The 532,273-nt window shown below is 37.6% G+C and overlaps 13 protein-coding genes, 2 long non-coding RNA genes and 5 other non-coding genes across 45 annotated transcripts; 8 read left to right on the top strand and 12 right to left on the bottom strand.

The window, feature by feature from the left end:
• Positions 1-3,174: 3,174 nt before the first annotated feature.
• On the bottom strand, positions 3,175-19,220 carry LOC724864 (TWiK family of potassium channels protein 18). 2 transcript variants are annotated; one of them, XM_016913677.2, is made up of 7 exons: positions 18,533-19,220; positions 17,631-17,802; positions 8,610-8,766; positions 8,319-8,397; positions 7,861-8,009; positions 6,603-6,692; positions 3,175-3,303 (listed from the first exon to the last, which is right to left on the bottom strand). In XM_016913677.2, the coding sequence occupies exons 1-6, from the start codon at positions 18,854-18,856 to the stop codon at positions 6,668-6,670; spliced, it is 906 nt and encodes a 301-aa protein (XP_016769166.1). In that variant the 5' UTR covers positions 18,857-19,220; the 3' UTR covers positions 3,175-3,303; positions 6,603-6,667. The 2 variants fall into 2 exon arrangements, with proteins under 2 accessions (XP_016769166.1, XP_016769167.1); XM_016913678.2 differs by lacking the exons at positions 3,175-3,303; positions 6,603-6,692 and having other exon boundaries at positions 7,889-8,022.
• Positions 19,221-23,176: 3,956 nt separating this feature from the next.
• On the bottom strand, positions 23,177-39,020 carry LOC413106. 7 transcript variants are annotated; one of them, XR_003305261.1, is made up of 15 exons: positions 38,949-39,020; positions 37,942-38,036; positions 37,512-37,648; positions 35,561-35,915; positions 34,884-35,003; positions 34,674-34,800; positions 26,946-27,072; positions 26,588-26,689; positions 26,384-26,503; positions 26,162-26,301; positions 25,926-26,084; positions 25,274-25,513; positions 24,697-24,972; positions 24,496-24,575; positions 23,393-23,839 (listed from the first exon to the last, which is right to left on the bottom strand). XR_003305261.1 is itself a non-coding variant. In XM_026442582.1 (14 exons), the coding sequence occupies exons 4-14, from the start codon at positions 35,765-35,767 to the stop codon at positions 23,520-23,522; spliced, it is 1,938 nt and encodes a 645-aa protein (XP_026298367.1). In that variant the 5' UTR covers positions 35,768-35,915; positions 37,512-37,648; positions 37,942-38,036; positions 38,949-39,020; the 3' UTR covers positions 23,177-23,519. The 7 variants fall into 7 exon arrangements, 6 of the variants coding, with proteins under 6 accessions (XP_026298367.1, XP_026298370.1, XP_026298368.1 ...); XM_026442582.1 differs by lacking the exon at positions 24,496-24,575 and having other exon boundaries at positions 23,177-23,839; XM_026442585.1 differs by lacking the exon at positions 24,496-24,575 and having other exon boundaries at positions 23,177-23,839; positions 25,932-26,084.
• LOC102654212 lies at positions 30,784-33,604 on the top strand. Its single transcript, XM_006563862.3, has 5 exons — positions 30,784-31,131; positions 31,752-31,925; positions 32,433-32,577; positions 32,665-32,763; positions 33,217-33,604. Exons 1-5 carry the CDS (start codon positions 31,028-31,030, stop codon positions 33,472-33,474), a joined length of 780 nt encoding a protein of 259 aa, XP_006563925.1. The 5' UTR covers positions 30,784-31,027; the 3' UTR covers positions 33,475-33,604.
• On the bottom strand, positions 30,947-31,723 carry LOC107964905. Its single transcript, XR_003305262.1, has 2 exons — positions 31,236-31,723; positions 30,947-31,156 (listed from the first exon to the last, which is right to left on the bottom strand). It is a non-coding gene; the product is annotated as an uncharacterized LOC107964905 (long non-coding RNA).
• Positions 39,021-100,973: 61,953 nt separating the features above from the next.
• Positions 100,974-238,816, top strand: LOC411264 (aryl hydrocarbon receptor protein 1). Of its 3 annotated transcripts, none has more exons than XR_003305176.1 (11): positions 100,974-101,124; positions 150,346-150,536; positions 205,400-205,518; positions 218,932-219,021; positions 229,844-230,053; positions 231,335-231,629; positions 231,712-231,853; positions 231,921-232,388; positions 232,611-233,627; positions 234,185-234,471; positions 234,733-238,816. XR_003305176.1 is itself a non-coding variant. In XM_026442322.1 (11 exons), exons 1-10 carry the CDS (start codon positions 101,003-101,005, stop codon positions 234,428-234,430), a joined length of 2,814 nt encoding a protein of 937 aa, XP_026298107.1. In that variant the 5' UTR covers positions 100,974-101,002; the 3' UTR covers positions 234,431-234,471; positions 234,733-238,816. The 3 variants fall into 3 exon arrangements, 2 of the variants coding, with proteins under 2 accessions (XP_026298107.1, XP_026298108.1); XM_026442322.1 differs by having other exon boundaries at positions 232,611-233,541; XM_026442323.1 differs by lacking the exon at positions 234,733-238,816 and having other exon boundaries at positions 232,611-233,666; positions 234,185-234,315.
• Positions 121,749-121,820, bottom strand: TRNAD-GUC. Its single transcript has one exon. It is a non-coding gene; the product is annotated as a tRNA-Asp (tRNA).
• TRNAM-CAU lies at positions 228,775-228,846 on the bottom strand. The gene has a single exon. It is a non-coding gene; the product is annotated as a tRNA-Met (tRNA).
• On the top strand, positions 229,274-229,345 carry TRNAM-CAU. Its single transcript has one exon. It is a non-coding gene; the product is annotated as a tRNA-Met (tRNA).
• TRNAM-CAU lies at positions 229,551-229,622 on the bottom strand. The gene has a single exon. It is a non-coding gene; the product is annotated as a tRNA-Met (tRNA).
• A 644-nt stretch (positions 238,817-239,460) lies between the features above and the next one.
• Positions 239,461-245,972, bottom strand: LOC726190 (arginine/serine-rich protein PNISR). The gene is made up of 11 exons (XM_001121946.5): positions 245,426-245,972; positions 245,141-245,329; positions 244,568-244,824; positions 244,036-244,207; positions 243,545-243,726; positions 243,199-243,432; positions 243,020-243,122; positions 241,835-241,906; positions 241,408-241,502; positions 241,136-241,292; positions 239,461-241,061 (listed from the first exon to the last, which is right to left on the bottom strand). Exons 1-11 carry the CDS (start codon positions 245,511-245,513, stop codon positions 240,280-240,282), a joined length of 2,331 nt encoding a protein of 776 aa, XP_001121946.2. The 5' UTR covers positions 245,514-245,972; the 3' UTR covers positions 239,461-240,279.
• Positions 245,973-249,669: 3,697 nt separating this feature from the next.
• Positions 249,670-335,035, top strand: LOC408963 (pleckstrin homology domain-containing family G member 5). 12 transcript variants are annotated; one of them, XR_001703916.2, is made up of 22 exons: positions 249,670-253,083; positions 253,301-253,716; positions 255,664-255,751; positions 255,936-256,017; positions 258,194-258,296; positions 315,859-316,098; positions 323,198-323,301; positions 324,076-324,212; positions 327,894-327,973; positions 329,586-329,856; positions 330,365-330,507; positions 330,593-330,904; positions 330,977-331,126; positions 331,188-331,448; positions 331,549-331,800; positions 331,899-332,110; positions 332,185-332,373; positions 332,485-332,714; positions 333,161-333,387; positions 333,765-334,057; positions 334,171-334,496; positions 334,730-335,035. XR_001703916.2 is itself a non-coding variant. In XM_016913538.2 (18 exons), the coding sequence occupies exons 1-18, from the start codon at positions 252,945-252,947 to the stop codon at positions 332,762-332,764; spliced, it is 3,420 nt and encodes a 1,139-aa protein (XP_016769027.1). In that variant the 5' UTR covers positions 249,677-252,944; the 3' UTR covers positions 332,765-333,107. The 12 variants fall into 12 exon arrangements, 1 of the variants encoding a protein (XP_016769027.1); XR_001703915.2 differs by having other exon boundaries at positions 334,171-335,035; XR_001703917.2 differs by having other exon boundaries at positions 249,671-253,083; positions 332,485-332,711; positions 334,171-335,035.
• Positions 265,401-284,218, top strand: LOC113218941. Its single transcript, XR_003305175.1, has 2 exons — positions 265,401-267,136; positions 283,260-284,218. It is a non-coding gene; the product is annotated as an uncharacterized LOC113218941 (long non-coding RNA).
• On the bottom strand, positions 329,986-339,291 carry LOC411262 (leucine-zipper-like transcriptional regulator 1). Of its 3 annotated transcripts, XR_003305173.1 has the most exons (10): positions 338,698-339,291; positions 337,959-338,267; positions 337,749-337,863; positions 337,522-337,688; positions 336,900-337,461; positions 336,379-336,832; positions 336,122-336,300; positions 335,771-336,055; positions 335,500-335,682; positions 329,986-330,292 (listed from the first exon to the last, which is right to left on the bottom strand). XR_003305173.1 is itself a non-coding variant. In XM_016913540.2 (9 exons), the coding sequence occupies exons 1-9, from the start codon at positions 338,802-338,804 to the stop codon at positions 335,563-335,565; spliced, it is 2,298 nt and encodes a 765-aa protein (XP_016769029.1). In that variant the 5' UTR covers positions 338,805-339,291; the 3' UTR covers positions 335,166-335,562. The 3 variants fall into 3 exon arrangements, 1 of the variants encoding a protein (XP_016769029.1); XR_003305174.1 differs by lacking the exon at positions 337,959-338,267; XM_016913540.2 differs by lacking the exon at positions 329,986-330,292 and having other exon boundaries at positions 335,166-335,682.
• Positions 339,292-339,741: 450 nt separating this feature from the next.
• LOC726027 (ADP-ribosylation factor-like protein 1) lies at positions 339,742-341,192 on the top strand. Its single transcript, XM_001121803.5, has 4 exons — positions 339,742-340,160; positions 340,288-340,474; positions 340,545-340,726; positions 340,803-341,192. Exons 1-4 carry the CDS (start codon positions 340,023-340,025, stop codon positions 341,025-341,027), a joined length of 732 nt encoding a protein of 243 aa, XP_001121803.1. The 5' UTR covers positions 339,742-340,022; the 3' UTR covers positions 341,028-341,192.
• A 146-nt stretch (positions 341,193-341,338) lies between these two features.
• Positions 341,339-342,467, bottom strand: LOC552214 (nucleolar protein 16). The gene is made up of 3 exons (XM_624591.6): positions 342,281-342,467; positions 341,878-342,205; positions 341,339-341,788 (listed from the first exon to the last, which is right to left on the bottom strand). Exons 1-3 carry the CDS (start codon positions 342,379-342,381, stop codon positions 341,666-341,668), a joined length of 552 nt encoding a protein of 183 aa, XP_624594.1. The 5' UTR covers positions 342,382-342,467; the 3' UTR covers positions 341,339-341,665.
• A 1,113-nt stretch (positions 342,468-343,580) lies between these two features.
• LOC100576182 (pupal cuticle protein G1A) lies at positions 343,581-345,475 on the bottom strand. Its single transcript, XM_003249823.4, has 2 exons — positions 345,169-345,475; positions 343,581-344,878 (listed from the first exon to the last, which is right to left on the bottom strand). The coding sequence occupies exons 1-2, from the start codon at positions 345,178-345,180 to the stop codon at positions 344,072-344,074; spliced, it is 819 nt and encodes a 272-aa protein (XP_003249871.1). The 5' UTR covers positions 345,181-345,475; the 3' UTR covers positions 343,581-344,071.
• A 2,200-nt stretch (positions 345,476-347,675) lies between these two features.
• Positions 347,676-347,757, bottom strand: TRNAS-GCU. Its single transcript has one exon. It is a non-coding gene; the product is annotated as a tRNA-Ser (tRNA).
• Positions 347,758-348,306: 549 nt separating this feature from the next.
• On the top strand, positions 348,307-351,887 carry LOC411261 (molybdenum cofactor sulfurase 1). 2 transcript variants are annotated; one of them, XM_006561479.3, is made up of 7 exons: positions 348,307-348,596; positions 348,760-348,913; positions 348,984-349,652; positions 349,712-350,691; positions 350,754-350,948; positions 351,026-351,240; positions 351,318-351,887. In XM_006561479.3, the coding sequence occupies exons 1-7, from the start codon at positions 348,503-348,505 to the stop codon at positions 351,501-351,503; spliced, it is 2,493 nt and encodes an 830-aa protein (XP_006561542.2). In that variant the 5' UTR covers positions 348,307-348,502; the 3' UTR covers positions 351,504-351,887. The 2 variants fall into 2 exon arrangements, with proteins under 2 accessions (XP_006561542.2, XP_394734.5); XM_394734.7 differs by having other exon boundaries at positions 348,308-348,596; positions 348,757-348,913.
• A 183-nt stretch (positions 351,888-352,070) lies between these two features.
• On the top strand, positions 352,071-355,689 carry LOC411260 (ras-related protein Rab-27A). The gene is made up of 5 exons (XM_394733.7): positions 352,071-352,621; positions 352,821-352,891; positions 353,108-353,222; positions 354,300-354,412; positions 354,828-355,689. The coding sequence occupies exons 1-5, from the start codon at positions 352,478-352,480 to the stop codon at positions 355,009-355,011; spliced, it is 627 nt and encodes a 208-aa protein (XP_394733.2). The 5' UTR covers positions 352,071-352,477; the 3' UTR covers positions 355,012-355,689.
• A 75,113-nt stretch (positions 355,690-430,802) lies between these two features.
• Positions 430,803-531,602, bottom strand: LOC725870 (chaoptin). Of its 3 annotated transcripts, XM_001121669.5 has the most exons (7): positions 531,195-531,602; positions 524,209-524,822; positions 480,212-480,247; positions 438,115-438,444; positions 434,366-437,458; positions 433,385-433,728; positions 430,803-432,785 (listed from the first exon to the last, which is right to left on the bottom strand). In XM_001121669.5, exons 2-7 carry the CDS (start codon positions 524,237-524,239, stop codon positions 432,243-432,245), a joined length of 4,377 nt encoding a protein of 1,458 aa, XP_001121669.2. In that variant the 5' UTR covers positions 524,240-524,822; positions 531,195-531,602; the 3' UTR covers positions 430,803-432,242. The 3 variants fall into 3 exon arrangements, with proteins under 3 accessions (XP_001121669.2, XP_006561541.1, XP_006561540.1); XM_006561478.3 differs by lacking the exon at positions 480,212-480,247; XM_006561477.3 differs by lacking the exons at positions 524,209-524,822; positions 531,195-531,602 and adding an exon at positions 500,564-500,677.
• Positions 531,603-532,273: the final 671 nt, after the last annotated feature.

Raw genomic sequence — 532,273 nt, 5'->3', positions numbered from 1 at the left:
CTGGCAACTAATTGATCATGATCTGCACGGAATTCAAAGTTTCAAAGTGTAAAGTTCTAACGAAGATCCAAATTAGATTTGTGAAAGGAACTTTAGTAAGCGTCTACAAGTCTATAAAAAAAAAATCTCGAAAATAATTGACTTTATTTGCATAAACTTGCGTTCCTTGCGATAATTCTTTAAGAAGTTTTCTCTACATTTTTCACTTATTTTCTATTTAAGTTTACATTCTCAACTGTTACTTTTATCTTATTATAAATTATAAATTACTTATCATCTTTCTTATCAAATTTCGTATATCAATGATCGTGACAAATATCTCATTTGTCCCGTTAAAAGGCAAAGAGACAATAACAAAATCGATGACAATCGCTGTTGTATTAAGCTGGAGGAAGAGAGTTGAAGAATTAATTGTTGAAAAAATGGGGCGAACGAAAAAAGTTTCCGCCGAAATATAACGTCCTGTAATACAAGGTAATTCTCTATTTCCCTCTTTTTCTCTCCGTTCCAAGTGCCTACATGGTGTTTTTTTCCTTTTCTCTCTCTCTCTCTTTTTTCCTTTTTTTTTTTTATTTTTTTTTTCTTCTCAACGAAGCCAGGCGTTGGAATTTCAAAGAACTCGTCTTTGTACCTTCGACGATTGTGGTCCCTTTATTTTCTACCCCTTTCATGCTCTCCACCCTTTCAAATTTTTTTCCGGAGGGGGAGTAGGGATGGGAAGAGGGGAAAAGAGAAAGGCAGAAGAAAGGAAAACGAAAATCACCTTTTCCGTTCCCTGTTTGCGTAACAGACGTCGCGTCAATCTTCCCGATAGAATCATAATTTTCGCGCCGCATCTCTCTTCACTGGCAAAATGGCAAATTCCCTCCATTCAACAACTATGAATTTCAACAATTCCAATCACTTTTGCGATTCTACTTGTTATACGAAATTCCATTTCGATCTATTCTTTTTCCCAATTTTTTTTCGAAGGAGATACATTGTTTTTGTATCGTAAATTGAAGGCTCCTTGAAAGAAACATTTGTAAATGCCAAAAGATAAATTTTTCAGGAGAAAGAAGAGATTCGTCTAACTTTAAGTTATTTACAATTTTTGATTTTTTTTTTTTTTGATTATAAAATATTTTTTGTATTGACATCATAGAAATTCAAGAAGAAATTGTATTTGTAATGTAAATCTTGCATGTGTCTTTTAATTTGGATTGGATTTAATGTTTCTTTAAAAGAAATATCTTTGTTCAGAAAAATTAAACATTCTTGTTCGATAAGTAGCTCAAGACTTTTATCACTCGTTCATTAAACCTCTCGAATATTGTGTGGATATACGTACTTATGTGTACAGCGATAGCAGAATATCCTCTTGAAACGATGGATCGCTTTCTCTGAAAGCTTATGCTTATTTTTCTCGGCAGAGTTACTGTATGCTCGTCCTAAAGATGCACTAATACCTAATTCCTTCGAAGAAGAGTTTCGTAGTTGGCGTTAAAGCGACTCCACCCGGGGCTATGTCTCCTCCAAAGCAGCCTTTAATAGCCGAAAAAGACGACGTTGTCTAACGAAAGTTCGCGATATTCGCTGATTCGTCTGCAATTCGTCCAGACATCGTTTCAAAATCTTTCTTTTTTTTTTCCTTTTTCTTTCTTTCCTTGCAAAGTAGGAAAGTTTATTCGAATCGAGAGTTCCACTGACCACTTTCTTGGTACTTAACCTCTTAAAAGTTCGTTAAATTTGATGAAAATATGTTAAAAAAAGAAAAAACAAAAAACATTTTTCTTCTCAAGAAGTTATATTAATCGGTTAACCGATCTTCATCTTATCTTTTTAAAAAATGATATATATATCTTTTCTTAATATATTATTTTTTTTTATATAATACTTCTTATTTCCAATTATCTTTTCTATCTTCTTGTTTAGTTATATTAAAATACGAAATACACAGCCTAACAATATTATAATGTTATAAAAATAAATATTTTTAGATTGGAAAAAAACATTTAATCGTTAAAATTGACAAAGCCCAATAATGTTATAATTTTAAATAAATTTCAACGAAATATTAGTTGCCTGTCATTAGCAATCTAATTTGATAAAAACATAATGAAGCAGCAGTTATTAAGAAAATTTCTGCTGATGGTGGATATTTCATCGTTCGAAGGAAATGAAAGCGATGTGTTTAAAAGCGTAAACGGGAGAGAGAGAGTCTAACCTCGATCTTTCGGCGCGCTAAATTCCCTCCGATCGATCGTTTTCACGCCTCCATTATATTTCCTCTCGAAAGAAGACTTCATTTTTCACCCTATCTATCTACTTTTTTGCCCGTCCTTTATCTATTCCGCGACTCGTCCCAGACGGAAACAACTTCTCTCCCCGTTTGACAACCACCATCAACCGGAAGACGATGGCATTTTTTCGAAAATACCGCGCGCGCATCTATCGTATTTATCGCGTAGCAGGGATTTCCGCCGATTTTCTTTTACCGGCAAGATTAAAGCATAAACCAAATTACACGGAATGCTCTGTTGAGACTGTCACCGTCATTCCTATCGTAAAAGCTCGATTCAGGTCGTGAATTGACCTTAATTGTACGAAAAGAGAATTTTATAAAAATCTTGTTTTCTATTCATTTAATTCGATTCGATTACTTTTTGCGAATTTGAGTTTCTTTTACAGTTGTTACATAATTTTTTGTCGTCTTAAATTCATTTAAAGACGAAAGTTTAATCAAATGTGTGCTTCTCGATAATTGAAAAATTAAGAAAAAATAAAGGAGTAAGTCATTATAAATTGTATTTTTATATCTTCTTTTTTTTTTATAAAATTTTTAAAAAATTATACGCCAGATGATTTTCATTATAAAGTTGTTTAAACTACGTTTCTCGATATTTGTAATATTATCGTAAAATTAATGTATTAAAAAAAAATTAATATTTATTCCTATATTATTGAAATTGTCAAGAACTTGTTTAATCCTTCCCCATTTTCCAAATCGCGAAATTTCCAGTATTCCAGTATTTTTAAAAAATACACCCGACATCTTTCTCTTTAAATTTCGTTCGGGCACCGCGTTATCCACGAAAAGCAATCCCAAATCAGAATTGGTTGCGACGTAAGGATGGATCATGAATAAAATGAGGAGGAATTCGACTTACCGGATGTTGCAGAGGCGCAGAACGTGGCTGAGGAGGCTCTGTTATGGTCACCTGTCGCATCGGAATATATATTTAACGGTACGCACGAATGCGCGCACCTTTGCGATCACTTCCTCTTGCATCAGGTTGAAGCACATCGCGATCAATGCCATACCTAAAAATTATGATATTAATATAGAATAAAACGAGTAATAAAATTACGTGTATCACAATTTTAACGCTTCACTCGTTAGAAAGGTAAAAATTAGCTTGTAAGAAATTCGAAGATTAATACGATTTCTTTATCCTCTATAAAAGTGATCACCAATGTGATCAATTATAATATTCAATTGGAAATTTCATTTGTATCATTGAACAATTGTCAAACTTGATTCATTTTGAAATCGAAGTTTAAAAACGTTTATTCTCTTGACTTATTTTGATTAATTGCTAGTTTTATAAAATTACCATCCGGCCACTGTCGCACAATTTCAGGAGAAACAGCCCGATATTCGTGATGCACACACTATTCGACAACACTAGAATGTTATAAAATGGCCGTCAATTCTATACGCTGGCGGAAAAAGCGCCGCTTCAAAGGATTCGAGGCATCGTCGCATAAACGTCAATCGAAAAAAATCGAATTTCCCTTCCCTCTCGACCACGATACGAGGTAAATCTCGACAGATGAAGAGAGAGAAAGAGAGAGAGAGAGAGAGAGAGAGAAAGATATCGGGCCGGTTGTCAAACTTTTGTCTCGACACGTACAAAGTGGCGCACGGTTAAAAAGCGATCGATCCTCCTGACCCTTGACACGCTTCGCGACACTTTGGAACCCCCGATTCATTAACCACGGCGGAAGTGCGCACCACGCTCGTGTTATCATTCCAACAACTGAGGAATTTTATAGAAATTGGAGATGAAATAAAAATAGTTTTGAGAATTTCTGAGAATCGAGAGTTTAATACTCGAACATTCTGAGAATTTTTATTTTTATTTATTATTTTTTTATAAATAAGAAATATTTTGAGTAATTATAACGTGAAAAGTTGAATTTTAAAATTAAAGAAATTTTTTCTTTTTATGTGTTTCGAATTCGTGCGAGTTTCAGTTGAAAATATGTAACTGAACAATGTCGAAATTTTATTTCTCTTCATTTTATAGTTGAAAAAGTTCTTTTCATTAAGAATTTTTATATAAATAATTGAGAATTTTCGATAATTTTATCCGATCGAATAATTCGAAGTGAAAAAGAATTGAACCAGGAATTTTTCATTGTTAATTTTTACTACAATTTCTTCATAACACACTTTTTTTCTACGTTTAATTATTTTTTCATCATTGTAAATTTAGAAAAATTTAAAAAAAAAATCAGAAATTCTTCTAATTTCTAGAATCGAAACTAAAGAATTCACTCTTGATTCTCAGATAAATTTTAGAATAACTTTAGACTTTTTTTTTCAAAATATTATTCGATATACGGAATATATCAAATTTACACGATATCACGAAATACACGCGTATAGAAATTTAATCGTTGAATAGTTATTGTTTGAAGTGGATATTTCGTACAGTTGGACGAATTAAAGCTGTCGAGCTCTTTGAAAACGATCAAGTCTGGCCACGCAACATCGTGTTCCATCGGAAATCCACGGCGATCCAATTGTCGCTCTGCCAAAGAAACAATTACGATCTCGGTTTCGGTGCTCGTCCACTGAAAATTCGCCTCGTATACACGCTCGTATCCGTGTTTCGTGCATCGATAAATTTTGATCTTCACCGATTTTTTATTTTATCTCCTTTCTTTTTCCACCAAGTTTTTACTTTTAATACGATTAAAGGAACAGGATATAAATAAAGATTACTCTTCAAACACTGCAATATCCGTTAATATTTCGTGCTTCTTCGCGTCCATATCGTACGTCTTCTATAAATTTTTCTATTGTTTGAATTTTGTATAAGATCGCTGTATTCACAGTTTAACGATAAATTAATCAATAAACAAATAAATTAATCGATATAAATAATTATTACTCGATTTGTCGATTGAAAATTTGATTAAACAAAAAAGATTGTTCAATTAACTTGTGAATATTTTCTATTTTCATAGAACTGTGACTTAACACTGATTAACTAAACTCTCTATATCTCTTAATTTATACACCGTTTCCTAAATCATCACGAACTAATATATGAAACAGAATAAAAATTTACGGGTTGAAATAAAATTAATCAACGAATTTCAACAACGGTACAAACGGGAAACAAATGGCAAATTGCTAGAAGCATTCCATGGTCGTAAAATCACGAAATAAAAAAAAGGATAGCGCATCTAATGAAATACGAACGGAAATATGAATGTCGTAAATAAGGATAAAAATTATACATCCGGAGAATAAAAGGATCGGCAAAAAAAGAAAAGCGATAAAAAATCATTACGATCTATCAATCACGGAATCGCATCGAGCAATCAAAGATTTCAATTTCTATTTTCAACTATTTGATCGAGCCTGACACAATGATAAATCATGGGAACAACGAGGGCACTGTCGGAATCATGGATCCGAAATTCGATGATCGGTCGTTTATTTATAGAGAGGAGCAGGGAAATAGAAACACGATTTCTTCGAGGTTTTTGGCACTTTATTCGTTGTCGCGTCACGAATTATTAACTCAAGATTTTCGACTTTCGGCACGGTTTAACCACCTTTCACCTAATATCCTAATATTTCGCACGAGATACCCTCGACGCGTGTTAAGGATCCATGTGCACGTGGGATGCTTTAAGTGGCAGGGGAGGGAAGGGGAGTGATTCTTTCGTGGGGGGAAAAATAGGTCGAATGCGTGGAGCAGAATTTTTGCTGGTAAGGTCTTATTTTCGAGAACGATTATTTTTCTTTCTTTTCGGGAGGGAAGGGAATTTAATTTATTTATTCATTCTGAAAATTTCAGGGGAAAGAAAGAAAGATTATCTCGAGGATTATTTTTGATATTTAAAAAAAATTTTAAATGCCAAGGGGTGTTGTTAAGGGCTCGCGTGGAGAAAATAGCCTGTTGTGGATGATGCGCAAGAGTGGTTCGCTTTAAGTGGTAGAAAAAGGGGTGATTCTTCGTGAGAAAATAGGTCGGATGTGTGGAATGGAATTTTTGCGCATGAGGCCTTATTTCTGGGAGAAATTACTTCGAAAATTTTAATTTTCTTTTTTTTTTGTAAAGGAGGCAAAAAAATTTTAATACTCGCAAAATTAGAAACATAATATTGTTCTTAATTACTTGTGCGATACGAAAATATGGAATGAAATTTTTACGGATAAATAATTAAAAAAAGAAAGAAAAATTACTTCGTAAGCTTAATGAGTGCATTTCATTAAAAATCAGAAAGAGAAACGAAGGCCGAAAAATGGATTTCTGTAGGGAATATGAAACATTAAACGTCAAATCCGATAAAACTGTGAAAGATCGGTCGCCACTCACCAAGCATTAGATACATGGAGCAGAAGATGAAGGATAAATCGAGACCCTGGGCCGCGTAGATTTTGTCACCTGGCACGATGTCGCCGAAACCTATGGTCGACAAGGAGACGAAGCAGAAATAAGAACCGTCCAACATATTCCAGTCTTCCCATTCGGAGAATAAAATGGCTCCGCCCCAAATATACCTGAAACGTTTCTCGAAGAAATGACACGGTCATTCCTCATACGCGAGAGATTCTCCTTATTTCAAAATTGATAAATAAAAAGGTTGCGAGATTATCTTTTATTTTATTTATCTTTTTTTTTTTTTTTTTGTGACACAGAAACGTCTATTTCTATTGAAATAACATTTATAATTTTAATTAAAAAATATCAATCACGGATAAAAATTACAATTAAAAGTCCATTGTGTGAAAACAACAATGAAATTTTCTTTTTAAAGAGTATTAAAAATAACGCGAAATGAAAGTTTCAAAAATAAATTGTTCTCCAGATTTGTAATTTGATCCATATTTAAAAATAACAGTTAGAAATAATAAATGTTTCATTCACGATTTCTACATTCAATTTTCCTTATGATAAATTTTCTTTTGTGTGGATGAATTTTCATTTCCAACACTGTCGGTTTATTTTTAAGTAAAAGGAAAAAAAAAAGCGAGAAATAAATTTTTCGTTTCGTTGGATGATATTTCCGTGTAAAAAACTTAAGAAACATTATATAACGTGTCAAATATAGAGAGTGACTTCGCGTATCGATCCTCGCTGTATTTAAATTATTTCTGATAATTCGACGATAAAACACGATTTATCGGTTTTCGAACGAAAAGTTCATTAATTTCGAATTTATTATATTTTATACACATGTATACGTATAATCGTAGAATCATAATTCATATACTTGAATTATTTCATGATCGAATGATCGAAATTATTATGAATAAAATACTAATGAATTTATGTTCTACACGTGAATGTTTCTTACGAACAAGAATAAAATAAATTACAGTGCAAATAAAAGAGAAAATAAAAATATTTTTATCGAAAAATATAATTTTCATATTTTTAACTTCTAATATAATTTTTATATGGAATATTTTGCGGTAAAAAATTATACAACAACTTGTATGTTTGATTCTTCAAATTTTAAAAGATGTACAAAAATCTATGAAGAATTATTTATAGAACACGTAATAACGGAAGATTTTTATATTTCAAAGTATCATATAATTATAATTTAATAGAAAATAATGACACTCACCCGACCATTATGGCGATGCAGAGCGTCAAAGGCACTGTGACACGTTGTGGATCATAACTCTCGTCATCTTCTTTCGATTCATCATTCTCTATCGAAACTTCCTTATCTATACTAATCGAGTCAATCTCCTTTCCATGCATGTCAACCATCTATTGACAAAAACTTCGTAATTTATCGTAAAATTTTGTAATGGAAAATGCAACTTGTGCAATAATTTTTAAATTAATTTTTTGAATATTTTTATAACTATTCTTTATCCTGGAATTCGAGTTAGAAAACATATAAACTGACTTTAATTTATTTCAGATAATTAAATTATTTGAACTTTTAATTTTTTAAAAATTTTTATGATATAGGAAACACTTTTTTTTCAGAATAAGTATAAATCTTTTGGTAAAAAGAAAAATATCTTATAATAGATTGTAAATTAACTTCAATGAAATTTTAAAAAAACTTACTTGCCAATGATTTCTCCTTATGTCGGCACCATTTTCCAAACTTCCTCTTGGTGCCATTTCTATTGGTCTTCTACGACACCTTTAAAAGAAAAAGAATTAATTATCATTATTCGTTTAATTATAAAAGATAATAAAATCATTCAAAATGTAAAAAAAGAATTTCTATCTCGAATTCTATTAATTATAAATTAAATACTGTAAAAACTATAGTTTAAACAACTCGAGGTCTTCATCATCTTTTTGTAACGATCTATGACAAATAGAAATGGGCGAGATAGGAAGAGAGCTTACTTGCACAGGCAACAGCGAGCATAGGTCCATTTGAAGCTCTTCGCAAGAATGTCCCCGATGTTGCTTAGATAGAGCAAGAAAAGTGGCAGGCCTATTATGGCGTATACTATGGTCACCACTTTGCCCCATTTCGTCTTTGGACAAATGTTCCCGTAACCTGTGAACCGAATCAGTTCCCATTTTCTTCATTTCTTCCTCTCTACAAAAAAAGAGCTTACAATATCTGGAAAATTTTTTTTTATTTTTTATCTTAAACATTTTTACGCTTTCTGTAAAAATATTTAAATAACAAATGAGATGAAATCACTTTTTTTTTTAATATTTAAAATGTATAAATAAAATAATCCAGGAAATATACGATTAAACGATCTTTTTACAAATTTTACTATCAAGAAGATATTTCTTTTCTACAAAATAAATTTTCTCTCAATCGTGAAAAATTTATTGTCAATTTATAATTAAAAAAATTCAACTTCAAAGCATTAATCTGGCCTTTCTAGAAGAAGATCCTATTCCTAAAATCAAAAACAAATAAAAAAAAAAGAGAGATTCAATGCGAAAACAAACTTTCTCTCATCCACAGTTCGGAAAAATTTTTCTACCACCATCATCGCATTTTAATTAAAATCCCCCCGCATCAGCGGTCATCAGTCACCGGGGTAAAGTTGAACGACTATGAAAAGAAAGGAATGCCTGATCGAGCATGTTCTCGCGAGGGCACGATATTAATTACTTAATCAGCTATAAGCTTCACGTCGACCGTTCGACACATCGCCGCGCATCGCATAAAAAGATCGGCAAAGAGCGAAAAGAGGAAAATTCATCGGCTCGGTTGGGAAAAGTTGGGGAACGATATTGTCCGAGCGATATTACTCGATCGAGTTTTTTCTCTTCTCTCTTTTTTTTTTTTTCTCCAAGAGTAACTGCGCGACCGTTCCAAGGAGTGTTGTTCTATCGAATTATGGATCGTATTCGAGGGGTTTACGAAGGCGGAAAGGAGCGTGAATATCGAGGACCGGCTGTTAAAATTGTTTACCGCCCTTTCTCGCGCCGGGTTCCGCCGACTGCCGGATTTCTGCTTCCGCTTTTCAAACTTGCTCGAATAACTCATTCTTCGTGGAACAATAGTCTCGAAGAGGTTGAATTTTTCTAGTGAACGCTGTTAAGCTTTTACTTCCTGCCTTTTGTAAATTTTGTATATAACCCGAGAGTTAAGACGAGAATAATAAAAGTGAGATTTAGGAAACTAATATATCTATATCTATTAAAATAATCGAGAAACGACTTCATTCGTTAATTGATTTTATGGACATGAAATATATATCGAAAATAAAGAAAAATGTAAAGAAAGAAAAGAAAAGATAGATTCGTTCTACGAGATACGAGTCTCTTGAAAAAAATACTTTTTCGAAAAACTCGTTTGAATTTAAATCAACGGTCCACCGCGTACTCAAGCCCGGATATCGGAAACCCAAAAGCCTGTGATGGCTCGTACGATGTTATAAACAAATCATCGTGCCGTGAATTGTCGATAAATTATAATAAAGCGGCTCGGAACATAAATAATCCAGAGGCCTGGAAATTCCGGCTTTATTGGCCTTTCCTGCGCTTTCGATATTTCCACGTTTTCCATTTCTACGCACACGTTTCGCACTAATATGACGTTCTAAACGACAAAAAGATAGATAGAAAAAAAAAGAAAGAAGAAGAGAAAACGAGGAAAGGAAAAAGGAATCGAGAGAAAATCGTGGAATAGAAAAAAGAGGGAGAGAAAAAAAAGAGGAAATATATTCTGTCGAAGCTTCGTTAATAGAGGCAATCCAATGGTAGTTGGAAAAATTTAAAGGAACAACAAAGAAAGAAAGAATGGAAACTGTCACAGACAACGCATCACTTATTCAGTGTTCACCGATTTTTAAATCGTACGCTCGCATCGACGAGCTTTCCGCATGTTTCTTCTTGCCGTTCATTTTTATTTTTTTTCGATTTCTACGGATTTCTATCTCATAAAACAAGGATATTTAATACTTATGGATGTGACACGATTTCAACCATTCTTATTCTTATTATTCATCGATTATTCATTTTTATAGTCGTCATATTGGTTTCTTGATGAAGATACGTAAAGAAACCATATTTTCTTTTTTATTGGGAAATACCTGGAAAATATGAGTATTCTTTTGTAAAATATTTGAACAGATTAATGATTTCGTTCGTGTTATTTCTGCTTGGTTTGTAGGTTAGATTCCGATTCGTTACAATTTACGAACGAGAGGAAAGAAACAAACGTAATAATAGGAACCTAATTTGTAAATCGTTTCTGATATTTTTATGCTCATAAACACATTCGAAGTGATTAATTTTCAAATTAATTTAAACACCATACTGGGTAATGAATAGGATTGAAAGGGGAAGGGGATGAACACGGAAGATCGGTTTCTCGTTATGCATGCATGAACGGGAATCGAGAGAACGCGAAAGTTCACGTGAATTATTAATAAATTGCTAGGCAAATAAAGTGGTCCGTCCACGAATTATCGGGGATACCGCTATTAATCTAGATAATTGATTGGTCGGTCCACAGCGAAATTATCAGTTCGCAGTGTAACGATCTCGTGTCCCATCGAGCCTACCAAGACACATCGGTTCCAGGTATTTTCCGTTAATCGCCAATAATTCCTTGGCGTCGCGTTACACCGCCAACTAATGTCCCCGATCCGTCAATGATCGCCACGCCACGTTGATTACGCGGATCTTCGATGATTTATGTGTCTCGTATCGGTCCACGATACTTCCGGCTATCTCTTTGCACGACACGATCCCCTAATTCGAATTTCATTTTTGATTAATGGAATTCACCGGGAGAGAAACGAATTCTATTCCTTGCGAGGATCAAAACGGGATCAATTATGCGTTTATTAAATATTTTATCGATCGATTATATGTGCGAAACTTTCAAATGTTCGACTATAATTGAACCATTCAATAATTTCATGTAGCGTTTTATATTTTTAAAATTTTCTAAATATCTAATTATTTAGATAATTATTCGGATTCTCCAATGTAATGTAATATAATATCATATAATCCAATTTTAAATACGTGAACATCCAAGTTCAATTATCCAATTACAGTCAATCATTCCTATAATAAAATATACTTCTAAAATCATAGGATATATTCTCCATACTTTGGAATAAGACGACAAATCCTAGATTCTTCCCGAACATTTCCAAAATCAAGAAGAAAATTAAAATTCTATTATTCTAAGTTCCCTTAGAGAGATAATAACAATTTTGAGCATCACTCTCCACAGTCTTATTCCTCAAACTATTATCACCGATCCTTGCGCCAATTCCTCCCCCTTAAACGATCAAATTCCGCGCGGCCTCGAATTTTCTCGCGTCCCAAAAGCGGCTACCATTTAAGCTACGGTCGGCTCGCGAATCGATCTGCCTGTCGACTAGCCGACCCTTTTAGGCTGATGCTGCTGGCCTGTAATCACGGTTGAGATAAAGTGGATAGCAGGGGGTGTCTCGTCTCGAATCCAGAAGAGGGTGATAGCACATGGGAGGGAGGGAGGCTCCGGAATTAATTAAAAGGTGGCGTAGGCGCGCGCCTACACCTGCATTCCTCTATCCGTGCTAAAAATTCGCGTCGTTAATTCCCTCTATCCACCAACGACCCTCGATTTACTTTGTCTAAAAAAAGAAATATCACGGATGACGTTACGCGTGGAAAAAGAAGCGAAGATGGCCAATTACGACGACCTTTCAACGCACACTTTTTCTCCACGAAATAAACCGTATAACTACTGTTATTAATAAGGATTGAATAGCTATTACAAAGAGGTTTTAACAGGTTTAAAATAGATTTTATGTTTTAGAATACGTGTAAAGAGAAGACTCGAATGAGTCGTTTATAAATTAGAAATCGTATGTGATATCAAGAGAGAAAAATATTTTTTTTATCGAATAAAAGATAGATCTATCGAATCTTTGAAATTTGTGTCCTTTTATATTGAAATTTGAAGAAAGAATTAATTCCTGAAAGAAAATTTTCCACGAAATTTACGTAAAAACAACGTGTTACGGATTTGTCCCCATAAATTGTAAATCTAGGGATCCTTAGCGATACCGTAGTAGAGTTTGCACAGGTTTCTTCTATCATCCACCAGAATTTTTCCGCTCAAGAATGATTTATACGTTGGATAAAGGCGCGTTCGTTATCGATATCGCTGTTTCTTTCGATTTCGATCTCTCTGTCCCACTTTCCTATGCGATACACGGAATTTATTACGTTTTTGCTATTCCAGCCCCATTTCCATCGTCCACGTTTCATCTTGCTTAGCTTGCGGAAACGTACAGACAGCTTATTAGAGGTTCCAGTGATTTAAGATCGCGTCGTATCGGTTCTGGATGTTGTTTATACGGTTTGAACGGTGAGAGGATCATCGGAATTTGAGATTGTTCCAAGGTTTTTTTCCTCGTCCGATTTTCCAACGGTAGTTCGGACAGGCTGTCGTTGGGCCGGCCTAAACACGTCCTTCGGAAACGCGGTCAACGATGAATCGGAAATTAATTGACTCATATTCGAGGCGAGATCATCGAGCGAAGGCCGTACGAAGAGTCGATTTCCGTCACATACGTGACGCGAAAGATATTTCATTGCCTAAATATTCCTCCAACGTGTGAATTTAAATATATATCGTTCGGAGAAAAAAAAATGAAGAATGAAGACATCTCGTCGAAGTAAGAGCCTTTCTCTCTCAAAACAATATTTCGAAAGGGAAGATATTTCTTTTCAGAAAAATGAAAATTCTTTTCGAAAACTCTCTCTTCCTTATTCTTGTCGCGAGAAGGAAACAGATATAAAAGAGACTTTTATATTTGTTCCGAAGAAATAACGCGAAGAAAATTTTTATTTCACGAAGAGAGGGGATCAAATGGAAACTCTTTCATTAAAAAAATTGAAATTAAAGAATTTAAAAAACGTTTATTTAGAAAGAAATCCTTTTGTACTAAATAAATATATATAAGAAAGTCAACGAATTAAAACGAAAAAGGAATCATTTATTTCAAAAGAAAAATCGTGTATTTTCTTTATATTTAAACAATTATTTCTCCCCACGGATTAAAAAAACGAAAAAGCCAAAAGGAATCATTTATTTCAAAAGAAAAATGGTGTATTTTCTTTATATTTAAACAATTATTTCTCTCCTCGGATTAAAAAAAAATTATCTCTTCACTTATTGTAATACCACTCGTACAAGTAAAAGTGAGACAAGTATGCTTCATCGATGGAACGAACGATTTGATTTATAATCGCGTTTGAGACGATCAACGATCGGTGATTTTGGGATATTTTTAACGACGACCATCTTTGTCTCTATCTCTTTCCCTCTTTCTCGATTAAGAGGGTTTCAGTTAAGATAATAGTAGGATGAAAGTTTAACAGTTTAAAGGAGAGGACTGTGTGTACCCAAATGATCGAACGACGCGCAATTTCTGTAACGAGGGACAAACTCGCAGATAAACTCGAGATCAAATCCCTCGTGTAAACCGGTCCCCGTCTCGTTATCGGCTTCATCCTTTAAACTCGTCCGACAATTGGCGCCGAATACCACCCGCTTTTTCGTATAAATTAATAGCTTGAAACGGATCTTGCCACTTTTATTTTGGTACTCTTGGTTTCGAGTGTACTCCGACAAACGATTATGATCTCTAGTAGAACGTTTTTGTCGGACGTGGAGTGAGATATGTTTTATATTGTCGCCGTTTCGGAACGAAAAAGAAACGATTTGAAAAAGTTGTATGAAACGTTAAATCTGAATTTATGGATGGACATATGAATACAATTGATAATGTATATATGTATGATTGTATGTATTATATCTATATGTACATATTTAATTCGTCTCGATATCGATTTAAAAATTCTGTGAAATTTAAAATTTACGATAGTATTTTTATATTCGAATAAAAAATGGTAAAAAATTATAATAAAACATTTTTTTTTTAGATTATTGAAAAATTTTAGATAAAAATGAAAATATAAATGGTTCAATTCTAAAGTATTTAATTTCAATTTGCATATTAATGATTCTATTCTTCTAAAATATGAAATTAAAATAAAATTAAATACAAAAATAAAATCACGTAATATTACATTTCCTATATATGTATGATTATTTATCTATTTTCAAGAAAAATTGTTTTACTTCGAACGTATCAATCTTAATCTTTTTTTTTTTTTAAATTTGCACACACGCAATCCTATTATAAATTCCAATAATTCAAATGATAACAAATTAAAATTTAATTTTTAAAGAAACGCACGACTTCGATAAAAGAATTCCTGATCGGACGTTTTATCCGGACGCGAGAAATCAACGAATTAATTAATCGACGACGATACATAGTGTCGATCGGAAGATCGATTAAGATCAACGTCCCCTCGAGTGGGTTCGTTAATCTCAGGAGGTCGACCAATCCGGTGGCTCAGTCTCGGCCGTTAATTAATTTCCGGCTTAACGAACTCCCCCGCGTATGATTCGTGGCTTGTCGCCTCGTGTAAGTACGAAAATCGTTTTCCACCGATGTTCACGCGATCCACCACCCGATATCGAGGAAATGCGAAACTCTGTAATTAACTTCTTCAGAGTTTTCATCTTTTTTGCCTTGAATTAAGACGTTTCACGCGAACGAGTATCGGATTCGAAGGAAATACGTTCAAGGATAACGTTAAATGTGTTAAATGTGCGATATTATTATTATTGCTTATGACGTTATATGCTTTTTCAGGGAGAGAGATTTTCAATAATTTGGTGAAAGAATATTTGGCAAATTTAATACAATGGAATGGTAATTTAATATTAGATTTATTAGGGATGCATTACAGAAACAGTTTTATACTTTTATGCTCAATTTTATCCAATTAATAATGGAGACAAATATATATATACGAATTCATTTCATTTAAGTGTTCTAATCTCGAAAATCTCTATGATATGCCTATCTTTATCGATATACGTCAATTTGACGTTTGATCGTAGAGATAGATATAAGAGAAATGACTTTAAACATTACAGTTTAAGGGAGGAAGATTGGATTGAATATATTTAAATATTTTTCATCATCAATAATATAATTTTTGATATTCTTTTTCGTATCTAAAAAATAAAGAAATGATTTTTCTACAATCAAGATAATCACGTTATAATAATTATAGAAAGTGGAATTATGAAACTAAATACGCAACTAGGATACGATTTTTAAATTTCACAACGTCGGCTCACACTGATTAAAATAAACCCTTAGCCTCACACAGGAAACGCTATCATTTGAAATTTGTCCAGATTTCAACCTCTAAGATCTTACATTACCTAATGAGAACGTGTAGGTACATACAAAAAAAAAAAAAGAAAAATGCAACTTCGTCTGCTTTTAAAAAATAAATAAATGAAAAAAAGAGAAATGAAATAACAGGAAATCCTCGTCGCACAGATCCACAGATCCTAACTTAATTTCGTCCCATTCCCACAAGGGAGCTCGCAAATTTTTGGAGCAAATCGCAGCTACTCTACGTGTTTCCCTTCCCTTTCCCCTTCGTGGAATTTTGAAAACACGTTCCTCCGCCTCGAGTCGACGACGGCAACGACGACTGCATTCCAAACGTTAAAGGCCACTCGTGTTTCCCCTTTTCGGCATTAACCATTCTTTTTGCAAGCTGGTTAACGTCTCGCTTCGTCCCGACGCGAAACATTAAACTTTGTCAAGGGAAAACTACTTCGTGTCCCGCGAATGTTTCCAGCATCTATTTTTTTCCTCTTTCTCTTTTCTCCCCTCCCCTCCTCTTCTATCTTTTTTCGTTTCTTTTTTCTTTTTTTCTTTCGGTTTTTTCTCGCTCAGAACGGTGACCACGATTTTCTTCTGTAAGGGGAACCGCGATTATGCAAAACGCGAAAACGTGAAAAAAATTGAACTTGGTGAGCTTGGTTTCGGGTTTATGTTGTGTTCCCCTGATTTATGATTATGTTTGTGACAAGGAGGAGGGGGGGATTAATGCGTTTTGCGTTATAATTGTTAAGATGCATGGAAAAATATAAAAATATTGGAATGGTTGCAATGAAAAGATGGATAAGCTGGGATTGCTCTTATTTATAATCTCTCATTCTTTTAAATATATTTTAGATATTTCATTGAAATGTTAAGAATGAGAGAATTCAGAATTTTTAAATGAATATAAAGAATTAGAATGAAAGTTAATTTTGCGCTTTTTCTTAAATTATGATTCAATTTATTGGCGGTAGTGAAAAAATAATGGTGATGTGATTATAATTAAAAATTAAGATATTTGGGATGCGAAAAAAGAATTTAATATTTAAGATAATATTTTCGAAAACACTCGATTAAAAATCGAATTATTTATTTATATATAAAAAAATTAGGATTATTTCGTCATTTCCTTGAAAATAAGTTGCAAAAAATTGAACAAAGAATGAAAATTTCGTATTATAAATCTATCTTGCCCTCCCATTCACAATAATACAAGCAATTGAATCAAAATAAAACTTTTATCTGATATAAATTTAATCATTTTTTTTAATGAATTATTTTTTTCAACCAGCATTGTTTTCCACCATTGTTTTTCAACCAACAAAGCTTTTACGTGATAGAGAATTTCGTTATATTTTTAATACCAATTCTTTCTTGCAACCAAACCACAAAAAACCAAGCGAAAAAAAAAAGAAGAAAATTTCGATAGTAGTTTTACAAGCTTCTTTTTCCTTCTTCTTTTTTCATCCCTTTGAATTTATTCCTTTCTTCTTCGAATTAAAAAATATCGAATGAAAAATTGAAGTTTTACAAATATACGAACAGAAGTATGAATAGAAATTTTTCTCGCTCGTTTTTGGTATCCGAAATTTTTCGACGAAATTGCGAAAAATTAAACGATAAAAGAAGTCAAAAGAAAATAAATTCGGTTATACCGTTATAAAAATAAAAATAATAAACTCACCGATCGTGGTAATCACAGTAAGGGAATAGAGAAACGCCCCGGCGAAGCTCCATCTTTTATTTTCTTCAGCGCCGTCGTAGCCATTTTTTATAGCCGTTACCATTTTCTTCTGATAATTCTCGAGGATCGCCTTCACTTTCGCTTTCCAGATTCTCTCGGAAAACACGTTCTCCTTTGCGAACAAGGGGTAGAAATACGATAAAAAACCATCTAACTTTTAAACTCGAAAAGTTTAAGAATAAATTATAGGAAAAGGATTTAAGTTTTAACATCAACCATGATAATTTATCGTTAAAATTGCTATTCTAAAATTCAGTAATCTAATTATTATCGTCTAATATATTCAAACTTTAATTAATTCTTCTAATAGTATAATCCTTAATTTAATCATTCTAAGAATATTTCTAATAACTGTCTAAGAATATTTCAAGAGATCTTTTCTTCTCATCCCTAAAATTTATTAATTCTTAAATACATACTTAATTCAAATAAAACCGAACGTAAAATTTTCTTTAAAATCTAAAAAAAAAGGAAAGAGTAATAAAGTTCAAATTTTACGATCGTACGTTTTATAAACGTTACAAACACTTGTGGACACAAAGTTCTTTCTCGACCAAGCTCGATCTTTTCTTTTTTTGTGATTGAAAAAGCAATAAATTAACCATAAAATATAAAAAAAAAAAAGTTTTGAGAAGAATCATTAAAAATCATCATTGAGCGCGAACTATTACGTATATAATCGTGAAATTTAAACCAATAATAATAGAGAAAGGCATTATCGATAAAATGTGATAGAAAAAAGAAAAAATAGGTGGAACGGTGGCTTGTCAATATCGGGAAACGAGAAACGGTCCACTTTTTACACGACAATAGTAAATAAAATAGCAAATAAAAATGTTCACCTTAGAGGTAAGTTCCCAGAGAGTGGCAGCTGTCACGTTTCTCAGCCTGATCACGTCTCCAACTATGTCCAGGTTGTTTCTACCTTCGATATGGGTGAAGAGGAAGGCGCCGGCTATGGTGTAACCGACCACCAAGCACACTATGCCAACATTGCTGAAGAGGAAAGCGATCACAGCCCTGGTCCAGTCCACGATCCTCTCGCCCCAAGGTTTCCGCCTCCGTTTTCTTCGCTTCCCGCCGCGGACCCGATAACTTCCACGCTGCCAGTTTCTATTGGAAGTCGAATACCTTCCTACGTTGAATCCTCGATCCCCTTCCATCATTCATCCGCCACTCGATTGCTCAAGATATCGTTCGCCCTTTTTCTTTTTCTTATTTCTTTTCCTCACGCTCTGTACACCATTTTATCCGTTTCTGACTTTATCGAATTGTTCGAGAGTGATCCTTTATTCTTCATGATCGCGTATGTGATACGGGTTAATTGCTGATATTCGCGAGAGATTTTTAGCGAGTAAAATTCAGTTTAGATCTTTTTTCTTTTCGTATACTTTTCCCTTTAGTTTTCTTTTTAGATTTAGTTTGGATTTAGTGGATGTCACGTATGGTAAAATATTAATGCATTATCTTTTTTTTTCTTTTTAATGTAAACTCCGTAATTTGAGTGTAATTTTAAATTTTAATCGATAATGTAATCAGAAACTTTTATTAGAATTTAATCTATCTAGGTTTTTTCTTCCTTTTAAAACTTTGCTTTTTAATATTAATGTATTATATTATAATTTATATGTGTACATTCAGGGAAGAAATGTTGAAATTTGAAGATTTTCTTTTTTTATCCTCTGCATTATATATGTCTTTTCTATCCTTTGATGATTACAGTGATTTAATTTAGAATTTAAGACAATTGCATTTTACATTATGTCTATAATTTTTTGACATTTCTTCTCACGAATTTATTTCTATAAAATTGTAATTAAAGATTTCTTAAATATAATTTTACAATTTTACAATAATTATTCGTGTATCAATTAAAATTTCCATAGCATATTTTCGTAATTAACTTTAAACTCTCATCTTAGAAAATAAAAAAAAAGGAAAATCTTTTTTCAAAATATTTCTCAAAGACCGTGAACCGTAATAAGATCTGACGAACAGGGTTGAAGAGGGTCGATAAGTTCGTCCATTCCGAAATTGCTAAGAGGTCGGTTTGTAGAGTTAACGAACCGATAGCGAATTTAACAAAACGCGCGAGAAGAGGCGTAATTTCGTAGTTCCTTGTGCAATGGCGTCGATCATTTGTCGCGGTTGGACGACAGAAAGATATATAACACGCATGAAATTCGGCTGAACGTATTTCGGTAACTGTCGTAAAATAAAAAAAGAGTTTAGGTATATACGAGTCGACTATCCCTTTTCATTCGTTTGTAACGTGAACGTGGCTCTCCATGTTATGACGTTCTTCCGAGTTCTAGCAAGTTATACGATATTATCTTTGTAAAACGAGATTTAACAAGATTCTTTCTTTTCCTTGATATAATTGATATAATATAATTTGATATAATTTGTATAATAGTATAATCTTAAGCTTGTTTCGAAGATCGTTATAAAAGAGAATCGTTTTATTACGTAAAATTCTAATCTATGATAATATCTACATCTATAAATAATAAAAAAAAAGTTACGTAAAATTAATTGTTTATTTCGCAATAATAAAATAAAGACACAAGAGAAGAACCTTATATTCTTATATCATTTATTCGCTTTCAATATACTCGATATCTTTCTCTCATAAAATTTTTATTTAAAAACCAATTTCTTATTAATTCATTTATCATTATTTCAAATCATTAGTTCTCCAAATAGCTGTATGCATATATATATATATAAAACATATTTAAATAAGCGCGTATAATTACGCATTTCAAAGGAAACGGCCCTCCTCATCAACCGACCCTTTGGAGGACGCATTCCTTCCGGTTCGTTTTCCACGATCGATTCCCTCTCCACTTTTTTTTCCGGACAGAAGCTTCCTCCGATCTCTACGATCTGTTCCAGATAAATTAATAGAAGGAACACGGTAGAATGCTAAAAAGGGGATCGCGGATTATACGCGATCGGTGACCCGTCGCAATAGCAAAATTACACGGTCCGCGTTTAATAGGAAATGTCGGTATCCCTTCTCTGCTCTCTCTCTCTTCCTCTCTCGTGTATTATATCGTTCGAATCGCTCGAGTCTCTGCTATCGACTTCGTCCACAATCCGCCAAGAATCGAAAACTGCTTCAACGAAATCTATTGGGCCGTTCACCATGAACAATTCTTTGAAGTGAATATTTCGTTTTCTTCTTCTTTACGTTCTTATCCGTTTCCTCGATATCGAAATCAAAATTATCGATCGAAATTACTTTTTCTTATATTAATTTTTATTTTTCGAGATTAAAATTTTGTTCAATCACCATGAAAAGTTCTATCGATCCAAACTCCTTTTCATTTTGTTTTCGAAGTGTAAGTGGATGGCGTTTCTTCTTCTAGAATCGAGGCTATTCGGATCAACGTTCTTTCTTTATTTTATCTTTTCGAGATCAAAATTTTGTTCAATCGCGACTGAAGTTATTAATTGAAATTATTTCTATTTTGTTTTGCGTTTTCGAAGTGGAAACGTTACGTTATTTTCTTTTATTTTGTCTTTTCCAAGTCAAAATTTATTTACTTTGCCGACTTTTTCGATTGAAGTTTGTTAATCGAATTTCTAAATTTTATTTGTTTCCATTTTCTTCGACCTGAAAATTTCCATTATCTCGAAATTATTCTTTTTATCTTATTTCATTTTTCGCTATTTTCTATTCTATTTTCTTCTTTCCTGCGAATTTTTAACATTAATATTAAAAATCACTCTTTAAAATTTTATTCAGCTTTTTTTACGATCAAAGTTATTAATATCCAACATTTCTTTTTTTACTTATTTTACTTTAATTACTTGTTTCTACTTTCTTCTTATTTTTCCCTACTTTTTCTCGGATTTTCGAGAATCCTGGAAATAACTCATTTCTCCTCGCAGTGCTTTAAATATAGATCAATCTATGCTTTTGAGTCAGGCGATCTGACGAGACGGCTTGCCACGTGTTGACACGTGCTCCAAGATCCATTCTTCTTCAACTTTCACGTTTCTTATAAATTATTTCCTCTTTAAAAAATATTTTGAATATTTTGTTCACATATTGATGTTTAGTTCTTTTACAATCGTCAGAAATTTTTAAAAATTATGATTATGTAATTATTCTCTATCCCCTCTAAATTTTTTTATATTTATTTGAAATTGATTTTTAAATAATTATCGAAAAATATTTTGTATAAATATTTTATAATAATTAAATTGAATATAAACAAATAATTATACGATTGATTGCATGATTCAATTCTGTCATAAGAATATAACAATTTGAACGATATTAACAAACACTAATTTCTCGGTTTTATTTTATAAACAATCGCAATTCAAATAATTTCCACAATAACTACAAGAATCTTCAATGAATACTTTTTTCTTCTTTCAAAATTCGTTCAAAACAAACACTTAACTCCATTCACTAATTATATAACTCATTAATCATGTGTCCATCATGCGCACAAACTAACAAACCCCAATTTATCTCATCATTTTACAAATTGAACTTCAATCGATTACATTTAATTAATGATAAAAAAAAGTTAAAGAACAATTTTCCATCGACTCAATTTTCATTCTCAATTTTTATTCATTTATTCAAAAGTTAAACAGGGATTTTTAAAGGCACTCGTTGACATTGGGTTTCATGCAAGTTTGAATGATCGTTTTTCCACGGATAATTGTGTGAAAACGAGCCAATCTTCCCCGAGGCTTTCTCGCAAACTGATTCTGTGCCATTTGGTTCGAGACGTTGAACTGAAAATAGCGCGTTGCCAAAAATAACCGGATCCAACCGCTGGCTACGAGTGAGTTTTGATTTCCTGGACACCCTGTAGACGCGAATGTCCTCCGGAATCGTCTCCATGATGTGCTCGAAATTTATCAGTTTATGGCGCCACTTTTTTGCGTACTTATGTCTTGTAAGTATTACATCATCATTTTGTTATATTGGAACACTTGCTGCCCTCTTTAATCAATCCTTTATATCTAAAATTTTTAACATTTAATTTTTCGTTTCAATCATTCTCCAATAATATATATTGTTTTGTGAATATTAGAATATCTAGGAACTTTACTTTTCTCTAGTCATTTCTTATGTCCATACTCAAAATTTTTGATATTAATTTTTTCTTTTTTATAATTCTACATTTTATAAATATAGGAACTTTCTTTAGTTGATCTTTACGTTTATATTTAAAATTTTTGATTCGTTCAATTTTTAATTTTAGTGAATTTCTGGAAATTGAAATTCATTTTTTAGAATATTGATATAATATTTAAATTATTCTATATTTTGAAATATATGAATAAAGTGTTAAGACGAATTTTGAATTTTTATGATATAGAATAAATAAAAAGATGATATATTTTTTTCTAGTTCCATCTTCAAAATATATCATCTTTAAAAAATACAATTAAAAACTAAAAAAACATTCTCCTCAATTCTTCTCAAAAATTTCCAAGTCAAGAAACATTAATTGCAAAAAAAAACTTCTTCTTTATTTTCTTTATAAAAAATTTTTCAAATCAATTTACTGGAAAAATTATCCAAATCTTAATCTCTATTTTCAATTTTCAATTCAAAAAGAATTAATTTCTAACAAGTTCTTTAATGCAATTTGATTGCAAATTGAAATTTATCATAGAAAAATATAAGATTAATGTAAATATTCTAGGTGAAAAAAAATTATTCACCTATTAGTGAAAAAAATAAGAGAAAAGAAATAAGAAAAAAAAAATAAAGAAAAAAGAAAAGAGAAGGATTGGCGAAAAAAGGAAACAAAATCGGTAAATGAGAAGAAATTCGGTCAGAGGAGTTGGTTACACGACGGAAATTCCGCGAACGTTTCTAGCCATCGAGTGAGATCGAGGGGTATCGAGGATGTAACCCTCGAGTTCGTTGTCGACCTCGTCGTTGTATTCGACGTCGTACGCGTCGTAGTCGTCGGCATCTTCCTCGTCGTCACTCTCTTTGATGATCCCAAGCCTCTTTGCGACGTTCTTCACGTTGTTGATGACCTCCTCTTGCACCAGATTAAAGCTCATCGCCAGCAAAGCAATTCCAAATAACAAGTACAACGAGCAAACTGCAATTCCTTTATGGGCGTCCAGTTTGTACGCTGGTACGAAGTCGCCGAATCCTGAAATCCAATTATTTTTATTCAATTTTTGTTCCTTTCGATGTTATCTTTCTTCTTTTCTTTTCTATTTTTTTTTTTGAATTGATTGAATAATAATTTCAATGGTAATTTATTTATATTTATTTGGGTAATATTAAATTCTTGATCATTTTTTAATTCAATGGAATATATTGGTGATTTTAAAATACTGATTAATAGTATAAATGTAAAGAAAATTTTTTTCTTCAGAAAATAATGAACTACTTATAACAAAAATTATATTTTTATCACTATATAATTATTTTTCTTATTTATTTGCAATTTTATATAATTTTCACTTTATTTTATTTTTGATTAAATTTTTTATAGAAATTCATCTTAATATATAGATATTATAAGTTATTAATTTCTATTCAATGCACAAACAATAATAAGTAGATGAATAAACCTTATGTTTTGTAGAAAATGAATGATGATTTGGAGAATTATGTATATAAAAATCATCAATTAATTTCGAACGAAAATTAAAATTTTGAGGGAAAAAATGATATCTTTGAATATAAATTTTTTTTAAAAAATATTTTTTATAACTTCTAATTAATATTGCGAAAAAATGATGCTGAATTAAATAATAATACTATATATAAAAAAATAAATAATGTAAAAATGATACTTACTGCAAAAACAAATAGAGATAATGGAACTTCAAAATTTATTAAATTTCATAACATTTTCTAAGATTTCCAAATTAATATTACTAAAAAAAGAAAAAGAATAAAGTCCAACATAAACATTAAACGCTATAAAACTAAATATTGCAAAAATGCTGAATATGAATAATTTAAGAAAAAAAAAAAAAAGAAAAAAGCAGTACTAACCTATAGTGGTAAGTGTAATAAAGCAAAAATATGCAGAATCGAGGAATGGCCAATGTTCCCAGGCGCTAAACAAGAAGGCGCCACCAAAAATGTAACTAACCACCAGGAAAACGCATAGCCATATTGGTACAGGTTTTATTTGCTGCCTTTCCTGATCATCGTTAGTATAATACTCGTAATCCGAATCAAAATCGTCTACGTATACTTGTCTATGTACAGGAAATCCAGCTGAGGACATTATGTCGGATGGCAATGTGTCCCTTCTGTACGATCGAGCTTTTGTGATGAAATATGTGAAAAAATAAAAAAAGAAACGATAAAAATAATTATAATAATTTATAATTAATTAATTATAAATAAATGCGAATATTAAGAAAACAATGAAGTTAGAAAAATTAGTATATGAATGAAAAATAGAATTTGTAATAATTAATAATATTATAATAGTTTATAAATATTATGATATTTATAAAAAAAAAGTTTAAAAATTTTAATATTTGAACATTGTTGAAGAGATTTTAATAAATTTCTCTAAAGATTTTAAAGATTTTCTAAATGTAATAATAAAAGAATTTACCAATAGGATAATTGTTTCTATAACGTCTGATTTTTGGAACTTGAGTTTTTTTCGAGTTCTCTAAATCCAAATAAATCGATGATGGTCGTAAAGATGGCAGACTCATTTTGTAGTTGCTGGTCGCACCTTCCATCGATAAGCATCTTCTGGGCAACGACCTCGTCATTAATGGCTCTTGTTTCTCACTATTTTCACGAGTTTCTGTCGCCTCTGGCTCCTCCTTTGATTTACTCGTATCATCTATTGCGAATGATACAATGATATTTATTAATCAGAAGAATAAATAGATCCATTCAATTTTTCCATATAATGAGATTTACATTTTTTAAAACAGATTTATGATTGTTAATCTATATGCAAAATATTTGTCCGTAATTTTGGTTGTAAATACTAAAGATATTAATGGATAAATTGATTATTGTAAATAAAATCGGAATATAGATAAATCGAGAACGTGATAAAATTACTAAAAATTAAAGATGTAAAAAATAATATAAATAAAACATAAACAAATATATCGAAAATGTAATACAATAAATTAAAAATGTAAATAAATAAATTCGAAATATAAATAAATGCAACAAGAGTAAAAATATTAATAATTAATATAAATAAATTTATAAGAAAATATTGATTATCTCGATTATTGTACAGTTACTTGTATTTCCAGCGGAAGTTTGCCACCGTCGTAATTCGTTCTCCAAATTATCCAAGGCGTACTTATTGCACAAAACCGAGGAACGATCAATGTCATGCGGAGAACGCATCAACAACTTCCTGTCCAATGATTGCGTTGTCATCTTGGAACTGGCTGAATGCAATTGCTATTTAGAAGCATGTTGTTTTTTTCATCACGAAATATAGATATTATGAAACGTGTTCAAGTACCTTTGCTCGATCTCGCTATTGGCAAATCAGAATATCTGGACACTGTTGCCGATTTCAATCCAAAATTTGGATTTCCCGATAATTGATAAGAAGAACTTGTCCTTCTCTCTTCTCCAGCCTCGTATCGACGAGGATTATATCTATAGACATAATAATATGTTAAAATATTTAATATTTTTGATGATTAATTATAATTAAATAATATAACATAATACATCATACTTATAATCCATGTCAAAATACGATGATCTTGCTAGACTTTCCGAAGACAAAACCGAATCTGCTGACATTTGGCTTACCCTGATGGGTCTTCGAAAACCACCTTTGCTTCCACCATATCGTCTTTTCGAAATATATAATTTTTATTCATTATAAACATATATTTTATTTATTGTTTTATTTTCGATGATTTAAATAAATAAATACCCTGGTTGTCTCATGGAATATGATCTAACAAAATGGCTTCTCGGTCGTCTTTTCTTTGGTGGTTTGGTGCATATGTAGCAGCAAACCCTCCAATATAAAAATCTAAGAAAAAAATGATAATTTTTAATTCATTTTAATAATTTAGAAAACTCACTAATTTAGAAAGTTATAAAAATTTTCTAAAAGTATTAGAAATAAATATATAACAAAAAAATAATAAAAATAATTTCCTAATTGAACAAGTTAATAAATAATTTTAATCCCTATTACTTTTAAAATAGTAATAAATTAATTACAAGTTATATAATAATATTAGAATATAAGAATCAGATGCGTTATCGTACGTTTTGAAGTTTACCTGAAACTCGAGGCCATAATGTCGCCTATATTCGAGAGGCAGAGTAGCATGAGAGGAATTCCGACGATGGCATAGAATATGGTTACCACTTTCCCGTTCTTAGTCTTCGGAGCAATGTGACCGTACCCTAGAATCGAGAAATGCTCGATTAGCCTTGAATAATCTCTTCGTTCACGTAATGCGCAATTAATTCTCTTAGAGTCTATAAGTTACGATACTAATTTTCTCTCGAATCGAGATTGTATTTCTTGCCGATATCGATAATTCTATTATTTTACCATCATTACCCTCAATAAACACATACATCGATTGTAAGTATTTAGGGAATTTTTATTTCAATTTAAAATTTAGAAAATTTGCAAATTTTTCAATATAGAAAAAGAATTTGAAGGAATCGATGATTTAAAAAGAATTGAAATTTTTTTTGATAATTTTGTAATAATTTTTAGATTATGAATAATTAACGAATTGAAATTTAAGAATTTGTTTTGAGATCTGGAAACTGTCAAATTTGTGAAATAAAAAATTTATTCAATAAAAATTCATTTCAATATTATAATTTTAACTTGAACTTTTGTATTTTTTCAATGAAAATAATCTTCAATTTTTTAATAAAAAAAATCTTTTAATAATTACATTAATTTCCATAATTCCAAATAATCTCTAAAATATATTAATTATGTTAATATCCGTAATTTATTTTTAGTTTCATTACAGAAAACGAAGTGATTAACATCACTATTCAAATTTCTCAAGGAAAGAGATTCTCATGTTCTCAACCTTGTACAAATATTTTCAAGGTCAATACTGGGAATACTTGGAAGAACGATTGAGTCAATTCAAGCTCCAAGGATTTCACAACAAGAAGTCTTTTTCTCATTCTCGTGGATTCATTCTATATAGTTTGGGTCAAGATCATTTTTTCTTCCACTATTCATTCTACAATTATTATATCAGTTTTTAATCATGTAACGTTTCTTATAAATTATAATTTATAATACTTACAATAGTATACTTAAAAATCAGAATATTTAACTTTCTTTTTTTTTTCTCTCCACTTTTCTTCTTTTCCTTCTTTCTTTTTTAATTGCTCTAATTAACGCTTGAAAAAAGAGAAATGAGATCAGGAAGATGGAGAAGATTGAGCGCATCCGCCGGAAGGGAACGAGGATCGATCGATCAAATACAAAAGAATAGCGGATGTTCCAGCTGAATTTTGGAACGCAACTCGGTCACGCGTTATGAGTCTTTGTTGGTCGTTTTTTCGTGCTACATATAACCAGTTTCCTCGAGTGCATATCAGAATTTCATGATAATTATAACGTAATTATCCATCACTGTGCTCTCCTATACTGTGTTTTAAAATACAGATGTGAAAAGAAAATATTTAAATTTTTTCATTGATGTGAATAGAAACAAATATTAGAACAAACAAAATTCAATGGATTAATTAATTATTTTGGTGAAAATTTTATAAATTTTTTTCTTTAACAGAATCATCTTCTGAAAAAAGTAGATAAATTTATGTGATAAAGTTGCATTTTCATTTTTCCAAATTTTATCTCTTTTCTTTTATAAAAAATTATATATATATAAAATATTCTTCTCAGTGAATTGATGACTTCCAAAATAGAAAACACATTCAAAAAAACAGTGTAAAAATTACTTCTTCTATTTAGAGATATAATTTTTTCCTGTTATCTCATTTTATTTTTTATAACACTGTTACAAAGAATTTTCTCAACGAGTTTAACAAATTTAATGGTCCTTTTTTGCCGTGGAACCGTGAAACGGTTAATCGACGAGATCGTTGGATGGCAAACGCGGTGCAAAAATCAAGGAAAACGAATTACGAGGCGTTGCCGGTTTCCTGTCCCGGAGGAAAAGTGAATTTCCTCGGTAGCCGGCGCGCCATCCTCGGTGAAAATGACCTTGATCATTGGATTTTCGTTCAATCGTGCCTTTCCTCAAAACAAGATTACAATAAACCATGAGGATGATGCTGTAAGTAGTCGGCCATTTTTCTTTCCTCTATAAAGATTTAACTTTTAACTTCTTTGATTCCATAATAACGATGTTAAATGAGATAAGATCTTTTAAAATGGTTTGTGTCTTGGAAAAATGTTGCTTGAACTTGTAATAACTTAATGACGGTGCAAAAATGATGAAGAAATTGAATTTTTTTTAATGAAGCGTTTTCTTATCAATATCTACATTTTGTTTTTATGATATTAGATCAAATTTTTGTAATTGTATAAAACTATTATTAAATAATATGAGATTTAATATATTTGAGCCAAAATAATTAATATGCAAATACTTATTGTAATCATTGTTATTTGAATGCTTTTTTAAATTGACTAAAAATTATTTGTTTAAGTATATGAATTTGAACTAATAACATTTTGTTAAGAAAATGAATTTTGAAATAGTTCAATTTCTGGAAATATCTTATACTCTTATTAAAACACATAAAAAATAATAACTCTAAATATTTTGAATACTTTCTGTTATTTTTAAAAATATGAGACGTCATAATAAAATTTTAATAAAAATTTCAAGATCATTTTTATACTTTTAAATAGCATGAATATATATAATATATATAATACTTAATGACTATATGAATATATATAATACTTAAAGAAGCTGCTATATTAATTCTTTCACATTATCATCATAATCATTTCTCGTGAAAATTACTATACTTATTACAATTTATGGTTCAATAATAATATAGCGTATACTTAATAATACTAATAATATACTTTGTTTATCAAAATTGCTTTGAATCAACATTTTATATCTCCTGATCACATGCAACTAATTATTCACGAGATACAATGACTCATGATTTTTATTAACAATAAATAAAATTACCATGATCATTTAACTCGAATAAAAGACAATACAGACATCCTTCGAGGAACGACTGACATAGTCGCATGAAGGAATCGTATATTACGCCATTTCGTTAGATCTTGTCCGAAGAAAGAGGTCATAATCACCTGTAACGTAACCTGTACTTTCCCCTACTCGACCCGACGGATTTTCCCAGATCGAAGGACAGGTACGAGAACATTGCTTTCCATGTAATGTACCCACGTGTCTGATTCACATTATCCAATCCATTCGTGCACCTCGTGAGGTTTGAATTTTAAGAATGATAATTAAAATCAATATTATCTCTTCTGCGAATATAAATGGAAATGATTTCTTTATAAATCATAATATAATATATATGTATATTACATATTAATTGTATATAGAAATATATTTCTAGATTAATTATTATTATTATTTTGAATCGATTTTAATAAGATACAGTAGGATATTTATAATTGTAAAAATAATTGAAAATTAAATAGATTGATATTCATAAAATAACATGAATAATTATAATCATTAAACAATATTCAAATTCATAAAGAATAAATATATTCAAATTTTAAAATATCAATCAAATTATTATAGAATTTGAATTATAATTATTATTTTTCTTTCGAGTTTCATTTATCATTTAATTTTAATATTTGAATTTTTCCAATTTCTTTCTTCCCTCCAAAATTTAATATTTGCTATATTGACAATTTTAAATAAATATTCTTCGAAATTCAATTTTCAACTTCTCCAATATTCCATTTTTTGAAATATATAAAATATTTTTACAATACTCAAATTTTTAACTTCTTAATCTTCATATTTTCTTCAATTTTCCACATTTTTTCTCAAATTTCAACTTTTTTACAGTATTCGAAATGAATCGTCTCGCTTTAAATTTATCCAATTTTCACATTACCTTGAATGAATCTCGCTGTACGATCCTAATCACGATCCTAAACGAAAACACCTGTGATTAAAATGAGCCGCACAAGGGATGAATCACCCTCGGACGAAAACTGTTGATCCGAGATTGTTATCGAAGGGACCTCGAAGTGAGCCACGCGGTGCGTTCACCTTCCACGGTGCATATATAAAGACGAGATTCACTTTCACTCTCGTTTTAGTCGACTGTCGACAATATTCGTTGGTGAAGCTGACTATCGTTCTCTTTTTTACGAAATCGCGTTTCCCGTAAAACGATGGCCATTCTGTTCCTCTTTTGTTGCGTCACAATGATCGTAATGGCTGTCGAAGACGATGGATGGGTATGGAAGAACGAAGAGAGCAGACTCGGGAATACGAGGTTTGTTCACTTTTCATAGTTTTTTCTGAAGGTACATACGAAAGTATATTTGAGAATATTTTCTGACAATTGTCCTTGAAAATACTTTTAAATTGTGCATTTACTTAAGAACAATTTTTGAAATTTTTACTCCAAGATAAATAATAGAAGAAGAACTCGCCAAAGAGCTTATTATATCTGATAGAATTTTCAGAACCATGTCCAGTGGAAATAGATTTCTAATCTCTGCTTCTTTCCTTGTGTTGTCATATTTGTCTTTTGTCTTTTCACAGCTTATAAATTCTTGTCGTAGCTATTCTCAGACTAAAAAATCATAATAACAATTGGAATAAAATTTTACAATATATTAATTTTAAAAGATATAGAGAGATTTGGAAATAATATTTGATATATTGATGAATATATGTGTTTGATATGTATATACTTTGAAGATTCGAATATGAAAAAAGGAAAAAAAAATAAGAATGATTGAAAAAGAATTCTTATATTTAACACTATCCTATGCTTTCCATTTAACAATGTTTTAAATAATCTTAAGGTACTTTAAGATTGATTGAAAAAAAAAAAATTGAAAAGAAAAAGAAATAAAATTAAAATACAGACTATTTGTTCAATTATAGGTACCAGGTGAATGAGAATATCGAACATTTCGATAACGAGAGACCATTAATAGGATTTAAACCACAAAACGTGGGACCTTACGGTCCTAACAGTAGACCTATTGTACCGGCATCGTATCCTGGCAACAAAGAAGTTCTTGTCGGTCCTGGTGGCCCGACTGGCATTATAAAAAGGTATTTCGTATCTTCGCGCTGTTTTCCAACCCAATAAGTTTTCGTTACTCGCGTCCTCAATGTTGATTGGCTTTGTACGACCCAATGACCTGGTACACCGTTGCATTTTATGAAAAGAGGCCAAAACATCGAAGTTCCATGCTGGATGGTTTGGATTGGATTTGGGTTGGACTTGGATCACGTTTGAATTGAAATTATTCTCTTATAAGTATTGGATATTGGAGAACATTTAATTGAATTTAATTTTTTATAATTGATGATTAATATTTTAGCATACTTTTATATATATATAAATTAAATTTATATTTTTGATATGATCGAAAAAATCTATGATACAATTATTTGTATAATTAGATTAAAATATAGAATTTATTTTTAAAAACTTTTTTTTATCTTGGATTAAATTTAGAAAATCAAAACTTTGAAAATATTGGTATTCTATTAAGTCGCAAGACAGTTAGAAGTTAAAAAAAGTAACTATTGAATAAAATATCTTAATCTATTCAGACCTTCCTACACCGGAAATATCGACGATGGCGCATTGGAAACTGGTTTCGTGCCATCTTGGGTCAAGGACGATCCTCGATATCGAGAATATGACACTTGCAGATGCAGATATAGCTTCAACTGTCCCTCCGTAGGATTGAAATTTGTAAGTAACGAAATAAAAAATAGTTGCTATTCTTCTCATTTACATAAATAATTAATTAATATAAATAATTTTTAACGATTTCTATAGGGTACTTGCGCAAAAGACAAGAAATATTGCTGTTTTAATAGCAAGAAGTATCCTACCTTGATTTCCGGACAATATGGTCAAGGATATTATCCTTATCCGGTATATTACTAATTGTTAATAATTTATCATAATTTTCATCAAAAATTATTAATTTCATTTGTCGTAAGACGCATTCTGCAAAAAAAATTTTAAACTTGATTATTTTTTGAAATGAGAATTAAACAAAATTTAAGTCTTTAAACCACTAAGAGAATTTTATTTAAATTTTAAATCGGAAAAAAAATAGATATTAAAAGAAAATAAAAATAAAATAATTTGAATGATTGAATTTAAAAAAATAATAATAATATATATGTACATTATTACATATGTAATTAAAAGAAATCAAAAGAAATTAAAAGAAATCTGCTATTAAAAAAAATCTGCTATTTTCAATATAAAAATAATTAATTTTTCATGAAAACAAAAAATATTTTACAATTATTACAAATTTTTAAAAATTAAATTACGTTTTTATACTTCATTTGTCATGTTGTTTGACAAAATTTTCAGAGCGCTCCTAACAAATACGGTCCAGCAACCTTTGTACAATCGCCAAACTATTATGGTAATCGAAGACCGCCAGGGAGTTTCACCAGTGCTAACAGATATCCTGGAAATTACCATTTCCCTGGAGGGAATCTGAATCTCTATCCACGACCCCAAGGCAATCCTTATGAGCAGAATTACGACTACAACGATTTCCAGTTTTATAGTCGGTCCTTAAAGAAAAATCAGACCCAGAACGACAGTGAGGATGAAAAAGTTTAAGCTCCATTTACATACATGAATACTATTTTCTCTTTTTCTTCTGATCAATCTTCTAATAGGTTTTCATGTATATGTCATCTTATAAATTCTTATTGCGATCGATCTGAATAAAGGATTAGATTAAAAATTTTATGATTTGATGGGAAAAAATTCGGTGAGTAAAATGTTGTCAATGTAGAAGAAAAACATTTAAATAAAAAAATCTCTGTTCAGGATTATATTATATAATATATTATATATTATAAATATATAATATGTACATTATATTAATATATATTTATAATATTCAAATTAATAAGTTTTAAGAATATTTTTATATAAACATTGACAATGCATTCTATAGCTAAAAATCAAAGAAGGTAATAAAAATATATTATGCAAAAATATATAAGTAAATAGAATAAGAAATATAAGATAATGAAACAGAATAGAAAAATAAAAAAATAAGAAAATAAAATAAAGTAAAATGGAATAAAATAAAATAAGAGATTAAACGAATAAAAATCTTTAATATAATAACAGGTTCCTAGATACGATTCTTTCTTTCCAATATGAATTGAAATGACTGAATAAATTTTATTTTCTTCTTTTATTGGTATATATACTATTTTTCCAAATACATACATCAATTGATTTGATAAGTATATTAATATAATAATGATAATTATATTAATAATTATATTAATTATTCATTATCAGATTTTAAATCAAAATAATAGTAATATTATATTATGGACTTATTGTAATTTTAAAATTTAAAATGCCAACGAAATTTTTCTTATTTTAGCTACAAAACTTAGTGTTGAATCGTTTATCATGGTTCTATCTAAAAATTATTCAATTTCTAAGAAAACCACGATTCAAACATCCAATATTTTTAATAAAATACCAAAGAATATATATATATATTTTTAAACCATAAAAAAAATTTTGTTTTCATCAATTTAAATTATAATTATCAATTGTAATTATAAATACTAAATAATAATTATCAATTGTAATTATAAATAATAAACTTTAATAAACTTTATAATAAAGATCTTAAGAATATATATTTATTAATATACGATTGATATATCATTATCATTAAAGTAAATTTCTTATATATTTTCCAATATTTGTTTTTTTTTTATCAAAATTATTTATAATTTCAAACTGGGTGTCCAAGATTAATTATTTTATTAATTTTCAAAACTTACCAATGGTGGTGATGACCACTATGGAATAAAATAAAGCACCAGCAAACGTCCATTGAATGTCATCTTCACCTTCACTTCCATCCCAACCTTCTTTCTCCATCATCCACACGAGGTTATTTTCGAAGCTCTGAAAAAAGAAAATGATCGTGGAATTGGAGGAAATTCGAGTTCGACTTCTGATCATCGGATGTGAATTTGATGGTTCGGTACCTTTAATTCGCGTAGTGCTCTATCCGTCCAATTTTCACGAATCAGAACCTCTACTTCTTTCGTAATCTTCCATAGTTGTTCTGCAACGTTCCCTCTGACATCTTTAATGCTTTTCTTGATCTGGATAAGTGAGATGAAAAAAACGATAAAAAAGGATGATAAAGCGGATTGCGAAGAATGAATGGAAAAAGAAAAGATGATGTATCATTATTTAAGATAAAGCAAATTATGCATTTATTTTTATTTTTTCATTTCTTACTTCTAATCGATAATAAAAATAGAAAGTTTTGGTAATTGAATAAGTAAGATATTTGAACAATTTTATGTGTTGATTTTTATTAATATTATATTTATAATTTTTATTAAAATTAAAAGATTTAGGGAATAGAAAAAGAATAGATCAAAAAAAAATTATATAAATAAAAAAATAGAAACAAAAAAAATGGAAATACTAAAAAAACTTTTTAATCAATAATATTTTTAATCATGATATATCTAGAATTTTTGAATTTAAAAAATATCAAATATCATCTTAACGCTACTTCTTCCCAAAAATTCTAATAAGAAATAAACATCAAAATCCAAAAATTAATATTATAAATCTGTATTTAAAGAAAAAAAATTAATAACTATAAATAAATAATAACAATGAAACGAAAAAAATTTACAATATCTACCTCTTTTTCATGAGCGGCTTCAAGGGCTTCGAAAGCGTACGCGCCGATCAAGCAATACAGTACAACCAATGAGATCAACGATACGTGGGAAAAAACGCATCTGAAGAACTTCCATAGGAAACGTAGAAAACGTAGAAATCTGATACACTTGGAAGGCTTCTCGGCTTCGACCATCAACTCAAACGTTTCCGGTCGCGAGCGTGGCATCGTGCTTTCCGCTTCGAAAATTTTTTCTCTCAAACACCCTCACCACCGCGACTCCTCATTGTCCTCTTTCGAATTTTTTTCTCTCACGATTGAATTCCAATCAATCACAATCTTCACTCGTTTTATTAATTATGGTTTTACATTTTAGCTGAAAGAAAAAAATTACGATCTGTTTTATGATAATGAAAATAAACGATGCCATTATGATTCTGCAATATTCTGCAATACAGTATTTAATATGTTTATATTTGTAAATTAATTACAAAAATTATAGTAATGATGAAATAAATATTAATATTGTATTAATGCTATTTCGCTATCTTCAATTTTAAATAGAAAATCTTATTATCTTACATAAATTTTAAAACATTTTTAATGGTTTTACAATGATCTCTCTTTGAAAATATAATTAATTAATTATTAATATCTGTTTAAAATAAAATATAAAAATTTATTTTTTTTTATATTAAAAATATATTTGCTTTCTCCAGTTTTATTATATTAATAGCAAATAAATAGCTGATTAATATTTCAATATCAATTTATTTGTTATATTTTATTTGTTATATATATATATATATATATATATATATATATATATATATATATATTATTTACATAAATCTATAAAACATTAATTATTAATTTGAACATAAAATAAAAATTAAAATCTAATAACTAAAAATATATTTATGTCTGCTTTAAACATTAAAAATTAATCAATTTTAGAAACAAAATTAAAGCAAGTAAAATATAAGAAAATGCAAAATTATGTTTTATTTTACCTCAAAATATTAATTTCAGAAAATGCTATTATATTATTTATTTTAATTTTATATTGAAAATATTGATTTTAGAAAATTTCATTTCAGTTTATCATAGAAATACAAAAGAAGAAACAAAATAATATAAATAATCTTAATATCTTAATATTTTTAATTTTTAAGAAAGTAAATTGATTATATATTTCTCATTTTTTTATGATTTCCAATTCCTTATTTTTAATACCTGTTTAACGTAATAGTAATAACACTTCGTTGGTATTTTCATTGACATTTCAACTATTTTTTTTTCTTTTTTAATTAATTGCACGTGTTAAATGCCGCGATATATCAAGTTCTCTATCGCAACGTTGGAGAAGCGAAACTAACTACGGAACTAACATAAAACACAGACGTGTTTTATCCGGGATGGTTGTTCCAAATTTATCCTACCTATGCTATCGTCGAAATGTCGTTTTGGGGCGAAGTGTTATGAATGGTTCGTTCACTCATTCTGTTATAAGGCCAAAATGATGAAAAAAATTCAAAATAGAAATTAACAAAATTTAATTTATTAAAATATTAAGCATTTATATTTTCTTGCTTATTTAATGTAGATTGATTATTTATAACTTTAATTAATTAATATATATTTCTATAAATTATATAATTAAGAGAAATGATCTTAATTGTAAATTCCTTAATTATGTTCATTTTTGTTTAGAAATTGTTCTTATTGAATTAGAAAAAATTTAAATATATGATTTTATATTATTTCATCAAAAACTATAGACAAAAATAGTAAATTCTATGAGAAGGATAGAAATAAGATAAGAATTGATTATTAGCGTCATCTGAATACCAAATATATTTTTTCAAAAATCCAAGAGATGGAGCTGATTTATAATTCTTATCCTACTTTATCCTGTCTTATTATAAAATCTTTTGGCATTTAAGAGATGGGAGTTACAATCAATTCTTACCTTATTTGTTTGCCATTTCCTCTTCTTGTCTATGCATTCTACAAATTGATGCATATGACAACAGATTTCATAATTTCGGCGCAAATGCTATTCTATTGTCATTTCAGTCCATTCATATTTTGAACTTTTATCATTTTCTAAAATGTCAAATATTTTTAGTTTCCCACATATTTGCAAAAAATTGTAACTACTATATTGAATTTTCATGTGCATTACAGCATTACAGCATGTCGAATAAAATCTACTAAAATATATTAATAAAAAATTTTATATATAAAAAAATAGAATAAAAATGGAAAAAATGAAATACATATATTTTTAAGATTATTATTTAAGAAATATTAATATTGATGAATATTCATTATAAAAGTTTATTGTGTATTAAGTATCACATAAAAATGATTAAATAAAAAACAAAATGAATACATACAGTGTACAAGCAAAATTTCTCATTGAAAAGGTATGATGGCGTCCATATTGGAACTTTTCTTATCTTTAAACTTGAATCAGTAATCAGTAATGTTTCTATAAGAGAAAATGAAAATTTTCAAATGAACACATAAAATATATAAAATAAATCGATTAGAATCAATCGATTAAAATAAAACAATAATCAAACATAAATTTCATCTTAAAAAATATATATCATAATATAAATTGGATATAGCTAGAAATGTACCTGTTAAATATATAAATAAAAAAAAAATAAATAATTTAGCTTTCAAAAAATTATTAATTATAGAAATAAATATATTGACTGAATAATAATGCACAAATGTTAAATAATACAACTATGGAAGAAAATATATATACATTAACAAAAAAATTACATACGTCAAGAAAAAATGGAATTTCCGAGTACCACAAATATCGATATAATAATGCCGCATTACAATTTTGATTATCGAATCACAAATTAAAGAGAATATTTGTTCAACGACAAATTAAAATATATCTACATATGTTGAAATATGTCGAAATATATCGAGCATGAGACAAACGTGAATTTTTTGGAAAGGTTATATTATGAAAAAAATGTCGAAGTTTCGAGTATAACAAAGACAAAAAGAAGAGAAAAATGTATATAAATATTATACATAATGCATTTAGAAATGCAATATGAATCAATGATAAGTAAATCTATTACCTATTAAAAAAATTAAACTAATAATAAAACGACAATTTGTACGACAAATGAAAATCAAAATCATAAAATAAAGATAATATCATATTAGAATAAAGCAACACGTGAATTCAATCTCAACTCAACAAAGGACAAAACCGGTAACCTCAACAATTAAATATACAATCCACGAAAAAAGCACAAAAAAAGTCAAAACACTAATTGATTTCATTATTATAATAATGAATGAACTATTAAACAATTAAAACTAATAATAATTGATAAATTTATTAACAGAATATGAATAAAATTACTTATTGCGTAGTAAAATCGCCGAAGCCGGTTACAATCACACGTCTTATTACGATGACTTTCCACAGGAAACTGAGACCGCGCGCCAAAATTATTATAACAACTTTCTGATTGGCTAAGGTCGTACATGTATTAGATATATATTAAAGACAAGTTATTAAATTATTTATACATTATTAATTTGTTATTTTTATAATTATTTATTCGATTTTTATATTTCTATATTCTTTTATTAATTGGTTATTTTACTAATTTATTTATCAATTACCGATTTATCAATTATTTGTTAATTTATTCATTTGTCTAGTGATTTATTTGTAAATGTTTTCTATAAATTTCTCTGTTTTGTTCATATATATATATATATATATATATATATATATATATATATATATATATATATATATTAATTTATTTATATACATCAATTATATACATTAATATATTTATATATATCAATTATATAATTAATTTATTTATTTATTTAATATATAACTTAATAATACATGTTCATTCATTCATTTATTTCGTTATTTATTATTTTGATAATATAATTACTTTTTTTAAATAATTATTAAATCATAAAATGGATTTAAATTAATAAACAAATGAATGAATATATTTAATAAATAAATAAATTGATATATCATAAATACAAAAAATAAAAAAACTATAAATATCACTAGACAAGTAATTTATTTATTTAAAATAATTATTAAATCATGAAATGGATCTAACTTAATAAACAGATAAATAAATATATAATTTAATAAATAAATAAATTGATATATATAAAAATGTATAAAACAAAAAATCTATGAATAAATCTATAAATAAATCACTAGACAAATAATTTATTTTATTACAGTAATTATTAAATAATGAAATAAGTTTAAATTAATAAACAAATGAATAAATATATAACTTAATAAATAAATGAATTGATATATATATATAAATGAATAAAATAAAAAAATAAATAAAAAAATCTATAAATAAATCACTAGATAAATAATTAATTTATTTAAAATAATTATTAAATCATGAAATGGATCTAAATTAATAAATAAATGAATGAATATATAATTTAATAAATAAATTGATATACATAAAAAAGAATAAAATAAAAAATATATAAATAAATCTATAAAAAAATCACTAGACAAATAATTTATTTATTTAAAATAATTATCAAATCATGAAATGGATCTAAATTAATAAACAGATGAAGAAATATATAATTTAATAAATAAAAAATTGATATATATATAAATGAATGAAATAAAAAAAAGTATAAATAAATCTATAAATAAATCACTAGACAAATAATTTATTTATTTAAAATAATTATTAAATGAAATGAAAGGATCTAAATTAATAAATAAATGAATGAATATATAACTTAAGGAATAAATAAATTAATATAATATACATAAATGAATAAGATAAAAAAAATAAATAAAAATATCTATAAATAAATCACTAGATAAGTAATTTATTTATTTAAAATAATTATTAAATCATGAAATGGATTAAAATTAATAAATAAATAAATGAATATATAATTTAATAAATAAATTGATATATATAAAAATGAATAAAATAAAAAATTTATAAATATATAAATAAGTCACTAGACAAATAATTTATTTTATTAGAATAATTATTAAATTATGAAATAAGTTTAAATTAATAAACAAATGAATAAATATATAACTTAATAAATAAATAAATTGATGCATATATATAAATGAATAAAATAAAAAAATTAATAAAAAAATCTATAAATAAATCACTAGATAAATAATTTATTTATTTAAAATAATTATTAAATTATGAAATGAATTTGAATTAATAAACAAATGAATGAATATATAACTTAGTAAATAAATAAATTGATGTGTACATATATGAATAAGACAAAAAATCTATAAATAAGTTTATAAATTAATCACTAAACAAATAAATTGATAAATAATTAATAAATCGATAATCGATAAATAAATTAAAGAAGAAATAAATTAATATAAAAAAAATAAAAATAAAATATAATAATAATATAAATAAATAATATAAAATATAAATATAAAAATCGAATAAATAATTATAAAATTAATAAATTAATAATATATAAATAAACTACTAATTTATCTTTAATTATATGTATTTAATTAATAAAATAATTAATATTATAAAAAAATTTAGAATATTTTATCTTTCTTTACAATTTCGATTATTGAATTGATTTGAAATGCCAAGCTGTTTTGGCAAATTTGATATACAGTATCATTTTCCTATAAAAAATCATCGTGACAAGACGTGTAACGTATAATTGTAACCGACTTTCGCGATTTTACTGCGCAATTATTAATTTTATTCATATTTTGTTAATAAATTTATAAATATTATTAGTTTCAATTATTCAATAGTTTATTCATTATTGTAATAAAGAAATCAATTAATTTTTGAGTCTTTTTGTGCTTTTTTCGTGGATCGTATATTTAATTGTTGAGGTTACCAGTATTTTGTGCTTCGTTAAGTTGAGATTTGAGAAATTCACTTGTTGCTTTATTCCAATATGATATTTTTATATCTTTATTTTATGTTTTGATTTTCATTTGTACAAATTGTCGTTTGATTATTACAGAATAATTTCGAAATAAAGATTTCCTTTTTTTTTTTGTCGTTCAATTAACACGTATGCTAAATTCTTTTTTTCTTAATTTAATTCTTTTAGATTTTTAAGTTTAAAATTAAATTATTCTCCAATGTTTTAATTTTTTTTCATTTTATAGTAATTAATTTTTATATTATTTTCTCTTTTTACATTTATACATTTATTCATTATTATAGAATTAAATTTTTTATATTTTTTATTCATTGCAACATATAAGAAAAAAATTTTAACATTATAATATATAAACAATGAATAAAACGTAAAAAGAAAATATAATGTAAAAATTAATTATAGTAGTAAAATAAAGAAATATAAAAATATAGAAGTAAAAAAAAATTAAAACATAGAAGAAGAATTTAATCTCAAAGTTAAAATAATCTGGAAAAATTAAAACATAAAAAAAAAATTTAAAACAAATATCTAAATCAAGATAATACAAAATCATTTAAATAAAATAATTAAATTTATTAAATTTACAAAATTAAATTTTTTTCTTATATACAGTTTTACTTAATTATTATATTAAATTTCTCTTTTATGTTTTTTTTTAATAATTCAATTAATACTTATGTTATATGTTTTAATTCTTTTAAATTAATTAATTTCTTTTTTGTTTCTTTTATGTTTCAATTTTTTTTATTTTATAATAATTGATTTAATAGTTATAATAGTTAACTTCTATATTTTCTTTTTATATTTCATTAATTATGTATAATATTAAATTCTTTTTTTATGTTGAAGTTTTATTAAATTTATATAATTGTTATGTTGCAATATGTAAAAAAATTTAATATCAAAATATATAAATAATAAATAAATAAACAAAGAAGACAATGTAAGATAAACATTTACTACTATAATAAAATAATAAAAGATTGAAGGATAGAAGAACTTAATCTCAAAGTTAAAATGTAAAAAACTAAAATATAAACAAAAGTATTTAACAGAAATGTTAAATTTAGATAATACAAAAACATTTAAACAAAACAACTAAATATAGCAAAATTTAGTTAATTATTATGTTAAATTCCTTTTCTAGATTTTTTTTTTCTAATTTATTTAATATAAATAACTTATGCTAAATTCTTTATTAAAGTTTTAGTCTTTTAAATTTTTAACTTTAAAATTAAATTCTTCTGTAATAATTTCAATCCTTTTTCATATTATAGTAATTGATTTTTGTTATATTCTCTTCTTATGTTTGTATATTTAATCATATTCATTTACATATCATAACATATTATATAATATATATTAAATTTAATATTACATATATATAATATATAATACTATAAATAATATAATATATAATATTTAATAATATATAAATAATAAATAAAACATAAAATGAGATAGTAATAAATGAAACATATTATATAGAAATTAGTTATTTTAAAATAAAAAAAACTGAAATATGATAGAAGAATTTAATTAATCTCAAAGTTAAAATATGAAATAAAATAAAAATAAAAAAAGAATGTAACAGAAATATTATATAAAAAAAATGTTTAAACAAAGAAATTAAATTTAGCAAATTATTAAATTCTTTTTTATATGTTTTTTCTAATTCAATTAACACTCATATTAAATTTTCTTTTTGTTCTTTCAGATTTCTAGATTTTCTTTAAGTTTGAAATTAAATTCATTTCTTATGTTTTAAACTCTTTTTATTTTATAGTAGCTAACTTTTACATTATTTACATTTTTTATGTTTTATTCATTATTTATATTAAATAAAATTACAATATTAAATTTTTTTCAGATTTAAATAATTGTTATGTTTTTTTTTTTTCTATTTTAGCATTTTCTGTTTTAATATTTATTCTTCCAAATTAAATAATGTGTCAAATTTTATTTACATTCTCTATCTTTTCTTAGATTTATTTAACTTTTATTTAAAGTTTTTCTTTTTTTATATTCTTAATTCTGTTCAGATTTTGTTCATCACAATTTAAAATATTTTACTTGTACTTCAATCTTTCCTAATCTCTTTGAATCTTATATTAAATATATTTTCTCTTTAGTTTTTTTTTTTTTTTTTCAAATTTAGCTGTGTTAAGTATTCTTTTATGTTTTTTTCTTTTGTTGATTTTCATGTCGACATTGCTTTCTTTTATTTAATATAATTTAATTCCTTAAATTTATCTATTTTAAAGTTAAATTCCTGTGTTTCCATTATTTTAAAATCAATTGTTAAATTTAGTTCAATTTTATATCATGTTCCCTTTTTATTTTTTCAATTTTTATGAATTTATTTAAGTTTTTCGTTGAATTTCTCTTTTGCTTTTACTTTTGCGTTTTTTTTCCTTACCTTTATTTAAATTTAATTAATCTTTTTATTGAATTCCTTCTTTGCATTATAACTTATTTCATTATCTTGTTAAATTAGTAATTCTACTAATAATTTTTATTTCTTTTATTATTTTTTTTTTTTCTCAAATAAATAGATCTCTATAGGATTTCAATCTCACAATTAATTTATTATGTTTTATTATATTTCAATTTTTCGCGCGATTTTTGAATGAAAAAAATGAGCATCATGAGCCAACCAATCAGAACATCCCTTAATTCGAGACGCGGGACGAGTCAGTGCGCATCGGAGCGCGCAACGCAATGCGCATCACACTGCGCATGTCGTCAGTCTACAGTTGAAAATTGTGTGGAGTGGAAGTGTCGTCGCGAATTCGGATTACGCAGTAAGTTATTTTACCTCTTATTATTACCAAATTTGTTGCTAATTTAGTGTTTTAAATAATCCATTCGGTGTAGTGAATACGAAATTAATCAGTTGTTTGGGTATCTTTGTGTCTTTTCCTCCAATTATTCATTTTTCGTCTATTGCGTCGTTAGCGTCCGGTATGGAAATATTTCGAGACAGAATTTCAAATCGTATATTGGCACTTTTCAATATAATTTTATACGTATACGTCCATTTTACAATTTCTTGTTCTTTATTTTTTATCATTTTAGTCGTATTAAAATCGTACGAAAAGGAATTTTTTAGGATTTATTACGTATTCACTTCGTGAAATCGAATTATTCAAGTATCGCATATTTTCCCGAATGAATATATAATATATCGTGTACAACGTATGTTCTCACGCGTATGTTTATTGTTTACTTTTTTTGGTCTATCGTTTATATTTTGCTCGAGGCTAGAAACATTTCTTACGATATTTCATTTCCAAGAAATTGGATTTGTGTTCAAACATGTTTCGACTTGTCGAGCGTATCCCCTCTCCATCTTGTTATTCGATGCGCGAAATCGAAGCGCAAAGTGTCATTGTTCGTTGATTTCTGGTGACGATTAGACGTTTGAAATTTTCTCGAGACATTTGTTCTATTTATTACATAGTATTTTAATATTATTTTCCTTTTTATACCACTTTTGTTATTATTTGTGCGTTAATTAATACATCTTTATTCAATGTTTTATTCAACGTTATTAGAATTGATAGTTTTTCGACAGTTAAATAATTTTGAGTTCCTCGTTTATCCATATAATTCGAGTGTCGAATTACAAGATGGCTTATATCGTGAGTTTTTATTTGATTCGATCGTTTTGACACTTTGATACTTTAATTATAATGTAATTTCATACATATTATTCATTTATTTAGAAGTTTTGATTTTTTTTTCTGCGCAGGTTTAATTGATAGCGTTATGGTAATATTCTCGAAGGCGGGAAAAATTCCAATATGGACGCCACGTCTTTCTTGGTGACTTTTTTTCGTGGTAAAATTTTATATTTCGTATGTATAAATTTTTATTCTTTTTATTTGGTTAAATTTTTATTTAATTTTATCGAATTATTAGAGATTATTGTTAAGCAATTCATAATAAAATTACGTTTTAGTTATAAGAAAGTGAAAAAATTAGAAAATTTATGAGAAACTTTAATGATTTATCATTGGAAATTAAATTTTAAAATCTGATGACGAATATTTTATTAAATTTTAGATATTAATAAATAATTGGTAATAATTGTTGCGTACTTCGTAATCAATTAAAATAAAAAGGCAGTATTTTCAGAACAAATGCTCGATAAGGAGAAGAAAAATATCAAAAAGATATTTCTTTCTCTTCTATCATTTCCCACCCCCTCTACTAATTTAATGTTAATTTCAGAAAATATTTGTGACCGCGCGCAATGCGGTTAATAGAATCAGTGTTTGCTTCGTCATAGTATTTTGAATATTTTTTAGAGCACAATAGCTCTTAAATTAAATTTTAATTTAAAAATAATCAAACGCGAAGATAGAATCAGTGCTTGTTCGCCGACTACAGAACATATACGAACGCGTTAATAGTCTCTTATTTTTATTTTTTTTATTTTAAATATTCGTTTTCGGTACAGGGTAGAATCAGTGCTTCTCTCAAGAAAATACGGCGATCATCCACCACGCGAAGAGGTAAGAAGAATCATTAGATTTTTTAGATTTTAATCTTTTACATTAGAATTTTATAGTTTTGTTATTATTAAAATTTCATTTTATTTCAGATGCCGATGATCTTTATGAAGATTTTTTTTGGACTAATGTTAAAAAATATTTGTGACCACGCGCAATGTGGTTGATAGAATCAGTGTTTGCTTCGTCATAGTATTTTGAATATTTTTTAGAGCACAATAGCTCTTAAATTAAATTTTAATTTAAAAATAATCAAACGCGAAGATAGAATCAGTGCTTGTTCGCCGACTACAGAACATATACGAACGCGTTAATAGTCTCTTATTTTTATTTTTTTTATTTTAAATATTCGTTTTCGGTACAGGGTAGATTCAGTGCTTCTCTCAAGAGAATAAGGCGATCATCCATCACGCGAAGAGGTAATTATCCTTTTATTCTATCTATAAATTTTTATTCTTCTAAATAGATAATAGTTAAATGGAATTATTAATATCGTTATTGCATATTTAATTTAGTTTGGTATTTTAATTTTTTCAAGTAATGAGAACCGTGTTTTGTCACAGATTTCTTCCATCCTGATGACAACCATCTCTTCTCGATGACTTCTGGGCTGCAATAAGAGTGAAGGCGTTCGTCGCATCGTATGGTGAGTCGCATGGTTTTTGGTTCCTCCGATCATTCAATCATGTCGTAGGATGAAAGATCCGAATCGACACGAGTGACTGGTTGTATACGTAGAATTTTGCACGAGCACAATGACCGCGGGTATTTATTTATAATAATTACCCGCGAGTAGTAACAATTATTTTTGTTGTGTTTTATTTATTAGCTCAGGCTAGGGTCTTCTTACGCTACGCGTTGAATTTGATTAATATAAAATGTTTAGTAATTTTCTAACGCCAAAAGATAGGATAATAATAATTATTATTATATATTTATCAATACAATATCAATACAATAATTAGTTTGAATTTTTATAATTGAAAATCCTTTAGAGTAACATTTTAAGTTATTTGATCAATTTGATTATTGTGATTATATCATATAATAATTTCACATGATATTTATTAACTTCAATATGATTTACAACACTGGTAGATAGTAAAGTTCAATTTTTATTGGTACAAATATGAATTAAATTTTGCGTAAGAAGACATTTCGCGACAGGTAGATTTTAGAATCGGAGCAATAAATTTTGAATATTATTCTTGTGATTTTGAAAATATGCTCTGATGAAGGAATCGCCTGAGAGTATTTCTATTAATATTTATATTAAATTACAATGAATTCTAATTCCTTTTTAAATTCAATATTAAAAATTTAACTTAACTTGCTGCTAAAATTTCAATAACTTGTTCAATTAATGAAATAAAATATAAAATAGAGTCACAAATATTTTTGAAAGATAATAAGTATTTGACATATATAATATAATATAATATAATATAATATAATTATATAATTTGAAATATATAAATGCAAAGTCAAAGAATATTAGCCCGTTAGATACAAAATGGATATATTAATATTTTTTTAGCTCAGGATTTTCAGATTTAACCCTTTCCATGTTTATTGTCAGGATCTCACCCACGTGCCCAGGTGCTACTTGAGTGAGGGAGAGACAATGAATATGATGACTTTAGTCGATAAGCTAATACAAATTTTTTAGCGACTGATGATGCGTTAGTGTATCGTGCACGACGTACTTTCCACATTGTGTGTGTATGGTTAGGCTGTGGAATTGCGTCGTTTCATTTATCATATTATTTCATTCGCTATTCAATCAGAATTTACAATCATATTCGCAATATTTAATTGCGAATAACTAATAAATAATTAAATAATTATAATATGCAAGATTATTAATCTTGTAATTTAAAATTACAATAATGATACAATTTTGATTCACAATAATGACTAATCTAATAATTCTAATGATTAATCTTTTAGAAAACATTAAGTATTCATAAATTTTCATGAAACATTTAAATTAAAATGTAGATAGACGCGTTTTTATCGCGTTTGACGCAATGGTCGCTAGCCATCATCAGTCGATTTCAGGAAAATGGTACGTAAAGTTAGAGTGTGCGAGTAGTGTGCCAAGCTCGGGTGTCGGAGGCGTCCCGGGACGCTTTCCCTAGTGTAGGCTTTTGCGCCCGAGTATTATGTGTGAGAATCGTGGAATGAGTGTGTTGGTATGCCTGTTTTGCCATATTTTTTAAATATAGGGCTAGGTAGGATAGGTAGTATATTTCTGGTGTGTTTGTTTAATCATAAGTAGGTAGGGCCGGGCAGATTGTCACAGTCTCTGATCGGGTAGGCGCGTTTTCGCGTGACAATCTGTTTCAGGGAATAAAATTTGAGAAATCGAGGGCGAAGCTGAAACGAATGGATGACAATGCCATTCGTCTCTGGCTTTGCTCGTCGATTTTTCGAATTTCGTGGTCGCGGTCGTGATGTGCTTTCGAAACGAACGTTGCGCTCGAGATTCTGTGCATGTACGGAGAACGATCATTACGTTCGTTGGTCGTCCATGCACTTAGCTTCCGCGATTTAGTCCTTTTTTTTTCTTTTTTTCTTTGGTTTGCGATTAGTGAATCTCGAGCCTAGATTTAAGTTTCAGCGGGCATCGCGCCCGAAGGAGGAAGACCGAAGAGGCCTCGACAAACTGTCACGAAGAGGGGCTGCAACGAATGATTTCTCATCTTTTGGATCTTGCCTGGGTCCAAAGAATGGGAAGTCATTGTTACTACTTTGTCATTGTGCTCGTTTTAGTAATACGTAGTACATGTTGTATCGTCTTGGCCAATTTGCATGCTGGCCCATCGTTCATCCAGTGGGCATCCATCACGGGCAAATCGCGATTTTGCATTAGTGTTGCGATTGATAAATAACGGGTTGAATTAGAGTTGCGATAAAATGATAATCGCGTTTACTATTAGCGTTGCGTTGAAAAGAATATCGCGGTTGCTTTTAATTATTTTCATGAATTAGTCTATTTTTTTCTTTTTTTATCGTTTTTTTTTTCTTTTAACATAAATTTGATTTTATTCTATGATATAATTATGATTTATGATATCATGATATTTAAAGTAACTTTCAAGATTTACAGAATAATAGTAAATTTTAACGAATATTAAATTCATTTGAAGAATTAGTGTTGCGTTGATGAAAGATCGCGTTTTTTATAGTAGTGTTGCGTTTATTTGCCCAAATTGCCCACATTTCTTCCACTTTTGGACTGTGGAAGTACGTTCCAGTTCCTGAATCACCTACTACAGCCAAAAAGGCTGTACAAAGGGTGATTGTACGACGGCAGCCTCTGACTATGGCTGCAATCTTCCGCTATTAGTGTTGCGTCTATAATAAAATATGAGTGCATAAATTAGTTTATTAGAGTTTCGTATATGTTTTCGCGAATCTTTTATCTTTTTTTTATTTTTATTTTTATTTTTTTTCTTTTTTGTTAACGAAGAAACGCATTAAAAGTATAATGAAGCACTCTTCGCGTTTTCTTTTGAGATTTTTAGCATATTAGTGTTGCGAAATATAAACAAATTCCACTCACGGTTTGTTCGGATTTACATCGAGTGGATGATTATTTTGGTAACCCTTCTGGTTACCTTTTCGTCGTTTTTCTCTTTCAGCATCCCCCTTGTTAAGAGCATTTGTTTACTATTTGTTTAAAAATGTATTTTATTCTTTTCAATTTTATTCTATTCTATTGATGAATATCTTTCATTCAAAATCATGGATTGCCTAACAACATTTTGATAATTCGATTTTCTTTCTTTCTTTCTTTCTTTCTTTCTTTCTTTTTTTCTTTTTTTTTATTTAATATTTCTTTTTATTCCTAGATATAAATTATTTTCTAATTACTAATCCAATAATTGAGTTTGTTACAGGTACGAATCGAAGAAAATAAACAAGAAAAAATAGAAAAAAAAGATAATGCGTGATTTGCTGGTTAAAAACCATAAATTATTTTTATTATTGAGTTTCATTTAATTCTGTTTTATAGTCTGTTTCAGGAATCCTCTTCAACTTTCAACTTGGAATGGATTACATCATCAAATAAATATTTTAATTTTTATATTAGGTAGGATAGGATGCTTTAGGATAGGATTATATTAGAAAGAAGAAATATTTAGCTTTTTTAATATATGGGATTTATAAACAATGGGATGTTCTTTTCTTCTTATTATTAAAAAAAAAGGCAGTCTCGCCTTCCCTACTCTGATTCGTTTTCCATACCAATATTTCCTATTTTTCAAGGCAATACCCTAACCTTGCCTTAATTCCTCAATTTCCTCGTTACAAACAAGTACTTGATACTTGATGGCTACGTAACTTCGTTCACTAGCCAATATCATTGATATTTTCCTCTTGCCACATGTGGTTCATATTTTATGTCGTATCATAAATTTTTTGTCAAAAATTGTGTGTCATATATGATCAGTGTGAATGTCGATGTGAAGAGAATTGATGTAGATGTTCAATAGGCAGAGTTAAAAACAAAATGTTTAAGATGTTTCTTATAGAGACAGGGAATACGAAAAAGAACTTTTAGAATAAGTAAAATGTTGATGTTATTTATATTTTATTTATATTTAAATTTGTTTCAGGATTTCTTACAGAAACGGAAGATTTGTACGATATTGATTAAAGAAAGTGTGTTCAGAATTAAGTGCATGCACGATCAAGGGTATTAAATAAAGTAGTGTATTGTAGAAAAGTAGATATTGTAGTTAAAGATGGGTAAGATGGGTAAAATGGTGTAGCGCTTTTTGGGATGCTTATTTTGCTTATTTTTTTTCTTTTTTTTTTTTTGCACACGCTTTTTACTATCAATCATTCTTCATTTTCATATCGAAATGAAAGTGTAAAATATTGATAGAAATTTTAATTTTAATTTTATTTTCAGGTTTAATCTTCCGCGCCGGTTTTCTTTACAATTCCTTTTGTTGTTTTTTTTTGCACAACGATCGAAGGATTTGAACGTTTTGCAAACTTTACATCAAAAGGAAGATTTATTATTAATTTTGAGTAAATTTTTGCGCAAAGGAGGGTGGACGGGATCGTGGGTAGGGTGGGTCTCCAATTCGCAGCAACCTCCACGCGGTGAGACCTGGAAAATCACTATTATTCACTATATTATTCATAATCGTATCCTTGATACAATTATAAATTTTATAGCGAATAATGTGAGCTAATTGGCTGCGCACGCGGTTTCGATGATTATTTTTTTATTTTGTAATAATTAAGATTTATAAAATTATTAATAACGATCAAAAGTTTTGAACGTTTTACTTACATCTTACGAAGGAAGAATTTATTTGTGAATAAAATAATTTGTAAAAATTATAAAGCGTGAGATTTTTTTTTCTTTGGGTGATAATACATTGTTTTTACCTAATTGGAGTATACTACGCTAGGCGTAGCTGTAATCTTTTTTCGATTCAAAACATATTTTACAAAATCCTTTAAGATGTCGCGTCAATCTATTTCTCGTCGGTATTTCGTTTATACGTTTATTTTACGATCGTTAAAGAAACACCTAGAGGAGGATAAGAAATATTAGAAAGTGAATAGAAAGTGAACAGAGATAAGATAAGAATTGAACATGAGCACCATCTCTTGCAAGCTAGAAACATCTCTTTAAAGAAATATTTTTCTAAAAGCAGAGATGGCAATGATATTTAATTCTTACTTTACCTTATCCTCCTTGGAGAAAAATCTTATCCTATGATTCAATCACTTTTAATTGTTGATTTTTGTGTTATATTCCCTTCTCTTATTTCTTTTATTTCTTATTTATACTTATTTATTACAATGTACAATTTTTATTGTTCAAGTCCAAGTTAAATTTAGAAGTTAGATTTAGTTAATTGTTATGTTAAATTTCTTTTTTTATATATTTCTTTTGTTTTCTTTTCTTTCTTTCTTCTTTTTTTTTTTCTTATTCAATTAATACTTACTGTTAAATTTTTTCTTGATGTTTTAGTTCTTTCAGTTTTTTTTATCTTTGAGGTTAAATTCTTCATTTATGCTTCAATCCTTTTTTACTTTATAGTACTTAACCTTTATGTTGTATTCTCTTTTTATATTTGTATATTTATTTATTTATTTATTCATTATTTATATATTACAACATTAAATTCTTTTATATGTTGCAATATAACAATTAGTTGAATCTTACATTGTTGTAACATATAAGGAAAGAATTTAACATTGTAATAGATTGTAATACAAATAATGAATAAAACATAAAAAGGGAATATTAATGAATATAAATGTTAATTAAGTAAAAAAGTCATAAAGTAAGAAAAAAATTGAAACAGTGAAGAGGAATTTAACCTCAAAGTTAAAAAATGTTTAAAAGAACTGAAATATGAAAGAAGGATTTAACAGAAACATTATCCAAATTAAAGAAAATATTTAAACAAAATAATTAAATTTGCTTTTTTGATGTTTCAGATTTTTACATTTAGATTTTTTTTTACTTTGAAATTAAATTCTTCAATTATATTTCAATCTTTTTTTTTTTTTTTTTACTGTATTATCATTAAATTTTATGTTACATTCCCTTCTTTATGTTTTTATATATATTTACTTATCATTATATATATGCAACATATAAATAAAGAATTTATCATTGTGCATGAATAATAAAACACAAAAAGAGAATGTAATATAAAAATTAATTGTTACAAAGTAGAAGAATGTTGAAAATAGGAGAAGAATTTAATCTGAAAGTTAAAAATATTTAAGAGCATTGAAATATAAAGAAAGATGTAGCAGAAATATTATTATGTCAATTATTAACATAAATATTATGTATATATAAATCAAGGAAAAGATTTGAAAAAAAAAAACAATTAAAATTATCCAATTTACAATGTTGAATTTTTTTCTTCATATGTGCTTCTTCTAATTTAATTAACACTTGTGTTAAAATCTTTCTTGATGTTTCAAATTTTTAGATTGTTAAATTTAGATTTAGATTTTTTTTAACTTTAAGATTAAATTCTTCAACTATGTTTCAACCATTTTTTTATTTTATTATAGTTAACTTTCATAATATATTCTCTTCTTATGTTTTTATTTGTTCATTATATATGTATCATTATATATATATATATATATATATCACAATAATAAATTCCTTTATATGATGCAACATAAGAATTAACTAAATCTTACAATGTTGCAACATATAAGAAACATATTATATATTTTTGCATTGTAATACATAAATAATGAATGAAATACAAACAGAAAATATAACATAAATGTTAATTATCATGAAATAAAAGAAAGTTAAAATATTGGTGAAGAATTTAACCTCAAAGTTAAAATAATCTAAATATTTGAAATTCAATATTTGAATTGAATTGAAATAAAAAACAAGGATTTAATAGGAAATATTGTCCAAATCAAGAAAAACGTTTAAACAAAACAACTAAATTTTCTTTTTTATGTATGTTCTTTTTAACTCAAGAATTTAACATTCATGTTAAATTCTTTCTTTATTGTTTTAGATGTCTTTTAGATGTCTTAACTTTGATATTAAATTTTTCTTTATCATTATGTTTTCTTTTCATTCTTTTTTATTTTACAGAATTTAACTTTTTGTTAACTTTATATTCTGTTTTAATTTTTTCATCATTTATTATTTATGTACTATATTATTTAATTCTTCTTTTATATTTTCTTTTATATATACATATTATATATTCTTTTATATATATATATTTATTCTTCCAATTAAATTAGTTTATGTATCAAAATTTATTTATGTTCACTATGTTTTCTTGGATTTATTTAACTTTTATTTAAAGTTTTTCTTTTTTTATATTCTTAATTCTGTTCAGATTTTGTTCATCACAATTTAAAATATTTTACTTGTACTTCAATCTTTCCTAATCTCTTTGAATCTTATATTAAATATATTTTCTCTTTAGTTTTTTTTTTTTTTTTTTCAAATTTAGCTGTGTTAAGTATTCTTTTATGTTTTTTTCTTTTGTTGATTTTCATGTCGACATTGCTTTCTTTTATTTAATATAATTTAATTCCTTAAATTTATCTATTTTAAAGTTAAATTCCTGTGTTTCCATTATTTTAAAATCAATTGTTAAATTTAGTTCAATTTTATATCATGTTCCCTTTTTATTTTTTCAATTTTTATGAATTTATTTAAGTTTTTCGTTGAATTTCTCTTTTGCTTTTACTTTTGCGTTTTTTTTCCTTACCTTTATTTAAATTTAATTAATCTTTTTATTGAATTCCTTCTTTGCATTATAACTTATTTCATTATCTTGTTAAATTAGTAATTCTACTAATAATTTTTATTTCTTTTATTATTTTTTTTTTTTCTCAAATAAATAGATCTCTATAGGATTTCAATCTCACAATTAATTTATTATGTTTTATTATATTTCAATTTTTCGCGCGATTTTTGAATGAAAAAAATGAGCATCATGAGCCAACCAATCAGAACATCCCTTAATTCGAGACGCGGGACGAGTCAGTGCGCATCGGAGCGCGCAACGCAATGCGCATCACACTGCGCATGTCGTCAGTCTACAGTTGAAAATTGTGTGGAGTGGAAGTGTCGTCGCGAATTCGGATTACGCAGTAAGTTATTTTACCTCTTATTATTACCAAATTTGTTGCTAATTTAGTGTTTTAAATAATCCATTCGGTGTAGTGAATACGAAATTAATCAGTTGTTTGGGTATCTTTGTGTCTTTTCCTCCAATTATTCATTTTTCGTCTATTGCGTCGTTAGCGTCCGGTATGGAAATATTTCGAGACAGAATTTCAAATCGTATATTGGCACTTTTCAATATAATTTTATACGTATACGTCCATTTTACAATTTCTTGTTCTTTATTTTTTATCATTTTAGTCGTATTAAAATCGTACGAAAAGGAATTTTTTAGGATTTATTACGTATTCACTTCGTGAAATCGAATTATTCAAGTATCGCATATTTTCCCGAATGAATATATAATATATCGTGTACAACGTATGTTCTCACGCGTATGTTTATTGTTTACTTTTTTTGGTCTATCGTTTATATTTTGCTCGAGGCTAGAAACATTTCTTACGATATTTCATTTCCAAGAAATTGGATTTGTGTTCAAACATGTTTCGACTTGTCGAGCGTATCCCCTCTCCATCTTGTTATTCGATGCGCGAAATCGAAGCGCAAAGTGTCATTGTTCGTTGATTTCTGGTGACGATTAGACGTTTGAAATTTTCTCGAGACATTTGTTCTATTTATTACATAGTATTTTAATATTATTTTCCTTTTTATACCACTTTTGTTATTATTTGTGCGTTAATTAATACATCTTTATTCAATGTTTTATTCAACGTTATTAGAATTGATAGTTTTTCGACAGTTAAATAATTTTGAGTTCCTCGTTTATCCATATAATTCGAGTGTCGAATTACAAGATGGCTTATATCGTGAGTTTTTATTTGATTCGATCGTTTTGACACTTTGATACTTTAATTATAATGTAATTTCATACATATTATTCATTTATTTAGAAGTTTTGATTTTTTTTTCTGCGCAGGTTTAATTGATAGCGTTATGGTAATATTCTCGAAGGCGGGAAAAATTCCAATATGGACGCCACGTCTTTCTTGGTGACTTTTTTTCGTGGTAAAATTTTATATTTCGTATGTATAAATTTTTATTCTTTTTATTTGGTTAAATTTTTATTTAATTTTATCGAATTATTAGAGATTATTGTTAAGCAATTCATAATAAAATTACGTTTTAGTTATAAGAAAGTGAAAAAATTAGAAAATTTATGAGAAACTTTAATGATTTATCATTGGAAATTAAATTTTAAAATCTGATGACGAATATTTTATTAAATTTTAGATATTAATAAATAATTGGTAATAATTGTTGCGTACTTCGTAATCAATTAAAATAAAAAGGCAGTATTTTCAGAACAAATGCTCGATAAGGAGAAGAAAAATATCAAAAAGATATTTCTTTCTCTTCTATCATTTCCCACCCCCTCTACTAATTTAATGTTAATTTCAGAAAATATTTGTGACCGCGCGCAATGCGGTTAATAGAATCAGTGTTTGCTTCGTCATAGTATTTTGAATATTTTTTAGAGCACAATAGCTCTTAAATTAAATTTTAATTTAAAAATAATCAAACGCGAAGATAGAATCAGTGCTTGTTCGCCGACTACAGAACATATACGAACGCGTTAATAGTCTCTTATTTTTATTTTTTTTATTTTAAATATTCGTTTTCGGTACAGGGTAGAATCAGTGCTTCTCTCAAGAAAATACGGCGATCATCCACCACGCGAAGAGGTAAGAAGAATCATTAGATTTTTTAGATTTTAATCTTTTACATTAGAATTTTATAGTTTTGTTATTATTAAAATTTCATTTTATTTCAGATGCCGATGATCTTTATGAAGATTTTTTTTGGACTAATGTTAAAAAATATTTGTGACCACGCGCAATGTGGTTGATAGAATCAGTGTTTGCTTCGTCATAGTATTTTGAATATTTTTTAGAGCACAATAGCTCTTAAATTAAATTTTAATTTAAAAATAATCAAACGCGAAGATAGAATCAGTGCTTGTTCGCCGACTACAGAACATATACGAACGCGTTAATAGTCTCTTATTTTTATTTTTTTTATTTTAAATATTCGTTTTCGGTACAGGGTAGATTCAGTGCTTCTCTCAAGAGAATAAGGCGATCATCCATCACGCGAAGAGGTAATTATCCTTTTATTCTATCTATAAATTTTTATTCTTCTAAATAGATAATAGTTAAATGGAATTATTAATATCGTTATTGCATATTTAATTTAGTTTGGTATTTTAATTTTTTCAAGTAATGAGAACCGTGTTTTGTCACAGATTTCTTCCATCCTGATGACAACCATCTCTTCTCGATGACTTCTGGGCTGCAATAAGAGTGAAGGCGTTCGTCGCATCGTATGGTGAGTCGCATGGTTTTTGGTTCCTCCGATCATTCAATCATGTCGTAGGATGAAAGATCCGAATCGACACGAGTGACTGGTTGTATACGTAGAATTTTGCACGAGCACAATGACCGCGGGTATTTATTTATAATAATTACCCGCGAGTAGTAACAATTATTTTTGTTGTGTTTTATTTATTAGCTCAGGCTAGGGTCTTCTTACGCTACGCGTTGAATTTGATTAATATAAAATGTTTAGTAATTTTCTAACGCCAAAAGATAGGATAATAATAATTATTATTATATATTTATCAATACAATATCAATACAATAATTAGTTTGAATTTTTATAATTGAAAATCCTTTAGAGTAACATTTTAAGTTATTTGATCAATTTGATTATTGTGATTATATCATATAATAATTTCACATGATATTTATTAACTTCAATATGATTTACAACACTGGTAGATAGTAAAGTTCAATTTTTATTGGTACAAATATGAATTAAATTTTGCGTAAGAAGACATTTCGCGACAGGTAGATTTTAGAATCGGAGCAATAAATTTTGAATATTATTCTTGTGATTTTGAAAATATGCTCTGATGAAGGAATCGCCTGAGAGTATTTCTATTAATATTTATATTAAATTACAATGAATTCTAATTCCTTTTTAAATTCAATATTAAAAATTTAACTTAACTTGCTGCTAAAATTTCAATAACTTGTTCAATTAATGAAATAAAATATAAAATAGAGTCACAAATATTTTTGAAAGATAATAAGTATTTGACATATATAATATAATATAATATAATATAATATAATTATATAATTTGAAATATATAAATGCAAAGTCAAAGAATATTAGCCCGTTAGATACAAAATGGATATATTAATATTTTTTTAGCTCAGGATTTTCAGATTTAACCCTTTCCATGTTTATTGTCAGGATCTCACCCACGTGCCCAGGTGCTACTTGAGTGAGGGAGAGACAATGAATATGATGACTTTAGTCGATAAGCTAATACAAATTTTTTAGCGACTGATGATGCGTTAGTGTATCGTGCACGACGTACTTTCCACATTGTGTGTGTATGGTTAGGCTGTGGAATTGCGTCGTTTCATTTATCATATTATTTCATTCGCTATTCAATCAGAATTTACAATCATATTCGCAATATTTAATTGCGAATAACTAATAAATAATTAAATAATTATAATATGCAAGATTATTAATCTTGTAATTTAAAATTACAATAATGATACAATTTTGATTCACAATAATGACTAATCTAATAATTCTAATGATTAATCTTTTAGAAAACATTAAGTATTCATAAATTTTCATGAAACATTTAAATTAAAATGTAGATAGACGCGTTTTTATCGCGTTTGACGCAATGGTCGCTAGCCATCATCAGTCGATTTCAGGAAAATGGTACGTAAAGTTAGAGTGTGCGAGTAGTGTGCCAAGCTCGGGTGTCGGAGGCGTCCCGGGACGCTTTCCCTAGTGTAGGCTTTTGCGCCCGAGTATTATGTGTGAGAATCGTGGAATGAGTGTGTTGGTATGCCTGTTTTGCCATATTTTTTAAATATAGGGCTAGGTAGGATAGGTAGTATATTTCTGGTGTGTTTGTTTAATCATAAGTAGGTAGGGCCGGGCAGATTGTCACAGTCTCTGATCGGGTAGGCGCGTTTTCGCGTGACAATCTGTTTCAGGGAATAAAATTTGAGAAATCGAGGGCGAAGCTGAAACGAATGGATGACAATGCCATTCGTCTCTGGCTTTGCTCGTCGATTTTTCGAATTTCGTGGTCGCGGTCGTGATGTGCTTTCGAAACGAACGTTGCGCTCGAGATTCTGTGCATGTACGGAGAACGATCATTACGTTCGTTGGTCGTCCATGCACTTAGCTTCCGCGATTTAGTCCTTTTTTTTTTCTTTTTTTCTTTGGTTTGCGATTAGTGAATCTCGAGCCTAGATTTAAGTTTCAGCGGGCATCGCGCCCGAAGGAGGAAGACCGAAGAGGCCTCGACAAACTGTCACGAAGAGGGGCTGCAACGAATGATTTCTCATCTTTTGGATCTTGCCTGGGTCCAAAGAATGGGAAGTCATTGTTACTACTTTGTCATTGTGCTCGTTTTAGTAATACGTAGTACATGTTGTATCGTCTTGGCCAATTTGCATGCTGGCCCATCGTTCATCCAGTGGGCATCCATCACGGGCAAATCGCGATTTTGCATTAGTGTTGCGATTGATAAATAACGGGTTGAATTAGAGTTGCGATAAAATGATAATCGCGTTTACTATTAGCGTTGCGTTGAAAAGAATATCGCGGTTGCTTTTAATTATTTTCATGAATTAGTCTATTTTTTTCTTTTTTTATCGTTTTTTTTTTCTTTTAACATAAATTTGATTTTATTCTATGATATAATTATGATTTATGATATCATGATATTTAAAGTAACTTTCAAGATTTACAGAATAATAGTAAATTTTAACGAATATTAAATTCATTTGAAGAATTAGTGTTGCGTTGATGAAAGATCGCGTTTTTTATAGTAGTGTTGCGTTTATTTGCCCAAATTGCCCACATTTCTTCCACTTTTGGACTGTGGAAGTACGTTCCAGTTCCTGAATCACCTACTACAGCCAAAAAGGCTGTACAAAGGGTGATTGTACGACGGCAGCCTCTGACTATGGCTGCAATCTTCCGCTATTAGTGTTGCGTCTATAATAAAATATGAGTGCATAAATTAGTTTATTAGAGTTTCGTATATGTTTTCGCGAATCTTTTATCTTTTTTTATTTTTATTTTTATTTTTTTTCTTTTTTGTTAACGAAGAAACGCATTAAAAGTATAATGAAGCACTCTTCGCGTTTTCTTTTGAGATTTTTAGCATATTAGTGTTGCGAAATATAAACAAATTCCACTCACGGTTTGTTCGGATTTACATCGAGTGGATGATTATTTTGGTAACCCTTCTGGTTACCTTTTCGTCGTTTTTCTCTTTTCAGCATCCCCCTTGTTAAGAGCATTTGTTTACTATTTGTTTAAAAATGTATTTTATTCTTTTCAATTTTATTCTATTCTATTGATGAATATCTTTCATTCAAAATCATGGATTGCCTAACAACATTTTGATAATTCGATTTTCTTTCTTTCTTTCTTTCTTTCTTTCTTTCTTTTTTTCTTTTTTTTTTATTTAATATTTCTTTTTATTCCTAGATATAAATTATTTTCTAATTACTAATCCAATAATTGAGTTTGTTACAGGTACGAATCGAAGAAAATAAACAAGAAAAAATAGAAAAAAAAGATAATGCGTGATTTGCTGGTTAAAAACCATAAATTATTTTTATTATTGAGTTTCATTTAATTCTGTTTTATAGTCTGTTTCAGGAATCCTCTTCAACTTTCAACTTGGAATGGATTACATCATCAAATAAATATTTTAATTTTTATATTAGGTAGGATAGGATGCTTTAGGATAGGATTATATTAGAAAGAAGAAATATTTAGCTTTTTTAATATATGGGATTTATAAACAATGGGATGTTCTTTTCTTCTTATTATTAAAAAAAAAGGCAGTCTCGCCTTCCCTACTCTGATTCGTTTTCCATACCAATATTTCCTATTTTTCAAGGCAATACCCTAACCTTGCCTTAATTCCTCAATTTCCTCGTTACAAACAAGTACTTGATACTTGATGGCTACGTAACTTCGTTCACTAGCCAATATCATTGATATTTTCCTCTTGCCACATGTGGTTCATATTTTATGTCGTATCATAAATTTTTTGTCAAAAATTGTGTGTCATATATGATCAGTGTGAATGTCGATGTGAAGAGAATTGATGTAGATGTTCAATAGGCAGAGTTAAAAACAAAATGTTTAAGATGTTTCTTATAGAGACAGGGAATACGAAAAAGAACTTTTAGAATAAGTAAAATGTTGATGTTATTTATATTTTATTTATATTTAAATTTGTTTCAGGATTTCTTACAGAAACGGAAGATTTGTACGATATTGATTAAAGAAAGTGTGTTCAGAATTAAGTGCATGCACGATCAAGGGTATTAAATAAAGTAGTGTATTGTAGAAAAGTAGATATTGTAGTTAAAGATGGGTAAGATGGGTAAAATGGTGTAGCGCTTTTTGGGATGCTTATTTTGCTTATTTTTTTTCTTTTTTTTTTTTTGCACACGCTTTTTACTATCAATCATTCTTCATTTTCATATCGAAATGAAAGTGTAAAATATTGATAGAAATTTTAATTTTAATTTTATTTTCAGGTTTAATCTTCCGCGCCGGTTTTCTTTACAATTCCTTTTGTTGTTTTTTTTTGCACAACGATCGAAGGATTTGAACGTTTTGCAAACTTTACATCAAAAGGAAGATTTATTATTAATTTTGAGTAAATTTTTGCGCAAAGGAGGGTGGACGGGATCGTGGGTAGGGTGGGTCTCCAATTCGCAGCAACCTCCACGCGGTGAGACCTGGAAAATCACTATTATTCACTATATTATTCATAATCGTATCCTTGATACAATTATAAATTTTATAGCGAATAATGTGAGCTAATTGGCTGCGCACGCGGTTTCGATGATTATTTTTTTATTTTGTAATAATTAAGATTTATAAAATTATTAATAACGATCAAAAGTTTTGAACGTTTTACTTACATCTTACGAAGGAAGAATTTATTTGTGAATAAAATAATTTGTAAAAATTATAAAGCGTGAGATTTTTTTTTCTTTGGGTGATAATACATTGTTTTTACCTAATTGGAGTATACTACGCTAGGCGTAGCTGTAATCTTTTTTCGATTCAAAACATATTTTACAAAATCCTTTAAGATGTCGCGTCAATCTATTTCTCGTCGGTATTTCGTTTATACGTTTATTTTACGATCGTTAAAGAAACACCTAGAGGAGGATAAGAAATATTAGAAAGTGAATAGAAAGTGAACAGAGATAAGATAAGAATTGAACATGAGCACCATCTCTTGCAAGCTAGAAACATCTCTTTAAAGAAATATTTTTCTAAAAGCAGAGATGGCAATGATATTTAATTCTTACTTTACCTTATCCTCCTTGGAGAAAATCTTATCCTATGATTCAATCACTTTTAATTGTTGATTTTTGTGTTATATTCCCTTCTCTTATTTCTTTTATTTCTTATTTATACTTATTTATTACAATGTACAATTTTTATTGTTCAAGTCCAAGTTAAATTAGAAGTTAGATTTAGTTAATTGTTATGTTAAATTTCTTTTTTATATATTTCTTTTGTTTTCTTTTCTTTCTTTCTTTTTTTTTTTTTCTTATTCAATTAATACTTACTGTTAAATTTTTTCTTGATGTTTTAGTTCTTTCAGTTTTTTTTATCTTTGAGGTTAAATTCTTCATTTATGCTTCAATCCTTTTTTACTTTATAGTACTTAACCTTTATGTTGTATTCTCTTTTATATTTGTATATTTATTTATTATTTATTCATTATTTATATATTACAACATTAAATTCTTTTATATGTTGCAATATAACAATTAGTTGAATCTTACATTGTTGTAACATATAAGGAAAGAATTTAACATTGTAATAGATTGTAATACAAATAATGAATAAAACATAAAAAGGGAATAATGAATATAAATGTTAATTAAGTAAAAAGTCATAAAGTAAGAAAAAAATTGAAACAGTGAAGAGGAATTTAACCTCAAAGTTAAAAAATGTTTAAAAGAACTGAAATATGAAAGAAGGATTTAACAGAAACATTATCCAAATTAAAGAAAATATTTAAACAAAATAATAAATTTGCTTTTTTGATGTTTCAGATTTTTACATTTAGATTTTTTTTACTTTGAAATTAAATTCTTCAATTATATTTCAATCTTTTTTTTTTTTTTTACTGTATTATCATTAAATTTATGTTACATTCCCTTCTTTATGTTTTTATATATATTATTATATTATATATATATAAATATAAATAAAGAATTTATCATTGTGAATGGAATAATATAAAACAAAAAAGAAAATAATGTAAAAATTAATTGTTACAAAGTAAAGAATTTGAAAATAGGAGAAGAATTTAATCTGAAAGTTAAAAATATTTAAAACATTGAAACATAAAGAAAGATGTAGCAGAAATATTATTATGTCAATTATTAACATAAATATTATGTATATATAAATAAGGAAAAAATTTAAAAAAAAAAAAAAAAAAAAAAAAAAAAAAAAAAAAAAAAAAAAAAAAAAAAAAAAAAAAAAAAGAAAAAAAAAAAAACAATTAAAATTATCCAATTTACAATGTTGAATTTTTTCTTCATATGTGCTTCTTCTAATTTAATTAACATTGTGTTAAAATCTTTCTTGATGTTTCAAATTTTTAGATTGTTAAATTTAGATTTAGATTTTTTTTAATTTAAGATTAAATTCTTCAACTATGTTTCAACCATTTTTTTATTTTATTATAGTTAACTTTCATAATATATTCTCTTCTTATGTTTTTATTTGTTCATTATATATGTATCATTATATATATATATATATATATATATATCACAATAATAAATTCCTTTATATGATGCAACATAAGAATTAACTAAATCTTACAAAATGTTGCAACATATAAGAAACATATTATATATTTTTGCATTGTAATACATAAATAATGAATGAAATACAAACAGAAAATATAACATAAATGTTAATTATCATGAAATAAAAGAAAGTTAAAATATTGGTGAAGAATTTAACCTCAAAGTTAAAATAATCTAAATATTTGAATTCAATATTTGAATTGAATTGAAATAAAAAACAAGGATTTAATAGGAATATTGTCCAAATCAAGAAAAACGTTTAAACAAAACAACTAAATTTTCTTTTTTATGTATGTTCTTTTAAACTCAAGAATTTAACATTCATGTTAAATTCTTTCTTTATTGTTTTAGATGTCTTTTAGAGTCTTAACTTGATATAAATTTTTCTTTATCATTATGTTTCTTTCATTCTTTTTTATTTTACAGAATTTAACTTTTTGTTAATATTCTCTTTTAATTTTTTCATCATTTATTATTTATGTACTATATTATTTAATTTTTCTTTTATATATACGTATATATATATATATTTATTCTTCCAATTAAATTAATTTATATCAAAATTTATTTATGTTCACTACGTTTTCTTGATTTATTTAATTTTATTTAACGTTTTCTTTTTTTATATTCTAATTTGTTCAGATTTTGTTCATCTCAATTTAAAATATTTACTTGTACTTCAATCTTTCTAATCTCTTTGAATCTTATATTAAATATGTTTTCTCATTTTTTTCCAGATTTAGTTTATTAATATTCTTTTATTTTTTTCTTTTGTTGATTTTATGTCGATATTGCTTCTTTTATTTAATTACAATTTAATTCCTTAAATTTATCTATTTTAAAGTTAAATTCCTGTGTTTTGATTATTTTAAAATCAATTGTTAAATTAATCCAATTTTATATTATGTTTCTTTTATTTTTTCAATTTTTATGAATTTATTTAAGTTTTTTCGTTGAATTTCTTTTTTGCTTTTATTTTGGTTTTTTTTTCTTCTTTATTTAAATTTAATTAGTCTTTTTATTGAATTCCTTCTTTGTATTATAACTATTTATTATCTTGTTAAATTAGTAATTCTACTAATAATTTTTATTTCTTTTAGTATTTTATTTTTTTTTCCAATAAATAGATCTTTACAGGATTTCAATCTCACAACACAACAATAATTTATGTGTTTATTATATTTCAATTTTTCGCGCGATTTTTGAATGAAAAAAATAAGCATCATGAGCCAACCAATCAGAATATCCCTTAATAAGTGACGCGGGACGAGTTAGTGCGCATCGCAATGGATCGCAGGCGCAATTCAGTGCGCACCACACTGCGCATGTCATCAGTCTACAGTTGAAAATTGTGCGAAGTGGATGTGTCGTCGCGAATTCGGATTACGCAGTAAGTAATTTTATTCTTATTATTACCAAATTTATTGCTAATTTAGTTTTTTAAATAATCCATTCGGTGTAGTGAGAAGAAATTAATTAGTTTTTGGGTATCTTTGTGTCTTTTCCTCGATTGTTCATTTTTCGTCTATTGCGTCATTAGCGTCCCGTATCGAAATATTTCGAGACAGAATTTGAAATCGTATATTGGACTTTTAATATAATTTTAATCGTATACGTTTATTTTACAATTTCTTGTACTTTATTTTTATCATTTTAGTCAATCAAAGTCATATAAAAGAAATTTTTTAGGATTTATTACGTATTCATTTCGTGAAATCGAATTATTCAAGTATCGCATATTTTTCCGAATGTATATATAATATATCGTGTAGAAGGTCTTCTCGCGTGTTTATTGTTTACTTTTTTTGGTCTATCGTTTATATTTTGCTCGAGGCTAGAAACACTTCGTACGATATTTCATTTCCAAGAAATTGGATTCGTGTTCAAACATGTTTCGACTTGTCGAGCGTATCCCCTCTCCTTTTGTTATTCGATGCGCAAAGTCGAATCGCGCAGTAAAGTGACATTGTTCGTCGACTCGTCGTGGCAATTAGACGTTTGAAATTTTCTCGAGACGTGTGTTCTATTTAGTGCGTAATATTTTAATATTATTTTTTGTATAGTTATTTTTTTATCATTTGTGCGTTTTATTTAATTAATACATCTTTGTTCAATATTTTATCATTAGAATTGATAATTGTTTGACAGGTAAATCATTTTGAGTTATTCATTTGTATCATCATGTAATTCGATTATTATCGAATTTAATAAGATAGCTTATGCAAATTTTTATTTGATTTGATTGTTTTAACACTTTAACATAATCTAATTTCACACATTTTATTCATTTATTTAAAAGTTTGATTTTTTTTCTTCACAGGTTTAATTGTAGCGTTTTGATAGCGTCCTCTCAAAAGGCGGGAAAAATTCCAATATGGACGCCATGTCTTTCTTGATGATGTGGTAAAATTTTATATTTCGTACGTATAAATTTTTATTCTGTTTTTGTATTGAATTATTAGTGATTGTTGTTAAGCAATTCGTAATAAAATTACGTTCTAATTAAAAGAAAGTGAAAAAATAAAAAATTTATCAGAAACTTTCATGGTTTATCATTGGAAAATTAAATTTTAAAGTCTGGTAATGAACATTTTATTAAATTTCAGATATTAGTAAATAATTGATAATATTTTATACATATTTATGATCAGTTAAAATAAAAGGGCAATATTTTCAGAACAAATGCTCGATAAGAGAAGAAGAAAATATTAAAAAAATATTGTTTCTTCTTCTATCTCTCCCCACCCCTCTACTAATTTAATTTAATTTCAGAAAATATTTGTGACCCGCGCGCAATGCGGTTAATAGAATCAGTGTTTGCTTCGTCATAGTATTTTTAATATTTTTTAGAGCACAATAGCTCTTAGATAAATTTTAATTTAAAAATAATCAAACGCGAAGATAGAATCAGTGCTTGTTCGTCGATTACAGAACATATACGAACGCGTTAATAGTCTCTTATTTTTATTTTTTTTATTTTAAATATTCGTTTTCGGTACAGGGTAGAATCAGTGCTTCTCTCAAGAAAATACGGCGATCATCCACCACGCGAAGAGGTAAGAAGAATCATTAGATTTTTTAGATTTTAATCTTTACATTAGAATTTCATAGTTTTGTTATTATTAAAATTTCATTTTATTTCAGATGCCGATGATCTTTATGAAGATTTTTTTGGACTAATGTTAAAAATATTTGTGACCACGCGCAATGTGGTTGATAGAATCAGTGTTTGCTTCGTCATAGTATTTTGAATATTTTTTAGAGCACAATAGCTCTTAGATTAAATTTTAATTTAAAAATAATCAAACGCGAAGATAGAATCAGTGCTTGTTCGCCGACTACAGAACATATACGAACGCGTTAATAGTCTCTTATTTTTATTTCTTTATTTTAAATATTCGTTTCGGTATAGGGTAGAATCAGTGCTTCTCTCAAGAGAATAAGGCGATCATCCATCACGCGAAGAGGTAATTATCCTTTTATCTATCTAAATTTTTATCTAAATTCTGTAAATAGAAGTAATTAGAATTTGAATACATATCATCATCATTAGATATTGTAAATTTAATAATTTCATATTTCAATTTTTTCAAATAATCAGAACTATGTTTTAAATTATGATGTTTTGTCTTAGATTTCTTCCATTCTCCTACCTGATGGGCAGCCTTATTCTCGATGACTTCTGGGCCACAATAAGTGAAGGCGTTCGTCGCATCGTATGGTGAGTCGCATGCTTTTTGGTTCCTCCGATCACTCAATCATGTCGTAGGATGAAAGATCCGAATCGACACGAGTGATTGGTTGTATACGTAGAATTTTGCACGAGCACAATGACCGCGGGTATTATTTATAATAATTACCCGCGAGTAGTAACAATTATTTCTTTTCTGTTTTATTTATTAGTTCAGGCTAGGTCTTCTTGCGCTTCGCGTTTTTGATTAATATAAATGTTTAGTAATTTTAATAATATGATATAATAATGAAAACATATAATAATTATTATTATATAATTATCAGTGTAATACAATAATTAGTTTGAATTTTTATAATTCAATCTCTCAAAATCCTTGAGAGTAACATTTTAAGTTATTTGGTCAATTTGATTGTCAATTTTGTCATATAATAATTTCATATAACTTAAATATAATTTACAATATTGGTAGATAGTAAATTTTTCAATTTTTATTCGTACAAATATGGATTAAATTTGTGCAAGAAGACATTTCGCGACAGGCAGATTTTAGAATCAGAGCAATAAGTTTTGAATATTATTCTTGTGATTTTGAAAATATGTTCTGATGAAGGAATCGCCTGAGGGTATTTCTATTAATATTATTAATATATTAAATAACATGAATTCTTTTTTAAATTTAAATTCAAAAATTCTTTAAATTCAATATTAAAAATTTAATATAGTAAAATTTCAATAACTTATTCATAATTATTCATAATTTTTATAATTATAAAACAAATAGAGTTACAAATAATTGAAATATAATGCAAATACAAAAAATATTAGCCCGTTAGATGAATTTATTAATAATCTTTTTAGCTCAGGATTTTCAGGTTTAACCCTTTCCATGTTCACTGTCAGGAACTCATTCACGTGCCCAGGTGCTACTTGAGTGAGGGAGAGACAATGGATATGATGACTTTAGTTCATAAGCTAATACAAATTTTTTAGCGACTGACGATGCGTTAGTGTATCGTGCACGATGTATTTTCCACATTGTGTGTGTATGGTTAGGCTGTGGAATTGCGTCGTTTCATTTATCATATTATTTTATTCACTATTCAATCACAAACACAATTTACAATCATATTCGCATTAAATATTGTGAATAAGTAATAAATAATTATTAAGCAAGATTATTAGATATCCTTAATCAAAATTACAATAATGATACAATTTGGTTCACAATAATAGTACAATTTTAGTTCACAATGGTACCATTTAATCTAGTGGTTAATATTTTAGAAAACATTACGTATTCATAAATATTCACAATTAAAGTGTAAATACACGTGTTTTTGTCACGTTTCACGCAATGGTCGCTAACTATCGTCAGTCGATTTCAGGAAAATGGTACGTAAAGTTAGAGTGTGCGAGTTGTGTGCCAAGCTCGGGTGTCGGAGGCGTCCCGGGACGCTTTCCCTAGTGTAGGCTTTTGCGCCCGAGTATTATGTGTGAGAATCGTGGAATGAGTGTGTGGTATGCCTGTTTTGCCATACTTTTTAAATATAGGGCTAGGTAGGATAGGTAGTATACTTCTGGTGTGTCTGTTAATTATAAGTAGGTAGGGCCGGGCAGGTTGTCACAGTCTCTGATCGGGTAGGCGCGTTTTCGCGTGACAATCTGTTTCAGGGAATAAAGTTTGAGAAATCGAGGGCAAAGCTGAGTCGAATGGACGACAATGCTACTCGTCTCTGGCTTTTCTTATCGATTTTTCGAATTTCGTGGTCGCGGTCGCGATTTGCTTTCGAAACGAACGTTGCGCTCGAAATTCTGTGCATGTAGGAAGAACGATCACTGCGATCGTTGGTCGTCCATGCACTTAGCTTCCGCGATTTAGTCCTTTTTTTTTCTTTTTTTCTTTGATTTGCGATTAGTGAATTTCGAGCCTAGATTTAAGTTTCAGCGGGCATTGCGCCCGAAGGAGGAAGACCGAAGAGGCCTCGACAAACTGTCACGAAGAGGGGCTGCAACGAATGGTTCTCATCTTTTGGATCTTGCCTGGATCCAAAGAATGGGAAATCATTGTTACTACTTTGTCATTGTGCTCGTTTTAGTAATACGTAGTATATGTTGTTGTATCGTCTGGCCAATTTGCATGCTGGCCCATCGTTTATCCAGTCATCATGGGCAAATCGCGGTTTTGTATTAGTGTTGCGATTGATTAATAACGGGTTGAATTAGTGTTGCGATAAAATGATGATCGCGTTTACTATAGCGTTGCGTTCAAAAAATATCGCGGTTGCTTTTAATTATTTTCATTATGAATTAGTCTATTTTTATTGCTTTTTTTTTCTTTTTAATATAAATTTAAATTTATACTATATTTTTAGATTTATAGAATAATAATAAATAATAAATTTTGTATTAAATTCATTTGAAGAATTAGCGTTGCGTTCAAAAATAATCGCGTTTTTTATAGTAGTGTTGCGTTTTAAATTGCCCATTTCTTCCACTTGGACTGTGGAAATACTGAATGGACTCCTGAATCATCCACTGCAGCCAAAAAGGCTGTACAAAGGGTGATTGTACGACGGCAGCCTCTGATTATGGCTGCAATCTTCCGCTATTAGTGTTGCGTCTATAATAAAATACGAGTGCATAAATTAGTTTATTAGAGTTTCGTATATGTTTTCGGGAAAACATTTTCTTTATCTTTTCTTTTTTCTTTTTTTTTTCTTTCTTTTTTCTTTTTTTTTTTATATATATATATATAAAGAATTATTTAATTGGAAGTATAATGAAGCACTCTTCGCGTTTTCTTTTATAAAATTAGTATATTAGTGTTGCGAAATAGAAAAAAATTCCACTCACGGTTTGTTCGGATTTACATTGAGTGGATGATTATTTCGGTAACCCTTCTGGTTACCTTTTCGTCGTTTTTCTCTTTTCAGCATCCCCCTTGTTAAGAGCATTTGTTTACTGTTTAAAAATGTATTTTATTCTTTTCAATTTTACTCTATTCGATCTTAATATCTTTCATTTAAATGATGGATTGCCTAACAACATTTTAATAATTCGATTTCTATTTTTTTTTTTTTTTTTATTTAATATTTCTTTTATTCCTAGATGTAAATTATGTTTTAATTACTAATCCAATAATTGAGTTTGTTACAGATATGAATCGAAGAAAATAAACAAGAAATAAAAATAGATTCAAGATAATGTGTGATTTGCTAGAAACTAATTATTTTGTTATTGAGTTTCATTTAATTCTGTTTTATAGTCTGTTCCAGGAATCATCTTCAACTTTCAACGGAATGGATTACATCATCAAATAAATATTTTAATTTTTTATATTAGGTAGGATAGGGTTTAGGATAGGATTAGATTAGAAGAAATATTTAGCTTTTTAATATATGGGATTTATAAACAGTGGGATGTTCTTTTCTTCTTATTATTAAAGAAAAGGCAGTCTCGCCTTCCCCACTCTGATTCGTTTTCCACACCAATATTTCCTATTCTTCAAGGCAATACCTTAACCTTGCCTTAATTCCTCAATTTCCTCATTATAAACAAGCACTTGATACTTGATGGCTATGTGATTTCGTTCACTAGCCAATATCATTGATATTTTCCTCTTGCCACATGTGGTTCATATTTTATATCGTATCATAAATTTTTTGAAAATTGTGTGTCATATGATCAGTGTGAATGTTGAGAATGAAGAGAATTTGTAGATGTTCAATAGGCTCAAGTGTTAAAAACAAAATGTTTAAATTCTTACATAGATAGGAAATACGAAAAAGAACTTTTAGAATAAGTAAAATGTTGATGTTATTTATATTTTTATTTAATTTTATTAAATTTGTTTCAGGATTTTTTACAAAAGCAGAAGATTGTATGATAAAGATTGATTAAAGAAAATGTATCTAGAATTAAGTGCATGCACAATCAAGGATATTAAATAAAAAAGTAATGTATTGTAGAAAAGTAGATACTGTAGATAAATAGATGGGTAAAATGGTGTAGCGCTTTTTGGGATGCTTATTTTGCTTATTTTGCTTTTTTTTTTTTTTTTCTTTTTAAGCTTTTTTACTATCAATCATTTTTCATTTTCACATCGATGGAAGTGTAAAATATTGATAAAAGTCTTTTAATTTTAATTTTATTTTCAGGTTTAGTCTTCCGCGCCGGTTTTCTTTAGAATTCCTTTCGTTGTTTGTTTTGCACAACGATCGAAGGATTTGAACGTTTTGCAAACTTACATCAAAAGGAAGATTTATTATTAATTTTAAGTAAATTTTTGCGCAAAGGAGGGTGGATGGGATCGTGGATAGGGTGGGTCTCCAATTCGCAGCAACCTCCACGCGGTGAGACCTGGAAAATCATTATTATTTACTATATTATTCATAATCGTATCCTTGATACAATTATAAATTTTATAGCGAATAATGTGAGCTAATTGGCTGCGCATGCGGTTTCGTTGATTATTTTTTTATTTTGTAATAATTAAGATTTATTAAATTATTAATAACGATCAAAAGTTTGAACGTTTTACTTAAATCGGAAGGAAGAATTTATTTGTGAATAAAATAATTTGTGAAAATTATAAAGTGTAAGATTTTTTTTTTTTCTTTGTGCTTTGAGTGATGATAAATTGTTTACCTAATTAGATATACTATGTTAGACGTAGCTCTAATCTTTTTTCGATTCAAAACATATTTTACAAAATCCTTAAGATGTCGCGTCAATCTATTTCTTGTCGGTATTTCGTTTATTTTAATTTCGTTAAAGATCGTTAAAGAAATACATAGAGGAGGATAAGAAATATAGAAAGTGAATAGAAAGTGAACAGAGATAAGATAAGAATTGAACATGAGCACCATCTCTTGGAAGCTAGAAACATCTCTTTAAAGAAATATTTTTCTAAAAGCCTAAGAGATGGCAATGATACTTAATTCTTACTCTATCTTATCCTCCTTGGAGAAAAGTTTTATCCTATGATTCAATCATTTTTAATTTGTAATTGTGATTTTTGTGTTATGTTCCCTTCTTTATTTCTTTATTTCTTATTTATACTTATTTATTACAATGTACAATTTTTATTGTTCAAGTCCAAGTTAAATTTAGAAGTTAGATTTAGTTAATTGTTATGTTAAATTTCTTTTTTTATATATTTCTTTTGTTTTCTTTTCTTTCTTTCTTCTTTTTTTTTTTCTTATTCAATTAATACTTACTGTTAAATTTTTCTTGATGTTTTAGTTCTTTCAGTTTTTTTTATCTTTGAGGTTAAATTCTTCATTTATGCTTCAATCCTTTTTTACTTTATAGTACTTAACCTTTATGTTGTATTCTCTTTTTATATTTGTATATTTATTTATTTATTTATTCATTATTTATATATTACAACATTAAATTCTTTTATATGTTGCAATATAACAATTAGTTGAATCTTACATTGTTGTAACATATAAGGAAAGAATTTAACATTGTAATAGATTGTAATACAAATAATGAATAAAACATAAAAAGGGAATATTAATGAATATAAATGTTAATTAAGTAAAAAGTCATAAAGTAAGAAAAAAATTGAAACAGTGAAGAGGAATTTAACCTCAAAGTTAAAAAATGTTTAAAAGAACTGAAATATGAAAGAAGGATTTAACAGAAACATTATCCAAATTAAAGAAAATATTTAAACAAAATAATTAAATTTGCTTTTTTGATGTTTCAGATTTTTACATTTAGATTTTTTTTTACTTTGAAATTAAATTCTTCAATTATATTTCAATCTTTTTTTTTTTTTTTTACTGTATTATCATTAAATTTTATGTTACATTCCCTTCTTTATGTTTTTATATATATTTACTTATCATTATATATATGCAACATATAAATAAAGAATTTATCATTGTGCATGAATAATAAAACACAAAAAGAGAATGTAATATAAAAATTAATTGTTACAAAGTAGAAGAATGTTGAAAATAGGAGAAGAATTTAATCTGAAAGTTAAAAATATTTAAGAGCATTGAAATATAAAGAAAGATGTAGCAGAAATATTATTATGTCAATTATTAACATAAATATTATGTATATATAAATCAAGGAAAAGATTTGAAAAAAAAAAAACAATTAAAATTATCCAATTTACAATGTTGAATTTTTTTCTTCATATGTGCTTCTTCTAATTTAATTAACACTTGTGTTAAAATCTTTCTTGATGTTTCAAATTTTTAGATTGTTAAATTTAGATTTAGATTTTTTTTAACTTTAAGATTAAATTCTTCAACTATGTTTCAACCATTTTTTTATTTTATTATAGTTAACTTTCATAATATATTCTCTTCTTATGTTTTTATTTGTTCATTATATATGTATCATTATATATATATATATATATATATATCACAATAATAAATTCCTTTATATGATGCAACATAAGAATTAACTAAATCTTACAATGTTGCAACATATAAGAAACATATTATATATTTTTGCATTGTAATACATAAATAATGAATGAAATACAAACAGAAAATATAACATAAATGTTAATTATCATGAAATAAAAGAAAGTTAAAATATTGGTGAAGAATTTAACCTCAAAGTTAAAATAATCTAAATATTTGAAATTCAATATTGAATTGAATTGAAATAAAAACAAGGATTTAATAGGAAATATTGTCCAAATCAAGAAAAACGTTTAAACAAAACAACTAAATTTTCTTTTTTATGTATGTTCTTTTTAACTCAAGAATTTAACATTCATGTTAAATTCTTTCTTTATTGTTTTAGATGTCTTTTAGATGTCTTAACTTGATATTAAATTTTTCTTTATCATTATGTTTTCTTTTCATTCTTTTTATTTTACAGAATTTAACTTTTTGTTAACTTTATATTCTGTTTTAATTTTTTCATCATTTATTATTTATGTACTATATTATTTAATTCTTCTTTTATATTTTCTTTATATATACATATTATATATTCTTTATATATATATATTTATTCTTCCAATTAAATTAGTTTATGTATCAAAATTTATTTATGTTCACTACGTTTTCTTGGATTTATTTAACTTTTATTTAAAGTTTTTCTTTTTTATATTCTTAATTCTGTTCAGATTTTGTTCATCACAATTTAAATATTTTACTTGTACTTCAATCTTTCCTAATCTCTTTGAATCTTATATTAAATATATTTTCTCTTTAGTTTTTTTTTTTTTTTTTCAAATTTAGCTGTGTTAAGTATTCTTTTATGTTTTTTTCTTTTGTTGATTTTCATGTCGACATTGCTTTCTTTTATTTAATATAATTTAATTCCTTAAATTTATCTATTTTAAAGTTAAATTCCTGTGTTTCCATTATTTTAAAATCAATTGTAAATTTAGTTCAATTTTATATCATGTTCCCTTTTTATTTTTCAATTTTTATGAATTATTTAAGTTTTTCGTTGAATTTCTCTTTTGCTTTTACTTTTGCGTTTTTTTCCTTACCTTTATTTAAATTTAATTAATCTTTTTATTGAATTCCTTCTTTGCATTATAACTTATTTCATTATCTTGTTAAATTAGTAATTCTACTAATAATTTTTATTTCTTTATTATTTTTTTTTTTTCTCAAATAAATAGATCTCTATAGGATTTCAATCTCACAATTAATTTATTATGTTTTATTATATTTCAATTTTTCGCGCGATTTTTGAATGAAAAAAATGAGCATCATGAGCCAACCAATCAGAACATCCCTTAATTCGAGACGCGGGACGAGTCAGTGCGCATCGGAGCGCGCAACGCAATGCGCATCACACTGCGCATGTCGTCAGTCTACAGTTGAAAATTGTGTGGAGTGGAAGTGTCGTCGCGAATTCGGATTACGCAGTAAGTTATTTTACCTCTTATTATTACCAAATTTGTTGCTAATTTAGTGTTTTAAATAATCCATTCGGTGTAGTGAATACGAAATTAATCAGTTGTTTGGGTATCTTTGTGTCTTTTCCTCCAATTATTCATTTTTCGTCTATTGCGTCGTTAGCGTCCGGTATCGAAATATTTCGAGACAGAATTTCAAATCGTATATTGGCACTTTTCAATATAATTTTATACGTATACGTCCATTTTACAATTTCTTGTTCTTTATTTTTTATCATTTTAGTCGTATTAAAATCGTACGAAAAGGAATTTTTTAGGATTTATTACGTATTCACTTCGTGAAATCGAATTATTCAAGTATCGCATATTTTCCCGAATGAATATATAATATATCGTGTACAACGTATGTTCTCACGCGTATGTTTATTGTTTACTTTTTTTGGTCTATCGTTTATATTTTGCTCGAGGCTAGAAACATTTCTTACGATATTTCATTTCCAAGAAATTGGATTTGTGTTCAAACATGTTTCGACTTGTCGAGCGTATCCCCTCTCCATCTTGTTATTCGATGCGCGAAATCGAAGCGCAAAGTGTCATTGTTCGTTGATTTCTGGTGACGATTAGACGTTTGAAATTTTCTCGAGACATTTGTTCTATTTATTACATAGTATTTTAATATTATTTTCCTTTTATACCACTTTTGTTATTATTGTGCGTTAATTAATACATCTTTATTCAATGTTTTATTCAACGTTATTAGAATTGATAGTTTTTCGACAGTTAAATAATTTTGAGTTCCTCGTTTATCCATATAATTCGAGTGTCGAATTACAAGATGGCTTATATCGTGAGTTTTTATTTGATTCGATCGTTTTGACACTTTGATACTTTAATTATAATGTAATTTCATACATATTATTCATTTATTTAGAAGTTTTGATTTTTTTTTCTGCGCAGGTTTAATTGATAGCGTTATGGTAATATTCTCGAAGGCGGGAAAAATTCCAATATGGACGCCACGTCTTTCTTGGTGACTTTTTTTCGTGGTAAAATTTTATATTTCGTATGTATAAATTTTTATTCTTTTTATTTGGTTAAATTTTTATTTAATTTTATCGAATTATTAGAGATTATTGTTAAGCAATTCATAATAAAATTACGTTTTAGTTATAAGAAAGTGAAAAATTAGAAAATTTATGAGAAACTTTAATGATTTATCATTGGAAATTAAATTTTAAAATCTGATGACGAATATTTTATTAAATTTTAGATATTAATAAATAATTGGTAATAATTGTTGCGTACTTCGTAATCAATTAAAATAAAAAGGCAGTATTTTCAGAACAAATGCTCGATAAGGAGAAGAAAAATATCAAAAAGATATTTCTTTCTCTTCTATCATTTCCCACCCCCTCTACTAATTTAATGTTAATTTCAGAAAATATTTGTGACCGCGCGCAATGCGGTTAATAGAATCAGTGTTTGCTTCGTCATAGTATTTTGAATATTTTTTAGAGCACAATAGCTCTTAAATTAAATTTTAATTTAAAAATAATCAAACGCGAAGATAGAATCAGTGCTTGTTCGCCGACTACAGAACATATACGAACGCGTTAATAGTCTCTTATTTTTATTTTTTTATTTTAAATATTCGTTTTCGGTACAGGGTAGAATCAGTGCTTCTCTCAAGAAAATACGGCGATCATCCACCACGCGAAGAGGTAAGAAGAATCATTAGATTTTTTAGATTTTAATCTTTTACATTAGAATTTTATAGTTTTGTTATTATTAAAATTTCATTTTATTTCAGATGCCGATGATCTTTATGAAGATTTTTTTTGGACTAATGTTAAAAAATATTTGTGACCACGCGCAATGTGGTTGATAGAATCAGTGTTTGCTTCGTCATAGTATTTTGAATATTTTTTAGAGCACAATAGCTCTTAAATTAAATTTTAATTTAAAAATAATCAAACGCGAAGATAGAATCAGTGCTTGTTCGCCGACTACAGAACATATACGAACGCGTTAATAGTCTCTTATTTTTATTTTTTTTATTTTAAATATTCGTTTTCGGTACAGGGTAGATTCAGTGCTTCTCTCAAGAGAATAAGGCGATCATCCATCACGCGAAGAGGTAATTATCCTTTTATTCTATCTATAAATTTTTATTCTTCTAAATAGATAATAGTTAAATGGAATTATTAATATCGTTATTGCATATTTAATTTAGTTTGGTATTTTAATTTTTTCAAGTAATGAGAACCGTGTTTTGTCACAGATTTCTTCCATCCTGATGACAACCATCTCTTCTCGATGACTTCTGGGCTGCAATAAGAGTGAAGGCGTTCGTCGCATCGTATGGTGAGTCGCATGGTTTTTGGTTCCTCCGATCATTCAATCATGTCGTAGGATGAAAGATCCGAATCGACACGAGTGACTGGTTGTATACGTAGAATTTTGCACGAGCACAATGACCGCGGGTATTTATTTATAATAATTACCCGCGAGTAGTAACAATTATTTTTGTTGTGTTTTATTTATTAGCTCAGGCTAGGGTCTTCTTACGCTACGCGTTGAATTTGATTAATATAAAATGTTTAGTAATTTTCTAACGCCAAAAGATAGGATAATAATAATTATTATTATATATTTATCAATACAATATCAATACAATAATTAGTTTGAATTTTTATAATTGAAAATCCTTTAGAGTAACATTTTAAGTTATTTGATCAATTTGATTATTGTGATTATATCATATAATAATTTCACATGATATTTATTAACTTCAATATGATTTACAACACTGGTAGATAGTAAAGTTCAATTTTTATTGGTACAAATATGAATTAAATTTTGCGTAAGAAGACATTTCGCGACAGGTAGATTTTAGAATCGGAGCAATAAATTTTGAATATTATTCTTGTGATTTTGAAAATATGCTCTGATGAAGGAATCGCCTGAGAGTATTTCTATTAATATTTATATTAAATTACAATGAATTCTAATTCCTTTTTAAATTCAATATTAAAAATTTAACTTAACTTGCTGCTAAAATTTCAATAACTTGTTCAATTAATGAAATAAAATATAAAATAGAGTCACAAATATTTTTGAAAGATAATAAGTATTTGACATATATAATATAATATAATATAATATAATATAATTATATAATTTGAAATATATAAATGCAAAGTCAAAGAATATTAGCCCGTTAGATACAAAATGGATATATTAATATTTTTTTAGCTCAGGATTTTCAGATTTAACCCTTTCCATGTTTATTGTCAGGATCTCACCCACGTGCCCAGGTGCTACTTGAGTGAGGGAGAGACAATGAATATGATGACTTTAGTCGATAAGCTAATACAAATTTTTTAGCGACTGATGATGCGTTAGTGTATCGTGCACGACGTACTTTCCACATTGTGTGTGTATGGTTAGGCTGTGGAATTGCGTCGTTTCATTTATCATATTATTTCATTCGCTATTCAATCAGAATTTACAATCATATTCGCAATATTTAATTGCGAATAACTAATAAATAATTAAATAATTATAATATGCAAGATTATTAATCTTGTAATTTAAAATTACAATAATGATACAATTTTGATTCACAATAATGACTAATCTAATAATTCTAATGATTAATCTTTTAGAAAACATTAAGTATTCATAAATTTTCATGAAACATTTAAATTAAAATGTAGATAGACGCGTTTTTATCGCGTTTGACGCAATGGTCGCTAGCCATCATCAGTCGATTTCAGGAAAATGGTACGTAAAGTTAGAGTGTGCGAGTAGTGTGCCAAGCTCGGGTGTCGGAGGCGTCCCGGGACGCTTTCCCTAGTGTAGGCTTTTGCGCCCGAGTATTATGTGTGAGAATCGTGGAATGAGTGTGTTGGTATGCCTGTTTTGCCATATTTTTTAAATATAGGGCTAGGTAGGATAGGTAGTATATTTCTGGTGTGTTTGTTTAATCATAAGTAGGTAGGGCCGGGCAGATTGTCACAGTCTCTGATCGGGTAGGCGCGTTTTCGCGTGACAATCTGTTTCAGGGAATAAAATTTGAGAAATCGAGGGCGAAGCTGAAACGAATGGATGACAATGCCATTCGTCTCTGGCTTTGCTCGTCGATTTTTCGAATTTCGTGGTCGCGGTCGTGATGTGCTTTCGAAACGAACGTTGCGCTCGAGATTCTGTGCATGTACGGAGAACGATCATTACGTTCGTTGGTCGTCCATGCACTTAGCTTCCGCGATTTAGTCCTTTTTTTTTTCTTTTTTTCTTTGGTTTGCGATTAGTGAATCTCGAGCCTAGATTTAAGTTTCAGCGGGCATCGCGCCCGAAGGAGGAAGACCGAAGAGGCCTCGACAAACTGTCACGAAGAGGGGCTGCAACGAATGATTTCTCATCTTTTGGATCTTGCCTGGGTCCAAAGAATGGGAAGTCATTGTTACTACTTTGTCATTGTGCTCGTTTTAGTAATACGTAGTACATGTTGTATCGTCTTGGCCAATTTGCATGCTGGCCCATCGTTCATCCAGTGGGCATCCATCACGGGCAAATCGCGATTTTGCATTAGTGTTGCGATTGATAAATAACGGGTTGAATTAGAGTTGCGATAAAATGATAATCGCGTTTACTATTAGCGTTGCGTTGAAAAGAATATCGCGGTTGCTTTTAATTATTTTCATGAATTAGTCTATTTTTTTCTTTTTTTATCGTTTTTTTTTTCTTTTAACATAAATTTGATTTTATTCTATGATATAATTATGATTTATGATATCATGATATTTAAAGTAACTTTCAAGATTTACAGAATAATAGTAAATTTTAACGAATATTAAATTCATTTGAAGAATTAGTGTTGCGTTGATGAAAGATCGCGTTTTTTATAGTAGTGTTGCGTTTATTTGCCCAAATTGCCCACATTTCTTCCACTTTTGGACTGTGGAAGTACGTTCCAGTTCCTGAATCACCTACTACAGCCAAAAAGGCTGTACAAAGGGTGATTGTACGACGGCAGCCTCTGACTATGGCTGCAATCTTCCGCTATTAGTGTTGCGTCTATAATAAAATATGAGTGCATAAATTAGTTTATTAGAGTTTCGTATATGTTTTCGCGAATCTTTTATCTTTTTTTTATTTTTATTTTTATTTTTTTTCTTTTTTGTTAACGAAGAAACGCATTAAAAGTATAATGAAGCACTCTTCGCGTTTTCTTTTGAGATTTTTAGCATATTAGTGTTGCGAAATATAAACAAATTCCACTCACGGTTTGTTCGGATTTACATCGAGTGGATGATTATTTTGGTAACCCTTCTGGTTACCTTTTCGTCGTTTTTCTCTTTTCAGCATCCCCCTTGTTAAGAGCATTTGTTTACTATTTGTTTAAAAATGTATTTTATTCTTTTCAATTTTATTCTATTCTATTGATGAATATCTTTCATTCAAAATCATGGATTGCCTAACAACATTTTGATAATTCGATTTTCTTTCTTTCTTTCTTTCTTTCTTTCTTTCTTTTTTTCTTTTTTTTTTATTTAATATTTCTTTTTATTCCTAGATATAAATTATTTTCTAATTACTAATCCAATAATTGAGTTTGTTACAGGTACGAATCGAAGAAAATAAACAAGAAAAAATAGAAAAAAAAGATAATGCGTGATTTGCTGGTTAAAAACCATAAATTATTTTATTATTGAGTTTCATTTAATTCTGTTTTATAGTCTGTTTCAGGAATCCTCTTCAACTTTCAACTTGGAATGGATTACATCATCAAATAAATATTTTAATTTTTATATTAGGTAGGATAGGATGCTTTAGGATAGGATTATATCAGAAAGAAGAAATATTTAGCTTTTTTAATATATGGGATTTATAAACAATGGGATGTTCTTTTCTTCTTATTATTAAAAAAAAAGGCAGTCTCGCCTTCCCTACTCTGATTCGTTTTCCATACCAATATTTCCTATTTTTCAAGGCAATACCCTAACCTTGCCTTAATTCCTCAATTTCCTCGTTACAAACAAGTACTTGATACTTGATGGCTACGTAACTTCGTTCACTAGCCAATATCATTGATATTTTCCTCTTGCCACATGTGGTTCATATTTTATGTCGTATCATAAATTTTTTGTCAAAAATTGTGTGTCATATATGATCAGTGTGAATGTCGATGTGAAGAGAATTGATGTAGATGTTCAATAGGCAGAGTTAAAAACAAAATGTTTAAGATGTTTCTTATAGAGACAGGGAATACGAAAAAGAATTTTTAGAATAAGTAAAATGTTGATGTTATTTATATTTTATTTATATTTAAATTTGTTTCAGGATTTCTTACAGAAACGGAAGATTTGTACGATATTGATTAAAGAAAGTGTGTTCAGAATTAAGTGCATGCACGATCAAGGGTATTAAATAAAGTAGTGTATTGTAGAAAAGTAGATATTGTAGTTAAATAGATGGGTAAAATGGTGTAGCGCTTTTTGGGATGCTTATTTTGCTTATTTTTTTTCTTTTTTTTTTTTTTTGCACACGCTTTTTACTATCAATCATTCTTCATTTTCATATCGAAATGAAAGTGTAAAATATTGATAGAAATTTTAATTTTAATTTTATTTTCAGGTTTAGTCTTCCGCGCCGGTTTTCTTTACAATTCCTTTTGTTGTTTTTTTTTGCACAACGATCGAAGGATTTGAACGTTTTGTAAACTTTACATCAAAAGGAAGATTTATTATTAATTTTGAGTAAATTTTTGCGCAAAGGAGGGTGGACGGGATCGTGGGTAGGGTGGGTCTCCAATTCGCAGCAACCTCCACGCGGTGAGACCTGGAAAATCACTATTATTCACTATATTATTCATAATCGTATCCTTGATACAATTATAAATTTTATAGCGAATAATGTGAGCTAATTGGCTGCGCACGCGGTTTCGATGATTATTTTTTTATTTTGTAATAATTAAGATTTATTACTAATTTAAATTAGTAATAAATCTTTCTTTTTAACTTTTAAAAATTGTGGTATCCTCTGTTAACACTTTGCAATTTGAATTTTTGGTACTTCGTGTACTTATATTCATATATATGGTTTTCTGTGGTCGGTATTTCAGAACATTTTTCTCGAAGGGTATTTATTTGGACTATGATGGTAACATGTGAACTATCATATCGACATATGGTGCAAGTAGTTATTTGTTTAATTTATATTTAAATTATATAAATTTTTACGTAAAATTTTAGTTTTTTTTGTTTATTTTTATTAATTTTAATTTATTTGTAAATTTTTTTATCATTTTTAATAATCTTATAATTTTTCCACTTTTGCAATTAAGGTAAGGTACTTATTTATTTTTGATATTTTAGTGATTGATGCGTTAGATAATACAATATTTAATGTTTATTTTTTTTTTTTTAATTTTTTCGTTTTGTAATTGTTAATGAGCACGATGATATTTTTCAATTTATATTTTTTGTTTTCGAATTTTATACAACAATTTATATTATATTTTAATTATTTGTTTTTTTATTTCAATGTATATCTAATAGATGTCACTATAATATTCTACTCATTGTTAAAGGAAGTGAAACATACATCGATTTATATTTGTAAATAAAAATTGATTCATTTATTTAAGAATATTTCATATATTAGATATTATTTGTGATTGAACGTTTGCTAAAGAAGAAAAATATCAATCTTAATGTAATCAGAATATAGTTAGACATAGTTATAGAAGTCACTAAATCTTTTTTTCCTTTTTTTACATAACACTTTACAATGTATCAATTGATCAATCAAGAAACTGCTGATTAGTATAAACGTTATTCAACATTTTCGATGACTGGCAAATCACTTGGTTGATAAATACGTCAGCTCGTAGATGTCGCGTGGCTGTTTAAAAACCCAACTCGGGTATCCACCAGGGAGAAAGATCACGCAACCGATAAAACTTGCGCTTATGGTTACTATTAATTAAATTTATGAGTCAGTGAAAAACTATCTGACTAAGTAGAATAAATTACCGATAATATCTAAAGAATTAATTGATCAACCGGAGGAGAACGTTCGAATATGCTAATACACATGGCTACTTAATTAAACAGGCGGATACGAACTACCAACCAACACGTTTACTTAAACTTTCTTACGTAAAATTCATTTTCATAAATGTTACGTGATATCAAATGTTTTCTCAAACAATTTTTTTTTTTTTTCTACGATTTCTAACCTTCGCTTTCTCTACAGAGGAAAATTTGAGACGCAGAAGAAAAGAAAAGAAAAAGCAAAAAAATTGGAACGAAAGAACAAGAACGCAAACAAAATTATCGTCTCGTTGAAAAATATTTGGATCGATCGTGGCACAAACGGTCAAATTTCTTTGCAATCGTACCTTTGATTCATACGCGTGTAGTGGATACGTGTGTGGTATGGATTCAAGGCGGAGCACCGGTAGTATATCGTTATATCGGCGCGGTGTGTATATCGGATTATTCGCTATGCCAGTGGACGTGTCATGTGCGCGCGGCGTAAAGTGAGCAGCTTGGCACTTGCAGTTGCAGCCTTTAGGTTTGAATAAGGGGAGGAGCCTTGCTGCATTTCCAACGCAATTATCCCCATTCTACCGCGGCTTCCATTCCTGTTTCATATCCTCTGTCTCCCTCCATCGAGTGCACACAATGCGCCGCCATCTTGGTCGCGTGCATTCCTCCGTTTTCTCGATTTTTTTTTCCCTCCTGTTTCTGGCTACTTCTCTTTTCTTCTCTCTTTCTTTTTTCTTCTTCTTCTTTTGCTCTCCTCCCGCAGACCAGTCCCAGTCCGACGGGAACCCGTCGGATTCGTCGGTTGCAACCCATTCGCAAATTGTACCCGCTTCTTCGTCGAATTTCTATGATCACGGAGGTGTCGCTCGAACTTGATCGCACTCGCAGATTGGTAGCTTTCGTTTCCGCTCGTATTATTCTTCACGATCGTTTCTTTTTGACCGGTTTATCCGTGTTTTGATTGGGAGAGATCGGTTTGATCCACCAATAGATGAATTCGATTCTGAATCCTTGAGAACCGCGAATTACGAGGAATTAGAAAATTTATTTACCTTTTTATACGTTCTCGAAATCTTTAAACGATACATTAAATTCATATAAATTGAGATATAATCGACGATAATTGCATGATATAGATTTCGTATGGCGGTACGAAAGAAGAAAAATTTTGTTCGTTGTAAATTTTACGTAGAGGAAACGATGATATCGTGACTAAATTCGTTTTCCACGAGTGGTTATTTCTCAAGGAGTTAATAAACGAATTAAATTAGCTTTACGTAACCGTTCGCTCGTTCGATAATAATTACGTGTCTTTCAAAACACGTGGCAGATAAAAAATTATCTTCTCTTCGTATATATACCGATCTGATTTACCGAAAACTTGCCATTAGCTACGACCATCTCGATCTGTTTGTTGATCGATTTTGAAAAATTTATTCAGAGATCAAGAAATAAAACCTATAAACAACGAGAAAACGAAGAAAATAAAACTTGTCAAAAAGAGAACGAGACGTGTGTGGTTAGAGAAATTCCGTGCCGTCATCGATCATTAGACGAATTTCCCGTTACGAGACCGTATTTCAGCGAGGTAATAAACAGCAAACACAGTGTCTCGTTATATATCCACACGGATTCCGTGAGCGCAATTTCCGTGCAATGGACAACCGTAGCGAGAGAGGACAGACGCCACTATTACGCAGTATAGATACGTGACGTTCGAGTGTGATAATTCTTTCTTCTTTTTCATTCTCTCTCTCTCCTATCTTTTATTTTCGTTTTCGTATTTTACAACAGACCGTGTACATCGTTCGTGGGAATACGCAGTTGTTACGTTATTGATACACCCCCCTCCCGCTCTTCTCCCTCGCTCTCTTGCATTTTGTTTCTGTCTCTGAAAATAAAATTAACTGGGTTGACGTTTATCGATAGGAAGGGATCAAGCGTGGCTTGCCGCGTGCATTATTAAACGCTGTTAACTTTATACACTTGTGACATACGTGCGCCGTTCATTATCACGATTTAAGCACGTCCGTTATCGCGCAATATTGCATTGACGTTGGGAGCACACGTGAAATCGTTTTGTTGAAACCAGCACCGGTTCAGACAGTGCAGCGTTTTCTAATCTTGATCCCTGGAAATACACCTATGTTTCCTATGTTTCCCTCCCTTTCTCCACCCCCTTTCCGTTTCAAACTTGCCGATCTCTTTTTTTTTTTTCCTTCCTCGTATGAAGATCGTTCGGCGAGATAAAAGCAACCGGGAGAGGAAGAAAAGGAATAGTGGTCGCGTGAAACTCGATGGATCACGCGCGTCGTCTTTGCTTGGAAAATTCGACCGTTCGTCGGAAAAGGGGGATAGAAAGAAGTTTTCGAATCGGTGTACTAGTTTCTCCTTCTCTCTCGAGGAATAGAAGGGCACGAGTATCGGATTGCAAATCTTTTTATTACGTTTGTATGCCCACCATAATTTATCTTTTAGCTTTTCGTTTTCGTAATTATATTTAGAATCGAGGATCCTGTTTTAAAGTATCTTTCAAAAATTCTATTAATTTTCCTTCCTTTTTTTATTACGTTGAACTTTGAAACTTTAATACAAAAGAAGCCTCGAATTCTTAAAGTATAACATATTACACAATTCGCTTCTTTGTAAAATATATCGATAAAAATAATAATATCCAAGTATCGTTGATATACAAATTAATCATTTATCTTCGAACGGTTTTACGGATTCGCGACATCGTCCGTTTTCACACGTGCAACAGACCTAATAGATACTTGAACAGCCCCGTTTGTTCCCAAGATCTTACCTCGCTTCATTGCTCTTCGTTTATTCCATTCCCCATGTAATTACGCGTTGTCGCGCGTCTCTTATTCCTATATGTTCAGTTAAATAAATAGAATAAAAATGGGGGAGGGGGGGGAAATGGAAGCGCATCGGGGTTTATCAAAGGATTTTTACCAGTCTCGCGGTGGTGGGCGATAATGAGGCTCGCGTGTGGAATAACGTTCGTTTCGAAAGAGAGGCAAAGAAAGCGGATAGGTTCGAGTAATTTTCGAATAATTGGCCTGTCCAAGCCGGGTCTAGGAGGGCGGCCGGATCCCTTCGATGAACCAGAGTAAACGTACTTCTTCTGGGTAGCGTGATAGCCTTCGCTCGCTGCTACCGACATCCCCGAGGAACAACAATTTTCGATGGCGGCCGATGATTTCGAGCGGCGGCCAACGATGATCCCTGCCGATCCAACGGTGATCTTTTATTCATTTAGAAATTCGGTTGCGCGCGTTTGGAAGAAATTCGGAAGCGGAGGGGCCGCCGACGCGCCGCCATGGCGACCATGAAATGGAGTATTCTTTAAAAAAGAGAAAAAAGAAAATGAGAATTGAATTTTCCTCGAAGCGCGAATTGTGGAGGATAAAGATTTTAAAGATTCGTGTAAATCTTTGCGAGAAAAGTATTTTTATCGAAGGAAAAAGTGGAGAGGAGTATTCGATGATCTTGGAATCGAGTTTTAGGAATTTCGACTCGGATTGCTCGAGTAAAAATGTTCTGTTTCTGTATGAATTTTTTTTAGAAGAAGAAAAAGAAGAACAAAAAGAAATGAGAAATATTCGATAAGTATTTTTAGAAGAAGAAAAAGAAGAACAAAAAGAAATGAGAAATATTCGATAAGTATTTTTATCAAAGGAAAAAGTGAAGAAGAGTATTCGATAATCTTGGAATCAAGAAATTTTAGGAATTTCGATTAAATTCTTAGCTTACTCGAGTAAAAGTGTTCTGAGAATATGTTCTGTTTCTGTGTATGAATTTTTTTTAGAAGAAGAAGAAGAAGAAGAAAAGGAATGAGAAGTATTCGATAAGTATTTTTAGAAGAAGAAAAAGAAAAACAAAAAGAAATGAGAAATATTCGATAAGTATTTTTATCAAAGGAAAAAGTGAAGAAGAATATTTGATAATCTTGAAATCAAGGAATTTTAAAAATTTCGACTAGATCCTTAGCTTGCTCGAGTAAAAGTGTTCTGAGAATGTATTCTGTTTCTATATATGAATTTTTTTTAGAAGAAGAAGAAGAAGAAAAGGAATGAGAAGTATTCGATAAGTATTTTTAGAAGAAGAAAAAGAAAAACAAAAAGAAATGAGAAATATTCGATAAGTATTTTTATCAAAGAAAAAAGTGAAGAAGAGTATTCAATAATCTTGGAATTTCGACTAGATTCTTAGTTTGCTCAAGTAAAAGTGTTCTAAGAATGTGTTCTGTTTCTGTGTATGAATTTTTTTTAGAAGAAGAAGAAGAAGAAGAAAAGGAATGAGAAGTATAATATTGAATGCAGGAATCTCGGTTAGATCTTGAGATTGCTCGAGTAAAAGTTTTTATTCTGAAAGATGTTTCAAAGAATTTTGTTTCTATATATGAATTTTTTTTAGAAGAAGAAAAAATACCAGAAATATTGGATAATTTAATATCCCAGCTAACTTCTTCTGAGATGGTTTAAGTTTCGAAGTGAAATGTTGGAAGAAGAAAAGAAACAAAAAATCTGGGTTAAGGTTCTTCGAACTACTTCGAAATTTCTTGATCAGGTTTCCTTCGAAGAGATTAGAGAAATGGACGGCACTTCGTTTCTCAGATTTGTCACAGGGTTAATTTAGATTGTACAGTCTCGGTTAGCCATGGGCTATGTATAACAATTACGAGTTAGCGAATTGTTTGAGAACTAGGGCAGCGTGACATCCGTGACACTATTCATTAAACGTTGCAACGTTCTCCAGACTATTAAAAGAACATGATCGTTGATAATTACTGGATTAATCATGATTATTAACGCGTGCATGTAGGTGCATGTGGTCGCTTGTTTCACGGGAAATCTTATGTAACTTTTTCGTTTCTTCTCTTCTTCTTCTTCTTCTCGTTCGTCCCGCAGACAATGAACCGGCAACTTTCTCGTTACGTCAAATCGGAAGCATCGTGTATGTTTCTATCCTAACGATTGTTTGCAAGCACTCTATGAAACTCTATGTTATTGTCGCTTTTTTAAACAATTATGCTTAATAATTGGGGAAGAAATTCTTTTTTTCCACGTTGCCTGGAATTTTTTTATCTCGTCAATAATGAAAAGAGAGAATGACGATTAAATTATCATCGAAATTTCCAATTTCCATTCTCTACATCCGTCTGTATTCTTCTATTCTATTCGCTTTGTTTCTAAATAAGAAAAACTTAGAAATCTCAAAGAATAAACATTTCCTATATCAAACCGTTCTCTCGCCATTTTAACTCACCCTGAACTTAACTCGATGCAAACAATATATCGTACAATGAATTTCCTACTTGGAAATCTCGGCCGGAAGCTAGATAATGGCGAAGACAAGGGATCCTCCTCTCGGGAAGAAAGAAGAAAGAATCGGCATGGAATCGTCGTCGAAGAGATGGCCTTGAGACCGCTTAACTCACGGCTCCTTTCATCCCAGCCTCGTAACTCGGCGTATTTCCAGCTCAATTTACTCATTATCGCACCTCCGCTCTGAAATTCCTCCTCTCCTCTTCTCCTCCGCCTCTTATTCATCCGGTCTGTTGAATCGCCAGCTCGCGGCGGCCATTACACTGTTTCTTCCTCGAGATATCCAACCGAACAGATATTTTTCGTGATCTACCGTGCAAGTCGAGGGATGGTGCAAGAGGATTCAGCCGATCATTCTTCTCTTGGATCAATTATGCGAGCTCCCCTCGGTTTATATTCACCGTTATTAAGTATCTCTTTCATTGGAATAAAAGATAAGTTTGGACAACAATTGTGGACGAAAGGAAAAAGAAGAATCTTTGAACGTTGGACGTTGAAAGAGTTCGATGGAGAATTAAAGAAAAGGAAATTTATCTCGAAAATTGGAAGGCAAGCGAGTACAGGTTTTGTAATAAATAGTATATATTGTTATTGCTGTACTAAATATTTTAATATGGTTATTGATTTGAAATTTGATTAACGTGAAAAAGGATGCAATACTCATTTGTACAATCTTTTCAACGAAATTTTCGTTTAGTAACAAACGAATTTGTTTAGAATAACGAGTGAAGTGAATGGATATCGTAATTCGCTCTGGAATCGATTCTAAACTCACTTTGAAACGATATAAATTTCGAAAAGACTTTTTAACGTCTAATCAAGAAACGGATAACACGATGCAACGAAGTTTTCAAGTGTGTCGAGGGGTCGGATTTTTATATCCCGTAGACGAGATTTTCACGAGAGAGGATTAAAAAAAAAAGAGAGAGAGAGAATAAAATTATCGAATGAAGAAAAAATGCAAGACGTTGAAGGGAATCTCACGACCCATGCGGTCAGCTTTGGCGCAATTATAGGCATCCCGTGTACAAGGAGAGGAAGTTTGTATCGGGTTCGATCGGGGCCAAATTAGCCTGGACGTTGAAAGTGATTTCCTTGTCAGGGTTGAGAGAAGACGACGGGTCAGACGAAAATCTGGGGCCCCTAATAAACGCCGGAGGCTTCTTGTGCACAGTACACACAAAACCGAGCAACAAGCGGTCGCCGGCTCTTTATTGGCCTCGCACAAAACTCGCTCGGGGATTCTCTGGAACGAGAGAAAGCAGCGGCATAACTAAGCTCACCGTCCTCTGCCCGCTTTTATATCATGAAATTGGCCTGTTAAAGCGTTACTACGAATCCGTTCTACCGTTCCGTATTTACCATTCCGTGGAACCACGAGTCAATCTTATTAATGATCCAGGTCAGACGGTTTCCTCTTTCGACTGGACGAAATCTAATTGAACCAGGAGTGGACATCGATCCAGAGTGTTGTCCCAATTGTCGTCTATAATTCTTAATATTCTTACCAGAATTTCTTCTTTGATTACTCTTCACCGATGGAAAAGAAGGAATTATTCGAATTTGAGAATCAAGTTTGAGAATCGAGAAATGTGTTTATTATACATCTGGGATTTTTGCTATTTTGATTACTTTTCATGAAGAGAAGAATATATTTGCAATCTTGTTTGCAATGAAAAATCGAAGAGATATATGAAATTTGGCGGACGAAAGATGGAATTAATTTTCGATGAATTGATTCTCGCAACGTAAAATCGCGAAGAGAAATGTATCGTGTGTTGGATGTGAAATAAATGGATAATTTTGCTCGTGTAATTTCTCGTCGGAAGTTGGGAATATCGCAATTTTGAAGTCGAGCAGCAGGTGGAAAAATAATTTCAAGTGGGAATGTTGGCCGGCCGATCGGTACGTCGGCAGAGGAGAGGAAAAGGAACCTGGTTCGCGAGAACTGTTGCGTCAAGAACGTACGCTTTAATTATTGCAAGCAGTGGAGCGCGATGCAGACGCGGCCATCTTGTTCGTGCCTCGACGCCATGGCAAACTCTGCCGATTTTTCTTATTTTTTTTTTCCCCTCTCCCCATTTCTTATTTCTTAATCTACTTCGAGATTTATGTTTCGGTGGAGAAAATTCGGTGCGATTAATAATCGTGCGTTGATCTACCGTCGTTGCATTTTCCTTAACTCTATGCAAAGAGAAAAAAGAAGGAAAAAATCCTCGGTTCTACACGAACGAATATAAAACGCTTTTTTAATCCTGTGTGGAATATAAGAGAGAAGAAATTAAACAAACTATAAAATTATTTTATGCAGATTTATGCGATTAAAGAAGGAGAGGGGAAATAATCTCGGTTCACGTTCATATCGCACAACTTCGAAATACTTGGAATTTAAAAATAAAAAGTCACGATCTCTCAAGACTTGGTGGAGGCAGAAAGATTTGATTCGAAGGAAAACGGAATTGGAGAGGAATCGATCCGTATCGAGCCTCGTTTCCGAGAGGAAAACTCGCGCGCGCTACGTCAGAAGCATTGAAATCCCTGTATCGCGATGGAATCTCTCTCGGTGCTGGAATAATAAACAACAATTAAAGGCGCGGCTTGTATGAAATAAAGTCTCGATTATCGGAATTATGCGCATCGCGTGCAGGCCGCTTGTTGCTGTTTCTTCTGGTGGTTTCTCTTCCGCGCTCGTGTAACCGCGGCCAACGCTACGAAACGGAATTAAAAAGGAAGAAAATAAGGCGGAAAAGAGGAGCATGAAGGGAAAAAAGGATTGAAAAACAGCACGCGGAGGAAGGAGGGAGAGAAAGAGAAGGAAACAATTTTCCTATGTGATTATATCCTATTATTCTGGATTTTTCTCGAAAAATTTTTCTTTCTATCGACGAAGAAAACGTTATTCCTTGTTTCATTAACCAAAAGAAAAGAAGAAATCGAAAGAAGAAGACTCATAGAATAATATCGCTACTTTCAATTGGAACAAAAAAAAGAGCGCGAAATTTAAACAGCAAATTCCATTCGAATGACAAAAATAATACACGCGAATGCCGAATGGTGTGAAACGAGTGGAAGCTTGGAAGCAGAAGTGTTGTGAAAGGGACGAAGGAAACGAAGAAGAAGGAAAGAATGCGGAGAGGAAAAGGAAGAAGGTTCTCGAGGAGATAGTGGTATAGAGATCGATCGGTCGATCCTTAGGGACACATCGGACGGGAAAGACGTGTGCGTAATCCCGTGAAAGGTAGCTTGAGAAAAGGGGGGAGAGGGTTGGAGGGTGAAAGGGGAGGGAGAGAAAGAGCTGGCAGGCAGGCCGGCTGTCAATCAACCGCGGGCTAGACTACCAATTTCTTCGCTCATAATTTCTGATAATTTGTCGGAGGGCCGAGCGAACTGTGGCGGCGGCGGCTGCTGCTGCTGCTGGCTACCACCAACCCTTCCCCCATCCCCTCTGCGCGCCTCGCCTCGCCCTCCACGAAAATCATCATAAGAAGGTAATTGCGCCGATCACGTGTGTACAAGCGGCTTGTATTTATCCTTGTTTCATTATAATAACAATGTAACCCGCTCTCTCCGCGGCCATCTCTCTCTCTCTTTCTCTCTCGAAACCCGGAGGGATAATAATCGGTTCGACCACCACCTTCGTCCCGGGGCTTGGATCATATTTCTGCGGGGCAGGATAACTTGCTCCTCGAGCAATTAGATAAACGTCTATAAACGCGTGATATCTGCAAGATATTCCTCCCAGGTTGATCGCCTCTTCTCCGCGTCGAGAAAGACAGAGAGAGAGAGAGAGATGGCTATCCACTGTATGAAACGTTTGAAACGTCAGAATTTTCAAGGGAGTTCCATTCGTTTTGACTGACGTGTACGTATACAGGCAGCCTCGAGATCGGATCGCACGAACCGGCAAGAGCAAATTTTCCGAGAAAACTTATCTTATCATTCGATGCCATTCGATGTTGGAGGGAGTTTAGCATGTTGAAATGTTGGCACGAGTTTGTGAATGGTTTTCCGCGAACGGATACCCGATATTCGTGGTTGTGGAAGAGAGGAGGCGGAGGTGGTGGATTCAGCGGAATATAAAATTGTTCCCTGCGACCGTTTCGAGGTTCAACGTACCCGAAACCGCGTATTACTTGTCCCAATGATCGCATGTCCGCAACGAGACCTGCCGCTAGCGCGAGCATTGGCGTTAATTTGAGGGAGGAGGGGGGGGGGGAGGGGGTGCCCGGGTTGGCGGTGGCACGGTTCAATGTGTTTCGTTTGACATGCCGCGCTTGCCTTTGACTCGACGGCGCGCGGCTCCCAACCATCAAAACAATATCTCGTTGGTTCTTTTTCTTCGTTTGATAAAAATAACCACCGCTAATAACCACCGATCCTATCGTGCTAATTATCTTAATTAAAATGGAAAAGTGCGATTGTTGAATTTGTAGAGTTGGCGGCAATTACGCCGCCTAGGAGGGAAGCACTACTTTAATGATACCAGTTCCCATTGGCCGATGCGAATTCGACCATCGTAACGACGCTGTTTCGCGTTTCTTTGTTTTCCACTTTCTCGTTTCGGATCTTTTGAGTTTTCTTTTTTTGAAGAATGATAAACGTAAACCGATTTGGTGGAGATCCAAGATCGAGAAGGGAAGAGATGAGTTGGAGCTCGATTCGTCGCAACGTCGAGGTTAAATCATTTTCAAATCATTGTCCTGCTCGGGGAATGATAATTTTAAAACACGCGAAGCATCATCTCGAAACGTAAAGTGGGAACGTTATGAGTGGTCGTTCGATTTTCGTGGAACTCGATGCCTCGGGCGATATTTCCATCGCGAGAAAATCGTTCCAAGCGGTTGGAACGTGTAACTGTTTGGAATTCGAGCCGAGAAATCCGCAACGACTTGTGGCCGTAGAACAAAAAGAATCGGAAACGTATGCGATACTTGTTTTCCTTCTTCGTCCTTTGCTCTTACTCGACAACGACTCTAACAACTTAGAAGGCAATTTACATTCTCAAAGGAAACGTGTTCTTCTACTTTTTAAACGTGAAAAAGATAAAAAATTGAATATAAACTGTGCACGTTTAGCGAAGAGGACAATGGTAATCTCGTGCTCAACGATCTGCCATAGAACGAAAAGTATCAAAAACATTCGATACCTTGTTTTCGTTCAAATCTAGAACAATTTAGAAAGCATACTCTCAAGAAAAACGTATTCTTCTACTTTCTAAATATAAAAAAATAAAAATGGAATACACTGCGCACTTTGGATTCGAAGAGGAGGACAATGATAATTCTCAAGAAGAATCAAAAAACGTGTTATTTTCGTTCATTCTTTGCTTCGACTCGAGTCTCTGACAACCTAGAAGGCTTTATTCTCGAGAGAAACGTATTCCTCTACTTTCTAAACATGAAAAAAAAAAGAAAAAAGAAAAGAAAAGAGAAGAAAAGAAAAATGGAATGCAAAGAATAAAGTATAAACCATGCGCTTTGGATTTGCGAGCGAAGAAGACGATGGTAATCTCGTGCTCAACGATCTAGCCATAGAACGAAAAGTATCAAAAACATTCGACACCTTGTTTTTGTTCATCCTTCAAATCTAGAACAACTTAGAAAGCATACTCTCAAGAAAAACGTATTCTTCTACTTTCTAAATATAAAAAAATAAAAATGGAATACACTGCGCACTTTGGATTCGAAGAGGAGGACAATGATAATTCTTCTCAAGAAGAAACAAAAAATGTATTATTTTCGTTCATTCTTTGCTTCGACTCGAGTCTCTGACAACTTAGAAGGCTTTATTCTCGAGAGAAACGTATTCCTCTACTTTCTAAACACGAGAAAAAAAAAGAGAAGAAAAGAAAAATGGAATGCAAAGAATAAAGTATAAACCGTGCGCTTTGGATTTGCGAGCGAAGAGGACGATGGTAATCTCGTGGTGACGGGGTGCGGCCACGTGATAAGCCCCTATAGTTTCTCCGTTGTATCGAGCCCGTTTTTTTACAGCATTACGGTGGTTGACTACCCCTGACCGACCGTTGCAGAAGTAATTATTCATAGCACGCAATTACGCGAGCGGTGCGCGCGGCGTGTCGCTGGCGTATCGCGGCATCAATTGCGCTGCTCGTGGCCCCTGATTGCGGGTTTACGTCTCAAAACAATGATTTATCTAATTAAGCCTTGGTTTTGCATTGTTAGCCAGGCCTTTTGTTATACGGTGGCCCATTATCCCCGGTCGTCCATTATTTCCGAGGCACGGAATAGCGACAGATCGGCGGGTTTCGTGTTGCGCCGTGTTTCGAAAGGAGCAAAAGAGGCGCAGGCGTCGTTGAAAAGACGGTGCAACTTGTGATACGTATATCGAAGTGAAATCGGATGGAAATTGGAGAGAATAAGTTTTTTAATTTCGTTGGGAACGTGATTCGCTCGATTTTGGGCGGAAATTGAATTTGGGGCTTGATATATCCGGTCCATCGAGGAACAATGGTTCCGTTCTCTGTTTATCGGTTGGTAATGCTGCAATTACCGAGAGGGCGATTGGTTGGTCGAGGTGACGGTAGATGGCGGGAGGATTCGGTTCGAGACGAGGCTTGTAACGAGGCTTCGCTTTGTACTTTTATCCTATAATTTCTTTGGGAAATTTTTGTTCGAGTTACATTGCGACAGTGAATTGGTTAAAAAAGGTAGTTACATTTTTGAATACAATTTACATGTTCTCGTTTCTTATTTATATTTTAACGTGGAATAAACAGATTTATCGTAACGAAGTAATATATTATACGTTATTTTCGTGTCTCTCTTATGTTTCTGATGTAATCGTTATTATTTCCAGTGAATATTTAATTTCTTTACACTTAATATATATTATTTCCACGGTATCTTTTAATCTCGCGAAGAGAAAGAGTTTTTAAATATTTCTTTATATCATATCTCTTTCAGTTTCGTTCAAGCTTTTTAATATATTACAAACTTGAATTATTTATTTTGATACTATGATAAATTAACATTAAATTGCGGAAATGTTTATTGTGTTTTCACAATAAATATTGTATAGTCTTGTATTTTTTTTTATATATATATTTATGATATTTACTATTGTAATAGAAAAATGTTTTTAAACATTCAACTTAATAGAAATATTTTAAAATTTTTAAATTTCGTTGTAGAAATATGTCCAAAAATATTATTTATTATATACCAATGTATCTTGACAGATATATGATTATATATGTAAAAATTGCATCAGATTCGTTGTTCGATCTTTCCAATGCATTAATGTGAATTCCATTCAAACTACATCGATTAAATGATATTTGATTCGACAGATTGATAAATTGAACGAAATTAAATACACCATAGGATGAAAAACTATAAACGTGTGTTACATATGGGTTTTTCTCACACCTTGGAAAGGAGAATGAAAAGAATCACGAAATCGGGAATTAACAGGTAATCCCATTTGTAACGAGAGAGGAAAGTAAAAGTCAGAATTCGATTTCATTCAAGAGGTAAACAAGGCTCGTGGCCGAATTCGCGTGACCCAGACCGATGAAACGAAACGAATGGGTCATAGTACACGATTCTGAGAGAATTGGATGCGCAACTGGACGCACTGGAAGAATAATAGAAGAAATACCGTGGAAATTTGGAAGAAACGAAACGATTTTCTCGAATATTTTAAAGATCAGGAAAATGCTCGTAAACTTCTCGTTTGACGAAAATCTACGATTTGAAATTCAGAGATCTGAGAAGATGATTTCTTCCATTCAATGGATACTTACTTGTGTCAAAGAATATCGTAATTTCTAATACTCGAGGATCAAAAGGATATTTATAAATCTCCTTAAATATTTTTAAACTCGTGGCGAATAATTATAAAAGTTGTCGAAAGTCAAAAAGATCTAGAGATTGTCCCAATTTCCAGAAAATTTTTATAAATAGACACGATGATGGTACGTTTGTAATTGTAGTAGGGGAGAAGTAAAGTAAAGAAGAAGAAGAATCGAATTGGACATCGTTGAATGGAAGGGAACGAGAGATAGTTGAGAAGGAGCCGGCGCGTTTGTTGCGTGTAAAAGAGTTCTTTCAACGTCTGCATCCGAAATGCATGCGTGAAATGAGTTTTTAATGCGAATGGAATTTTTCGTAAGAAAGTGTGTAATACGTCGTTGAAAAACAAGATCGTTGCTACTGCGGCCAGTGTCTAAATAAATAAAATGGCAGTCGTTTCATCGGTATAATTAACGGCAAATGGAATGCTTCGATTTTCTCCTTCTTTTCGTTCTTTTTCTCTTACGGTAAGAATAAACCGTATTTATTATATATATATATTTTTTTTCATAAAGAAAAATAATTCCTTAAAATTAAAACTTTCGCGAATATTTTTATCTTCTTTAATCAGACTATAAATATTATTATTTAAACGCTGTTACCTGAACGCGAATACAAGTTTCCGAGGAATAATTCATACAAGTGCAAAAAGAACGCGAGGCAATTGCGAGCAAGAAACAATTGCGGAGAAAAGCCTTGGGAAGTTATAATTAGTTCTACGTGTTTTTCAGATAATTGTAGCCATGCATTATAGAATAAGCAGCGCTGTGGAAGAAAAACCATCCGATACATAGACAGAGAAAAGTTTAAATTGAGGCAAACGTTATTTTACGTAATGCCGGAGACGACGATGTTTGATCACTTATCTCGAATAATCCTTCTCTTTCTCGCTGTCTTTTCTCTCCTTGTCGAGAGCTTTCAAGCTTTTCTCCGTGCAAAAATTCTTTCCCTCCAAAATTGTAGCAAAATCCCTCGTATAAAAAAAAAACAAAGAAGAAGAAGAAAGCATTCCTTCTAATTCTCTTCAGATTCCTCTTCAGTTTCCTCTTCAGTTTCCTCTTTAGTTTCCTCTTCAGTTTCCTCTTCAGTTTCCTCTTCAGTTTTCTGTCGTGATGCGATCAAAAATATCGAAACGAGATTCACCATCCCTTACGAATCTAGACAACTTCTCACGCGTGTTCCATTCATACAACTTGAGGATTCGTGCACACTTGACGAAATAATTCGAAGCTCGTTACATCCTGCCGTCGAATATTTTCTTTCCAACGATACGCGGAGGGGATATCGAGCGATCCAAGGATAATGTGGGATGGAATCGCATGTCATCCAGACGTTTCGATCGATTCGACCAATTTGTTTTCGTAGTTTCATATCGGATACAGCCGCCTCAAAATGTGTGCTTGGACGATCGCGATCGGTACTTATTCGAACGTCGTCTCGATATCGCCAACGTGCCGTTCCACGCCTCGAAAGTATCGGACATATCTGAACGTGCTTCACGATCTGATTACACTCACGAAGAGAATTCTTCTTTGATAAGAAGTGTTCAGGGGACATGTGGACGCGCGTGAAGAATCGTTGGAGCAATATTTAACGATTGTAACGAATGTTGAAAGGTTTCTATCGAGGATCGAGTTTATGGTACAATAGTTTTGTATCGGATAATATTATATGGAAAATGCAATTGTGAAGAATGGTTGATAGATGTACACATTTTAATTGTATTTCGTGGAAGATGGAATTATATTTTTCATTCCGTCGGATCAATTTCGAGCATCCATGGCGACGTCACGGGACACTGAAAAGATGGTTGTACAACGCATTCGTGATCATTATTCTTTTAGTTTGAGAGAAGAAAAGGAACGCAACGATTTAAAATTGTAATATCGACAAGATCGAAGGATAAAATTGTACAAGATTTCACCATTTCATCGAATAATGCTCGATGAACTTACTCTGCCTCTTCTATTCGTCAAATTTAAAAGAAAAAAGAACGGAGAAAAAGGAATTCGAAGATGTACCGTCATCGGTATCCGATGAAATCTTATCACGTTCGCGCAATGAGCTTCTCTCACTCTCCCATCGATCCTTAAAAATTAAAAGAAAAATTTGTAATAGAGATTCTCTACTCTCGTCGGTACCCGCTTCGAATGCGTATGAAACCAGAGAGAGAGAGACAAAAGAGGAGAGGGGGCGAGCGTCGAACTTAAACAGAGTCCTCGTCGGAAATATTACAAACGACACAGAATAGATCCGAGCCGAACGAAATTCTTCCCAGCCTGGCGTCCTTGGGCGCGACAGAGAGCGGGCGCGTACGCGTAGGAGTGGCCCGTTGGTGGGACAAGGAGAGGGCGATCACGGGCGGAATAGGTGTAATCGTTTAACGCGCGCGATGGTATCGTTGCGGCGCGGCGCGGGTTGGGCAGAGTAGCGCCATGCTGGGCGCGCGATTGGCCGGGCCGTGCCGGCGGTGGGCGTGGCCGGGGGCGCGGGAGGGGATCGCGAGAGTGACGGGGCAATTTGAGGGGGTAGAAGGTGGCGGGCATCGCGTCGAGGTTACCTCCTCTTCCCGACGAGGTAAGTGTTGTTGTGCCCACCACGAACCGCGCCGCCGCCGCCACCACCACCCGATCCCCCGTTCCGATCTATGCCACGGTCTCCTGACTTATGCTACGCCCGGCAGGGCAGCCAGTACACGATACGCTCCTACCAGGCGAACACCGGGTTTCTCCGTGCTCGTTTACCTCTACCTCTGTCCTCTACCTCGCCACGGTTTTCGACGCGGAAATCGTACGGGCGGCGGCCGCGAATCCGCGTCTCTTCACGCGAGTCGCGTCACCGCGGGGGGAAAAAGTGTCCGTTAAAAGGGGGTGGGAGGGAAGGAGGGAGCTCGGCCCGGTCGTGGGTGGGGGGGGATGTGGAGAGGGCGAAGGGAGGGAGGGAGGGAAGTGTCGGCGGGTGAGAGAGGGATGCGCGGTTCAGTTTCCGCGTGCACGTGACGTGATCTGATCGTCGTGAAAACGTGGCTGGAATAAATATATCGTGTCGGCGATCGCGAACCCAGGCAAACCCAGCGACTTATGGTGCTTGTTGTTGTTGTGCGTGTATACGTGCGCGCACACGGTTTTATGCACACACGGTTTTAAAGGTTAGAGACTGAGGCCCTGTCACGTGATCGCCTGTACGCGGCGAATACCTTCTAATTGGAATACTACCGCGTTTTGATTAAAGAGCCTGGGTACACCCTACCGAGTGAGTGGCGATAGCCGAGAGCTGATAGCAGTGAGAAGCACGAGAGTAGCATTTTTTTTTCCCTCCTTTTCTTTTTCTTTTTCTTTTTCTTTTTCTCCCCTCCCCCCTTTTTTTCGGCGGCCGATCGAATCGGATGGAAGGGAAGGATGAACGCGTCACAACGACGCTGTAGGACCAGGGAGGACGGTTTCGCGCGAGTTTGGATTCACGAGTGCGAGGATCGGAGCGGGATCGGCGGTACGTCCCGCGACGAATCGGTGGACGTACGCAGTGACGGTGGGTTGCAGTGACAGAGGGGACTCGTGGATGCTCGATTGTTTTCCGCGTGATTGATGCGCGCGCCAAACGACCAACGACAGTGATCGACCGTGTCCGCGTCTCGATCGAAATCTCGGCCACGGAATACGCGCAGATATCGGTGACGTACGTACAGTGAACTCGAAATAAATGTGCGAACGGCCGTGCGACGAGAGTGGTGGTTGTGGCGGCTACGGATCTTTGCCTTACCTAGCAATTGGAAAGATGATTTCTCGTTTCGTCGATCGCGATCCGACGGGATCGGACATCGTGTACAACGTGTCAACAAGAGTGGTATCCCGGTTAATTGATTGAAACGAGTCACGCTTATCGACGCTGCGGAAACTGTGCGCTTTCGAGTGATCGACACCGACCAGCGGACAATTTCGCGCCGCCGATCTTTCTTTTTTTTTCTCTCTCTCTCTCTCTCTCTCCTCCGCTCGTTACGATAATTGGATAATCGATTGGATAAATTGCGTTTTGAGAGGAAGAAGGGTGGCGGAGGAGGCCACGTCGACAATATCCATCGATACCGGACGGTGTTGATCGTCGATATAGCACGGTATACGGGCGCGGGAAGAGGCAGAGAAGTGTCCGTTATCAGTGGTACGTTGCCGCAACGGGAACAGCTGTCGCAGCTGCATCGTTGTCCCGACGCCCAGCACCGGGATCGAGAATCGAAAGCTCGACGCCGGCAGCTGGCCGACCCGCCAGTGACAGACAACGATGACGTAGCGTCGGCAGAGGCAAAGGGCGTCACGGTCTGCACGGTGTACGCGCTGGACAGGACCGCCTCGGCGGGGCTGGGGGTGGTTGGGGGTGTTGTCGGTGTCGCTGGCGGTGGTGGAGCGGCAGGAGGAGGAGGAGGAGGAGGAGGTGGAGGAGGAGGAGGTGGTGGAAGTGGCGGTGGTAGCGGGACAAGCATCGGGGGTGAAGTGCAGGGGGTGGTCGCCGGGATTTGTGGACCAGCGAGCGCGTCCCTTGCGGCGACGGATTACGTGACGGCGGCATGCTATCCCCCGGGACCTCAGCTCGCCCTGACCGCCTCTCACCCTCAGCCCCACGTCGTTGATCCCGCGATGACGCCCACCTCGGCGCCGGTACCGACCCCGACCACGGCGTCGGGACCCAACAACCCGGTCGCCATGAGCCAACTGGGAACCGTCTATGCCACCAAGAGGCGACGCAGGAACGGAAAAAGGTTGGTAGTGTATACGTGTATATATATATATATATGTGTGTGCGTATGTATATACATATATATGCGTGTATATTTTGTGCCCTTTCGTTGCGCCGGTTAAATACCCATGAATATCGGTACGCGTGGTGTACTCTGTATGAAATGCCGGTTACGCGGATGTTGGCTTCCTGGACTGGTCAGATTGGAGAATAGCGTGATACTTGGAGTGGCGAAGCTTCCATTGGAATTTATCAAAATTTTTTCCCCCCTTTTTTAACCAGAGTCGTTTGTTGCGATAAGTTTGCGAGGGATATTAGGATATTAGGGAATGGCCGATGCTTTTACGTTAGGTTTCACGCGGAATGTTATGGTATAGCGATTTGGCGGGTAATCGACGTTTCTCTGTATACATATATAAGTATATGTATCGATAAAGTGCACTTGCACGAAACGTTTTATTGTTTTATTTTATACATTATGGAAATGGTATTGTTGGGCCCATTCGTCGAATGAAAAGAAGGGGGGAGGGTAGGGGGAAGAAGAAAAAGAAGAGAAGAAAATAGGGGATTCGATAAATTTAAATCGCAAGCGACGGATTAAAAACCACGAAAATCACAAATGACCATCGTTACGTTAATTATATCCGTTCCAGTAATTCAATTTATATCAAATTTATCTTGCCGTTTCTCTCGACACGACAATACCAATTATCCACGACTTACGCAATACGTAAGAAAGGAAAAGAAAAATAGCAATTGTCTGTAAACCGTGAAAAAAGGAGGGACATCGAGGACATATATCATGCTCGTTTCTGTTCTCGTCACTTCGTTTCTAATTTGATTGTGCGCGTTCGTATTGAATTATTTAACGCGACTTTACGCTTTTACGCAGTGATATCGATGCGTACAATCTGAATGAAATCTGAAATATGATGTACACGCAGAAGTACACGGTGATTTTCCTCCGTCTATATATTCGCGGATAATAGTTTGGAAAATCGTATGTAAAGATCGAAACGAAACGATCGAAACTCCATTTATCTAATCCGACGGAGGAAAAACAGCAATTCGTAGTAATAACGGAATAAATTCGATACGATAACAGTGCCTTCGAATTGTGAATCGCAAAAATAATTCACTATTTTAATTTATCTAGAATGGATTATACGTAGATTTCCTTTGAGCGCGCGAAATTAATCTTCAAAATTTTTATCACTTTTTACGTTTATACAATTTCAAAGATTAGAAATAACTTAAAACTTGAATATTAATATTCGTTTAATATTTCCCTTTATTTTATTTTATCATTTACGAAATCAAACGAAAGTAATATTGAAAGTTTAAGGGTTGATTTTATCCCTCGAGATGACATTCCAAATTCCATGAGAAATGTATGCATTCACAATGTATCGTGTGAAACAGAATTCGCGATACTACCACGAATACTTTTACGATTGACTGTATTTCATTTTTTTTTCTTTTCTTTTTTTTTGAATTACGTTGCGCGTCAGTTTATCGTGTTACGTGTTTGTTTTCATTTGGCGCAAAGCGTTCGATATAATTGGAGCGATCGGTTTAGATAATAAGAGGTCTATTAGTGTCCGCTTAATAGGGTATTGATGAAAATTTTCGTTCCGATAAATGGAGTCGAGATAAAAGCGGGAGCCCCCGCTGTAATTTGTTAACCGTTCAGTAGAACGATAGGCCACGAAGTATCGTGACATGGTACATGTACAATTCATGTGTCTAAAGCCGGTGCTAATGGGATCGAAGAAGGGTGTTTGCACGTGAAGCGCGACCAATGGTGAAGTTAACGTTCGCCAGTCGTTTCAAAGACATACATTTCATCGGATTCCGAGGCTTGGAGTAGCTTATAGCCGATGTTTTTCACATAACCACGATCGATTATGCGCTAACTCGCCGCCTCGGTGTGTATATAGATCGTAAATTACAGAGCTCGACCGAGATTCGTCATTATTGCATCATCAGCGAAAACGTTAATAGGGAGAATTTTTCCCCGATCGAACGCCTTTCCCGCTTTTTAATCTCTTTTATATTTCCTTCGTTGCCTCGTATTCGTCGAGGTTTCCAATTCGATTATTTCGGATTTTCTTTTGACAATTTGTAATTTTTTTTCTTCTCTGATTCAGCAAATCGAGTGATTCATCGATGAATCAAAGTTGATTTCAGATAAAATAACGACGTCGTGTTCGTTATTAAACGCTCGAAAATATTAAGACAATTTCTATCATCGATACCATTTTCCTTTGTAAAGTTCTGAGTCCAAGTATATATTTTTTGTCAAACTGAACCAACGATTTCAAGTCTTTGTACGCGCGTAATTTCTCGCCCTGAATTCCGACCCTGATCGTGATCGTCCGATTCCCTCCAGTATCGGTACTGAATCATTATCTGCACCGAATTGCGATCGTCCGGTAACTTTCAACCCAACACTTGTTCAAAGTTCAAACGTCGAGAAGCCAATTTATCAACTCCGTTCAATCCAATTACCTACCCTCTTTACCCGAGAGAAAGTCTATATATATACATAATATAACCCACGGATCCCTATTCCCACCTTGAAAAATGAAAAATTGTCGAAGAGAGCCGGCTCGATCAATTTTTGAACTCGCGAGCCAGTCGAGGGAGGGGGGTGAGTTATCGAAGGGAATGAATATTCACGATTATAATTCGAGTTTTAATTTTCGCGGCGCTGCGGTACGGAAATGCACGCGAGTAACGCGCGAATACACGCGTCGTCGTCGTCGTCGTCGTCGCGACACTCGCGCTCGCGCTGCAACTATCAGACGCGCATAAATATAGCGCGCGCGACACACGATACATATATATATACGTGTGTACGTGTGTAATGTTCGATACATCAAGAGAAAGATAGACCGGGGATAACCGGTGCTAAGCTGACAGAGACGGAGTGCGCCACTGATTGCGAATAAGGGGAAGCCCTCTGGCCATGGAATATCCGACTGAACTTTACTCGAACCGTTTGCATACGTTGCCCGTAATTAGTTGAGATATAGCCGAATCGGTCTAATCCTCCCCTCTCCTCTCCCCTCCCCTCCTTCCCTCTCTTTTTTTTCCATCGCGTGCCGGGTTGTCGACAATTTTTGCCGGATCGGCGAAATTGAAATTTTTGCTTCGAATTCTTGGATCGAAGATCGATAACAATTTACGATCCGAAGAAATAAATCTCTCGTCGAACGTGTATATAAAATTTTGTAAAAGTGGATCGAATTGTAAAGTCGAGAGGAATGAATTTTAAAGAACGAGAGATCGCGAGAGGGTTGATCTTATTAGGGAAGGGTTCGGCTTGATTAGACTTAATTGGGGTTTAATTCGTCGTTAATCAGAGTTTTATTTTAATTTTTCTTTTCTTTTCTTTTTTTTTTTCTTCTTGCTCGGGAAGCGTTTGATAAATTTTTCCAGATGATATCGCATCTCGGGAGGAAAGTTATCGGGTCGAGTTTTACAATTATAATTACGATTATTTATCGATGGATCAGCATGAATATTCATTGGTGGTATATAACGTCCATAAAAGAGAAGAAAAAGGGAAAGAAAAAAGAAAAGAACCCCGTGACATAATCGACCGATAGGATAATTTAAGCCAACAGTGCCGCTTTACCGTAATGACTCACGTCCCCCTCTCCCCCTTCCCCTCTCCCCTCTCCTTTCTCCTCGCCCTCTCCCGAATGTATTTTACATTTGTCGATATTTGTATTTCACCGTATTACGTGAATATTTCCCCCTCCCTGTTCCCCCCTTCTCTCCCCCCCGCTCTCCCCCCCTCCGACTGAGATATCGTCGACCGGCAGGATGAAATATACCTCACGTTCCCGCGAAAGAACTCGCGGAATGACATTATTTCCTGGATTGCTCATTTGAATAAAACTTAGATTATCGGGGGGGATAAAAACCTTCGACATGCCACTCACAAGTCGAAGCTTTCACGTAAACCAAACCGTGGCGGTTTATTTCGTAAAGCGCAATTTAATTGCACGAAACTCTCCTCCTTCCCCCCCTCCCTCCATTTGCTCGAAGCTGTTTTCTTTCGAGTAGAGAATAGAAGGATGGGGGAGGGGGAGGGGAGAGGTTTGATCCTCTCGATCGGCCTCGATGTCTCGAACGTTGTTCGGAACGAGGGACGATCGTTCACGAGTTTAAGCTCGTCGAGTTCCTCGACTTCGTAGAGAAGATCGCGATCAAGTGGGATCACGGGTGAACAGCGTAATGGAGTTTTAAACGGTGTTTCGAGACGTACAGTCGACGATCCTCTTCTTCTCGCTCTCTCCCCTCCCCCACCAGCTTCCCTTTGATACGATAAAGAACGAGGTGGAGAAGAACGAGATCGACTATCCGGCCCAGAGAGTGGCCCTAGGGCGTTCTGTCCGCTTCTTCCTCGGCTTCTTGGACACCTACGGACGGACTCGAGGAGTCCTTCCCTCGGGCTCCGTTGGTCCTAGGAGGCGAGCGTAGGTTTTTAAGGACGCGGCATTTCTTCACGGTGTCTTGTTGCCTCCCTCGAAACGGATTGATCGAAACAGAACGATCGGAAATTTCGCGAAGTGAAATTCGATCTCTGTCGAATTCTGTCGAACGATACTATTTTTCCTACTGTTTTCCCCGATTTTGTTCGTACGATACTTTTTATTTTTCTCGTTATATACTGTTTTTTATATATATTTCTCGTGGCTATCGCGTTATCCAGTGAATTGCTTTATGATAATACGCATCAATACAGGGAGTTAATAAGCTCCCCCTGTTTTCTCGAACCCTCGAAACTGATTAATAATTCATTTCTAACAAATGATAGCTCTTTATTATTCGTTCCGTGGACGGGTCGATACGGGCGGATTTTCCGAGTGGAAAAACATCGGACTCGAACGTAACGTAAACTTCCTGCGAAACCTTAGAATCATTTCACGCACACTTGCCGCGATCGAGATCGCGATCGGCATCACTGCACCGCCTCGTCACTCGAGAAAGGGGGACATCGCGTGGCGAAAATCGCGGAAAAGCGTCGTCCCCTCCCCTCCTCTCTCCTTATCCCTATCCCTCCCCCGTTAGCGTTAAACGTTCGTGGATCGCTAACGATCGCACGGAGGAAGAGAAGCGAGCCGAGAGAATTTCCCCAAAATTCCCGAGAGTTCGGGGAAGAAGGTGGACCGCGCGAGGATGCACGGCGCTGCTCACCGTGCCCTAATGACAGCAGCTTCTATAATTTGGAGTTTTTGAGCGAACGGCCAAATTACCGGCGAACGAAGGGATTACTGTTATTACATGCGGCCGCGGACTCAGTCGAAACCTGATTATACTTTAGTCAGTCAGTCTCTCTCCGGTCTTCTTCTTCTGCCCGTTCGACTGTCAGAGTTTCGCTGTTGAGAGGAAGAGGAGGGAGGGAGGGCCGATCTCTTTTCAAACGATTCTACGCACACCACCGAATAATTCGCCTCCCTTCGTCCTTTCGTCGCGCCCTCTCCTTCCAACTCTTCGTTTGAATCTCTCGTAAATCGGATTTCGAAGCGTTGTTCGATCCGAGACTTTTTCTTTTTTTTCTCTTGAATTTCAATCGAGTTTCGAATCGAGTCGAAAAAGTTTTCGAGAAGCTTGTTCGAGAATCTTTGGAGGGAAGATTTCAGATTCTATTTGTAGTTGTCGAAGATCTTTAGGAAAAGAGGAATTTTAATCTCTAGAAATTGTAACTATTCAGTAAGGAGAGTTTGTTCGAGTTACTTTAATTTGAAACGATACTTTCGAGCGGATTTCTCTGTCTTTTAACTACACCGGGTGAAACGAAGGAATGGTTAACAGGATAGGCGGATTCGGAAATCGAGACAAAAGCAAGGAATGGTGTCGATGAAGAGGTCGATGATTTCTTGATGGACAGCAGCCGTCGTGTCGCGGCTGATTCGTTCTTAAGCAATTGCCGCTCATCCTTACAATCTTCTAATGCTCGTTTATAGCCTTGTAACGAACCTGCTTTCTCAAACGTCCCGAGACAGCCTCTAACTAACCACGAGAACGTGCACACGCGCGAATAAAATATAACGATTCTTCAAAATTCTTTTCGCTCTCGATTCCAAACATTCGAATCGATTTTTCAATTTCAGAAATCTCACAAATCAGAATCAAACAAATTCTTCTCATTCTCGATTCAAAATTCATGCACAATTTTCATGTATTACAATTTTTTGCTCGATTCTCTCGATCTTTAATCAAGAAGATTTGGAAAGAATCATTTTCACACCGATTCTCCAAAATTCTTTTTGCTCTCGATTCCAAACATTCGAATCGATTTTTCAATTTCAGAAATCTCACAAATCTGAATCAAACAAATTCTTCTCATTCTTCGTTCTCGATTCAAAATTCATGCACGTATTACGACTTTTCGCTTCAAGAAGATTTGGAAAGAATCATTTTCACACCGATTCTCTGGCGTCTCTCCAATTAAAAATTCGAGTAATTCAATCCCGAATCGAGTATTACCCCATTCTTGGAATTATATCTCCTTCCCTAATTTTGCGACCTCTTCGCCGACTTGTTCACTCGAGGAAACGGTTTAGATATCGGTTAGGATCGGGACAAGATTTAATTCCTCCGGCAGAAGGAGGATATCGTTTACCTACTTTCTACGTCGCAGCGAAGCACACGGTGTAATTTAATAGACTCCCCTCGCGTTAGCCGGCGCCGTGATGCGTTTCGCTCGTGCGAGAGATATGTATAGGCCGAGCCGCGACAACACCATTATTGCTGGAACACTCATAACTCCCGTAACTCCAGCCACACCCAACAGATTTAACACCTCGTATCCAATTATAACGATGCCCCGTGTCACGCGTATAATTGGTGCCCCATTACATATTGCCGGGTCCGACTTCCGACCCTGGCCTCCTCCGCACTCGACCCTCTCTTCGATCTTCACAGCGAGCTACCTTTTCCTAATTTTTCTCATCGACCAAATTCTCGTGACGGAACTTGAAGAGTATATACATTATTCGAGTATATTGGGAAATGTGTATCTGGCGAATGACGAGCGATTCGTTTCTTAAATCTTAATCGAATGGATATGTTTTATTAAGAAGCGAAATATAATCGAAAGAATATTCGGATTTTCTTTCTTGTAATTCATAATCACGAGTGAGGTGAGTTTGCAGCAATAATAGGATACGAATTCTCCTTGAAGGAAAAAAAAAAAAGAAAAAAAGAAGTTGAAAGTCACGAGAGAATTCTTTCGGAGTAGATTCGAAACGTTGATGACGGTTTCCCGGCTTTTTTTATATACTTGAGAAATCGCAAGGTTTCGTGGAAGCGGAGTGCTCTCGGTTCCGGATCACAGCGATGAAGGAGAGATAATTGCTCATTAACTCTCTTTAAACGTCGTATCAACCTTACTTTATCTCGGCCGCGATATTTCAGCAACGAAACAAGAGAGCGGTTATTCGAAAAGAATAAGAACCCCTCCCCCCGATCAAGATACCATTTTTCCACTAATCATCCCGGAGTTAACATCCTTAACTCTCTTGCTAATTTCTTTCCAACCGAATATGCTATATATATATATATATATATATCTCGCCCTTGTTCGATCGGTGAATAACGTCCTCGCGTTAGAAACAAAGTTTCCACACGGAGGGTATTCCGCGAAACGGGGGGAGGCGGGCGGCGAAACGAGGCGATTAAACAATCGGCGGGACGCGCCGCAGTGCATCTTCCACCCGCGATCGGGGCTGCTGGCCCCGAAGGGGACCCCGGTGAATGGGCCGCACAGCAAGGAATATCCCGTCCTCGCGGTTACAGCACCGTGAATAGAGCCGTAACGAAGTGAAACGTGCAGGTGAATTTATGCCGCAGGAACGGACTCTCTCTCTCGTCGGCCGTGCGTTTGAAAAGCGAACAACTCGAGGGGAGGAGGGGCGGAAAGGAAAATTAATCGAACGATCCCTTAAAAAAAGATGGATCGATCGAATCGTCGTTAAATCCGAGGAATGAATTTAAATCTATCTAACGAGAGAATTCGTTCTCCAGAATTGTTCTCTGAGAGGTTATGAATGGAATCCATTGGTGGGATCTTAATTGATAATAATCTTCGGAATCTTTGTCAGGATTCTTTAATTTTCTTTCTAACGCGGAGAAGATGTCTTGTTTGCGAGAAGATAAATTTTGACGGAGAGAAGAAATGATCGAGGTTGATGAAGAGAGAGGAAGAGAGAAGGGGGGAGCGAAAAGGAGCGAGAAACGCGCGAAATGCGCGGAAAGATTTCGTGGCGAAACGAGCGGCCCTGGCCAACAACGAACGATGCACCGAATCCGGCTTCGGGCCTGGCCTCGGCCCGAGCTGGCCCCGCTGGTACGCCGCTGTGTGTTTAACTATTCAATAATTCATCCCGCCATTCATCACCAGCCAAGTGTAAAATTTATCTTATTTTTATGTATTGGCCCCCTCCAGCTCGCCACCATGTATCAACTTCTTATTAGCCACGATTTGTTTGGCGCGCGCGGCATCCCGTCCTCCACGCTTCTCCGCTAGCCGATTTTTCGCCCCGTGCCCGATATAATAACGACTCCGTATGTACCGTTTGACCGATCATCCATTTCCAATTCTTCTCCTCATTGTTGGCTTCTCAGTCGAACGCAAGATTTCTCGAAGAAGACTGGAATTCGCATAATTTCGAGATATTTCGAGAAGAGGAGGAAGGGGAAAAATTGAGAGTAAATTTTGAAAAGAGAATATTGCTCGAGAAATTTTGAAGAAATTAGGCAAGGAGTGGAATCGGTTGATCGGAGAAAGAGGAGGGGGGAGGAGAAGAGAGAATTACGCCAACTCGTTAACGAAAGGTGCGAAGCCAATTGGCGATAGAAGTACATATATTATCCTGGATGGATTTTGCTTCGAATTTTCAACGTAAAAAAGTGTGGCCGTCTGAATTTCTTTAATGGTCGACATACACCATTTGGGTCGACAAATAAGGGAACGACTGGTTTCGAGTAACTGTTCATCAATCATTGAACTAAATGCGCATAAATTGCGTTAGAAACGTTGCTCTTCCAAACGACCATCATCCTCTCTTTCCCTTCGCTGATCTATGAAATCTTGCCAACAAGACCGTGGAAGAAAAACACTTTTTAAACGAATGCACGCCTCCTCTCTCTACCGGGCTATTAATTCATTCCCGTATCTGCTCTCTTGAACCAACCGATATTTATATCGTTCTCAGGCCAACCACGCGCGATACCTCGCGCAAATCACAATAAGAGAATAAAAGAAAGCTGGACACATTCCTCGTAATTTCTCTCTCCTTATTAACACCGACGTGTGTTCCATTACACGAGTAATTAAATACAAAAGCTTGAAATGCCTTCATTCATTTTTCTTCTTCTTGGCAAAAAAAAAGAAACACATTCGTTTCGAATCGAATCAACACAGCGTGGAAAATAAAAATTAATTATTTTTTATTTCTCGTTGTGGCTCGTCTCATGCTTTTAATTAAAAAAAAACAAATTCTAAATTTTTCTATCATCTTTGTCATCTTTCTTTTTAATTTACGAAATCTAATTTTTCGTTTTTACATCTTTATATACGCCGTTTCATTATCAAATGCCACGATACGGATACGAAATGAAAAAACAGTAGACGAGTAAGTGAACTAGAAAGAGAAGGAGCAACCAGTTTGGTGTACCGGTTCAGATCCGATCAATCGAGAGTCTTTTCGAGAGATGGTACACGCACGCGCGTATCTGTTTTAAAAACGTCCTTCTCCGAAGCGGCCCACGTGTAATTACGATCATCAAGCCCTCTATCCGCGCGGTGAGAAAAACGGATGCTTGAAAAACCAAATGACAGCCTCTGGTGACGTAATGACAATGAGATGGGCCGCCTCCTGGCACCGGAAGTGCCTACGCTACGCGAGGACCAAGAAGCATCACCGGCCGCTATCGTCATGCGCTATCGTTTCTCTCCTTTTTTATTCTATTTTTGTTTTATTCCTCTTCTATCTTTCCTCCTTCTCTCTCTCTCTCTCTCTCTCTTCTTTTCTCAGTGTGTAACGAATAAATGACTAAATTGGCGAGGAACGAGGCTAATTATCGAGCTCGAAGGAAAGAAAACAAGTATCGGCCGGTTTGCGTACGCGTCCAACCAATTTTGGACGTTGTTGGACTAGCGTGATTACTGGTTTTCGGGATGAGAGACGTCCGACGATTTCCTTCGAGCTGACAGGAGGAAACGTTTTAGGGGTGGATGGAGGAGCCGGATGTGCAGTGTTTAGGGACACATGGTGTGGCCGTAGCCTCGATTTTGAAAACTGGTGCTCGAATTTAAAGCTATCCTATTTTATACATCATTCAAATATTATTATTCGTTCACTCTTTTTTCCAATTCGAATTTCGAAGAAGCTTAATCTTTGCAATTAGAAGTATATAATAATCACAATTGTTAAAGCAATTATTTGCCATGTTCCGCGTTATCTTCTTCTTTCTTTCGAGATAGATAGAAATTGTTTTGGAATACTTGAAAATTCTTCTTCGAATTCTTCTTCTTTCGAACTTGACTCGTATTCTTAAAAATTCGAGTAACAAAACAAACTGAATAGTGTAATAGATCCTCCTCTTTTTATCGTAGAATCTACAAAATTCAAGTACAAAAAAAACCTCTGGTATAATATTTAATCGGTAAAGCCATAATATCGTCCCTCTTCTATCGTTATATCTGTTTTTTAATCGAAGGTTCCGGCACGGGAAGGATGGTTTAATTAAAAAAGAAAGAGAAAAGGGAGGGCGAGAGTGGAGAGCGAGAGAGAGCGCATGTACCGTTTCGAGGAAGCGGGAGGATGTAATTTCGTGGAAATACGCGAAATAATTATCGAAACAGCGCGATACGAGAGTCGGTGTTCCGCTATTTCGTGTAATTAGTTTGTCGACGGTATCATTAGTTCGAGTATATCGTTGTCCGACCCTTCCTTCGTTGGACCCCCATTCGATTCCGCGCATTGTGCCTCGCTTGTGCGCATCCTGACCCCTTTCCCGCTCACCAAGGTGTGGCTGTGCTTTTCAACCACGTTGCAACCATCCCGAGTAATTGACACGAGAGTGTTTCATTCCTTCCTTTCGAACGAGATGGAATCCCGAAGCTGATCTCCCTCCGAAATAATAATAATATCGATAAAATCACGGATGGAATCCTTCCTGAAATTATTCTTCAAATTTTCTTTCAGAATTTTCTTTCCTGGTTTCTTCGTTCGTAAACGTGACTTTTTAAATTTATATCATAAGATAGAAAGGAAAGTAGGAGGAATTTTCAACTCGAGAGAGGAAAGGAAGAGGTTTGGATTTTTTCTCTCGGAGCGGTCGGGCCAGGACCGACGAGTCATCGCTGCACCCCCCTTCATTTCGAGCTATCCGCTCGTTTCGATAGAATTTGCATTCGAGGAACGCGAAATTGGGCGGTGCAAAGATAGAAGCTAATGCTCGCGGGGCGGGCCACGTTGGCTTGTAAACACAGGGTAGCGGATGCCTTCCTGGCTTCATCATCCTCGCCCCGTTGCGCGCCGCGTTCCACTTTCCGCCAATTTTTGAATTGCGGGATCGCGAAATTGCGAGCATCCCTCCGCGAGTTTCGAGCTTTCTATTATCGAACCACCGGTTTCCCCATACTTCCGACCGATACACGCCTCACGCGTGTATCATCGAACACTTTCCTCTTCCCCTCCCTCTTTGAGGAATAATTTTATAACCCGATTTTTTCGCTTCGAGAAGAGATTTCGAAAAAGGTACAAGCTTCTCCCCTCTCATTTTCTCGTTTGCAACAATTGCAATTTTATTTCCTCTCTCGTGATCTTCCTTCGATTGTAAAATTTATTTCTTGGAGAAAAAAACTATTAATAAGAAGGAAATATAGGAAAATCTTAAGAAGGATCTGTATTGATTTGGAATGGAAAAACGGGGATTTCGTATCGAAGAATCGTATCGGGGAAGATAGTAGGATCGCGTGACGTTGGATGGTAGCGATCGATGAAGAAGGGATTAAATGTTAAAATCGAAATGACAGTGTATTAAAACGTTTTACGATAAACATTCGGTCGCCGAAGGGAGGATGGGATGCACGGCAGGAATTAATTAATGAAAAGCGACGCGCTACAGATTGGCGTGAAATTGGCGGTTGGACGGGGCCGAATACGCGGTAAATACCAATATTCCGTCGCGGCCGGAATTTCGAATAAATATCGGCGCGTCGATCAACGTGTCATTTCTATGCTAATGGCGACGATACAAACGGCGGCCACTTTGGTATTGGCTGCTTAAAGGCCGATTTGCACGTACTTGAACGGCGGCCGACCGGTGCCATTTTCTGATTACGGTGTCGCGTGATAAACGAATAACAATCGGATTGCTTATTGTTACGTCGAGAGAGGAAAAAGGATGGAAAGAAAGGACCGATCTTTCCAATCGATCTTTCCTCGATCGAGACGAGGGAAACAACGTGATCCATGGCGATAGATGTTTCTTGCGATTGCTACGGTAATCGAACGTTATTCGATATAATTGTACGTTGTTCGTTTTGCGGCAGGATAATCGAATCGACGGGTTTTCGATGGGAAGAAACGTTAATTTGTATATTTTACAATTTGGGACAAAAAATTAAAAACTGTCTCGTTACGATGTTAAATAAGAAAGATGTCTTCTTTCTTCTTTTTTGTTTTCTTTTTTGAAATCTCGTTTACTTCCAGTTATAATTTTCCAGTATTAATGATATCTTTGCTTTCTTCCAGAAACTACTAGATATACCAAATATCATATATTTCTCAAATATTACCAAAATCGACATACAATTTTTGGAGACAACCTTAACCCTTTATCTTTTTCAAGATTTACTAATTTCATTAACCTACATTTCTCTCCCTTTCCAGCTTCAACGATGAATTTCTCCATCACCCTTATATCTAAAATCCAAATCTTTTCAAAATCTTTTCACTCTCTTCTCTCACGAAAATAACAAACTCATAAAACATAGCCACAGTGCAACAACGCAACACACTTTTACACCCCTTTTACGGCAATTTGTCGGGGCACGGGTTTTGGTTTCCCCGGCCGATTGGAGGGAATCGCGCATACGCGATCGATGGGCGATCCCTCGGGCGAAATCGGTGGGCGGTGGGGAGGGGAAAAAATGAAGTCTTCTCTCCCGCGCAGACTTGTCTCCTGGTGATATGCAAATTTGATCGGCGCGTATCGCTGTTACAAATTCGAGGTAGGCCTCGAAGGGGAAGAGAGAGAGAGAGAGAGAGAGAGAGATCGGCCCCGACGTAGACGTGTAATCTTCGTGAAGCTAGCCACTAGGCGGGGTAATAACACGCTCGCGATCACCGCGGCGGGGTATCAAGATGCTAGGGAGCGGAGTCGTGCACGTAGCGCGAAATCGGTAGCAAGTAACCTAACAGGTGAACACTCGGAGTGATTTCGTGTTGTTGTTTGTGTGCGGGAACCTGGCCCCTCGGCTCGCCGTGTTAGCGGCGTTTATTTTAACCGTTTCGGGACGCGATACCGATTATTACGATATTATCGTAGGTGTGTCGCGGATCTGCGGAATTGAATGTCGGCGGGGCTTCGTGGGAGAGAAAGCCGGGATTCTCGCAGCGAGGAGATGGAATCTGAGAGAATCGTCGGCTCGTTGAAAGTTTCGAGGCGAAAAAGGGGTTGGTTGGATGGTCGGGGATGGATGGAAGAAGTAAAATTTTTAGGAGGCGAGAGATGAATGGAGAAGAGAGAAGAGAGACGAATCGAAAGGAATGGAGATTGTATGGAAAGTGGAGGGATGGAGAATTTTTTTTTTAAGAAAGAAGAAACGATGCACTAACTGAGAAATAGGAAGGATCTAGGAGGATCATCGATTGATACAATTTTCAAAGAAGAGAGAGAAATTGAAAGGAATGGAGATAGATTGGGGATGAAAAAGAGAAAGCACCGTTAAAAAATTGACCGAAATAATAAGAATAAATGAGAAAGAATGGAAATGAAAAAAGCAGTAGAAAACCAATTTTAAGATCATCGAGTATAATACAATTTTCGAGAACGCTTGTAAAAGACAGAAGATGAGGAATGGATTGGAAGGAGTGAAAAGGAGCGAAAAGAAAAGTGGTCAACGATGAAACACTGGCCTTGAAACGTGGATTGATCGACTGTACGATTAAAAAAAAAGAAAGAAAGAAAAGGAAACTTTTTTTGGCGAGAGATAACGTGAACGCGGCCTTCGTATCGGTTTTCCTCTCGCGTGCCCGGTAAGCATCGTCGTTGGCGGAAAGCTCGATGTGCCCAACGAACTTGCCCGTAATTTCGGAATTCTTCTAACATTGTGAACGCCCACTTGATGTTTTCGATATCGTGTAATCGTAAAGAGCGGCCTCGCGGGACAATATTATGCGCCGTAATACGTCGGTATAAATTTTCGAACACTCGAAGGTGCTGCCGCGTTCCTTTTTTTTTATATATATTATTTTTTTTTTTATTTTTTTCTCTTTTTTGCCGCTCGATCCGTATTTTAATTAGCATAATTTCAGCCGCGCTGTCGAGGTGGCAGGTGGGACAAGAGCGAGCCCGTTTCCGGCAGCCGCCGCCGCCGCCGCCGTCACCTCCGTACTTGATTTATTTAATAAAATTACAGACGGAAGAAAAAGGAAGGGGAGAAGAAACGCGAGAGCGCGTTAACACCGCGCGTTTGATCGGTGATCGATACTTAAGCAAATAACGGTAATGAAATTAAATTGAACCGCGTCGGTAAATAAGGTAGTAAAAGAGTAATAATAATGGTGAATGGTAAGTGAATTAAGACGAGAGAGACGCGAGGCAATAATTTTGATCGTTTGAGACGAGATATACGCGTGTGTAATTGTTCCGCGAGTAATTGCGCAACTGCGGCAGGAAAGTGATCAATATGATCGGATGAAATGATGTATCGATGCGATTGATGAGCTTCGAGAATGTATTTTTCGATACTGCGATATATGCGTGTCTTTTATTTTGAGGGATTCTGTTGACCCATGTGTGTTTATTCGTCATCCGCAGTTTTGCTCCGGGAATATAAAATGGGAAAGCGAGCTTAAGCAAGGTTCCTTTGTCAGCCGGCAGGGAAGGACTTTCGTTCGGAAGGGTATTAAGATCGACATCGATTCGCGGAGAGAGAACGAAATCAATTTATCAGGCTGTCTGACGAATGCGTTTCTGAACGAGGCAACACCCACGCTCACGGATCGGCCGCGCGATCAATGTTGTCGGCGTAATTAATTCGCCGGCATTACGCACACACACACACACGCGGACGAGTCTCGAACGATTAACGAATCGATTTATTCGCCGCTCGTTCGGGCCTCGATTTCGTTCGAGCCGCGTGTCTCTGAGCAATTGTTCAACCCAACACCGTGAAATTTATCAATCGTCCGATTATCTTAATCTTTGGATCAAGGGAAAGTGTAGGGAAAAATCTTGACAAATTCGAGGATTCGAATACGCGAGTTGACGCGAGTGAAACAAGTCGAATAATTCTCGAGAATTATTTTTCATTTATTATTATTATTATTGTTATTATTATTATTGTTCCGAGACCGACTTTCACTCTCGACGCCCGTACTTCGCGAGAAATATCGTGGAACGTGTGTTGGCGGACGAGGAGGAAAGAAGAAGAAAAGGAAGGAAAACGAAGGAAGGCGAAAGGAGGCGTGAACAAGGAATAAGGAAAATCCATACGTTTTCTTCGTACGTTGGTTCACGTTTATTCCAATCTTTTTGTCATCTGGTGTAGTCGTCGACCGCTTGAAAAATCGGCCGCTTTTAAGAATAATCGGTAGATGCGGTTGCAACATGATAGTCGCGCAGCGGTGTATACGCACCAGTTACGCGACCGATCCGGTGTCACCATTTTAGAGATTTTTCCGCAAGCTTTCTTCTTCTTTTCCTTTTTTTATTTCTTTCCTCTTCTTTCTTCTCCCTCGAATCTACACGCTTTCCATCCAATTCTTCAGAAATATTAATCGGTATATATTGCGCGTATCGTGGAAAACAACGTATCGTTCCCTACCGGTGATTTCAATGCCTGGACGAAACACGTTCGACGATTTCCACGAGTAAATTTCATTCGCTTTTACATTTTCCAATTTTTAAACAATCTCGAGCAGAGTGTTGAAGTATTATTTTCGATCGAGCATCGTGTGTTGTAGCGCGGATTACGATAATATCGTGAACGAGTTTGTACCTCTCGTTGAAGAGCAAATTGAGCCAAACCCCGGCTAGGTATTAAAGAGAGAGAGAGAGAGGAGACGAGCGGTGAAACGCATAGCAGGTGTAACATAAAATGCAGCGTGCAACGGGCTTTAGCGGAGAAGAGAAGAGAAGAGAAGAGAAGAGAAGAGAACAGTTTAGGTTCACCGAACGACTCGAGTTCCAACGCGAGAAAGAGTCGCGTTTCGCGAATCGGAGGAGTACCTTTACCTGGTTGGGCTGGCCTGTTGCAGGAACTGCAATGACTGCTATACGATCTACATACTAGAGAGAGAGGGGGGGAGGGGATAGAGAGGAGGAGAGAGAGGGAGAGAGAGAGAGGTAATAGGTGTAGCTAACCGGAAAAAGAGAGTCACTCGACCATTCGATGTCCGTTTGTTTACATAGACGTGAGTGGCGTGTGCATTTTTATAGGGAGGATCGGATATCGGGGCATCGAGTTAAGTTACCGTCGGCCTTCTCTCTTCCTTTCTATCGTACCCTCCCTCCCCTAAACTTCGCCCTTCCTCTCCTAACTTTTAACCCCTTCGGGGTTTATCTCCTTTTTCTTCATCTTTTTCCTTTCTTCTTTTCTTCTTTTTTTTTTTGTTTTTTTGTTTCTCGTTCTGACCATCTAAACGAGAATTGTATCGGCAATGTATGTATTGTGTTGGTAAAAAAGAAATTTCAGATCTCAAAATTTAATTACGTGATCGACGAACGAAAAAATTGGGGCAAATTTTTAATTCTCTTTCTACTCTTTTCATTCATCGAGAGAAGTTAATTTTGTTTCTTTTGTTGTTTGGAGTTAAAAATTGTATATACACAGTCCGAGATATAGGGGGAGGGACAGTGATTTCATTAAACGCCCGATGATTTTCCAACGAGTGGTCAGAACGTCCGACTTACCGACAAATTGTTCTAGTCTGGCCAAGTAAGTAGTTTAAATTACATCCTCGATTACGAAGTCCAGAGACGCGTAGGACGGCGAAAGTCTGTCACTAGATGTATGCTCTAATCGCTACACAGTTGCAAACTTTCCAACTTTCCGTTCGGATCTCACCCCTCCTCGCGCCGATACAATTGCGATCGTGTATGATTGTTCGTCGCTCTCCATCAATTATCGTTGTTGCAGCGCTTTGAAAACGGACACGAGCGTGCACCCTCAGGTGTCTACAGTCAGGAAAAGAAGGAAAGAATCGATGATTTATTAATGCTTTTCGCCCTTATCTTTCCCTATTTTTTTCTTCTTTTTCCACGCAAACTTTCTTCTTCGAAACGAAGATAGATTTCGTCCAAAGTTTGATATTATTTGAAATTTTTTTCTGGATTGATCACAACGCGACGTGGTATCGAAAATCGAAGAAAAATTTCTAGAAAAGAATCGTTGTAAAGTAGACCGATTTGTAATCGTTGAATGAACCATCGAAATTCTTTTTTTTTTTTTTTCATTTCTTGGAAAAATTGACTGTGTTGCTGTATAGAAAATGTGTCGTATCATTGAATATGTTAAATAGGAAAATATTCTTCGTTCGAATTAAATTTGATGACGAAGAATAAAGAAGGGAGCGAGAAAGATTGATATAAAAAAAAAAAGGAAAAATAGAAATTGTTTATCGTTCTCGCGATTTGCAAAATTGTATTGAAACGGTCGGCCGTTTGGTGCAACGACACTTATGCTTTATGCGTTCGATACGACGGCCAGTTTTCATTAAATCGATATGCTGCATTGCGCACGTTGTTACACGATTCTGTGCTCTTTATATTATACACAATTATTACACGTGGTTGTATCACTGAGAGCTATACGTGGTTACGTATGTTTGCAATTCTCTTATGACACATTGTCACGAAACATGCGAACCGTGTACCGTACATTGTTTGTTGCTTCCCTCTTTTTTTTTCTCTTTTCTCTTTTTTTTTATTAGTCTTCCTCGCGGCTGATAATTTTTGAAAAATTGCGTTAAGATTACTTATGATAATTTAACGCCCTCGCGATACTCTTTGCCTCGTAATAATTCAAAAGCATGGCCAGTCGAAGAAGAAAAAAAAGAAAATCGAAAATAAATTAATATAAAGATTATTTGAATCCGAATAAAAATCATTCTTTACACTATGATCGTAACACGGAATAAAATAATATCAATTAAACTGATTAAATTTTCTCACAAAAAGAAAAAATAAATAAATAAATAAAAATTCAAAATTTAACAAGATTTCTTTAAATTTGACTCTCCAGAATATCGTAATTCGACATGAAGTAAAAATAATTAATTATTTATCAATCTCCGAATTAAATTCTTCGACGAAAGAGATCCGAGCAAATGTATGAAAATAAAATGGATCTCAAGAAAAAAGAAAGTATATCCAATATTGAATCGAATTTCATCGATGATCGTAAACGCATATTGATTGAATTTGAACGAATTATTTAATTCCCTCGAGTCGAGATTCTCTAAAAAACGAATCTCACGTTGTTGTAGGGGGCGCGACCGAGTACTTGTCCGCGGTTAGTCGCCGCCTCACGGTGGAACAGTTTTGGAATTAACCCATTAGCGCTAATGAGGGAATCTGAAGTCAATTAAGCACGCTGTGATAATATGGGACCGATAAGGGAGAAACCGATGAATATGCAAACTATCGCACGGCCACCTGCCACATGCCTTCCCTTAGAGGTCGAGCAAACATGCATAGGCGTCGAATTTTCATGGAATTCGGGATTACGTTGAGCGAGATCGTGACGAGGTTTCTACGAATTCGGGAAAAAAGAAATTTATTAAATGAAAAGAATTTCCTATCCAAAGAAACTTTTACATATACGTATGTATATGATATAGGATGGTAAAAATAGCGATGGAAATTTCTACCTTAATCGAAAATTAATCGAAGGATATTTTTCCAAAGAGGATTTGGATTATTATATTTCTGGCGTTATCTTTTGTTCCTGAACGATGATAAACTTGTTCGAACTTCTTCTGTTTATGGAACGAGTTTGTTCAATAATTGCCATGTAAGCGTTAATGCAAGTGTTATATGTAAGTTAAATACTGTTTAAATACCTGGTTGATTTATCAATCAAGTTTCCCTTTCGATAACATTCAATCCGTATTCGATGATTTATGTGTATGTGTATTCTAGCCAAGAGGCATATAAATATTTATGCCGAAAGATAAGAACATTATATTTCAAGGGATCGAGATAAATCCTTTACGGAATTGAAATATCAAATTAAGATAGATATTATCGAGAAATTTGCACAAACTCGTTAAACAAGGAGAACGAGTTTACACTTTTCGCATTATACTTTTCCCCCGACAGTAGGCAAGATTAATCTTCTACACCGCTTACGCGTTTTAACTTCTTACGCGTTATACGAATTCGAAAAGATCCATATATATACCGTTCGTCGTATCTCGACGAATTAATATACTCGTATTTAAAATACCTTTGAGTTTTATACGGATAATATTATTACGATTTCGCTACGCTGGAACGTAAATTATACGAATATCTATTTATTCTCGGACGAAACACGCGAAGCATTCAACTCTGATAATTACGAGGAATTCACCTCACCGTACAGGGGGCAAGGGAACATTTTCATAATTTTCTAACCACCCGTAACCACCCGCCGTCCGTAAGTTTTTCTCTTAAACGATATCTCGCGGAACAAAAATATTTCTCCCGTGGATATGGAAATGAAGCGGCGGCGGCGGCGGCGGACGTCGGCGAATTTATTTCCGCCCGTTTTGGTCACGCGCCGCCCGTTTTTGCCACCGAAATCCCCCATCGTCTCGAGGAAAATTCAACATTTTTCTCTCTTAGCCTGCCATTAACGACACGTGAGAGGATTTTTTCACCGTTTCCGCGCGAAATTGTTTCTTAACGAGACCGCGATTTTTCGTGACGAGGGGGGGAAGAAGGATTCCGGAGGAATCGTGAGGAATCGTTTCGTGATCGTTGCCGATTTGTCTTGCCACTATTAGCGGCGCATCGGGATTTCGCTGATTGTTTGGATAATTAGCGCAGGAACGAGGATGGCACGGTATCACGATGCTCGATGACGAGAGAACGATGATTCGATTGCTTTGCTTTTCTGGATATTTATAGATCTTTAACGTGAAACGGGTTAGGTGTTACGTTTAAGAATTAATTACGATGGATAATTGGATTTTTGCCTGATTTCGTGCGAGAAAAATTGGAAATTTTCTCTTCGATTACGATTTAATACGGATCTTTATTATTAAAGGTTGAAATGGTTATCGTAATTTATTTATTCTTCTTCTTAAATTCAATTAATATCGATATAATATTAATAATCGATCTGTGTCGATATGCAAGATATAAATGGTTAAAAAAAATGGATTTTCCGTAGAAAAATAATTTCTCCCCGGCGGGGAATCGAACCCCGGTCTCCCGCGTGACAGGCGGGGATACTAACCACTATACTACCGAGGAATTCGTGAGAGCTAAAATTTCAGAATTATATAAAAATTGTATCATTGAAATTGATATATTCATTAATGAAAGAAAGAAAATTGACACTATCGTTCGACACAATCAATTATTTATATTATTTTCGATTCGTTATTACGGTAACTCTGCGATATTATATTAATATTACTTTATGTAAAATACGTTCGTATGATACATTCGAAGAATTGATCCCAAAGTTCAAAACAAACGCAAAAATATCGATTGAGATTTGTTCAAGTTATAAGCGACTAAGATTTGTGTTGGATGAAGCGAGACATAGTTAGTATAAAACTTATTCTATCTTCGTCACACTACTGATTCGTTCGGATCTCTGTCTCGCTTTATCTAACTTTGATCGCTTAAAATTTAATAAACGAAATTTTTGTATACCTACTTTAGATATATTAAAAAATAACTCGTATCACAGAATTTACCGCGAAAAAAAAAAGAAAATATAATTTCTAAAGTATATTTCCAACTTTCAAGTTCAAATATTTTTTCGATTTCTTCTCCTTTCACTTTGAGAATTCAATTCAATTCGATTTTTTTTCTCGTTACTCACTCAATGCAATCGCATAGAGGATGCTACATTGTGAAAAATAAACAGGAACGTGTTTTTCACGAGGGAAAAGGAGACGTGCCCGAAGGAAGGCACGAAACAACAGAATGCGATTACCGTAGAGGCCGTTCGTGGTCCTCGTTACAAGATGTCTGCAAATCACTTGTCAAGGGTCATATCGTAAATTATATCGTCTCATAGCCCGAGGATGGACTTCGTCATACGTGCTCGAATCTCGAGCAGATTTTTCTTACCCAAAAAGAAAGAAAGAAAGAAAGAAAGAAAGAAAGTTGATTCGATATAGTTGCGCCTCTCTCCCTTGTGGAATATTCTAGTCAATGCTTAGAATCTTAAGAGCCTAAAGAACCCAGCCAGAGTCGAGAACGTAACCGATAGGAATACAAAGAATCAGTAGGAGGTAAATGTATACTTCTGTGAACGCACAAGTGAATACACAAGTCGATGATATTGCAAACCTTCGGAACAAGCTTTCTTTCCCTCAAATACATATCTACCATCGATAGATATATTGTTCGATCGATCGTTTCCACGAATTATGTATTATTGGTGTGTACGCGAGACACGTTGCCTCTCGAGATAAAATTTTAATCGTATTTTTGTGATTTCGAGAATTCAAGAAAATTTGTTGAACATCGTGCAATTGTAAAAACAAATTTTTGATCACGCCCCACCACGATATGTAAATTCCTATACGAAAATTTAAATAAAAATCGTTAATCCCAGAATTTACGATGGTTGATCGAAACGTAATTTGCGAAAGGAAGAAATTTCATATATAAAAATCGAGTATCTAATATCGAGATTATATATTATATATATATAAAATTATCAACTTGAAAGAAGTAGAAATTTCACGTGTACTCGAATCTCATTTTTAAACGAATTTGTGAGTATCGTAACGACAGGTAACGAATGGAAAATTAATTTACGAGAGGCCGCAATTAACGCCAGGCTACCGGCCAAGTAGTCCTCTCTCTCTCTCTCTCCCCCTTCCCTTTCCCCTTTCTGTCTCTCTCTTCCGTTTTATGTCGCACCTTCTGCCGCACATTTTTGTCGTTTTCGTACGGAATCGATGCAACGTGGATCGGCACAAGCAGCAAGAAAACAGTATTTCCTTATTAATCGCCGAGATGTTTATCGCTGTTTAACGAAGGGGTCTCCGGAGTAATTAGGCTGCGACGTTTCTTCTAGAGGGGGAAAGCGGGAAGTAACGAGGCACCTGCGTGTTTCCAGTTTCGCGTTAAAACGTCTCGGCGAAATAAATTGGCAGATTAATAGTAAACGATATTTCGCCCCTCCCTTCCTCGACTCTTTACTTTGAAATTCATCCCGGATTCCTGGATGAAGAGTCTCGAAATAAGGAAGAAATTTTTGATCCTCTTCGACGAATATATATATATCTCGATTGTTCCTGTAATGGAAATTCGTTGAATTGAACGAAAGAGCCGATACAAATCGACGGGAAAAACAACTCGATGGAAAGATTGGTATTGTAGGAAGATTGTCTTTATGTTGATACTTTCGTTATCGCGCGTTGCGCTAATTACTTTCCGCACATTGCGTTTCAATTTTTTTTAACATAAACGCGTACGATATCTTATTCATTCGTAGAGATATTTTCATATACAAATAAGATAATGATGAACATGTTGCAGTAGGTTACTATCGATAAAAATTGTATTATTTCCATTTTTAAACGATGCTTTTCGAATTTGTGAGTCTGTCTTGTTAGCAATTATTCGAATCCTGAACAGAATAAATTTTCCGTATCGTCGATTCAGAATTTGATCATCGATTCGATAAATTATACGTAGAATTTGTTCAGAGTAAGTACTGAGTCGACAAAAGTCTCGAGCAGTGATGGGCAAAATTTAAATAGTTTAAAAGTTAGTTCAATAATTTATTATTCGAAACAAAATATGATAATAATTCAAGCATTTTAAAATAACTTTATTCGAAATTTTTAATCAATTACCTTTTTCAATTCGAATTAATGCCCAATTCTTCAGATTAATAATAAATAATTGTAATGACAAACCGAGGTTGTATTACAAAAACGGATCAATTACACTACTTGAATAAATAAATGTTGTTCATTTTGAAGTAAGTTGGCGCGAAATTTTTAGCTAGTTACTTTTTCAAAGAGTTAATGCCCAACTCTCGAGTGGTTGGTCAGAGTATAGAGACCGATTGTTTGCAGACTTGTGCAAACGCGTTTGCGAAAATGCAAGTACCGCCCCAATAGGCGGAGAAACACCGGTGTTCCGTGGGTCGACGGCACGAAAACTTGCACATTTTTCCCGAAAGATCACGCTAACCACGCCATATGTTAACGTTGCTTTTAACAGAGGTGGCTTCGTTCCGCGTCATCTGTCCACGAAACTTGCGAAATATATTCGGTTTTCGTGCGAAATTGTTTCAATTCTCGGTGAAATTACGAATACGTTGGGATCGTACTCCCTCTTTTTTTTTTCCTTTTTTTTTATCTCGAGTCTCGAGTTAACACGAAGGAGACGATCTGTTCGGTTTGCCGCTCATTTGTTATTAAAATTAATCTCAATCCATCATTGTCCTGTACACAAAGGGTCAGATCGGGGAATTAATCCTTTGCGTTCGAAGAATATTTTCTTGGAAGGTCAGCCTGTTATTAAAATTAGAAATTCTCTTTTGTATTGCATCGATCTTATCCATGCTTGAAGATAAAATTGTTACGATTATAAAATCGATGAAATGATCCCTTCGAATTTTCGAAAGAATTAACGCGAAACAACGATGTAACGAACGAATAAGTACACGTAGATCATCTCCAAAAATGATTGGAGTGAATTTTAATCGTATTTTTACTTATTTGTTCGACGAATAATATCCCTATAATTGAATACATTCGACGAAATGAAATAGTTTGACGGTATTTTTTATATAGGGTTGGTATTTTTTCCCTTCTCTCTCCCTCTTCCCTTCCCCTTTTCATTTTAATAAAAATTTATGCCACCGCGCTTTTCGTTCGACCGAACGTACACACGCGATGGAGCACGGGCTGCTTATTACGTGAGTTAAAATGTGCCAGCCGCTGATAAAGCGTTTTAAATGCAATCATTAATTTCGCGTCGCTGTTACCGCAATTAGAATTTGCATTTTATAAATATGCAGCCGCGAGGCCCGCATCTTTTCCCATGTTTACGAGCACCCTCCCCCTCCCGTATTCCAATTGCTGGCGCCGCCACTTGTTTTCCGCCGATACAGTACCAATACGGTACAATTTCACCCTCGCCCTCTCTAACGAGCTCTCTAATGCTCGCCGATTCTCTGCCACGTTGTTATTACGTGGCAAACAAGCGGTAATGAAAATATAATAAGAGCAACCGGCCGATAACGTGGATGGAGAAAGTTGCATAGTCGTCGTCGTCGTCGTTGTGTTCAAATCGGAGAGAATATTTTTTTCAAGATCTTTAATTTTATTTCCTTCGAGATTCGTATCGGAAAAAAAGTTAGCCACGATCGACGTATCAAGATGCACCGAGGGAAATATTATTAATCCTTCGGTTAATCACCACGCCCCGAATTCCGTTACTTTTGTACAAAAATATTTTTCTTTCCAGACGTTCGTAACACTTATTAAGCTAATCTTGGCATTCGATCTTACCTTTTTTACTCTCCATCCATTCGATGTCGTTTCTCTTCTTTCGAAGATGACACGTATCGCTCGAAACGTGATATGGAATAAAGGACAATTTGCTAGGTCGGGTAGGTAAGTAACGAGTTGTGTAAACGGAATTTAACGGTGACAATGTTGGAAACGTCGGAGAGAAAGGGCAGAGAAAGGTAAATGTCAAAGAACATCGTTAGCGAGTCGTTGGTTGTTGAAGATTGGCGCGATTTACGATTAACGCTCGATCAGATGCAACGAGAGAGTGAGAGTGAGAGAGAGAGAGAGAGAGAGAGGCGAAACGAGCGAGTGTACAACAACCGTGGGACTCGCGCTAAGGATGCTCGTTCGTTTCAAGGATCTGCCCTCCGCATCTTCCTCACCGCCGCTCTCTTCAATCTTCCCTTAATAATTGTTTTTTGCCCTCGTGTTTACGAGGACCGGCCAATGATACGCATTACGCGTGGCGCTGATTACTCGTCCCCTCTTCACCCTTCCCTTACCTTACTCCCTCTTTCCCCTCTCCCGTTCACGTGTCAGTGAGAAATAAAAAAAAAAAGAAGAAAAGAAATCCATTTTCCAATCTTTTCTTCATTTCCTTTGGATTTTTAATTTTTAATTAATTTGTCCAAGAAACTACGCGTGTCTGTTTGAACTTTTTCCAAAAGCGTAACCAGTAATTTTTCCTTTTTCTTTCTTCGAGATCCTTTCTCTCAATTACGAGGATCTCGTTTCAACCTTTTTCTTCGATAACGGTGTCGGACAATTAAAGGAAATCCGGATCGTGTTTACGTCTCGTGCGAGACGAGAGTGAAAGAGAGAGAGAGAGAGAGGCGTGCGAAAGGCAGGAGGAAGAGCGCGCAAGAGCGGGTCCTCGATGAAAAACCGGGCGAATGAATTCTCCTCTTTATCCGGAAATCGGTTTTCTTCGGCTAACAATTTGAGAGATTGTTGGGAGGCTAAAGAAATATCGGGGTTATATCGGGGCGAAGGAGGAAAAAACGGGACGATTATCGGGGCGAGGAGGCCAGTTTCCACGAACGGCGCGAAATCGGTGGCCGGCCGTCGAATCCCGAATCGGGTCGTGGACAGCGGAAAAGGTAAACAAGGGGGCGAAGCCTGGTGCAAGAAACGAGGCTTTCTTATGGCCTGTTGCTCGCATTAATTCCCGGCTTATCGTAAAACTGAACTCGCCGCCTCCTCGTTTACCGATTATCTCTTATTTACCCGGTTTCGCGTAACTTGTTCGCTCTGACCCGGCCATTTCGACCGAGACTGGGTGGCGCGGGAACCAGCTTCTATGAAGCTGTTGGCAGAAACGTAAACAAGGGAATTATCGGCGCGAACCGAAATGTCCCGTTGGCGCCAGCTTCTTGCCATCCGATCAATTTGAGAAAATCGTGCCAATGCTCCAAATTGTTGTTATTATAAGCTGACTTTTCGTCAAATTTTTGCCGAGTGTTTGAAACAAATTTTTAAAAAACGCTTATTTCTTCGTTTTTATGAATAACGTTCATATCGTTCGATTGTTTCTTTGAATTCTTTCTTTTTTTTTTCCATTTAGAATTTACGAAGTTTATAAGTACGGATTTTGTTTAAAATTTTCGAAGTTTGGAACGGTTCGTATAATATTTAATATTTAAGAATGTTAAAAGATTGATTGATTCGAAATTTCGATTATCTTCTTCCGTGCAACAAATTTTCTCCGAATTCTTATATAAAATTCGTAGAAAGATAAGTCGGATATTGGTAAAATTATTAGTGCGTATTAAAGAAAAGTTTCAATTTGTGAAGGTTTGAAGCTAATTGCTTCATCGAAGTGAAAAGAGAAGGCGCGCGCGCGCGAAATGTTATTTACGCGCGAATAAGACGAAAAGAAGAAGGAGAGAGAGAAAAAAAAAGATGGACGAGACAAAAGGAGAATCGAAGGTGGCTTCCTGTGCCGGTTGATGGCGGCACGCACGAAAATGTTTAACGCAAACGAGCATAATGGGATCTTTGCTGGAACAGGAGGAAATAAAAGTGGCCGGTAGCTTCTTGGCCCATTCTTGAACTTAATGGGGTTAACCCTTGGGGCTAACCCACGTATAATTAAAAACAGAAAATGATCCGAGACGAATCGGGGGTTATTGATCTCTGCTGGATTTTTACGCCGACGTTTAAGAACCGAAGAAGCCGATTCCTCTACGCGCAATTCCTCTATTCCTATCTGCCCAACGAATGGATCTATCGAATATTATTAATTTATCAAAAAAAAAGAAAAAAAACAAAGGATTTGTAATCAAAAATCTTGATCCTCTTCTTTCGGAACGAAAATATCTTTTACGAGTAAATTTTAAGAAAGAAAGTAAATATTTCTTCTAATGTCGAAAATTTTGCAGCAAGAAAAGGGGAGTGAGGAGAGGATCGGATTTGAATCGATCGAGGAATTGACGGACGAAATTATAAGAACGATCTATATAATGCATTAACGTTGGAAAACGTGTTAAGAAGTTTGCCCTTGATCGAATCGTTTAAAAATGCTTGTTGTTGTTTTCGAGTGAAGGGTGGAGAGGAGAGTGGAAAGGGTGGGTCCTGTAGCGTGGCGGAGGGGAAGAAAGCGAAAGAAGGAGGAACCCGAGTTGCCGGGCACCGAGAAGGAAGAAAAGAAGGAGGCTGGGGGGGGGGGAGAGAGCCGGTATTCAGATAATATGCTAATTTCTTGACAGGTAAGTAAAGCACGTAGCAGATTAGCCCCATACTAACCTCACAATTCAGTCGAATCGGTAATGGTTATGGCCGTTAATGGCTACGTATTTCAAGTCGAGCGACGATCGTTTTGCTATATACGCTGCCTCGCCTCTCCCCTTTGTTTGTACTCGACGATAGGTAATGCCTCCCCCTCCCTCCCCCCCCGGTACACATATTCCACTCCTACTAATTCGGTATGCAGTTCTCTGTCTGTTATCTGCCCTCCACCGAAATCTCATTTTCAAACGAGAAGGCGAGGCGAGAGAGGCCAACGCTGGCCAACATGTTTCCTCCACCGATGGGAATTCTCGTGTAAAGCCTCGAGCCCTGTTCCTTCCTTCTCCCACAATGTGAACCTCTCTGGATCAAGAATCAATAATAAAGAGAAGGCACTCGAAATCACTGCCCTTGTGCCTGTCACGATTTCAATCGAATCGATCCGACGTTTCGAAAGAAGATACAAAGATCGTTGCAATTTTCGATCTTCTCGAAGTCGAAGAAGGGTCGAGAATGGGAGAAGAATTCGATTCGATGAGCAAATAAAACCCTCGAATATCTAATTATAATATATATCACGATTTTAATTCGAAATCATTAGTTGAAAAGGAGCTGTGTATCGGAAAGATCTCGAAAGAAATTCAAAAGAAAAATTCAAGAGAAGAAAGATGGATCGAAAACACTGCGATTCACGGTGAACAGAATGGCGAGTTGAAAGGAAGGAGCGAATATTCGGAAGGAGGAAATGTATCGTGGATGGTTTTCCTTTGAGGAGGAGAAGGAATGGGTTTCGAAATTGGCGAGTCGAAAGGAAGGAGCGAATATTCGGAAGGAGGAAATGTATCGTGGATGGTTTTCCTTTGAGGAGGAGAAGGAATGGGTTTCGAAATTGGTCCCGATATTAATTAAACGGCGGCCAAACGAAAACGGTGATTGGGGAGAGAGGCATGAAACGAAGCGAGGAAATTAAACGGGGCCCTCTGTTCCGCGCACCGGGCCCTCGCACACAGGGATCGATATATATATATAGAGAGAGAGAGGTTGGCCACTTTCTGCCAATGATGCCCGGCCGAGGACTGTGCTGCTCCTCTTCGTGGCAACAATTATTATTATATCATCCTGAGTGTCAAGAGGGTCAAGCGTGCCGCGACTACGTATAAGCATAATATTCGAAGCTTGTAGAGAGAACGCCCCTCGTACGCCTCGATACGTAATTATCCGGCCGACTGCCTCCGCCAGATATTTATGAGATCGAGAGCGAGATCGATCGAAATCGATTCGTGGCTTCACGTGGGTACCAACAGGTCCACCTCTCTTTTCGATCTTTCTTTCATTTTTTCGATCATTTCTCTCCTCTTTACAGAAATAATTTTTTTAGAAAACTGATAGAAGCTTCGTGAAAACGTTTTACAAGAAATCGTGATTTTATAATCAGAAGTTAGAACGATTCCTTCATTGAGAAGAGGAAAGAAAGAAGCGGTGAAATTATTGGATGAATAATAAGAAATTTCGATCGAGACTTGTTAATTAAAATAAATCTGGCTGATGAACGATAATATTTTCATTCCTGAAATCGTAAAGAAAAATCTGATGGTCCTAGAGGGAAACTCGTTAGGATAACTTGATCGTAGTCGGATGATTGGAAGTGAAAATTGACGTCAGGGGATAATCCTTCTTTCCCAAAACGGGATGGGTAAAGAAGGAAGTTGGCCAAACTTGCTCCAACTCTCGCGCAATTTCACCTAGCCTCTCTCTCTCTCTCTCCTTCTCTCTGTATACACAGATTGGCAACACGATACCGGTAAAGTAATCCCGTGGAGGAGTAATCGTTGCGTTCCTGACGTATCGATCAACCAGCGGATATCCACGGCACGTCTTGCGAGGTACTCGCACATGCAAGCCGCCGAGAGAGAGAAAAAGGGATACAACGGCTCGTGACGTTAGAGACGTTGCGTGCCTTCCCCCGGTGCCTCTACGCCGAGCTTCGATATTAGGTCGACACTTGGATATTAGTTCATTCTCATAGTTGCGTGCCACCGGTAACCAATCGCCAACTTCGCTGTCATTTTATCGAGCCACGTCGTTGGGGACGTGATCTCGCTCTCTCGATTCGCCAAATTTTTTTTCTTCCCTTTGCAATCGTCCTGTTTGGACGATGAGAAAGTGTGACGCGAGTGTGATCTTTATAGAAATATCTATGGGATATGATTGTGGAATGTGAACAGATTTGGAAGTAAAACTCTTTCTTACACACGCACGAGGATTTTCGAAACTTATTTCTCGTGAATGGATTGGGTGTTGTGAGTGTAATTCGAAATTTATATATATGACCTGTTTCTAGAAAAAAGAAGAAGGAAATTTACCTTATCGATTTTGTTGTTCAAGATGCCGAGATTTCCGGATCGAGAAAGTATCAACGAACGAACTTTAATAATTGAGATATTAAATTCTGTCCTTTACTTCGTTCTGAAAACAAAGAAGCGAGGATCTCTGTTCTCGTGCAACGAATTCCAGGAGTTTGATGATCGGCGGCTGCATCGAGGATTCGCGGGCATGATGGATCGAATGGGAAAAATTGGGTTTAACGGGCGATTGATAAGAGGAAGGACAAGAAGAGGGAGTTTTGGATCGCATGTCCTCTCCGGTGGATGGATTTACGAGGGTAGAGCGAGCTTGTGGCAGCGGACATCGAGGCTCATTCAGTAGCGATGAACGCACGGATAATGGCGTGCCGGCAGGGATGTTGTCGGTTAGGTCAGGTTTTTAACGGTCACGTGATCACGTCATCGTGCGTGCTCGTCCGGACAGAATGGACCACGCGAAGCCACCGCCCTGAAACGTCACGAACCGTGCTCGAGATGATCTTCGTCGCCCGGTTTTTATCACCGCTTCGAGAGAGAGAGAGAGAGAGAAGTCAGAGTGGTTTTTGGTTCGCTTAACGGTGACCAGGTCGAATTAAAAGAGGTAAAAACTCGTGGGGAGACTGGACACGTTCGAAGTCGTTTGTCCACGACTCGGATGACTCAATCGCTCTCCGGAATTGGAATCTTTCTCTCGAAGCGAAGTGAGTGTTTCAACGCCTTTTTTTAACGTTTGGGAAAGTTCGAAGATCGAATTCTTTCGTTCGCGAATTAAAACGAATCGATGTTTCGAAAGAAGAGGAGATAGAAAGATCGTTGCAATTTTTAATCTTCTCGAAGTGGAAGAAAAAAATTGCACATTTCTCTTTCGATCGAAAGGAGGAAATCAGAAGAATGTCGTGGAGCGTAGTAGCAGGCTAATGTCCTTTCGACGACGGTTTACCAGCCGTGATCCCCGTGGATCGATGTTCGAGCCACGATATCTCTGTATAGTTATATAGGCATCTTGTTAACAAATTGATTCGACGAATTTACACGATAAGACGCGAGAAAGGTGAAGACGTATGTCGGCCTCGTCATCGGTTGGTCGATGATCGGGTCGCCGCCACCCGATTCCACTGATCTTCGGCGGTCTTCCTCGCCAAGTATGATCAGTATCGACTTGGTGATCCGATTCAATCCGTCATCCGATGCTGTTTGAACCGGTAATCTCGGTATCTAATCTTTCGAGCCACGGTATCGTCTTATGAGGCTAATCCGGCCTCGAAAAACGAGCGGATTCCGGCCTACCGAGGGCAAAACCCACCCTACAGAGTCAACTAACCAGATCACACGCCTCGGCTGACATCAGGGGTGTCCAACATTCCGCAAATATCCGCTTAAATATTCCCGTTCAAAGGGAATTGCGGGTTCGAGTCCACCGTTTGCTTTTTCTCTCCCCTTCGGAGAGCCATCGTCCCGTTTCGAAACCGCTCGATTTTCCCTGGCCGATCAGGGGCCCGTGAAAATCGCGAAAATCGTCGAGAGGATCGGTCCGAGCGAGGCTCGATTTCGCTCTACTACTCGTCGTCGATTCTTCGCTTTCGATGGACGCGTTGGATCGCCGTTTGATGGACGATTCTCTTCTTTTCCCTTTTTCCTTTTTCTTTTTTTCTTGTTTTTGGAAAAGCTCGATCGAGAGGAGAACCGTGGCCGGCCGCGATAGGGCGTGGTCTGCCCAACCCTGGTGATCGGGGATAGGCTGATCGGGGATAGGCTGATCGGGGGGTGGCAAACGAGATTACTTTGATCCCGAATCCAACAAACTCAGTCTGATGCCTGCTAACCGCAGCTCGTACACCACGAATAATCCAATAGTTTTACCATGCGCCCGCACACCGACACGTCACGTCCACAGACGACGACGACGACGACGACGACGACGACGGCGACGGCGGCGATGACGACGACTCGCCTCCGACGAGTGCACGTGTATATCCTGAATTTTTCTTCCGCGGATACGCGGATTCCGGAGCAGCTGGTTTAATACCACCACAACCACGGAAGACCGAGAAATGTCGGCTTCTCCGACCCTCCCCCTCCTCGTCCTCCTCCTCCTCCTCCTCCTCTACCTCCTCCTCCTCTGCATCCTCCCCCGCCCCGATCTTCCCTCGCGCCACCGTAATCGGTTTATTTCGTTGATGGAATTTTTTTTTTTTTTTTTTAGGAAGGTTGCCTGTAATCGGCTGTCGTCGACTTTGTCGACCGATTTTCGTTTTATATCTACGGCCACAATCCAGTTTTGAAATCGTGCAAATGTTGCCCCGTTCCTCCCTCTGGCTTCGTGTTCCGTTTCGAAATTATTATCTCCACCCTTTCGATTCCCTTCCACGTGACTATTTCTCCTTCGACGAGGAAGGGATTCGAGGGATCCTGTCGTCGCGAAGGGTCGTCGAGAAAGTTGCTGTTATTCGACACACTCATCGTGTGTGGATGATGCTCGTCGAATAATCGATAAATCATGGATATTTTATCTTGAACCGATGGATCTAGTCGGTCAAGAAACGGTTTCATTCTTCAAGTTTCGTTCTCAAGTTTCCTATTCCACTTGATTCGTATCGGAGATTATGGAGATTAATGTATATTGGTTAGAGTTGCGACGATTCGACGAAATTTTGAATATCTTCTTTCGTGAATAATTCGTCTTTTAAAACACAACACGGCGTTCGAAACGTGTCAGCTGAGAACCTGATTAATGCGATGAGTTAGTTAGACGGAAAACGACACCGAATCCGTGGATTACGGTCACGGTAAAAAGTCCCGCAGGTTTAGCAGTTTTCTTCGGGCAGAGATTAGGTTGCACCCTTAACTGGTTTTAATTTCAATCAATGCACTTGCCGGAGTACAAAAGCTCCTTGCCATCCAGGCCCGGCTGCAGTTCGTTCCGGTCATCGTAACCATCCACACGCCACGATCCATCGGATATTTTCTTTTTTCTTTTTCCTTTTTTTTTTCTCTCTTTTTTTTTCTCTCCCTTGAAATACGTGTGAATATCATCGTACTTTTGAATTTCTTCCTTTCAATTTTGTTACTGAAATGTTATTCTACGAGTTCTCTTAGTTTAAAATTTTCGAAGCATCGTGCGAGGAATGAGGTCAGGAAGTGAAACTCTCGAAAAGGAATTTGAAAAATCGGATCACTCTTATCGTTTGGTGTCTACTGTCTAGTGAAAAAATAACGATAATTTGGAAAGTATTTTCATTCTCGACTTTGCATCATTTCTCGTTTTCAAAAAAAAACCACTTCCAGAGAACGAAATCTTCGATTTTGAATTTCAAATTTTCAAAATTGGACTCGATGCAGGAAACTTTTCTTTCTTTCTCGAGCGTGTGCAATAACGATTCGCCTATTAAATTTTCTTTCTTTTTTTTTTACGAGAGTCCAGGTGCGTATGAAATTTGATCGTGCGAATCGTTGGATCGGAAAGGAACGTAAAATCGAGGCTCGACTCGGGGCAGGATGATCGTATGCGGCGGAAAGGGTTGAATAAATAACGTTCGATTCGATTTCAACGAATCGTGAGCGAGCGATCGCGTGGGGAATCGCGACGACGAAGGTGTAGCAGCAGCAGCAGCAGCAGCAGCAGGTAGAGGTCATGCTTCTGGATATCTCTGTCACCCTTATATAATACCTTCTAAGAAGAGAGAAGATAACGGTGGTCAGTGACAAGTGCGAAGCCATTTCAAGCGGTTTACCCAGCACGGGACGAGTTCCTTAACCCGTTTAGGCTCGTAATTAAACTGCTGTACTTATAAATTCGAACCGACTCTTCTCGTCATCGCCAAGAAAACATTGCAAACAATTCGGATGTGAAAAATCGAAGTTTAGAAGAAATTCGTGATTCAAAATTGTACATGGAGCTTAATAATATTCCTCGTATTCAACGAATCAAGATCAAGAGAAGTGATAATATAAAAATTCCAAAGCTATACCTAAAAAATCTTTTAAAACTATATAAAGATCCTCCAGAATGAAGCATAAAAGACAAAAGAAAAAAAAAAATGACTGGCATCATCAAATTCCAAATAATAAACGAATAAAGCTCGACCAAAGATCGCTCTGATTCCTTCTGGAAGCTGATCGATCAAATATCCAATTTGCGATCTAAATTCCAAAATCTCCATCTTAGCCGAGAAGTGGAATTTAGAGCGGATTTGGAGAGAAAAAAAGAAAAAATGGCAAAGGCACGCTCGAGCTCGGGCGTGAATAAATGTCCCCCCCGTTGAAAAGGTAGAATTGGGTGGAGAATCGGCCCAGGTTAGGATTCTCTCTCCCCGGGTTATCTTGGGTGGTGAACGGAAAGGGCCACGCTGTGCCTCGAGTGTGAACGTGATTTTCGAGGCTGAGTGAATTTCGGTGGCGAGGAGGGGGCAGGGTGCAAGGGGCGAGGAGGAGAAGATGCGCCGGAGAAGATAGGTGGGAGAGGAAAGGGACGAGGGAAAGGGATGAGGATGAGGATGATGGTGGTGGCGCGGCGCTGGTTCGAACAGGACTTGGAAGGATACAAGGTCTTGGTATGCGGTGATATCGACTCATTACCATGCCGGGCGCGGACACCGGGGTGTGACTTTGCATCCATTAGGATAATTGTTGCCCTAAGTCTCCCCGCTGATTTCTTCGCGGCTGCTGATTACTTTTACGCGCGATAACTCATCGATTGCCGCCGCATTTAAGCGCGAACGCGACCACCTTAGGTCAGGTAGCAGCCGCAGCTTATCGAGGAAAGGATGCTCTCTCTCTCTCTCTCTTCTTATCTCTTCTTGAAACCGTCACGCCACGGATTGCGAATCTTTGGAAGAATTGTTTCGTCGAAAGAGTCCAAGGCCAGTTCTACCAGATCGATCGAGTCGAACGTTATATATGCATATATAATTATTTATCATATTTCCAATTATATCGAGGAAACGCGAAATTGGAATGAAAAGGAAGAGGGATCCGTCGAAATTTTTCCGTCTCCCGTGTGCCTCCGAGTTTCGGGCCTCGGTGGAACACGAGAAACGATTCCGATGGATAATTAATTTCATCCTTAATGAGGCTGCGGGGACGTATGTTAATGCGGAGAGCGTAGGATATTTACATTTACGGTAGCCAGCACGAGCGTGGCCTCCGGTTTCGGACACTCGTAACCTACTACACAACCTACCTACACGGGCTCAACGGGAGAAACGGAACAGATAACTCGTCCGTGTGCTCTCTCTCCTCTCCTCTCCTCCCTTCCCCTCCATTCGCTGTTCCCTGGACTGAGTGAGAGAGAGAGAGAGAGGAGGGGGAGGCAGAGACGCGCGTTGTTGTCTTTCCAGCGTGGGGATTTCCTGAGCAACGAACGAGCACGGGAATTAGGACCACTAATCTTTCCTGCTGGCCGAAGAGCGACGAGAACCGGGCCAACAGCCGACAAATGCGTTTGCCAGCAGCCCCGTTTCCACCTTCCTTCTTTCCTTCCCCCTCCCCCTCCCCTCGCCCCTCGCCCCTCTTTTTGCTCGCCAACTTGCTCCTCTCGGTTCCTTGTACCTTGTCACGGGAATTCGGTAGCACGGGCCCTCCCCCCTCCCTCCACTCCGTCCGCGGCCCCCTTTTTCGATCCTCTCTCGGGCTGCTCGATGGAGTGATTAAAGACGCCGTTAGAAAGCATTTAGAAGAGAACTCGATGCCTCGCTCGTTCGTCACACCTTCCGACATCGTCCTCGATTCTGTCCACCCCGAATTTCTATGTACCAGATAGTTTCTCTTCGTTAGCTAACTCTTGGGTATATGTTAAGGGAGAGAGAGAGAGAGAGAAAGAGGAGCCCAAAAATTTCGCGTAATTTGTCGTGAATAAATTAATTCCTCCATTCTTTACGATTTGGTGATACGTGCCACGTGAACGAATATTTCCACGAACGTATGAATGATGAATTTGATCAAAGGTGACACTTTACCTCTTCGATTTTTTTCTTGACTCCTCGTGGCAAGACGGTTGCATTTATATATATAGTTATGGAACCAAGTGGAAGAAGATCGCTCTTCGATGCTTTTGAAGACCCATCGCAACTTAATCAACGAGTGGTAAAGACTCGTAAAGATCGTAATCTGTGAAGGATGAATCGACAGGGAGCGATCGATCGAAGCGAAACGCGCGATTGGGCGCGAGCCATCCGCGTTTCCCGCGGATTATTAATGCGCCTCCGCTATCCCCCCTCTCTTTAAAGTGATAATTACCCGGAGAAAATTGGTATTCGCGCGCGAGGCGAGGCGAAAAACCGAAGATTGCCTTCCTCGTCCGAATCGGACCGGTTTCCAGCTAAGGGAATCGGCGGCGGCTGGATCGAGCGTGCACAATAAATTTTATTATCGATCGCATCGATCGCAATTTACGCGTCACCTTAACGACGTTTTAATGCGCCCAACTTAATCCACTCGATAATCTCTCTCTGGCCGAATTTATATATCGATATTGGCTTATCGATATCGGCATTGCGAAAGTACGATATCCTCGTTAAAAAGCTTATCTTTTTGAAAAATTATAGCGCGAATATTACGTGTGCAAATAACTTCTTTCCCTTCTTTTTTTTTTTTTTCCAAATTCAAGATTTTATTACGTAAATACGAGATTATCCAATTGTTTCAACTTCATAGGATAAATGCTTGTCCTGATCATTCTGCCAATTCTTCTCCGGGTTGAAAATTTTTCTTCGACCGTGGTGTGAACTTTCTCGATGCAACGATCGTCGTCTTCCGAATTAAAATTTCCGGCTTCGAATCTTTGCCACGACTTTTTTCGCGTTCCGACATTAGGATACAGAAGATTCTCTCCCAGTGGTGCGCAAACCATTTCAATCAGCTTCAACAGCTGATTTCCTAAGTTGGAATGCAGAAAATAAGCAGTGATGCTCGCTCATCACTCTTCTTAAAAGAACGCTCTTTTTGGATGGCACCAGAAACGAGAAGTAATTCGAATTCTGTCAAAAGTTATGATCGTAGAAAAAAAGGTGAACGAACTTATTTGCACATCTTATATGCATATATATTACACGAGGTGTGCTTTTTCGTGCCAGTTTTCGTGGAGAACCGCTACCTACTCTCGCGCAGAGAGAGAGAGAGAGAGAGAGAGAGGAGGGCCGTCGTGACACACGCGCGGCATGCGTGTCCCGTGCGAGAGAGCGAGCCGGCCTCTCTTCGTTCCCGCACCTGTTGACTTCTAACTCGGCCGCTTGATTAACGACTCTCCTTCCTAAACCACGCGCTCTCGCGATTTCTTACTCCGTCACGTGAGCGCGCCGCGACACGGTTTTTCGCTTCGACACGAAACCTCGGCCAGCAAATCGGCGCCGATTATGGGGATCGAACGGAGGGGGATATCGATTTCAGTTTGCCGGAACGGGAGAGGGATGACGATTCGAAAGGAAAATTGGAGAATTGAATTTCCAATATTTTTTTTAGAAAAGTATCTTGGAACTCGTTAATATTATCGTGGACGAGGAGAAGAATGATTATTTTTCGCTCGTTCGAAATTGAATCTTTTCAATGAATCAAATTGTGGAATCGCAGAAGATGCAAAGCGTGGTTAATTTGCCGTTTTTCCTCGATGAGCCGTGACAGAGAAATCGAGAATCTCTCTCTCTCTCTCGCCGGAGATAATGTCGAGAATTCGAGATTAAGATAAAGATGGAGGAGGAAAATTTTTTCGAAGCGACTCATTCTCGCGATGGAATCGCTGAAATTCGATCTGGAGAAAACGATGCTCGCGCGGTTGCTTATTAGGAGTAATGCGAGATGCATGATTAATAGATAATCGCGTCTGAAATAGGCGATCCTGGTGATAATGACCTCTCTCTCTCTCTCTCTCTCTCTCTGCTGTCGAGACGAGGCGGCACTTAAATCGTTCGGAACGTGCTACCTGTTAAACGTACGTATTCGAGCATGTGCAATGGTTGATGGGTTAATTAGGAACGGTTTATCATTCGTAAAGTGTCCTTTGAGAACGAGACCACACGTGAGCTGGAAATATATACACACGGTTCGTAAATGATTGTCGGCCCCGTTTGATCTTTCGATCTCGCCTTCATTTCAACATCGCGTTCCTTATTTTTCCCTTGGAAATTGCGATTTTTCAAATTGATAAATCTCGTCGTTTATACTTTTTTCTTAAATCTTTACACACATACACACACACATACATATAATTTTTCTCGACTCGATTCGAGAGATGGGACGTTGTCGATGGTGCCGCGCCAAATAAAGCGCGATCTCAATTTTCACCGGGCGGCTAATTACCACCATGTACCGATTAATCGAGCATTCGACGCCTCTCAACTCGGCATCTTTCGATTACAGCGTGCCACTCGACTTTGATTCCTTCGATCGATCGATCGATCGAGCTCCGATACGAAGAGAAAAAGAAAGAGAGAGAGAGAGGGAGAGGGAGAATGTTAATAATTCATGAATTTTTTTAATAACTGACATTTAATGTCGATCCGTTCGATCCTCGTGTTCACGGGTTTACTGGACGTTAGATAATGGACGATAATTAGCATCTGGCAGCCGCCAAACGTGTATTTCGTTTCGACCGTACGTGGAACCCTTCGCATCTCATTACGAGCGTACGCCATTGTATGCACATCAATATGCGTGCAAAGGATATACAAAATATACATATTAAAACGCGCGAGCGGGGCTTATTTGCATGCGTGGCGCATACGCAGTCGCCGCCGCGTCTAATAAGCCTTGGGCGCAATTAAGGGCGCCGGAAGTTCTCCGTTCGCCGAGAGATCTGGCTGGCTAGGCGTCTGCAACTTTCGACTTCACTCTCAGGCCAATTACAAGGAACGAAAATGTTCCGTATGAATTTACTTTATTCCGCCTGTATGCGTGTATTCGTGCGTCTATCCGTGTGTGTGTGTGTGTATTACTCTTGTATCAACCTTGTTGTTTTTAATTAATTTAACGGGGGGGAGGGAGGAAACGGAGATTAGAAAAAATTGAAATTAGTTCGTTTAAAATTCATAGCCTCGTCGTGTTAGAAGAGGAAGAGAGAAAAATAGAAGGAAGGGAGAAAAATTCGAGTAAAAGTTGTTGCATTATTCCTGCCGCACCCTCGGTTCCCAGAATTGAGGGAGGGATTCCGCGAACCGTCCACCGCGAATTTATGTTGCATGGCCCGTGCCAGGTTATTGCAGAAAATCGAAGATATCGCTTCGAGGGGATCAACGCTTCAATCCGCACAATTAACGAAGATCCGTGAGACTTTCCATTCGACGTCCCACGCTTTGTTCGGCCTTTGTTTACGGCCTCCACCGTAAAGCGACGTTATTCCCTCTCCCGATCCCTATCGAGCATCTGCAGCCGCGGACTGTTGCGCGCCAACCCTTCACCCTTGTATATAACGCGACCACCTTCCTCCTCCTCCTCCAATAAACGATCTTTTCCTTTTTTCTTTCCATCTCGAACTTTCAAACGAACTCGTCTCCGCGTCCATCCGCGTCCATTCCCTTTTTTCTTCTTCTTTCTCGTCCATCCTTCGGATCCGAAGATAGAAAGAGAGAGAGAGGAAGGGAGAATCCGTCGGTATAATTGGAGAAACCTCGAAACGTCGAGGGCATGTAAGGCTTAATTCCAGAAAATCACCAACTAAACGACCACGAGGACTATAAACAATTTAATTAACCGCGTGGTGGCGGAGGAGCCGTGGTGTGGACGCGTTGGTACGTGGACGCTGCGCGAGGCGGTCACCGCATAAATCAAAGCTCCTTTATTTGGTTGGTTCGACTATTAATGAAGCACGGGTCCGTCGGTCCGTGGAGCACGACGGACGACGACTAAATTAAATGAACATCTAAATCGTCGAATCCCTGGGACCACAAATCTCCCGGCTGCCGAAAACGCAACGGGTGCAAAAGTCGTATTGGGGAAGGAGGATCCCCTCTCTCTCTCTCTCTCACTTGGTTGTCGGCCGGGACAACTAGCAGGGCACTGGAGAGGCCGCTGCTGGGCCGCCGCGCCGCCATAAATTCTCCACTGAATTCGAAATTCGCCGGCCCGTGCACGATCACGCGAACAGAGGAGGTAATGTCGATGTCCGAGTGATCGCGCGGGGATCTCTCTCGCGGCTGCGTGGGACGGAGCGGAGATTTCGATGCGTCCAGATTTCTAAGCGGAATCGCGAACCGATCTCGGCCGAGAGGGATGGAAGCGTAGCAGCAGCGGGGATAAAGGGAGTCGAATTGGAAGATGATCGTAAATTTATAAATTTTCGGTGGAAACGGGATTTTCGTTTGGAAATTTGTAACAGCGAGCGTGTATCGAAAGTGGCTCGAAGCGGAACTTTATATGTTATTTACGTGAATCCAAACGTGAATTTGAAATTCAAATGGGAAGAAACTGTATTGATATATGATAGGGAGGAAAATGGCGTAACTTTGTACGGGATCTCGCAATAAAATTTCGAATTGAAATAATAGAAACTCGAATAGTTTCAGAAACAATATAATTAGGGAAATAGGCTCGCGTTTCTTGTATCGAGCTTATTTTATATTATTATTATTTCTCAAATTCGAATAGATAAATAACTTGTTGGAATAACCAGAGATAGCCTTCGCGAAATTATTATTATTATTATTATTATTATCCTTGTTTCGAAATTCAATTTATTATATATAATAAAATAATATATTCATCGAAACGATAAATCAAGAAGATGGAAAATAATCTCGAATGGAGAACGTAATTTAACTATAAGAAGCAAGAAGAAGTGCATCGTTTCCAAAACGTTAGGAAACGTATATTCGTTATATTATTGCTATTTCGATCGCGAAGTCGCAACGATTTCGCGAATTCGCAATTTCGCGATTATTCCTCCCTCGAGACGCTGTCTCAGTTCGTCGTATACTCAATTAGTTCCGGCAGTCGTTGCCTATCTCGGCAGAGGTGTTCGTCCTCGCATAATAATTCCGTTTGTCACGCCAGTTACGCGCTCTATATAGTCGGTCTCCCTGATACAACCCGCGTAAATAAACGTTGAACCGAAATCTTGAAACGAATTCTTCTTCTCTCCCCCTCTTAAGAATCGAGAGAAAATGTCACTTTCTCTCTCTCCCTCTTTCTATATATACACACGTTGTCTCTGGAAGAGCAAACCTTCTCGTTTAATAGAATCCCCTGATCTGTTGTACTTGATGCGTGTTAAATTGCATTGTGGTGGTAACGCAATGTGTAATTCTTAAACAGAGTTAAGAAAGGGTAATCCCCGGGAGATTAGATTGTTCTCGGGTGATAAGCGCAACGAAATCCAAAGATTAACGGGCTAACAGGCCTATTGCCGATCAACGATCGATCATTCAACGAACGACGAACGTTTCGAACAAGAGTTTTCTCTCGGAAAGAGGAGGAAAGAGTCGATCCCCGAATCCCTGGAACGTGATCTGGCCAACAGGTCATCGTCTGGGAACGCTGCGCGGGGAAAAAGTCGGCGAGGAGGAGGCGGTGGTCCCCGTGGCCACCGACGTTCGCCCGGTGAATCGCGTGCGAGCGGGTGAAAAAGCGGCGGAACACGGGGATAGCAACCGGCCGTAATTAATCCGGGAACGATCACGGTAATTAATTCGCGAGGTGAATGAGAAGGAGAGGAGAAGGGGGGAGAGAAGGAGAGCTCGCGACGCTCTGGTTGAACGCCGGTACGTGTAATGTTGTAAACCGTGAGTGAGTGAGTGACTGGTTTGTTAACGGGCCTAAAAACGCGTGCCGATTCTTTCTGCTCCCGTTAGCAGCAAAGATTCCATGGGATCGCCGATTTTCTAGCGTCGGCGTTTCGCTGATTTGAAAGCAAACCTCGTGAAAGGAAGACAAGGAAGTTCTCGTGCCACGGATCTTATAAAGGGTCCTCTCCTCCCTTTTGTCTTTCTGAGGACGAGTCTTCATTTTCTCGACCGATAAAAGCATCGAATGGAAGATGAAAGGAGTATAAATAGATGGATGGAAAGATGGAGGAAGATTTTCGTGAAGGATCTGTGGATAATTATTTATTTTTTGCAAAGTAAATTATGAACGGTGGATTGGTAATGGTCGATCGATAGGCGGTGGTGTTGGTTATTTTGAAAGGGAGAGAAAAGGACAGGTTGGAAGGAGCAAAGGGAAGTGGAGTTTGCGGACGGATACGATCGTGGACGGAGAGTGGAGAATCGAGGAGAGCGAGGCGAATCGACGACCGCGAAAGTAGCTTAACAGCTGCATTTGCATTTTTGTTGTCGAGAAGGCCTCTTGTGGACGAAGAGACCACTAATTCTGGCCGACATATGGCCGATTATTCGCCACAGGATGTCGAAAGTCGCTCTTTCTGCCCGCCGCTTACGAAATACCACGTTGACAGGCGAATGCACTTCCGCTCGTTTCGAAATTCGTTGCGTGGATTTTGCGGGGAGAAGGAAATTTCGAAAGTTTGCGGGGAAATTCGGATCGATCTCTCGTTACGAACGTAACGTTTCGAGAGAAAAAAAAAAGCAGTCTTACAAGGAATTAGGAGATCTATGAATTAAAAATTGGATACAACGCGACTCTTCTTCTTCTTTGGAAACTTTGATTCTCGTAATTGCGGTGAAAAAAAAGAAAAAAAGTCCGCTCTCTGCTTTATTTCCGCCAGGCACGAAACGAAATTTTCACTTTTTCATTAAAATGCGATTTGATCGCGGACAGCCAACAGCCGGTTGAATCGTTATCTCCTCCTCGCTTTGTAATTCCTTGGGCCGGTATGAGTGATACCTCCGCTATCGTCCCACGGGATCTGCCCCGATAACATCGATTTTTCGAGAAACGAGAGAACGTCCACGAAACTTAATTAACGAAACGACGAAACTACTCGACGACAACGATTTGATTAATTATCACGCGCTCCTACGAATCGTACAATTCAAGTAGACCAAGTCTCGATTTGCCTCTATATCCAATCCTTGATAAACTTGTGCTTCAAAATTAAAATTCCATTCATTGAAAGATACTTACAACTTTCGATTTAATCCAAATGAAAATGGAATTCTTGTTTCTTTAATTATCCTATTCATAGACAAAAATCTCTATATCTCCAATCCTTCCAAGGAAATTGAATTTTCGTTTCAATCCCCTTAATTACCTTACAAATTGTACAATTCGTAGACCAATTGGCCTCTATATCCAATCCTTGATAAATCCTTGATAAACTTGTACTTCACAATTAAAAATCCATCCATTGAAAGAATTACAACTTTCCATTTAACCTCAAATGAAAATGAAATTCTTGTTTCTTTAATTATCCTATTCATAAAGAAATTTCTATATCCAATTCTTGATAAACTTGTATTTTAAAATTAAAAATCCATCTATTGAAAAAGTTACAAATTTCGATTTAAGCCCCAAGGAAATTGAATTCTCGTTTCAATCTCCTGATTAATTATGAATCGTACAATTCGTAAACTAATTGGTATATATATGGCCTATATATCCAATCCTTGATAAATTTGTAATTCAAAATTAAAAATCTATTGAAAAAGTTACAAATTTTAATTTAACCTCCAAGAAAATTGAATTCTCGTTTCAACTCCATGTTTAATTATCCTACAATTCGTAGACCAATTGGCTATATATCCAATCCTTGATAAGCTTGTAATTCAAAGTTAAAAATCTATTGAAAAAGTTACAAATTTTGATTTAACCTCCAAGAAAATTGAATTCTTGTTTCAACTCCCTGTTTAATTATCCTACAAATCTTATAATTTATAGACTAATTGGTTTATATATCCAATCCTTGATAAATTTGTAACTCAAAATTAAAAACCTATTGAAAAAGTTACAACTTTCGACTTAACCCAAATGAAAATGGAATTCTCTTTTCCCTCTGTTTCAACTTCCTGCGAGAAGCCGCGGTTCAAGGTCGATGCCAGGCATTCCTAGACGCCACCTCCCTCCATCGTGTATATCACCATCCCAGGAAACAGGCTAGCATCCCTTTGGCGGTGGGAGCTCCCCCATGCTGTCTGCCACCCCGGAACTCCACTGGTAGAGCGTCTCTACCCTCGAAAATCCATAGTGGACCCACCCTTCCCGGGCGCCTGCGCGTCTCCTCGTTACGTTCCAACGATCAACCCCTCTTTTCCCTCCTCTCCTGCGAGGAGGAACGCGTCAACCGAAGCTTGAGCCACTGGAGGAAGGGACGAAAACGGATACGCAGACGCATCTGTCCTGTTGAATAAAGGGTGGAAAGGATGTAAGGGTGTCGGGGGCAAAATGGCGAACTTTTCGTGGAAATGGTTTCCTCTTGGGGGATTTTTAACCGTCTCGAGGATAGAGCACGAAATTGACGTTTCAATTGAAAGTTTAAGTTACAAGTTGTTTTGCTCGCGGTGAATATTTGATTACATAAGGGTAAATAGGTAATCTTTCTTCCATCCTCTGACCTTGAATTGTTAACACAGCGAAGATGATAATTTTGATTGCAGCTTTTATTAGTTAAAATCATTCTATCAATGATATTAAGAAATAGGATATAAATATTAATTGTAATTATTATTAATTTCCTCGTAGGATTGAAAGACGTATGAAACTTGGTTGAAAACGATTTTCGAAAAAGATAGCATAAATATCAAATTAAGATGTCAACCGCCAAGATTCGTAAAATTGAAACGTCAAGGATCGAAGAATTTTCTTTTTAAATCGTGAAAATTGGAAGGGTTAATAAGACGGTTCAGATGTTTATTTTACCATGGTTCCCGCTCGAATCGATGTTGAGGGGAGGGAAGGCTTGTATCGAATATTTGTCGAAAAAGCTGGCCACCGTCGAGGGTTAGAGGTGTATAATCTACGGAGAGATCCGTCGTTGAGCTGATGGATTAGTGGATAGCGTGTCGACCCGTCCAATCGTGCCACCTTTGATTCGTGTTATTTAATTCTAATCAAACCCGGGACTCGCATTTGTCCTTCCCTATGAAACCAAGCGCGATACAGTTTTCTTGGTAATAGTATAAGTAGCTTTTAAATTCGTTTCTTGGTAATAGTATAAGCAGCTTAGCTGGAATTAGAGTTTAGAATTCTCGATGAAAGTTTGATCCCTATCCAAGGTCGCGTCACTCTTCTGGAAAATGCGATTCGAGGCGAGCCGATAACGGAGGGATGGAAAATCGAGGGAAATTCAAATTCTTTGCTCGAAATTCGCGCTACTCTTTTTGAAACTCGATGAAGATAAAGATTGGAAATTTAATCGCAACTTTGTTCTTTACTCGTCTCGAACATTCTCTTTCTCGGAAAGGAAATTTTCCATTTTCGAACAATCTGATCGTTGATAAAAATTAGGTTTGTAAATATTGTGGAACGGAAAAGGAAGAAAACGGAGAAAAATCGTGTCGGCTACGTACGTAAGATTACACGCACGTGGTTGCAAGTTCGTGATAAATTGAAATTTTCAGAATAATCGAGAAGAGTGGTTATTACTCGAGATCTGATTAGTGGATCGAAGGATTCGCATGAAGGATCCTTCCATCAAATAAAGCAACTATTTCGAGGTTACTAATTATTAGTAGGATAGTTACGATCTATGATTCCGTGATAACCGGTTGTTGTGGTAAACGTAATTAAAATAATCGTCAGATGGTAACCGACCATTGTGAGAAAACCGTGTGGTCCAAATTTAGTAATGGCCAGCAGCGCGGCAACTGTAATTCAAATTTAATGGCAACCAATTACCATGGGAGTTACAAATAAGCTGATTAAGATGATAGTTAATTGCCGCAACAAAGTAAAATTCAAATTAACAATCCCCTCACCTTACTATAAAACGCTTTTTCCATCTTACCTCTCGAAGAAGAAGAAGAAGAAGAAGAAGAAGAAGAAGAAAACAAAGTATCACGTTTTACGTTTGCATACCTATCTATATTTATACTCTCCATAATATATCGTTCCACAATTCCTCTTTATTTCCCCTTTAAATTTATTATATATCTATCCACGTAATAAAATTACTTCTACTTTGAAAAAATAATACTTTTGCAAGTATTTTGATACTTTTTAACTATTTTGATCAATGAGCATTTTTTTCTTACGTCGAGATACATCCATGAGGAGATATAAAATAATATAAAACAAAGTATCACGTTTTACATTTGCATACATACCTATATTTATACTCTCAATATATCGTTCCACAATTCGTCTTTATTTCCCCTTTAAATTTACATATCTATCCATGCAATAAAATTACTTCCACTTTGAAAAAAATAATACTTTTGGAAGTCTATTTTGATCGACGAGCATTTTTCTCTTTATGTCGGGATACATCCATGAGGAGATAGGAGAGAATTGATAAAATTTGCCCAAAAGTCCCTGGCACACATGTTTATCGGAATTCTATCCGCGTGGCGGGAAATAGGAAACTCGAGGAATCGGTCAGAACGGGTACAATGAGGGGACAATTACGTTCTAATTGCCGGCATTGTCGCATCGGTTTCGTTCTCGAGTTTCAAAACGCGTTGCAAATGCAGTGTCCGCCGCGCAAAGTGCACGGTTTACGTTGCTTTCTTCCCACGGTGCGCCGGAACAAAAGTCGGTTACGTAAACGCGTGTCTCCATTCATCGACTCCCTCCGGGATAACATTTTATTTAGCGAAATCTGTCATTTATTTTTTTCCTCTTTTTCCTATTTTTTTTCTTTTTTTTCTACGCTTGTCATCGTGACAAGTTGATCGAATCAGGCAGTAACGCGATCGGTTTCGTATTGTTTCACGTCCACGCTTCGATGAACAGACTCGAAAATGACATTGCGTTATAATATTTTCGTTTAACGAGGCAAGCGTGCGTCCTGGTAGTGAAAATGTCAATTGAAAGAAGAAAGATCTTTTTATTATCGGTCAAGACGAGGAGAGAGAATCGAAGAATTTTCGTTATGATCTTATTATTATAAACGCGTATTTTTTCTTCGAATGGAAAATATATAACTGTAGCAGTGGCGTATCAAATTGGGAATTGGAATCCTCTTCCAAGTTTCACCGGATTACCCCGCTCGTCGTTAGTCTTAACGATAGCAATTAGTGTCATCAAATTGCACCGAGTCGTCCGCGGATATCCTTGACGAGTTCCTTGAATGCGTCGGCAATCTTGTCCCAAGAATTTCGTTTCCTCTTCCCTTTCTACCGAATCGAATCGTTCTCTCTTTTTCTCTCAAAACAAATCTTCTTGTCCCTCGTTTTGGTTGCAAAAATACTTTTTCAAAATCGAATACCAATCTCGAGTATCGTTGTAAGATCGAGTGAGAGAAAAATAAAAGAATTTTAGGAACTCCACCAATCCTCTCCTTTCGTTCCAATTCATCATTCCAATAATGTGTGTGAGATTGTGAGTTAATTCTTCGAAATATCGATATCCAAATTATCAAATTCGTTTCTCAATCAATCAAAGAGAAAGAAACATTTCGTTTACAACCTGTTTCGTAAATTGGCAAAATTCTTTCTTCGATTCTCGATGATGTAAAAACAAATTCCTCCACGCGTGATTGTAAAAATATGGGAAAGGATGAATCGTTGGAACGAGTGGAGTTGAATGGAGGAAAATCGGTGCAGGTAAAAGAGGTGGCAAAAGAAGGACACGGCCCACGTGGCGCTCCTTTCCTCCCGTCCCCCCGATAATTAACCGTGTTTTGCACGGTGGGGAAGGCGCGAGCAGCCGCGAAAGAACAAAAGGCGCGAGGGCCGTGGGTCCCTAATGGTATCTGAATGAGGCTATTCCTCGAGGACCCCGGCCCGTTCGTTCCTCGTCCCGGATAATGGATTCGGTGTCATCTAATAATTAATAGAGTTCTTCTCTCTCTCCCCTCCCCTCCCCGTGCTTCCCATCGTGCGCTCGTACGCCACGGCCGCCAATCTCATTCATCACGCTTTCTAACCCCTAAGCATTTTAATTAAGGCCATCGCCGTTTTTCCTTCCACGTTCCTTTCTTTCTTTCCTTCCTTCCTTCCTTCCTTCCTATTTCCACGCGCTTCCCTCGTCTCGTTGCGTTTTCCTCGCCCGCGTAAATATCACGGGCAACGATTTAACGCGATCTTGAAGGGAGAGAAAATAAAACGTTGTCGATAAAAGCCGATGTTTCGTTCGAATTCTCTCTCGAGCGAGAGAGATTTCACTTTTTCGAAATTGAACGATGGAATAATATATATATATAAAGAGAGAGAGAGAGTATCGTAATTAAAGAATAAAAATTACAATTATTTCGAGTTGTGAAAGATGATGATGAAAGTTTCGTTTAAAAAGCTATATATATATACATACACACACAAAGTGGTCATTTAAATTGTTTACCTGAGATGCAAAAACGTCACGATTCCATATTTGTCAGCCATGGAATCTCAATTCCATGGTAAACGGTTCAATTAAATAAGCGATTCGTATATACTCGGAGTAACCTTGCATCTACGTAAAAACGTAAAAACAAGCATTGACGTCTCGTTCGATAATTCCGTGGAATATAGATCAAACGAGCAACTTTTCGAAAAATCTGTCTACGAGATTTCCTTGTCAATCCCCGTAGATACGAATCGTCCGTTTATTTATTTCATTTCAATTCGTCTTTTTTCGTCGCACGAGCGTCCCTCCTCCACAATGTTATAAATCGCAGGAACAAAATACAGCCGTTACGCCAATGAACACACACGGTGATCGGACCACCACGTGGTCCGGTAGTCGACTTGTACACTCGTCATAATTGCAATTCATACATTTTATGCCCCGGGAATAAACGTGGAGGAGAGAAGGAGACGAGAGATACGTAAGAGAAAACGGTGGAAAGGAAGAAACTGTGGAGAAAAAGAAAAAAGAAAAGGTGGAAAAAAGGAATGGAAAGGGAGAAATACTTAAGTAATAACTATACTTATCCCGAAGAATTCGAGATCGTTGAGTGGTCCGCAGGGTTTTCTCGCGTGTCAATCAACCCTCGAATAGTGGTCGCCTTTAATTATCGAGATCGTTTTCGCTTCGTAGGCCGCCTGTTGTTCGAGCCTCGAACGTGGCCCAGGAATTCCTGTAACTTCCAGGTTCGAAGGTTGAACGATTATCTCCCTTCTTTTTTTTCTCTCTCTTTTCTATTCTTTTTTAATTTTTCTTATATTCTATATATTTATCTTGAAACTTGGAGAATTTTCGAAAGGATGATACATATATAAATACATCTTGCAGCTTGAAACCACCGCAAAAGGATGGGGTGACGAAATCGAATCCCAGCAAGCGACATCGGGAGCGATTGAACGCCGAGTTGGACACTTTGGCCTCGTTGCTCCCGTTCGAGCAAAATATCCTCAGCAAGCTGGACAGACTCAGCATCCTCAGACTCAGCGTCAGCTATCTTCGGACGAAGAGCTATTTTCAAGGTAGGTGAATTTCCATTTTCGATTAAACGAACACGTATATAATAACAATTATAAATCGGAAGGAAAGAGAATCGGAAGGGATGGATATATTATCAATTATTAGATCGGAGAGGCGAGATAGGGAGGCATTAGCATCCTCGGGAATGGACACGCGATGCTGTCGTTACTCTGTCTCCCGAGGAAACAATAAGATTGAAAAACAATGGGCGGCGGTTCTTCCGCGATACGGCAATTCGTCCGTTCACCGTCAAACTTCTCGGTTTCCGAGGCAACCGACCATTGTGATCCGCGCGTTTCTTGCCCACCATTGTTGGATTATCGTGCATTGTGCAAGATGTTGCGGAGGAAGTGGTCTCTCTATGCAGATGTTTCTACTATTTTCCTTTTTTTCTTTTTAACGGGAACAGAGGAAGAATATTTATTCGATTCTTGGTTCATTAATTTCTCGACGATTAAAATTATCGAGTATGTATTTATTCGAGAGGAACAACGATTCACGAAGATCTGGAAATTTACGTAGGTATGCAAAGAGGGAATTTCTTTTTCTTCTATTTAAATTTGAAAAATTATTTTCTTAAAGATCCAAGTTATTAACGTACCCTTTAGATCTTTTTAAGATTTCTATTTATATATTTTATTTCCTTTTCTTTATTAACTCTATTAGATCGCAATCTACAAACTTGTACAATTGCTTCCTAATTAATAATTTATAGTATAATTTACCATTTCTAATATATGTCAATAATTATAATTCACTTACTTGATCAATCTTCAATTTTCGAATCAGCGGGATCTCGGGTAACACGCGAGGCGAGAGAGAGAGAGAGAGAGAGAATGGCGAGGGAAAAGATCTCGTATCGCCGTTTCGTTTAATTAAAGAAAAATACACAATTTACCCTTTAATTATTCATCGAATCGAATAATTCATCTAATTAATCTTAATTGGAAACAACCTGCCATACTTCCATACGTTCGTCGAAACATCCATCATTTCTCGTTTCTAATCTAAAAGATTTAGAACCACTTTTGACGTTGTTCGATGATAATGATATCGTAAGAATTAGCAAGGAAAGAGAGAAAGAGAAAGAGAAATAAATGGCCAAAGTTACGGACGGAGAACATGGGATACGTTAAAGTGGCCGACTAAACGGGGAGTTAAACGGGGAGGAAGGAAAAATTTCCATATCGATTTCGAACGGTGGTCCCCGAAGACAGACGAAAAAGCGAGGAGGAACGAGACGAGAATACGAGCGGCCGGAGGGAGGGGGTGGTTGGGCAGGCAAGGGTTTGCCAATCAATAGCCTGAAAATCCGTCGTAAAAAGATAAGCCCTAGTTATTACGAGAAACTCGTGGCGCTCATTTGCCGGAAGGTTGTAATTTCTTTTACAAAAGAAGAGTTTATAATCCGTTCGTGACGCTGAATCGTAACATTGCCCGGCCCATTTGCATTTGCTTATTCATAATTAGTCAAGATATCGGCGCGGCTATGACATTTTTAAATTTTAGGTCAGCCCAGATACCATGCTGGTCATGTTACAACGAAACTATATCAAAAATATATCTTATATATATATAATTCTCGAATTCGAATTTTCTCAATTCGATCTCGACGATTTCTCCATTTATTCCATTCCATTCGATTGTTCCGATTGTTGAATATTAATTTAAGTTTAATCGGAAATACCTCGAGATAAATCGTTTTCGCATCAACGTGACCCAATTTTCGATTTTCACCATCGGGATCGCGGGTGGCGTGACTGTTTAAGATTACGATATTCAAGGTTGGCCCGCTTATCGGTACGTATTTGAGAAAAAGTTGGCTTTAACAAGAGCAAGGGCAATCCTCGCGATAAATAACGATCTGTAATCGGTAAATTTAGTTTTCTCTTTCGAATCGAGAAGCGAGAAAAGAAAGAATTGCTTCGAATCGAGCAAAGAAGATGGACGAAAGGAATTGGTTGAGGAAACGACAAAAAGAGGAAGGAAAGAGAGAGAGGGGGGAGGAGGGAGAATTATGCAACTGCGATCGGTGGTGCTCCCTGCGCCACGGGTGTGCAATCTCATCTGCAATCGCAATCAGGTGGGGGCCAATCGAAGAATCGGCGCGGAATAATGGGTAGACGTTCCTCTTTCTTCCCGTCCATTATCTTCCTCCCCCGGTTGCCTTCCAGGAGGCAACTCTCCAATCTCTCACGACGAACGTGCGCGGCCTCTAAGTGTGCCCACACGAAACCCTCGTAATGCGGCTTCTACACTTTTATCGATTTAACGCCGTTAAGTACTGCGAACCTGGCCACGAAAGCCCCCCCCCCCCCCCTCGCGAGGAAAGTCCCGATGATAACCCGGTGTCCTGAACGCCTCTTCCCTGCTCTTCCCCCTCGATCGATCACGCGTCCACTTCCAATTTTTCCCTTCTTTTTTCCATCTTTTTATTTCGAGATTCGCATCGATCAATTTGTTCCTTTTTTTTGAAAACCCCTGCTAGAAAATGTAACACAACTTAAAGTAATTTCACGCGATAATCTTTACACTTTAATATCTTAATCTATCACTCTATCAATTTATTTGTCTTAGAGGAATCTATTCGTTCGAGTTACGAAATCGATCCAAAAGATGCCACTTTTTATCCTCGAAAATAGACTTCAAGAATTAATCTTCAAGAATTTCCGCTTCCCCCGAATTTCTGAAATTTCGAAAAATAAAAAAGATGGGGGATCAAAATGACGGAGGTGACGAGTGAAGGTTCGCCACCCCCGGAGGAGACGTGGAGACGAGAGCGACGCGTGGGTCGCGGCGTATCCAAGGTAATGGACGCGAATCCGGATCGCGGGGGGAGGGTGCGAAGGAATGCGACACGCGGGGAGCGTTGCGTTGGTGTGGAGGGAGGGGGAGAGAGGCGACGTCCCGATATCGCGGATCTCGCAGTATATCACCTGCGGAGGCCGCGAGAGAGGTTGGCCGGCCCCTACTTAGCGCTCTTGTTGCCACCGGCCACCGATCCCCGAGGCCGGGGTCCACGGCCCAACCCCGGCCATTGTTCACACCGTTTTAATAGGTATTCATTGTCGGCCCTCGGATCTTTTCCGAAGACTCCCGGCCGAGTGTCGTCGCCCGATGCCCCGATACCTGGGAGTTCTTGTGCATTACCGCTGCTGCCTCACCTGACCCCTCTCTTCCCCTCCCCCTTTCCTTCTTCCCACGGTGGGGAAGGCGACGGCTAATTGAGAAAAATTCGAACAGAGAAATTTTCCAATTTCCGTCGCGCGCTAAGAAGCGATTTAATTGATAATTCGATAATTCGTCCAATAATTATCCAATGGTAAGTTCGTTCGAAAATCGAAGGGAATTTTTCATTTTCGCCTCCTTGTGATGAACGTTCCCTTTTGTGCTCATCGTTTTTGATCAGTTTCTAAGTCGATACGATAATAGTGGAAGCAGAAGCGCGCGATAATAAGAATCGATTGTGTACGATTTTTGCTCGAATGGGGGGAGAGAATGCGTATCGAGCGGGTAAAGGTTCCCAAGAAACGGAGTGCTATCGTCCATTTCCCACACTTGGATCCACACTGGTGAGTCTACTAGGAAAGGAAAAAGGAGGATCGTTCCCCTATGTAAATTAATTAGCCTGCCGGTAAACGCGCCGATTTTTCAAACGGGCACGTGGTTGGTGCGTCCTCGCCTAGCCTCGGTTAGCTCTCGGCAACAAGAAGGCGAGAAAGGGGGAGGAAGGGAGAAGGAGAAGAAAAATACAAAAGGGAGAGAAGAGATGGTCGGAGAAGAAGAAGAAGAAAAGGAAGAGAGGTGGCGAACGTTGCAGGAGATTCAGATAGCGGATCGTTCGGGGTTGCGCCTCTTTCGCTTTTTTACCGACGCTTACCGTTCTTCCCTCTCTCTCTCCCCACTCCCCGCTCCTCGCCATTCTCCGTAGATCCCATAAAAGGTCCAAAGCGACGAGTCTCGGTAATTAACCTCCTCCGCGTCGATCTTATTCCCGTGTTTCGCTCGCTTTTTCTCTCCAACGCCCTCGTTGACGGCCCAATCTCGATCCCTCCTCGCCTCGATGACAAGTTTTCTAAAGTTTGGATTCTTCGAGAAGCGAGGAAATATTCTCGTTCTTTGTTTTATCGAGGATGGAAAGAGAGAAGAAGACTCAGACTTCTTCTTCTTTTTCGTTTCGATCAAAGTTCTCTAAAGATGTGAAGTTAGAATTCAAGAAACGTGTTCGTTGGAAAAATCAATATCGGCAAGAGGAGAGGAATTATCCGTTTGATATTGTTGAACGAGTAATGTCGAGGAGGAACGAGCGTGGAGGAATTCGAAAGAGAGAATTCTGTGTGATAATTCGAGTTTGATCTTGCGTGTGACAGATGGACAAAGAGGAGAGGCGAGAATTGCCGTTCGGAATAAGGTCCCCGGTGATGAAATTGTTAGTTTCGAGGCATTAATAATCTCGGTGGACTAATTACTTACCAGCGCGCAGGGCATCAAATCCTCATTATACAATTCGTCACCCTCCGACACCTTAATCAAAACCCACCGGCGCACCGGTGGAATAACGACGCGGTAAAGTAATGAATTCTTTGCACTGTTGAACGGCGACGTTTTGCCATGCTGCTTAGTATCATCGATCAACTCGTTTCCGGTAAAGACAATTTTCCCCTTCCGCGCCTTATGAATCTTTCATTCTTTCCCCCCTCACTTTTAAGGAAAAATTTCTATTCGTTGTCCTACACACGACTGTAATTACTTTATAACATATACATTGCCTCGAACGTTATTTGAAACGTTTGTGAAATTTTGAGAAGAAAAGAGAGGAAAAAATATATATACATTGCCTTCGAACGTTATTTGAAACGTTTGTGAAATTTTGAGAAGAAAAGAGAGGAAAAAATATATATACATTGCCTTCGAACGTTATTTGAAACGTTTGTGAAATTTTAAGAAGAAAAGAGAGGAAAAAATATACATTGCCTTCGAATGTTATTTGAAACGTTTGTGAAATTTTGAGAAGAAAAGAGAGGACAAAATATATATACATTGTCTTCGAACGTTATTTGAAACGTTTGTGAAATTTTAAGAAGAAAAGAGAGGAAAAAATATATATACATTGCCTTCGAACGTTATTTGAAACGTTTGTGAAATTTTGAGAAGAAAAGAGAGGAAAAAATATATATATACATTGCCTTCGAACGTTATTTGAAACGTTTGTGAAATTTTGAGAAGAAAAGAGAGGAAAAGAACCGAATAACCAGGTGTCCATTTAACGATGAAATTATCGAAAATATTTGGGAAAATAAATTGCAATTGTGGAGAGAGATTAACGTTTTGATCGACGATTCAACGGATCGAGAAACGTTGATCGACGGAGAGCAATTTTCGAGGGGACAAGTTTTCAGGGACCGATCCGGGGTTTTTACGTGGCTTAAAACGTGAACGCGATCGCCGATGAAGGAGAGATACCGATCGGGACAGTTACCTTCTCATCATTACGACTCATTTACATTTTTCATTTCGACCTGACACCTGGCGGGAGAAGCACCGCGTGACGGGGGGAGGAGGGCGGGGAATTTAGGAAACGGTTCATACTCGAGGCAAAAAGGCGTACGCGGGCAGAAACGGAAACGAGATTAATTCTGGAAACGAGGGGCGCGGTTCGAATTCGAAGAAATTCGGATTAAACGAGGAGGAAGGAGGAGGAGGGAGGAAAGAAAGCGGGAAACAAGAAAGGGGATATAACGCAAGGTCGATGGTGCAAAAATGGCGGCGAGAGGAGTTATTATTATTATTATTGCGAAGGAATCGAGAGGCGAAGGAAGAGTTGACAGGAGTGTGGAGGGACAGAGGGGAGGGGAAGAGAAGAAGAAGAAATCAACGAGACGGATCTCTGGTTGTCGAGAAGCGGAAACGGCGGCCGGATTATGGAAGATGGTAAATCGATTAAATTCGTCGGCGCAACCAAGTCGGCGCAATTATTTAATTTCGTCGATTATCTCCGCTCGAGTTCATTTTTCATGTCATTATCGCGATGCGGTATCCATTTATGATCTCGGATCGCTGGAAAGGGGTGCGTGTACGCGCGCGCGTGATCGTCCATTGCTATGAAGCCGTCAGCCCGGGGGCCAGCGCAAGCCGTTCGAAAAGTGATTTTCTTTCCGCTTGTCGCCACAAGCCTCCTCTCTCCCTCTCCTTTCCGAACACGCGAGACACGCCGCGTTTCACCTTTTTAACTCTCCGAATTCGATCAATTCCGAAATTCGAATCGAAAGATTTAACGATCTTTCGCGACACATCGATATATTCACCAATATTCTAAATAATATTTTTAGAAAATGATATAAATTTTTGAAAGAAAAAAAATCTTACACGGAGGAGAAATGGATATCGAATAATAATCATTGTCGAAAGGGTATTGAACAGCAAATTCGTCCAAATTCCAAAGTGTCGCGTAATTAGAGCGGATTAAAGGGAATCTAAATTAAAGGTGTATACGATATTCAACGGGTACTCGGTAATCGGTCGAAGGCATCTCTCTGTTCGGTGTCATAGGAGGCGATCCGTGGCCGAAACGGCGATCGAGATACGGGAAAAAGTTCGTTGGGACATCTGCCGCGACTCGTCAAGCCCTCCTCTTCCGATGGAACGAACGCGGACCGCGCGCGCGTGCATTCCTCCGACAGGGGCCCGAAGCGTGGAGATGGATACACGGAAGGAATGGCACGCGTGGCCGCGATCGGTATCGGCATTCGGTCCTCTTCCATTTCGGACGGCCAACATCCGATTTGCCTTTAATCGGTTCGACACCGGACACGCGATAACCATCGCTCATTAACGTCATTATTAAAAATGCGGCAATTAGACCGCGGCCGAATATCGGTCTTTTTATACGGACGGAGGGATCCCGCCGTTTCTCTCGAACACCTTTCTTCTTTCGTCGTGTTTGAGAGAAGGGAAAGAAAGAGTTCTTTTTTTTTCCTTCTTTTCGTTACTCGACTTTGGTCCCGATTTTATAGCAACCGTATCGTAAAAAATTTTACCCCAAATTTTGATATTTTGTTTCGTATCGAATATTTAATAATCGCTTGTAAAATTAATCCTTATTTCAGAATTCATAAAACTGTATGATGCTTTCGTTAAGTATCTTTCTTTATGAAATTATCATAAATTCTTTTTCTTCTTCTTTTTTAAATAAAGTTCAAAGAAATAAAATTCGACAGATACTTTTTGCACCGTGTGTATTATATATTACGTTCGAAACGTTACGTCGAGAAGGATCTATCTCAACCGTGCACAATATATTATCCGCAATAATTTCCATCGACATTGTCTCGAGAAACGCGACTCTGTGTCCAACTGTATCATTTCGATCGTCTTCCATTTTTTTTTTCTTTCTTTCTTTCTTTTTCTTTTTTTCTCCACCGCGTGTGTCCCCGGTATAACAACGTTATCGTCGTTGTTGGTCACGCGAAAGGAAACGGACACGGTGTAACGTATCCGTATTCTCGGGCGCGGATAATTCACGCAACTAGAGTACGCAACGATTAATCGTTCGGATAATCGAAGCATCGTAAGAGAAGCTCGTCGTTGCTCGTACGGCTCGATTCGTATCTTCGTACAATGTGTGTTTAGACGTTGTGTTTGCGGTAATGAAATATGATGCAAATCACCGCATCGGGATGATTGTCCACTATGAATAAATATCGTGCGGGTCTGTCTATTAAAGGACAACAATTAATGGAAGATTGAACGAGGGCTGCGTATAATTTTGTAGCTCGGGGTGATTAAATGACGGATGGACGACTTTGAGAAGAGGGTTAATCCTAATTAATTCCTCTTATTGATTTAAGGAGTTGGAGTACGAAGAGTTTTATTTCGACGATTCGATTATTCCGTATATCATTTAATTTATAAATCAGATTAGAAATAACGAAAAATAAATACTCTCGAACGTGTGTATACGCTGACGAATTATCAATTGAAATAGATGTGTCAATCAATTACAATCAAATTTCTACCAATCATCCTACATTCAGTTATATAAAATTAATAAAATTCTTTAAACGAATCATCGGGATGAATTAAAAATTGATAAATTATCGTGGATATGATATTCGAGTATATCAAGAAAAAGAAGAAGAAGAAGAAGACGAAGAGGTGGTTCGATGGTGGAAAAAGGGATTTAAATAGCTGGGTATATCCAGCTGCTTAATTTATTTGGGTACACGTAATGCCTCGATGATAAGGATATATTTACGGGAGTGCAGATGTTCGAGGATAGCCGAAAACGGTAAATGGACGAGTTACACGGGACTTAAAGGTTGCGTACATCATCGCGGGCGGCTGAACGTCACCGGATAATCGGACAGGGAGTATCGAAGATGACAGAAAAATCGACTCGTCCCGACCAGCTCTGATCCTCGCTCGTCTCGCTTGTGATCCACACCTGTCCTCACCTTGGCCGGAAAGTCAAATTGGATAGATCGATCGATCGGTCGATCGATCGTGTTAACATCGACTCCGATCATTGGCTCGATTAAAAAATTAATAAATGGCCGAACACGAGTAATAATAACCGGAAGACCGTATCTGAACAGCTGATACCTTTTATAATTGCTATCAGTCGTATGCTTGTTATACAATTAATCGACGAATCGTAGTACGAAAGTAACGAATAGCTCACGAGATTTAATTCGATTAAATTCGTGCGAAATTTTCCAAACAATTTTTGAAACTATTTATAACGAAAAAAAATACAAGTAACAAGGTAAATCCAAAGAGAGGATTGATAATTCTAGCTCCATCGATGGACTCTATTCACATGATATCTATTCACAATTTTCCTCGAAGAAAGATAATTCATTTTATTAAAAATAATTTAAAGAACATTTTTTTTCTTCTCATTCTTCGTACATAGAGTTTGTATAATTATATAAATAATATTCACGAATCTTTTCGAATCTTCACAGTTTTTTGGAAGAATGGATAGAAGAACGTTCTATCAATTTCACGCCCTGTATTCGGACATTTACAATCTCTTTTCCCAAGCCGATTGATCGATCGATCGATCGATCGATTCCAGGATTTCCTGCTGGAACGAGTCATCGTTCGAGTTAAATAAGACGGGTGATAATCGGATTGCCGGCACGAAGGGACGCGACAGGCCAATTGCATAAGATGCCGCGGCGAACGAAAATACAGAAATACGCCAATTACGCCGTCTGAACTCGGTGGGAGGGAGGAGGGAGGAGTTATTCTTAATTAAAATGATTGCCGACATTACGGCTAAACTCTCGCAATTATGATTCCCTCTCTCTCTCCCATAAAGAGTGGTGCCCGATTCCCGCTTGTGTTCCACGTATTTTCAGCTAATAACACCCTTACGCCGCCTCTTATCGGGGTTCATCATCATCGTGCAACGCCGCTGCCAACGAGCATCGCTAATTTCCATGGATTCTCTGCTTTTCGAACCAGCCACCACCGCCGTTGTCACGTGAGCAACCCCCTCCTCCTCCAAAAACTTCGTCACAACTCGGCCAGAGAGAGAAAGAAAAAGTGGTGGATAGGGGATGTTGTAAAAGAGAATTGAAAAATTCTAAAGAATTACGATACAAGAAGAATATCGAAGGATTCTTAGAAAAATTTGCGACGATCTCGATCGAATTTCGAAATTGGATTCTACGATCCAGAAGCGAAAAAGAGATCCAAGATAGAATATATAATAAAGAAATTATAATATATAATATATAATAAATTAAGATATAATAAAGAAATTCGTGGAGATACGCAAGAGAAGGGAGAAGATAAATTTATAAAACGTTACACGAAAGCTCGAATATCTCTCGAATCATCCCATTTTCAATTTTACCGAGATCTTTAAAAAGAGGGGAAAAAAGGAAAGAAAAAGAGAAACAACAACTCGATCAATCAACGTTTCGCGATATCTGAAATCTAATCGAATCAAGTTTTCATCGCCAACCTCTCAAGATATTCAACTAGAGGACGTAAAACAACAAACGGAAGCGCGGCAACGAGAGACGACAAAGCACGAAATCGCGGAGCGTGAAACATCGTTGCTTCGACGACGATCTCCAAGATGATTCTCTCTCTCTCTCTTTCTCTTTTTGTTCTCTCTCTCGGAGAACGAAAACTGAGTCGCGGAACCGTCGTGTTGATTCGAGGGAGAGAGATATTTTATATATATATATATATGTATATATATGTATACACCGTTTCTCTCTCTCTCTCTCTTTTTATTTTTTCCTCATTTTTTTTTTTATAACGAACCCATGTTTGCCCGTTAGTCGTTAGCATGCACCGAGAACCAGCCTCGGATAGCGATCTTCGCGGGCACGCGCTCACCGACCATGAGAGAGTTGTGAATATTTTTATATGAAAATTCAGCCTAGGTGAAGCTAGTTAGACGCAGCACGAAATTTTTTCCCCCTTGCACGCACGCATTTACGTGACACCGTTCCCCACCACCGTCCGGCTCGCACGATCGCGATCTACGGACAGGAGGAGGAAAAAAAGAGGAAAAGAAAAGAAAATGTTGACCGATCGAGCGAACGAGTCGTCGTCGAAGGTGTATCGAAGGTGTATCCGCTTTTAGAGAGGAGAACGGATTTCGATTGGAACCTTGGCTCCTTGGATCGGTGGCACCTTTCCATTTTGTTATTTAACGCGTTGTGTTGTAGGAGAGATCCTTGTTTCTTTTGAGATATTTTCTTCTTTCTCTCTCTCTCTGTCTCTTTTCTTTTCGGATACACTTTTGAAAATTGTGCTCACTCTGGTGGCGTAATTGAGCAGTCTAATTGTCTCTGGTTATTAAGCTGCACGCCGTACCATTTTGTTAATTAATTAAAAGATTAATTCGTTAACTCGAAAAAAGCATAAACATTGAAATTGGTATATACGTAGAGATGGAGATGCAGATATGCAAATATAGAGATCTAATTGCATATATAATATAATTACGTATATATATATGTATATATATATACGATAGTCGATAATTCTTGGTGTTAATTCAACGCTTCGTAATCAAGTTACCATCAAGTTCCACGAATCGCTTGGAAATGATGATAGGTTGTAGAACTATTACTAGAAGAAGAAGGAATTTATATTTCATACCGATGCACACTCCTCTCGTTCCTCTTGAAAAAAAATTAATCATCGCGTTGTAACAAAGTGCATCGTTAATTTGTATCATCTTCCAAGAATACCGCCGAAACGAGATAAATTAGAGAGTTCGTTTTAAACAAACTATCCTTCATTCCGATCTGACCGATTACCATATCCTCCATTATTTCTTATTTTTCATCTTTGCTCCAATAAAAAGATAAGATCGGCAATTAATATACGCTTTGTCCTTTCGATAATAACATTCTCGAGTTAAATCAAACACGATTGATAAATTGTTGAAAAAATATCCTTATCGTTCTTTCATCGCTTGTATAATAATCAGAGAGAGAGAGAGAGAGAGAGAGAGAGAGAGAGAGAGAGGTTTAGATATTTTAATTAAACAATTAAAAGTTTCAAGTATCGTATTTACACCGCCGCATAAAGATCCGCAATGGTCTCTAAGAACGCGATGCGCATTTTCATTAACATATTCAGGAAAAAGAGGTTAGTTGCGCGTAATTACAGAGAGCAATGGAAGAAAAACGAGCCCCGAGAATCCCTTTAACAAGTGTGGAGCCTGCCATCCGTGGCAGGCATCGCGGATGAGCCTCTCCTTCTCCCCAGTTACCCGCTTATGGAAATCGCGTTGAACAACGCGAAACGGAATACGCAGATGCGGGGGGAGTTGTCCTTAATAACGAACGAAGGAAATGGTCCGAAAGGAGAGCGATCCGTAGGGGGCGGTAGTGCCATCGAATCGTCGTGCGCTTCGTTCCTTTCTTTCTCCGTCCCAATCTTATCTTCACGGATATTTTTGAAAAATGAAATATTTTTATTATTCGATGGAGCAAAAATCTTTTCGAATATTTTTAAATTTATTTATTATTTTTCTTCATGGAAGATATTTTTGAAAAATCGAATATTTTTATTATTCGATGGAGCGTAATGCAAAAATCTTTTCGATCGAAGATATTTGGAAAGAATTTTTTCGTGTGCTTCGTTCCTTTCTTTCTCCCAATCTTATTTCACGGGGGATATTTTTGAAAAATCGAATATTTTTATTATTCAACGGAGCGTAATGCAAAAATCTTTTCGATCGAAGATATTTGGAAAGAATTTTTTCGTCGTGCGCTTTGTTCCTTTCTTTCTCCGTCCCAATCTTATCTTCACGGGAGATATTTTTGAAAAATCGAATATTTTTATTATTCGATGGAGCGTAATGCAAAAATCTTTTCGATCGAAGATATTTGGAAAGAATTTTTTCGTCGTGCGCCTCGTTCCTTTCTTTCTTCCAATCCCAATCTTATCTTCACGGGAGATATTTTTGAAAAGTCGAATATTTTTAAATTTATTTATTATTTTTCTTCATGGAAGATATTTTTGAAAAATTGAATATTTTTATTATTCGATGGAGTGTAAAAATCTTTTTGATCGAAGATATTTGGAAAGAATTTTTTAAGACGATAAGTTTCATTCGGGAGACATTTCGAATTATTTTGAACAAATATGCGTGAATTTCTTTCTCGATAAAAATTTTCAATTTTCGTTGTACGGTTTTCTTTTAATATATGAACGAGGTTCGACGATGTATGGTAACTTTAGTAGGGATAAAAAAAAGAGAAAGAAAGAAAATCACTATAGATCAATTTTCTTCGCCTCGAAGCTCCTGCACAGTATCTTCCGGTAGTATCGTCGTCCAATCCGATCCAATTCGACTTTTCACTCGTTAAAATCGAATTCTCTTCGACGCGAAGAGGGATCGTAAAATTGGATCTGTATTTATCGCTGAACAGCGTCGTAATTTCGATTCATCCATTTCGCTTCGCAATTAAGATTCGCGAAATGTGCTGTAACGTAATATCGGTGGCGGAGAAATTCGACGTCCTACGAGTTTCGTTTATCTTGCGATTGGATCGATTACCGCAAAAGAGAAGAGAAAAATTAACCGATCTTCGTTCTTTTTTCGCGTCGTAAATATTTCCGCGTATCGATATCGATTCGTAATTCGGGACGAGAAGTGATTAGAAATTGGATGAAGCTAATATGTCAACGCGGAAATTAAAATGATTTTGCTTCGCGAAATATCATTTAATATCGTGCGAGAAATGAAACTTATTTATCTATCATCTCGATACTCGAATTTCTTCAACGAACGCGTCAAAATTTTTAATTCTGGAATTTTCTTTCCATTTTCTCTTTTTTTCCTTTTCTACAACGGAATAGATTTTACACCTCCGATAATTACATCTTCCATGTAAGACAGATTTATTTTCTTAACGAGGCAACTCGTCTTGGATCCTTTCCTCGGAGAATTCTCAGGAATTAATTTTCCCGATCGATGGACGGATGGCTCCGCGTCATAATTTTCTCGTATGCAGAGGAGAAGAGGAGAGAAGAGACGGTTGCCTAGAAAACAATATATATATATATATATATATATATATACACACTGGCTATTATTCAGCGTTTAATTTTAAACGATTAGATCCGAACTCGGCCGCCAGTTCCGCAACAGGGGTTTGCGTATAGTATCAGTTTGAATCACTTTGTTTAATTTTAATGAAAGCCGTGGCTCGCCACGCTCGGGATACGGCCGGGGTTTCCCTTTTTCCGATTCGACAACTCTTTTACCTCGGAAAAGTTTTCGTTCACGGTCGAGGTGGCGGCATCGGCCCGTCGCCGTTTCTTCTCTCCGCGGGAGAAACAATCGCGTTCGTGTAGTTAAACGCCTGTTATTTGTTTTCATGGCGCGTGATAGATACGCCCGTTCCAATTAACCCGTAATGCATTTGGATCGCGCGTTCAAATATATCCCGCCTCGCAATTGTGCGCGCGCACATTGTAGTCTCCCTCCATTCTTGCGTTAATTCCGACGAATAATCGATCGATCGATTCGTCGAGCATTTGGAGGGAGGAGAAATAGGTTGGTCGGTTATTAATTGGACGGCAACGTGTGTGTGCGCGCCTGTTTTTTTTTTCTTTTCTTTCGTTCTCCTTTCCGGCCTCTGCCTTCTTTATAAATTTTTATGAACGAATCTTAGCGACACACATTTCTTTTCAATTAGCGACCACTCTAACGCTTTGATTAAACAAAGGAGAAGGTGTATAGATATATTCAATTGGAGAGATTTAATTTTATTCGAATTTATCGATTCTTGCGTAACGTTTTCCGTTTCCAAAGATAGAGAAATAATAGAATTGATAAAAATGTGATGGAAAAGAATCGATTACTTGGATCGAGAAGAGTGTATACGAGTCTATCTATAGAGTGGTGAAAAATTTGTGGAAAAAGTACAATGTTGTTGGCCGGGACGTTTTAGAGGGAGGCGATAATTACGCGGCGCGCGAAATATGCAAATATTGGGGCAAATTGCTCGTAATAACAGTGGTTCGAACTTTCATCGAGCTCTATTTATCCGGACGAAAATCTCGCTTAACGCGAAACGAGCATCGGCCGAACACTGATATATAACGCGCGGCTGATAATAATTACTAGTTGTTATTACAGTCCAATTCGCTGGTGGGTTACGGATACGCATCCATTCTAATTACGCGGCGAGCGAGCCCGGTTGATTCATATTCATATAGAGCGCTGGTGAAACTTTATGCTCGCGCCACGGACGTTATAGGCTGCTATCTTGGTTTATTAGTTGGCGCACACTTCCCGTCGATGCTAATTCACCTATATCAATCCGAGAATTTTGCGGGGTTATGGTGCAGAGCGAGGCATGACGAGTTATCCTCTTCACGCGCGCCAAAAAAAGTTTCTCCCCCTTTGAAAGAAAAAAAACCTACCTCTTTAATCTTAAAAGTTGGAAAATTAATTTGTACGTCCAAGAAACTTTTTTTTTTTTTTTGAAACTTAGTCCAATTTTTGAACATTGAAAATTTTAGACTTTCGTTCGAGAGAGTTTCAAGGAAAAGTTTTGATCTCATTCAATTTAATTCTTATTTCTCTGCCAAATAATCGAGATACAATTCCATCATCCTCGTATATTTAAAGGAAAAATAAAAAAGAGGAACTTTTGGAACAATGTTAAAAAAGTTCTCTCCCTTTAAAAAGGAAACTATCTCTTCGAGTTGGAAAATTAATTTATACGTCCAAGAAACTTTTTTTTTTCTTTTTTTTTGAAATTCAATTTTTGAACATTGAAAATCTTAGACTTTCGTTCGAGAGAGTTTCAAGGAAAAGTTTCGATCCCGTTCAATTCAGTTCTTATTTCTCACTGCTTGCCAAATAATCGAGATACAATTCCATCATCCTCTTACATTTAAAGGAAAAAGGAACTTTTGGAACGATTCGATGTTAAAAACTTGCGCCAAGAAAGTTCTTTCCCTTTAAAAAGGAAACTATCTCTTCGAAGAAAATTAATTTTCGAAGAAACTTCTTTTTCTTTTCGAAATTCAATCCAATTTTTGAACATTGAAAATCTCAGACTTTCGTTCAAAAGAAGAAGAAAAGAAAGAAAAAGAAAAGAGGAACTTTTGGAACGATGCTAAAAACTTGCGCCAAAAAAGTTCTCTTCCTTTAAAAAGGAAACTATCTCTTCGAGTTGGAAAATTAATTTTCGAAGAAACTTGTTTTTCTTCTTGAAATTCAATCCAATTTTTGAACATTGAAAATCTCAGACTTTCGTTGGAAAGAGTTTCAAAGAAAAGTTTCGATTCAATTCAGTTCTTCTGACAATTCCATCATCCTCGTACATTTAAAGGAAACTTTTGTACGTATTCTACGTATAAAAAAACTCGTTAAAATTCGGTGGAAACGTGCGAAAGAGCCGTGTCTCGTCAAGTCCGAGACGCGGAGGAAGTTGGGGCTTGAAGCGGGGGATAAGCCGGGCGAAGGTGGCTCAGCTGCCGTAACTCCGGCCCGAGTAACCCGAGCCAGTATCATCGCGATATAAATATGGGCGAGATGGTATCGGCGTGTAACGTAGTGTACGCAGCGACCTTCTAATTCCTCGCGAGGTATGCGCGCATACACGCATACACACAGATATCGAGTGTAACGGTGGTATATTAACCGAGAATTAACGACCGCGGTAATCAGCACTCGCCTCATAGCGTTCGCGGCCAAGGTTATTAACACTTGCGCCGTCGACCACCCTGGATTTACTCCCTGTGTCGCGCCGTTCCGCCACGATGGATCGCCGGGATCCTCGTTTCCAGCCGCTCGATACGATTATATAGGGAAGGGGCAGGAGGGGAAATAAAATAAAATAAAATACCGAGACGCGGCCTTGTTCCTCGAGGAAGATCGAGGAAGATCGAGGAAAGTGAATCAAGAAACGTTATTCGGATACACCGTCCGATTTTGCAAACCTTCGTTCTTACCGATTCTTCAATCGTCCAACGAAATTTTCGGTTGTAACATATACTTGCATAATATAAATATAACATAACATATAGTTCCCTTTAAAGAGAAAGAGATGGAAAAGAAAAAATTTATATCTGAAGATCAATCAATCTTTTTAGTATAGATCCAAAATAGGCAGATACATTGAATTTGCACATTTACATCCTCTCCCCTCTCTTTAATATTCAAATTGACACAAATACACAAATACAAAAACCAAAGAATTTTACTTCAGCAACTGAATCGAGATGAATTTTTGGTTTTCTTAGGGGGATGGAGAAATATTCCGGCAAGACATTGAGAGTTCGATTGATCGAGGGAGGGGCGAAAGCCAATGTGTACGCGATACTTTCTCGATCTCGGTCCTCGCCTCCATACGTGAACTTCTCACGCGAGCGGGGGAGGGCGAGAGCGGGACCGAGCGCACGCACGGAAGGTGCACGGCATGGCACGGGGCTGCGATGAAACGGGGGCGAGGATCTATCGAGGATCCACGGCGATAGCGGGGGCCACGGCCTCCAGAAGCTCTCCTTGTTCCGTGTGCGGCTGCAGCACGCATCGGGGCAACACGCCATGCCACGATCAGCTGGATGCCCGGAAGGCTTCTTGCCACCACTGACCCACTGAACGAGACACCTTTGCATGAGCTCGCTCGTTTAACTTCACCCCACGCTCGCGGCACACGCCTTCTCCACGGCCATTCCACTTTTCCTTCCTTCGGATGCAATGCGATAAATTGCGCGCTCTCGAGTTTCCTCCCCCGCGGAGGAGATACGATTGATCGTTGCGGGTTTTTCGATTTTCGCGCCAAAATTTGAATTTACGATCGGAGAGAGATTAGTTGGGATCCTTAGATCGTTCTGTATCGAGTTTCGTTGCGAAACGAAAATCGTAGGAGCAGCCTCGATCTGGAATGTTTGTAGAAGAGATCTCTTTAATTTTAGAAATTTTACTTCTTCTGTTTGTCGCGCGATGATAATCTAATCTCCGTTCAGAACCGTTCCTTTCAGATATTTGTCTTTATACAACTGTTTTATCTTTTTATCTTGGAGAGAATTCATTTTTCTTCTTCACCGATTCCAACGATTGATCCCTCGTCGCAGAAAATGAAAAATGAAAAGTCCAAAATTTCTATCGGATCGATCTCTTTGCGAGATTGATTTACGGGAATAAAAGAATAGAAAAATTGTATTGGGAGACTCATTGGAATTGCATCGCGAGGGAAGCGACTCGATTATCCGCAATGTGTGTCGAGCGTATCTCGGCCGAGAGATGGTTGAAACTGCAAAGCGGCTGTTTGCACGCTCGTGCTCGTCCGATAGTGATCAATTACGGTGCGTAACGCAACTGTTTTTACACGCCTCTCCTCGTGTTATTGTTCCTCGTGGCGAGAAAAGAAGAGAAAAGAAAAGAAAAGGAAAAAAAAGAAACCGATAACTTTCTGCTTCGAAGCAAGCAACAACATAATTTCTACGTCGAAGCATAATGATATCGTTCGCTTTATTCAAACGTTCCTTACCATCTTACAAAGTGTTCCTTTATTAGGAAAATTTCACATGACGCGTGTGTGTACACACTGCCTCTTCTATCTCTCGCTCACATCTCTTTTTTTTGATTAATTGCTTTGATTAATCCCTCCGACCTGAAATGTTTATTAGAAGCCTTTCCGAAGATTTAATCTCGAGGGAGGAACATCATTTTGCCAGGGAAACAGAAATCCTAGAAATCCTTTTTATTTCTCCTGTTTTTTTTATGAATTCACTGTTTTTAACACGATCGTAATCACGAGGACGATACGAATGCGATGAACGAGGCGATAATACTTTTCAAAAATATTAAATTCCAGATTCTTCTAAACTTTTTCTAACCTTTTTAACTCTGTTTCGAGTCAAATGCAAAAGTTTCGAAGAATACGCGATTCAGATTTACGGAATATAAATACAGGCGATATCACCGTCCGATCCATTAATTTCTCGTCGCAAAGTCGTTTTCACCGTTCAACGGTGCAATTTTCATCGGCGATTTCGATCGGTGGTGCAGAGGTGTTAATTATATCTCGAATGGATCGCGCCGCTCGCCGCTTTTCAATTAATCATTTCGCGTTTATCGGTGGAAAAACTGAGCGGACGAAAAACTAGATTTCGAAACGAAACGGTTAAATTACAACGCGACGATCGCAATTTCGACGATATTGTGACAAGCAAGTGAGGGATATTTCCCTGTATTTCGATAACGACACAATTCGGCTCTCTCGATTCGACGGCGTGACGAAGATGAATCAAGGGATCGTTTTGCTTACACATCTGGGGATATCTAGATCTGGGGGAAAATTACGCCACGTACGGTGTGGCCGGCCACGATGATGATTCAGTTAATTACCGGTTTATGCAATTAATGTTTTTAATCGCCAACTGTGTGTGCCGCCGCTGCCGCCGCCACCGTGTTTCATAATGGTAATAACGATGACCACACGGTGAAAGCGTGCGCCCCGCGCGCGTTTTTTTTCATGCGCAACTTCCGAGCTGTCCGTGGATTTCGAAACGATCCGTTGTTGTGCGCAATCGATCCGATTTTTAAACCGATATCATATCTTCTTACCGACCGAGCGCTTACGTGTTTTTAACGATTTTTCGAATCGAAGAATACTCGATCGCTCGAAACGATAGTCGAAAGAAGATTTTCAACAAGTTTCGAGAAAGTTGTGATCGAAACAGCAACTGATCCAAGGTTTGCTCGTTTTTAAATAGACGAATGGAAGGAAAATAATATTAGAAACGAGGAAGGAAGGATACGTAATTATAATTTGTTTTCGAAAATCTTCGAAAAGGAAGCTTTCGAAAATTGATTCCAAAAGTTAGATACGAGCGTGGATTCAATTCTCGCCGAGTGATTCCTTTTTTATGATATATCTCTGAACCTGAACCGATTTCCTGTGTATCGCGATTCTCCTTATTTGAAAATTTCAATCGGATCCACCGCTTACGATATTACGCTTACGGAGGGTAATTTCGATTCGATTACGAGGTATGTACAGCGGAGCCGTGGTGGTTAGATAAGATTGTACGCAACAAAAATCGTTACAAGAAATATTTATTACGGCGAAGAGCAAATGGAATGGAGGGGTGAGCGGATATTTATGAGCGAAGCCGTGGCGAAGGGTGGGGCATTTAAATGGGGTCACTCATATATCTCCGTTACCTTCGAAGGCAACAAAGAAATTCATTAGAGCGAAAATAACACCTTCCAGGAGGGGGGGAGGGGGAGAATATACGATACACCTTTTCGTCCACCGATAACTTTCGTGAATTCGTGATTGGGAGCGAAATGGAAAGGGTTTTAGGGAGATATACGTGGGAGATACGTCGACACCTCGGCAATTTTGAATTTTCAACGAGACGTATCGAACGATCGGAGAGCAAAAGGTGTTCAACGTTGTTTATTCTTGCTATTTATCGAGAAAGATTCTCGATTCTTGGTAATACGGAAAGTATCGTATTCTTCACGAGCGTCGTGATACAGTCGAAGAATTTAACGTGGAAGCGCGATATTTTATTCACCAACATGACGGTGTCAAAAGGGGTGCATAAAAGAGAAAGTTTCGCAGGGGTGCATAAGTAAGTAGCTCAAAAACTCGAGTTAAACCACTCGACTTTCAACCAGAAAAATCAACAACGAATTTTCTCCATAAATCAACAACATTTTTCATAAATTCGTAACCCATGAATTCGTGTAATAAGAATCTGGAAAATTCTTTTTGCCAGCCATTGTTGGAAAATTATTGATAATAATCTTCTCCGATATTTCTCTATTATTTGTGAAAAATAATTTACGAACGTTTACTCCATTCTTCGAATTCCCCAAATAGAATTTAAACCAGTAAAACGTTTCTCATTACGAGATAGAAAAAGTTGCGAGGAAACTTTTCGTTACGATAAAGAAAGATATTTCGAATTCAAGAACAAAGAGAGATTAACCAAGTATAACTGTGAAACTTGGTCTAATAACAAATGGAACGGGGAAGAGGACGTTTAAGGCGGACGTGTCGCTGTGCAGGACACGTTTGAACAGGATGCAATATCTTTCTGATTCTTCTCGCAGCTTGTCGGACGGTCGGGCATCAATCTCCTGGTTGGAATAGCGAGGGGCGATGAGACAGAACCTTTAATCGCTCGTCAAGAGTCGCCCGATTATTTAAAGGCCGGGCCCTTTTGTGACGTCCGCCCGGTCCACTGACTAATAATCGTCATCGATCAACCGGTGACTTCACACGGCGCATTTAATGCGCCGTGATGCCGTCATGATACGCGTACTTTGGATTAGTTCCACGATCAAAGGTCACGGCCATCCCATTCGGACCTCGGTGTCGGCTCTTCACGCTCCATCCCGGCTCTTGTCTACCCGACACCGTCACTCCTTTCCTCTGTTTCCTTCTTCGACATATTCTCTCCGATAATAACCGTATAATTTTCCGATTCTTATCAATTTTCCATTTATCGCTCCCTTTAAAGTATATAATAACTGTTTATACAATTTTTAGGCGAGTAAATTTTGTCCTCGCAAATAAAAGATCCAAGCAACATCCTCTCGTCGAAGGAAATTCTTTCGTTTTTCCTTAAGTATCTCTCTGATAATTTTCTGAATCTCATCAATTTTCTATCGAAATTCATCACTCGTTCTAAAATTAATAATTGTGGCTTCTCTCGAGTCCATCAAGTCCATCTTTTCGTCGAAAGAAGAAACTTTCCTCAACAGCGTTTCCTTGAATTTTTTGAATCTCATTAATTTATTGCTCCAGGGTACAACAGTTTATACTATTCATTAATAGTTACACGCTTCCCTCGAATTTTCAATTTCTAGACGAATAAATTTTATCGTCCTCGCAAATAAAAGATCCAAGCAACATTTCTTTGTCGTCGAAAAAAATTCTTTCGTTTTTCCTTAAATATCTCTCCGATAATTTTCCGAATCTCATCAATTTCGAGGTTTATCACTCGTTCTAAAGTTAATAATTGTGGCTTCTCTCGAGTTCATCAAGTCCAACATTTTTTCTTCTTTTCGAAAGAAGAAACTTCCCAACAGCGTTTCTTTAAATCTCTCCGATAATTTTTCGAATCTCATTAATTTATCCAAGGTACAACTATTTATCTACTCTTTGATTGTTAATAATTTTTCGAATCTCATTAATTTATCCAAGGTACAACTATTTATCTACTCTTTGATTGTTAATAATTTTTCGAATCTCATTAATTTATCCAAGGTACAACTATTTATCTACTCTTTGATTGTTACACGCTTCCCTTGAGTCCAATTTCTAAACGAATAAATTTTATCGTCCTCGCAAATAAAAGATCCAAGCAACATCCTCTCGTCGAAAGAAATTCTTTCGATTTCCTTAAATATCTCTCCGATAATTTTTAGAATCTAATTAATTTTATCACTCATTTTAAAGTTAATAATTGTTGTGGCTTCTTTCGAAAGAAGAAAAAACTCTTCTCAAGCAATAGCGTTTCTTTGAATCTCTCCGATAATTTTTCGAATCTCATTAATTTATTCAATATACAACTGTTTATCTTTGATTGTTACACGCTTCCCTCGAGTTCAATTTTCAAAAATAGGATAATATAGAATAAATTTTATCATTCTCAGGAATGAAGGATCCGCCAAGGAGCATCTTTTCGTCGAAGAGAAACGCAGCCTCGTTCCGTGGAAGCGATTAGCGCCCTTAATGACGGGGATCGGGGAGGGTGGTATCGTACATACGCGGTGGGTCAAACGATGAACGTATATAGAAATATAAATACATCGTTTCCACGGGTGGCGAGGGGGGGAGCGGGAGCTTGGGGAGAAGAGGGGGGTTGGCAGGTAACCGCAGGGGTAGCGGGTAGTAGGTGAACGAAACAGGGGGTGCAGTGCCAGTCCGTGTAACCGACACCAGTCATTCGCCTCCCCTGTTTCACCACCATGTTGTGCCACTTGTGCCCCCTCCGCCACTTGGTCCCTAGACACAATCCTCCCCCACCCCTCGTGTTATATACGCGTTTCTATTCCTACTCTCTCAACGATCTCGTGATCCTCTCTCACGTGGTGGTAGCTACTACACACACACACACACACACACACATAGACACACACAGTGAAAAACGATAGGAACGTTTGCCTTTCCTCTTTCGAACGAGTCGATGGATATTTAATTGGCTCGCGTGGCAGTCAATGGCCCGATCCTCCGATTATTTGCGAGATTCGATTTTCTTCGAAATCCTCCTCGCCTCTTCGATCCGAAGAGGGATCCCCTCGAATATAGCTCGTGGATCCTCGTGCAGATTTCTCGAATGGAATAGATTTGAAACACTCGCTTTAAGCGGTATAAGTAATGTAATTAACGCGAGTGCGTTTCGAGTGATTATAATCCACGAAATATGCCATACTTTTTTCTATCCGATCTCCATCGATCAATCCTCTTATTACAAAGATAGCCCTCTGTTGTTTAGAACAAATTCGTAAATTTTGGAATAATATTTCTCTCCCCTTTACTTTTCCTCAAGTTTTTCCTAAGTACCAAGTCTTGAAAAGCGCATCGTGAAAAAAAAGAAAAAAGAAAAAGAAAAAGGCCAATATCGGAAGCACGGTTAATTGTGTCTAACAATCGGTGGCGTAGACTGGCGTCTAAAAAAAGCTAAGGTTCCAGGAGTAATTTCGCCCGTGTTGTCCGCTAGAACAAAGGCCTGGGAATTAATTAGTAGGCGCGTATACGCCGAGTCCCCTAGAGGGCGCAGCATATGGCGCGATCGCATCATCGCATCACCACCTGGCCCTCCCTGTTCCCCTTTCTCTCTCTCTCTCTCTCTCTCTGTCCGCTCCTACTGTCCGAAGGGGGCCGAAATGTTGCCGGCTAGATGGACAAACCAACGGTCGGGCGAAAAGACTAGCGGCGAATCGACGCAGGGGTTGCCGGCCGCAACCCTCCCTTCCCTTCCAGATCGTGCTCATGACCCGTGAACACGGGTGAACGAATTCGACTTTCGTTGCATTGCTTTCGTTTACATTGATGCGATGCGGAAGGAGGCGGAAGTGTAATAAAATCCTTGGCAGCAATTTCGATAATTGGTGGGGGGAGAGGAAGATTTCCACTTACTTGAGTGCAATTGTTTGGAGTTTTGATGTGTCAATGCCAATTTTCAAAGAGAGAGAGAGAGAGTATTAGATTGCTCGTTTTGTAGATGGAAAGAAAAAATGGAAAATATAGGTCTAGTTCAGTGATGTTCATGGGTGCGGTTTATTCGCAAACTTTGTCCCCTTTTGAACGACAGAAGAGAAAGCAGAAATAGAAATTAATGTAATCCCAGGAGATATCAGTTGGCGTTCTAATTATCCTTCCTTTATTACAATGACGAACAACCTGTAATTATACCTTAATTCCTAAATGCGAGAATTTTCGAATATATCTCGTCGCGATATAAGAACTCGAATCGTCTTTCAAAAATCTTCGATAATGATCGAATATTCGACCGGTTTCAAAACACTACAATTACACAAAGAATCTCTCTCTCTCTCTCTCTCTCTCTCTATATATATATATATATATATATATATATATATATATATATATATATATATATAAAGAGAGAGAGAGATTTAAAATTAAAAATGGGGTTTTAGTTGAATATTTTGTATTATTGATACATTGAATTCCCCTAAATTTAATATTTTCGAAACTTTATTTTATTTAAATAAATAACACAAAAAATTAAATTAAATTTAAATAGTTTAATTAAAAATATTGATTGTGTATATATATATAGATTTGGAAATTTTTCTTTCTTACAAACGCTCTTTTTGTCCCCTCTCGACGATATCATCATCTGCTCGCATCTGCAGAAATGTCGCGTTTCCCACGAGTGGGAAAGGAAGTACGTTTCGTTTCTCGAAAATCGAAGCCTGGACGGGCAAAACAACTGTTCGCAAGAATCTCGCGGCGTCTCGTTTTTAGAGTATCGTTCCCCGCTGCCTTCCGAAAGGGAGGACAAAGGCAGACCGAATCGCGGTCGTCGTATCGATTACCATCTCGCGGCATGGCGTCAAGGTAAATCGGCGGATATCAAGCTAAAATATGATGATCGTTGCTGATGATCGCCCCTAGGACGGTAACGAGCTCGCTAATATTCCATCAGGGACGGCCGCGGCTCGGTTTCTTCCTCGAAAACGGGGGAACGGAAGATGAGCGGCAAGGACGTCGGAGGCCATCGGTTCGCCGCGATTTCCCGGTCGGAATCACGGATCGGGTGGCAAAAAGCGGCGTGACGGATCGTGAGACAAATCAGCCGCGACCGTGTTGCGCGCTGATCTAGCGGGATTCCACGGGGATGCCGTGAGAGGCGCCGATCTACGATCTGCTCCTTCTCGATTCTATCTTCACGGACTTTTGATCGAACGGGAGAGGTATTTCGAATTATCCTTCGAGCGTCACAACGAAGAATAATCTCTCGCTTAAACGTCGAGACATCTAAAAAATTCCGATATTTAAATCTAAATTTATACACCTTTAAAATTCTAACGTTATAACCGTCTTATAGGACAATTCCTTATACCATCCAATTATATCTACTTTGTTCCACTCGTCCGAAATCTCAAAAGAGAGAGAGAAAGGGAGGGAGGGAGAAGAAGAACACGAAACGGAAAGAAAAATTGGCAGTTTTGGGAGGAATTCGATCGGTTTCCAACGCTGCCGAGAGAAACGAGAAACGGGCGTTGGCCGGTCCGGGGCCCCGTTGGCCGAGCGCACCGATACCCTTGCGGTTTCGTTTATTTTAAGTTGGACAGTCTTTTTAAAAGCGACTGTCCGCCATGGCCCCGGTGGCTGACCGCACGGAAGGTGCAAACATCGGTTCACTTACCGATGGGTCCGTGGGTCGGGCTCGACGCGGGCACAAAAAGGCGGGAGGGGAGGAAGGGGAGGAGGAGAAGGAGGAGGAGGAGGAGGAGGGGAGCGGGCCCTGTGTCCGCTCGGTGGCGCGCTCGGCCGAGAAACTTCTCGGTCGTTTTTCGGGGCCCGTGGTCGTCGGGCCCCGAAATGAAAGCTGAGCCGCCGCTGAACGCGGCTGCCGGGTTACGCTCGAAAATCCCCCTCCCCCCCACCCGAACATCCCAAAGCGAAAAACGTTCGTTTGTATATGTATGCACCACGTCGCGCCGCAACTTCACGTCACTTTTCGCCGTCTCGTTCCGCCCGCTCCTCGACCCGACACTCGAGACACACGCGATTTTCTCCTTTTCTTTTTCTTCTTTTCTTTTCGACCACCTCCTCTTCCACTCTCTCTTTCTCTCTCTCTTCTTCTTTCCCTTTCTCTTTCTCTCAGGCAGATTTTGTGGAATTCGTCTCGAGTCCCCTCCCGCCGCAATCTTCCTACCTCCTCCTCCTCCTCCTCGCCGCCTGCTCTCTCTTCATCTTTTATTCTTCCCTCCGTGTTTTCTCCTCCGCTGCCTTCCCCTGGTGGACGTGGTTTCGTGGGAAAGCGGGCCCCCGTTGATCGGCCCCCTCGACCCCCCCCGTGCACGCAGATCGATCGGCATCCGTGGCCCGGCTGCCCGCGGCCCGCGATCACGCTCGCTCGCCCGGAAGATCCGGGGCGCTGTCGGCCCGGTTAGAAGCCGTCGCCTACGCTTCTGTGCGCTTATGCCGACCCCCTCCTCCTTCTTCTCCTCCTTCTTCTTCTTCTGCTCGAACTTCCTCTCGCCACCGATTCGACGCTTCAACGGACCGATGCGCGAACGGATCTCGATGATCTCGTGTTCCCTCGCCGAGGAAAGACTCCGCTTTGGGGAGGGAGGAGGATTAATCCGATGCCTCGACGGATCGGAAGGATTCGATTGTTGTTCGATTGAGCATGGAGATGGGAAGAGAGAGAGAGAGAGATATAGTCGGGTTGCGTGAATCTTGAGGAATTTATAAATTTGTAGGAAGAGTTATGAAAGGGTTAGGAGTATATTTACGATTCGGGGATAAAAGTGGTAGGATGTTTTTAATTATACAGTTTTTTTTAACGATCTTTTCATTCCTCGTTTTCTTATTACTCATATGTCGGATTGAAAGATATTTTGGAATCATGTTCCATCTTTTGTGATATAATATTTTACATTTCGTAACAGCAATATTTTATTTAAAGACATCGATAAGCTTGAATTGTACGAAATTCTTTGTCCGTTTTCTTATTGTTATATCTCGGATTGAGCGAGATATAATTTTTTCAAGCAAGATTTTTCAATTTTTGTCTGTTTTGAGTGATTTTATGATTTTGGAATCACAGAAAACGGATATATAAGCATTTCATTTACAATTTAAAGACGATCTTTAGAAATCTCTAGAATGTACATAAGCATAATTGTGCGAAATTCTTTTCATTTTAAAACTTACTCTTTTAATCTTGGAGATAATCCTATCCAAGCCTCGATCAAAATGGTTTCTGAAAAAATGGAGATTTCGATGCCGGCAATGAACGAAACGTTCGAAAGAGTATCTCAAAGAAACAAACGGTTAACGGGACAAAGTAAACATCGACGAAGATTCTTCCGTTCTTTTTTTTTTTTTAAACATTTTATACGAAGCGTGACAAGCGTATCCACGGCGAGAGACGCCGCGACGAAACGAGGCAGGTTAACGGGAGGAAAGCCTGAAAAACGGGTTGAGGCGACACGATATCGCGTTTCAACATTCTCTTTGTGCCCTCTCGCCGTCGCTTTTCGAGAGTTAACGTCGATAATATTTCTTGGCGCGGCGTATCCCAAATAGCCGTGTAAAATGATTCGCCGTAAATCTATCATCCACCTCCAGCAGCTGGCGCGTCTCACGGTATCCGCGAGAGGGGCGCTCTTTCCCGAATATTCGAAAGAGTACAGCTGCGCCAAATCGAGTTCGCTTCGAACTTGCGCCAGGAAGAAAAAAAACGCTGTTCGATCGGCCATCAATCCGGAATTTTATCGAGAGGACGCTCGATACGAATTTCGAACGAGCCGTATAAGATATTTGGACGAGAAATCGTTCCTCAATTTCACTTTTCCTTCTCTTTTCTTTTCTTTTTTTCTTGCGACTGAAATATATTATCCCCGCTAGAAATCCATATTACGTAGTTCAGTTCGGGGACGAAGTGATGGGCAAAATTTATTAGTCCAAGTCACGAATAAAGTTATTTCCATACCTCGATAATTTACCGTTCGAAAGAAATAATAATTGCAAAGTTAAAGATACGAAAAATGTTGAACAATTGTAATAGCCTCTGATTTACTTAAACCAACTTCGTTCCAAATTTCTAACTATTCATATTATAATACTTTTTCAACGCGTTCAATAATCCATCGAATGATGGAAGAAACGAGATCCGTTTCCTGTTTTCTCGCGAAACGGCGTCCAACTTCGAAACTTCAAAGTCCGTCTATCCATTTCACTGATCCTTTCCCGGGAAAACAAAGCACACAGAGGAGAGAAGGGGGAGAGAACACGGATCACAGATGGCGGGGAATCGTCTCTCGGGTAAGAACCCTCTCATTAAAGGTCGTGGCTCGAGTGGAAATGGCCCAGAGTGGAATCGGACTTCTCCTCGGCTCGCGAGGGAGCCGAGGCTCGTGTTGCGCTCGCCTCCTCCTCCTCCCCCCCCTCCTGATGCCCCTTCGATCCGGCAAATGGGAGAGGGAGAGCGTGAGGGGAGAGGATTACGTGATTCGTGGCGGCGATTCGCCATCAGTGTCAGTCTAATGAAGGCCTCTAGGTAACACGAGGCCCGGGCCACGGCGGGACGCCGGGCGACCGTGATCGTCTTTCAGGTTTTCTACGCAAGCCTGCGCGGATCGGGCACTCGGGGAATCACCGTGAAACGACCTGTAGCAACGCTCACGGTTGCCCCTCGCCGCGTGAGAGGAATGTCAAAGGAGGCCGCGATTACGAATACGACGAAACGCGCCGATTCGTGAGGATCAGGCGTGCAATTTTGGCCGACTTGGCTCGAATCGGGGGGCTCCTTTTACACGCGTTCGGGATCGTGTTACTCCGGTTATACTGGTATGCGGACTATTCGTCACCGCGACACGTGTTTCTAGGCAAGGATACGGACCAAAGTCGAAAAGTTTTGGAAATTTTTGGAATAATACCAATTTTGCGATCCAACAGGAATCTTCTTGCTAGCTGGAATTTAGATTAATTACTTGGAATTGGGATTCGAATAAATTTTCTAAGGCGATTATTATAGGCGTGGATCATTATTTGGAATCGGGGATGAATTGGAACAGGTATAAAAATATTGACCGAAAAATTTGGAATTTTTGGAGTAATCCCAATTTTGCAATCGAAAAAATGGAATTTCAAGTACTTGGAATTGGAATTCGAATAAATTTTCTAAAGCGATTATTATACGTGGATCATTATTTGGAATTGGGGATGAATTGGAACAGGTATCTAGATCAAAAATATTGATCAAAATCGAAAATCTTCTTACTCGGTGGAATTTTAAGTTTCTTAGAATCGAGATTCGAATAAATTTTCTAAAGCAATTATTGTATTTATATGGATCATTATTTGGAATTAGGGATGAATTGGAACACGTATGTAGGTATAAGAATATTAACCAAAGTCGAAAAGTTTGGAATTTTTTTAAGAATCCCAATTTTGCAATCGAAGAGGAATTTTCTTACGCGATAGAATTTTAAGTTTTTGGAATTTCAAGTGATTATTTGGAATTAGGATTTGAAAATGGAATGTGTTTCTAGGTAAGGATACTGACCAAACTTGAAAAGTTTGGAATTTTTTTAACAATTCCAATTTTGGAATCGAAGAAGAATCTTGTTACTCGGTGGAATTTTAAGTTTTTTGGAATTTCAAGTGATTATTTTTTTTCTAGGTAAAGATACTGATAAAAATCGAAACGTTTAGAATTCTTTTGAACAATTGCAATTTTGGAATCGAAGAAAAATCTTGTTACTAGGTGGAATTTCAAGTTTTTTGGAATTTCAAGTGATTATTTTTTTTCTAGGTAAGGATACTGATAAAAATCGAAACGTTTAGAATTCTTTTGAACAATTTTGGAATCGAAGAGGAATCTTCTTACTTGGTAGAATTTTAAGTTTTTGAAATTGGGATTTAAATAAATTTTCCAAAAACGATTATTTAAAATCGGGAGTCGAATTGGAATTTTCTGCTTGGCGCTATCGACATCAGCTGCGAGTCAATATGAGTTCGATCAAGGATGAATGCAGCTGCGGGGATGAAAGCGGCGTCAATAAGCGCCTCGCCCCGCCGGTTTAACCAGCTCCCCGTGTCATTTTCGTTCGTCACACCTTGTGTTTCGCCCTTCTCGCTGAATCACTCGTCCGAGCGTTTTGATTCCTGCCGCCTACGCCGTGGAACGTCTTACTCCTCGCATCTGCCGATCGATTTTTCACTTTTCACAATTCCATGAATTCCATCCTTCGTATCGATCGCTTAGAAATCGAAGAAGGAAATTACACGATTATTCGTTGTATCCGATGTAATTTTTCGATCTCGATTTCGAGAGGTGAATCGCATTTCGACGATGAAGAGGAATGGATCGATCGAGTTTCGAACGGAGCCGAGCCTCGTAAAATATGCATCCTCGCGAGGAATTGATTTCTCGGTGACGCTGCAAAGCGTCTCCCAAGAATCGTCTAAGAAACTCTGGAAAAAAAACATGAAATGACCAAAGACGACGTCACGCTATGAAAATGTTAATTGTTCCGCGTACGCAATTCGAGAAGAATCGAAAATTATATACAGTGAATATTTTTATCTAAACTAATCTCTTCTGAGCAAAAATGATCGATCTAAAAGACACGATGGACGTTGTTAAGGGAAATTAAGGAAAGACAAGCAAGTTTTTAGCCTAGACTAGATTTCAACGTGAAAGTTTAGGAGGAGAAGAAACGAAGAAGAAGAAGAAGAAGAAGAGAAGAAAACAAAAGAAGGGAAGGAAGGAAGGAAGAAAAAAGGGAAAGGGGGAAGGGAGCCAGGGTTCGCCTATATGCTAATAGCGGCGCCCTGATTGGGGACGATAAACAAAGCAATTATACGAAAAGGGCGGTATCCCGTAGGTACGACGGCCGTGGGGGACTTTGTTACGATTCCAGAAAGGCACACGTGCCAGGTACGCGGCCACGGACAAGGACAAAGTGGTTGAAATAAAAGCATTGAGAATTAATCGGGCCCTGGCTGACTTCTGGCTAATGACTACGTCCAGATGATAGGATGATTAATCCTCGATACGTTCGGCCATTTAATTTTCTCTGACAAAATTTTTAACATTCGTTTATTATTATTCGTAAAAGTGTAAAAGACGATCGTTTATTTCATTTCAATCTCGTTGGAAAAATTGAGAAAGGAAAGGAATATTGGACTATTTCTTGCTTTTTTTTCTTTGTAACAAGAATTTGTACAAGAATTCGCATCGATTTGAATCGATCCGGTTTATCTTGAAAAATTGTGAATCATCGTGTTGTTACCGACAAATGTAGCGGGCACGATGAAGGAAACGGACGATGGATATCCGGATGGGTGGCGTGCGACGCGTTAAGAGAAAACGAAGCAAGAACGAGAGTTGACACAAGCGGCCAGCACCGTTAGAAATATCGCAACATATGTTTCGACGTAGGCAACGTCGTGGCGGACCCATGCATCACCTTGGCTTGCACGGACTCTCGTGCAATATGAATGACTCCCGGCACTGCGTAATTACAAGCGCGTTTCAGGACCATTAAATGATCCGTGCATATACATATGAATATATATTTCTGCTAATGTTAATCGGTGTATTAGAATTTACAGTAAGTTTCTTAACTGGACACAATTTCCAAAGAGTATTCGTTGAATTATATTATTGATATGAAACGTTCAGAAGTGAAAATATTTCGAATCTTCAAAAAACTTGAGAACTAGACTTGAAGTACGTTTAAGTAGAGCAAATTATAACGAATAAAGGTAAGATCTTTTATATTTATCGAAATAAGAATGGATTAATCATGGAATCACGAATTTTAGAATGAATTATCCGAGAGATTAGGATCGATCAAAATTTACAAAGATCTATTAACAACGAATTCAAATTTGAATAAATGAAAATAAAATCTTTTGGAATTTAGAAGCCGAAAATACATTTTGACTCGCTATTTATATATCAAAATAAAAATTTTTTGGGATAGACTCGAAATGAAACAGTGGATCTACGAATTTTCGAATGAATTTACGAAGATCTATTAACGAATTCAAATTTGAATGAATGAAAGTAAAATCTTTTGCAATTTAGAAAATACATTTTGACCCGTTATTTATATATTGAAATAAGAATTTTTTGGAATAGGCTCGAGATGAAACAGTGGATCTACGAATTTTAGAATGAATTTACGAAGATCTATTAACAATGATGACAAAGGCTCGAGATGAAACTATTAACGGTGGATCTATGAACTTTAGATCGATCAAAATTTACAAAAGATTCTATTAAGATTCGAATTTCGAATTCGTTGAGAGCAGAAAATTTAAAACACTCACCATAGACAGAGATGAGACAAGATTGCGAAAACGAAGGATCGGAATAAATGTTGGTTGAAAGCGCTTATCCGCGAAGCGTTACAGAAAGATTTATGTCGGCCGGTTGCCGTTACTCATGCCGGGCCCCGGAATCATTTCTGATATCCGTCGAGCGGACTCGGTAGCCGGCCAAAGGGGTTAAAAGGTGTCATTAATATCAATCGAGGGCCGACGATTGATCCAAGGCGAGGAACAGTGTCAGGTTTGATCCCCGCCGAAGGATTTATTAGATCCTCGTCGTTCGAAGGGAACCGCTTGTTAAAAATGCCTCTGACCCCTGTCATTGGGTCTATATATATATATTTCTTGCCAATTCCCCTTTCCACGGGGATAGGCCCGCCACGTGGCCCCTCTGCATGCTCAGCTGATTTCATCCTTCTGCTTTCCCGCCCTTCCATGGAAAACCGCTCGATGACTCGTTTGGGAAAATTTCTCCAATCTTTGCCGTTCCATCTTATCCGTATATCGAATAACGAATTTTCCAAAGATGTCACGATTTCATTGGCGTCGTAAACCAATCCTTTGACCTGGAAATGGCGATATCTACACCCCCTCTCGAACAAAAGTGACCTCTCCAAACGATTGAACTTATTCTTGTATCCATTGTCTTGGGATCTTGTTTAAGTAGCAACGTCTTCCATCAGATTTCTTATTGAAGATTGAGGAGAGAGAGAGAGAGAAAGAGAGAGGGGGCACAGTTCGTTTTTACACGAGATCGATTTTCAAGGGAGTCGGGGCAATTTGAGAAAGTTTACGATTAGAGAACAATTGACTCGGGCTCGAGTTAACCCTCCTCGGGCGAGGAGGGTTGAACGAGGTGAACCTTCTCGGTGGCAGACTTTATCGATCTCTCGGTGGCCTGAAACGACCACCCTGGTACCTTCTTCTTCCTCCTTCTATATCGTTCCGACGATAAAACCGACCGCGGGGCGTGTTCGTTCTATCCTTTTTCTTACTCCTCGATCAATCCACCCCTTTAAATTCCATCTCTCCGGACTCTCTGTTTTTCTTCTTCTTCTTCTTCTTTAATTAATCGTCGCCTGTGCGATCGAGAAATAGCAATCCTCGCACGAAGGGTTGTCGAGGTCGAACGAGTTTCCAAGCGTGCAACCACGGTTTTTGCATTTCACGGTGTTTCGAATTTTGCATCGAGAATTGATGATCTTTTCGAGCAATTTCTCATACGAAATTACGTTAAAATGGGGTGACATGAATCGGCGAGAAACTAACCCTTGGCCTAATTATTATTTGTCTTACGTGGACGATGTTATCGAACGTCCTTTCCATCGTCGTTGACAAGTTTTAATATTCATATCTTATAAAAAAATATCGATAAGAAAAAATGATATTGCAAATTTATTTGCTGAACAAACGAAACGAATCCTATTCGAAAATTGATCGGAAATATTCATCGATGCGACAAAGTTAAATTCCGTTCGAAACTGTTGATCGACAATTGTTGGCGGGATAATCGGAATTTCTTGGAAAATTCGATACTCGAGTTGCGAAATTTTATCCGAGATTGCGTGCAGATTTCACGGAACGGAACGATCGAATGTAAGAAACGCGGCGGTCAACTAATGAACATCGAACGACACGAGGAATTTCGCCGAGTGGATGGCCGTCGTGGTTGGATTGAAAATTTCGAAGCGTTCAACAACGTTGAGGTGTGTAACGAGGAATAGTTAACCAGTGGGGGGAGGAGGGGCTAGTAGTCACACGTAACGAAACGTCTCGCGATAAATCAACAGCCGGCGCGCACGCGTCCCGTGTGCAATTACACCGGTCCGAAATTACACGATACGATCGTGGGTAGGTGAATAAGTGGGACGACCGAGATTCCGCGAAAATTCTGATAAAACAACCCGAGTAATTAAATCAACTCGCTCGAATTCGATTCCGGGAAAAAGACGAGCCGAGCCGAATCGAGTCGAGTCGAGTCGAGTCGAGTCGGGTTTTGGTTCGCACAGGATTTTTAATCAAAGCATTTCTTTGATATTATTCTGGTCTGATTTATTCTAGTTCTGATTCGTGATCGGTTGTGACAAAGGGTAGCCTTCAATGGTGCGTTTTATTCTTTCGAAGAAAGTAGATATAACCAAACATTTCCTTGCACATTTTTTTTTCTCGAAAAGTTAAAAGTTTTTGGAATTATTTAAAGGAGTTTTAAAGAAAGCAAATATTAGTAGCTTTTGAAACATTTTCGTGAATATCTTTAACGAGATAATTTTTGGAATACGATCGATTATCGAAAAAGGGGAATTTTTTACGTTAAGAAAAGGTGGCTGGTCAATTTTCGAGAAAGAATATTTCTCAAAAACATTTCTGGTATTTATAGAAAATTTTTCGCGAAACGCGGCGATGATAAAGAAAGGGATGCGAAAAGCGAGTTTTCACGAGTTGGGGGGAATAAACGTGCGACAGAAAGAGTGGAGATAAAGGAGAAGTCTGGGCGAACCAGGCCTCGCAGAAACGTCCAGGAAAATCGATACATCGGGAGGAGGTACGATTACGCGAGTGACTCAGGCGGTTTCCGGTGGGCGCCATGATGGATTTAAGTACTTCCGGCCGGAGGCGCGTGCGCCGGCCTGTCCTGCCTGGAAATTATCGAAACTGCTCTCTACACGCGGAGATCGAGCCCGATGTCGATGTCGGCTAACGTTCTGAAAACCGAACCATTCAATTTCACCCATTTTCCTTTCTTCCAAATTTTCGACATTTCTATTCCCCGTAAGAAAACGGGAGAAGAAAAGAAAAAAAAAGAAACGAATACAAATGATCGATACTATTATTAATCATACTATCAAGAGATGATAGAAATTTTCTAGAGATCCTAAATGGAACTGCTAATAATAAATTATAATTTTAAATATAATTCTACGCTTCGATGTTAGAAAAAACTTGCCAATCTTCTAAAACAATCTACAACAATATTAGAAAGATTCCTCGTAGGATCTTGGTCGATCGACGAATCGGAGGATTCTTTAACGATCCCGATCGGATTCTCGGGGAAAGAAGAGCCGGGTATAGCCAGGGGAACGATCGATTCATCGTTCACGGGAAGGGCGGCGTTCTTGGAAAGGGCGATCCGCAATAATCGGCGCGTAATTAAAGAAACATAATCGAGGGAAACATCGTCGATAACGATCGATATCGATCGGCCGGCTCGTAAACCCGCGGCCGATTCCCAATCCATCCCAGATGCACGCCAATTGCTGGAAATGAACGGGAGGCCCCCGTGCTTTCGGCGGGCACGTCATTATGCAGATGATCCGCCTCGCTTCGTGCCTCGCTCTCTACCCCTCCTCCCATGCATTCATTGTCTAATATCCTTAAAGATTCGGCTCGAAATCCCGCGGAATGGGGTGTAATACGTATAATTCGACGGGTTGGAGGCGAGGATGTGGTTAACCGTTCCAGTGAATCGGCTCCGTATTTATTGCGCACAATTTGGCAAACGTACAGCGTATAACTCGTTGCTTATTAAGCGTGTACGTACGTGTATACGTGTGTATCGAGTTGGGGAAAACGTGGAGTTTCTGGGGAGATTGTTTAAAGGAGATCTCGAAGAATGAAATTATTTATCACGAGATTTATTTTCTCGTCCGAAAGGGGAGGGAAGGAGAGACATGTGGATCGATGGATCGTGATAAAGTGGTAATAAGAAGAAACGTGGCTGGAAAATCGAAGTGTTGTTTCTGTTCGTAGGTCGGGGCAGGTGATGGCGAGGAACGCCGGCTGAGACCGCTTCAGGGTGGTCCGCAATGGGACGCGACGATACTTTATACCTTTCTTGCTCGAGATCCTCGTCCTTTATTTTATCACCGAATGATACTTCGCGTCGTGTTTGCCTCGCGAACTTGGTTCGTTCGATGACAGACGGACAGTTTCATATTTTATATTTCATTCGATATTTTTTAATCTCTTCTTTCATTTCAATTGAAATTGTTCAAGTATCATTTATGAAACAATTTTTAACCAATTATTCTGTTTCATTCTCCAAGAGAGAACTTCCAAATCTCTGCTCTTTCAAATATAGAAATATAGAAAGGAATATTTCTAGTGAATACTAGTGTTATACTAGTGATAAAATAAAATTAATAGAGTTGGAAAATTGAAAGAGAAAAAGCAACTAGTAAAAACTTTAAGTGATTAAAAATGCTTGAACAATATTCTTGGCCATTTTTCGGTACTGTAATTATTATTACGTTTTGGACAATTTGAATTAATCGAAGCAACTTTTAACTTCGACTAATAAATTTTTCCTAATAAAATCGCTGATCAATCAAACGCAATAACATCAAATTTTTTACCCCATTCCAATAAATTTAATTTATTTTTATATAGTTATACTATAATCCATATCCAAACTCAAATTCAAATCCGTCACTAACTCATCATCAGTTAAGTAAGCAAAATTTTTTTTTTCACAACAAACGTCAAATTCCTCGTCACGATTGGTCAAAATGAATAACGAACCTGTGTTTCTCCAGGTTCGAGGATCCAGATGGCGCGCGACGATCGGTGTGGTCCGAAATCGAGGAGCGCGATGTTACCTTACACCTTGTTCGCGGCGCCCGGATATATACGCGGCACCAATACGCATCAACTGCGCGACACGGCATCGTAAATCGACCGGCTCAAAGACATATAGGCTCGTTATTATGATGCTAATGAGCGGTCTCGCTTGCTGGAATCCGCGTGGAACCCTCCCCTCCTCGAGACGAGATTCACGAGCGGCGAGGTGTCGCGATAACGCGCCCCGTGAATATTTTTTCGCCTCCACCATCTTTTCGTCCAACGAAAAATCATCCCCTTTCCATCCTTTTAATCCAGGTTATTCGCGGTTTAATCATTTTTTCGCGAAAATTCGTGTTGACGTTGAGCCAGTGAATTATCCTTCAAGTTATCTAATTTGAAGAGATCCAAGTATTTTTCGATCGAGCAAGAAGAAAAAATAAATAATCCTGCAAAAAGATATATATATATATATATATATATATATATATATATATATACGTATGCTCAGAAAATAATTCTTCGTTCTTCATATACGATACATTATATTCAAAATTGAAATATCTAGTAAATTAATAATACTTGTTTAAGCATAAATAGATTAATATATTGTTTATATAAAGAATGTTAAAGATTCAATGATTCCATTTTATAGAGAAATCATCTCGAAAACATTCAACGTTCTTTTCTCTCTCTCTCTGATTTCAACGTTTCCCTCCGCGACAGAATAATAATAACAACGATATAAAATCAAGAGAGACACCCTGTATATTTTCTTACGTTCGATGAATGTTAAGAAGGAAACTGAAAAAAAGAAGAATCGAGCGAAATATGGTAGACAAATCCAACTCGAAAAGAAAAAAAAGATGGACGACGAAATAAAACTACAGGTATCGATGATGACACGAAAAATGCGGCGCGAATTGTCGCGCGTGATCCGCGAATTATCTCCCCTCCCCCTCCGAAAGGGATATTATATCCGTTTATTCCCTCTATTTCACGTGCTTTCCTTGGCGCGCAATCTCGCGCTTTCTGAGAAGATTTGCGAATTAGCCGGCTCGTCGTTGTTATTTACGGTGAAACCGAACACCGGACAGTGTATTCGACATCGGATACCATAAGTGGATTAGCTGTAGATCCACTGCGCGTCCATGCTGCGATCCACCGCGAAAGGTTTCCAGTGTCTTAGAACCCTGAAATGTGTTTCTTGCCTGTTTGACTCGTCACCGTTCTTCAAAACGATCGCCTTCTCCCCTTCCCTTGTTGCATCTCGTTCGAGAAAGGAACGAGATGAAGAAAAGAAGAGGAGGAGAAACACTCTTAGAATTTGGAAGATATTTAACATCGTCGATGTGACATCTTCGTTATTCAGATAATTCCTGAATTTCTTGAAAGTTGTTCTTGTTCATTCTCGCGAAAAGAAATTAATCGACTGAATATCGACGCGATTTATATATCATTTCTTATCTACGAGTTTCTTAAATCATTTCGTAATTGAGAAATTTTTCTCAGATTCTAGAATCTAATCTGTAACAAATGATCGAGAAATATTTCGCAAATCAGTCTCGCTCTGTGCAATAAGACGTGGAAAAATATAACTCAACGTAAAAAAAAAAAAGTATATCATTCGTTTCGAGGCGTATTAATTAATGAAATTTTGAATTCGAGTGGTATCACGTTGGTTTGCCCGCTTCCTGCTTTGCCTCCGCTAATTGCGGCCCGATTTGGCCCCGAGATAACTCGCAACCCCCCGAGAGAACTCACCCCACCAGTCGACGACGACGCTGCGCCCGAATAACGATATCTCTGGATATACTCGACACGATACCTGCCATTCACCTGCTCGTGATCTCGTCTACTTCAAAAGAAAAAAGAATAAAGAAAAGAAAGAGAGAGAGAGAAGAGATTGGCTGTGCTTGATTGTCAATTGAATGAAAAATTGAAACGTAATGAAACGAAATCGAAATCTTTCATCGTTTCTAAATTATTAATCAACGATTAGATGAAAGATTAAAAATTAAGGATAAGAAAGAAAGAGAAAGAAGAGATTCTTATTCTCACGTGTATATTATTTCTTCCCAAGAGGATCGAAGCGTTATTAATTGAATCTCCCTTCTTTTTCAAACGAATAATCATCTACCTCGACAAAAGAAATCGTTGAAACGAATCAAAAAAATATCGTCGCCCGAATACCTTTAAAAATATCGCTTGTATACCCACATGTACGTGTATTTATTTATCCAGGAGGGATAAACGAGAAATCGCGATAAAGCAGGTGATTTTAATGCCCGCACGTGAGATGTTGCGCGCCAACCAATCTTCCTTCCATTATTAATTTTCCTCTCCTCCTCTCTCTCTCTCTCTCTCTTTCTCCCTGTCTCGAATCGAGTCGAGGAACCAATTAAAGGATATACAGATTAATCTCTTAAGGCGAGTTTTACAACCGAAGGGCGTGGATCATGGAGCGATTTACACGATTGACTCGTCGAAACTCGTGTCTCTATTCGTATCTTTGGTTGGACGCATTAGCGGACGAAAAGGGGGGCCGTTTTTTTCGCGATCGTCTTCTCGTAACGAGCCGGGCCAGATATTATCGTAATCAGTCGCAAAAAGAGAGGGAACGGAAAGAGAAACAACGTAGGTAATTTAGAAGTTCGTTAGAAATCGCGGACCCGCGTGAAACGCAGCAAACAGCTGCTCGATAGAGAGGCGCTCTCTTAGGCGAGCGCTAAGTGGCCGAACATCTGCTTAGAAACACGTCCACGACACTTGGATACGAATTTGCATTATTGTCGAGCATTGAGAGCATATCCTCTTCGACTCTGTAATTCCATTCCTCGCTTTAACTTTCATTAAAGTATTATGGAAATGTATGTAATATCTGGGAGATTAGAAGATAGGAATAGAATAAAATTCAAAGGAAATATTGAAACGAGTTCGAAGAAAATAAGATTTTCGTTAAAGGAGAACCGTGACTCTCGATTTTCAATGATGGATCTTGAAGGATAGAGAAATTTTATTGGGATTCCTGGAGGATTTTTAAAAATTCCCTTTGTTTTTCGAAATAAACTGTGACACACGTGGAAAGGGGAAAAAATTGGAGGGAAAAAGATATCGTGCAAAGGATTCGAAATTCTAAAATTTAAAGCAAGACAAGTAAGATTAATTAATTCTTCGTTATCTTGTTGTCGAGATGGGGATTCGAGCATAAATGCACGATTTATCAGGAGCAGGACAGAGTGGGAGAAGAAAATTGCTCGACTCCTGCTAACCCTGCCTGGAGGGGGGTTAATTTGAATTCGACAGCCGGGGGTTCACGTGTATGAGCGAGCACGCGAACTCTCTCGAAAGAAGGCAAAAAGTCCTGCCAATGTACTACGAGACTAATTAAATTAGAAATTTCGTTTGAACCGTGTAATCGAATCAACTTTTGCACGCGGCTCATTCCTCCTTCTATTCCTTCGATTCTTCTCAACTTCGTCCCACGATTTCTCTTTCACGATCGATAAACTTTATTGAGGAAAATATTGAAGATCCAACGGAGTCTTATGCTTATTCGTACTCGCTTATTTTTAATGTAAGACTAAAATATTTTTAATGTAAGATTAATCTCATAGTCTCGAGATAATTTTTATTCATAAATTATTTGTTATATAGATAGATCGACTGTTGGAAAAGAAAAGATTCCAGAGACACGAGGCTGAAAATAAATCGAAATGCGGAAAGGAAAGAGGATGTTACGTAAAATATTCAAAATTTCGAGCACGTACTCGTCACTTAGACAAGGGACAATTTGGCGGACGTTCGATAAAATCTTGGAGCATAGGATCGGACGGTGTGGACGCAAGAGGATCGCGAGAGGAATAGAAGGAGGGACGTTAATAAACGAACACAGGTCCCGATCGCATTAATTTCTCAGTTGAAATAACGAGGTTTCCGTTTTATTATTGCAAGCTGCCACTGCTCGGCATTATTTCCAACCGAGAAACCGCCGCTGTAAGCAAAGGAAGATGCGCCGCCGATAAAATCTGTAATTGCGAGCCGCTATTAGCCCCTGGATCTGTCTCACGTTAAAACAGTCCACCTCTCTCTCTCTCTCTCTCTCTCTCTCTCTCTCTCTCTCTCTTTCCTTTATGTGTACACACACGTGCGTTCGGAAACACGATGTTGCACGACGTTCCGTATCATTAGGCGATCGATTCTCTCGTAATCAACGTTTCCTTCGCCTCTTAATTAATTGCTATCGATTACTTCGGCCATGGATCCTCCATATTTTAGAATTTTTGCTCGAATGAATGATTTGGCGTATAATTTTTTTCGAGCAACAGTTGCTTTAATGGTATCTGAAGAATAGAAATTTATAATTTTTTATTATTATTATTCCTGTTTTTAACGATTTAATTTTTAAAATTCTCTTTTCCATTCGAGTGTATACTCCGAAAAAATTGGTGCACAAAATTTCTTTAAAAAAAAGAAACGCGTGAATAAATAGATTTTATATTCAAAAGAAATAACACAGAAATGAAGGATAAAGATTGACACGTGCAATAGTGCAAACGACATTCTCGAATAGAAGAAGACGAAATAATAATTAGGCACGAGGGGGTACGTACGAAGAGACGGATTAATGGAAATTTAATGGCGGGTGACAAGAGAAAAGAGAGAGAAAGAGAGTGGTTGCTTCTAATTAAATTCGATAAAATCAGGCGGATGACGTAGGTTCGATCGCGAAATTTGGACGAGGGTTGCTGCGGATAGAGGTAATGGTTCGGCCCCTCTCGATGCAGGGAAACAGCTTGCGCTCGTAATTATCACAATACGGCCACTTAGCGGCCTCTAGAACGAGGAAATGTCTCTCTTGAGGCGTGACTCTTCGATTTGCTCGTTTCGCTTTTTCCTTCGTCCTTTGGGAAACGAGTTCCTCCACTTCTGTTTTCAATCGAATGAGACGAATGGAAAATATCACGGCGAAATCTCGTTACTTGATACGTTCCAGGAATACATATCGGAACGAAATGTCCAAATTTCATCTCTCGTTCCTAAGAGCGATCTAATTATTATTTTTAATCTACATATTTCTTCTCAATTTTCATATTTCTAATTAGCCATTTTATCCCGTCCTCTTATCGATTATACAAAATGTTGGAAATTAATCGAGATTTGTTAAAATTTTAATTTTTCTGGAATTCCTTGCAAGATTTGGACTCGAACTTTATCAATTTATTATTTCTATAAATATACGCATTTATTTCTACGTGACTTCTTTGACTCTTTCACGATCTGAAATTCTTCTTACTCTCTGGAGCGTTGTAATTCATTTGTCGATTAGTTTGTTTTGACTCGTCATTCATAATTTAATAAAATTAAACAAGCCTCAACAATTCTCTTCACACTGAAACGCTACTCCTTCTTCTACAATCCACGCAGAAGATCGAATCAATCAATCAAGAATTCCACTAGCAACAATACTTCAACATCTAATACACGTCTATCTTTACTTAATCGCTTCTCGAATTCTAGCGAATTTTATTTCTGTCGATAATTAATTCTCTCATCGAGAATCGATCGAATTCGAGAAAGAAATGAATTAAAAAATTTTCTCCATTTTCGAAACGACATCGGGGAGGAAGTTGTTTGTCCCTCCGCGGAATGGACAAGCACAAATCATGGGACGTGATCGCAAGGAGTCGCGGAGGCACGGAACATGGAAACAGGGAGACCGGTACAAATGAGCCGGGATAATGTATTCCCACCTTCCGTATTTTGTCAGGGCTCGTTTGCGGGCCCTTGGATTCGTATTCGTCGTCCCGGTTACCTGAAAAATGACGGCGATCCATTCTAGTTAGAAGCACGAGCCAAGGGGGAGAGGGAGAGGAGGAGGGACAAGGATGCTCCTTCGGATTCCCGCGGCCATCGATGATCCACAACGGCGAGTCCTCTCCTCCTTTTAAATGATTTCGCGCGTGCACGTTTGTCGCCTCGTTGTCCCCTCCCCTCCTCGAATAGAAAATTTAACTTTTTCGAACGTTGTTATAAATCGGACGATTCGTTCGAGCGAATTGATCAGATTAGGGACGAGTGGAGAGTGATTGGAGAGGATTTGGTTTGGGACAAATTTTATTCTTTTGCACAAGTTGAAATTGTTGCTCGTTTAAGTCACGATGCGATTGATCGTTCAAGATTTTTATTTTCGTTTCGAGGAGTTGAAATACACGTTCTTTACGATTCTCGCTTGGGAATAAATGGATTTTCCGATCGATTCGAGTCGATTTTTGATAATCTGGAATTCTGATTTAAAGTCTGGATACATCGAGGGAAAGGGATACTCTCGATAAGTATATTGGGTATCATTTTCATGGATTTCGAAACATTTTTCTTATTATTTTTTTTTTTTACTAGGATCGTGATTTCGATGTCAGGAATGTTTTAAGAAAATGGGACTGACAGAGAGTGGAGAGGATCGAGAGCGAACAAGCAAAGTACATTACCCTTTGCTCGATCGAAGCATCACGAGTGGCGAACAAACGAGTGTTTGCACAGGTTCTCGAGTGTTGGCACATCGCTTCCGAACGAGCCAACACGCGGAAAGTTATACCTACAGTCGTTCGCGAAAGTGTTTCGTGTTTCGAGATTTTTTTTAATCCAATTTCCATTCGGGAAATTTTAGATAAATCTAGAACTATTGGAAACACCGATCATTTTTGAAAAGATTCGACGGAAAATTTACTTGGAAAGTGTATAAGTGTACTTGGAAAATGTAGAATGGAATAGAATAGGATATAGAACAAAGTTTTTCTTTTTTAATCTTCGAAGATTTTTCCACGATGCGATACTCACGTTTGAGAATTTACTATGAATTATCATCGAATATTATAATTTATTTCGATAAAAAGGTTTAATTTCGATGTTTGAACGAAGACTTTGGCCAACGACTGTACTTTACGTTCCTCGACATTCTTCTTTCGAAATACACCCCCGCTTCTTATTTCTCTCTTTCCCTCGCTTCTTTCGCCTTTGTTGATCTTTCAGAAATTCTATTATGAAACCACTCTCATTAATTAACTAAAAAGTAATAAGTTTCGTCGCTTTACGGGCAAGCACATATTTACCCCTATAATTCATCCTAATTTCCTTTTCTTTCGACTCGCATCCTTTCAACACGCAGACGACAAAATGATAACACAATGAAAGATGAAAGAATCGGGAAATTATCGAGGGAAGAATCGAAAGGATGAAATTCCCTGCAGGAGGATCCGAGGGATAAAGGAGTGGTAAGTCTCGCTGTTTTTACCATTCGGGAGGACGAGAATACGCGCGGTCGGCGGCTAATGGAGGCACAGATTAATCTTGGCCGGCGATGTTTTAATGCCTTAACGACGACGCCCAGCCCCGTTTACCCGTACGGGCCGAAAAATTTAATTCGGTTATGAAACTCATTAGGTAATGTATAAAAGGCTTGCACGAGGCTTGCCCCCCGAACCAACGGTGATAAATGACGATGTCGTGTCGCGGGGCAGTATACGCCTCGACAGCTGCCCACTGCGCGCTCTGGACACTGTGTGCCGCTTATAGGCCTCTTAGATAGAGACGGCGGAATGCATTAATACAATTTGCCCTCGTATCTACAGCTGTACAAGCTAATTATAATGTGATTTGCCTTTCGAGCCTCTCCCTCTTCCTCTCTCTCTCGCCTCCCTCGAATTTTTCGAACGCCAATGGTGGCTACTCTTGTCCAGGGATCCGTGATCGGGATCTCGAAGAGGGGACGACCGGCGCTGGGTTTTAGATATGGGGAGATAGTGATCGTTCTGGTCCAATTAAAATCCTCCGTTTCGTCGCGATGAATATTGCATTGTCTTTGTTCGGTTTCGGCGAAATTTCGAATTTCCATCGGTGGATTTTTAAGAAACTATAATGCTTACATAAGCTGGAGAAGGAAGGGATTTAGTTTTATCCAATTATCGTTAGAGACGTCTCGTTCATTGTTAATAATCAGATAGATCTGCGAGCATTGAAAGTGTCAAAAGTTGAGATAGGGTTAAGAGAGAAAAAGAGAGAGAGGAACGATTGATAGGCCTCTAATCGGCTTTTATACAAAGTAATTTCCCCGATTACCATAAATGTCGAGCGGCGCCTTTTTAACTAGCGATTCGGGTCGGTTTTGAAATATTTTTAAAACATCCTGACACCGCGTTATTTATCGCCGTTCTCTATCGCCCCCTGTCCCCTTAACACGTAAGTTATTCGCTTGGCCTAGTTCGACCTGTACATTTATTATTACTCCTTCCCCTCTCCCTAAACTAAAGCTCGGCCGTGTAAACGTCAAACGGTTGAAAAAGTCGTGTAAACTGTCCCCTCGAATACTTGAAACTCGAACTGAAAAATCTAAGATGGAGAATAAAATAATTTAACGTAAGGAAAATAATTGTGGAAGAAAAGAGGAAAGAAAAGAAAAAAGAGTGAAAAAGTAAAGCTTCTTTTTCATCTTTTTACGAGAATAGGAAATCTCGTGTCGTCTTTGCGTCATCGAATGTAAAGTTCGAAGGGTGAAATTCTCGGAGGGGGTGGAGGGAAACGATGGATCGTAAGCCGAGCCAAGATAAACCAAGATCACGATCACACACGATGATGATAGAGCGCGATTGTGCGCGCCGTGTTTCCGGCTCGGGATTGCGGCTCGAATCACCTTGACACGAGTCCATCGGGCATTAAGAACTGCTTTCCTGCTGTCCCTTCTCCGCCAGGGCTACTCCGTGAAAATTTCGTTCAACGTTCTCCCGAATGAAAATCCATTCTCTACAATTTTTTCACAATTTTCGTAGAATGTGAAATTAGAGAGATAGGGAGAGTCTATATTTTTATTAATATTTATCTTGTTTATCTTGGGAATCGAAGGATTCTTTCTTCGTTCCTTTATTTCAAGATAATTTTTTTTATTTAAGCCAACTCGAATGAAGATTTTCTTGGAAAAAATTCGAGACACAGAAATGTGCGAGATGAAAGGAAAACGTTCTCAAGGACGTTGGAAATACGTTTTGCATCTTGTTTCCAAGACACCGTGTGTGCATGCACAGGATGAAATTAATTAAGGTAAAAATCAAGGTAGGATAGGCTGAAACGTGACGCACGATAGAACAAAAGAAATCGGAGGAAAAGAGAGAGAATCGCGATCCACAGTCTGAGGATAATTCGCTGTTAGCAGGCTAATTAACAATAGATACAAATTGGCACGTTAGCCGCGTTTATGACACACGCTTGTGCCGTGCCTCGTGCACATTTCCTTCAACGACGTGTAATCATGTTCGTAATTGCGGCCATGCGTACGTCATGGGTCCTGTTGTCGGTCATCCGCGTTGTTACCGCGACGAATGTCAATCCGATTTGTCATCGAGCTGAATATTTCTATGATTCATCCTTCTGATCGTTTCTATCTTTTTTCTCTCTCATGAAAAATTGTTGCTCTCGATATTTTTCGAAACTTTGAATCTGTTCGCGAGCAAATATAACACAATATACCTTTCGACGTTATCCGTGATATAAGAATTTTTCGAAACGATTGTGAATCAAATTTAACGAAAATTACGATAGCAGCGATAGAACTTTGACTCCAATGGATACATTTGAGAGTCTAAATCGTCTAATTAAGATTGCCTTTATTCAAGATTAATTTTCGTTATTAAACACCTTGAAAAAAAGTGAAGAGAGGAAAGAGAAATATTCGATATCGTTCATTATTTCGTTCACGGAGAAATATATTGGAAGAACGCAAGTATATATTGAAACGGCAGGAGCAATGCTTCGGAACCCCTTTTTTCGCAAAGGGGTTGTCGACTCGAAGACAGGGAAGGGTATAGGTCCCGAAATGAAAATATAAATTTCCACATACGTATGGTTTATTAGAGTCGGTGTCTAAGGATAACAGTCTAGCCGGGCAGAGGGTCCGTTTCGTTGCGTAATGAGAGATTTTATCGCGGTTACAGGGATAGGGCGGGGCAACCGCACTCATGCATTATCACCCCACTTCTGTCTGACGGATTACTTTATACGGTCACTGTGCATAGGAGAGAGGCGGCAGGGGCCGGTCGCGAGTGTATCGTGGCGTCGAGCACTAAAGAGCGCTTGCGAAAACTACTCTCTTCCTCGGTGTGCGCTGCTGCGCTGCTCGTCGCCTCGATAAAAACTGTCGGCGTCTGCCTCTGCCCGATATCAGATCGCGCGTCTGTGTGTGTGTGTGTGTGTGTGTGTGTGTTTATGTATACGCGCCGAATATACTTACCCCGATGCAATTTCTTTCGCTCCGCTCTGACGATTCGGTTCGAGGATCAGGTGTAATTTTAAATTTATCCGATTCGAATGCTTGCCAATTTTCTTTTTTTCCTTTTTATCGTCCCATCGAAACTTTTAATTTGGATACTATGGATCAGGTGTGATTCGAATGCTTGCCAATTTTTATCGTGGCATTGAAACTTTTACTTTGGATGCGATTATTCACGAGTCTTGACTTCGAATATGGGAAATTTTTTCCAATTTCAAAGTTGGAATCCTATGGATCAGGTGTGATTCGAATGCTTGCCAATTTTTATCGTGCCATCGAAACTTTTAATTTGGATACGATTATTCGTGGCTTCGAATATGGGAAAATTTTGTCCAATTTCAAAGGAATTCTATGGATCAAATGCGATTCGAATGCTTGCTAATTTTCTTTTTTTCTTTTTATCGTTCCATCGAAATTTTTAATTTGGAATACTATGGATCAGGTGTGATTCGAATGCTTGCCAATTTTTATCGTGGCATCGAAACTTTTATTTTGGATACAATTATTTGCGAATCTTGGCTTTGAATATAGAAACGAAATTTTGTCCAATTTCAAAGTTGGAATCTTATGGATCAAGTGTAATTCGAATGTTTGCCAATTTTTATCATGGCATCAAAACTTTTAATTTATGATATGATTATTCTTGGCTTCGAATTCTATGGATCAGGTGTGATTCAAATGCTTGCCAATTTTCTTTTTTTCTTTTTTTCTTTTTTTTTTTATCGTTCCATCGAAACTTTTAATTTGGATACTATGGATCAGATTTGATTCGAATGTTTGCCAATTTTCATCGAAATTTTTACTTTTACGATTATTCACGAGTCTTGATTCCTAATATAGAAATTTTTTTTAATTTCGAGTCCCATGGATCTGGTGTGATTTGTTAAATTTACTCGATCCACTTCTCTTCCATCATTCTCGATCGAGGACGACGGAAAATCACTTTTTAGATTCCTAGCGAAATAGCGAAAGATTATCAGGCCGCTAATACACTCGTCCCGGGCGGCTCCCTCGCTCGATTACGTCGCGGAGACGAATGGCCGCGGCGCGATAAAGCCGCGAGAGACGGAGTGGTTTTTCGTCAACTCGGCCAAGTCTTTTTCGATCGTTCCCCCTTCCGAAAAAAAGCGGCGATACGTCGCGTTTCTTGCGCGTCTCGGGCCAGGCCTCTTATCCCGGCCAATTATCGCCCTATTCCTCCTCCCCCACGCGAACCAATTTACCTCCTCGATCGAGCGTTCCGTCCTAGTGTCGTGACCTTTCGCTGCCTGCGCCCCTCCTCCGCCATGCTTTTCGCCCATTATTTATCTCCACGCTGGATCGAACGTTTTAATTGCTCGTCCGCATCTGTTTCGCTCGCGGTTATATCCCTGATCTCGCGAAAGGGTGAAGATTCGAAGGATTCGTTGTCTGGGATAAGAGATATATCGGAATTGTGGGAGGACTCCACGATTCAATCGTTGTATAGAGATGGAAATGTATTTGCTGCAAAACGAGAGATCTGATGAAAACTTTAATTCTCCAAGAAATTGAATGATCGATGATTGTAAATTGAAAAATCTCCAAGAATGAAGATTAAAATTATTAATTGAGATTGGATGTAACAAAGATATATATATATAAAGACGAATAGATACAATGTCCAAGTGAGAAATAAGAGACACAAGGATTGGAGATTTAAGGATGAAGATTAAAGATTCGTTGTCTGGAAGAAATGTGATATATTGGAATTATTATCCTTGGATTAATATAGGATCTTATTTTTGCAGAGATGGAAAAGTATGGAAGGTTGAGGATTTGATCTTCAAGAATGAAGATTAAAATTATTAAAATTGTAACATAAAGGATGTAACATAAAGGATGCAAGTTCAAGTCAAAAATTTGAGATACGAGATAAATACAAGAGGATTTGATCTCCAAGAACGAAAATCAAAATTATTAAAGTTGGATGTAACGTAGATTATGTAAAGAAACATAGATGTGAATTCAAGTAAAAAATTTGAGATATGAGATAAATTTAATATTCTTTTTCTCGATCGTGAGATTTTTATAGAATAAATCTCAATTTCATTTATTCCCATAATTTTATATTACAAATTCCAACGACTCTATATAATTATAATAAATCTCTCTAATTATTTTTCTTTTCTTTTCAAATATACAAGTGGACAAGCAGTAAACCACGAATGTTTAAAAATCAAATGTCAATAATGTGACAAATGCGAACAGAGAGATGGATTTGAAACGTAACAAAGCACACCCAGGAAAAATAATTCAGGCCAATTTGGCGACTACCTTTTTCTTTATTTAGACGTACGCATCCCCTGTCCAAATAACGTGGCGATCAAGCTATTTCCCCCGGAATATTCGGGGGATGACGTTGCGTTTCACATCGCGGCAAGGAGACTCGTCCCGAGGCTAAGTGAATGGTTAAGTAAGTGATTATCTCCTTGAGCGTATAATCGATCGATGATTAATGGGATCGGCGATGCCGGACGCGGCCCCAATTAGGAAGCGATCAACGCTTCGATACGCGCGTGCCACCGGTTGATTGTTTCGGTCCACGTGGCCCGAAATGCGATGGGCGTGGCGAGCCGCGATTTTTAATTTCGTCCGTCACTTTTGCCAAGTATCGCGCCGATACTTCCTCGTCGTATCGTCGATAATAATGATTCCATTAAATATCCAATTACCGGAATGAATTATAATCCGCGTATGTAGACACGTGGAAAAGAAATGGCGAATCTGTTGTGAAAAAGAAGAAGGAAGAACTTTTGTATCACGCGTTGAGAAGATTATCTCAAGTTTTAATAGTTTTTCTCTTTCTCCTCTTACTCTTCGAGGCAATATTCGTAGATTAAAGGAGTTAAGGTGTTAGATTTTTAGAAATTAAAAAATTGACTTGACAGACTTCCAATATATTAAAAGTATAAAAGATCAAGAGATTGGAAGGGCTTCTGGAAATTTAAAAATTGACTTCCTATTATACAAATCAGAATATTCGTATTAAAGATTAAAAGTTAAGAGGTTGGAAGGGCTTCTGGAAATTTAAAAATTGACTTGATAGACTTCCAACACATTATACAAATCAGAATATTCGTATTAAAGATTAAAAGTTAAGAGGTTGAAAGGGCTTCTGGAAATTTAAAAATTGACTTGATAGACTTCCAACACATTATACAAATCAGAATATTCGTATTAAAGATCAAGAAGTTGGAAAGGCTTCTGGAAATTTAAAAATTGACTTGATAGACTTCCAACACATTATACAAAGAATATTCGTATTAAAGATCAAGAAGTTGGAAATTTAAAAATTGACTTCCTATTATACAAATCAGAATATTCGTATTAAAGATTAAAAGTTAAGAGGTTGGAAGGGCTTCTGGAAATTTAAAAATTGACTTGATAGACTTCCAACACATTATGCAAATCAGAATATTCGTATTAAAGATTAAAAGTTAAGAGGTTGAAAGGGCTTCTGGAAATTTAAAAATTGACTTGATAGACTTCCAACACATTATACAAATCAGAATATTCGTATTAAAGATCAAGAAGTTGGAAAGGCTTCTGGAAATTTAAAAATTGACTTGATAGACTTCCAACACATTATACAAAGAATATTCGTATTAAAGATCAAGAAGTTGGAAATTTAAAAATTGACTTCCTATTATACAAATCAGAATATTCGTATTAAAGATTAAAAGTTAAGAGATTGGAAGGGCTTCTGGAAATTTAAAAATTGACTTGATAGACTTCCAACACATTATGCAAATCAGAATATTCGTATTAAAGATTAAAAGTTAAGAGGTTGAAAGGGCTTCTGGAAATTTAAAAATTGACTTGATAGACTTCCAACACATTATACAAATCAGAATATTCGTATTAAAGATCAAGAAGTTGGAAAGGCTTCTGGAAATTTAAAAATTGACTTGATAGACTTCCAACACATTATACAAAGAATATTCGTATTAAAGATCAAGAAGTTGGAAATTTAAAAATTGACTTCCTATTATACAAATCAGAATATTCGTATTAAAGATTAAAACTTAAGAGATTGGAAGGGCTTCTGGAAATTTAAAAATTGACTTGATAGACTTCCAATATATTATACAAATCAGAAAGATTAAAAGTTAAGAGATTGGGAAGGCTTCTGGAAATTAGAAAATTGACAGACTTCCAACATATTAAAAATATACAAACCAGAATATTCGCATTAAAGATTAAAAGTTAAGAGATTGGAAGGGCTTCTTGAAAACGGGAAAATTGACTTCAAGACTTCTTTATCGAAAGATGAGTAACACTCGAAACCAACTCGAAGAGATTTGCTATAAATGAAAAAAAAAAAAAAAGAAAAGAAAAGGAAAAGGAGAAGAGAGGACGCTTTAGTAAAAGTAGATTAGAAGCCTACAAGGGGATGATGGACACGTCCACGCCCGACAGTCAACAGCTCGACTAATTCGATTCCTCGTCACCGTGTTCGGTAAGCGTGTCAAGCTTCGCAAACGTATCCTAAATCGTTCGACAAACAAGCATGACGAGCAAACTTTCGCGCTCCCTCCTCGCAAGATCGTGTTTCACGCGTTTCGAGCCTCGTGCACACACGAGGTGAACTCGATGGAGGGATCCCCTTGGCGTATACGCCATCGCTCCGATCCCTCCGAGCATTCCGATTGGCCTCCGCTCCGCTTTTCATTCCGTCGCTTCCGCTCGGATCCGACCTCGTGGAAGGAATTATTATTAAAAAAAAAGACCGACTCGCCCTTCTCTCGCATCGCCGGATCTCGATCGGTATCGCAGTTTTCTTCCATTTCGCGCAGCCCCTTTCTTCCCGTCCGACTCCAAACTTTCCAAAGCACGAGAGTGATCCTATTTTTTAATATAATATATAATATTTGTTATTTATGGAGATATTGCGACTATGGGGATCGTCGTTTTGAAAGCTACGAAAGATATTTTATTACATTAAGATATTATTGGATAGAGTTGAATGCAATTTTGAAGGTGAAGTTATCGCGGAGGATTTCGAAAGATATCTTAAACAATCATCCGTGATGGAATAAAATTTTAAAAGCGATCTGTAAGGATGGCAAAAATGATGAAGGAATCGGAGAAATTACGATCGTTGGCCGGGCCCGATTAGGGACAGGAAGGAAGGAAGATGGGCGAGCCCGATTCTCCGGTTCGGGATCCGGGTTTCATAGAAGGAAAAGGAGACGCGTGCAGGAAGGATGAGCGGCGCACGGAGGTTGCCCACTCGTAAATAGTGGCACGCAATGTCGTTTCTGCGGCCGCGTTTCTGCCACGCGACCCTCTGGGACAGGACCCCCATTAGAATGAGCATCGAGATAACGTGGGGGATACGTGGCCCGCACCCACAGCGCTTTATTTACCCTGACGACGAATTCGATTTTCAATGCTTCCTCCCTCCCACCGTTCGAGGTCGAGATGGCTCCGTCACGGCTAATGACCGTGGCTAATGCCCGTGTTTCTGCCCCGATCGATCCGACTCTCTTCCGCCGCCAGGACCAATCCGTAGGGGGGAAGAAGGGGGGATTTAAAAATTGTGCGCGGGAACGAATCGATGTGACGAACGGTGTAATTACTCCGGCACTAGTTCTGCTCGCGTATATACATACACGTACGGATAATTACAGGTGTAACACGGGGTGAAACGAAGCGATTCGTTGTGAATTATCGCGTTCAATTTTATTCCGATTTGTTTTCCGATTCGGCACGTCGGTTAATACGATTATTTAATAATAATTCTTTTAATCACTTTAACGCGCTTCCCGATCTCTCTTTTTTGCCGTCTCTGAATTTGTTTTCGAACTTTTGATCGCGATCTAAGGAATCTTGTTAATTAATTATTCGTATATTTCTCTCTTTTTTTTCTCTCTCTTTCGCGTTCCTCCACGCTCTTTTAATTCTTTCTTTCGAGTTTTCGCACTTTGCTCCCAATTATGCAAAAAATTACGGATGTCATAATTCTTTTTAATAAGTGTTAAATGTATCCTCGCGTGAGCTGTCTGTTTCTTTCATTCTTCTTTTTTTTTTTTTTTTTTTTTTTTTAATATATATATATATATATAATTCGTAGAAAAAGTAATTAATAAACTTGAATGAACGAGCGAACTTAATCTCTTGACGTAATTAATTTAATTGAGATGATTGTTGTTATTACGCTTTCATCCACCATTAACTTTTTCGAATTTAAAAAAGGCGCTTGGAAAAATTTAATAATTACCATATATTTATACGCGAAAGAAAATTGAGATGATTTTCCATTCTCCGATCGAAACAATTCCTCTCCATCGATCTTCCTCGACTCTTCAAAAAGACGCCCGACCCTTTTAAAGAAAAAAAAAAAGAAACGATTTCGATAAACGTTCTTCGTCCACCTCGATCCCCACCCACGTAACGTAAACATTAAGAGACACGTTGGATCAAGTTGGATACCGTGTAGGGAACGGCGTGGTAGGTGGTGATAGCGGGCAAGTACGATGAAAACTGGCCCGAAGGGTCGCGTGGCGCACGCGTGCTTCACCGAGGAGTATTGCGTGCACCTTTTTACGAGCGGCCAAGTCGCGCATCTTTCATGCACGCATCGATGCCCTTCGACGCTAAATGCTCCACGAGAAGGTGGAGGTGGAGGAGGTGGAGGAGGAGGTTGTTCGCTTTCGAAACGCATCGGCGGACTCCGTATCATCCGGCTTCTCTCCACCTCGCAGGTGGTCTTGTTTTCTTATTCGTACACGGTCTGCCACGGCGGTGGTGATACCGTCGTCGTGCTTTCACTTTACCTCGGCCCGCCACTCCTCAAATATCGTATTTTACCCGGCCGCGATCGGTTTCCTCGTGTAAATGATACGAAAATCGTGTGTCGACCTCGAGGGGGGTTAAGAGGGAGGAGGAGGAGGAGAGGGGGACCGAGTAGTCCGCGCGCGCTCTTCGTAACACCGAGTTTCACTTCCCGCTCGAACGTTGAACCGAATTGTTCCACGAGAGAAGAGAAGAATTACGACGAATCACGTGTTCGTCTCTCGGTGATTTTTATCTACATCGATGGATAAGAAGGAGAGAGGGAAAGAGAGGGGGACAATGGCTTCTCTTATTCGTATATAACAAATATATACATGTATATATATATCGATGATATGAATTTTGAAAGTTGCATCCCATTGAAGGAGGAATTGTACCATCGTAATCCATATTTTAAAGGGAAATGTCAGAAGAAATTTTTCCCTTGGAATGAAAGGAGAGAGAGAGAGAGAGAGAGAGAGAGAGAGTTTTAAATTGAGACGAATCGTTGGAATCGCGAGGAGTCGACGTTATTCTTTCTTTTTCTCTCTTTCTTTTTTTTTAACGGAGGCCGATATCTTGCCACGTTTTTTTAGCGTAATTATGTGCGTGCACGTTGAGGGGTGGAGGGAGGGGATACGGCAGGTGTAAAGACGGGGAGAAAGAGAGATCGACGGGTTATATTATAGGGCTTAAAAGGAAGTGTCGCTCACGTATCCTGTCACGTATTGCCGGATCTTCTCCGTTTCTCCTTCCATTAATCTCCTTCCTTTCGTTCCATGCCCCTTCTTCCCTTCTCTCCGATCGCGGAAGAATCGTCGGCCCGACGACGATGGGATTATCATCGGCTCGATAACGGTGGAAACCGTTCTCCGTTTCCTCTCGAGCGGAAGGATCCGATTTGAGAAGATAAAGAGGGCAGGATACGTGGCGGCGTCCACTTCTCCCTTTCCTTTTCGTTTCTTTCTCGATTCTCTTTCACGAAAGAGGAAGGGAGAGAAGGGAGAAAAGAGTGGAACGGATAAGCGACTCTTATGAGGAATTATTCGACTCCTCTTCTTTTTTTTTCGATTCGTAAAGATCGAGCAAAGATCGATCTTTTAAATAATTTGGGGAAGGGAAGGGATGGAAGGTGAGAGTCACGATTAACGAATCCTTTTTCAAATCTCTTTTACAGTGGTGATGCACAAAGACAAGGAAGAAAATTCTCACCACGATTCTCACTATCGGGCGAGGGAGTTGGCGGCGTTCGCCGCATACGACCATCATCATCTCGACGGCGAAATGTTCCTGCAGGTCAGTTCCAAATTATTCGTTTATTCTTTCCTTTCTTTTTCAGATTCGAGAGCCGAATTTAATCGACGAAACAAAACACCCTCCTCTTTCTCTCTCTCTCTCTCTTTCTCTAACTCTGACTCGGAATTAAACAAAATTTTCTTCTCGTTTCTTTCAAATTTTAAATTGAATCTCAAATTAAGAGGAATAAAAAGGAAAAGGAAAAAAGAAAAAATCCGTCTATTAAAATCCATCCGATCTCCATCCTTCCGCCAACCAACGCTTCCAAACACTTCCAACACAAGGAAAAAAACAACCCCCAAAATTCGTCCATCCAACCCCCTCCTGGGAGGCTTGGTCATCCGATCCTCTCCCATCCGAATCTTCGTGGGGAGAGGCTGTGCAGCAAGAGGAGAGGGGAGGGGAGGAGAGGGGAAAAAGACGGGGGGGGCGAAATTAAATCATCGCGAGTGAGAGGAAAAGACAGGAAGGGGCGAGGGAGTGGGAGAGGGGGAGGACGGAGGAGGAGGGGAGGAGGGGAAGGAGATATCCGGCTGATGAACCGGCTATGAAACCGAGGCGTACGAGGTGTCTATTCCTCCAAAGTATGGAAGGGTATATACGCGGATTAATGGCGGTGTATCATGCGAGGCTATTACGTTCCCCCTTTCCTGCGTTTTAGCCGCGCACACACACACACACGCACACATACACGGAGGTGGAGTGTACGCGAATGCACGGTGGAGGCCAGGTCCAGGGCGAGGGGTCCATACACGGAGGGGGAGGGGACGGAGAGGGATACGATACACCGAGCGTTTCGCCGGGGGAGGTGGTGGGGAGGCGAGAGGGCGGAAGGGGGGGATAGAAACGATATACACCACACTAGCACCGCGCACGAAGCTGGCATCGTGTGTATACGATTCCACGCGATCGAAACGATCCCTGCCAGCATCTATAACGGCCGGTTATTAATTGGCCGATGCTGTTAATTGCTGTTACGTAGCTCGTGCCCCGATCCCTGGACGGGACATTCTGACAGCTTGGGATAGGCGAGTCGAAGCCATCTCGAGGAGAGGATTTTCGTTCTCCCAATTTCATGGAATTGGATCGGAAGATTTGAGAAAATCGGTTCAGTTTCTCTAAAGAAAGATCGAAGATTATTTCTTGATTCGTCGTAATTTAAATTCAGAAAAAAATGCATGATTGCCTGTTGTTATCTGACGGAAGAGAATCGTTGGTGAGGATCTTAAGTTTGTGTGAGCATTGTTATTTATACGAATTGGAAATTACAACTGATCTGATTGATTAATCGGAGAAACTCGCAGTTTCTAAAGAGAGGAAAGAGAGAGAGAGAGAGAGAGAGGGAGAGATGGTTTCGCAAAATAAATTCAAGGGAGCATCCTGTTTCCTTTCCGGCGAACGAGGTATCGGATAAAAGTTTCATCCGCGGACATTTTCAATAATTCCACGAGCTGCAGGGGTAGCAGAAATTAACCGCCCGGCCGGCCCTCGTATTTTCTATAATTCGTGGAGTTCTTTGAACCTGTCCTTCCCCCCGATCCTTCCCTCGGCCTCCTACGCCTTTCCTCCCTTTCCTCCCCCCCTTTTATATACCCACAACGTTTGTACACAACGTTTTGCCGATCCTCGTAAAGTTCACGAAGCCCGACAGTAAATCCGGTTTATGACAAGCCGGCCGCCACCACCGGACACTCTCCAAATTACGGCTGAGCGATCGAATTTTTATACTCCCTCTTACCGCCAATTATAGCGTTTTTACTTGTAGCGCTTCCACATCTGTATACGTGTACATATGTGTGTGTGGAAATATTTAAAAAGTACGTACACGTATATATATATATAAAATTGTTTAATTATAGAACGAGAAGGATTTTTGATATTTTCTTTTTTTTCGCAATTATTGGTAAGTAAACGTTATTATATCGTGTAGGTTTCTCTTTATCCGTGGATTTTAAAATATGAGAGAGAAGAAGAAAGGAAGTCGAGAGTGATCGAAGCTATCTATTTTTATTTATTCTTATTTCGTTCGAAGGTATGACAAGGTAGGATTAAAGTTTTTCCAAGCAAGCCAAATGCCAAGAGAATAAAAATAATGGCATGAATCAGTACAATAGATCGATACAATAATACACTACTGTGTGTGTTATATTTTTATTATTACGAGGTATATATGAGCCGTGTCAGGAGTAGATGTATCGATCAACTTCACGAATCGTGAAAGCAAAGAAACGGAATGATTTCAGATACATATCATTCGCTTTAAAATGAACGATTATTTATGCCACGAATTATTTATGCTATAAATCAACTTGTGAAACTGATTAATTTCTCTTTTTTTCTTTTTTTTCAGGAATTGAACATTATCATTTTATATATATAAAATAATAAGATTAGAAAATTTTAATTGGAATTTTTAATTTTAGTAAGTTTACAAAAGTAGAGAAAACAGAGCGATCTTTCTTCCGGTTGATTAAAAAAAAAGAACAGGGAACGGAAGCTACAAGACTATTTTTAAAAAAAAATAATAAATAATTAAATAAAAGTAGCAATTTTAAAACAGAATTTACCATTTACTTAAAAGTATCATTACACAAATAGAGAGAAAATAGAGGCTCCACTTCATCTTCCTTCCAGTTGATTAAACTGGCGAAGTCGTGCCGATCAACTTCATAAATCATGAAAGCAAAGAAACGAAATGATTTCAGATATATACATCATTTACTTTAAAAATAAACGATCATCTATGCCACTTATTTGCTACAAATCAACCGATATAATTTCTCTTTTTTTGAACGCACGTTATCATTACACGTATAAAATTAAAAATTTTAAATAAGAATTTATCATTCTGCAATACGTTACAAAACTAGAAAAAAACGAATCCATTTCTTCCATTCATTGATTGAAAAAAAGCCAAAAGAAACAGCCAACACAGAAGGAACGAAATCATTTCTCTTCCTTTCCTCTTTAAAAAGATATAAATAATCAAACGCGCAAATAACAAAAGTAAATAATTTTAAAACGGAATCCACTCGCGAGAAACGGAGGAAACTTCCGGTTGATTGAATTATTCGTCGGGACTTATTGAAAACTAGGAGAAGGAGTAGTTGCGTTCGCCGAATGATAGAAACAATATCGTTGCGTAATTTATGGTGGAACGAGTCCCTTGGAATATTTAAGGCAATTTCGCAGATAGCGATCGCCTCTAAGATAGCGTGCAAGCGGATACTTTCCCGCTGGATACTTAGGATTTTCTGGATCCGGCGCGCGCGGATCCATTACTCGCGCGAGCCTTTCCTACGGCGGAGACGTAGGAGGTTCAAGCGAGAAACCGTTTCCCAACACTTTCGCCGCGTTTCGCCGCCGCACAAACTCGAATTCGCCCCCCATCTTCTTCCCCTCCTCCAGCATCGCTCCTCGCCGAGGATTAAACGAGTCAAGTATGTAACTAGAGGCTCGATATCTTTACGACCGATCTCTCTCAACGAACAATTACTTATTAATAGGCGAAGCTTAATAGTCGCACGCCACCATTTTCCTAATCATTCCGCGATTTCTTTTCCTTGCGTTTTTTTTTTACTCTTCTTCCTCCTCTTCTTTTGTGAAATTTTGTAATCGATGCCGATTTCTTGCAAATTGAATTCTACAGTTTTAGGTAAGACTTAAGTTTGGAGAAGTTTATCAAGTTTGTAAGGATTTTCCTTGAACTTATCCGAGGATAAGTTTTCGAAGTTTGTCTCATCCGTCGAATCGTGAAACTTTCGTCTGAATATTAGTTTTCAAAAGAAAGATGACGAATCTTTTTTTCCTGATAAAAGATATTTTATCTTTTGGCTGTTATGTTTCAATTTATAAATGAATCTCTTCTAAAATAGAACCTGTACCCAATAAATTTGCACTTTGTGAGTAGAAAAATCTAGGAAAATCTGTGCATGATCCATGCGTACAAAAGATTGGAAGAGTAAGCTTAATCATCGTAACATTTAAAAGATAAATACAAATCTTTTTCGACCCGATCGAAATTGATAAAACAAAAACACGGTGGACAATCGTGAGCGTACGAACTGTCGCGTTATTAAAATTAACCAAGGAGACACATCCTTGGAGCAGGTTCATCCGTAAATAAATTGACAAAAAAAAGCGTTCGCGAACGGGGGATTTTTCAATCGGCGAGAAGAGCATACTTTGCCAATCCATTTCTGTCGTCTCTTGCAAATTATCACCCCGAGCAGGGCGCACGATACGCGGCCCCCCCGTCGAGAATCCCGCGCCACTCTCGGCTTTCCTCCGAACCACAAATCGAATATACTTTCCTCAGACATGATGCGTCCTGGAAGAAAGAAGAAAAGAAAAACTCCGCCACCCCTTCTGTTTCTCCTCTTTCTTTCTTCTTTCGATATCATTCTAGAACCATCTTTCAATTCTAGTACAAACTTTAACTATTCACCACGTATCCTATATTTCAATTTTATTGGTAAAATTCGGGATTACAAGTAGTATTGATAAACCAAGGGTTCAATTTGATTCCTCGAAACAGGCATCTTTCAATTCTAATACAAACTTTAACTATTCGAATCTTATATTTCAATTTTTGGTAAAATTGTAAAATATCGAGATTATAAGTAGTATTAATAAATTAAGGTTCCAATATAAACTTTAATTATTCACTATGAATGCTATATTTCAATTTTACTGGTAAAATTGTGAAATATCGAGATTAGTATTAATAAATCAAGGTTCCAATATGATTCCTCGAAACAGGCATCTTTCAATTCTAATACAAACTTTAATTATTCGAATCCTATATTTCAATTTTTAATAAAATTGTAAAATATCAAGATTATACTACTACAAGTAGTATTAATAAACCAAGATTCCAATACGAAATTCCTTGAAACAGGCATCTTTCAATTTTAATACAAACTTGGAGAGTAGAAAGATTGGAGGTAATATAATCGAAATTTTTGGTTTTAATGAAAAATTTACGAAATTAGCTAATTACAAATTTTTTCACACACTTTTTGCTTTATTTAAAAACGTTCTACTTACAATAGATGGAGATTAAACGATAATCTCTCTCTTCTCGAATCCTCGAATCCTTCCACTCGCCTTCAATCCACCATTTCCAAAAAAAAATCGAACGATTCTCTTCTTTCCTCGTTTCAAGAATTCGAATCCGCCAAATTGCATTAGGCGGTCCCTCGAAATTTCACGACCCGGGTTGCGATTTCTCGGATCTTGGAGGGGTTGCGAGAGAGAAAGAAAGAGAGAGAGAGGAGAGGGATTTTCAGCCGGCGCAAGGTTCGGCACAAATCACGCCTCTCGGTGACGTATCGCCGCGAAAGCGGCCATTTTGCTCTCATATTTTTTATTTAATAGCCGGCAGGCTATCGTGTATCGCATTAATACGCGAGCCACACCGCAGTAGCGATGAAAGAGGGTCGTGGAACAACCCCCGCCACCGGTCAACCCGTAATCACAAGAACGAGCCTATTTCCCCCTTCCCCTATCCTTCCTCTCCTCTCCTTCGACTTCCAATTCGGCCGCCCACATCTGCCACATCTCCGCGCTTCCCTCCCCGCTTTTCCACGGGATCGCAACGAATCTCTCGAACGTGCGCTGCTCTTTACCCAAATTTTTCTCTACGTCAAATAAATCGGCTCGTCTCCATCTTTACAAACGATTAGCCTCTCTCTTTATCTCTAATTTATCATAATTTTTTTTTTTTATTTCTTATTATCATAATTCCAACTCTTCTTAAAAGGATCCGAAATAAGAAATAATTAAAGTTGTAGGCTTCGCTCGATTTAATTAATATCGATTCGTTCAAGACGATTTAACACAGGATAATAATTTCGAGGACCCAAATTTTTCTCTATATAAATCGGCTCGTAGCTGTTAACAAACGAGGATAGGTGTTGAACTCGAGGTCGATCGGTGGAGTTAGAAATTTTACAATTTCGCCCGGTGGAATAACTGGTATAAACTCGGTTTTATCGGTCGGCGAATTACGTAAGGGAACACAGTGGTGGTGCACGGTGGTAGTGGTGGTGGTGGTGATTTATATAAGAGATAGGTTTTACCGGACGGACGGTCGGTGTAAATAAATAAAGCACGTATTCCGTGGCTGGCGCCGGCGAATTGGGTAACGTTGTTACACGAAAGGGGGTAGTATTACCATTACCTGTGCTTGGAATCTGGCGATTCGTGGCGTGGGGTGGTTGGTTTTTTTTTTTTTTTAAAGAATCGTCGGCCGATCGGGCCGTGCACGGCCATGCGACAGGGAAGACGAAGTTGAGCGATCGGGCCAGGAGGCAAAAGGGGCGGACATGCAAGCATCAGCAACAAGTAACAGTTTGGATCTGATGCTCGAAGTGAAATGCTCGCGTGGAGCAGATGCGAGTAAACGATCGTTCGTTTACCTATTGGACGAACCGATTATTTATTTATTTATTTATTTTTTTAATTTACATATATGCAGAACTCGATAAGAATATCGACTGAACATTTGTGAATATTTGTATTACGATCTGTATATATTTTTGTTTCCAAAAAGTCGCTCAAACTCTCAAGTTATTTTTCGAACCGGTACAAATTTCAGATGATCCATTTTGTACCTCAATTTACATATTTTTCGAAGAAATTTCGAATGAAGATGACACGCTGCATCTATATCTTTCTCAAAGAGAGTCTCGAAATCCAAAGAATTTGAAATTTGGCAAAATTGGTTTCTAATAGAGCGATTGAAAGGCGTTGCAAATTATTAAAAGGAGAAGGAAAAAGGGGGAGAAAGAACGTTTCATTAGCCCGTCGGAGAATTGGTATCGAGATTAATCAAACAAGATAGTTAATCTGCAGATGGGATCGAAAAAAATGCGAAAAGAGGAGTCGAGTGATTCGAGAGGAGCAGGTGTCGAAGCTCGACGGAAGGAAGAGCGTGTGGCAACATCGGCCAACTTTCGACGATTAAAAAACGAGTCTTTATTTTTCGTGTCGTTCTACGGTGTCGTGAAAACGGACACCACTACTTTATAATTATCTCTCTGCATATGGTTAATTTTATGGTAAGAAAAAAAAAAAATGATGCAAATGAAACTTCTCGAAATTATTCCGGACAGCAAAATTACTTTCCGTTCGAAATCGTTCAATTACAAATGTTCGTCGTACAAAATTCATATAACCTAATACAATTCTATTACGATTGATCATGTTCACACTAATTTCATTTTGATACGAATTAAATACTCTTCTATCTTAAAAAATAAAAAATAAAATTTCTAAACGAAGGATTCATAGAATAATTGCAAGATAATTCGAATCACTGAATCAAGTGTATCAAGAAGACACGATGTTAAAATAAAAACGAATATGAAGCGAGTATCGATTATTCAACGAAGAATTCGTACGTTTTCGACCAAAATTCGACCAAAATTCGATCGAAATTCAAGTTCGACGAGGCAATCCTCTCTCTCGAAAGAGGAGGGAAGGGAGGATTCTAAGCATTCTGAACATCAATTTCTGGGCCGTGATTGCGCTCGTTCATAGCGCAGCGGCGGTTAAGACTGATAACCGGAAGCGGGGCGCAAGGGGGGCGATCGGGAAAGCGCGGTGGAAAGAAGGAGAGCGAGCGAGACACGGCGAGGGCCGAGTCGAAGGGTAAGTGTAGGTTAGGCGGGATGGGATGATGTGTAGGTTAGGTCGGGTGGGTGGCCGACGGGGCTCGCCTTGGTCTGGCACCGCTAGTCCTTCCCGTATTGATCGCGTGCTCCTTTCCTCCCTTAGATACCACCCCCTTTTGCGCCTTACGTACCGCCAGCATTCGCTGTTGCCCCGATGTCGACACCGGCCAGACATCGGCCGCATGGATCCATCTTTCCTTTCCGTCCTTCCGAAATTTAGTATTTTCCACTTTTCCCCCGCCCCTTCCATTCGAATCTTGTAATCGAATCTAGTAAGTTTTTCTTCTTTCTTTTCTTTTTGGAATTATTTGGAACTGGAATCCTTTAAGGAATATTTAAAATAAAATAAATTGATATTTTAGGAATTCTTGAAGGGCGATTTTTTAAGGTAAGGGAGGATTTCTTTTTTATTTATTGTATATTATATTTATTATGTTTAATATCATTTAATTCGTATACGTTCATTCGCTTATTTCTCTTTTTTCTATCCGAATCGTCGAATTTTAATAAATCAGGAATTTAAAAGAAAGAAAGGTGGAAATCCAATTATACAATTATGGGAGACGGAACGAAAAGAGGGAGATCGCTGCGGGGATGGATGCAGATGCGATTAATCATTCGTTGGCATAAAACGTCGTCGAGTGAGTTTTGCCAAAGGAAACTGGAAACACGTCGCCTCGAATCGAAGTAGTTAGTAGCCGAAAGAAGGAAAGGAAAGGAGAGAGGAAGGGAGAGAAAAAAAAATGGACGAAATTTTGCCCGTCGACCAAAAAAAGGATTCGCAAAGTCCGCGAAGTCGGAGTATTAGTTTCGCGAACGCGCCCCTAACTCACCCCTCCGATGTCCATAATTAATTACGGCCGAGCATGAAACCCATCAGGCGGTCACCATTATCGTGCTTATTATTATTTCTTATCATTCAGATATTTACCCCCGACATTTTTTTTCTCTCCACGCTTGATTCTCAACCGAATGATTAATAGTTCTCGGGGGTGATAACGATTTCTGGGGAATTTAAAGTTTCTAAAAAAAATCACGAGTTAAAAAATCGTGTGGCGAGCGCTCGAATATCTCTGAAAATTAGTACGTTAGACGAAGGTGTAATTTTTTTCATTATCCAATGTTCTTTTGAGATAATAAAATATAATAACTGTAAATGTCGCGTTTCGATAATATTTCTATATTTTATAATTATTAATCTTAGATTAGAGATACGTGCATAATGTTAAATTCCGTGTTGTAATAATTGTTTAATCAATTTCCAATTATTTGCAAAATAAATTATCGAATCACGCTTGTATAACAATACTTAAAATCCCGATTGATCTTGATATAATCGAGATACTCGACCATGAAAATATCTTCTTCGTTCTACCTTTGTCAAATTAAATTTAACCTGTTAACGAAGCGAGCTAATTTCACGACAGAATTGTACCGTCAGTCGATAATGATACGTGGTGGTCAATTAACACAGAGGCAATTAAGCGGCTCGTTAAAAAAGAGGCTTACGACTGTCCGTCGTAAGGGATGACTTAATTAAGGGAACGAGAAGAGAGGGGGAACACGTGGAAAGCGATAAATGAATAAAATTATTGCTCGGCCGCGTTCGTGACGAACGAAACGAGGTCGTTATCGGGAACGTACGCACGAACGACAAAGTTGCAGTCGATGAGGACGTCGAGGTTGATGGACCACCACGCACCCCTTCTCGTCCACCGCGCGAAACGGGATCGGACAGAATTCTTCCACTCTGGCGAGAATATGGTTTCGAGTTTCTAACTAAATAAATATCGAGATTAATCCTTCCCTCCTCCCCTTCCTTCCTCTCGGTTACGTTATCTGAGATAAATATTCGAGTTGAAACGCACGCGAATCGAACATTTTTTCGATCAGGAAGCGTTGGCAATTTGTCACAGTTTGTAAAAGTTTTTCAAGTTGAAGAATTCGAAGATTATAAATAGTTGAGTAATTTCGATTCGATAGTGTTTCATTTGGAATTAAAATTTTCGATTTTTTGAAAGAATTGATTGGAATTCGAAATTTTTTCGCAGCATTGTTATTAAGAATTTAGATCACTCGCCAATCGAAGTAATTTATCCATTAATTGAAGAATTAAATATGTAATTTTTGAGATAGATAGGAGAAAGAAACTTTTCGACTGAATCTGCAATTCTAGTTCGAATTTAAATGGACGAAAATCGCGGTTCCAAGAATTCGTATTCGACAACGTGACTCCTCGTCAAACTCCTCTCGAAAACTACGGGAACAATATTTCTTAATCGCGATAACCTCGACTTACAGATATTAAAAAACGAATTTCAATCTCCTTGCGAAGAAACGCGCAAGTATTTTTTTCTTTTAAAGTATACAACATATCGAGAAATGTGATCGTTAATGCACGTTGCATGTATTTGTGCGTACGATATGATTGCCATATAGGAACGGGTTAATTGCCGGTGCGAAATGAATTATGTGTTAATTAAATCGCGCTGTAATTGCATCCAGTCGATGTAAAACACAATATTCCCGGAATAAAGGTTTCTATTTTGTATACGTATATTTATATTAATGAAATTCCACTCGTGATGCAAAAAAAAAGAAGCCGTGTGTCGATTATCTGATTTATATATACACATAATGGAGATTCATTAATTCGTTTCAGCGTTTCAGAAAATTAAGAAGAATAATGGGGGGGCAATTAATAACGACCATCATCTAATATCGCGATTTGATCGGTATCTGTAACGTGGATAAGTGGGAAGAGATACAAATTGCCGTTTAATATTGAACATATATACAGAATGTTATGTTGTAAAATTATAAAATATATGATTTGAAGTTTAAAGCGATCGAGTAAACGAATAATTGGAAAATTAAAATTTCAAAATTTGAAGATTTCCACGATTTTATGCATGATTAATCGCGAGACAAGGATATTTAAATATCTCGGGTGTTATTCGAGTGTTTAAATGGCTATTAGCATATTGTATTTTGTTGTACGGGGGGAAGGGAAGAGGGGAAAAAATTGTGGGAGGGAGTGGAGATAAAAGGTTAGCACAGCGTGGATATCACGTTTCTTTCGATCGCCACTTCGCAAAGCTCTCGCGGATTGATAGCGCGCAAACTCGCGTGCCACTTCACACTCAGAATTTATAGTTCCTTTATTATTTCGACTAAGCTGCTCTTAAAGTTTCCGCGCACGTAACTTGCTTCCAATTTTTCGATCTAATCGCTCGGTATATCTATAACTTCTTGCCATATTTCCTTCCCATGTGTTACGTTTTCAGATTTACGCGTTTGTCTTTCAGTTCGTTTCGTCCAAAGAACTCGCTTTTTCCAAATTCTTCAAAAATTTCTAATTTCGAAAGCTATCTCCAAACCAGCCTTCCAGCCAAATTACTTTCAATAATATTTCCTGTGTAATGGAATTTTATATTTGGATTTATGAAAGAGCCTCTGAACTGTATGTAAGAGCAAGGGAAAAAATCAAGAATCTTCGATTAACAATGGAAATGCAGAGTATCGAGGAAGATGCAACTCAACTCTGCTCGAAGAAAAAGAGAAGAGATAGAAAGTTTCGAGTTTTTTAGTTTCGTGAAAGAGAGAGAATCACTGATTCGAGTAGAGGAAAGAGTCGCAGAGTCTCTAAAGACAGCAGAATAGGAGGAGGAGAGGAAATGCAGAGAGCATCGAGAGAGGCGGAATGCCGATTGCAGGTATTCTGCGTAGAGGCCGATCCGTGTCCGTGCCCGTGACTTGTGGTTGCATGAGCGAAGAAAATGGAAAGATTTCGTGCGTGAAGTATTATTGGCGACCCGCTAATACACGAGAGTCAAGGTGAGGATGAAGGGGTATTAGAAGTTCACGCTTGGACGGAACACGCGAGTACTCGCACTGCTCGGCACGCGACTGATTCGCTCCCGGTCACCACACGCGAGAAATAAAAATCCATCGATTTTCCCCTCCCCCTCCGATGCTCTCTTCCTCGATCTCTCGCCCACCACCAGAATCTCTTGGATATTCGAATTTTCTTGACGAAAATATTTAATCGAATATTCCATTCGATATTAATTCGATCGAATTACAATTTTTTCAAAACGATATATATTTTTATTTATTTCTGACATTCAGGATTTTAATTTATAATCTAGTTTCAGGGAAATGTATCCTTTATCTATCAGGGAATCAGAGTGGATAAAAGGGATAGTTTTATACATTTGGAAAAATCAAAGTTAATTCGTATTTTAATGTTCTTTGTTCTCGTTTTTTTTTAATAATCACAATTATTTGTTGACCTTTTCGCTCGGTTGGATAGGATCGAAGACGAGATGCAATCGTGGCGATTAAATGGAATCCCATGGGGGTTTGCAGAAATGGCCAATGTCGGCCATTTCGAAAGGAAGGAGCGAGCGGTAGGCAGGCGGCGGGAAAATCCTATTACAGCTTATATTGCTGGTACAGAGGGGCTCGATTGAGCCTCGACTCACCCTCCGCGGTGATCCGTATTGACGCGAGAGAGAAACCCACCCTCCGGATCAACCAATCAAATCGCAGCATCCGTCGCGCATGCGATCGCTTCGATTAACCTCCCCTTCCACTATCGGTTATGGTGTCCTTTACCATCCCCTCTGTCCTTACCATCCAACTAAAATTTCCAATTTCCCCCCCCCCCCTTTTAAAGAATCGAGAGATCTTTGAGAAAATTGAAATTATCCGAATTTTTCCAAGGAATCTATTCAATCTTTTCTAATGTGCGAGATCTGTTCGAAAATCCAAAAGCGTCGTGATAACACGAAGCGTTTTCCAATCCCAAAAATAAGATAATCGTGCATTCGTGTGCAATTATCGTTCGGGGATCGATAAGAAAAGGAAAATCGGTTGACACGATACTCTCTTCATATTTTCAACCAATAAAAACTCGTCAGACAGTACCTGGCACGGCCACCTACGGCAACGGGTCGAAATAAAACAAAACAATACACATTTAACTGAGGGGGAAAGGGGGGCGGTGGGCGGACGAGTGGTTTAAACGGCTCACTCCCCCGCGCTGTTCTAGCCTCCGTTTTAAACTAGGACGGATATTTCGGGCCTCGATACGTACTCGTTCGAGGTTTCCACCTCGTTTTCGTATTCGAAAACCACCACCATCGGCCCACGCCGATAAATGGGAAAACTTTCCGGAACGTTCGATCCCTCCTTTTTCGAAAGGAAACGGCCACTCGTTCGCGGTTCTCTTTTTCCTTTTTCTTTTTTTTTTTCATCGGTGAATTATCACTGAATTTCTTTCCTTTTTCTTTTTTTTCTTAATGGAGTTTTAATGGATAATTCTTCTCACGTTGAGTCTAATTTAAGCGTTTTGATAAAATTATAACGTGATGTATCGAGTCATTTTATGTATACGTTATATTTAATGTTGCATTTGGAATTCAAATTTTCAATTTAGAAATAGTCGGAAGTATTCTAGTTGTTGAATAGTATTTAATAGTATTTCGATGAAAGATAAGATGGAATAAAATAATTGTTTGTACGACGCGCGTTTTAAGTTATAGCAATTACATTTGAAATTCAAATTTTCAATTTAGAAACGATTTGAAGGTATTCTGATTGTAAAATAATAAAAATCGAGATTTACTTTCGACGAAAAGTAAAACTGAGATTACTGCAATTTCGAAAATAACGAATAACAAAGTGTCAACGATTGGATTGAAACTAATTGAAACGATTTTGTTTACAGGCGCTGAACGGGTTCCTGCTCATACTCACCTGCGACGGGGAAGTGTTTTTCGCCACCCACAGCATAGAAAGTTACCTTGGTTTCCATCAGGTACTTAACATTCATTTCTATTTCGATCGTCGAATCGAAATGTCTCGCTTTATTTTCCCGATTGCAGCGTAATCGATTCAAAAAAACGTGTATCTGCAACGTTGCTTTATCTTCTCGTGTTCGCACGAGCTAGTCACGCCAAGAATGTCAGTCTCGTTCTACGTGTCACGTTCACGCATCATCCCCTTTGCCAACGCAACGCTACACGTTTTCCAGTATGTTTCCGTGATTATCTAATCTGGTTAACGTTCCAATTGCTTCAAGTAATCAGGTTGGTGATGAGATAAATTTGAAAATATTGAAAATCCTTCTGATTTTAGGATAATAGAAACGATAACTTTGGATAAATGTTTCTTATTTTTGTATTTTCTTTTTGAGAATTTCACGAAGAGTATCATTTGTTCGATAATTTTTCAAATAATTTCGAATTTTTTAATAAAAATTGAAGGAACGAGGATCGAGGGAGAAAATGATTCGTGTGAAAATTTAAATTTCGCGCCTCTTTCAAGATCGAATTTCGCGAAAAATAAAATGTTATTTGAAATACGGAATAAATAAATTTGTAATATTCCACGTTACATGGATGTAATTGCCAAACAAGTTCCACTGCAGATCTTAATCCAAACTGGTCTCAATTCAATCGAACGATTCATCTTCATAACATATTCCAACAGATCTGCATTCTGTCTCACCAAATGGATAATCATAAAACGGTAATTCATCACATCCTCTACTTTCATATATTATTTTCACCTCCAACGCTAATACAAATCAAATATTATAATATTTAAAACTATAAGTAGGAAAAATCAAAATTCTATTCCATCTATATTTCTGAGTAATTTCTCAAAATTTCTTTCAAAAAAAATTCAAATATATCCTTTTTAACTAATTAACACGATTACTATTAGCGAAGATAAAATATTTTATTTTTCATACATTTCTCCCGTTCAATTTAACTCCAAATTTACAAATACACATTGAACCGTAATGATTCTGGTCTAGAATCACGGTTAATTCGAGTGGATGTTCCGCGAACCACGTTGATGGCTGGCAAAGAAATAACGAGGAGCACGAGAAGGGTAAACAAGCGAAATGAGGAAAAGGAACGGATTAAACGAAGAGAGAAACCGGTTGCCTTTCTATCCGGAACAGAGCGATATCGTTCAACCCCCGGTGAACGCGCACCGAAATGCGATCCGCACGCAGCCAACCCGGCACGCACGCGAGTGCGACAGAGAGGGCGTGATTGGGGCACCGAGGGAGGGTGGAGGAAAAAATGACGGATGATGATTTCCACGATGACTATGTATACATATGTGTGTGTGTATATACACGGTAGAAACGCACGCGAACGCCTTTGTCCATAGGATGGTAATTGCAGGAAACGGCGGATGATGATTTTCCGATCCGATGATCCCGCGTACGTAAAAAGGGGGGAAACGGCGTTGCGATCTCGCGTTTCTTCGCAAACAAATTTCGCGGATCGCTTGGAACCGAGATCGTGGCTTTCCTCGTTCCCATCGCACGCCTTGCGACGCACAATCATTCCCGATTCGTTTCTTGAGAACTTGTTTCGAGTAGATATCTCTATGCAAGGGTTGGGAAAATTGGAGGATAATCGAAGTTGTGAAATTTTCTTTTCCTCAATCTAAATTTGAGAATTTTCCAACTTTTTACTTTTCTGGAATTGTAATTAGAAAGAGATCTTTTTTTGGAACTTTGAATTGTTCGATACTATCAAAATTTGACTTTTCTGCAATTGAAAAGACTTTTGAGAGGTCTGAAATTTTGAGACGAAGATCAAAGTTTCGATGTTTCGAAATCACGAATCTTTGATGAGTTAAAAGATTGCAGAAATCAAGAAGAAGAAGATTCTGAAGTAAAATAAAAATCATAATAGTCACGAAATTTCCATCTGTTCAACTTTGAATTTATTCCTACTTAAAAGAAATTCCACGAAATTCTTTCCAGTGAGATAGAATTGCAAAACGTTCAATTATAATATTGCAGAAGGATCTGGGATCGTCTTTGACGAATAATTTGTTTATAAAGAAGGGGAAAATAGGGGTAGTCAGATCGGGAAGAATAATTCCTCGGCTGTTGACTCGACGGTGGCATTCATTGAGATGTAACTGGGCACGCAAACGGTTCACATACACGTCACGATACACGAAGAACGATGATTTTTCCCCCCGATTACGGAATATTTAAAAGAAACTGACTGTATCGCGATTAATAACCGACGCAGCGATTTTCTCGAAGCCAGGATTTTCGTTTCCTCCCTTTTCCCCCTTTCTCTCTCTCTCTCCCTCCCTCTCTCGTTCCACCCTTGCAGTTTATCGATAAACAAATAGCAAAGAAACACTGTATTTATATCCAGCTATCAATTACCGCTTACGTAAAACTACAGACTTTTCCCTTATTTCACAAATTCCAAAACTACCCCTTTGAAAAACTCACAACCGCCTTTCAACTTAATTAATACCACTTTAAACAACCGTCTACGTTCCCTGTCCATCGTGTTTTTTTATTTGAAATCATTCGTGTCATGCAAAATTTAATTGATGTTTAAATTTTATCGAGAAAACTTTCTTTATAAATATTGAATAATTCAGACAGAACGAATTATTTGACATTCCTCTAAATAAAACTTAAAAGATCACGAGAAGCAATGAAAAAAATAGAAGAAACAAAAGTACAACGCATCTCTGAAAATCAAAGGACAACTATTAACATCATACATAATTTCGATCTCACCCTTACTTATCATCTTGCCTCTATTGTCATTGCAAAAGCGATTTTTTCCCTCCCATTCGCTCCTCGTCTTTGCACAAGTTCTCTCCCCCTCTCCCCCTCGATTTCGTTCCCAGGCGCTACGATAACTTCGCCCTCTGACCTTTTCGCTTAAATTATTACTTTTATCCGAGTCGGAGCTCGGCCGCTGGAGGATCTCAGGCGCTATCGGAAGGGTGAGCCAATCAAGCCTCCGTGGAACAGCCGCCTCCTCCCCTCGATCGACCCTCGATCGCGATTCCCAAACGCCCTCCGCGCTTTTTCACCTCGCGTGAGATACCGAACTGGAAAGGAGCGACAAAGGGAAGGGCGATAAGACAATAATAACCTCGATGTATGGCTGTTAACCGAGTGGACGCCGTCGTTACAAGGTTTTCCACCGATTTGAACCGAGACACAGAGAGAGAGAGAGAGAGAAGTTTATACGATGTAATCACAGATTATGATGTAATCGAATTTTCGAACTTTTTACTTTTTTGGAATTGGAAAAAGATCTTTTTTTTGAGAATTTTGGAACTTTGAATTGTTCGAATTGGATGTAATCTGAGATTACGTCGAGTCGAGGAATCGTGAAGGAACAACGCGACGATTACGAATCGATCCATTCTCGAACGATTATGAGAGAAAGAGCAGTTTATTGTTTATCATGTATCGACAAAGGAGTAAGAATATAATGGTCGAAATATATGCGGCAGGGATCTGCGAAATCTTTGTCTCTCGTCGATTCGTTATCTCGTTCTCGCAAGAAATGTCGCGAGTTATGTCGGCCAGTGGACACGCACCTTTTCTCCCGTTACCGAGCCGTGCAACGACTGCTCGTTCGCGGCGTTTGCGTGCTCCGTCGCGTTTCAATGGGCGCGCTCTTGCGGAAGATGAGGGGGGGGAGGGGGCGGGGGCGATAGCATTCGGTGCGTAGCATTCGATTTCTCGCCTTCTCGCGTCCCTTCCCGTATCCTGATACGGTAACCAAAAATTAATTTGTTGGTTTTAATTCGATTTGTAATTGTTGTTCTTTGATTCATCGGTGGAAAGAAGTCCCGCTTCATTTCGAGTCTTGATAGCTCGAGTCTTGACACAATTGTGAAGTATTAAAGTATTTCGATGCAGTGTGTTTAACTACAATTATTTATATTATTATCTCAATTATTCGAGTACGAAATTTTATAAATTAAACAAATTATAATAAATTATAAGTCTACGTATTTTAACAAAGTTTTTATATCGTATCGATACGTTAGAATTCTCTCGCCATTTCTTTAACCAATCAGAGAGACTTGTTTGAACAATCACGCAGAGATAAAGTTGTTGGTTGAACGAGTTCGTACACAGTTTACAACTTTACATCTTAGTTACCCATTTCCCTCTCGCGATTTTCCTTTTCATACTTCGATCCCATCGAGTTCCCAATCGATTTAGAAAAATCAATTGATTCGCATCCAGAAAGAGGGCAGGTTACCTCGATTCGCACGCGCTGAATTATGTGGCACGTTTTGACAATTAATAGCCGTTAATGAAGACGCGATCGGCCGCCTGACCCTAAGGCTACATCTCCCCCACCCTCCCCCTCCCTCGTTTTTGTTACAAAGGAGGTCGGTGGAAGGAAGAGAGGGGGGTTCATAACTCTGCGCTCGTAATTGAGAGCTCAACGTTAAGAAGGGGGAGGGGGGCGCATTATCGCGCACACACCGCGCAAAAATCCTTCTCTCCCTCTCTCTTTCTCTCTCTCGTGGCTGGCCCCCTCGAGACGATTCTCTCGATGCGATCTCTCGCGCAAGTGGATAGGAAGAGGAGGAGGAGGAGGAGAAGAAGAGAGGAAGAGGAAGAGGAGGAGGAGGAGGAAGAGGAGGTGGACGTTGGGGCGGCATTCGATAATTAATGCGGGCCACGGATTAATTATTATTAGCCGGCTGATTTGTTTCAATTTGTAGAGGGTCCTTTGATCGCGCCGAATCGTGTTTCCGTCCATTTCACCCGGCGTCCAGCCTGATTTATCTCACGCGTCCCGCGGGATTTACGGGAACGCGATTCCTTCGGTGTCGTTCCCGTCCTCGGAGAGTATGTCTGACGTGGATACCACGCATGTGGTCCACGAATACTTTCTCTCCCCCTCTCTCCTCCCCTGTTACGGTTTGGAAACAGATTGGAAAACGATTTGTGGAGCAGGATCGATCGATTTTTTAAAAAGTTGGAAAGGAGAGTTGAATATGTGAATCGTGTGAGAATCTCTTCTCTTTTTCGTAACGTGATTGTAATAAAAGTAGGAAGTTTTCATATTGCGAGAAATTAGGGATAAAATAATTCATCACGGTGACTGAATCTTTTATCTCGAGATAAGTTCAGTTCATTCGTTTTCTCGAGAAAAACGATGAAACGAGAAATTGAAAGATTCCGAGAGCAATTCGAAAAAGATCGAAGAGAAAATCAACCTTTTAAAAATTGGAAAAGAAAGGAAACTTGAATATATAAATCATGCGAGAATTCTCTTTTCCTTTTCGTAAACGTGATTATAATACGAATAAAAGTACGAACTTTGCAGAGAAATTGAAAATGCCTGTCTACTCTTTTCCCTTCGAGACATGTATAACACACCTTTACAATTTCTCCTGGAAACGACGAGAATTGTGAAAAATCGAAAAACATTCGAAAAGGAAGAGGAATCGTCGTTCCCCATCCGATTTGGATATCTAGTAATCGAGGCTCGTTTCTCGTCGGAACGAAGGATTACGAAGAGGCGCAGGAGGGGCGCGAGAGAGTACTGGCGGGAAAAAAGAAAGGAAATGAATAAAATAGAGCAAAGCGAGGCGAGGCCTTTCGCATTCTTCGCTGGAATGTAAATCAAGCCTGCCAAGAGGGAGAGCGGGACCGCTTCGATGCCGGCGGGGGTGCGCTAGCGTCTCCACTAAATAATTACAAGCTCTTAATTAACGACGAGGGTCGATCGTAAAGCCATCCACGAGCCGGCCGCTCCGTCCCGCGGATGCATGTTTCGAGATTATTTAAACGAGCAATGGTAACAAACGTTACCGGACCTTACCGGCAAACCGCCCGTCGCCTGGCTAACTGGCCAACTCTAAGAGAGAAGAAGAGAAACAGAGAGAGAGAGGAGGAGAGTTCCATGGGGAAAAATAAATGCGAGCCTGGGCCCCGGCTGTGGAAAATAAAAGAGGGCGGGGTCAACGTATTTTGCGGGAGCCTCGTTCCTCGAACCGAACACCGACACCTCCGATCTTGCGATTTAGAATTTCTTTTTCTTCCTTTCTTTCTTTTCCACCGGAATGGAACTTACTTGGCCGTGATTTGTTAATCTGTTGCGATAATTTGATTATAAGTTAGAACGGTATTTCGTAGCGCTGATATTATTTATTATTATTATACGGGAGATTCTTCGAAAGAACGATTCCTTTGGGTAATCGATATTTGCACGAATTATTTGGAATTTTAAAGAAAAAAAGTATTCGATGAAATTGTTTATGCCACCCTTGATAAATAATAAAGAAATTATCGAACAGAGAGAGAGACAAAGGATTTCGAATCTTTCGAAAGACAGAAAAGAAAGAATGAAACAATCGCGTACGGGAATGCGATTTCGACTCTCGATATCTCGACGAATCAAAGAACGTTTCCATTCCACAGACTTGTTGTTGTACGTAGCTGCACTGCGTACCGCACAAACCGTGAAACCCTGAAAAAGTCGCCCGTTGAACGCAATAATCGAAAGTCGTGGCCAGGGGAACGACTTAACAAGCGCACCAATCTCTCTTTCTCTCCCTCTCTCTTTCGAAGCCGATCTATCGGGCGTCGATATAATTCCATAAATCACCGTTTGCCGGAATAAATCACGTATTAATGAAAATTACACGTACGGCCAAATACGTTCGCTTGATATACGCGGGGACCGCGGGGACGACGTGGAGAGGGGGGATAAAATTGGCCGGCGAGCCATGTTGGCGGGGCGGAATAAAGGGCAACGCGGAGCAATTACACGTCGAGCGTGTCCCAATGAAGTATGGCCGTTGCCAGCCTGCTCGATTACCACGGAAATCCTGTCCGTCCGGAGGAAGGGGTTTAATTAAAATTAGAGCAAACGGAACGCGCAGCGGGATCGCGCAGGGACCTTAGGGAAAGCCCTAAGCCGACCCCCTCCCCTTCCCTCCTCCCTGAATTCATCGAAGGTGGACCCCGGGTGGTGAACCGGCCGGGCCTCCTTCGCGGGACACTCGCCCCCCTTCCTCGCAACGGGTACACGGGGATTGCTGACTTCGCGCTGAGCTCTCTCCTATATTTATTGAGAGATCGAGTTTTATGGCCGATCGAGTCGACGTCCGACTCGGGGGGAGGAGAGGGGGAAGGGAGGGACGTTTTTCGTCTCTCGTCTGCGTTTCCATGATGATGGTTTTTTGGAGAGAGGGAGATTTTTTAGGGAGAGCTTGGTATTTTTCATTGAAGATTTCATTCTATTCTATTCTAGTCGAATCTTTGTTGTATTTATGGAATTAGATAGATTATGCATTATTGATTAATTCAGAATTTATTATATCGACGATGATCGAAAATCTCTTCATAGCAGAGTTTTGAATGGATTTGACTTTAAAATTGCTTTTATTTTTCCCTTTCTCTCTTTTTTTTTTACGAGCGAATGAACGATTATGATAAAATTTATTAAATCTAATTTTAAAATGGGATCCCGTATTTCGATAGACTACGCGTTTCTAGTAATATTCCAAAGAGAAATGTTAGAAAGTTTAATAGGAGGTTATTTTTGTAAATGAAAAAAATTGCTTGTTATTTTCTCGATATCGGTGGTGTTACGACTTTATAGGAGGCGAGACCTGGTATTTTTGTTTGAAAAAACTAGAGGTTGGGGAGCATCCCATTGCATCGTTCACGGGTAATATCGTAGCACAGGGATGGTGTGAGTAACATGGAAGTCGTGAGATCCGTGCACCGGCGACACGAACGTTACGAGAAGGTGCAGAAGCTACGTGCGGCTACCCTGTTCCGCCTATCGGAAATGCAACGTAGTACCTCGAAAGCTCCCGTTCCCTTCTATCGCGTGATTTATTATATTATTCCCGGTTAACCGAGCCCCCTGGATAACTATGACCAGCTAATGGCCTATCGCGACAATTCGACCGGCCGCGCTTCCCTTCGAGCTTGACGCCGGCCGGCCATCGTCGAAATTATGCGATCGAGCAACAAGCCTGCCTTCTTTATTCCACCCGATTACGATAAAAGTGTTGTTGCTCCACCCTAGGAAAGTAACAGAGAATTATTCCGTCCATAATTTATCTCAGAACGAGTACCGATCCGTATTCGTTGGATAATAATAATTTTAAGAAAAAAAGTCACGCATATAGGATATTAATTAAAACGATATAACGTGCAATCGTTAACATTTCCTAATAATTTTCGAACGCTTTTTAAAAAAAAAGTCTCGTCTCGAAGAAACTCACCCTCTCCTAAATCCACAACACCGATCCAAAGGGAAGAGAAAAGTGAGCAACGATCCCATCTTCAGCCTCCCAGATAACAGCTGTGCTCGATCCGCATAGAGGTCTCCATATAGAAACGTACAACTCGGGTAGCGCCAGCGCCTTCCTATTTCGACGAGAGCTTAACACGTTTCGTAGCGAGGCCGTGGCGAGCAAGGCAAGCTCGCGCGCCCGTATCATTTCCACGGGCTGATTTATTGCATTATTCCAAGCGTCGAAGGCCGGACAACCGTGGCAACCACGTATGGACCCCGATCGGGTCCCTGTTAATTCGATCTATTTTCTAGGCTGGCTCGCGAGGCCTGGGGTGCGTGGTGGAGGCCCGATTATCCGATCATACGCGCGCACAGAGTGAACACAGAGAGAGAGAGAGAGAGGATGGAGGAGAAATAAGAGAGAGAGAGGGGAGGCGCAGAACGGAGGAGTTATTCTTGCTCTGCTCGTTTTTTTCTCGAACGAAGGAACGAGGAAACTATGGGTTTCTTCGTGCACCACGGGCTCATCGGCCGTCGCTGCCTAGGCCGGATTAATTATGCGCGATAAAGTGCGTCGGACACGTGTAGCTACATGTTCCGTACGTGCGCCTATGTCGCCGTCGCGACGTCACGACCGATCAGATATTTCCTGAAATAATGCCGCTGCCTTCTCCAACCTTCCTCCAACCCGTACGACGATCGTCTGCCCGCTCTGGGGAGTGCCAACTTCCAACTGTTTGTGTCTGCACTGCGTTCCAGTTCCGGGGAGGGGAAGGGTTGCACTGGAAATTATTATCGCGTTGTTCGATTTTCAACGTTTTGTTTATTCGGGCTATTTTCCATTTGAACGTGTTAGAAGAATAGCGTGTTGAAAGGGAATTTGATTCGGGTGAAATGTATTTTATTTATAGGGAGGAGAGGGCAAGGTATTTGAATTGTGGATAAAATTTGTGCGAAAATTGTGGATTGTCATTATTATCGCGTTTCAATTACGATGGAAGAATTTGATTTGGGATAGAATTATTTTGACGAATTTTTGGAACTTTTTGTTCGTGTAATTGGAAAAGTCTCGATGTTTTTACAGGGAGGATTTTTCTAGATCTCTTTTTTTCTTACACGTGTTTAATTCTTGAAAAATATACCGTTAAATTACTTTCTTTATCGACCGCTTTATTTGCTAAATTTAGACTTTATGATACGTAGTAAATGCATATTTTAAAAGGCTGATATTAGATAATTCTTACTTTTTTTTTTTTAACACTTTAAAAAAAAAACGACGATAAAAGAATATTTTTTTAAAAATTAAATGCAAAGCACGGAGGGATGATATATCAAAGTTATGTTTGCATTACGTGATGCGTGTATTTTTATGATAAGGAAAATTGTAAAAAATTTATTTCGCACAAATATCGAATGATACGCGTGTCTTGAACGAGGATGTAAAAAGAAATTGAAAAAAAAAAGTGACAATTCACCTTCGTTGTTGTCTTTAGCAGAGCGTGGTTTCGATCCACGGACCTCTGGGTTATGGGCCCAGCACGCTTCCACTGCGCCACTCTGCTGTTGTGTCGGCTTCTTCCCTAAAGCTGTTTTCAACCCCCTTACACAGGGTGAATTAAAGTAGATCAATAATCTCCAATTGTAAAGACTGATTCGCGATGCCATGTAATTAACAATAATAGAATAACATGTGAAATTATGAAATAGAGAACAGATTTACGTAAAATTTATCACGAAATTTCTTTCGTTACCAGGGGTGTAATTTAACGATGTAATATTTGTTATTTAATAAATAACGCTTGTTTATTATTTCTTTATATAATTTTAAAATGGTTCGATCAGATGCAAATAAAAAACAGACTTACGTTATATTTCACTCGCGTTATATTTCTCGATCGAAATTTATGAATTTATCATATCGATTAGACAAAAATTAGATTGTTTTGCGTCCAATCTTGTGGAAAATTATTTAAAAACATCCCCCAACGAAGCAGGGTGGCGCAGTGGAAGCGTGCTGGGCCCATAACCCAGAGGTCCGTGGATCGAAACCACGCTCTGCTAAGGGATGTTTAACTTTTTACTTTTTTCTTTCTGGTACCTCATTGATACCACATTCTTACGGAATTTTTACCTATCATTAAATTTTAAACTCGTTACAAGCGAAATTTAAAGAAAAAAAATATTAAGAAAGCCAATATAAAACTCAAAAAATTTGTAATATAAAAACTGGAAAAAAAAAATTAATTATTGGAGAAATCAACCCCTTTAGCAGAGCGTGGTTTCGATCCACGGACCTCTGGGTTATGGGCCCAGCACGCTTCCACTGCGCCACTCTGCTTCGGTGACAGAGCTTGCGAAAAATTGCAGGACGTTTCAGAAAATTACTTTTACACTTTTATCTGCATTTTTTGATTATATACCTCTCCATTTCTGCGAATACCTGCCTTGTCATAAAAGATTTTACGTACTTGCATGATCCTGTAACGAAAGAAACTTTTTTTCCATCCCTGAAACTTACCTCTTCTTCACTGACCACCCTGACTTTTTTGTTTGTTTCAGTCCGACATCGTCCATCAAAGCGTATACGAGCTGGTGCACAGCGAGGATCGAGAGGAGTTGCAAAGGCAGCTTATGTGGAACTCGTTCCTTCCCAGTGAAAGTGCAAGTCTGCCTTTGCACGACGCCCTTTCACCCCAACACAGTCACCTTTTGGAGCGAAGCTTCACTGTCCGCTTCCGGTGTCTTTTGGACAACACGTCCGGTTTTTTGGTGAGTTTTTGACATTTGAATCGAAGTATCATAGATGTCTTCTTTTAAAAATTTTTTGACTTGTGAAACGTTTCTTTAGAAATTAATAATATTAAAGATAAGATCCTTACTTTATCTTTTATCGAATAATTGCTTTCTCTATCTTTTCTCCATTGCGATTCTGTTAAAAATAATCGTTATTTTATCGCAATCTCGAAGAGATATTAAATTTAAAGATCAAGTTATATCGTACGAAAGACAAAAAGTCATTAACGATCACTTTTCAAGATTATTCAAAATATTCCAAAGATGTAGATCAAGAATATCTTCAATTTTTTCAAACCTTCATCTTATTTCAAATTAACATAGGAGTGGATTTAAATCTAAAGAAGGAGAGTCTCTCGTCATTCTCCAATATTGTTTGGATATTTATGTTGCCCAGGCCGTGCACGTTTCCACTACTGAGGCCAATCGATACCGGGGGTCTTTAGCTGTGCGTATCTCGCATGCCTGGTCACAGTTCCACGTTCGTTTAGGGAACGTAGTGCAACGTAAACTCTGGTTCATTCATGGAAACCTCTTCGTACACGGTCACGCGAACGAGGATGATCCTTTGACCCACGGAGATATCTTGTACGATATACAGACGAGAAATCTTTCTTTCGTTTTCTTTTTCTCGCCAATCTAACAATTAAATAGAGAGACCTGTTCGACCTCGTTGTTGCGAAAATGTCGCCACCTATCGATCCGATTTTTACGGCATCAAATTTTCATAATTGCAAGCGAGAACAGCGTTTAACCCCAGCTCGCGATAATAGAGTTAATCGCGGAGGCAAGTCTCTCCCTGTGATTACCGCGTGTTTTCCTCGGGCATCCGGTGGTGATGATGGCGTTTGGAGTTGCGCATTTTCTCTCAAAAAGTTTACGACACTATTTCGCGTCGTATAGTGTATGGTTTTCTTTCTTGATATTTCTTTGTCGCGATTAAAGGAGGAATTGTCGTTCGATCTTCTTCTTCCTCGTTAAGGAGGGAATAAAATTGATAAGAATAATTTCGTGCGACAAAAGTCAGGAAGGGATTTCATTCGTAAAACTTTTACAGTCTCATTTTCATAAATGAGATGACTTTTTCCTTCTCGGGATTCCTTCAGAATATCTTGCCAATTATTGAGATTAAATAACATTTAACTTGGCTCGAGTTATACTTAATTCGAGAAATAAAACTGTAAGAATCTAGCTCCTCCTTTGATTCCTTTTATCAATCTAGCAATATTCTATTTTTTTTCTTTGTTTCACTTTCAGCGTTTGGACATCAGGGGACGAGTGAAGATACTGCACGGTCAGAACAGGAAAACGGAGGAGCCACCGTTGGCGCTGTTCGCCCTGTGCACACCGTTCGGCCCGCCCTCGTTGCTCGAAGTCCCGCAGAAGGACGTGATGTTCAAGAGCAAGCACAAACTGGATCTGGCGCTCGTGTCCATGGACCAACGGGGGAAAATGTTGTTGGGCTATTCGGACGCCGAACTAGCAAACCTTGGCGGCTACGATCTAGTCCATTACGACGATTTGGCATACGTGGCGAGTGCCCACCAAGAACGTAAGCAAGCATTTCTCCACTCCACCAAAACCAAAAAAAAGAAAAAAAAAAACCATATCCATATTCCAATTCGTTTGATCAGTGTTGAAGACGGGGGCCTCGGGGATGATAGCGTACAGATTCCAGAAGAAAGATGGCGGATGGCAGTGGCTGCAGACCAGCTCCAGATTGGTCTACAAGAACTCTAAACCCGACTTCGTAATCAGCACTCATCGTCCCCTCATGTGAGTGTTTCTTTTTTCCATTAATCGAGGAAAAATTCTTTATTCATCTTCATTTTTCTCGATCCAGGGAGGAGGAGGGCAGAGATCTGCTGGGCAAACGAACGATGGACTTCAAGGTTAGCTACCTGGACGCCGGTCTCACCAACAGTTACTTCTCGGACAGCGACAGCCTGACCGGTTCGGTGATGACTCCGACCCTCCCCAGCCAGCCCACGTCCCAGAGAGTGAACAGGCGGTACAAAACCCAATTGAGAGACTTCCTGTCCACCTGTCGGAACAAACGTACCAAACTGTCCGCTCAATCGTCCGTCTCCCCGCCCGCCACACCCACCGTCGCATCCGTGGACTACCTCGCGGCCGATACAAGCGCCGCCGCCGCGGTCGCAGCGGCATACAGCAACCTGAACACCATGTACCCGACCGCTTACGCGCCCACGGCAGTAGCAGCGACCACGGATCCCTCCTTGACCACGTACATCGGCCACACGGGCAACTACCACCAGACTTTGTACCCTGCAACCGCGTTGGACAACAGGTGAGCCTCCATCATTCCATTAAGTAATTACTAATTAGGTAACCTCAAGTATCACTCTCAACCAGTCATTAAATTATCAATACGATGCAATTAATAATTCTTCCACTCTTTCGAAGAGTCGAAAGTATTTAGTATAAAACTAGTAGCTTCGTGTGAACGAACAAATTCCCTTGAATCGCGATTAAATGCCCCGGAATAGCGTTTGCGACAATTTGCCCGCAGATACCTGACCGCAGCCACGGAGAACCTGTTCCAATACAGGCCCCTGGGCACCTACTACCCCGAGTACCACACGAGCACGGCGTACAACGGTTTCATCGACGTCCCCCTGCCTACGTACGAGACCCACCAACTGGCCAGCAAAGCCGAGGAGAAGCTCTACTGCCAGCAATTGGGCGAGTCGCCCAAGTACAGCTACGTGGAGACGAGACACGCTAGCAGCGTGAGCGGCTCCCCGTACGCGTCTAGCCCCGTGGCAGCGACCGCCTCGACCGCCATGCAACAGCAACAACAGCAACAACAACAGCAACAGCACACCACCGACATCGGTATAGTTCGAGCCGGTAGCAGACACTCCCTGGAGGGTGGGCCAGGCTCGTCCAGCAATTCCGCCGGGAGTTCGCCGGTGACCGGCGCCACGAACGGCGTGCTCACGCCGAAAATAGAGGACGTGAAGCCGGAAGTGTACGGGGGCGAAGCGCCCCGGCAAACGGTGCTCATGTGGGGGGCGCCGCCCGCCCGCACGCCGCCCAGGAACAACGGCAGCTACAGCCCACCCACCCCGCACTCCACCCACTCGTCCACCCACTCGACCAACGCCACGGGGGGCGGGGGGGATCCGCTCAAGTCGTTGGCGGAAATGAATTCGATGAACGGGGAGTGCAAATGGCGGCAGGCGTCGCCCGGCGAGCAACAGGGCGCGGCGCCGCCCGGCTCGCCCAGGGCCAAGGCGCAGCCGCAACACCAACAGCAGCAACAGCAACAGCAACATCATCAGCAGCAACAGCAACAGCAGCACCAACAGTATCCGGTGACCACGTCTCAGTATCAAGCGGCGGCGGCTGCAGCGGCCGCGGCCGCGGCAGCGGCGGCCAGCACTATCGGATACGCGCACTCGCATCCAGGCCACGGGCACGGGGACACGGGCTCCGAGGTATGGCAAGGAGTGCAACACCACCACCACTACCAGTACTATCCTTACCACCATCACCACCCCGCACCACCAAGGCACGCGCCCCAGTGAGTGTCACAGATGCTGCTGCCTCACGCATTTTTAAAGTAATTAATTACGCGGAGCCGAGGACGTTCTCTCGAGGACCCTTGGACTCGAGTAGAATTTTTTTCTTTGTTTTTTATATAGAGAGAGAATTATTTGGGATATTTTTCTTTTTTTTTCAAAAGAGACGCGTAGTACGGGGTTAGAGAATAATTAAAAATTAGCGAAAAAGTAAGTTGGGCATGCGCGTAACGAATGCATGAAACAATTCTCTCGAATCGTATAGATATATCGATTCAATCATGTACTCTGCATGTCCACGTTTTTCTTATTTTTCGAAGTTTCTTTTTTTTTCTCTCTTAGTACGATATATTTGATTTAGCTCACTGCACTTACAAGTACAAGAGAATTTTTTATCTGATGTAAGTCGAGAGAGAATTTTCTACGAATTATTGTAGTGACGATTCGAGTAATAATACGAGTAATATATGGAATATGTAAGGAGTGAGATGGATGAAGGAGCGAGGGGGTTGGAAAGGGGTCGTGGAAATAACGGGGAAACGCGCGGTTTCGGTTGCAGCACGCCCCCGTCAGCTGTGGGAACAACGGGGACAGGGGTCGGCATGGGCATCGGGCAGGACAGCAGCACCAGCAACAGCAACGTCTTGTACCACCCTCCGCACCACCACCACCACCCTCAGCACCAACACGCGGTGGGATCATCAGCGGCGGGAATGGGGCCAACTGTCCCTCAGATTCCAAACCGGACACCGGGAGTCCTTTGCTGTCCATCTCTGAGGTGACTAACACCCTGCTCAACCAATAGCCTCCTCGTCACCTCGGCATCGCTCCGTTTCAGTGATCAAGGTAATCTTTTCCAACGGTGCGAAAAGAAAAGAAAAAACGATCACCAAATTGACAAACGAATTTAATATATTCACAATGATGATTACATAATCAATGATGATATATTATTCGTCCAACTATGGAGGGAAAAAATCACTTATTCGAGAGATAGAATAAAGGAAACTCTCTTATTTTCTTCGCAAAAAAATTTCCTCCATCGTTGGACGATAGTATAATACAATATATAACACGATATCATCATATTCTCGATTTTGTTCGCAGGTAGTATCTCTCAGGAGGAGATGGTTTCACCGAGGCGAATCGCAAAACGCGTGACTGTACCATACAGATAATACCGGTTAAAAGTCGAAGAGCGTTTCCCCGCTAACTCGTTACAGTTTGTCACCACGCGTTGTTAAGTTTTCACGAGGTTGTCCTCGGATCGAATGATCGTCGTGAAGTATTTCGAGTATTTCGAAATCCCATCGCTACGAGTCGAATCGTAGCGAAATCGCGTGACGATTACAGGGATGTGTATCTCCCTGCGCGCAGATGCGCATTCGAAACGAGATCGGTGGAGGATCGACGACCGATTTTCGAAACCGTTCGCGTGGCAAGTTTGATGGAGAATGATTGACAGAGAATTTCTGCGAACCGAACGATCGTATGTAATTTAAAAGGTACGCTCGAATGAACGATAAACGCGGAGCGTGGCTAGAGATTCGTTTTCCTCCGACCGATTTTTCGCAAAATCGTAACTTTTCCTGCGTGTAATTATCAGCATAAACAAAAAAGGTGGTCCCCTCCTTTCCTTCCACCGTGAAATATATATTCTCAGAGAATGCAGTTCCTTGCTCCGGGTGAACGGAGATAGCCACGCTTCTTAACCTTCGTACAGATTCGCATAGATTGTATTATTTCGTCGAGGAGCACAAAAGATATAAATAGAAAATCCGCCTCGATCGAGAGAAAAAAAAAAAAAAAAGGAGAAACGCAACATTTAAACGCGGAATTTAGTTTTTTTTTTTTTAATTAGGCCTAATATCGTGACATACTTTATTTCATTTCCTTGTTTCGATGTCCTTTTTCGCGATGTTTTTTGCGAACGTTCACGGTGATATATGTTCCGAAAAAAAGAAAAGAAAAGAAAAAAGTAGGGAGGACTCGCGAGGGGGTGGTTAATTCGCGGTGTGATCATTTCTTCTTTTTTTTCAATGGAGTACACACGATTTCTGTGATATGTGTTAGGTGTATTTTTAAAAGTGCGGTAATTTCTGAAAAGGATGTTTTAAGATTTAGAAGAGAAAAAAAAATGGTACCCCGCGCAAAAATCGACTTTGCCGCGCTTGTACTTGTGCAGGAATCGAGTTATACCTTCGCGATGTAATATTTTATTCGAACTCGATGGACCAAAGTGAAAAATGAAAAATGAAATGAAATTCAATATCGCATTTGGCGTTATCGAGCATTCCTTTCTATTTATACGCAAAAATGGATAATGAATCGTGCAATTCGATCCCTGCATCGCATCGTTTGCATCGTTTTCCTTTGTCCGAAGAAAAGTTGTCGAGAGACAGTTGCGTATTCCGTTAAACGAAAGAAAAGAAAAAAAAGAGGAGGAGGAAACAATAGGGAAGGAATGGGGGCGGGGAGGGACTTTTGATCCGGCCGAGCCTCGAGTCTTGCCAATAGTTCTTTTTGTTGATAAGTTTGTAATTTTTGTACTTAATTAATTTATACGGCTATTTATGTACACGCGCGGGTATATCGACGAGGGTCTGGCGAAGCCTGGGCCGAGCCTTCCATAATTTTAGACGCGTTACTCTTATTTCGCGATAACGTAACGTAACGTGCTCGAGGAAACGAGAAGACTGCGCGAACGTCAGAGGAGGGGGCGGGAAGGGGAGGAAGTGTGTCCGCTTGGAATATATTCTCCGGAGACAAAGAGAAAGAGAGAAAGGAAGAGGAACGAAGAAAAAAGAAGAAAAAGGGAAGAAAGGAAAAATCGTGATTTTATTTTTGCGCATACATATCAGAACGAAAGAGGGAGAAGGAGGGTGGCGTCGTCCTCCTTATCCTCCCTATCCTCTTGCAATTTTGATTTATATATATATATATATATATATATACACACACACATACAAACACACAGACACACACTCATACACACATACACACAAAGAGATATATATGTATACATAAAAGATTATATGTATATTGTATTATTTTGCAGGTTAGGAACGTTTCAACACGTTTTCAAACGATTTATCGATTTCTACGGCTACCGACGAAAAAAAAAAAAAAAATCTCCTCTCTTTTTTTCCTTCCGATCCCACGCATCCTTTTTCCAACTTCTTTCGAATTACAATTATATCTGCAACCTTCTTCTACCTACTTCGTGTCGTTGTAGTAGTTGTATACAATAATAATACGAAACTATTTTGCTATTGATTCTTTGTAAAACCATCCAGTCCGTTGATCGGCTTTTCGCGACACAGGACGAAAATTCGCGATTCCTCCAACACTCGTTACCGACCCGTCCGCGATCGTTACGTTAATTATTTCCAAGGCGAGGACGACGAGATCCTCCGATTTCTGTCGTTTAACGAAATTTTGAACGGGTCAAAGAGAAGAAAGCGACAATATCGACAATAAGAGGAGATCGGATTTTGCTGCAAACGTGTGTGTCAATTTTTCAACTTTCCGTTTGAGATGAGTAATCGTGAATATATCCGTTAGAGAGAGAGAAATGATGAGAAACGAGGAGGACCGTGTCGGTAACGAGTCTCGACGAGGATCCACACTGTAAATTCACATCTTCGACCGTAACAGCTTGAAACTACGTTTCTTTGCAATATTCGTATGAAGATCTACTATTGAATAAGTACTTGAGTCTAGTCCATATATAAAGCGAATTAATGATATATCTACTTATGCCTAGGTTGTAATAATATTCTCACGACGCAACCCTTTGCCGACAATCTTGCTTGGTAAACGAATTACCTCTCCACTGTACACATGTATCTATACATTAAAACCGCGTTAACAATCCTGAACGATCATTCGTCGATCCTCGAATCGAGATGAAAGGTGCTTACGCCGTGTCTTTATCCGAATATAGATAATTTGCGAATACTTGGACTGTGTATTATATTTTATCGAGTAGGAGGTGCGATCAGAAATTCTGCCTTCCTTGATATTTTTTTCAATTTCAAAAAAAAAGAAGAAAAATAAACACGAGTCGATTTAAAATTTTTGCGATTCGAGGATCGACGCCTGGCCTTCGACCCCTTCTTATTTGGATAGAGTAGTGAGAATATTCTGACAATTTAAGCGCACATGTATATTTACTGTATATTTAAAGTAAGATATCTTCTAACAAGCATTAGATAAGATTTAGTCGATATATATATATAGACGATTCTCCCCCATAGTTATCCACATAGATCAAAATACGTACCTTATTTTATAGCGACCGGTATCTGCAGACAACATGCAATTCAATCGTCGTTCTATCGGGTTTGATCGTATACAAAATGTGGAAAATTTTTATCGTTCCCTTATTATTATATTTACAGATCGAATGCGAAAGAACGTTCGATCGCGATCAATAAGTATCACCTGTGTGCCTGTTTCGATCGAGAGGACTATCACAGATCAGTATGAGACCAATATTTGTTGATTTCTTACGATGTAAAAAGGAAAAAAACAAAAAAAATTAAGAAAAATACTATAGCACATATCGAGAAGAGAATTGAAATAAATATAAATATATATATATATACGTATAAGATAAATATCGATTCGATCCTCTTTTTTCGAAAATTTCGAAATGAGATGAAAAAGAAGATTAAAAAATTATAGAGTTAAAAAAATATACAGTTACATATCAACTTTTTAAGATCTAAAATTTGCTCAATGAAAAAGAGGCAAAATTTACACTTTGCAGATATCTCGTTACTTGTAAATTTAATTGAGATTTAATTCTTGGGCTTAATGAATGAATTTAAAAGGAAAAGAGAAGAAATAAAAAAATAAAATAGAATAAAATATCTAAGTCGTTAATTTCGATAGATACATATCTCAAAAAGCCTGGTCCTCTGGCAGAAGAAAACACGTTGCATTCTGTTCTGCAGATGTTCTTTTATATATATATATACATATCCGAATGTATCAAAGTGAACACGATAATCATGCCAAACCAAACTTTGAACTCTCCTCGATCACTCCATCCAATTTATCTCCGATATTATTCTATAGAACCTAATTACTTATTAACACTAAAAACTACTAAATACTAAGCTCTACGAAATGAAATTTTAAAACTGTATCAAATGTTTATATGAAATAAATTATAATAATGCAATAAGATAATGGCACATTTATCTTCTCTCACACTATAACGCACATGTGAAGGGAAAAGAATTAAAAGGAAAAAAAAAAAAAAAAAAAGTGAACCAAACACAAAGAAAAAATGAAATTTTACACAGGTGAGAATATTTCCATTTTTTTTTCATGTATATTTCTTTTCTTTCTCTTTCTTTTCTTTTTCTTTTTTATTTTTTTTTCATTTTATTTATTTCAATTAAAAATGACTCGTTACACTTATCATATAGCAATATGTATGTAAGGCCCGTACACTTACAATACATTGAAATCATCGGTTTTAACGTATGTCGAACGTATGCGTATCAATACATGTAACTGAATCAACAGTATATATGCATCGCGATTTTTAAAGTTTTAACAGTTTTATTTATTTATTTATTTATTTATTTATTTATTTATTTTTTTCACTCTTTCACTGATTCGAGATTAACAAATGCCACTCGATACATAAATGAAGAAGACTCGCGATTCTAAAAGGAAACAACGAAAGATTCAAAGGGTCGTGATATCTACGCGTATTTATTCTCGAATGTATCGGTTAAGTTAAAACTCGTTTGCACCTGAATTAATTTCATATATTATAGCGGTGTATGATGCAACCAAGCTTGAGTGTGATTGAGATTAGTAATAACGATTCGATATTTATTTTATCTCGTATAGGAAATAAATCGACGTCCGACATGTTTCTAGACGGAAAGTTCGCGCTAATCTATACGATTTCTCGAAAATGCAGGTTAATGTTTGTTTGTTTGTATAAAATGGATACATTATTACAAAATAATGATATCGGGGATCGTGAATGAAAAAAACTTCGCTGGGCATACATGTGTCTTGAGTACTTTCCATATTAATGAATTGTGTGGGAATTATAGGATTAAATACAAAAAAAAAAAGATAAAAAAAAAAAAAAAAAAAAAAAATTAAAAAAAAAAGGATAAATTACTCTTTATATATATATATATTGAAATAACGCTACAGTTAAAAATCTGACTGATAGAGCGAAATAATTACAAACTGTCCGGATGTATTCTATATATATGTATAGTTAAAGATATAATATATATATATATACTCTTCGAATGAGCTTAATAAAACTGGGAAGAAATGACCTAATCGATATTCGATATCACTATATTAACGCGCGCTTAGCCGAGAAATTTCAAATTGGACAATCACAATTGAAAATCTTTACATTTCCGGTAATATTTTCTTTCTTTCTTTTTTTTTTTCTTTTTTTTTTTTAACATTATTATCTATGGACCGAAGATGCGTGTCTTTATCTTTCTCTTTTTTACTCCTTTTTTTTTCTTCCTTTTTCTTTTCATTTTTTTTTCTTTTTTTTTCTTTTTTTTTTTTTTAATTTCGTACGAATATCTCGAAAAGTTACTTAATTATGATAATATGTATATACAACCTTGGCTAGAAGTTTCAGGGTCAGGTTCAATTCCTGTACCGATGCGACGACGATTTCTTACCGTCCCGATGATTCGACTGCCTTGATCTCGATCGTGATTTTCTATGATCCCTAGATCTAGATCGTGTCCGTCTCTTACTCCTGGAAACGTAAGATTGGGAACGTTTACGGTCCTTGGAGCGTGTTCGAGATCTGTCTCTAGCCCTGGATCTGGATCGTGATCGTCGTTTGTCCCTTGCACGGGATTTACTCCGTCTAGTAGAGTAGGAGCGACTTCTTCTTCTACCTCTCGAGTGGGAACGCGATTTCCTTTTTCCCCTGGAACGCGATCGCGACCATTTCCTGGTGGCCGAGCTGGATCTAGATCTACGACAGCTCCTCGAGCGAGATCTACGCCGTTTACGATTTCTCGATCTCGATCTATGCTTCTTACTGGACCTATAATTGCTCGAAGACCTTGAACGATACTCTTTACGAGACTTTAGCGATCTAGATCTGGATTTGCGTTTGTGCCCACGCTCGGAAGAACGGGACCGAGACTTTCTCCCTCTGGATTTACTTCTACTCTTTGATTTCCTCTTTCGATATTCACGATCGCGATCTTTGGTCGATCGTTTCTTCTTCACCGAGTTATGACTCGAGGAAGAGGTCGTAGTCTCGGAACTGCTAGATTCGGAATCGGCCGATCCCGATGGAGTATTGGTCTTTGCCATATCAGGCGGCGCTATTTGTTGCTGTGGACTTTGTCCGCCGCTCGACAAAGTTTCAGACGCTTCTCTTTGATTATTTACCGTTTCTTTTTCATCAACTAAAGTAGTGATGTTACGGAGTTACGCTTAATCATGTAATAACGACTTAGTTTTATTATATTTCGAAACATACCTGACTCTTTGCAGCTTGTATTACCAGTATGATTTTCCTGTTGTTTATTATACTGCTCGTCGTAACGTTGCTCTTCCCTCTCATCCTCCTCGGCCAAACGCGCCTCGATTTCCTCCTCCGTCTTTTTGAACGCTTGTTGCCGCCGTTTCACCATTTCCTGTAACGACGATATTATAAAATAGTATAACAACAGTTATTCTATCCCCTTACTACCTTTCTGTTCTTAAATCCTAATCTTTTATATTTTATCTTACAAGAATGGAGAGACATACTATGAGTTCTTCATCGCTGTCGTTGTTCTGTGTCTGTACGTGTTCGTTTTGCTCCTCCTCAGACTCGCTGTTGCTGTCGCCATAGATGCCCAGACCTATACGACACAAAAAATATATCATTCTTGTCCTGCATCTCTATAATACGTTTTCGTTCACAATAAAGACATACGCTCGACCACTAAATATGCTGCCGCTACAATTGAAAAATGTCCTGAAAGACATCTTCGTTTTCACGAGAGAACTTATAAGCGAGCATGGCTACAAAGAGTGGTACAATGCACGAACGCATTTTTTTTTTATTTTTATTTACTTATTTACTTATTTATTTATTTATTTATTTATTTATTTTTTATAGAAATAACTGCGTATACACGACCGGTTCCTAGGATGACCGTGCGTTGAAGATTACAATAATTTAGAAACTTACCAAGTTTGCGAGTGATCTGAGCAAGAGGGGCCATGTTGTTGAGGGATGCGACGGGGATCTCTCCTGCAGGGACTTACAATACACACGCATTTAGTACCAATGGCTAAGTGCTATCATCAGGATACCCCCCAAAATTAAATGGTACTGATCACCGATATCACAAGGAGAGAGAGAGAGAGAGTCGATCCTGCCATCAATCCTCATATACCTTAAGAAATCTTTAATAGCAATCCTTTTAGATAATTGTACGAAACTGAAATTTCTTTTGTAAAGAAATGACGTTAGTAGAGGAATATAATATATATATATGTATGTATATTTATATATCAACGATCAGTTTACGTGCAGAGCCGTAAGGTAAGAGTATGAATGAGATTATCAATGAAAACAGATAATGGGTAGGACCGTTTTTGTTAAAAATGTTAAAATATTATCTGATAACTACGATATATATATATATAAAGCAAGTACATAAACATATATATTGAAGAGAAAAAATAAAATTAATTTTATGTGATTTTTCTCATATCCACAATATGTAGTCGCGTTTTCGTAATAATTATTTCGTGATCCAATTAATCAATATAATTAATAATAAACCGATCGAGAAGTGGATATAAAAAATTTGCTAAGATAAATATTTGCCCTTTACGCGTTCTTTTTTTTTTCTTAAATATAAAATTATCGAATCTTATCATATTTTTTTCGCCACTTTTTCTTCCTTTTTTTCACGAACGGATTTATCCTGTGAATTAATATAACTCTTAAATTTTTGATAAATAATAAAAAAAAAATACTATTCGATAAAAAACAATTATTGAACTAATTATTATGTAAAAATTGAAAGTTTATAAAAAGTTAATAAAACTGGGTGATATGGTTTCTTTTCTTTTCTTTTTTTTTTTTTTTTATATAATACTACTTAGAGAGAGAAAAAAATAATATCACTTATGGTACGTGTATACAAAATCCTGGAAAAATAAAGTAGGATATCCTGAAATCATCGAATAATTAACTCTATGAATTGAACAATCTTTGTTTAATGTTTAAAAGCTTATATTACACAAATGGGCAAATAAAATTCACCGCAACACTGCACAAGACTCGTATGAATCAGATTCTGTGCACTGGTGAGCGAAATATGAAATATCAATTTGTTAGTTGTATCGTGTGTATCTGGGGTACCTTTGGCACGTGCGCGGCTCCAAACCTCTCTGCATATAGCACCGATTTCTTCGTTCGTTACCTCCAGAAGGATTTCGGTCAACGATCTCCGCACCTTTAACATCTATACCGAAGCAAATCTGTAATATGTGTAAAATCTGCGATGAATTAACGATGAATATGATCGGTATAATAATCACCACATCCTGCAGTATCTCTTCTCTCGTCCGTTTCGGCGTAGGTATGGTCGCGTTGGACGTGGTTGGACTTCTGTCCGCGTGCGTATGCGGATCTGGCGAGTCTGCGTCTCGAAATCGTGATTTCCGTGGACGAAGAAGAATGTCTGGTGTACGTTCGAAATTTTTTTCAGTCACCTGCTGATTATGTACCCCATCATCAAGATCTTGTTCAATTTCCTTCTCGGAATCAGAATCCTGCATTCGAAAAAAGTAACGAGAAATGAAATAAATTGAATGTTTTTCCAAGATTATTTAACATAGTTTTATTTGCGAAGCACGCAATTAATGCATGCATTTGGACACCTACAAATTTGCTTTTACAAGGATTCAGTACAGCCCGAGCTTCATCCTCGGCTTGCTTTCGGGCTTCTAACTCTTGTTTCCTTAGTATTTCTTGCCTTTCCCTTTCAACAGCTTTCTGTTTTTCTTTTTCCATTTTTTCTAAACCCTCCCTAATCCATGCTGGCAATTGTCTACGTTTTGCCGCGTCTAAAGTAAAAATATCCTCATCGTATGTACATTTAATCACGGGCTAGTAAGATGTTATATCGTAAATGTGTTATTTGACAAACACGTTGAAGGAAAAATTCAATGTAATACAAGTAATTGATTAAGGTATTGTGATCAGATTAAGATGTCAAATTATAATAATATTATGAGTCATTGCATGTCTTTGTAATTAACAATAATCATAATATGATTACATTACATTATCCATCACGTTATGTATATAAAAAGTATTAGTGCATAGTTCAGTCATAGTTCAGTTATTCTAAAAATTATATCTTTTGTACTTACCTATGGTTGTCGTTGTATCCTCCTCAGGTGTCTTTTCCCTATCTTCTCGACATCTTACAGTATCCATTGGTCTCATATGCGGTGCTCTATTTGCATGTCTGATTCCTTTCATAAAAGGGGGTGGTTGAGGAGGTATAGCGGTAGGTGGTTCTCCAGACCAATAATTAGTCACCTAAATATGAGATCTACTTATTATCTTTAATTTTTAATCCATGCTATTCCGTAATCCATTTATACCGTTTCAAAAATATAAATCCTTTTTTTAATTATATAAATTTCTCTATTATATGATATTTTATGATTTATAATTAAGGAAAAAGTGAGTAGAAATCAAACTGTAAGTTCAATTCAATAATTCAAACTACAATATATCAAAAAATATTTTCTCTTTTCAATTTTACAATACACCTTTTTTTAAAAAAATAATATCATAATTTTATATACACAATTCTGTTTTACTAAGTCTAAATAAAAGGGAAAATATAGGAAGTTTTTTTGGTGCTCTATGTTATATTAGAAATACAATTTTAACCTGACTATAAGGTTGTGTCGGAGGTACTGAATTATAAGAATACAAAGATGGTGTTGCTGGTGGTGGCACACTAAATTCTGATGTTGTAGATATAGTTGGAGCAGGTGGGATAACAGGCACTGTTGGAATTCCCATAGGTTTTCCATCAGAACCTATAGAAACACCTGGGGGAGGTACACCAGTCCATTCCCATGTACCTGCACCAGAACCTGAAGTGTTCCAATGGCCCCACTGATTCCACTGATTCCACGCTTCAGCTGGTATTAAACAAGATATATATCATGAAGGGATATTTCAGATGTAATTTAAATCTCCGTTAAATAAGTCTACAACTTATACTTATAAATAAAATAAAAAATCAATAAAAATATATAAATATTATTTTCTTTTAATTGAACAATATTTGAATAATATTATTTACATAATAAATACATTATTATTATTATTATTATTATTATTATTATTATTATAATGAATCAATTACAAAAATTAGAAAAATTACTTTTAATGTAGTTAAAAAAATTAAAATTTATTTATTATTAATTTTATTGGATTACAATTTTCTCATACTACCTGATCCACTAATTGTTGGTGCAGGTGGTGCTGGCGGTACATCATCTTCTTTTGTATCCATATCCATTGGTGCTTCTCCGCTACCATCGTTGCCAGAGCATATAGGATTAATAGTAGGTGGAGGTGGTGCCGGTGGAACTACAGTTTCTTTCATTTTGATCCATTGTTGAGCTAATGCTGCCCAATCAACTGAATGGTGGTCAAAAGTTTTGTATGACAAATAAATGTTATACAATCATGGTAAGAAATGAGTCGCAATGCTGAAATACATTTTATACCATTTACCTTGGTCATTACTCATATTTTGATAAGCTGAAGGATTTAATGCCCATTGGGTTGGATAATCTTTTCCGTCAAACATATCTCCACTCATTTTTTTCTACTAATTCCAGAGGAAAACAACAACTATGAATCAACGCACTTTAACCTTGTGAGTGTATAACACAAGACATTGGTTAGCAATGTGAACTTAAAAGACTACCGAGTACAATGCATTGACTACATGATGGAAAAATGATTAGATTTCGTTATTTTTTACCACTTTCACTGCACCGATCAATGTTTTAATACACTTCGAGGCGCCCTATTGCAATATATGTATGTTACTATATGTAATATACACGACGATTATAGACACAATTCGCGAAAATTTATCGCGCTCAAAGCAGCGATTTAAGCCATAGATTAATATAACCGAAGATTAAGTTAATGCAAATTTACATTTTCTACGTACTTTTCGTTCACTTAATTTTTTTACGAAACTACCAAACTACTTTACCGGAAAATATCACATCTCCACTAACGGTGGCCGCGAGGTGTCACAACTTACATGCAGCAGCGTTTCCATGAACGAAAGTGAACGTGGCGCCATCATTGGAATTAACTACATGAAAATAGGATCAGTTGAAAGACGAAACAACGTTCATCGCAGTTCCTATTCTTTTACGTCTCTTCAAATCAGGTAATTATAATTTGTAATAATATTTAATTTATTATTTAAATTATTTCATCTTGAAATTTATAATCTACTGTACGTATAACATACAGGATAATTATAGATAGCTTTATTTAAAATAATACTTAATGTATCGATGTCATTCAAATATCGTTCCGCTTCTTGCACTTTGCGCCAAAACTTTCCGCCATTATATTTTCTTATCTTCTGACAATTCAAATGTGACAATTAAAATATGTGGAATTTGAAATATTTGTGTAATATTTACGAATATAATAATTTTCAATGATATTCGAAAGATTCGTTTCAAGTTGAAGATTAGAAATAGAAAAAAATAACGATCGTTAAATTAATATTCGAAGAGTTCAAGAAAGTATGACAGGTGAGTTTTAAATTATTACCAAAGTAGATTTTTATCTCATAGAATCATTGTTTCGAACGAAGAAAATATTTCTCGTTACGTTTGAAGTATTCGTATTAGAAATTTCGTCACATTTTTATTTGAAATTCTTCATAAGTGTATCGCTTAATTCAGAAAATTAAACAAAATTAATGAATTAAAACGGCAAAAATCTAATTTAGGCTTGAATCGTGTTGCTGAGGGTAGCGAAGTGAATTAATGTGTTAGTGGGGATGAATGTACCACCCTGTGTCAGGTATTGTACCGTCTAGCCTCTTCGATACAAACATAGCTTCACGCGTTTTCGTGGCAAATTGAGCGAGTGGCAAGCTCTCTCGGTATCGGAAATATTACGAATGGTATTATATGGTGATTTCTTATTTTGCAATTAAGTAATTTTATAATTAAATATTTCTAATATTTGTGATATTTTTTTTTGGAATTTCAGTAAATGGAATGAAGTATATATGGAATGAATAAATGGAACTTCAGTAAAACTTCACGTTGTGAAAAAAAAAGTTAGTGCAATTTTCTTGAAGTATTTATTTTAATAAATTAATAATAAAATAATACATTTATGATTCATTTTTCACTTTTATTAACCAGATTTTCGAAAGCGATCATCAAAGATCAACGCAAGCATAAATGGTACAATATATCGATGAGTCGGATGATCCACAATTTCAAGGAACATCCTAGATCCCGATGATTACTGTTTTTCATCTCTCGTAAGTGCTCAACGAATACCTATTGTTTAATCAAATCCTACCTATTGTTAATCACAAATTATTTCCGACGCAATAACAGCGTCGTTCCAATTAATATTTCTCCACGTAGTGGCAATCACATTGAATATCGCGCTTCGGGTTTAATTCTGTTCTGCGAAATGCAGCGGATTTCTAAAGCAGGTTGTTGACTTAATAAAGACGCCGGTTCCGTGTGCCACCATTCAGTTATGCGACCGTGCACAATGCCGCCAATTTGCCCTTTCCTCTTTTAATGCATTTTCACCGCGACGCTTAAAATTTCCCTCGATCGACGAATCGAAACGTGTCAGATTATAGATATCACTTACGGATTTTAAGATCGGTCGATCACGAATTCGTCACAACTTTTTCCTATTTTTAACCTTACGAACACTCGAGAGGGAGCACATCACAAAGATTTAATTTTATCTACGATGAAATGGGATAGAATAATAATGGAATCAGTGTTTCGAAATCAGCTTGGATAACGAATGGAATAGATTTAGGTTAAACGTTTTATCGATTCTTGGCGAGAACACTCGCCGAGAAACGGCGATTCATGCGACGATTCCTCGGTGGACACCTGAGCAAGTCCTTAACTGGCTAAGGATGTCAAGGAAACTTATTTAGTTTAGTAGTCGATGGTAAATTCACTCGTTCGACTCGAAGGGAAGGGGAAATATGGCACGGTACGATCCGACAAATTCGTGAGATCCTTCGTGAGGAGGAGAAAACGTTCAAGAATTCGACAATCTGGTTTAGAGGACACCGGTATCGATCTGCTTACTTACACGGCCTAGAAATAGACAATCCTTATCGACATTTTCACACGTGTGCCAAGGGATGCGTTCTCGAAGTTCGAGGAGCAGCTGGTTCAGTTCTCTCGCAGGAACTATCTCGTGAACTTTATTACATTTTGTAATGACGTGTACATATACATATACATACATCTGGAAATGTACTGCGACTCCTTCGTAATACTCGTAAAAATTTGTTATTGGCCATAACAATACGAATGTGCCAACATATATTCGATAAGGTTTTTCAATCGTGAACGAGATTCGTTATTGATCATTTCTTTTTTTTTTTTTTTCTTCCTTTTTTTCCTGGAAACAAGATTTAATTTTGTTTGAGATAGTTAAAACTCAGATTTTTTTTAAATATATTCGTATTCGTGTTCGAAGGGAAAGGGTTATATAAATCGTTACAAATCATCCTCAAACGAATAGTTTAATAGTCGATTTTTATGCAACACGTTATATCTATAAAATATCAATTCCTGCGTTTCGTCTGATCGTAAAATGCTACCTCGACAAAAGTCATTTCACGGCTCTCGAATATCGAATATGCCAGCAGATTTCCCTCCCTTCACCAATAAAACGGCAACATGCTCGTTTTATAGCCACGCTGGTTCCAGAACTTTTTATAACGCATTTCAGACATTAACGTGGCGGGTATTCGAAATGCGGACATTAACAGTGTTCTAAGGTTTCGTATTGCAACGTGTCAGGTATACAAACTTCCTGGCTCGCTCAAGAATTAAGTCATCTGAAGAAATCGTTCGTTCCATTTCTTTTTTTGTTGATTTTATTATCTTTTTTTGTTGATTTGTACTTATCTTGAAATTATAGATAGATAGACTTTTTTTTTCTGAAAGAAAGTAATAAATATAAATGGTTTCTGGTAATGACAATAGATGATCAATAACATATATAAAGTATTTTATTACAATTTTTACAAAAATTAAGAAAAAAGATTAAGTGAATATAAAGTTTTTTTTATTATTATTATTCAAAGACATTCATGAACCATTGAATTTTCATTTTAACATTATAAGAAAAATTAGCAAATTAATTCCTCTATGAACTCTATGATCTTTTAAGTTTTCCTCGTATATTGTGTATTTCATTAAATATCATTGCAAGATGAGGTTCCATTGTTAACGAGAGGTTGCACGCTTCGCAATATAATCTGATACCTTATAATTCAAAGGAAATACGAGGACGTATTAACAATCTCACGATACGATACAAATTCATCATCGTAGTGTTGCATTAGATCTACTAGAAACCAAATCGAATCGATCAATTTCAAACCTTTTTTTTCTTCTTGCAATTACCAAAAATCGACTAAGACTAATAAAAGCACAGTGGAGAAATCGAAGTAAATTGAGTACCACTGGCACGAGTACCGGCGCACATTTTTCCTTAGAGAAGATAGACAATTTCTTTTTCGATTGGTTCCGAATCGAACGTTCCATTGCTCCCTTTTCCCGCCACGATCTCTCCCCACCACATCTCGTGTGGTCTCACCTCGCCTCTCACCTGTTTTCTTAATTTCTTAATACCCGAGATAATAGCCGACGGGTCTGTCTGATTTTCGCGCGCGTGCGAAATCGATCGATAAAATCGTTCGCGAGATATTCGAAAAAAGAAAAGAAGAGAAAAAGATTAGCAAGATATTTTGCATATCCTCGAGTCGCGCGTGCGAATCCGGAATGTGTTTTTATCGCGAACAGATTTTCGGGGACAGAAATTCCGCGCACAGGGAATCGCAGCAGTTATCGCGGCGATAACGCTCGATGATGATGTGCCGTGCTCGATAAGCGATATGCGGATTCCAACGGCTACCTACCGATTTTTTTTTTAATTCCTTTGTTTACTACCGATCGAGCGAGCGGGATTATTATCGGGAGGCGAGTCGAATTAATCGGTTGTGCCGTTCAGTCAGTTTTTAAACCGTGCGAAAACTAGCTGCCTGTGTATAATCGTATCAGAGGGGGGGAATGAAGCGCGAAGGATCCGCAGTGGGAATTTATTAATCGGTCCCCCCCCCCCCCGTTAACGAGATCGCGTTCGATCAACGGGTCAACGAACTTGGATCCCACGCACATTTGCCACGATTTCGTTTATTTTATTTATTGAAGTAGCAGTTTCCCTCCTCCTCCCCGCGTCATGGTGTGTTCCGCGAGTGTGTAAATCATTGGTTGTGAAATATCGAATTCCGCGTGATTTACTACAGGTTTTCGAGATCGCGGCTGTTATCGTGCAATCGAAATCTACCGTGTGCGAGCCAGTTCCTTCCAGACCGTTCGTAATTTCGTTTGTTACCCGACGATTTTATTCCAGATTCGGCGTGCAACGGTGTAATATTGTACAATTTGATCATTGTGCGGATTATTCTTTTTTAAAATATCGTTACGTAACACCATTCGACACTATCCCCGTTCATTCTCGAGATGGAAAATTTTCTTCGATGAGATTTCTCGATTGGAAGAGAGAGAGAGATTGAATATTTCGTTATCGAGATAATTCTCGATGGAGGGAAGGAAATTTGATATTTGAGGTGTTCGTTAAAAAAGAAAAAGAAAAACATTCCGATCCATCGACGACCAATCGCTAGAGTTTCCATTTACTAGTTTCTAATCTAATGAACTTTGCGCCACCTTGAGCAACCTTATCGGTGCATTCACGAACGTGGCAACGCATGTTACGTGGTGCATCGATTTAACTTGGCGCAAATTTTAAGGCCAGCCTTAAAAAACCGCGGGAATGCTCCTCGCGTTTGATACCGAGTTTCGCGTGGATTCCCCTCCTTCCTCCTTCCTTCTTCCCTCTTCCCCGCTCGATTTATACCTCGCTGTCTATTTTTAACCGACTCGTCGTCGCTTATCGCTTTTTTCGATCAACGATTCCTTCTTCGCGGAGCGGAAAGAGAAAAGATAACGACTTTTCCTTATTTTTCTTTTTTTTCTTTTTTTTTCTTTTCCACACCGATCGTCGTTTCATATAGTTGTAGAGAAGGAGCGAGAGAAAAAAAAATTATTGGCACTTCAAGTCGTACACGCTTTCATGCTCTAGTGGGGCGTTAATCGTTCTTAAGTGTTGCCATTTTTACGGTGATATATCGACGCGCAAACATAATATTACTCGTGACGTCCCTCGTAAATCGACGATGATAACATTGTAATACGCCATTACCTTTACGATAGGCGTTAATTGCCGGTGACGAAAACCGATCGCACGCGTGTACTAACCATTGTTCCACCATTGGTTGAAAATTTCCTTTCCTCTCAAGGACTCTAAAAAAAAAAGACTGGCCGATAATTCTAATTTCTTAATCCAAATCGGATCGATCGATTCGCGCAAGGAATTTGTTAACGCGATTTATTAAATCGAAATTATTAAATCGAATTGTTAACACGATTTATTAAATCGAATTGGGATTCGTTCGATCTTACGATTATAAACAATTCGTAGATTTTTTTTTTTGGATGGAATTGGAAATTTTTTTTTTTTATCCGAACGAAAAGAACTCGCGAAATTTTTCCGTCTCGGGACGGATTCGGTCTGATAAGTTCGATACGGTTAATTTATGTGAGTATACGATGATAAGGAAGAGAAGGCTGATAAGAAAAAATACGCTGATAGGTGGAAAAGTTAAATGCGTTTCTAACTGCAACGACCGTGGCCCAGTATGACTGGAGAAAATTCAACAATAATAGGGAAAGGAAAGGAAAAATAAGTGCAACTTTTTCTCATATGTGTATATGTGTGTGTGCGTGTAAATGAAAGATAGGATGAAAGAAAGTATGTATTTCGTTAATTAATTATGGATTTATCGATACGGAAATAGGGTCAGCGATAATTAACGCAATTAATACGACACGATTCGCTAACGGGACTCATTGATCCGTTATTAAAAACTGTGATTTAGCTTGATTATAAAATCGAACAACGGACTAATAATCTAAACTACTACTTGATAAAAATATTCTTATCTTCGATCGACTATATTTAATGGAACTTCGAACGAAATAATGCGTATATTTCATCGAGATTATCGTTTGGAAATCGATATAAAATCAATCATCCTGTAAAAATTTATTAAAAATTAATTTCACTCTGGACTAATGATATAACTCTACAGTGATATCTTGTCGATCTTTAATTATCGATAATTAAAAAAAAAAACAAAATCACTGAAATCACTCAAACGCGTGCACGAGAATCTCTTTCGTACGCACATCTTCCGTACCATTTCGATCGATATCGAAGCCATTCGGTTTCACCGATCGATGATTTCAGCGTTTAAATTTCTACTTGCCGTTTGTCGGACGTGATTCAAGGGCGAGCAAGCCCGAGAAAGAGAGCGACGAGTAAACTGGTGGAAGGGGGAGGGGGTGGGAGGAGGAGGAGGAGGAGGAGGGAGGGGAGCCACGGTTGTCCCCGGAACAGGCCATTTGCCACGAAAGTTCGTACATTGTTCGCCGACGATTTACTCGATCGACAACCGGCGGCAACGGAACAATAAAACGCCGTCCGTGATGGAACGATCTTTCACCTGGCAACAACAACAACAACAACAACAACAACAATTGGACGATCGACTAGCAGCCATAACACCGTTCCTATTGATCGCGTCACCGATGTGACAGGTCAGCCATCAGGAGAAATTTGGAAAAATAAATCGGCGAAAACCGTTTAATTGTCCGCTCGTTCCATTCATCCGCGGCATTGCAATTGGTCCATTTCCCGATTCACTTCGTGGAACGACTCGATGTAGCCAAGGCCGATTTCGGCTGGCCGATGAATCCTTTCGCCCTCGGACGGCGAACAATCCTTTCGGCGAGCGGACGAACGCTCCCTTTGGCGAGAAGGAGATCGTGCACGAGCGTGTGCGCGAGGATACCAGATTGGCGCGATGACAACGTTGAAGAAGGACGAGAAGAGGGGCTCGAAGAAGTCGAAGAAGAGCGGCGGAGACGAGAAGACGTCCGGTCGAGGCGCGAAGACGGCGAAGCAGGTACCCGCGAAGAAAAGTGAACCGAAAGTGCAAGCAGGTATTGCGTCTAACTCGAACTTCTTAAGAAACGAAAACGAAAAGATGGAAAAATGATTTGCTCGTTTATAGAAAACTTTCCTATTCTTTTAACATCTTCCACTCTTTGTATCTCGTTACTCTTACTTCTTTTTGTATACTTTTATTGGTATGATGATGATATTGTAATAATATATATATATAAAGAAAAAAAGAAAAAGGAAATATTTGTGTTTCAGAGAAATGGTACGAGGATCTATCGATCTACGACAATGATCTCTACAGCGAAGACGTGAATCTGTCGAAGGAGGAAAAGGGGGGCGGGAGAGCGGAGCGAAAATCGTTCCGTCGAAAAATCGGGTTGCTATTGAGAGGGAGCGCTGCTGAATTACCGGCCGTGATAAATCGCAGCCTGCAACCGATCAGGCGCAGCCTGAGTTTCAGCAAGGACTTGAACCGCGTCCAGGAACCGTCGAAACCTCACAGGGCGACCAGCGCGCATTGGTACAACAGTTTGGTGTCCCTGGCGGAGGATGAATGTTTGGACGAGTATGACGACAGCCCGTCAGGAAACAACAGTCCAACGATCGAGGAACGATTGTTCTCTTCGAAGGTTCAAGTCACCAGGACGCAAAGTCTCATCGACACCACTTTCGTAAGGGTCGTTAGTTGAAGGAAAACTTATCGATCGAGTCTCCTACGCCGTGTAACACACGATAAATCGATCGAGTTTTACAATCGAATTAATTTCTTGTCCCGATGTTGTTGAGGAGAGGATTAGGACGGATAGGATAGGATTTGCAGGAACGAGATTTAGCATTTTTATCGGGACAAATTTATTTTCTTTCATCGATCCAACGAAGAAACCTTCAATCTCACCACTAGCGGCGCGCTAGTTATGTAACGTTCATCCCCGCAATTAAGATCTAATGAGCGTCCCCATCGAATTTGAATGGGATTTTAAATGAATTTGAAATGGAAATCGAGTCGTTGGAGGAGGTTAGCCGCGGAAGATTGGTTTGCATTTGTATTTAATGTAAAATCCAATGGGGGAAACGCTGATGGAACATGATGAAGGGAATCACGTTAACCGTGCCTCTAATTTTTAATAGTTTTATTATAGCTGGATTCGTGTTTCGTGTTCGAAGAAACAAGGATACGAAATGAGATTAATTATTCCGACTCGTTGTTTGGAATTATGTGAAAATTTCCCCTTCTAATTTGCGTGGTTTTATTTCATTTCTATTTTAAAGGAAAACAAAACTTTGTGATCTGTCGGCTAAGTTTGTTTGACGTAATAGAAATTCCATCAACTTATTTTTATATCAAATTAAAGAAACGCGCCCCGATTTTAATCTATACAATTATCCCGTGTTAATTTCGAGTCGAATTTATTCGAAGGGAATTCATAAAAGTGGAAAGGAAAACTCTTCGCGATTGATACTTTTTCAAATCAATAATGTTATTTTACGATACGTTTCCAATATTGTATAGACTTTTCGAAACGTGTTCAATTTAATTAATATCTCTATCGAAGTTTCATCCATTCTTATTCGAACAAGTTTTATTTACTGAAACAATGATAGATAATACTTTCTCATCGATTCGATGGAGTGAGGCTAAGTCGTGTTAATAAAACTTGATTTATTGGAATATAAATTAACGTCCAATGAAACACAAAGATTGCTTATCTCGAGCCTGATAAAATTACTTTTTATTTAAGACAACTATTCCTCTTTCTTTTTTCTTCTTTTTTTCTTTAATAATTCCATTCGAAATAATTTTAGAAATTCAAACAAATCTAAAGATACGAAGTTTTCCTTTTGTTTAAACTTTCTTTTTTTTATAATTCAATCACGATCTTGCCAAAGTAAATATCCAATATCTAATATTTAAATCAAACACGACGAAGAATTAAATTTGAATCTTGGACATCACCAATGTGTGTAATCGATATAAATATATAAATTCGAAGAAAAAGCTGGAACAAGGCCGAAATGTGAACCAACCTTAACACCAACAACATTCTCTCTCCATTCTGTGTTCGCGGTGGAAACTTGATCAATAATTTTGCCCTCGCTTCACTCGCGGCCAAGCTCGAGAGTAAATATTTGGATCGTAGATTAATCCAAGATTCTCCGACGTTCTTTCATGTCCTTCCCTCCTTTTGTCCCTCGTTCTTTTAATACTATCCTTCCATTAAAAAGGAATCGGTCCTCCAAGCCTATAAACTTTGATTCGTCACGTGTAATCGCGTCCAAACGTGGGAGGCGCATTAAGGGGATGAAAATATCCGCACGTAGGCACGATACAACATCGGAAAGAAATATCCTCCCTGGCCACGCTAGGAAAAGATCGATGTAAATAGAAGCACGAAACAAGAATCCTGTCTTGCCATGTCTCGTTCCGTGCATCTTTTTCATCGAAACCGAAATGAACAAAATTCTCTCCCCTCCATCTTTATTATCTTCGAATGGAACCACAAAATTCGTCGTTGAAACAGAAACAATTTTCTCCATAGTATAAAATTAAATTTAAACGTATTTGTATTTATAACATGGTATTTTTCGATTCGTTTCCTGTATGAAATTTGTTTCAGCAGACGAGAAGCCCGAGAAGACGAGTGACCGACCTGCTCAAGCGAACTGCACCTTATGGACGGCACAGCGACCACTACGACTCGACCATAGGTAATTCTCAATTATTCCGTGTGTCTTTTGAGTCGACGAAAAAGCAGGGAATCTAATTTTTTTTCCTTTCTCCTGGAAATACATTTTTAACGCTCGGTCAAAGCATTCCTTCTCCGAACGAATCGAGAGGAACGTTTACGAATTTTCCCCGACTGACGAAACATTTTCACATTCCTGTTCGCAGATTTGAGTAATCCACCGTTCGAGGCCAGCAGCCTTCCCGCTCTCTCGCACGCGGATGGAAGCTGCAACGAGCTAAGATTCCCGTAAGTGACGCAAGATCTTCTCTTCCCATTGAAATATCCTCGGCCTCGATAAAAGATCGCGACAAATCTTTTCAACTTTCCCCTTTCTGGACGGGATTGCAAAGGGAAAAAGAAGAAAGGAAAGAAACTAGAGAATGGAAAGGAGACGTGGAAGAAGGAAGGTCGAGCCGCCGTTCAACTATTCCGAGCAACTGTTAACTCTCTCTTCCTTCTTTCTTTTCCTTTCTTTTCTTTTCGATGGTATTAATATCTCTCCGGTTATCAACAACTAGCAGTTAATTAAAGTTGTCCCTCTGCGAGGAAAAGCCGAACCCTTTTGTTGAGTAAATTGCGCTCTGGGACGGGTTAATTTACGGGGTTCGCAGAAATCTCGCCTGTCACTCGTTTCCGGAACACGCGTTGTTAAACGGAGAGAAGAATTTTCGAAGAATGTTCGGGGAGGGACAGCTTCGACGAGGAGCAACCCCTGACGGATGGTCGGAACGAAGCCCCTAAATCAACGTATCGACGCGAGGAAACGAACGACCGTGCAAGATTTGTTTCGAAACTCGAGCGAGAACTCATATAAGAAAACGCGAAGAACAAGAAGCTACGATCCATTTTCCCAAACCCTTTTCTCCGAAGAAGTCGTTCGTTACGCCGCGTTCGAATACGCTACAAAAGCATAAGTTTACGTGTCACGAACGTAATTGGTTCGACCCAGTTGCTAACAATCCCGGGATTGTAGCGCGCTAGCCCTCGGCGATTCCGCTTATTTTTTTCTCGCGGATGGAAGGGAACGCGCGTTGAAATTTTCCCTCCTCTTTTTCGAGTTTTAAACAAGTTTCGAACGCGGAACAATCAAGAGAAATTCGATGAATCCGAAGAGATCCGAGTATAATGATATGATAGGAATACTTTGGAGCACTTTCTATCTCTTGGAACAATGATACTTGGAGGCCTGACTTGCAAAATACGTCGTGTCTTAAAATACGTGAGATCCTTGACGGTTAATTTTCCTTGAAAGGATTTAGTGGGGGAAGGAGGAGGAGTGAACGGAAGGAAGAGATATTTCCTCCGTGGCCCAATCTTGGTAATGCCTACGGTATCTGCCCACGCACAAAGGCACATATATGTATAAGACTGTCGAAGGTTTTGCGCGAATAAAAACGGAGGAGAGGGAGAAGAGGTTTTAATCAATGCTGGGTTGCGCGAGAAGGAGGAATGTATGCGAATGGCTGCTTCGATTCGTGGAAGAAAAGGGGCGAATAAGATATCCCTAAAGTTTCGTCTTTCTTAGGCTGGCCGTCATTTGTCTCGAGGCGAGATTAAAAACTCACGGGGAGGAAGAGGAAGGTTAAAACAGCGTAGCGAGTATCGTTGGAATTGTGCTCGAAATGTAGAAAGAGCTAGGAGGAGCTTTCACTTTCACTTATCCTTCCCTTCCTTCCAATCGTAACAAGATTGGAATTAATTATCGAGAGATCTGGAATGAAAGATCATTATTCCTTTTCTCTTCCCCTTCTCTTCTTTTTATCGCGTTTTTTCTTCCTTAATTATTATGGAAGAAGATAATAAGTGAACGGGAAGGGGGAAGAAAAAAAAACTGATGGAAAAGCACAATCTCTCTCCTTCTCCTCCCCTCTTGTTGATTAATACTGAATCAATCTCTATCGATCTTCGTGGGCTGGCTGTGGGTCAAGGTGGACAGACGAGGGGAGGATAGGTGAAAATTTTACACCGCCAATTTTGCTAAATTTTTTAATGGAATCGGTATATAATACAATCACCGATCGGCTATTAATCACTCGATTCGACGAAGTTCATCAGCTGGCGCGTGACAATATCGAAAACCATTTCATTCTCGATTTATTCGTTCCGTCATCCGTTATGGATGATATACATACGAGGGGATGGAACGATTCTTGCGATAAAATGGGGGAAAAAAGAGAAAGGAATTGGAATGATAAATTGCCAGGGAAGTTGTCTGAAGTTAGACAAAAAGAAGAAGAAGAAGAAGAATAAAAGCCCGTCCGTTTAATTTAAGAAACGATCTGAAAAATATTTCCAAATATCCCCTATTTGTTCTTCTCAAGATTTTTTTTACAAAGTTATCGAGCCTTTATTTATAACTTGAGCTCGTGGAATGGCGTTGGTGAATGGTTTATATTTAACCGGACGACTTTTCCTTTTTCAGCCGTGAAGGGGAGCAACAGGTCAGCAACGAATGGAGGAACCTGAAAGTTCCTGTCGGTCGAAATCTGTCTTCCCTACATGTCGGCCCCGTGCACCATCCAGAGGTAAGTGTCTGGCAAACAGTTTAATTAGTTCAATCAGTATTTCTCTATTATTTATTTTTCTCTGCTTTTATTACGTTAAATTATTAATCACTGAAGATTAGCCAAAAGAATTTATATTTTAATTCTCCTCTAAAAGTCGAGGTGAAAATGATATATCCATCTATCTATCCATCTTGAAATGGAACATTTTGTCCAAGAGTGATAGCGATTGTCTAGGTGATAGTGATAGATAATGATAGAAAGTCTAAATTACTTTTGTCGAGGATACTTTTAGAGGATAATTGCATTCAATTTATTATTTGCAGCAATCTATTATTTATAATGAAAATTCTGAATAGATGGAAATATAAATGAAAGTGATTTATACGTGGACAATGAAATATTAATAATAATTGATCAATTCTCATCATTTGATTCAATCAATCAGATAAAATAAATTCTACAACTATACACATTTTACTAAAGACATACGTTTTCGTGTATAATTATAAAGAAAAGGGAATTCCAACTATTCTCCAATCAAATAGTCTCGAAAAATTTATCGGAAAACATTCGCCTCGTAGGAAATAATTAAACAATCGACGAATCTGAGAAAGTTAAAGCGAGATTATTCTCTGCTCGCGAGAGTGATCAATTAAGGATACAGGGGAGAAGTTGATTAATCAAGGAAGTTTAATAACGCTGCACCGGATTAACTTTTTTTTTTCGTTAAGCAATAGTTTAACCGTGTTTCAATGTCCTTCGTTAATTAATAGCAATACTCTGGGAGGGAAATCTGTCGTTGCGTCATTACGTTGACAGATTTTAACGGATCCCCCATTTTTTTTTTTTTTTTTTCTCTCCTCGACTATACGTATTACACATTATCCTCGGCCCATAATTAACAGTCAAAGGATCCTCGCGTCGATTCCCTGGACGTATTGCACGCAAAGGTACGGCTTTGAAATATTTCACGGCCGCCTTATCCTTTTGACTAGTCGACTAGCCCGAATAATCCTCGTTTTCATCCGGAAAGAACGGTAAAAAAGACTTCGCCAGAGGCATCGAGGCATCCCTCTCCAAACGCTTTGAATCAAAGACACGTACCTCTCCCTTCCTCCATGTTTGTTCCTCCATCGAGGAACGATCTTCTTGAATCGTCGTTGCCTCCTTATCGTTCATTGATAATTGTGATTCGATTCTTCGCAATTGTGAATATTCGAGGAGGAGAGTATACATCCTTCCATCCAAAGATTAACAAAATGAAAGCTCGTTCAAAAATGTGATAATAATGGAATAATCCTCTTCGAAACGTCTCCTATTTTTGAATTAGAAGTAGATTTAGAAGTGGGGAACGAAAGTTGGCTATTTTTCTCTGCATCCCAAAGGAATAACCTTGGAAAAATGAGATACTTGTTTAATATTTCGCGATGCATTCTTTTTCCTTTAATAATTGTTTATTACGTTTCAACATATTTACAATTTATTCATATTTTTATACATATATAAAGCGGATATAAATTCCAATATTCCAGCGTGCTGGAGCAATATAGTCGGATATTATTGGACTACGATCTCGAAATACGATACGATACGCGAGGAGAGTAATGCGAAAAATCGAGTGAAATGAATCGATAATAGGATGATAATAATTTTTCGACGAAGATAATTAACAAGGACAGATATATCCGAGTAAAAATTAAATGATAATCGATAAAAGAAGAAGAAGAAAAAAAAAGAATCGAATTTATTATATATACGCGTGAATGAATCATCATGATCGTTAGAATTTTTCCTCTGCTCGAAACCTTTCCTTTTGTCCGCCAAGGTAACAAGTTCAAAGATAAGATAACATACAACTATCAATTGGCAGCGTGGATGATTGCACGTTTCCACGCTGTGGAACGAGTTGTGCAAAAAAGAAGAAAAAAACATTCCCTCCTCGTCGAGATCTTTATGCAAGATTAGTAAAAATCCCTCTCCCTTCCCACTGAGAAAATTAATCACGCTCTTAATTAGGGAGAAAAATGTGGTGATCGTAAAGCTATCAAAGCGAAAGTAATTACTCCACCTCTCTCTTTCTCTCTCTCTCTCTCTCTCTGTCTGTTAACAACGAAAAGGAGTAATATGGTACAGAAAGAAAAAAAAAGGAAAAAAAGGAAGAAGCTTAGAGAAAAAAGAAAGAAGAGAGAAATGCAATCGTAGTTTCCAACCGCCGTATATCCGGCATTAATTGTTCGAGCATCGATCTCGAAACGTTTGCAGGGAGGCGCCAAGCCAACTCGAAATTGGCACGAAGAATGACGCGAGCCAGGACTCGTATCATCGTTGTTCCATTCTTTCGAACGCGACGCTTCCTCCAAAACTCGTCAATCAATTTTTTCCCCCATATTCCGCATAAGTGAATATAGGAGAATCGTTAAATTCGTCGAAACACGAATTTCTGTTGAAAAGATTGTCTTATAAGCATCTGTTGCAGTCGATTCTCTCTCCTTTCCCTCCATCTCTTTCTTTTTCGAATCGAAACAGAAGGATAAAAAGGATAAAAAAAAAAGGCGAAGTAAACACGGATCGATGAAGAAATCGAACGAACACTGTTCAACGCGAAATCCTTCATATATTTTCTCGATAGCTTTTTGCTCTGATCGAACCGAAATCGGTCGACACCTTTTTTTTTCTCTCATTCTTTTCTCTTCATTCTCTCATTCGCTCTTCTTCTCTTCCCCCTTTCTTTTTTTCCCCTCCCTTTTCCAGCCCAACTGCTCTTCTCCTCGTTTCGCGCGCTCGGCCTCGCCTCGATTTCATTTCCAGGACGATTCAATCTGTTCACGGTTCCGTGTTACTTATCGCGGCTCAAAATTGAACGCAATCCTCGATGAGGCGAGCGATGAACGATGAGTCGTGTCATGGACGATGGAACGTTCCAGCTCGATAGTTCTTCATCAAACGGCATCCGTCCCTCCCTCCCTCCCTCTCTCCCTCTCTCCCTCTCTCTGTCTCTCTCGTTCGTTCGACCCCCGACGACGATTTAGCGAGAAATTTTTAATCAACCACCGCGGTGGGCGACTTTTAAGGGAGGAGGGGGATTTATGGATCCGGGTTAGGTCCGAGAGATGGAAGGAAAAAGCGCGAAGAACAGCTGTTCCGCGGGCGAAATGTATCGCAGCTGCGAGTTTCCGTTAAATTTAACACTCTGGGTAGGGGGAGGGGGTGAGGGGGGAATCGGTTGCCTCGCGAGCTTTTGCTTGACCCGAGGAATATAAATTAAAACGAAATTCGCGCGGTCTCCTACTTTTCGCCGTATTAAGGAATGGAAGTAGAAATAATTTTAACGAATGAATAATATGGGTCAGTGCTTGGAGGGGAGGGGAGAGGATTATTATTTTAAAAAAGGGAAAAAAGAGAACTTCTTTTTTTTTTCCTTCGTTTGATAAATCTGAGAAAAATTGGATCTGTCTTTAACGTGTCGGCAATTTCATTAGGATTATCCCTTTGTGGAAGGGGTGGGAATTGGTTGGGAGGATAAAAAGTATAAATCGTTGGTTTAGAATTTTTTAATCGATCGAGTTAATCGAGTGTATCGACGATCTATTATCTTCTCTCCTTTTGACCCGCGCCCAAGTTTTTTAATTAAAAAATATCCGTCGAAATACAAGCATACACGCCACGCCACTCGGCTTCAACGTCAAAGTTGAACGGAATTGTATCCGTCGATTCGGATGATGTAATAAATTTTTTTTCGGAGCGGTGGTCACCCGATGATAATAATACGAGCGAGATAAAATAGAAAAATCCGAGAAATTTTGCTTTTTCCGCGATACCTTTCGAAAGGGATCCGATCGATTTTAATCCTTTGGCGCGATCCACGGTTATGATTTTTCGCCCCGTTGTATAATCCGTTGTCCAAGCTCGAGATTCGACGATGTAACGTCTCGATTCGATCGACCGCGATCGTAAAACGCTATTTCACGGTGTTTCATTAAACTTACACTCGCTCGGGTATCGATTCTGGATAAAACATTGGAAATAATGAAACGTCTAATTCGGTTCCTTGATAAAAGAAAGGATGGGATCGCTGCAATCGCGCCCCAGTTTTCCAACTTTTCTCGTTATTTTCCTACGATTTATACTACGCCGTTATAAACATTGATATATTCGTCGATCTAATCTTCCAATTTCGATAATCTTCGTGCATTAATTATCGTAGCCTATCGTAATGATTAATTCGTGAAAATTTCAACTCTTTCTTTTCTTTTTCTCTTGATAATTTTACACATCATAATCCCTTTATCGTGTCGTTATTCGAATCAGAGATATTTTTGACGGATGGAAATATTTCGTATAAATTGATTACAATTATTTTGACGTACACGAAAATAAAAATGATCTTTTGATACATTTTTAATAAATTATATACGCGCACATGTTTAAAATATGTAGAACAAATTTGAACGAATTTATATCGATTTTCCTCTATACATAGATATAGATTCCTTCGATATCAATTAACTTATTTACGTTTATATTATTGATCACGTTAATTCAAATATTAACTAATCGAGTGATTCAATTTCGATTTAATCGAGATTATGTGAAATAATAATATGTTTTGTTATTATTATGTATTATCTTCCTCGTTTCGCATTTCATGGGAAGTAATAATAATGGAATATGACGCTTCGTTTCAATCTCGTGAACGGGATAGTTCGTTTTAGGTTGGCTTTGTGGAACAAATATTGAAAGGTTAAAAAAAAAAAAGGAATCCAACTTGCTCGAACATAATATGGATATTTAAATATCCAAATTTTCAACTTTCATCATCGTCGTGTCGAGGAAAGTTTCGTGGTAGACATTTTTTCCACTAACTCTGGAAATACCCTTGCCGCCGTTCCAACCTATCGATTTTTCCACGCGAAATTTCTGCTGACCTCTTCTAATCCGTGTATGCCAAATTTTCGTATAATCCGTTTTAACCGTTTTAACGATTTCGATGGGTTCCGGGCAAAGTTACGGGGGTAAACAGCCAACATAAAGTTTTCGAACGGGGAAAATTTTATCAATTTTCAAACAATGCCAAATAATTTACTCTTGCAATTTCTCTCAAAAGAGATTGGAGAGATAGGGAAGAATTACGACGAATGAAAATTTGTTGTTACAAAATTACGAAATGTTGTATGATAAATAAGTTGTATTGATTAATATTTCAAATGAAATATTAAATTGTAAAGATGGAGCAATTAATAATGAATCAGAATTTTCAAAATTTGGAAAGATTAAAATTAGATAAAAATTGCAAATGTTTGAGGATAAGATTTATCTATCTCACGATTCGCAATTTTTTTAATTAAATTTTATAACATGTGCTTCAAGTTATACTGGCTCGTAACATTAACTGATTTTAAAAACGAATAATTTCTTGGCTATCTTTCGAAAGAAAGAAATTTTACAACATTTATAACCTCCGTATTATTTCAAATTACCACGCCGCGAAATTCTTTAAAATTATAAGAGTCCGTCTTAAAATCTTATAAACTTTTAAAAAGAAAAACAAAATGGTTTATCCCATCGTTTCCATTATTTCCTTTATCGTTTCTCCTCGTCTATGCTAGAACTAACTCTTGCATAAAAGTTTCAAAAAAACATCGTCGCGCATCAGCAAATACTTGGCGTGCCCATTACCATATCGTGGAGGGAAAAATGATAATATATATAAAAAGCCAAATTTGTTTTTCTCCAGCGCCTTAATCGATTTAAAAATTTTTCTTAATTCAATTCCATTCGTTCGTAATTCTTTCTCGAGAAAGACTTTGAAAACAGAAAGACTCTTGAGAGAAAATATTCTTTATTCTTAAAAAATATATCTTTGAAGATTTTCAACGTGGTTCTTCTTCTTGGATAAAAAAAAAATTCGATTCTTATTCAGATTAAAAACGACAGTCTAGAAGAGGAAAGTTAGAAAGAGTATGCATATTTTTTTCCCACCAATCTTGCGACAACTTTTTCGAAAATGAAACGCAAATAACGATTACTTACTCAGCTGTTTACGTACAACATTGCACAGATTTTTTTTAGAGGTGCATTTCGATATTTATATTATAAAAAAAGGATATTACAACAAGACTTTTTTCATTATTTGATATTTTCCTTTCATCAGTTCTTCTTTAGAGAAGATATACACAGATTACGTTACTAGTAATATAATATTGTTACTTTTTAATTCTAAAGTTTCAATTTATCAATATATTCCATATCGCTATCTTCTCCCTATCACGTACGATATTATATCACGTCATTAAAATTCTTCCACTTTTCTTCTTATTCTTCTATTTTCAATCGTCAGTTCCCAATTTAAGAAATATCAATAAAAACTTGTATTCTTCTCATCCATCTCTTTATCCATCACTTTCTCCTCTCCATTACTCATCGAAATTCTTCTAAATATTTTCCCAATTATTTCTTCAATTCGTTGCTCAATTAATATATCTATCAGACTTTCAATTAACTAGCAGATCCCTCGTTAAATCCATTTTCCATTCCTATTTTTGAAAGTGGTCGCGTAGTGAATTAAGTGAAAATAATCGAGCCGTCGGCAGCTCTAAGGAATATAGAAAGCTCTATGAAATGGCGGGCGTGGAAACAAGGTGTCGCGCGAGGAGGAGGTATAGAGAATATATATATATATAGCCTCTTATAACCTTTCGATTTCTCGAGTTTCGCCGCGGAGACGGAAGTCGAAATATCGAACAGTGGTATGCACTTATGCCGGCCATTCTTCCCTTTTTCTAATTCCATTGTTTCACACCTTTTTTCAATTTCGCTTTCGAGGGACGACGTTGGATGAAAGCATTTGTCGAATTGATCTTGTTACGAACGATTTTAATACACGAGTCTGGAAAATCATTGTTTTATCTCGAGGTAACCGATTTCTCTCTCTCTCTTTCTTTCTAGACGTCACGTTTAATGAGCGAAATATGAACAAGTTTGTGATCGTTACTTTGCATTGCAGATCAAGTATCGATCGTCGGAAGGGGTATCAGAGTTTCTCGTGGTATTTTAAAATAAGTGTGGCGTTAATAATTAATAATAGGGGAGACGGATATTTTATTTTTTAAATAATAATAGAAAAATCGAAAAGGAATTTCGTATTATAATTTTCGACATTAATAATATCTTATTATTTCAAAAAATATTTCTATATTCAAAACGTAAATCCATCAAACGAAAAAGGTCTATTTTAATAATCGTAATATTACAAAGTGCAATAATTGTACGATAATAATTTACATAAAAATATTTTTTATTTCTATCCTCATATGTGTACAAACATCTCGTAAATCGAAAGAATACAATTATACAATACACACCAAGATATACACACGGAGAAAAGAAGAAAAATAAAAAAACATACCGACCTTCTACTTCAGAAAAAGAACCTCCGCACAGGCCGTCTTAATTGGAAGGGCCTCGATTAAAAACCGACACCACCTCTTCCTTTCCACTCTCGGACGTGCAATTAGCATAACTCGCCCCAATCGTCGTATTCATATCCCCTCAAACGAATCTCCAGTCCCTTCTTTCTCTCCTGAAAAAGCACACGCCGAAGAAAATCCATCCACACTTGCACCCATCCAAACTTCTCCATAATAAGCCTCTACGTGCCAAAAAATAGAGAGGAACGATCTTAACCCCGTCCTTTCTCTCCTCGATCCTCACTTCACCCCCCTCGAACGAGAAAAAAAAAAACAGAATCGTCCCGAGAACGACCTTTCCTCCCCTCGAAATTTCGCTTCCCAATTTCTACGCGGACTGCCCGCGTCCAGGAGGGGAGGGGAGGGGAGGGAAAGCGAGTTGACAAGAAGAAGCCACGTAAGCGTCGAGGGGTTGAAGAAAGCGGGCGGAGGAGAAAGAGAGAGGGAAAGAGAGGGAGAGAGGGTGGGGGGTGGCGTTTGGCGTGCCCGCGCAGTTTCACAGCCATCCCCCGTACCCGTGCACGACTGAATCGGCACGGAGGGTGGCGACGGTCGGAGTTGGAAATGACGGAGAACGGATTTTCCCTCTAGTAGGACGCGCGACCTCAGCCCGGTAAGATCGACGCCGCCCTCGCCCCCGAGACTAAACGAGACGCGGTGAGACAGACGCGCCGACGAACGAACGCGACCACACGGTTCCACACGGCTCGTTGTATAAGGAAGGAAAAGAACAGAACCTCTTCCCTCGCCTCGTTCTCGAAGGGACAAGATAAATCTTGGAGGGATAAGATAAAAAAGAAAGAGAGAAAGGGGGAGAGAGAGAGAGATCCTCCTCGATGCGAAATTATTTCATCTGCCCGAATAATCGCGCGATAAGGAGAGGAGGAGGAAGGTGGAAGAAGGAAGGAGGGAGATTCGTATCGTGTGAAGGGGTGATGACAGTAACGACAAAGGGATTATAATAATCTGGAGGATCTCGTTTCGAGTTTATTTTCTTCCTCGAGGGGGGAAATGATCGAGAGCGGTTGGTGCGCGGACACCAACGAGGGGGGTTAATTCGAAATCGAGGCGATCGATAAACGGGGATCGAGGAAAGCGAAAGGGAGGACCGTCCCCGAGATGAGAAGGAAACGCATGAAAGGATTCGTGGAAACGCGCCACCGAGACGCGGCGTAGTAGGACTTGGGAAAGAGAAGGGGGGCCGGAAGTCGGTGACGCAAAGCGTTGGAGAGAGAAAAGGGCCGCCGCTGCTGCACCCCTGCTCGGCCGGAAATCTCGATCGAAGGGAGGAGGGAGAGGAGTATATCGGATAAAGTATATCGGTATATTTTTCGTACGTAGCTGATTTTTGCCAGGCTCGGTCGAGGAAGGCGTCGTCGATGAGAGTCGAAGGTAACGCATTTGCAACCAATCTTTTTCCCATTTATCGTCGCAACGATTCCTAGAAATTTCATTCTTCGAAAAATCGAGTCTCTCGAGTATACGTGTGTGTGTACATATATATACATCCCTTACGGCGCATCTGCGCCGAGTTTTACTGCCCCGTTTCTCGGTTCAATCCTCTTTCATAATTGTGTCTCTTAATAAGTAAACAGGGATGAAGAAGATTTTCCTCTTTTTCGTTTTCCTCGACGCTCTTCATTCATTTCTCGAAATGAAGACCGGTTATAACTCGCGATTCTTGGATTGTTTTAGTAGTGGAATATTATGTTTCGTGGATTTGCGTTTCGCAAAGAAGTATAATTTTCATTCATCTTCCTACATAATGCGCGAGATTTGAATTCCTTTGTTAAACATCCCCATGTACATTTACATTTCAAAAATCTCGATCATTCGAATCTAGGGCCAAAAACTTTTCAACGTATCGCGTTCAACAGTATTTTGGAAGAAAGAACGAGGAAGAAACGTGTCCATCTCGCGATTTCGCCTCCGTAATTTCCGTTCCAACATTTTATTTCCCACTCGCGATCGAATCTTCCCTTATCGAGATTCCGCGCATAGAAATCTTCCTCGATCGAAATTTTCGTCCTCTCTCGTTCATCTGTTGCAAGACAAGATTTTTCTATAATAGTCCGCGATAAGTGTCGAAAGGTGTGTGTATCGGAAATAAAATTTTTAGATTTCTGGTCGGAGTCGGTTACAACGATTCAATTTCGGCCGAGGAAGAAAAACGCGCACGATCGCGGAGAAATGCACGTTCCGCAGGAAAAGTTTCTCGAGAGAAACGCGCGATAACCTTCGACGTTTAACGATCGGAAAAGAAATGTTTGGAGGAATTTCATTGAAAATTCATATCGAAGTTTTGCGAGATTCACTTGACTCGAAATTCGTCGTCGAATTGAAATACTTCCCTTCCCAGTTATCTTAGACTCGAGGCCGATTATTTTAGGACAAGGAGAGGATGCGAGAATTTTCGTCGTGAAAAATATGGCGCCCTTTCGCCAAGGGTTCGAAACTCGATTCCCCAAGGTAAACATTTGTCTTGCAAATTAGCCCGCTGCTCGATTCAAATTCAATTCATAACGCTCCTAACTAACCTCGTTTTCATCGAAATCGTGATCCGGCTCCTGTGCCATGCTTGTATGCGTTGGCACGCCGTGTTAATGTAATAATAGAATGCGTGTAACGTGGAAGAGGGGATGAGAAGAAGGAGAAGAAATTCCGCTCGAGATAATCGCGACTCGCGAGACAATCGATTCACTTTCGATGAATAATTCATAAACGGAGATATGTAATTAATCGGGGAGATTTTGTCGAAAACGAAGCTGGGCAGCTACAGAGTCGAGATTAATCGCGCGTTTAGGGAATTCGTCACGAGAGATCTTTACTTTGGAAATAATCGAATTTTAAATGGAATCGTGTATACTTTGAATTTGTGAGGCGCAATTACGCTCGGTTTAATCGATGAATCGATTTTCTCTCTGATTAAAAATATCCATCGATACCCAGGCTATTTCTAATTTATTGCGACAAATTAATTACGAATGGAATTATATATTGGAAAGCGGAGGGAGGAATATTAATAACGGTGGATAGCGGATGGCATAGACATTGTTGGGGGAGGATTGTTACATGGACAGATATATATATGTATATATAAAAGCTTAGATTCTTCGATTGATCAATCGTTCTTAGCGTTCTTAATTATATCGACAAATTAATTGGATTAAATATAAATTAATCGAATGGGCAGAAATAAAAAGGGATGTATCGAACGTAAAGGAAATTAAATAAAATTAAATATATATATGAACACAGATTAAAAAAAAAAAAGGGAATCATAATATTCTGTCATTACTCTTTAAAATAAAACCCGTTCAAAAGCGGCACAAATTTTTGATATTTTAATATTTTAAAATTAGCGCGAATAAAAATAATGAAAATTACATAATTTTAATCATGCATCAAACTCTTCGAGGTACGATTTTAATTAAAAAATAATCTCCACGGTAATTTCATAGGCTCTCCTCCTCCGCAACGCAAACGCGAAACAAATATTAACCCGATAATTTATAAAATAAAATGATCCGTGAAATATCGGAAATAATTAAAAATTCACATTTCGTCCACGAATATCGCGCATTTCTGTTCTTGATTGAAAGAAAGGGAAAAAATAAATAAATAAAAGAGTAAAAATTTCACCGATATAGAAACACAATAGATATAATTCACAAATGATAAAATTGAAACGAATTATATATTTAAAACGGAAGGAGAGACAATGTTCAAAAGTTGCATGCAATCGTGTCATCCAATTGAATCCACGTGCCGATCCAAATACAATTACCCGCTGCAATTGTTCGCGACAAAGAAAAACGATGAAAAATATTTTACAGCGTGACGCGTGAAAAAACGTTTTTTTGTATTTCGCGTCTTCTTCGAAAAAAAGCAGACCGATCGTTTAAAACGGGACGCAACTCGAGTCGCATCGTTCGATTCACAAATTGGCAAACCGGTACCCTATCTTCCTTCCCTCCCCCTCACCCCTATCAATTTCACAACACGATACGTTCGCGCCACTCCTAGCAAACTCTCATTCCTCCTGTTGGAAAGTAGCCTGCTGGCTGCTATCCGACTAATCGATAACGTCGTCGGTGACACTGTCATTTCCTCCCCTCTTCTCCTTTTTTTCTTCTTCTTTCTTTTTTTTATTTCTTTCTCCGTAACGCGATCTCGACGAGAAAGGAAGCAGATGTTGTTCACACCGTGTTTCGCATGCCGAAACAGAGGATTTCGGGGTCCCGGGCTTTTGTCCCCACGCGATACCAGTAATCCTTTCTGCAATTTTCCCGGATCGAACGAAACACCTTTTTCGAAACCTTTCGAATATCTTCGCCACGAAACTGGCACAACGAGCGAAGAAAAATGGAGAAATTTGGAGGAAAGAAACGTTTTTTTTTTCTTTTAATAATTATAATTAAATCGTTTTAATTTTTGAATAACTTTCGCAAAGCAAATCGAGTGGAGGTGTTATGCTGTTGTAAATACATAAAATCAGGTTACACATACGCTACTTGGAAAGTATTGTCGTGTTCAAACGCTATATATTTGCCTATACGATGCTTATTGATATTATCTTTCTTAGGAGATGCTGCAAAATCGTAAAATCCCGCCAATTTTGTTTTCCAACTCGCGTTGAAAAATCGAAAACGATCGAGTTAAATTAATTTATTTATTTATGCTTAACAATCGAAATAATGCCATAGCTCTTACGCGTTATTGTATTATAGGGATGGTAAAATTTCTGTCAAATTTATTACACATTATTTATTTATTCTCACTCTACTGTTGTAAAATTGTAGTGTAATTTCGAAGAAATAATATTTGCGAATAGAATCGGCACGATTTTGTCGGGGGAAATTTTATCCTTCCCCCGTGGACGGGATAATTGAAATTCCTTTTTTGATGTAACAATCGAGGCGTGCACGCTGCCCAGGCATTTCAATCTCGCGTGAAAATTCATTCGTTTAAATACGCTTTTTAAATAAATTCGATGCTAATTGGTTTAGACAACGTGGAGAAATATTGTTCACTCCGGGGTGAATAATTAATCAGTTAACACGCTATCGAAATTATCGGCTCGACGAAACTTTCGCGTGGAACAACTTCGTCGATTGTCCACATCTTATCAATTATTAAATATTTCGAGGCTCGCGTTTTGAGCTCATATTTTTTTCTACTTTCTTTTTTCTTTTTCATCAATCAGAGTCTGTATAAGTAAATTTCCACCGATCTCCAACACTTTTCTCCCGATGTATCAAAGCGAATAAGAAATATCTATAAATATTCTAGAAAGATATTTTACTTTCGAAGTCTTCATCCGAGATATCCAAGTTTCGAGACGAGTATCAAACTCGTGAACAAACTCGTAATTCTTTATTGGATTCCGGCGAATAATTAGTAGAAAGTTATTTTCTTGCATTCAAAATTTCAAAAGTTTCCGAAAAAAAAAAAACTTTGGATTCGTGTACAAACTTAACCGAACATGTTACAACTCTATTTTCTAAGAAATAAGAGTTTAACGTTTCTCTTAACTTATCTTTGCATGTTATCTCCGCCGAGTTTTCAAAACTCAATTTACTATAAAATTGAGATTTTTGAAGAAGAGAAATTTTATTTCATACGATCGATATATCTTCGATTTTTTTTTGAATCCTTTACTCGAAAATTGTAAAATGGTGTGTAGCATTATATCCCACTTCGATTTACGCGAAGAGTAAAAAAGTTATGTACATTAAGCGAATCCAGGTATTATTTAACCCTTTAAGCGCTGAATTATGTCGGCTTTATTTCGTTCACGCGTTCCAAAGCATTTCTCCTTTGAATTTTCACACAGATTCATACATTGAAATTTCATTCTAAGTATATTTAATTTATGGAAGCATTACAATAAATTAAATACTAAGATAATACTAAGATAAATACGCTACAATTGAAAGTATTGTACTGACAAACAATGAATGGTTATATTTATCCATTTTCGAATATCCATATTCGTTAAAACAACTTTCGAAAGCAAATTAATCAACTTCGATCGAAATCACTCTTCTAATCTAAATTTTAATCGAATAAAATAAAGAAGTTGAATGGCTTGGCCTCATAAGTTGCCCGACATAAATCCATTTTCGTTATCAGGAGATATAAAATACGATATAAAAAAAAAAGAATGACCAGGAAAATTATAATTATAATCTTTATCGAGAAAAAGTATCTAAAAAACTGTGTTATAAATTATACGTTGATCCTGAATTTGACGCTTCCTAAATCTCGTACCGTAAAATTGGTCAGAAAAGAGAAAATTCTGAAAAAGATTAAGATTATAACAACATTTGTTGATACATTAAATTGATACAATTCAAGATAATAAACATTAATTAAGAAAGAGAATGGAAAAATTCCTCAAGATCAAGTTTCCAGAATATTCTACGAGCGAAAAAAATCTTATGAAAAATCATCTGGATAAAATATATTAAAATATATTTTGTTTATCCGGTTGTTGCACGCGTTCCACTCTCATATATTATACGAAAATCCGACATTCATCAACCTGCTTGATAACAACCCCATCCTAAATATATATATCCACAGAAGTTAATCTTCCAATTCCAAACCGTCTATTTTCCACGTGATGTAGAACGAGTTTCGTTCTTATTCACCGCAAACTTCAAACACAGCCTGCCTTTCTCCCACGGAATCATTTAAATATTTCAACACGATGTCGTGTTTGGAAAATACTATACACACTGTACTCCTCCGTGTCCGCGACGTGTCATTTAATCACACAAATCATTCGGGTGAAGCCCTGTGATGACAGTTGATTCGTTGATATTTGTAATTTTTTTTTCTCTCCCCCTTCCTCTCTCCTCTTTTTTTCGTAGAGACGTGTAATAAAAGCTAACATGCAATTTAATTCCCATTTCGCGTGATAGAAAATTCTGACGAATGGATGATTACATCGATTTTCTAAGGGAGGAAGAGAGAGAGGGAAAATCGTATAGAAAAATAATTCTGGCAATAACTCGCTGTTATGATAATAGATGTGTGTTTTCCTACTATTTCCATCTGGAAGTTACAATTTTTTCTCGACGATGAAATTTCACGAATAATTAGTGGTTTGTTTCTTTTTTTTCTTTTTTCTTTTTCTTTTTTTGTAGGGCAGTAGAGATCACGGAGTGTTGATGAAACCTTGAAAAGGGATATGAATATTTAATGCGGTTTTCCTTCTGTCCCGAACGCGCTCAATCGAATCAATTATACTCTGTGATGCTACGTTCTGGAAAGTTTGAATCGAAACTTATTTTATTTATCAGAATAAAATTATTAAATTTGTTATCTTTCTTTGAGATTTCAAATTCAGTTATATTACTTGGCATATTTCCTCCATTATTTAATTATAAAAAGGAAAAAACTGTTAAAAATCAGAGATTGAGTGGAAAATTTTAGTTGTTAATATAAGGGTTGATCGATAAAATTAATACAAATTCGTAATATAAGATGATATTATTTAATACAGAATATCGTTTATGAAATTAGATTATTAAAATTAAATATTTAAATACTTATTATATTAATTGATATGTTAAAACTTATTAAACTTAACGCCTCCCTTAGAGAGTCCCTCAGGGATTTTCCTTTATTACGTACTTGCATGCAACTAAGTTTGCTGCAAACAATTGTATCGATCGTATTTGTAAACAGGCCAATTTCATTTATTTAATTCGTTTGTTACGAATCGCTATTTTTGTCTTTTTTTAAATATAAAAATATACTATAAATTATGCTTATATATAGTTTAACATTTAATTTAATGTTACGTGGTTTTAACTTTTTAATTTTTTTTCTTTTTTCTTGTGAACATATTTCCATTCAACATATTTCAAATTTATCGAAGAATCGTTAATAAATATTATTCTTAATATTACGAAATGAAATTGCCGATTCACGTAAATGCACGAAATCTAATAGTTCGTTGTATGCGAACGAATCCACGTTGAATTCGAGAAATTTTCGTACAAATTGTGACATAAAGCTTTCCAGTTTAACAAGATTTTATTTTAACAGGCGTTTAAAAAAAAAAAAATTTGGTAGACAGTTATCATTGGCAAAATTATAAGAGTATATCAAGAGTGATTTTATTATTATTTAAAATTTTTACATTATTTATATTATTCGTATAATAATAACATTTTTTTCCTTTTTGATAATTAAATATTCATTGGATGTATAAAAATGCATGCCACCGCCAAACAATGAATATTATTTCCGGTAAAATTACATGCATTGAAAGTTTTATTAAAAATTCAATTCAATTTATTCCGTAATCTATTTCTAGCGTGAAATAAAAGCAAGTGCAAAAAAGTTGCACGCAAAAAAAAAAAAGAAAAAATAGGACCACAAGAAAAGAAACAAATCATCACTCTTGAAATTGTATCAATTTCATTAATTAAAAAGCGAGCCTCTTATCTTATCTTCGATTCTTCGGTAATAATTAAGAAATAATTAATTCGAATCCGAAAACTTTCATCTCCCTGAAAAACAATTTTATCCATATTTCATCGTTGGACACAAAATTCTTTCAAAAAAATAATAAAAAGATAGATTTCGTTCATTTATCTTCATTATTTTCGTTTATCTCCCTATAATTTCGAGATATGGAAAATCGTAAGGAGAAGCACTCTCCAGCATAAATAATCTCGTACAATCAACGATTGTACAAGCGCGATTCTTCGTTTCCTTTTCTTTTTCCCTCCCGCTTCGCCAATAACCGGATGTTTATGAACAGAAACAGGGAACACCTGGTATTTTATTTTAAAAAGCGCGAAAAGGCGAAGATTTTAGATTTCGTCGAATAAATCACGATGATGGTTGGTCGTGAAAGGATTGCGGACCAATTCAACGATACGAAATATCAAATTCGTCCCAAATTCTCCCTCCATTGAAATTCGTCGATTCGGATGCGTGAAATTTTATTTCGCGCTTTATTATCTCGTTACTACGCGCAACTTATCCATCCGCCATTTGTAATTAATATTGTAAAGTTTTTCGTGCAACGAATTCGTAAAAAAAAAAAAAAAAAAGGAAGAAGAGGAGAAGAGAAAAATGGGATGGATGATTCATTTAGAAAAAGATAATAATCATAAAAGATGTGACGAGTGAATTTTTCAAGGAAACGTTCTTTGCATAGATGAAAATAATGTCGATGATAACGTTTAACGAAATGAGATTGGAAAAACGAAAACGAAGGCTTTTACGTTTGAAAGGGATAACTTTCGAAGCTTTTATTTTAATGAAAGTTTGTGAAAATCACGTCTGCCCCGTCTTAAATGAAATGCTTCAGAATTTCCTCTTTTTTTTTTAGCGACAGTGTATAAATCTCTGTGAGAAAATCGCATAGATTGTCGATACGATAAGTGTTGGATCGATTAGTGAGATCGATGTTTTGAACGATTGAACAAGTAAAATTATAATATAATTAAAATCAATTTATCATTTATTATTTTATAATTAATAATAATAATAACAATAATATAATTGACAGTAATGATATAATTTACATTTACTGAAATCCAATTTATTAAAGAGAAATATTCGTCCCTCTCTCTCTCTCTCGATAATTCGAGCCGATTAATTAATTTAATTTATTGATCCCGTTTCAATTTTATCCGTTTTTATTTCAATTGTCAATATTGATGCCAACCATTCTTCATTTGCATGGCAGAAGCTTATAGGAAACACAAAAGAGCCAGGGTTGGGTTTTATTTTACAACGAAATATAAGTATATAGTCGTATAAAAAAAAAAAAAGAAAAACATCGATTTTGCATCTTTCGTTTTATATGCAAACCGCGTGTTTCCCTTTACATTCGACCGCCATTTTTATAAATGATAATCAATACGCTGCCCGCTCGAATTTCACGTGTAATTGGAATTCATTACGAAACTTGTTTAATTAAAATGTTTCGAATTTTTTCGAAGAATAATTATTATTTTAGCTTCCCAAAATTATAAAATTGTCTAAAAAAAGTGTTTCTTTTTCTTTTTTACCACACAAACCTTCTACATTTCTCCGAAATAATTTCACGATATTTCTAAAATAATTTCTAAAACAGCGATCGAGTTAGATCACTCTAAATCACTCTGTTCAGATCATAACGTGGAACTCTTCATTATTCCATTTTTCCAAAGTGACTTGGAAAAATTACTCGAGGAGAAGATTATTATTTCAAAGGGAAACCTAACGTCGTTGGGAAAAGCAATACTTTTAATGGAGAATTATTTAATTCGATTAACTTTATCGATGAAAAATAAACTCTTATATATAATACTTGTCACGAATCATGAAATGAACGAAAGAGAAGAAAAACTTTTGGAATAATCTGGAATATTACCACAAAGTTTGCATAAACTCGGACCAACTGGAAACCATATAATTTGGATTATCGAGGGGATTTATAAAGGGCGTGGGAAACGGTTCGTGGAGAATTCGTGATTCGTTTATCGAAGCCGACAAGTCGCCGACTTGTCGGCTTTCCCTTGGACTTAAGCGGACGTTCACAAACGATCGAGACGTTTCTCGAGAAAATTGGGGAGACAAAATTTGTCTAACCGGGGAAGGTTAATTGAGAAATCTTGACTCGGAAGGAAAGAAGTTTCGTCCGTTAGGGTCGGAATTAGATTCGGTAGGCGATGATCGATGAGGATGACTCACCCTTAAGGACCCTTAGGCGAAAGACACAAGGTCTAATAATCGATGGCCGAATATCACATCTCGAAAACGGTGGCAAAAATTTCGAAAGTGTTGAAATAAAGTTATTTCGATTATGTTATTCGAATTAATTAATTGCAACGGTCGATGATATCGAAGAACGATTATATACGAACAAATATTATTCGAAATTTTAACTCCATTAATCTTTCAATCCGATTCTAATTCTAATTTGTTATTTATTTTAGTGTTATTTGAATTGGTAATGATTATCGTGGATCATTGTGAATTTATTTATTTATTTTTGTTATTATATCAGTCATCAATAATAAAGAAGGTAGGAATACGTGATATCTTTTTTTATTTTTTCGAGGGATATTAGATTTTTCACTTCTTCATCTTTCAGATATCGATGCAACGTATTCAAGAAATGAGGAAGATATTCGAAAATATCGAATACTGGAAAAGCGAATTATTTCATGGAAATGAAATTCTCGAAATTACGATATTCTTTGAATTCTGTGTTCTATCATATGAATATATCGCGTCTAATAACTTTGTATTTAAAAAATTCGAAGAAAATCGTAAATTTTTAAACTGTACTGAATTAATTGTTTCGACTCGAAAAGTTTCACAATTCTCGCATCCGTTAAATAAGAAAGAATGCGGCCACCCTTCGCTCGATTAATCGAGAGAAGTTAACTTTTACGTAATAACTGGGAAAAGCCCGTGTGTTAGGCGATTAAAGAGTTTCAAATGAACAACTTGAAAAAAAAAAAATTTACATTTGAGAAATGTTGAGGTACGTGAAAGGGGGAGAAAAGTACGAAAGTGGCAACCGTGATAAAAAGTGGCCCCAAACGGCTTTCCAAACTTCTCTCTCTCTTTTTCTCCACGTAAAAATATAACGCCGTTTCAGGATAAAGAATTGTTATCGAAGAATCCATGAGTGGATGATTTAAAGCGACGCATACTGCTGCTTTATTATGCCGGAATATGGAAAATTTTGCAAGCGCGTTTAAGAGGCTGACGAGTTGAAATTTTAATGGGGAAGAATAAAATTCCCTATATGAGAATCGAATTTATTCTAACAAAATTCTAACGGCACAACGCCTTGTTCGGACACCAGATCGACGTTTTATATAATATTTTACACGGTTGTTTGCGCACTTAACACAGCATGGCACCGGCACAACAACACCGCTCCAGTTATCCACACACAGAAATGAGAAATTTTGACAAAAAATATTGAAATTTATCGTAAAATCTCAACTCCTTTTCGTATAAATAATTTATATGAAAAGATGGATAAAATTAATTCTAACTAATTTTTCGTGATTTTTCTTGCCAAATTTATGTTGCAGCATCGATAATGGATGATACTTGTTGATACTTGTTTAAGGTTGTTTTCGATTTTTAACACGTATAAGCTGTATAGACGATGATCCACGATGATCCGGGAGTTGATTGAACGCGACACCTAGCTATGAATATAAACGTCATGAATATAGAAAAAAAAAAAGAGAGAAAGAAATATTTGAATGGAAATTTTACTCGAATATTCATCTTTTTGATCTTCCATTTTTCCGTTTTATTGGTATTTTGTCAAACGTTTCAGTTCAGATGTACTCGAATATTCAGGAAACATTTCTATTTTATACAAGAAAATTCCTAACCTAAGTTGAAAATTCTGTTTTTGATGGAAGTTTGCGCGTAATGGATTGCGCGCGATTTCTTTTTCGAATGGAAAGATGTGTTTTTAGTGCGTGAAATTAATCTTCAAATTTTCATCACTCTATCGTACAATACAATTTTCAAACGCTTTAATTTTTTTTACTTAATATAATAAAACATTTTTATCGATTTAAAAATTTATTCCATTTTGCGTTATTGTTAAAATTAAGTAAAAAATATTATTATTTGTTTTGATGATACAACTCGTTAATTTCGATATTAGAATATCCACATTCATCAAAATTTAATGAATTTAATTATAATATTTATATTTTATTTTACGGTGAAATAATCTCAATGAAATTTTATAAAAAACGAATAATACGAGGAAGGATATTTCGAGATGAAATAGAGAACTGAAAAGGTAGAAATCTTTTTGATGTAAAGAGTACTTAAATTAACATGTAGATCAAAAGGATTTTTCGATATATTCGTCCTCGAAAAAAAGTTATCTCGTCTAGCCAAATTCTATGCTAATTCAAAAATTCAAAGACGAATCCTGTTCGAATAATGAAGTCTCGATATTCGAAAAGAATGCAAAAATTCTTGAGCTTCCAGCATAATAATAATTTAACATTTTTCAATCGATCGAAGTATCATATCCCTTTCTTAACACGTGTATCAAATATGAAAGATCCAGAAACCCTATTCCAATATTTAATTCGTAATTAGAAGAATTCATCGTTACACAATGAATCCTTTATCGCCTCTCTCGTCCAACTTACTTTATACTCTCTCGAGGGAACTCGGATAAACTCGAATCTGATTAATTATTCCTACCCCTTTCCTTTCACTCGAAGAAGTAAGAAAACTGTATTGGTGACTCTTTCCAAAAGAGTAATTGATGATCCTTAAAATTCGTAGCGTCCCAGAATCACAAATTTCCCCGATGATGAAATTTCTTTGCCGATTCCAGATCCGAACTCTTCAACAATCTCTCCCTTATTCTTTCATCGACATTAAATTTATTAATCATTATCGTTATCATCACAATCTTTGATTTTGATTACTTATTTGATCGAAGATGATCCGCTTGAAAATTGTTCCAAGATCAGATTTGGACAATTTTTTTATCGGGATAGTTGCATAACGCCTCCTCGCAGAAACAGATCTCCCCGATGTTCCCTTGCTCGTCGCAACTCGAGAACACTTTTAAATTCTCTCGGTCCTCGAAAAAGGAGAGATCGATCGGTCACGTGACCTGGCTAATGGCGCGACGGGTAAAGAAGGGAAAGCGAGAGAGGCGGACGGGAAATGGACTGTGTCACTCGAAAATACACCGAAAGGACACGGTTCCACCTCGCTTCACTTGGCGGCCATCCATCAGATTTTCGGTTTTAATGGGCTGATTCCATCTCTCCGCGAGGGATCGATCCCTCCAATATTTCTCCCCCTCCCCCCTCGTTTTATTATTGACCCGTACACGGATCGTAAACGGATTCGGTTTTAAGGGAATTCGAATTGCCGAAAATCGAGGATGGAATTAGAAAATTGTTGCTTGTAGAATTCCGAATTGCGACGATGATTTGTATCTCAATTCTTTATTATATATGGAAGGAAAGAAGGAGACGAGAAAAGGAAAGAGAAAGAAAATTTACTCGACTTTTCATTCGCGTCTCTGGGAAGAGGGAATTTCTTCGCCGAGTGGCAAAGAGGAGGATCTCGTCTTTCTCCTTTAATGCATGTGATAATGGTCAAGGACCCTTCGAGGAGGGATACTAGAGGCGGTCTAAAAAAGAAAAGGAAACCCAGCAACTTCCACGATTTGCCTTTGAAAATCGCTGGAAAATATGGAACATATTTGAAATAAAGCGTGTTACAAGAATACGTGAAATAAATTCGTGCCTATCTCGAGAAATTCGCAGTGATTCGCAAGTTGTTTGAAGAAAAGTTGTTGGAAAGAAAAGCGTCTCTCTTTCTCTCTTTTTTCTCTCAACTTTTCATCCGTCAGAGCGGGAAATACGAATGATAGCCGTGCGAACGATAACTTGTTGAACGTGGAAACTTGAATTTCTCGCGAACGCTGAACCCAGTGGGCAGCGGGAATTTGTTCAATATTTGTTGGCAAGAAACGAGAAAGGACGAACGAAGTGATGAACCGTATATTCCCAACTCCTGTTCATCGATCCCTCTCGTTCGAATCGATCGTGTTCCATCGCTGTCGATTTCAAAAGAATTTCGAATTCAAAAAGGAATGGGCAAAAGGTTGGCTCGATATTCTATCCTTTCGATACTCGACGATTCGATATTTTATTTTACTTCTCGCGACCAGGTTTGGCTTAACAACCGCTCTTCTGAAATTCAGATTCGTGAAAAAAGATAGGATATAGAACACGCGTAATTCTACTTCGATCCATTTTATCTCGCCCTGGCCGAGAAAATATCTCTACGAAGTAATAGAACTAACTCGTGGCTCTTTGTGAAATTGTTGGTTGTGCTTTTATCTTGTATCTATCTGAGAAAGTATATATATTTGAAAATTCTGGTTTATGGTTGTAGACTCGTTTCGTTAAACTTTTAATCAATCTTTCGAAAGTGTGTATGAATTATAATAATAAGGAATATTCGAAGAGATAGGACGCCTGATATATTTCAGTTTACTCCACTTGTTGGTTGTTGCATAGATTGAAAAATGGCAACTCGAAATAATTCATATTTCCAAAGAAGGAGAGGAGGAGGAGGAGGAGAGTTTTAAAAAAGTTTTCAAAGTTTATCGTCAGCTGTGCGGTTATGAAATTTTAATGAACTTTACGTCGACTTTACGTCTCCAACAGATTCCTCCAAAGAAGGTAATATGGTAAATCGTTTGAACGTTTTAGAAATGGTAATTTAATTCAATTCTCTAGATCCCAATTTTAATTTCGATACGATCTTTCCTGCTTGTATTTCCTGTTCATTATCAATTCTATAATTGTCCATTTATTATTACCCGTTCTGGTGTAACTTCCTTCTTTTCCTTGCTCCAAAATTAACGCTGGAACGATGATTACGGGGTGATTAAAAGCGTCCACGGAAGCATTTGGAACTATAATTGCGCGATGATGAATGGACGCATGATCATCCTTCATAATTTTCCTTTCAGAAAAAAAACCTCTGAAAAAGACCTTTGAAGATTGAGTCGAGTGACTTACCAAACTCGTGACACCATATCACCATTCATTTTCCCTTAATTCGAACACGAAAGATCCCTCTTTCTTAAACAACCCCCGCTTTCGATATTCCATTCGTCTTTTCCACGAACATTTTTCACTCATTATAATTTTCCACGAATGTTCCACACATCCCCGCGATTTAACAATAGGAAGCTTTCAGAATTACTCTTGACAATTCGTATCTCTCGGGATACGTACGTGTGAAAGGGTTGATTAATTTTCTCGAGGAGAAGAAATTCTTTATCTACAGATGAGAATCTCGAGATATTACAATTTTCGATCATATCACCGTCTTGAAAAATCCCTGTAAAGCAAAGCAAGGTTCAACAACAAGCGAAACAGGAAGGAAAAATTTTCCCTAGAAAAATACTCGTTGAACCTTGTCAACGTTGCTTGCTCGCGTCGGGACGAAGCGTTTCCTTCCATTTATTTCGACAAGTCGATTTTCGCGATAGACGGAAATTCAATGTTCCATCTTCAAGGAAATAAATAAATAAAAAAAGAAGAAATGGAAATTTTTTCCAACTCTAACGAGTCTCGCAAACTTGCGTCAAATTCGTATCGAATAACCCTGTCCCTCCCTGTCTTTCCTCTTCTCTAGAGGATCAAAGATCTGATACAACGCGATGGACTTTCGATTCCTAGAACCTTAGGTTCTTGGACCAATCGAAACCCAATTGAATTGAACTACTCACGCTTTGAATAAATATCGCCCTTTGTAGCTGCAATTCGATCGCGTAGTGTCGAAATTGCTGTTTAAAACGCAATTTAGAATGTAGGAATTCTAGAGTACGAGTAGTGTAGAATTGAAAACCGTAGATGAATGATCGGACAATCGAAAAAAAAAATTCTTTTTAGTTTTACTCTTCTTCCATCTTCGAGGAGCACGCTCTCGAAAGACAAGCGTGCAATGTCGATAAATATGGAAGGCAAATATGATGCATAAAATGTGTGCAAATGATTATGCGTGTTTTAAATTCTTGGTAAAAATTACTTTGCTCTTTCGCTTCAATCATCTTCGCGAATCATTCTTCCTTCAAACGAATTTATTCCTCGCTTTTTAGCGACTTAAATTTGGCCTCCTCGTCGCGATGCAAAAGAAAGATTCGTAAAGATCGCTCGCGATAGCGAGAGAGCTTGAATTTGAAAGAGCTGGAACAGCGCGATTTCTGAGATAATTTATTCCAGTGTTTCTCAATCGAACGAATCCCACGAAAATTGTATCAAAATCTCTAACTAATATTTAAAAAATCGTTAAAAATCATTTTACTTTTTACAAATACTTGATATTTACAATTCGCATCTCTGCATCTATCGATATTAATTAAATCAATTAAATAAAATTATATACGCTTTTACACGATTCTTCGAATACATTTTAATCCTTTTTACAAACAGATAGATAAAAATTGAAAATTAAAATTTGGATAAAAGTTTCTACGCTTCTCTTCGAAAAAAAAGGATCATCGTTTCGAAATACTTGATATCGGTAAATGGTGAAAAAGTTGAGAGACACGGGCTTATTCGAATTCAATGGCGGAACGAAATTTTTCTACATTCGAGGGGTTGTGAAGAAAGTGTGTGAAAGGAATACGCGAAATTCGCCTTTCACGGGAATGAGGAGCTCGCGTTACTCTCCTTTTTTCTTTTAACTCGATGCCGCGAGACCGACCGCGATTTCTCGAAAGAAGACATGTCTGCCGCTTAACTCGACTCTGAATAATTAAAACGAGAAAGGGGATTTTCTTCTTGAATGCGCTTTAAGGTGTAGCTCTCGCTTTCAGGTCAACAACTTTTTGTCACTCGCTTTTTCTCGACCGAATATTTTTTCTTTTTGAGACTCGATTTTTCCACGCAAATTTCTAGGGGTCCCTAGAAAAATTCTGGGCAATTTTCATTCACCCATAGGTTCGTTGGTTGCGCAGATGGCAGACAACGGGAAGTGGCAACGGGCGAAAGTCGATCGCGACTCGGCGACGAACAGCTGCGAGAACGATGATGTTACGTCGTTGGATCAACGCGACAGTTAACAAAACGTCAGCAGAGAAAATTGAAAAGGGAGAATTCATCGTGTTTCCACGCCCACCGAAATCGACATATTTCTTTTAACCCGTAAGATGAGATAAAATAAAATCGGCCAACATGAAGATAAAGGAAAGAAACGAACGTTCCGCTTATTCGTTAGAAGAAAACAAACGATTTCACCCACGATAATTAAAAAAGGAAGATAAGAGTAATGAGAGATACTCGGAGAGATTGAAGGAAACTCTAGTTAGATCTTTGATTTTTCCTTCGAGAGATCCGGAGAAAAGAGAAGAAGAAGAAGAAAAAAAAGGAATCGTTTCGAAGAAAAATAGAGAGGAACCGCTTCCCGATTTAACCGATTCGAAGCTATCTAAAGTTTTCGTTCGAGCAAGTTGAAAAGGTTGATTGTGATCCAATAGGCAATAGCTTCGGAACAATCGGAACGGTTTCGTGTCGACGACGATTCTTCGCAACGGTCGATACCATTACCATCCTTTTGATCGAAATCTCTCTCTCTCCGTGGATATCAACGCCGGAAATCGAAAGACCCTCCCCCTTCTAAAAACTTCGTCCCAACGAAATTATCACTCTCTCTCTTTCTCTCTCTCAAATAATCCCTATCCCACAAATTTGCCATTGCGAATATCTCCCGCAAGACGAGACAATAATTACCCCCCAATTATCATACAATTCGACGAGAGAGGGAATAAGAAAGAAGAATCAAACGAACAATAATACACAATTTCGAAATTCGATCTCAATCCCCGCTTTCCCTCCTCGAGGAGCGGAGGAAAACTCGCCTCGCCTTGCGTACCACACTGTACAAGCGCACACACATATATATATATATATATAATCATCACGATAAACTGGAGCATCAAGGAGGCCCTCTACTTCATCTCTGGCCAACTCTCTGGCCAGGGACCGCCGGTGGAGAGGGGGGGGCCCGAGAAGGAGGAGGAGGCGGCGGCGGCGGAGGAGGAGGAGGAGGTGGGAGGAGGGGGGAGGGGGCAGAGGAGCAGCAGTAGCCTCCGCGAGCTGGTGCGCAGGTTGAGCGTGAGCAGCGGAATTGGACGGTACGCGATTGGTTCGTTCGGCGAGGGTGGGGGAAGCGGGCCCAGCGGTGCGGGGCCGGTGGAGGGGTTGGCCGTGAACGGTTGCCCGGGCGACTCGCAGCAGGTGGCGGGGCCTGGTGGCGCTGGTGGCGGCGGCGGCGGCGGCGGTGGAGGTGGTGGAGGTGGAGGTGGTGGAGGTGGAGGTGGTGGCGGCGCGAGGGGCACGGTGTCCGCGTCGGCCGCCGCTGCGGGCGGTCGTGTCGGTGGCGTGCTGAGCCGGCGGTCGAGTCGGGACCAGAGCCCGTCGAGGTCGTCGGAGGGGCAGGATGCGCCCACCCACGGGGGCGGGGGTGGTGGCGGTACCGGGGGCGCATCCGGTAGTGGCGCAACCGGTCCCGGACAGGATTGGCGAAGGTTAGTGGGGAGCATAAGGCGCAAGGTGCGGCGGAAGACCGGGCAGAGCAGCGCGAGCATCTCCGCGCTCCACGAGACCAACCGCAACCAAGATGACTTTCTCAAGGCCACCATGAGAATATTCCTGGTGGTGTCGCCACCGATGGGCCGTGTTCAGGTATCGTATACAGTATCGAGTTTCGATAAAAATTATTACCTCTCTGTAGTATCCGTGTGATCGATTTCTGGATCCACTGCGAAATTTCAGTAACTAATTAGAGATGTGCGTAGAGAGGTTCGTTTAAAGTTGAAAGTGTATCGGATTCTCGAAAGGGGAGGAAGTTTAAGATTCCAACTTAAGATGTGTCAATGATAAATTCGAAGAATTTGGAATACTTCGTATGTTCGTGAACGAGTAGACGCGTTATTAGAGACACGGTCCGCCTAATTTTGCCGAGGCTCGTCGAGATAGAGTGAAAACGCGGAATTTAATAATTAGCCGTGGAAATTAATTCGTTGCTGGTTATTAGTAGATAAAGTGTTAACCAGCTGGCACGCGCTTATCCCGAAATAGAGGATACGAAAGCCGAGGATTCTCTCGAAACTTTCCGTCCAATCATCCAACCTGGCCGACCTAGTTCTTCTTGCACGGAAGTCGACCAGCCGATCGTTGGGACGGATAATTGGCCCGGGTAATCGCGATCGAAATGGGATCGTCCCCAGTCGATCGCCTCGTTGATCGTTCGTACCCATTTGATCAGAATCGTTGATCAAATTTCTTCGTAATCAAATCCCTTTTGTTTCCTTGTTTGTGTACTGGAGAATAGCTGTTTCCCTGATTTCTTTTCTTTTTTTTTTTTTTTCGAAACCATTCGTAACGATAGGCAAACAACCGAGTCTGAGATCTGTCCTCGGATTTACATGAAAATTGGCGGCGATGTCGAGTAATAAATATTAGTATTCGTACAGGATTTCGAGAGATTTTTTTATCTTGCTTCGTATTTCATTTATGCTTCAACACGATTATAATTTACAAAGTTTATTTTAAAATAATTACTACATTTTTTAAAATCACGATAAATAGGAATCAAGAATTTGATTGTTCATCGATAGCTCGTGTGATGAGATAAAGGAATAATCGTTCGATAAATATGACATTTTTATCACATTTCTTTAAAAGTTATCGATAAATAATTGCAATATCGTTGTTTCAACTTATCGGAACGATAAATAAATCCGATCGATGAAGAATCCAGATCTATCGATGCATCGTGGAAATTAATTAACATCTTATTATATTTTCGATATTGTCGATTTTTGTATATATTCCCATCCTGTTCATAATATCGCGAAGTAATTTTAAACGTTCGCAACTATGTCGCATAATTTCAACAACCCCCGCATCAATCTTGAACGTTTCAGCAATATCTCACGCGTTCGAAACTTTTCCAAAAATAAACTTTCGCCGTCACCTCCTCCGTGTAATTTATTATCTCTTCTTCGAATTCATAACTTCGAAACTTTTCCTTCTTTTACAAAAAGAAAAAAAGAAAGAAAAGTAAAAATAAAAAAACTTGACCCTGCTTCCGCAATTATCAGAATCGTTCCTTTCGCTTCACCGCCGTTAAACTTTCTCGATCGTTATCGAGACGATTTGCAAAAGTTCTCGGGACGGGATCGTTTATCGAGCGACCGATTAAAACAGTTATCGGGGTGTTTCGTTCCGAGGCGTGTACACGAGGCGAGCAAACACGGCCGGTTTCCACCGATGGGATATCCACCGAGCTGAACGACGTCGACCTGAAAACCGATTATCCATTAGTCGAATCGATCGAGTTGTCGGTCAGAGCTGGCGGAACAACAAAAGATTATCGTCGTTATTCCCGCCGTTTGTTATTTTCACCGTTTCGAGAGAGATCTATCCCCGCCCGCGTCGAGGGAGGACGTGGAACAAAACTTCCGCAAATGGACGATATTTGTCTTTGAATACATCATCCAGCGCCCTGTTCGGGGTATACACCCGCGCCATTAATCATTCCACGTCTGAATTCGCTTCGAGAAATGATTACTCGAACGCCTTGGAAAATCGAGGCTGTTCATTCACGCGTGTCGTATCCCTCTTGGGGATTTACTCTCTTTTCCCTCTTTCTCCTCCCTCCGTTTCGTTTTCGATTCGATTCGATTCCCATTTTCGTCGCGAGACCGTTCTCGGATAATAAGAATAAGTCGACGGGTATTTAAACGTAAAACGGGTATTTACACGTGTAATATTATAGAGGTATATTACGCGAGTCATTGGCGTGCAATGGCGTTATCGATCGATACACGTGGGAAAAGAAATGATGCGGGGATGATACTCGCGATCGATCGTCCGTTTGAATACACCGATAATCGCTTATCGAATTTATATCGCGAGTTGCGGAGCGAAGGCGTGAAATAAAATTTTTAAACCAAGATTTATCGAGTTTCCCGCCGCGACGCGAACCGAGCGCGATATACACGTATAAAGACGTGCCGGTCGATAAATCACTGTCAACATTATCGACTTCTCCTCCATAGGCGGTTGAATTTTTTATTAAGCACGTATACACGGGGAAAAGTTCGAGTGTATATATTCAATTTCATCGTTCGACTTTATCCGCTCCGGGATATTATCAAGAAGCCCTCCTCCGCCGTTATATTGCAAAAATGAAAAACGTTTCGATGTTATCGATACGAACGTGTTATCATCGATTTTATTATTCGTGATATCTCAATTTATTATTATTATCAGTAAACAAATTACAAACACGGGAAGATTAGAATGGGATTTATTGAAACGTTGGGCGCAATATGCGATGCAAATATAATCTCTGCGAGAGAGCAAATTGATTTCTATGCCTCGGATTAATCGGATTATTTTTTTATCAAAATTTTTCCACGTTTATTCATTTTTGCCCACCTATATATATATATATATATATACGAGGTGGTAACAAATAACAATAAATAAAACTGATCTTATCGCGGCGAATATTAAAAGGTTATTAAAAAAATTTACGAAAAAAAAAATAAATAAATAAATGAACACGAATTTTTATTAAAAATTATTTTTATTACTTTCTCCAACCTAGCATATTTTTTCTCTCCCAACTTCGCCTCCCATTTTATTTATTTATTTACTTTTTAATATCCTCCACCAAGATCCTTTATCAACCCCCTTTATATCTTTTCGAGGAAACGTTTTTACTTCCGGGGAGAAGGTCTACAACGACTCAGAGATATACAAATATATATATCGAACCGCAATATAACTGTTAACCATTATTACGCTCCATTAAGGGGAACAAATACACGCGGATATTATACGCATACCATTATATCCGAAAACGCATCGATGCGCGCGTTTAAGCACAGGAATAAACAGGATCATCATTGAACTAAGCTAAGCTAAATTACCCACCCCTTATAGCCGATTATTTATCGTCGATATATAACATTCCACTTGAACATCATTTTTTGAATATTGTCGAAGCTATTAACCTCCGTGGAGAACTTTTCCAGTTGCGTCACCCATGAAATTCTGAAACGCGAATAATAACTCCCTCTCCCTCCTCCCCCTTCGTGGACTGGCAATAAAACGGCCCCAGAAACGCTTTGGAGAAGAATTAATAGCGGTGGCCAGCCAGGCACTCAACCTCCTCCCTCCCCTCGTTTTAATACGCCAATGAAATTCCAAATTACATAACCGATGGAGCCTCTCTCTGTGGCATAAAGAAAATTTATCGAGTCATCTTGCGCGATTATACAGCCACCACTTGACGCGTCACCCAACGTTGGGTGGAGCAAGAAGCTTCCAACCACCCTCCTCGACCTTCGACCCCCTAACTACCACTCGTGCGTGCCACTTTAGCGGCAGCTGCTGCTACAACCGGATGCACGTTAAATTCGCTCGATTCCTATTATCATTTGGCTCTCGCGGCTTCCATTTCCCGCCCCATAAATCCGTCCATAGTTTGCGAACACGCGTCGTTTCCCGTGTCGTATCGATTCCCCTTTTTATTTCGATTCGTCAACCTTTTTCGGGCCATCGTTCCTACGTAACGTCGTTTACGTTTCTCCAATTAAACCACCTTTGCCGAACACGTTAATTCGATAATTCGATTATATTTTTTATTTTTCGCTTTCTGTTCTTTGTACAAGTGTAACGCGTCTGTGTAACTCTATTTTCTTGTAGAGTATCTCTGTAATTGGAGGAAAAAAAAAAGGAAAAAGATGTCAGAGGAAAACGTTTGATTTGATTCGAAGAGGCAAATATTGTTATTGTTTGAGATATCTATTCTTCGAGATTTTTTTCAATCTATTATTGGAGTTTCTTTTTAGAACAGAAGGGGAAGAGGTTACATTCTTTTGAACATGATGATTTTAATTTGATTCGAAGAGGCAAATTATTGTTTGAGATATCTATTCTTCGAGTTTTTTTTCAATCTATATTGGAGTTTCTTTTTTAGAAAGGGAAGGGGTTACGTTCTTTTGAACACGATGATTTTTAAAATTATTATTTTGCTTTCTCTTTTTTTCTATCTCTCTCTCAGTCTCGTTAACGATAAGCTTGACGTTTAAGAGGATCGAGTTAAAATGGAACGTGTTATAACGTGTACAACCCTATAAGAGAACTAGGGGAAAATTCGCGCGGGAACGATTGTGCAATATGGGGCAGGAAACATGGATGATGTCGTGATATCGCGGGTATGAATAATTTTTGGTCGGATGCGTCTGGAAACGGAATATCGTGCAATGAGCTATGAGCTCGAGTTATGTATAACGGTATTTTGTATTTAAAGGAAACGGGGTTATAACGCAGACGTCAAACTAACTTTGCAAAGTTGAGCAAAACTCATTCCGCCCAGACAATTATTCTTTCTCTTCTTCTTCTTCTTCCTCTTCTTCTTTCTTTAAGAATAGGACGAGAAACTAATTCTGATTAAAATACAAACATTAAATATTTTGACACAAAAATACAGAAATTTGTAGATTAATATCTTAAACTTTATTGTTACTTCTATTAATGAAAAATAATGATAAAAAGTCGTGTAAAACTCGTTATTTTAAAAGAAGGACAATCTTTCGACACGTTTCTTCGTTCCAACATTTCCTGGATTTACCCTTTCGATTCTCAACCCTTCCTCTTCTTATATAACCCGAAGAATCTTGCATGGAAAACAATTACACGATAAAACACTCTTTCTCCAGAGGTCGAAATCCGTCCCGATGGCCAACCAAACGTGGTGGTCCGGTCTCGCAAACCGCCGATCTCCCCCAGGGTGGAGAGGGGGAGGGATTTCTGACCGCAGAGAACAGATTGAAATTCCAAGTCCGGGGACGCGGTTATGAATCATTCATTCCGTTCGAAGCTGGCGTTCGATTATTTATATCCCCCCGAATGAAATCGATCCATCGAGAGAAAATCGTTGGGATCGTTGGGTTTGGGAAAGGATTCGAAAAAAAAGATTTGAATGGGGGAGGAGCCCGTTCCGGTTATGAAGTTCCTCGAGGGAGAAGGAACGATGCCAGGGATAATCTTTGGCCCTGTTCCAACCGTCTTGAGCAGCATCGGGCAAAGCCAGCTTGTCTCTCTCGTGGGTGGCACATCTTTCTCTCTCTCTCTCTCCCCATCGAAATCTTATCGGCCGTGCCATACCTCTTTTTACGCTCCGCGGGAAATGAACGCTGTCGAAAGACATTAGATAGAAATACGAGGGAAATTAATAGGGATGCTAGTGAGAATATCACGTATTTTGTAAGGGGAATCTGAAGAATTCTGATAAATAGACGATTTTTTTATTATATACGTCGAAAGATGGAATTTTGGGTAAATTTGGCAATTTGAAAGATTTTGTCTACGTCTTCTTGTCATTGTTCGAATGGGAGAAAATGAAAGACATTAGATAGAAATACGAGGGAAATTAATAGGGATGCTAGTGAGAATATCACGTATTTTGTAAGGGGAATTCTCGGTACAATCTGAAGAATTCTGATAAATAGGCGATTTTTTTTATTACACGTCGAATCGATGGAATGTCAAATTTTGGGTAAATTTGGCAGTTTGAAAGATTTTGTCTACGTTTTCTTCCCATTGTTCGAATGGGAGAAAATGAAAGACGTTAGATAGAAATACAAGGGAAATTAATAGGGATGCTAGTGAGAATATCACGTATTTTGTAAGGGGAATTCTCGGTACAATCTGAAGAATTCTGATAGATAGGCGATTTTTTTTATTACACGTCGAATCGATGGAATGTCAAATTTTGGGTAAATTTGGCAGTTTGAAAGATTTTGTCTACGTCTTTTTCCCATTGTTCGAATGGGAGAAAATGAAAGACGTTAGATAAAAATACGAGGAAAATTAATAGGGATGCTAATGAGAATATCACGTATTTTGTAAGGGGAATTCTCGGTACAATCTGAAGAATTCTGATAGATAGGCGATTTTTTTTATTATACATCAAGTCGGTGGAATGTCAAATTTTTGATAAATTTGGTAGTTTGAAATTTTGTCTACGTCTTCTTGCCATTATTCGAATGGGAGAAAATGAAAGACGTTAGATAAAAATACGAGGAAAATTAATAGGGATGCTAATGAGAATATCACGTATTTTGTAAGGGGAATTCTCGGTACAATCTGAAGAATTCTGATAGATAGGCGATTTTTTTTATTATACATCAAGTCGGTGGAATGTCAAATTTTTGATAAATTTGGTAGTTTGAAATTTTGTCTACGTCTTCTTGCCATTATTCAAATGGGAGAAAATGAAAGAGGGAAATTAATAGGGATGCTAGTGAGAATATCACGTATTTTGTAAGGGGAATTCTCGGTACAATCTGAAGAATTCTGATAGATAGGCGATTTTTTTATTATATACGTCGAAAGATGGAATGTCAAATTTTGGGTAAATTTTGCAATTTGAAATTTTGTCTACGTCTTCTTGTCATTGTTCGAATGGGAGAAAATGAAAGACGTTAGATAGAAATACGAGGGAAATTAATAGGGATGCTAGTGAGAATATCACGTATTTTGTAAGGGGAATTCTGATAGATAGGCGAATTTCGAATTTTTTATTATACATCAAGTCGGTAGAATGTCAAATTTTGGGTAAATTTGGCAGTTTGAAAGATTTTGTCTACGTCTTCTTGTCATTGTTCGAATGGGGGAAAATGAGTTGAAACGTTTTATGAGCACGCTCATACGACGACTTGTTCAATTTTTATTTTTATTATAAATTTTTTAATGTTGAATTGACACGAATAACAATCTTAAGATCATTTGATTAAGTAAAAGTGTTTGAAATATTCGATGTGAGTTTGGAATTTGTGAAATTGAAATAGTATAAATATTATCTTAATGTAAGGAATATGAAGATTGATGATTTGGAGAAAAATTGAATGATTCGTACGTAAAACGGTGCACATTTTCTTAAATGGAATGGAAAAAGTTTTTTACGTTTGTTATATATCTTCCTTCTCCGCCATAAAAAACTTTTTTGATTACCTGATGTACATATAGGCAACTAAAAAGGCGGACTACCATTCTGGAGATATCCATTGCACGGAAAAGAGAAATAAAAATGAATAATAAGAATAAAGCAATCCAAGTAATTATAATAAATTTCAAGATTTTTAGTAAATCTTTCTACGTCGATCGAGGAAAAGAAAAAAGTTTGAAGAAATAAAAGTAGTAACAATAGTTTTATTTGAGAAAAATTTTAATCTAATTGAAAAAAAATTTACACCGTGTAATATTAATAAATTGAATATTTTAATATTTTTATGAAAGAAATGAAATTATAATTTTAAATTTAAAAAAATTATTAATGAATATGAAATTAATTATTCGTTTGAATTTTTCCTCTTTCTCGCTTCTTCCTTCGAACGTCTATTGGGGCTGCAGAATGGTACGCGTTTGATAAACACTTTGTAATATTAAGAGATATTTTTTTCTTTGTCCCGATAGATGTAGAAAGTTTTGTTAAAATTTTTATTCATATATATTGTACACAAGATACAGAATGTACAATTTTTATGCAAACAGAATGATAGATGGATTGGAACAGAGAATAAAAATAAATTTAATAAATTCATGAAATAAAGGCGACATTTACGACAGTAACGTACGTCAGTATATAAAGAAATAATATATTTTCTCAAAGGGAATAATGCAATATTTATGCAGATTGGACAATCGATATTGCTCAACCATATTGAGCTCTGAGAAAAATTTATAATGTACAAACTACGAAATCTTTTTAAAAAAAATTACGTTATATCCACTTCGCGTAAATATATTTTTAAAAACTCATCATTGCGTGCGCCACTGATTTTGATATATTCATAAATCTTCATCTCGGTATATATGAGGAACACTATGCATAATAAAAAGGAGGCTATTCCGCGTTTGATATCAACGATCGCTCTTCTTACGAAAGAAGAGGTTCGATAAAAAGAAGGAAATATAGCTGAAATATAGCTAGCCTATCAAAGATGAAACGGAATTGTCGTAAATACAGAGTACGTAAAAAAAAAAAAAAAAAAAAAGAAATATACATCACTTGTCATTTCGTATCCTCGGAATCAAATTCAAATTTTTGCATATCTTATTGCATGATTACATACAAATAACTGTATTACGTATAAAAAATTCAACGCAATAACCGTATCCTATTTTCTTATAATATATATCTTTATCTTCATATTTCTCTAATATTTCTCCTTACAACTTGGCTCATTCACTTTCAAGAGTTGCTCGTTTAAAACTCTTTGGTGAGATATTTTATTAATATATTTCTTTAACTCAACTTTATTTCAACTAATGAGAGAAAGAATCTATTTACATTAAAACTAATAAAGATTATAAAATAGATTTTCGAGTTAAGAGTACTTGTTCGTGAAAATGATCAATTTAATTTTAAATTTAACTCGTAAGGAAAGACAAGAAAACTTGGTCAAAGAGTCTACGAAAATAAAAAAATATGCGTGTAAAATCGAAGATTCGAGGTACAAAGAACAACAGAGTTTAAAGAAGTCGATAATTATTGATTGAATGAATTGAACACTCTTCTCCTAATCAAAGATCAGTAACAAGAATCGGAAAATTTTTCCACAAAACATCTCGTTTTAAATGCTTTTAATCATTGTTTTATGGAATAATAATCTCATAAATCTTCGTATAAAAATGATCGAAAAGAAAAGTTAAAGTAAAGGGAAAAAAATCTCAAAGGATCTCTTCTCTTTCCGATTTTAACACGGTTTGGCAGATTTGTCGCATACTTATTCTACTGTACCGAGTGTAAGTAGAGAGGACCAAAATATATGCGACGCGCGTGGCCATATTTTTTCCTCCGCGGAGCGTCTTTTCTTATTATTATACAGGAATTTTTGGCACGCTTTACTCGGTGATTCACTTTCCTGGCATGGTGTAGGAATCTTATCGTAGCTAAAACTGATCAAAAAAATGCGATGGAACGAATCGAAGCATATGTGCAGACTGTTTAATAACAGATTGGCCATTCATACACAGTTGGTTTCCACTTCTGACAAAGTTTGATATTTTTTATCCAAAATAATTTTCCCTCTTTCGAGTCTAAAGATATTTCTTTAATTTTTAAATCTTACATCATGGAGGGTAGTTTTCTGTCATTATCATATATAATTTTCTCATAATACGTAAATATTAGGATTTTCCTTTTTAATGGATCCAGTGCACGAAAACTCGTTTTTTTAACGATGCAATGATTTTCAATTTTCAATTTAGGGAATCCATTACGACTGTGTGGAACGTTTGAACGCAATTTTATGCGGGTTATAGGCCGCCTATAGGGTTGTAGCACCAACGAAATTTCGATGCTCGCCATTAATTAACTCGGTGTGAAATAATTTGCCATTTCGAGCCTCGGTCATCGAAACTGTGCGTTCTGTGTCAGCTCCAAGGAAGCAATTTCTCCCCCCCTCGGCCATTGGCCAGCGTAATTGTAGCGGCCATTCTGCGAAAGACAATGAGCGAACGTGTAGGGATTACGGTAGAATTACTCCGAAATCCTCTAAATAAAGGCCCTTCTTTTAATCAGATGGTATACTAGATATAACTATTTTACCTTTTAAGTGAAATGACGTGCGCTTATCGATCATGCAAATGACGTACATTTATTGATTGATGCAGTTTTCGTTCGTGTCGAACGAAACTGAGAATATGTTGTTGGAGATTTTCCTTTTTTTTTTTTTTCGTTTCCTTAAACTCTCTATAATTTATCGTTTCATTCTTATCGTTCATTTTTTTATATGAAATTTGAAAAATTATGTACAACGTAGTGGTAAGAATCATTGATTAAATGTGATAATGGTTCTTAAAAGACACTTTGTGGAGACCAATGGTTAGCGTGTTTCTCATAAGGTATTGTATATGTAATACGTGGTTAATTGAATTAAAAAGCGAATGGATTTAAAACTTTCGAAAGTTTCGAACTCGAAAGTAATTTTCATAAGTGGAAATTGCAATTTGGAAGCGACTGTTCGAGAGTGAAATTTATTGTGAAACAACATCGCTCTCGATGTTCGTTGCAGTGTCCACTCGTGAACAGTACTCTTGAGAGTTTTCCTTCTCAAATGTATTCACGCCCTAACTTTATTGCTTGTATTATGGACTATATAACGCCGTTGTAATTTAGAATTTTAGCGTCACGCATCTTACGTATTCGATACGAATACAACGTCGTCAGCATTATTTATACAATCAGAATAATAACATCGTAAAATGAATATTTTCGATTTTCTTCATCTCAAGACAACTTCTTACACGAATGACATTATCGCGAAAATCGTTTGATTTAAATAATATAAATAATTGATTGACATTATTTTAGAATTCGAATATACAGGAAATGTAAATAGTTAAAAGAAAAATATTCGTGATCTTTTTTTTTATTATGCTCACGATAAATTTAATAAGTTAATATGATAAATTTATAGTTTAATTTCACGAGTATGTTTCTGTACAAATAGAATTTCATCGAATAATTTCAGCGATGGATCTAAACAGTTTTAATTCAAATTCATATTAGCACGAAAAGAGGGAAATCTGTTTAAAACTTCTCACTCACTTACAACTTTAACTTTTTGTAAAACGGAAATTAAATATTTCTACGAATAAATGTTGGGATGGAAATTTTATTCTCTTCTTTTTTTCTTATTATTTATATTAGAGGAGAGAGATGAAGTAATAAATTAGATTCAAAGACATCATAAACTTCTTTTCTTCTTTTTCCCGTGAAACAAGAAGAAGAAGAAGAAGATAATCGTCAAAAATTATGCTGCTCCTTCATAACTAATTGAAATTTTTATTTTTAATCCCTGCGCTTACGATACACCCACGAAACACAATGTTTCCTATATTCAACTGAAATTTTATTATACTTTCGAGGAAATAAAAGTTCCAGCTATTATAAATGTATGGGATTGTAAACTTCTTTTTCCTTTCTTCCCCGTTTTCTCGAAATGTAATGCAATTAAAAATTACTGCTCTTCCTCCTTTCCCATAACTAATTGAAAATTTTTATTTTTTTTTTTCACTCGACCCTGATTCATAACTCTCTCTCTTCGTATTCGTATATAAATTTCTTTTCTTTTACAATGACCGTAATAAAAAAAAAGTAAGTAGTAAACTGATTAAATTAAATTCAATTAAATTGAATAAAATTAAATTAAATCGAATTCAAAGAATTTCAATACAAAAATTTTCCTCTTACTTGTTTCTCTCTCTCTTTCTTTCTTTCTCTCTGAAAAAAAAAGAAGAAAATACTCGACCATAAATTCAATTATGCATATTAAATTAGAACAAAAAATCGAATCGATCTACGATCGCTTATTAAAAAAAAAGTAACGCTCTGAATCTTGCGATAACTGAAACCTTACATATCCATCGCTGGAACACAATTGAATCCAATTGATTGGGAATAATAGATTTGTTCAAACATTTAGCAAACGATTCCACGACTGGGTTAGGCTTTCAACGGTGCAACTCGAACGTTACACTTTTATTTACTTAGCTCGGTGATTATCACGAACCGACAAACGGAATAAATTATCGCCCCTTTTTTTCTTTTTTTTTTTTTTTTTTTTTATCAAGTTCACACCGTCGAGCACACCGCGTGTGAATCCTCCATTTCCTTTCCTCCCATCGAGAGAGAAAGGATAGATAGAACTCGGTCGCAGACAATTGTGCGTAATTACGGTTTATTAATTAAATGGCGAGCGTTCTACTCTGGGATGGAGCTTTAATTAACGTTGCGCCCCATGTTTTTGTCGCCAGATGGCCAACTTTGATCCGCTTGTAACACCAAGAATAGGGATGTAACGATCTCTAGTGGATTTTTTTCAGAATATTTTAAAAACCTTTTACGTTTTTACGTCATTCCATCCTCCTCATTTTTCGTTAATCGAATTTTCACGGCCATTGAAGAAATCTCATTGGAAGGAAATCGGTAATTCCGTTTCGAATTACCTGATTTCGATTCCTTCCGGGATCGAGGATCAACCCGATTTCGTGGCCATTGACAATATGGGAGAACAATCGTTTCAAGGGTGGATTCGTGGAAAAAGCAATTTGAACGACTAACGTCGTTCCTTTGTGGCCACCAAAGCTTGGGCAAAAAAATGGTTAGTTTTCGAATCAAACGAAATTCGTTAAAAGGCGACTATAGTTTTCGAAAATGGAAAAATATTGCAGTGGAAATATCAAACGCGTGGATGATACGAGATAAAAGAAAACTTTTTTTCTCTTTTTCGAAGGAAAAAGCAAAATGGTTAATAACTTAAATGCCGATGAATATAGTGAAAGTAATTATTCCATTGGACATTGAAAGTTCATTGAATATTTTTCATCGAATAGGAAATGTTTCAAAAATATTCCTTTCATATTTATTTCTTTGCGAATTCACAATGATATATGAATATTTTTTTCCAAAAATTTCTCGACGATTAAGTACTTTCCTTTAACCTCTGTTTTCTTCCTCTTGCATTTTCTTTCATAAAATATATTTAAATTAATTTTTTTTTTTTTGGTATTTAATTATCATCTCGTAGATTTAACATTCTGGTGCTTGTTCTTATATTTATACTACTTAAGTTGATTACAGTATTTTTAATTTCCTTAATCCGAAAACTTTTTACGGAGAAGTTAATCTTCTAAACGAAACTCAGCAAAAAAGTTGGTATAATTTTCTTCCCTGAATTGGAATCTCTAATCCACTGTTAAATCAACAATCGTTGATGTCCGCTTTAACGCCTTATTCTCATATTGGAAATTTTTTATGAGACTCGCTCGACAACTTTCATTCGATCGAGTTTCATTGTTTAAAATCGTAATCGAGACTCGAGTTGTTCCGCCATTTCCATTGAAACTGGCAGGAAAAAATTTTTCTTATTCTGGCTGACCGCGCCTTCGTTCGAATGGAAGTAGCCATTGAGTTTAAAACTCGAGAATAAAAAGAAATTCCTTGTATTCGAAAGAAAAGTCGCCTGGAACATTTCTATCGGTGAAAAACTTTTGATCGATATTACTCGCCCGAGGCAAATCAATTAATGCGAGATCCGACAAACTTTTCCAATATCTCGCCTGATTTTCCATAAAAACGAGTATATCCACTCGTTCCATTCCTCTTTTCCTTCTTTTCTCCTTCTTTTCTTAATATAAATACGGAATTTAAATGGAATTTTCTATCATTATATATTTCGCCTTTTATTATTTTTTTCGCAAAATGATAAAAATATATATATATATACATATAAAATGATCGATATTTGTAGACGAGATTGTAAATTTCATCACGATAAAAAAAAAAAAGTTCAAAGTGCATGTTTGCGCTATTTGCAGAGACTTTTGTTTTTTCAAGTTGTAAACAAGTCAATACCACGCTCGAAACGCCTGTGTATAGGCAATCAACCAAGACAAATTGACCGAATGACGAGTAATCGAATCAATAATAATATATCACGCATATTTTATTGTTGCGGGGCTCGATCGATATCGGTTTTTATAAATCGACTACTATAAATATCATCGATGTATTTTTCCAGATTCAATCACGATTGACCTGTGAATTTAATATATATATATATTTTTATATGCAAAATTGCGATTGAAATCGCTAAAGTATATGTACATCGATAATCTTGAACAATTTTCTGTTGTAAAAAAAAATTACAAACGATAACAGTGTAGCCTCTATGAATATTTATTACTCCAGGTCTTATATCGGAATCTCGATCTACTTCTCATTTCCATTACCGATCCATCGTTGTCCGTGGAGAAATATTTTTGGGACGAAAGTTTTCGAACTCTAAAATCGAACGATTCTCACACGACACGCGTTTGCGAAACGAGGTGTTGCAAGACGAACCGTGGTCGAGATTTCCAAGAGCCATTAATCAGAGGCGTCGTACACTTCGTTATTCGCCGACCTGGTTACCGATCGAGCTCGATTATCGATCGCGCAAGGGAAAAAAAATATCGTCCCGCCGCGCAATTAATCGGGATAAACTTTACGTTTCGTTCTTTTATTTAACTTTCTGCTCGATTTATTATGATATACGAGGTAATAAATTCAAGGTCAAGGGTGGCTACGCCTATGGAGGAGAACGAGCAGGGGGAGGGGGAATGGTTTCTCCGTGGAAACATCGATGTGAATCGCTTTTGCGAAACAATCGGCCCGCTTGAGAGAAAAAGGCCGAAGTATCGACCAAGTCTTTTCCGAATGGGAAAGGCTCGAAGGGTTTGAACGAAAGCTTGAAGCTTTCTTTGGAAATTTTCAATGGCGAGAATGATCGATCTTAAAAAAACGTTATTGTGAAAAAACGAAAGAAACTGGTCGATCAATCATTTCCCTAATAATCTGGATTCCCTTGTACTCAAATTTTCCACGAGATTGGTATCCTTATTCTTTGTTAATCCCTTAACAAAGCGAATCCTTGGATTCTTGGATTTTTAGTTTCCCTAGTTTCATAAATTCTTGAATTTCTTCAACTTTGCCCGATTTTCTCACGGATTCTCACAGAGTGCAATTTCAAAACAATCTTTCTCGACTAACTTTTTACTAAAAAAAAGAAAAAATTAGAACAGTAAATTTCAATTTCAAATATCAAAACTGTTTTTTCTTTTTTTTTACAAAACTATCTTCAGGAATAAATTTGTCGATATACGATGTATGAATATTTATTTCGCAAATGCGGCAGCCACTTCTTCAAAGTTTCGAATTTATGCAATGTATTCACGGTGTTCGTTATCGCGAGAGGATCCATTCCACAATGAAGGGCCATTGGACGAATAATTAAGCCATATTTCGAACTAGATTTTCCCATCGATTCGAAAGTGCCCGCGGAAATTGTCCGGCTGTGAAACTTTCCAGTCGCGTTTCCGTTCCGTTGGAACGACGCCGATCCGATAAATTCGAAACTTTTCCAATGGCGCATCCTCTCTCAGCTCCCATCCCCTATCAGCTCTATCAGCGTTCGCGATTATTGAATGTTTGAAACGCGACCTCGATGGTTTAACTGCCTTGACGCATTTCCACGCATTTTTCGTAGTACACTTGAAGAGTTTGCAACTTGCTTGTGTTCCTCTCACAGTTTCGAAAACACTGTATCTTACTCTGCAAAGAATAAAACGCCATAATCGTATATTCTTATCCTCTTCCTAGGTCAACGAGACTTTTTTAAATCGTTGAAGTAAAAAATATTCTTTCTTCTCTCTGTATCTACAGCTTCGTATCAAATTTCTTCGAAATTCTCTCCATAAATTGATATACTCGTAGAAACTTTTTTTCTCCGTCCAAGAACAAATAAAATCGTGCAACGACACGATGAACTGCAAATAATCCCCAACTGTCCTCGTTTCCTTTTACAGCCGCGTTTCTTATCCTAGAAGAGGATAGACTTTCGGATCTTTTTCCCTCGAGTCGATTATCCAAGCGAGCCGGCTTATTTACGACACAGATCGTTTACGTCAGATCGATTTCCTCGTCTGGAAGATCTGTTCCCGCGATCTACGTGACAGGTTTCGATCGTGGCCCAATATCCGCGGTAAAGGAGGGGGAACCCTCGTCGTCATTTTCTTTTCCTCGGGGCTTAGGATGTTTAACCAGATCACGGTATATTGACGATATCCTTGGACGCCAATCCTGCCCGATTCGAGGTCGTGGAAGATAAACGAGGGACACTTATGGAAAGATGAATGAAAAATATTTCTCCCTCCGGTTTCCTTCTTGTTTTCTTTTCCTTCCTTTCCTTGTGGTCTTCTCGTTGAATTGTCGGATTTTTTTCTTTTTTTTTTTTGAGAAATTTGTCGCGATGAAAATTCGTTCAACTTGCTAGAACATAGATCAACAACGAGTTTCGAGTTTCACCTAATCGACTGAATCGTTTTAAAACGTTAGTTGAATTTGTGAAATTGATGAAAGTCTATGCTTGTTAAAAAGAAAAGAAACAATTTCTCGTTCGAGTAATAATTTTCGTAGCGCATGAAGAGTGTGGAATTTTTTGTGGAGGAGGATTATCCATTTTCTCGATGCGGGACCCTCCTCGAGCGACGTTGATCCTTGGCCTGAGTAAGGACACTTGGTAATTCAGCTTTTTTGTCGTGGATTTCATTAGTTTGTGAACGAAGGAAGGGAAGGAGAGAGTACAAGAGAAAGAGAGAAGTATTCGTTGTACGAAATAGAAAAGTGATCATCGTGTTCCATTTTACCTTTCTGAAAGCATTCGTGTGCTTAAAAAAACGAAACTCCAGTTTTTAAACTCGATAATTTCCACTTAATAATCAAGAAAGAAAGTGCGACGATTAACGAAATTAAATTATCGAGTATGTATGTAATAACGTCCTCCTCTTTCTTTCGAAAATAAGATTATTTATACACTGCTTTAATCTTGAAAATTTGAGAAATGTTACTCGTCCAGATGCGATCTGTCTGGTAAATGTAGGGTGAATTATTAATTAGATTATAATCCCTGTTTCTTGGAATTATCAGAGATGCTCGGAGAACGGATTAAGGAAACTCATTCTCCGCGAGATTGTTTTGGTTTAATTAGCACAACTGTTCGCTAGCATCAACCGACTTAAAACTGTTAAGAAATTCCGAATTAATTGTCTCCAATCCATCCACTTAAGTTCTGCAATATATATTATTTATCAAATTCTTCTTGAAAAAAAATTTTCGAACGAATGAAGTACGAAATTCGAATTAAAAATAATTACGTTAAACGATATATTTATTTATTCACGATGTATATAATAAAATTGTATTTTCTTGTTCTCTTCGTCCAAGAAGAGAAGATATTTCCACAGTTGCTCGAGGAAGAGAAGAATTTCACGAAACATTTCCATTCTGAGAACTGACAGTAAGATATAGTAACTTAAATGTATGTACTTTCTCGTATGATGGGAGGGAACATGGAAGAATTTCGAAAGAAGAAACTTTCCCGTGTCGTGTTTCTCGTGAAACTTAATGAAAATTCTGACCCAACATTGAGAGATAGACGGGGAGCAGGGAACGGGAAATTCCGACCTGTCTTTTTTTCCTTTTTTTTTTTTTTTCTACTCATCGGTGTTTTTCCGCGCGCCACGAGAATTCGCATTGTGCCTTTTCGCCATTGTTTGTGCGTGCAAACGTCAAAGGGGGATGGGTTTTTACGGGTCAACGAGCGGTGGAGATTCCTGACAGGGAAGAAGAAGAAGAAAGGAGGAGGGGCGCGGTGAAATGCCACGGCGACTACTTAATGTCAGATGTTATCGTTAAAACAGTAGAACCTTAATGGCCCATCCGACCTTTTTTTAGTCAATTCTACATCGCTCCTTTTTTACCCTATATTTCTGGCCGAATGGAAACTCTATCTATTTCGTTGAAATTTTAATTTATCTTAAGCTCCCAATGTTTCAACCCGAATTCTTCCTTTTCTCTTTTTTGCTTTTTAACGCGATTCCTTGACGTTAAAAAGCGTAAGTAGTGGAGCGTAAGAAGGTTTTTAAAATAGAAACATTTGAACGTTTAAACGATGTTCCTCAATGTTAAAGTAACGAGTTGGCGAAGGAAGAAACAACTTCTCGAAAAGCTTTCCTTCAAAAAAAATTTATTAGAATTTTTATATATAAAATAAGATAAAAATGATTGGTAAATTGGCAAGGAAATTTTGTTCGACGAATAATAAATAGTTTGGAAGAGCAATTAAGACGGATAATAAATGTCAGGAAGGAAAAATAATGCTCGAGACTGGCGAGATGAAATTTAATTGAAATAAAAAATAAGAAAAAACGATTGTAATAGATTTACTGCACTGGTTAAGCACTCTGTTGCTTATAGCGTGACACTGCTATCCGCTAGTTATCACTATTTGCTCCGTAAGTGGTATAAATCAATGTGCGATTAAAGGGAGACTATTAGGGGTTTAGTCATTGCGACAATAGGGGTAAGGGCTTGCAAGACTTTAAGCTTCCAAGTACTTTACCACACCGCAAACTTATCCATAATTAAATGATATGGTTGCGTTATACCGCCGCTCCTTCCACTAAGTCTATATACATTTTATTCAATAATATCTATCCTATCGAATCGTCGATACATAGTCGATAGTCGTCAATCGATATCAATGGTATAAGCGGCGTAATGAACAGAGAGGTTAGGTTTGCTCGTTTCACGAGACTCGTTAGATACACTTCATTTATTATTTCCTTACACTTTGTACAATTCAGCCGATAATCTTTGGTCAAGTGTCGATAAACAACGATTAAACAACGATTAAATATCAACGTGTACAACGAACATAAAAGTTTACTCCAGTTATTCCTTCTTCTCCTGGTCCATGTACAATTTAGTCAACAATCTCTCATCGAATTGACGTTAAACCGATAATGCTACAGGAAAGTTCTACTTTTGCTCGTGGAAGAGAAAATCGTTATTTATTTACACGTACACTTGTCAATAGATATCGATTAAACTGAATGCAACGATAATATTATACAATGGACGTATTAAAAGGTTAGATTTATTAGTTTAACCAACTTCTCTCTCATCGAGTTGGCATTAAACCGAGAATGTTAACAACGGGATGAATAGGAAAGAAAGGTTGGGTGCGCTCCGTTTACGAGTTCGGTGGGGAATCGTTAGGCACACTTCGTTATCGTTTTCTCGGTCGTTAGACGGCGAATAGAGCGATTTCTAGAGCAAACTTCTCCCAGGCGAAACGACAAAAGCGTTAATGGGTTTCTGGAGTGGGGCTCGCAAGTTTATTTCATTGCCGGGTCATTAGCTGGGGACTCGTTTCGCGACTCGTCCCCTCGCCAAATTCTTGTCGTCGTAAAACTCGCCCCATTGTCCATTGTTTATACCATTCCCCCCCCCCCCATGTGTCGACGGCATCGCGCGACGTTCACTGTCAAAATTCCCAGGAATATTTTTTTAATATTCCCGGGATCAACGCCTCATTTATGCCGCGTCGTGACAACGTACGTGCTTATTCTATTTGCGCCCGTATCCAATCTCGTGACCCACGTCCCTCTGCGGAAGTTTAGCAGACCCCCTAATCCATATTAGCCTGTGACAGTTTCCACTCGGATGGGCCACACGTCAACCAAACGACCGTGCTCTATACCTTGTATACTCTATGACCTAGACTCGATTGTGAAAATTCGATCAACCAGCCTTTTTCGACCAACTTTTTCGTCGATTTAATCACGTTATTATCGTATATACTCGTTATTGCATCTATATCCTAACCTCGAAACATAACCTCATTTAACGATAGTCTCGAACTGACTCTTCGACCTGTAAAAAACGAAATAATATTAAAATAAAAAATTCGTTGTCCACGAAACTATTATTTTATAATTAACACAGATCCGTGTCGTGATTATTATACGTTATATACACATTATCGTCATTGCATCCTAACCTCGAAACATAACCTCGTTTAGTGATAGTCTCGAATCGACTCTTCGACCTGTAAAAAACGAAATAATATTAAAATAAAAAATTCGTTGTCCACGAAACTATTATTCTACAATTAACACAGATCCGTGTCGTAATTATTATACGTTATATACACATTATATACACATTATATATATATTCGTTATTGCATCCTAACCTCGAAACATAACCTCGTTTAGCGACAGCTCTTCGAACCGACTCTTCGACCTGTAAAAAACGAAATAATATTAAAATAAAAAATTCGTTGTCCACGAAACTATTATTCTATAATTAACACAGATCCGTGTCGTGATTATTATACGTTATATACACATTATCGTCATTGCATCCTAACCTCGAAACATAACCTCGTTTAGTGATAGTCTCGAATCGACTCTTCGACCTGTAAAAAACGAAATAATATTAAAATAAAAAATTCGTTGTCCACGAAACTATTATTCTACAATTAACACAGATCCGTATCGTAATTATTATACGTTATATACACATTATATACACATTATATATATATTCGTTATTGCATCCTAACCTCGAAACATAACCTCGTTTAGCGACAGCTCTTCGAACCGACTCTTCGACCTGTAAAAAACGAAATAATATTAAAATAAAAAATTCATTGTTCACAAAACTATTATTCCACAATTAACACAGATCCGTGTCGTGATTATTATACGTTATATACACATTATCGTATATACTCGTTATTACATCCTAACCTCGAAACATAACCTCGTTTAGTGATAGTCTCGAACCGACTCTTCGACCTGTAAAAAACGAAATAATATTAAAATAAAAAATTCGTTGTCCACGAAACTATTATTCCACAATTAACACAAATCCGTGTCGTGATTATTATACGTTATATACACATACTCGTTATTGCATCTATCCTCGAAACATAACCTCGTTTAGTGATAGTCTCGAATCGACTCTTCGACCTGTAAAAAACGAAATAATATTAAAATAAAATTAAAAAAAAATTCGATATCTACGAAACTATTATTTCACAATTAACACAGATCCGTGTCGTGATTATTATACGTTATATACACATTATCGTATATATTCGTTATTGCATCCTAACCTCGAAACATAACCTCGTTTAGCGACAGTCTCGAATCGACTCTTCGACCTGTAAAAAACGAAATAATATTAAAATAAAAAATTGGTTATCCACGAAACTATTATTCCACAATTAACACAGATCCGTGTCGTGATTTCTTCATATCGATCCCACTGCGAGCCGTGATTACGTACGTACGTACGTGATAGCACGATAATCTACAGCGATCAACGATGACTTACAGTACAGTGATTCCACCGATGAGAGCTTAGTGTTGCCACTCACGCTAGATGCAAGTTTCTACCTATTTGCTACATCGCGATATCGATCAATCGCCCCCTGGTTCGCGCTTTAACTATCGTTAATACGGAAAGTTATTCGTATCAGTTTTGTTAAACCGCAAGCCCGTCAATGTTGCAGCGATATATAGCGTGATATCGGTGAAGAGAATCTTCGAAGGCGTAAACGAGGTTAACATTGGTACGCGCAATTACGGATAGCTTCCGTACGTGGGACGGAAAGCCCCCCCCTTCCTTTTGTTCCCTTGTGTAATTAATTCTCGATGCGCGTGCGATGAATTATGTCGCGTGCATTTTACGGTGCATTTAATGCAATTTCACGATGTAAGACTTTAATCCGAGCGTCGCGAGCTCCCTTGAAGGGAGGGAGAGAAAAATGGTATCGGCTTAATACCATTGTAAATTTACACGCCACTTAGGTGTACGTGCACGTAAACCAGCCGTGAAAGTATCGCGCAATCGGGCGCCGGTATTCGATCCGCCAAGTAGTAAACGTACTCGTGAAACTTTCACGGGGGGGGGGGAAGGGGGAGGGATGTCGAGATTAATCGTAAATCTGTGAAAAGAGTTGTCGTGTACCGACATGTACAAACAACGGTGGTTTTGGAACGGTGATGGTTAGGTTAGGTTTGGAAATCGATCGAAAAAGCTATACATCATTGACGAGTAATCGTGGATTTTCGGGGGCAAGGGAGGGGAGAATTTGGAGGGATGTGGGCGCACGATTGGAACGATGAAGTTCTCGCTTAGTTTTCGCAATTCAATTAGCGACGGTGATAAAAGTAGCGAGTGTGGTTGTTATCGAGGAACGTTTCCAATGGGCAATAATTTTCATTGATCGACACCGGTGGAAATGTTAATTTAACATCGGGCCTCGCAGTCGCCACGCAATCGGTCGCACGACAATCGACCAATTAAACCCATATTCGTATTTATGCAGTTTTGCGTTGAGCTCCCGATTGTAACGATCGATTCGAATTCCCAGATTTACTCGTGATCGCTCATTAGTATTTTATCGCGTTGGCATCGATCCGTTAAATTGAATCCACGAAGAGCATAGTTTTTTTTTTTGCGAATTGATGTTCGAATTTCGAAATTTAAGGAGATAAAGAAATTTGTATCCTTTATTTTTTTTTAATAATATATATATTAATATAAATCCTTTAAAATTTTAATTATATCCGCTTTTAAAATTTAATTAAACAAACTTTTCGCAAAATAAAGCTGAAACTTGGCTACAATCGTTTTCTATTAGAGAGAGAGAGAGAGAAAAAAAGAGAATCTCGTTTCGAACAAAATAGGAGAATCACACTTCTCCCGTGTAATTAACGAATTTACCGCTATAATAAATTGGTCGTTTTCCACATGATGAAAAATCCTATACGCAAAGAAGAGCGGTAAATACGGTTATTTTATAGTTTTCCTTTGCAATAAAAATAACATCGTAACAGTATCGCGTTATTAGAAGTTTCACGAACAACTTTGACGACTCGAATATCAGAAGATGAGTTTTGAGCCTCGTAATCTTCGTTTATTCCCTATCGTTCCTCTTGCGTTATCGTTTAATAACATTTTTAACTATCCTCTTTTATACCGCGTTCGAGGACCATATTATCCTCTATCGTAAAAGGATATATTTTAAACGGATAATTTCGTTTGTCGTGTCTTTTAAAATATAAAAGATCAATATAAAATAATGGCTCGAATAGATACTCGATTCTATTTCGAATATATCCTCTAACGTTCCTTTTTTTCTTTTTTTTAATTTACAAAAATTATTCATTTCTCAGACAGATGGAAAAACTTTCGTTTCGAGGTAAGTTGAATTTACTATACCGGCTAGCAGTTATACTACATCTTTATTTTCTCTTCAACTATTTACCGTTATCGTAAAAAAAATATTATTACCTTGGTAAAAGCCAATTCGCCGGGATAAAAAACTTTTTCCTCTTCAACGACGATTTTTCTTCGAGATACATTTTCGCGAAAAAATTATAGAGAAACTTCTTCGAAAATTTGGACTTTGGTTCTTAATATCTGCGCCGTTTACCAGGAACTATTTCATTGGTTGCAAGCAAGGGAAGGAAAGTTTCCCTTCTGGAATTTTTCCGTGGAAATCGGCGGCGAGCTTTGCCGCCTGTCGCGGTCAGATTTATCCAGGCCGAGATTCGACTCCGTGGAAATTTTATTTGTCGAGGGCAAATAGGATCGGATTGTTCGTCCATTTCCCTTCGCGTAATCCTCGAAGAAGAACGTCGCAGAAAGTCTGGGAGACCGATCCTGCCAGGATTCCTGGCATTCGTGGATAATTATTTTTCCAATTAGGGCGTGCGCATTAAGGATCATAATTAAAGTGAAATGAGGGGTTGAAATTCGATTGTGCGAAGGGAGATTGAACGGATTTTCGAGTCGTACCGGAACAAGAAATATATCGATCGAATGATTTTTCGAATTTTCATTCTCGATAGATATATGTTAATCAGGAATGTTATCACGATTCATTGAGCTTTTAATTTTCGTTTATTAATTTTATTTCCAAATTTTCATTTCATCGAATAAATAATATATATATATCTCAACACCCACGAATGTACGAATCATTTGAATAAATCTCGCAACTATTTATATACGCGCTTTATAAACGCGTCGATGAAATTACTCGTACGATGGATTTTCAATTTTATCAACCGTGAAATCAGAACAAATTTCGACCAAACCAAGATTTTACCGTCTTTGTATAATTGCCTTCAATTCACGCATGTGCTTGTGTAATAGTTCAAAGGAATTGGCATAAATTTAACCAAGAAAAAAAAAAAGAAAATATTCTGTTAAACGAATCTCGTTCGAAATCATCCACGTTGCCCCGTGAAAAACGAGCGATTCGCCGGCGAAAAAGGACACGTATCCTAATACATCATATTTTATCCAAGAATATACATATATATATATATATATATATATTCGACGTTTGGGTCCCCGCAGCAATGCCGAATCGCTATTGGAATTCGTGATAAATGGACGAGGCACCTCGGGCGACATCGAATGAAATAAATAAATAACCGAACGAGGGGAAAAAAGGAGGGGAGGGGGGAAAAATGAATCGACAACCACGGTTATTCCGATTGAATTTCACTCTCGCGATCGTTTCACTATTCAACCTCATCTTGAACTTTAACCAAGTTCACTGTATAACTCACGATGTCTTTTCTAATAATTTTCATCCATTTCCTAGTGAAATTTAAATCGATAATAAAATTTTTCACTATACTTTTTATTATTCTTTTCTTATTCTTGGATTTCATTATTTAGAAAATAAATAGGAAACATGTTCTCTTATAATCCTGGTAATTATAAATAAGAAAAGAATGAAAATTGTGCGTGCAGAATGAAGAGGTAAAGGAGATAGTTTCAATAGAAGGGTGTTAGAATTCAGGATTCTCGAGGATTGCCAAGAATCAAATTCCCAAGTATTATGCGCGAGAGAAATGCGGGTTTACGGTTTGATTGGTCATTTCGAATGGCGCGAGTAAACGAGCAATTGGCTGAAGGGTTACAAATAAAATTATATCGCTTATTATCCTGTGTCCCATTCGAGGTTTCTTGTGAGAGGACAATATAAATTCATTCATCTTTCCTACAAAGCATAATAATAAAAATATACAATTTAACGAGACGAAACGATTAATGCAATTATTGTTATTACTTGTTCGATTGAAATAATTTGCTGTTGCAGTTTCCAGATCAAATTTCAAATTTTTGAGAAATTTTTTGTTAGGATCCAGATTTAGATTTCTAGGTGATACTGTTTTCGCTTGTACTTCCCCAATACTTGTAGAAAGTCGACCGTCCATATTTCCGCCACTTGGTCCAAAGAGGGTGAATTCTCACGCGACGGTCTAAATGGAAACAGTGGGAGCAAGAATCCGTGTAATGAAATTCCCCGCCGCTCTTCGCTCCCAGCCATTTATTACTCGCTAATGACTGGCCATTTCATTTGTTTGAGCGGATGAGGGCAGCGGTAATTGTATAACGGTTCACGGAACGGATGGGAAATGGCAAACGGATGAACGATATACACCGAATGTATATACGCTATCTTTGGTAAGATATGGGACCATTCGCAAGAATGGTGCATCGTCGTATCACGTCATTTTGATTAATAGTTTAAGCTTTCGTGGATATCTTACTATTCAAGTTTATCTCGTTGAGATATATATTTATACGTGATTCGATGGAGGAAATTTTTAGGTCATCCGAAACGGACGATTTCTTCCGTTTTTCTATATTTTATTTCTCCTTTTTCAAAGAATTTTCAGAGATTTTTTTAATAAATGTTTTCGCTTTTTTCAAATTAAAATAGTATATTAATATTAATTGATCTGTGATCTGTATTTTCAAAAACTGAGACATTTTTCTTTTTTTTGGTCAAACAAATGCTTTATAAAAAAATATGGATGTATTAGTACCAATTAATTTTATTTTCGTAGTAATCCTTTTACTACGAAAATTTTTTTGCAATTTTTAATATCGATCATTTGTTATCGTATTATTTATTGCAATGCCGCAAAAGTAAATTGATTTCTTTTTTTTTAAACAAACTATAAATCGTTTCTCGCTTCACAACTTTTAAATTTACAATAATTCTTTTTGTGTTTCCAAAAAACGATATCGTCGATCTAATACAAAATATCAATAGTTGTCAATTCATAAGCTCTTAACCTTATGAAATAGGTACAATTTCTCTCTCCGAGGGGAAAAAGACGATGACTCGACAACGTTGGTCCGCATTCGACTGCAATTTGTATGGGTTACGTTGGATCCACATAGCTCTCTCTTTTCAATTCACCCAACGTTGGTTGCATTTCAAACAAGTGCGGTAAGCGAGGATGTTTCTTCGAAAAGCAGAAGTTACTCCATTCGTTCTCTTTTTATCCGTTTTTCCCGATATATATATATACATATATATATATAAACAAAATTTATGCGTTTTATTTTCCGATAGGTCTCTCCAGATATTAAATTTTCGCAAGCGATGTTTCAAATTGTCTGTGACAATGCGTTACACATCGCACAATAGATCATAATAGATTTCTAAAACTAAATTGTGTCGAGTACGAAGAGGAGTAATGGTAGTGATAAAAAAAAAAAAAAAGAAGAAAAAATTGACGAACGACACGCATGATACGATATCGATAGAAAAATTCTCGTAAAAAAAAAAAGAAAAAAACAAAAATGTTTCATGATATTTTTTGAAAAATGAGCCCTTTTCCTCCTCCTCCTCTATGAAACCTCGATATGTTGAAACTAGGTTGGAATTCTGTACATGGGTGCGTAATCTATTATAAAAAAAAAAATAGTCGCCCACGTATTTCGTTTCCAGTTTTCGTTTTTTTCTTTTTTTTTTATTCGGTTTCCATGAATATCAGTCCGAAAAAAAAATGATACACGTGAAAAATATATCTTGTAAACGGACGGACTCCATATTAGAACTTGCTTTATTGATTTCAACTTCTTCTACCGTGAGAATCATATTTTATTTTAAATTTTTTGCATCGTGAAATTATCATCGTTGATGAATTTTTCTACTTGATTTTTTTCTAATTTTGTTCTCTTTTTTTTTTTTAATATAACGAGGGAAAAATTTGCGTCATTTGTTTATTTCGTTATCGATTGAATCAAGATTTAAGATTTCATTCCTTAAAAAATTTAAAATATTTTCCATTATTAGTTTGTTTTTTTATTATATAATAAAATATTTTGGTTTTTGTTAGGGAAAAAGAAATGTGACGATCGATCCAAGAATTAATAAATATGATATTGTCTTTGAAACGCATGTGGACACACATGTTAAAAAGCTTGAAAAAGCTTCGTGTATATACGCTTCAGGATATTATTTTAGCCCCTGAGTTAACTCCGGAGAAAAATATTTCAAGTTGAAACGTCGATTGCAAGAAAAAAAAAAGAAAAAATTTATCCAATTTAAATCCAATTTATTCGTTCGCAGTCATTAAATATTCATTAAATATTCATATATAGAATTATATTTTGTTGATGCAAAACTTTTAGTTGAATCCACTGTCCATTTTCCAATAATTTGAAATAAATCCATTTATTTATACAAATTCGTATGCATGAAAGACATGAAACGAAATCAAAAGAGACCGCAGATATGAATCGATGAAGCCATATTGTAAACAAGTAAAAACTGGGAATAAACTAAAAGAAGTGTAAAAAAAAAAAAAAAAAAGAGAAAGAGTAAACAAACGAATTTAAAACAAAACCGTAAAAAAAAACTGGCTTATTTCAATATTTCTGCTCGCGTAAAATAGTTCTCGATGTGTATTCCATGCACAAATATCGTATACATATATATATATATATACATATACATATATAGGTGACATGGAGAATTGCGTATCTTATTTTTCACTCAGGGATTCGTTCGATATTGAATTACCACTGGTGTTTTTATAAAACGTTTTGCGAATATGTGCGCGCCAATCCATACACGGGATTATTTTATTAAATATATTAATCCTATACACACTTTAAATGTATCTACAAATATCTATAAAGAAGATTTTTACGATCTAAGAATTATATCTATATCGTAAATTTCGTTAAATTTAAATAGAATTTCTAAAAGTACGAAGTAATGTAGCGAATTGAAAAGGATTATAAAGGAAAAAAAAAAAAAGAGAGAAAAAGGTGATGTCAAAATATTCCCCCCTCGAGACCGTTCAACTTTTATCCTAGGCTACTTTTATTTTTAATATTGGAGAAAGAAAAGTGATATTCCGGATAACCAAGTTTTTTATTATTCTTAAGCGATATAATTAAACGGTCCCTTCTGGATATTCTTCTCGAATCCTTTCAAATTAAGAAACTTAATTGCAGTTTTGTTTTATACCCTCCTTGTACAAAGAAAAAAAAAAAAAACTTCATAAATTGTAAAGATATTTCTCTCCTCGAATTAGTCTTTTTTTCTTTTTCTGTAAAATAAAATTAGCAATTCAAGAAGCAAGAAAAATTTTTCATCCCCCGTATTAGGGGAATATAATCTGAAAGGAAGTGACACGTAGCAAAACGTTTATCTGTTTAGATAACTTTTTACATTTTTTTCATTTCACGGGATAAAATCCTGTGAAAGATGAAAGGTTTATCCAGTCTCCTGGTAGTTACGATATCTTTTGTTTCTCTCTCTATTCCTTTTATTCCGAAAAATATGTCCGCCAGAGGGCATTTTGATTATTACCGCCAAAACGTATTCTTTCCCTTTTATTTCCCTTTTTTTTTTTTTTTTTTTTTTTTTAATACAGTATGAAAAATTCAAAGACTTCGCGCGACACTTTATCAGAGACGCGCGCAATTTTTCTCGATTCACTCGTTTCGAGATTCGATTAATATCCCCCTCAGAATATCGTTAATTTGCAAGATGAAATAGATAGATATAGAGCACAGATTTGGAAGCTGATCTTCTCTCCCCCATCTTTTCAAATTACTTGGCCCAATTCGTGTTACATATATATTGGCAAAGTGCAACAGTGATTAGGATTCATCGCCCCTCTGAAAATTGAAAAATAGGAGACAGAATTATTGGAATCGCACACTGTGAAATCGTATGAGAAAATTATATATCGTTATTCAGGAGACTATTAAAGTCTCCTCGTTCTTTTTTTTTCTCTCATTTTTCGAAAATATTCATACACATTTTGCATCTCTCGAGAAGCACGCCATTCTTTCCGAGTACACGTGTGAATGGAAAATGGTAAAATGTGAAGTTTTTCCCCGCTGAAAAATCGCGCACTTGATTTATGACGAAGGCACGCAAGCGTGGACAGCAACTAAACCGGTGCAGCCTCCTTTATCTTCGATTAATTTATCGGCAGATCCGACGCCTGATCGTTTTTCTCCCTTCTGAAAAATCGGCGCAACCGATTTTAACAAAGTTTTATGTACTCCAGTTTCCGAGCCTGTGAATAACCGCACCTCGTTTCACCACTCGTTTTTTCACCTAATAGAGAAACCTCTCCTATTTTTCTTCCTTGTTTCTTCCCCTTTGATATTTGACATTTTTCGTTTTAACCCCCTCGATATAATCAATCGTTGAATTCTTCTTTCTCGATGGACGCCACAAGTCTTATCATTAGATTTTAATGTCTTCGATTTTAAATATAATTCAAACTCGAATAAATCCATCGATTCCTTCGTACGATATATTTATTGCAAGATTTTATAAATCAATACCCATTCAAATTAATATATTTAACATGGATATATATTGATTTGGATGGATATATTTTTAAATAATAATTTTAGATCGCGAGGATAACGTGAATTTTCGTCACTTGGATCTATCGGGGATATTTGGGTATCGTTTCGAAATGATCATCGTTGGTTTCCACGAATATTGATTATCGTTTGTTTCGAGGCTCGAAATATCTGCACGCGCCATTTAATACCAGTTCCAGACGAGGTCAATATCGGATCGTTATCCGGCGAAATCATTAACAACTTTCTTCTTGTGCTCCACAGCAAGAGGATCTCGTGCTCGAAATCACGAAATCTTGTCAAAACTTAAAATCAGGGAAAAACGAGTTCGAAAATTGGAAAATTCCTTGCGTCTAAAACAAGGTCACGTCGATTCAAATTGCCATGATTACACCTTTCGAACTGTTGTTGGACGATACTCAAGATTCCGTTCCAGGTGGAGCCAAGTTTCGCGAAACAGATCGATCAGGAACAGGAGAAATCGGTGTCAAGATTGTGTAGTCGAGGCGGGCCGAGTGGATAAGCGAGTAAAAAAAAAAGAGAGAGAGAGAGAAAGAAGAAAGAGTTAGATAAAGGCCGAGGAAGAATACGTTTCGGCCGGATCGAGATAACGAAGGCCCTCGAGAGGGACGATCGATAACCTCGTGAAACCGGTCGATTGCCCGACCCAGTTACCACGAAAATTTCCTCCCCGCGTTTCGAATTTATTTTTCGAAGCCGCCCTTTAATTACTAAACAATTTGTATGCAGTCTCCTGGTGGCCGTGCCTCTTGTTAACACTCGACGACATTCCGTCGTGATCGCGACCCAATTTTCGTTTCCTCATAAATATATATATATATATATATCTACAAGAATATCTTTCTTCCTGTTTCCGGTCACATATGACCCATACTACTTCAAGCTCGACTCGAACTACGCGTTCCACTTTTCCCTCTTCAACGGGTCAACAACGGTTGATTTTTTCCCTCAGAGATAGAAGGAATTAGAATGTAACATGGCGGGCGATTAACAATGCAAAGTTAATATAAATCGATGGAGAACTCGAGCGTAGAAGAATTTTCTCTTGGAGAAAATCGAGGTATGAAATATTCTGTGGTACGTGATCGATTTATTTATGAAAGAAAAGTGGAAACGTGAATATTATAAATGATGTGTACTTTTAAGAGTCATTCGAAAGAATGATTTAGACTGACGTGTATTGATTAATTAAGATTAATTATCAATTATCAGGTTGATCATTTGGAATAAAGGATAACGAGAAACGCTATTCCCAAAAGTGATCCTCCCTTTTCTCGCGTTGTTCGAATCAATTATTAGTATTTAGTTGTTTATTAGAATCGAAAGAGAGAAGTAAAAACGGAAAGTTTTTCCCCGATAACGAATAATTGCACGAAAGAATTAATGGGTTGCAGGTGCGTTCGAGGTCGTTGACCCAGCTGGACGCTCTGGGCAGCAAAATGCTGGACACGGGGGAGCACCATCTGGGGGGTGGTCCCTCGCAACAGCAATCCCATCACCTTCACCACCATTATCAACCTCAACAGTTGCAACACCCGCAAAATGTGGAGAGTAATCCTCGTTTCCTTGCGCCCACCGCGGCTTCCGCCGAGGGATCGCGTCAGAATCGCAGGCACAAACTGTCTCGGTCGCAGGTTGGTACATCTTTTTCAGATTAAACGTGTGTGTGTGTGTATTCGTCATGTCGTCACAAGGCTGAAGATATTTATGCAAATTCAACCGCATAACTGAAATAAAAGAGAAAGAATTTTGAATATTATCGTATATACTCCGTTTTAAATACTCTTGTCTTTCTACATTTCATTTGCATTTTGTAAATTTTTATTCAAATTTTTCTGAAAAAAAATGCACGCAATATATTTTCCTAGTCTGTCTTCGTAGTTTCAACGTCTCTTTTATTTTGCACAGGTTTGGGCGAGTTTGAAATATTTCGATGATGAGTGAATTAATAAAATAAAAGTTCCTTTTTTTAAAATTTTATCGGCTTGAAAGAAGCATAGGGAATAGAAAATGAGACTATGGAAGATCAATTTATATCTGGGGGATTTATTTATTATTTAATAAACGTAATAAATTTTAAATCGAATTTTATAATCATCAAAAATACATAATTGCATACTTTCGTTGGAAAATCCGATATATCGATTTCTAATTAAGGTTCCATTGATATTTATTTGAAGCTTTGAATCGGAAGAGCCAAATAATCTACCCTTAACGATCATAAAACATGCACACCTCTCTTATACATAATATATTATATGGAGATACCACATCTGCACAATAGAAAGTTACAAATATTTAATGGCGTGGATTTACCCTACTGAACACAAAAACCTATTAACCTTGGATTAAAAGCAAAGTATGCTACGAGTTTATGTTATTAAAATACATACATACAGTTCGTATATTGTATACGATAATTAAATAAATATTTTTATTCGATCAAAGATTTATACGAAACGTGAATTTGTATCGCATAATAGGATAAATAAATAAAAAAATAAAATAAAACGCATGCGTTTCGATGCGAGTGAAGTAACAATTAAAACGTGGCCTAATTTTAGGGATACCAAGCTTACGTAACCTTCACGATGTTGTTTTTCGGGCCGATCAATAACAGCAAACAATTCCGTACATGCCAGACATCAAGAAATTAATCTTGGCGGCTGACTGTAAGAATACACTTACTACTTGCTAAGCCAAAGTAGTTCGCCAAATGAAACTTTGGGGAAGATCAGAAAATCTTGTTAAAGAGTTTTGAAACCGATATAGTTACATCGTTTTTTTTTTTTATTTCATGTACTTAGGAACGTAGCATCGTTTAAAATTTTTCTTCTTCTTTTTCTTTTTCTTTTTTTTTTTTCACGACGATAAGAGAAATCTCATCGCGAAACAAATAGAAACAGTTCGAACATTTTATTGTTGAGGATTTATCGGTGGTGAAATATAGAAAGGAGAAGAACGAAAGCCTTGATCTCTCAAAGATTTCGCTATCGATCTTGTCGATATTTCCATCGGATTTCAACTTGAAAGATGGAATGACGAAAGATCTTGTTATCCAGAGCGAAATATAAGAGATGGTTTTAAGTATATTTTTACTTTTTATTTAAATCGAGAGCTTTATTAATGAGACACGATAATTGTAACAAAAGGATATACATAAAATTATGAAATATAAGGAAAATACGATACGAATTCTCTCTTTGTGAGAGAACGAATGAATTAAATTTGTAAATAAATTTGTTATGCATGATGAAAAAGATTAATTCAGTCTACTTATATTTCTTCTCAATAAGATTCTAATTTGGATTATAAACAACTTTGATTAAAAAAAAAAATTTTAATTGAATCGCGAATAAATTGATTATGCCTGATAAAACATTGAAACAAAACGAGTAAATAATTTTGAAGTAATTTGATACGTTTGATATTACAACTTGGAATTAAATATGTTATAATATAAATAAATAATTTAAATATATATAAATATTTAAATCATTGGATAATTTATACTTGATAAATTGAGACAGAAAAAAGTAATTTGATATATTTAATATGTATTACAAAATTATATTAATTCTAAGAATTTTTCAATGAGGAAAAATTCAGAATTGATAAACTAAATTTTACGAATGAAAAATGTATTCATTTCTATTGAAATATATATAACATTTTACACGATATACATTCAATAAATATTCATGAGTGACGAATGAATTTGCATTTCATTATATCTATATTGGTCCAACATTGAAATAATATCTATCATAAAACATAAATATTTAATTACGATTTAATAACAATCATTTAATTCCATAAATATTTGTTCTTATCCGCCAGAAATGTAAACCACTGCAAAATTTATTTACAAATATTTTTTTACCAAATATTATTCTAACAATATTATCATTTTAATTAAATATTAAATATTAAATATTGAGCAATTGTAATGTTTAAAATTTGAAAAATTCACGGATTTTCTTTTTAATTTAATTAATAATATTAAACGTTCGATCCTTCAGATTCCTTAAAAACCATCTTAGAATACTTAGAAAAATAATGAAACATCAATCTTCGTTCATTATTTTAGAAAAATGAAATCGTAAAGGCCCACTACACTAATCCATTAATAGTAATATATTCCATTGTAATTCTCCAATATAAAGTTCGATCTAAGAAGTCTATAACAATAATCCAATCTCACTACGAATCACGCGATTAACCCAATAACGCCCGAAGAATTTAGATCGGGCGGGATAAATTGAAAACGAGCCCCGAAAATCGAAGAACGGCCGAGACGAAAAAAAAAAAGGAGTCTCGAGCACAAAGGACACGAACGGGGAGAAAATGGGGTAAGCCCTGGGAGAAGACGGGAAGGTGAATGGAATTACGCGGTGGTTGCCCTTCGAGAGGGAGAAAAATTAAGGAATAAGGGGGGGAGGGGGTGGCGGTTGAAAATTAATTCCGACCCACCATCGAGACGAGAATCGTCGGGAGCGTAAATGGCTCGTAATCGTCGGCATTACGCGACGCACGAAACGCCTTCCCAGACATTTTATCGTCTTATTTCCATCCGCCGGTTAACGAACGAGCGACGCAGTTCAGCCCTCGACTGCCTCTCCCCCTCCTGTCATTTGAATTGCTAAGCTGCCTATCCTCGTCAAACACCTGCCACTCCGGCCGGTGTATCCCCAGAAGCTTCTTTCCCTGTAATCCTTTCTGAACCGACCAAGGTTGAGGGCATTGGCGACAAACTAGACTCCTCCCCTTCGACTCGACTTGGGGGAGTTTGGTTTGAACATCGTTCGACTTAAAAGTTGACCAATGTTCTGCTCGATAACTTCATTTCTTCGGATTTTTTGAGGGGGGAGGAGGGATATTTGATTGATTAAAATTTTGGATTTTCGTTTCGGAGAGATTCTTTGTCTGTCTGGGAAGGAATATTTGATTTTGTATTAATAATTAATTGCTGGATGCGAGAAATGAAACGCGATATTGCGACGAGGATGAAATATCTGTCTAATTTTCAAGAACTTTAATCAAGAAATCGGATCAATATTCGTATATTTGAGATTGACTCGGTTGTGGAAAGGAAAAATAAATGGAAAAGAGGAAATTTATATTTCAAAGAGATTTCAAATTTGTTGCAGTTTTTGTAATATCCTTGCTAAAGAAACGAAACAAAACTGATATTGAAACTTCAACTTTGTCACAAATTTTTTCCATCTACCTAAACATCCATAATATCATAATGATAATAATCTAATTAATATTCTTGGAAGCGAAGAATAATTACGTTAAACGATCGAGAGAATATAACGGAAGCGAGAAAAGATTTTAAGGGAAAAAGTTTGTTTTAAAAATCGTTTCAACCTGTTTATCCAATCTTTCCCTTTTTTTTTTCCCCTTCCCTCTCGATTCACGTTTTATCAGGAAATTGAAAGCGGGATTGATTCAACGAAAATTCAGTTTATCGAGAGCACGGATGATCTTTCCCTTCCTTTGTTATTAAGTATCGCAGAGAGAGATCTCATCAAAGAAAGTGGCCTTAGCAGCGAATAAAAGGGTGGCGAGATATTATGCAAACACTAGCGCCGCCGCTGTCCGTTTATGATAACTAAGTCTAGGGGAGTAGAGAAGTATCTAGGGAAACTCGGAGGGAATTGGAGCGCTTGGGTCCCAAGACTCGGGTCGACGTCGCCGTTTCCGTTTCTCGCCAACTCGGGATGAAAAAAAGGGATCGATATTACAGACAGCATGTTAAACAATTCTTGTTTCCAATTATGTAAAACAGTCTGAATGGTTCGTACAGAAAAAGGAAATCGCGTTTCATGTAAAAGAGCGTACGCTAACGATCGCAAAATTCCAACAACAAAATATATCTTTCTCTCTTTCTTTCAACGGAACGAACGATTAATTTGTCTCCGTTTTTTGCCAGTCTCTCTGAACCGGGAGATGAGGAGAAAACGCCGTAATAGAAAATATATCGATATATCAATGCTGTATCGATGTTTGTATCGATGAAATTGGCCATAGCAATGGTTAGCTAAATGATAAAAAATGGTAAACCGATACGGTTGAATAGATATCGAGGCAAAGAAAGATGTCCGATTGAGAGTGGAATGAAAAGGGAGTGGCAAAAAAAAGGGGGAGGAGAGGAGAGGGGGATGATCGATTTCAGGCAACGAAACAACCGGTTCGGACAACTTATCGATGGACGATTATTAGAGAGATCGTTTCTTCGAAGTTGGGCAGTGATAAATTTTTTTGAATTTAAAAAAAAATCAGATATAATAATATTATGTTATGGATTATCACGGACGGTATAAGGTATTTATTTTTCGTGGACACGGGTGAAATTGCAGAATCCAGCCTCATGGGTTTCTTGGCCAAGCTCGAATCGATAACATGCAAACGGGACCGCAAGCCTGTTCGCCATTATCGATTCGCCGAATGTAAGTTACAAACGTGTCCAAGGACGTGGTTGAGGTCGAATTTTCTAACGATGTATTGATAAACCGTTTGCCAAGAAAATTCGACGAACAAGGATTAAAATCCTGGCCATGAAATATTAATATTAAAATTACATATTAATCGTTAGAATTACCGAGTTTATTTATTTATTTATTACTTCGACGCTACTCGTAAACACGTGCAAAATTCAACAATATTCAAGAATTAAAACGAAAATGAAAAAGCCTCAATGTTACTAAAAATTAATTTATCATTAAAGTTTACAACTTGTCCTTTAATAATCTTACTTACTTAATCAACGAAATCGAACAAAAGTAATCTTTTCACACGAGATAGAAGAAACACAGTGTATAGCTTCCTTCTCAATGGAATTACGAGAATCCTCGAAAACTCGTATAATTAGAAATTCGGTTAAAAGTGAAAGAAAAAAAAAAAAAGTCTTTATCGTTGGCAAAACCTTGAACGAGTTTTTCTTTTTTTTCTTTATCCTATTTTTCGTTACATACGCTTTCAAGCTATTTTCTCGTTGGAACGAGAGTTTAGTAAAAGTGATATATACAAGGTAGTAGTAAATGGTAGTAGTAGTTTCGTTAAATAAATTGACTTCGCGGTCTCGCTCGACTTGCCCGACCATTTTCGCGCTATTCCACTTACTCAACTATTTGCGACTCTGTTCGATTTGTCTGATCATTCGTATCCACATTCCACTGGATTCCACCGGCGTTTATCCACTGCCAATGAATTAATTGGGATAGGAATATGAAGATCGTTTTGAATAATTTGAACATGGAATAATAATAATAATAATAATAATAATAATGCAACTACTCGACGAATTGGCAAACTTAATTCGATATAAACCATTTCGACGGAACATCATGGCAATAATAAAAATTTCGAACGAGTCGAGATTGCTCGCAATGGACCGATAAATGTGCAAATGGATGATTCTTGGTTCTGTTAAAGGTAAAAGAAATCGTAATATCGTCCGAATGCTTTTAAGTGTGGGATTATCGCGTGTATAAAAGCGTAATCGCCAACGTTTTGGGTTAATGTGGTTGAGTTTATTTTAACAATTGGAAACACGAACATAGTTGATACTTAGGAATCTGCGAATAAAAGTTGAGAATTAGAGAGAAGGAGAATAGAAGAATTTTAATGGAATTTAGCACGAGAATAATTTTTTTTACTTCTATTCAATTACCAATTCCATTTAAAATCTTAAAAGTTTAAATAATGCGGCTATAATTCACTTATGTTTAATTCTTTTTCTTTTCTTTAAGGAAATATAATATAAACTTAATCGTACCTTATTTTGTTTCCCAATTTTTCCAAATTTCTCACATTTATTATTCATACCTGTGTAAATAAAAGATATAAATTATTCGATTTAAAGTTTTTTTTGAAATGTATATATACAAATTGTAAATGTGTCACGTTCTCTAAAACTCGTCGAAGACGTGCCAAACTTTCAGTAACGTAATTGAAACTTGTCAAAAAAGGAAAAAAAAGAAAAAGAAAAAGAAAGACGTGGAACAATGTGATGGCAAAAAGATCATGGCAAATGAACACGACCCATTTTCCATGTGCTTCCATAAATGAGAAAGCTCTTTCTCATTTTATTACCTGTCATCGTCAGCATGAAGGCATGAACCTCTGTTCGGATAAGAACTCAGCATTTTCGCTAGGCCTTACGTTGCATAACACATCAGAGCATGCTATTATTTTTTGCCAACAAGTCTGGTTCTTTATTAAATATTATATAAGAAAAATTCTCTTTCTATATATATATAAATAAAATTGTATTTATACATATTTTGTATTTCTTCAATCTTCGTATGAATTAATCTGTTTGAATGTCACATATTAATATTCTTCTAATCTAAAAAAAAAAAAGCATGGTTATTGAAGTTATTGAACGATTTAATGAAATTTTATCGAGTAAATTTTCGAGAATTCGTGGAAAAATTCTACGAAGAAGAAATTCCTTCGTTTTCATTAGAAATTCAAATTTCCAGGGGACGATTCCCGATTACAATCGTTATGTAGAAGAGCATTTCTTCGATTCTTTGAAGCGTCGCTATCAAATTTTCCATCAAACTTTCCACTAGTTCTCGAGTATTCTCGTTTCGAATTCGTGTAACGTAATCCGAAATTACGCGAACCCGATTCCTCGACTCTTGAATAGCCAATGTCAATTGGCTATTGTCGTAAATAAATTTCTTCGAAATAATCGAAACGTTGCAATCAATTTTTCAGGTATCCAGCAGCGAGTTTTTCAGCGTCAGCTTCGATCTCTCGGACGATTCGAGCGGCCTGGACCGGGACGAGTTTCTGCCTGCTGCGAAGGGCACTTACTTGGCGTAAGTTTAATTCTGTTAGAATGTAACATAAATAAATTATTTTGTGGAAAAAAAAATACCGCTATTAAAATTTTATCAAAATTCACTTTCGATGAAAGAAACGTATTTGCAAACTTTTTGAATTAAAGCATTTATACATCACGATTTTTAAATCGATATTTTAAATCGATATTATATTATTAAATATTATTAAATATTATTAAGTCGATATTTAATAATTGTAAAAGTAAATGAAGAACAAATATTATTATTTCCTCTGGAACATTGCAAATATACACATTAAATCAAGATCACATTAAAGATTGAAGATCTCGTTTCTTTTAATACAATTCTTAATGCACGATTAGAAGACATAATTGTTAAGAAATAACGTATACAATTTATTTTAAGATGTATCGAATTTCGAATTTTATCTCGAGGATTCGTCTCGGCGGATAATGATCTTGAAACAAAGTTACGCCTCGACGAACCCTTCTTTGACGAGTTCGTTTCGCCGTGACATCGTTTAATAATCACCTTTAAATAACGAGCAAACATCCCATCGCGATTCCTTGCCTGCGATCTCGCAACGAAAATTGTTATTGTTCGCTGTTTACGGCCGCGTTGTGCACTTACTCGTATCCTCGCTCGTAGGGATTTGTCGAGAGGCCATTACGCCTAGACGCGCGGCCTCCATTCTTGTTCTTCCATTTACTCGATAAATCTACCGCTACGATTCCGATTACGTTAACTGAAAATGGAAAATTATGGAACGACTATGAAACTTTGTTGCAGCGAGGCGATCAACGCCGCTTGCGAGAGGCGCGGGATCGACATCTCGCGGATCGAGGTCTTCGATGGTTTCTCGCCGCCATTACCGATCCTCACCACGGACACATCCAGCCTTGGCGGCAAGCATTTAAGAATAACAGGTAAAATTCACATTTTTAATATTCTAATATTCCCTGAAACGTCTGCATATTGACTTGGAAAGAAGAGGACTTTCAGAGGAATTGAATCTCGCAAATTTCTTTCAATTTTCATAGAATTGGGAATTGGATTCCTTAACTGTCTGGTTATTATTGCCTCAGAAATCATCCAAAGGAGACGATATTACCAAAAGTACGATATATATGAATATCTATTTATAATTGGAGACAGAGATATAAGAGATTTGTGGAAACGAAACGTCGAACGTCATTCGAGTCGCCAACCAATCCCTTAAAGTTATCGCGAAAGTTCACTCGTTAAGAGAGCCATTTGCATTCTCGGTTGCTCGGCTTAAAGGTAAGATCGAAACGGGGCCGAGTGTAATTCACTCGAGTGGAAGTGATAACGGATAGGATCGTGATTTCGGTGGGCGAAACTAATTGACATTCGGCCGCGTGCACGCGACGAATCTTCCTCCTCCTTCACCTCCTCTCTCTCGAATTGATAAAGTTAAACGGAGGCCATAAGAATCGAGCCGGCCATCGATGTGATGAACACGCGATCGTAATTGCGATGTTAATAGCAACGTTGTCAACTAACGTTGTAAACTGGCGCGTATGAATCGATGATCGATGAGGGGACGGATGGATAGAAAGAAAGGAAATTGAATTCGATGCGAAACGGATGCAAAGTGGACGTGTGTGTGGGGCGACATCTTTTGATCGATGCGAAAGAAGAGAGGAGGAGGGAAGAAGAGAGAAAAAAAAAATGGCATAGATGCACGTACGACGAGTGATAAATGTATACACAAGCGACGATAAATGGATCCGCGTCGAAGGCGAAACTTTGACTCGCTCTGTCCGTGCATAATCGGGTCATACTACTTAAAGCTAGAGATAAAATCGGGTTTGAACTACTACTAGAGAGCGGCGTGTTTGACTTTGTATCTGGCCACGTATAAATGAATTCTACTTAACTTTCCTGATGAAATTTATAGAATTTTATTACATATCCGTGAAATTATTCGTTTCGATATCCATCCGCGTATAATTAAAGTGAATTATGAAATATCATCGAAATGAATACGATAGTATTCTTTTTTCTTTAATTGAAAACGACAAAATGATTTAAAGGAAAACGAATGAAAAAGTGTATAAAACTGTTTTATCGACGTTCCTCATTCGCGCAATTAGAAAATGGTGATAGAAAGATAGCAACGATGACGAGAATTATTTATCTATCGAGCTTCTCCGCCGATTTGACGTAGAGAAATCGATCTCGAAAAAATCTCGCGATTTTTATCGCGTGAAACACGGTATTCCATCTAGACGTGGTACACATCTAACGATTAAACAAAAAGGGTGAAACGGGACGCGGTGAGCGCGTATGGGCGCGTATCACGCGATGGAACCGTGGAGCTTTTATAGGATCGTGAAGGAGGGAAGGACGCATAGGTGCTATAATTCCTTAATTTACCTATCCTTGAGAGCGCTAAAAAGGAATTCGCAAGGACAAAGGAAGCCGGTTAATAGACCCTCGTTTCTCATATACTACTTCCCGAGAAAACCTACTTACCTACTACCCTCCGAAGCCGAGAATATCGAATATCGAAAAAGTAAACGGATGCTCCCGTTACGATACAATAAGGCGCGTTTAACTCGATTAATCGTTAACCAAGATACAAAATAATAAAAGATAGTGCACGTAATGCGATTTTACAATTATCGAAGGGAAAATTCGATGAAAATTTTCTTTTATAATTCGAGAGGGTTTCTTTTTTTTTTCTTTTTTCGAACCGCGTTTGATTCGATGGAGAGAAAAAGAAGAGTATATATAAGTTTTCATCCCATGGACAAAGTAACAATAAGGGATAATGAAATGAAATGGAAAAGGGAATGGAAACGTATAAAGTAAACTTCATAACCTACGTGGAACACGTTGGTGGAAACATGGCTCAAATAATTTTATCTGAGAAGAGGGGGTTTGTTGTCTCGGAACAAGAAAACCTGAAAATCGTAATTTTCCTCGTCGTTTCTCGCGTCGAAGCAATTTCGATAAGCGGTTCGGATAGCTATAACACTCGTCGAAAACCACCGATGAAATATCTTGTTTAAATTCGAATTCCTTGCTCGAGCAATATTCGATCATAATTCATATTTCATTGCGGTTATTTAAGTTTTAGACGAGCTCTCTTTACTGATAAATTTTATTCGAAATTTTTTTCCGCATTTAAATATTCCTCCGTTTAAATATATATAATTATTATTTAAATGCGAAAAATGTAGAAAAATATTTCGAATAAATATCGTGTAATATTAAAAACATTTATATATATAATTGTATAATATTTAAAAGTTTAAATATGACAAGTTTCAACAAGATCATCAAGACGATCTTTTTTTTTTATCTTTTTTAATATTTAAGAAAACGTGAGTGCCCAAGATCCAGAAGATAATCTTGCGAAACATAAAATTCTTTAAAAGAATATAAGCTCCTCAGATTTTTAATTACAACTTTATAACTCTATAATCTTGAAAAATATGATCTCTCTCTTTTCCATATTGCATATTATTTGAGATTAGAACAAAGATATTCCGCAATGGTCCAATTTATGACTATCTAGAGAAAAGAAAAAATTGAAATTTTCTTATCAAGGCTAACAAAAAAAAAAAAAAAAAATTATACGAATTATTTTTAGAATTTTGCGTGTGTGAAGAGTGGAACAGGATGTGACCTTGAGCGTTAAAGCCTCCTACCCCGAAAGAAATTATCCGGACTATGACGTAAACACGATTTTAATGCGTGAACAAAGGCGCACGCAATTATTTACCACGGATTTAGATGGATATCACGCTTGATAGTTATTCTTTTTTCGCACGTTGCGCCGAAACATCGCCCCCGTTCCACACAAGAACCCTGTCTAAAGAGAGGGTAAAACGTGCGATCAGATACAGGGTGGAGCTTAGTGGAGCGAGTGGAAAACGTCCATCATTGTTCGACCTCACCCCATGCGAGAATTGTGTTTCACGAACATCGATAACGCGATGTCTGTGAAATGAGCTTTTTCGTTGTCATAAACTGTAATTCCTGAAAAATTCCAAATTTATATACGTAAAATATATTATATTATAAAACGAATGTATCGATCAGAAATAATCAGTCGCATTAATCGTTTTTGCAGATGAATATGAAATATTCTTTTTTTGTAATTTGATCGAATTTGATCGACTCGTGTCACTTGTTAAATCTCTTTCTTCTTCAGTTTGAATCGATATCGATTGAGGGAGAAAAAAAATTTGCTACGGATCGTCGAACACAGTTATCCAACAGGATTTTCGATAGAAAAAAATAAAAAGTAATTAAATCTAAATAACGTTCTTTTTTTTAAAAATCATTTTGAAAGAATTGGAAGATCAATAAAATTCTTATCGATTCAAAGAAATCCAATCTAATATTTTTATTTGTCGTTCGATCGTTATTTTTTTTTCCTACTTACCAGAAATCTTTTTCAACAAAGTTTAAAGAACGATTCACCTTCCCCCTTTTTCGAATCGATCGTACGACGCCGGAAACGCATGGTGACAAACGGCTGTGTGAAAGGAAGCTACAAGCTTCCCCTTTAGGGAAACTTTACGCGTTCGAAAGTGGATTGGAAACAACTGACTGCCCGTTTTCTGTTCCAGTTAAGGACAACGAAAAATCGAACTCGAGATCGTCGAGCCAGAGAAGCAACCAGAGCGCCTCCTTGAGAAAGCCGAGCGGGGTAAGAATCCCCTATATCCATCTTCGTAACCGAATGGAAAACTGGGCGCCGTTTAATCCCTGTAATGGAACCTTGAACACTTTCCCCGTCCCAGAAGCAACACCGAGGACACAGTCGATAACTCGAAGAACCTCTTCCCTTCCCCCTTCCAATTCCCTCGAGACGAATCCAACCCTCCTCCATCTTCTATCCTCTCCTCTATCCTTATCCAACCGTCGTTGCTCGTTCCGTTTCAATTGCCACGGATTTTTTAATTAGCGAGGATGACGTTTCTAAAAATGATTCAAACGAATCGTCTCCTGTAATCTCTCTATCCAGAGCATGTTCGAATATCGAAGCGAGATTGCTCATTGTACGACCATATATATATATAAGCTTCTTTCTTTCGATCATCTTCGATCGTAGGTAACTATATAGTTTTTTAATAATCTCGGACAATGCGGCGACATCGTTGGATTTTTTTCTTCTTTTTTTTTGAACCTTGACCCGCTCCTCGGGGAACGATCCTCGATCGAGCCTCGATGTCTATAAAGAAGGCCGACGGTAGTCGATAGTCGACGCTAATCCTTCTATTACGAAGCGGGGTTGTAACGAGGTGAGAAGGTCGGCCGATTGCCTCATCAATTTTCGACGCGGGTAATATCGAGCTTTGTCTATATCTTGTATTAGGGATATATATATATATCCCATATATATATATATATATATATATATATATATATATATATATATGAAGCGTTTGACAGCGATACTGAATTCGACTAATGAGGTCTTCTCGTTGATTTAGCGATGGAATCGTTTTACCGCGATACAATAACGATTTCGAGATACGTTTGTCGTTTCTTCGTTAATAATAAAAAATGTTATATCTTATATCTTGACTTTGGGACGAGATAATTAATATTTACAAGAGAATTTGAATTTATTTTTAATTAATGGTTAATAATCTGAATTGAGCTTGTCTTTTATTATCTCTCATTGGCATAGATGAGAAATTGGCCTTGGCTGACATAGAGGATAATATATATTACATGTAACATTTAATTTATAAGTAACTTTGAGCCGTGCGTTATAACCCTCCCTGGTCATTAATTAACTCCCAGATGATACGTATATGTCGATCTTCCAATTACTTCAATCATGTATTGGAACTTCTCAATCAAATATTTAATCATGGTAGGGAGCATGGATTATTGACACGTATATGCATTTCCTATTAGATTTCCCTTAATATCTAATTTCCTTTGAAGAATTAAAAATATCCCTCTACATCTATAAAACATTTTTTTCATCCATAATAATTTCAAATAGCTGTTCCACCTCCTAATATAATTTTATATAAAATCAGCGAACCAGCTTCGTATTATAAATTGTTACAACTTGCTTAAAGAAAGATCATTCCTTCCATTTAACAAACGTAATTCTGGAAATTAAACCGTTCATCGAAGGTTCATCATTAACTTTGATTAATCCATCAATGCCGGTGACAAACAGTCTTCTCACTCGGTCATCACGAATCCATTAACGAGTGTTCGAGTTCGAGTAACCTCGAACCGCTATTCGCAGCCAAGTTTTTCATTTCATTATCAGAGAAAAACGTAATAATTCGCAGAATTATCGGAACCGCAGCGGTCGTTTCTTCAGCGTCTCGACGGAAGACTCGAGCGTCGACTCCGAGGTCGGGAGCAGCACCACGCTCACATCTGGTCGGAGCTCCGTTGGGGCTGCGGGGCTCAAACCTAGTAAACAGCGGTGGAGCGGCTTCTTCACCAACACGAAGGGCACAAAAATCGATCTGCTCACCTCTTTGCTGGACGATTACAACAAACACGGGGTACCCAAGGATACACAATTGTCGTACGAGCTCGCCTTTAACGAGGATGGTAAGAAAACTTTCGTAAAAGAAAGATAATTAGTTTATCTCGTCGATTTCAATGTTCTCGAAAATTAAGTGTTCGAGAATATTATTTTAATTATCTTAATTTTTAGTTGGCAATCAATGATTCGAGATCTCGTCTGCGGAAATCTTTAAGATTTAATTAAAAAAATGAGATAGATATATACATTGTGTATATATTCTGTACAAACTTATACTCTTATCCAATAAATTATCTTACACGTTTAATATACATATTTATAACACTGGGGATGGATGGATGGGTGTTTTTTTCCTTTTTCTTTTTATACATTCTCGACAAAATATACACATGAGAAAAATATTTTACAATCTCCCCTGTGACTAACATTTCACGTGTCGTTTGTGAAATTCTGATTTTGAACGGACGATGTCACTTGCTCGTATTCTCGGAAAGTTCCAGGCTGAAAAGATACAAAATTAATCCATTATACTTTTGTGTAATTAATTCCTTTTTCGTTTTTTTTCAATTTTAGCCTTGTACTTAGAACAAGATTGGCGCGACATCGTTCAAAACTCGGATCAATTATCGGAGAAGCAACAGCAACAACAGACTGCTTTATGGGAACTGGCTCAAACGGAAGTGGCTTATATCAAGACTTTAAAGGTTGTGACAGACGTAAGTATCTTTTTCTTTTTTTATATAAAGATATTTTTCATATATTTTATATCAAATTATTCTACAACGTTTATTAATACTTTAGCTGTTTATGGCGTGCCTGTGCAGCCTGCAGGCCTCGAATATCCTGAACGAGGTCGACAGGACGAAGCTATTCAGTAACATCCCCGAGATCTACGCCGCGAATCGCTACTTCTGGACCGAGTACGTCCTGGCCATGATAAATACGTCGAGGACCACTGGGCAACCGCTCGAGCCAGGCCACCTTCTGCAAGGTTTCGAGACGTTCGAGCAAACCTTCGCACCCTACACCAGATATTGCGCGGAGCAAAGCAAATGTCAGCAATACTGCAGAGACCGTCTCAACGATAATCAATTATTTACGGTCTATCTGGTGGTGAGAATTTTTTTTAAAAATTAAACGTTTTCTTTTCTCTTCCTTTCTTTCATTCTTTTTTCCTCTTCTCAGTGGTGCGAGACTCAGAAGGATTGCAATCGATTGAAACTGCTCGACATACTGGTGAAACCTATGCAGAGGTTGACGAAGTACTCTCTGCTCTTGAAGGCTGTTCACAAGAACACGGAGAACGAGGAGCAACGAGCAGAATTGACTCACATGGTAAACGAGATCACAAATATCCCAAACACTATTGTTATCTTTACTTTACAAACTGTTACAGATCAAATCTGTGGACGACTTCGTGGCGTCTGTGAATGCAGCGTTGAAGAGGAACGAGGAGACAGCGCGGTTGGCCAGCGCCGCATCTCGAATAGAAAGTTACGACGTGGTCGAGTCGAGGGACGAAGAATTGGAGAAACTGATTAAAATTCACAGCACGTTTGACATTACCACGGTTCCGATACCGGGTTGCCCGAAAGACACCCTTAGAGTGCTTCTTCGCGAGGGAGATTTAAAATTAAGAGATGCCGTTAGCAGCAAGGTAATAATAATAATAAATAATAAATAATATAGTTTCAAAATAAAAATTTGACAAAATCAAAGAAAACAATCGAAACTTTCCCTCTGTTTGTACAACGCAGATGGAAGTACACATACTGTTGCTGACAGACATGCTATTGATCTGCAAACCGTCGACCAAGAAAACTTCGTCCAGTGGGCTGACTGGCACCGTTGGGGGCGGTTTGAAGATTATAAGACAACCGTACGTAATCGATCGTATCCGAATACACGAGCTGAAGGAGCCAACCAGTTTAGGCTTGGTTTATCTGAACGAGTATGGGGCGGCATCAGCTGCTCTGGTTCTCAGCGCCGGAGAATCGAAATTGGCCAAGGTATACATACACTTTGTCCGTGAAACTTATACTTAGAAACTCTTTTCCTTTCACATCCATATATATATATATATATATATACATTCAACTTTTCACAGTCTTGGATGGAATCGATCAGGAAAGCTCAACAACAATTCGCGTTAATGAAAGTGCCACCGCTTGGCAACACGATGAACTTGACCACTGTCAACAGACAACACAGCAGTTTCCTGGGTGATGAGTACGAGGCAGAGGAATGCGAGGGTATCCCAAAGACGCCTCGAGGGAGTAGCCGGGCGTCGAGGGTGAGCAGCCTCGCCCACAGTCACAGGTAACGGGCTGAATGAAAATAACGGATGGAAAAATAAGTCTAGGAATATGAAAGGCTTGCACAAGCACTGATAGCCATGAAACCGCTTCCAGTGGGAGTATAGAGATGGAAGGCGTTTCGCCTGGAAGCAGCACCTTCCTCCCTAGTTACAATCCAAGCAGAAATATCAGCGTGGAAACGAGCGAACCACCTCGAGCCTCGAGCGTATCGTCGGAAGAAGGTGGCGACAGTTCCGGTCACAATCATAGACCGTTGCAAATAAGGTAAACGTAAGAGCGAAACGAGCAGCGAATGTTTTTTTTAACAAGTTTAACGCAAATAAGTGTTCATTATATTATGCATTTCTGACCAACGTTTTTCAACCGTTATTTTAGTCCTAACAAATTTGATAATAGACGATACCCGCTGAGTAAGTCACCGACGCCTAACACGTTGAGTGTCCAAGTGCCGGCGTACTCTAGCTTGGGCCAATCGCTGCCAAACTTGACCCTAGCCACTTCGCCACAAACTTCAACCGTGTCTCCGACACCGCCAAACTCGCTTCTAATCGTACCCCAAATAACAAAAAGCAAGGACACTTTGCTTTCACCAGGGCACCGAGGTAGCAATTACCCACGCGGGACTATATCTCTTTCCACCCTTTTTATCCCTTAGAAGATTTACTCTGCGTATACCAAAAGAAACACCGGCGAGCCTGTGTTTCTAGCACTGTGCATGCTTAAACTAGAAATTTAGACAATTAGGAGAATATAGAATGATTTAAGATTCAAGGGATCAAACAAAAAAATAATCGGTGTAACAATTTATTTATTTTCCCCCATTGCACTGAAATCCAACTTTTTAGAGATAGTCTAGATCCTATTCCTTCTTTTATGCTTCTCCTGTGTTCCTGTTATTATATACCAATGAAAGTTAGCGATACAAAGTAATAAATAATAAAATACTCACTCTGCTTGATATTAGCACCAAGAGAAAAAAAAAAAAAGAAAGAAAGAAACGATCGAAATAATCTTAATTACGTTAGGGTGCTAATCGAAAAAATACCATTAGGTATCTCCTATCCACCACCGTCACCCCCGAGAGGGGCGCTTAGAAGAGCGTTCGCGATTCCTCAATCACGAAATCCACCTCTCGTTAAAACGAGACACATAAGCACGTCTGTGACACAAACGGTTCAACCTGCGATGAATCTAGACGCGGATGCCATTGAAGAGAGGCGAAGAAGGTTGGAACCTTCGCACAGGATGCCATCGACCAGCAGCATCGCGGAGGAAAAGGTTTTATTTAAAATTATGATTTAATTTCTAAAAATTTGAAATTGATCTTGTCCATATTATATTCCTTCACAAGGTGTCTTATTATGGAAGATTATTCAAATAAGCATGAAGAAAAGATTAAATAAAATTATTCTTAATGATGATATTTTTTTTGAGACACGCTATATATATATATAATGAAATACAGTTTGTTAAAAATCAATATGATATCCATCAAGCAGATGTGCAAATTCTTTTTTTTCTTTAATCTTACATAGAGCAAAGAAAGTCCAAATTTAAAAAGAAGATCATAAAACACCTTGTGTTTTCTATGCATGGATATTTTGAATGTCTATATATAAAATAGGGAATTTGGAAATATGTCTATTCTTTTTTAGAAATGACTAGAATTGGGATACAAAAGTAACCTATTAAGAAGATAAGATTGATTGCTATGGATCATCTTACATTTGATGAGGGAGTACACAGTTGGATGATACGTCATGTTTAGAAATAAAATGCTTGCTTTCTGTTGTCTGTATGCAAGTGCTGCACACACTTTCATGCAGGAGCAGAAAGATGATTCGAAACGATCGAGAAGGGATTCAAATTGAATTAAAAAAAAAAAAAAAAAAAAAAAAGTTTGCGTACTCCTTATGCCTACAATATGAATCGAGCAATTTTACAATCGGTGAGTAGAAATTTATTCTATCTAGTAAGTTTTGAAAAGAAAAGAAAAAAAAGAAAAAGAAAAAAAAAACGTAGATGTACGATTCTATCTTACTGTACAAGAATCTGTTTCAGATTGGGGCCATTCGAAATCAACGTGAAGTTTGTTATTACGATCGTATCATTGTAATTTGATTCTAGCGGTGTAACTTTTAGATCTCATTTTGTAATTAATTCGTCGGGTTGTGACGATCACGTTTCAATATTACTCTAATTCATTCAGAATCCTAAGCGACGAAAACAGAAAAAAGAAAAAGGCCTACCTAGTGTAATTAATATTAACGACTATTTATCGTGATTTAAGTTTAGATGATTATAATAGTTGGAAATAAGACGCCTTTAGAGCAACAATTTTAAAATAAACGAGTTCGAGTTTCGTGATTTAACGATAATAAAAGCAGGTACGGATATTTAGAAATGAGAACACACACATACACACATACACACACACGCGTAGAAAAGTATTACATTTCATGTAGAAGAAGAAGAAGAAGAAAAAAGAAAAAAAAAAAAAGAAACCAAAAGAAAATGAAAAATTACGTTATATCCCTCGTATAAGCTTTGATAAACACACTAAATGTGGAAAGTTCTCGAAAAGCGAGTGAAAAGAGAGTGAAAGATAAATTTTCTTTAGGTACAAATTAAATTTCACGATATTTTGTTCAAGAGACTGAACTAACGATTGTCGGAATGTCGACGAACGTCAACCTAACTAGAGACAACAATATGTAAAGAGAAAAGAAGAGCAATGATTTTATACGAGCTCCTTTGCGTAAGGTTTCTTTCAATCCCCCCCTCCCCCCCTTCCAAAATTTGCGCTTGTATTAAGCTTCAAGTGTTAAAATTATCATAAAAAAAAAAAAAAAAAAGAAATTATCGATTGTGCGTGTATGTACGATCATTCATAATCAAGGTCAAAATATAGTACATAATTTATTAATTACGTGTCTCGTTTAATATCCAATTGAACCACTTATTTCTAAACCTAATATTTCTAAAATCTTTTTAATGGATAATATAGATATATCCCAACAATTGGAAATTAAAATATATAATTTTTTTCTCTTTAGTTTTTTTTTCTTTTTACTAATTTTTTATTTTTTATTTTTTTTTTATTTTTTATTCGAACAAGGCAAATATTACACGAGTAATATTAAGCGATCCAATAAATATTTTTTATTTATTCTTTTTTACAAGAGATTTTCAATAAATCATATTTTATGTACAAATAAATTAAATATTCTATTCACAATTTTTAATTTTATATTCAGCTTTCATATTTTATTTACCTATTTACATACGCGCACGATATTTTAAGTTTTTCAGACACTCATCTACTATATACCCATAACCCAAAAGATAAAAGATGTTGAATGTTGTTAGAATACTGTATTGCACACTTACTTGAAAGCTCGAGGGCGAAGGCAAATCCCAACTACGGGGACGACGATGCGAGCCCGAGATCCGTCAGCAATCATTCGCCATGTCTTGGCATGTTCGAGCTTCACTACGTTCATCGGCCAATGCTTCCAAAATATCCAGTAAAAGTTCGCGACTTAATTGCTTTAACTTCGGTAACCTTGCAACCTATGATGAAATAAAATTATGTTTATGATAAAAAAAAGAAATTGTTTATTTCATAAAATAAAAAAAGAAATTAATGAAATACATGAACCTTTGTAAAGTGATGCACGATAAGATTTAATGCATATTTTTTCATATCAACAGCTTGCATTCTATCCGCAGCTTCCAAAATTTGTATAACATTTTCAAAAGTAACATTCATTTCGAGATTTTGTTTGCAAAATGCTTGCAATCGATTATTTGTAAAACCATAAAAAACTGGTGCGGTAAATAAATACAAAGAGTCTTCAGGTGGCATCGAAACATCTGCATAATAAATGTACCTCAATAAAGAATCAAATGATTCAGAAGATGGGATCATTTCACCGATTTGTATCTGTAATAGAAGCACACATTTTGTTAACATGTATTTAATTGTCAAATAAAAAAATTAATAACTTACATTCACAGTATTATTTTCTGGCATAAAAGAACGGAACATTCCCTCGAAATAGCTACATCGTGCCGCAAGAACAGCTTTATGAGCTGGAATTGGCACACCGTCTAACATGAGCGTTATATCACAAAATTCTCTGCCAACACTTTTAAGAAATGCTTCCATATCCTGTTCTAAAGTCGTCCCTAAAACAAAAAAAAAAAAAAAATCAATAAAACTCCAAATAACATTATTATTTTACAAACAATTTTGAAAAATCGTACCTGCATTAAGATCAAATTGTCTAGGAAATGCACCTTTTTGAGGCATTTGTCTTTTCCTAATAATTTCCACCATTAAAGGTTGATCCAAAGTCTCAAATTCTTTACTCATTACAATTTGATTATAATTATTTTCTTTCACGATAAAATTCAAACAAAACTCTTTTATGAAATAAAGTTTTAAATGAGCAGCATTACGCAATGCTTCCAAAACATTAGCACGACTTATAGTTGCTTTTAGATACTGGACACACAACTGTTCTAATCTTTTCATATTAAACTGTAAAGCTAAACGATAGACATCCATCATAAGAAGCACAATTCGATTGCTTAATGGATCTTCAGCAACACGACTACTCGATCCATCTTCGTTTTTTTTCGTTGGATCAATACGATCAGTGTAAATATAGTTTAGGACCATTTCAAATGCTTCTGGCACAGCATCTTTCAGTCTTACCTATGATATAGTAACAATATATCAAAGTATTGATACCCAATATTGGGTATCAAATAAATATATTTACCTCTAACAATGGCATATCTTTAATCGGTATATCGACAGTTCCAAATACTTCTTCCATATGTTTATCTCGTTTTTCTCGAGCGTGTCTAATACGAGTCCTAAGAAATTGCGAACGAGCTGCTACCATAGCTATGTGAGCAGGTATTTTTGTTTCCGTATCTCCTACTATAAATTCTACATCACAGAAAAGACGTCCGCTTAACAATCTTCCAAAATCATCATGCAAAGTACATTTTGGATACGACGAAAATTGAAATCGATATGTCTCTCCAGATCGTACATTATTGTCAACTGTTCCACCAAAAATAAACATCGCTTCTCCAATTACTGCTGCCGCGTGAAACAGACGACCAGATGGAACCTGACTATCAGCAGATGGCAAAATAATATTCCATGTTTGTGTATCAAGATCATAACAATGAAGATCATTTGGTAGTGTAGAATCAGCTGCTCCACCAAATACATAAAGATATCTATCAAAGCTGACCATAGTATGACCATATCGTCGTGCTGGCGGAGGTGGTGCACCACGAAGTATATGTTCCGTTGAAATTCGCGTCCATCTGATGATTCATATTTAATTGAATACAATATAATTTTAAGATATGAAATTATAAACTTACCGTTTTTCTCGAAAGTGAAATTGAAAGAGACTATTTGTAATTTTAGCTCCACTTTGGCCGCTAAATACAAACATAGATTCACGTGCTACAGCAACAGGAAAATTGCAACATGTTGGTGGACAGTCACCAGATTGATCAACTTCTTCCCATACTCTTAATTCTCCAGGCTAAAAACAATAACAAAATAATAATTTATCATTCATATTAAATATAATATATTAACTTACTAATAACGATATGGTCCACATATCATTCAATCTTGCATTGCCATCATAGCCAGCAAATATCCATAATTTATTATCATACACAGCAGCTCCATGTGCAGATCTAGCTACAGGTGTTCTATAAAGGAATATATATTTTTATAACTATATAATTAATAATTTCAAATGATAATAAAAAACAAAAATATGATAAATAAGATAAATAAGACATACTTCCCAATAAATTTCCATTCTGTCCATTGACCAGTTTGGAATCGGTACTCAAATAAATCATTTTTATTGGTGAGATTTGAATTGGAATGTATATCACCAGTATAACCACCAAATACAAACATAGAAGAATCATGCACAACTGCAGAATGATGATATCTTGGGGCAGGAGGTGCTCCTGTTGCAAATGCACGTCCCCAAGATTTTTCTTTCACATCAAATCTCAACAAATCATTTAACATTCTTTTACCATTATCACCACCAAACACATAGATTGCATCTTTATAGGCTACAACAGTATGTTTGCTACGCCTGTGTATAATACAATATAGTGAACTTTTGAAATAATGTATTTACATTATTCTTTTTAACATGACATATAATTTAAGGAAATAAAATGCAATAAAAAATGAATTTAATCAATCATAGTTAAAATTTCTATTATAACTTAACTTAAATAAGAATTATATTGGTAATAATTAAAAACTCTATAAATTACTTATTATTATTTATTTACAATTAGCAATTACAAGTATCTTTAAAACAAAGTTAGAAAGTAAATAAATAGATTCAAAAATGCTGGATTTAATTGAAACACTGATGCACAGTTAATGGAATTGAAATGCTGTAACAAAATTATTGTTTGAACATTGTAAAAGATATTAAGGAAGGTCCAAAATAATTTACAAAAATTGAAAATAATAATTCGTATAGTTAAGATTAAATTAATTTAATTTATTACCTAGCACCAACGAATTCGTCGCATTCTGGCATACGTTGCCAACGATGAACAGTTTCAAAGGGACCAAAATCAAGAGTTAAACACTCTGCAGTCGAAACGTTATCCATTTTTTTTATTACTTTTAATAATAGAATCACTTTAAAAGATTCATATTTAACCTATATATTATTATTAACTTAACCATTCTTCATTCTTTATTCAATTTTGAAAAAAGAAATTTACATACACTTTCAGAAACGAGACTTAATAATATTCTATCGAAATATCAATAATTTTATTTTTATTTTTACTTTTTATTCTATGTAAAAGTTAAATAAATCACCCGCTAATTAAAAAGAACTGTCAAAAACATGTGTTCGATTGATTGAATAGATTATCGAATATAATAGAATAAAGTTAAATTTATATATTATTTATTTTACGAACAATTAATGTAAACTGTTAATAATAGTATTTTTTGTAATTTTACTTTTTAATATATGTAATTATTGTATTTACGTATGTATAAAATATTAGATTCAAAAATCATCACAAGAAAATTGATTCTGTTCTCAACTCTTCTTATCAATAGTACCACAGACGAAACACAATATAGATCTAACATTTAATACATTTTTTTCTGCTATATTTCAAGAACACTAGAAACTTTTTATCATTGAATACCAAAAATTTATTTTTAAAAGCATTCAAAAATAGTATTGATATTCTATTTTTATCTTTGTATTTTTTCTAATATTTATTTTTCTTACCTTTTTCGCAGAAATAGCTTTAATATTTAATTCAAATTTTTTTTTTTTTGGTTAACCTATTCAAAAATTTAAACGAAATTATTATATATATATATATTATAATTATATTCTAATAAAAATTTAACAACGATATGAAACTTTTTGGAATAATTTATTAATACTTTACTTTTTTCAATATATGTATGCGTCACGTTATTATTCATTTATTATTTCGTATAATAAAACTTTGATTTTTTTTATGCAATCGGTATTTCAAAATATGAGACGCAAAAAACTCATAAAACGTTAATCTATTCTATATATCATCCATGGTAGTATCAAGTTGACAAACGGAGAGAGTTGGCGCTTTTGAAAAAGGATTTATTTTGTACCGTTAGAAATTCACACAAATGCAAATAATCTTATAAATGCGTTTCATAAGTCTTATAATTATCGCCCAACTCATTTAAACGATGAGAGGTAAATGTCATGCGGTAAAGTGACAATTCATAAGATAACGTGCCAACACGCGAAATTTAAGCCGAGAAAGTCGGCACTACTTTTCAGTCTTTCATTAAATAACAATATTCGCGAATAATGATACGAAATGTATTTCAAAACGGTCAAAAGATCTTTTGGATCGGATGTACATGCATTGGTACATACATCGCATATCGATATTGGAAAAAACGAGAACTTTTGGCAATAGACGAAGGTTTTGAAGAAGTGTCTAAGGTTAGAGTTCTGATTTGAAACCATTTTTGATCGGTCTAGAGTTGATTTAGTGATGTCGATTTGTTTGTTTATATTTATTTGTTGAAAGAAACCTCAGTAACAATTCTCATTGCATTTACTTTTATAGATTGATGATAGTCATGAAAAACGAGTGCTTCTATTAGGTTTATCCGGAGCTGGAAAAACGTCGATTATAAACCAAATATGTGTGGCAAACGGTGACGAAACTTCATATATTGTCCCTCCAAAACCCACAGAAGGTTCTTCTGTATATAGAATAAAAAATGGGGTTCTATTTTATAATGTTTGGGATAGTATGTAAATTTTATTTTATTTTACCAAAGATTATTTATAGTGTAATTGTTAAATATTATTTTATATTAGTTGGAGGTTCAGATGCCACTAGAAAATATTGGACTGCTTTCTTGCAAGACACAGATTTGTTATTATTTGTAGTAGATGCATCTGACATAAACAAATTATCTTCCGCTGCTTCTATTTTGAAACAGTTATTAAGTGATGCAAGAATGGATGATGTACCAATTTTAGTAGTTGCTAATAAACAGGTAAATGTTTTTAATAATACTTATTTAAAAATTCATTAAAATTCATTCTCTAATGTTTGTTAATATATAAAATTAGGATTGTCCCAGTGCTCTAAAGCCAGAAGAAGTTAAGAAAGCTTTAGATTTATTAAGTATTTCACCTCATAAGCATAAAGTAGAAATAATTGGATGCCAAACAAGACCTTTTCCTGAAATTCCAGAAACAACTGAATATACTTGGTATCATGCATCCGTTGATTCTGTTAGAAAAAAAATGTTTTATATGGCAAAAGATAGTGTATCTGCTCCTCTTTTTTGTTAAATACTTTATAAAAGAAAGAAAGGAATAGAAGAATAAGAAGTAAATAAGAAAATGACAATATGCCAATTTAGCATATTGTATACAATTTTTCAATGGATTAAAGTGATTACAGTTTGTGCACAAAATGAACCTTTTTAAAACAAATAATTCAAGCTTTAAAAAAAGAAATATAAATAAAAATATACAATTTTTAAGGTTTTTTCAGTATAATATATTTGCAATCATTTAATTTTTTATGAAGTCTCTTTTCAGCACATACACATATATTTATTTAATAAATTATTTATTTACTTTATCAAATCACAGTAAAAGTCTTTCATTTTTTTTATGTGAATTATGCATAAATCAAACTACATTAGTTTTTGTAATTGATACATAAAATAAAGATTTAGAGATTGCATTTAGAAACATAAATCTATTTTATTCATTTACAGTGAATAATATTACACATATTTATATAAATCTGTTGTAATAAGTATTAATTTTTCTTGTCTATTGTTTTTGTACTTACCTAAATAAGAATATTAATTAATTTATTAATTTTATACTTTGATACTTTATATACCAATTTGTATGAAAATTGAAATATATTTGTGTTAAATATACTAAGAAATTAATGAATTATATTATGAATTATGTTACGTATTTTTATTCTGAAGATACTCATTGTATTGCTCAGGGATACCTTTGAATATCTTAATTTTAGCACGTATTTGTTTCCAAGTTAATTGATTATAATTCTTTCTATCTAATGCCATAGCCTATATATGATTCATTTAGAAATAATTTATATAATAATTCATAATAAGAAAAATATTTGTCAAATAAATTACTATAATTAAAATATTACCTTATAATTTTCTCCATACTTATCCATCAAATAAGTAAGAAAATGAACTTGACTATTTGGTAACCTAAACATCCTTTTTCTTGGAGCTTTTGCTTCCGTTTCAAGTTCTTCTGCTACATGTATTTTTACTGATGTCATTTCAATATCTTCTTCATTCTGCAATTTATTTTCATCATTTTCCTCGACTTTCCATTTTGAAACTTTGTCAATAAGTTCTTTTTTTGTATTAGGTATTTTTAAAGTTTCATTTGGATCATATGCTAAACCCATTTGATTTAAATTAGTTCGTGTGGATTTAGTTATATCCCACGATTGTTTTATTTGAGCACTATAAATAATAAACTTCATTTTAATGTTTATACATATATTAATTAAAATAATACGATCACTTGGTTATACTTACCATGTTATCGTAGGTAATTTGTATAATTTATTTCGTAATCGCTTACGATTTACATTCATACGATATTTCTTTCTACGTTTCACCTTTCTAATTTTTGTCATTTTTATAATTTCAAACTAACACGTGCTTTTCAAAAAAGAAAGAATCGTTCATTCAAATGATTACTTATGCTACTTAATAATGTGAATATATATCCTACATGTTATACATTTAAAAATTGTCCCTAGTTAAATTTCTAGTGTAAAAAATAGAATATAATGGTATGATTGATATATTTACGAACTTCAAATTATTTTTAATTTAAGTTTATGAGAAATGTAATCCTAGGAAGAATTTTTCTGTTGAAATTAATATATTTTATATAGAATAGAGAATACATGAAATAATAAAAAGTAACGTATTAATTTATGTCATTAATCTTATGTCTTAAATTAATAGATATTATATTTCAATTTATTATACTTTAATTCACTTCTAAATAATTTATTTCGAATTTATCAATTCATAATTCTACAACCTTATTTAATATACAACATATTTCGACCATACTATAAAAATCATATCATATAATTAATATATTTATTAATAGTTATTTAAGTAATTATAAAATTTATATTTATGAATTGATATAAATGATAAATTATATATAATTTTAATATTAATATTTAATTAAATAAATATTATACTGAAAGTTTAAAGAATATTTGGAATTTTTAAAAATAAACATAACGGAATCGATAATTAAAATCGATTGTCTATTATTCATTGTATTAACTTTAAAATGAAGTTATTTTACAATTGTGATAGGAAATTTTTTCTTAAAAACATGAATTTCAAACACCTCTTGTATATAGTATTTTATTTTTTTATAGTATTTTGTTATTACTTTCTATTGAAATATTTTATCTCAAAATAACCTAAATAAGTAATTATAATTTATTATCAAATAATTTAATCGTTCTTCGTGATGAAAAAAAGAAAAATTTTATTCATTTATTTATTCATGTGATTTTAAATTTTTTAAAGAATATAATAAATTATTATTTAAGAATATAATAAATTATTATTTTTGTTTGAATAAAAATAAATCGAAATATTACAATAAATTAAAGTATTTTTGTTTGTAATATAAATTTAAACTGATGTAATAAATTTATTATTTTAATCGGAATATTGGAAAACAAAAGTGCTTTTAATATTATTTGTAAATAAATTGTGATAATATTAAATTATATTATTAATATATCATTATATAAATATTTTTTTTAGGAAAAATAAATAAAACAAGATAAACAAGATATCATTGAATAAAAAAATTTATTTAACAATCATTTAGATATACAAAAAGTAAATTTCTTAGATTTGAAAATCTATTTCATTAATGTGACAGTAAAAAGGTAATCGGTGTATGTAATATAAATAAAATTATCATCTATATCTATTTATACACAATACACGTATATCTATTTGTATCATTTATACGTGTACAATGAAATTTGATAGTTCTAGTAAAATAATCAAAATATTTATCTACAAATCTGGATCATTTCGTCATATTAACCCTTTCGTTTCTAATGAATCACATATTAAAAAACAATATGTGATTCCCTCAGTAAAAAAATATTCATTGTCTTAATTATATCTCAATAGAAGTTTGTCTAAGAGATAATATTTTTTTTAGAATCGTCGAAATTTTATTCGAGAGATCTAATATTCCCAAGACAACAAAGAGACTAAGATCTAATCTTCTCTCAAAGGAAATCAAAAGGGTTATCACATGGAATTAAAAATTTACCAGGCATAACTGGTACCGAAACCATTGAAAACGGTGTGTACAACGGGGGCGGCAGCTTCGTATCCGTAAGCCTTGGTGATCACTTGGTGAGCAAGAGGAGCAGCGGCGTAAGTCTTGGCCAAAAGAGGAGCAGCTGGTGTAATGGAGGCAGCATATCCGGCGGCTGGGGCGATCAGAGCACTTTTAGCGATGATTGGAGCCTGGGCAGCGTATCCGTAGCTCTTGGCAAGAAGAGGAGCGGCCGGTGCAGCGTGCAAGAAGGAAGCTGGAGCGGCGTGTATCAAAGGTTCAGCTGATGTAGCATGCAAAAGAGGAGCTGGAGCTACAGTGCCGATTGGGGCGGTATATCTGGTCAGAAGAGAAGCTGGTGCAGCGTGCAAAAGAGGAGCTGGTGCAGCTACAGCAGCAGCCTTGGTAATCAAAGGAGCAGAGGCGGTGTAGGTCTTGGTCAACAAAGGAGCACTGTAGCTGTATGGTGCGGCATAAGTCTTGGCAATAAGAGGAGCAGCGGTTGGGGCGAGGTAGGCTGGGGTAGAATAGGCAGTCTTCACGAGGGGAGCATGGGCAATGTCGTAGTTCAAAAGAGCATCGTTGCTGATACTCTGGCTGCTGACACGAACAAAGGAATGAGCGGAATCATCAGATTTTGTGTAAGAGGAGATCACATTCTGGCCAGCGAATCCTTTTTGCGTAGACTCCTGACTAAAACCAATGCTGCTATGATCTCCTGATGATGCTGCGATGTCGTAAGAAGTTGGCCCACCTGCGTTGGCTACTGCCAAGAAGGTTGCGAATACTACAAACTGAAAAAAAAATTGTTTTTTTGTTTTTTAATTATACTATTTGATATGTTACTATACTATTTGATGAATAACAGCAAGAATCTTTCAAGAACTAAGAAAGAACTAACATAGATGAAGATTATTTTTGGAAGTTTTTTATTTTAAAGATCATAGAAAAAGATCAAATTAATTAAATCTAAAATTTAAACAAAATCTTTGAATCTATGAAATATTATGCTTCGTTACAATATGTAAAATATCTCTTTGTAAGTTTTATTATAATCTGAAGGGCGTACACGGAAGAAGCTTACCTTGAATGCCATTTTACTTTTACGTGAAGAAATCGTGCTCTGACGAAGTTTCAAACTTGGCCCAGTATTTATATGCAGCTAAGGTTGCAGGGGGATCAATCGAATTTTGGGTGCCACTGTTTCCAATGGGATTGGATATAGTCGATAAAGAGTGGGGAAACTGTACCGCGATACTTTTTTTCATAAGGAATTAAGATTGAAGGATAGAAAGTATAGAAGGATAGCCAGGTTAAGAGGGGACACGAACAAATGTATAAACATTGGGTGTGGTTCTGATATAATTAGAATCATCGAATTAGTAAGTATTTGCAATTTTAAATAATCTAATTTATATTTTATTAATCTTAAGAAAATATCTTCCTATTAGATGCAAATATTTTTATTATTGTATAATAAAATCAAATTTTTATAAAATTTATTATAACATATATTTATTTGACAAAGTTTTTATAACTATGCAAATATTATATTAATATATTAAATATATTAAATTTAATAGTATTTTGTAATTTTACAAAAGTGCAATTAACATACAATTATTCTTACAAATAAAGGATTTATGAAGATCATATTTAATATCTTATGTGTTACTTCATTTAAACTTTATTAAAAAATCTAAAAGAATTGAGCGTTACATAGCTAACTATAAGTTCACATAATAAAATTCGATGAACTAAATAAAAAAAAAAAAACTGTTCCATTATATGTGAGTGATCTTTTTTCAGGTTACTCACTTTAATTTGTATTGCATAAAATAATGCTGCAACGTCACATAAGGCGATTAAATTTTTTTTCCCCTTATATCCTGGCCTTCCTTTCGTTTATGTAATGTGATACATATACCAATGCCGGGTCATGATATTGTGGAACCTGTCAAGGACGCACTTTCTCCAAATTGTGGCACTGACATATAAAGTAATGCATGTTTCTACTGATAATTTTTGCTTATGTGTCAGTGATTTTATCATATTTAATGTTAGATAAAATCGATGTCATTCAACATGATCCTGAAGACGGATAAAATCTGTATAGAGAAAATAATACTACTAATCTTATATAGTCGTCATTGCGCAATTTCAAGTTTTCAATCCAGATCGATCGCGCATGATCGATGTTAAATTTATTTAATAAAAATCGCAAAGAAAGTGGTTTTCTAGATAATCTGCTATTTCAAATTATTTTATCATTTTCTTTTTAATATCTGGAAATAAAAAACAAAAATTAGAATCAAATATTTCTATGAAATAATGTTCTTCGTTTAATCTCACGTTTCTCCATAAACTTTTCTTTGTTTTTTCACTAGTTCCTTGTTCTTTGCGTTCTTTTATCCACTGAGTGATGCGCTTTTTTATGGATTTATCGTAACCTGTATCGATCAAAGAAAAATCAGAAAAAATATTATTGATTTTAATCGCCTCTGGATCACAAGGTCGTTCAAATGTGGTGTCTTTGACAACATGTAAACCGAATAAAGGTTCTTCTTCTTCTATAGTTACTATTGTGCTTCTTCGCGATATTGATGGCTCTCTTGATACATATTCCTCTTCTTTAATTCTTTCTTTTCGTTTTTCTCTTTTTATTGGAGATTTAATAATTTCTATAGAATCTCTTTGAATAAATGGTTTATCTCGTTTAACGTGTTTCGAATCAAAAGTTGCTAAACCATATCCATCATTCAATTCGTATGTTGTGTAAAGTTCTTTAAGTATCATAGAAGTACGAGGTGATAATGAACCCTTTTCAATGAGACGTTTGGTCATATGAAGATATTCTTCTGTTGGAGACAAAACACTTGTTGTGGAATCTATGATATATATTATTTGATTGAAATTGTGATGAAAAATTTGTGATTTATTTTTATAACATGATAATATACCAGACACGTCTTGACTTTCTACAATAATAAAATCATTTTCATTTAATTCATTTAATTCTGAAGGCATTGTAGGTTCATTTCCCCAAGTTGGTTTAGGTGGTCTCTCTATTTCAGAATTATCTTGCATCGTTTTCTCAAATTTCTTATTGATTTTTAATAAATAACTTAAGAAATAATTATAGAATAATTAATCCAATATTAGGTTACGTAATGTTTATTTATAGCGTTTGTCATTTCAATTTTCTTACTTCACGTAAGAAAGTTTATATTTCAATTTAATCAATTCATTTTCATTTATGATTAAAAGTTTATACTTCTTATTAAAATTTTGGTAATTAATAATATAGCGTTATTTATATTTCAAGTTATCAATATAAAGAAAAGTTTTTTGACCTGCTTCACCCGTTATACGTATTTTAATTCCCTCCTGCTGTGATGTAATTACGCATATGTATAAACAGAAGATAAGATAATGTACATGCATTATACTAATAATAATCATTACTTTACAAATATTTTAAAAATAGTTGAACAGTAGTTATATATAAATTGTTCAAAACTTACTTTTCTACAATATATTGCAAAAAGAAAGTATTAAAATAATACTAAATAAAGAAAACAAAAATAAAATCGACGAGGATGGGATTCGAACCCACGCGTGCAGAGCACATTGGATTAGCAGTCCAACGCCTTAACCACTCGGCCACCTCGTCATATGAAGAATCTTTCTTTCATCATCTATCATACTATGCAATTATTTAATTTAACATATAAATTTCTTTTACTTTTAAATATATTAAATATATTTTTATTTTTTATTGAATGCTTTAATTCATTCTAAAAAATTACCTTTATTTCATGTTTTTTGCTTATATAAAAGATGTTATGTAATTAAAAGAGTAAAAATGTTGCAATCAATTCAAAATGCTAATTTTTTGAATTTTATATAATTAATACAAATATTATCATAGAAAAATTATCATTTGATGTTTAATAAAATAAATAATGTAAAAATTAATATGTATATATAATATAAAATAATATTTTTATATATAAAATAAATATAATTTGAAAAGAATATGTAAAATGTATGTCGTTAAGTTATTTTCATTTCTAATTTTCATTATCTTATCTGCAAAATTATTTATTTGAATGTATAAGCAAAAAAAAAAAAAAAAAAAAATATCAATTTTTTAAATTATGCACTTTTGTTTAAAATTAAAAGTCAAATATATGATAATATTTAAGCCTCGACAAAACAATTAAAGAAGATATTCTTATTCAATGTTTTAAATTCAAAGAAACATGAAACATATACTTATAGTCTTTATTAGGTAATCATTTCTATACTATCTTGTCATTGCCTTGTTCGGTATTATTCTAAAGTGATGAACGCGATCTATTGCTAATCTTATTACTTTTAATTTTATTTAATTCGTATATTATAAAATAATCGATATGGAAAATGCGATAAATTCGTCATTACTGTATACATCAGTATACGATGGAGAGATCACGAAAAGTTTTGAAAATAATTTTTCAAGAATTAAAGGTAAATGATAAATTATAAATTATATAATCATTATATTTAGTATTTAAATAGAATAGAATAGTATTTAAATAGAATAGTATTTAAATATAATAAAATAATAAAATAATAAAAAGAAAGTATACAAAGATAAAAATATTTTTAATTAACATATATGTTTCAGAAGAATGTTATCTAGATCATGCAGGGGCAACATTATATTCTGATACACAAATAAAAAATGTTGCTTCTGATTTATGTAATTCACTTTATGCTAATCCACATTCTATTGGAACTGCAAGTAATGTGACCCAAGATATTATAGAGCATATGAGATATCAGTAAGATATGAATAAACAAAAAAATGAATAATATTAATTAAACAAAATCATCTTATCTTTTTTTTCATAGAATTCTAGATCATTTTCACACATCTGCCGATGAATATAGTATTATTTTCACATCAGGTGCAACTGCATCCTTAAAGATAATAGCTGATACATTCCTATTTAATAAAGATGAAAGAAATGTTTCCAATCCAGGCCATTTTGTTTACACACAAGATAATCATACTTCAGTTCTTGGTATGAGAGAAATTGTTTGTAAAAAAGGAGCAAAAATAACTTGCTTAAACCATAATAATGCTTTTGAAGTTTTTAATTTTTCTTCAAAATCTATTAGTTCCCATCCACAACAAAACAATTCATTTAAAACTAATTCACTCTTTGTTTATTCTGCCCAATGTAATTTTTCCGGATTAAAATATCCTTTAACATGGATTAAAGATGTACATAATGGAATTTTATCTAATGTAATTCCTGGTATATCTACAAAGTGGTATGTCTTACTTGATGCTGCTGCTTTTGCATCAACAAATGATCTAAATCTGTCTACCTTTAAACCAGATTTTGTTTGCTTATCTTTTTATAAAATGTTTGGATATCCTACTGGAATTGGTGCATTATTAGTAAGAAATGTTAGTGCAAATGCACTTCAAAAAATTTATTATGGAGGTGGTACTGTAAATGTATCTTTGAGCTCTGAATTATTTCATATAAAACGACAAAATCTTCATCAAAGGTAGAAATTAAAAATTATTTTTTAAATAAAATTCCTTATTAATATTTATTCTCTTACAGATTTGAAGATGGTACTATACCATTTCTTTCTATAATATCTTTAAAATATGGTTTTGACATATTATCATTCATCACAATGGAAAAGATTTCAAAACATGTATTTTCTCTCGCAAAATTTTTATATACATCCTTGCTAATGCTTCACCATAACAATGGAAGACCAGTTGCAAAATTATATTCTGATACAACTTATGATAATCATGATATGCAAGGAGGAATTGTTGCTTTTAATCTCATACGATCTAATGGTGAATATGTAGGATATATGGAAGTTTTAAATATGGCAGCATTATTTAAAATACATTTAAGAACTGGTTGCTTTTGTAATCCTGGTGCATGTCAAAGACATTTAGCATTATCAAATAAAGAAATTCTTCAGAATTATGAAGCTGGTTATGTTTGTGGAGGTTCTATAGATTTAATAAATGGTAAACCAACAGGTGCTATAAGAGTATCATTTGGATATATGTCAACAATTAAAGATGTTCAAACATTATTAGTTATGATTAAAGAATGTTTTGTTGATGGATCACCAATAAATAAAATTCCAGATTGGTGGTTAGATTATAAAACATTTTTATATAGAAAATATAATCCACACAATGAAAAAACAAAAAATATAACAAAATATGTGATACATAATAATGCAATTGAAATTAATAATAACTTACAAGATAAAAAAAAAGAAACATCAACACATATTATTAATGATAATCCAACTTTTAAACTAATAACAAACACTAGTGAAATTAAAAAAGAATGTATTTTAGAACAATTATATATATATCCAATAAAATCATGTGCTGCTTATAAGATAACAAATTCTTGGAATTTAAATTCAAAAGGTTTAGAATATGATAGAGAATGGATGATTATTACATCTTCTGGTACTTGTTTAACACAAAAACAACATATTAATCTTTGTTTGTTAAAACCAATTATATTTAAAGAAAAAGGGATTATGCAATTACATTATCCAGGTAAAAATTCCATTTATTTTATATATATATATTGTAAATTTAATATTTCAAAAATATTTTAGGAATGCCTATTATGGATATTCCTTTAGATAATTCCATAAATATTATAAATGAAACTATATGCCAAAGTAGAGTATGTGGACATAAAGTACAAGGTATTGATTGTGGTTCAGATGTTTCTAATTGGATAAGTTTAGCATTAGGACTTCCAAATTTGAGACTTATAAAACAAAGTAATAATGATAATAAAGAAAAGGGTATGCTTTATATTATGCTAGTAATTAAAAATTAAAATTTATTTCATCATATAAATATATATTTTTTTTTTTTACAGCTAACATTAAATCTGAATTATCATTTTCTAGTCAAGCTCAATTTTTATTAATAAATAAAGCAAGTGTATTATGGCTTAGTGATAAAATACGTAATAAAGAAGTGCAAAAAGACACACTTATACATAGATTTAGAGGAAATATAATTATAAGTGGTTGTGAAGCTTTTGAAGAAACACAATGGAAACATATTTATATTGGAAAAAATAGTTTTGTGGTATGTTTTGAAAGAAGAATAGAAATAAAAATCTATAATTAGTTTTTTGATTATTAATGATTTTTCTTTTTCTTTAGATAATAGGACCATGTACTAGATGTCAAATGATTTGCATTGATCAAACCACTGGTATAAAAACAGTAGAACCACTACGTACACTTACAGAACAGTTTCACGGAAAAATGAAATTTGGTATTTATTTAAGTAAAGAAAATAAAGAAAATGGAATTATTACTGTTGGAGACACTGTTTATATTTCATAATTGAATAATTAATATTATTATTACTAAAATATAAATGAAAATATGTCTTAAGTTGTTTTTTAAGGTTATGAAAAATAACAAATAACTCCAATTATACTTATTAAAAAAAGATAAGTATAATAAATTCTAAATTATAATTTACTAAAAAAAATTTAGTACTAATTATTAATTATATTGGGTTTTTATATAAAATATAAACTATTATTATTCTTAAGATGCACCATAGTTACCAACTATTTCTATGAAAATGTTCATTTTATTCATTAATTATTAATTCACTTTTTTATATTTAAAAAAAAATCTTTTTATATTTTATATGCACATAATATGTAAAAAATTGTAGTCTTATAAATTTCAATATAAAAAATTTAAATATAAAAATAAAAAAAATCAATGTGTTTTTTTTATATTTATCATTTAATAAATTGTAAAAATGTAAATCAATTGCAATGTCAAATATCACAATTATTTAATTTCTCATTTGTCTTCTAAAATTACATTATATTTTTTCGAATTTTTTTTGTCAATTTGGTAGTACTGTAATTATCAGCAATTTCTGTGGCGTTATTCTATACATATACTATCTTACGTCATTGTGAACAAGGTTCAGTATAGTTCATGAATTTTGAGTAAGGTGTTGTTTCTACGTGTTTTTTTTGTTTATCTCTGATCGTAAAATATTCAAATTTATTAGAATAAATGACGTTACACGTTGAATATTATATCGTGAAACGCGCGAATGTTTTGAAAATTGTACACGTAGGCAACAGGTGTCTAATGCCGCACATGTTTCTCTTTAACTGTAGCGATCATTTTTCATTTTAAAATTGGAAGATTAAGTGTAATCACATACAAGTTATATTTTTTGGATTTTTAGTCATGCTAAAAACAGTTCATAGAATTTTATATCAAAGTAGCCATTTTAACAAAGTTTTACGATAAAAGTGTGCATAATTAGTTATTAATATATCAAAATGGAATACGATTATCTTATTAAATTTTTGGCTCTTGGAAATTCTGGAGTCGGCAAAACTAGTTTTTTATATCAATATACTGATGGAACGTTCGAATCTCGTTTTATATCCACCGTTGGGATTGATTTTAAAGAAAAACGTGTGGTAAGAAATTACTCTCATTAAATATATTATTTTATTTATTATTAAATACAAATTGTTTTATGTTATATAAATTTTATTTATTTAAAATATATTGAGAATATATTTATATAAGTAAAATATAAATATATAACATAATAATTGTCTTTTATATCTTTCACATATGTTATCACTTATAAGTTAAATTCATTAATTATTACAGATATACCAGACGGCAAATGGTAGAACTCAACGTGTGCATTTGCAATTATGGGATACAGCTGGTCAAGAGCGGTAACATTTGTTATAATAATATATTAGAGAATATGTATTTTATAATAATGCATATCAAAGAAGGCTTTTAGTGTTTTTTAACAATTTTTTTAATTTAGTAAAAAAATTATATTAATATAAATTAAAAAAGAAAAGATTTCATTGCAAGCAATTAATATTTTATAATAGAGCAATGTTAGATTTCATAGCAAGTGCTGCAATGCTACTAATGTTCAGGTTCAGAAGTCTAACTACAGCCTTTTACCGGGATTCTATGGGTTTCCTTCTAATTTTTGATCTGACCAATGAGTTGTCCTTTCTTGAAGTAAGAAATTGGCTGGAGCAGCTTAGGGTATACATTATTTATTAACATTATTATCATAAACATTGTATAATGAATGATGATTTGAGTTAATCTATTTATTGTAACTCTATTAAAAATACTAATATTTTGATTTTGATATATTGCATGATATAAATTAAAATTGTTTGGAAATCTTGGATAATCTTGAAATAAAAAAAATTTAATCAATTGTGCCTGAAAATTTGAAGCATAAAGTGTGCTTTATTTTGTTTGCATGCTAAATAATAATTGTAAATAAACTAGTATTAATTTAATAGTAGTTAATACTTTTATTATTATTAAATACTTTTTATTTTATGTATATTTACATAAAAAAAAACTCAAACTATCGTTCGATCGAAAGATCGTAAAATTTATTAATATACAAATAATGTACAAAAGTTATTGAATGAAAATTAAAAAAGATTTGCACCATGTTTTTATTGAAATAATCGTTAATATACTGCGTATTTAATGCTCTATAATATTTATTATTTATATAAAAAGCAATTCGATCACGAAGTATTGATTTTTTGATTTTAATTCACGCAAAGAAAATAATTTAAATAATTCTTAAAATTCTGGAAATAAAATATATTTTTGTAAAATATATAAACAAATTCAAATAAATCATTAGTAGAATATATATAAATAAAATTTGTCTAAAAAATTTTTGTTTACAATAAATTTGTAAAAATTTTTCAGGATATACACATGTATATATATATATATAGCTATTTTTCAAATTATTCTTTCAATTATTCTCAATTGATTTTTCAATTGATTGATTATTCTGATGAATAATGTAAAAAATATATATTATTAGCATTAAAAACATTTTAAAAATAAAGCATTATATTATAGGTAGTATATTAATATTATATATTCTTAATTAGAATAATTTAAAAAAAAAATTTTAAACAAAGTTTTCTTCTCATTTATTTTGTTATAAGAAAAAATGAATTAGAATTGTATTAGTTTTAATTCTTAAGCTGTTTACTGTCTACTACTTCATTATGGCATTATTTTCGTTTCTTATTAAATATTCTTTTGTTTGATCGTTGATTCATATTTGTATACGTGTAGACTCACGCATATTGCGAAGATCCAGACATAATTCTCTGTGGAAATAAGTCCGATCTCGAAGATAAACGAGTTGTTAGTGAACATAAGGCACGGGAATTAGCAGAGAAACATGGGTAAATAACATAGTACATGGTATTACTTACTATCTTCCTCATCAATTATGCGATTAATTATTACATTTAGCATTACTGCAATCATGTTTTTATTTCAAATTATAAATTTCTACATTTTTATAACAATTTCTCAAGCAAACTTATTTTATTATTTTATTATTGCATTATTTATCAATTATTTTATTTCATATATTACATTGTTTTATTTCTATTGTCAATGTAATTGCAAAATAAAATAAATTAAACCAATTTGCATTATTTACATTTCAAATCTTTGAAAGATATAAGTTTATTGAAATATCCTGTTTAAATATTTTTTTTTTTCTAAGAGAATACTATCAGAATTATATAAATTATATATTAAGATCAAGAAGAAAGGGAAAGATTAAAAATTTTAACGAATTATGCTCTTCAGCTTGGTCTATTTGGAAACAAGTGCAGCCACGGGTCAGAATGTAGCGCGTGCCGTGGAGATACTTCTGGACCGGGTGATGCGCAGGATGGAGACGACTGTGGATAAATCACTGCTACCTCACCAGAAAGTGTTACGATGCAACGAGCGTGACACACCGCCTCCAAGTACTTCCTGTTACTGCTGACACTGTTCTTACGCATAGCGTAACTGAATAATTTGCTTCGCTAAAATTTATAATTTATTCAACTAACATTGTGGACTGACTGACTTGTACTTGAATCTCTTATCTTTAAATATTTCGAAATATATTATTTGCATATGCGTATGCATGGTAAAAATATCGAAGATGTACAAAATTTCAAAGCACACTAATAATGATTTAAAATTGTATACGTGTTGTTTCCTGCATTCACGCGCACACTGTTGTCTTCCATTAATAGCTTCCACTAGTACAAAATTATGTCTCGTCGCAAATCGTTGAACGTGTCTTCTTCCCGATAACGTGATCTATCTGTTACTCTCGTACGCACAACGTGTTCAATATATCTTGTTTGTTTTCTCTGTTTATTCGCCAAAAATTGTGATATGATAACGTTGCGATTTATGTAAGATGAAACGATCAATTTTCGATATATATATATATATATATATATATGTATATGTATTTTTGATGCTGTTATTGTACCCATACCAAAGTTGTACATCTAGTCGTTAAGAAATTATGCTGAGAATACAATCAAAGTGTTGTCTACACTGTTTGTACTGTCGTCGAATGCTCGATGAATGTCTCTGATCAAGTTTTTAAACAAAATGTATTTTAAAGAAGATTAAATGTTTGTTCTTAGCTATTAAGAGAAAATATTAAAAAATGTTAATCATCGTCTAAGCAAATAGAGAAAATTATACGTTGTTTCTTTCAATTTTTATGTCTGTGAATCACGATTGATCAAGAAGTGTTTAAATATATAAATATTTATTGAATATCTATATAAAAATATAAAGTGAGATAATGATTTTCTGATTTTTTTTGAAAGAAATAATGCAAGATTAAAATTTTATAAAAAAATTGATCTTTTGAAACTTTAAAAATGCGTTTTTTTGGAGAAAAGATATATTTGTAATATTTCTCTTAATGTAACAGGTTGTTTAAAATAGAGATATTGTAAGTTTATTGCTCTATCCTATATATGTTGTATCACGTCGATATAATAAAAGAAGATAGCACGAATTACATCTCTCTGTTTCGAAAAAATTCATTTTCGGTTTGCTAGCAGAATCTCGATAGCAACGGAAAATGATGATGCACGATGACGAATTACTGTAATAAATTTTTGATCTAACTTTTTCCCGCGTACGAAGAGAATCTTGAATCTCGAATTTTGACGTATTTATTCGAGTGGAATTTGTGTGGATCTCGATGTGTTCAAATTTCTGACTAGAATACTTACTTAAGCCGATGAAAATGTAAATTTTCATAATGATATTTGCGATTGTGTGTTTTTCGACATTGTTTATTATAAAATTGTTCGACACGTTTTTATCACGTTGAACAATTCAAATCTAACTAACCATGCAACGCGAACAGCGTGCTCTATCGTGTATACGTACTTATCTATCTATCTATCTATCTATCTTTCATAAAAAATTCTCTCTTGAGAAAATGGAAAATAGAATTTGAATGTAAATTTCCACGAAGTATTCCCCCAGGGTAAATAAGCCATCTGTAATTCTGCTTAAACGGAGTTTCTCTCCGTTTATCTGCAAATCCTCAACTGGTAAGACCATAAAGTAGCGCGTTTATGGATAAGCCGGAGCTAAAAGCAACCGCCTCGCCAAAAACTCGACAACAGTTTAAACTCGAGGAGAACACGAAGTTCCAACCAGATTTCCGATACAATCAATCAAAGGTGACGCTCCGAGACCGTAATGTAGGTCGTTCTTCGAACTTTATCTTACCGGTTGAAAGGTGTGAGAAACTTCTTTGAAGTTGGAAACAGGATAGAAAAAAAAGAGAGAGAGAGAGAGACAAAAAAAATGTTTCACCTCCATGAAGGGATCATCAGGCATAGTACTCCTTCGAGGTTTGATATCGGATACAAAGGCGAACAGATCGAGAAAGGGGAGATCGGTTGGAAAATTATTTCGAGTAACTTCGTTTCATCAATAATAGGAAGAAAATCAGCTCGCGATCTGTTCGTTTTGAGAACTTTCGCGTGAAAACTTCCTTTTATTATGGAAGTTGGATCAAAGTTTCTGACCGGGTTGGCCAGAATTATTAGCTGACTATTTATACGCAACGCTGTTATTGTTTACGGGTACGGATGCTTTTTAAGCTCGTCAATCGAGCGAAAATGCATTTTTATGAGCGAAACGTTCGAGCACCCCGCGCTTTTACGAGAATCCGCGCAATTATTTCACGATCGGACGAACTTTCGACTCCTCGTCGGGAGAACCTTTCCGATCGGATATTATGCATTTCTTCTACGCACTTGTTCGGGACAAACTTTATCGGAATCGATAAAGTGAGCAAGTTGTAAAAAACAAACGTAAATGTAAACGATCGAGTTTTCTTCCCCTGAATAAACGATTTTTCATGGTTGTATTATTTTATTTCATTTTATCGCGCGCGTATATATATATATCGTTTTGATTTTATTGCTTCGAATTTTCCTTTTTTTTTTTTTTTTAACAACTAACCACTGAACCGATTTAAAAAACACGATAAATCTGTGCAATGATATACCAGATTACTCGAATTTATTTATATAATCCATTTTTCGATCTTGTTCACAGTTTCGCATAATTGGAATCCCAATTAAACCCGTTAAATCAAAATATTCTATATCAAAAGCTGTATGTATGTATATATATATATATATATATAGCGATATACATTACAAAAATAAAATCAATGTTAAATATAATATATTATATACACCAACACATTAATTTGTATTCATACTTTTTCCAATCAATTTCCAATTGTATGTATATGTTATAAATATATTAAATAAATTTTTTGTCTTCAAGTTTTAACTCCAACCGTACCCATACATATATATATATATATATATATACATTCATAATATCCTTAAGAATCTCTCCCATATTTTTAATTTCTTAATTATAAAATTACTATCGAATAATTTATCTATCCTTTCAATCCTATTTCATTCCACGCAGTATTAAAAAAATTATATAATCTCTTCATTTTGTTGAATAGGAAGAGATACATTTATTCAAGCCTCCCTTTGAAATTTTCATCGATCGTTCGAATGATTAGGTATCTGTAGCAGCGGCGTCTCTGTCGACAACGTGCCGTTGATGTCGATAACGACCACTTTGAGACTGCCATTTAGGCCTTGTCTATACCTAATTATTACGTAGACTCTCGAGTTCATTTGATGGCGGGTGGACAAAGCAATGGAACCTGTTCAAAGCGCGCGCCAGGAGCTACCGAAAGGACGCTATTTATCGAACCATGCTTGTTCTCCGGTCACCAGACATAAATGTCTCCTTCCATCAGCCTCTCTGAAATCTCTCTTTCCCCTTTCCTTTTATTCCTTCATTCGCAATACCCTGGAAATTTCTCTCTCTCTCTCTCTCAAGACGACGCCAAATTTCGACGGATATGGAGTTGGGCTGCCAGAAACTTTTTAATCGAGAATCCATTTTTTATGAAAATACGTTGCTGATCTATAATTTAATTCGTCGAAATTTTGAACTTTAAGCGAGAATTACATTATTATCACGTAAGTCCTATATTTCTTTTTCTTCTTCGTTAATGTTTGATAAATCCGTGGATGTTAGTCGGTGGTATTCCAGTTTCAGGATGGCTGCTCCATAAACGGGGACCAAGTTTCCCACCTCCGTCAGTTGCAAATAAACCGGGAAGCCGATGGGTGCTATCAAAAGCAAGACCAGCCAAGAAAGCAGAAGTTGCAGTCTGCTCCTTGCAGTTTATGTATGGGCGTAGACATTACGTCGGGGAAACTTAGGGGCGTGTAAGGGAGTCGAAGATGTGTGGTGCCAGGTTTTCGATCGCGCAACTGTCTGAAAATTAAATTACTTTGGGAGCTTAGGGAGGAAGTTCGGTTATCGATTTCGGACACTGATCACTCGAATTAATCGATCGAATCTTGGTAAGTTGCAACTTTCACAGCGTATTTCATCTTCTCTCGTATGAAACAGAGCTTCCGGTTACGGAAGCAAGTAGGATCCTGCTCACGTGGCAGATCTCCACGTAGAGCTTCCAAGAAGAAGGGATTGAGGAATACTTTACTAGCAAGATCCGATAGATAAAGTGAAATTGCACGAGGATCATTCGAAAGTTGAAAGTCGTTTCTGGATCGATATGTAACTTTCTTGAATAATGATGGTGTAAGGGAGAGGAATCTCTCACGAGAAAGGGGAGGAAATGGAATAAAATGGATTGAATTTAACGGGATGATTCTTTTTGAAGATTAATATTTCATGTATTTTCCTTGTTGTTTAACTTGTCCAACTTGTTGAGATCGGTATTTTCGTTACTTGTTGCCAAGTTCTGCTGTTCTGTTACTTGGAAGATGCATCATTGGGAAGGAAGGAATATCGGTGATGCAGGAAACACTTTGCTCTTCCGTCGTTCTACAATCCTGGTAACATTGGATCGAAAGCATCAATACGTTATGATATTAATAATAAAATTATATTCCTTTCATTGCTCCTCTTGTCCAACACTTCTATTTTCCTTCTGTATCCCTATTAATATCACACCAAGTGCTAAGATGTTATATTAAAAAATAAACTCTGCTCGATATTTGTCGTTCTGTGTTCTCATTAATGTGGGGACAAAAGTAATGGAAGGGTATAAGTATAGATATAGTGGTCTTGAATCTTCTCCTCTATTCGTTCAGTTCCTCTATCAGCGTTCTAAACTCCTGTTACAGAAAGTCATTTTTCTTTAAGAATATTTCGACTCGAGAAAATATCGTTGAACAATTAAATTCTTAATTGAAAGGATTGATTTAAACGGGCACGTAATAATAAGATAATTATGCAATAAATATTTTACATATTAATCCAACTATAAGTTATTTGTTGCACGTAAATTTAATTGTTTTTCTAATATTTTTTCAGTTAATTTCTTATTAATTTTGAGTCGAGTGTATCTCTATCCTCGATAAGGTATACAGATGTAATTATTTTAAACGATAAGACAATTGAATTCAAATCAAAATATAAATCGCAAATATTTTTAACATTCCAAGGAAAAAAGGCAATATAAAAAAACCGCTTCCCAATTCTTGAAATAATAGCAATCGAGGAAATCGCCTTTTTATTTCCCGCCTGCGGAAAAACTAACTAAATCTCTCGTTTCGAAATGGACCAATTGACAAATAGGTCGTATCGAGGTGGGCCGGAAATTGCTGCGTGCACGAGAAGCTTGAAAAATTAGACATTGCTCTCGCCGGAAGTTGTTGCTCGACAGCCAATCGTCGCTACTTACATCCGACGTTCCCGCCTCTTTTCGATCGAACTTGGGGACGTTAAGGGTGAAAATTGACATTGCCTCGACGATCCTGAAACACGTTTCCCAAATTTCACGGGAAATTCGTCTCTTCCTTCATCCTTCAATTATCCAATAAATCTCAAAAAACATTCAAAGTACGAGATATTTTACGCCGTGTCTCGCGTCCGATTAATGTTAACTTTAAATTCTTATTTGCTTTTCAAAAATTCCTAACACCCTATATTCTACAATTTGAAAATCCTAAGTTCCTAAACATTGTTTGAAATACTTTTCTATAAATTATTAATACTTTTATTTTTCCCTTTAAATCTCTTTACACGTCGTTTCGTCCATTTTATCTCTCTCCTATATTAAAAAAAAAAAAAAGAAAGAAAGAAAGGAAAGAAAAAAAAACTCTGGGAAGTATTCAGTTCAAATTCCCATCGGACGCGCAAGACATCCACACCGTTTCCTTTTTATCGTTCTTTTTGCACTGTTGAATAGCCGTGATCGGCGATGGCCGGTGTCATTTTGCCACCACCGGGTTCCTTCTCCCTCGAAAGAACTTTCCTATCCCCCTCCCCCCCCCTCCCTCCACAGATTGTAAAAGGGAGGCGGATTTACCGGAAGAAGAAAGAGCGCGGGAAGCCGCATCCGGGAGCATCCGCTTACGATTCCCCGGGCTGTCCTAAAACAAAGCGGAAGTGGAATAAGAAGTAGCGGGCGGTTCAACTTTTCTTCTCGCGTTGTGGAATCGTTGTGGATCGTTTCCACGCTGGCCTCGAAAGTGGCCTGCGATAAGGATAACGATCCCGGCGGAGGACGTGACGTTAATTGGAAGAGGATCATCCCTTTCCACCGTCGCCCTCTCGACGAACCGTCTCGATTTCCTCTACCAGCTTGCCTGGTAATGACCAGGAATCTTTAATTGTTTCCCACGCTGTGTGGGAATAAATCCCGGTTTTCTAGTAATGGGATCAAGCAGATTCAGAAATGGATTCGAGGTTAGAGTTGGGATCAAGCGTAAATATTTAAGAAGTAACCTTGTAATATTCTAATTCGTGGGCAAAGTTGAGAATGTATTATATATTTCTCCTTTTTCTTTTTCCAAATTCAAGATTTTTATTTAGATTTCAATCCAGATTATTTATTTAAATAAAAATGTATCACACTCGTCGTATTCTTATCACTCGTTGTATTCATTTTGGTGTATGACAGTATAAAAATTTCATCAAGTGTGGAAATAAGTTTTCTCTTTCCCTTCTCTTTCCAAATTTTTTCCAAGATTTTATTACGTAAATCAGGTGTAAGATTAGATCCAATTGTTTCAGTCGGATAGATACTGCTAGTCTACTGACTTTCTTTCCGCCAATTCTTCTTATGAAGGATTTTCGTCGATCGATTTCTCTCCAACTCACCGTCATCGAACTTTCTCGGTGCCCTCGAACGATCGTCGTCTTCCGAATTAAAATTTCCGGCTTTAAATCTTTGCCACGACTTTTTGCACGTTCCGTAAGATACAGGAGATTCTCTCCCAGTGGCGTGGCAAACCATTTCAGTAGCTTCAACGGCTGATTTCCTAAGTTGGAATGCAAATGCTTCTCGCACGCCATATCGCTGGAAATTGTTGCACAGGAATGGAAACTCTCGGAGCGCTTATCTTAAAAATGAAAGAATGCTCTTTCGGATGACATCAGAAACGGTAAAGCAATTCGAATTCGGTCAGAATGATCGTAAAAAAAGAGGGGAAGGTACTTATTTGCACGCTTAATATTTAAAGAAATGTTGAAGGAATATTTTTGTAACTCTTCTATTTATTAACACGTGTCTTGAATACCGATTATTTTTCTCGTAGAGTATAATATTTATAACCAACGATATAAAGATAATTATTTTTCAAGAAAATTTTCAAAAGTTTCATTTCGAGATTTTGAGACCAGTCAGAGAAGAAGAATTCCTCTTCCTTCGTCCTGAATGAAAGAAAACGCATTCTTCGCATAACATTCTTAAATTCGTAAATTGAAACGTTAGATTCAATTTAACAATAAATAGAAATCGAGAAATTGATCCTCCTCACTACCCCTTTACGCCTTTCCCCATTTACTCTCATTGCCTCTCTCTCTTTCTCTTTCTGCAATGCGGAGATTAAAACTGATTGCGATCGTCGCGGATCTCGTTTCCAAAGCGAGTTTCGGAAGCGAGATATTCCGTAAGGACTTGGAGAAGATACCAGATTGAGAAGCATCGGTGAATACGAAAGGTTAAAGAGCGAGAATATCGGGAGAGAGAGAGAGAGAGCGAAGCACTCTCGGTCGATCAAAGTATTAAGTGTTGGATCCCACCGTTGTTCAAGAATTATTCGAAAGAGGGAGGAGTTTCTTTCGAGGAGAGTTCGCAAGGCAACCAGTGGAAGGTGATACTTTTTCACGGGGATACGAAAGTTACGGATCGGTCGAAATGATAATTCCGCCCTGTTCGGATCGAATTTGCATTAGGGAACAATGGCGGCGTGTCCGAGTTTGGAAATTTTTCCGATCGAGAAATAATTCGATCGTCCGACGATAATATTTAAATCTTGGCCGGATTCGACAGGTAGCGGGAAGTTTCGCCGTTTTCGGGGAAGGAGAAGCGGGGATGCTTTTGTCCGCGTGAATGAAAAATGACCGGGCGCGTATAAAAATTCCACTATTTGCATATCGCCGTCGATAGGAAATCGTTTAGCATCGATGGGAAAACATATTTTTTTCAACGTGATGGACAAAAAAAAAGAAAAAGGAAAATAAATCCGGGGGCAGAACTCTGGCAGGAAACTCGGCCGTTCAACACTCGTAGTTCCGAGAAAATTGTTCGGGCAGGAATATTATACACGGATTCTCCAACTTTTTAGAATCCGTGGATCAATATTTTCATACGATATTCGTAAAAAAAATTCCCAAACTTTACACGTGTCTCGTTGCGAGATGATAAAAAGAAAGGAGGAAAAAAATTTGTTCGTCCAGTTTCGAACGAGAAAAAAACAGATCGATCAAGTTGTAAGAGGGATGAATTTTTTCTTTTTAATTCTTTCTTCTCGTTTCTTTCTTTTCGATCCAAAAATTGAAGTTTCACCCGAGTCAACAGTATTATTATCGATTTTAACGAGCGTTTATCGAAAGGATGTATTAACAACGGATTTTTAATTAAACCTGTTCATGTGAACTTTGAATAGATTCCCCCTTTTCGAGGAAACCGGTTCGACAGCCATGTAACAATTTCTGAACTGAGCCTTCACTTCGATTAACTCGATCCGAAGCGGTGATCCAGCTTTAACGATTCGATTTTGATTCAGAGATCTATCGGGCGAACAATTATCATCCCATATACTGATCCCTGAAATTGGAACGCGTTTATCGTTATCCGAACGAGCGTTGACACCGAATCGAAACTCGTTCGACAACGCATTTTTTTTATAAATAATTTATTTATAAAACATGTACAAATTATCCCTCCTCCCGTTGAAATCGCGCGAACGTTCAAAGCGAACGTTCGAGATTAAATTAATTTCCAATTCCAATTCGAGTTTTAAAAAGTCAAAAAAAAAAAAATATCGAAATATTCCCTTTCCCTCCGTGAATTTCGCACGAAAAAAAAAAATAAAAGTAAGGGAACGAACGAACGAGGAGAAAAATTAAATTTTTAAGAATTATACCGGATATCTTCTCCCCCCTCCAGGAGTTCCTGCCTGAGTGGCAGCTAGTTTCTCTCGTGTTTCCCACAATTCCTCCTGTGGAACAATCGGGCGCATCGTATTGTCCCGGCGGAGACGCGGAGGAATGAACATCAACCGAATAGAAAGCGTGCGGGGGAGAGGGTTGCGGGCCACGTAGAAGCGGTTCTTTCACTCGAAACGCGACGTCTGTTCCGTGCCTATACATCGATCCATCCTCCTTTCCCGATTGTCTCTGGGAGACAAGACGGCGAATATCCAAGGCTGGCAATATTGTTCATTGATTCGTGGATTTTAGGAGCGGCGACTAGAATTTAGACATTTTTTCCACTCCTTCGAAGGAGGATCTTCGTCTCTTATTATTCCTTCAAAAAGAAGAAAGAAAGAGATAAAAATAGTCTCGAGTCTTAAATCTCCAAAACAAAAAAAGTCTCTCTCTTTTATCAGGTCCAAGAGGCGGCCAATTAAAAGAGCCATCATTCAGGGGACTTCGAAACGAGTCCAACGAATCTCGAATCTGTTAAATCGCTCGATGGAACAACTAACGAGGCCGCGTGTCGCGTTAAGGGTGTATCTCGAAGAATACATCGAAATCGAGTTACGAGTGCCAGGGGGTTGGTAGATTTCCATATTTCTCCCTCCCCCTTCCCGGTCATCTTCTCTTCCCTTCGTGATTTCTCGACGATTCGTGGCGAGCAGGCGGTTCCCGGGGACGTTTTATTTCGACATTATAAGCTATTTCGCTTCGAAATGGGACAAATGAAATTGCCGTGGCGATTCCAGCGCCCGAAATACATCCCCCCGTCGTGGATACCTTTGCCAGAACTTTGCCCAACTCCGTGAACACCCACGCGATATTACCCCAGCGAAATTAAAATGTTTCTCCGTTACACCCCCCCCTCCTCTCCCTTTAAATCTCTCGCTTTTCTTCACCAAGAAGCGATGGAGGCTTCGACATTTCGTTCGAGTCGATCTAGAGCAGAGATACGCCCCCTCCCGTGACCCCGTTCCGATCAGATCGATCCCGATATTTATTCTCCTCTTGGGCTCTTTTCTCCTTCGAAACTTTTCTATTTTGGGGAAATATATATATATATATATATATAGGGTGTGGCGAGCATGTAGAAATAATTGATACGACGAATTTTTAATTTCGTCAATTCACGTGCAGGTGACTTGAATCGAGAGAGTTATCTCTTAAATCTTAATCTTTTCTTTTCTACTGAAGATGGGGTGGTTTTGAATATAGATATATACAGTTGAATGAAATTTGTAGAAGATTATTATTATTGTACTGGCGGAATTTAAGATTTAAGACGCGGTGTGAAAAGTAGTTTTGACGGTGTGTATTAGGTAACCGGTCCGGCAAAGATTGTTAGGGCCCCCAGGGAGGGGGGAGGAAACTTTTAAATTCCTCGAGCAAGTCACGGGCGACGTCAAAGTTTCGCGGAATGTTCGATTTACCGGAACTTCGTCCGGGTAAACTTGAGACGTGACGACAAAAGTCCCTTTCCGTCTGTTTTTCCGAAAAAAGGAACGGTTCGTTGTCCGCGATACGCGATTTTGCATGTAATTTGCGATCCCTTAAGTCCTGGTAAACTTCTCAACGTGATGGCCATTTTAACGTGGAATTCGAGGAATTTTGAAATTTTTCTATATCTTTTACCATTGATCTATCTTCCGTTTGAAAAGAAAAGAAAAGAAAATGAATTTTGATTCTGATATTGAATTATATTACACCTTTTGAAAATAAGCTCGTCGAATGTTTTTCTTTTCTTCGTTATTATGAAATAATATTTTTGTCTTTTCGTTACTCGAAACATCGGATTTCCTTTTCCATTAATAATAAATTAAACTGGAATAGCTCGCGAAACGTCATAATTCATCGCGAGGTAAACGTGTTGCGGTTGTCCTTAATTCTAATTCCGACTTCCGTTCCACTTCTCCCTCTGTTAAAACAACGTCTCGTGTCCAACGTCGCGGGGCAAAGTGCAAATTCAACTGTTCCTATCTATTCCAAGTATATGAAAACTTCGGGAAAACGTGCGAAGCACGCAGGAAAGGGGTTTTCGTGCTCTGGTCAACCGCAATCCCGTTTCAAACGCATTATTAACATTTCTCACTTGATATTTTTCCTTTCTCTTCAGAAGATCCTAAAGAAATGACACACGTCGTTTTGTTTCCCTTCTTAATTCTCGCGAGAAATTCTTTAAATTTCCTCTCGTTGAATACCGTCTAATTACTCCGCCCATTAAGTGGATTCGTTTTTTATCCTTCCTAACGTCATCGACGTTGAGGAAGGAGGAAAAGGCAAACGAGACCGAGAAGAAGTTTCACCAAGAGTCGACAGCTTTCCTCGTCCCCCCTCCCCTTTTCTTTCTTCCTTCCTTTCTTTCTTTCCTTATTTTTTTTTTTATTCATCCCCCATCGTTTCGCGCTTCGATTCCAAGGATGCAAAATTACGACTTAATTAAGCAAGAAACCTTTCGAACGAATGACCTCCGTCCCAGTAACTTGATTAGCACATTTCAATTGCAAATCTCGAGGCCCCCCGTCTTTCCATCCGTTCGTAGCTCGAAGACGGCGAATGTGTCGAGCAGTCCAAGTTTCGAATATGAAAGCGAGGAAATTACCAAGAGTTGATGGCTCTAATTAATGGCTCGTATTTGAAAAAAGAGAGAGAGAGAAAAAGAGAGAAGAAGAAAAATCTTCTTTTCTCCGTATCCTACCGTTTCACCAAGTTTAAGCTTTCGAGAGGGTTATAAATATTTGATTAACGACGAAACGCCATTTCCTCGGACAAAAATCAAGAAAGAAGGGAATATGTCGATAAGCAGTTATCGAACGTATTTCCTTTCTTAAAATCGTATCGAGGAAAGGGTATACATAGCCGGAGGGGAGGAACTACGAAACGATGATTGGTTATCGATTGTTTGCGTGCACGAGGAGGCTATTCGCTTGGTTTCTTATCTTCACACTTTTCACGTCTAATTTTCTCGACCGTCTCATCTGCGCCAATTCTGCATTTGATATACTCACGCTTTATCTTGAATCAATCGTTGATGTTTCGTTCATTCGTTTTGGGATAAATTTGCTTCGAGAAAAGATCACAGTTTGCGCCCTATTTGCTGTTACCTTACGATTTCGATCGATCTTTGGAGATTGAAAAAATGTAACGGAGAACGAAACGAGCATTAAATAACTATTTTACGTGAAAAAGCTTAAGTTTTCTATCTTGTTCTATATGATGAAACGTGCGATTTTTTTCTTCTGCGACAATATTTACAAAAAAAAAGTTATAAATAAATAAACCTTCGATATAACAAAACGATCTAGCCACCGAAATATCTTCCAACAGATCGTACGATGCTTGGCACGTGAGTCAAGAGAACAATATTAAAGAACACGTATCCAGATAAATCGTGATAAATCAACTCCTCCTATGTTATTAATCGTATTCAATCGTATTCATGGTCGTTGAATTCTCGATACATTCGTGAGAGATATATTTTCAGGGAAACGGATCGCCGTTGCGCGGGCGAAATCTTAACTAACGGCAAAAATTGTATAACAGGAGCAGGCCTCCAACTTGAAATCGGTTAAACATCGATTAAACCGATCGGTTTCGAGCGAGGCTCGTTACATTTAGATCAAAAGTTTGGTAATGAGCGATTTTTAATAACGAAATATCTTGACGAGGTATATTCGTATAGAAACGTATATTCAGAGGTATAACGCGTGGATGCGGATGCGGATTCTGCGGAAGGAGGATATTAAATGTTTATGAGATTGTTAAATTTTCGTTTGCTACCTCTAAGCCGTTTAGAAACGGGGGATTGAACTTGAAAAGAAACCATGCACTTTGAGAAGATCGTATATATTCCAAGGGATTTCAAGATTTACTTACCTCCTCCGCGAAACGAAATCTCGATTCTATTTCCCGACCCTCCACCGTTTATTAAAATTATGAATCCTAAAAATTAAATTATATCGTCAAGTTTTTTCGTCGTTCGTTTATATAATAAATTATATCCGGTCGAGAGGAAAGTTTTACAAGGAGAGAAACGAACAAAAATATTTTAAAAATATTTTAAACGAACTCGATGAATCGAATGAATGAAAATTAACCAATCCGTGGACATACAAAAAGGTTATATGCAAAAGATTAACAAGAAACGTTTGGAGGAAGTTTTAGAAAGAAAATCGTAATCTTTTTTCCTTTCCACGCGTGATACGTGAATACGTTTTCGTTTCGATACGAGCCCACGAAGCTTGGATGCTTACCCATGTGGAGAAACGGAGGAATTTTGGCAGTCTCCGGCGAGCATAAAGTGCGCCCGCAAAAAAACGCCCTCCGCCGGGGCCATATTTCACCGATACTACTTATTCCGCGGCTCGCGTACCATCGTTTCTTCCCCTCGCGGGCAAATTATATGCGGGATTCACGCCAGCACGTGGATCGTCCTTGGCCATCGAATACGCGTTTCCGCCGCGAATTAATGCCAAATTCCGTTCGCATCCGGTCATTTTTGCGTCGCGGGATAGCGATCACCGGGGGATGGAAAAGCTGTTCTCGCACCGTGCGGGAAATTCGTGGATTTTTAGGGGGGAGGGGAAGGGAAGAGGAATTTTGCCAGTTTTGATTGCTTCGAAACGATCGCGGATTGCGGTTTTTGCGCCGTTTTTTTTCTACTTTTTATTTTCCCTTCTTTCATAGGGATATTATATACACGTTTTTCGGAGTTTTTTTTTTTTTATTGGAAGGAAGGAAGGAAGGAAGGACGGTAATTCCGGGTTTTTTTTGGGGGGGAAACCGCAATTCTTGAAAAGAATTGCGTGAAATTGGGAAAAATTGACGAACTATCTTGCTCGTTGTATCGTTTTGTTTTGTTTATTTTCGAAATGCAGCTTTCTTTTTGGATCGTTTTTCAGATTATTCTATAGGAATAATAATTCGTGGGAATTTTCGAAATTCATTTGTTCAATTTGTACTGTTGTTTCGTCAAAAACAATAACGCATTTTTGTTATTTGTTATTTGTATTAATTTTTATTGCCTAAAAAGTATTTTTTTTACATAAAAGTTTGGCAGAATTTCATATCGAAAGAATTTTTTGTCACGAAGATATATTTTTTCCATTTGATTGTTTGTTATTCATAGAAATTCGTGTTGTTGGAAACACGTTCCGATATCTGGACACCGGCTATAATTCGCTTACCTCGGCCGAAAGTTTAACTGTATACAGTTAGTTTCCGTCCCTTTGCACGACACGATCGAATGATATCTCTTACACACTTTGTTCAAGTTCCATTTACGAAACTATAGAAACTGATCAAGTTGATTGATTTATTCTCGTTCAAAGAAAAATCCTTTTTGCTTGATAACATTAAAATAAAACCGTGTATAAAACTTTTAAATCGATTCAGAGTCCTCAACGTATCTTTGCTAAAGTATCCAAGTATCTTGGGTCGCTTTAAAATTCTTCAAAATCTTATTAAAATTTGGAAAACTTTGAATCGCTGTAACTCTGAGGATAACGACTTCCGGTCAACTGACGAACGATCGTTAGAAGCGCGGATCCTTTCCCTTTAAAACGCTTCCAGATTCATCCCGATACGACTTCCGGTTGCCGAGATATCGTCGTGTAAAGAGAAAGGTAATTTTTCGATCGTTCACCATTTCCATCCTCGTCACTTATTATCTCTCGCTCATACTTTGTCTCGCTGACCTAACCTTAACTCCAGACAAGTGGCAGACGCGGTTCCTAAAAAAACGTAGTACGCATTTCTAGGAAAAAAAATATAGGTCACTAGGCCCATTCATAACCTCCTTACTTACATGGACACTTTGACTCGTTGTATCTCGAGAACCGTTTGAGATATCGGGATAAAACAAAAAAGGAATTCAATGGTATGGTTTCCTCTATCTCGCGAACGGGTTTTCATATTATTTTTGCAATGAAAATTCGATGTTTCATCCACGACATTAATATATGACAATCATTTATTGCCAATTAAATTTATTTAATTTATTTAATTTAACGCCTCTAATATTTATATATTAATAAATTCTAAATTAGGAACATTTTAACTAGTAGTAAAGATTAATATAATATCATGAAAATATTTAAGCTATTGAAATTGGGCATGACCCAGAAAAAGTTGCGAATTTTATATATCATATGTATAGTCAACAAAACGCGCTCTGTTCTTTTCCTTTGTTGTCACTTCCCCCTAAGAAAGAATTTCATTTCCTAGCAAAATGCTGCGCATTTCGTTCATTTTTTTACGTCAATAAAACGTTACCGCGGCCAAAATGAACGACAGGATCGAAAACTTGTAAACTTTTTCACCGGTTGACGACTGTAAATTTGCTATTTTTGGCCCGACATCAGATTTCGACTGCGCTGCGTATCACAACGCTTTATGCAGCGTTGATTCGCGCGGTTGCACGCAATTTTTTCCACGTCACTCTCTGTCCTGCCTCTCGAAATAAACTCTCCCGTAAACGCGAAGCTCTTCTATATTTCGATTTTTAATTCGTTCGAAAAAAGAAAAAAAAAGGGAGGGAGGGAGGGCGAAAAAAAACTAAATTCGTGTGTCGGTTTGTCTAACTGATAACGAGATTTCACGGGATTTTTATTTCGAGACACGAGATCGTTCGAACGTTCGATATAATCAGCATCAAAAACATTTTCTCTCTCTCTCTCTCTTCCTGTCACTCTTTCATTTTGATTCTCTCCTTCTTAGAAATTTGAAAACGAAAATGGAAATTGTTATCTACATAACAATGTGAGCCCCGCGCGAGAAGGAATTTCCGGATCGAAGGGCGAACGAAGTATCTTCCTCCCATGTTAAATTTCGTTTCGATTTGTCACTGTCTCGGTCGTGTGAAAGAAGTCTGGCTCGAGGTGGGATGTCATGTAAAATTCCTGCTCGTCGCTTTCGCTTCGTGAATCCATGCATTCTTGAACGAACGCGTCACCTCTGCCATTTCTCGACGATTGTTTATTCAGTTATATTAAGGAAACGGCCCGTTTTGCATTTCATTTTTCCTCCACCGGTATTTTCCCTTTATACCGACCTACGTTTTCGAGATGCCTCGAAATTCGCTACATCCGACAGCTCTCCCCTCCTCCCCTCATCCATTTATTTCCAACCTCTTTACTCTTCCCGCCGGATTTCCAGACCTCATTATCGGATCACTCTTTAGATTTCGATCCAGATTATTTATTTAAACAAAAATGTATCACACTCGTCGTATTCTTATCACGTTGTATTCATTTTGGTGTATGACAGTATAAAAATTTCATCAAGTGTGGAAATAAGTTTTCTCTTTCCCTTCTCTTTCCAAATTTTTTCCAAGATTTTATTACGTAAATCAGGTGTAAGATTAGATCCAATTGTTTCAGTCGGATACTGCTTGTCTACTGATTTTTTTTCCGCCAATTCTTCTTATGAAGGATTTTCGTCGATCGATTTCTCTCCACTCACCGTCATCGAACTTTCTCGGCGTCCTCGAACGATTGTTGTCTTCCGAATTAAAATTTCCGGCTTTAAATCTTTGCCACGACTTTTTGCACGTTCCGTAAGATACAGGAGATTCTCTCCCAGTGGCGTGGCAAACCATTTCAGTAGCTTCAACGGCTGATTTCCTAAGTTGGAATGCAAATGCTTCTCGCATGCCATATCGCTGGAAATTGTTGCACAGAAGTGGAAACTCTCGGAGCGCTCATCTTAAAAATGAAAGAATGCTCTTTCGAATGGCATCAGAAACGGTAAAGCAATTCGAATTCGGTTAGAATGATCGTAGAAAAGAGGGGAAGGTACTTATTTGCACGCTTAATATTTAAAGAAATGTTGAAGGAATATTTTTGTAACTCTTTTATTTATTAACACGTGTCTTGAATACCGATTATTTTTCTCGTAGAGTATAATACTTATAACTAACGATACAAAGATAATTATTTCTCAAGAAAATTTTCAAAAGTTTGCAAAAAAGTTCGTTTCGAGATTCTGAGACCAGTCAGAGAGGAGGATTCTGAAATGAAAGAAAACGCATTCTTTGCATAACATTCTTCGTAGATTGAAAGAGATTTAAATTTAGTTAGATTTGATTAAAAAGAACGCTCTTCCGGATGGCACCGCGAAGTAATTCGAATTCAAGAGTTGAACGATCGTAGAAAAATAGAGGAGAGGAATTTATTTGCACGAAACTAACAGAGATACGAAACGATAAGAGTAAAGAGTAGACGTTTAAAGTCAAGGATGATTGAAAATGAAAATACTCAAAGAATTATCCCTCTCGTTCTCGATCTCAGGAAGAATTTAAGATGGAACGAATGTTAATTCGTGTTTCGTTTACCACATCTGGGAGCCGGTCACTTCCCCTCCAGTCGCGCTCTATGATGCACGATCTACGAGGCGGTCGTTAAGATGCCAACAGTCTGTGTTTGTTGAGAAACTTCCAAATCGAGTTTGATAAGGGGCAGCAAGCCGGGCAGGGATCCCGGAAGAAAGTTGCCAACGAACGCTGAAAATGTATGAGCTGTAATTCCGTATTCCTCCCAGGTGCGAAAGATTTATTATATCTTCCCCCCTTTCTCTCCCTTCCTCCCTTTATATTTTTACCCTTCCCTTTATCCTTAATTTCTCTAAATCGTTCGATAATCGTTCGATTGAAGAGTTCATACAAGACAGTATGAACTCTCCCCTTACTCAACTCACCCGGCAAGAGAGGGTCGAGATTCGTGGCTGTGGCCAGTGTAACTGGAGCGTGTAGAACGAACGTAATTCGCGGTCCAAGCAAGCATCAACTTTAACTTAACGTAACGTAGGAATTCTTGCTCCTACGAGACGGTTCCTCCAAGTTCTCCCAGCCGAGGAATCCCCGACCGCTTTAAAATTACACAGTCCTCCCCTCCCCTCCCAGGAGGAACCTCCACTGACTGGAACCGCCCAAGTCGCATAATTTTCTTTCCGCTCCGCTTTTCGCGCGGACAACTCCTCGCTGAAACTTGCTCGCATCGAAGATTTAAGACCCTCTTTGTTTCAACGAAAAAAATATATATGTAGTTACACGAGCGTTCTATTCTTTCAAATTCCTTCAAATTCTTCTCCTAATTCATTTAGAGCGAATAAAATATATATCGAATTAAGACTCTCTTCTCTCTCTCTGTTTCAACGAAAAAAGAAATATATATATATATATAGTTACATGAGTTCCATTCCTTCAAATTCCTTCAAATTCTCCTCCTAATTCATTTAGCAGAAGGAGAAAGGAATATTATCCCTGGCGAATAAAGTATATATCGAATTAAGACTCTCCTCTCTCTCTCTGTTTCAACGAAAAAAATATATATATACATAGTTACACGAGCGTTTCATAATTCCTTCAAATTCTCCTTCTAATTCATTTAGGAGCAGGAGAAAGGGATATTATCGAATAAAGGCGAATAAAGTACATAAGTATATATACGAAAAAAAAAAAATATATATATATATATATAATTATATGATTTCCATTCCTTCAAATTCCTTCAAATTCTTCTCCTAATTCATTTAGGAGCAGGAGAAAGGGATATTATTCCTGGCGAATAAAGTATATATCGAATTAAGATTCTCTTTTCTCTCTCTCTTTGTTTCAACGAAAAAAATATATATATATACATAGTTACACGAGTATTTCATAATTCCTTCAAATCCTCCTCCTAATTTAGGAAGAGGAGAAAGGAATATTATTTCTGGCGAATAAAATATATATCGAATTAAGCTTCTCCTCTCTCTCTCTCTCTCTGTTTCAACGAAAAAATATATATGTAGTTACACGAGCATTCCATTTCTTCAAATTCCTTCAAATTCTCCTTCTAATTCATTTATTATCCCTGGCGAATAAAATATATATCGAAGGGGGTCGGATCGCATATCGCATCGACCGTTAACCAACGTTGTCCGGGTATATCGTTGGTCCGCGGCCGGATATTGCAAGTCTCGGAAATCCCCCTTGGAAATTTCCTTCGGGCGTGAACAAATTGTGCTCGCATCGCGGGCCAGTGTTTACACACGGGAGAATCGAAAGGGAGCGTCGCAGGGGTTGTTGCGCCGCGAACAACCGCAAAACCGCCGCCTCGACGACCGCCAAGATACCGCTTATCTCATCTGGCCGCTGTTAAATTATCCCTAGGAGGAACGAGTCCCCTTCATCGTGGAATAAACGGGTCGAAGAGGGGGACGGGGATGGGGATAGTTGTCGGGCCAATCCTTGCATTTTCGCGTCGTCTTTGCGCGTGGGAGGGGAAGGGGGTGGCTTCGCAGAGAGAATTTAATATACGGGGGTGACGTGTTGTGAAAAATAACGTAACGTAACGTAACGTGGTGTGCGAGGAACGTAGGAGATGTGCGAAAAAAAGAAGTTCTTCTTTTTTTGATAATATACACGTGGAGGAAAAAAAATGGAAATATTCCGTTTCGACTTTATTTTCTTGGAGCTTTGGGTTCAATAACAGGTTGTGAACAGAGATTGTCGAATAAAACGACAATCATAACTTGTAAATTTAAAGTATATTTTGCTCGGCATATTTCTTTTTCTTCCTTCGTGCGTTAATTTAAGTATTTTTTGAAAAGGGAAAGATACGGCGTTATCGAATTTGGAATATTATTCTTGCACGAGTTTAAAGTGGGCCACAGCTGAAGCATATAGAAATGGTTAGGTTAGAAGAGATTCTATCAATGAGAGGATCGTTCGGCGGTGGTTTCGAAAATTCAAGTCTCGGGAAATGAGAGTGTTGAAAATGAGGTAGGTCGAAATCCATATTAAACAAAGATAGACCGAAAGTCAAAGTGGAAGCAGATTAAAAGGAAGCTCCAATTTTCATTTTCTCGCGTGTAATGGGTAAAGTGAAAAAATTGGAAAAAAAAGAATCAAAAGTTTGCTGATCGGGTAAAGTTCGGAACGATAAAAGTTCCATTTTTGAATAGAATTATAATTTGTAACGAGAATGGATAATGATTGAATGTTAATAAAAATCCTAAAAAAATGTCGAAATTATTACATCCGAAAAAAGTGGCCTGTAAAATAGAATAATTCATTGCTGTTTTCTGAAATAAAAAGATAACCAGTAACAGTTAAGAGACAACCGTATTCGTCGATAGAATCTATTCTTTTATATTACACCATACTCATCAGATAATTTTAATTTTTAAAAGATAAAATATCCGACATTCGAGAAGCTTTATAAAAATCGGAATCTCAGTCATTAAAGCCAATGTCTTGCATCTTGATCGAAAATCACAGTTTCGTAAATATATCTTTTTTTCTACCAACGTAACAGAAACTTCAACTTCAGTCTTCCCTACTTACCGTTTCGTGTAATCGTTTCAGAAAATATCCGTCCCATTTAATTATTCTTAATAGCCCAAGGCTATTAACAAAATTCCTTTGACGCGATTAATCGCGTAAAAAGATTTCATCAAATTTATCTGCCGTTCATTGATCAAAATCTTCACCTGGTGGAGGCAAAGGTCCCGTTTCCATTCACGAAAAGGGGGGGAAAACGTAAACCTTACGTTTACATTCACGCATGGTGATTAACAAAACACGAGTTAACGGGACGGCCGAAATTGGACGGCTCGACGCGAAAATTACAAGTTCATCTCGATAATGTCAAAGGTCCGTCCGTCCGTGCAAAACCTCCTCCCCCTCTTCCCACCCCACCTTGAAATATCGCCCCTGTCCCACGTGCTCAACTCGGAATATATCATTCGCGACTACTTACAGACCCGGCTCGTAATTCTTCCTCACCGTCTCGACTCGGCACGGCACATCCAGGCGGGGGAGTTTTCACCGTGGCGTACGATTCATGAGCGTACTTCCACCACGGATCGGAGGGGAGGGGAGGGGGGACGCAGGAAAATCCTTTCCCGACAAATGTGCAGTTCTCGTGCTGACGGCTAGTGGAGAGGATCGAGAGGGGATATCCTTTTCCTGCCAACCGCCCCGGCCCGCAATTAGTCCTCCCTCGGTCCGTCTTTCTCTCCTCTCTTAATGAGCCGAGCGTGGTCGATCGATCGACCAGAAATCTTTGTGAAAAATCTTCGTTGTTGAGCGATCGACTCGATTCGAAAGAATGATCGGTTAATTATTTCGGTTACGAAGCTGCTTTGATTATTTATCGGCGGTTTTGACAGCGTTTTTATACGAGGTTATTACGTTCGTTGAATAAATAAATTATTGAATTATTAATAATTTGGTGGTAAGTTTATTCTCGACTTCGAGTTTTTTGTTGTTCTTTGAAGCGGGCTCTGAAAAATGACACGTTAACGAATATAACTTTATGTCCGCGTAAAAGTGAGGAGAGATATCTATTTTTAAGAGCGAAGTCGAACGTGGATAGTTTCGATTAAAGTTAAAAAGGAAAATCAATTTTCTATTTGACTACGGTTTTGAAAATAATTTTTGTATAAAATAACGTTATTTTTCTTTACTTTTCCTACTACGGAATGGAATTATATTAAATATTATTTTCAAATTGTTACGGGGAGAAAGGTTAAATTACTTTTTCCTTTTAGGGGGATAAATAATATACGTTTGATGAAGCGTACGAAAAAAAAAAAAAGATTTATTCGTTCACTGAAAAACAAATAATATTCGTAATTGAAAACGCAAATAAATACAAGTACGATAGGATAGATACGGAGAATGTTCGGTCAATAGGAACGTTAAATTCTATTTTTCGTAGAATAAAAGAACAAAAAAATGTTTCTTCTCTTCGATATTTTCGAAAACCATTTTCACTCGATACCAAGAAACTTTCTGTTTCCGTTCTACGTTGGCAAACATTCACGGTCTCAAAGGGGAGACCTGGTGCCTCGATCTTTCCCCAAAATATTCCCTCCATCCATTCACACGCCCGAAATACATTTATTTTTCGAATTTCCAACGCTCGACAGTATTCTCGATGCAAATCACCGAGCGCACGTCCGTTTAACCAGTATCGAATACCAATCACGCTAATGATTCTAACAATCAAAATCATATTTGCTTGTAAACAATATGTAAATTTGGCCGCGACACGACACAAACGCGGAGAAGTGGGTTGGAGAGGGGCGGACGAGGATAGGGGGGTGATGGAACGAGATGGAACAGAAACATTAACCGTGGCCATTCATAATATGCAAGCATTAATTACCGGGGCCGGAAATGAGAGACGAAGCGGCAGATTCTCGTTTCGTATCAAAAGTATCGATTTTCAATCGGTTATTATTATATCGCCGACCAGTCGAGTACTCTTCTCTCGACTTTAGAAAGAAGGAAAATCGATTTGTCGCTAAATATTACCCCCTCCGTATACAACTATTCAAAAGTCGTCGTAACGCGAGCAACCCTCGAAAATTTCACCCCCGTAATGTAAATCGAAATTCGATCGATGATCCAGTTCTCTTTCTTTTTTTTTTCCAATTGCCTCCGTTGAAAAGTTAACTGTTAAGGGAAGAGGATTCTCAAGAGATGACGAATATATAGGTCATTTGTAAATGTATGCATCGAATAAAAAAAAAAAAAAAGAGAAAATAGAATCTCTCTTAATCTTTTAGCCGCGCTTGTACGTGAAAATTTTCGATTGCTTCAATCCATTTTTATCGGGTTTAAAAACGGGGATGAAGATAAAATTTCTACCTTCGTCGCTATTAAAGGGAAGTAATGTTCGCTGGAAGATTTGCAGCGAAGAGGAAAAGACTTCCAAGCGAATATATATATATATATATATGTATTTATAAATATTTTCTTAATCCTTTAGTCGCGGAAACGTGTGCGGAAAATTTTCAAAAATTCGTTATCGTCCATTTTCTCTTCTCGAGTTTAAAAAAAAAAACAAATACTTATTAGGGGAAAGTAACGTTCGCTCGAAGATTTGCAGCGAAGGGGAAAATATTTCCAAGCGATTACAATTATATATATATATTTACAAATATTTTCTTAATCCTTTAGTCGCGGAAACGTGTGCGGAAAATTTTCAAAAATTCGTTATCGTCCATTTTCTCTTCTCGAGTTTAAAAAAAAAAACAAACACTTATTAAGGGAAGATTTGCAGCGAAGGGGAAAAGACTTCCAAGCGATTACGATTATATATATATATATATATGTATTTACAAATATTTTCTTAATCCTTTAGTCGCGGAAAATTATCAAAAATTCGTTACTATCCGTTCTTTATCCAATTTTTCCTCATTTTCTCTTCTCGAGTTTAAAAAAAAAAAAAAACAAACACTTATTAGAGGAAAAAACGTTCGCTCGAAGATTTGCGTTACCAATACACAGGTTTATTTACAAATATTTACTTGAGCACACGCGTGGCGAAAATGGAAAATTTTCAATTCCTTCCCCTTTTATCCTTTTTATCGAGTTTGAAAAATAGGAAGATAAAACTTCCACCGTCGCGTCGAGCATTGTCGCTATTAAGGGGGACAGAGACGAGGGGGAGGGGTAACGCGAAGATTTGCGGCGTTTTCATGGAGCCCCGAATTGGTCAGTTCCAGTTAGCCGCGAACTAAAGGGGCGTTAAAAAATGTTGAGCCCGGATTATGCGGGGCCCGCTCATTGCTCGCAACTTTTATCTGACACTTATGAGCGCAACACGGGGGGCGGGGGAGAGAGAGAACACAGGGGGGATCTCCGGTGAAAAGCGCGGCGGGCATAAATCGCGTTGGGAGGAAAAATAGAAGCGGTTGGTAAAAAAGGCGCGGGTGGAGAAAAAAAGAGGAGGAAGAGGGGGCGATATCTTTCTTGTAAATTCAACTTTAATTAAGCGACCGTATTACACCCGGTTCCGAGTTTACTCGATGCAACTTCTTTTTTCTTCTACTTTTTCTTTTTTTTTTTTTTGCTCATACATACGTACATACGCTCGTAGGGGGAGGAGGAGTTGAAAGAAAAGAGAAATACGAAATGGGGCAAGATCGATACGAGGGAAGCAATGTTCCGCTGTTGTCTCTCTACCTCTCTCTCTCTCTCTCTCTTCGACACATGAATATTGCAAATTTCAAGGATTTCCACGGATCGAAGGAAGGACGGGAAAATGGGAGAGGCTTGCACGAACGCTAAAGATACGCGATACGATGGAAATATGCATAAAGTATATATGTATGTATATATGCGTGTATACGGGCGGAAGTATATACTCGAGAGAATTGGGATCGTTCTCGCGTGGCGAAATTGTTTAATTGAAAGGGGTGAAATTTTCACAGTGGCGTTCGTTTCGTTCATTCCACATTTCATTTTCCACTGGAATACCTTCAATTCCTAGAATATTCCCCCTCCCCTGTTAACGCGGCCCTCGACGTAAAGAATTTATTATCAGACGAGATTTTCCATCTTTTTTCCTCTTCCACTTTCATTATCTACCGCGATTTTTGTATCGTATCTCGTTCGAGATCGCTTTTACGACGGATCAAGTTTATTCGAAGACTCTCACTCGTTGCTGGACAGATAACTTTGCCTCGAAGCTTATGTCGAATTCTCGTCGTCGAAAGAGGGAAAGTGAAAAAGACGGCAAATTTAATGATAAAGACACGCGACATCACAGCGATATCTACGAAGCGAATGAGACGGAGAGACGCTGGAGTCGTATTTATGCTCGACCCGCGTCACTGGTTCGATCGCGTCACCGTGAAAAAAGGAAAAAGGGAGGTCGATCGGGGGAGAATTTATTTCGGACGGACATTACCGCAATATTTAACCGAGGTTGGACTTGATTTAAACACGATTCACGGTAACGATGGTCCAGTCGCTGCATACCGTAACGTTTGCCACGTTCCGGCCACGGTTCGCGGCGTTGAATAACATTTGAACGTGCACCGTGTGTCTGTAACCGGGCCGGAAGCCTAGTAAACCTGAAGCCTAAGAGTCGGTCGTTTGCCGACCGTTCAATTTCGAAATTTCCAAGAGCCCACGAAAATTCCCCGTTTACGTCCATGTATAAACACGTGCCTTCGATCGCAATCTTTACATCCAACTTGCCCCTATTTCTTTCCCTTGAAAAAAAAAAGTATAAAATTTCTCAGCCTGAGAGGATAGGGGAAGAAGCTCGCCCTCGATCCATTCTCAGAATCGTCCCAGATAATCGAGATATAAATACGAATTTCCCTTCTTCCTTCCCTCCTCTTCGTCGATCCAACAACTCCGCGTCTCATTCGAAAACACGTCACAGAAAAGAAAGAAAGAAAAAAAAGAAAATTGGAAGAGGAGTTTCTTTGTCACGCGAATCGATCTAAATCGGGGGAACGTTGCAACGAGAAAATTCGCCTATTCGAAGAAAGGGCGAGCGAAGGATCGAGAAGACCAAAAGGCATCAAAAATCGATCCCTCTTAAATCCTTCTACCCGGTGGTGGTGCACGATCCGTGACCGTGGCTCGCCTACAACAGAGAGCCACGTCCAGTATCCAGAGGTTTCCACCATGGTCTCGATAACCGGCGGAAGTGGGCCGCGATAAATCTTGCCCGGTTTTGGCGAGGGCGTGTTCCTCCTATCGAGCGGTTTCGGACGTCGTGGAAATCGTGACAACGTGGAAACGCGGCCGCGATTATTATTTTAATGGCGGCTTAATTCACGGCGGCGGTGGACAAAGGCCTGGGGAGGAGGGGCGGCTATCAGTTACCGGCGCGTCGATACCACTGGGTCAAATATATATTCTCGAAATATATCCTCGCAGCTGGCCATATATATATATATGTATATGTGTATATATGTATATATGTATATCGAGGAGGACCAACCGAGTCTATTGTGCGGACATTCGCCCCCGCTCGGTTATTGCCCGTCCCTGCCCCCTCCCGTGCCTACGCCTCGACCCTCGTGTATGTACATCTCATATACAGGCCGCGTCATCTGCGATTTACTCGCGGCACAGATCAGCCGAGGGGATGTTCATTTCCACACGGAGGTGGAAGGAAGGGGGAGAAGGTATAATCGGGGGTGTGTCCGAAGGTTGGCCTGTTTTGCCCGGGTTGCGCGTTTTCCAGCCGGCCTCGGGGGACTCGCTTATGTCCGCTTATTTCTTCCCTTCTTTCTTCCCGCAATTTACGTGTCGTCGATCAGGGATGGGGGAATGGGTCTGGATTTGGTCCAGCCAGTGGGCAAAATTTTAACGGTCCAAGTTGGGGATAATGTCGTCGGTCCAATAATTTATCTAGGAATAAATTTTTCACCGATCTTTCTTTCGACCCAGATATTACCTTTTTTCTACCGTTTCCTCGAAAGAAGTATTTGTACATCATGGAATCATCAGAAAGTATTAAGAATCCTTTAATACTCGAGCTAGAAGAATTAATTTCAATCGGAATGTAAAAAACTTTCTAAACGAGTTTGAAAAAAAAACTGTTTTTACACGGCCTTGAAAATATTGTACCGGCAAGTTTTCCTCCAAAGGGATGATAATAAACCGCGAAACGAGATTCGAATTTTTCCACTATTCCCGGAGGGAGGGCCCGTATTCCACCGGAATTCGCGCTTCCCACGAACCGGTTAATCAATTAAATCGATACGGGCCACGATCGAAGGTGGCAACGATTGAAGGTTCAGCAACCGCCATATCCGAAGCTTCGATCATCACGGCGAACCACGGCTGGTTATCGCGGCCGATTTCGATCGAGGACGGGTGGGGAAGGGCGGAGATTTTGATAAAGTGGCCGATGAATTATTGACACGGGTGGGGAGGAAGGCGGCCGTTGTTCCGCGTAGGCGAAATAAAAAAAAAAGGGAGGAGGGGGAAAAAAAAAAAAAAGAAAAAAACTACTCGTCGACGCAATAAAATGTCGGCGGCCCTCGTTTCCTGCGATGCCGCCGCAGGAAACGCGTCGGCCGGCACGGTTTACGAGCAAACGGCGCGCTCCGCGATGTGTGCGCGATTCATTCCCGCTGATGGGAAACGTTTGTCCCAATGGCCGATAGATGGTTAACGAATGTTGAGGATGATCGACGCGCCGGAAGCTGAAAACGCGTGTTCCAATCGCGGAACGAAACTTTCGATCGCAATCAACAACCTCGACGACGATGCACCCCTCTCGAAGGGGAGAGAGGGAGGGATGAATGGATGGATCGTTTCTGTATTTTTTGTTTTTCTCTCTTTTTCTCCTGGGTGGAATCATTATGTCGAGTAATTAATGGGGGAGATTAAGTGTCGAGCTTTTCCTTTCCACTATCCTCGGACAAATTTCGATGTCGAATAAGAGAGAGAGAGAGAAAGAGAAAAATTGCTATACTTTTCTTTTTTAAAATAAACACGGTTGGATAAATCGAAGTTCGATCGATTAATGGGTTATTAATCGAAACTCGGCTGATTGAAGCTCGGTTGAAGACGAGCTTCGTTCCAATTTCTTCTTCTTCTTTTTTCTTTTCGTTTCAATCATTCTGCATCTTTATACTCTATATAAATAGTTCTCGTGTAATCGTACATAACGATTTGTATACTGTTCACTGTTGGATGTTTAGGATTATCTTCATTTTAGATTTGTTGGCAATCCATAGCGTTACATAGTAATAGAAGGATTATAATTTGAATATTCAGAATCGTAAACATTATTTTCATTTATGAAAATTACGTTAGGATAATCAATCCAAGGCTGGAAGCTGAAATTATTAATTATTTTGATAGTGTATCTGGTTTGTATATAACATATATATATAATTATTATCCCAATTACAAATTCGAATACAAAATTAGATTTATAAATTAAACTATTGTTGTGTATGAATCATAATTATATATTCTACGCCTACATTGATGCTGATCGATTTTTTTTTTTAGATACAGATATATATCGTCATTTTGGATTAGCATATGTGACGAATATTGTGAAAATAGGCGTTTCAAATTAACCAATCAGATCTGCATTCCTTCTTTTCAACGATACATACGTTCATTCGATCAATTTGAAAAATATAAAGTTAAATACTCGTTAAATGAACAATGAAAGATCTTCTCTTTCATTATAATCTCTGCTATATTTCACTTAGAACCCTACAACGACGAGATTTTTGCTTCACTTCCGAATCAAATCACGTTTAAACGAAGAACGATCTCGTTTCAAAGTGCGGATACGTTAACTCGTTTGAACGTCTTTGGAACGAAGTCAGTCACGGAATCATTTATCCGCGAGTACTTAAAGAGGAAAGTTATTACACCCGTGGAAGATCTCGAGATAAGAGTTTCGAGAAGGGGAAGTTTCGTAGATTCCGAAAGTTTGACTAAGATTTTGATACAAAAGCGGCACTTATTAATTATTCAAGAATTTCGTCTCTTCAAAGCGCTTGGCCAGGAATCATAATCCATCGCGACGTTACACACCCGTGATACATATACGTTTCAAAAATTTGGCTCGCAGCGCTTTTGGACGCGCGTACTATACGCAAAAACTATAGCCATACACGCACACGTACGTACACGAGAAACGTGCCGACTTTAATACCCGAATTTGTGGAAGTAATAAAAAATATCAGACGGGAAATGTCAAGTTCCCATATTTCAGTAGTAATGTCGCGAAATAATAAATAATATTTTTCATACCTGTCTGCGTTTCTGCATTTTGAACCGACAAAAAAAATATATATATAAATATATATAAAAAGAGAAAGGAGAGAAAGGACGAAAAAAAAAAGAGCAAACAAGCAAAACAAACAAACAAACAGTATCCATTGGAAGATCGAAAAAAAAAAGACAACGTTCGATGCTCGAATTTTTCACGAAGATTTCCAATGTTCCGTGAAAGGGAATTGAAAATATGAAGAGATATATATATATATATATTTTTTCATCGCAGTGGGCGAATAATAGGGAATAGGAGGCGATACGATCGATTCGCCAAACATGTTGGAATATCGATGCGACGGAGGGGGAGGGGGAGACGACAAGAAGCTTTTCGATATGGCGCTTAATGGTTACTGGTCGGGTGCAACTTCGGGGGGAGGGGGGAAACGTACTGTTGTTACTGGTTTCGAAGTTTTGGAAGTTTCGTCGGTACATATATATATATATAGGAGTTCAATGAGCTGTATCACCTAATTGTGGTGCTCAACGGATGTCGGAATCGACGCGCTATAACGCGGTTCGCCGCAAAGCGACACCTATTCCCCTGTTTTTCCAATCGGTCCGACTAATCATCCGCGTCACTACTTGCTCCGCGTACGAAATTCGAACCGCGTTGAAATTTATCATTCGCGTTAAACGTTTATGTGAAAAAAAAGAGGTATGCAGATCTTATTTGTAAAAATAATTTAAGCAATATATACGTACGTGAACAAATAAGAGCATATAAGTAGTAAAAGTTATGGATAAGTAATATCTCTTTTTTTTTTTTTTCGAATTTATTCGATCTATTTACAGAACGTATAAACGTTTGTAGACGAAGGAAACAATTCGGTTCAACGATTCAACACAATTTTCTTCCCTCGCGTGTCCGGAAACGGAAAAGTTGGAGAGTTGAAGTAGCGAAGTCGTGCAAAAAGTTGACAAACGAACGCTTCGCACCTGAACGTCCCGATCTTGGAATCGTAAATTGAAGTGGCAGTTGAGTAGAGAGAAAGGGTCAAGGGACTAACTAAGCTCGATAAAAGAGAATCCAAGAAAGATTGGAGGGCTCTCGCTACTTTTAATAAGTGATCGAGATCGCTTGGGAGGGAGTCATTAACGAATTTTTTCGGGGTGTTGGTTAAAGGATCAAAGGAAGTAAAATCTGCGGAAGTACGATTACAAATCGATTTTTAACAGAGATCGGTATAAATGCACGGGGGATGATGGGGGCGAGATTTGTCACAGTTCGATGCTATCTTCCCTTTAAGGCCAATCGTGAAAAGAAAAAAAGAAAAATGAAAAAAAAAAAAAGAAAGAAAAGTCTGATCGCAAGGACAATGGCGGTGTCATTTAAACCGAGTCGAGATAAAAGGCTTTGTACAACTCGCAGAGTGGATCTGAACCGAGGTGATCCTATTGTCCCATTCGGTGACAGGATCGACTTAGGTCTCTCTCTCGTGTTTTTCAACTGTAATCAACTTTTCGACGAAGGGGAAAAGACTTTTTTTTTTCTCTCTCTCTCTCGAAAACACATGCCCATTCAAGATATCAATTCGAGCAAACAATTTCATCATCGCCCATTTCCTATTATTTTCTCGTAAAAAAATTTTCTTCCATCTTATTGTGAATAATTTTTCAACGAACTCGAAATTCGTATTCTTTGGAAACGTTTATTAACAAATAATTTAGCAGGTTGGCTATTATTTCCTATCGAACGATTAATCTTTCCTCCCCCCTGTTAAATACACCCTGCGGAAGAAGAAATGAAATTTCCAAGGCAACTGCAGCTAGAATTAATTGTCGTCCGAAAGAACGGCGATGACCGTTTTTGCGCTCGATTGCCGGCTGTCATTTGCAAGGAATATCGAAGAAACTCGGCCCTCGAGCGGCGGCCACGGAGGAAGAAATAGAAAGGGAATGGGAAGAAAAGAGTCGTTTATAAATCGTGTATAAATTCATTTCCATCCAATTCCTTCGTTCGCGCCACTTCGACGAGAGGAGTTATAAAGAGGAGAGAGATCGAATTACGATCGTGGAGAAATAACGGGCGTAATCGCGTGAATAGCTGATTTGACCAACGGTTTTTTCCACAGATGTGGATGTATTTTCCAATCGATGACGCGACGATGAAAGGGAGCCGAGGGGGGGGGGTGGAGGAAAGAAGGAGGTCGATAAGTTTTTAATCACCGCTTTTTCAAACTATTCCATCCGCTTGTTCCGGGGTTCACCTCCAACTTCCCAGAAGTTTGAATTGGATTTAAATTATTATATCCCGGTGGCTAATACTTCGTAATATCATTGGATCGGATGTTTCAGGGATCTGGTCAACGTGAAAAAGGGGGAGGAAAATTTTTAATTCCGTGAGAGAGTTTGACGGACAACACGAGGCGGAGAGAAGGGCTCGAGGAAACTTCGAGCTGTAAAAAAAAAAAATCTCAGAGATTTGGTAAAACTTATACTTTTGTTTTGATATAAGAAAGGAGCGTAGATAGATAAAATTTGAACTTTATTTTTCAACTCATAAACAATTTTAATTTGGAGGAAAACTGTCAACGATGTTTAAAATTCAAGATTAACCTTTAATAATTCTATCCTACCTTTTCCAATTTGTATCCTTGACTCGTGTTGAAATAATACTTTTAACGTACGACAATTTCAATCTTTATTTTTACACGATCCTGTAAGGGATTATTATTATTATTATTCGAAGCTGTTCGTATCGAGAAAGAGGAAGGATTGCGCGAACGATTCGAGCAGCCGCTATCAGAAGGAACCGCAGAACTTTCGACGGCTAAATAAAAAAGAAAGAAAAAAAGGAAAAGAAGTTTAGCCGGGACATTGCAGCCTGCGGTTCGGGTTCGTTGCGTCTAAGAGGGTGCAATAAACGAGCAGATTTTCAGCGGAACGACCGGCGACTAACGAACCGAGGGGTAGTTTTGCACCGGCCGGCCATTACACTCCATCCCCCTTTTTCTTCTCTTCTTCCCTTCTTCCTTCCTTTTTCCTTTTCTTTCTTGAACGCGAAACAACGCGATAACTCGTGATTCCAAGTCCAAGAAAAAAAGAAACAAAAAGAAGGAAGAGAAAACGATACTTGTGGCGAGGTGATTATTGACACGCTATTTACTCGTCACTAGCAATAACGTGGATCGAATCGGCGTCACGGGCCGCGATTATCTATAGAAAAGGGGAGGGAAGGGACATTTCCGAATCGATTTCATTCCATTCGATTTTACGATCGGCTCGATTGTCCCCTGATTCAAACTTTGTTTAACCAATGCTCGCTATTTATACGATCGCGCTGGGCTCACACTTATTGTTATTCCGGTAAACATCGGGAATTATTTAAACGGCCGTGCTTTCAGGTCACCGGGTAAATGGAAATGTTTCTTTCAAAAATTTGACCGCCGTAATTTAACACGGCCGATGAATGGCGGACCACACTTTTGTGCGCCGCGCTCGATTTCGAGCGCTACTACTAGTTTCTCCCGAGTCGAAATAAATTGTATTGTATATTTTATTTTAATAAAAGAGAAAAGAAAATCGTTCAAATCGTTATTCTCATAAGGTTTAACATATTTATTACAAGAATGATGTTAAAGTTGATTAAAGATTAGATTCATTCTCGAAGAGGTATTATATTTTAAATATAAAAAAAGAACGAATAAATTAATCATACTGCATTGGAAAATGACGAAAGCAAAGGGAAGGAATATTATTGCATAAGAATGGAGAAAAATTTCAGTAGATTCACGCTCGACGTGCTTTAACGCCTGGCTATTACAATATCGGGTTTTATCGACGATGTCTCGAAACTTCACGATTATACGTTAAAGATGGAGGATGGTCGTCCGAAAATACCCGTTGATGGGCTTTGCCGTTATAAAGATGGGCGGGGGAGGAGGGGGGAATAGCGCGGTAGCGTGACTTTTACGATCACTTGGACGAAGAAGCGAAAGCAGACTGCAGCGCACATCGTTCGTCGATTTTACGACAATAAAGTATCTTATCGGTTCGAGATCGACGTCGAGCTCTTTCCCCTTAAACTTTTTAACAAATTGTTCACACGCTCATATACGTATTATTATTACGCAACGAGGGATGATTCACGTTTAATCCCTATACACTTTCTTCTACAAGGAGACAACGTTACGATATTTACGGATGCAAAAGAATGATCGTTATCGTAAATTTAGATGCTGCTATATAGAATGCTTTATAAAAAAAATAGAAAGACCAACAACAGCTCTCTTTTTTCGAATATTGTTCCGAATAATAAAAAGTTTCGGATTTGTACGGAGAAATGGTAAAAACGAACATTTTTTCACGATTATTCGTAAAAATATACAAATCAGGTATATTTCCCTCTCATTTTTCGGACGGATCAAAAAAAAAAAAGAAATCAATATCGGAAGATTTTTTTCAAATATTTTTTATTTAACGACACGGCGAAATAGTCAGTTTCATCGTCGATGTTAATATTATAGAAAAAAACGTGCTCGCGTGTAGATGTTGAAAAAAGTGAGGCGGAAAAAAGAAAAATAGGGAGAGAGAGAGAGAAATAGTAGCAAGAATCGACGGAACGGTTGATTTTGAAACGCGTAGCATTTTGAAATGCAGCTCGCTCGTATCCTCTCCTCCTCCTCCTCCTCCTCGTATTTGCATTTCGTTTCGTCGACAACGATGATTTCGATCGGCGGCCGTGTCCCGTCTTCGCCAACCTCGTGTGTGAACCTCGACTATCCTCACCCCTCACCCTCTCCCTCGGAGGTGTGACCTAGAATTTCCCACGGAAAAATACGGATAAAGTTGACACACGCCGCGCGGGATCCACGTGGTTAGTTTTCCGCCCGAACGATCGCGAAAAATTCTTCCTTCGTCCTTTCGTAATCAGTTGTAACAGGGGAAAGGATGAGAGGGGAGGGAAGGGGGACGTAAAAGCGACGAACTACGGATTTTTGCATATCCCGGTTTTTCGCGCAAAATGTCGTTCGCGTGGAAGGGAAGCATCGGGCCACCGGTTCGAAAAGCTTCGAAGATCCTCGAATCAAAAGCTGGCAACTTTCCTTACGGGATTGTTATATCCTCCCTCCCTCCCTTTTCGAATCTCTGGAAAATGGAATTTGTTTTTAAAAAAGAAAAGGGGAAAAAAAAAGAATTTCGAACCAATCGGCTTTGAGCAACGACGGTCCCGCAAACGGCGCGTTGTTTCCCGCTTTTTCGAGTGAAATTTGAAAAAAGAAAGAAAGGAAAAAAGGAAAGAGAGAGAGAAAGAAAGGAAGAAAAAAAGTTTCAAGGGGAACGGATGAAAAATGGGAAAAGTTGATGGAGCCGTTTCTGTCGTCGAATCAAAGAGGGTGGAAATATCGCGGGAGAATACTGCTTTCGGCTTTTTGCGTTGAAATCAGACAAATCCCCCGATAAGAAGCTTTCCTATCCTAAGCGAGAGTTTCAATCGTCATTGACTTTGCCCGTTGGGGAAGTTTGACGGTGGAAAATTTGCGCGAAACTCGGATTAACGAAACGAGAGTCGAGGGGAGAGAGAGAGAGAGAGAGGGAGAAAATTCCTTATCGCAGTCACGGTTATTGGACAGACAGTTTGTCACCAAATTCTCTGATGTTTCGAAGGATAACAGGGGAAGAGGGCGAAGAATCCACGCCAAGGAATCGACTTTTTTTTTTATTTTTCTTTCATTTTTATCCCACGTTGAACGTGCATCCTCCTCGGATAATGGCCGAGGAATTTCGGGAGATTACGTTCCATTCTCCCTATTTTCCGTAAAATTCTAGGAAATTATTCGGAATTCTAGGAAATTAAACGGTTTTGTGTTTTGCTACGAATGAAATTTCCAATTTCTTTTACTTCTTTTTTCGTATGAAGACGAAATTTCTGTTGCAAAGTATTGGCATATGCAATCAACGTGTGCAATTATGCACCGATATGATAAAATTTTATACGTTTCAAGTAACGTAATAAGAAATAATTCTGATTATTGTTAATTGTGTATAGCTGAAAAAAGGAAAGAGAGAAACAATGGAAGAAATTTTCAAGTATTAAACGAGCGTTTCGAAATTTTCTTTTGCGATATGAAAAAAGTGTATAATTACGCGCACGTTGATTGGGGAACAAATTGGAAACAAGGTTATTTTAAATCTTGAATTTTAATGGGTTTAATTATGCACAATCATCGTACGGATACAGATCTTATATGCATATTCACCCGTTATGGGATGCCACGTGTGCATACTCCTTTGTTCGAACTCCTCTCCTCTCCGAAAATTTTACTCACTCAAAGCGTGATTCTATTCTTTAATTGTGTATCGCGTAAATTGTACTTGGTGTTCCCGGGAAATTAGCACCGGGCTCCCCCATGCGAGAGACAGTCAAACAGAATTCTAGAACAACGAAAACTATTATCCCTCAACGTGATATATTAATGGCGCGTTCTGGATCAAACATCGTTGTATTAAACCCATTCTCCCCCTCCCTTCCTCTCTCCCTCTTCCATCCCACGTCCCCTGTGAAATGTCTAGGAGGACACAGGGTTAATTGCAGCCACCGAGGCAACCGAGATCTGTCTTCAAACTTGACTCGCTCGTGATTGAACAAACGAATTAACGTTTTTCTTATTATTCTGAGTCTGCCATTGTAAAATAATTTTTTTAATTCCCTTCCGGACAACAGAACAACAATTCTTCGAGTCTTTCCATCGAATTGAGAATTCGAGATCGAATGATAGAATATAAATCAGAAATTGAACATCTGCAACATGTTGCGGTAATTTTTTTTAATAAAATGGAATAAGAAAATTACTCAGATCGGATATTATATGCTCGATGATAATTTAATTTATAATTTCAGATGTTAACAAGTTAATTTTTCCATGAAGTGGCTTTATATCTTTTTTAACATTTTAAGCAGTATAAAAAAGATTGGATAAATAAATATAATAGTGACAGTGATTTTTATCAGATAATCAGATTTCCTAGTAAAATTTAATCGATTTAAATGTATTTACGTATCATATATTCACCATATATTTTCTTCGGAAATTTTAATATCATAAATTCCCGAATGAAATTAAAAAATTCAAGCGTTCGGAAATTCCGCCACATTTTCGCCCAGTCACCGGCAAAAATTGAACTCTTATTGAAAATTGATTACATCGTAAAAACATTACGAACGAGAAGAAGAATCCTCCCCTCTTCTTTCTGATGGAAGCTCGGTCAAAGCATCGAGATTAAAAATTCATTTCATCTATTACACGTATAAAATAATAATTCTCGTCCTCGTTTACACGCACAAAGAAAGGATAAGATTGAAAAAACCCTGTCCCTCCCTCCGAACTTCCATCAAATTAAAAAGCCACGCGCGTCAAATTGTCGGCCACGCGTCTTTACAAAGTTGCGCTCTCGTCAAAGGGCGCCCCACAAAAGCCTCTCCGAACGCAAACCTAAACTTCTCGGATCGAGTGTCTTCGAGTGGCGATGCTGTTTGCTCGTTTCCCCTTTGCGAGGCGAACTCGCGAGAGCGGCTGCGAATGATTTCCTCGAAGAACGTCGCCTCGAGTGGCAGTTAAGTAAATGGAATCGATTGTGACGACGTTGCCCCGGCGATCCAACTTTTCAACCGTATCGGCCGCCAACGGATGAAACGGCGCCACCAAACCCCACTTTCTTCGATCCTTCTCCCTCCAACGATCATTTAAGCCTATCCACCGACTCGAAACGACCGAGCTTGCAAATTGCCACTTAAAAGACTCTTCTTGGAACGCTTCCAAGTCACTTGAACTTCCAAGAATTATCGTCACGTGTACGCGTGTCACGCGCTGGGGTAAACAAATCGCGAGCAGAATATACGTAGATCAATCAATTATTTCCTTAAACACGATCGATATTGAATCAAGTATTAATCTGTGAAAAATATGCAGGAAGAGAAAAAGGACGAGGGAACGCTTTGAATTTACACTTCTTTCTTTGGGAGGATATCCGGATAGGGGAAGTTCTTAAATCTCTCGTGACGAGGGTTGCGAGCGACAGGTGACCGTGAAGCCGGACGGATACGATCGTTCAGCTTTCTAAATCGTGAAATAATAAACGTATATCACTCCCCGCGGGATTTTCCATTGTCGCTTCCCGACAACGTATCGGATAAATCACCTTATCGAGGATATCCTCGCATATCGGGCCCCCGTTTAAACGGGGGAGGAATCGGAGTGGACAGGGAACGGATGCAAGTCGGTTCGAGGATATCGAAGAAATATGGCCGTTGCTTTGCCTCGTAAAATAGGGGGGCGAAGCGACCGGTTGAGGCCGTTTTTTTAACAAACGCGGGCGTCGTTGGGAAATTAGAAGCGACGAGATCTCTGTCTCTCTTCTTCCCTACCGATTCTCGATCATCTTAATTTTAAATTACGAGTTTAATCTCGAGCATCGCGTAACTTTGCCAACAATGACCTGGAAATATAATAGGAGTGTTTGCTTGACGAACTCGTAAGGGGATCGGATATTTTAAGCTCGATGTAAATGGAGATGGTCGACGAATATTTCCTTTCGAGGCTCATTAATATTACGGAATTTGCAAGAAAATTATTGTGTGTTGCCTCTTTCTTGTTTATTTTTTTAATAAGATTTTTCTATTTTCCTATTGAATTTCGATTAGAAGAATTGTTGAGGTAATTCTGATTGTACAAACCTTTTTTTATTGAACGATCGAAGAAAGGAAAAAAGAAGTGAATAATGTGGCAGATCAGTGGAGTCTTATTACTCGTCTTTCTCTGTATAAATAAAATTACGAAAACAAAACGCGAAAAGGATTAATCGTTAACAAGAAAATAAAGGACCCAAAATTAAATTAATTTGAATTAAATATAAAAGAAAGTTTTTAAAATATTGTTCAATAATGAAGACGTTGTTGTAAATTCTCAATTGTCAAACTGTTCTTTTCTCAAGATTGCCTTACAATTTAATGCAAAAATGGCGGCAAATTCAAATCTTGCGTTAATTTTGGGACACCCTTTATTTATTTTATAACAAAAGATATATATTTATTCCAAGATTCTTGATCGAATCTATAAATTTATTCCTCTCCACCATTCCTATTGAATTAGAGAATAGATAAAATATATTTCCATTTATCTTTCATCCGCGAATTTTCAAAATATTTCAAAATGGCCAGGGATTTTTTAATCCCCGTATTTGTCAAAGTTATAAAATATTCTCTCTCTCTCTCTGTCTCGATATCCGGGGATATTAATTTCACTTTACGAGCGGAACAGCTTTTTTTACGGCGGTGGATCGAACCGAGGGGGGAAGCGGCTCGATCGGAAGGGTTGCTCGAAACTCGGTATTTTAAGATTAACGCAAGTTACTTCCCTCGAAGCCAACCCTTCCGCGGTTTTGTGGAACGGCACAAGCCGCAGATTTACTTCCCTTACTAGCCGAGATTGGTTGGATCTCCGCGAGGAGACGCGATTACAATCCCTATTCGGGAACTCGATTTCCCTATCCTCCTTTCCGAAAATTTCCAAAACCGTTGTTAATCTTCTTGTTAATTTTGTTGTCCAATTTCGCGACGAGACGAACAATTTTTCCAATAGCAAATAAATTCGTTTCGATTCTTTAAAGTCGAGATCCCATCCGATTCTCAGAGACGAGATTCTGCGAATGAATTTCGAAGAGTTGTAGAAAAAGAAAAAACAGGGGGCGTTCAGAGATTAACACAAACAGGATTTAAATGAAAATCTAATTTCAAACGGCTGTTATATCAGACTCGCATCAAAGTATAGATCGCTTGCGTTTTCGAGCCGAATCGATTGTATTTACAGTTGGGCAATGATGCTCACCCCTCCCTTCCCCCCTCTCCGGAATGATGAAGGAGTTCATGAAATATGCAAAACCTGGGCTGTAAATTATTCGACGCAATTTTCGAGGCTTTTGTCACGAGGGTCTGATTACCCCCGATTTTCCCGCGTTCTTAATAAACGCTGCGTACCCATACGTACCCTTTTATCCCATTAAATTGGCTCTCCCGCTGTTGTAAATTTCGGTCAACGCGCAGATTTGAATATTATACTTAAACGTAATCACCGCTAATTGCGCGTAATTAACATAGCACCTACATAGGGAATCTACTCTTTAAACGACCTTTAAACCCGGCCAGATTTCCCCCGGATTTATAATCGTACATTATCGATTTCGACCGTTTCAAATTATACACGTGTACATTCTCTCAACGAACAAACAATAAATCTTGATCAAACCTTACCAATCTAATCTACCGACTTTCATAACTTTCATGTTTTCTTCCCTTTCAATGATCATCGCCGACGAATAATAAACGAGGTTTGATTTTCTGATCCCTTTTTTTCGAAACGGATCGCCCACATTTTCCCAATCATCGGGAGGGATGTTTTTTTCGGCGAGGCGAGGAAAAATCCTCGAGTGAGAAATTCTTCTGTGCTGCAACAATCGCCGCCTAACGATCGGCCCCGCCTTTCGCGTTTTCTTCCGTGCCTGCGTGGAAGAAAACACTTCCGGTGTCATTAAGGTGTTTTCTTCCAGTTCAGTGCCAGGCCGGGCCCGACGAAAGGGGAGGGGGAGAGGGTGGGAAATTGAAGATCCGCAGGGAAATGGGAGGAGGGGAACCGAAGCCGTGCCGTTTAACGCCTCCTCGCGCGGCGCCTTTTCTTGGACGGCGGATAATGGTGTTTCTTGTTTACACGGCCGGCATCCATTTCCGGCCGGGTAGAGGCGGCCAACATCGAACTGCCACCATTACTTTTACCCGAATATTCCGTGGCCAAGGTGATAAATCTGGTAGCCGGCTAAAACGGAACACTCTATCCTCTATCGAGTCGAGATTTACTGGCCAAGAGAGGGGAGAAATTTTCGGGAAATTTCGAGTTATTCCCAGATTTTTTCCCCCAGATTTCATCGTTGCTTTTCTTTCTTTTTTTTTCTTTTTCTTTTTCTCTCTCGACTTTGAAGCATCGTGAGAGGCGACGTGTTTTTTCCTCTTTTTCGAAGAATCGAAAAAATAGGGGGAAGGGGGACAGAAGGGGGCAGGTCCTGGCGTAATAGTTGGAGGGAAAAAAATTGAGAATGGAAAACGGTGTGGAGGAGTGATTTGTTGCACGGCGTTGTTTGCCAGTTTTTCGTTAATTAAAAATATGTAGTTCATTTTAAACGTTTCAATCGATTCGATTCGGTTTATTTGATTGTTCCACAGGTGCCGTGGTTTTCTTTCTCTTTTTTCTTCCCCTCTTCCTTTCTCTCTCTCTCTCTCTCTCTCTTTCCATTTTTTCATTCAACGATTAAAACGGCCAAGTTTTATTCGACGATGTTTCCGTTTTTCTAATCGAAATTTTACCCTTGTCGCAAATTATTATTGTTTCTTTTTTTTTTCTCTCTCTCTCTCTCTCACTTTTCATTCCGGGGGGATAATTAAAATTTGCCCGGATGCAGAAAATATCGGTTTCGTTTATCGCAACTTCCACCCACGTTATATTAATAATTTTCCTTCCACCCTATAAAATTTCCCCCCCCCCCACCCCTTTTCGTTTAATTGACTTCGATTTTATTTTTATTTTCTCGTCCCCATCCTCCGCTCTTCTCCCCAACAATTATCGCCATCGTCAATCCAGAACAACAGAAAGAAGTCGGATATAACCGTTCATTTTCAACCGTTCATTTTCGCGTTGCCATCCACCGTATCGAGTTTTACGGATAATTGGCCGAGAACAGAGAATCGAGCCGGGTTTATTAGCATTCATAACAAACCGAAATGGCGAGCAATGGTAAATCTTTACTTTCACCGAAGTGAAGTTTATTTTGCATTGTTCTCTGTGCTATCGAGACGAGTTAAATAATAACACGCGTTAATAATAAATAATCTAAATAATCGAAAGGGAATCGAATTTATTTTTTTTTTCCCCCTCCACTTTTTCCCCTTTTCTTTCAATTTAATTTTTGTACATCATACACGCGAGCAAACGTATTTCTCGACGCACAGATATACAAATAATGTTTCCGGCCGATTCCAAAGGATTTAATGAAGTAACATAATACCGTTCAGTTTCATTCTATTAAAACTTTCTTTTTCTTTCTTTTTCTTTCTTTTTTTTTTCCCCCCTCCCCTACTTCTCGCAAGCGCAACGCGGCCGACTTTTTTCGTCATAGTGCGTTGCTGTTTTAATTCAATCTGCAACCCATTCGACCGAGTTTCGCGCTCGAATTTTCACTCTGATGAATCGTGATTCGTTCGATTTTTTTTTTTTTTTTTTTCTCTCTTTTTCCATGAAAATTGGGTTTCGCACTTCGATATTTTATGCGCTGCGATGCGACAGAGGGCAGAGGGATAATAATTCGAAAGATTCTATTTCTCAGAAAATGAAATATCTCGTTATAAGTTTACTTAATTACGAAAATAAAAATCAATTCTTGAATAGATACAGATTCGTAGAAAGGAATCGATAGTATATTTTATATCTGGAAACTTATTTTAATACCTCGTTTGTGTCACACATTATGGATTTCATTTTCAAATACTTGAAATTTCCATTTTCGACTCGATCGTACATAACTTGAATTTCAACAGATATATGTTTCGTATATCTTTGACACCGATACGGACGATCAATTCCAAATTATTTTCCAAATTATTTTCTCAACGATTGATATTTGTCCGAGTTAAAATTAAACACCCATAAATTATTTAAAAATATTATCATAAATGCGATGTAAAAATATCGAGTAACAAATCATCATAATATCTCGTCATTAACAATAATATTTAACAATAATAAAAAGTACGAATTAATAACGAATTACGTATGGATCCCTTTCGAAAAGATCGTTTCGAAAAATAGAGCGAGAAAGAGGATTGGATTTATTTTCAAATTATCACCCAATCCTCCATCCCTCCCTCTCTCTCTTCGTCCCACAAAAAACACATTAACCAGTCATCCCCAACCCGTTAACCCCATACACCAGATAGAGAAAGAGAGATAGATAGAGAGAGAACAATATAATTCCCTTCAATTTTACAAAGAGCAAGATAAACTTCTCGAGTCGCACAAAGTACGAAATAACAAACTTTCGTTCAGCGGTATGAAGTAACAGAATAAACCCATTTGCTCCTGTAGGGAACAAAATAACCCATTTTCCCTTACAATTCGACGGAACGGAATAGTTTTCGAGGTTACCTACGAAGAAGCAAGGTAAATTGTCGGTTCGCTTCTCCTCTTCTCCTCCGGGGGAATGGAAGTAGGGACTCTTTCGACTTCATCTTCGATGGAAAGGGAGGGGAGGAGGAAGGAATCTGACTAGAGGAGTGCAAGAGACACTATTTTCCGTTCCTACGGCGGAAACAAAGAAATTTATCTTACCGTTCCACGGGGAACAAAGAGGCGACTATTTTTCTCGAGGACTCGAGCAAACCTGCCCCATTCCTAAAAGAGAGAAAGTACCGATTCTCTTTTTTAAACTGGATCAGCCAAGAGCAATCCTTTTCTTTCTCCTTTTTCATTTTTCCCCCTTCTCTTCTTTCCTCCCTCATTTCTTAACGAGAAACGAAGACTCTTATTTTTCTCGAGGGTAGAGAAACACGCTGGTGGAGAACTTTCCGTTTCTGACTTTCCCTTCTTCCTCCCCTCTCTCTCTCTTTCTCTCAGTTTTCCCTCCAAACGAGTAACTCTAGTTTTCCCTTTCTCTGGCCATTGATCTTGCACCCTTTGAGAGAACTCGAGGAAATATTAGATACGTGAAATGATGCGAAAATGATGTTATCTTCGAAACAATAAATATTTATTAGATGTACGAATATTTTATATATATATCTTCTTTTTCTCATTCTTCTTGCGATCATTGTTCCTCGAACGAATAAATAACATTATTTTCAAGAACGATTGGAAATGGAATTATAAGAAAGGATAAGAAAAAATTCACATTTCCATTCGATTTTTCAATTTTCTTTTAGATGGATAAAAAGAGACTTTCTCTCTTATAGCTGCATGAATGTCGGACTTATGCCGATCGGTATCAGTCGGTAAGATAGATAGGAATTGAAAAGCGTACCGTTTCGAAGCAAAAGAAAAGAAATTAATCGAAGTGTTTGGCCAACTCGATTCGCTTAATCACGTTTAAAAGCGGCCTGGCTTTATATCAATCCGGAATAAACGGCACAAACGAAACCATGGCGACCGATTTCGCTGCCACGGATATGATTTAACAGACCGCGGAATTTTAGAGGCGAAACCCGCGACTCCATTTCGTTCTGTAACCCGATGAGAAAGGACACCGTATTCCTCTCTCCTCTTGTTTCCACGATCCTACCCTGGGATTGTTAATCCGATCCGCATTTCGAATAACGTCTGAAAAGTTTTTAAACTTTTGGAAACGATTCGATCAACGCGTTTATAACGATGTCGCGTAGAAAGTAAGCGAGAAATCGATGAATCCATCTTTCGCTTCCTCGAGGAAGAGGATTCGATAGAGCTATTTCTCTGGTTTTATTTATTAATTACGAAGAATGTATTACGTTGTAATATCACTTCAAGATGAAAATTCGTATTCACCTGGAGGGAGGATATGTTTAAATGAATAATTTTAAGTATATATATATGCTTGGAGATTTTGAACAAAATTGGATTCCTTTCCCGGTGAAATTTATTAACGACAGAGGATTAGAGGATCTCGGTGTTTCGATACAAGGTGGTCACTTGAAACTTGATTTGCTGCAATATATCTTGGCTTCATGGATTTATCGCTACTTTCCATTTATTTCACACGGTGTATAGAAGAATAATTGTAGAAGAGAAAGTGTTGGGAAAAGGTTTCATAAATCTTATTCTTATTACTTTTAATTCTAACGTGCTTTTTTGTTGATTTTGCTCGATTGTTCTCCAATCCTTTCAATATCTTATATACATATATATTTTCGAACATTTCATTCGTTTTTTTCTTCTTATTACAGAAATGGATAAATAAAATTGAATTATACATCGGAAGGAAAATTTCAAATTACCTTAAAAATAAAAATACACAGGTTTTATTTTATACTTCGATTTTCTCGATTATCCTCAAAAATCTTTCGAGAAGGGAGACGTTTTATATATATATATATTTTCACTATAAATTTCCAAGCTCAACCAGTATCATTCGAATCGTGCGTCAATCAGACTTCTCTCCATTATTGTACAAGTTTCTCAACGTGTTAATATTTCCTCCCTGTTGAAGTTCCATTTAGTTCGATCGAGTCGAATGGAGCAAAGTTTCCACGATTCTTTACCCGATTGGCCCTCCTTCCTTCGATCCCAACTCCCAGAGAGAGAGAGAGAGAGAGAGAGAGAGAGAGAGAGAGAAGCAGTGTGCCAGCTTTGTGGCCCGAGAACGATAAAGTTTCAGCCTGTGGGGGAAGTTGAGGAGAGCGTCCGGTGTTCCACCTCTACGTGGCGGCCACACGTCCCACGTAATTTACAACGTGACCCTTTCGGAATGACTTTCAGATATGCTTTACCGCAGTCACGCTCTCGCCTTGCGCGAGCTTTAAGCTGTCGTAAAAAAATGGAATTTCCGCCAGGAGTCACCCGGACGTGTCTCGCCCCTTCTTTCAGAGTCATCCCGGTGCCGTGATATTTCATTTCGGCATTCCCCTTTTCGAATATCTGCCGTTTAATCCCGAGTTATTTTATTATTTCCGAAGAAAATGAAGAAACGTGCGTGGAAATAATTGGGAAGAGAAAGATTTTCAAATGATAAATTATTCGAAAAGATTTTTGTAAGGTAGGTGTAAATCGTTGAATGGAAAATAAATGGAAATGTCGAATTGATTCGATTTGATTTGAATGGTAATTTAAATATTTTATTATTTTTTTTTTAAAATAAATATATGTATGTTGAATATGGAAAATATTTATTTCTTTGTAAATTCGCGATAATTTTTTGGTCAAATGCCCCCTCCATTCCATTTTTTTTTTAACTACGCACTCTTTTATGAAAAAGTACAAAAGTTTGGATTTTTCTCTATATTTATTTCCAGCATGATTTCGAATATTCCTTTTTACATCGTAGCATTTTTTTACGTTTCGAAATATCACAGTATTTTGAATGAATTTTGTATTACGTTTGAAACTACCTTTTTTCTACCAGGATAGTATATTTTTTTTTAAAGATAATCAGATGATATAAAATGCATAAACTAGTTAATTCCAAGGGTGAAAAACACTCTCCCCGTATTTCCCAATTTTCGTGCGTATGATTTCGTGCGCGTGGAAAGTGTAGTTTTTTTTTAAACTGTAGAGTTTTAAAAAATATAATATCATCGGCAGAGAAAGTATAATACGAATCTGTATATTTAAACATGAAATATTTTTATACGTATCGGACGAAGGGAGTAACACATGTACCACTTTTCTAGAGAGTTCGTCAATTAGAGAGGACGTGGTAAACTTTTTCAAAAAAAAAAAAAAAAAGGAAAAAAAAAATATTTACCTGAGCACGGGACTCCAATTTGATTTGCCGGAGCACGAAGCGTACCAACTTTCTATCCTAAGTTGATCGAAAAAAATCTCTGAATATCATGAGAGAATTGGTCGGTCGGTCGGTCGAAAAAGTAGTGAGAGCAAAATTACGAGGGCGGATAATTCGAGGACGATCTCGAAGATCGGGGAAGGCAGAATTTTTCCGAGAAACTCGAGAATTGCAAATTATGAATAAATAAATTTCACCCTTATACAGTGGCATGTAGCTATCCCATCCAAATCCCCCCGAGTGTAACAGCGATAAATTCCAACGGACAATTTTGACAAGTTTCACGATCGAAAAATCCGATGATATTTCCGATGACCTAAGCTTTCCAACGGAGGAGGGAAGAACAGAAATCCAAGAATTCTTGGATTCTGGCCTTTTCCTATCGTCGTTCCATCGCGAGGCCACCATAAAATTCACCACCCTTTCCCCATAAAGAAATTGATGAAAAGGGGGCTTGACCCGGCGACTCATCATTTTCTCGATTTATCTCGTCGGAATCCCGCTCGTAAAATCGGCGTTTACCATGCGTTTTTTCCCTCCTCCTCCTCTTCTTCTTTTCTTCTTCGTCCGAAAAAAGGAAACAGAGGGTCGAAAGAAAGAAAGACTCTAGTTCTTCTGGATGATATTTCGAGCAATGAGGGATAAATATACGAGGCCGTGTTTTCGACAGTGTAAAAATCGGAGAGGAATTTTCACGAAATTGAAATTTGGAGAAGAGAATTTTCGAAGAATAAATGGGAAGAACGTTCAAGGAAGCGAAAGAGAAATCGAGGAACAAATAACGTTTAGTACAGCATTTATGATTAATTGATGTTTATCCGACTTTTATAGGGGAAAACGTGGAAACGCTGTTATCGATGTAGTTCTTTCTGTATTTCTCCACTTTAATGCGCGTGTTTGGTCGAAGTAAAAAAATAACGCGGTAGCAGCACGCGGATGAAAAGACTTTGCGATCCGTTTTAAATCGTTTCACAAGCCCGGACCAAAAGCGCATATTTACTGTTCCCAACCTTGTCTGTAAGCTCAGCCGATACTTCTTTTTTTCTTCCTCGTTCCTTTTAAAGGGATTTGCATACAGGGCTGGTGACGAACATTCTCCCATACGAAACTCGGCGCTCGCTCTTCGTAAACGTTTATACAGATATACCTTCAAAGAAATGGAGGCCGTCTCCTTTGTGGAAGAAATCGTGCAAACACGAATTTTCTATATTGTCGAATATCATCTCCCGAAAATTCCCTCTCTTCTTTAACAATTTAATCTTTCTAAAGGTTAACTAAAGAAATCAACCGTTGGATCAACGAATTAGGAATTTCGGTTTAAAAAATTCTTTACTCTTTTCGATCTCGGTCTCAGAGACAAATATAAACGAAAATAAATCTTGCAACGAGTATATTACAAATACTATTTATCAATTATTAGTATTATAACCAAGATTTAAATCCCTAAATTTATCGAGAAATATCACTAACTCCATTGCCGAAATTTGATTCACGAAATACTCAATGCTTGCCATCAGCATGGAAAACGGCTTTTTCGATGCCGAAAACGATATGCAATGAACATCTAATAAACGTTTTAATAAATATTCACTTGGGAGGGGAAAGCAGGTCATTTTCTATTTCTTAACGCTAATAAAGCTTTCCACGCTTTTTCAAGTCTGGCGCGAGAATTTGCGCCAAGTTATCGCGCGTTATCATTGATAATAAGCGGTGGAGAACCGTTGGAAGATTTTTCATCGTCATCCGGGTTCACTTTTTCATCCTTGCGAAATCCCAGATCAGCTGTAACAGCGACGGTGGCCGTTGCATCGGAAGGAAGAGGCGAGCACTCTCTCTGCTCGCCCTGATGCAATATCACGCGACTAGATTTTTCCCTCGATACGACGCCGCCGTATCGGTGAAATTTGTATTACTTCGAGGGAGAAGAAATAGCGGATAAAAGGGAGAGGAGAAGGAGGGGGGAAGGAAAAGCGTGAGCTCCCGACGGATCCGCGATATGCGGCTGGATTCGATCGGAGGAAAGAACTTAACGGAATCGATGTATTTTTTAAGAGGGCGACCCGAGTGAGTGTCTCTTATTCTTTTGGTATTTCATAATTCGATCTGTTGTTTCGATCTTCTTTCGATCTTTGTCTTTGATAATGCGGTGGAAATTATCTCTTTTAAATCCATCTTTTGTTTGGCTTTTTTCTGTTTCTTCTCTTTTTTAGATGGTTAAGAATTTTTTGGATATTAAGTTGAGAAAAATGATCAAGTTGAAAAGATATTCGAAATGTTATCTGATATCTCTTTTAAATCCATCTTTTTGTTTCTTTTCTTTTTTAGATCTTTAAACATTTTTTGGATATTAAGTTTGAGAGGATATTCGAAATGTATCTGATACTTCTCTTAAATCCATCTTTTTGTTTCTTCTCTTTTTTAGATCGATTTTAAGTTGAGAAAAATGATCAAGTTTGAGAGGATATTTAAAATGTTATCTGATTGCTATCTTTTTTAAATCCATCTTTTTGTTTCTTTTCTTTTTTAGATCTTTAAACATTTTTTGGATATTAAGTTAAGAAAAATGATCAAGTTGAAAAGATATTCGAAATGTTACGGATATATAAATTGTTTCTTTTTTTTTTTACGTAAATATTATATATCATAAAATATTTCGTCGTGTTTTTCTCTCCGTTTTCAATCAGGATTTTTAATTTGAAACGACAAACTATATAATTGGGACAATATAAGATATCGCGTGTTTAACGCTTATTTGCGACAAAGCTAAAAAAATTAAATTTTATCCAAATACTGCGCCGAAATTTAAATTTAAACGTATGAACAATCTCGATGATTCGACGAATCGATTAAAAATTAAATTGAACTCTAGAAAGCGAATCGTAGAAACGGTATACGTACGAAATAAACGCAAATAAAAGCAGTTAACGAAGGATTTTCCATCACTGGTGGTGGGTGCAATTCGGTTCTCTAATTAATGCATAAACATTGCCAAAGGCGGGACTATGAGAGTATAGCCACACTGGATTTGATTTAACCAATCATTGGTTAAATTCTTAAATGAACAATTCGGAAAATATCATTTGTTTTGCTCGATTTTAAAAAGTAAATAGCATTATTTCAACGTGGATAATTGCGCAAACATTCGATGTTGGGTTTGTAACGCTTGCGCGCTCATCGTTATTATATAAAAAATAAATGGTACGTATTATTAATATTTTTTAAATCGAGCACAATATTTCCACGTTAAATTCAATTTTCGTTACGCCAGTGTTGAATTATATTTTATATTTTATAATTATTATAATTTGAGCATAGATTCGCACAATTCAAAATTATCTAAAAATAAACGAAGAATGAGTTTTTCTTCAGTAAAGTGACAAATCTCCCGTTATTTGAAAAATAAGAGAAGCATTCGATCTCATTAATTCCGACACGAACGCTCTTAATAAATCTTTGATCCACGCGTTAAAAATTACAAAAATTCCTCTCAATCTTCGAATATATTTCGGACAAATGGGTGGGACAAACGGGGTAAAAAGTTAAAACGCGAAACGTTTACCTCGTTCACGGTAAACGTGCACAACGGTTCATTCAAAGTTTCGATAAAAGGTTTCGGATCATTGGTAGCGGAGGGGTCGACGAGCCAGGATTTCCCAGCCACGGTTGATCCACGGCATCTCTATTTTTGCTGACGGTTACGCGGAAAATACAAAATAAACAAATGCACGCGTGCACCAGGTTGCATCAATCCGGGATCAAAGGAAGCCGCACGTATTCATCGGGCGAAAATGTTTTTCGAGAGAAACCCCTATCGATTAGTTTGGACGCGCTCGCCACCGCACCATTGTCCTCATTATCGATGTATCGACACTGGCCACGATTTACATGTGTTTGCCCCGACACGAAAATCGATCGTTTCCACCAAGGGAAACAGAGAATAGTTCTCGTGCGATTAATCGGCGATTATTCGACATTGAAATAATTCCACCCCTTCGTTTCATTTTTCCAAAGGATTAACATCCGCATCATTCCATCTCAAAGTATTCTTCGAATACTTCAACTTTCCATTTTCTTTTATTTATTTACTTTTTAACTTGAAAATGTATCTTTTTCTTTTTTTAGAATAATCAATCGTATGATCGAGATTCGAAAATGCATATCAATAGGAAAAAGAAAGATTCAGGCAGGATCGGGATTTATTTTCAAGAGGATGATAAAAATGATGGACAAATAATGAAAAGGATTTCGAAATAATCGATATCGACGATGCAAAATCTATTCACAAAACTGAACTTTTTCTTATTATTTCATATATATATTTTATTATCGCGATAATTTTTTTTCCTTTCGAGATTATGCCATTTAATTTCTCCATTTCTCATATTTAATTGAACGCGAGGGGTTTCCAAGCAACGTAAATTGATTTATCCCCAATCGGAGCGCCCGTCACTTGTCACCCGTTAAAACGAAAAATTTATTTCCCCTTCTTTCTCCCCCTCCCCCGAAAAATTGACAAGCTCGTAGCTCATATTCGGAAAATGCTCAACTTTCGAAAATCCTCGTCTCTCGTTTACGTGCCAGGAAGAAAGGAAAGGGAAGGGATAGGATTTAAAACAACACAGGATGGACTTTATCAGCGGGCCCAGACAGTTAATTAAATTTATATTACCCTCAACCTGGCGGGAATCACGAGTGTTTCAACCTCGGGTACTTGGAGCTAAGTAAGATGACTCGGCGAAACGAGCGATCTTCCTCCCCCCTCCGTTAAGGAAGGAACACCATAACGGTAACGTGCTCGTTAAGTTGATTCGTTTAATTCGGCGTCGTTAATTCTCGTCCTTAATTCGAGAGAGAAAACCCGGGTTTGTATTAAAATTCTCTGGCTGGGGGAAGGAATCGGAGGGATAGAAGGAAAGACTCGCTCGTCGAGGCGAACACCTCGGCGTCAAGATTATCACCGAGGCGGTTTGTTTTCATCCGATGGAACAGCCGTCGACATTTCCACTAAAGTGTCGTGTTCCCGTGTCAGTTTAATTAGAGTTTCGCGGCTTCGTTCCACGCAATGTCATTACGTAAACGGTCGACATTATTGTACTCGTTAGAGAGACTCGATCGATCTGTCGAAATCTGCTCTTCTCGCGCATTCGACTCGACGAGTCAGGGGAAAGTTCAGTCAGCTTCCATTGGACGACGTAACGAGTATTTTTCTGTTTAAAAAAAAGAAATTATTATTTGTTATTACGTGGTTTGCGTTAACGAGAATGGAAACTTTTTGTACTCGTTTCGATTTCTAGATTCTAAAATGTTTTTTATAAATATATTATTATTCTGTGATATATAGCACTTCTATCTTTCTTTATCTTCGAAATAAATATTAAATTTGTCACGTGATGATGTAAGTGGAATATTATTTTGGAAGCTGTCAAAACTATTTCACAATTTTAATAATGACAGTATATGTAAGTGTATATCACATTAGTTTTAGTTTTTTGTAATTTTAATTTTTAAGAATATAGTTTTCTTGATTTTTTTTCCTTGACTCGTTTATCTCCTTGTTCTTTTCAATTCTCTCTTATTTTGAACTGAGATTTAATTTTTAATTCTTATTACAATGTGATGGGATTTTTTAAAATGATTTGTACACATGAATCAACAGAAATGATATAAAAGAGATTTTTATTTTCTAAAATACATTACGAAAAAGTTTATATAATTGAAATAATATATTTTTTATTTTCCCAATTCTCGAAGTGAAACGAGATATTCAAAATCTGGTCGGATGTTGTTGCTTCGTTCGCACGTGTAAAATTGCTGGTACTTTATTTAAATTTGATTTAACCAAAATCCTCCCGAGTTTCTGTTTTTGATTTCCGTACGCGGCGATAAACACGGCAGTTAATTATACAAAATATGAGCAATGAAGGGACAATGAAGTGTCCTCCTGTTAATTTGCAAAGTCAATAATATGAACTTTGAACTAGGTCGAACGCTAGCGCAGCGCAAGGGGAAGGGAAAGATGGACTCTAACTGAGTTATCAATTCAACCGGAAAACCGAGTTTCTCGAATTATATTCCATTTGAATGATTTGATTCCCCGCGGAATTATATAATACGGCGGCATTAATACAAATTAAAATTTATAAAGCAACAGTTATGAATCGCAATGAATTACCGAGGGTTACGATCCAAGAAATGTAATGAAAAATTCATTAATTAAACGAAGGTGTATTCCATTTACGTTTGAACGAATCCCTTTATCCTGCTCGCGCAATGCTTCAGATTAATTGCGGATCCAACTTTCATCGCTCCTTTTATTCCGTGGATCTCCTTTCTTCCGAACGAAGAGGTAATTTTAATTCGCGAACAATCATTAAAGAATACTTCATATTCTCCAGAGACAGACAGAGAGAGAGAGAGTTCCAGGAAACAATGTCGATAGTCAGAAGTTGAATCGATTATGACTGCGATTAATTAATCAGGGAATAATTCGTATGAGATTCGTTCCTCGAACGATCAAACTTTTAAACGATTGTTGTTTCAGTACCTTCCCCAAGTATGCTTCCCGAAGTAAATTACTTCGACTCGTCGTTGACAATCTATAATTAAGATTTGTCCCTCGAGAAGATTTTTGAAAAAGCAAATTTCCTTCGAAATGTATCTCTCTTTCGACAATTATAATTTTCGCTTTATCTCTCGTCTTTGTTGTCTTCGATCAAAAAATTCTACAACAACTTCGCGATCGATCGTTAGAACGAGTTAAAAGATGTTTTTAAGTCAATTTTGAAGAGAGGGAAACTTTTTCATTTCACGGTAAAGAAGAGGGCGCATTCTTGGTATTTACTTTGAGAACAGGTTGCGCCGCAATCAACGGTAAATGTAAGTCCTTTATACACGATTTCGAAGAGGCATTGAATTGCAACAGCGATAAAAGTAGAAGTTGCTCTTATCGTTCTCCACCACATTCGCGACTTTTGTATTCCACTTTTATATATATATATATATAATATACGCATATATAGACGTAGTCAAAGGCAAAAGGCGAGCTATTGTTAAGAATTTTGTGGTTTGGGTGCAAGATCCCGCGCGACGTGTGAACAATCTCGTCTAAGAGGAAACTCTTTTTCCCACGCGTTTTCGTGCTGGAATCGAGATTTCTTTGTCGGAGGGAAAACTCTCTCTCTCTCTCTCTCGGAGCGTCAGCCATCAGGGATACAAATGTAGGTCCCGGCTAGAAGAAGATTCCACGAGGAGAACGGTATCAAAGAACGTCGACGCGTCGCTTATCTATTCTGGCACACTTGACGCCGTTCGTATATTCGGAGGGAAAAATCTTTCGTTCGAAGCGCGTACAAAGCGGAGTGGAGAAAGGGATACGGCCAATTAGGAAACATCGATTCATCTTTCTTGGCAGTTGGTTACAAAAGGGGTCGGTTATTAGGTCGTGAAAAAAGAAGAAGAAGAAGAAGAAAAAAAGGGGTGAAGCCACTAGTTGGAAGAAAAGAAAAAGCGGGATCATACCACGCTTCCATTTCTGAAATTGATTTTCCCGTCCGCCAGTGTTTGGTCTCTTTGCTTGTTTCGTTCCTTTTTTCCGCCCATCCCATCCCGCCCTCCTCCTTTTATCGCCGACAAACCCTATCAGCCGCAGCTGATGAGAACTCTGCCTCGCTTCGCACCCATTCCCTTCGCTCCCCTCCCACCACCGCGATGCGATACCACGATAGCCGATACTTGCACCGAATGCCGCCTCTTTTTAAAGACCGCTTCCTCCCCTTCGTTTTCTCTCGTCCAAAGATTACCCCAAAAGTAATCCCCTCCCCTCCTCTCGCCAAGAAAGAGAACCGTATCGATAAATTGGTGGAAGAAATTGAACATCGGAGAAGATATCGAGAGAAGGGAAGAATTTTTACATAATAAAACGAGTTCCACTCAATCATCGATCTCATCTCGACGTTTTCGAAAATTCTTTCAGTAGTTAAATTTTCGAGGTTACGAGTTTCTTACATTTTTTTATTTTTTTTTGGGGAGGAGGGGGTCACTCTCGATCCCTGTAATTCTCGAATTATTTGACAAGTGAAACGAAACGTTCCTTCCTGTATTCCCTTTGAGAAAGAACGCGGTGGCGTTCGATGGGCAAACTGTTTTGTATTCAGTCCGCTTGATCAACCGGCCTCTTGCTCGTTGAATTCCGTAACGAAAAGCGGCCGCTATTTACCCGACGCTTCGTTTCCTCGTTTTTCCGCTTTCTTCTAGCGAGGTGTGTCCACGCCAGCCGGCGTAAAAATAAAATAAAAAAACGCCGCCGAGCTCTATTGGCCGGGGAAGAGCCCGCTACAATGAAATTGCCCTTTTTCCAATGCTTTCGCCCGAAGAGGGACGAGAAGAAGTAGAAATAACGGAAAGAGGAAGAAGAAGAAGAGAAAAGAGTAAAAAGCGTGTATAAAGGGGAAAAGAGAAACGAGGAATCAACGATTATAGGACAGTTGGCGCGGTAAGGGAGCAGCCTCGGGTAACACCTTTTTCCGCCTGATAAAGTTTAACCAATTAACGCCCATAGATAACTTAGTTGGCCGCTACACCCGATCAGACATCGAGAAACTCGGCTTGTTCGAATTGCTTCCAATATCGCAAATTGTTTCCAATTTATTGCCTCTCGCGACGATATACATATGGAGGGAAAAAAATAGCGATCGTTTCTCAAACGATACCTGTTCCATTTCCATGGAATCCGTTCTTTTTTTCTCCCAGAATCTTTCATCGGACAGAAAAGACTTTGTTCTAGAGGGAAAAGAGGGTGCAAGCGGTAGGATTTCGAGTGGCTTAAAAGTTGCACGGTCAACGATCCCCGATTCTATACGTGTACGTGTGTGTATGTACGCGAGCGTGTAACGTGACCATCCATCTCTGTATCCATTACGGGCCAATGGGCGAGCGAATCAGAAGGGAGAAGGGAGTTAAGAAGCGGAACGTTCCGTTCCAGGGCACCCGCCCCCAATTCCCCTGCACGCGGCCAGAGATTCGCCCCCGTCACATTTCCGCTCGGCCGGCCACGCGCAACCAACGCCGCGACTCGATTCGCAGAATTCTCGCAGAAAAGTCGGTTATCGGCTGGCCGACACAATGGGGGTGTCGGCCTCGACCCGGATTCCCCCGAAATTCCTCCTTCGCCAACTTCCTGTTTCGGCCGCCACCCGAACCGGAACCGGGACGGGATGTCGAATACACGCTCGGAGGAAATTGCTTGCCCCGCGTTCCAAAATATTTATTCGAGGAATTTTCCAAAGAAATAACGCCGTCTTTCATCCTGTCCCCCTCCGGATACCTCGGACGATAAACCTAAACAACCTACTCCCTTCCCGCTGTTACGTTTCCGTGTAATTCGCGAACTTGTTGTAATTTTATTTTCTCCTTTCTTTTTTGTTTCCAACGGAGAAGGGAAGCGAAGAAGCGAGGATCGAATACCTAACCGAATTTCCTCGTTCGACCAATTTACCCTCGCCTCAAGGATCTACAGGTACGACGAGGAAGAGTTCGCGGATCCACGGAGTTAATCCGCTATTGGCGGGGCGGGAATCATCGAGAGGGGGATGGAAGAAGAAACGTCCCATCGATAGAAGAATCCACGTCCACCGACTCAATTATCTTACATTAGGCGGGTAACTTCTCCTCTCTTTTTCACGGTTTCACAGAGCGGCGTTATCGTTAAGCCCTCGTGGCAATTTCGCCACGAGAGTATCTTGGTTCGGTATTAAGGTAATGAGAGAGAGAGAGAGAGAGAGAGTTCTAGCGCTTCCGCTTTAACGGAGGCCGCGAATTAAAGTGTAATTTTCCATCGCGGGCCAATGATTCGAGCCGCGAAATTGGCCAATGGAAAAATCCCCGTGCCGTTATCTCCTTTCGTATTCCTCCTCCCCTCCACTTTCCTCCTCTTCGCATTTATATTTTTTCCAATGTTTTCCGCGCTTGGCTCCCTTCTTCTCTTCGTTTCACGAACGAAAGGGAGGGGAGGCAGAGGTGAATATCAATTAGAAAGTTTCCGCGCCACGGTTCCGCCTGTTTCAATTCCTCCGGCTTTAATCTCCGCGCGATGCAACTCGCGAAACGATAAAAACTCGAACTTTCGACGACTTTCTTGGTAACGCGGATTGTGTTTCGCTCTTAAACCGAGCTCTTTCCTCCCCTCCCCGGCATTTGTGAAGTGCACTTTTGATTGAAACTTGCTCTTATTTGATCAAGGGAGGGGAGGAGGGGGATGGTTTATGAGCCTCCTCCATCCATGGAAAACTCGCTACAAACTCGCTGCTGAAAGCTACGCGTTGATTGAACCCGATTGTCACCGTCGTCCGACTTTTCATACCGTAATTTCTCTTTCATCGATTACAGGTGTAATTGCTCGATATTTTCAATTTCTTTGAAAAATATCATATTCAAGCGAGCATTCGATCTTACGCGATGTAAATTAAAGAGAAAAGAGTCGTTATAATAATTAGGAAAAATTTATATATCCAAAAATCTGCAGAATGATATGCAGAAATATTCAAAGTACGCGTGTCTCTTCGTTCGTGTTCACAAAAAATTTCATTTCGCGCGAACATCCACTGGTCTGGTAATAATTAATGAAAGCGACGCGTGAAATAAAAAGAAAAAAAAAAAAAGAAACGATCCACAAGATAAATCTCTGGATAGAACGGTTTCTCAAAAAAATTTATTTATCGGAGGGATAATTATACTCGCAATATTACATCGTGATATCGCAAGCGTAATGTTTTTTACGAAAAATTATTTCTCTCCCCCCGAAAATTTTAAAATTTTCCCTCACGTTCCTCCTATAACGTTGACTTAACGATAACGGAATAACGAGAGGACAATTCTTTTTAACGATAACTTTGCAAGGCATTCGTGAAATAGCTGGAAATAGCTATATAATAAATAGCTTCCCTCGAAAGAGGATAGAAGAATCGCGAATCGGGATCGATTCGGGGGCGAGACGCGGGAAAATAAGGTTAAACGAAGGGAATTACAGCGATGGCCCCCGTTTGATAGGTGGATGAACGCGGGCCGCATAAATTCACGATCTTCCCCTTCCTCGGCTCGGTCGCAAAAGTGTACACTGTGTGTATAATTTTGATGAACGCGTATGCAAATTACAACGCGGCTAACGTTTCCCAACCACGATTATTTTCCCCGGCCACGATTTATGAAATGGAACATTTTCGCCACGGTTCCATGGGAAATCATTTGCCGCTCCCCCTCGCAGTAAAAACACTCGATCGTTATTGGAAAAATATCCCCGGTATATTGTACGGCGTCTGTCCATCCGTTCAATCGTTTCTCAATTTAAACCCGGCCAAATAATCGTCGCTTTGGCTCGAATGAAATTTCATCGATTCGGGAATATCGAAAGCGCATCCCTTCCATAGGATAAGTTGCCCGCTTCTCAAAGGAATGAATTTAATTGTTCCGAGATTCGAGAGAGTCCGGTTGGGAATCGACGTCTTGCCTCTTTGAATCGTGTCTTAACCGCGTTCCAGGAATTTCACACGGGGGGCTATTCCGTTGGCGAGGAACGCGAAGGGTCGAAATTGGCGATTGGACGTCGTGCACGAGGCGGAAAAATATTCGTACTCGCTCTTTCGTTCGAAAGTAGGGAGGATAAAGAGCGAAATATTCGGCGAGAAAGAAGGGCGGGCAGTTAGGATAGGAGAAGAAGAAGAGACAGGGAGACAGACACGTGTCGTTTTACGTAATCTCACAAGCGGCAGGGGGGCTCTCTTTGTATCCGGGCACAAAGCAGCCACCTCCATCCCGTGGAATGCACGACTTTGCATGCGCCGTCTGCTTCCTCGAATGCGTCGTTACGGAACCGGAAATGTTTGTTCGAGGCTCATTGAATTTCCTGCACCGGCAAAAGTCTGCCGCTCTCGCTGTGACACGGAGTATGCCAGTTCGCGTCGTTCGATCTTGCGTAAATATCCTTTCGATTCGATTAAATTTTTAAACCACGAGAGTTTGGAAAATTAATTTTGGAATTATAGTTTCCACTCATATTTAATACAGTTTACGTTTTTCGTTATAATATTCCATTTTAAATGTACCAAAATACACTGTATTCGTAATAAGAAATTTTAATATTTCATGTAATAATATAACAACAAAAATGGTAATATTTCAGAATTCGTTTGCAAAAATGTTGTAATTCGATAACAAGAATGTTCTCCCGTGATACGGAATTTTTTATGAATGTAATGAATTTTTATTATAAATATTGTCTCTTTTATATTCTGTTTATTTATTAGCGTAGAATTTTATTTATCAGTTCTGTTGAATATTTTGACATTGAATTTTTTATAATACAACGTATATAACAATCAATGTAAGGATTGTATAATTGAAAATGTACTATTTTTAAAATTATTTTTTTTTTTTAAATTACAGGTTATTTTATGTGATTATTCAAAGAGCGAAGGTAGGAATAAATAAAATATGAATATTCGAATAAATAATGAATTTTGAAATGAATTCATTTAAGTACCTCGTGGCGGAGAAGTCGGATATCCTCTGATTTCATTGCTATGAAAATTGCAGTCATTATACATACAATGATAATGGCGATACGTACCACTGTCGTAATAATGAATAATTTTTAATTTTATTTTTATTATATGGTAATATTAAACGGTTTCATTATTTGATTCTCATATTATAAATTTTAACATTATTTTAATTGAACATAATTTAATAAATAATATAATCAAATATTGTGCAAGAATGTATTAAATATTATTATGAAGGCTTTTCGCGCAGACAGATTTTGGAATCAAAGCAATAAATTTCCAACCGATTGCTTGTTTTTTAATTTTTTAAAATGAATGCTTTGACGAAGGAATGCCTGAGGTATTTCAATTAATATTTAACTTTCATTTAAACTTGTATTATTTAACAAGTCTCAATATTTTTATCCTGGATATATTCGATCATAAATATCACATCCCAGATGTGTTTAATAATTTTCCTTTATATTCAGAATTTCAATAAGCTTAATGAATTATAATTTTAAAAATAAGAAAATGCAAAATCAAAAAAATTAAATTATTAAATACAGAATTAAATTATTAATCCTTTTCATATTATCATTCACTTGCTTTAGCTATTATTTGGAAGAAAAAGAATTGGGCATGATGACTACAATTTATAATCTTACAACTATTTGTCAGTGATACGATAATATTAACGATAATATTAGTGCATGATGTATTTTCCATATTTTCGTTTTGAGTATTAACCTAATTATAATTATTAATTCCATTATCATTCACAATTTTACCATTAAATTCTGCGAATTAATGATAATTTTATTAATCTTATTATTAAATTATAATAATGATATTAAATTTTGTAGTATATAATAATATATATATAATTAAAATTAAAATACAGCCTTATTTTTACCGCGATACATATAATAATAAGTTAATAATCAATTTATTTCAAAATAATAATATTTAAATCTTCGCGCGATGTAAGCGAATAAGGAACTATTATTTCAACCAATTAGAAACGCTTTAGACGAACCTATGGCGTGAGGCGTTGTTATTCTTCTATCGAAGATCATCGAGACAGGACGTGTTACAGCTCGAGACAGGCGACTTTATTACGCAGTAAGTGATACTACTTTTAATTCTTTTATCGAATTTATTGTTATATTGCTATCAGTTTTGTTCATTTGATTATTTATTAAACATTATAATAACGAAATTAGTTAACTTTTTGAGTTTCTTTGTGTTTTACCTTCGATTGTCTATTTGTTTGTGAGGTTACCGGTAGCTGCTTGTCTTATATTATAAGCTTTTCAATTAGAATTTTAGTTTATTTATTGCTTTATTTTAATATAATTATAATATTTTTTATATTTATTTCATGATTTTGTTCTTTATATGTTTAGATTATTGTTTGAATGCTTCGAAATCACGACTTCGGATGAATAATACGTCACGATAATTTATCTGATAATATCCTATTATATTTCAGGTAATATTTTAATTTTTTTCATAGAAATAGATGTATTTAGAATAGATTTTTATTATTTTTTGATTCATATTACAATAAATGTTAGTTTATTATAAAATTTTATTTCGTCGTATTATATTACTTCGACGACGTCCATTTTAATTGCGTTTGTTCGTACTGTTTATATTTTTCTTTTTCTTTCGTTCAATGTTATCGCTCGAGGTTGATATTTTCATAATATAGCCTTTCCAAGAAATTGAGTTCGTTCAGGTTTTTGTTATATGCGTCATATTTCGACATGTTTCGGGGTTTTTGTTATATGCGTCATATTTCGACATGTTTCGACTTGTTGTCGAGCATATCCCCTCTCTAATTCGCGATTCGATAATCGAAATTGCGATGCGGAATATCGATATTATCGATAATCGTAGTGTGAAGACGCCATTTTTCTTTGACGTGTGTGATTTATTTGCTGCGTAATATTTATTTCTATAGTGATAGTTTATCGTTTATATATCATTGTGTAATTAATATTTGTTTTATAATTATTCATTTATTATCATAATTGAGTGGAAACTAAATTATTTTTAAGGATTTATCACAATAAGGATTATTATATATTAAAGGTTAGAATTGCAAAGAATTCCGTATTACGAGTTTCTAGTTGTAAATTTAACTTTGATTATTGTTTTATTATAATATATTTGATTAATTTTGTACATTTTATATTTTTATTTTAAAATTTCGATTTTCTTTTGTGCAGATTATATTGCTGGATTGAATGCTTGGATTGATTGCTAGCATAAAGGCGGGAAAAATTTCAATATGGACGCCATTGTACTTCTTCATGTATAAGTGGTAAAGTTTGATATTTCATATAAATATAAATTCCTACTTTTTTTATTATATTATAATGATACATATCATTATAAGATAATAGATAATAATTTATATCTACTATATTCACTAATAATATATTCAATAATATATTCAATAATAATTATTGAGAATATTAAGGTGAAAAATAGTAGAGAATATAGATGATTTATAAAAGAAAAATGAATTTTTCAATATAAAATAGCTTTATTTATGATCAATATTCAATTGATATCTTTAAAAAGTATCAATATCTTTTAAATTAATACAAGAAGACAAATATATATATAAGAAACATTGTTTTTTTCTTTTTCATTTCCTATCCTTTCTTACTAATCCAATTTTAATTTTAGGAAATATTTGTGATCGCGTGCAATGCGATTGGTAGAGTCAGTGTTTGTTTCGTAATGGTATCTTTATATTTTTTAAAGTAGAATGGTTCTGGATATATTTTATTATAATAATTTTTCGCGAAATTCGAGTCAGTGTTTGTTCGCCAATTATAAATTAAATGTATACTTTAGTAGTTTCTTTTTGTTTATTTTTTTTTCTAAATATTCTTTTTCGGTACAAGATAGAGTCAGTGCTCTCAAGTGGAATAAAGTGGTCATCCATCACGCGAAGAGGTAGTTATTTTTATATATTTTCCACTTATTTCAATTTTTTCAAATTATTTTTAAATTATGATGTTTCATATTTTGTTACAGTACTTGTACTTGACGTACTTCAGGATATTACATAGATTGGCAAGACAGATTCTTCGCATCTATTGGTGAGTCGCATGCATTTATGTTCCTCTGGTCTCTCAATCATGTCGTAGGATGAAAGATCCAAATCGACACGGGTGACTGGTTGTATACGTAGATTTTTACACGAGCACAGTGACCGCGGGTATTTATTATACTCGTGAGTAGTAACATTTCTTTTTCTTGTGTTTTATTTACTAGATCAGGATAGATTTTCTTGCACGTCGTGTTTTTCAAGAGAATGATATTGTTAGTAATATTACAATATTAAATAATGTTTTAATATAATATATTTAGCTATTAGTATGAATAATATAGATAATTGATTTGATTATCTATGATTGAAAATATCAAATGAATATTAAAATTAGTTCAATTAAGTAAAGAAGTCGAATGTCCTTCGACTAACAATTTTTAATTTTAATTTTTATTTCATCATTCAGCAATATTTAATTATTTGATTATAATTTTATTATAAGTATGATTCAAAATATAAAAATATTTTTTCCGTAAAAAATATATGAAATATTATGTGCAAGAAAATGCTTCGCGACAGGTAGATTTCTGAATCAAGGCAAAAAGCTTTGAATATTGATTTTGCATTTCCAAAAACGTACCTTGATGAAGAGATCGCCTGAGGTTTATTTTTATTAATATTCCATTTAGAATCAATTATTTTTTATCATTAATTATTACACAAAAATTTCTTATTAATTATTATAAGTTTTCATATTTATTACAAATTTAATGAATTATTATTAATTTTAAAAAGAAAAAATATATGAAAAAATAAATAGTAAATTCCAATTAATTAAAATTTGTACAAAATAAGTAAATTTTGAATTGAATAAATATTAGCCCGTTAGATACAAACAATTTATAATTTAACTTATCTTTTTAGCTCAGGATTTTCAGATTTAACCCTTTCCATGTCCATTGCCAGAATCTCGCTCACGTGCTCAGGTGCTACTTGAACGAGAGAGAGGCAGTAGGCATGATGATTATAGTTCATAAGCTCATAACAATTTTTCAGCGATTGACGATGCGTTAGTGTATCGTGCACGACGTATTTTCCACATTGTGTGTGTGATTAGGTTGTGGAATTGCGTCGTTTCGTCTAATTATTTCATAATTTGAAATATTTCAAATATTCAATGATTAATCTCATTATTACAATTTCCAATAACAATTATAATTTATATATTATTTTCCAATTATGACAATGATATCAAATATCCATATCATTCCATTAATTTAATTCCCTTAAAGAACGTATCAATATTTCGTTGATAAAAATTCATAAAAATCATAATAATTAAGATATATGCACGATTAATAATATATAATACACAAGATGTATACATTTTATCGCGAATTATACGCAATGATCGCTAGCCATCGTCAGTCGATTTCAGGAAAATGGTACGTAAAGTTAGAGCGTGAAAGAAGTATGCCAAGCTCGGGTGTCGGAAGCGTCCCGGGACGTTTTCCCTAGTGTAGGCATTTGCGCCCGAGTATTATGCGTGAGGATCGTGGAATGAGTGTGTTGGTATGCCTGTTTTGCCATATTTTTTAAATATAGGGCTAGGTAGGATAGGTAGTATATTTCTGGTGTGTTTGTTTAGTCATAAGTAGGTAGGGCCGGGCAGGTTGTCACAGTCTCTGATCGGGTAGGCGCGTTTTCGCGTGACGATCTGTTTCAGGGAATAAAATTTGAGAAATCGAGGGCGAAGCTGAAACGAATGGATGACAATGTCATTCGTCTCTGGCTTTGCTCGTCGATTTTTCGAATTTCGCGGTCGCGGTCGTGATTTGCTTTCGAAACGAACGTTGCGCTCGAGATTCTGTGCATGTACGGAGAATGATCATTGCGATCGTTGGTCGTCCATGTGCACTTAGCTTCCGCGACTTAGTCCCTTTTTTTTTTTCCTTTTTTTCTTTGATTTGCGATTAGTGAATCTCGAGCCTAGATCTAAGTTTCAGCGGGCATCGCGCCCGAAGGAGGAAGACCGAAGAGGCCTCGACAAACTGTCACGAAGAGGGGCTGCAACGAATGATTTCTCATCTTTTGGATCTTGCCTGGGTCCAAAGGATGGGAAGTCATTGTTACTACTTTGTCATTGTGCTCGTTTTAGTATATGTAGTAATTGTTGTTGTATTGTCCTGGCCGATTTGCATGCCGGCCCATCATCAGTTCCAGTCATCATCATGGGCATCGCGATTTTTTATTAGTGTTGCGTTGAAATGAGAATCGCGTTTGCATTAGTGTTGCGCTAAAATGAAAATCGCGTTTGCATTAGTGTTGCGCTAAAATGAAAATCGCGTTTGCATTAGTGTTGCGCTAAAATGAGAATCGCGTTTGCATTAGTGTTGCGAATAATTATATAATACGTGTTTTTTTTTTTTATAAATTTTTATAGTTTCTTATCAAGTGTATTAAAATTTATATCATTTTTTTTTATTAAATTCTTTTTATTTTATTTAATTAATAGTAACTTTTTATTATAGAGATAATGATTTTATTTAGTAAAAGTAGAGTTGCGTTGACAAATAATCGCGTTTGTTCAAATAGCGTTGCGAATATCGAATGCCCAAATTTCTTCCACTGTGATTGTGGAAGCATTTACGTTCCTGAATCACCTTAAGTAGCTAAAAGAAGCTACAAGGGTGATGTACGACAGCAGTCATTGAGGATACTACACTGGATCTCTCGTCACATCAACGTCACGTTTTTATTTAAATTAGAGTATACAGAGTAATATTATATAAATAATTGATTGTTTTCGGGAATTTTGTTCTTTTTTTCATATTTTTTTTTAATCAATTATAAATTAATTAATAAAAATCGCGATTGATTCGAAAAATTTTTTCTTTTTTAAAAATAATTGTAGTCTATTAGTGTTGCGAATTATAAAGTAACGGATTGAATTAGAGTTGCGTTGTAATTTTCGCGTTTTTTTATTAGTGTTGTGAATAATAAGATATCGGATTTTTTTTATTATAAATTGTTAAAGTTTCTAAAATAGTAAAATTTATTAATATCGGTGAGTTGTGACGAGAGTAATATTATAAGTAAGTACTATATATTGATATATAATAATACTATAAGTAAATCACAATAAAAATAGAAAAGAAAAGAAACGGGATATTGTATGTGAGATATACATTGTTTATTTTTAGATTTCTATATATAGGCAAGATTTATAAGAAAATTTTTCCACTTTTATGATATAGATAGGCTCATAAAAGTGATAGTAATATAGTAATAGTAATATTACAGTAATAATGGTATAACGCATATTACTGTTACTACAACTATATTATCAATAACATTAAATTTATGATTTAGATTTCAAATAAAATTAATTTTTTAATTAGATTACAAATTTTTCAATTTGGAATCTAAACGTACAGAATGGCTAAATTCTGTCATACATTAAATCTTTTTTTTTTTAAGATTTATTTAAATGGATTCATAAAAAATAAAAGTACCTTGTCAATCGTATTTCTTGTATATCTCACAAAATTTATTCCATCAGAATTGTTATTTCCCATTTGAATTATTTCGTGAAGCTAGATTTTACTAATTTTTTTCGACATCGGTTCAGAAACAAGTTACATATAAAAAAAAAAATAAATAAATAACTTGTCGAATTAATTCAAACATGTCATATTATTTCATCCTTTATTCTACGTTGAATTTGCAACATGGAAAATAACATTAAAATAATAATGTATCTTTAGAAATTCTGGGATACATAGGATGATGGTATTGGATCCTCTATTCTTCTCTATTATTTCTCATCTATTTTACAGAAACATACATAAAGATTATTCTACTCTAGAGTAGAATTCTTAAAATCAATTCTTAAAATTAATTCTACTCTACTCTAGTAAAGTAGAATTAATTTTTCACCAACAATTTCCAATTTATTCGGCTGTCATTAAGTTCTCCTTTGTTATTGTCCATTTTCTTTTTTTTTCCCATTTCGGATTGTTATTACGAAATTAATATTTACACGCAGAATATAGGCAATAATAATCTTAATCGCGACGCTAGAAAGTTCATTGTCCTAAAACAGCGAATTTATTAGAATTTTGGAATGTTTACACGTAGCACACCATCCCTTTTCGTTGTACGAGTGTGTTTCTTCTAATTTACCCGAGTAGAAGCGACGAAAAGTGCAGTCAGGGGGGGTTGCCTTTGACGCAGACCAGAAGAAGCTTAAATTGTCTTTGCTGCGAGGCCTGAAAAGGCGAAGGCTGTTTGCCGTGCGCCTCTTATTTGCCGTTTATTTCCTCCTCGGATCCTGAATTTATCCTCTCTTCATCTTTCCTCCCATCTAATCTCTGCGACGTATGCAAGCACGTTTATCTTTTATCCATCCCTTTCCTAATGGAATCACTCGTGTCAAGTACCGAGACAAAATTTGCAACAGCATTCTCCCAACGTTTATCAAATTTCCTTCCATCTCTCTGTTTCAAATTTCCTACGAATCCTCCTCGAAATTTCTCGTAATTTCTCGTTTCGCAAAAAATGATTATCTCTTCGAGATAAACTTTAAATGCTCTATCCATCCATCCATCTCTCCTTTCGTCGGATAGATAGATCCGTTGATTTGTCCCTTCAATTCAAAAAATTAATTTATTTGCAATCAGAGAAAATTACATTTATCGAATGAAATTCCATACTCGACATTTCATCCCAAACATAATTCTACGCCCAGATTCCCTTTCAGATTAACAAAAACTGCTTCTTCCTTCCCATATTTTTCCCCCTTTCTTTTTTCCTTTCCTTCCCAGATCCACTGCACGGCGGCAACTCATTTTTCCGATAAATCTCGACAATAAACACAGCGGAACTGAAACTACCAGCGATAACACGCGGCGCAAAATACGACAAAAACCGAGAACTAGTTTCCATTTCAAACAATACGATCGGCAAATAGCAGGCAGTTGTTAATTTATACGTTTCTCGTTTCGTTTTCAAACGTCGCGCCGATTGGCCGCAACGATATCGAATTACTATACCGCTTCATTTCATCCATCTCCGTGAAATTCGAGAATCTTGGACGCGTCCAAGAGACTCGTGCCTTCCTTTCCTTTCCTTTCCTTTCCCGTCGAAGGAAATTTGTAATATCGGAATAACTCGAGGAGATAACGTTATCCCGAGGGAGAGTGGCATCACTCTGGTCCCCTCTCGTTATTTCCGTGTGTTTACGTTCAATAACGTAAACGGCGTATCCCGCTGGAATTCTTTATTCAATCGTAAAGTTGGAGTGCCGAGAGATGAAACGGAAACGGAAGGGGAGGGTTGCCGCGTTTTGCATAGGCGAATTGTTGGTGGGACGGTCTTTAAAATGTAAACGCGGTTCAACCGTGCCGGCCCATTGAAATGAAAATAAATTTCACGTTACGCGTTTGATGAAACCGTTGTAACCGTTGTATATTGTATAACGGAACGCGTGGAGAAAGAGGGGAGGGAGGAGGGGGAGAATATTCTTATTTATTCATCAAATCTTGAATAAGCGATATATTACAAGTTGTCGAGGTTGAAGTTTCGAATTTGAAGCGGGAATATTTTAAATTGTTATTCTGATTGACTTTTTTTTTTTTTTTGTAATTTTTAGAAGCTCAATTTTCGTTCGTTCCCGAGAAAATAATACGTGTTTTTGGGGGTGGAGATAATTTTAAAGAAATTTTTTTTTATCTCACAGTTAAATCGGAGAATAATTAAAATAAGAATTACTTTCAAGCTTGTCTAGCAAGCTTTTCTCATTATTGGAAAATAATCAAAACTCGTGTAATTTTTTTCCTTTTCTATCTTGTCATGTATGCGCGCGCGATAAAAAGAAAACTGAGAACGTTCTCTCTCGTATTGATGTTTGTAGAGGAAACGGGAAACACAAAAATTGTGAAGCTAATCGTTATGAAATTATATTTGAGAAAATATATATGCATATGGTGCATATAGATAAGAAAAAAAGAATTTGGAATCGTTTCGAACGTTATATTTATCGACAAATTTCCGGAATCTGGAAAAAATCTCGAGACAAAAGGAAAAAGCGAAAAGATCCAATAGTTGTCGCATCGTCTTTTGGCGCGAATCGATTCCCACCTCTCGGTGAAACAAATTTTAAGAAAATCGTAGAGATTGGAAATCATAACGAGATTAAATTCGTGTAAAGAAATTTTCATACCTGAAATTTTCAACGTCCGACGATAAATAACGCAACGCGATAGAATCACGTCTTGAAGAAAGATCTTCTTTAATTATTTTATCTAATTTGGAACGTATGATCTAATCAAGTAACCGTGTATTTGCCGGAATTGCAAAGCAATTAATTAGAATCCCATTATCCGGGAGGCTAATCAAATTATAGCAGTGTTAGCGTGTAATATCGGGATCCGAATGCCATGTTAATCCTTTTAGTCCCTGTGAGTGACTATTAACCCTTTCGATGTGAACAGTAATTGATGAAAAGTGGTGTGGCTCGGTCGCAGCGCTATCGTACAGTCTCCTAGAATATATTCGAAAATTCCTCTACCCACACATATTTCCCATTTACTTTCCACGGATGAATTAAACGTACTTAAATCGTACTCGAATTTTACCGCTCGAATCTCGCTGTCTCCTCCCTTTCCCCCTTGTCAATTCGAGGAAAGGGAAGAGAAGGGGAGGGATAATAAAACAGAGAACCGTTGGATGAATTGTTGGTACATGACCGAAGTCGGGTCTCGGTTATCTTCGAACACCAGGATGGGGAAAGATTCGTCAATGGATCACGGGGCCATTGTACGTGGCATCGTACTACTCTCTCTCTCTTTCATACCGCGTTGGAGACAAGGCGCGTGACCCAAATCCCAAATACTTGCGCGGCGTTTTGTCGCGAGGTTTGCACCGTGGGGGCGGAGGGGGGTGAATATATACCTCCTGCCCCATCTTCCTTCCCTCTTGGAAAGCGCAACAACAATGGCAGGGCCAACGGGGAACGCGACGTCTGGAGAGTCCTCGTGCATAAAATCCGGCCGGTCTCGTTAAAGCCCGTTGTTCAAGATATTGGCCGTGCATACATTAAGAATAGGCACCGTGATGAATGGATCCCCGAGAATCCGAGTAGTGGCATCGTTCCCCCAACAACGTTTCGAGAGGGCTCTCTCTCTCGACCGCTCTTCTTCGATTGTTATCGTTGTTGCATCGCGCGTTGGTTATCGTCGTCGGCTAATCTTTCGAATTTCTCTCGTGGTTTTCGCCACGAACAGCCGTTATCTACAACGTTTACCGATCTTTTTAATAATCCGTTTGGAATACGAGGGAAATTGTTTATCGGATAAGGAAAAGTGATACGGAGATAGGCAAGGATTATGAAAAGGATACGTAATTATCGATAGATTTTTATCGTAGAAAATGCCTTGTCGTTGGGGAAGATTTGCCGATTTTATTTTGAATCGTCATTTCAATATTTGACAATGTTTTAAATTGTAATTGAACGTTTCGTATATCCTTTGCGCTACGATTCAAAGAAAGATAATTTTTTCATAATTTTTTTAACCATTTTAAATTTATTTATCACGCATCCTACTAATAATCTTCACAGACACAGGAGAAGGAGGAGGAGGAGGAAGTATACTACGCGAGCGTGGATGAAGTAAATTTTTGCGGTACGGCCACGGTTTGTTGTTCTTCTTTTTCATGACACGGTGGCCTTAAAAAAGAGATGGAAATGGGACGAGTGTATTTCTCCCTTCCACCCTTCTCCATCATAGTGGCCACTCTCGCTCGTATGCAAATGCAATTCGTGCCGCCAACGTGCTCAATTTTGTTTCCTCCGTTGACGTTGCTGCGTCGTTTGTTATTATTTATGGAATTAAATTAGCGATTAAATAGTTTAGCCGGGGGGGAGGACGTATAGGGGAGGGACGATGCAAGTGCAATGTAAATAACGTCGCTTTGAGTTGTGACACGTGGAGTGAATTTAAACTTATGAATATTCATATCCGCTGATTTCCTTCCTTCTTTTTTTTCCCCTCCCCTTTTTTCACCGGTTCTTCTTACGATTAAAAAAAAAAACGAACGAACGAACGAACACGAAAAAAAAAAAGAGAAAGAAAGGAACGAATCGACGGACGTTATTTTAAAAAAAAAAAAAGTGCGTGGTATCGCGAACACGGGGAGGGGGGAGGAGAGAAAAACCGCAATGCGGGAAGGAAAATACATGGAATTCGAAATACATGTTTCTCGGTTATACGAGATACGCGCGCCCCCGGTCGGTCGGGGCAATTTTCTTGCGCTCTTGCCGGGTAAAAGACGACAGGTAATTTCCAGTTAACTTGGCGCGGTGGGGAAACGACAAACGGCCCCGGCATAATTTTCGCCGCTGGCTCTTTCGCTTTTTAACCGCGCGCCGCAATTATTGTTGCCGGGGTGGCCGAGGGGGGGGGAGGGGGTGCCGCAAATTTTCCACCCGATTACGCGCGATTATGCACTAGAGCCGCGATGTCGACGATTTTCGCAATCACGCCCACCGTTGTCACGGTGGATTTCCATCTCAATGAAAATCATCGATATTGTTATTGCACGGGGCGGGCGGATGTGTTTTCGCGCGCTCGTTTACGAGAGAATGGATTAAACCAATGCGACAAACCAATGCTGGAACGAAAAAACGATCGAGAACGCGCGGGATTAACGGAACGGCGGAGGCTTTGACGAAAGTCGACGATATAATTTCCGTATCGCGAAAGAATTTGTTTGGAGAAACAGTGAAAATTTTCCATTGATTTTGCGCGTGGGGGCAAATAAAGGCAGAGAATCCCGCGAGAAATCTCTTTAAAATTTCTTCTCCACTTCGTCGTCCTCGATTCTTTTCGATCGACGGCCAATGAGGGCCGTTTCCGTTTCATCCCTTACTTTCCACGCATACACACCGTGTTCCACGCGTACGATTAAAGTGTTATTCAAGAAAACAACGGACGAATCCCCCGAACGAATCGGCCTGACAACGTGACATTCGATCGAAACGTGACGAATCGAGTTGCGAGAGAGAAAGATAAAAACCATGGACCGACGAAGTGGATTAACACGATTATCAAGCGGTGTACCCTCTATATTGGCCGGGTGTCCCTGAAACGAGCCCCTTCCCTCTACCTCCCTCCGGCTGGAAACGAGGTGGAACAACGGCGGCCGCGTGTATCGGCCTCGCCATAATGGAGTTATTGTAACGAGTGGCCGCGGTGTTGTTCGTGGGATGGCCGTGAGGGGGGGAGGGGTGGTTCGCGATCATAACGCGGGGGGGAATGTCAACGAAGGGGGGGAGGGCGCATTAATCGCGCGGCGATGGGACGAGCCGCGCCCAAGTCCCATTTTATTGAATTATATTAATCCATTATAATACGCGCAGGTGAATTTATCGTTGTTGCCGGCGGGCCGTTATTCCGAATGAGATCGGGTCGACCGTAAAATTAGACTATCCGAAACGTTGGCGGCAGTTAACGGGGTTGTAGCGCGATTACGTTTCCAAAGAGCGCGATTAACGTTATCGATGTTTGACGTATTGTAGGAAAGGGGATTATCCCCGTAGTCAACGAACATTACATTACTATACGCGTTCCTCGCCTCCTCTCTCCTACTCTCTACTGTATTCCCTTTGTTCAATTTCGATCCCGCCGATTTGATATTTGATCGCGAGGACATAGGCGAACGATAAAAAAAAAAGAAAGAAAGAAAGAGGGGAAAAAATAAATGGAGTTTCGGTTCGATTTTTTCCGAGAGAGTTTCGAGGAATAATTTTCACCTCCCTCGAAATACGAGAATTTCTTTCGCGTTTTTTACTTTTTACCACGAGTCTCGTTTCATTACTTTAAACTTTCGTTCCGTTCGACGAAGCATCGTTGGAAGCCTAAAAAAAAAAAACGACGAGTATCGACGAGATGTAAATCGAGTATGCGAAATGCGTGTTTGATTTTGTAAATGCTAACGTGTTGTGAGAACGGGGGTTTATTTCCCAGCAGATAGCGAATAAATATTAATTACCTGCTATTGGCCGACGAGCAGCGTTGGTGTGTAACCGGGGCCGGGCTCGCACGCTTTTCTGAAAATAATGCGCGCCGTATTAATTTTCCCTGGATCTTGTATACCTTCCTCCCCCTCCCGTATTCTGTATCGGGTTAATGCGTTCAATTTCTCATTCGATCGCTCGTTAATGTATTCTTGGTACGTTTTCGTTATCGAGATTCGTAGAATTTAACACGAGAAAAGTAGTAGGAAAAAAATAGGATCGAAAATTTCCATTCGAGAGAATTATCGAGAAGAATAGGCTTAAGTTGCTCGCAATACGAATTTCCTTTTCGACTCGATTTTACGCCGAGAAGCTTTCGGCTATGGAAAATAGTAGTAACGATTGTTACGGAATGCATAATACGCGGAATTCAACACGATATACATATATATATATATATATACACACGATACACTGCATGTATCGTGAAGAAGGTATCCCCGGGTATCATTTATGGAAGTTGCGAGGAGGCAAGACGTTGCTCGAAGGAGACGTCGAGTCCCGATAATTCCAACAGCGGAAAATAGATCGTCGCTTAACGCGGAGCGGGCGTATAAGTAATTCTGAAGTTCCATTAACGTTAAATCCAGAAGATCTATTGTCGTTGGTATTTTACCATTCGCGCGTTTCCCTTCCACCCCCCCCCTCCCCGCATAATGAATACTCGGAGAAACGAGACAATAGGGTGTAATTTAGTAAACGGCCGAGGTTCGCGTGACGAGCATGGCCCGGGAGGCCGTTACAACCAGCTATATAACGACGAAATTGAGACGTATTCCGAATGGATTGCTTGGCTCGAACCAGCGAACCAGCCTTTCCCACGAGCATCTTCTTCCTTCCTTTCCGCTCTATATATATATATATTCTCTCCCAGGTTCCGGGCTATTTCGCCGGAACTACATCCCCCTTCCTTCGAGCTTGGGTCAAGAAAATGGGAAATCGGTCGAAATCGGATCACGACATCTCCGTGGCGAAACGTGAATGCTGCGAATCGTAGTCTTCCATCTTATGCTCGTCTGAAAAATATTTTTTCACGAGCTTGACGATTTTTTCTCTCCCATCCAAGAGATCCGATTCTGTATTATATCGTTGAATAAAATTTCCCTGGTGCGAGAAATGAATTCTTCTCGATCGATCGAGAGAGAGAGAGAGAGAACGGAGAGCGAAATATTCTGTCGGTCGATGCGTGTTTGTTCTTAACGAACAAACAAACGAAAAAAGTGGAGAAAAAGAGGAAAAGGAGAGGAGAGGAACGGGGAGATCGGAGAAACAATGGGAGGAACGAGAAGTCGGGGGGCAAAAACGCGGAACAGTGGAGGAGGCAGCGGATAAAAAGAAAAAAAGGGATGATATTGTGGGTTGGCGAGATATACCTCTCTCTCTCTTTCCCTAATACAATTGCACTCGTGCACTGCACAAGTTCTTCGGGGAATGCTGTACGGAGAATGGGAATCGGCCTTTTCTCCCCGCGAACGCGAGTTGCCAGGAGCCATGCAGTTACACGGCGCTCTTCTAACGGCATGGCTGCACTCCTTATTAATAGTTGCGCACTTGGAGGAGCGCGCGCTCCACCAGACCAACACCGTATCCCATCCGGAGCGAGCGAAAGGTGGCAACACAATGGATTTTCTCTGTATGGGGGAGGGGGGAGACTCCCGTTATTTATAACGCGTCGTTTGAACGGAGGAATGGCCGGGGCTCGCGAGTAAATCGTTCTGTCGTTTATTAACGGTATCCATGAATTTCGGGGTGGCGCCCCCGGCGTTTGATGAATTTGCGTGCACGCGCTGTCGCTATTTCACCGTCGTATTCGTGAAATTATTATTCGCCCGCTCTCCGTTTCAGAATTCCGTTTATCTCGTGATTTCTCTCCTCTCCTCGATCGTTTTACGAATACGTTGGTCAGAAAGTGGATGGTTGATTCTCTTTCTTTTTTCTTCTTCTTCTATTTAAATCTCTAATACGTTTGCATAGGGCGGTGTAATAAAATCCTTCTCGATACTTGATCTCGAAGGAGTGTGCATGGAAAGAGAGAGAGAGAGAGAGAGAGGTTTAAAGGGGAACGAGCCCGAGGGATATTGCCTTCAGATATTCATTAATCCTTTTCGTCGGGCAATCTCTTTCGTTTCGGGGTGCCGTAATACGGTTTACCCTGACAGTGGTCCAATTTATTTTAACAGACGTACAAACCACCCCGTACTTACTGTCCAGCCCGTCCCCCGCAGCGGGAAGCTTCTTATTAATAGCCGTGCTTAGAATCCGAAGGTCCCTGGTAGCACCTTGTACTTTGCCGGGGTTAACAATAGGTACCGAATGGAATGGTATAATGAGAGGCCATCCGCGCCAATGGCAATGTTGGTGAAGGACGTTACGTAACACGGAGAGGGAAGGAGGGAGAAAGAGAGATAGAGCTATTAGATATATAGAGAGAGATAGAGCTGTTCGATGTTCCGAATTTCGTTGTCGGGAGTGTCTGCGGTGTCTGAAACGCACATCTCGAGAAAAGGAACGGTGTCTCCGTTCTTTATTGTTTCGCCGAATTTATTATCAATTTGCTCGAGCGTATTATATCGCGTGTCGGGCATAACGAGGTGTATTTAATCCCATCGCTTGCCAATTTCGATAATTTATCCAATCACCACCTTTTCATTACGCGAATACCATTGTTCCAAAAATGAAAAATCAAAGCTCGTTAACTCGAGCTTTACTACCGCGCTCTAATTAATCTAATTGATATCATTTCTCTTTGAAATACTCGTCTAATTTGCGCACGACCGTTAATTTCATCGAGAAATGTAATTTTTGATTGGTTTTTAGTGTGTTTTCGTGTAGTTTCGTTCATTTCGTGCATTTTCAGGAGGGGAAACGTTACTTCTCTTTATATTTTTGAGAATTCATTTGATACGTTATAATGAAATTCGCGTCGGTGTTTTTTCTCAAAAGCATGCTCCGTTTCGTTATACAATTCTTGTTGTACACCGAATATACTTCTTAAAAAAAAATCCGCCCACAAAAAATATTTAACGCATTCATAGAAGGACATTCTTTGGAGGATTCCAGGGGTTAAAGTGAACCGCAAAAATTGTAGAAAAGAATCGAAGTTATTCGTCTTCGTCGAGTCGTGAGCGATTATAATTTCGTGATCAAATTTCGCGTTTGAGAGGTCAACCTTACAAAGATATCCCATGAATATATTAACATGTATATATCCCGAGAGATACGTGTCTCACCAGAATCAAACGTGTGATTTTACTTTAAAATTATTAACTATTTACTTCTCCTCCTTTTTTCCCTCCCAATCCATTTTATCTTATCAATGAAGAATAACGAGCAATACGTTTTTCTTTTTTTAATTATTTGCTCTTCGAACGATGTTTTATATATATATATATATATATAATACATCCTTGTTGCGACACCAAAGCACAGATGACTGCCATGCGTCGGTTAAGCGAACTCTCGAAGTTAATTACTCTTGGTAATTACAACTCGGGGCCCGAGGCACTGTTAATGTACAGGTTTTGTCGGGATTTTCTTTCACGCGGCTTTGAATTACCCCGCTTCCAACGCTAATCCTATACATCGCACGGGGCGTACACGCCTCACCGTCGGCGTCGGTTCCTCGCCGTCCGATTCAGGAGTAATTTAATTCGAAAGTGTTTCCTCGACCCCCGCGAAAAATTCGCCTGAAAAGTAATCACGACTCGAATTATCGAATCCGAGTTCTCGAGTTTCGTTCTCGAGATCGAGGATAAAGATCGAGATCGGATCGTTCTCGGTGCTGAATATTAGTCGAGTGTTATTAACGAGAGAGAGAATAAAAAATATTTGTGAAAGAATAAATGTGAACAACGATCGCGCGCGTTTATATAATTGATAATCCCTTTATTTTCGATTTCAATCGTTTTTTTATTTATTATGAGTTATATATAACGATTTTTATTAACGATAGAAATTACATTTTTCCATGTTTGTTTGTTGTCGAAACGCGCCAATTTATGGAAAAAAATTACTCACACGTGGAAAATTATTATTCATGTTTTAAAATATATATATATATATTTTTACGCGTAATTAAAAATTGTTAAATAATAATTCATTTTGAAAATCCGACGCAAATCCATTTTTTATTACGCGTTAAAATTTCCACGAAAAGATCTTTTAGAATCTGTGAAATTCTATCAATCGTTAATAATCGAAAACGAGAGAGAACTTGAACTAATGGATAAATTGAAGATAAAGATATGTGTATAGAGAAAAATATACTTCTTTTTTTTTTTTTTTCGTTGGAATTAATTGATCACAGATCACAGAACGATACATTTCGTTTCGTTTCGAAGCGAGCGTTTCGACGTATCCCCGAAGCGAGTTGTTTTGGTTTCGACGTGCCGGATCGGAACTGATTGACGCTCTGGGATATACTACGGTTGACCTGGAGTTAATTAGGGATCCTAAGCGAGCCACAAGCTCGCCCTAAGCCGCTCCGATCTAGCCCCATTATAATTAATTAATTAGCCGTATGAGACCGTATGACTTAATGGGTCATCCGTCGATGCGACGTGCGGAAATCATATCATTTGTACTTCGTATTCGAAGCTTATTTTCTATCATAACTCCGAAAATTATTCACGAACGAAAGATTTTGTTCGATTCTCGTGGAAAGAAAGGAACGAAATAATTTGCAATAACTCGTCAGAGAATCGTACTTACCAGAATAGAATCCATCCGGCGCATCGTTCCATAAATCTATTAGCATGTAATGGAATTTCACGAACGGGGTAGCCAGATTATCGTCCGATTGAATCTTGATTGTGCCGTGTCTGCAAGCCGATTGTACCAGCTGGTGTAAATTTAACCCTCGTGTAGCGTGTCTTCGAGCTTGTCAAGGCAAGTTCAATAATCGAAACGACGGTGGGAGGATAAGGGCGCCCGATATCGCCCTCTGATATGATATACGGGAGGATGTATGGGGGAAACGGGATGGGAAATGATCGATCGATCGATGGAGCTTTGGTGTATTTTTATTAACCGAAAGCCTATGCCTATATATAATAAAGAATGCTATGTGTATACATATCCTCTATCTATATACAGTAAATTCATCATCATCCGCAACGTCACCGTATATAACACATTTGGCAACTCGAGATCGCGCTTCTCTCCGTTCTCTCGTTTCTTGGCAGGAGTGTCGCGGCACTTGGTCGCGTTTATTCGTGAAAATACCGTGTGCCGGACGATCGACGACACACGCGGAGGATTATTATATGAGGGGAAAGAGGGAGAAAAAGAGGGAGAGAGAGAAAGAGGAAAAAGTGATCGAACCACACCGTGCAAGGATCGTCGATCCTTTCACACTTGGGGTGGTCGTACTTGTAGAACAAAAAAGAAAAAAAAAGAAAGAAAGAAAGAAAAAAGAAGAAACGAACGAACTCGTCGTCCTCTATGAGATCGCCTTTTTTCAATTAACCCTTTTCCTTTTTTTTTTTTCTCTCTTCCCAACGTTGATCGTCGGGGGACTATCGATTAGATTAAGTGTAATATTGCTTGCGCAGCGCTATAGAGGGACTTTTTTTTTTTTTTTCTCGCGACACAACGTATACGATACGGTATCGTCTTACGTTGCACTCTCTTTACGTTCTTTGCGATATTGTTAATTATTTACAAAAAAATCCTCACGTATCTTACACACAATATAATTATAATTATGCGAGCATCGAAATGATGGGATTAATTTTTTTTTTTCTTTTTTCTTTTTTTTTTTTTTCGTAAGATGATTTTCCTCAGGGATCGTTGGGGGAGGGGGAGAAACGACGTTTAAAAAATCAGTCTTCGTAGGAGAGATTCGAACGTTTTAAAAAGGGGGTCGTTTACATCGTTGTTCGGTTTGCGTGAATGGTCGGTAAGAGTCGGTATATTTTTTTTCCTTTCTTTTCTTTTTCTTTTTTTTTTTTCTTTCTTCCTTTCCTCCCCTCGCTTATTTAGAAAAAACAGGACAACAATCATTTTCGCGTCTCGAACAAGTCCCTTCCTTTTCGAACATTTGGCACGTGTTTTCACGGTTTCGTTTCTCATCGTCATTCCCGATTAACGGACGCGCGTCACGATATGAACGACTAATATAATAACCGATTGGATTTCGTTAAAAAAACCTACTCTCGCATCAGTTTTTTTGGCACTTCTCTTAATTGCTTCTCCCTTCCACGCTCGCGTCCACGACGGATGGACGGTCGCCCACCAGGAACGGAAATTCCTTCTGAGAAAACTGAGCAATCTAAATTCCCCGCGCACGAAACTGTTCGTCCTTCCGCTTAGTCTCCCTGCAGAGTCTCCTCCCTTATCGTTGCTAGCCGAAGATGCCCGCGCGCCCGGGGGGCGAGTTCCTCTTCATCTTCTCGGCGACGCAACAGCGGTCGAGAGCCTCTTTTCGAGGCTCGATCGGCTTGTGCTACGAGTTCAACGGGGTGGTCCCGATATTACTGATGAAACTGGGACACGCGTTGTCAGCCCTGTCTCCGCTTTGCAACGAGAAATGCCTGTAGGACATGTACGCTTGGGGATTGGACGAGAGCGGCTGATCCCTCTTCTCGGTCGACCGTTGCTTCTTCATCTTCATGTAGCCCAACACCGAGATGAGCACGACGAACACCACGAAACCCATGCAACTGCCCACTATCAGGCCCAGTCTCCTGGTAAGGATGTTGGCCAGCCCGCCCCTGTCGCTCATCGTCCCGTCGCCCACGATCGAGTCGGGCGCGTCCAACGTTCTCACCTCCGTGCATTGGCTGGTGAGCGAATTGACCATGGCGGGGCGAGCCGAGCCCTCGATCACGTCGTCGTGAGAGGCGTTCCATTGCCAAGAGCCAATGTCCTCCGGGATCGACGTGCCCCAACTGCCCAGCCCGAGCACGCAGATCAGGTACCTCGTGTCCGAGGCCAACTTCGTCAATCTTACCGAACGTGCCTTTGGATCGAGCAGCTTCCCTCGTACCTGAAAATTTCATCCGCTCGAATTATTTATTTAAAAGATTCTTGATTCTTCAGTAGAAAGGGAAAGAGGAGGAGGAAAAGGAGGAGGGTAGAGGTTGTTTAGCTCGTTCCAAAGTATTGAGTTTCGTGCGAACATCTTTACGAGCGACTTCGATTCGAAGATAAACGTGAAACGTAAAGTATTTTATTTGTTTTCAGTCACGAGCAATTTAACTTTTGTGTTTGATGAAGGTGGCTGACGATAAACTTAATAAGTTAACCGTTATTTTTGTTACGGAGCAACTTTTCGCGTTTGTTTTCCAAAGATCTCATATCTTCTATATAATAATTTTCTCTGTAAGAATTCTTTTCAAGAAAATAGACGGTATGTACGTATGAATGTCGTGGTTGGATCGATGAAAATTGAAAATATAGCGCGCAACAGGAGGATATCTTGGAAAAGTAGCAATATATAATACAGCTTGTGAATATATATATATGTGGAGAAGGGAGAGGAATTCAAATATCCATGCACGATCTATCTGAAGTTTTATATTAGAGCTTTGAAGATTCATTATATAGAGTTGAAATTAATTCATGGAATTCGGAGAGGAGACGTACCTCGTCCACGTTGTCCAGCGCGTGATAGGCCACTTGGTAGCCGTGGAGACCCGAGTGGTTCCTGCTTTGCCAGGAAACGAGGACCGAGAACGGTTGGATGTCTTGAATCGCGAGTTTCAGGATCAACGGGGCGGAACAGAACTCGTGAGGATCGAGATCGAGGAAGACCAGGCCCTGCAATTCAGGCGGTTGCTGGCACTTTAAAAGCCCGTCCTCCACGTCACCGACCCCGACGCCGTTCCTCCCGCGCCCGCGACCGCCGCCTACCCCGCTCACCAGCTTCTGGTGGTCCCTCAGCCATTCCCAAAGCTCCTGCGACTCGCAGCCACAGATCAACGGATTTTCTATGAATAAACCAGAGACGAGAATTAAAAAAATAATCATAAAGTTCAGAGATTTATTTATGTAAGACTATCTCTCTTATATGTATTTCTCTTTATTCCCAATCAAACGTCAGAGGAGTGTTAATTGTGCGTGAATATGGAATTTATATGGGTGGAGGCACCTGTCGATATTCTCGGAGAGTGTCGAGAGAATCGATCAATCGAGATCGATCCCTGTGTACATTGGCGTCCCCCATTAAATTTGGAAATCTTTCGGGCAGAGAGGAATCAGGGGCGATGGACATTATACAGGGTAAAGGACTAGTTTGCAGACTTGAGAAGAGAGAGGATGAGAGGGAATGGTTGAGCGTGTTTGATTGTTCAGATGTTGAGTATCGATTCGAGACGATTGTACGTGACCAGCGATATGATTGGATTTCCAACACTGGTAAACTCTATTTGGATCGATAGCTTGGTGGACACGTGTAGAATTATATACTCTCTCTCTCTCTAATATTTTGTCGGGGGTGGACAAATTATAATGGTTGAACGGAGCGTCGATATTTTTTACGCGCCATTTATTTCTATCTCTCTTTTTTAACTAATCTCGTCGTTTCGATACGAACGAAGAGGAGATAATATTTTGAAAGCAAATTACCTTCGGCGCGTAAACTCCGAATCTGGGTCTCGAGAGGTCTGAACGCGTTCAAGGGTAGATTCTCCAAATAATTTCTACTCAGATCCAACAATCGTAGCTTCTTGAGCGGTCTGAACGCCTCGCTGGAGATGGCGTTGATCCAATTACCATAAAGATGAAGCTCGACCAGGCTGACCAAGTTCTTGAACGTCACCTTGCCCACGATCCCGATCTGATTGTACGAGAGGTCCAATATCTGCAACGACTTCAAGTCCTCCGGAAACTCGTCCAGCTCTTTCAGAAGATTGTGCGTCAGATTCAGGATCCGCAAGTGCTCCATCCCTTGCAGCCTCTCTTTGGGCAAGATGTCCAAACTGTTCATTCCCAGATGCAGGGTTAAGAGGTTGGGCAAGCTTCTGAACGCGCCCGGGGACACCCTCGATACGCTGTTGTGGCTCAGATACAAATGCAACAGGGCGGGGAACGCCTCGAAATCCTGGGACGTCACTATGCTCAGATTCGTGCCCGATATGTGCACTTCTTGGAGGACGGGGTATCTCGCCTCCGAGGGGAGGACGTGGATCCTGTTCAACGGGTTCCTGGTCAAATTTAACCAAGTCAGGCCGGGAAGATTCTGCCCGGACAACGCAACGGACGGGATTTGCCTGAATTTGTTCTCGGATAGGTCCACTTTGCGAAGCATGGAGGAATGGGCGAAGAAATTGGCCGGGAGCGCGTTGAGATGGTTGTGGCTGAGATCGACGGAGATGAGGCACGAGAGGTTGGCCGTTGCGAAGCCGGACATGGTCTCGATTCGATTGTGGCTGAGGTCCAATTCTCTCAGGTGTTTAAGACTTGCGAAACTGGCCACGTCCACGTTGACGATCTGATTATTGGACAACGTGAGGATCTCGAGGTTAAGGGCGTTAGCCAGGGCTGAATACGGTATATCCTGGAACCGATTGTAATCGAGACGGATCTCTCTGAGGGAGGCAAGCCTGTCGAAGATGCCCGGCGGCAAATTGCGTAGATCGTTTTTGTTCAGATGCAACCGTGCCAAGTTCCGATTCAACACGAATATAACCTCGGGTAATTGAGAGATGTGAGCTTTGTCGAGATACAATTCCTGGAGAGACGGTAACCCGTTCAAGCTGTGCTCCGATATTTGGCTGAAGTTGTTCCCGGATGCGGCCAACGTTCGAAGACCGGACACTCGCAGATTCAACAAGGCGGAAACTGTCAGGTGATTGCCGTCCAGATTCAGATCGGACAGATTGTCGAGACCCCTGAAAGCTCCCCCCTCTATGCTTATGATGGAACAATTCTTCAAATTCAACGTCTTGATCGGCAAACCCTCTTGGAATATGGCGTCGTGAAGAACGGTGAGATGATTGTTCGCGAGATCCAACACCTTCAACTTCTTCAAAGCGGTCAGAGCGTACGGATCCAATCGTCTCAGACCGTTGTCCTGCAGATACAATTCCTCCAACTCGTGCAACTCGGAGAACGTCCTCGCCGTGACGTGGCTCAGCTTGTTCATACTTAGCTCGAGAAATTTGAGCGCCTGCATAGGCTGAAAGGCGCCGTCCTCTATTCTGGATATCGAGTTGTTGGTCAAGTACAGTCTCTCGACGAGCAGCAAATCCCTGAACAACGGTGCCTGGAGATGCGTCAATTTGTTATGGCCGAGCCACATGATTCTGACCGATGCCTGGCCGCGGAGAGAGTCGTTGTGCAACACGGCCAGACCGTTGCTGTCCAATTGAATGGAGACCAACGAGCTTCCACCGGAGGAGGATTCCGAGGCGGACAGTTGGAACACGTCCCCCAGAACGGTGAGCTGATTTCCTTGGAGATTGACGTGTTGAAGACTGTTCAACGTTCTCAACGCGCCCGTCTCCATATCGGTGATGGCGTTGTTCTGCAAGTGGAGCTCGAGCAACGAGGGCAGGGGCGAGAACACGCCCCGTTTCACCTCGGTTATGTTATTGTCCTGCAACCGCAGCTCCCTGAGTTGGTGCAGCTTTAGGAACGTGCCCGGTTGAAGCTCGTGGATCTTGTTCCCGTCCAGGGACAAGGAGGAAAGGTTCTCGCAGTGCTCGAGGAATTCTCGCGGCACCTTCTCGATGTAATTGTTGCTCAGGTGTAATTGGGCCAATTGGTTGAGATCTGTCAGCCCCCTCCCGTCGATCCTTCTGATGGCGTTCTGTTGAAGGTAGACAACTGCGAGGCTCACGCTGCCGACGAACGCGTCCCCCGGGATTTCCAGAATGTTGTTCTCGGCCAAATAAAGCTCTCGAAGCTCGGGCAGCCTCGCGAACACGCCTCCGATGTAATGGATGTGATTGTTGCTCAACTCGATGTTTCGCAACCTCTCGTTTCCTTTGAACGTGGCCACGTCGAGGAACACGATCTTGTTGTAGCTGAGATCGATCGACTCGAGCTCCTTGAGGGAGACGAACGCGTCCTTGTGGATCGTCTCTATCGAGTTGTAATAGAAGGAGAGGGTGTGCAGGATCGGGCACGATCGTAAACAATCCTCGGACAATTTCTCAAAATTGTTGCTGCTCAAGTCGAGGATCAATAGGGAGCCGAGGAGGCTGTAGCTATCGTCGGGCAGCTCCGATATCTCGTTCCACGCGAGCCTCAGCGAGGCGAGGCTCTCTAATCTTCTCAACGGCGCCATGGGGAACAGCTTGAGCTTGTTCTCGGTTAAGTCGAGATCGCTCAGGCTGTCCTCCAATCCCGCGAACGCGTACTCGGAGATCTTTGATATCTGATTACCCTTGAGGGTAAGTTTCATCAGTTTCAAACCGTAGAAGCAATAGGAAGACAAATCGTGTATCAAATTGGCCTCGAGGTCGAGGGCGGCCAATTTGCGCAGATCGGCCAACGATTTCTGCGGCACGTGGAGCAAACGGCTGGAGAGCAGGGCCAACGATTCCAGGCTGTCCTTGAGATTCGCGAACGCCCCCTCGCTGATCTCTCGAAGGGAGGAGTGGGAGATCTGCAGATGCCTGATCTGGGAACCGGCCGGGAAACTGCCCTCCTTCAACTCCTCCACGCTTTTGTCCAACTCGTAAACGCTCAACGACTGCACCATCGTACCTGTTCCTGAAAACAATCATCGTAACGCGGCCAATTTAATTTCACCTTACAATTTTCGGGATAACGATGGGATTCTGCCAGTGTTATTCTTTGCCCGATTCTTATTTTTCCCTATTTATCCAAACTCTGTGGACGAGCTTCCAAACGATAATTATCGAACGTATTTACACGACTTTGCGACGTAACACGAGGAAAACGAGACAATGATTAATAATTCGAGTTAAAAAAATATCCGAGCTGGGAAAATTATTAGCGGTTGAAACTGTCGTCGCAACATCGTAACAAACTTCCGTTACACGGGACGACAATCCAGTTACACGCGAATCAGTTTGTCCCCTCGAATCCATGCAAATCGAGTTTCCATTCGTACGAAACGAACGTTACGCTTACAGGAACAAAGAAACGCGATGTCGTTTTTCATCGAATTATCAGAGTTACATATACAGTTACGACGTGACCTCGTCGAGAAGGCTCGAAACGCGATGTCGTAACGGCTCGTTAAACGCTAATTGATCCGACAAACAAAAGGGTGAGGGGAGGAGGGGACGTTGTTATCCCGATTATGATAACGATCCCCTCGTGTTCCAAACTACGTCGTATGGAAGTTGAATTCAATGGTATCGAACGAATTTTTCTCGAGAATGTTAGAGGAGTGCACTTACCGGACACGCTCAGAACGCTTAGCAGGGTGCTTCTCAGGGTGTCCTCGGTGGCGCCAGCGCATTCCAGGAAAAGGCCGTCGTCGAAGTTGTAGCAGGGGCAGCCGGGGATGGTTTCGGGGGGAGGGCACTCGGCTAACTGGGCCGCGACCCCCCCCGTCCCGGCGAAGCTGTGGATCAGCAGAAGGTGGAGGATCAGCTCGAGGGCGCGTCGCGTCGCCCTGTTGAAAAATTTCCTCCCCCGAGTCTCCCTCGAACACCTTCTCCTCATCCTCGTCATCGCCGACCTCCTCCGTTCGTCAACGCGTTCCTCCCCTCCGTCCTTCGATCCTTCTGAAACGACAGAGAATTTATTATGGGGAAAACGGTTCGGAGATTTACTGTTTACTCGTCCATGTTTATTTTTCCATCTCCCTTCCGAAGTAACGGGTTTGTTGACGCGTTTGAATCGGTAGTTTGAATGGAGAGATAGATATATATATATATCTAAGAAGAGGATTGATGTATCTCGAAGAGGGAAAAAGAGAAAAAAAGAAAGGGAAATTCTTCTTCTTTGGAAGAGAGAAACGTTTGAAACGAGCTATGTATGGTGAATTATCGCGATCGATCCCTCGTTCCGGACGGATAATGAACCGAGCCGATAATAAGAGTGTACCGCCTATATATATATATATACTCTTTCACGATATTTTCTTCTTTTCCTCTTATCATCCGCCTTCGACGTCGTCATCGGGCTGGAAAATATTAAGAAGGGAGAAAGGAACTGCCATTACGATGCCCTCGTGTCCCTCTCTCCTCCCTCCTCTTTTAATTATAACGAGGCTGGATGCCCGCGCAACGAGGCTGCGATTTAATAATCTTCTTGTTAGCTTAATGATAACGTCACTCCTTATCTGCTCGTTGACGTTTTCAGAAATTGCACACCCTCGCGCGCGCGAGAAAGAGACACCACCATCCTCCTCTAGCCATGTCACTCGTTGTTATTCGTTTAAAAAAAAAAAAAAAAAAAAAAAGAAGAACGGCAACAATCCATTTTTTAATCGCTTCACGATCATCGCATCGGATCGTTTCGACGAGAGCGAGAAAAAGTGTTTCGAGGGATCAATAGTGTCTCTGATTGATACTTGGACTGGAAGGAAAAAGGATGGAAGACAAAGGGGATGATACAAGGATGAATCAAAAACCGGATAATTATAGGGAGTCGACGCTTTTCCTTTTTTTCTTTTTTTTCTAGCGTCGCGACGCTCTACTAATTAAACGCTAATTAGCTAATGCAGGGTGGGCGGAAGAGAGGACGAAAGAGAGGGGGAGGGAAGAAGAGCCGACGTGCGGTGTGTCTTAACACGCGTTTCCGGTGGGCGAGAAACGAACGTGGCTCGATCCGATGTTAATAATTTTGCAAGGAAACATCCTATCAAGTGGATCGTTTAAATGGTCACCCGCGGCGACATTGTCGATGATTCCTAATGAGCCACCCGTCTGTGTGACGTCCGGCCTTTCGGTTGTATACCGGAAACGCACCATTTCGCTCGCGCGTTTCCTAGTTCCTTCCTTTCTTCTCTCTTTTGGATTTTCAGATTCTTCTTTTAATACATTCACACGCGCAGATTGAAATAGATGGAAAAAAGTGGAAGAGTTTCGTTTGATCCTCGATAGAATTCATTCTCAATTGGCCTTTGCGTTCAATTATATACGAATAATTGAAATTCGAACTTGTTGAACGATTTCAATTAGTGTCTCTCTTTCCTCACTCGAGTTGCATCGATATATCAAAGTATTTATTAATTTCAATTTAAGAAAGAAATAATACACACGTATCATGAACGGTGTAAGAATATTTTTTCCTTCTTGTTTTCAATAATTGCTATCTCAGATAGTCAAGACTTCGCATAACATTTTCCTCATAGAAAATGAAGAAAAAAGGAAAGAGAGATATCTATCTTTTGCTTAAAATATCTTTCGCCGTTCCGACTGTTTCGTACATTGCACAAACGAACGGGCGACAACAATCCATTCTCTTTACGAACTTAATTAATTAATTAATTAATTAACGTTTTTTCCCTAATCACTTCTCCGAATCTCCCCCTCTCCCACGAGATTATCCCACGCGATTCTTCGTGTTTCTCGATCATCGTTCATCGTCCATCATTTCACCCCATCGATCAGAACAACAAAGTTTCCCCCTTACTTGGATCTCTCTCTCTCTCTGGCTAAATAATTTCCTCGTTTTCGCGCCCCTTCCCGTTATAGATCGCCTCCCCTTTTTAACGCGTTCAGAAGGTACACGTTCGGAATACAACGATTTCCCTCAACGACAACGATCCTGGGATTACGCATGCCGATTGCGTAGGCATTCCGTCGCATCTGGCGCACCTGGTGGATCGTGGCCGCGCTCACGAAACGACAGGTGCACCGCGTAGATGTCGGGAAGCCTTTCGCAAAATATGCAGGAAAGGGAAACGCAGAGCTCTCGTATCCGAGGTAATTTTCTTTGGTTCAATGCTGTGACACGATAATTGAATTTTTAAAAATCGTGTGATTAGCTACGATTAACGCCGATCTTCTTTTAATTTCTCGTTGCGTTTCGATTAAATTAAATTAAATTATTATTCGAGCCTGCGATTCGTCTCTGATTAAAATCGAACGAATTTTATAAAATTTCTCGATGAGAGAAGATTTGAATCGGGCTCGTTTGAGATCGTGGAATAATTCTTCATATTAGAGAAAGAAAGAAGGGAAAAGAAAAAAGAAAATTTTGGTGGAATTTGGTTTATGGACGGTACACGGGTTAAAACGCTTCGATACTTTGGATAATAAAACCAAGTGGGAATTCACCAAGTTCCAGTTATAACGTTTAGACCCGCTACTTTCCGCCAAGTTCTAATTGCAGGTTTAGAACAATCTGAGTACATACAAACTTACTAATTGATAAGTTTTCCGTAGGCGGCCGGGCAAGTTTAAAGTTTAAAGTGGCGATAACTTAAAATGTTCATGCGGTGGCTACAAGTTTACGTCTTAAAGTGGCGGCCATTTGGTTTTAAGCCATCGGGGGCTGTTGCCAGTGAGTTTAAACTTACCTTCGTATTAACGAAAACTCTTGAAAGGCGAAAAAGCCTTCTTCTTCTTCTTCTTCTTCTTCTTCTTCTTCTTTCAGCCTTGCCTTATCGGTCTCTTTGAAAGAGATAAGAGAGGGAGAAAAAGAAAAATAAAATAAATTAAGATCGAGTTTCCCTTCCCTTTCACGAGATGAGAGAGTCGAACCGTACATACATCTTTATACATAATAAAGCGGGTAAATTTCGGGTAAAAAAATAGTGGCGGGAGTTAGAGGGATCTGTTTTCCTTTTTTTTTTTTTCTCAACGATACCAAGTTTTCGACGCGTTACCAACCTAACCAACCTCGCCTCGTTAAATGGCCTACGCCGGGGTTCGTGCGGTCGAAACGCAAAAAGCGCGGGAAACGATTCGCAGTTGCTGCAGCCGCGTAAAAACCGCTTATTTCGCGGTTCGCCAAGCGTCGGTTTACGTCGGCCAATTTCTTTCGCGCGGTTCGAAACGGAGAATAAACAATAATAATCGGAGAGATTATCCGTTTCTTTTGCTTGCTCCAGGCAAATTTAGTTTGCGTTAAACAGATGTTGAACGAACGACGCGATGTTGATTGTAATCGCATCGATTGTACCGATGTACTAATTGCAACGATTACGCGATTCCATTTTCGTTGTACACATATCCTATTCTGTGTATTGTATATACCTTACGCTCCATCTATATATAATTGCTTTGCCCAACGCCGTAGAAACGGTATTATTGGCAACAGGATGTGTCGGCGGGGGTTGCATAGATTCAATTCTGCTGGATTCACGTCAAAAGTAGATGCAGCAGAGCGGGGTTCAATTGTGTGCTAATTTTCGGCACACGTGTGCGCGTATATATAAGGTACCATCAGCGAAGCATCAACGATCGATTCGTTTCTCTTTCCCCTTTCCTTACTCTTTCCTCTTTCTATTAATTGATTAATTTTCAATACGATTTTATATGTAAATGATGCTTCAGACAGAGAAAGGAAAAAATAATCGAACTCCTTTCACGCTAACAAAATTATCAAAATTATAAGATTATTGAAGGAGAAGAAATTGTGGAATTAAATCGAGACACGGGTTTCGCGGTAAAAGGATCAATTTGATGAATGAAATCGGAGAGATCCTCTCTCTTTCTCGCACCGCTATTAATATCCAACTTGAACAACCGAGCGTAGAGAAATTTTTCAATCCGACCGGTTCTTCACACCGCCGCGCCACCCCAACGAATTTCCGCCCTTATCAAAGCGGAGCTGCAAGCGGCAGGAAAACGATGATCGATGCAGCGGAACGAGGCGGATCAAAACTCGGTCCTCTACTTGCGAGAGTCTGATGGAAGACAGCCGAGCCGCGCTCGGTGATCGTTCATGTCAGCGGATGCCTATTAGCGCGGACACGTTACCTCCATTTCCGGTACCCGGTAATAACATCGCGAATTCCTGTCTGCCTTGGGACATTATTTTGTCCGGGTGGAGGGGCGAGACACAACGCCGCGCTTGTAATCCCATAAAAGCCTCGCGACGATGACTACGACGATGCTGCTGCTCTTGCTGCTGCCGTTGCTCCCTCGACGGTGCAAAGGCCTCGTGTTTTTACACGCGCCCCCTGCGAATGGAGCCTCTCTCTCTCTCTCTTCCGTGCTTTCTTACACCCCCTTGGTTTCTCTTGGTCGTTTCGTTGCTGGTTCTCGCGATCGTCGACCGCATACGTAACCTCGGCACAAAGGGCGCCGTGCAATTTTTTTTACGACTTGCCCCGTTTTTCGACCCTCTGGGCGGGGCCATCCCCTCGAGATTGTAATTTGATAAGAAGTAGGGCAACATCGTGGAATCGGTGAAGTTAATGATTTGAGAATAAATTTCTTGTTGCTGATAGATCGCGATTTTTTTGGGATCCAAGTGAGATGTAATTTTTCTTCGACTTGTCCTTCGGATCAAATCGAAGAAATATGTTAATTCTTAAATTGCTAGATTATTTTCTATCCATAGATTCTCCGATAGATGTGGATTGTAGCGAGTTAGATAACGGCATAGTTTCTAATTTGAAACAATTGCGGAATGTAAGAATGTAAAAAAAAGTCTCGATAGATCATCTGAACAATATAGATCGGGATTGATTACGGGATGGGAAATTAATCGGTTAAAGTTTGGAATAAAAGTTTGGAGTAAAAAAAATACCTCAACAGGTAATTCGATTTAAAATGCTCGAATAACATTTATTCGTAGCCGACTTGTTCTTCCATTGTCCGACGCCACAGTTAACTGCGGTTATTCCATGCTTTGAATAATAAATCACTAATTAAAGTAACTTTATTCTTAACTTCAACCATTAAAATTTTGCCCATTCTGCTCCCAAGACAATATAACCGTTGTAATCAAATAACTCGCTATAATCCAACTTCAACGCTGTTCTCTTGTAAAAAAAAGAAAAAAAAGAAAAAGAAAAGATAAAACATCGCTTATTAAACCTTCCTCTCTCCTTTTCTTTTCTTTTTTATAAATTATATTTACATTTACAAAAGCTCTAGTTTTCGCGCCCAAATCGAGACAAACATATCCGTATCATCACTGTTTCAAACCAGTTGCCGTGTTTCAAAGCGGAGGAGAAAATCGGCCGTTTCGATGGCCATCTGGTGGGTAAAAATGATTCGTTGAGCGGCTGCGGTCCTCTGCGGAATTCAGATTTTTGCCACGCCGGAAACCGTGATGAAACGGGAGCAGAAACGTTCGGCAGGGTCATGAATCCGTAAAAACGCGGAAGTTGAAAAAACGCGTTTGGTCGAGCAGCTCGCGCAAACGGGGCAACTTGGTGGAGGCGGCGGCGGCGGCGGCGGCGGCGGCCATTATAAATAAAACCGCTCGTTTTTCATCGTGGCATCTTCGTTGCGTTCGATTCAACACCGCCTCGTCGTCCACGTTCCCGCGTCTTTCTTTTGTCCTCTCTCTCTCTCTCTCTCTCTCTCTCTCTCTCTCTCTCTCTCTATCCCTTTTTCCCCTCCTTTTTCCCTTTCAGTTCGTTTCACGTTTTCTTTCTTCTTTTTCTTCCCTTTTTTTTCATCGAGCCTCGTTTTCGTCGAGTCTCTCATTCGCGACGTTGATTGCGGTGGATATAAAACAAATATGAGATAAAAGTATTGTTTTATGGCGCGGTATTGTTCCGACGCGACGAATGAAAGCTGAACGAACCGAATTGTTTCGAAATTTCAAATGTACGATTTCGAAAGGTGGGAGGGAGAGGGGAGTCTCGTCGTGACGATGCGTGATAATTTTGAAAATGCCCCCAAAAAAACTCTTTCGAAAATGAACGTATAGATTTTGTTTATCGTTTATTGTTATTAATTAGGAAATTCAATTTTTCTCACCTTTTGGTTGGTGGAAAGCGGAATACGAGTTCGTTTTTCCTTTTCATTCCCCGCGGTCGTCCGTGCTTTTTGATCAGAAATAGAATTACGAAGCTTCCAAAGGGATGGGAGAGGGATGTTGTATGTGATGTGAAAGGGAGAAAGATCTTTTAAGGGAATTTGTATAGAATGAATTTAGACTCGATACTGTTCAGATTTTTGGGGATAAGCTATTTGGATTATACGTGATATTATATAATATATTCGTATATTCGTGGATGAAATGAATAAAAAATTTGAGAAATTTAATTTCTAAAAATAATTAGAAAATTGGAAAAGAAAAATTTATATAAACGGATATGAATAATTTCATTTCATCACACAAAGATGAAGATTCTCTTTATAAAAATTATAGAGAGATTGTATAAACACATTGCTTAATTATCTTAATTTTTCCATGAATAAATCGCGAATATATTAACACTCTGTTAACACGAGAAACAAAAATAACTCATGACAAACTCCTTTTTACAAATTACTTTTACTTTTACTATTTTGACGCGTTATCATAAAATGACGTCGAATCGATTCACGAATGCGACGAAGAGTGTGTACAAAGGGACAGGTTTGGAAGTCGATCGATTGTAGGATGCTGAAGAAAATTCGGGGGGAATCGTCGATCAATCGTACGAAGATTAATGTTTAAATTGAGAACGAATCCCTCGCCGAAATATTGCGAGAGTTACACAGCGGACCGATGGTAAACAGAAAATCATCCGGCTGGATTCACCAGCAAGCTTCCGCCTCCTCTTTCATTCGTGCGTTCGAATCGACGCGTAACAGCTCGTGTATTGGGCATTGGTCGGGATTCCCTATGGAGATTTTCTATGGAGCTCGATTCCAGCAAGGGTCTCTTTAAAGGGGGAACGTTGTTAGGGTTTCGACGCGGTTTCGATCGCGATCGAGACGCATCTCGGGTTGAAAAATCGGCGGAGAATAATTTTATGTAACTTTATCACTCGTGAAACGTGCACTCAGTTTCGTTATTTCCTGCTTTATTTTTTTTATTTTTAGTGGTATTTTTTTTATTGAACGCGAAATTTAAAATCTCGTGTTTATCCTTGGGCATATTTTTTTTTATAAATTCAGGCCGGTCTTTTGGTTATTATTTGGTCATCGGTTTGCATGTATTGAATTGAAAATTTTTGGTATTGACACGTTGGGGATAATAATTGAAAAATTTCACGAACGTGATTACGAGTAATCGAATTTCCCGTCCCTTTGATTTTCCCTTTCTTTTTTTAAACAACCGATTAAAATTATTGCGTATATAAAAAAATTCTATTGTCTAAAAAGTTAAGAATAAATTCAATACGATTCTATTGTAAAATCTTTCATAATAGAATATTTCCACCACCGTGCGTTGAATACCGTCGCGGTGCTGGAACACAACTTTTCCAGGGAATATCTTTATGAATTTTTAATAAAGGCAAAGATATTTCAGGTGATAAAGTTAAGTGAAAGAGCCTGTATATTGGATAACAATGAAAAGAAAATACTTTTTTAATCTGAAAAGGACAGGAAGAGAGGGGAAATTATGAAGAAGATTTAAAGGATTTAAACGAATATGATGTGGAAATCTAAAACTCGGTGAAATTATTTTCTCATTTTCTTTTTGGAAAACGTTGTCGTGACTCCGTCATATCGTTTCATCATCGATGGATTTAAATATTTCGATTCAAGATTTCGATTAAAAGTGAGTGATAATTAAATGCATCAACTTATTATTCCAAAAATATTCCATTCGAAAGCGAGTTAAATTCTCCAGTCGAAGAATCGATCAATGTGTCCGCATTTAATTTAACAATATCTTTCGCGAATTTTTGGCACTGGATTAAATTACTGGGTCATATTCTTTAGAAAATACATAAATAAAATTGCGTGAACAGACAACCAACGAAAAAGATCGACCATTTGCCACGATAAATTGTTTGTACGCATTTTTGGTAAAATTGGTTCTTCGAAACTTCCCCTTTTTTACCTTTTTACCTAAATTTTAATTCAAGAGAAATTATTATTATTGAAATGAACGACGAAAATATCGTACTCGTAAACGCCCTTTCCAAATTTGGATTAAAAAAAAATAACACGAACATTTTTTATCATTCCCGATAAGGTTTTTATCGATAAAAATTAAAGGAAGAGAAAGTATCATCGTTAAATAACAATTTAACGGATTGATAACAACAATGAAAATAAATCTGTAGCGCATTGAACGAAAGTTAAGTGCGGAATATTATTTGATTGTTATTGTTATCGTTCTCGTATATATTCGACACGAGCTTCGATACAATATATATACAATCCGATATCCGTATACAATTTGATTTAATTCTTTGTTTTCGTATCATCGAGATTATAGCAGAATGGAGGGGACGACGAAACCGAAATCAGATACGTGTTAACCTTTATCGAGTAAGCATCGCTATTTCCTCGTCTTCTCCTTTTCGACCGAACATTTCGAAGCCGTCGTCCAGCTCGAATCGAAAGAAAGAAAGGTTGGTGGATCTCGACTTCTCACGGATATTGCTCGCAGCGGTGCATCGCCCGCTTTTAACCGGTTTACTTTGTTCAAACCGTGGCGGGAGAGGAGGGCCGGCATAGAGCGGTAGTAGAAGCTTCCAATTTCCGCGCTTCTCCTCGCGCTCTCCCCTTTCAAACGTTTTTCACCGACGGCCGAGACGAGATCTTTCTCGGCAAGTGACTCGAAAGAGGAATCTCGGGAGGGGAGAGGAGGGTTTAAGTGAATTCGAACCGCGCCCCGGCTAAGATTACCACCTACCAATTTCGCCTCTCTCGCGATTCGAATTCCAACGCGGATCCCTTTTCCATCCCCCACTTTTTTCCCCGAACCAACCTTCTGAAACTTTTCGTATCTAGCATCTAGCCAACCCCTCTTCTCTCTCTTTGGCTCGAGGCGAGGATTCTCGAGCCACTCGCGTGGAATAGTAGGCTCGATTGGAATAGACGTGGGATAGGAAGGAGGGCTTGACCCAAATTGCATCAAGATTTCGATGCGATTGGGAAGGAGGAGGGGAGATTTTGCAAGATCTCACGATCCCCCTGTATATAGAATTCGATTCTTGGGCAAACAGGGATTAACGATGTTGCTGTATATCCAGTTCCTCGATCATCCGGTTTAACGACGCCGTCATATCCTCCTTTGATTTCCCCGTCTCTGGTTTGAGTTACGAAAGATCCGTATGCAAGCCTTGGTTATTTTCGATAAGTTCAAGGTTCTCCCTTCGTTGGAATGTGACTCGATCGAGAAGGAGGAGATGAGGTGGATCCTCATTTGTCCATAGAAGGAAAGTTTCGTATAGACTAGAGATGTGCTTATAATTGCGAAACTCTGTCTCTCTCTCTCTTCGAAGCATCGACTTTATACGCACTAGAGAATCTTCTTTCACTCGTACGTTTACGATTAATCGAAACTTCGTCTGTAAGGATGGAACTGTCGATGGACTTTCGAACGACGGGACGGTCATTGGATCGACAAGATTAGTTACGAAAGTCGGGATGAACGTGACACGGATACATTAAGCAGACGCCACAAAGGATATTAAAATATCCAATTTTTCTTCTTCCCTTTTCCGATGAATAATTCACGATGAACACGGGTGGGGAAGAATACGGATGGAATCGTTTTTTCGAGCATATCCGAACGAAGATGTCGATCGTTAAGGAGAAAAGGCGAGTTTCAACCGCGATTTCCTCGCGAAAAATCGGATATTCCAGAGTTGGCTTTCTATTAATGTCGCGGTGTTTGGATTAAAGCGTCTTTTTGATTCCGACAGGCAGCTGTCGAACGAGATGAACAACCGTCCGTCTCCCCTTTCTCTCGAATAGCCTCCCTCCCTTGTTTCCTCCGTCAAGCCACGCGACAAGCTTGGAAATACCCTACCCCTACCTAGCAACGAAACCGAGGCGAGGGGACGAGTGGAAAACGTGATTCGAATGTGCTCGAAACGTGTCGGCCGCCGATGCAGCTCTGTTTCCCCAATATTTCGCGTATCCTTTCATTACTCGTACTTGAATTGTGGCAAGTTGAAATCTTTTCTTTCGATCTTAAAATTTGTTTTGGGCTGAATTGTTCGAAGAATGTCTCGAATATTATGTATAAATTTATCTAATTTATATTTGGTCGCGAAACATATAATATCGTACGTTTGAGAATGAAAGAAACTTTCAAGACTGAAAGTTACACAGTTCTAACGTTTAAAAGATTCTTTCTCTTCTAAACAAACGATATTACAATATTTCTACGGTTAGGATAATTACGTATAAAGTATATCGTCCTACATTTTCTTTTTTTCACTTACATCATAATCGTGCAAACGTCACAAACAACTCGATTAACTAACCATCGTCATTTTCTCGAGGACAGGTTCTCAAACTTTGGAAGAAGCGATTCATCAGGATTCGATCTGGCTCCCTGTCCATACCGCGGTCTGAAAAGTGGGGCCCTCTTGAAACGATCCCCCAGGGTTGAATATTGAATACGTTCGTCAAGCCAGGGACGTGGAGGGAAACAAACGGCAGATATTGGAGCGAGAGGGGGGAGGACAGTCGATCGACGACGAAAAGCCTCCTCTTCCTGGCGCTGGACGGCCGAAATGGAAACGACCGATCCCCCTCCGGATTCCGTGGGCATTGCCTACATATGTAACCCCCCTTTCCCCGGCCTTCGTCCCCGGAAATCGCTGATCTTCGAACAAGGAAGCGTTTTCCATCCAATGTCCCTTCGTCTAACCCGCTGTCTCCTTACGTGGAATAGTTTCGGGCCGCGATAGCGCTCGGGAATTTACTGCTCCTCGTCGTACGTGCAGTAACTTAGAGGGTGGAGGGAGGAGAGAGAGGGAGAGACAGATAGATAGAGAGAGGAAGAACGAGGGACGATTTAAAGTTCGCCTGATTCGAGAGTTATTTCTGACCTTTTCTCGCCTTTTTCCTCCTTTCTCTCTCTCTCTCTTCGAGGGACGATAGGATCATCCCTCTTGGGACGAGATGAGAACCGGTTGTGCGATCGTTGGAAATATGGGATAGATATTTTAATTCTTCGCAACATTTGGAATTTTATATATTCATATTGTTGTTGTAATAGAAGCATCGATAATATTATCGATAATATATCGCGATGAGAATAATTAGGATTCTTTTTTATCCTGTTTAAATTATCGATAAATAATAGGAAAATGGACTACGATGTAATACGTTGCAATAAACGATATTATCGATGTTGCGATATTTCTACAACGACGAATACAATTTCTTATTAAAACTTATTACGTTAATCGCGTGTTAAGTAATGATATTATTCCTCCGCGTAAATTCTTCCCCAGAATCCTCGACAGTTGTTGGAGGAGGCGAGGGCTGATTGATTCGCGGCCAACGACGCGACAACCGCAATCGATCAAACGCCGATACACACGTTTGTGCACGCAGCTGTGCACGTCGAATCGAGTGCAAAGCCCGGCCGAAAAATCAACGTCACCCGGGGAACGCGAGGATCCCAGCCGATTGCCAGGTATCCGTGCCCGCGAGCACCGATTACTCGCCCGTAATGGAGAACGATCGGACTCCACTGTACGTATATATATATATATCGAGCCGAACGCGATAAATCCCGAGAAGTTTAAAGGATGCCGGTAATGGATTCGTGGCTATATATCTGGCGGACGAGACGTGCAGCCGATTCGCCCTCGATTTCCTCCCCCAACGATTTTTGCGACCGGCCACAGGGCAGGATTATCTCGCCTCCTCTCGATCGAAGATGTCCTCTTTCGAGGGAAAATTGGCCTGGATGCATAAAACCAATGTGTAATCGTTGTAACCGTGCTCGTAAAACATGGAACGGTCGATGAAAAGTATAGTAAAGGGGGTAGTTTTTCGGTTTTTTGTGTTTATTCGGTTCTCTTTTTTTTTTTTTTTTTTTTTTTTTACCGTTCTCGAGAGACGTTTTATTTCGATTAACGCGCGTAGAGAGTTGGACGATGGTGACTCGATTAAAAGAGAGAGAGAGCGTGTTATTATTAATACGTGGAAAATTGCTGTTGTTATTCTTGAAACGGGGGGAGATGGATTATTGGTGTGACGTTTTATTTCGATCGACGAACGCGCGATGATGTGTTCCCCGACTCGATTAAGGGGAGTACAATGTATCATTGTTGGTACAATGAAGGGAACGGTGTGTTGTTGTTGTTATTTTTTTCACAGCGAAGGTGAAAAACGGTGGGATTATTCCGAGATGAAAGTATCTATCGATGCGTCGATCATCGTGGACGATTTGAAAAGGATTTTTAAAACGAAGAGAGCAAGTATTTCCAAATTTATTTCGTATTTCGAATTTCTAAATTTCCATCGCCTTTATTTAAATCTTATTTTAACATTCGTAGGAATGATAAAGGAGAGAATGGAATTGCATTCGTAAACGGGATATAAACGTACGTTAATTAATAATTTTCTTATTTCTTAATAATAAATGGAAAACTAGTTTCTTTGCCTAGATCGTGCAGAAGATGGAAGATTTCTTTGGAGTTTGGACGGGGTAATGCAACTCTACTAGGTTTCCGCTTATTGTTAATTCCCTTGTGATAAGAGATCGATATCGCCTCGCAATATATAGAGGGATAGGAATTCTATTGTAACGGTGGACTATCCGCGAATTTACCAGGTTGCTTGAAATTCGAAGTCTATAACAAGCTGACAGCTCTCGAGGATCTAATGCGTTTGCCTATAATGAAGCCGATCAAAATGGGGCGGATAGAGAGATATCTTTTGTGAAATATCCGAATCTCCCCCTTTCTCTTGTACGAACGCGCAAAGGAAATTCGAACTGCTCGTCAACCAGTTCTATTAATTCTTGTCATCGATTTTCCATTGATACCGTCCCCCCCCCCCACTCTCCGTTTCGCGTAATTGCACAACGTTAGAAGCGAAGGATTAATATTCCGGAATATTACATAGACAAGGAATTACATCGAATTTATACAAGTTTCCTGTGTCGAGAATTAATCTTGGAGAATTAATTAATCCATCCATATATATATATTAGCTATGCCGCGCAAATTTAATTTCTACTTTCTTTTATCCTCCACATACGCAATTGAAATTTTAAGACGGGTGAAATTGAAAATTTTCTTTTCCCTTTTCTTCACGATCGATATTCTCATTTAAACTTGTCATTTAAGGATAGTAAAAAAAGAGACGCGCAATCCCTCTCACCGTTTCGATCGATCCGACCGAGGCGAAGAGAAAGAGCAGGGCCGATTAGCTCGGATGAGGCGAGGTTGTCCGTGTTCGGGGCGGCACGAGACCCATCCGCGTTTATTAGAAACGGAATTCGACTTCATTCGACGGAGGAATGGCGGCGCGGGAAGAAGATGGTCGCTCGAATTCGTTTCATTCCCCTTGCTTCCCTCGTCGACGCAATGGAGAGATGGAACGGTCGGCTCGAAGGGATGGAAGGAGCACTGTCCGTGGAGCAGGAGGGGGCAGGGAGGACAAAGGATCCCCCGTGGACGGGTTAAAGTATGGGGGCCGGTACAAAGAGCAGCTCAGCACTTTGAAAAGAAATATCGGCCGGGAGATAGGACGGGCAGAGGCTCTTCCTTCTCTAGGAGAAAGAGAGAGAAGCGAAAGAAGAAGAAGAAGAAGAAGCATGGAAGGAGACGCGAAGGAGAAGACGCGTGTTGTAGTAGCGGATAAAAGAATGAGTGAATATCGATTCGGGGTCCGACGCCTAACCGACGGCTTTTAAGCTCGATGCACACACAATCAATCGACAATCTCGCGATAATTTCCTCCTCCTTGAAATCTTTTTTCGACGATATGACGCGATATCACGAATCTGTCGTTGCGCGCATCGGTGTGAAACAAGTGGTCGAATCGTCGTGTCGAGCCTTTCACGTGTGTATCTCGCTTTAACTTTTCAATAGGGGATTGCGTGCCCCCCTCCTCCTCTCTCCCTCCCCGATCCAATTCCGACGATCGTTTATCCTCCCGTGGACAGTTTAATCGATTCCCCCATGGTTTTAATCGGTGCCACCTCGTTGTTTATTCCGGCTGGTCGGCCGTTTCCAAATTACGAGACAACCCTGTCTACCTATCCCCCCTCTCTATCTCCCCTCCCAATACCGAAGGAATCCCTTCCTTCTCTGATGGATCCTTGGAATCGGCCTCTACAACTCGGAGTATTAGGAGTTTAATCCATCGATTTCGGTCTCTAAGCGGAGTGAAATATATAACGGGTGGGATGCGGTTATACGGTTTGAGCAAAGTTGTTAGAGCATCGTCTTATATAGAGGATCGCGTTGATAGATAGGGTCGCGATGGGATTCTCGTATTTTGTAGGACGAATTTGAGGAAGAAAGGAGAGGAAGGAAGGATTTGTCTTTTTTTTATTAAATCGGGGGGAATTTTATTAAAATTCACCGTAGCGATTGTTGAATCGTAATGCGGCGGAGGGGCAGATGGATCGACACGGCCCCGATCTGCATACGTTTCCTGAAGTTTATGGAGGACAAGGAACTTTTTTCTTTTTGGCACCAAAAACCAAAAAAAGGGGATGGAATTTTTTACTTCGAAAGTGAGCCTCGATAAGGATTTAGAAAATCCATGCAAAATTATCAGACTATTGCAATTACGGATTGTAATTTTAAAATCTATATTCGTAAAAAAGAAAATATTTATTGAATCAAATCGGTAAAACAGTACAATCACGCGATATGATCTATGTAATAAATATCAATTCTCACAAGTTACTCGATATTGGATCAAGATATTAACCCTGTACAAGTGGATATCACGTAGATACGGGATATATTTTTCCACTCCCGCCCGTATCTTCTTGTTCGATCATGGAAAATAGCCTCCATTACATTTGCATCATCGTGTACAAATGCAAGTGGATTAAACTAAACGGGTTGTACGTGGTCGAATTCGAGGCGATACGCTCGCGCGCGTATTCAAACGGCGAAAGGAACACGTATATTATAAGCTCGCTCGCATAAATTAGTAACAGATTCGTGAAAGTTGGCCGTGTAATGGACGGCTTTCTAAAAGTGGCTGGCGCGGCCCAAGTTTGCCAAGATGATAAATTGGACGAGGCTCGCCCGTAAACAAGATGCTGCACAGGCGGCCTTTTCCACGCTCCTGCGGCCAAACAATCGGGAAATATTTATCGGCCGGCGATAAAACGTCGAATAACTGCGTTCACCAAGTTTTACGAAGCGTCTCCGCCTCGAGACTTCTCTTCTCGTATCGCCGATCAAACAGTCTTATACTTTCCCGATCTTTCAACTGAAATTTCCTCGTCGTTTCCTTGATTCGAACAACGATTTAAGAAGGGATTCTCATCATGGATCGTAGATTTCTAACACGTCGAATTGTGTTACGAACTTTGAAACTTTGTGGTATAATTATACAGCTGTGAAAAGAATAATAGAGATAGATTTGCGTCTCTTTCAATCACGAACTCGATTTATTTAAATGATGAAGATGAAAAAATGTGATACCGAAAAAGAGGAAAGGATTATTCGATTATTCTTTCTTGTAGTATAATAAAAAAAAAGGGAAAGATAAAACACGAGGGAAAGTTTTTTCGATTTTTTGACAAAATCAAATCGAGCGACGTTATAGGAAGATTAACGTTAACCTCCATGTTTAACGTCTTCGATATCGCGCGAGCTACATATTTAATCTTCTCGAATACAAGAGCGCGCCCGTGTAATAAACTACCGGGTCCAGACGCATTATCCAGAAAATACCCAGATTACGTTTCCGTGGACCGAATTTTACTCACAGACAGGGCGAATTAATTATTCACCCGTATCCCGAGATTCAAAATGACTCAGACGGTAGTTAGATCGACGAGGGGATCGTCGTTCGGGAACCGCATCGTTAATTTCGCGGCGCTCGTTAATCCAAACCTCGTTCGAGATACGACGCGCTCTATTGCGTGGGGAATACAAACAGAACTGGAAACCAATTAAAGATAAGGAGAAAGAAAACGAGAGAGGGAGAAGAAAAGGAAAAAAGGAAAACTCTTTGGAAAGCAAAAGTCGAAAGATTGTAGATTATAAACCCTCGAAAAAACGCGAGTTATTGACAACAACTAGTTTTGCCCCTCCTCCCCCCCCTGCAATTTGTAGTAAACTCACAATATTCGATATCTGTGAAAAAAACGAGCAAGTCGTCGAGTTTCAATTTTTCATTAGCGAATCTGTATCAGATACGCGTGTAAGCTAATTCCTTTCGTTCCGCGAGTACGAAGCCTCGTTCGATTCAATTTTACAACTGGATAATAAAAAAAGAAAAAAGGGAAAAAAAACACGTTGTTGGCGGGATTCTCGCGAAACGTTAACGAAAGAACGCGAGCCGCTGTTCCAACGAATTAACGAGCCATTTCGTTGCGTCGAGTGGTAAACGGATTACCAATGGAGGGAGAGGGAGGGGGAGACGATGCGCAGACGATGTGCGAAACACAGCCCGCCGAAAAGGTTTGCAAATTTATCTGCCTGCGTGCTATATTCTCCTCCCCCCACCCACTCCCTCGCCCGCGTCTCGTCTAATTGTACGAAACTCTGAAGTCCCCCGAATTCCTTAAAACCGTGCCGGTTCCGAAACTTCGCAGCAGCGCACCACCGAGTTCTATTAGGCGGTGTCTGAAGATTTCGCAAGTTGTACGGAATCAGAAGTGGCTGTAAATCACGGGAGAGACTGCTAAACGAGGCTCGTTAAACTGGAAAACCTTGGAAAACAAAGATACATCTTATAGCCAGTAATTTTGTTCAACACCGTTTAATCAGACTTGTCGTGCAACTTTAAAGACCTACTATCACCCCTTGTTATCTCTCTTCCCTTTTTTTCCCCCTCTCTTTTCTTCCTTTCTTTTCCTTTCTTTTCTATTCTCTTCGAATCGATCGAACCTTGGCACGCGATCTTCTTCAGTCCGTTTTGTCGTCTGCTCCAAAGGGAGATCGCGACACGAGAGTTAGGAGTAGGGATGTGCAGCTGGTGGCGTGATGATGAACACGCACGCGCTAGACGGAGAATATTATTTTTAATTAACCGCCCCTACGAGGCCGTTCCCCTCGTTTCCTCGTTTAATCCACGCGCGTAGCGACATCTATCGGAAATCCGCCAGCCAATAATGTTATTACGAATGCTTTTATAATTGGAATTCAAACGGTTTTTTTTTTTGGGGGGTAGGGAGAGACTCAGACGCTATTCACCTCGCCCTCGAATAATATAATATAAATCTTGATCGATATATTCTCGAGTTTCTCGTGCCAAGCCTTTAATTTCTCTCGCCTTTTTCCTCGCCTTCGCTCCCACGACAAGCCCGCCGCCTTTCTTTCTCCCCTTTCGTCGCTTCCTGGGGCAAATTAAGGCGCGTGCAAAGCCGCCGCCGCCACCGCCCACTCGTTTTAGAATGTTTGCGCAAACATTCTAGGAGAATTAAGAGGCACGGGATAATGTTGTTAGCTTGGATGGGGGAGGAAAATGTTGAAATGTTGTTCTTTCAATCGTAGCGTAGCGTTTTTTAAACGAGTGGAGGAGGATGTTTAATCGAAACAGTTTATCTTTTTTTTTTTTTTCCTCTTTTTTATTTATTCAAAATTTTCAAATCGTGTTTCGAGGTTTAACGAATCGAATTTCAATTCTTATTCGAAATTTCTCGGCGAGCTTTCTTTCTAGGAAAGAATGCTTACAATTTTTCTTAAAACATTGGCCAAGACAATTGGCGCCAAGAATTAGAAGAACGTTTCGTGTTTTTTCCTTTAAATTTTCTTTTCTCGTGAATGCTCCAAAGATATAAATATTAAAAAATTAAAAAAGAAAAATTAGCTTCAATTTATCTTTCTTGAATCACCATCTTCGAAACTGTCCTATTCTCAAGCTTTATTATAATCACGGTCTAAGAAACTGTTAAATTATGGCTCTCCCCTTTCCTTGTTTCGTCGAGGAGGGTGTGGATTACATTGGTATCATTCCTCGGCCAGAAGCAACGACAACAGAAACGAAGGAAGAGTCAGGTCTCTCGAGGAGACTTTGGAGAATAGAGACGAGTCCGAGATATTTTCGATTGATTCGTGGGTTAGAAGGGATTATTTCGAGCGTCTCTCTCGAAAAGTAGAAATTCCCCGAATTCTCCAAACGTCACGAAACCACCCCCTCCCTTCTATCCTGCGTCTAAAAAAAGTATTAAGACGTTCGAGATCCTCGCTGAAAGCTCGTTGTCTGAAACGTTTCTGGAGGGAAGTTCGTGAAACGAGTCTCGAAAAAGGAGGGGAGGGGATAATTGTCGTTCGTTGTCGCGCGTCCACCGATTTTTCCCGGGGAACGATCGTGGGAGGGGGAGGAAAAAATTTACACGAAATTGAAATTCCGTGGAAAAAGATCGGGGGCCGAGTTGGCATTAATTTTATAAGGGTTGATGAAATTTACGTCGCGTCGCGTCGTCGAACGCCACTCACCAAGAATTTAATAAATGAATTGGACACATTTCGCATCCCATCCGATAAATCGTATCCGAATAATCGCCGTGGAAAATGGCGGAATCGATGTTAATCGGTAAATTGTTTTTCCGGCCAAGCAAATATATTCGCCGTTGAAACTCGTCACAAAACTGTGCGCGCCTCGCTCATCTCTCCTCTCCTCTCCTCTCCACCATCCGCCACGTTCATTCGCGTAAAATCGCGCGTAATTCATTTTTATCGTTTTAATAATTTATTTCGCGGATTTATTTCAATCATATAAATTTCGCCCGTCGGCCATTATTTAATCCTCCTCTTTCGTTTCGATATCTTTTTTTTTTTTTCAGAGAAGAACGAAGAAACATTGGATTTCAAAGAAGAAGAGAGAGTCTCGAATAAAAGGCAGCGAAATGAATATACGTATATACGTATACGAGGGGGGAGGATCGGGTCATTTCTCCTGCAAGAGTGCGTTATCCAACTCGATTTCCGGAGGAACGATTACGATTTTCCCCCGATCCGTCGTTGGCGAAACAATTTCTTCGTTTCAAAGCTTGGGCGGATCCGTTTTCCTCGACGGAAAAAAAAAGAAAAAAAAAGGAATATAGATCCGGGCGGGGATCTGTGCAGCTTCGTAAAAAATACGGGAACGCGGGGTCGTGAAAATACAACGCGTTTCTTTATGGCTTACCTGATCCTGCGTTCGATTTTCAGGGTGAAAATATTTTCCCTAGTAGCTGTACGTGTGGATTTTTCTTGTTCCTTTTTTTTTTTTTTTTATTTTTATTTTACGTTATATTTCACGGGAAATTGCGAATAATTTCCGCAGAGGAGAGCAGTTATAATACGACACTGCTACGGCAGGACCCGTGACAACAGAGTCACCAATCATAGTGTCCAATCTCAATTTTTAGAAGAGCGTTTTTACTTTTGAAAAATTTCCTCCTGTCATAAACAGGCTTCCGCGGCTTCGGAAGTGATGCAAACACCTCGCCAAATAAAAATTCTCTATTCTTCCTTTTCTCCAACCCTGGAAGAAATTTCACCAACGTAACAGTAATATCTCATGAGAATATTCGAACACTTGCGTAGAAAAGTTTTGATTTTTAAACTCTTTTGTTTCCTCTTTTTTATCTGAACATTAATATAAACGAAGTTGTGATTGAAGAAGAAAATGAAAATGTATTAAAAACTTGAAGGATTCGTTTCATCATTACAACATCTTAATATTCGCATATAATCTCATAATAATTGTACTATTTTCAAAATTTGAACCTTCAACAATCTCTATACTTATTCCATAATTAATATAATTTATTCCCATTACTAGAACGATGATCAAGAAAAGACTATGATCGCAACAAATGTGTTCGAATACTTTCGTCAACCACTTTACCTTAATTACTTAAATTTCTCAGACCGTTCAATCCTATTCTCAATGTGCTTAGTTCCTTCGACGACTAATTAGCTCGATATCTTAACCATTCGCACGACTATAAATAAATATCATAAATAAAATATCACAATCTTTCGCTTAGACGATCAATTCACCACGATACGTTTCGCGTATGCAAGCACATGTTGGCGAAAACTACTCTCGAGATCACGTTTCAACATGGCCGATTCCTCGAACCTCAAGGAGGAAAATGTTAGAGGAGGGAGGTTGAAAGGCTTTATCGGAGTTTCGAACAAGGAACTTCAAAGGGGTGAAGAGGGGTTTAATCTCCGTTGAATGCACGATCGTGCGGAAAACGCACGTGGGAAACGACGGGGGGGTGGGGTCGATTCAAAAATTCATAACGGCGTGGAGGAAAACGCGGAGGAGGGCGGCGACACCTTTTTCGAGAGAACGTTCCGCGAGATTTTCCCTAACCTTTTCCCTCCCTCCCCCGTTTCTCGTTAACTCTTGGCCCTCTGTTTCTCGTCGTCTCCTCTCCACGAATAACGGATGCAATTACTACAGCGAGCGTTGCTCGTAGTGCCGCCTCTCGCATTGTTCTTGAGAAATCGCCGTTCCTCTCGCGCAACGATATTCATTCGAAAATCTTGAGAATCCCTCTCTTATCGAGCTAGCCGAACGAGAAATTATTCCCCCCGTGTCGTAATAAAACGTCCGAGTTGAGTGTTTTTCACGCCAAAGTGTTTTTACTTAAAAGGCAGACGCTTCTCTGTCTATATATTTCTTTTTCATAGATAAAATCTTGTTTCTTATTTTCTAGATTCTTGTCGAATAGTTCGAGAGTATTGACGTTAGTATCAATTTTCATGAAAGGCTTTAGGATTCGAGCCTTTCATCCTTAGTAAAAGATGGAATAAGATTGAACGTAATGGGAGATTTTTGGCTAGAAAGATTTGTTCACATTTCACCGATCTCGTATTATACGATATCTACAATTCAACAGGTAATATTATTCTCACAGGATACATTTTTGATCATAACAAACATTTACCATAATCTTATTCCATTTTTTATTACGGATGCAAGGCTCGAATCCTAAAGCCTTTCATGAAAATAAAGTTAAAGACAAATCGTAGAATATCGTCGTAGAAATTTTTGTATGACGAGAGAAAATATTCTAAACCATTATCAACGAATTGGACACATTACATACAATTCTTGACGAAACATTTACCATAACCTAAAATTAAAGACAAATCGTAGGGTAGAAATAGTCGTAGAGGTTTTTGTATAACGAGAGAAAATATTCTAAACCATTATCGACGAATTGGACACATTACATACAATTCTTGACGAAACATTTACCATAACCTAAAATTAAAGACAAATCGTAGAGTATCTTCGTAGAGATTTTTGTATGACGAGAGAAAATATTCTAAACCAATTATTGACAAATTGGACACATTACATACAACTCTTGACGAAACATTTATAATCTAAAATTAAACACAAATCGTAGGAGAGGTTTTTGTATGACGAGAGAAAATATTAATAAACCATTATCGACGAATTGGACACATTTTGGACACACACACAATTTTTCTTTTCCTCGTAATGGAAAAACTCGAACTTTGTTCTTCTCGTTGTTTCACCCTTTATTTTCCACATCTCATTACTTACGGTTCGCAATAAAGGATCGACGTTTGGAATTTTATACGGGGAGGTAAAGTTTTTCGGTTGCCTGGAGGGGAGGGGGGCACGAGGCAGGCACCACAGCTGTATTCAAAGCTGTGCGAAAAGTGACAGTCCCTTGACAAAAGCGTTTAACAAGCGCGCGTCGCGGGCGAGGAAAGGGAAGGGAGGAGGAGACGGCGAGGGTCGCGGAATTTATTCACGGGGCTCGTCTTGTTTCGATGTTAATGACGAGGCGAGGGATCCTTTGTGGATTTCTCCGGTAATGAACGAATGGAAAGAATGGGGCGGGCGGCGGCGGCACTCTATCGATTACGCCGCGCTGTATCATCGCTCCGGGCCGGGATCGGTTGCCCCATTATCGCCGTTGAATGGTCAAAGTCTGCGAATTACGCGGGAGAAAAATAATACAAAATGAAATAAAAAAGAGAGAGAGAGAAAAAAAGTAGCAACGCGCGATTCGAAAACCGATGAATTCGAGCCGGACGAGGCTTAGGTCGTTGAAAGAGTTTAATTCGAGAGCAAATACGAATTTTCAACCAATTTTTCGACGAATTGAACGTTCGATAGATCGCAAGGGTTCGTCGGATGTGGAAGCATTATTAAGGCTGATGAATTCGATGCGCGCTTTGAAATTTTACGTGTCTTGAATTTTCGTCGATTGTGGCGAATAAATAAGTTATTCCTTTCGTCCATTAATTTTTGAGAGAGATATATACGTCGTCCAATCATCCTTTGAACTGGAATAATAACTCTTTTACGATTCAAATTTTTCTTTTTTTTCTTTTTTAAAGTTAGAAGGATCAGTTTTGGGAAAATTTTGCGATTGAAGAAAGTTAAAAGGAAGAAAAAAAAAGGATGATGGAAAATATCTTTTATCAGGGGTTATAAGGTCACTTATCCACTGCTTGCCGCAAGGTGGATTAAATTCCATTCATCGTTCTGATTAAAATCGGTCGTGTTATTTTATTCGATCCGTGTAACAATATACGTCAGAATGGTATAATGTAATAATAAAAATATAGAATTGATATAATGAAATACAAGATTTAAATGCACGGATAATATAATAATAAAGGTGAAAAATTCCGCTTGCTGCTCGTAGGAGAAACGAACGAACTTTTAATTAATCGAGGGGAACGCTCGGGGAGGGATTAATAAAAATCAAATAATAGAAAATGATGTTGAAATGACTTTGATTAAATGTATGTATTTCGAGAAGGAGTAAAAATTTTTTAATACCGAGTTTCGATATATATATATATATAAATTTTCTCTCGTATAATAAACCAGCTTAAACGAATTCCATCTTTTTATCCATCTATTTTAAATTTTCTTTTTTTACGTTTCCAACTTTATAGAAATCCAATTTACCGCCGGAATAATTCCCACGTTCGATGATTTCGCGAAAATTCCCCACCGTGTCGATTAAACTCGACAACTTTGGGGTCGTTCGACTCTCGAATCGCTGATCAGAGATGCTGACTCGCGTGCTTCCACGTGGTTCGAAACATTCTCTCGCGATGGTGGTGGCGTACATTTTGAACAGAGAGAAAGCGATTCGGGCTTAAAAGGGCCCAAGTTAGGGGGGGATAGGAGCGTGGGCTGGGGTCGTAAACAGAGGGCGATATCGATTCACGAATCCGGTATCGCGAAACATCCAACTACGAAAGAGATACTGCATATGAGATCTGAATATTTAACATTTCGTGGTGCCCTCTTTCAAGAATAGAAGCTATATTGTCGCTGGATAAACAGTTGGATCGATGGAACGAGATGACAAAGAATTCGCCAAACACGCTTCTTTTCCATTTTAATCCTTTTCACGTTCTCTCTATTTATCTCGAAGCAATTTTCTTCCTCTTCTTCTTCTTCTTCTTGGCTATTTAACGTTCCACGTTTCGTTTTTAAAATTTTCGTTCAATGGTATTTTTAGTCTGGAGGATATCGTTGTTTTATAATTTAGAAGTCAAATCCAATCTTTCTTGAAAATTAATCATTCGTTTCATACAACTAACTCATAGAACTCGTGTGTCGTTTCATTTTTATTGATCCATGTTGGATCGATTTATAATCTCTTAATATTCGCAATATTCAAGCCGCGAATTATCGAGCGGAATATCAACTTTTGGAATTCCCTGATTGAATTCGAGTTGCGTGGGATGATTGCATTGACATGCTCGTCGTTTTCATCATCGTAGAGCATCGAAATATACTTTCTTTCACCGATTAAAAATTCTAATCTGTACGCAGCATTTGGATGATAAATCGTTTTCACAAATTTTAAAACTCTTGTTATCTAAAAGCAAAAGTTGCATCTACAAATCATCCTCGGTAATTTTTCCATTAATTATATTCAGTTTGTAGAGTCACGGGTTGTGCGGTTACCGGTACACAGCAAAAGTTAGAAACTGGGTAAACCAGTTCACCGACTATAACTCGAGCGTGGTTTAGATATCGGTAACTTGGATGCAACTTATAACGTTTAAATTAAGATTAAAGTTGGAGATAATAAACGAAAGAATTCGACCCTCTTTATAACTCTTCACCTTTCAATAAATAAAATTTAAATAACGTAAAATAATCGGTGAGATATTATAATCATTATATCTATCGAGTCTCTGTATCTGTGAAACAATGATTTCTTTCAGGATGAGAACAAATTCAAGCGAGCGAACGAAATAATTCATCATTTCTAAGGACTTTCTTTCGAAACGATTAGATCAAAGATGTTTTGATAGATTTTGATTGAAACGTTTTGAGCGTTGATATAAAATCGTAGAATTATATACGAAAAAATGTCATTTTCGATTACGAATCGATGAGAATCGGAGCAAGGGATCTACAAATCTGTCGCACATTTTCGTCGAGGCCGCTATTATAACTCAATCCCGTCCGAAATCCTTTAAACTCGTGAAAAGTCTGTCCGATTAATATCACTTTTCATGGTGGAAACACGTGGCTCTGAATGGCCCCACTCGGGAGAAATTCGTCGTCAACGATGAAAAACGTTGAAAAAGGAGAAGGAGGAGATCCCTTTATCATCGATTGATACTCGAGCAACCGGCCCATAATCGACACGGTGGAAACAGCCGATTTTCAGCTCGAATCTCCCAAAGCAATCAGCCTTCCAGCGATCAATTAATGCGCGGCCAGGCTCAATTTACGCAGAGAAGCTCGGACAACAAGTGGGTCACGAGATATCTGGCCAGATATTTGCGCGATCCTTCTCCGATTCACCGCCCAAGGCGATGGATGCCGATCTCCTTTGATTTTAATTCATTTATTTTTCAGAATTATTTATAAACCGCTCGATTAACGTTACTCGATCAACAACACTTGACGAGTCTCTTGAATAGAGGTAACGCAACAAGAAAGCGAGATGCATTTAAACAAAGCATCGTTGCCTTTGTTCCAACTATCCTCAACTCGCTATATCTCGAAAAGAGGGACAAACGAAGCAGAGAATCGAGATACACAAGAGTCTCATCTTTATATATACGAATTCGATAAACTCGATTTTACTTCGTCCATTTCCAGAATCGAATAACAATAAACGAGACCAAACGAAACGACTCTTTTTTCTCAAAATACAAAATACGACAAACACCACTCGACGGGGGTGGTTAACCCTGTTAACCGCGTCTCCTCGCGCCGCGGGATTCGGATCGCGACACGCGCCTCTATAAATTACATTTCCAAGTTTCTTGCCGGGCGAAACGACGTTAACGCCGCCGTCGCCGTCGCCGTTCAGACGCAGTGGTTCCCGGGTCAAAATGGCCTGCACGGGGAATTAACCCCCTGTGAAATACAATCCGAAAATCGGAGGGATTCTGCGAATGATGCAAAACTCTCGACGTGCGTTTGAGCTACATCTGGCAAGCAAGGAGGTTGGAGAAAGGGAGGGTCGTCGCTTTTTCCGCGCGTTCCGACGTGGTGGATGTCGAGCGGATCTCTCTCGGTGGGTGGTAAATTGTTCCGGATAATTGCTTCTTCTGTTGTCGCTCCAAGTCTCGAGAAGTCGGGGAGGAAAAAGCCCGGGATTGTTGGGATGTTTCCTTGGCGAAAGGGAAACAGTCCAACGAGGGAAGGTTTTTGTGAGGAGAGAAAGGAGAGGGAAGGTTCTTTTTTGATTATTAAAAATATAATCGGGATAATTAAATATACGATTGGTTGTCATTACTTTTCTAATTTTCTATATCGTCGTTGATCGTTTCGCAACTTTGCTAATCTTTTCGAATCTTCTCTCCACCTTTGAACGATCTTTCCCATTAATTATAATCTTATCTTCCCCGGAGTCGGAAATGGACCGTATTAAATCGGATCCCCGAACAGCCGCATTCCGCCCGACCAGTCGTTCCAGCAGCATCACACAAAAGGCATTGGAAATTTACGAACCCCTCACGTGTCCCCTTCCCCGATCGACAAATTCCAGAGGACGGTAGAGAGCGGTCGGGATGAGCTTATCTGGAAATGAAGATTTCCAGATTCGATCGTCGCTTAAATTCCCCGCGGTTCCAAGATTGGTGTACCCTCTGCGAATCCGGGGGCCAATCGAACCGGGATACCATCCAGTGCTCTCAATTATTACCCGCGATACGAAAACATTCATTTCCGTTGCAGAATTCCATTTCCAGATACTATTACATTCTTCTCTCTTTCTCTCGAACAACTCCTCCTCCACGGTGGATTAAACCGTGATCCACTTCCGGAGGTGGCGATGAACGATCCTCGAGGAGGTGAAAGCAACGCTCTGTTGGGATTCTCCGAGGCGTCTCTCTGCGAAGGGATCCGAAATTGAAAGCCGTGTTTCCGGCTCGGTGTTTTCGGCCGAAAAGACGGACGAAAGAAGCTCCGGCCATCTTCGTCGTCGCGACGCCTCTCTTTGGAGCGAGTGGTGGCGGCGTAGCGCTCGGGATGCCGGGTCACGTAATCTCCCTTCCTTGTAGCGCGCATCAGAAATCGAGCGACACGTTCGCTACTGAATCGCGCTTCCTCGACCGGTTTGCGACGCCTGGCCTCTCCTCTCCTCTCCTCTTCTTCCCTCAGACGAGGAGAGAAATGTCTGCGGAGGAGTTGCGTGGAATATCGCGAGTGAAACGCGAGTTATTGAAAAACATTGGATCGAAGGAACTCGCGTGGCGTGTTACGTAAGATCAGGTACACGAGGGGATAAGTGTAACACCTGGACGATTCGATTCTTCTCCCCCTCCCCTTTCTTTTTCTCGTTATTTGAGGGAGGAGGAGGAGGAAGAGGCGACGGCGATTCTTCCACGGCGCCCGTTCTTGTTAATAATTTCTTACGTTTCCGACGATGTGGAAACGAATTATTGCGCAAGTTTCAGGTCGCCCGGTGGCGCATTTCTAGCTCCCCCCCCTTTCCTTCCTTCCTTCCTTCCTTCCTTTCCCTTTTCCTTATTCATTATCATTACCCCGAGGAAACTTATTCTCGCGAAACTCGACTTACTCTTGTTGCACTCCAACAATCTAGTTTGGAATAACGAAGGGAAATTAATAAAGCGCCACGACGTCGATAATTACGGCCCTACTCGTAGGATTCGTAGGATCCCGTGACAAGGGAGGACTTTTTTCTTTTTCCCAAGGAAACGTTTCAAGGAATTACGATCGAATTTCTCATCGTTTGGTGTTGTTCGATTATTGGACGAGGTTTGCTCAAATAATCGTTTGAAAAAGTTTCTGTTCTCCAATTTTTTATGGATATATATATGTATGAAAGTAACACAATTGAAGAAGAGAATATATGGTAATAATGGTACAAAAAAACAGGAAAGGATATTATTTTTTCTTCATGTATCATCGAAAAACATTCGTGCTCTACATTGTTCTTTGAGCTTCGATTAAGAAAAAGGACAAATAAAAATGGATAATGCTGAGACAGAATTTCTTGTTTTAATGTACAGTAGATAGAGAAAAGAGAGCATTCCTCTAACGAATGCATTTATCTTTATCTGTACGAATTTATCGTACGGCTACGTCGTTTTTAAAGGATTAAAAAATTCAGAGAAAGAGGAACGCGTATTTTTCGATGATTTATATATTTTTTTGGGGGAGTGGGATATCCACGATCCGGCGGTTCACGAGAGGAGGAAAATCGATGAAATTTTATAACGACGCGTTGTAATGCACGACACGTATTTACCTTCGTGTTGGAATTGTGCAGCTCGTGCACGGAAATGGACAGAGAACGCTGTCAAATTTGACGAAATTCAAACTGGGAACGATGCTTTCGCGTCGCAGCCCCATGTCCCTATCCCCCGTCATTTTTTGAACGTTAAGAATTGTTTGCGCGCTCCTGCGTGCTATTTTATCGAGTTTGTACCATGACACTCGCGACGAAACAACAATGTAACAAAAAAAAAAAGAGACAGAAAGAGAGGGAAGAGAGAAACGCTGGAGGACGACGAAATGCGGCACGCGTACGCTGTTTTTCAGAGGATACAGGAATTTTCGAGGATATTTGAGAAAAATTTGAATGTAACGGATCGAACAAACGGACATTCGCACCCGTGTCGTTCACGGATTTCCCTGTTGCAGCTTGCGAAACTATGCGAAAAAAGCTATGCGACAAATGTTTTTAATAGTTGTATGGATACACGATCGACAAGAATTGACGACACGTTCGCCATGTTTCTCCGTTCCTTTTCTCTTGTTCGGACGACCTCTGTTAATCGTCTGCGAATCTTTCCCAAAATTTTATCATATTATATTATTAGCTCGTGATATTTTCAAGCACATATAGATATTACCTCTTCTTCTTAGGAAATCTTCACAGATAGATTCCTTTTTTTCAATTTAGAATTTCAAACTACGTTGAAAAAAAAAATTCAAATTCAATCGTGGCTAAGAAACACTTTAAATATCGAGATCAAGATGAGAAGAATAGGAGAAAACAAATATTACTCTTTCTTTTTCGACATATTTTTATTTCGCGTGAAATTACACTTTTGCTCGTACCATTCCTTTTGTCCAACTATATATATATATATATACACACACGTATATGGAAGATATATAAAGAAAGGAATGGAATCGAAGTTAAATCCGATTACCTCGGTGTCATCGGTCGATACCGCTTGTTCCGGTGAATTTATCTTTAACGGAATCAGAGGGGATGGAAAGTGCAGAGGCTTGCCATCCAACGAAATATGTCCCATAGAGAGAAAGAGAGAGAGAGAGAGAGAGGGGAGGGGGTTCGTCTCGGAGAAAGTTTCATTACGCGGTAGTCGAATTTTTCAGCGGTTGGGGGAGGGTTCTCTCTTCTCATCGAAAATCTAATACGATGGTAATCAGGGCCAAGACTCCTTCGATTCTTCGGTTTACCAGCTCCAGACCAAGGGACCCCAATGCTTGGAGCATTGAAAATTTATTGGACCGGAACCGCTTCCTTCTCCTCCTCCCCTTCTCTCTGCCGTTGCTGTCGCGGCACCATCCTTCTCGAAGACAAGCCTCTCGATATCTTAATAATCCTGGCCTATTCGACGTGAAATCACGTCTAAGCGCAGTTTCCCAATCGCGTGTCCCCCGGCAGGTAAATTTGCTGTAGGATGTTATATTACAGTCCATTTTCATTCAGTTACGAAAGAAAGTGGAAGGAATATAAGGTGAATATTTATTGTTTAATTAAACGTAAGGAGAAATATGGTAAAAGTTTTTATTATCCATAAATACCAAGTTGAACGGAGAATTCAAGAAAATAGGTCGATTTGGCCAACGATGGTGTATGGATAATTTCAAATACTTTTAAATATTCACGAGTTTAATAAATCAACGAGGAAGAATTTCCATCGATTATATTTCTTGCTCTTCGAATAGAAGCGGAGAGTAAGATCGTTATCTACGAGCCATGTGTTTACCAAGTGTTGTTTCATCATCCGTCCATGGTAAAAGGAAGAAGAAAAAGAAGAAGGAAAAGAGAGTCGTCGAATAACGGCACGCGTCGTCATCCTCCTCGAGGAGGAACAATATAAGCGATTAAGCCGTATATTACGTCGTACTCCAATTCCATCCACCCACTCCGAGCAATTCTCCCAAGCAGTTAGCTTGGAAGGAACAAACGCAATTACGCCCACCGATACGAAATGCACGCCGCTTGACGAATCATTGCCACGCCTGTCTGCCAGGCCAGACCGACCGTCCACCGATCAGGAAGTCTATTCGACAAATTGTTTCGACCAGAGCCGAATCGATCTCTTCCGTGGCGATCCGTAGCCCGTAACGTTAGCGGAATTGATGCCAAGGCCGACGACTCGATTCACAATCAAAATCCTGTTTCGACCGATTATCGTTTAACGGTGGCTGACTGCTGTTTAAAGTCTCGCCAATAGAAGATCCATCTCGACGAATCGAATCCAAACTTTGTATTTCTTGTATTGCTTCTGCTCGATTCCTTTTTTACCATTCGACGATAACTTATAACTCGATCAGAGAGCGTCTCTTTAAAGTTTAATATATTCTTGGATGAGAATACGAGTTTCCTTCGTTTGTTCATTTTTTTTGTTCTTTATAGAAACGAAAGTGTATACAAAACGGAAGGAAATTGTGAAAATCAAAGTAATTAATAGTCTCGTTTCCAAAGGAGGGATAATTTTTCGTACGTGAGATTTGAGACGCTATTATCCGCCAATTGCCATTCCGACGAGTCCAATTGTCTGTTGGAGCTTGCTTCAAGGTTTGATTCACGGAGATGCTCAGAGAGGGGGAGAGATAGATAAACGTAAGACGCGAACCACGCCATTTTCGCTTGATCCGTGGATAAACTGATACCCCGGGCGCTGATAACGGCGCGCTATCGCGCTGGTATTCCATTGTGCCTCGACGTTTTCCGCCAACAATGGCCATTTCCAGCGTTTCCTCCAACCCCGCGAATCCCGGGCTGAGAGAGATAGAGAGAGAGAGAGAGCTGTAGCACGTTATAGACGAACAACAGAGGACACTTAAGATTTTCGAGAATGCAGTCTGCCAGAGGTGGATCGTAAAACAACGTCTCCGACGTGGAGGGGGCGGGGTGTGTTATTAAAAGAGCGATATCGAGCGTTTGGAATACCGCTCCGCTTTATGTAACGAGTCGGTCCATTACACCCGTTTTCAACCTGATGTTTCGGCGGAATTCACCCTCCTCCTCCTCTTCGGAATCTTTGTTCCCTCCCTTGTTAACAGAATGCTCGTCACGTTTTGTCGAAAATATTTTATAATTCGTATCTTTTTTCTTTTTCTCACGGAGGAATTCTTCTGTTTAACGAAGAGAGACACTTTTCTTCGTTTTACTTCGTTTGTCCCTCGATGGCTACTTTTCTCGAACGAAGTTAAGATTTAAAAATACTCTCTATCTTTATATGTATATGTGTATGTGTATATATATAGTAATCATTGAAATCGAAATCAAAAGAGTTTTTAAGCGGATAAAACTCGATTTAAAGATACTTAGGATTCTCGAGCAGCGGGCAACTTGAAAGGGAATTCGACGGAGAAATTCTTAAGTTGCGAAGGAGTGGCCCGGGGCTCGTTTAAATCTGTTTTATCAATCGATCAAAGAGAGAGAGAGAAAGAGAGAGAGAGAGAGTTATATATACACATCGCGTGTAAAAAACTGTCCATAAACTGTTCTATGAAATCGTGCACGTCACGTTTATTGTAAAACGTGTATCGTGAAAGTATGAATTTATAGATGGATATAGATATATTCTCAATTTCAACATTTCCCTTCTCGACGATTTGCATCGACGATATTTCCCACCGGTTTCTTTAAAAACCGCCACGTGTGGCCCCAATTCCGGGGCTAATAGAGATTGAAAGAGAAGATGGAGAGAAAAATTGTAAAAATTTCATCGTGACTCCGGTGAAACGACGATAAAGTATCGCGATATACATCCGTTCCGACTTGGCGCAATTGCCGATCCCCGATGGAATCGTAATAAGGAGGAGGATCCGGGCGTGATCGGGTTGGATAATGATTTCTCCACGTTGGAAAACGTGGCCGGATGGTTGGAAGAATTTACGGATAGATATATCTCGGACAACGATTCTGCCAGCCAACTTTGACGGCTGTGGTGGAAAGACTGTGGGGGAAACGTCGAATATTTCAATGGGTTCGATGTTTTTCACAGAGAGAGAGAGAGAAAGCTCTATTTCATTTCGATCACAAGAAATCCTTTGTACAAGCTGTGGGATAGCTGCTTCTTTGGAGGGATTGGAACTGTTGCTGAGCTGTCTCTGAAGAGGAGGAGAAGGAGGAGGAGGAGGAGGCTTGGAATGGCTCGAGTGAAGTCTGCCTGAGCGAAGAAGAAAATATATATATAAACGGATGTAAGATAATTTTGATGATTAATCGAAAGCTGGATAGTTTTGATACAATTGGAATTGTTGGGCTAATTAATCATGGATAATTAATTAGCGTTCTGATTAATCGTGCGTACGCTACGTTTGCATATACAGCCTCGGGTAATCATCGTAAGCGATACGTATGTCGGAATTAATTCATAATCGTGGAAATTATTCGAGATCTAAAATATAGACTTACTCTCTTTCTTTCTTTTTTTTTAGCAATATCAATATCGTGAGACTGAAAGTATCAGACAGATCGTTGTGCATCAATCTTTGTGATCTTTCAAATTTCTCCATTCCAAACTACACTTCACTACACCTACTAAAAATTATCATCAACCTCGTCCAAGCTGCAACATGTTGCAGAACAAAAAAAAAAACAACTTCTTCTTCTAAATGAATTCTAAAAGAACACCGATACCTCGAGTGGGGATCCTTTCCGGAATTCCAAGACGCAAATACAGGTCCGATCACGGAAGTCTCGAGAATACGTGGTCGGCGAGAATCATCTGCCGTTTACGGGGTCGTCGGTTTTTGTGCATTTTAAGCGAGGCCCAGGGCTTGCTCCGCATCGTTATCGTGAAAACGGTAAGCGTCGCGACGCCCCTCCGGGGTCGTCATTACGGGCGAGTAACGCGCGATTTCATTACCGTCACCCAACCTCTCGCCTATTGCGCATTGTGTATTTCGCGCGTTATGCAGATGCAGGCGCCCGTGTTACGCAGCTTTACACACAGCCGAGATCTGTATTAACCCGAGAGAGAATTTTGGAAAACGGATTTCGCTCTTGCCCCGTTCTCTCTTTCCTTCTCTCTTTAAACGCAGGCCAGGATTCTCTCTCGTGTTCGCGTCGCGATGTTGGAATTGCTTCGAACGGTGTGGGAAGCAAATCGATCGATTCGTTTCGAAATTGAATCGAGTAATGAGTGGAAAATGGTGTCTGTCTTGTTGCGGACACGCGTGGTTTCTTCTTTCTTTTTACTTGGCGTCAATTGGTATGAATTTTTGAAATTCTATGCATAGATACGGTGGAAAGGCTTATCAAAAAATTAGCGATGGGTAAAGTTTGATTACGAGTTAGCTTCGAAGCTGTTTCTAGAAGTTCGAGCGAAGTTTAAAATCTGTCCTGAACTGGGAATTTTCACGAATTCCAAATGACCAAGAAACCTGTCGATGAATGAGAGAAGAGAAGAAGATGGTTTTGAAAAATCTAAGAGTGCGACGAAGAAAACTGTTGATATGACGTCTTCGATCCCTCGAGATCTGGCATTCAGTTCCGTTTCCTCTCCGGACCGTCCTCCATCGGATTTCCTCGCAAGTTAAAGGAACAACACCCCCATTAAGCGATCGCGGGCAGCGATGCTTTCGTGTTTCGATGCTCGAGGATGAGCACGGCGCGGTGTATCAGGGCGAAGTATCTGGAAAGTTTTGCTGCGCGCAATCGCTGTAACCGCTACAACGAGCTCCTCCGCGTCGCAAGTTGGCCGCGACGATTTCGACGGGAACTCGTTACTCCTATCGAACCAGCTCGTGACCGGCGACCCGGAATTTTGATATTTCTCGCGAGGGGGCAGGGCGCGGTGGAGGAAACCGTGCGAGGAGGCCGCTTTATGAGAAAAGTCGCTGATAATACCGCGGAAAGAGAGACAGAGAGAGAGAGTTTCTCGTTCAATTCTCGAGAGTAGGAGAAGGAGGAGGTCGTGGAAGGAAGCGCAAGGGAAGTTTGGACTTTGGTAAGAATGGAATGACCCGCAATCCGCGTCGATGTGCACGGCTTCCGTGCCATGTATTATACATACGCCTGTGTGGCACGTGAAAATGGACGTGGTGAATGGAAAAGGGTGGTTGGTTTCCCTGCTGACAAACTCCTCGGGGAAAGTAGTTCCTTTTTTTTCTTTTTTCGTTTTGGATGGAAATTTCCAGTTGGTGAAAGTTAATAAAAAAGAAAGAATCTAAAGGTTAATACTTGATAAAGCTGCACGAGGATGAGCGAGGAGTAATTCGATTGGAACGTCTCGTTGCAATTTTGGAGAGAAAAAAATAAGTACAAACCCCCGTGGAAATTTACCAACGAAGGAAGGGGAGAGTTTTATTGGAAATAATTGGATCGTGATTCGAATTCACGTTCGGGGGTGGAAACAGGGAGGGGAGAGAATTTGGACGAATTTCGAAGCGCACGGCTTTTCGATATTTCGAACGCGCCACTGCTGATTTCCTATGCTTCGACGAATATTAATTTATCTTTTCAAGCTGAAAATCAACCTGACCCCGTTCTCTCTCTTTCTCTCTCTTTCTCTTCCCTTCCCTCTATGGCGGAGGAAACAAGGCGAAATTCGGTTGATATCCTGCACGGGATAATAAGGACACGGGGGCCTTTACGGCCGATCCATACAATTCATTACACCCGGCAGGGGTATCTCTTACGAGATGCTGTGCAGCTTTGCATACGATGCGCACACCCTTCCTCCGTTCCCCTCGTTTCCTTGTTCACGGACACGTGTAGTTTCCACTGGCATGACGCCCGAATCACGGAGGAGAGGATAAGCCTCGAACCGTATAAAGCGAGGATCGCTGGAAAATTTAACGTTCTACGTGCCCTATAATAATCGTGCTGGAAGTTTGCCGCACCTGACTTCTGCCGATTGTCTTCGTGTACCTTGGTAGAGAAAGAATTATTATCCACCCCCCTCTCTCTCTCTCTCACTTGATTAAATTTCCCATCTTTTGTAACAAGGAGAGATTGGAAATCTCCTAAACTTTAAACGTTCAACGATCGAAGGAACGCCGAGATTTTTATCGTTTCGAAGGAAAAATTGTCATGGTTGGGAGGAGGGAGAGGAAAGGAAGGGCATACGACACGACATGAACGAGAAGGAAAGGAAAAAGAGGAAAGAGATACACGACGAAAGTGTTTTGGAAAGTTTCGCTTCGCGGCCGATATCGATACAAAGTTTCTCTCGAATCGACGCGACCTACTTTATATGAACGATAACCAGTGACGTTCGGCCGCATGTAGAAATCTGATTTCTGAAAACGTGTTACGTCGGTGGATGCGGACGACGACGGCCTCTCTCGACGACTCGTGAAAACTTGCAGTGTACTTGCCGTTTTTCCGAACTGTACACGGAATTTGAAAACCGTTTCACGAACGGAAAGGGATACGAAACGTGTTATTTCCAACGTGTTTGTCCCACGTACAAGCTGGCCGCTACATACGGCCAGCCAAGCCCCTTGGTGACTGGAGTGGGTGGTTAACTTGGACGATTGCTCGCTCGTCCTCCACCTTCCCTCAACTCGTAATTTCACTTTGAAGCGGTAGCCAACTAGCGAGAAATTTTGAGAAATTTTCTCTTATTCGACAACCTTCTCTCTATAATTATATAAAAGCAAAAATACAAATATATATATAGAAAGAAACGATTTATTAATTTTCACTGATGATGGTAATTCAATTATAAACTTGATATAAGAGGAAGACAAAGGAAGTAACAATTTACGATTAAGAGATTTAAAGCAAGAAGAGAAAGCTGTAACGAAAGCTGTAAGGAAAAAGATTCAATCCATCTTTTCGTCGTGTTCATCTTCCTCGTCCAAGCTTCTCGGAATACGAATAATTGCTCGATCGGCGTGGATCCTCTCCGCGATATAATTAAAACTGGGACGATTGGTAAGTTTCTGGAACTTGAGGAGATATCGAGGAGAGAAATTGAGTGCAGCACACAGCGAAGAAGGGAAACCGAGGTTGAATAGCGCGAGGTTGAAGTAGTCGGCGATATCAGTCGAATTGATGATACTTGGAATAATACAACGAGCCGTGGCGGGCCAATAATGCCAGCGCAACGACCAGAATTTCCCTGGAATCGCTTATTCCTCCCTCTCCTTCTCCCCCGATGTTTTGTGGCCGAATGTTGAAGCGCGACCGCATAGATTTCCGCGCGGATGACCGGTCCGCTTCCACCCTCTCCTCCCCCCTCTGGGGAGCGGTAAGTTAATATTGTCGGCCGTGGTATCGAATTTACGCGACGAAAGGGAAACAAAACTCCTCGTTTTTCTTTTTTTTTCTTTTTTCTTGTTTTTCGATACGATCGAAACGTCCCACCATTTCTCGCGCCACTCGAAATTCTTGTGCGGTTTTTGTTCGTTCGACGATTCGTAATGGCGGATGCGATGGAAATTTAAACGACGATGGGCCAAACGATTCGTTAACGAATTCGTTAACGAGCGCCCGATGAAAGAGAATCAAGGGACAAAAATCATATACCTCTGCGGCGTGGCAAGAATTGGGGAGGAGGGGGGTGTGGAAAATTGGTACGGCGTATCGATCTTCCGTCTTTATTGTTGGCCATTCTGCGAATCGTCATCGTTAATAGTTTATTTGAACAGTGCGACCGTATACGAATTGCTATATTATTTTCTCTCGTCGTAAAATTTTTATATTTTTTTTTTTTTTTTTTTTTTTGCGATATGGGTAACGATGAAAGTTTTCGCAGTTAGAGCACGATATTGATCGGCAGAGATATAATTTTATACGTGGATATTGATGGAAAGTTATACGGGGCAATGAGATGAGAGATGGACGGGTTATTTATTTATCGCGAGGAAAATTTTTTAATTTCTTGAAGAACGAATTTAATGGATGAGAATAATTTATGGATCGTTCGACGTTGATTCGTGAATGAATTTTTTTTTTTTTCTGTATCGAAGAGAAAGTAAACGTAAGCAAACCAAGTGGTTTTATTACGTTTTATTATGATGATATTTGTATCTAATTAATTTTTAATTGAAATTTAAAAGCTGTGATAAATATATGGCGTGCAAAGATGTTGTATGCGCGTTTGTTTTTGAAGATACTTTTTTTTTTTTTTTTTTTTTTTTTAATTTCTTTAATCTCTTTATTCAAGTATTTTTACATTCGAAAAAAACAAAAAAACGTTTTAAATATACGTTGGAAATGAAGAAATTCCAATCACGCAATTTTGAAAAAATATTTCTCATCTACCCAGTATTGAATTTTTTTTTTTTTTTTTTTACTAATTGAACTAAACAACGCTTTGTGCATGCGTATTTTATGGAATTGAAACATCAAAGCGATACATCAAAGCTTTTTTGCAAAAGCTCGTGATGTTGCCGGCACAAATTACGCAGAATATTGCACGGTTGTTGGAAAATCTATTAAACGATAAGCCCGGCCTCGATTCGTCATCGAGTTGCTGCAATCAATTGTTCCGTTGTTGCCGGCCCAAAAATATTTAGGTTTCGTTCCTCTCGAAATTTAAAATTGATTAAATTTTGTCTTACTGTCAATTGTTATCAATTCTATATATATATAGAAATATGTTATGTATTCTATATATTTCACTATATAAAGAAAAAAAAAATTTTTGATACGAATGAAAAATTTATAACTCTTAACTAAAAAATATTGAAACTTTTTATTATGAAACGCTAATAATTCGCGTGATCTTTTTTCTTTTTTTTTTATTAGAAACCATTTTCCAAGTTTATATTAATATGATCCAAATTTCATTGCGCGTAAATTCTAACCTCCTAAGAATGCAAATTTATTCGACAACGAAATTCTCAAGACTTGTATTAAACGTTAAATATAACAGAGTGTTGAGAATAAAAATTCTTACATTCGTAAAAAAAAAGAAACCTTGAAGAACACTTCTCCAAAATTTCACCCTCAAAGTAGGAAAGAGAATTTGAAACAAACGAAACTTGCAACTCGTATCTTTATTCCCTAAAAAAAAAAAAAAAAGAAACAAGAAGAAAAAAACTCTCGACGAATAATTCTTTCCTCTCTCACGATCAGCTTCCATTACGCCGCCTCTCCTCCTTTTAATCCCCCGAGACAAAAAGTTCCTCTTCCCCTCCCTCCCTCCCCCTCTTCACAAAATTGCGCCAACCCTATTTTTCCCCTGGATTCCCTCGCGGAAACGTAATCGCGTGTCCCGAGAACAAGGGCGCGGAAATCATCCCTGATGAACGAAGATCCAACCCGGCCCGAGATAAACCTTGCTAAAATGATGGGGCCTCGTCGTCGTGGAATCGTCCTATTTTCGTTGCGACAGGAGGCCGCGAAAAAACACGAAACCCTTTCCTCCCTCCCTTCTCCCTTCCCTTCTGCGGGGAACGCGAGCGAAATTAACGACGTTAATGATCGCGCGCCACCCCCCGAAAAGCCCGGTTAGAAAAATAATTACTCGGCTCGATGTCCCGAGAATATTAAGTTGGCCGAGGTTTTGCAGCTGCGCTGCTCTCCGCGCCTGCTCTCCCCTGAATTAATTCCCGCGCACGGGATAAAATTAATCCCGTGTAATCGGGAATCCCCGAGTGTTGTTCGTCGCTGGACACAATTTTCAAACGAATCGTCGAAAGCCGTTTCCCGCTTCCCGTCCTGTCCCGTCTAATCCTCTGGTGGAGAGGAGGGGAAAGGGATATAGTTGCAGTAAATTGCAGCGAATCGGGTTTAAAAATTGATGGGCGATTAAAGTTTGGATTAAAAATTTGTCTATGTTCGTGTTAATGGTCCGGAAAGAACACGGTGTCTGTGTATCCTCGCGTGTATTATATATATATGTACTCTCAATTTTCACATTTTTCGAGATAAATGTGTGTATATATATCATTTTGTTTCAACGTGTGTCGTGAAATAGAATTACGAGCGTATATACTACGTTTCTTTTCGAGCTTTAGACTTTATATTATTGGCTAAGAAGAATCTCGAGAGAATCGAGTGAACTTTGGTCACTTTCTGAAGCGAATTTTTTCATTTTCCTTGGAGAAACGAAATATCGATACGAGGTCTTTCGAGAATGAAAGGGGGGAGGGCGTTTAAGTCGGCGAAACTTCCACTCGCGATGAAACAATCTCCGCTTCGAGACTTTCATCTCCGTTTCTCATCCCCTTGTTCCGCGATAACCGCGTTATCATTGTCATTCAGGCGCGCACCGTGATTCTCAAAATTCGTCGTTACGAAGATAACGAAAAACCTAACCCACCTCCCCTTTTCTCTGGATATTTCCAGGTAGCCTTCTCTCCTCTTTTCTCAAAACTTGGAGCGTGTTTATACCGTTGAAATTTTCAACGTAACGTCGGGGCGAACGTAGAGGGAGAAATTTCACTCTTTGGACGCCGTTTCGAAACATAATACACCCTCCCTTCCCCCGTTCACGAACTTGGAGAGAATTAATTAGCGCGAGTGAAACTCGCCCGGTATATGTATATATGTGTGTGTATAGTGGAATTTCTATTCTATCTAATTCACCGGAAACAAACCGTGTTCCGTGCCACTTGGCCGGAAACGAGAGGCACCCGAGGCCACGAGGAGGAAATTCATTCATTCATTCGGCCCCGCGAGTCGAAATTTTTGCGCCCAATTTTCGACGGAGAAAAGTGAGTGCGCGAAGCGACGGTTCTTCAGAGGGGGAGGGAGAGGGGGAAGGATCGGATTACTCGCGAGGATTGCCGTTTGCAACTTTCCAAAATCCCCTTTGTTCTCCTCTCGATGCAACAATAATGCTCCATTTATTCCATATTCGTTTCCACATTCTATACACGGATTGTGATTACGCTATCTCGTTCATCTTTCCTTCTTCCCCACTTCGAGAAATAATTAAGAGGTTGTTGATGCACTTTAGCTAGAATGATAACTTTTTTTTCTTCTCCCTTCGTGTTTAGGAGAGAAAATGAGGGATGATTCGAATATTTAGAATCGCAAGTATCGTTATTTTCCACGCTTCTTCGACGCTTGTATTTTTTCGAGGAAGGGATGGAAAATTGGAGGGATGAAAAGAAGGAAAGTCGGTATTCAGAAATATAGAAACTTATGCGAGCAGTTTAATTTTCCGCTAGATAAACCGAGAGAGAGGAGCCATCTCTGTGTTCTACCGTCGTTTCATTTTATCCAATGGGAAATTAAATTGCTTATAATTTAAAAAATAAATAAATAAATAAATAAATTCCAAAAGCAATCTTTTTGACCTCCAATTTCTCCTCCATCTTTTTCAATCTCTGAAATTAACCACTTAAATCTTCCATAATATTCGCTTGAAAAGAAAAAGAAAGAAAAAAGAAGAATTGATATTTTCATTTACCGCCCCGTTCCGTTTTCATCGCGGATGAGAATGAAGCTAAACGTTGAAATAATTAAGAGGTTGTTGACGCACTTTAGCTAGAATGTTGGACAAGAATGCAAATTAAAATTCAGAGTAACACCTGCTGCCTTTTACGTAACGATATCTACCTTACCAAACGTCTTTCCAGCCAGAGAAAGAAAGAAAGAGAGAAAAAGAGAGAGAGACTTCGCTAATTTCCCAGTTGACCAAGATCAATGACAGTCGTTTTACTCGAAACGATCGTAATTTGTTCCCAGTTATAAGTGGAACAACCGTGTCTCCGCATCCCCGAGGAGATCGATATTCCGAAAAGAAGAACATCTTCCCGATGTTCAATGATCGGTATTCCTTACATCATAAACCGTGATGCAACGTTATTGCATCTCCTCTTGCCTCCCCCCTCCGTAATCGTTATTCATTATTCCGATAAGGGAGGGTGGGTCGTCTCTCCTTTTCGTCTCTCCATCTTCCGTTATTATCGAGAATAAAGGACTCGAGAAATAAGACAATCCATCGATCGAAGATCAAGGATTTTCGCTCTCTCGTTTCGCTTTGACCACCTCGAGTTCGCCTCGTTACTCATTCATCTTCCCATTGTAGATCGAAAAAATTGAGAAAGAATCGATTGCTGCTTCCCTCGTCGAGATAAATAGTTTCGAATCTAATTCGAGAAATTCATTTCCAAAGGGAAGATCGATCCGATGGAACGAGAAGAGAAATTCTCTTATATCGAGGACACATCTCGTTCTTTCCCATCGATAAAGCAAGGTTGCGTCAATTTCTCGAGGAAGGAAGCCACGAGACGCGTAGATTTATAAAAGCCTGCTATGCGAGTAGTCTTCTCTTCTATATACCTACGAGAGCCTCTTCTTTCGCATTATTAAAACCAGACACTGTGACTTGGAGAAACTTTGAACCAGAAGTTTGGCCCGCAATATGCTCTCTTTTATCCCTGCCTCGTCTGCGTTCAAGTCTTTAAGTTTGGCCTGAAAGGCCGGGCGAAGTTGCGCGGAACGACACCCAAAGGCATACTTTCAGAAACGAAAGCCACTCCACACCCCACCACCAGAATCTTACCAAACTTGCCCACGTTGTCGCATTTTTCCGAGTACCGGTTGTTTCTCTTTATATTCTCTTCCCGTTTTTTTTTATTCATCGACAATTTTCCGTTTTCTAACAATAATTAGCTTCTCTACATTGCTATATTATACGTCTATCTAGGCTCACAAATATCGTGTACGTAAAATATTTCGATGAAGTAAGAATCGTGTTTGCCCTCCGAAGAATTTTCATCTCCGTTGTTTTTCGAGTTCGCAAGAGTTTTCATGGCAAACAAGGAAGAAGAATTTTTTTTTTTTTTGATTTCTTCGAGAATTTAGGATAGGACGAGGAAAGAAGAAGAAGATTGGAAAGTAATAGGTAGTCAGGTAATCACTCCTCGTTTAAGGCATTGCATTAACAGAGATCTAAGAGGCTGATATAAATTATGAATCGATACGATCTTTCGAAAGTTGTGTACAGTTTCTGTACAGGCAGTGTATATATAAATTGTATTGAACAAAATTTTGAATGAACCAACTTTTCGGTACCTGCTTCGGTTTCTCGTTTCCATGGTTGGCTGCGACCTGAAAAAGTGAAATAAGAAAACAAGTTTTTAATTTCAGCATTATTAATGTATTAATAATAATTAAAATTAAAATCGTTTAATCGTATCGTGAATGATGTAATAGAAATTGCATTGCGAGAAAAAAAAAAGAAAAGAAAAGAAAGAGCGTATAATTTCAGGAAGGAGAAATAATCAGGAAGAATAATCGTATTATAAGCAATTCGTCTCTCGATAATAAGAGAAAATAAATAGAATCTTAATTAATTGAACAAAAATAAATCGGATCGCGAATATAAAAATTTGCAAGGCAGAGGAACAAAACGAAAGCCGCATCGAATTTAAATCCGAATATCGAATACGATTAATCAATTAAATGATATTAATAAACGTAAATATTATTTTCTCTTGTATCGCCGCAAAATTACATTTTATTAATTATAATTATCCTATTTTATCACTGTCCATTTTCTTTTATATTTATCCCCAATCGAATTAAATCGTTTCACAACCACATACATCATATATATATATTCTATTTTCAACATCTTAAAATACGAATTCGAGGGTAGATTTCTCTTTCCTTCTCTCGCAAATGGACACTGCACCGTAAGAATCGAAACAATCCAGTCTTCCCTCCCGAGAGTTTACCTCAAATTCACATTTTCACGCTCTCAGAATCTATCAGAAGCCTATCTACCATACTCGAGCAATATGCATTTCGCGTGTATTTCATTTATTTCCAATCTTTCCAATCTTAACTTCGCAATTTTTTTCTTCTTCCAGAGAAAACCAAACTGTTCAGCATATTTTCAAACACGAGAGAGAGGAGGGGATATTATATTCACGGATTCACGGCACGGCAAGCTTTTTATCTCCCGTTTGCCACGTTACAGGAATCCCCTTGAACGCGATTACAAATAGCAAGCGTTTGAATGGAGCGCGCGCACAACACACACGCATGGAGCGATATAAGGACCGAGATGAAATACGTACATGGCGTACGTGGCCTCTATCTCGCCGAAGACAGAAAGAAAGAAAGAAGTAGAGAAAGAGAGAGAGAGAGGGATGAGCGCGGTTATAAAGCTCGGGTAATATTTTAACACGCGCATTGTACTGACGGAATTGTAAAGGAAATAAATTATCGCGCCTCTGGGGAGGGGGAGGAGGATCCCCGGCATCTTCTCCCGCCTGTTGTTTCCTCGTGGTCAGAACAATTCCGCGCAGAATCCACCCCCTCCTCCGTTGTTAAGGTAGAAAAGTTGCGCGAGAAGATGCACTCGTGAGATGGTTGTTTTCAAGAACCGCCGCGCCGTTATTCATCGCCGAAATATCGCGAGACGGTTTTTCTCTTTTTCATACGCGCCGAGTAAACCACGTTTAAAACGGCGACTTGGCGTTTACAAATTATTATCCGTGGAAGGATAATAATTAAGCGATTAAATTGGAACGAATTCGATCGTGGAAGAAGGAATATTTTTCGTTTAATTATTGATTCTGTATATATGTAATTAGAAATTAGATCAATTATCTTTTTTCCAAATATTTGGATAAGATTTGACTCATTTTCCCGGATTATTTGCCTGGTCTATCCTCTTTTTTAGATTTTAACGATAGAAACTCGAGTTAAATTTCGTCTGGATTCGAATGTTGTTCGCGCTAAATCAATCGAGAAGATGCAGCGGATTAATTGAAATTTGTCCCTCGTTCGGAATATATATATATATACGTCCATTCGAGCATGACGACGTAATAACAAATAGATAACCCCGCTGTGAGTTAGATAAATATCATATCTCGTTAATTATCGAGAAATAAATAAATAAATAAAAATCGAGCCGGTCATTGTTCAAAAGAGCAAACGTGCGACAGTTATATATATCCCGATTGGAGAGATTCCCGCGGCGAGAAAGCGTCACAAATCATCATCATCGACCGCCATCCATCGAAACATCCGCCTGTCCTCCTCTGTATTCCCCCAGAGGGACGATATTTCTCCCCTCGTTCCACGTGAATCTTTCTCTCTCTCTTTTTTTAAACGTTCACTCCTTTTCTTTCTTTCTTTTTTTTAAATATTGACGCGTTATGAACGAAATTGGAGAACAAACGGGGCAGAAACGGTGGCGCGGATAGCGGGCAGCCGAATTTCCAATTTGCCGCGTATTATCCCGGATTACCGTGGCGGACACGGACATTTTTTGAGATATCCGCTGATATACCGTGGAACAGCGGCGGAAGAGGATTAATTCGAGCGCCCTAACGCGTCCGTCACATTGGCGGGCCGCTACTACTAAGCCGCGCGCGCCATCTGCGCCGCTCGAAATTGGATAAATAGCAGCTTCTCTTTCAGCTTGTCCGCCAAATTTTCCGCCTCCTATGATCGGGAATATTTCGGCCGACTGTGTGTGCGCCGCCGTATTTTATATATCTCTTTTTCCCTCTTTTATTATTTTCGACTCGACGCGTTTTATTTCCATATATCCTACCTATCGGCCGCGAAATCGCGTGCCGATTTTTTATACAAGAGGGACGGGCAGCAAAACTCGGTTAAATGCAAAATTCTGCAGGAAAATTAGCGGTATTTTTTCCAAAAATTTTTGCTTCGTCGAAAGAGAGAGAGAAATATTTTCTTTCGAGTGATTCTCGTCAAATTTTCTTTTTGAACAGAAACAACGAATTGCAGTTTCTGATTTTCGAGAGAGATCGAAATATTTATATTTATTATTTTGTGAAGATTTTAAATTCATCATCTAAAAATTATAGGATTCTGAGGCGAATTTGAAGGAAAACGCGAAGAGTCAAGATAGGAGATTTTTCTTAAGGATGAGTTCGATTCGATGGAAGTGTATATTCTGACAAATAACCTTTTTTCTTTCTTTCTTTTAAAAAGAAAAGAGTAACATTTGTCGGATATCGGAAGCGACGACTAGAAACTCGCAAAACTTGTTCTTTCTTCCAGCGCGGTTTGGCGAATTGCTATAAAAACCGCTCGTTTTTCCAACCCCAGTTTTATCACATCGTGAAACGCGACGCGGAGAATGCCAGTGGATTCGTGATTGCTCCAGTGTTCCCCTATATATATATATATCTATATATAGATTGGACAAGAGAGAGTCTAAAAGTGCGCTTGGAATTTAATTTCATGAGCCGATTACTCTTTCCCGAATCATTTTCTTCCGCTTCGTTAACGGCGAAAGATTCGAAAACCTTTGGTCTTAGTTAAACTTGCTTTACTTGCTTCATTAACGAAGCTCCCGCGTATAGAAATACATTTTAACTTCGTTTTATTCGATGAAATTTTAAACGATAATATATCAAATTATCGAGGATAGTTTTATCCAATTAGTCGAGGCGTCTACGCGTTTAATTATTGTTTCGCGAGTCAACAAAAGCTTAATCGGTTAATCTCTCGAGCAATTTTTTTTCCTTTGATGAAAATTTTCCCCTCTCCTAGCTTTGCTAACGTTAGTTATCAACGAAAAAAGAGGAAGAAAAAAGAAAATACGTTAAAAAACCAATCGTGAAACAACGTGTCTTCGTTCAGGGAACACGTTGAAGCATTATTCCTATCGGTTTCAATGTAATCAAACGATAAAAGTTTATTCGAGTTACGATCGATAATCTTGGTGTTACAAAATTTATCTGGAGAGAATGGAAAATGAAATATTCGAAATTTCCGAACAGACAGGTGTACTTTATTTATGGAAACGGAATCGAAAGTGGATCGAGTATGAATAGAAATAAAGAGAAAAGAGAGAACGATTTATCCGTCGAATATCGTCAAATCTAAAAAGAAGAAAAAAGAGAAAGAAAAACGCAGTTGGAAAGCTGTCTATCCCAGCCAGAAGTTTCCTCGCGTGCAATCAGACCGCGTCGAGAATTTTCCCCGGCGAGAATTTCCGCTTGGCACGCTCGGTGCACGCCACGTCAAAGGTTCTTTTTCCCCGTAAAGAGAAACGTTTGTCGCGCATATTTACCGTGGATTTCGAACCACGTCCTACACCCTTTCGTCAGCGACGTCGTTTTCTTCGCGGACCGATAAGTTGGACGCGAACAGCCCTCTCCCATCTCAAAGCCCTCCTCCTCCCTTTCATCGCGGCCACACATCCATCCGCCCGTACATAGAAGTCGCGAATGGTTATGACAGTCGATTCGAGACTTTTTTTTCCTCCTCGACGAGAAAACGTGAAACGCCTCGAGGCTCTCGTTAATGCCTTAGCCGGTTTGTCCGACTGATGATCGAACACGGTCCGTTGCCCGCCATTGTGCTTTCTTCACGGTTTATTCAGAGCACAAAGAGAGCCGAGCCGTTTGGAAAGAGTCTGTTCAAGGAAGATGTTTAAGGGATAATTTCTCTTCAAGATTAACCTTTTTTCTTTTTGAGATTTTCTTCAAGTATGGTTGGAAAGTAAGGCTAATTCTTGAATCCTTGAATGAGAATGATTATTGTGGAAAATATATGTATTGATTGTTGAGAAAACTCGTGAATATTGGTGAGTATATATATATATATATGTATGGTCTGAGATCGACCGTGAAAAGATAAAGGCATGCAATTTTTTATCGTCAAGAATTTTATAAAGCGTGTATCCTAAAGGATGCATTGTAGCATGCTTTAACGTACTACATTATTACACATGGCGTCAACGTCGAATTTATGTAGAGACTTACTCACTTAGTAGCATTTATATATATATACCTTTTTGAAGAAAAGTTAATGGAGCGAAACGAAACAGTATATATATGTACAATGTATACGTGACTATTGCAATTCATTAAAGGAGAAAATACTTTGAAACAATTGCAAGCGAAAATAATCTTGCAATTTTGTAAAAAAATTCGTTTCCTAAAAGATCGATGAATGACAATCGTGCGAAGATAAAATAAAATGCAGAGAATGGAAATATCTTTTTCAAAAATTCGATTGTGAAATTCCTCAGCCAACGATTTTAACGATAAAATGGAACAATCACGAGCAAAAGTCTTCGATGGCCATTTTTAAAATGACTTCTTGACGGATATTTGGAATAGTTAAAAAATAAATTTTGAAACAATTACAAATTGCTATCGTAAAAAATTTGCGAGAATGATCTTGTAGAAAGAATTTTGGCCTTTTTTTATACTACAGATTTTCATTTTGTTTTCAGAAAGATCGATGGACGATCGATGAATGACGATCGTGAAATTCCTGGATCAACGATTTTAACAATAAAATCACGAGCAAAAGTCTTCGATGGCCATTTTTAAAATCACTTTTGGCGGATATTTGGAATAGTTAAAAAATAAATTTTGAAACAATTACAAATTGCTATCGTAAAAAATTTGCGAGAATGGTCTTGCAATTTTTTCTTGTAGAAAGTATTTTGGCCTTTTTTATACAATAGATTTCCATTTTATTTTCAAAAAGATCGATGGACGATCGATGAATGACAATCGTGAAATTCCTGGATCAATGATTTTAACGATAAAATCATGAGCAAAAATCTTCGATGGCCATTTTTAAAATCACCTTTTGGATATTTGCAATGATTAAAAAATTTATCATTGGTCGAAACGTTTCTGGAAAATCGGCGCTCTTAAATTTCACCCGAGAATAAGAGGGACAAAGAGGGGGAGAGCGAAAAGGAAGGAAAATTAATTAGCGTGAAAAACACTGGTTTTTTCCCCCTACAGAAGAGAACTCGCACATAGGCTTTCTTATCGTGCACGATATTTTATAATTAACAAACGTTATGGGGAATTTTGCGTCTTCTTTGTTTTCTTCCTCCTCCTCGGTCGCAAGCGAAGAGAAATAATTCCGGTATCGAGTAAAAAAAGGTGCTCGTTTGCTTGGTAATAATCAAGTCGGCCGACATTATTCCCTCGTTGGAATAACGTTCGATTCCAATTGAACGTTTTTTTCTTTCTTTTTTTCTTTCCTTTGCGTCCGACGTTTTCACGCAAAACTCTCGCGTCTCCCTTCAATCAATCGATTCATCGGTATTTCATTCTTCTTGCTCGGGGTCTACGTACATATAAAGCTATCTCTATACGGTTTTCTTTTCTTTTCCAATCAACTTTTTGCTTCTTTTTCTCTCTCTCTTTCTCCGCTTCTTAGAGTTTGTAAGATTTCTCACCATCGATTTGCATTCATGCGTCCAATATCTCGTTGTATTTCTTTTTCTATCGCGGAATTCATCCTCCTCTAACGGTCGTCGAGGAAAGTGGCTGGGGATTTTTTTTTTTCTTTCCTGATTAATCGATTCGATTGTTTCTATAAAAATAAGGGACGATATTGCATCGTTCTCCATTGCATTTCAGAAATTCGAACCTTCGATTTGCTGGCGCGACGAGCTCGAAATATGCGCGCAGGTTTATAATATATAATCATAATATTTACGGAGAGTCGAGTGCTTTTGTTACGATAGATGATTGCGTTGTCACGGTATCTCGTCACTGTGTTAAAATTAATTTCTCGTTGGAATCCATCCATTTATAACCATTAAAAAAAGAGAGATAATTCGAGAACTTGACCGACGATGGTCACCCTTGTTGTTTCCATCTTACTTAACCATTGAACGACGATTATTATTATTTCGTCGATTAACATTTTCTGGAACGCGCGGATGAATAATGAAAAGCTTTTTCATAAAAAGAAAAAAAAAATTGATTTAGAATTTAAAAAGGGGAAAAAAGAATTATCCTCGATACGGAGAGAAATTGCATATTTCTTCATCGATTCAACGATCCCTGCCTTCGTTATTCCTAGCATTGTACGAGAATGTCTTTTCACGTCTTTTCATAAATCGTTTCAATAATGATCGAAGAAACGGGGGGAAAAGGAGGAAAAAAAGAGAAAAAAAGGACCTTCGCCTTTGAATGAAAAGCGATCGACGTTGACAAAGACTTTCTTTCTTTCTTCGTGACGGAAAGAGAGGGAAGGAAAAAAGAAAACGGCGTTAATTTAATTAAAAAAAAAACGCAGTTTTTTAAATTGGCGCGCGCGGAGAGAAAGGTGAATGGAATTCCTTCCGCCATCGATTAATTTGCTAATTTATAACGAGAAAATTTTCCCGATGCAGATTAATTGAAACGTTGCAGCGTCGCGCGGCGAGAATAATGCCCGCGTTTGTTCCGTTTATTCCATCGCGCCAAGCCCTCACCAGTAGAGCCCCCCTTCCCTCCCTATTTCTCTCATTTTCACCCTGTTAAAACAACTTCTGCATAATTCCGCGCCCGCTGAATATTACAATTTTAACGCACGTCGCGTACGCTTTTTTTTTTTTTTCATTCGATTTAAGCCGACAGAGTTGCGGACAGTGAAGGGGGCGAAGAGGGGGAAGGTGCGACAATCGAATAGCGCGCGATCGCAGCATTTTATGACAACGTGGACACTGACGCTTTTGGAAGAAGCGTTTTCTACAACGATTGTCTTGAAATGAAGTATCTATCATTTGCCTGAGATTTTTGTCAATTAATGTTAACGAAATGTTGCTTTGAATGAATTCATTTGATCTTGAAATTATCTTCAGTTGTGAAAAATCGATATACGAATAATTCATCGAGGATTGGAATTAGATTGTAATTTGTCTGAGATTCTTGTCATTTAATGTTAACGAAATGTTACTTCGAATGAATCTTGAAATTATCTTCAATTATGAAGAATTGATACACGAGTAATTCATCGAGGATTGGAATTAGATTATAATTTGTCTGAGATTCTTGTCATTTAATGTTAATGTTGTTCATTCGAAATGTTGCTTCGAATGAATCTTGAAATTATCTTTAATTATGAAGAATTGATACACGACTAATTCATCGAGGATTGGAATTAGATTGTAATTTGTCTGAGATTCTTGTCATTTAATGTTAACGAAATGTTGCTTCGAATGAATCCGTTCGATCTTGAAATTATTTTCAATTATGAAGAATTGATACACGAGTAATTCATCGAGGATTGGAATTAGATTGTAAATGTGCCGTGCCTTCGATCTTGAAATTATCTTCAATTGTGAAGAATTGATATACGAGTAATTCATCGAGGATTGGAATTAGATTGTAATTGTAAATGTGTCTTTTGAAAAGGTATCGTGTTCCTTTAACGTGTACTTCGAGAATTAAGTCGTAATTGTAAATGTGCCTTTCGAAAAGGTATCGTGTTCCTTTAACGTGTACTTCGAACCGGTTTCTGGATGAAATATCGATACGGAGAGGACGGACGGGTATATGATGGGAAGATTATCGAGAAATTTCGACGGTATCCCTCCCTTTTGTTCGGGGGGGGAGGGATAAAAATGTCGCGAGTGAGGAACGGCCGTGCTGATACGTGCAAGTTTTATTTCGTTGACATTTTGTCTTACTATACGGGATATATAGAAGAAGCAAACCAATTTTGCATAAAAATTTATGGGCGGAAGAACATTGTCTCTGGAGAAATTCTCGTCTGCGTTTCGTGCTTCTCCCTCGGAGTAGTGGAGATAGATTTTACGAGGGTATAACGTTGTCTTCTTAAAAACTGGCGCGTTTACTTGGGAGAGGAAAGGAAGATGATTCGCGTTTCTTTTAATCATCGATTCATTTGGAACGAAAATGCCGAACGGAATTGGCCGGGATGATGAATGGGAAATAATTATATATATCTTCTTGTTCCTTTTCTCGTCGTTTTCTCGTCCCTTATATTTTTCCCTTATATACATTTTATTATATTTTCGCCGAGTCGAGATCGTGAAAGGAGAAAAATACGTTTCGTCAGGGCGGAAATATTCTCAAAGCCATCTTTGTACCATCGCGGCGAAGCAAAGTCTTTGGAGATCAAGAAACAAATTTCTTGGAAATTGCTTGCGACGTGGGGGGATCGTGGGGGGGGAAAAAAAATCGAATCAGGTCAACGTAGCAGTTCCCTTCCAAGATACTTTTTGACCGGTGTCGTTCGAGTAAAAATCGAACGACGGTAAACGGAAAAAGTTTCTTTCCATTTATTTTCCTTCCGGGAATGGAGGAGGAGAACCATTCAATTTTGACTCGTCTCTTTGACGGGTCAAACTTTCCTCCACCTTGTTCTAAAGATGACAAAGTACAAGCGAAATCGATGACAAATATCCATTTTATTGAGAAATTATTAGAAATATAATTAATTATTTAATTTAATAACTTTAATTTTGTTACTTCAATTATCGTTCGTACGAAATGTTTCGTATTTTGAGATGAAGAAAAAGATGTTTCGATTTTCTTGTTATAAAATTATAGGCAAACGTTAAAAAGCCTGTAATTCGATCGTTTTTATTTTCTTCATCTATCTAATTTCTAACGAAAAATTTTTAATTTTCGTATATTCCTATTAAATACTTTTTAAATTTACTTTTATTATTTGTTAAAAAAAATATTTACAAACGAGCTTTCGTTTAATAATATTTTCCTTATTTTCAAACTCTTAAAATCCCTCTGTCGTCCGAAATAAAAATACTTATACGTCGATTGGAAGCCAATTACATGAATAAAAATTCTCGTCCATTATCTTGAATGCGACAAAATTCTTATCCTCCAACTTGGAAAGAATTGCATCCAACTGGAGCGAGGATTCGAGTCGGATGGAAATCGGGCGTTCGATCGTAGCCTCGCGCGATTCAGCCTTTTAATGAAATAATGGAGAGGAATAACCCTCTCTCAGCCCGAAATCAGATTGCACAAATCCTCGAGCGCGCGAGTAGGGGAGATCCTGAACCGAGTCGATCGACTGCTGTGTAAATTTCGCCTCTTCTCTCTCCCTCTCTTTCTCGATATCGTCGACCACCTTCTATTCCCGGATATAAATTATCGTCCACCATCGGACGGGATACTGTTTTATGGACTGGGGTCGGGCACATGGCGCATGCAAATTATTTTAATACGAGACTCCCCGTATATACGCGTATTTCAATGCGTATTTCACGCAAAAATCGTCGCTTCGATGAATTGTTAGATTCTTTTTTTTTTTTAACGTTCAAGCGTAAAATATACAATCGATCGAGGCGAAATTTGTGAAAAATTCGTGCTTGCTTTTGATAGTTGATACGAAAGTAATGATGATCGTTGGATAAATTGCTCCCGTCTGATCTTTATGGGGAGAGCACGCGATTAATTTTGATGTTTACAGAGAGGATCGAGAAAGATCGTGTATTAAGGAAAGGATAATTACCGCGTGAAAGTATTTCGTTTCATCATTAGATTGTGGAAAAATTTTAAACGCTTGAAAGAATATTTACAGAAACGTGATATATAAATGTTTAAAGCAATGTTACAATATTTAAACGGTGAAACGGATCTTTATTTCAATTTCATTTTTTAGTTGCGTTCGAAAAAGTTTTAAATTTGCTCAAATATCCACGGTATACTCATCACGCGTTCGAAGAATTTAAATTTCCATTTATTTCAATATATATATATATATACTTTATGATTCTACAAATCAAGAAAAGCAATCGAAGATAAATGATCATATCACGACACACGTGAAAAATTACCAATTTGTTTACAATTCTCCATTCTCCAAGGATCACGGGAATGTTAGGAAAAGTTTGATCGATTCGAATATCGATTGTAATGAAACTTCAAGCACCGAGTAGAAGCGAACCTAATAATTCGAGAAAAATGTATCGACACTCGATTCACATGGAAAATCGGGCTTAATCGTTGTGTGATAATGCGATATATCACGAAATATCTTCGTGACGTTGGGGGGGCGATATTTCAAACGGGCTCGTTTATCAAACCTTTTTTCTTTTTTTTTTTCCTCCTCGCAATAAAACAATGCCTCATCTTAACGGCTCCTTGACTAATATTTTCACCGTGATTAATGTCTTCCGAGATATTATTCCTCTCCGCGTTTTCTCCCATGCTTTTTTCACACGCTTTCCCGCTCCTCTTTTTCCTCTCCGTCCAAGGTACACTCTCCTCGTCCAATCCCTCGCGTAATCACTTTAAATTACGTTCAAACGAGATGGCAACGAGTTCGATTCAAATAACATTAATCCGTGCTCTGTTAATCCGTGTAAGAAAGATAGAACATCCTTTAGAATATTTCGAAAAATTGGTTTCGATTGTTGATGATATTCTATGAGAGAGAGAAAAAGAGAGAGAGAGAGGGAGGGAAATAAATATTACATAACTTCGCGAGGCGTCGAAAAATTCAGTTTGAGAATCTTCAGGCGGCGAAAGCCATTAAATTCGCTTTGCCGCTTTATCAAATTATTCGTAACATTTTAAATAACACGAGATATACGTGGCGGAGTTTATTTATTCAAAGAAAGTTTAAAAGAATATTTTAATAAAAAGAGAGAGCCGCGACAAAGTGAAAGGATACTTCGTTATGATAACAAGTTGAAAAAGAAGAATGAATGAATCGGTGTTTGCGTGAATGAATGTCAAAGCGACGAACATATTTACGAGAAAAAAAAGAAGAAAAAAAAGAAGAGGTTGAAGTAATTTACACGCCACGGGGAAAAAATATTTTTTCCTCCAATTATACAAGTTCATCGAAAAAAGCGCTTTGAAAATTCATCGGTTGTCCCACGGTGATATGGGGAGAGAGAGCGAAATCCGTCGCGTTTTGTCGAAACGAAAGGGGAAAAAATCGAAGGAGAAAAAGCACCACCCAGGTGAAAATGCAAATGACAATGGCCGCCCCTCGAATAATCCCCTATTTTTCAATTAAACGCCACCTATTTTTATTTGTATCCGCGCGAGACACAGGCCGCGTCATCCCTCCACGCGCAAAGAGTGTCCCATCAATTCGAGATCACTTGGCCCTCCTCCCTCTCCTCTCTCGTGAGCGGAGGAAGGAGGAGGGAGGAGGAGGAGGATGACCGATCACGTCCGCCTCGTTGGTGGAAGAGATGCGACAACAGGAAGCTCGCGAGCATTAAGTTTTTTGTATCGTTTGAGATTGGCGGCGGCACCAACCTCGCAGCAAAGCACAAAGAGCCCTCTCTTTCTCTGTCCATCCTCTGCTTCCTCGTTTCCCTTTACTCTCTCTCTGTTTCTCTCTGTTTCTCTCTGTTCGTTGTTGGGTGAATGGGGAGGGTTGTGAAGCTCGCGAGCGAGGCATATGTAACGATACGTCGTTAATAGAACGCGGGAGATATCTGATGAAGAGAGGAGGGCAAGCCATGTTAACTACTCCGGCTAGCATGGAAATCACGTTGGCATCGAGATCAGAAATAATTAGTTCCTCGAGACGACCGGTTCGTGAACATCATCGAACTAATAACCCTTTTGCAGAGGAGTGGTAGTGGTGTGGTAGTCGGTGTTGGTGGTCTCTCGTGTGAGAGAACTGAACGTTCTCTTTATTCTTTTTCTTTCTTGCCCATCTTTCTTCCCTTTTTTTTCTCGTCTCGCGAATTTTCAAGCTTCGAAAGTTAATTGAGAAGTAGTTTTAAAGTATTGCTTGTATCGCGGATTTTGGATTAGCGTTTCGACATCGATGTAGAATAGAAACTCTAGTAGTATTTTGAGAGAAAAGTTGGTAGAAACTGCGAACCGCGGATTTCTCGAACTCTCTCGAGTTAGAATTAAAAATTTACTTTTTAAGGGGGAAGAATTTCGTATTACTCTTTTGCCAGGTAGCGCGTATACGAAATTCATCGAGATAAGTGTTTTTCTAGATATAAAAATGCTAAATGCAACTAAATCGGTGTGACATAATGTGAAAGAAAATTTTTGTAATTTGTGTAATGGAGGTAAAAAAAAAGAGAAATCAAAAATATTATTCACGAAGGAATATCGTCATTACGATATCTTCCTGTATAAAAATATCCCGTGAAAACGAAACTTAAACGTTCGTTTCAATATTGATTTAAGAATTGGTTTCCACGCACGCGTTAAACTCTAATCAACAACGATCCACCTTCTCCGATTTTATTAGCCAATAATTTACAATCTCCGATATTTCACTGCTCTTCTTCTCGATAATAAACGGGCACAAATACGAATATGCGAGCATGGAGTACATTGTACATCGTCGCCTCTACGAAATTCTGATGATTTCGTGGGAAGAGGAGGAGGAGGAGGATGCGGAGGAGGATGCGGCGGCCCGCATCTCGCGCATCGTCAAGCTTTGATCCGCGTTTTCGTGCGCTGCCCGCCCGCTTTCGCCACTTCATTACTATATTTGATCATGCAAAGGCAAACATATCGATGAATCGGCAAATTCCGGAGGAGAGAGGAGGCCTCCTGTTCCGCGAGTTGGAGATTTTGTACCGTGTGTACCGGTTTCCGCGCTAACGATGCCATTTCCACCCTTGTTGTCTGTTGCTTGTTTTGTTAGAGAGCTCGTCGATATTCGCGTTTAACCAGAGAGATATCCAGTCCGGTAACAATACCGGCTGATTAAAAAAGAATGTGGAAGCCGTTGTTTCGCAGATGGGCGAGCGTACCAGGGATGAACAATACCTGCTACCACGAGTTTTATCAAACGAAATCCTTACGAAATCCATCGCCATTTTCGTCCAGGGAGAGAAGTTAAATTAGATCCGAGAATTCTAGAATTCAATTAAGAAACGACAACAAAACTTCCGTGGTTGAATCCACGTGGAGGAATCTCGGGGAAATAAAATAGTTACTTTTTTTCTTTTTTTCCTTCTTCTTCTTCTTCCTCTTCGAATCTCCCTGGTTACATAGGAATGGAACGGATCCGGGGAGGGGAGAGACAGGCGTTGATACAGGATCCCTCTAAAATCGCATGGCACAACGGTGAGAATAATAAATCTGGAGAGAAAAGAGCAACATTCTTTTTCCCAGTAAAATTGCCTAAATTATTTAATCACATGATTACGATATATCGATAAGAGTTCTCTTAAAATAATCGAAAAAAGAAGAACGTGGACTTTTATCGAAAAGAATCGAAAAGATCTTGTCTTCCTACCGTTCTTGCTAATTTTATTTCGACTAATTATCAATACTCGAAACGAATTTCAGGAATGGGAGTGAAAGGTCAGGGTTGCCAAACAAAGGGGAAGGCGGAGTTACGGAAGGGCGACGTTTCACAATAGCCTGCGGCCACGAACTGGCACACCATTGACGATCGTACGTCGAACCATAACCAATAGGGGATAGACATTCGGGATAAATACTCGAGTAACACAGTTACCTAAGGGATACAAGAAGAGAGATATCGAGGGGGATACTTATGAAACGAAGTAACATCGCATTAAGTCCACCCTTGGCTAACTTTGAACCTTCTCTCTTTCCCTCTTTCTCTCCCTCCCTCTTTCCTTTCATCCCGTTCATCGATCATCCCCGCAGTATTGTCTCAGGCGAGGGAATGCCTGTACGAGGCATCGTTTGTGTGCACGCGTGACAAGTGGATGGCTCTCGAGAAACCTCGTAGAAGAAGCTTTCGCACACGTTTATCGAAACCTCGCCCCGCGTTCACTCGAGACTTTGCACGATTGATTCTTTGACGACTTTGCCTCCTCGTTTGTCGATAGGGATGATAAGAGGGGATGATCGAAGGGGAGCACTCGCTTTATTGACGACTGATTTCGTGTCGTGTTTGAAAAATGAATAAATAAAATGAATTAATTCTTTCCAGAGGAGGCAATTTTTTTTGTTTGGGGAGAAATGTAAGAAAAACGCGATACTTTGGCAGAGAAGAGAAGGTAGTTAAAATTTGAGAGCGAAGAATAAGAGAGGAAAGATTCATCAGTGTGACTCGTGTGACTGTGGAGCACACAGGTTGGGAACATTCAACACGAGAATCAAAATTAATATAAAATCGTATTGGATATATCGTATCGGTGTATATTGGAAAAATTTGTGAAAAAAGATTGTACGAGGTATTAGTATTTTATTTACGTAACGAACATATCGGATTTGAAATATATTCGCGCGATCTGAAGACGAAATCGCATAAAATTGGCTTGACACGGAACGTGTTAATTATTAACAATGCTACATTTCATGCATACCCGACATTGAGCGCCGGGAAAGGATTAACCGAATTACACTGCAACTGACCACATTCAATCAAGATTTAATTTTCCACCTTATTTATACATTAATCTTTTCAACGATAAATGATATACCGATCAAATTCAAATTCAACTAACGATCGATTAGTTCAAAGCAAAATCCATCCAGGGGAAATTTACTTCGGAGAAATTATTCCTATACGAATCGTATAGAATCATGTTTCATTACACGCGACATCAAGCACACGTTAATTCAAAATTTAACAAATCAGGACTTTCGTTACGAAGAACGAAAAGATGGATTTTCAAATATATGATGTGACATGAAAATTTCTTTCGATAAATAACGAAACTCAAAATTCGAAAGATTTTTCCTACGATCAAGAAAACCAAAATCAAGATATACGAATTTATATGGAATCATATTTTGATCAAGATTTAATATTTTTCAATCTTGCATGTTAATTGAAGACTTGACAAATTAGTACTTGTGTTACGAAGAACACGAAAAGGTGGATTTTCAAATATATGATGTGACATGAAAGTTTCTTTCGATAAATAACGAAACTGAAAATTCGAAGGATTTTTCCTACTAAAAAAAACCATACATACGAATTTATATGGAATTATATTTTGTAATATTGAATCGAGATTTGATCAAGATTTAATCTTTCTCAATCTTGCACATTAATTGAAGACTTGACAAATTAGTACTTGCGTTACGAAGAATGCAAAGATGGGTTTTCAAATATATGATATGATATGAAAGTTTCTTTCAAAAAACAACGAAACTCAAAACTCTCGAAGGATCAAGAAAATCAAAATCAAGATATACGAATTTATATGGAATCATATATCGCAATATTGAATCGAGATTTGATCAAGATTTAATCTTTCTCGATCTTGCACGTTAATTGAAGACTTGACAAATTAGTACTCGCGTGGCGAAGAATGCAAAGGTGGGTTTTCAAAAGGATAAGGAAAGTTCTTTGCAAATAAATAAAGAAAAGTTATTTCAAAGGATTATTCATACACGGGTGGCGTACGAATAAAATGAATCTTTAATAATAATCCACCGCCGCTAACGAGAAGGGTAAGGAACGAACCTTTTCACGGCGGGGTTGTGCCACCCCGAGGCGCCGCTTCGACCCAAATGCGACGCGGCCGAGGCTCGACGTGGCGCGCGTCCATTCTCCCTCTCTGCTTATCATCAGGGGGCGAGAGACATCAAAAGGGCCTCCGTAGCGCGAATCTCGCTCTTGATACGGCTCTTGGAAACACCGAGGCCAGGTATTAACGAGTCCCCTCGCCCGGCTACAAAAAAGTCGGATGCGACCTCGCTTCCGGCCCTTTCACGGGACCAACGTCGTGTCCTCTCGAATCGCGCCTCCCTTTGCTCCCTTTCACCGGACATTATTGTGACGTCTTTTCCCGGAGGGGAGCCGCCTCTCGCTCGCCACCACCGCCCAACTCCTGAGTGGCGTTCCGTGTCCGCGGATCCAACCTCTTCTTCTCCTTCGAATTTTGATTTGACCGAGCGTCGATTATATTCCGCCTGCTTCGACCGCCTGTCTCTCCCGCTTTTAGAGGATACGTTTGTTGCTTGTTCTCTTAGGATTCCGAGATTTAAGGTATATGATATATTTTTATTGTTTCTCTTAATATTCGGTGATTTTTTGCTTATCTTTTTTTAGAATTTAGAATTTTGGATATGAAAAATATTGGAGAGTTTCTAAAGAGAGAAAAATATATAGTTACGAAGTGAACGAAGATTTGATAAGTTTTGAACAAGCTTTGTGCGATAAATCGAAGCAGATAATATTAATTTCAACGGATCGTTGGTCTTCTTCAACTTTGACTCAACTTTCGAGGTAAATTAGCGCAATTACGATTATAATTCTCCCTGGAGAAGCGCAAGAAACGTTTATAACGAATTTAATATTTGTGATATTACCTCCTCCCCCTTTCCTAGATTCCTGGCACACGTCACGCGGCGACGTTATTTCAGGGGACGTTCAAATTTTGCATCCGGTTTAATTCCTCCGTTAATCTTAGGATTTCTCCGTTTAATACCGCGTGAATAGAATAATATTCCTGACCCCTCCTTAGCTGACGTTTCCTCGGTCGGTCGACGATGGAATTTCGACCGCGATTCAAACGCAGAGATTGTGTCGTTTCACGCCGCTCCAACGTTCAATGTTCATGATAGAAATTTTCGAGCTCGATGATAAACGAATGTGCCGTGCATCTCATTCCATGTAACGAACGACGCGTGATAGGATACGTGGATGGAAATGCAAATGTACAGGTAAAGGGTTAACTATCGGGATGCAAATTTCGTTGCAGGTATTCGTGGTGAAACGAGTCGAAATCACGGCAATTAGTCGGCGAAATATAAGCCGATCCCCGTCGATTGAGAGGGATGGAGGGGTGGAGAAGAGGTATGATAATTATAAGCGCAAATTATATTGTTCAGAAACGCAAAATAATAATGTACTTTAACGAGTTGACTTGATAAACCGATGATCATTGAGCTGATATTTAGATGGTAATTATTAATTACTTTGGTTACCGGTTAAAATAACGAAAATCACGATTGGGATGTATGAACATGGTGTAATTATCGTGTAATTATCGTGTAATTATTAGTTGGCGCGGTTTTAGTTGGTGCAGCATTTGTTCGTTTAAATTCGTAAGGATGAAATTATTTGTAATTCGTTTGAAATTAAACATTCTTTTTCCTTTTTTTTTTAATGATATTAAAATTTACAATTTTGGATGGATATTGAATATACGTGTATAATGCGAGAATAATATTCGAAAGAAAAGAAAATCTCTTCCCTTGTTCCATTTCATTTCCAAAAATATACATACGTATCGACTGGAATTCAGAGGAACTGGTCAGATTATTGTCTCCACTCGACATCATTTATTCAATGTAATCTCAAACCTATTGTTAAGATTTTGAAAGGGATAAGAAGAATAAAAAGATCCGCCAGAAAGAATAACGAACAAAGATATTTTAAGCTCGGCGATGCGAAACGTGTCGATCGGTTGCTAAACAATTTAATCGCGCAACAATTCACCGAACTGTTTCTAACCGAGTTAAACGAGTCTTCTCGAAAACTTTCCTAACAACGATCAAACAGATGTTTCTCGATTTTTTCCACGAGGCTCGTTCAAAGGGATTCGAGGAATAGACACTTTCCCTTCAATAATAAAAAGCGAGAGCTCCACTTACTTCGCCATAAATGAAATCTTAATTGCCCTCGAGAAACACAACGAACGAACGCTGTAACGGAGGAACGAGGACGAAAAAGAGAGCGAGAAAGAGAGAAAGAGAGTTTAGCAAAGAGAGAGTTGATTAACAAGGAGACGCGAAAGAAGTCAACTAGATTCCGTGAACAGAATCGAAGGAGTGCAATGACGGAAGTTGTCTCTTTCCATAAACGAGGCTGCTCGTAATCGTCGTACACGTCCAAAACCCTCTAATGTTTACGTTTTAGACAACTTTCTGATCGATCAACCAGAGAGTTGATCAAGTGGACCAACTAACAGGTTTACACTACGGTCTCGTCGTGTGAACACGGTTTCGTCGTTCAACGTAGCAAGAACAGTGGATGAATTGATTTGTTCTTCCTCAAGGATGAGGCTAAATTTAACGAGTACCTCGAGAGAGTATGTTTAATATCGAATCGCAAGGCACGATTAATGTTGTCCATGTTTTACGATTGTTATTGAGTTTCTTTTGAGAAAAAGAAAAGATCAAGATTCTGTGACAATATGTTAAGAAACATGCAGCGCAATTATAATTGCATTTTACTTATCGAATTTGTAATTTCGTTCGGTCGACGTCTCGTTTCAGTCTATTTATCTTTCTTTTTTTATCGATAATAGACTTTGCTTCTGAGAATATTCCTTTTACAGGTAGAATCACTGTACAAAGATGGAATTGTAAAATCGAATTATAATACACGAAAGATATTTCTTATTTTTCACAGAGTTACACAGAGTTTCCCGATATCGATTTCAAATGTTGATGTTCCTTCCCATTAACATGTATAAGATATAAAATTTCAAAGCGATACGTTAATTCTGGAGGAGGGGATTGTGCAATTAACGACAATAAACGTTGCGATTTAACCATTGAAAAATGATTATATTATACATCTATCGTGTGTGTATATATATATATTTGGTGATGTTAGGTCACGAAGGGCAGGAAATGTGCAACAGAAATACGGTTTCGTGAATGCGCAGAATGGACAGATACTACATACTTGACAAGCGCCTGTTATTTTGCGTGTTATTATTCCTGTACACGGCCGCTTTATTCGAATTACGATTTTCATCGGGCGACGGGCCATTTGTCTTCAAACCCCGGACATTCGACATTCTTTCTTTATTGCTGTCATCATTTTTTCACGGTAATAATTGTCAAAATGTTTTGATTTTTCTCTTTTTTTTTTTATCAACTCGCATCGAACACTACGTATACTAGCATTACTCATCATCAAAATTAATAGGCGTAATATGTTATACCGTTGTGATCTATGCTTTTTTTTCATTTGGAATGAAATTAAAAAAAAAAAAGAAGATGATATACGATAATTTCCAAGTTGATTATTTTTATCAAAACAAAAAAAAAAAGAGAGAGAAATTTTTGTCCTATTAAATTTAAAAATTATCGAATAATTGTGTCACTTAAAAAAATTTATTTGTTGTTTACTCGTTCGATGCTTTTTATTTATCGAACGACCACTGAATTAGAATTGAATTTATATTTATCGTCGAAATTCTTTAAACCATCACTAATACAGGTAAAAAAAAATATATTAACAAATTTTAACAGGGAAAATTATGTACAATGAAATGTATAACATCCGTGTATGAATTGTTCAAAATATCTACCTCACATGTTTTCATACGTGCAAATAGGAACGTTCTCGTTAATCAGTTGTTCATCAAATATTATTAAGATCTTGTTTATATATATACATATATACACACACACATAACATTTCTTTTGATATTTTACATCGGTTTTTATATTGACGCGTATCCAATTTTCGGTCTAAATGCATTTTCCAGGTCATGCAATTTTTTACGGAATAAAAAAAAATCCGGCCACGCACAGATGCAACTATCCAGCCAGGGAAACCAATCGATCAAAATAATTAAAAAAAACATAACTCGGAACGAATAATCGTAAAATTGAACAACTCGAATATATATTCGATTGTATATCTCGAAAACGGGAGGAAGAGGAGGAACAAATCGTTGCAACAACTTTTGCCGAAATTAATATCACTTGTCGAAACGTATAATCGTTCCATTTCATTTTTCCTCTCTCCTTTTCCAAAAGAAACGCGAAAACGTGTTGTTCCTCGTTCGGTCACACAATCACAACTCACCTCGAAGAAGTGGAAACCCTCTCGATCCACTCGAGCCATCGTGGAAATCGCGCGCCATCGACGATACTCTGCTCGCGCGACGGATGGAGCAGGGGAGATCCAGAAGGCGAGGAAGTCGCGATAAAGCGACGGAAAAGCCGGAGAGAGTGTCACAATATTGGTCGAAAGGCGGTGGAGTACAGTGCCCTCGGGCGCGTCATCGAGTCTGCGACAGGGCGCCCCTCTCTCTCTCTTTCTCTCTCTTTCTCTCTCTCGTGCACTCTATCTCGCGAGCACATGGTGTTGTCTCGCACGGAGGAGATATTCATAGAAGAGAGGGCTCGAGCGAACTTACGAGCTATTCGTGGTTTCCCATAAAGGACGACAGACGACGGAAGAAGAGGGAGGGAGGGATGGAGGGAAGGGAGAAGGTTTTATTTTTGACGCGCGAAATCGGAGAACGGTCCGCTTCGTTTAATCCATCGCTCTCTTCTCTCTCTCTCTCGCTCTCGCTCTCTGTTGGTTTGGATCGATGACGAAAAGATTGTGGGACGATCCTCGAATATATATCTCTATCGATCGCCGTTTGTTGCGCGGAACGAACGATGAGTGATCTCGCGTTTCTCTTCTCGCGAGGAGAGATCTAATTTTGAGCGAAACGGGAAGAGGGTTGGAAGCGAGTTGGATCCGTTCTCTGGCAGACTTTATGTATGCATTCGTTCCGTAGGATCTATCTACAAAATGCAAATGGAATTTGGCGGATTCGTTGGACGAATTTTTGACGCGATACATGCGGGATGTGTACGCCTCGTCTCTCGAATCGGGTTAAGATAGAGTGATGGGAGAGTATCGAAGAGATTGAAATAAGAGGAGGAGGAGGAGGGGATTCGAGGGGTTTGGAGGATTCAGAGTGGCGGATGATTGATTGAATTAATTTTCAGAAAGAATGTTGCTCGAATGTTGAAAATATTTGAAAAAAGGAAGAGAAGAGAAATCTTGGAGGGAAACTAGTCGAAAATTTTAAACAACGGGGGAGAATATATGATATAACAAGATTTTTATCTATTCGTGATAACGAGATTATTAACGACGATTAAAATCTCGATAAAACGAAGATTACAGGGAACCTTTTATAATAACCTGTTGTTTTTCATTTAATGGATATCGGATTTCGCCGCAGCGCAGGAAGTTTTTATTTCGTTTTATTTATTTAGTTTTTTTTTTTTTTTTTTTTAATTTCCACGAACCAAAGATCGTAAATTATTATACGATAATCGCGATATTAATGGATATTTTGATCATATCGCGTTTCTTTCATTACGATTTACATCGTATTATTACTTTTAAATTCTCCTCTCTTTTCCAATTATCCAATTATTATCTTCGTTCAACTCGGAGAAAATATTCGCAGGATCTCCCTTAAAATTTACTTTAATAATAATTCGTTTTTCACGCAAAATTTAAAAAAAAAAGAAAACGAAACTCGTTCCTTCCATTATCTTTTCTCCACGTTTATTCTAAGATTCCTCGCGCCAAGAAAGAAAAGAAAAAAGAAAAACAACGAAACCAAAAAAAAAAAAAAAGGAAAACCCTTCCTGCACATTCATCCTTTAGAAATTTATGGAATAATAAAAAATAATTAACTTTCCGCGGCATAATGCTCATGATTTTACAGGGATTTCTCCCCTCAATTGCTCGAACAGTTGCTCGACTTTTAATCGTTCCTCCGCGCCTATCCATCTTCGTCATCGCGTCCCGTTATTGCACGAGTCGTCCATTAAAACGAGAGATAAGCGCGTAGTAAAGGCTGGCGAAACCGCGGCTTTGAACATTTTAATTCCGTGGAAACGGAGATACGAGGAGAGAGAGAGAGAGAGATAGAGATAGAGGGCACGAAGATGGAGAGAATTTGAGTCACGTACAGCTCTTTATCACGACGAGGAAGAGCGATGCTTGCTCCGCCGCGGCGAAGCGAGCGGGGCCAATCGTCACCGGGGTGTTCCATTAACTCGATTGGTTAATTGACTTTATCGGTGTACAGCAGGGCGCCGCTAATTGCGAGAGGAATTCCGCTCCCTTTACCCTCTCGTGTCGGCTCGCCTTTGCCGCGACCGCGAAGAGCAAGAAATTTGGCTTCTTTCTTTCTTTTTTTTCCCTTCCTTTTGCCAGATGCTCGCTTGAAAAACTCGCTCGTGGATGCTCGAGCAGCGAACTTCCCTTTGCCAGCGAACGATATTTATCGATGATGATGACGACGAAAAGACGGATTAACGGGTTCGTTGAAAACATCGAGTCAATAATTGCACGCACTTAAATTCGTTAAATTTTTCCAAGGATTCTTTTCCGATAATTCCGAGGATCGATTTAAGAGAGATTTAATTAAAACCGTTTGGAAATTTTGCAAATCGAGAAACGGATAATCGTCTTTTAAGTTCGTATTTCCTTTTAATGAAATTGGAAAATTTTTATTAATATAATGAAGGAGAAGATTTGGAAAGAAATTTTTTGTTTCTTGGAAATCACGAGTATCCGTTAATCGAATTGAAAATCAATTTTTGGTTACTTTATACGATGAAATATTTACGAATGTAGAGATTTTGTAAAGTGTATGATACAATATTATAGATAATCATTGGCTTACCGCCGCAGTAACGAGAACACGGATAATTAAGCTGAGAGGTGATAACAATTAGTAATCCGCGTGATAATCTGGGAAAGAAATCGGCTGCAGAGAGTAGTAGAAGGGATTATCAGAGTTTCGCAACTTGGCTAAAAGGTGTGTAGCTAATTAGCCATGCAAATCGGCTGATCTCTCTCCAATTTCACCCTTTCTCTCTCCTCCCTCTTGAATGCAAAATCGCTTCCCCTCCACTCGTGCAACAACATCCCCTTTTTTCAATTTTTCGTGTAAATTCGATCGAATTTACATGATCGAGAGAAATTTTAAGAAATTCAGAGTATTCTCGTCCAATAACAACGAGTCCTTCCCTCGTAAATTAAGAGACGCGAGAAAATTGGCAACTCCTCCGAAATTCCTGCGAATTAACCAATCTCTTTCTCTCTTCCAGAGAGGGATCCGCGTCGCGTAGGCATAAATAACATTTGGACTAACTCCTACGCATGGTGGAAAGTGGATTGAACAGGGATTTGTTTGCCGGACAACTACCCCAATCAATTGTGCCTATCCAGACCGCCGACAAATAGCTCCCCCCCTCTAAGCCTACCACAAATCCTGAGCAGAAGTTTCCCCTGATCCAGTGTTAGGTTATGTTTACTATGGAAACGCTTCTTATTTGCCAAGATTTCTTCGCCGTGGGGGAGAGAAAGTTCTCGCGAGCGTAAAAAGCTGATGGATCGAATCGACTAATCCTGAGAGAGAAAAAACGTCTTGCGAAAGTTACGTAAGAACGAATGAGAGGATACGAGTTGCGGTACGATGAATGAATACGTTCGATCGAGATTAAGGAAGGAAGAATTGTTAATTTATTCGAACAAGGGGAATGGAGAATTTTGAATTTCAAACGAGAATTTGTGTTAAAAGATTTATATACCTGGAACCGATTCTTTCTCTTTTCCTTCCTTAAAGGAAGATTAAAATCCACCACGAGATGAAATTCTCGTCGGATTTGATGAAATCCAATGCGTCTGAATCTTGATCAATCGCCAAGAAAAAAAAAAAACAAAATATATAATCATCGCAGAAGAAAATTCAACTTCTCCTCCAAAGAAATCCAAACTCACACTTCGTAACCACCTCCTGCTTCTTAAACTTGACCCACCCCCTACAATTGTATCGAATGTAGCTTCTCTCGAGGAATCAATTTCCCTGTTAACGGGACGAGGAAGGGAGGACAAGATCGGTCTCCTCTCGACCCTTTCCTCGAATTTATTCGCACGAACGGCCTCCACCGTCGCCGAGGAATTCCATTAATCGGCGCGCAGCCACTTGGAGGCGACGGAACGACCGCTTTATAAATGGCGGTGAGAGAGCTCGGTCGTTTAAGCTCGGATTTATACCCCTCTCCCTTCTCTCGGTGCAAATCCGGGGCTTTCTCTCATCGATACGAGCGGGGAGGGAGCGGCCGATCGATTCCCTCCCCCTCCCTCCCTTCGATTGACGAAAACTTGTTGCACAATCGGATCGATACCCGTGCAAAATTCAATCCTCTTGCCACGCGGCCAGCCTGTGATCGCTCGTTAGGAAGGCTCGACACCGATGGAAAACGATTCTGGCCGCGACCTTGCGGCTCGTCACGGAACTATCCTCGAATTTCGATACGCTTGCGGAATCGTGAGCCGTGACGAAGATACTTCAAGATGTTGGATCAAGATTGAAAATGATATTTCGAGAACGATTGTCAAATCGAATTAAGAAAATCGGATATGTAAACGCTTAATGAGAAAGGAAATTGAACAGTTTTCGAGCATGGATATTCGTCAAAGAGTATCTAATAATTAATATATCGAAAGGAATGCATTACATTCAATCATTTCTTAGTAGAATGATATTGTCGGATATGTTAATTAATTCTGTAATAGATAGAAGATGGCATATTCGTCGAAGATATCGTCGCATAATTCTCAACGAACTTTTCCAATAAAACTTACGGTGACGAATCTTCGGATGTCTGTGCTTCAGCCCTTCCTTCCCCTCTTTCTCTTCCCCCGTTTCCCTGTCATTATCAACCCCGTTCCACGAGAGAGAGGAAAGGTGCGCGTTAACGATCCAAAGAACCCCACCGTGTCCTCCGTTCCCTCTTCAAAAAAAGAGGAAAAGAAAAACGACAGGTCCCAATCCACCGAGCGAGCGGTAGACAAGTTTTCGTCGCGTAATCTGAAACGGGGGTCGCTCTCCCTGCGGAGAGAGGGTGGATTGGAAAGAAGGAGGGAAGAAAAAAAAAAGAAAAATACATGGGACGCGATAAACGTCGGGGGATAGGATGTAAACAAGGGAGGAAATTACGAGGAATCGAAAACCGGGAAGAAGGAGAGGAGGAAGCGTTTGAAAGCTCGTTCTGATGGGAGCGACACGAATCCCCACGGCTGGGCAAATGTTTAATGTGTAATTAAAAACTAACATCGTCTATTATGACGTATCTTCTTGTTCCTGCCCGACCCGATGTTACACCACCAATAGCCTGGACCATTTTCGCAACAGAGAGAGGGAGAGGTTTGTTTCGAATTGTCGAGAAATTACTACCACCGAGACGAGTCTGTGTATAACTGGTACGGAACTAGCGAAGAGAACGCCCGAGGGAACTCGCCCGCCAATAATGTCTCTGGTTTATTAACGGAAAATTACGCGTTTCGTTCTTCTGAACGAAAAGGAGGGGGTGAGGAGGAAGGAGAGTTTTCGATCTCGAGCAACCGATACTCGTCGCCTCTCCTTTCCGGCCGCGAAATATCGAATCAATGGAACGATTCGAAAGGAGAGGAAAGGTTCTTTTGTGAAGGTGTGCCTCGAGAAGTCTTTCTTTCAACTCGCGTGCGATTCGCAGAAAAATCGGCGTCAGCTCGTCAAATGGGACGCGAGCGAGCTCTGTGCAACCACCACCACCACCACCAATGTTGTATCGTTGAATCCTTCATGCAATCTGCTCTGCAATACGCGATTTCGTGATCAATCTTTGAAAGGCGACAGTAACTTTGCACGCATTATTGATGGATACCTGGGGGGATTTCCTCTCTAGTCTCCTTGGAAACGAGCGGGGGTTCGATGATGAGCTAGCTAGCTAGCTAGAGCTAGCTGGTTGGCTGGTATATGGATCGTCGTTATACGTATACGAGCCTCCTCTCTTTATGGTCAATTTATGCATCGATCGGCGAGAAAAAGGAACGGGAGAAGGAAAACGAACGGAAAGGTTGTATCTGTGTCAAGAATTCATTCGAAAGACCTTTGGAAAATCGATATACCTTTCCAACGTCCCGTTATATATTTATCTCGAGCATCCTTTTTCCATCGGCGATTAAACGTATTATTGGAACGGATTGATGAGAGATATGTACTTTGTTATTCGATCGAAATCACAGATAGACGAAATGGCACGCGTACGAAGTTGTGTCCCTGTTCGTTTTGTCGTTGAACGTTGAATGGAAGGAAATGTGTATATAGGATGCAAGATGCAATGAGGCGGTACGAGATCTAGCCGCTCCTAGGCGCACCTTTTCTCCGGATAGAGGGCGCCACTGTGACGTGAACACGCTCACGAGTAATTACCATGATTGCCCCGCTTCCGCGGTTGATTTCGCTTCTCTCTGTCTCTTGCTCGCTTTATGTACATATATATCTCTGTCTCTTTTCATTCTTCGATACTTACTACGCTTCTCTTTCCCTTGTCCTTTCGCAATTACCGCTATAATTACCGCCGTTTTGCCCCCTATTTTCGTCGACCGACGACGCAGTTAAACCGAAATTTCGTCATTGGATAATGTGTGGCGTATTTACCGAAATTAGACTCGAAAGTGTTCGTGTATCGTTTCGATTTTTCAAATTCGAACAGTTTCAGACACACCTTCAAGCTCGCGATGAAATTCTCTTTCTTCTCGAAATATTGAAACGTTTGTTGAAAACAATTTTGAAAAATTAATTTTATAAAGTGGTGTTGCAACCGGTTAAGATTTAATTTAATTTTTTTATTTTACGATTATTGCGGTTCGGTTGAATATTAGACGGACGCGAAATTTTGACGAAATTTTCTGCATAACTTGGATCCATGCCGGGAAAAAGTTCATTTATCGGTAGTTTGGATTAATTTTTCCTCTTTTTCTCTTTTTTTTTCCCCCCCCTCCTCTTATCGGATATTATCACGGGCTAATGTAACGCGCGTATTTACACGCGGAAATCTTCTTACGGTGTTATTTCATCCGTGGACGGGGATCCCCTCGGTATAAGCTATATAACAAACAAACAACCGGTGGAACCGGACTTTACAATAAATTATTCGAGTGCAGGCTCGATTGCGAGCGGCCAGATTGCAGCAGAATCGGGAACGCGCGAAATTTCATTTTAATCCGATTTAAAAGGTATCCGCTGCGACTGACATCGACCACTTGTCAGTTAATTTAATAGAGACACCTGTTTTTCCCCCCCTGTTAATCAACAGAAAATACTATATCCAGGCTAAACAACTAAATAAATTAACCGAGCTTATCGCTTATCGCATTAATCCTCTAAACCGGTTAAAATAATAAACGCGACATCAAAGAATAAATTAATTTCCTGTTATTAAAAAAAAAAAAAAATCAGATAAACTCCTTAATAATTTTTAACATCCCTTATATATTTTTATTTCTTTCTACAAGAAATATATTTTTATACACGCTCCTCTGATCTCCAATCGATTTTTCTTAATCTATCAATCATGTGCACAAATTACATCGTCTCGTCGAATCCTTGACATAATATTTCGCGGTTCTCGCACAAAGAGTGTGCTGTTCCAAGCGGATTCGGAATAATTCCACGTCGAGGAAGAATGCAGCTGTCCGCGACAGCTTGGTCGGAGGATAGCCGGGGGTATCCGGGAAATCCATCTTTGGGAGACGGACGAGCCCGAGGTTGGCCAAAACTCGCGGCCTCGGCATCCCTTGGCCGCGTTCCAGTCTTTCTTCGGCGAAATCGAGACGGGTCCGCTGCGAAACACACGGCCGCCTCTCGCGATACCCGTAGTGGAAATTTCACTACGGACGATTTAATCGCGGGAGAAGTCGCGGATGTATACCAGGATGTTCCCAGATTTGTAAAAGGTCAATTTAAGCTTAAGGTGAAGAGTACATTCGAAAAGTCGAAGAAGATGGTTGGAAGATGCTGAAGGATGCTGCCAATGCCCGCCATTTTTCACTCTTTCAAAGATCTATTATAATTTGAGTAAATTGTGTATATATAGTAATTGAAAGGAAATTCCATCCTGAGTTAAATACATGTGTATATTTCAATTTTTTTGAAGAAGTACAACGGAGAACGACTATTTAAATTATTGGGATAAGCGAAATTATCTGGAGTGAAAAATGTAAAATATCGCGGATAAAAAAGAAAAGAAAGAAATTGGTGTTGAAATAGAGAATTGAAAATATTTCTAAGGATAATGGAAATTGCGCGAAAAAGATTCAACAATTGGGATTTTAATTCTTCGAATGGCCGTTTCCAATCAAGCTGTGGCTGGATCCGCGCGTAGAAATAAGACAGGAAAGAGGGATGGCGAAGGGCGAAGAAGGAAGGGTTTGAATTTAATCTAGATTTAATTTGTCAACGTTGGGGCCCGATATCCCCTTCCCGCTAACTTTTCAAACTTTCCGATCCTCGAGTTTATACGCTGCAATATACAACGCGACGAGAGGAAAAGGATACCAGCGAGATCGATCGATTTATTTCGAAGTAATTTGCACCCCCCTTCCCCAGTTCTTTGATCATAGCGAGTTTAAAGATCTCTTCTCTTATCTCTTCTGGCGGATGTATAAAAGCGGATTCTCCAACCGCTTTAATATAACTTTCATTATAATATTATCCTTTGTAACCCGTGTTGGTCATTCCCAACGGTTTTCGCGGTATATAATAATAATAATAATAAAGTGTGTCCACGCACACGTGTATCTTGTACACGTTACATAGACACGGAGGGGAGGGGTCTTATCTGAACTTTTGCATGGAATTACCTCGAGAATTATTCCACTCGAAACATTTTTCAAACGGAATTAGGTGGCCGATCTTTCTCATCTTGTCGACTCGCGTGCGATATAAAAAAAAAAATACTTTAATCTCGGATAGAGAGAAACAAACTATTTTTAGAAGATTTTCTACTACTATTCCCTTTTTTTTTTTTTTGCGAAAGGGAAAAATTTCAAAAAATTCGAGAAACAAACGTTATCGATTTTCCTCCCCTCCCCTTCCTGTTCGTCAAAACAGAGAGTGCGTCTATTTCGCATTGACACTACACTTCTCTCTCTCCCTCTTTTTTTTTTCAAGCCGAATCGAACGACACGAGCCTCCGTATTTTCCAGACGATATATATTCCATCCGCGACGGCCGAAAGGGATGAAGGGAGAAAGGCAGGTGAAAATTCGCGGGGAAAGAATATCGGCGAACGGATAGAGGCGGCGCGTGAAAGCGTATCGCGCGGAAACAGCTGTTCCCGTTCCTCCTATCGCACGTTTCGTCGCGCCATCGTCCTCCTCGTCCCTTCGACGATTCTCTCGTTTCTGCAGCGGCACGTAACGGGGGGAGGAGGGGAGGGGAGGAGGTCGAAGGTGGCCGATAGCGTGTGTGGTGCACGGTGACGCACGCACGCAGCAGACAGATACACACACACGCACGTCGTGGGTCACGTTCTGTCGCGCTCCGTCGCCATCGGGGCGGCTATTTGCATCCGCCCTCTGGTGGCGCGTCGGGTCACGATGCATCATTCGTGCATTTCGTGGATAATATAGGGGTGAGTCACGGTTCTTAACTGTGGCGGGATTGTTGTGATTACGGTGATAGGGTGTAACACGGACGGATAATCCACGGTTGTTGGACCACTGTTCGCGCGGGCCGCAGATGAATTAAGGGTGGGTCGTGTGGCGACGTAGATCACGTCACGATGCGAAATCAAAATACAAATCTCAGTGGATCAACGAGATGCTTGTTGTCGGCCTCTCGTCAACCCGGGAATGATTTTAATTGCGCGTGAAACGGAGACTCTTAGTAATAACGTGGTGGATATCGATTTTTCGGGAGCGAAGAATTCGGATTCGATGTATAAAAGGATGGAATTTAGGAGGGGAGGGTGTGCAACGCTTCGTGAAACGTGAGTTTGTTTTTAAAAAGAGTATATGTATATATATATTTGTGAAAGACTTTTATTAGGTTTGATAAATAATCCAGGAACGAGTTTAATTTTATCGGGGAATTATTGTTTGAAATTAAAAAGGGTACGAATTCAAAACGCGCAGAGTTTTCGCGCGTTTAATTTTACGCGAGGAGACACGCGTCACTTGTACAATAATTTTTCCCTCCCCGCGGTGTAATCGCGCGCAATCGCTATTCGACGCAATTAATTAAAAGGGAAATCAGCATAACGTCACGGATGGAAATTGTTTGAAATCCGCTCGACGCTGCTACGACGTTGTTTGACATTAATTGAATCACCGATTTTTCCCCCCGTTTTTTTTTTATTTCCCTTTTTTTTTTTTACCACATTAATTTCGATCAATCCCGTCGTCGATCTCGCAGCGATTTCCCAAACGATTATTCGGAAAAATAAAATCCTCGTTGAAATTCCTTCTAACCAAATTTCCCTCCCCATTTTTCGCCCATCGTTGTCGTCCCAGACATTTGCTTTGTGTCAACATTAGACGGGTAAATAAAACGCGGAAGGAAACGTCTGCTGAGAAGGAAGGAAGGAAGGAAGGAAGGAAAGAAGGAAGAAGAAGAAGGGAGGAGAGGCTTGAGAAAGATGGTCGCGAGCAAAGTGCGATCCATCAAGATGAAAAAAAAAAAAAAGAAGAGAAGAAGAAAAAAACGTACCACGACCAAGACGCGTTTACTTTCTCGTAGCACTCCACAGGTACTTCGTTATTTTTCGAGTTCACCGAACCGCTTCTCCCTCTCTCTCTCTCTCTCTCTTTCTCTCTCGTTCCGCGATGAGTTTGCTTCATTAGCTTTGTATATATAAATTTTTCGCCGGAGACCGAAAAGAAAAGGACGAGGAAGTCGAGAAGAGACGGAGAGGATAAATGGAAAAAGGACAAAAGGTGCAGTTTTTACGGATCGTTTGAATGCGTTCTGTTTTCGAGACGACGATTTTTTTCCCCCATTCCTTTCTTTCTTCCTTTTTTTCTACGAATAAATGAAAGGAGAAGAAATGCGGGGTTTCTACGCGCGCATTTCTTCTGGATTGATAAATAGTATTTTCCACGAGTTCGTCATCTTCAAAGAGAGATCGGAAACGTCCGTGTCGACGACAATAGTTCCCCGGATTTTCCCCATTTTTCTTCCTCTCCTTTTATTTAGACGAAAGAGACGCGTTTAAGCGGGGGAGATTAACCTCATCTCGCGGCGAACGATATCACCTCTTGATTAAAATTTTATACGCGCGCGAGGAAGACTCGATTGTGATTGGGGAGGGGAGAGGAGGCGATAGTCGGAGGCGACGAACGAGCGGATTTACGATAACGTCGTTATCTGGAGATTTAATTTCTTTTGCTGCAGCTTGCACGTCAAAAGACACGGAAGGAATTCAAGCATAACAGCGCCCCTCCTCTCCGCTCTTTCGTTCGAAACCTCTTCTTTTTTTTAAACGATTACTCGAGAGAAGCAAGAAGCGTTATATCTCGTTGAAACTTAATGAAGTTAATTACTTTCTTGACGGGAACGAAAGCGAAAATATATATATAGGAGTCGAGAAAAGTGTTTTAATAAAAGTTATTATTTCTTTTCTATTTTTATTTTTAACTGGATAAACTTGGAAACTTTCTATAAGTATATACGAGAATTAAGATTTGGGAATGCCAAATGCTTATATATCTGCGCGAATTTGTGCTGTTCCGTAATCGTTAAATTAATATCAATTTTTGTTTAACATTAATTATCGTTGTTGTAATTAGTATTCCATTTCAAAATAGCCACAACCCCCTCGCGCGATGCAGTATCGACAACATCGAATGAATCATTAATTCGTTGCACCACTTTATTAACCACGGGTGCGTATATTATTTATATTCCTCCTTTCATAAACTTTTCCCTATGAAATTCTCCCCTTAAAAAAAAGAAGAAAAAAAGAAAAACATCGAATCGAACGTTCGATATTCTTTTTTTTCCTTTTTTTTTAGGAAAATCTCTCGTTACCTCGACTTCCAATTGTTATTTTTGTTTACAACTTTTCCACGAAGCGATATTTCCGATTTATTTAAAATACAAACAAACCTGATATTAAAAAAGAAACAAAATTGGAGAAATTCGCGAATAACAACGCGACAAAGTTTCTCGTTAATTTATATCGCCACTGTACTATACTAGTGTCTCGAATAGCATTAATCGCGCTATTCCTCCCGAGGGCGGTGGTCGGAGGGCAAGAAGAAAGGACAGGCAGGCGAGTAATCGAGGAGACGTTTCAGCAAATGAAACCGAGATGGTTTGGCGGGGAGGGGAGGGGAGGAGAAAACTGACAGTTTAAAGCGGGGCTGCTGCTGCGAGTATTCGCTGTCTCGATTAGTGGCGGCCATTATAAACGAGGCGGCCACCGGTTGAAAGGGAAGAAAGAGAGGCGGAGAGTGGCGGTGAAAATCAGTTTAAGCCCCGGAGAAGAGAATGCGAGAGGGCCGCGAGAGGAGAGGACGGAATAATGGATGGTAGGCCCGTAGTGTCACGTGCAGCGTACCGAAACCGCGCCGTCCGCACACACTCTCTCTCCATGGTGTTAATCAAACGGCATATGAGGTAACCCCGGTGAAAAGGCAGTTACGGAGGTGACTCGGTGAAAAGCCACCGTTTGCAAAGGAGAGCGTGTACAGAAGCCACTTTGCTTAACTCGTTTCATTATTTCGACTCTCTCTCTCTCTGAATGGACCCGTAATTGTAAGCCGCCTTCGTGTATTACCTCTCTTTCTCTCTCTGCGTTCGATGGATACGTTTGAAGCGATAAGTTGCTTATATATCTCTCTCTCATATATAGAAAGAGAGAGGAAATTAAAAGTTTATATTAACACGAGTTAGAATTTAATGAACCTAATTTATTGACCGTGATGTGGATAAATTGAAGAAACGAGGAAAAGGAAAAGTTTAATTCCCTTTTCTACGAACGAGATGATTGGTCAGGTATAAAATCAAGTGTGAAGCTTGCTACGAAAGTAGTAAATGCGATCAAATTATTGGATTCTAAATTTGATAAATTTGATAATTTACAAATTGAACGTCGCCCAGGCGAAATGTAAATTAATTACGGGAAGGAATAAAGTAAAGTGGAAATTTTCATTTATATACGTATGTATATATATATAATACTATCGTATTTTCCGAACGACGAAAGGACTGCATTATCCACCCCCTCTATCCTTTCGAGTGAAATCTAATGGATAACATATTCCCCACATCCACATCCACCGCAATCGATATCGGCATTCGAAACCGGCATTTAAATAAAAAGTGGTATTCGATAGCGGAGCTGCGCTACGAGACGCCACCATCTCCATTTTCTCGCCCTCGCTCGTTCATCATTACGCTACATTCTTGGTAAACGTTTCACGTTTTAAAGCGCAACATCCGCCCGATATTTTTCAACAAATCCACGCACGCCGCCCCATCAACGTGTCGTCCTCCGACGAGTCGCGTTTCAATCATCGTCGACCTGGACACAGCCTCGCGACCTGGTAAAGGGGATGCTTCATCCCCAGGAATTTCGGCGCACGTGGCACATTGTATTTCCTTCAACAGGCCGTCCATCAAAGTGTTAAGAGACGGCATACGCGGTGGGACAGGATGGAAATGATTCGTGCACACAGAGAGGGAGGCAGACAGAGAGAGAGAGATAGAGAGCTACGAGAGGCAACGAGGCGAGTGCTCCAGGTTCTGTAATTCGGAGACCCGATCATCTGTAATCCACGACCGCCATTCTCCCCAATTCGAGACTCGATTATCACACGCGAGATATTATGCCTGGACCTCGTTGACAGGTCTCCGTTGGCACTCAATCAAACCGCGAAGCGGATTGATGGAGTTCTCCATTCTCTCCATCCCCCTCCCTCTAATAGGGCCAATGGAACGGGGTTTAAAGGTGTTCGATGAAACTCTATTATCGATTCGGATGGAGGATAGAGGATACGAACGATTGAAACCACTGTTGAAATCGATTACTGCGTAATGATATTTTAAACGGTTTGATAATTTCGATATATCGATTTTTCGGCAAGATTTTCGACCGAACAACTTTTCTTTATTATTTACTTTTCTTTGGAATAATCGAGAAAAGTAGAAAATATAAAACGGAGATCCTCGAAATTAAATTAAAAGGAAGATATACCGATGGAAGATAGTTTGACAAAGGGAAGGGTTAATTTGATGAAAATAAATGTAAATCGTTCGATGAATTTTATCTTCGGAGTTTAAAAGCTCCGGTGTCGATCTTCTCTTTCTTTCGGCGTAGTCGTCGTAGCGGAAAGGTCGTAGAAAGAAGACGAATGTAAAAGAAAGGGGGATTGGAACAACGGGTGCGGAATATATACGTACAGGTGGAAAGATGGAGATTTCCGTGGAGAGAGAGCATCGGTGTTGTCGATGAGAGGGACCAATCGACGATGAAACGCGAACGTCGGGACGCGACGTTCCAGAAAATTTCCACGACACCGGTTCCCCGCTTATCTCCACGAGTGGCATTTTATCAGGATATTTTGCAGGAAGAGGTGGAGAGAAAGAGAGAGAGAGCAAAAGGAAGGAAGGACGACTCGCATCCTAGAGACGAATGGCTCGTGGATCCGAGATAAAGCGAGGAGAATATAATTACTTAGGTTTGGTGAAGGGGGAAAAAAGTATTCCTTTAATTTCGAAATATCGTTTTATTCATCTCCGGCCACGAGTCGGGAGCGTAGACATTAAAGAGAAAGAACTTATTGCTTTTTCTCCACGATGCGCCCCGTGGTTCCCGTACTTTCCACGAAATTAATGGCCGATGTTGTTCCGGGCGTAACTCGCGTATCGCCGTGCCGACCTAGCAATTACCTTCAAGTAACCCGCGTAACGCTTCTAATTAATTAGCCCGGCCTCTCCTCCCCCGTTCTTCTCGCGGGAATAAATATATTTCCGCGATCCCGAGATTATTTTGTTGCCCGCCCGGTTATATAGGCGTCCAGGGGACGCGAAACCCGCCCCCGTCAAGATGAAGAAAGTTAAAAAGTTTCGAGGGATTTTCGAGGGAAAGTTGTTCAAACTTTGGGAAACTCGTCTTGTTCGTGCTCGGGAGAAGATTATTCCCATCGCTATTTTTTAAACGAGAGAGGCTACGCGGACCAAATAAAATATTCGCGGAGTTAATAAAAATTGGAAATTATTCGAGCAAATTTCTTTCTTTCTTTTTTTTTTTTTTTTTTATGAACAATACAAGCAATATTTTTTTTTTTTTTTAAATAAACGCGTCTATCGCGTGGAAATGGAAAATCAACGAAACTTTAAATCAGTATTTAATTCCGAGGAGAATAATTTTCTATTAACGCGAACGAGATTTTATGATTACAAGCGTGAAATTTAAAATGCTTCTTTCTTTCGTAGATTTTTATTCGTTCGCTACTTTTGTCCATCATACTTTGTCGTTTGTTCCACGCGTGATCTATTTCAATCTTTTGATAAACGCACGATTCTTAGAAGTGCGTTTTCCAAAAAGTATAAGTCAAGTGGTGGGTGGAGTCGCGCTTATCTCAAGGATGTTTCGAGTCTTTGTATCTTGATAACCGATTGAGATATCAGGATTAGACAAAAAATAATTCTTTATCTTCTTCTTATCTTTTACAAGCTCCGTTTGAAATAATTCGTTTCCAATAATTTAAAAATCACATTCGAGTAAATTAAGCATCTCTACCTATTTTTTTTTTTTTCTGCAAATTTAACTTCTGTTCGCTGTTGAAAATTAACAGGAATAGTAAGATAATTTTTAAAACTGTGAACCCGTGGAATGAAAACAATTGATTGACGAAACAATGGCGAAGCGATCATCGGTCCCATTGTAACGACGAACTGATTATTGTTTCACGTTTATTGGTTTTTCATAATGCGTCAATCCACCCTCGGATAATTTATTTTCCAGAAATAAATTATCGAGGCAAAACACGCGCTTCTCTGTTTCTATACGCGTAGCAATATATCTAAAAATAATCTTTTCAATCGACATAGACGATTCGAATTTTATCGCGATTTTTCAGATAAAAAGAAAAGGAAAAAAAAAACCCTCTTCTCTATCGCGTTCCGTTTATTACCGATTAACGAATATAAGTCCACTTTTCTCCCTCCATTGTTAAAATAAATATTCTCGCGTTTCAAATTGTTTCTCTCCCTTTCCCTCTTCCTCTCTCTCTCTCTTCGTACGTCAACATTTGCGCAATTTCCGTATAAATCAAACGCTCGACGATTTCGATATAATTCTTCGTTACGTTTTACGATCTCTCCAAGATTCTTTCAGATTTCGCTTCGAAACAATTTCAACCACACACACATCCATATTATTCTTTCTCCTTTTCTTATTTCCCCCAAGCGAGCGATGCAATTTATATCGCACTTTGTTCGCCCCCCACTTCGTTCGGTTATCGCGGAAAGAAACCTATTTACAATGATTCCGTTTCGTTAAAAAAAAAAAAGAATCCCACGAAGAGAGGAAGAGAGAGGGCGAAAGGGGAGGAAGAATTATGGTCCGGATAACTAGATTGTTCCGTGGCGCAACATCCATCGGCCGGGGCCCGCATTATCCGCTATCGTTCCACCGATAACGCAGATAACGGGCGGGAGAGGGGCGATTATAAAAATCCGCCGGCCGCTTTATCGAGACCGCGTGGATGGATCGTGGAGTCGTTTCGGGCAGGAATCGCGGCGATCTGACCCCATTGTCGTGCGATAATGAAGCCGCCGCCGCCGCGACTAGCGCTCGGCTTATCGGCGGGCGCGCGGTCAGGTTATCCGGTCACCGATGAAGCCTCCTCCCGGAGGCCTCGATCGCTATTTCCGCGAGAGCTACCGGTCCAGACCTAATTCGTTACGCGACCAACCCGCCTACCACTACCCCCTTAATCGGCCTCTGACGACCGAGACAGCTGTCGCGGATTAATTTGCCTCGCAGGTGTCAGACGCACGGCCATCCCGCCCCCAATCTTCTCGATGATTCGACCCCTATTCTACCAAGCTGCGTTAACTTTCTCTAATTTCGATTAGACAATTATTGGATATATATGCGAATAATAATTGTTTCTCTTTACCCTTTTTCGACCCCAAAATTCAAGATTTTATTATATTATACGTAAATCGGGTATATTATGTATGAGATCAATTGTCTGGTCGATTTCGGAACGATCTTGTCTTCCAAATTGAAGTTTTCGGTTTTAAATCTTTGGTACGATGTTTTTTGCGTAAGATACGTTCTCTCATCGTGAATTCAATGAAGCGAACGATGCTTCTCGCGCGCTATATCGTTGGAAATCTTGTTGCAGAGGACTGGAAACTCTCGGAGCGCTCATCTCTGGAAACGAAAGAACGTTGTTTCGCTATATAAAGAATTCGAATAGAGAGGAGGAACTTATTTGCACGGGTGTGTAATACTTGAAAGAATCTCGTCGACGAATATATCGTTCGAAATTCTCTCGAAATGAGAAAACGATGTAACTGCGTACGAGAAGAGAATTCTTCCAATTTCGAAAATAGAGCAAGTTGGAGGTAAAATATTTCGAATATTTTCAAAGGGGAAACGGATCTTTGGCTATCTTTACGCGTGGACGCTCTTATAAATTCTAAACTAAACTATTTCGCGAACAATACATGAATCGTTATTAATCGAACAATGAACTGAAGAGCTACAGGCAATCAAGAATGGTCGTTAAATTGAAACGCGGCCGCGATACTCTAACGAGCTCGTCAAGATCGCTTTGTTAAAGAGTAACTTATATTCGTTAGGAGTTGAGTAATTAATTTCATATAGTACGGCGAACAATGGCTCGTTGAAAGTTTGTTGAATTCCTGTCGTTTCGATGCATACCAATCTCGCAAAAACCGTGTCTCTTGTCGCAACAAACCCTCCCCTCCTCCTCCTCCTCGTGTTTTCTTTCTTCGCGTTAAACATAGATAGTGGAATAATTGAACGGCAAGAAGGCCCGTAGCAATTCCGAAAGCGTTTCAACTTCCAAATTTCTCTCTCTTTCTCCCCCCCTCCGTGATATAATTATCCGCATTGGAACACGGGGTTGTTTCGTAATTTATCACGCTCACTCTGCGCCCTCCAAATGCCTTCCTGTCAAAATCGTGGCGAATGTTTTGTCTCCCTGTCGCGAGGATAAGCATCGATCGCTAACCCAACGCATATTACTCGAATATATATAAAAATAAAAGTTAATATTAGGACAGCGCGCCTTTCATAATAAAAAGATTGCAAAAGTAACTTGGAGATACGAGATTTCAATCTTGGATTCAAAAATTACTTTTATTCGCGAGTAATTCAAATTTTTCACTTCTCGAGACGCTTGCTCGTTTCATTTCGTGGTGATATTTATCGAACGAAAGGGAGGGACGAGGGGGAAGGAAGGAAGGAAATTAACGCATGCACATCGTTAACCCGTCAGAACTCATCGAGATTCGGTCGGGGCACGCGTAAATTTCCCCCGGCAAGCTCGGATTCTCGGAAGGGACGTCAGGTAATGCTTGCGGTCGTGGAGGAATGCACGGAGAGACGGCCGCGTTGGAGAGCAGCACCGTTTACAAGGATCTCTTGCAATTACTATCGCGTTGCCGCCCTGTTCCTTCCGGCACGATATCAGCCGGCTGACACCCGTTTCGCCTCGGTAATTCCCTCCAATTCCCCTCGTAATCCCGAAGAATGTCATTAAACGGCGCCTGCCAAACCCCCTTAAAGGACGAGTGACCCCCTTGGAGTGACCGACAATCTCCTCCCTTCGTAAAGAAAATTTCACGAAAGAAATATTTAGAAAAATCCCTTTGAAATTTCCCTTTGCCACGAACGAGATACTCTCTGGTACTGTCAATATTAATCCAACGTCGTCCAACAAACGGTTGGCCGAAACAACACGAGGGAGGCGTATACACGACGTCGTAAATCTTGCGCCCTTTGCGTTGGATAAATTATACACGTATATCCCGTTAACGCATCGGGGTGGCGTCTTCCGCGAGGAGTGGACGTTTCTTTGGCCGCGTACCAAAAGTGCGGCGCGCTTTCGAGTGGCCGGCAAATATCTCTGTCCGTGAATGAATGGATGGATGGATGGATGGAAACCGGGGAAATCTTTCTTTCGTTGCAATTAATTTAATTAATCAAAAAACCTCCCCTTTTCTTCGAGACGATCGAAAGAGGGTGGTTTTTTTTATATACATATGTGAAATTTTTTGAAATTTTGCTCGAGAAATTGGAAATCTCGTCGTTGTTTCCTTCGCTTCTATATTATATATTTTCGTAGGAAAAGGGAACGGGAATAAATTTCAGGCGCAAATATTGACGGGAGTCAATTATTTGCAGAAAAGGGAACTACGGCTTGTTCTCGCTCGGCGAACTATTTATTCAATTACGGAGGGAAGGGGTCGTTATTTTGTCGCGAGGCGAGAGATTTCCTACGAGGAAAAAGGGAAGGGTCGCTTCGTAACTCTGGATTATCTGCTAATTTTCTAATTGCCTTTCGCGACTCCCTTCCGTGAAATCGTTTCGAATTTGTTTTTCGACCGTAACGGTTGTTTAATCCCCGTGTTAAAATTCCGAGATGAATATTATTACGCGAAGGATAAATATCGGGGATTATTTATCCTCCTCTCCCCTTCTATGAAATCGCGTGACACGCGTTGATTTATGTATACCGCGGATAAACAGAAGAGAACAATTTTTTTTTTTTTATACAATGTTTTAACGTTACATGTGATGGTGAAAAATTATTTACATATTTATTAACAAAAATTGAACGAGAAGTACATAGAGGAGACAAACGATTCATTCATCAGTTAAAATTCCTTTTCTATGGAAATGTTTTCTTTACACCGGTTTCTCCCTGTGTAAATTTATTTGGGAAGAATTTGGGATATTTCGAACGATATTTTACGAACTTTTTATCGATCGTCGAAGAAGATTTTTGAAAGAAAAAGCTTCTTCGTTTATTTACGAATTATTGGCGAACCGGAAAGGCTCGAAGGAAAGAATTTAATTAGCTATTTCGTTCCATCCGCGAAATCCCGACCGCGAAACACGAGCGTTATCTCGATTCTGGCATCGACGTGAATTTGGTTAAATAAGCGAATTCCCTCTGTTTTCCGTGGAATTCGAGCCGAGTAATTCGGCGTCGATCGTTTATGCGCGAATCGTATCGTATTTAACGGTGTAATCGGTGACAATTAATCGAAGAATATTCCGCTATCGGTAAATTTGACGAGGATTGATAAATAAACGAAATGAAACAGTTCGCTTCTCCTTTTAATCGGTTTCCCCCGAATTTCTGCGAAACGATTTCGAGTCAAAAAGTCACGATTATATTTGTAATGATATGTAAGAACAATCGTAGGAGAATCGTTTTTGGAAAGATGAGGAAGATTAACAAGTAATCTTACGTTGAAAATCCTTAATTGTTGATGCAATTTTAAATAATATTTGTGGATTTAGAGTAAATTCTGGGATCATTATCGAATTATTTATTTCATATCGTTAATGTTCTTTTTTTTTTTCAATTCTACACAGCAATAAGTAAAATATTTCATTTTCTCGATTCGAATTAAAATGTAAAAATTTCACGTTTTTAGCAAGTCGAGTGGCGTTTTATTAAATTTTTCTCCGCAAAGTATAATATCCTTATCCAATTTAATGTTTGCTAAATAATACCGTCTTTGGCAACATCTAACATCTAACTCGTAACTTGAATGGGATAATTGGATCAATAGAGGTTAATTGGATCGCTAAATTCGAAATGCAATGTGACAATTGCGACGAATCTCGAGATGAGAAGGAGCGTGGATAGAGCAAAACAAACGATCGAACGAAATATCGTAACTGCTTAAAATAGTATTAAAAGAAAAAAAAAATCTTCAAATTAATTGGAGCGGAAAGGATCAATTATTGCGCGATAAAAATGTGTTTGTTAAATTAAAAAGAATACGTGTAATAGTTTCCTATAAGAATCTATCCATCGCATTTATTTGATTCGATTAACATCGTATGAGTTTCAAAAGAAAAAAAGAAGAAAGATTGTTAGTTACAAGTTCACTCGATAATATCACTATATTATATCATAATCAACAAGTTTTTATATTTTTTTTCCCACTTGTGTGAACGTGATTCAGTGTTGAAAAAGGTAGTCCATTTCTCTTACCTTATAAAATTTAATAATTAAAAAAAAAAAGCTTGTTCTGCTAAAATTAATTAACTATCGTATATATAGGAGGGATTATTTCTCGCGAAAAAAATTTGTAATGTCGCGTTTGCCATTCGTTCAAATTAACAACACAGTACGATATATACGGTGGCTCGCTATTTTACAAGGAAATTCATCTAACTCGAAAATTACGATTTTAATGAAAATTTGTACTACGCAGCTCGCAATAGATTACGCATAGAGTGATTTTCATTTTTTTTTTCGCGGAGAAATCTTTTTCAGAAGGATCAACCAACCCACGAACAGCTTTCAACATTTTGTCAAATTTCTTCAAATCCCCTCTCCCTTCCTCTCCCTCCAACAAAATAACAGAGCATTAAACTCCGAACATTTTGAATCGCAAAATTTCATTCTATCTACAGCCATCGCGATATTGTTACATTAAAAAAAAAAAAAAATGGAAATGCTTCGAAATTCTGAGCAGCATTGACTCTCATCCCTTTAAAATGATATTTGGATAGAAAAAAAAAACAACCCTCGCATTGTATGCCCCGCATAATCGCAAAGGTTTCAATTAGAAATTTTCATTTTTAAAAAAATAAAATGTTGGAATTCTCTCCTCTCTCTCTCTCTCTCTCTCATAGTAGCTTTTATACAAATAAACGAAAGAGTAATTGGTATTTCATAGCACAGAATTCGTTTCCTCCACCTGGGTTGGCTTGGTTTCGTTGGGAAGTGGGGCTGGAGGGGTGGGGTGGGTAGGTAGGTGGATAAGTTGGCGCATGCATTGGCGGAGAGGGCGAGAAAGTTTGAAGACAAATAGCGTTTGTCACGTGTGCGAAGTGTGATTACGTGCTCTCGATCGGGCCGTGTGATCCGCGAACGTAGTAAAATGTAAAACAATTTCCGACACTTTGATGCATGCCCGTACTTCCCCCGTGAATATCTCTCCTCCTCGATGTTGTTGCGCGCCTCTCCCCTTTGAGACCCGCTCGATCTCGTTCCCTTCGACACCCGTTGTGTTTAATATATCCGTTACCCCGTGAATTCTACCTTCTACATCCATATCCGAGTCATTTTCGGAGAGAAAGAGCAACGTTTCAATCGAGTCGAAAGTTGGAAGACAAATATGGAGAGGAATAATCGAAGTTGGACGATTATTCTTATTCCTGGTAGAACTTTAAGCTTTTAAGAGGGGCGTTGAAAATGTTCTTCGGTACCTGTTCTCAAATTTTCTCCATGTATTCTCATAATTGTTGACAACGTTGAAACGTGTTTCGTTTTCTTCTCTTCCTTTCGTATTCATAAATACGATATTTTAAATACGAAGGTAGAGAATGATTCAAACGACAGTTCAATATTCTTCCTTTGGTAGAATAAAAAGAAAAAAATTTTTTCGATGTATTCTCAAAATTGTTGACAACGTTGAAACGTGTTTCGTTTTCTTCTCTTCCTTTCGTATTCATAAATACGATATTTTAAATACGAAGGTAGAGAATGATTCAAATGACAGTTCAATATTCTTCCTTTGGTAGAATAAAAAGAAAAAAATTTTCTCGATGTATTCTCAAAATTGTTGACAACGTGTTTCGTTTTCTTCTTTTCCTTTCGTATTCATAAATACGATATTATAAATACGAAGGTAGAGAATGATTCAAACGACAGTTCAATATTCTTCCTTTGGAAGAATAAAAAGAAAAAGAAAATTAAATGGTTGGATAGAATAAAACCAAGTTGCCATTTATAAGAAATCTCATTCGAGAAATCGTTCACATTTTATGTTTCGTTGTTTATCGAACTTCTTCTTCTTTTTCTTCTCAGAATCGAAAATCGAGAGGATGCGTTTTCGATGCGATTCGGATTTTTCTCTTTTTTCCCCTTGCCGCGTCAAACGCACTTAGCCGCAGTGGTTGCAGATGGGGAAAAAGCGCAGGTGATGGGGAAAAACAAGCTGGCGCAAAGAGAGATTTTAGCCTTATTCGGGTTGACGGGGGAACGCGAAAAATTCAGGCGGGAATTCGCAAACAAAGGGAAAACAATTTATCCGGCAAATGGACGGTCGATCGGCCGATTGAAAATTTTCACCATGTTTCCTTCCCGATCCAGCCCCACCTCGCGGATATATAAACGGATTAAGCTCCGTCAAAGTAAAGCCAGGAAACAAAGGAGGCGCGCCGATCTTTCTCATCTTTCGACACGCTTCCGAAATTGTAAATAAATAGGTGTCGTCGTTGTTATATAATCCTTCGACCAGAAACGTGTAGTTCTTTTTTCAAATTTCACACTATTTCATCATTTATTAATATATCATAATTTTCCACGATATCTACATACTTATTAACACGTCTTCTCCAGAATAATAAAAAAAAATTACAATATTCCTCCCATTTCGAGGATCCATTCCTCAAAAAAATCGAATCGAAGTGTCAAGCAATCTATCCATCGAATGTACGAAGAGGCTAAAAATACGATAAAACGCGGCGGGGATGAATGATCGGGTTGACGCGCGATCGAGATCATTAATCACGATATGGAAGGATATCGAGGATGAATTAATCTCTGGCACGTAGGAGGAGGGGGTAGGTTTTACGCGGTTCGAGATGGAGATAATTTTCGAAAGCGCGGCAACACTTTTTTTTCTTTACTTTACTTACCCATCGAGGAGAAGATATCGGCGCGTCGCATCCCGATCCACACTAGCGTAATTCCACTTTGACACTGGCAAGTCACTAGCACGCGCGAACACCGAGACGAGTCGTCCCCGTCGCGCTGGCCATCGTAATCCGCTTCTAGTAACGATTGGCGGCCTCCTCGATCGGCGTGATTGCCGATCGCCCACCCATCCGTGCGCGCTTCTCGATTGAACGGGGCCGGCCGAGCTTCGCTCGCGTGAACACTGGGCGAGGGGGGGAGGAGAGGTCGCGGGGCATCGTCTAGTTTCGAGGCCGGGGCGAGGCTGAGGGGCGATGAAACGTTGTTTCGCGCACGACGATTCTCATCGCGATTCGACCTCGTGCGAGGAGCAGGAGCAGGAGGAGGAGGAGGAGGAGGAGGGGTGATGGTGGTCGTTGGCGCCTTCACCTTCGCCTAGAGTGGATTCCACGTCGATTCCATCGATTGTTCCTTTCGCGGGGGCGGTGGAAGAACTCTGCTGCTCGTCGAAGACAGGTAGGAGGCCTCCCTTCTTCCTTGCTCCTCCCTCCGAGATACGCCGGATTCTTGGGATGATTGTAATTGCGGGTGTTACTCGCGGTTGATTCCTCCTTCCCTGCGCAATAAACGATTCCGGTGATTTCGATTGAACGAGGGAAAATGAAAACTATCCTTGTCTTGTTGAATTTTGGAAATGGAACGATTTTAAACGCGTCGGGAATTTTTCAGGAATGAAAATACCGAGTTCGAGGATCGGTTCAATCGATGGTTAATTTCCATTAACTCGATCTTCGTTACGAGATACGCGTTTTCGTGGAGGTGAAAAAAATCTTGTTCGAGAAAAATTTCTGATAAACGCGATTATTGGTCGGATATAAACGGATAGTACTCTTTTAACGAGGATCCCGTTGGAAAAAAAGAAAGAAAGGGAGGGGGGGAAAAAAAACCAATTAATTATTCGAATCGCTGTCCCTCGAATCGTATCGCTTTATGGAACTCCGATAAATTTCTCGATTTATCGGTCGTGCACAAAGGCACAGCGGGGAAATTATCGAGTAATTAGCGACAGGATGATCAAGGAAATAGGATTTTGCCTATTTGCGGACGGAGAGGAACGGAGAGAAAGAGTAGTGAAAAAGCGTGTTGGAAATATCGAATGAAATTCGCCGTTTCCCCCCTGTTTTTCTCGCGCGCCGCGAAATTTTTCCGCGATGGGAAAAATGCGGGAAGATAAATCTGCGGCGGGCAAGGGGGGAAGGGGGATGGGGTGGGTGGGAACGGAGGTGATAGGGGCGGTTCGATCGGTTTAATCGTTAATTCACGGCGTATCCGCTGTTCCTCCGAATTTTCGGCCACGGCGAACGAGTACCGTGTACATTGTTAATTGCCAGCGACCGCTAATTGAAGTTGGCGCGCGTGCGCCACCAGATATCCGCTATCGAAATTGCTACGTGTTTACCGCGAGAGGGAAAAAGAGAAAAAAGGAATTTTTTTCCTACTGAAACTAGAAAATTTTTTTTCTCGTGCACCTTGGAAACGGCTTCGCTGCTCCGGAACGTGAACATAATTTACGCTGATTTTTACGCGAAATTCCAATTTTTAGGATTCGACGCAGTGTTTTTCGAAATTGCCAATTTCGTCCAATTACAAGGGGCAAGGAAAGTAATAGTCGATACGGTTTAACGGTATTTATATCTCGCGATGAAACGTTACTCCTTTTAAAAAGTATGCGATAAAGCGAGATTGGAATATTTGGAAAAAAAGTTTAATTTTGGAAAGAAGAAGAAAAAGGTTATCGATTTGAAGATAAATTCGAAATTGAAAATTGCAAATGTTAATTTCAACTTTTTTGTTTCCCTTCTTCTATATTTTAATCTTGTTGTTTTCTCCGCGAATTTCATTCGAAAACAATGCAAAGTAATTTCGGATTCCCGGCAATGGGCAAAAAATTGGCGAAATAATATTTTTTCTTTTTGTTTTCCAATATTGACAATACTGCAACAATTTTTTCCCTATTGAACCGTATCGCCGATTCCACTATTATTATTTCAAATTTCCACCATCACACATGACTCGTGTGCAGCGACAATGTTTTCATCGGATATTCGTTCCAATTTATAACATTATTCCGTTATTTCTTGTTCACAAGTGAAACGAGATATTTCAGATAATCTTTTGAAAATATATATATAACGAGCTCCGATATCGAATTAAGGGAAATATTTTTCTGATATCGTTCGAACGTTAAACACTACATAGTTATACAGTTCGACCATCTTCAAAACACCCTTTTTCCATCCACTCTTTCAAACTTGTACTCGCATCCCACCATAAATTCATCCCGCCAATTCTTTTTGTATTCATTTAAATATTATGCCGATCTAAAAACGCGAAAATTTCCTCCAATCTTCCTATTCACGTATAAATTTATCCCAATTTCCCGCCAAACCCTCTCTTTCTCTCTCTCTCTCGAACAAACACATCTATCTCCATCTGCTTCATCCGCTAAACCAGGCTAAACGCCACTCTAAAACCGCAAGCGGTTCATTTTATTCTCTCCCACAAATTCCCATCGTTATATCCCAGCTTTTCGAATTCGCGGTTGTAATCGCACCTCCTCCCTTCCCCTCTTAGATACAGAGGGAGGGAATCGCCTTCCCTCCCTTTCCCTAAGAAGGAGATGATTAGCAACGGTCGTTAAGGGTCTCGCGATATTCGTAAATCGGCACGGTTTATCGGCGCGGCCGGTGTTCTTCGCTTTGTTCAGACTATCCCTCGTAACGGCCTTCCTTAACGAAGCCGTGAAACGAGCCACAACCCCTCCTCGAGCCAATTCCCAACGTTTTACGATCTCGGATCGGCGATGTCGTCGAAGGCTTAAACGAGGCATCGAGTCGAAAGATATGGAGATATCCCTCGTAACTGTTAATGGCCCTTGGCGGACCCTTTGCATCACGATGACGCGTCGAATGGAAGAAATAAGGGTGGTGGTATCTCGTTTCTTCCGAATTCTTTCTCTCGAAGGCGAGGAGAGAAGATCTCTGGGCGAGGAGAGATCGACACCTTTTCGTATCTTTCTTTTTCCTAGGAAGAGAGTTTCTTGGTGGAAGGAGGGTGGGTGGTGATCGTCCCAGGGGTTCTAATCGAGGAGAAGGAGAAGGAAGGAAGAAGGGAAAGAAGGGGCAGGAAGGCGCATTCCATGCGTCGATCCTTGCATTAAAATGTGATTCGAGGGAACGTGGGCAAAATGCCGAGATATCGGTACGTCGTCCTCCCTCGCTGGCCGAATTTACCACCCCTCCGAGATGCGTTCGTTCGAGAGGAGGGGAAGGGGAACAAAGATATCGCGCGCCGCGTTTGCGATGCAAATAACGCGTATACATATTTATGCAACCGGTGTTGATATTCCTTTGACATGTACCCGGACGAATCGTCCCATCCTTTTCTTCTTCTTCTTCTTCTTCCAATTACTACATCTTTATCTCCCCCTCGTTTCCTAATAATAATTCTCTCGAAGGGTCACGAAGGATTCTTCGAGCGAAGAAAGGGATTCGAAATTCTTTTCTTCTTTCTCGCTCGAACTTTTTTTCTACCCTCCGTAGGGTATTTTTATCCGAGGGAGGAGGGAGGTACGTGTAAAGTGGATGTTTCCAGGAATAAAATCAAGCTCAAGATCGCGAGCATTGTGGCTGTTTCATTTGTCATCCTACGTCACTTCCGCGCACCGACGAGAGAAACGACGTTGCTGGAACGACGACGGTTGGTGGTCGATTGGTGGTGCGGTGGTGGCAACCGTTCTCCTCTCGCCCGGAAACGAATGCGGCCCAAGAAGAATCGATACAACCGTTTATATACCATTCTTTCTTCGTAGGATCGTGGAAATATCGCGCGAGCGAGTTGGAGGAAGGAGAAAGAATACACCCCCAACCGTGTATAAAACTGATAATCGGTATTCTTAGGAATAGTAGTGGAGTTACTCTTTCTTTCCACGTTCGTTGATGAAAATCCACGATTGAAAAACGAAGGAGAATGGTTTCGACTCTTTCTCTTTCTTCGAGAACGCGTTTGGAACAATTTATCGATTTTCTCTCGATTTTAACAATCGGGGGTTCCTTGTTTATAAAAGTAAACAAAAGTAAAATTGTAAACATCCGTGGAATATATATATCTATTACGTTAGATTAGGGAGAAAGAATACCCTGTTTGCAACCGTGTATAAAACTGATAATCGGTATTCTTAGGAATAGTAGTGGAGTTATTCTTTCTTTCCACGTTCGTTGATGAAAATCCACGATTGAAAAACGAAGGAGAATGGTTTCGGCTCTTTCTCTTTCTTCGAGAACGCGTTTGGAACAATTTATCGATTTTCTCTATCGATTTTAACAATTGGGGTTTCTTGTTTATAACGTAAAATTGTAAACATCCGTGGAGTATATATATTTATTAGGTTAAGTTAGGGAGAAAGAATATCCCGTTTGCAACCGTGTATAAAACTGATAATCGGTATTCTTAGGAATAGTAGTGGAGTTACTCTTTCTTTCCACGTCTGATTGAAAAACGAAGGAGAATGGTTTCGACTCTTTCTCTTTCTTCGAGAACGCGTTTGGAACAATTTATCGATTTTCTCTATCGATTTTAACAATCGAGGGTTTCTTGTTTATAACGTAAAATTGTAAACATCCGTGGAGTATATATATCTATTACGTTAGGTTAACCCTTTCCGCAAATTGATACCGAGTGTACGCTTCTTCGGATATGGGAATGAATGGTAATAGGAGAAGAATTGTTACAATTGGAGCTTCCGCTGGTCGATAATCTTTCCGACACTTATATTCGTTTCCTTAACGAAAACACGAGTCACCATGAATCACGCTCTGTGGATGAACGTTCTGCTTCTTTTCACCCTCTCTCTCTCTCTCTATCTTTTCTAACGAGAAGCGTTCTTCGTAATTGGAACAAAAACGGAACAATCATCTTCTCAGCGATAGATGTATTAAGGAACGAATTGTGATTTATCGGATCGTGTTGCATACGAAATTTAGGGAAAATAATTTTTACGCGGTTAAAGTTCGATAAATCTTCTCGTTTAATGATATTAAAATTTGTTTATCGGTATGATATTTTACTAAAAAAAAAAAAAAAAATAGAAAAGTTAATAAATTGTTCTGTACGACGATAACGAATAAAATGGTTTAAATAAATCATAAGCCGCATCCCGTTCGACGTAAATTTATGAAATCATGAAAAAAAAAAAAAAAGAAGAGTGAGATTTATAAATTACAACTTGTCATTTATCTTTTCAATAATATTAATAATTTATCGTGCAAGGGAATCCAGCTCGTTTTAAAAAACAATCTATCACGCGAAATATTGTTGGAACACAAATTTCCGAAATATCTCCAGCCTTTTTTTTTTTTTTTCCTCGCACAGCCACAAATTCACGAAATCGTGTCCAGGCTGTTCACAAATCCAATATCAACGCGACGTACAAATCATACAGGTCCATCAAGTTTCGGGCAAACGAACGAAATTTCGAAAAAAACGTGAAACGCGCATCACATTCGGATTACATTCGCCGGATTATAAATTTTATATCGTCCACCCTCTTCTCCAATTAACGACGATGAGACGAAACCTAATTGACGCGAATCAACGAACAACGTTCCAAACAAACGTAAAAATGAAAAGTTTCAGAAAACGTACAATTCTAAAATTCTAAAATCTTGAAGGTACGCGTGTTACGAACGAATATTTCCTACGTTCAGACGATTTAATCGGGCTGCGTGTACGAGCAAAGCTGATGGCCGGCGCGAGGGTTGCGCGTTTTCACGTAACACGAACGCCGTCGCCGTCGCCGCCGTCGTCGTCGTGGCGTCGAAACAACGCGGCCTTTTTCTCCCTTTGCCCTCTGCCCTCCCCTCCCCTCTCGCCACTCGAGATTGGCACGGACCGACGGATCACAAGATTAAAAGTCCTCGGGAAAGAAAGTTGGTGCGCCAACTAACCCCTCTCCACTCCCGGCCGTCACCTTTATTAAACTTGCTCGCCCCGTTCACAGGGCAGGTGGTTAAACGAGGTTCAAACCCGGTTTTTTGAAACGCGCAGTTTAAATTCAGTTTGAAACCACCGAGGGTTCAAGCTTGTCCCTCGCATCCCCGGTTGGAAGAGAATTTCGACACGGCTCGTCGCATCTCTTTTTCCCATTCCTTTCTTTCGCGATCCGTTCCCTCAGCACGGTTTCTTTAATTAGATCCACGTTAAACAGGGATGTTCAAGAATTCTGTCCTCCTTATTTGAAATTCGCGTAATGTATTTTCAAAATTGAAACTCCCTTTCTACTTGCTTGCTGATAGATAAATTAGATTTTGCGCGAAGCTTTTCGCGATAAAATGTACGTGGAAGTGTTTAATAAATATGGAAGGAAGAGGAGGGAAAGAAAGAAATGGTATAGTATATTAACTTATAAGGTTGATTGTTCAAGCTCACGTTTCAACTTTCACGTTTCATCGGGGATTTACGGTTCGAAAACGAGACGGATGTATTATAGTTGCACCACTGGGCGGAATAACAAGTGATAACCTGCTCCGTAAAATCTGAAACTATATAAAAAAAAAAGCACGAGGATTTATCGTACGAAGAGAATTATTGAATCCGAGAAACGCGGGGGTGGATTCGTATTTTCGAACCAACTCGAGATTGTCCACTGTAATAGTAGCAGCCTAGCCCGACCGCGAAAGATACTTCATCTCCCGCCTCTCGATACCGCAAAACCGAGCACAACCGAATATCCACGGCTCGTCATCAATCAACCCCCGACCCTCTCCTCCCTTCCAACCCTCTATCATCACCGATTCTCCGTTTGCCTCGAACCAACGCCTCTCCAACCAACCAACCAACCAACGCCGAAATCCCTGCCCGAGCAAAAACACCCGAAAATCCCCTCGTTCACAAGCACAATCTTTATTAACATATTCACAATACTGCGTACTTTTATATATCTCAGCTTCTGATCTCGATCTGGATCGAGCCTCTCCACGATGCTTATGTATGTATCTCTGGAAATTCTGTTATTCTCCTCTGATCGAAGCACCACCTCGTTCGTTCGTTGGGGAAAAGAAGGATTGTGGAAGGCGAGGGATAATGGAAATAGAAAGGAAGAAAGAAAGAAAGAAAGGAAGCAGCGCACTGTTGAGATAGGTTTCGAATTCTCACGATTCTTCGTACGTATCGACGTTAATCTCGCGGGGATGGGGAGGGGGTGGGTCGCACGCACTTGGACACACGCATTTATATTTCCGTCGACGGAAACGTGACACACGGTGAGAACGGGCGGCCGGCCACGCAGCCGTCGTCGTTCTCATTGAAGAGTCGCCGGCTGACTGTGCGAGCCTCCCGACTCGTCGACGGGAGCGATGGAGCCGGCGCGAGACGCGAGGGGGGTGGCGAGACAGAGAGGGATGGAGGGAGAGAGAGGGAGGGGGGGCTGGATTGAACGGTGGACGGCGGAGGGCGGCGTGGGCGGCGTTGGATGAACAGAACGTCGAGTTGGGGTCCAACTCCGCGGAAGGCGAGGAGGGGGAGGAGGAGCCGAGACGATGGGATGAGTTAGCGATGGGGCATTCGATCCTCTGTGACGCGAGTTTTCGACCGATTTAGCCGAGGTACAGAGGTTACAGTCGCCTCGAATTTAAGGGTGTTGGACGGCCCAGGCTTGCAAGTTTCGTTACTATCTCTCTCTCTCTCTCTCTCGCTCTATGTGCGAGGAAAAAAGATGTTCTGGTAATAAATAAGATTGTAATATATAGATTGTTGAATTGTTTCTTGAACTTTGGTTTTCTCGATTTGCGAAAAAGGATGGAATAATAGAAATTTGTGGTTATTTTCCAGATTATTAATTTGGATGAGTATTTAAAGATGGAATGCCATGAGAATGAAAGCAGAGAGGAAGATATCCAGACGATGGTTTTTTGATCAACGGTATGTCGAAGGAGAGTTGCCTTTTAGTGGATCATTATGTTCAATAACGGGGTAATGTCTGGATAGTGTCATGAATTTTATACAGGGGGG

The sequence above is a fragment of the Apis mellifera genome, linkage group LG8 (genome assembly GCF_003254395.2).
Source record: "Apis mellifera strain DH4 linkage group LG8, Amel_HAv3.1, whole genome shotgun sequence".
NCBI lineage: Eukaryota > Metazoa > Arthropoda > Insecta > Hymenoptera > Apidae > Apis > Apis mellifera.
The sequence above is the reverse complement of the archived record's forward strand: the minus strand, read 5'-3'. Positions and strand labels throughout refer to the sequence as shown.

What these genes read in the sequence shown, in the direction of transcription:
- LOC724864 (XM_016913677.2), bottom strand. Translation starts at nt 18,856, where the DNA reads ATGATGGAAGGGGATCGAGGATTCAACGTAGGAAGGTATTCGACTTCC. An exon ending in GCTCGCTGTTGCCTGTGCAA is followed by an intron (nt 8,398 to 8,609) that starts GTAAGCTCTCTT and finishes TTTCTTTTAAAG; the next exon opens with GTGTCGTAGAAGACCAATAG. An exon ending in TAAGGAGAAATCATTGGCAA is followed by an intron (nt 8,010 to 8,318) that starts GTAAGTTTTTTT and finishes TTTTGTCAATAG; the next exon opens with ATGGTTGACATGCATGGAAA.
- LOC102654212 (XM_006563862.3), top strand. Translation starts at nt 31,028, where the DNA reads ATGGCCATTCTGTTCCTCTTTTGTTGCGTCACAATGATCGTAATGGCT. An exon ending in AGCAGACTCGGGAATACGAG is followed by an intron (nt 31,132 to 31,751) that starts GTTTGTTCACTT and finishes GTTCAATTATAG; the next exon opens with GTACCAGGTGAATGAGAATA. An exon ending in AAGGATATTATCCTTATCCG is followed by an intron (nt 32,764 to 33,216) that starts GTATATTACTAA and finishes CAAAATTTTCAG; the next exon opens with AGCGCTCCTAACAAATACGG.
- LOC413106 (XM_026442582.1), bottom strand. Translation starts at nt 35,767, where the DNA reads ATGCCACGCTCGCGACCGGAAACGTTTGAGTTGATGGTCGAAGCCGAG. An exon ending in AAGCCGCTCATGAAAAAGAG is followed by an intron (nt 35,004 to 35,560) that starts GTAGATATTGTA and finishes TCACTTATCCAG; the next exon opens with ATCAAGAAAAGCATTAAAGA. An exon ending in GAGCACTACGCGAATTAAAG is followed by an intron (nt 34,801 to 34,883) that starts GTACCGAACCAT and finishes TTCTTTTTTCAG; the next exon opens with AGCTTCGAAAATAACCTCGT.
- LOC411264 (XM_026442322.1), top strand. Translation starts at nt 101,003, where the DNA reads ATGACGCCCACCTCGGCGCCGGTACCGACCCCGACCACGGCGTCGGGA. An exon ending in ACAACACGTCCGGTTTTTTG is followed by an intron (nt 230,054 to 231,334) that starts GTGAGTTTTTGA and finishes TTTCACTTTCAG; the next exon opens with CGTTTGGACATCAGGGGACG. An exon ending in GGCGAGTGCCCACCAAGAAC is followed by an intron (nt 231,630 to 231,711) that starts GTAAGCAAGCAT and finishes TCGTTTGATCAG; the next exon opens with TGTTGAAGACGGGGGCCTCG.
- LOC726190 (XM_001121946.5), bottom strand. Translation starts at nt 245,513, where the DNA reads ATGAGTGGAGATATGTTTGACGGAAAAGATTATCCAACCCAATGGGCA. An exon ending in GGATACAACGACAACCATAG is followed by an intron (nt 243,727 to 244,035) that starts GTAAGTACAAAA and finishes TTTTTACTTTAG; the next exon opens with ACGCGGCAAAACGTAGACAA. An exon ending in TACAAGCTGCAAAGAGTCAG is followed by an intron (nt 241,062 to 241,135) that starts GTATGTTTCGAA and finishes TCACTACTTTAG; the next exon opens with TTGATGAAAAAGAAACGGTA.
- LOC408963 (XM_016913538.2), top strand. Translation starts at nt 252,945, where the DNA reads ATGACAACGTTGAAGAAGGACGAGAAGAGGGGCTCGAAGAAGTCGAAG. An exon ending in GCGAAGGGCACTTACTTGGC is followed by an intron (nt 323,302 to 324,075) that starts GTAAGTTTAATT and finishes ACTTTGTTGCAG; the next exon opens with CGAGGCGATCAACGCCGCTT. An exon ending in TATTTACGGTCTATCTGGTG is followed by an intron (nt 330,905 to 330,976) that starts GTGAGAATTTTT and finishes TCCTCTTCTCAG; the next exon opens with TGGTGCGAGACTCAGAAGGA.
- LOC411262 (XM_016913540.2), bottom strand. Translation starts at nt 338,804, where the DNA reads ATGGATAACGTTTCGACTGCAGAGTGTTTAACTCTTGATTTTGGTCCC. An exon ending in ACAATTTGATCTTAATGCAG is followed by an intron (nt 336,301 to 336,378) that starts GTACGATTTTTC and finishes TTTTTGTTTTAG; the next exon opens with GGACGACTTTAGAACAGGAT. An exon ending in CAGAAAATAATACTGTGAAT is followed by an intron (nt 336,056 to 336,121) that starts GTAAGTTATTAA and finishes CTTCTATTACAG; the next exon opens with ATACAAATCGGTGAAATGAT.
- LOC726027 (XM_001121803.5), top strand. Translation starts at nt 340,023, where the DNA reads ATGATACGAAATGTATTTCAAAACGGTCAAAAGATCTTTTGGATCGGA. An exon ending in GTTTTGAAGAAGTGTCTAAG is followed by an intron (nt 340,161 to 340,287) that starts GTTAGAGTTCTG and finishes TTACTTTTATAG; the next exon opens with ATTGATGATAGTCATGAAAA. An exon ending in ATTTTATAATGTTTGGGATA is followed by an intron (nt 340,475 to 340,544) that starts GTATGTAAATTT and finishes ATTTTATATTAG; the next exon opens with TTGGAGGTTCAGATGCCACT.
- LOC552214 (XM_624591.6), bottom strand. Translation starts at nt 342,381, where the DNA reads ATGACAAAAATTAGAAAGGTGAAACGTAGAAAGAAATATCGTATGAAT. An exon ending in AAATTACCTACGATAACATG is followed by an intron (nt 342,206 to 342,280) that starts GTAAGTATAACC and finishes TATTATTTATAG; the next exon opens with TGCTCAAATAAAACAATCGT. An exon ending in AGTATGGAGAAAATTATAAG is followed by an intron (nt 341,789 to 341,877) that starts GTAATATTTTAA and finishes AATCATATATAG; the next exon opens with GCTATGGCATTAGATAGAAA.
- LOC411261 (XM_394734.7), top strand. Translation starts at nt 348,503, where the DNA reads ATGGAAAATGCGATAAATTCGTCATTACTGTATACATCAGTATACGAT. An exon ending in TATGCAATTACATTATCCAG is followed by an intron (nt 350,692 to 350,753) that starts GTAAAAATTCCA and finishes AAAATATTTTAG; the next exon opens with GAATGCCTATTATGGATATT. An exon ending in TTGGAAAAAATAGTTTTGTG is followed by an intron (nt 351,241 to 351,317) that starts GTATGTTTTGAA and finishes CTTTTTCTTTAG; the next exon opens with ATAATAGGACCATGTACTAG.
- LOC411260 (XM_394733.7), top strand. Translation starts at nt 352,478, where the DNA reads ATGGAATACGATTATCTTATTAAATTTTTGGCTCTTGGAAATTCTGGA. An exon ending in GATACAGCTGGTCAAGAGCG is followed by an intron (nt 352,892 to 353,107) that starts GTAACATTTGTT and finishes ACTAATGTTCAG; the next exon opens with GTTCAGAAGTCTAACTACAG. An exon ending in ATTGGCTGGAGCAGCTTAGG is followed by an intron (nt 353,223 to 354,299) that starts GTATACATTATT and finishes GTATACGTGTAG; the next exon opens with ACTCACGCATATTGCGAAGA.
- LOC725870 (XM_006561477.3), bottom strand. Translation starts at nt 500,621, where the DNA reads ATGGCGCGCGATTTCCACGATGGCTCGAGTGGATCGAGAGGGTTTCCA. An exon ending in AAGCGTTCTGAGCGTGTCCG is followed by an intron (nt 437,459 to 438,114) that starts GTAAGTGCACTC and finishes GATTGTTTTCAG; the next exon opens with GAACAGGTACGATGGTGCAG. An exon ending in TCGGAGTTTACGCGCCGAAG is followed by an intron (nt 433,729 to 434,365) that starts GTAATTTGCTTT and finishes GTTTATTCATAG; the next exon opens with AAAATCCGTTGATCTGTGGC.